This window comes from Heterocephalus glaber, unplaced genomic scaffold, assembly GCF_053883595.1.
Source record: "Heterocephalus glaber isolate CG9 unplaced genomic scaffold, H.glaber_assembly_v1.0 deba00000818, whole genome shotgun sequence".
In the NCBI taxonomy this organism is placed as follows: Eukaryota; Metazoa; Chordata; class Mammalia; order Rodentia; family Bathyergidae; genus Heterocephalus; species Heterocephalus glaber.
In genome coordinates, this window is record NW_028258164.1 from 7,873,324 (window position 1) to 8,368,149 (window position 494,826).

A 494,826-nucleotide genomic window follows, 5' to 3' on the forward strand; every position below is an offset into this window, starting at 1 on the left:
GAGAGCTTTGCAGGGCACCTGTCCAGTGGTCAGTGTACAGTAGTAGTCTCTGTTCTTATTGCTTCATTCCTTGCTTCTGCAGCTCCCATCCTGTGCTGGAGCCCTTTCAGTGAGCAGGACATGAGCAAGGCTTCCCTCCCCCAGAGTGGGACCACAGAGGACCAGTTCACACTGTTACCACCTGCTCAGGTTAGCTTTTCTACACCATCCATCCCATAGGATCTCCCACCACATCCCCGCTGAAGAGACTGTTTACATCTCTCCCTTCTTCACTGTTGACTTGAGTAGGAAATAAGTAGGGTCTGGGACATTCGCCTGACCCCAGGACACCAGACTTTCTGACCAGGACAACCCTGCACCAGCTCAGGAAGTGGCCCCAAATGATCCGCTTAGTAAGCTCCAACTCCTCCCATTGCAGATGCCAGGGTCTCTCTTTCTTTCTTCCTTAGCCAGTCCCACACAGCCAGGCAGGTCCCTGCTTCCTTGTGATGCCACCTCCTCCTCAGAGGGCACAAGGACCTGCAGCAAGAATAACTTTCCCTCACTTGCCTGTTTCCTCACTTGGAGAGTCTCCAAGGAAGAGGCTGAACCACATCAAGTTCTTCCTCCTTATTGGAGACTCAGTGTGAAGAATATGTTGAACTATGTTTACCGAAAATATGAGCTGTGCTAAGGTACCTGGGAGTTATTTAGCAGCTACATTTACTTTCACATGTCCTCACCAGCTTCTGCCGTCAGTGTGATCCATGGTGCTGCCTGGTCACAGTGTTCCTTCCCTTGCACATTTCTCGCCCTTTCCTTATTAACCTTGAAGAAACCAGCAGGCCCACCTCAGAGACATAAATGCTCCTTGACCCCACATCAAGGTATTTTCTCAGCTTTTCACCAAGTGATCTTGGCAGGGCCCAGGGCCACTCTTTACCCTCTTTCTCCACCTCCTTTTCTCTGCCTTCTTGGCCAAACCACCCTGTCCCAGGAACCTGCTAAGCCTCCTTTCCTTCCCTGTACTCCTCCCTCTTTCTCTCCCTCTCCCTCAGCTCCAGTAGCCCAGATCTTACCCTGCATTTCTTCAGGGACAACACAGGGGAGGGGCCCTGGCCTCTGTCCTTCTTCTTCAAGGCTGAATCAGAGCCCTTCCTCAAGAGCAGCTCAGCCCTTCTCCCAGAACCCAGAGCCCATCAGTAATGAACTTTGTAAAAATCTGGGTGTGGACATCTTTTAAAGTCTGGTGATGCCCATCACTTTTCTATCTCTGGCTCATGAGACATGAAAGAGCCAAAATTTTCTGCATTTCTGTCTGAAGTCATTGCAGTAATGAAGGCAGGAGGGGAGAAGTGTAATCATTTAGCAACCTGAAGAATTCCTGGGGCTGAGCAGCAGCATTTCTTTGACTATTTCCTGAGCCTGAGTTGGGAGTCCCATAAAAAATGTGAGCAAGACAAAAACATCTGCTGAACATTTTGGCCCACGGCTCCTGCACCTGCCCTGCAGTATAGCAATGTCTGGATGTCTGTGCCTGCTTTATCTTCCCTCCTCTCTCAGGCTTTGCAGGGCAGACGAGGGGACTTGTGGGTCATCTTATTACCCCTCACAGAGGAGGCTGCCTACCTGGGGGCTCAGGGAGCTCTGTGTCAGAGCTCAGGTGCTGGGCTCTCCCGACCTTGCTCTCTTCTCACTCTTCATGTTTAGTCTTTCTTACTCTCCTCCTTTTCTTAACACTTTTACCCCTACTTCTTCTCCACCTTTTCTTCCTATCTTTGTTCCTTCTCTTATTTCTTCTTCCATCTCTCTCTCTCTCTCTCTCTCACACACACACACACACATATTTTAGCTGAAAAAATTTCCCACTTACAACATTTGCATTAATTTTTTCCTTTCCCAAGTGTTTCCACTCACATTATGTGTTCATCTTGAATTGTTCCAACCCCACTGAAAGGCAAGTGTGTGTGTGTGTGTGTGTGTGTGTGTGCATGCATGTGTCTGTCTGTGTCCATGTGTTTGTGTGGTCAGTGGGAGAATTTAAACAAAAAATGGGCTGGTCATTCATAGATTCAGTTAATTTATTTCATAATACATTGTACCAGTATTTTAACAGGTTCTGGGAATAGTGAATAAATTGGGCACCATCTTTGCCTTTGTGGTGCTTACAGTCTGCTAAGAAAAACAAATATTTAAATAAATAACTGCGTTAAAGTGCACAGCATGCAATACAAAAGATATAAATGATCTGGAAACATTAAGGAGGTATTCCCTAACCTAGCCCACCAATCAAGCAGTACCCTCCATGCAAGATCACACACACACACACACACACACACACACACACACACACACACACACCTCATCTTCAAATTGACACCAGTAAACTGAATAAAGCTTACAAAGATAAAAGAGGAATTATTGCAGAGAGATTGGAAGGTTGGTAAGCCATGAATGTTAGAGGGAAGGAGGATAACTATGAGGAGTTAGAACTAATTCATCTTGGAGAATAAAGTGCAAGAGAAGAGAGAAAAAGATGGAGAAGTTATCTGGGGTGAGTTGGGGGGGCGGTTCCTGAAAGACCAGAGTTGCTTTTTACATTCTGTGTGCAGGGTAGACATGAATCAGAGAAGGTCAAAACTGTGTACCCAGAAAGCAGCAAGTGGGAACATAGTCCTATAATGTAGGAGGGCAATGGGTGGCCCATTTTAGAATAACAGCAGCAGTTTGGAGAGACAGCAACAGGAGTTTTTGAAAACATGCTACTAGTGTAAAACAAGCTTTAAAATACATTAAATGAAAAATTCAGCAATTATTTTTCTATATCCTATGATATTATGTTAAAAAAATCCATATACATATATGTCATTAGGTACACAGATAATTTTTACAAAGATAAACAGCAGATTTTATTAGTAAATATCCCCAGAGGAAAATTCTTGAGGGGCTAGAGCAGAAGTAGGAAAGCTTTTCTTCTGTCTAATCAAAATTAGGTATTTTTCAGAGGAGATGTTTCAGGGGTAACTATCAACAAACTTGTACTTTCCTGGCTATGAGAACAAAAGCAGAAGTGCTGAGGGTTGACATGTAGGGTTCTTATTCAGACAACTTTGTCTATCACATTTGGTCAGTAACAGCACTGAAGGAGCAAGTTTGGTGAGGAAGAGCAGGTTTAGTGTTCAGTTCAGGGCATATTGAGTTTGAGATGTCTATAAATTATCCAGCTGGCGTGGACCGGTAAATGGGTATCCAAGCTGCTTGTGCCTGGGGCTCAGGAGACAAATCTAAACTAAAGAGAGGTGCTTGCAAATCATAAGCTTACGTGTGGTAACCTATGAAAGCAGGTGTGATGGCCTAGGTGATGAGGAAAACACCATGCCACTACTGTGTGTACCAGCATGTTGTCTTATTTTGGTACATGTACACACATTTTTGTATGCATATGCATTACGTATGTATGTATGTGCATTTTTAGTGCATGTGTGATCCCTTACTGTTGGGCATGTAGCTCTGTGTTTTTGTATCCAAATGAATCTTTCTGTGGTTTCACAAATCCCCCTGACCTCCTTACCCCTCAGAACAACATTCTTCTTAAAAGTTATATGGCTTTTGTTAGAGATGATGACAGGACTGAGATAAGATGTGAGGGCAAGGGACAAAGGGAGGCCGTGTATGAGCCCCTCACAACGGGTACCTGGGACACCTGGTTCCAGATTTTCTTCCTAGCAGAGATGGTTCCTCCTTTATTGTTGTTGCGCACTTCACAGCTCAGCACAGGGGCAACGAGAGATGGGTGTGGAGATGACAACCTTAGGGTACAAGGTGAAAGCCTTTGCTTTCAGGCTCAGCAAGGATTAGCTGCAAAACAGACACCTGAAGGATAGACCAGGGAAAATCTTACAGAAGAAATCACTGGACCACATACAAAGGCATAATAAACCACCCATATTAAAAACAGAGCAGGATAAAAATGAGGTGCTGAAACCTCAGACTCTGACCCTCAAACACCAATGATTAGGCAACTCAATAACAATAAAACAATCGAATTTGAAATGAGGCAATAAACTTGAATAAACATTTTCTAAAAATTTATAAATGTCCCATAAATAAGTGTAAAAAACTATGCTCAATATCCTCAGTCTTTAGGGATAAGCAAATCAAAACTATAATGAGATTAGAAGGAAATACAAAATAGTGAAATGTGGAAAACAGTATGGCAATTTCTCAAATATGGAATTGTCCTGTGATCCAGTGATTCCATATCTAGGTATACTCCCAAACAAATTTAAAGCAGGAACTTGAACAGATATTTTAAGTTCCATTTTTATAGCAATATTATTCACAATACCAAAAGGTAAAAGTAAAAAACTCTAGTATCCATTGATAAATGAATGAATAAACAAGACATAGTGTGTGTGTGTGCGTGTGTGTGTGTGTGTGTGTGTATACACAGAAGGAAACATCATTTGGTGTTAAAAGGAATGAGATTCTGATACTTGCTACAGAAGGTCTAACCCTTGATAATATCAAACAAAATAAATTAGACACAATAGGACTGATACGCCTGATTCTACTTACATGGGGTACATAAAGAAGTCCAATTCATAGACAAAAACTGGGGGGAGGAACAGGGAGAGTGGGGAACTATTGCTTCACAAGTATGACTTTCAGGTTGTGATGATGAAAAACTTCTGTACATGAATGGTAAAGTTGTGCAACAATGTGAATGTATTTCATGCCAGAGAATTGTACATCTATAAAAGATTAACGTGGTAGGTTGTATATTCATGTATTTCACAACAAAAGAGAAAATTTAAAGAAATCAAGGATGAGGAAACTTTCTTCTTGCAATTTTCTAGTTGGTGTTGGGTTACTAGATAGGGCCAGAGTCCTAAGAAGGGGTTAGGAAAGGAAGGCCACAACCTCTATACCATGCTTAACCATTCCCATATTCACTCCTCAAGAGCCAAGCAGGTTCCACAGCTTCCTACCTTCTGGTGCTTGCCTGGGGCAGAAGAGAGATGTTTAGACATTAATCTAGCCTCCCTCCCTCATGTGTTTAGTTGCCAAGTTCAAGTTTGTTCAAAAAGATACTTGCTTTTCTTAAGCTATATTTCCAAGAACTTGTAAGACATATTCTGTGATACATAACCATTTCCCATCTCCAGAAATGCTGATGGGAAGGGTGGGCTAAGATCTTTTAGGAATTACTCTGTCTATGCCATGGCATGATTACCAGGCATGAAAGTTAGGTAATTGCCTAAGTAGAAATCCTCTCTGTCCCACCCCAGGCCACCTGGAGCCAGACTGTGAATAGCAGGATCCTCATCAGAAGTGGTACACCTCCTCTCCATCCTCCTCACCAATGTCCAAGCCAAGATTCAAGTGTCCCAGTGTGTTTCGACGAAGGATCTCCCAGCCCCGGTGACTGCTGCTGCTTTGGGATGTGTTCCTGGACAGAGAGGGTGTCTGGAGGGCCAGGGAGGCTCTGGCCAGAGTTCCACTCTCATTTCCAGAGGGTTGTTTCTCAGAAAGCTGCTCTTGTCCATCCTCCTTGTCTGAGCTTTTGAAAGCTTCCACATAGCGAAGCACTCGCAAAGGATTCTGATCCTGGTGGTTTTCAACCCTGGTAAGGGACAATAGAAAGAACTCAGTTCATATGGAGAGAGATGATGAACCATAAGGAGATGCTGGGACAAATGTGGAGGAAACAGGATCATGAGTAAAGAGAAGGACAGGAGCAGATTGAAGCAGGAAAATAAACAGGGATCAAGTAAGGAGAAGCAGATTCAAGTGGAGGCAAAGTTGGGAATGAGATGAAAAAGGATGAACAGTTAGGTTTTGGAGGGGAGAGCCTGCACTGCTAAATATGTGAATGTGTAGAGAGTTTGAGAAGGTGTAATTCAGGAAATATACATAAGAAAGAAAGAGAGTCAGGTTGGAAGATAAGGAAAAGCATGAAGGGTGAAGTTAAGTTCAAGGCCAAAGTATATTGAAAATTTGGACCAGGAAAGAAGAAGACTGAACATAAAATTGAGCACTGATCTGAGTGCAGTCGCAAAACACATAACCTTTAACACATGGCTGCCCTGAGGTATATTCTTTATAATTTCTTAATTTCAGGTCCATCTCCTTCTCAAGACAGGCTAGTGCAGTCTCCTGCTTGCTCACACTACCACTGCAGAAGACATCTGCAGGTCCCAAGTACCCACGATCACTCACCGCAAGAACCATCGGTTCCCCAGGCCATAATCACACCCACAGATTCCCAAGCGGGGCCACAGGAAGCGGGGCATCTTCCTCTCCAGCAGCACTGTGGTGGCCACAACCTGGAGGGAGGTGACAGGTAGAGAGAGTTCAGAAAGAGCCCTGAAGTTCAGAGAGACACTGGGGCACAAAAGGAACTCCAAGCAACCCGTAAAATGAGGACCCCAGAGGCCAGTGGTGAGGGACACCATTTGTTCACCTCTACTCTGCCCCAAGACTGTGCTACCCTGCTTTTCTCAACCAAAAAAAAATGATATTTCATATTTTGAATAAAAAAATTATTCCTCCATTATTATTCAGATTCATGGAAAATGAGTCATTTCAAACTGTTTTCTTTCTGACAGGAAAGCCACAGACCAATGATCTTGATTTAAATAAAATGATTAAAGAAACCTCTGTGATCTCAGGGATGAAATGATGCTACTCCAGTTCAGGAAATTTGAAGCAAATTAAACATCTATATAGTAAAATGGAAAAGTATCGATTAATGACTGCCTACTTGGCAGGGAAATTTCTAGTACCATGTTCATATTCTGTTCTTTGCCCAGCCTTCATTAACCACCTAGAGGAAACACAGCTTATCAAATATCCCTGTGGCATACAATGGGAAGGAAACATAATATGTAGTGTGAAAAAGGCAGAAAAAATGATCTCACCAAACCAGTATTCTGTCCTAAAGCCAATAACATGAAATTTAAGAAATTTCAAATGTGAAGTACTTTATTTACATTTATGAAGCTAACTTAAATAAATTGTATTTCAGAAATTCTAGTTAATCATAAGCATAGAACGAGGCATTTACATATTTAGTAAAGACTTAATTTTAGAAGCTATTAACAGTAGTATTAAGGGCAAAGTGAGGAAAGGCATGAGCTCTCTATGGACTATGTGAATCTCATCACATCAGGGGACTTTCTGATTTCAGAAGGATCATGACCTATTGGCATACAGATGGAGTCACAAAGCCTTATTGATTGAAAGAGCTGAGAATTCTTAAAATAGCCATTTCCCTATGTTATGTTCTTCAGCTCCCTGGCTGTCTCATTACTTCACTTTCAGTGTTTTAGCTGTGCCGGGTTTCCTCCACCTCCAGACTTCCAATCATACTGTTCTCTTTTTTAAATAGGTCTGCTTTTCCTCAAAAAGGACTTTTAGGGTTCTTCTGACATCATTCAGCCTCCCTTTCCTTTGGGTATAAGAACCCACCTTTCCTTCAGAGGTTCACTCCTTCTCCGCTCAGAGTCCACTGTTAGAGTAGACTGGGATTCACCCAGTTCTTGTGTTAATCTATTCTGCTCAACAGACTGCGGAAAGGAGACCTCACTCTCATATCTGCTGGCATCACCACTCTAGTCTTTGGTCTTATCTGAAATTAAAAGATGGATCTAGGAACCAAACCTACCACCAGGACATGGAACTGAACTGAGGCAGAATTTTCTGGGGTCAAAGGTGCCATTTGAAAGCCTAGAGTACTGCACAGCCTCAGGACATGCAATGGATGCAACATATAAGGGGCCCTTGGGATTGTGCAATACTGGGAATCATACTAGGGCATGACAGAGGAGAAACAGTTCATGGCAGGGCAGGCAGGAAGCTGTAAACAGCAGCAGCCAGCCTCCCTTCCCTTTTCATCCCATCCAGGCTACAAGCCTTTTGGGTGGTGCCACTCATACCCAGGGAGGGACTGCCCATTATCCACACCCAGAACTATGCTAAATCAATCAGTGAACTAATTTAGTTATCAACATCTTCGTACACCCTAATATATCGTCACATGCCCCAGATTCAGCCACCTGCAAAAATCCCCCACCTATGAGCACATGAGGTTTTGGAGGACACCTAGATACAAGCCATGGTAAACATGAACCTATCTAACAATAAAAACCTTCAAAATGCAGAAAATTTCCCTTCCCCAAACCCTGCTCACACATACAAGATAACAAGGTCTTAATTAGCCCTAAAGAAGATTATAAATGTCCCTCTGACTTATAAATGATTATGTTGAATAGTTAGAATTCTTAACTAAGAGTAAATTTTAACTTCTGTTTTATGATGATACAAAGAAAAGATTATAGAAACTAGAGATTTCTAGAATCAAATAAAAGATAAGGACCAAAGTTTAAAAAAATAGAATATACAAGAACAAAATGATTTCTAGTCTCCAAGGGATTCAAGGAGGAATAGTGGATCTAATTTTCACCTGTGACCAATAGCACCACCTCCCTCTATCTTCCATTTTTTTTCTGCTTCTGTCTCTTCCATCCATCTACAGGTACCAGAAGTTTATATAAACCTTACAGAGTTGATAGCCTCACCAAATTTTCCTGTGACTCTCCACAGACAAACCCCACTTTGACTTTTCTCTCCAACCCCTGACCCTTAACAGACTGACACTAATAAACTCACCTGGGCCCTCCAGAGCTCATCCCGTTCCTGAGCCACTCGCCAGTGGGTGTCACCCATCATGGCAATGAACAAATTGAGCATGAGCAGCGTGGCGATGATGGCAAAGGCAGCATAGGTGATGCTGTATATGAAGGGCAGATCTACACTGTAGTTGGCCGGGCCATCGATGATGGTGAGGAACAGCTCAAAGGTGCTGAACAGTGATGTACGGTAGTCAGAGAACTCCCCAAGAGTGGATGGGTCTTCTGTCTGGAAGATGATAAAGAATGCTGCTCCGCCCAGGAAAAGGGCATGGAGATGTGGAGATGAGGAAATGGAAATATCACCATAAGCATAAGCCTGGTTAGCATTCACTCTACCTGGTCAGCATCCTCTGTCTGTCTGTCCATCTGTCTGTCTGTTTCTCCACATTTATATGCATGTTTACACAATTTACACATCCACAAATGGAGTTACTTGTGGAATCAACACTAAGATGTCTTATGACTAATTTGATTATGATGGGTAATGATAATTAATATTCAGCCATTTATGAAAAAATTATGTGTGTACATGTATATGAATAATAAATCACCTAATAGATTCTTACTTTTTTGGAAAACAAATTTTTGAAAGATAAATTATTAAAAGTATGCATGGAACATCCAAAACTTTAAAAGAACAGAGCACATGTAAAAGGTAAAAGAATGGCACTTTCTTCATCCTGATGAGCTCTAGATAACCATGCATCACTCTGAGCTTTCCAAGGTGAGCTTGGACCATCACCATCCCCGATAAGATACCCTTGCTCAGTGTGTAGCCTGCTGGATGGTTGTTGGTCCTCTGGAAACTAAGGACATCACTAGACCCTTTACATGACTTCTCTCTTCATGCAGAATGGAAATATCAACAAGGAGATTTTGAAAGTAGAAATAGGGTCTACTACAAAGAACTACCTCCTTGCTTAAGAAAAATTTAAGGGGAATGGTCAAGAAGTGATCATTTAGGGGATTCTGGGTACAAGACATGTACAGAAAACCACGCTGTTGCCATTACTTTATTTTATAACCTATATATGTGCAGAAGCAGTTAGAGCATAGAGGGAAGGAAAGGTACATGGGGCTCAGGGAGTGGAATATTCCAGGCTACTATAGTTTTATCCTTTCGTATATAAGATCTTGGTGTAGTTATGCATCTCCTGTTTTGTGAGAAACACCATTGCAGAGGGAAATTTCTGGAGATAGTATAGAGTTCTTGGTAATGAATCATGGTTGTTTAGAAGTGGAGGGGTCTTCAAAGCTCATGCCTAGTGGGTGGGCAGCTACAGACACCAAGGACTGAGTGAGAGTCACTGCCTTCCCCTTCCACCTCTCAGAACTCCTCTACTTAGCTACACCCTCTCAACATCCTCTGGCTTTCTCTGCCTGGCCCCACTGGTGTTGCTCTCTCTCCAGCTCCTTGGCACTCTACTGTGCCTTGATGGAGTCCCTAACGGTCTCAGTTGTTTGGGTCTCTCTTTGCCACTCGTTGTCTTCTGTTTTCCTGTCACATCCAAACTCTTCAAATTCTCTTTCTATACATCCTTTTTCTAGTACTTTCATTTTTCTCAACTTTAAATGAATACATGCAGAAAGAAAGCACATTGCATATTATTAACTTCTGTATGCTTCTTCTTCTTCTGAATTGTAAATATAGAGGAGGATTTGAACAATCAAACATTGAATTGTCCTTGTTTGCCCACACAACTTGTTACCTCCACAACTGGTGTTTCTTGTTTAATGTCTCCCTTTCACCAAAGGTTTTTCTATATCTCTCCATTAAAGGTCTTCCAGGGAGGCTGGACAATGAATGTTAGCTCAGAACACAGACTACTTTCTAGGCCAACCTGAGTGGTCCTGAGCTCAGGGATAAAGATTATTTTCTAACAGGAAACAAAAAAATGGAGTGTAGATGAGAACTGAAAGCAATAGTACAAATAAGCTTTCCTAAGACCTGGATCTAATCTCCTGGATGAAGGCATAGTGGTCTTACCTGAGGCAAATCCCAGGATGACCATGCCCATCAGCCAACAGAAACGCATTAGGTCCCCAAAAATCATCTATGGAAGATAGAGGAGAGGAAGAAGGATGGGATCATTATTTCCTCCCTGTCTGAGCAGCTAATGCTAACAAATCAGGAGTTCCTTGTAATTCTACCAACTCCATTCTGAGCAGCCACTCCTCTTTGCACTTGTCCCCATTCCTCCATCCCTCCCTCTGGGAAGGTCCAGGGGTTGATCAGAGGGAGGCTTGGGTTAGCACTGACCTTCTGGATCATGATGGTGAAGGGGCCCAGCATCTGGAGTCCTCGAGCAAAGTACATGACACTGCACCAACCCAGCACCAGGGCCAAGGACAAGGGCAACACTTCCCCATTCACATTGGTGAGCCGCATCACCATGGTCACAAGCACAAGGGAGGCATAGCTGATGCTGGGGGAAAGCAGGAAGCAAAGTGTGAGAGCCAGGCTAGGAACCTTCTAGGTCCTCTATAGCGTGGAGTTGACTTGAGAGGTACCCACACACTTGGACTTGTCTTAACACCTAAAAGTCACACACAGGCATAGAGACAAGCCCACTGGAGAGAAATCATGGGGTAAAGGTCACCTGAGTTCTAGATGCCTGAGAGTGAGCTGGAAGTTTGAAGGAAGAGAAACTCACATGATGACATGGAATGGGCCCCCGAGGACAGTCTGTCCAAAATAGCGAGATGCACCAACTCTGAAAATGTCTGGGATCTGGGGAGAGGCCAGGAAATGAAAAGACAATGTAGACATCACTTCATTCAGGGTCCTCACATGATGCACTTAGCCCTACCCCTCACCTCTACAAGGAGGATAATCACAGCTCCAATGACAGACACCAGCTCCCCTGCCAGCCGGATGTAATCCTCATAAGTCACATACGCCTCCTATGGGGAAAAATTCAGGACAAGAAATATTTCTGATGGATGAAGAGTCAAATCCTTTGGTCTAAAGTTGTCAAGGTCTGTGCACAATACAAAGCCCCCTGCCCACCATCATCACCATCACACACACTGCAGGTGTCATTGTTCCAACTCTGTAACCACAACATGAGTCTATGAGTCCAAGGTTTAAGGATAGATGTCAACAACTGTTTAGCAATGTCACTTCCTCTCTGTATGCTGTGAGCATTAATTAATAATGTGTGTACTAAGCAGCAGTGAATATATTTCAGAACACCAAGAAAGCCAAATGAACAAGAGCCTTTAGTGGCTTGGTATGGTTTCAGCTATGGGGAAAACCCAGATGTTCCATTCTCACTGTAGCTTGCACTGGGCAGAATACTCTGTAAATGGATCTCAGAATTCAGGTTCTGGTATGGGCCCAGAACATAACATCCTTAATGAGACCACAACCCCACCATTGAAAGCTTCTCATCTGTCAAAGGCAGATTCTAACACTACTTCTCAGGGTTACTGTGAGGAGCACACTTGGTGATGCGTTTGGTTGAACTTTATACTCCATAAAGTACCATAGGCACGTTCATTTTGGTTTTATCATGACTTGGCAATACAGACTCAGGTAGAATTGGACTAGAAAAACTGTATGGAATCTCATTCTCTGGAAGTCTCCCTGCCTATCCCGAGCAGTAGATGGAGAAGGTATAGTCCCAGGGTTAAGGTGAGACAGATGAAGACAACCCACTTCCGTGCACACCGCCTCAATCATGTTCTGCAACACTGCACAGATGTAATGATCAAATTCTACATTAATAATACTTAACTTTTTTGAAGTCACAAGCTCAGCTGAGATATAAGAAAGACAATGGACACTTTCTTGAAAATATGTTCAATAGTATACATTTCCCATGGGAAATTGTACCTATAATTCCAACATATTTAGGCAGTTATTACACTGCTTCAGAGTTTGTTGTTTATTCATTTGTTTATTCCCAGCCTTAGAAAATATCTTTGAACTCCCTCTCACTTGTCTTGAAATTGAATTCATGGACTGTGCTCTTTTTGTTTATCTTAATCCTCTTATACTATCTGCCTTTCATTGTAAAACGTACCATCTCCTTTTTAGGCTCACAAGATAAGAGAATAAATAATAAGTACATTAATTTTAAAGTAGCTTTAAATCTGGAAATAAGATAACTGCATCTATGCCATATATGTGTCTGTACAAAATAGTTGAATTATTTTAACAACTTTTTATCTTGATTATTCTGGAAAAGAGATAATTGGCTCATCTAAGAAAAGGAACTGCATGGGAAGGGGAAGTGGGAGGGGTAGGGAAAAGGAAAGAAGGGAAGGGAATTAATATGAGAAAATGAAAGAATGGAAACAAAGGCTTTGTAAATAGGGATGGAGGGGTTGAAGGGAGGGCAGGGGAAGGGGGAAAAATAAGAACCAAGAGAGACTATGTAAAGGTGCAAATTTCCAATGATGAATGTCATTATACTGTATACCTAAAATGTACCCAAAAAATTAATTAAAAAAAAAAAAGAAAAGGAACTGCAGAGTGAGCCCAGGATAGTTGGGAAGAGCAAACCACCCCTAGGGGTCAGCAATGTTATGGCAGGTGATAATGTGAATCTCCATTTAACAGAGACCATTGGGGAGTGCAGGTCACCAGACTCTCCCTCTTTGGCTTCCCAGAACCACTGCTCTTTGCTTATTCCACAGATCCATTCACATGGAGGCATCCACGCTCATGCTCACCAGTGACTAGCAGAGGCTTCCAGTCATCACAAGCTTTTTCTTCAGCTCTGCTGGGCTCTGAGTGCCCTGGAGTAGCTGCTTGCAGCCCTGTGCCAGGGATCCCTCCCTAAATCAGGAGGCAGAATGTGGGGTCTCCTGAGAACCCCTTCCTGCTGCTCTGCCAGACCAACACAGGGACCATAAAGTAAGGTTTTATCTGTTATTAAAAAATAAATAAAACTGCTTATCCTAGTCAAATTAACATTAGCATACCTCACAGAACTAGAGAAAACATTCCTAAAATTAATTTAGAACCAGCAGAAACCAAGAATACCAGAAACAATTCTGGGCAACAAAGGCAAGGCAGAGGGCATCACAATCCCTGGCTTGAAATTATACTACAAAGCTACTGTGATAAAACAGCATGGTACTGGCAAAAAAACAGACCTGAGGATCAATAGAACAGACTAGAAAAGGCAGAAACAACCCCAAACACACTCAACCACCCTATCCCTAAACCAGGCTGTGGAGTGTGGGTTCCCGCTGCTACAAATGACCAGTGCTTAGATTTTTAGGTAGGGTTTTGCCTTTAAAAAAAAACAAAAAAACTGCTCTCTCTGAGAAATAAAATAAAATATTGTGTGTGTGTGTGTGTGTGTGTGTGTGTGTGTGAGAGAGAGAGAGAGAGAGAGAGAGAGAGAGAGAGAGAGAGAAATTTCCTCTTAGCTTAGAATAGGTACTCTTTGTATAGTTAAGGAAATTTTAGTGTTTTAAAAATGGAAGGTGCCATAGAATTTCATTGATTGCTTTTTGATACTCTCAAAGTGATATGATTCTACTTTATTTTTTTATTTTTTATTTTTATTAAATTCTTTTATTGGTACATTGTAGGTATACAACACAATTACATTTCTCATTGGGAATTGTACCTTTACATAATGCACCTTGGTTCTTATTTTTTCCCCATTCCTAGCCCTCCTTCACGCCCTCCACCCTTCCCTATTTACAAAGACTTTATTTCCATTTTTTCCATTTCTCAGCATTTTTTCCTTTCCCTTCTTTCCTTTCCCCTGCCCCTCCCACTACCCCTACCCTTTTAGAACTTTTCTTCCTATTTTGCATTATTGATTATTCATTCTAATCATTGGTACATTGTAGGTATTCAATATAATGACATTCATCATTGGAAATTTGCACCTTTACATAGTCTCTCTTGGTTCGTATTTTTCACCCTTGTCCAGCCCTCCCTTCAACCCCTCCAGTCCTCCCTATTTACAAAGATTTTGTTCCTATTTTTCCATTTTCTCATATTAATCCCATTCCCTTCTATCCTTTCCTCTAGCCCTCCCACTTCCTTCCCCTTTGCCCCGTTTCTTCCTATTTCACATTACCTATTATACATTTTAGTCCTTATTTACACTTTCAGTTTCTCACACCAGAGAAACTATTCGGTATTTATACATGTGTGTCCTATTTATTTCACGTAAGAGTATCACCTCAATGTGCATCCACTTAGCTATAAATGTCTCTAATTTCTCATTTTTTATGGCTGAGCAGTACTCCATTTTATTTTAAAAAACCACATTTTCTTTATCCAGTCTCCGGTTGATGGGCATTTGGGCTGTTTCCAAGTTTTAGCTATTAGAAACTGTGCTGCTATGAACCTGGGCACACATATATCATTGTGGTACGATTCTTTTAATTCTTTGGGGAAGATCCCCAGCAGTGGAATAGTGGGGTCAAATGGGACTTCCAGTCCTAGTTCTTTGAGGTATCTCCATACTGATTTCCACAGTGGTTGCACCAGTCTGCACTCCCACCAGCAGTGAAGCAGGGTTCCTCTTTCCCCACAGCCCTGCCAGCATTTGATATTGGTTGATTTCATGATAGCAGCCATTCTTTCTGGAGTGAAGTGGAATCTCAGAGTTGTTTTCATTTGCATCTCTCAAATGAACAGTGATATTGAACATTTTTTCATGTATTTTTTGCTATTTCTACGTCTTTGTCTGAGAAATGTCTGTTCATTTCAGATGCCAATTTTCAGATTGGCTCTTTAAATTTGGGAGGTCTGGTCTTTTTAAGTTCTTTATAGATTTGAGATAGTAGACCTTTGTCTGAGGAAGAGCAGGTGAAGATTTTTTTCCCACATTGTGGGTTGTCTGGTCACACTGGTGGTGGTTTCTCTTGCTGTGCAGGAGCCTTTCAATAAGAAGAGATCCCACTTGTTGATTATTTGTGCTAGTTCATTGGCAACTGAGGGTTTGTTCATAAAATCTTTTCCTACACTGATGTCTTCAGGGGTTCTACCTAACCTCTGTTCCAACTGGTTCAGAGTTTCTATTTTAATAATTAGATCTTTAATCCATTTCAATTTTAATTTAGTGCATGGTGAGAGATATAGGTCTAGTTTTAATCTTTGGCAAGTTGAAGCCCAATTTTTCCAGCACCATTGATTAAAGAGGCTATCTTTCCTCCAGTGAGGGTGTTTGGCTCCTTTATCAAAGATGAGATGGCTCAGTGTGTCTGGCATTGTTTCTGCATCTTCTAATCTGTTCCACTGGTCCTCAAGTCTGTTTCTTTGCCAGTACGATGCTGTTTTTATCACAGTAGCTTTGTAGTATAGTTTCAGGTTGGGGATTGTGATACCCCCTGCCATGTCTCTGTTACCTAGAAGTGCTTTTGCTATTCTGGGTCTCTTCTTGTTCCAAATGAATTTTTGGACTGTTTTCTCAAGGTCCATGAAGTATGCTGCTGGGATCTCAATTGGAATTGCATTAAATCTATATAGCAGTTTTGGAAGTATCGCCATTTTCACTATATTAATCTTTCCTACCCAGGAGCAGGGGATGTCTGTCCATTTTCTGATATCACCTTCAATCTCTCTTTTCAGAGTGCCATAGTTTTCAGAGAAGAGGTCTTTGATTTCTTTCGTTAGGTTGATTCCTAGGTATTTCAGTTTTTTGGATGCTATTGTGAAAGGAATTATTTGCCCTATTTCTCTCTCAGTGAGTCTGTCATTTGTGTAGAGGAAAGCTATTGATTTTTGTGTGTTGACCTTGTAACCAGCTACTTGACTGAATTTGGTTATTAAGTCTAGAAGACTTTTGGTGGAGTTCTTGGGGTCTTCTATATAGAGTATCATGTCATCTGCAAATAATGACAATTTGACTTCTTCATTTCCTATCTTTATTCCTTTTATTTCTTTCACTTGTCTAATTGTCATGGCTATTATTTCAAGAACTATATTGAACAAGAGTGGTGATAGTGGACATCCTTGTCTTGTTTCTGATTTTAGTGTGGAGGATTTCAGTTTTTGACCATTTAGTATGATATTGGCTGTTGGTTTTTCATAGATGGCTTTTATCAGTTTGAGGTAGAGACCATCTATTCCAATTTTTTGTAGGGTTTTTATCATAAATGCATGTTGGATTTTGTCAAATGCTTTTTCTGCGTCTATGAAGATAATCATATGGTTTTTGTCCTTGGCTCTATTGATATAGCGTATTACACTGATTGATTTTCATATATTGAACCATCACTGCATCCCTGGGATGAATCCCACTTTATCAGGGTGTATGATCTTCTTGATGATCTTCTGCATTCTGTTTGCCATTATCTTATTAAGGATTTTTGCATGTATGTTCATTAGTGAGATTGGCCTATAGTTCTCCTTTTCGGTTGGGTCTTTCTCTCCTTTGGGGATCAAGGTGATGCTTGCTTCCAGGAATGAATTTGGGAGTATTGCTTCCCTTTCAATTTCATTGAAGAGTTTAAACAGTAGTGGCAGCAGTTCCTCTCTAAATGTCTTGCAGAATTCAGCAGTGAAGCCATTAGGGCCCGGGCTTTTCTTAGTTGATAAGTTTTTAATTACATTTTCAATTTCATTGGTTGATATTGGGTTGTTCAGAATTTTTAGGTCTTCTTCATTCAACTTTGGTAATTATATGTATCTAGGAATCTGTCCTTTTCTTCTGTGTTTTCCATCTTATTGGTGTATAGGTTCTTGAAGTAGGTATTGATGATCCTCTGGATTTCTGCTAGGTCTGTTGTCATTTCACCCTTTTCATTCCTAATTGCATGGATTTGGGCCTTTCCTTTTCTGATAAGGTTGGTGAAAAGTTTGTCAATTTTGTTGATTCTTTCAAAGAACCAACTCTTGGCTTCATTGATTTTTTTGTATCATTCTCTGAGTCCCCATTGCATTGATTTCTTCTCTGAACTTTATAATTTCCTCCCTTGTATGAGCTTTGGGGTTGTCCTGCTCTTCTTTTTCTAGAAGCTTGAGGTGCAGCATCAGGTTGTTTAATTGAGCTCGTTCTGTTTTCCTAATATGCATATTCACTGCTATGAATTTCCCTCATAAGACTGCTTTCATTGTGTCCCATAGATTCTGATATGCTGTGTTGTCATTGTCATTTAATTGAAGGAACTGTCTGATTTCTTCTTTAATGTCCTCTGTGACCCATTGGTTATTCAGAAGTGTGTTGTTCAATTTCCACGGGTTTATGAAATTTTTCCAGTTTCTTTTGCTGTGGATCTCCAATTTCAACGCACTATGGTCTGATAATATACAGGGGATAACTTCAATTCCTTTGCACTTACTTAAACATGTTCTATGTGTGAGTATGTGGTCTATTTTGAAGAATGACCCATGTGCAACTCAGAAGACTGTGTATTCTGATTTTGTGGGGTGGAAGTCTCTGCAAACATCTGTTAAATTCATTTGTTCAAGAGTTCGATTGAGTTCTAGAATTTCATTATTTATTTTTTGTCTAGTTGATCTATTTGTGACAGTGGGGTTTTGAGGTCCCCCACTACAATTGTATTAGTGCATATATGACTTTTCATGTCCATTAGTATTTGTTTTATATAGTTGGGTGCACTAATGTTTGGTGCATAGATATTTATGATTGTCATCTCTTCCTCTTGGATTGTTCCCTTTACAAGGATGTAGTGTCTTTCTTCATCTCTCTTAATCAGTGTTGGTTTCAAAACTACTTGATCTGCAAAGAGGATAGCTACTCCTACTTTTTTTCAGGTTCCCGTCACATGGAGTATAGTTTTCCACCCTTTAACTTTCAGTCTATGAGTTTCCTTTTGAATTAAGTGTGTTTCTTGTATGCAACATATTGCTGGATTTTGCTTCTTGACCCATTCTGCCAGTCTATTTCTTTTGATTGTTGAATTGAGACCATTAACATTGATGGTTATAACTGAAATGTATTGACTTGTCATTGCCATGACTTTTTCTTTTTGTTGGGTTCTCCCCCTTTACATTTAATTTCTTGTCATGCCAGATGGGTTCATTCTGCTTTGCTTTCTGGGGTTGTGATCCTCAATGTCTGTTCCTAGGATATTGTGTATAATTCTTTGGAGTGCTGGTTTGGTACTCATGAAGTTTCTAAGGTGCTCTTTGTCATGAAAGTATCTTATTTCTCCATCCATTTTGAAAGATAGTTTTGCAGGGTACATCAATCTGGGTTGGAGGCTGTTTTCTTTTAGGACGTAGAATATGTCACTCCAAGCTGTTCTTGCCTTGATGGTTTGTGTTGAGAAGTCTGCTGTGATTCTGATGGGCTTTCCTTTGTATGTGATTTGTTTCTTTTCTCTCACTGCTTGTAGAAGTTTGTTCTTCTATTGAGTTTCTGGAATCTTAACAATTATATGCTTATGTGTAGATTTTTTTTGATCAAGGCTATTTGGAGTCCTATATGTCTCACTTATCTGTATGTCAAGTTCTTTTCCCCTGCTTGGGAAGTTTTCTGCCATTATTTCTGTGAAGAGTTTTTTTATGTCATCTGCACTCTCTCTTCTTTCTTCCTTGACTCCAGTTAGTCTTATGTCATTCTTCTTTGCATCGTCTAGCTGCTGCTGGATTGATTTCTCATGTTCCCTTATAATTTTGAAGCAATTTTTCTTTTCCTGGTCACTAATTGCAATCTTATCTTCTATATCTGAAATTCTGTCCTCACATTGGCTCCTTCTGCTGTGTAGACTTTCAATGGAGTTTTTCATCTCCTGAAGATCTATTTGCATCTGTTTTATGGATTCCATTTGTTTCTTATGTTGGGATTCCATCATGTTCCTCAGCTCCTCTCTAGATTTATTAATCATGTCTTGCACCAGGAGCACAATTCCTCCTGTTTTTCTGAGAAATGATTTCTGATTTCATTTTTTTCCAGACCTGCTTTTGTTGCCAGGTCAGTGTGTCCAGGTTGTTGAGTATCAGAGTGTTCCATTTCATTTCCCTTTGGGGTTGCTGTAGGTGATCTGGAAGTCTGGTTTTGAGACTTATTTATGTGTTTTCTCATTTTGACTGGGGGGTGGTGGTGGTGGTGCTGTTGCCTCCTGCATGGATTACGTCCTCTGAGCTGGGAGAAGTGAGACAGGGGCTGGGAGCAGCAGTAGGGATGGTGGCCCAAAAGCCCTTTCCTCTGGCCTGGGAGCAGCGGGAAGGATGGTGGCTGGGAAGCCCCTTCCTCTTGACCAGGAGCAGGGGGATGGTGGCTCAGAAGCCCCTACCTCTGGGCCAGGAGCGGCAAGACTCAGTACCGTGGTCTGGTGGTCCAGTGTCCTCTGTGTCTTTGTAGTGTGGAACCAGGTGGCTGTACAGAGGAGCAGAGGCAGGGTGTCCAGTGGATTGTTGTCAGGGCGTGGCCTGATTCAGCGTGTTCAGCACGACTTACGACCTTGGCAGGGCGTGCGCAGACCTGCCTGTCTGTAGCGGGCTGATTCAGCATGTTCCGGGCGACTGGGGACCTTGGTAGGGCCTACCGATATGATTCTACTTTAATAAACCACCCTGACATTCCTAGAATTAAACCCTAAACCCAAACAAATAATTTTTAGAATTGCATTTTTGAGGGGAAAGAATTCAAGATTATTCTATTTAAATCAAGAGGCTAATCCATAACTCTCTAGATTTGTATCCCTTGATCAAAAGTTTGGCAATCATAACAAAGTTATATGTATTAAGGAAAGTAAATTATCAGTGATGCTGTTTCACAAATCCTGTTTTTGGAGTCTTATAATTCTCTCTCAAATATTTTATTTTCCCTACATTCACAGACTTAATGCCTTCAGAAAAATTCCTCTTTTAATCCATCTCCCCACCAAATTTCTGGACTGGGCTTCTAAAATGTGAGTATCATCACAACACTTTCTCTATTTTGTGCCTTTCCGGCTCCCTAAGACTCTCAGGGCAAAAATGTTGCTGAGATGGCAATGGAGGAAGTTCTTCAAACCTTTATAACACAAATTCACTGGGTAGCATCCAAACTTCATTAACAAATCGAGATTTTTAACAGTGTAGAGTGTAGAGGTGAGAGCAGAATTAGTAAGCTACAGGAAGTAAAAGCTGGTTGTCCCCAGGGAATGAGACATGGACTGGAGGAGCCGCATTCAAGATATGGTTGCTCCTCATCACATCTGTCATTTGACTTTTTTTTTTTTTTTTGGTACCAGGGATCAAACTCGGGACCTTGTATTTGCAAGGCAGGTGGCAGAACCACTGAGCTAAATCCCTGGCCCCCTGTCATTTGATTTTTAAATCATGTTCATATATTGTTTTCATTAGAAATGTTCCTATGAGATAAGAATAAGAAAATGTAACTCATATTATCAAAGTTGATGCACAAAACTCTCACTGTTTGTACCTCTGTCTCACATCCTTACACTTTCTGTGAGTAGTGCCTATACTGAGCCACTAGGTGCAGTGTATGTACACTATTCATACATATACTGACTATGTAAGTATATATACTATGTATATGTGGAAGTATGTATACTATACATATGTATAGTGGCTACACTACTACACATAAAAGCATAACTTTTATGGCTGAATGATGACTCATCTTAGTCATTAAAATATCTCCAAAATTGGGTAAACTAACTCCATACTTATATAAGTGACCCTCTGAGGTATTTGTGCTGCCTCTATAAATAGAGGAGTTTGTTTTTCCTAATTTCAAGTGTTCTGAAATGTTACTGCCCTGCTTCTCTCAGAACTCTCAGTGATGAAAAGTAGGGATCCACATAATCAGATTTAAGGTCAATGATTCTGCGGATCCTAAAAGAGCCACAGAGAAATCCCGAGAATTCCCACAAAGCCCAGTGTTTCCAGATTTACTAATGTTACTGGCTACTGAAGTATTTATTTAACTAAGCAGCAGCTCCACAGGCTAACTGAATGACAATTACATTCTCTAAGTCCAGACACTATATTTGTGCATTTTTATATTTCTAAGACTTTTAAGTAATAAAATAGTAGGAAGAAAAAGAGAACTTCCTATTAGTTAACAAATTTGGTACACTGTGAAGCAAAATCTTTCAATCATGGTGATGAGTTTGGAAGCCCCTGATCTAAGCCAAATTGACTTACTACTGCATGAGAGGATCACAGATCTTCCCTACACTCAGGGCCAAGTATAGCTATACTGGTTAAATTCATATGTTCAAAAGTACTTATTTGAGTTTATTCTGTTACATACAAAGGAAGCCTTGGTTCCACTAACAAATAGTAGAGTTATATCTACTACACACCTCTAATTAGCCATCCTTATCACCCCAGGTCTGCAGGCTCACAAATAGTAAGAAGACATTAGAGATTATTTAATCGATCCTGCTATCAACCCAAGCATCCTTCTACATAGTTTCCAGTAGTCAGACAGATGACACACTATTTCACCAGATTTCACAGCACTCAAAGCTATTTCAAAGCACTCATATTTAGGGGCCTGAAGGGCTGTGTTGCCCTAGCACACCCGCTATGGACCCAGAGATGGACTGAGAGTAGAATTTTCCACCCTTAGAGCAATAAGGTTTTCCTTGAACAATCACTATGAAGAGCTGACTTTCTTTGTAAACTATAAGAAATTTCACAGATGCACTCTACCAAAATTTCTGTGAAAAAAAAATCACTATAAAGAACTGGGCTTCTTCATAAATTATAAGAAATTTCACAAATGCACTCTGTCAAAATTTCTGTGAAAAAATATCTGTAGCTCCCTGGATAGATGCTCTTCTAGTCATCAAGCTCTGTCTCTAGCTCCTTTAAGTCTAGGTCCTACCCTGGTGACTGGGAGCCTGGCACTTGTGGAGCTCATGTGTGGATAGCATCTGTCTTGTCTGCAGCACCATCACCCCATATACTATTCCCTTCAGGCCTTCTGAGAAGAGTCACCTGTAGCAGTTTCTGTTGGAGGACAGTGCTATCTCGAGAGTGTGTGCGGTTCTCATCACGGAACTTGAGGGGGCGGTAGACACAGCACGTGGTGAAGCAGATCATGTAGAGAATGTACAAGGCACCCAGGATGCAGAAGTAGGGCCGTCCGTATTTCCTCCACTTCAAAGTCACCAGCTCCTTCACTGGGGTCTGTTCTAAGATCTGGCGAGCCTGCCACGCAAGGAGAAGGGCTTGGGGTGATCCACATGGTAAGGAGTGTCGTGTTTCCCACTGGGTCCCAGAGGGGCAGGGCAGTAGCCATCACTCTCATCAGTCATTTAGTTAAGTATTTCTTTGGCAGACACCTAGGCAATTCATCCTTTATGCTAGTACTACAGAAAAACTACTACAGAAGTAAACATAAAACACCACAGCACCACTGTGTTATTGTCTAACTAAATCACTGTGGTTTTGACAGATAAGTAGCAATTAGTTGAGTGAAAGGAGAACTGGCAGAGATCATTCCATGAAGAATCAGCAGTTGCCAGGGCAGGAAGGTATGAGAAGCCAATGACCACTTGCAAGTGAGGTGAAGTTGGGAATGTGTGAGAATTTGTTGGGGCTTGTGGACAGAAATTGTGATGGTCAGAGTAAATGAGAGCTAGATCATTGTACCTTGTACCTTAAGGATGTCAAGGTAGGGAATTTCATTTTTTTTCCTAAATGAAATATAAAGCAGTTGAGAACTCCAAGCAGAAATTACATTTGTTCTAGACGTCCTCTTTGACTGAAGAAAAATCATTAGAGCAGGTAGTAGGATGTGGGAACAATTTAGCTCTGATATAAGTAGATAGCAAGAAGTTCAGATAGAAAAAAAATATGGTGGACGGGATGATGCATCTGAAGAATTAAAAAAAAGAGATTTAAAACATCTTTGGCCCATCCAAACCAAGGGGACCTCTCCTCCATTTTACTGTCCCTGCACATAGCACACACAGACCTATTATCATCCACTTTGTACTGTACTGAAGTCATTGAGGACAGGGACTATAGATTGAGGAAGTTGGCTGGCAGGCAATGTGTTTGTCTATGTAGCAGCAGTGTGACAGGTGTTCAATATGCTGAAGGAGGGAGGGAGGGAAGGAAGGAAAGAAGGAAGAAAGGAAGGAAGGAAGGAAAGAAGGAAGAAAGGAAGGAGGGAGGGAGGAAGGGAGGGAAGGAAGGAAGGGGAAGAAAACACCTTCTATTTGGGGAATTGCTCATCTGAAGGGATAGAATGAGGGAGGTAACTGGAAGGGACTGAGCTAAGCAGAGGGAGAATGCAGTCAGGAGGGAAGTGTAGACTGGGCTTTCCCCACAGCTCCCTGGGACTGGTCTCATCTCCATCTAATGAAAGGCTGGGAAGTGTCTGAGGCCCAGGATACAGCTGGAAACTGGGCTCTGGGCAGACCCTAAGTTGCTCATCCACAGGTCCCAGACTCCCTGACATCCATACCTCCCGCTTCTTAGAGGAGACCACAAGCTCTAGAAAGGACAGCTCCTCTCCCCAAGAGTCGATCTCCGTGAGGTCGTAGAGAGTAGATGTCAGTGGCCCGCATGACCACTGGATGTGCTTCCGCTTCTGCATCAGGTGTTGGAACATCTGAGAGGGCACAGGGGAGAAAGGGAGGTTACTGTGTGGGAAGCTGGTCCCAGAGAACTGCACTGTGGACTAGGCCAGGAGCCCACTCTGGGACCAAAAGACAGTGGGGAATTGGAGATCTTCTGCTTACATGAATCTTTTTCTTGCATTGTCATCTTTCCTAGACCAACCCCATAAAGCTCTGAAGGAATAGAGCAGGTGAATGGAGAGAGAGCTTGGGTTCCCGTGGCTGCTACCTAAGGTGAAAGGCTCAGGGCTCCTGAGTAGGGGAAGCTGAGGTGAAGGTTTTAGTGATGGAGTGGGAACTCCTTGGGAGTTTGGAGTGAAAGGTCCTTAGGGAGATGCGTCAGGGCTGGGGAGCCCCTCACCACAGTGTTGCCCTCCACTCCAGCCAGCTTGAAGGGGGTCAGGCCCTGGTGGTTGGGCACGAGCTCCAGGCATTGCAGGTGGTCCCCTCCATCATAGGACAACACCAAGTTGTACATCTGGCAGGCGAAGGTTTTGTTGGGCTGCAGGATGAGGATGTGCAGCACAGTGTTTCCTGGGGAGGGCAGACTCTCATGTGACCACAGGCCTACTGTCCCCCATGGCCCCATTCCCACCTGGGATGGCCTGTCTCCTCCACCCCCACCTGCATAGCCCCTGCAGCATCCCAGTATCCATCCCCATCCAGTTCCTACCCAGTGAGTCCTGGGCCCGGATGTCAGCTCCGTGCTCTATGAGCAGCCGCACGATCTCCTCGCTGCCCACGCAGGCTGCAAAGGACAGAGGGTGCTCCCCTGGGGACACAGTGGGATCAGTGGCAGGAGACAGCGGGGTCCCAGGATGAGAGGGGCAGTGTCCCCAGGTGACTGCCTCCTCCTCCCTACACCCAGGCTGGGTGTTGGGGACCCTTGTCCAGCAGAACCAGAGGAAAGGACAGGGCAGAGCTTGTGTGGGCCATGGTCTCTGGCCTTCAGTCCTGCAAGGGCTGCTCCATCTGAAGAGAGCCCACCTTAGGCACCCCCCATGTCACCCTGCTGTCCTCCTCCCCTTTTTGCCAACCTGCCCCTGGCACTCACCATAGTAGACCAGGTTGTGGGGACTGTGTTCAAAGCCAAGGCCTGTAGCCCTGGCACAGACACTGGCACCGTGGGAGAGCAGCATGCGCACCAGGTTCACGTTCTGGTTCATGACAGCAATGTGCAGGGCAGTCTGACCTGGACAGAGAGAGCTGTCAGTCCCTGGTCTGTACCCCCGGTCTGTGCCCAATTCTGGCAGGGGTACAACAACCCCACACCCTGATCCCCTTGCAGGAGCTTCCGGACAGGTCCTCATACAGAGCCCAGGGCTCTGCAGAGTGGTCAGGGACAAGGACCACTGTTCCCTGCCCAGCTGTCTGTCCCTACCCCTCCACTACTGGGTACCAGGGGTCTTGCTGTCACTCACTCTGCTGTCACTATGAGAACCTAGAGATATGTCCTAAGGGACCATGAGAAAGTTGGAATGACATTTAAACAGCTCAAGGAAATCAGGGATGTTCAAAGTGTAGACCAAGCTACTACATTTCTCATAGGTCCTGAGAGTCCTTTCTCTTGACCCTCTACCATTCCCCAGGGCCACCGTTCCCAGACCCAGGTGAAAAAGTGGCAGCAGTCCTTCCCACACCCACTGGGAGTTACCATGCAGCAACCTCACCTACATAAGGCTCGCACAGAGTGGGCTCCATGACCAGGTCAGGAGCAGCCTCCATCAGCAGCATGGCGGCCTCCAGGTTGTCATAGAGGGTGGCTACATGTAGAGCTGTCTCCCCCAGGGCTCCTGGAGTGGAGTAGGACAAGGATGCCAGGCACTTTCCATAGTCCCTCAGGGAAGGGGCATCTGGCTCCAGAGAAAACTCAAAGGGCCTGTTTCAAAAACCTATGTAGTCTTGGGTCCCATATAGGTCCTTCCGCCCCACCTGTGTCCCGTTACACACTGATCTCACCTCTTTGTCGAAAGTCACAGCTTTGGCCTAGCAGAAGTCTTTTAAGTGTACAGAGGTCATTTTCCTTGGCTGCCTGAAGCAGTGGAGACTCTGATATCCTGGAGGAGGGTGAACAGGAGTCAGATAGAGACTGTCACAGACAGGCCATGGGGAAAGGGGACCAGAGGCATTATCTGACTAAGGGATGTAACTTCTACAAAGTGTGCAGAAACAGTCTTTGTCATTCTTTAGTGTCAAGGCTCCAGGAACTGATGTGAGACTTGGGCATTGGCTGGTCTCAGGGCTTCCCTGGGCTTCCCTGTGATTCTCATCATGCTCATCCCTCCCATTCAGGGGCAGCCTAGAGTTAATAGAAGGCTCCCTTCCCAAGGGAGGGGGTCCCTGCAAAAAGGTCCTCACCTCGGGGCACTTTATCTGAGCTGAGTGTTTCAGGAACCCGAGTAGGGGAGCAGGGGGAAGGAGGGGGTATTTCTTGGCATCCTCAGGGGTCCAGGCCTACAAAACCTGCTCTGTGCATCCAGGGAGAGGTTAGAGATCAGAGTACTGGAGGTAACCGGGGCTGAATTTAGGAAACCTCTGGATCTCCTGAGCTACTCAAGCTCTGTGTGCTCCTTTGGGCTGTGTAGATACACATCCCTGCTGGGTCTGAACAGTGTGGGGTAGGCTATGGGCCACATGTCTGTCTTGGACTTTACCCTTAGCTGTAGGGCTCTGAACATTGTTTTGTTTTGTTTTGTTTCCCCTGCTACTGGGGATCGAACTCAGGATCTTGAGCTTGCCAGACAGGCACAGCACCACTGAGCTACATCCACGGCCCAGAACTTTGTTTATAACTGAGGAGGATAGGCAGCAGGCTTCTGAGGGTTGAGGTAATCATCCCACAGGTCCCCTGTAAGTTACTCTTTGCCTCCTCCTTTGCTGAGATCCTAACCGAGTAGGAGATAAAGCTGAAGCCTCTCTTGCTAGATAGGCAGTGCTGGCCCCAAAGTAAACACAGGATTTGGCAAATTGAGGGTCCTGGGACCCTGCAGAACACACAGACAGATGAGTGGTACCTTGATGTCTGGTACCCCTACATTTCTCACTTCCCACGGCCCCAGCAGCCAGTGAGCAGTTTTCTAGTTGAGGAAGCAGGTTTGTGTCCCAGGTAATTCCCCCAGGAGAGACTTGCAAGGAGAGCAGTCTGCCTGGCCCTCAGTCCCACTGAATCCTGCATTCCTGACCAGCCCAGAGTAGCCAGAGCTGGATTCCAGAGTTCACTCCATCCCGAGGACACCAGTCAAAGCCCTTGGACCTCCTACCCCTTTATCACACTGACCCTCTGCAGAGGGGAGGTCCAGAAACCAGCTCTGTCTGAGACCACCCTGGTCCTGCTCTAGTGCAGGGGGTGGGGAGGTCAAAGTCCCATTGCAGGGCTGGAGTGAAGCGGCTGAGAAAGCAGGGCCCCTGCCAGTAGGAGGGCTCAGGGCAAAACAAATGCAGGCCCCTCCTCCAATCTCTTCAGAATTTCAAGCTGAGGGCAATAGGACACTGAACCTCAAACACAGCGCTCTGAGGCACTGGTCAAGTCAGTCATGGCTGTCTGTTCCTCCCACCCCAGCCGGCTCCAGTGGGAGCCAGGGCCCCAACAGTCCACCACAGAGGCTCCCCCTGCCCATGCTGCTCTCCCTGGGTCTGGACCTCAGTGCTGAGCCATGGTAGGACTGACATTGGTTGGAGCAACCACAGCTGAATTAAGGGCCTGTGGAGTTCCACATCCTCAGCACCTGACACCCACAATAAGAGAAAGAACTGTGCTCATAGTCTCAGTAGCCAAGAGACTGAGGTAGAAGGGTCACAAGTTTAAGCTCACCCTGGAAACTTGGCAGGAACCCATTTCAAAGTAAAATAAAGTGTTATCAATGTAGCTTAGTGATGGAGCCCCTGCCAGACATGCATGAGGTTGTAAGTTCCATTACTAGTACTGCAGAATAATGAAATTATTTTTAAAAGAAAAGGACAAAATAAGAAAGAAATAATGGCCTAAAAAACTGAACTCAGGACTCTCCACTATCAGCCAGGTTACCCTCCTCAGGGGTTTACCTTCAGGTGTTACACAAACAAATTTCTCCTTCCCCTTTCACAGGCAAGTCCATGCTGATGGTAACTCCTTGCTCTTTCTTCCACCAAATCTCCTGAAGAAAAGGCCCTTCAAACCCTGGAGGATCTTTTCCCTGCCCCAGCAGCCTGCTCTCCAACAACCTGATCTTGCCTGCCCTGCGCACCCTGCACAGCTGGCTTCTTTCTTTGGATCCTCATTCTCCCTTCTTCCAGGAGGCAGGCAGCTTCCATCCCAGGCTGTCATCCTGCCCCCATCTTTTCATAGGTACTCAAGATCTCCCTCTGTTTTCCAATGCCAAGATCACTAAGAGGTGCCAGCTGGGGCACTGCAGGGGGTGGGCTGGGAGAGAGGAGAATATCCAGGAGCCCAGCCCTGAGATCCAGGGTGCTGCATCAGGGAGGGTCAGAGGGTTGGGGACTTGCACCTGGGCCTTGGCAGCCTACCTCTTCTGTTGCAGCATGTAGGCCTCATCCAGCTGCTGGTCCCTGTCTTGCTCTCTAACCAGGCAGGAGCTTAGGAATTTCTGTAACTGGATCCAAGGTCCTTTAGCCCCCATGTCTCTTGCAGGAACTGGAAGGTGACTGGAAGCTGGTAAAAATAGCAGGTGGAGGAGGCAGGGTCTGCTGGGTCAGGACCTGGGGTGAGTATATCTCCCCTGTGATGTGTATGCTGTGTGGATTATGCAGTGTGATTGTTCATGTGTTGAGGGACTGGCCACCCAGCAGGGGGAGAGGCACTTTCTCCAGTGGGGGGAGGAGCTCTTTAAAGAGCTGAGCCTGAAGGCACAGAGCCTCAGGAGCAGGGAGGGGGAGGGGAGGGACTTGCTGGGTTCCAGGCAGTGGGCTGGGAAGTCTGAAATTGATCTGGAAAGGCTGAGTGTGGGGAGAGGAATTTGGTGAGGGAGTAAGGACAGAGGTGGGTCCCTCACACAAGGAGTACAGCAGGTGGGATGCAGGAGATAGGAAGACCAGACCTCCAGCTCAGGGACCAGGCCTGCGTCAGTATTTACTAGATAAACAGATATAACCCAAGATATAGAAATATACATTAATTTACAAGATTGGCTTACAATGGCCACCCAGAGTCGGATGAGGCAGAGTGCAGAGGATCTGTCTGCACACTGGAGACTGAAGGATTTAGTGGAAGGTCTGGAGCTCACTGCAGTGTTAGTCTGTATCAGGACGCCGAAGGGTCTGTGATGGAAGGCTGAGGGATCTCTGCCGGAAGCTGAAGAGTCTGCACTGGAAGCCAGGAAATGAGGTCCATGGTGAAGATAGAAGACTGGAGCTCCTCCTAAGGAACAGAAGCCCATCCATACTTCCTCATTTCTCCTTTATACCATCCAGGTGATGAGCAACCCTAGGGCTGATCCTCCATACCCTAGGGTGTGGAATTCCTGACCCCATTTAGCTAAGCTTCTCTTAACCAAACTTCTCAAGTTGACACAATCAATCAACCATCACAAGGCCCATCCTGGTTTAACCCTGTTTCCCCTCACAAAAATCAGGTGAGTGTTCTGAACCTCAGTCTCCCAACCTCTAAAATAGGGGTAACAATTACATTGTTCCATGGAAGTGCATGTAAATTGCCACTTGTTTCAAGAGCTCACTGACTGTAGATTCTCCTGCCACAGATGGGCCCAGTGGTTGCTTCTCTGAGCTCTAGTTTGACCTCAGCCTTGTAGTCACTTCTGTCTGCAACCTTGGCAGACAGGTTTCAGTTGGTTTCAGAACCCAACTGAAGGGAAGGTCTCTGGCCCTCCCCTCCCCAGGCCATACTCTGTGAGGACACCTCATCCCCTGCCAGTTTCTGAGTCCAGGCTGAGCCCAACTCTCAGGTACTTGGAGATACAAATCCTGGGAGACACCACAATGGCCCCGAGTTTCCATGAGGTTGAACAGCAGGAATTGAGTAGAAGTAAAGAACAAAGAAATCATGGGACTCTTTCCAGGGATGAGACCACAGTGGAAATGTGTAAAGACAACACAGTGTTGTTATTTTATTGTATGGTAACTTACTTTGTCATTCTGATTGTTTTCAAAAAGGCATATCAATGCTATTGAATTAGAGTTATTTGATGGATCTGTGAAGTTAATGGGAAAAGGGCAACCTTTCTGTCTTCTGAATGAAAGGCCACAGAAAGGGTGGGCAATTGAGCAGAACTCCAGGGCTAAAGGCAAGACTGAAACTGGATTTGAAGTTGAGTTCCCAGTTTCCAGTAAGTCACTCTCCAGATTTTGCTGCTCCTTGGGAAACTTCTGGCCATAAAGTTGTGAAAGACTTGGGTAAGGATATTCTTGGGACCCTCCCCTTGGGCAAGAGGTCTTTGGGAACTGGAGCTTGTACCTTCTGTTGCTGTAAGAAATAAAGCTTTGCCCGAGAGATTGGGGAATGGACAAAACAACCTTTAGAGAAGGACACAAAGTGAAAGGAAACTAAATAAGGAAAGGAAGAGGAGGTGTCTGAGACAGGGAAGACTCCTCACCCGGGCAGTGGGGAGGGGTCACCTTGTGGGAAATTTTTCTGCCTCCCAGGGGGTTGGGGCTGTGTGGGCGCGCGGTAATGGTCCCTGAAGCCGAGGGACTTCCAGCGTAAGGAGATAGAGAAGCGATAAGGTTGAGATGAGGGTTGTAGATGTGCTGATAAGTGGGAGCAGGCCAGAAAAGGAGCACTGGACCCATAAAGCTAATCCTCCAGGGTGTGGGGGCAGGGAGGGGTGGCAGGAGGAGACTGGCCTGGTCACAGCTGCATAGAGCAGGTGTGCAGGGGCTCGCCTACAAGGGCATTAGCCACAGGTCTGAGTTGCAGGAATGGGGGACCCATTCTCCTGGCGCTCATCCGTGGATCTTCCGCCTCTCCCTTACCTTCTCCCATCTGCAGTGTCCTCTGCAATGGAAGAGGCACGGACAAGTGGTCTGGGTGGGGAGCAGGCTGCCCCTCCTGTCCCGGATGGTAGGCCAGAGGCTTGCATCTCCCTACTTCTCTCCTCAGCTTTCCTCTCCTCCACTCCTTCATCTTGGTGAGAGTCTACACTGCCATCCTGCTTTCCTTTTGGCTCTTTCCCTAGCCAGTCCTCTCTTAGGAAAGCTCGTCTACGTACTATGCCTCTCTCCCCCAGGTAGCAGCTACCAGGGAAAGCCTTAGAGCAGAGAGTGGCCAGGGATGTGTTTCAGGAGCAGAGCTTGGGGCTGCTTGCTCTACTGTCCTGACCCCAGAATCAGCACAACAAAGCAGCCTGACCTCTGCATTCCCCCATGGCCAGGAGAAACAGAAAATATTCTTGGATTGCAATTTGTAGGGAATAAGTCACCCCACCTGCCCATGGGAATCTACAAAAAACCATCCAAACACTGATGGTGATTTTCTTTGCATTGTGAATTATTAGTCATTTAAAAATACTTTTCTCTATTTTATTCTTTTGCAATAAGGCCAAAAAATTTTAAGGGATTACTGGTTTCCTGCAAGAATTCACATCTTTGGTCACTAGAAGTCAGGAAGATGCAAGGCAGGGAAATGGAAGTGACGGTGGTCAGTACAGCCGAGTTCTGTCCACTTTAGCTACCCCTCCTGGAGCCACCCCCTCCATTCATAACTACAGAGCTCGAGGTGGCTTCTCTCTGTGCAAGGGAACCAAGAGGCTCCTCCCACAAAATACCTAAGAGGAGATTAAGGATTTTACTTTTTCCATTCATCCATCTTTCTCTGGATCTGCAGGTCAGTCAGTGCAAGACAGGGGTGAACAGGGTCACTGCCTACTCAAAACTTTCCTCCCTATCAAGTGCTCTGCTATACCAGTTCCCAGTCCCCTGCCACCTGCTTGGATCACCAGGAAGTATGTAAAAGGTGGTGCCTGCTATATTTTGGGCCTGTCTGTGAGTGTGGGTAACATTCCTGGAAGGAGTCCCGCTGTGTACTTCTATTTCTGCAGTTCCTTCTTGCAGGGAGATTGTGTGTTGCTGCACACATGCACACATGTGATTCACTGACAGCAGGAAAGGTGTAAGCAGCTTGTGAGAGTTCCTTCCTCCTTGTCCCTTCTCCAGTGGCCTGTATCTCTCTGGTTTCCCAGAAAAGGCCATCATAAACTTCTTTGCCAGGGACCAAAAGGCCTGTGCTCTCCAGGGCAGGCACTGGGGCCCTGAGGCAGGCTTTCCCCAGATCCACCACTTGGAGCCCTGTCCCCTAGCCTCTCCTGCACCCTCTCACTCCTCCCACCGCCAAGAAGCATGAAGATGAGCTGCAATACGCTACGGCCCAGAGAACAGGAAGGTGCGACATAAGAGAAGAGGGTTTTCCAGCTTGGAGGTGCAGGAGGGCAAAGGGTAGGAAGGAGAAAAACAGGGATGGTGAAAATACAGAACGGCCTCTGCATGGGGCGGACCCCACCTCTTCGCTGACTCTGCCCGTGCGGTTCCTGTCTCTCTTGGCTTTGTCCCTGTGCTCTCTTCTGCTTTTTTCTCTGTGTCTGTGTCTGTCGCTTTCTCTCCTTGTCTGTCTCTGTCCCTATGCAGTGTCTCTCTGTCTCTCATGCACACACACTGCATTCTCACCCTCCCTCAATTCCACCTCATCCTCTGTTTCTGACAGGCTCAAGGTCCATGTCAAGCACCAGGTGAGCCCCGTACATGAGGATCCTTATTTCTGTATCAGGTCTGGGACTGCTCCCTGCAAGCCCCTCTCTTTAGAGAAAGGCTGCATGGAATACTGGGAAGCTGCCAAGTCCAAATCGCAAGTCCTGCTCTGCCTGTTGGCAGTTGTGTGTGTGGACCTCAGTGAGAGTCATTCCTTCTGTGAACCTGTTTCCTCATCTGTATAATGGGTATAGAGGGCTAATACTTTGGAGGGCCGGTGCCTCTGTGGATCCAAAGCTGCAGTGCATGTGACAGGACCACTGGATAACCTGCTGTGGCCACTCTAGAAGCCTCTGCCATCTCCTGCTGGGCCCTTCCACCCTCATGCCTGGCCATGGAATGCTCTAGTGAGCTGGAATGAAGGTCAGACCTGTGGCTGTGATGTCACAGAGCACATGGAGTCAGAGGTCTAATGGTCTGATGGAAAAGCAGAGGCAAAAGCGACACTGGGCAGGGGTAAGGGCTGGGACACGGAGAGGGCAGGAGCCTGGGAGCAGTGGGAGCGGAGGACAGAGGCCCTGGTGGGTGGGCAGGCCCTTGACCTCCCTGGGCTCCCAGCCCCACAGGGTAGCATTCCTGGCTGCCATCCTGCTGCTGCTGCTGCTGCAGGTAAAAGGAGCCAAGACTCAGAAGAGCAGCACAGGGCCGGAGGAGGGGGCCCTGGAAGAGAAAACGCCCCCTGCAGGTAGGTGGGGAAGGGGAGGCCAGTCTGGAGGGAAGGCTGGACCTGTTTGAGGTCAGGCCCTAGGCAGCTGCTTAGGTGACAGTGGATCTCAGATAGGTTTGGGTTATGGGAGACAACGCCAGGTCCTTGTCATCATGCAGTGACACAAGGGTGTCCTGTAAAAGGTCTGGAGTGGGGGTTCCTCACCAGGGGACAGCATGGCCAGCTGCAGTGCATGTAGCTTCTGTGTGAGTGAGCAAGCGTGTCTGTCCACAAGACATCTGTGGTTTTCAGTGCACTGGAAGGTGTGGCTCACTCCCCAGCTGGGGTCACACTGGAGGAGACAGCATTCGAGGTGTGTGTGAGGGGGGCTGTTTGAGTTGGGGCTGTGCTTGAACCCGGGTCAGAAAAGACCTCTAGATAGCGCATCACATTCTGGCCAAAGCCCAAGATGTGGCCATTGGGCCAAATGCCCTTGGCCCTCCCATATCCTGACTTCTTCCCCTGCTGGTTCAGGGTCAGGGTAGGAGCAGATCTGGGTCAGGCCTGGCCTTCTCTCCTGTTCCAGAGCAGGGCCAAGAGCAGTATGAAGAGCACTTCATGGCCTCCTCGGAGGGTGAGAAGTGGCAGGTGATGGACATGGCCCGGCAAGAGGAGGACTTCACCTCTGACACAGCAGCTGCCCAAGACCACCGCCTCTTCGATCTGGCTCTCTGCTTTAACTTGGCCAGCATCATGGTTTTTTTCTTTTTTTTTGAGGGATGTTGAGAATAAGGAGATGGCTTGGCTCCTGGAGGAGGAAGACCCAGATTTTTTTTCCTTGACTTCTTGATCGCTTACTGATCTCCACTCTCTACTGGGTTCCATGCCACAGCTCCCCAAAGAGATACCCACACCACTCCCTGCACACTGCTCCCTGCTCTTGCCAGCGGCACCTGTCCTTAGGGTGCAGCCTTTCCTGCATGGCTTCTGCCTGATGCCACCCCAAGCCCACAGCTCTGTGTTTCAGGGCCAGAGGCCTCCCTTGCCCTTTTCCCTCCAATGCCTCCCTTGGTTTTGTTCAATATAGCAGATTGGAGGGCAGAGGCATTGACAGTAAAATAGCAATAAAATCCTGAAAATAATTAGGTGCAGCTTTCTGGGACTTAACCAAACCCTTGAGTTTCTAACTGCTCCGTTTAATTGCCCAGTCTGACCTTCAGACCCACCAACTCACCAGTTGCCTGTTCTTTCCTGTTCTAATGTTCAGGGAGCCTTTCTTGGCATTTCTCCCTCTTACCTTTTCTGACTTCTAGGAACCGAACATAGCATGAAATTCATTAAGAAATGGCAATAGCCAAGTAGTGGGTTTTATTTTTGCAAGGGAAAGGAAAAAGAGACTATGCCTTGATGCTCTTGATGGGATACAGATCTGTTGATACACCTGTTCTGAAATCTCCTGGTGGTCAAGTCACCACAGCTGGCAGCGTCTGGAGGGGTTCATGAGGGCATCGTGTGGACAGCCAAAATATCTGGCAAAGGCCGGGATGCTGCTGAGGGGTCCGTTGACTCGAAGGCTGGGGGGTCTGTGAATGTCCTGAATGTCCTGCGGATTGGGCTCTCTGCACATCACCTGAGAGGAAGAGAGGCCAGGAAAGGGTAAGGAGCAGAGCAGGTGTTGATGGGTCACACATGGGGACAGGGGCCCACCCAGGGAAGAGACAAAGAGGAGAGCAGGAATAGAATGCTCACGGCCCATGCAATACAGTGCTTGTCATTTGCATGCAGTTCATTTAATCTAGCATTAGAGTGTGGGCCAGGGCCTAGGCTCTAGTATAGCACCAGTTATAAGGGAAGGAGGTGGGGCTGATGGAGGACTCCAATGACATCTCTAAGTATGTTGAGAAATTGAGTGCCACACTTGTTGAGGGAGCACAGGGACAGAAGGGGAAATATCAGACCAGTCCTAAGGACAAGGTCTCTGAAGAGGAAGGAGGTGAACATTGTATACCTCCTTGTATACCCCCTGTATACCCTTTGTATACCCCTCTCTTATAGGTTCATTTTTAAGGGATCTGGATTTCTGGGGCATGAGAGTAAAACGAGCAGGGCTCATTTCATGGTAGGACCTAAAAGCAGTTTTTCCTTCTCCTGGCAGGAGGTGTTGAATTTAATCAAAGAACCCATAGTAACCTGAAGGATGATCTCAAGGGAACAAATGAGAATATGTCACAATGTGGACATCTGTGTCATTAGGCTGAGGACTTCGGGGGGAGTGTGTATCAGGGAGGAAATTTCTTGGAGCATTAGGATTCTTCTCTGAGAAGAAGCAAGCTGTGGAAGGAGTGGGCAGCTGCCTACCTGGGCATAGCTTCGGAAGAAGAGCCGATGGGGGCTGAGGTCCTGGTTGGGCAGCGTGGTCTCCCCACGGTACTCTAATAGCCTCTTGCTGTATGCCTGTGTGGAATATGAGATGAGGCTGCCTTTAGGCTACAGATCCATGGTCATGGTCGTTTGGAAGTAGAGTGTTCTCTACACAGCCACCCAAACAGCTTCATGGCCTTTATCACCTCCGCGCTGACACACTGGCCTGGGCCAGAGGAAAGAGGACCTAGAGCTGCCCTAGAAAGTGGGGGATTAGGGTGTAAGCGGGGAACCCTCGCACTGCCATCTGCTTGATGCGGATATGAAAAGGGAGAGAACTATGTAACTGCTTGTATGAGGAACAGTGGAAGGGACACTTGAGGACAAGGCTTCTAGCCTGATGGTGAGAACAGACATGGCTTTGGTGTACCTGCAATGCAATGGCCAGCCCCCCGACATCCGCAGCATTCTCCAAGAATGTTTGCGAGCCATTGAGGGAGGATCTGCTGGGTAACAGGAGGGCATCATAATGGTGCTCCAGACATAGGAGTGCCTCCTGCAGGGCATGTGTGTCACAGGCTGGGCAACCCCCTGGGAGTACTGTTGAAAATAGAGCAAGAGAATCAAGTGGCAAGGTGTGTCAGGGACATGATACCATAGACTGATTTGGCTTCCAGGAACACTGAAAGTGTCCAGGACTCTCCCACCTGGACTCTGGATTATTTTCCTTTCCGCTCCAGGCCTCCTTTGGGATATTCCCTTGGGTTTCCTGTGGCCCCACCTCCCAATAGCCCCCGTTACCCACAGAGCTGGTAGAAGATGTGCAACAGCTCACGGGCCATGATGCTGCCAGTGGCACCAAAATTCACAGCTCTAGGAAAACAAGGGCTTGTCTTAGTCCCAGAATCCTTCAACGTTTTGACTGCAATTCTCCAGCTCCAAGTTTCATCCACTGTCACACTTTTAGATACTCTCTGCTCACTCTAATAGTATGGTCCATACCTGGGGTAGCCAGCATGAAAGAATGGAGGTTGAAGGAGTCCAGCTGGGAAGACCACCACATGGTCAGATATGGAATAGTAAGCATTGACTCCCCAGGGTGACACCTGCCATCTGTAGGAAAGCATATATTAACATGCCCTTACCATTTATTGTCCCCTGCAAGGCATACACAGTCCTTCCCAACTATTACCACTGTCCCGGCTTCCTTTCCTACTGATTATAGATGGGTCATTTTAGGGGTGGAGGATCTGTGTCTCCCCTGGTCTCCTACCTGTGATGGGACGAGGGTTGCAAGAAGCTCTGGACATTTCTTGCTCGGAGAGATTTGACACAGCTCAGGACAGACTGCAGGAAGCTGGGTCCAAATTGTATCTAAAGAGGATGCGTAAGTTGCTGGTTAGAATCACTCGGGGAAAGCAGAGAATTGAGAAGTCAAGGAGTGAATGGGGAGCTGGAAAGGGCAGAGACTCACATCTTGGTACTCCTGTCTGGCCAGCTCTGGCTTCAGGACCCAGTCCGGTGCCCCTATTTTCACCTGTAGTTGGGTGACCTAGGGGAAGACAAAAGATGGTAAGAACCTAGATTTCCCCCAGAGTGTCTCAGAGCCTTTGCTGCTATCACCCCGTGGGTGATCTCCAAACTTACTGCATGCCCTCGTGCCTGGCTCTCTCTCCATCACCATCTCTGCTCCAATGGTCAATTCCACTCTCTAAATGTTTCCACCCAGCCTGCATTCATAGCTTACCCTGTCCTGGGCCTCTTTCTGGCTCTTCTCACTTATCCAGGAAAGCTTTTTGAGGCGTGCTATTAGGGCATCCTTGATCTCAGTGAATAATTTCATGGCCTATGGGGCGAGAGTGGGGGTTGGAGACACAGGGTCAGGACCTGCCTCAGCCCTGGCCCTGCCTCAGTACCTGGCCTTAGGAAGGGACCTCAGCCCTGAGAGCTGCCAGGTTGGAGGGGCTGTCACAGAACGGGGGAGACCTCAGAAAGGCAATGGGAAGGACTATTTCCCAGGATGCCACCAACTCTAGGGCCCAAAGATCTGTGGAGAATCACTAGGCACAGGGAAGGCAAGGGGAGCTATCTACCCTGAGGTCAACCAGAAACACAGTCCCTAGAATAGGGAGATCTTAGCCTGATGAGTAACTCATGGGGACAGGCAAATTGCACAGAAAGCAGAGGGAGAAGAGGGTTACCATTCCCTTCCCTGATCTCAGGGCTCTTGTCCTCAGACCCTGTTTCCTAAGGCTTCCCAACAAGTTGGAGTCTCCCCAGCTTCACACCCTAAGTGTGTGGTGACTGCCTTCCCATCCATCTACTACCTTGTGTCTATCATTTCTTGGTGGGAGAAAATGAAAGATAATATCAGAGGGCTGGGCTCTGGCCTCAGATTGCCTGAGTTAAATTCCAACTCTGCTATTTGGTGGCTACCTGACTTTGAACAAGTCATTTAACCTCTCTGTGCCTCAGTTCTCTCTCCTATAAAATTAAAATGATGTTAATAGGAATGAAATGAAATAGTTTCTGCAAAGTTCTTACAAGAATCTCCAGCATGAGGCAGGCAGTAAGCATTCAGGATTATCAGTTTGGCCACCTCAAGATTATGTCATGCTATGATCATGTCATATCGGTGTTATTTAAAATTTTTAGACGATCAAGGAGGAGCCTTGGGGTCATGGAGCACAATTTTTTCATTTTATGGTTGAAGAAGCAAAAGAACAGAAAAACCGGGGGACTTGTCCCAGTTAGTGCCTGTTGTGGATACTTTGTGTTGCATAGCTGAACTGTGCCCCATTGAGGAATGGAGCAGGCCTCAGGATTTTCCCCCTCAGTCATATTTTCCTCTCTTCCTTGACTCCTGTTCATGTGCAGTACCAAGCAGGGCAGAGTGAGCAGGGTAGGAAGTGTAGAGGGACTTGGACAGGGGACAGCTCTCACATACAGCACGTTGGGTGCCTGGGCCAAAGGCCTCCTTGACATACAGTGCCGCCAGGGTGGGCTCGAAGAAGGCTCCTGTGTCTTCTACGCACTTCTTCCACCGCGGGTGAGCTGGCTGCAGAGACAAAGCTGGGTCGAGTGGTTCCAAGGCCACTTCCTCGCCACTTTCCCAGGCCAATCTTGTTTAGACCTTCACCGCAGAGGGGCTTCAACTCCTGGACTTCCTGTCTTATCTCCCTATATTTTCCCCTTCAGTGACACAGAGTCCTGCTCAGCAGAAGGGACCTGTGTCCTCCTCTAGGACTAGTCCTGGGAGCTTGACTGAGTGGATCACTCATTTATTGCCTATTGATTTGAAGGCAAGCCCCCAGGAAGCATCCCTCTGGAAGAATAAAGGCTTCTGTGAAAGAGACAGCAAAAAATTGAACTGCTCTCCATAACAAGTCTGTTACCCAACCGGGGCTCCACTCACCACACACAGGGCCCTGCAGTGACTCCACCCCCCCACTCTTGCTCAAAATTAAAATTGAAGACAGTCATTTCCTCTCACTACCATCACCTATGCCCCATCTCAGCAAGTATGTGCATCATATAGTAGGATCTTATCTTCCAGAGAAGAAAATCATCAGGCAGAGGGAATTTTTAATGCCATATTTTTAAGTAGGAGAAGAAGAAAAAAAATACTAAATGTACAATTCAGAGAGATGGGAAACTTTCAGCCAAAAAAAAGGGAAAGAAAATAAGGTTAAAAGATGAAGGACTGTAACTTTAGAGGTGCAGAGCTGCTAAACAGCAGCTTGAGAGAAGCACTGGTATGCTTTTCTAGCAGCAGGATGTAGAGAATAAAAACAAGACACAATAAAAACATGCTGGGGGTGGTTTCTGAAGTAGTCTTGGATGGCTTCAAAGAGTTGACTGAGGAATAAGTCCAGACATGACACAGGGGGGATGCAGAAACAAATTAGGAGCTGGGGGAAAGGATTTAGGCAGCTGGCCTGGGGGAAGGATAGTGAGCTGGAACTTATGAAAAACAGCTCATGTGCTAGTTTGGGTAAGATGTGATGAAGCCAGAGACCTCATTGCTATAATTTATTTACTTCCCAAAGATCTGCTTGCAGGTAGAAAGGCTGCCACTGCTTCCCACATCATGACTGGACTGGTCTTAAGACTGAAGCTGGACTATAGAGTATTCAACTAGAGGGAACAGAAAGATGGGCCATTATGGTAGAGAGTGAAGAAGAAACTCCTCAGCCAGTCTGTTGGGAAATTTACCGTTTTCAAGATTATTTCACATCTGGGTGCTCATTTTCAGTGTTCTATTTCCCATACCATAAGTTCTGCTCATATCTCTTCTTGCAAGAAAGGTTTAGACACTGTATAGTGTGCTAGCTGGAGCTGTGCAACCTGAGTGTGAGAAGCAAATGGAAACTGGCGGGAAAGCAGGGTCTGATGGCAATGACTGGGTCAAATGCAGGCTCAGCTGGCCACACCCAGCATCCTTCCTGCTCCAGACAGGGCTGGCTCTAGGAACACCCCCATTAGACTATTGCAATGCTTGTGACAGCAGCAACCTGCATAAGCACTTGATCTTGAGTATGTGGATCTGCTCTTTCAGTTCTCCTGGTTCTTGCTTCCTGATTCCCTTTGTCAGCACCTGACCATTTCTCCAACATCCTTTGCTGAGGGACCTGGCTGCTCAAAAATATAGACACCTTTACTCAGAAGGCTACCACAGCTATCTCTCATGACATGGACTGACAGAATACACCATCTCGACTGGAAACACAGAAAAAGAAATAGGGCTAGAGGGAGATATTTTTCCAAAATATAGAAGACGGAGGGAATGTTTCAAACACAAGATAATGAAACTCATTGGATTAATTTCAGGGCATTGAAAAAAACTGCACATGTCAACGCTGAACATTGAATAAGATTATTTAGGAAATGATAGCAATTGGGAAAAATTCCAAAAATCTGGATGGAAGCAAAAATTTGGCCAGTCTTCAATAGGACGGAAGTAGAATTTGAGATAACAGGATTGTCAGGAATCATTAATGTCAAAGTCTAAAAATGATTCATTGTAGAATGAATCATTAAAAGAATGGTTTTTCAACAGTTGGAAAATAATGTGTAATTATTAAGGGCCAGGGTGGGATTACTGAGGACAAATAATGCCAAAATAATACAAATATCTCTGATTAAAAGGTTCATCAGACTGTGGCATAAGACAGAGTAAGAGCCACATACTGAAATTGTAGTGATGCAGGAACATTACTGAGAGCAGCACTCAGCACCAGAAGCCCAGAGCCTGTCAGGGCCCCAGCCAACTGCGGAGCTCACCCAGCCAAACTGAGCTAGCACACTTGAGGACAACATACCTTGTCACTGGAAGGGGCTGCCCAGTGTGACAGAGCTCCACACGCAGGCACACAGACACACAGGCTGGAAAATCTGATATCACTGTGTCATTTCCTAATTTTGAATTTTGGCAATTAATTCAAAGTTTGTAAATTACTCTAAAAGCCAATAAAACACATCTATAGCCTTTGGATCTACTTAGGGCCACCAATAGTCTGCCTGAGCACAATGTCTAGCATTTACCACTTGCGGGTTATTTCCTTATGCCAGTGTGCTCCAGTTACAACTGCAGTAAAAAAAAAGAAAAATGCCTGTTATACCTTCCTCCCAGATTTGAGCATCAGGTGAAATAATACCTTGAGAGTACTCCCGACTGTTCTGAATTCCACTGGAATTCCATTAACATTACTCTGCTTACATGAATGTCAGTTGTTGACATTATCTAGATTTCAGGAAGGAACCTGGAAGAGCCCCATATGGAGAAATCAGGTTGAATGACACAGCAATGAATGGACTCTTGACTGGCTGAACCACCATGAGTCACCAATGATGAATGACACAGAGTTCAGACCTTCCCACTGAGAATTGTGAGTGCTCACCACCTGCATTCCCTTTCACTCCCCACCAATAGCATTCCATTTGCTATTATCCCTAACAACACTCAACATGCTTTTTGTAAAAAATTTTCTTTCTTCCTGCACTGGAGTATAAATGAGAATAAATGACTGAAGGCAGAGACACTTGCCTATTTTGTTCACTGATGAATTCCAAGTGCTTACAGAAGTACTTGGAAGTAGTAGGTGCTCAAAAGAATATTTATTGCATAAATGAATGGATGATCTAAAGCTAAGTTGTCAATTACCTGACTCAGTGCCCTTCCCCTTCAGGATCATAAGAGTAGTAGTGTAGATAAAATTGCAAATGGCCCAAAATTGAACAAGAAAGGTAATTGAATGGATTGTTGAAATAAACATTTAAACTTTCTGAATAAATTGGGGTATGGAGCTTAATATAAATGCCTCATTTTTGACAGGTACATATGAAAAAATCTTACTTTTACTTCCCCAAGCTCAGCTTCTGAAGTTTCATAAAAGAAACTTACCAGCCATTTTCATTGACTATGTATTCAAAATTAACCGCCAAGCATGCAGATGATGAGAGCTGGCAGTCTTTTAGTGACACTATAAATTAGAATTCCTTCAAAAGAATGTGTTCAGAAGTTTCTAATGAATGACCATTGAATAGAAGAGATCAGATCTCTGGCTTTGCCAAAAACCTCCTTCCTTTCTCTAGACTTTGCCACTGTTCCACCTGCTGTAAAGAGAGCTCACTGATACTCAAACTCACCTTCCCTGCCCTTGCTTGAGGACCCCCAAAATATGTAATATCTAAATCAGAATTTACTAGGAACATAGCTATGCCCTTGGCTACAAGACTCAAGTCCAGTAATTGTAATAGAAACCATATGAAACACCAAGCCAAAAAATTTCCTATCTTACCATCTGTTGGAAGGTGTGCTAACCTATTTTTATAGTACTTATATATTTCTCAGTCCTCTACAGTGTATGGTTAAGAATATAGCCTGATAAGCCAAACATATCTACCCTAGACTCTGTTCCTTTACATATGAGCAATTTGTCTTGGGGATGTTATTTGGCCATTATTTTCCTATTTTTGTATCTGAAAAACTGAGGATAAAATCCTCAGAGAGTTTATGGGAGACTTGATTAAAATAATCTATGCTAAATGCTACACACAGTGCCTGACAGCAACAGTTCTATGTGTGTCAGCCATTACCATCATTATTTATTTTGGGCTGTTGTTGCAGAAAGGTAAAGTGACCTTTCCAAGGTCACATTTCTATTTGTTGCCAGAGTTTGATTCATTTTTAACCCCAAGGACAATTATGTTCCCCATTGGAACAGATGGTGAGCTCAGTATTTGTAAGCCTTCTACATTCTTTAAGCATGAATCACAGTGCTGGCATCTGACACCCTCCAAGACATGATGTCAGGCTATCATGCAGGGATTTACAGGAAGTTGTTTGGTGCCAGGAATTTTGAAGTAACCCCACAAAGAGAAGAGGGAGTCTGTTCTACATCTGAATCAAGAGGCAGGCTGGGTAAGAGCTTCCTGAGTAGTCCTAAGGAGTGCTCCACAGCACAGTGAGCAAACACATAGACCCTGCAGCCAGCCAGCCAGGATTCAAGTCTTATTCTAGCAACTCACCTGCTATATTACCATGGTCAAAATTCTTAATAGCTCATTCCTTGTCTTTTAAAGAAAGATAAAATGATATCTATAGTATCTCACGGAATTTGGAGGATCTAGCACATTTTAAGCTCTCAAGAAGCAATAATTATATTCCAGTCTCTGTGAATAAATTTCCCCTCTCTGAATTCCATAGATTTTTCAGGTTTCTTCAAGGCAGAGAAATGGTTCATGAATTAGTTTTTTTAAAAATGATTTTCAAGACTTAACTAAGGTTGTTCCTGAGGTTGGGAATGTATCCAAACTATTAGTCATCTCCATTCACTTTTGGATACTCCTGACCTAGGATGTCTAGGATGTCAGGGTTCTCAGTAAAGCATCTGGGGAGTCCAGTAGACTCTGGTTTGTGAAGTGTATTTCCACAGCCTCCTCCTGGAGCATATTAGGATCTGAACCATGAAGCCCACATATGACCCAATTGATTGCACCAGATAAGAGTTGAGCTTCTTGTAAAGCATGTTTGAATGTCAAACTTGGAATCACTGCTTAACATATCCATTTCTCACAGAAAAAGCCTTTGACAAAATCCAAGATTCATCCTTGATTAATATATATATGAAGAAAATATGTATAGAAGGTCTTTATCTCAATCTGCTAAAAAGTATTTATGACAAACCTACCACCAAAATCATATAAAAAGGCTGAAAGCTTTTCCTCTAAAGTCAGGAACAAGACAGGATGTCCATTATCACTATTCCTATTCAATATAGTACTTAAAACATTAGCCAGAGCAATCAGGCAGGAGAAGAAAATAAAAGGGATATGTATAAGAAAGGAAGTTGGGCCGGAGATTTAGCTCAGTGGTGCCTTGCCTGCCTTGTGAGTTTGATCCCTGGTACTGCCCCCAAAAGAAAGAAAGAAATCAAATTATTATCTTCAGATGACGTGATCCTCCATATAGAAGACCCAAAAACTTCCATCAAAAGACTCCTAAAATTAATAACCGCAGTGTACCAGATACAAAATCAATAACAAAACCAATAATATTCTTGCACACCAAGAATGAAGTCACTGAGAAAGAAATTAATAAAATAATGCCATTCTCAATAGTATCAAGAAAAATTAAATAGGGCTGGGGATTTAGCTCAGTGGTTTCATCGCCTACTGTGCAAGTGCAAAGGCCCGAGTTCGATCCCCGGTACCAAAAAAAAAAAAAACAAAACAAAAGAAAAAAAAACGGAAAAATTAAATACTTAGGAATTATTTAGGAAGTGAAAGACCTCTACAATAAAAACAGCAGTTTTTAAAAGGAGACAAAGAGGATATTGGAAAATAGAAAGATATTCCCTGTTCTTGGGTAGGCAGGATGAAATGGCCATACTTCCAAAACTGATAAATGGTTTTAATTCAATTATAATCAAAATAACAACAAAATTCCTCACAGAGATAGAGAAAACAATCCTAAAGTTCATATGGAACCAGGAAAGATCCAGAATAGCCAAAGCAATCCTGGGTACCAAAAGCAAAGCAGAAGGCACCACAATCCTCGCTTTCAGATTACATTACAAAGATACGGTGATAATAACAACGTGATGTGGGCACGAAAACAGACATGTGGATTAATGGAATAGAATAAAGGATGGAGAAACAACTCCAGGTACATTCAGCCATCTAATCGTTGACAAAAAGGCCAAAACACACACACTGGAGGAAAGATAGACTTTTAACACTGGGAAAATTGGCTATATGCATGCAAAAGATTGAATCTAGACTAATACTTCTCCTCATCCACTAAAGTAAAATCAAAAATGGATCAAAAATCTAAATGTTAAAACAGAAACACTTAATCGGCTGAAAGATAAACTACATGAAACTATTGAAAACATAGGCGTAGGCAAGGGATTTCTGAACAGAACCTCCAATGGCATAAGAATCAACAAATGGGACAATATCAATTTAAAACCCTTTTACCCAGCAAAAGAAACAAACAGAATGAAGAGACACCATACAGAATGAGAAACAAATTTTGCCATCTATCTCTCAGACAGAGGACTAATATCTAGAATATATAAAGAACTCAAAGAATTAGACCCCCCCCAAATAAAATTCTCAATTAAAAAATAGGAAGCTATTTCTCAAAAGAGGAAATATAACCAACAAATACATGAAATAATGTTCAACATCGCTGGCCATTACAGAGATTCCATCTCACTCCAAAGAAAATGACTATCAAGAAATCTAATAATAAATGTGCATGAGGATGCAGGGAAAAGGAACCCTTCTAACTTGTTGATTGGAACTGAACTACTATAACCATTACAGAAATCAGTATGGAGATTATCAAGAAACTAAAAGTAGAAATTCCATTTGACCCAGTTATTACACTTCTAGGTATCTTCCTAAAAGAGTTAAAGATATCGTAGTACAGCACTACAGGCATACTTATGTTTATAGCAGCATAATTCATATTAGTCAAATTTGGAAGCAGCCTATATCTTCATCGACAGATGAATAGATAAAGAAAATGTGGTATTTATACACAATGGAGTACTAATTTGCCATAAATAAGGATAAACGAGTCATTGGCCACTTGAGATCATATCACTAAGTGAAATACATCAAACACTTAAAGTTCACAATTTATCTTATGAGAGAAATCCAAAATATAAATAAATTATAGGAGAAAAAAGAGATAGATAATTGGAAAGAGGGAGAAGGATCTTTTGCAAAAGGGAAGGGGACCATGAGATGGAGGGAGTGGGTGGGAGGGCAAGGAAGGGGATGAAAAAAGTGTTGAGAAGTGTTAACTCTGTATACCAACTCCCCATGAGGAATATAATCATTACGCACTGCAAATGTGTACTAATAAAAAAATTCATTCCTCATCCAGTAAGTCCTAAACTTTTGGTCCAGGTCTTCAAACCATGCAGCAAATTCTTTCAGGCTGATAACAAAGTAAGAGGAGCCCTTGAGAGTTCAGGTTTACATTAAAGGCCAGAGAAGTGATCAGGAGATATGTTCCTAAAGGTCTGGTATCTGGCTGTTTAGTTCTCAGGTTAAGCTCTGCATGCCCTCCTGCCTGCCTCTATGCAGAGCCTAGTCACAGAGAGGCTTCTACTCCCCTGCCCATTCCCTGATAGAAATATGCCTATATTTGCCCCAATCTGGAAAATATAGCTCTCCTCACCATGAGTGGTTGCTCTGTCAGCTCCTGCAATTTCTGGCTCAGCTCTCTGCGTGCTTCCCGGAATTTACTGTCTAATGCTGGAGTAAGGGTCTCCACCAGCCCCAAGATCATGTGACTCTGCAGAACATCCCTAAGGAGACAAAAGAGATCCCACATTAATCCCAGGGTTCTGGGGATGCCCTTCCTAAAGACTCCTCTTGTACAAGTTAACCACTTTGGTATTCCTGGGGGCAACTCCTTTTCTGTATAAAGAATAATCATTGTGACATACAAACAAATCATGAAGAGCCTTTCTTGGTGTGGGCTGGAGAATGAGAGAGGAAGGAACTGGTTGAAGAGGAAATCTTCTCCCATCATAGGGAGAGAAGGACCTGAGCTGAGGAAGGCTGGACTCAGATTAAATACAACAGATGAATCTATTTCCACAACCAAGAAACCTTGCTCATGTGAGGATGTATCCTCCAAGCACCACAAAGCTGGGCTCTTGAATCCCCTCTTTCTTGGTGGCAGCTCTCTTCCCAGGTGCCCTCATGTCAACCTGCTCATGCTCGCACGTATGTTCCTTTGCCTCCTTCAAAAGGGATATCCAGATGTTGCTGCTACTGAGTTACTATGATGAAAGGCTATGAACCTAAGCCCCTAGCAGGAAGCTACTAATGCTACCAGGTGATGGCCACACAGCCATCAGGGAACTCAGAGAGCCACCATAGAACCTGACTTCCATGTCCCCTACCCTCCTTGACTTCCTGCTCACAGGGGAAATGATCTTAGAAATTCTTTCCCAAGGGGGTCCAGTGTCCCCCTCACCATAGCTGAGAAATGGCCTCTCCCAGCTCTCTTCTGCCAGAGCATCACTAGTCCTCACCTCCAATATCTCCTTATCTCAAGGGCCTCTTAGTCTTGCCCGCAGCCCACAGTTGTTCCACTGATAGACTTCTGGCACATTCTACAGCACAGAAGCTCTTTACAGACTGGTGTTCTACTTCCAGCAGACCTCATATCTTGTCTGAACCCTGTACCTTCCTGCCAGATGTTATCCCTTCCCCATCCTCCCAAGCCTTACCTACATCTTGTTCCTTCCATCTACCCTCTCTGAACACATGTGCTCCAGGTCCCTTGACCCAAGGTGTTCTTGGTCACTAAGACTTATGAACTCTCCATTCCCAGACTCTCTCTCTCTCTCTCTCTCTCTCTCTCTCTCTCTCTCTCTCTCTCTCTCTCTCTCTCTCTCCTCTCCATTCCATTACCTCCCAATGCCACCTGGAGCAAACCTGTGCTTCAGCATCTCTTCTTGTACCAGTTGTGACATGTTTCTCAAATAATCCAGGTCATGGATTACAAGGGCCTGGGAGGGGCTCAGGGACATCGGTTTGAACGTCTCTTGCAAACAAGATAACCAGTCGATGGCAGGGGCCATTTCCTTAGAGGAGAAACACAAAACTGATAGAAGGAAAGGAGAAGACAAGAAAGGGGAAGAGGGTTCATGGGCTTGAGAAGGAATGGGACAGGGAAGTGTTGGGAAAGGGGCTGGAGACAGAGAAAGCTAGGGACTGGAGAGAAAGAAGGGTCCTGGGAGGAAGAAGGTAAGGTAAAAGGAAGTCCAGGAGACCATCCTGCCCACAGGGCTGGGGTCTGGAGTTCCAAGCACCTGAAGCTGCTCAATAGTGAGCACATGGAAGAGCTTGTCCTGTGACTGCCGCTGCTCCAGGAGCCGCAGATACTTAAACAGCCGTGAGGTAATGGAGATGGACAAGAAGGCATGTTGTTGCACTTTCTCTGGGTCACCTCCCAGAAGTGTTCCCAGCTGCTGTAGGTAAGCCAAGTACTCCCGAATGATCTGGAAGAGGATAACTTTGATCACAGAAGCCAGGTGCTCTGCTTTTCTCCTGGTCTCAGAAGGTTTTGTCAAAGCACCATCTTACCTGGGCGTAGATCTTCTGCTCCTGCTCTTGCTTGAGGGGAACTTCAAATTCTGGCTGGTCTATCTGGACACAAGAGAGACTGGAAAGAAGTGGGAGTATGGGGGATGGGGAGGGAGGTTGAGGGAAGGTGGGAAACGAAGATAGCCCCGGGAGAAGGGAGTAGAGCTGCTAGCAAAGGAGAAGAGTACAACAGAAGGGAGGGAGGCACTATGGGTGAGGAGCCAGGGGAAAAAGTCCAGGCATAGAAATGAGAAGAGAAGGTTCATGACAATCAGTTTGGGGGTGCTCAGGACAAGAGAAGCACGTTAATTGACATCTCGGAGGAATCTATGCCCTATTCTGGGTTCAAGTCTAAGGGTAAGATCCCCATCTCAGGTGCAATAATTAAGAGGTACCCCAAATTTAGTAAAAAGGATGCATTTCTAATGCAATATTTTAAATCAAAATTAACACAAAAATTCCACAATGAATAAAATATCAAAGTTTTGCTTATCATTATTTTCTCCATAAATTTTACATTTTTTTTTAGGTACTGGGGATTGAACCCAGGGCCTCACACATGCTAGACAAGTGCTTTTAACCCAGAGCTCCATCTCCAGTCCTTTTTATCTAATTTTGAGACAGGATTTCACTAACTTCCCCAGGCTGGCCTCAAACTTCCATTGCTCTTGCCTCAGCCTCCAGAATAAGCAGCCATAACCTGTCTCATAATGCATCTTAATCTATTTTTTAAATTATATTTTTAAAAGGTCCACAATAGTTTTTCTACATTCTGAAAAAAAACACCATGTGATTCTCTAAAATATCCAGAATTAACAAAAATTTGCTATTTGCTCATCAAAAATTTTTATTGATTTTGGTTTTTAAGAGGATTTATTAAAATACTAATTATCCTGATACATAGTGTTTGGGGCCCTCTTAAATTTTGCATCCCAAGCAAGAATCCACACATTTCACCTTACTTCTAGTCCTGGTGTGCCCTGGACTCTGAAGATCTTTGGGTCACTTTGCTTTGTCTCTCCCAATATCAGTATCTCACTCCAAACTTGAGCAATAGACTTCTCCTCTGTCATGGAAAATCTTCACTTGCCCCTTCTGTGACATTTGGTGACCAAAATTCAAAGAGCAACAAGGCATCCACACCCATCTCCTAACACTATACATTGCTGCAGTCGTTTTTACACTACCTTCGGGTCTTCATTGATGTCTCCTCATTCCGTATTCTCTGAGTGGGGTCAGCTCTGGAACCAACAATGACCCCTCCTCTTTGAGATTCCTTCCCATCCCTTTGTAGTCCCACTCATGCTGGTCCAATTCCCACCTCCCTGGCTGTCCTTACTCCTCCATTTCTCCCCCTCTGTCCCAGGCCCTGATGGGTGCCTCCACTACAGCTCATTCTCTCTACATATTCTTCCTAAAGACCACAACCAGGCTCAATGTGACAATAACCACTCTCCCTTTCACACCAAATCAAAGCTATGGAGTCCTTCAGTGATGCTTCTATCTCCTTTGCTTATGTTCAGTAGACACATTCTCTGGAAATACCTGGGCCCTCTACCACCAGGATGAAGTTACCTAAAGCCTCATGCCTAGCTCTTCCTTTCCCCTTCTACTTCTATTGAAGGACCTTAAAATGCTCATCTAGAATCCATGTTATCGTCAGATTGACTACCAGGCTGCTGAATGCCCCTAAGTACTACATACACTATCAGACCTTAATATTTGAAAGGCCTCAGTAGCTCTTTATTTTTAGTATATCAATAGTCATCATCTCTACCTGGATTCTCAGGCCAGTATTAATCAGGCCTGACCTCATATCTTCAGTCTTATCTTTTCTCCTACTGCATACTACCATACCCCCAGAGCAGTCATCTCATGGACCCCAAGGAGGAATCACAGCATTGCAAATTCTTCTCTTGGCACCTAATTTTCCCATAGACCTTTTAATGAGAAAATCAACCATACTTCAAGACTCAGCTCACATTCTTCTGAGATTTTCCTTAACCAGTTCAGATCTTAACCCATCCCCAGAGGCCTTACCACTTAAACTCCTGAACACACACACACACACACACACACACACACACACACACACAGACCCAGGAATTTAGCTCAATGAGTTCAATTCACAGTAACAAAAAAATAAATAAATGAAGGACAAGGAGAAGGAGAAGGAGAAGGAGAAGGAAAGGAAGAGGAAGAGGAGGAAGAGGAGGAGGAGGAAGAAGAAGAAGACTCCTGAACACACTTTAAAATGGAATTTTAGAATGCTTTTATAGAGCAGCCTCGAACTGATAATGATCAGGTATTTTTAAATATCCATCCTCTCATAATGTGGAATTTTTGAGAATACCAGACAGATGTATAGCCCTACACTGAGTGATGGCTCCACTATTTATACACTCAACAAACCCTTAGCCACCTGAGGAGGAGAAACTCTAGCTGCCTGAGAAAGAGAATCCCTAGAGACTAGAGGAGGAACTCTAGGTTCCTAAAGAGAAGGACCCCTGGCTGCCTGAGAAGAAAGACTTATAGCTGCCTGAGGAGGATCTCTAGTTGCTAGAGGAGGAGGAGCTCCAACTCCCTCAAGAGAATGGACGTTAGCTGCCTGTTCTGAGGAGGCCCACCATATTTGTTCTGTTTTGTTTTGGTTTTAGTTCTTTTACTGGTACATTTTAGGTATACAATTCATTTACATTTATCACTGGGTGCTTGTACCTGTACATGATATATCTTGGTTCTTATTTTTTTCCCCATTACCTGTGCGCCCTTCACCCCCTCCACCTTCCCTATTTACATAGATTTCATTTCCATGTTTTTCTTTTCTCATAATTTTTCCTTTCCCTCTTTTCCTTTCCCCTTCCCCCTCCCTTCACTCCTTCGTCTTTGGACCTTTTTTCCTATTTCAAATTATCAGTCATTCATTTTAATCATTTTAACTCTATCAGTTTCCCACACTAGAGAAACTATTCGGTATTTACATGGGTGTCCTATTTATTTCACTTAAGAGTATGGCCTCAATATGCATCCATTTAGCTATAAATGGCTCTAGTTTTTCATTCTTTATGGCTGAGTAGTACTCCATTTTATAAAAAAACCACATTTTCTTTATCCAGTAGGCCCACCATCTTAACATTGATAACACGAGGAACTGGGAGGACAGACAGGCTTCACGTACTACTCATAGCTAGAGGATTAGAAGAGATTTCCTGGAAGAGATACTCAAACCTACAATTGAATACATGTGAGAGTGTTCTAGGCTGAGTGTGGGGGATGGTTGTAAGCAAAGAGAACAGCATATGAGAATAATGGAGGGGTCTTCTTGGAGCTATATGAATCAGCAGAGCAGGGTAGGAGGAATGAGATAGGAGATAGGGCTGGAGCAGTATGTAGGGATCACATCACAAAACTGACAATCCTTTGCTCAAGATTGGGACCATAGCATGATGACCTGGTGATCCTTAAAAATGAGAGGCATTTAAACAGAGAAAATAGCATCATTAGCTCTTGGATTAGAAAGGCACTACTGGCAGAAATGAAGAGGAAATAAAAGGAGTGCAATCATGAGGATGAGAGAACTAGTTAAGAGGTCTGGGAGAAATCCAGAGTAGCCATAAGGAAGGGTGTAACTGTGTCTTCCCAGAACTGGCCCAGCTGCTCCTTCTCTCACCCCCACCTAGTGTCCTTGGATCTCATAGCAATCATTTCCCCTTAAGATAAGATCACTCTTCATCTTCTTCCCATTTGTCTTATCTCCCCAGTCTACTATATTCCTCCAAGAGAAGACACTGTAAAGGTAGAGGCAGGACTAGGTCCAAATGTTTTTTCCAGTGGATCTCTCACCTGGATGACTGGTGCATGTGGAGGGGAAGGATGAGTCCTCAGATAGGCTCTGAAGAAGGGGAAGTGGCCATACTGACTCATCAGAAGTGCCAGAGTTTGGTTAAAGTCAGAGAAAGTCCATTTGCCAGAGATGTTCCAGCCTCCAAGCTGAGAAGAAGGGAGATAGAATTTAGCGTGGGATCTATGAGAATTTTCCTTCATTGTCTGGGTTTTTCTTTCCTCCATAGCTGCTATCTCCTGATTTTTGAGTCCTTTGATCCTTTTAGGACTTCACATCTATTCTTGTTTCTCTAATGTCACAGGAGGACATGATGCTCAACAGGGCATTGCCATTGCCATTTCCATCTCCATCCTTGAATTTAGGGAATTCTAGGACACAAGTCAACACTCTAAGAACAAATACCTAGCAACTTCACACCTGCCTCAGTCCCATGTGTTACTTACCCTAAAAAGATGATGCCCTAACATCCCTCACCTCCTCAATAACTTGTTTGAGGGGACCAGTTCCTGCAGCTTCGATGGCATCTGTGTCCATGCAGGAGCCATAGAATTGGAAGGCTTTCTCTTCTCCTGAGCCAGGGTGCCAGGACCCTGGGGCTTCTAAAAAGGAAATATAGCACAATAAAACGAGTGGAGGCTGGTGTGGAGACAGAAAAATGGGAGATAGGGAACTTGTAGGAAAGAATAGGAAGCTCCCCACAAGAATGTACAAGAAAGAGGAGAAACCAAGTTGAGGAAATTATAAACTCTACTCGACTTAGAATGGACTGACTTGATGGAGAGGTAAGAGTAGAGAAAGGGAGTGCAGAAAAGATGATGAGGAAAATAAAGGAAATGAGGGAAGAAAATCAAGAAGGACAATCAGATGAACAGGATAAGAATAAGATTTGAGTGAAGGACAAAGGATAGAAATGGAAGTCAGGGAAGAGATTAATAAAAAAATTAGAGAAATTTAGGAAACCGGAAGATTTTGAGGAATTCCAGGAAAGAAAACTCATATGAGAAAGTTTAGTGAAGAGAAGAAATGGAAGATTCACTTAGCTGAAACTCTTATCACTTTATCCCTAGAAACAAACTAATACATTACAATCACTGGAACTCTTCCATTTAAACCATCCACCTGCTAATATCTAACACTATCCCATCCATCCTCCTTCGATATCCAACCTCTTATATGACCTCAGGACCTTCTCTTGATTCTTCTCAATCCCAGCAGTTGGTTTTTCTTCTTCACACCCTTCATCTTTGAAAATATTCTCTGCCTCCGTTTAACTTGTCTCTCACTGGGGTACCCTTTGTTCCCTTAGGCCACCAGTAATGGTCCCCTCTGTCACTCCTCACCCTGCTCACCTGCCTCTTTTCTCCCACCTCAGTCTCCAACCACCCCTCCCTATAATCCTATTTGTTCCAATTCAACTTGCTTACAATAGCCCAGTGTTTCAGAGGAAAAGCAAGAGATCACTGGGAGAGAGGGAATTTGGGAAGTGGAGGGAGGAGAAGATGACACTGATAAGGAGGCACCAGAAGAGTGCACTTGGAAGCTGGAGGATGTGGTCATGGAGAAAACAAAGTTCAGGCTGCACTGAAGAGATGGAGTGGTGGAAGATAAGCATAGGGCAGAAACTGAAAATTCATAGAAAATAACAAAGATGAGACTTGCTAAAAAGGATAAGTTGAAGGGAAAGGAGGAATCATAGATACATGGAAGAGAAAAGAAGGTAGGGATTAGACAAAGAAAAGATATATACAAAGACCAGCATAGATGGAAGAAAGGATGATTTTGAGGCGTCAGGAAACTGATGAAGAAGCAAACCCATACAGGTCCATGGAAGATGGTGCACACCAGTTGCTCCTCAGTTATGCAGAGTGCAGGGGAGTCCTAATGGTGCTAGATCAATCCCCTTCTTCCCCAGTGACTCCGCCCCCCTGCATTCCTACCCAGAACTCTCCTCAGTAGTCTTTTGTTTTCATCTTCAAGAGCATGAAAAGAATTAATGGTCTTTCCAGGCTCTCCGCAGGCAAAGTTGAAGAAGTTGTTGCAGGGGGCTACACTGCTGTTCCCAGATGCCAGGTAATAGTCCAGAAGATGCAAACACACAGGTGTCTCACAGGGGGCTGTGGGCAACAGGTCAGAGTAAAGCAAAAGTGAAAGGCACAAGAGACAAAGGACTCCCAGGGCATCCAGTGTTTATTCATTATGAGTGTGGGAAGGGGGAAGCTGGGCAGGCCTTGGGACACCTGCTGATAACAAGTATCAAGCAGGCAGGACTGTAGAATGAGGACACAAACATATCTTTGCTGAAGAGAACAAACAGTTCATTCAGAGGGGAAGAATTTAGTTGGAGACAGTTGACATTGATTGGGAGTGAACTCAGCCAAGCTTTGCTACTTCCAATATAACACAGTCAAATTTTGGAGGGGCAAGAAGCTTGTGCCACTATAGCCTGCCAATACTGGGCAGAGGTGTCTGCTGCAAACAATCACTTTGGCCTCTCCCCAGGCCAAGCTGACGAAGTCAGTGGAGAGACCACTCAGAAGCCAGGAAATAGTCCAGGAGATCCAAGCATGCAGGAGTCTCACAGGGCACTGTGGGAAACAGCTCAATGCTAGGGGAAAAGAACAAAAGGGACAAGGGCTCTCCCAAAGGGCTGGGACAGGAAAGCCTAGTGAGAAACAAAGGAGTGACCAACTGGGAAAGCACAGATGTGACAGTGCCCAGGAGTCAGGGAGGAAGAAGTTGGAATCCTGGGGAATGTGAGGGTCAGGGTGAGCAGCTAGAGAGAGGCCAGGAGACTCAGGAGCATGGACCTGACCATGACTGGGAGAAGCTGTCTAGGTTGAGGGTTCCAGAGTTTTGCTTACGAGGACCACAGTTCCTGAAGACGTAGAACCAAAGCACAGAAGAACCAAGGAGCAGGCCCAAAAGCAGGAGAGTCAGCAGCGCCCATCCGGCCATTGCCCACCGTCGGCTCCACTTAGTGGGTAGCCCTTCTTCTGGGGAGCTCTGTGGGGGCAACCAGGAGGTGAGAAACACAAGACAGAGAGGGTTGGGAGTGAGGGACGGGGTGGAGAGGCAGGGAGGGGAGAGAGAACAAATAAGTCAGTGCCAGGGCCCCTATGCACTGAGGTAACTGCTCAGTCTCCCAGAAACACAGCCTTCGGCCCTGGGAGATGAGAAGGCACCTGTCCTGGGTGAGGGTAAGGCAAGGAGTGGGAGGGACTTGAGAGCTGGAGGGAAACACCCAGGGCTGCCCAGGAGCCCACTGACCTCCTGGCGGGAGGAAGGCGCCATTCCTCTGGCCTGGATTGGTCCCCTTGGCCCCTGCCTGCTTTTGTCCCCACCATCCTGAAGTGCATGGAGGAAGGAGGAGGAGGGAAGCTGGTTGAGGAAGGGGTGCTGTAAAGACAGTTTTAGCAGACCATTTTGACAGCCCTCTCTCTGCCCACCTCCCACATTCACACATGTTTGTGCCAGGCCAGTGTCTCCAGATGGGCCTTGGAATGAACCTCTCCCTGGCTGGACCATCTTCCCTCCCTCTCTTCGCTTTCCTGGCCTTTCCCCTGTCTATTTTGGAAGCCTCGCATTCCCTCCTCTCCAGTGGGGGCAGGGCACTCGCTCATCCCACCCCACAGCCCACCCTAGCAGGCAGCTCCACCAGAGGCTGTTTCTCAGGCACACTTGCCATCTGTCTGTCCTTTGCTCCCAGGATCCTTCCTGGTTCTGCTCTAGGTGCTGGTGCTGAGGGCTGGCATGGAGGAAATGGCCTCCCTTCTCCCCAGGCCCAGTTCCATGTTCCTGGAGAAGGAGCACTTCTGTCCCTCTCCCACTGTGTCCCCAGACACAGGCACTGTTGGGCTCTGGGTGGAGCCTGTTTATCTGTGGGAGACACTCAGGCCTCTCCTTCCTGTCTATCTCAGTTTCTCAGGGGGGAAGAGGGAGGAGTCTTCATTGGCTGAGCAGACTTGCACTTTGTCTGCTCCTCTTACCCTGCTCTGTGACTTTATTCACTATGTTTTTATTTCTAGAATATTCCCCCCGCCCCCTTCTTCCCTGAGTGAAATCTCATGGTTACTGTCAATCCCGGGTCAAATGCTATCTTACCTGGGAGGCCCCGAAGCTCTGTGTCCATTCACACTGTTCCCAAGCATGCTTAATTGCCACTTTCAGGGGTTCGTGGCTCTGCTGGTTGTAGGCAGAGTCATGCATTAAAAAGATCATCCACCTAGGAGACCTGGATCTGCTAATTATTAGCTCTGGGACAATAAACAAGCCACTTAAACTCTCAGGCAGGTAAGCAATTTTGTCATCTGGAAAATGAAGGTAATTCTTTCCTATCCCTGCCTCACGGGGACTCTGACCTGCAACAAAGGTAGGAGACTCTACACAGCCTTTTTCTCTATTCTGCATTCTGTTAGGCTGCTTGCTCTCATCTCCTTCTATCTGCTGATTGAAAACTGTTTGGTGGCACGTATGGCTTTTTTTTCCCCTAACCATCTACCCCAGATTCTTTATAAATGTTTGTAGGAATGAATTGACTTTTGTGCAGGAAACTCTCCTTCCCATGTCATACTGAGTCCACATCTACAGTCTCAGTAAAGCAAACACAGCTTTAAGAGCATGGTTCCACCTCAGTCCCTGTGTCCTCATCCTAGGCCAAATGGAATTTATTAGGATGGTCATGGTAAGGACATTCTGCCAAGATTTCCTGAGACAGCAGCACTGTGCTAGGACCCAGTTGCACTTGTGGGGATGGAGGTGGGTATGAGATGATGCTCCACAGATGGAGAAGTACAGAAAGCTAGTGTGTCAATTGAGGCCACAGTATTTTCCTTTCATGGAGGACAGTTAGAACTTCATGCAGTAGAAGATAAGGCATTGAAAATGATGAAGGTTTGGTGAAGGGTGTGACAGGATGAAATAATATCTAAGAAGGGCTAAGGTGGTATTGGGGACCTTGACTGACTGAATAAAACACAAAGACAGTGGCTACCATGATGTTGCAGAAACGAGCAAGTGAGGGCCTGGCCTGGGATGATGGCAAAGGGGAGAGGAGCACCTAGAAAGAAAACTTCATGCAAGAGAATCAAGCCACAGACACTGATTGGTGGGAAGGGTTATAATAGACTTGCAGATGAGCTCCAAGTTGCATTTCTGCAAGGCTAGGAGAACAGTGATGCCAGCGACAGAGAGGTGGAGTCTTGGTTAAGGGTGAGGGTGGGGATGAGCCTGAGGGAAACTGATGTGTAAGATTTTAGAAGCCTTTGGTCCTTTGGGCTGCAAAGCAATAGTACCTTCTCATCCTCAGGCAGGCCAGGACTCTTAAGTATGAACATCCACCTTCCTTCAACCGTTTCCCCTTCCCCACTCCTTCTCTATCAATGAATCTCCTGAGCTGATGTCCCTCCCTAGGAAAATGGTAATGGGGACACCTCAGACTAGATAAGAGCAAACTAGTGTCAGGTGAGGTCAGCTGGATAGAGCATGGTGCTGACACACAGGAGTACACTGTGGCAGGTGGGTGCCATATGGGGTTAGGTTCTTTCCTTGTTGAAGAAATTGAGCCAACTATGAGTGCCAAAAGAACCTGCTGGTTTCCCTCTTCCCTATACAGCTGCCTCCTGATGGCAAAATAACCTTATTACCTGGCCTTTCCTGGTTCTTGGTGAGCCAAGGAGAAGAATTTACCTGGACCATCTCACAATGTCAAGACACCATGCTTAAATGAGGAAGTGTTTTTGAAGCAAAAGAGTTTATTTCACCATCAGAGTGTGAGCAACACTGAAGGTGTCTTTGTCCTGCTTTCAATTTTCTGTACTTCCTGTTTTGAGGTACCCCATGCTTTATTCTTGAATACTTATGATTTACCCTTGACCTGCTTTCAGTTTTGAATTGTACATGTGTTTTCCCATATTTGTCCATGATTAATAGGATTCATGAGATGCTGTGCGTATGGATGAAACTTAGGCATATGGTAACGAGGATAGGTCAACCTCAGGACACCCAGGGAAGTTAGGGAGCATGCCCCGCTGAGTGGAAATTCCTAGTTCTCCTTTGTGGTTAGTTAGGGTCACCTCTCCACTTAGAATCTTTTTCCAGTTGGTTGAGGCCATTTCACACCCTTGCCCCACAGCCATCTCCCATTATCAGAAATAACAGCTTGTGCTGCCTCAACCTTCCCTGACCATCCCCTACTGCTCATATCTGACCACCTCTGCTCTGAGAGCTGCCTCTGGAGCACAGTTTCTCCTTCTGTTCCTAGTCCCCACCCCAGCCACACCCAGCCTTGTAAATCCTGCAGCCGCCACTTGGAACTGGGCGGTAAGGAGCAGGGCACCAACAGCCAGTGCTCAAGGAGCTGCACCTAAATTTATCTTTGCAGACTCTGCTTCCTGCTTGCCTCAGTTCTTCTCTCTTATCTATTCTAATTCCAAGACCTTTTTGCTTAATGCATAGGAATATCAAAATATCAGTAGTAATAATAGAAGTAGCATTCAGAGCCAGGAATATTTGTGCATATCTCTTCAGTCCTCACAGCAATTTTACAAAGGAGGTAAGTTATTATTTTCTCTATTTTACAGCTGAGAAAGCTGAGATATGTAGAAATGCAGTTTACTCAAAGTTATAAAATCAATAATTATGAGAACTAGGAATTAAACCAATGTCTTAATAATTGAGCTTCCCAGGTGTTAGGCTTCATGCATTTGGGGCAATTTCTTGCTCTGTCAGAATCTTGCTCTGTCTAACTTGCCTTTTCTTTCACATGTTGACCTTTTTATGTGATATTTTTAGGGGCCATTATTCTCAAAATTCTCAAACGTACAGCTTTACCTTCTAAAGTCCATGCCCTCTGATGTCATGCATAATCATCTACCATCTATGGTGCTTAAGGTATAAAAATGAAGGACATGACATTTATCTACATAGTGTGATACCCAGCTGTGTATGTATAGCTGTGGCAATTCACTTCCCAGATCATTTGATTACAGTGAGAACATCTAGGAAGCTCTCTACCATGAGTAATTGCCCGGATTCTGAAGGAACAGAGTAATTCTTGATATTGCAATACTACTAATGACTTTGAAAAGAAGATACAGATCACAGGGGGTGGGTTTGGGGATGTTAAAATTGGTGTTTGAAAAGAAGGTACCGAAAAATACTCTATCACATGGATAGTGATCCTCCAAGTGCCCTTCAGCTTTGCAGGGCATCTCAGGCCATATGACATTGTGGCATTTCCTCACCTATGGACTTTTGAGCTTACCTACTCATATCATGGGAAAAATGCCATCTTAGCTTTTATGTAGAAAATAAAAATGTGTAAGACTCTAATCATTTCAATATTCTTCTTCTAATTCCTTGCTCTGTTCTTTCTTTTCAGCCTACCTGTCTTTCAGACTTGAAGCCTGAGCTTCCTATACAGACTTAGGTGTGGGTACACTCTAGGGATCTTGGCTTAAATATACACCTTGGATCTTTCTTACCTGCAAGACTCAGATAAAAATCCTGTTATCCATCTTGATACCCATAGGTCTTTTTAGTTTCTTTAGAAATTGTAAAAATTCATTATTTTACTTTTAATAGCAAATAAAAATTATTTACATTTCTTGTGTATAACATGTTTCAAAATATATACATACTGTGAAATGGTTCACTCAAGCTAATTAACATATCTTATCACTGAAGACACTTAAAATCTATCCTCTTTCCACTTCTCAAGAATACACTTCAATGCTATTAACTATAGTCACTCTTACATAATAAATCCATTGAACTTGTTCCTTCTTAACTGAAATTTTGTGTCTTTGATCAGCATCTCCCCAACTGCCCACTTCCAACCTCATCCTCTGGTAACAACCACTTTATGTTCCACTTTTATGACTTCAACTTTTCACAATCCATATGTAAGTGAGGTCATACAGTGTTTATCTTTCTGTGCTGGCTTATTTTACTCAACATAATATCCTGAAGATTCCTCCATGTCATCCCTAATGACAGGATGTCCTTCTTTCAAAAGACTGAATGGTACTCCACTGTGTGTCAATACCAAATTTTCTATGCCAATTCATCTGTTAATGTGTTCCTAGGTTGATTCTCTGTCCTGACCATTGTGAATAGTGCAGTAGTGAACATCGGAGTGGAGATGACACTTAAGCACATTGATTTCATTGTCTTTGGGATCCAGTGCTCTTGGCATTGATACAAATAGTCCTAATTAAAAAATATGTAAAAATTAACTAATGTTAGTGATCAAGGGGATTGGAACAAAATATATACGTTTGCATTTGAAAGGGACTTTTGATTTATATTCGGTTAGGAGAAAAATTAGTATTCCTTAAGATATCACAAGCAGTTAGATCATCTGGTCATGTCCGTATAGTTCTTGTGTATAGCTTACAAGGTGAAAGTTAATGTCCTACTATAGACTCATCATTCAACTGCAATGTGGGCTTTAAATAAACAATGGTAAAATAACCACAGTTCTTGACCAAAATTATCAGCTGTGTCTGTATGACCAAAGACTCACAATACCTGACTCGATTTCTTGATCCTTACGTTAGAACCTCTGCCACTGACAGTATTTTTTAGCTACTCACTGAGTTTGTTGGCACAATACAGTCAATGTGAAAAAGAACTGACAATAGATTTACTTAAAACTATAATGACTGGAATGTTGTTCATGACTGTTTTTTAAAAATACAAGCCCCTAACTATCTCACAACATAGAAACAGTTAAATGCTAAACAATGGTGGGTCTAAACATTTCCACACAATTTAATATGTGTAAATAAATGTCAAATATAAGTGAAATGCAGAGTCAAAAGTGTTTTCCCAGGAAAGTGGGAGGTGAGGGGAGATCTGGTGTTTAATGGGGTAGGATTTCAGTGTGGAAAAGCTTCTGGAGATGGATATGTTGCACAACACTGGCAATATATAATGCCACTGAATTTTATGCTTAAAAATTAAAATTATAAATTTTATGTTATGAATATTTTACCATAACTACTTTAAAAAAAAATTAAATGAAATTGAGAATTATATATGCATCACCAATCCTGGTAGGTCTTTTCCTTACTCTTTCTTCTTCATCTCCAAAAACTCCATTCTTTAAACTCTCCCTAAACACATCCACATGCACACAACACACACACACATCTTTAAAAGATTATATCTTGTTCTAGCTGGGCCAGTTTCCATGGCAACTGGATTCCAAGAATATAAGGATGGCAGCTGCGAAGCTCTGGAGACCTGGGCTTGGGAGTCATACAACATCACTACTCTCATAATCTATTGCTGAGTGCAAGTCTCATAACCAGCTGGTATTAAAGGAGTTGAAAAACTCCTCTACTTGAGGGAAGGAGCTGCAAAGAATTTGTGGTCAAGTTTATTCATATTTAATATGCCATAAGGAGAAAGACAACTGTCCTTGGGAGGCATATACCTGGTTTTCTGTCTTACATTTCTCACAAACTAGCTGAATAATTTTTAACTAATTTTCTATTTCAAAAAAAATCTAGCACTGAATGCTTGTCTTTCTGATTTCTGATTTCTCTTTTTTTTCTTAGAAGTCTCTACAGTTTTAAGGTCAGCACACCAGCCTCAAAACATGAGAACTAATTCTCTCTTCCTTATAGATAACCATAGGTCAGACATAGAACAACCTACGCCACTACCTTGACTCCTAAAAGTTCTGCCAAAGGGATGTAAGCAGGGTGTGATAGTGGCCAATTGAAATCTTCCTTAGGAGACATTTGGCATTTCTCATAGCCTCTGCGAGGTTTGTTTTTTTTTGGTATTATTCTTTTGTTGTTGGTTTTTGGTTCCTTCTATTCTACTGCCTGGAGGCATCATGGATGATAAGAATGAAGTACATATTTGAAAGATAGCACAGTGATGAGATGGAAGAAATCCAATTTCTGGAAATCTATGGTCTTTGTGGAGAAGAGCAGCCATACTGGCTCTGGGTTGCATCTCAGCTGACATTTACATGGAAAAACTACTCATTAAGTTAGGCTACTGTCATTTCTTCCTATCTCTCAGGGTTTACTCTGGTCTTACTAATATACAGATATTATTACCAAATAAAATTGCAATTTTGACAGTGTCTACCTCAGTGATGGTGAACCTTTTAGAGTTTTCAGTGATACAAACAGCTCACTGCAATACACGTGCCATAGGTTCCCCACTACTGGCCTACCCACTCAGGGTCACTAGGTTCAAATGACCATTTTGTGAACTGCACAACTCTGTAACTCCATTACATGGACTAAGATATAGTTGTTTTTTAAAGGGTTGAGTCACATGGGAACCTTGTACCTAATAAGTAGCCTAATATTAAAAAGAGCAAATTGATCCTATACGGATATGTTGTTACTATATGGCTTACTGATTCATTCAAAGACCTAGATATTTTTTATCAAACTGTTAAACATGGCCTTTATTTTGATAAATCAGACAATTGAAGTCTTCTCAAGGACACAGAAATCACTATAAGTATTTCAGAGAAAACTCAATACGTGTAACTGGATACAAGTGATGAAGAATAAAGAAGCCAAATTCAGGGGAGAGAGGTGTGAGACAGCCTCAAAATTATCAACAAAAAAGATGCTAGAAACTTTAAGATGAGAGGAACAAAGAGGAGGGGGATTTCAGTACAGCCCAGGAGCTAGCCCACCCAGGAGAAAATGCAACCATATTCAGTCTGCTCAGAAAGCTGGAACCTTCAGAGAAAGAGTTGGCCAGTGGGAGCTAGAGCCACAGAGGATAAATGTCTGCCATAGAAAGTGTCACTTGAAGCAGAGAGAGGGGAGAGATTACCCTAGGCTGAATCTCTGCAGAAGTCAGAAGAGAAGGAGCCTAGATAAATGCTATTACTTTTGATAAGTGTCCCCCAGAGGCCTTTGTGTTAATTCCTTCATCCCCAGTGCATGGCACTGTTAGGTCATGGTGGAAACTTGAAGAGGTGGAGCCTAATTGGAAGTCTTCTGGTCATATGGAGGCACCTTGAAGAGAATATCAGGACTATGGTCCCTCTCCCTCCTTTTTTCTTTCATTTCCCAGTTGACATGAGACAAAGCAGTTGCTCTGCTGTGTGCTGTCACATGATGGCCTTCCTCACCACCAGCCCAAAAGCAATGGAGTCAACAGACCATGGACTGAAATATTCAAACCTTGATTCCTCTTTTTATACCAGTTATCTCAGGAATTTTGTTATAGTAAGATAAAGGTGACTATAACAATATATTTCCTTATGATACAGAGCCTGAGAGAAGAGATCAGGGAGTCGGTATGCAGATAGGAAAATGACAAGACAAATATTTGTAAGAATGTTTTACTTGTTTGTAAAGCTTTGGTACATGCAATACTGCTTCATAGTCCAGGTAACCAAGGGTAGCTCAAAGTGGAGCAGAAAACTTTACATTCTCTTGAGAGAGAATGAGCTCCCCAGAAACTCGACAAATATGTTTTCATCATCTAGAAAGAGCATCCTTGGAATAGACATTACTATTTTCTTGATGGTCTGCAGCAGCAGTGACAGTGATAAGACTCCAGCAAATATCTCTGTACAAACAGACATCAACTCTGAGAAAAGAGAAAAAGAGAGGAGGGACACATAGATGATCAGTACTTCATGGTGCTCATAGCCAACTCTCAAGTTTTCTTACTGGGAAAAAACTGTCCTTTGGTAAACTACAAAAACACTTGAAGTGTAATTTGAGTTCCATATGTTCTTGTGACACTGGGTGTATCCACATGCTACCATTCAGCAGGCAACATTTGAATTTCACAGTTATTTCTTTTACCAGTATAGTCCATTATAACAAATAAAAATGGCTCGTGACTTTTGTTTTTTAATGTATAACTAGTGGTACAACCAAAACCTCTAGACTCTTAAATATGGAGAGAAGGCAGTGGTATTGGACTGAAGGCAAAAATTGATGATGACTTCACTGGGCCTTGTTTTATTCTTGTACAGCTGAGACATGGGCCTGAAGAATTCAGACACCAAGAAATACACTGGAAGCAGACAATGAAAGTCTCAAACAAAGACTTCTCTGTCAAGCCAGAAGACCAGGAAAGGGGCAGTCTAGCAAGACATAAATGCTTACCATGGTGACTTTACTCAGAAGAACATGCACAGACAAAGCTGTGGCTCCATTTCTACCCATGCCAGCAGAGGCCAAATGGGGAGCCTAGGCTTTCTCTGAAAGGCTAAAGTGCAGCACTGGAACAGCCCTCACACACACAAGTGAAATCGGAGGAGACCAAGGGTTCTCACCCCCTCACACACACACTGGAGAGTAAAGAAGCCCTATCTGAAGAGAATTAGTGGAGTGTGAGGACTTTCACTATCAGTTACAGTAAGTCCCCGACTTACAAGCAAGTATTGTGGTTCTGGGAGAATATCAGTAAGTTGGATTTGTTCGTAAGTCTGACAAAGTGAGTCTCATACACATTTGACACAAATATACAATACAAAGCATAAAAAAAAACACATACACCCACAAATACTGCAAATAAACTATTTTTACTTTTACAGTTACCTTAAAATGGTGATACAGTTCAGTACAACTGCCATATTAGGGTTTCATGGAGTGAACTGACAAGAAGAGAGTTACTAATTGGAGGAGTTACTAACTGGTGGAGCCGAATGGTCATCAGCAATAGGAGATGGAATTTTGCTCACACCTGATGTTGATGACACAGGTTTGTTGATGGAATCTATTCTGTTTACCCTCTTGAAAAAATGATCCAATGATTTCTGGGTAGTACCTCTTTTTTTCTCATCATAAATGACCCTGTAGCACTGGATGACATTCTGAACTGCTACTGTGACCTTTGTTTATCATTCTACATTGGGTCCTGTGCCTCAACAACTAACAGTGCCTCTTCAACTAAAGAAGATACCCTTGTCTTTTTCTGTGTTGTAAATCTCTCAGGTCCTTCAGTTTCATCTTCCTCTTGGCTCTCTTTGTCGTTTTGCTGGGCCTCTAATTCCATAAGGTTCTCTTTAGTAAGCTGTCTGTGTTGCACAGCAAGGAGTTCAATAAAGTCATCTTCTTGCAGATCTAACTCCAGCCTCTTGTTAAGGGCCACTATGTTGTTGAAGATCTCATTAGACTCCTCACCTGTATTATCAAGTTCATGAACTTCATGAACAAATTGTGATCAAAGTTCTTCCTCCAAACATCATTAACGGTGACAGCCAAAACCTCTCTCCATGCAAAGTCGATGTTTTTTATGGCCTGTAGATGTTGCAGTCCTTCTAAAATTGTTGCAAGGTTGTTCCTGTTTCATCAATTGCCTTCACTGACAAAAAAAGTGTGATGTAAATAATATTTCTTGAAGGTCACAATAACACCTTGGTTCATAGGTTGGCTGAGCACTGTAGTATTCGGTGGCAGACACACTATATTCACATTGGGATGGAAGTCACTCATGAATTGGCAGTGACCTGGTGAACGGTCAAGCAGAAAAAGAATGTTGAGTGGGATATTCTTCTCCAAATGATATTTCTCCATCAGTGGGATAAAGTGCTAGAAAATCCAGTCATGGAAAATGGCTTATGTAACCCAGGCTTTGGAGTTACTCTTCCACACAACAGGTAGAGAGCACTTGGCCATGTTTTTGAGGGGTCTTGGATTCTCTGAATGGCAAATTAAGAGAGGCTTTAGTTTCATATCACTGGAAGCATTGCTGCTAGATAACAGAGTAAGTCTTTCCTTTGTTGCTTTAAACCCTGCCATCAACTTTCCCTGTTTATTAATGTAACTTTGTTCTGGCATCCTCTTCCAGAATAGTCCTGTCTCATTGATGTTAAAAAAAACCTTTGGGGGCCCAGTACAACATACAGGAATCTATGGGACACATTGAAAGCAGTTCTATGAGGGAAATTCATAGCAGTGAATGCCCACACTAGGAAAACAGAGTGAGCTCAAATATACAACCTAATGATGAATCTTAAAGTGCTAGAAAAAGAAGACCAGGACAAACCCAAAGCTCATACAAGGGAGGAAATTATAAAGATCAGAGCAGAAATCAATGCAATAGAGACTAAGAGAATGGTACCAAAAAATCAATGAATTGAAGAGTTGGTTTTTTGAAAGAATAAATAAAATTGATAAGCCAACCTTATCAAAAAAGGAAATAAAAGGCTCAAATCCATGCAATTAGGAATGAAAAAGGTGAAGTCACAACAGATCCAGCAGAAATCCAGAGGATCATCAATACCTACTTCAAGAACCTGTACTCTAATAAAATGGAAAACACAGAAGAAATGGACAGATTTCTACATATATATGAATTACCAAAATTGAATGAAGAAGACCTAAAAATTCTAAACAACCCAATATCAACCAATGAAATTGAAAATGTAATTAAAAATTTACCAACTAAGAAAATCCCGGGCCCTGATGGCTTCACTGCTGAATTCTACAAGACATTTAGAGAGGAACTGCTGCCACTACTCTTTAAACTCTTCAATGAAATTGAAAGGGAAGGAATACTCCCAAATTCATTCCTGGAAGCAAGCATCACCTTGATCTCCAAAGCAGAGAAAGACCCAACCGAAAAGGACAACTATAGGCCAATCTCACTAATGAACATAGATGCAAAAATCCTTAATAAGATAATGGCAAACAGAATGCAGAAGATCATCAAGAAGATCATACACCCTGATCAAGTGGGATTCATCCCAAGGATTCAGGGATCGTTCAACATATGCAAATCATTCAATGTAATCCACTATATCAATAGAGCCAAGGACAAAAGCCATATGATTATTTCCATAGACGCAGAAAAAGCATTTGACAAAATTCAACATGGATTTATGATAAAAACCCTACAAAAAAATTGGAATAGATGGTCTCTACCTCAAACTGATAAAAGCCATCTATGATAAACCAACCGCCAATATCATACTAAATGGTCCAAAACTGAAATCCTTCACACTAAGATCAGGAACAAGACAAGGATGTCCACTATCACCACTCTTGTTCAATATAGTTCTGGAAACATTAGCCATGGCAATTAGACAAGAGAAAGAAATAAAAGGAATAAAGATAGGTAATGAAGAAGTCAAATTGTCATTATTTGCAGATGACATGATACTCTATATAGAAGATCCCAAGAACTCCACCAGAAGTCTTCTAGAATTAATAACCAAATTCAGTCAAGTAGCTGGTTAGGGTTGAATGAAGATATAAAAATTCTAAACACCTCAATTACAGTGAGTGAAATTGAAAATTTAATTAAAAATTTATCAGCAAAGAAAAACCCAGTTCCTGATGACTTCACTGTTGAATTACACAAGACATTTAGAGAAGAACTATTGACACTACTTGTTAAACTTTTCAATGAAATTGAAAGGGAAGCAATATTTGCAAATTCATTCCTGGAAGCAAGTGTTACTTTGATTCCAAAACGAGGGAAAGACCCAACCAAAAAAGGCAGCTACAGGCCAATCTCCCTAATGAACATAGATGCAAAAATCCTCAACAAGATACTGGCAAACAAAATACAGAGGGCCATCAAGAAGACCATAGATACTGACCAAGTCAGGTTTATCCCAGGGATGCAAGGATGGTTCAATGGACGTAAATCAACAAACATAATGCAATATATTAACAGAGTCAAGGACAAAAACCATATGATCATCTCAATAGATGCAGAAAAAGCATTGGATAAAATTCAACAACCATTCATGATTTTTAAAAAACCTGCAGAAAATTGGAATAGAAGGTCTTTATCTCAACTTGATAAAGGCTATCTACAGAAAACAAAAACCCAACATCATACTAAATGGTCAAAACTGAAAACCTTCACACTAACATCACAAACAAGACAAGGATGCCCACTATCACCACTGCTGTTCAATTAGTTTTGGAAACATTAGCCACAGCAATTAGACATGAGAAAGAAATAAAAGGAATAAAGATAGGAAAGGAAGAAGTTAAACTGTCATTATTTGCTGACAATATGATACTCCACATTGAAGACCCAAAAAACTCTGCCAAAAGATTTCTAGACTTAATTGACAGATTCAGTAGAGTAGCTGGATATAAGATCAGCACTCAGAAAACAATAGCCTTCTTGTACACAAATAACAGTCTTACTGAGAGAGAAATTAGGGAAACAATCCCTTTCACAATAGCATCCAAAAAAAATGAAATATCTAGGAATCAATCTAAACAAGGAAGCAAAAGACCTCTACATTGAGAACTAAAACACTGAAAAGAAAGATCAAAGAGGATATAAGAAAATGGAAAAACAGCCCTTCTTCCTGGGTAGGAAGAGCCAATATAGTGAAAATATCCATACTTCCAAAGCTTTCATAGAGATTTAATGCAATCCAAATTGAAATCCCAAAAGTATATTTCACAAGTCTAGACAAAACAATCCAAAAATTCATTTGAAACAAGAAGAGACCTAGAAGAGCAAAAGCAATTCTAGGCAACAGAGACATTCCAGGGGGTATCACAATCCCCAACTTGAAATTATACTACAAAGCCACTGTGATAAAACAGCATGGTACTGGCAAAGAAACAGACCCGAGTATCAATGGAATACATTAGAAGATACAGAAACAACCCCAGGCATACTCAACTACCTCATCCTTGACAAAGGAGCCAACCATCCTCACTGGAGGAAAGATAGCCTCTTTAATAAATGGTGTTGGAAAAACTGGATTTCAACTTGCCAAAGATTAAAACTAAACCTCTATCTTTCACCATGCACAAAACTAAAATTGAAGTAGATTAAAGATATAAATATTAAAACAGAAACATTAAACTTGCTGGAAGATAAGTTAGGTAGAATGCTTCAAGACATTGGCATAGGAAAAAACTTTAAATCCTCAGTAGCATGGGAACTAGCACAAAGAATCAATAACTAGGATCTCATCTTATTAAAAAGCTGCTCTACAAGAGAAACCACCAACAGACCTAAGATACAACCTACAATGTGGGAAAAATTTTTAGCAGATGTACCTTAGACAAAGGACTACTACCTAGAATATAAAAAGAACTCAAAAAAAATCAGACACCCCCCTCCAAATATAAAGACCCAATTTAAAAATGGGCATCTGAAATTAATGGACATTTCTCAGGCAAAGAAGTAAAAGTAGCAAATAAACATATGAAAAAATGTTCAACATCACTGGTTATTTGAGAGATGCAGATGAAAATAATGCTGAGATTCCACCTCACCCCAGTAAGAATGGCTGCTATCAAGAAATCAAGCAATCAGGGATGGGGATTTAGCTCAGTGGTTTTGCTGCCAGTGCAAGGACCTGAGTTCAGTCCCCGGTACCAAAAAAGAAAAAAGAAAAGAAAAGAAAAGAAAAGAAAAGAAAAGAAAAGAAAAGAAAAGAAAAGAAATCAAGCAATAACAAATGCTGGTGGGGTTGTGGGGAGAAAGGAACCCTTCTTCATTGTTGGTGGGAGTGCAAACTGGTGCAACCACTGTGGAAATAAGTATGGAGATACCTCAAAGAACTAGGATTAGAAGTCCCATTTGACCCAGCTATTCCTCTGCTGGGTATCTTCCCAAAAGAATTAAAAGAATCATACCATAGTGATATTTTCTCACCCACGTTTACAGCAGCACAGTTTGTAATAGCTAAAACTTGGAAACGGCCCAAATTCCCCTCAACTGGAGACTGGATAAAGAAGATGTGGTTTTTCTATAAAGTGGAGTACTACTCAGCCATAAAGAAGGAGAAACTAGAGACATTTATAGCTAAGTGGATGCACATTGAGGTCATACTCTTAAGGGAAATAAATAGGACACATATGTAAATCCCGAATAGTTTCTCTGGTGTGAGAAACTGAAGCTGTGAATAAGGTTCAAAATGTATAACTGATATTGTGAAATAGGAAGAAAAGGTCTAAAGGAGCAGGGGAAGTGGGAGGGGTAAGGGAAAGAAAAGAAAGGAAAAGAAAAATATTAGAAAAGGAAAAAGTGGAAACAAAGTCTTTGTAAATAGGGAAGGGAGGAGGGGGTGAAGGGAGGGCAGAGGAATGGGGAAAAAATAAGAACAAAGATACATCATGTAAAGGTACAAGATCCCAATGATGAATGTAACTATTGTATACCTAAAATGTACCAATAAACTTGATGAAAAAAGTAAACTTTTTGGTTAAATAATCACCTTCATTATGAATTTCTCAAAGCGCTGCTAGAAATTTTGGGACAGCTATGGTATCAGCATTTGCGGCCTCGTTACCTACTTTTACATTGTGAAAGTTTGATCTAGCCTGGAATCTTAAGTGATCTATAGCAGCTGTAAAAGATGCATACTGTTCACCCTATTTTTTCTTCAATTCTTCAGATAAGATTTTAGTTTTTTCTTGAGTAAACATTAAGCTGAGTGGGACTTGATGCTGGTGCTGATCCTGCATCCACCCATTAAGAAGTTTCTCCATCTCCAAGTTTCTCCAAGCTTTGTGGATATTATTGTTGACTTCATTGGCACAGCAACTTCATGTTTCAGTATCTTATCCTTGTTCTTTACAATTGTGCCAATGGTTGAATGTTTTGTTGTTGGGGAATAACTTAGAAGTTTGCTCCAGACTGGAGGGTGAATGAGGATGAAAGACAAAAAGACACAAAGTTAATTTAGAATGTGGGGGCCAGGGGCAGTCTGCCTCTAGTGAACAGGAGCCCTGCGCATTTGACTCACATTGCTTTTATTCTCTTAGACACGTAAGTAATCAGGGTAATAGAGGGTTCATCTGTCTCCAATTATCTATAGCATAAGCCCCAGTAAACAACTGGATCTCAGTTGTGTTGACTCTTCCCTGAAACATGCAATGTGCTAGCATGCTTGCATTGTTGCCCAAAGGACCACAGCCTGCTGTTTTTTTCCTTTATTCTTTCAGAGAAGACCGTCAGTTAGGCTGAGACCCTTATCATCTGGTCTCCCACATTACATGTCATAAGAACAACAACATGTACAATCTGTTATGGTTTGGTTCTAGATGTCCCCCCAAAGCCTCATGTGGTCATAGGCTTGATCTAGAGTGTGTAAAGATGGAATCGATTTATAATGCAATGCCAGGCTAAAGGGCACTAGGATTAAGGGTGTGAGTGCTACTTGTCCTAAGTAGTCTGAATAAGATAAAAGGGGCAGGGAGACACTGTTAAGCTCTCTCTCTCTTTTTCCTGCTTTTGTTGTCTTCTGCCGCCATGAACTGAAGCTCCCTCTTGTTACCTTTGCTATCTTTTGTGCATTGTGTTGTTTCTGTTCTGCCATGCCTGTTTGTCATCCCTGCCTTGGAGTCAGCCAATTATGGACTGAAACCTCTATGAACTGTAAGCCAAATAAACCCCTTCCCTTCTACTTTGGTGTCAAGTATTTTGTTTCAGCAACAAAAGAAAAGTAACTAACACACCATCTTTTCACCTCAGTACAATCTCTCAATTGTTTTCACCTTTGTTTCCATGGTTACTGCTTTGTGCTTCTTAGCAGTTCCTTCCACATCACCACTGCTTTTCCTCTTGCTTCCAGATGTCCTGGGCTCTGATTGAGTGCTGTACCACTGTACACTGTTGCACTTTACAGTAAGCACACAGCAGCACAACTGTGACAATGTCTGGCAGACATGTGAGCTACTTCTGCAATTTGTTTGCATCTGCAAATGTTTGTAATGTGAGGTCTGCTCTCTGCAAAAGTTCACAACTCGAATGTTCATAAGTCTGGGACTTGCTGTACTGATAAGAAAGGCAAACCCTCTCTCCAGCCATGGTGACATTGCAGCCAGCTGCAGAGCAGGATCAAGAGTCTCCCACCACTTCCAGTGAAATATGGGGTTTGGAATTCTATCCCCTAATAATGAATACTCCTAAACTGGAGTGTTGAGAGTGCTCGGGTGTGGAAGTTGATATTCTGCCCAGACCTGGCAATAAAAAGATGGTAGCCCTCCCCCTTAATTTTCAGAAAATTGTCATTAAAAGTCAGGTAAAATAAGAGGTTTTATATGAGATTTAAATCCTCATACTTTAAAATGAAGATGTCCAAGTTTCAATGTAAAGCACTATACCAACAACCTTGGAGATGTGAAACTAAAAAGAAAAAACAAAATAATCAATAGATATCAATGAGAGATGACAGAAATATTGCAATTGTCTGAAAAAGATTGTAAAGCAGCTATGATAAAATTCCTTAAATGAGCAATTATTAACAAAGAAATGAATTTTAAAAAGAAAATCTCAAAGAAAAAAGGATGTAGAGAAGAATCAAATCAGTATTTTGGAAATTAAAAAATTTAAAATAAAACAAAACTAAATAATAACAAAAATTTAAAATTCAATGGATTGAATCAACAGGAAACAGAAAAATGAAGCAATGTTCTAGAAGATAAAACAATGGAAATTACTCTGAACAACAGAGAGAATATACACTGTAAAAAAATTGTACTGGCCTTGGAGGCCTGGGGGACATAATAAAAATGCCAGGTTAGAAGAAATGACAACAACTCATCAAATTTGACAAGAGATATACACCCATAGTGTTAAGAAGCTAAGTAAATCCTAGAAAGATATAACTGAAAAGATCCATACTGAGACATATCATAGTCAAACTTCTGAAAACTACACATAATGAAAGACCTTAAAAGCAATAAAAGAGAAACTACATCTAAGGGGGAAAAATAATTCAGGTGACAGTGAAATTCTCGTCAGAAACTATGAAGGATAGAGAACAGTAGCATAATATTTTCTAGTCCTGAAAGAAAATAACTCTCACTCAGAATTCTGTATGTGGAAAAAACATACTTCAAGAATGAAGGGAAAGTTGTGAATCTCAGATGAAAGCAAACGGAGAGCATTTGTCATCAGTAGAACTACCATAAATGACTGGCTAAGAAAAGTTCTCCCAACAGAAAGGAAATGATGAAAGAAAGAATTGGTGAGGAGAGAGTGCAGCACCACCCATCCTGGCAGACAGGACACATCATTTCTGAGACATACAATCCTAACATAGAAAAGTCAAATTTAACTTGACCTTTGACTGAGTGATCCCAGTTCAGAAAAATAGAAGCTTTGTTTAGAAAAACAGAACTTAACTCAGCCTATCACCCTTATCCCTTTTCTGCTCAATCACCCTTACCCACATCTCCTAAACCGCAGCCCATGTGTAACCCCAAACACTCCTGACCTGGGGGCCAACTCCTAAACCCATGAACCAGGTGTACAGTCACTGAAAACAAAAAACTTCCACTCTAAGCCTTCTTGCAGCTGGTTATCTCATTGGTTTCATAACAGGTCTTCTTTGACCTAACAGAAACTTGAATGTGAAAAAAGACAGAATGCAGCAAAAATACAAGTAAATACAAGATTATAATTTTTTTAAGTTTGTAAAGTTGTGTTTGATAAACCATAAGTTTTAACATGACTGATGTGAGTCTAAATATATACACTGAAATGTAAAGACCATTATAAGTATAGGAGAAAATAGAGTAATTGTCACCAGTTGTGTTTATCTACTATAATACTCCAGCAATCACTAAAATCTATACCAAGAGATACACATACAGAGAAGTCAAAATAGCATTTGTAAAATGTTAAAGTAATCCACAGAAATAAGACATAAAAATGAAATAGAGAACAAAAATGAAACAAAAAATAAAATGCTACATATTAACGTACCAATAGTCACATTTAATGTAAATGATCTAATAAGCCATGTGAAAGACAGAGGTCAGTACAATGAATTTAAAATTCTATATGCTGTCCACAAGAAATTTGTTTCAAATATAATGATGGAAGCTTAAAAGTAAAAAACTGGAAATATATATTTATACATATATTAATCAAAAGAAAACAGAGGTTATCAGAAGGAGCCTCCCTGCCACCATTCCATGCTCCTAGGGCAGAGAAGGTGAGCTGCGCAGGCACCAGAAGCACTTCCCCTCATGGAAATGAGAAGACACATAAACAAGCCTCAAAAACAGACTTCAGATCACCTACATCAACCCCAAAGGGAAAAAGGATGGAACAATCTGATACTCAACCACCTGGACTCTCTGAACTGGCAACAAAAGAGGATCTGGGAAAAATGAAATCAGAAATAATTACTCAGATGACAGCAAAGATTTTGCTCATAGTGTAAGACCTGATTAATAAATATAGAAAGGACACATTAAAAAAATAAGAGGATCTGAAGAACATTATGGAATCCCAACATAGGAAACAAATGGAATCCATAAAACAGATGCAAACAGATTTCCAGGAGAGTAAAAACTCCATCGAAAGTGTGCACAGCAGAATGAACCAATGTGAGGATAGAATTTCATACATAGAAGATAAGATTGCAATTAGTGACCAGGAAAAGAAAAATTGCTTTAAAATTGTAAGGGAACACAAGAAATCAATCCAGCAGCTGCTGGACGATGCAAAGAAGAATAACATAAGACTGATTGGAGTCAATGAAGAAAGAGGAGAGAGTGCAGATGACATAAAAAAAAAACCTGTTCACACAAGTAATGTCAGAAAACTTCCAAAGCAGGGGAAAAGAACTTGACGTACAGATAAATGAGGCATATAGGACTCCAGCTAACCTTAATCAAAAATAATCTAAATAAATAAATAATAATAAAATAATAATCTAAATAAATCAAAAATAATTATAGGCATATAATAGTTAGGATTCCAGAAACCCAACAGAACAAAATTCTACAAGCAGTGAAAGAAAAGAAACAAATCACATACAAAGGAAAGCCCATCAGAATCACAGCAGACTTCTCAATGCAAACCCTCAAGGCAAGAAGAGCTTGGAGTGATGTATTTCAACCCCTAAAGGAAAACAGCCTCCAACCCAGATTGATGTACCCTGAAAAACTATCTTTCAAAATTGATGGAGAAATAAGATATTTTCATGATAAAGAGGACCTCAGAAAATTCATGAATACCAAACCAACACTCCAAAAAATTATAGACAATACCCTAGGAAAAGACAATGAGGATCACAACCCCAGGAAGCTGAGCAGAATGAATCCATTGGGTGTGACAAATTAAACGCAAAGGGGGAGAATCCAACAAAAAGAATAAGTCATGACAAGGCTTTTAAAACTTTTAACTTCATCTCCCTAGTGAGTGTATAATTCAATCTTGTTATTGTACTGATGAGTATTTTTCTGATTCTAGAGTTGCACACATTTCCCTGTGCTGTACTGGCTATTTATCATCTTCTTATGTCTACTTTTTAATTGGGTTGTCTATTAATGACCTGTAAGAGTTCTTTATATATTCTGGTCATAGGTTGCCTGCATTGTAAATATGGTCTGTTTAAGGACTACTTTTCATTTTAATGATGGCATTTAAAGTTCTAAATTTTGATGGAATCTCATTTATCAATTTTTTCTTTTATACATCATGTTTTTTGTATCCTAGGTAGTTCTTGCCTACCCTAAATTCATAAACATTTTCCCTTATAATTTCTTCTTAAAGTTTTATACTGTTAGGCTTTAATATTTAGGTTCATAGATCCCTTCAAGTTATTTTCATGTATGGAAATAAAGGGTTGAGGTTAATTTTTTATATACGGATACCAGGTGGTCTAGTGCCATTTGCTGAAAACACTATCTCTTCCTCGGCTCTTGAATTGAGTTTATATTCTATAAAATGCTAATGTTAAATAATCTTTCAAAACTCAGTGGACCACATATGTGGGGTTCTATTTCAAGATTCTCTGTTTTATTCCAATGATCTATATGTCTTTCCTTACACCAACACTGTCTTGATTACTGTAGCTTTAGAAGAAGTCTTAAAATTAGGTACTAAACGTCTTCCAACACTGTTTTTGTTTTTGTTTTTAACTTTTCTAGGTCCTTTGTACTCCTACATAACTTTTAAATTTCAATATCCAATTCTTCATTTATAGCAAATATACACAGACCTGAATTTTTATAGATACCTTGTATTTTCTAATCCTGCTAAATTCAAATACAAGTTCTAGGGGCTCCTAGAGATTTCTTAGTATTTTCTCTGTAGATGATCATTTCATCTACATATAAAGATTTTGCTTCTACCTTGCCAATCCTATCCTAATTGTGATATTTTATTGCCAGGCTATTTTGGTGGGGCCTAGGTTTCAAAGTTTAATGGACAGATAAAGAGTAAGCATATCTGCCCTTGTTCCCCACCTTAAGGAGAAAGCATTATATCTTCTCCATTCATATAAGGCATTTTTGCTGGAAGTATGAAGTACATGTCTTTAATCTGTTGAGAAGGTTCTGTTCTACTTCTAGTCTCCTGATAGCTTTTACCATGAACAGCTATAGAATTTAGTCCAATACTTTTTCTCCAACTAGTGACAGGATCATATGGCTTTTTCCTTTCCTCTGTTAAAATGATGACTTTTGGGGGTGGATCTTCCAATGCTGAACCAACACTGCCATCCCTATAACAAAACCACTTTCTACATCCTGCCAGATCTGACTTCTAATGGTTTGTTTTGTTAAACAAATTTTTATCTATGTTCATATTTTTTTCTTCTATTATCTTTATCCAGTTTTAGGATTAGCACAATGTTGAGTTCCTAAAATGAGGGGAGAAGTGTTCCTTTTTTTTCCTGCTTTAAATGTTTGATATAATTTATCAGTTAAAATGTATATGAGCCTGTTGTTGTTATATAGGTAGGTTTTCAAGCTAGGAATATACTTTTTTTAATAGGTGCTATTCAAATTTTATATTTCCTCCAGAGTTAGTTTCATTAATTTGTCTTCCAAGGTACTTCTTAGAAGTTGTCAAATTTATTTCAAAACAGATTTTTGAAATATGCTTTCTATATTCTTTTAAATTCTGTAAAACCTGTGGTAATGTCTCCTAGCTCTTGATATTTTAATTTTACAAATATATAATTGATATTGCATAATAGGAAGTAAAGATCTAAAGAAGCAGGGGAAGTGGGAGGGGTAGGGGAAAGGAAAGAAGGGAAAAGAAAAACTATGAGAAAAGGAAAAAAATGGAAACAAAATCTTTTCAAATACAGAAGTGTGGAGGGGGTGAAGGAAGGGCAGGGGAAGAGGAAAAATTAAGAACAAAGATACTCATGTAATGGTACAAGATCCCAATGATGTATGTAAATGTATTTTATACCTAAAATGTACCAATAAACCTAATTGGGGAAAAAAACAGGGGTTATCATGCTAGTATCATATAAAGTAGATTTCCAAGCAAAGAATTGTTAGAGACAAAAGTTCATATTGTATAATGATAAATCAATCCACCAAATAGACATGGCAATCCTAAAAATCTATGCACCAAAAAAAGGAGCTGAAAAGTATGTGAAGCAAAATTAATAGAACTGTAAGAGAGATAAACAAATCCACAATTGTAGCTGGAGACTTTCACACCTCTTCTCCAAAAACTAGATTAGCTACACAGAAAATCAGCAAGAACATATAATTACTGAATAAATCCCAACAACATTTAGGAATCAGGTCACCTAACAACAAAAAATAAGATATTCTTTCTAGTAAATATTGAGCACAGGAAACATACATCAAAGAACATGCTACCTTGAGTCATTTAAGAAGGAAACTGGCACTGAGTCGTAGCTCATACTTCCTTAGCAAGTGTGAACTTAAATTTAAGAATATAATGCTTTTTTCAGTCAATCAAAAATCTTAGCAAAACCTAAAAAAAAAAGTATTAGGATTCTTCAGAGAAACAGAATCAATAGAATATATACATATGTAAATTTCTGTTAATGTAGACAAGGTCATTCTTAAATAAATTTATATGGAAAGGCAAAAGAACAAAAATGCATAAAAATAATTTTAAAAACAAAATGAGAGGAATCAGTCTAGCTGTAATCAGGAATTATCATGTAGTTACAAAAAGTAAGCTCTACAGTAATTAAGACATAGAGATCAATGAAATAGACTAGAACTGAAAAGACATAAGTAGATCCACATAAATATACCCAACTGAGTTTTGACAAAGTACAAGAAAAATTCATTGAGTCTTTTCAACAATGCTGACACAACAATTGGACAGTCAGAGACAAATAAATCTTGACCTAAATCCACATCTTCCACACCAAAACATTCTCCAAATAGATCAAGAACTTAAATACAAATCTTATAAATAAAAACCTTATAGAAAAAATAATAGAAGAAAATCTTTACCACTTAGGGCTACGTAGAAAATTTATTAAACTTGGCACCAAATGCGCAATCCATGAAAATAAGAATTGATTGGATTTTATCAAATTTAACTTTTTTTCCACTACAGTGAATCATGTGAAGAGGATAAAAAGCCAGATGGTAGACTGGGAGGAAATATTTGCAAAACACTTATTTGGAAAAGCACTGCTATCTAGAATAGATAAAGTGCTCAAAACTCAACATAGGAACAACAAGCAATCCAATTAGAAAATGGTCAATAGAGCTACTACACTAAAGAGAATACAAACACGGCAATTAAGTATATTGGAAAAAGGCACAAATTATTAGTTGTTAGGGAAATGCAAAATTACACATGGTATCATTACATACTTATCAAAATGGATAAATCAGTAGTGACAACAAATGCTGGAGAGTATGCAGACAAACTGGATCAATCACATTGTTAGTGGGAATTAAATGGTATAGTTTTATAGAGATATAAAACTTATACTCACACAAAACCTGCAAATGTTTCTACAGCTTCATCCATAATAGACAAACTGAAAAGAACTCAGGTGTTCTTTAGTGGACAAATGATTACCACAAGCTCTAGAAATCCATCCTATGGAGTATTACTCAACAATAAAAAGGAATGAATTACCAGTGCACACAATAACTTGGGTGAATCTCCAAAGAATTATTCTGAGTGGGGGAAAAAGCCAATCTCAAAAAGTGACATATTACATGATTCAATTTATATAACAAATTATAGATATGAACAACAAATTAGTGGTTGCCAGCAGTTTAAGAGGGGGTTGGGTTGGATTCAAGTGGGGTTTGTCTATGAAAGGGCAACTTCCAAGGTCCTTCTGTACTTTGATTGTATCAAAGTCAATATCCTGATTGTGCAGTTGTACTCTAGTTTTGCAAGATGTTACTACTGACAGACTGAGTAAAGGGTATGTAGTCTCTCTGTATTATTCTTTACAACTGCCTAAGAACCTTCAAGTATCTCAAAACTTTGCAGTGAATGAAAGAATGGTTTTCAAGTTGCAAGATCTCATGGAAAGGACTTGATAATGTATTGGCCCAGACTTTGTTGAAAATGGATTTTATTCTTGATAGTTTATTCAGAAAGAAAACCTACTTCATGGTGTTTGGAAGTTCATACATGGGAGAGGCAAAAAGACAAAACCAGAGTCTATGCATCAAAGAGCTAAGACCCCACCATGCTCCCACCAGGGTGCCCCTGGAAACCCTTGGTGATGTCACCACTCCCCAGACACTGAGGCTCCCTCTGGGGCTGCTGGGGAACAATCTTTAGAGGCCTGTCCTCCCATTTTATAAAGGATGGTCCACACTCAATATTCTTCCTCTGATTTTCCACTTTGCAATTGAAGTCAAGGGCAGATCTCCTGGTTTGAAAAGCCCAAGTAAAAACCTGTGCCTAACCACAAAGGATCCTGGGAGAGCAAAGTCTGGCATCTATTCTTGGAGCAGTGAGGTTCATATACCAGAAATTTTCCAAACATAGGAGGATGTTCAAACAACTCAATTAGCAATAGAATGTGATGCTTTGTAAGAAAGAGATTATTTACTGTTTGAAGATTTTCGAAGAATTTTTAAATTCTGGTGAGTGGGGTCAGTACTGAAAGGTAGTTTGTTTCTTTGACAATTTATCTATTTTCCTCTCCAGTTCTTGTCATTCTTTATTTCTTAATTCAATATTGACACTGTATTTTGGGGGAAAAAGTCATGTCTTTCAGTTCTCTTTCCAATTGGATTAGTGTATAAACATGCCTAGCATTTCTTAATTAATTTTATCCTTCTTTTCCTTTGCTATATATTTTCCTTATTTCTTATCTTCTTTTGTATTTCATTTTATTTTTAATTATAAAATATATGTTTATTACTATAGCAACCTTGAAAAATCACTAAAACACACAAGAGATAAAAATAACTTGAAACACAGAACCTAGCAGTATGTGTAATAAACTCCCCTATATTCACTCCACTGATGCCCTATTATAAGGCACACAATGCAATTTAGGTGAGATTCTCTCTACTACTATATCTGGGGTGGAACCCATTGCCCCTACACCAGCCAGGGGTTTTGTTTCCCGGAATAATGCGATTAATTCCACATGCTTAGTTCACACAGAATCATATCTAGCCAATCAGTGCTCGCAACCTTTGCTGTGGTCATTGGCTCGGAAGTGAGCACATGACCTATGTTGATCCAGTTTTAAAGAAAGTCAAGACTTAACATTGTTAAAAGAAAAAAGTAGCTCTCTTTCCGTCACCACCATCCATGCCTGACTAGCAAAAAGGAGAAGCATTTAGCCCCAGAACTGCTAAAAACCTACCTGAAAGTAGCTGTACTCACAGATGAGTTAAAATAAAAATAAAGAAACTGTGTCCTCATCCCATCCTGAGTCCCTCATACCAGATTGTCAGAGGTCAAGTTCCAGTAGTTTTCACTACTTTGTTGAACAAGAAAAGATTTGTCCAGACTCATCATTGGACAAAAGGAAATGTGTATTTTGCTGCTGGACATATTTGTGTGACTGGCTAGGGAAAACTCCCTTTAGAGGACTAGAATTCATCCAACGAAATCCTATTTTGAAGTGAAAGTTTATTACTTTGCTCTCCAGATTGTCCTCAAAATTTTCTAAAGCCTGTGGTCCATAAATATAGAACAGGCAGATGTAGCTTGGTTTTAGTACAACAGTCTGAGTTTTACTGCCAATGCTGTGTTGAAATGTAAGAGTGTTGTTGAGATTGTACTATCTATATTTAAAGACTGGTGGGTTAGTTGAGCCAGAAATTCCTAACCACTTTTGATAAGGGCCAGAAACACTGTTTTGTTAACTGCTCTCCTCCCAGAGATGCCCCTGAGGCTGTCTGTCTGTGGGTGTCTGAAGCTACAGGCTGTTAACCCTGCTCAGGTTATTATCACTGAGCCTACCAAACCCCATGTATAGGTGCTGCTTCTCCCCTGGCTGAACCTTGGGACAGCCAGTGTCCCTGAGGGCCTGCAGGCTCTTATCATGATTCCTTAACTTCTCTTTCAATACTTCCATATACCAGCAGTATGCAGTATGGAGAAGCCAAATGTCGTGCCCAGATCGCGAGGTCCCCAAAGACCACCAAGGAGCCGATTCTGATGCAAACACATGAGGGTCGTTTATTCAAGCTCGAGCAGGGACTCTCATCCAACACCGACGCAGTGGGCCAGGATTGAGAGCCCCGACTCTGAAACACCAGGGGTTTTTATAGAGGTTATAGCAAGGCGCGGGGTTTCCAAAAAGGCGCCGGGTTTCAAATCACACGCAAATCACACGATTGGCTAGCATTTAGCAAGTTTTGAAAGTTTAAACCTAATTGGTTGGATCTTGCATGCTGAACTGCAAACGGCTGCTCAAGTCATCAAAAAGAACATCTGGGATACTGGGGTATTGGGGTAACTACTGATTAGCTGTCGCAGGCCATGAGAAGAGCATCTGGGACATTGAGGCAGCTACTGATTAGCTGTTGCTAGGCTCATTGCTAGGGGACTGCTGAACATTATCACAGGCAGGTGGCCAAAGTACATCTTGTGGTTTTTCTTGGAACTAGAATTTATGTCCAGGCCACCTTACTCTAAGATGGGGCCAAATTTTAAAATGGAGTCACTCAGGTCTCACACCAAACAATGATTCTAGCTCTTTCTTTTACTTGCGATGTTCCTTTGTGAGTATAAAGGGATCAAAGCTAGCATGTTTCAGCCATTCCTTAAGATTCACTCAGTGCAATAAAGAACACATTCTAGTTCCACCACCAAGACAGAAAGATACTTCTCATTCTCATACTACAAGTGATGAGTACTCCTTCCAGGCCTTGTGTGCATTTCAAGGTCTCAGTTCTCAGCTTCTCTCAATCCTATGTGAGATTCTAATCCCCAGGACAAACTCAAGAACTGTGCTTACTTCTGTTTGTGATCTATGGAGGCCTCATGCAGCCTCAGAGGATGCATTACTTTCTCCGGAGCTTTACTGCACCCTCTTGCCTAAGTTTCTGAATCAAGAAATGCCCTGAGAGCAAAGCAGGGCAAGGGTGTGTGCAGTGAATAATAAACAACTATACTAATCAATACAGTAACTCCAGGTACTGATGATCACTGTGAGGAAAAACAAAGCAGGCAAGGGGCTAGAGAGATGGAGGGAGATCACAAGGTGCCACTTTTGATGAGATAACTTGGCATTTGAGCAGGGAGTGCAGAAGCCAGCGTGGGAAGTCATGAGTTGTTTGTAAGGAATTGCACAAGTTCCTGGGGAGGTGCCACTAAATGGAGGCTGAGAGACAGGCTAAGAGGCTACTGGAACCATTGCAAGATCTAGATAAGAAAGGATGAAGATATGGATTAAGGTAATAGTAATCCAAAAAGCAGCCGAAATACACACACACACACACACACACACACACATATATATATATGTATATGTATGTGTGTGTGTGTGTGTATGTATGTATTTATACAGATCAGCAAAAATGTAGCACCAATAGAGCTAGTAAATGGATTCAGGGGAGCTGAGCTGGGGGCATGGCTAATAAGCACAATGCAGAGGTTCACTGCCTGGACAGCTGGGTGAATGTTGGTACTGTTTTCTAAGGAAAGGAAATTGAGGGAGGAACAAGTTATGAGTGGGGAGTTTGGTTTTGTTTTTATGTAGATTCGGGACTGCTTATCAGACACTGAAGTAGAAATGTTCAGTAGGAAATTGAATAAAATATCAAGAGCTCAAGAAAGAGGTGAAGACTGGAGATGATAACTTGTAATTTGACTTCAAATACTGTTAGGCCAATAAATCAGAGATGAGGTTGGAGCCTGGGCATCTCCAACACTTCATAGGTGAAAAAGGAAGCCAACAAAGGGGACTAATTTGGAGAATGTTGGGATTGGTGTATGTGTGCGCACAGGTGTGCACTGATGCTTTAAATGAGAGATGTCATTGGGGTAGCCATAGCCATAGCCTTCTGCACTGGATTAGTCTACATTTTAAAAGTTGCATTTATCAGAGGCTTATCAATTTTCTTTTCCTGTCAAAATCCAGCTCTTGGTTTTGTGCATGTTTACATCATTTATTTCTGTTATTATTTTATGCTTGCATATTATTTTTTTATTTTGTTTCAGATTAATATAATGTTCTGTCTTAGAATTTTATATTAGAATTTTTTTCACTAATAGCTTTTTTTCCTTCTTAGTAAAGACTTTTAAATGAGTACATTTTCTTCTAAACACTGTTTTGGCCTCATTCCATTGCATTTTGATATGCAAAGATGTTTTTATTATTACTTGAAATTACATTTTTTTCATTCTGAATTTCTTTCCTAAGCTAAAATTACTTATGAAAGTACCTTTTAATCTTTCAGGAAATTAAACAACTTGCTAATATTTTTATTATTTATTTCTTCTTCAAATGTGTTATGGTTAAAGCATGTGTTGGCCAGGATTCCTGCTAGTGGGAAGTTGGTGGATGGTATTTTTAAAATACTTTCATGACCTATTTAGGATTTGTGTGTGTGATAACTTTCATGACCTATTTAGGATTTGTGTGTGTGATAACATACACAGATACAGTTTTGATTTTTCTCAACTAATTTCACAACCACTTGTTAAAATTGCTTGAGTAGTATGAAGGACCCTAGTTAGCAAGACAGACTTCATATTGTTGCTGAACAACCCACCTGCCTGCCCTTTAAATGAACTCAAAAGGAGGAAGCTTAGAAACCTCCTCCCCTTAGAGTCTCTTAGAAACAACAATTAATCAACTATTGTTTTACAAATATTCTAACAGCAGGATGTTCTGCTTCTGTACCTTTTGCTTGCTTTACTAGTTCTATCCCATAGGGGGGTCTAGAAACTGCTGGCCTCAAAGGTGTATAAAATATGTTAATCTCCCCACAGTTGAGGCTGGAGTCCCATGCTCTGCTCAGTCCCGGCAGGTAATAAACTCCTGTGTGGATTTAATATCGGTCTCTGGTTGGTTCTCTCTCACTGGGTATAACAGTTGAGCTTTCCTAGTTTTAATATTTTCATTACTTAATTTCATCATCTTAGTGCTATAAATCCCTGCCTTTCCCACTCCTGAGAATCACTATTCCTTTTTTTTTTTTTTTTTTTTTGGTATCGGAGATGGAACTCAGGACTTTGTGCTTGCAAGGCAGTCTCGGTGCCACTGAGCTAAATCCCTGGCTGGAGAATCACTATTCTTTTTGGGATAATCCTGACTAACAAGGATAACTTTAATAGGCTTACTACTACTTACCATAGTACAAAGAGTCTATGATGAGTTTTGTTGCTCCCAATGGATTATTGTGGTGAATGTGTGAGCCTCCAGAGTTGCTGCTTTCTTACCATGTCACCTAGGTAGACTCCTGCTATACAGCTTCTGTCTCCATTTCTGGTTGTAATCTCTCTAGGACGGAGTCCAGCTTCACCTGGACCATTGCTGTTTCCAGGGGAACTTGATTTAGCTCCCTAATCCCTCCGCAGCTGGATGAAAATCTACATCACCCACAACTATGCATTTCTAATTACTATATAGTGCTGATGTTTCCTACATTTGACACTATCATTCGGGATCTTCTCAAAATGTTGGATTCCACACACAAAAAAATCAGATCCATACTTTGCACTGGAGTGGGGAGTCATTATATTGCTAAGGCTACTTCTCACTTCTCTGACTCAGAAGGGGGGAAATGTCGAGGTTCTAGCCTGCCCCTACCTGAACTTGCTGAGGTTGCATCCTCCCATATTCTGCAGTTTAGATCTATTCCTGAAAATGTATTATTTTATCATTCTCTTTATGTGAGTCCACTCAGAGATGTAGATGTCAAAACCAGATTAACCATGGAAATGTTCATTAGGGGAAATCCCCGTGCAGGAACATGGGGAGGGAGGTAGAGAGAGTCCTCCAGGGACCCCAGGGAAGAGTCCTCCGGGGAGGATGCAAGTCTCACCCAGAGTGAAGGATAGAAAGAAAGAGTGCAGAAGCTTTCTAAGCTGCCTTATAGGGTAAGAAGGCTTGGAAGAGTCAATGAGTATCCATGAAGCTAAAGTCACAGTCAGAAAAGCTCTTGCCTCCAGAACAGGATTGTGTGTTAGTTCCCATGGCACAGCACATGGGCGCCTTAGCCTCTCACAGGGACATATTTAAAAGGCAGCAAGAGTGCTGCTCAGTCAACCCTTTACATGGAGTTCTGGCACATGAGTTTTGGTGGCCACCATACTTTTCCCCATTTTAAACAAGCATTCTTTAATATGTCTTAAGTTATGTTGTCAGATTGAATAGAAAGTTATAAAATGCACTTTTAATTGTGTCTTTCATTATATAATTCACTATTATACTTAAAAATTTATGAATTGACTTTGGCTACTTTGAATATTATTCTTACTTTGAAATTTTGTAATTTTACTCACTTTTTATTTTTTAAACATTTATATTGGCTTTGCTTTTAAATGTAAAATAAGAACTTTTTGAGAGGTGAAATCTATCTTTTGAGAAATAGTAGCTATGATTGAAATGCACTCTACTCAGTTTTTATCCCTCCGATGCTAATTATTCTCTTTTGCTTTAACAATTGTGCCTTTTTACACATAGAACAAATTTGCATGTACAGTGAAAATGGTTGAAGATAGTTTTGTTTAAGTCAGTTCTACAAGGTTAAGTAATGAAGCATTCTTATTTATATTAAATGAGAAATAGAAACTTTGGATTTTTTTGTGTGAAGTTTTGCACTGATTGTTTCATGTCTAAATGTGTATCTCATTTGTTCTTTTTTTATGCCATGTACTCATATGGTTTAGAATCCAGTGTTACATTCATCACAAAACCAGTTCACTAGCTGTCAAAGTTATCAACATCATCATTTCAACATGAGTTTCTCACACAATAAGATGCTAAAACATTACTTTTAGCAATGAAGTATGTGGTTAGCAAATCTCTGGCCTTTGAACCTGTTAAATAACTTTCTCCTTCTTGTTTCCCCTTCCAAACTAATGGTGACTCAACCAGATAAAAGTCTTTAGAGAATAAATGTTTTCAACAACTTACAAATATCCTATTTCTAGATTTTTTCATTTAGCATCTAAAAGTTGTGGTCATTCTAATCTGTAACTTTTGAATATTATTAGTTCCCATCTGGATTCATATATAATCATTATGTTGCCATTGAGAAGAAGGTGGAAGCAAGTAGTTATGTTAACTTGTTCACCATTTTTTTCCCAATAATTGGCAGCATGTTTCTGGCTATGAAGGATAAAAACTCAACCTGAACTGACTTGGTCAATGAGAATTATTTTCTCAGGTACCACAGGAAGGGAAGTGGGGCATGGACACAAGTGGACCACTTTACTCTGTATCTCTTATCACAGCTTCTTTCTAACACCAGCTCCATTAGCTTCTGCAACCTGGCCCCTACATGTGTGGCAATGCTCCAAGCATGCACATGTGAGCACTACCATCAAAGAAGCAAGGGTTCTCCATCTGAAGTCCAGGGTGGGACCTGCTGACAAAGAGCTGTGATTGGTTTTGCATGGACACTGACATCATCACTTATGTTAGGGATAAGGTGGTGTTCATGGGACTGGCCCAGGTGCTCCCCATTAGGTCAGTCATTTGCTAAGGAGCATAGATTTGGAACTTGCCCAATCTGTAAGCCACATGTTTGAAACAGAAGAGGCATTTCCCTAAGGAAGCCTGGCCTAGAGGAAGAAAGGGAAGAGGAATAATCCCTATTCATTATACTGACTGTTCCTCATCTGATGCCACTTATTTAGAAACTCCCTTTAAACCTGAGACAGATCATAACCTACCATTCTCATGTTCTGTCATTTTTAAGGCTATGTTTTAACCTGATTATACTTTAGGTTTGGTTTCTTGATACATCTCATGAATTAACTTTTCAGGGTTGACAACAATATTCTTCTTTTGAAACATTTTTAAAATGTTTCTTAAAAATCAAATGATTTAGGTACATATGAAATACTATGAAAATTTCTAATCTGTTACCCATTTCCTGAAATCTCCAGTCAACTGAAATAACTGTTTGGTTTGTATATTTCTAACCCTTTTTCCAATTATATCCTAACACACATATGTTTACATATGTACATACATACATACAATTTTTAAATGTATGATTCTTTGTACAATGTTCTGCAATTTTATTTTTATTTGTTTTAAAGTAGAAGTAGATGTCCCAAAGTTGATGGACTAAGTGAAATTTAGATACTTCATTCACTGAAAGTGTGTTAGACTTCCTCTAATCTACTTATTTGTTTATTCGAGACAATTCAAGATTGATAAAGTAATTTATTCATAGAAAGTCGCTAAGAAGGGGCAGGGCCTCCTGAAAGCACTGAGTAGAACTTGCTATCTCACAGTCAAGGGGCAAGTTGGGGGAATATTTTTCTACTTAGTGGCTTCACAGTACATCATTGTATGGAATAGGAAAATTTGTTTAGTCAGTCCCCTTTTATTGAATGTTTAAATTTCTTCTGGCTTTATTATTTCGAATCAAAGGATATGTATGTTTCCAACAGGGATATATATATCCTTATGTATTATTTATCTCTGTACCTAGTGTACCCATGTGTAAATATATCTAGGAGAACAATTCCTAAAAATGGCTAGCTAGGTTAAAGTGTATGGCAGTGATATTTTTAATTACTTTTTTAAGGTAATTAATTACTATAGTACCATCTCTTTTATTTTAACCTGTCCTGGATTTATGACTTGTATAATTCCTCTCAATTTTTAATAAAAGATACCATCCATGCTTCATATTTAGATTCTGATTTTTTGGAATCACATCACTGTTAAAAAGTTAGAAGTGTCTTCCATGTTCTTATGTATTATGAAAGTATTTCTTGTCCAAGAATAGTTTTCATACCTCATTTTTTGCATTCTTGACAACATTTTCTTGATGTTGATATTTTCATTTGTTCAGTCTTTGTGTTATTTTATTGTGCTCAACGGAGAAAGAAATCACTGACTAATTATCCTGGCAGCTTTGGTGAGCTCTTCCACTAAACATTTTTATAGTAGACTCTACTCACAATCTGAGCTATATCATTGTAATTTCCAGAAAGCCTAAGGTTTTTTTATTTTTTTAAATTTTATCTATCTAATATTATCTATTTAATTTAATGAGAACCAGATTGACAGACCTGATAGAGCACATCTGAGCATCTTCTTGCTGCCTAAGACCACAATTAGGGGGTCACAGTCATGCAGAGGCCATCCCTGAGATGATGCGCTCCTCCGGCACTCCATACACAAACTGTCAGTGAACTCACATCAGTTAAACAGAAGTTTTTCCCCCCAACTTATCCCTTGACTATGAGCTAGCACACCACTCTGCTTTCAGGAGGCCTGGCCTTTCTCAGAAACTTTCTAACAGTAAATTACTTTGTCAATATTGATATAATTGTCTCCAATATACAAATAGGTAGATTAAAGAAAGTCTAACACATTTCCAGTAAATGAAGTAACTAACTTTCCCTTAATTCTTGGATTTGGGAACATCTATTTTATCTGCTTAGTGCTTTAATTTATTTGCAGATTCTCAGCATGTTTTAGGAAGGATATATAGTTAAATTTTAGATATTACACATATAACATAAATTATATTTACATATAAATATTTAATTATATATGTATGTTAGATACATATCCATTACCATACATAGAATTTACATATACATTAATATTATGTAATCGGTCATATTATTATATAAGTTCTTATATACAATTTATATATGCATGTTTGATATTAAAATATATATAATTCAAATTTTAGATATTCAGGTGATCTTTAGATTTTGATATATATATAGAGAGAGAATTTAGTTAAATTTTAGATAACAAAGATATATAGGCATATACACACAATATATATATGTTAATATACATGCATGTTAATTATAATACCTAGAACTTTAGAAACAATATATTAAATACAGATACTTCTAAATGTTAGACTACCAAAGGAAAATATAATCACACTCAAATATTAAAACATCAAAGTAAACCATTCACAGTTTTTAAAAAACATTGAAATACTTTTCTCCCCATTTGTCTACCAGATACCTAATTGTTTTCCCCAGCATAACCAATCTTATGAAGTTTTTATGTTCTTACAGAAGTGTTCTAAGCAAGTATATGCAAAAGTACAGAAGCATACTTACCTTTTTTGTACAAACAGTATTTTAAATGTGTGTCCCACATCTTGCAGACTATACATATATGTGTGATATATATGTATTTTTCTTTTTGCCTTTTTAATGGCTCCAAATTGATCCCCCATATGAATGTTCCTTGATTTATTTTACTTCTCCATACTGATCGGTAGTTAAGCTGTTTTAAATGTTTTGATCCTAATAAGAAAATGGAAAGATATCCCTTGTTCGTGGGTAGGAAGAATCAATATAGTGAAAATGGCCATACTTCCAAAACTACTATATAGATTTAATGCAATGCCAATTGAAATTCCAACAACTTTGCAAAACTAGAGAAAACAATCCAAAAATTCATTTGGAACAAGAAGAAACATAGAATAGCAAAACCAATTCTGGGCAACAGAGATATTGCTGGGGGTATCACAATCCTAAACTTGAAACTATACTACAAAGCTACTGTGATAAAAACAGCATGGTACTCACAAAGAAACAGACCTGAAGATCAGTGGAATAGATTAAAAGATGAAGAAACAACTCCAGACATACTCAGGCACCTCATCTTTGACAAAGGAGCCAATCACCCTCATTGGAGAAAAGATAGCCTATTTAATAAATGGCATTGGAAAAACTGCATTTCAACCTGCCAAAGATGAAAACTAGACCCATACCTATCACCATGCACTAAGATTGAAGTGGATTAAAGAGCTAAATATCAAGAGAGAAACAGTAAACTTGCTGGAAGATAAGTTAGGTAGAACTCTCAATGACATTGGCATAGGAAAAGGCTTTATGAACAAAACTTCAGTAGCACGGGAGCTAATAAAAAGAATCAACAACCGGGATCTCATCTTATTAAAAAGTTTCTGCACTGCAAGAGAAACTACCAACAGAGCTAAGAGACAACCAACAATACGGGAAGAAATTTTTAGCAGCTGTACCTCAGACAAAGGTCTACTATCTAGAATATAGAAAGAATTGAAAAAAATCAGACCCCCCAAATTCAAAGACTCAATTCAAAAATGGGCATCCAAAATGAACAGACATTTCTCTGACAAAGAAGTAAAAACAGCAAATAAATTTATGAAAAAATGTTCAACATCACTGGTCACTCAAGAGATGCAGATGAAAACAACACTGAGATTCCACCTCACCCCACAAAGAATGGCTGCTATCAAGAAATCAACCAATAACAAATGTTGGTGAGGGTGTGGAGAGAAAGGAACCCTTCTCTTTTGTTGGTGGGAATGCAGACTGGTGCAACCAGTGTGGAAACCAGTATGGAGATACCTCAAAGAACTAGGACTAGAGTTCCCATTTGACCCAGCTATTCCTCTACTGCGTATCTCCCCCAAAGAATTAAAAGAATCATGCCACAGTGATATATGTGCACCTATGTTTATAGCAGCACAGTTTGTAATAGCTAAGGTTTGGAAACAGACCAAGTGTCCATCAACTGGAAACTGGATAAAGAAGATGTGTTTTTTTTATAAAATGGAGTAGTACTCAGCCATAAAGAATGAAAAATTATAGTCATTTATAGCTAAATGGATGCATATTGAGGCCATATTCTTAAATGAAATAAATAGGACACATGTGTAAATACCGAATAGTATCTCTAGTGTGAGGAACTGAAAGTGTAAATAAGATGAAAATGATTAAAATGAATAATTGATAATTTGAAATAGGAAAAGGTCCAAAGGTGGAGGGGTGGCATGAGGGGAAGAGGAAAGGGAAGAAAGGAAAGGAAAAATTATGAGAAAGAAAAAAAATGGAAACAAAGTCTATGTAAATAAGGAAGGGTGGTGGGAGTGAAGGGCACATAGGTAATGGGGAAAAAAATAAGACCTAAGATACATCATGTTCAGGTACAAACACCCAATGATAAATGTAAATGTATTGTATACCTAAAATGTACCAATTAATATATAAATAAAAAAATAAATAAATAAAATTAATTTTCTGATAAAAAAATAAATAAATCTGTTGATCCTAAAAACAATGATGCATTTGACAAATACCTATATTTTTTCCCTGCGCCAATATATCTGAATGATACTCCTTAGAAGAGGAATTGGTAGGCCAAAGTTTATGAGTGTGTACATCTTTGACAAAGGATGTGAAATTGCTCTTCATACAGGTGATTGCATTTTATACTGCCTATTTTCCTTCAGTGTACTATAAAACTTGCTGACATTTGAAAATTTAAATCATAAAAATGGTATTTCAATGTAGTTTTAACTTGCATTAATTTTCTTATAAATAATAATGAAGATATTCTTATATGTTGTGAGCTTTTGCCCATTTATTTTCCCATGGGGCTGTTATTTTTTTTTAAATTTCTTTGTAAGAGCTGTTTATACATTAGGCGAATCAACCTTTTATAATATGAATTGCAAGTATATTTCTGAGATTTCCTTTTTATTTGTATATTTTGTTTCATCTGGTAAAACAGTGATTTCTGAAAATATTCTTATTAAGGTCATATTTGCCAATCTTTTCTTTTGTTACTTCCATGTTTTATCTTTTGCTTAAAATGATCTATTCTACGTACATCCTGTTATGTTTTTAAAGAGCGAATTACCCATCGATTTATTAGCATTGTCAATTTGTGAACATGATAGATACTTATCAGGCCGGGGATTTAGCTCAGTGGTTCCATCGCCTGCCTCGGAAGAGCAAGGTCCTGAGTTCGATCCCCAGTAACAGAAAAAAAAAAAAAAAAAAAAACCCGACAGGTACTTATTTGCACATGAGGTGAGATGGGTTTTAATCTGCCATAACAGGTTCCCACACATCTTTACCCTGAAAATGCAGCATTTCAAGCCTTTGTCAAGGTTGATTACTCCTTTTCCCTTTCACAGGCTTTGCTCTGCTACCAGAAGTCTCCTTAGCATTTGTTTGAATTCTGTCTTCAGTGCATCTCTCATTGCTGCCTCACCAATCAGGTAGAATCCAGTGTGACTTATTCTAGGCTGTCAGTCTGTCCCTAGCATGCGACCAGGGTGCCGTGACAGTGGGATCTTTTCTGATAAATTTATGTCTCATTTTTCACATTTAAATCTTTGACCTATTTGAAATTTATCCTGGGCAGGAATGGATTTAACATAATTTTTTCTAGATGGGTGTCTACATTGTGTCACCATTTATTGAATAATTCATCTTTTCCTGTCAACAATACTTGAGAGTTTTAATTATAGATATATAATCTGTTTTAAGACATAGTTCTTCCTTGTTATGCTTCTCTTTCAGCATAGTTCAGTTATTTTTGCTTGTGTATTTTTCTATACAAAAATTTAATCTCACTTTTTAAACTATTGATATTTTTGGTATTCACTGTATAATTTATATGGTTACAAGAAGGGAAGAAGCAACCTCTTTGCACAGTCATCTTTCCATCTGTGTGAGTCTTTTGTAGTTCTCAGGAGTAGTTGGAAGTTTCCATAGGTAAAAATTTTCTTTTTAAATTTATTCCTAAAAATATGGTATTGTTATTACTTTTACAGAAGTCTTTTCCCACTATTATATTTTCTAATTGGTTTTATTTATATATGTGACAGTTTTTACTTTTAAATATAAACTTTGTGCCCATTCACATTACTGAATTATCTCACTGTATGTGAGTATTTTCTTGAGATTTCCAGCTATACATATTATTTGATACTAATGGTTTTTTAAATTTTATTTTATTGGTACATTTTAGGTATGCAATATAATGACATTCATCATTAGAAATTTTCAACTTTACATAATCTCTCTTGGTTCTTATTTTTTCCCCATTCCCCTCCCCTCCCTTTCACCCCTCCATCCCTCACTATTTACAAAGACCTTGTTTCCATTTTTTCATTTTCTCATATTAATTCCATTCTCTTCTTTCTTTTCCCCTACCCCCTCACTTCCCCTTCCCCTTTGCTCCTTTTCTTCCTATTTCACATTATCTATTTTACATTTTACCCCTTATTTACACTTTCAGATTCTCACACTAGAGAAACTATTCAGTATTTTTTTTCTTAAATACTTTTATTGGTACATTTTAGGTATAAAATACATTTACATTTATCTCTGGGTGCTTGTACCTGTACATGATGTATCTTAGTTCTTTTTTTTTCCCCCATTACCTGTACACCCTTCACCCCTCCACCCTTCTCTATTTACATAGACTTCATTTCCATTTTTTTCTCTTTTCGCATAATTTTTCCTTTCCGTTCTTTCCTTTCCCCATTTCCTCCCACCACCCCTACCCCTTTGGATCTTTTCCTATTTCAAAGAATCATTAGTTATTAAACCTTTTAATCCTTATTTACACTACCAGTTTCTCACATTAGAGAAACTATTCGGTATGTACACATGTATCCTATTTATTTCACTTAAGAGTATAGCCTCAATATGCATCCTTTTAGCTATAAGTGACTCTAGTTTCTCATTCTTTATGGCTGAGTAATACTCCATTTTATTAAAAAAACCCCACATCTTCTTTATCCAGTTTCCAGTTGATGGGCACTTGAGCTGTTTCCAAGCTTTAGCTATTACAATCTGTGCCGCTCTAAACATGGGTGCACATATATCTCTGTGGTATGATTCTTTTAATTCTTTGGGGAAAATACCCAGTAGGGGAATAGCTGGGTCAAATGGGGCCTCCAGCCCTAGTTCTTTGAGGTATCTCTGCACTGATTTCCATAGTGATTGCACCAGTCGGCACTCCCGCCCACAATGGCGAAGGGTTCCTTTCGCTCCACACCCCTGCCAGCATTTGTTATTGGTTGATTTCTTGATAGCAGCCATTCTTTGTGGGGTGAGGTGGAATCTCAGTGTTGTTTGCATCAGCATCTCTCGAATGACCAGTGATGTTGAACATTTTTTCATGTGCTTCTTTGGTGCTTTTGCTTCTTTGAGAAATGTCTGTTCATTTCGGATGCCCATTTTTGAATTGGATCTTTGAATTTGGGGGGTCTGATTCTTTTAACTTCTTTATAGATTCTAAATAGTACTCCTTTGTCTGAGGTATAGCTGCTAAAAAATTTTTCCCACATTGTGCATTGTCTCTTAGCTCTGTTGGTGGTTTCTCTTGCAGTGCAGAAGCTTTTTAATAGGATGAGATCCCAGTTGTTGATTCTTTGTGCTAGTTCCCATGCTATTGAGGTTTTGTTCATAAAGTCTTTTCCTATGCCAATATCTTCAAGAGTTCTACCTAACTTATCTTCCAGCAAGTTTAGTGATTCTGTATTAATATGTAGATCTTTAATCCACTTCAATCTTAGTTTAGTGCATGGTGATAGATATGGTTGTAGTTTTAATCTCTGACAGTTTGAAATCCATTTTTTCCAACACCATTTATTAAATAGGCTATCTTTCTTCCAATGAGGGTGGTTGGCTCCTTTGTCAAAGATGAGGTGGCTGAGTATGTCTGAAGTTGTTTCTGCATCTTCTAATCTATTCCACTGATCCTTGGGTCTGTTTCTTTGCCAGTACCATGCTGTTTTATCACTGTGACTTTGTAGTATAGCTTCAAGTTTAGGATTGTGATACCCCCAGCCATAACTCTGTTGCTTAGAATTGATTTTGCTATTCTAGATCTCTTCTGGTTCCAAATGAATTTTTGGATTGTTTTCTCTAGTTCTGCAAAGTTGTTGGAATTTCAATTGGCATTGCATTAAATCTATATAGTAGTTTTGGAAGTATGGCCATTTTCACTATATTGGTTCTTCCTACCCAGGAACAAGGGATGTCTTTCCATTTTCTTATATCCTCCTTGATCTCCTTTTTCAGGGGGCTGTAGTTTTCAGTGTAGAGTTCTTTTGCTTCCTTTGTTAGATTGATTTCTAGATATTTAATTTTTTGGGATGCTATTTTAAAAGGAATTGTTCCCCTAATTACTCTCTCAGTGAGCCTCCTATTTGTGTATAAGGAGGCTATTGTTTTCTGAGTGTTGACCCTATATCCAGCTACTCTACTGAATCTGTCAATTAAGTCCAGCAGTCTTTTGGCTGAGTTTTTTGGGTCTTCTATATAAAGTATCATATCATGAGCAAATAATGACAGTTTAACTTCTTCCTTTCCTATCTTTATTCCTTTTATTTCTTTCTCTTTTCTAATTGCTGTCGCTAATGTTTTCAGAACTATATTGAAGAGGAGTGGTGATAATGGGCATCCTTGCCTTATTCCTGATTTAAGCATGAAAGTTTTCGGTTTTTGACCATTTAGTGTGATGTTGGCTGTTGATTTTTCACAGATAGCCCTAATCAGGTTGAGATAAAGACCTTCTATCCCAATTTTCTGTAGCATTTTTATCATGAATGGGGGTTGGATTTTGTCAAATGCCTTTTCTGCATCAGTTGAGATGATCATATGGTTTTTGTCCTTGACTCTGTTAATATAGTGTATTACATTTATTGATTTACGGATGTTGAACCATCCTTGCATCCCTGGGATAAATCTGACTTGGTCAGGGTGTATAATCTTTTTGATGACCCTCTGTATTCTGTTTGTCAGTATCTTGTTGAGGATTTTTGCACCTATGTTCATTAGGGAGATTGGCCTGTAGTTCTCTTTTTGGATTGGATCATTCCCTGGTTTTGGAATCAAAGTAAAACACTTGCTTCCAGGAATGAATTTGGAAGCCTTGTTTCCCTTTCAATTTCCTTGATGAGTTTAAAGAGTAATGGTGATAGTTCTTCTTTAAATGTCTTGTAGAATTTAGCAGTGAAGCCATCAGGACCTGGGCTTTTCTTTGTTGGTAAATTTTTTATTACATTTTCAATTTCACTCATTGTTATTGGGGTGTTTAGAATTTCTATATCTTCTTCATTTAACTTTGACAGTTCATATGTATCTAGGAATCTGTCCATTTCTCCTGTGTTTTCCATTTTATTAGAGTACAGGTTCTTGAAGTAGGTATTGATGATCCTCTGGATTTTTGCTGGGTCTGTTGTGACTGCCCCTTTTTTGTTCTTAATTGCCTGGATTTGAGCCTTTTCTTTCCTTTTTTTGATAAGGTTGGCTAAAGGTTTATCGATTTTATTTATTCTTTCAAAAAACCAACTCTTTGATTCATTAATTTTTTGTATCATTCTCTTAGTCTCCATTGCATTGATTTCTGCTCTGATCTTTATAATTTCCTCTCTTGTGCAAGCTTTAGGTTGGTGATTCTCTTCTTTTTCTAGGAGTTTGAGGTTCTGCATTAGGTTATTTATCTGAGTTCTCTCTGCTTTCCTAATATGGGCATTCACTGCTATGAATTTCCCATGTAGAATTGCTTTCATTTTGCCACATAGATTCCTGTATGTTGTACTGGCATTATCATTTACTTGTAGAAACTGTTTAATTTCTTCTTTAATTTCCTCTATGACCCATTGATTGTTCAGGAGGGTGTTATTCAATTTCCATGTATTTGTGGGCATTTTCTGGTTTCTTATGTTATTGATCTCCAATTTTATTGCACTATGGTCTGATAATATACAGGGGGTAATTTCAGTTCTTTTACACTGACTTAGACATGTCCTATGAGCTAGCATGTGGTCTATGTTGGAGAATGACCCGTGTGCAGCTGAAAAGAATGTGTATTCTGATTTTGTGGGACGGAACACTCTGTAAATACCTATTAAGTCCATTTGTTCAATAGCTTGGTTCAGTTCTTGAATTTCATTGTTAAGTTTTGTCTAGATGACCTATCTACTTGTGATAGTGGGGTATTGAGGTCCCCTACTACAATTGTATTAGTGCTTATTTGGTTTTTCATGTCCATTAATATTTGTTTTGTATAGTTGGGGGCATTCATATTTGGTGCATATATATTTAGTATTGTCATCTCTTCCTCTCGGATTGTTCCCTTCACAAGGTTGTAGTGACTATCTTTGTCTCTCTTAATTAGTTTTGGTTTGAAATCTACCTTGTCTGCAAATAAGATTGCTACACCTGCTTTTCTCTGGGTTCCTGTCCTATGGAGAGCCATTTTCCATCCTTTTACTTTCAGTCTATGAATTTCTTTTTGAGTTAGGTGTGTTTCTTGTATACAGCATATTGCTGGATTTTGCTTCTTAATCCATTCTGTCAGTCTACTTCTTTTGATTAGTGAATTGAGGCCATTAACATTGATAGTTATAATTGATATTGACTGATCCTTGTCATGATGTTTTACTGTTGTTGGCTCTTATTTCTTTTCCATGCTTTCCCTGGGTTTCTTACCTTGTCTGGTGGCTTCCCTCTGTTGAGCCTCATGGAGTTGTGACCTTCATTGTCTTTATCTAGGGTATTGCTTAGAATTGTTTGGAGTGCTGGTTTGGTGTTCATGAAATTTTTCAGGTGTTCTTTGTCATGGAAGTATTTAATTTCCCCATCAATTTTGAAAGATAATTTGGCAGAATACAATAGTCTAGGTTGGAAGTTATTTTATTTTAGGGCTCAAAATACTTCACTCCAGGCTCTCCTTGAGTTGAGGGTTTGTGTTGAGAAGTCTGCCGTGATTCTGATGGGCTTTCCTTTATAGGTGATTTGTTTCTTTAATCTAACTGCCTGTAGGATTTTGTTCTTCTGTTGGGTTTCTGGGATCTTGACTATTATATGTCTAGGTGTAGATTTTTTTTGATAATGGCTAGGTGGAGTTCTATATGCCTCACTTATCTGTATGTCCAATTCTCCACCTCTGTCTGGGAAGTTTTCTACTTTTATTTCTGTGAATAGTTTTTTTTTTATGTCAATTGTACTTTCTCCTGTTTTTTCATGGACTCCTATCAGTCTTACGTTATTCTTCTTTGCATCTTCTAGCAGCTGCTGAATTGATTCTCAGGGCCCCTTACTATTTTTAAGAAATCTCTGTTTTCATGGTCCTTGACCGCAATCCTGTCTTCTATATCTGATATCCTATCTTCAGATTCTCTTAATCTGCTCTGCATGCTTTCAATGGAGTTTTTAATCTCCTGAATATCTGTTTGAATCTGTTTCATGGATTCCATTTCTTTCTTATGTTGGGCAATCATGGTTTCCATTTCTTTCTTATGCTTTCTTATGCTATTTCTTTCTTATGCTTTTCTCATGGCTTCCAGCATGTTTCTGAGCTCATCTATTTTTTTTTTATCAGTTTCTGTTCTAGAGCCTCTAATCATGTCTTTCACTCTGTTCACCATGTCTGTAGTTATCTGGGAGATTACTTCTGCTTTGAATTTTTCTACAGCCTCATTCATCTGTTTTGTTACTTCCTGTGCTATCAGTTCAGGGTGTCCAGGTGGTTTATTATCAGACTTTTCCACCTCATTTCCCCCAGAATTTGCCTTTTGCAGGGTGGAAGTCTGAGTTTGTGACTTGCTTAAATGTCTTCTCATTTTTGTTTTTGGTACTGTCCTTGGTTTAGTTCCTGGGTTGATATTTTGAAGTTGCTCATTGTAAGAATCTTTGTTGATGTATTTAGAACCCTTATGGAGTGATTGCTTCTCAGAGGTGTCTTCCAGATATAGCTAGTGTTTAGGTTTTGAGTCTCTAATGGCTCCGAGGTGATCTCATTTTCATTATATCAGGATGAACAACTGATTAGATCAATCACAGGACCTTAGCCCAAATGATACAATCAGGAGCACCATAGCATCAAATACATCATTAGAGAATGACAATTTGTGGTAGTTATTAATCTATCACCTTTAAAACTAAAGGGCTTCCTTCAGGGTATGTCTCTGCTGTCACAATAGACAATGTAGGCAGTGGTGTGCAGTTATAAGTCAATGAGTCTCAGTAAGCTAGTCTCAGACCCATGATTTCTGGCTGCAAGTCCCAAGTTAAGCTCCCTGTCTACCTGCAGGGTTGCACTCTGAAAGCTTCTATTAGAGGTTTCAGCTGCCTTTACCCTGAAGAAAGTTCAGGTTCCAATGGGAGCTGATGATCCCTCCAACTTACCAAGCATGGTGGTCTAGTGTGCCTTTATTGCAGAGATTCTCTTCACTTTTCCAGTGGGCTTATTTTCATAATGGAGCCTGAGAGAAGCTGTCTCTGGGTTGTTCATTTCTGCAGCTCAGGACAATGGCTTTTATGTCCCCCTTTGCCTCCTGTCTTGGTCTCAAGACTGTCCTGGTCACAAGCTGGTGGAGCAAGGTGGAGGAAGAAGGTCCCAGTCAGGCTGCAACTGCTCAGCCCCACTCAGCCCTGCTTGGCCCCACTCAGCCCTGCTTGGCCAAGCTGGGGCTGCTGGGCATGACCAGGATTGGGGAGTCCTCCTCACCCTGTCTTGGTCCCAAGCCTGTCCTAGTCGCAAGCCTGTCTTGGTCCCAAGGATGTCCTGGTCACAAGCTGGTGGAGCAAGCTGGAGGAAGCAGGCCCCAGTCAGGCTGCAACCTTTCGGCCCCACTTGGCCCACTATTCAGTATTTACACATGTGTGTCCTATTTATTTCACTTAAGAGTATCACCTCAATGTGCATCCATTTAGCTGTAAATGTCCCTAATTTTTCATTCTTTATGGCTGAGTAGTACTCCATTTTATTTAAAAAAAACAACCCCACATTCTCTTTATCCAATCTCCAGTTGATGGGAATTTGCACTGTTTCCAAGTTTTAGCTATTACAAACTGTGCCTCTATGAACATGGGTGCACATATATCACTGTGGTATGATTCTTTTTAATTCTTTGGGGAAGATACCCAGCAGAGGAATAGCTGGGTCAAATGGGACTTCCAGTTCTAGTTCTTTGAGGTATCTCCATACTGATTTCCACACTGGTTACACCAATCTACACTCCCACCAGCAGTGGAGAAGTGTTCCTTTTTCCTCACAGCCCCAGCAGCATTTGTTATTGGTTGATTCCATGGGAGCAGCCATTCTTTCTGGGGTGAGGTAGAATCTCAGCATTGTTTTCACTTGCATCTCTTGAATGACCAGTGATGTTGAACATTTTTTTTCATGTTTATTTGCTATTTCTACTTCTCTGTCAGAGAAATGTCTGTTCATTTCAGATGCCCATTTTTGGATTGGGTCTTTAAATTTGGGAGGTCTGTTTTTTGTTTTGTTTTGTTTTGTTGAGTTTTTATAGATTCTAGATAGCAGACCTTTGTCTGAGGAACAGGAGATGAAAATTTTTTCCCACGTTATGTGTTGTCTCTTCACTCTGTTGGTGGTTTCTCTTGCTGTGCAGAAGCCCACTTGTTGATTGTTTGTGTTAGTTCACAGGCACCTGAGGTTTTGTTCATAAAATATTTTCCTACGCCAATGTCTTCAAGTGTTCTACCTAACCTCTGTTCCAACTGGTTCAGAGTTTCTATTTTAATATTTAGATCTTTAATCCATTTCAATTTTAGTTTAGTGCATGGTGAGAGATATAGGTCTAGTTTTAATCTTTGGCAAGTTGAAACCCAATTTTTCCAGTACTATTTATTAAAGAGGCTATCTTTCCACCAGTGAGGGTGTTTGGCTCCTTTGTCAAAGATGAGGTGGTTGAGTGTGTCTGGAGTTGTTTCTGCATCTTCTAATCTGTTCCACTGGTCCTCAGGTCTGTTTCTTTGCCAGTACCATGCTATTTTTATCACAGTAGCTTTGTAGTATAGTTTCAAGTTGGGGATTGTGATACCCCCTGCCATGTCTCTGTTACCTAGAATTGCTTTTGCTATTCTGGATCTCTTCTTGTTCCAAATGAATTTTTTGATTGTTTTCTCTAGGTTTGTGAAGTATGCGGCTGGGATTTCAATTGAAATTGCATTGAATCTATATAGCACTTTTGGAAGTATAGCCATTTTCACTATGTTGATCCTTCCTTCCCAGGAGCAGGAGATGTCTTTGCACTTTCTGATATCATCTTCAATGTCTCTTTTCACAGTGGAATAGTTTTCAGAGAAGAGGTCTTTGATTTCTTTCATTAGTTTGATTCCTAGGTATTTCAGTTTTTTGATGCTATTGTGAAAGGAATTGGTTGCCCTATTTCTGTCTCAGTGAGTCTGTTGTTCATGGAGAGGAAAGCTATTGATTTTTGTGTGTTGACCTTGTATCCAGCTACTTTATTGAATTTGGTTATTAAGTCTAGAAGACTTTTGGTGGAGTTCTTGGGGTCTTCTATATACAGTATCATGTCATCTGCAAATAATGACAATTTGAGCTCTTTGTTTCCTATCTTTATTCCTTTTACTTCTTTCTCTTGTCTAATTGCCGTGGCTAATGTTTCCAAAACTATATTGAACAAGAGTAGTGACAGTGGGCATCCTTGTCCTGTTCCTGATTTTAGTGTGAAGGATTTCAGTTTTTGACTGTCTATTCCAATTTTTGTAGGGTTTTTATCATAAATGTGTGTTGGATTTTGTCAAATGCTTTTTCTGTATCTATTGAGATGATCATATGATTTTTGTCCCTGACTCTATTGATATAGTGTATTACATTGATTTATTTGCATATGTTGAACCATCGCTGCATCCCTGGGATGAATCTTACTTGGTCAGGGTGTATGATCTTCTTGATGATCTTCTGCATTCTATTTACACATATCTTATTAAGGATTTTTGCATCTATGTTCATTAGCGAGATTGGCCTATAGTTCTCTTTTTCAGTTGGGTCTTTCCCTGCTTTGGGGATCAAGGTGATGCTTGCTTCCAAGAATGAATGTGGCAGTATTGCTTCCCTTTCAATTTCATTGAAGAGTTTAAACAGTAGTGGCAGTTGTTCCTCTCTAGATATCTTATAGAATTCAGCAGTGAAATCATCAGGACCTGGGCATTTCTTACTTTGTAAGTTGTTCATTATGTTTTCAGTTTCATTGATTGATATTGGGTTGTTTAGAATTTTTAGGTCTTCTTCGTTCAACTTTGGTAATTTATATGTATCTTGGAATCTGTCCATTTCTTCTGTGTTTTCCATTTATTGGTGTATAGGTTCTTGAAGGAGGTATTGATGATCCTCTGGGTTTCTGTTGAGTCTTTTTTAATTTCATCCTTTTCATTCCTAAATGCATGTATTTGGGCCTTTTCTTTCCTTTTTCTGATAAGGTTGGCTAAGGGTTTGTCAATTTTATTTATTCTTTCAAAGAACCAACTCTTGGCTTCATCAATTTTTTTGTATCGTTCTCTTAGTCTCCATTGCATTGATTTCTGCTCCAGTCTTTGTAATTTCCTCCCTTATATGAGCTTTGGGTTTGTCTTGCTCTTTTTCTAGAAGCTTGAGGTTCAGCATCAGGTTGTTTAATTGGGCGTGCTCTGTTTTCCTAATATGATTATTCACTGGTATGAATTTCCCTCATAAGACTGCTTTTTTGGGTCCCATAGATTCTAATATGTTTTACTGTCATTGTCATTTAGTTGTAGGAACTGTCTGATTTCTTCTTTAATTTCCTCTGTGGCCCATTGGTTATTTAGCAGTGTGTTCAACTTCCATGTGTTTATGAAATTATTGTGGTTTCCTTTGCTATTGATCTCCAATTTCATCTCACTATGGTCTGATAATATACAAGGGATAACTTCAATTCCTTTGCACTTATTAAATATGTTCTATGAGCAAGTAAGTGGTCTCTTTTGGAGAAAACCCATGTGCAGCTGAAAAGAATGTGTATTCTGATTTTGTGGGGTGGAACACTCTGTAATTATCTGTTAAGTTCATTTGTTCAAGAGTTTGATTGAGTTCTAGTATTTCATTGCTTGTTTTTTGTCTAGTTGACCTATCTAGTTGTGACAGTGGGGAATTGAGATCCCCCACTACTATTGTATTAGTGTTTATTTGATTTTTCATATCCTTTAGTATTTGTTTTATATAGTTGGGTGCACTAGTGTTTGGTGAATGTGTATTTATGATTGTCATCTCTTCCTCTAGGATAGTTCTCTTTACAAGAATATAGTGTCCTTCTTTGTCTCTCTTAATCAGTGTTGGTTTGAAATCCACCTGATCTGCAAAGAGGATAGTTACTCCTGCTTTTTTTCAGGTTCCTGTCTCATGGAATATTTTTTTCCACCCTTTAACTTTCAGTCTATGAGTTTGTTTTTGAATTAAGTGTGTTTCTTGTATGCAGCATATTGTTGGATCTTGCTTCTTCACCCATTCTGCCGGTCTATTTCTTTTGATTGGTGAATTGAGACCATTAACATTGATAGTTATAACTGATACGCATTGACTTATCATTGTCATGACTTTTTCTGCTTGTTGGATTGTTCACCTTTGCATTTAATTTCTTGTTGTGCCTGATGGATTCATCCTTCTGGGCCTCCTGGGGTTGTGATCCTCATTGTCTTTTCCTAGGGTATTGTCTAAAATTTTTTGGAGTGCTGATTTGGTATTCATGAAGTTCCTAAGGTGCTCTTTGTCATGAAAGTATCTTATTTCTCCATCAATTTTGAAAGATAGTTTTGCAGGGTACATCAATCTGGGTTGGAGCCTGTTTTCCTTTAGTGCTTGGAATAAGTCACTCCAAGCTCTTCTTGCCTTGAGGGTTTGCATTGAGAAGTCTGCTGTGATTCTGATGGGCTTTCCTTTGTATGTGATTTGTTTCTTTAACTGCTTTTAGAATTTTGTTCCTCTGTTGAGTTTCTGGAATCTTAACTATTATATGCCTATGTGCAGATTTTTTTTTTTTTTGATCAAGGCTAGTTGGAGTCCTATATACCTCACTTATCTGTATGTCAAGTTCTTTTCCCTTGGTTGGAAAGTTTTCTGCCATCACTTTTGTGAAGTTTTTTTATGTCATCTGCACTCTCTCCTCTTTCTTCATTGATTCCCATCTGTCTTATGTTATTCTTCTTTGCACCATCTAGCAGCTGTTGGATTGATTTCTCATGGTCCCTTACAATTTTAAAACAATTTTTCTTTTCTTTCTCACTAATTGCAATCTCATCTTCTGTATCTGAAATTCTGTCCTCATATTGACTCATTCTGCTGCATAGACTTTCAATGGAGTTTTTAAACTACTAGAAATCTATTTGCATCTGTTTCATGGATTCCGTTTGTTTCCTTTGTTGGGATTCCATCATGTTCCTCAGCTCCTCTATTTTTTTTATCTGTGTCCTCTCTAGATTTATTAATCATGTCTTGCACTATGGGGATAATCTCTACTGTTATGTGAGGAATTATTTCTGATTTAATTTTTTCCAGATCTCTTTTGTTGCCAGTTCAGTGAGTCCATGTGGTTGAATATCAGAATATTCCATCTCATTTCCCTTTGGGGTTACTGTAGGTGATCTGGAAGTCTGGTTCTGAGGCTTTTTTAAGTGTCTTTTCATTTGGCTAGGGGGTGGGGGTGGAGTGCTGGCACAGCTCACCTCCTTTGTGCTGGGAGTGGTGGTATGTTGGCCTGGCAGCCTCCTCCTCTGTGCTGGAAGTGGTGGCACATCAGCCCAGAAACCTTTTCCTCTGCACTGGGAGTGGTGGTGGTAGGTAGACTCGGATGCCTCCTCCTCTGTGCTCTATTTGATACTAATGTTAATTTTATCTTCTTTCCAGTATCTTGCAGCTGCAATTTTTTTCTCGTAATTGTATGGTCTATCTCACCTGAAATTTTAACTAATTTACTCAGATTTAGAGGGCAAATATATAAAGTTAACATGAAGACTATCATTTCATGAGATGTACAACCTGTGATGTTTCACTATAGCTTCATCGATCTCCTCATGAGGAGCAGAAGCAGCTGCTGAATTCTGTGGAAAGGACACGAGGAGCATGGAAGTCAGGGTACCAGAAGCCTGGCATAAACACTGAGAGAAGAAGCAGAAAAAGTCCCGTCCTTACCAACCTCACTGCCTCTGTGTAGAGCAATGACTAATGCAAGTATCTTTTGCTGACCTCTTCTTGCAAATCTGAAGTCAGACAGAAGATGGCAGATTTGATTGGTTGTTTTTCCCTTCAATTTAGGGATGGCCAAGAATCCCCAGGCTCTTCCTGGGCTGCAAGTCTGAAAAGATTTCCCGATATCCCAATCCTAGAAACTATTTTTAAAATTCGCACTGTGCTCCAACCTCTCTGCCCTATTTTCTCCCCTTTCTTTTATAAAACATTCAAATCTTGGGCCAGGGATTTAGCTCAGTAGTGCCGCTGCCTGCTTCTCGAGCACAAGGCCCAGAGTTCGAACCCCAGCACCAAAAAAAAAAAATTCAAATCTTTATTACCCCTTCCCTCTCACTCAGATTTCTGATTGCCCACACATCCTTGTGTTGACTTTATTTTTAACCTCCAAACTTATGCAATACTGAATAATAGGATGACAGGGAAGGGACTCATCATGGTGGTTTTAGACTGGTGTCAGTTTGCACTGGGAGGAGAGGCCATCTTGCTGTAGGTGAAAAAATGAATAAAAATTGTGGAAGTATGAGCAGTGGGTGGGTGTGTAATTGTATCTCAGGAAACTGGGCAGGGGAGGAAAGATAAGGATGGTTAGGTAATGGTTAAGCAAGCATAAAGAACTCATTCATTCATTCTTCATTGTTTATCAGTGTCATGCAAATTCACCTCTCATATTTTTGATGGCAAGGAGTGCAGCTGACTGGCAGGGCCAGCTGCTATGCTCTAGACCCTTCATTCATCTTCAGTGGGACCGTGCTAACCAAAAATTTCTCCTACCTGATGTTGGTAGGTGGAATAGGCAGCTCATAGAGTCTCAAGAACACCTTGATGGTCTTGTTGAACTTCATTAGAACTTCCTACAATCCCAGAATCTTCCACAAACCTTCCTACCTCCCTCTCTCCTTCACAACACTCACAAATGTTTTAGGATCTGATGGTTCTGTCTGCCTTTGGGCTCCAGGTTTTCATTATTTTCTCCTTCCACACTTGGCCCTAAGAAATTTCTGATCCCATTCAAGTTAGAAGATCTAGTCTAGCATGAAGTGGAATTCTTTTGAGTGGCTTCACAGGGTAAGACCATTGTCTCAATGTCTCTTTTATAGATCCCTTTCCAAACTTCCTAGTGTGCCAGCCACAAGTCCTACTACCTTATCACTTCTTCTCCTTGTTCATTCTCCTGATTTGACCCATGACTTTTTCTCAACTCTGACCTTCCCATTAGCTTCCCATCTAAGCTAAAAATGAAGCAAAATTGTGGACTCCAAAATGGATGGATATCACACCCTAGGATTTTGTTTCCACTGCTGAAGTGCAGCTTATTTTGTGACCACTTTCTGTCTTAGTCACTGTCCTCATTGCTGGAACAAATACTAAACTCTCACAACTTAAAGAAGGAGAGGTTTATTTTGGCTTACATTTACAGTCCATGATTGGCTGGCTCCAGAGCAGGAAGGGAATGGGAGAGAGGCATGGTGGAGGAAAGCTGCTCTCATCATGGCAGCCAGGAAGCAGAGCAAGAAGAAGGAAGCCAGGGAGAGAGATACACCCTTTCAAGTCACACCCTCAGTGGCCCTCCTCTTCCAGCCAATCTCCAGTTCCCAACACCAACCCAGCTGCAACATCAACACAGTCCTATCACTCTGCACAAGCCCTGCCTCTTAATGCATGAGGCTCTGGGAGGCATCAAGATGTAAACCATAGCACTTCCATAATGACATATTGAACGGACAGTGTCATAGAATGTTTAATGTCATAAAATTACAAAGCCCAAAGCCAAAAAGTAGGTGTTTAGTGCTAATCAGTGATAGAAAAATATCAGAGAGAACCTTGCAAGATGGCCTGACTGTCCATTAACTTTCATTTTAGCTTCCATCTAGGCTGAAAGACAAAGGATTATGTGTACTCACTAAAGAGAAGAATTCATAAAAGATGATTTCCATAGCTACTTCTCCCACACACCTGAGGCAAGAAAAAACAATGTTTGTCTTATATTCCATAGAAATATGGTCTCTTATTTAGCCTAGTGATTGTTGGATTCAGAAGCACACTGGCTCAGCCTGGTGCCCCAGAGGAAAGCAGAAGAGAGCCCTAGGAAGCAGAAACACCAGTCCTTAAGGTCAAGAGAACAGGGGTGCCCTTGCCTCATCAAAAAGGAGGATGAAAAGGAGCCTACACTCCTGCCATTGATATGGCAGACTGGGCTAAATGGATACCATGGGAAGCATGGGTCATCTTAAGACTTCTTCATCCAAGAGGGCCATCTACACCGATAAGGAGATTATAGTTAAACAGCCAGTACAAAGCAAGGTGAAGTGCAAGAGTCCTTCCATTTGCATCCAATAGGAAGGATATCAACTGAATACCTTCCACACAATGGGCATGAGCAGCTAAGGAATGGAAAAAGAATTCCAGACAAGAAAAAAGAAAAGACTTCAGCCCTATTCCCTAATCTCATCCCTGTGCACAGAATCTATCCTAAGTGTCACATAAGGAAAGGGATTTTATGGAGCACGTTAGAGGCAATGGCTGAAGAAAAAAATAAAACTATTTTATATTTGTTTCATTAAACTAAGCTCATTTAATAATTTGGCTACAAACCAATTTATTAGTTTATGTGAAATGTCCTTATTTAATAAAATATGGATTAAAATGAACCAGCCTTATGAAATGAATGGATTCTTCTAGAGACCCTTATGTCTTGTTCCTAGTTCATGTCACACTTCTTTTAGGAACAACACTTTCCAATACCTGGGATCTCTCCAGCTTTGTGGGCATCAAATTGTATAACTTCACAGATCCCTGTGTTCCCTAAGTGAGGGAATAAGCAGACTCCCCCTTATCTCGAGAGGCATTCCTTGTGACTTTTGTTTTGTTTTTGGTATCTCAAGACCATCACATACCTTCTGATCTGGCCAACAGTGTGTACATTTAGGAGCATCTATAACATACTCATTAACTATCACATATAATTTTAAATAGTTACAATAAATGAATGGTTGCTTGGCAACCAAAAAGCTGAGGTTTTGAAAGGAAGTACTCTGTTACTGTTCAAGAGAGAGCAGCAGGATTTGTTGACATATTTTGATTCTGTTGAATTCTTTATGATGGAACCAAACCCTGGAGCAGACAAAGGGAAAAACCAGGGAACACTCATATTTTACAGCTCAGTTAATTTTGGGAGAGTAGAGAGGAAGTAAATTGCATCTTAACGCCTAGCTTGGGTTAGAACTGCCCAATTTAAGAACAAGTACTAATTAGCTGAAAGTAACGCTCAGCTGTGACTTGGCTAAAAATGGGTCCTCTTGCAAAAATGTACTTAGAACTGAGTGAGATGGAGTTGATTCACTTTGCATGTGAAAGCTGAACTCATACTGGCAAAACAACATGTGGGGAAAAAGTCTGTGAACATTTTTTAAACCTCAAAGCATTTTGTTTATAGAAATGGCCATCCAGTTTGCCCATAATATGGCCAGAAATAAAATCCAGACTGGCACTGTGGCCTGAGACTCTTTGGATGAGAGTATCTCTGGGCAAATTAACTTGGTTAGTGAAGGGTCAACTTAATAGCCAAGAGAAAGATCTTGAAATAAGAACAACATTTTTAATAAAAGAAGGGGAAGGGAGAAAAATTCTGGAGCTTCTTAATAGGGATTGGGGAATGCATATAAGCTTTGGAGAAAATTTAAGCAATCATTTTAAAGCCTTACTTTGTAGAGGCTCCAAACTATTCAAATGCCTGAATGATGAATTAGCAAATTTTATTTTGAAAATCTTCTATGCTTAGCTTTTGCTTGAATTTAAAATTTTGTTAGAACAAGTAAAGCAGTTTTAATTTTGATGCTGAACTTATTAACTTCTTGTTTTGAATTTTCACCTCAGTTATAACAAAGAGATTTCTTACAATGTCAGAGATTCATTCTGATGTTACCATTTCTGAATCATACTCATAGACAATATACTGTAGAAAAATTTACAAGACATTGGTAGCAGCAAGCTGCCTCCAGGAAGAGGACTGGATGATGAGAAGTAGGAATAAGATTGCTTTTCACTTAGTCTTATGGGTTTTGTACTTTCTGAACTTTTTACTATATGAATTTGTTAATTATTCAACAAATCAAATTCTCAATAAACTTTAAAACTGATGCTAAATGCATGTGGTTTAAAGAAAAGCAATATGATATAATATAAAGAACAGAATCTAGAATTCTGGACTTGAATTTGAATCCCATCTTGACCTTTACTATTTAGGAGATCTTGGGCATGGTACAGTATCTAACATCTCTGAATCTGTTTTCCTTATTTTTAGTGGAAGATAGAATACAATCATCCCTCAGTGTCCATGGGCATTGGTTGCAGGACTCCCAAGCATACTGAAATGTACATGTGCAACTCCCTTATATAAAATGGCATAGTATTTACACATAACCTGGGCACATCATTCCATATCCTTTAACTCATCTCTAAATTACTTACGAAAACTATACAATGTAAATTAATGGACTATTGAGGGAATAACAAGAAAAAGCCTGTGACTGTTCAGTAGAGACAGTTTTCTTTCTTGGATATTTTCCATCTGTGCTTGACTGAATTCCTGGATTACAAGACCCACAGTTATGGACCATGGATATGGAGGGCTGATAGTGCTCGATTGATGTGGGAGTGGTAGGGGAGACAGATAAAATCCCTTTGACTTACCTGCTCTAGGGCATGTGCTACACATACCATGGTGAGACTATTAGAATATCTTCAGTAAAAACAGTTCAATGTATACCACTTATAATGCCATGAAGATAATAAACATGTCTGTAATAGCTAAATTGCACCTGGGAACATGGTTTTCTCTGACACAACAACCAGTTTTACATTTCTAACCTTTTCACCCACTGCTGCCCAGACTCCTCAGCTCTTTCTGAGAGAATCACCATCATATTGAATCCTCTTCAGTTATTTATCTTTCTTAAGATCATGTTGTTCAATTTAACATTAAATTGCACTTTCCTATTTGTGGAAATCAGACTGTTAGTATTCTGAGGAAACAAATCTCTATACATGGACTTCTCTTGAGCAATTTTTAGAAATTTTATTTGCTTCAGAAATGTCTCCTATTCTCAAGGTTTAAAAAATTTGTTCCCAAGATCTGCTGGGTTTTTTTTTTTTTTTTAATTCCTCTCCTTGCACCAGCAATAAACATTTTCTCAGGTTCTCTTTATCCTTGGCTGTTCAATAGGTTGGATGCATTTTCAAGTTACGCTATTTTCAATTTACGATGAGTTTATGAGGCTTGATCCTGCTGTGAAGTCCAGAAGCTTCACTACACGATATGGGATGGCTGCCAATGGGGCCACCTGAGCGCTCCCGGGGGACCCCCCCATTGCATTATGGAGGATAGCCACTAGGTGGGAGTAGAGACACACCTCCGAGAAAGAACAGGCTTCAGACTTGGCCGTGGTCTCTGGGTTCTAGTTTTTTACATCAAGGATAGGAAGTGAGAGTAAGTGTCTATTAACATTAATTAACTTGGGAAAGTGCGACAACTATTATACTAGCAGAAATGATCTCAAACCCTGTAGCTGGCAACATCCACAGAAGGGGGAGACTTGCTGTCGTACAGATTCTAGATCATCAGCCCAGGCTCAGCCCATTCATCTGTCGGCCATTCCGCAATGTGGGCATCTGTAGATCACAGATCGACATAAACTTCTCCATGCAGCTTGTACGCTGCTTGGGCTAATACGGTGCAGAACGTGGCTGGCTCGGAGAGGCGGAATGTGGTGGCCAGCAAACTCCTTCAGTCAGGGCTTTCTTTTCAGTGCCCACAAATTCTGAGTCTCCCAGCTGGACATCAAAGTTATTGAATGGATGCTTTACTTCTCCTTCATTGAGGAAATTCATACAGTGCAAAATCACAAAATCAGCAGTATTTCCAATGGTGGGTATTTCATGCATCAGAACATCGACTACCTATATTTAAATGTAGCCCATGTTACTGAGCCCACCTGTTGGCCATCTGTGATGTGCACACGTGTTTGTGACATCTCTCAGCTGCTATGGTTGGGAACCACCAAGATGGTGCTTTGACATCAGCCAGAGCTGAGTTACAAGACAACTTCTATCCCTTCCAAGCTGTTTCTTAGCTCCTGTGGGCCTCACACACCTCTCCTGCAAAGTAGAGACAGTGACCTTTTCTTCCAAGGTCACCATGTTAGAAATAATGTATCCAATGTCTTGAGCATGACATGCTAAGTGTCACTCAGAAGCAGCTTTGCTGTATCTGTGGTGTGTACAGCCCTCCTATCTTTTCCTATTGGACCCCATTTTTCTCTCCTATTATCAGCCAGCTGAGCTGGTCCTCACTTTGTACACATGAAAACTCCCTCCTCCCTCTGCCTCAGCTCCTCATTCCCTAGACTGGCTCTGTGAATCTGCCCTTATCTTCCTCAAGTCTCCTCTATCTCTGTTCTGAATGGAGTTGACCTTTCTAATAACAATTATGGATGCTCCTGCACTTTATGATGAGATTCATCCCATAAACCCATCCTAAGTTGAAAATAGTGTAATTTAAAAACACATTTAAGGTGCCTGACCTATTGATCATCTGAGCTAAGCCAAACCTGCCTTAAACATGCCCACAATGCTTACACCGGCCCACAGTTATGCAAAATCATTGAACACAAACCTTTTTTACAATCAAGTATTGAATGTCTTGTGTATGTGGTGCGGTCAAAATATACAATAAGTGATTACATTATTTTGTAAAATTTGCTACAACAAAAGACATGTTGCCATTAATCCCCCTCAAAATATTCCCCCTCACTTCAAGCACACCTCATCATTCCTGCTACTTTCTGAAGCAGTTCTGGAAGTCCTCTTTTGTGAATGTTTTTATGAAGTGTGATCAAAAATATGGTGAAGCTGCTCCTGAGTGCCATCCAATGAAACACAGATTCATAAAAGCACTAAATTGTGTCTTCACCCACCTTATTCATTAAATCTGGCACCATGTGACTTACGGCTTGCCTCAAAGTCAAAATGACCGTGAAAAGTAAACATCTTGAATAAATTCAGCACATCAAAACAGCCATGATGGAACAACTAAAGACACTCATGTAAAAGGACCTCAGGAACTGCTTCAGGACATGGCAAGAACAATGGGGTAAGTGTGTTGGAAGGGATGTAGAGTATTTTGAGGGGGAATTGATGGCAATATTTATTTTACCGTAATTAATTTTTAAAATTTAAATGCTCCCTGTAGTTTTTTATCACACATGTCACATACAGAGATGGGTGTTTTCTAGACATGTTTTTGTGCAAAAACATGAAGTACAATATCCAAATAGTGTTGATTCGTTCAGCTTCATCATGCAGGGAATGTGAGTGGCAGATCACTGCACGGCACATCATGATATAAGTATGCACATTTAAATTCAGAAACTGAAGTATAGTTTCTACTAAATGTGTACTGCTTTCACACAATTATAAGGTTGAAAAATGATTGCATGTCAAAAAATTATAAATCAAAACATTGTGAGTTGGAGACTATTTTTTTTTCACCTGTCATCAAGTCTTCTTCCCTCTCCCTCTACACATTTCATGGACTAATATTGCCTTGACACCTATTCACCACCCAGGCTCCACTCACCTTCCTCAACTCTCCAGTATCCCATTCAAGTTTACACTAATGTATTGTATGTTTGCTCTTAACTCAAGTGAAAAAATTATCAATACAATCCATGTGTACATAAGAGATAAGCGAATTCATATTACTAGACACAGTAAACCTTTTTCTGATTTTCTTTTTTTTTTATTAAATTCTTTCTTGGTACATTGTAGGTATATAACACAATTACATTTGTCATTGGGAATTGTACCTTTACATGATGTATCTTTGTTCTTATTTTTTCCACATTCCTAGCCCTTCCTTCACCCCCTCCACCCTTCCCTATTTACAAAGACTTTGTTTCCAATGTTTTCATTCCTCAGCATTTTTCCTTTCCCTTCTTTTCTTTCTCCTCCCCCTCCCACTACCCCAACCCCTTTGGACCTTTTCTTCCAATTTTGCATTATTGATTATTCTTTCTAATCATTAGTACATTTTAGGTATACAATATAATGACATTCATCATTGGAAATTTGCACCTTTACATAATCTCTCTTGGTTCTTATTTTTCACCCTTGCCCAGCCCTCCCTTCAACCCCTCCAGTCTTCCCTATTCACAAAGATTTTGTTCCTATTTTTCCATTTTCTCATATTAATCCCATTCCCTTCTATCCTTTCCCCTAGCCCTCCCACTTCCTTCCCCTTTGCCCCTTTTCTTCCTATTTCACATTGCCTCTTATACATTTAGTCCTTATTTACACTTTCAGTTTCTCACACCAGAGAAACTATTCGGTATTTACACATGTATGCCCTATTTATTTCACTTAAGAGTATCGCCTCAGTGTGCATCCGCTTAGCTATAAATGTCTCTAATTTCTCATTTTTTATGGCTGAGTAGTGCTCCATTTTATAAAAAAACCCCACATTTTCTTTATCCAGTCTCCGGTTGATGGGCATTTGGGCTGCTTCCAAGTTTTACCTATCACAAACTGTGCTGCTATGAACATGGGTGCACATATATCACTGTGGTATGATTCTTTTAATTCTTTGGGGAAGATCCCCAGCAGTGGAATAGCAGGGTCAAATGGGACTTCCAGTCCTAGTTCTTTGAGGTATCTCCATACTGATTTCCACAGTGCTTGCACCAATGTACACTCCCACCAACAGTGGAGCAGGGTTCCTCTTTCCCCACAGCCCAGCCAGCATTTGTTATTGGTGGATTTCATGATAGCAGCCATTCTTTCTGGAGTGAAGTGGAATCTCAGTGTTGTTTTCATTTGCATCTCTTGAATGACCAGTGATGTTGAACATTTTTTCGTGTATTTATTTGCTATTTCTACTTCTCTGTCAGAGAAATGTCTGTTCATTTCAGATGCCCATTTTCGGATTGGGTCTTTAAATTTTGGAGGTCTGATCTTTTTAAGTTCTTTATAGATTCGAGATAGTAGACCTTTGTCTGAGGAAGAGCAGGTGAAGATTTTTTCCCACATTGTAGGTTGTCTCTTCACACTGCTGGTGGTTTCTCTTGCTGTGCAGAAGCCTTTTAATAAGAAGAGATCCCACTGGTTGATTTTTTGTGCTAGTTCATGGGCAGCTGAGGTTTTGTTCATAAAATCTTTTCCTACACCAATGTCTTCAAGGGTTCTACCTAACCTCTGTTCCAACTGGTTCAGAGTCTCTATTTTAATATTTAGATCTTTAATCCATTTTGATTTTAGTTTAGTGTATGGTGAGAGATATAGGTCTAGTTTTAATCTTTGGCAAGTTGAAGCCCAATTTTTCCAGCACCATTTATTAAAGAGGCTATCTTTCCTCCAGTGAGGGTGTTTGGCTCCTTTATCAAAGATGAGATGGCTGAGTGTGTCTGGAGTTGTTTCTGCATCTTCTAAACTGTTCCATTGGTCCTCAGGTCTGTTTCTTTGCCAGTACCATGCTGATTTTATCACAGTAGCTTTGTAGTAGAGTTGCAGGTTGGGGATTGTGATACCCCCTGCCATGTCTCTGTTACCTAGAAGTGCTTTTGATATTCTGGGTCTATTCTTGTTCCAAATGAATTTTTGGATTGTTTTCTCAAGGTCCATGAAGTATGCTGCTGGGATCTCAATTGGAATTGCATTAAATCTATATAGCAGTTTTGGAAGTATGGCCATTTTTCACTATATTGATTCTTCCTACCCAGAATCAACGGATGTCTTCCCATTTTCTGATATCATCTTCAATGTCTCTTTTCAGAGTGCCATAGTTTTCAGAGAAGAGGTCTTTGATTTCTTTTGTTAGGTTGATTTCTAGGTATTTCAGGTTTTTGAATGCTACTGTGAAAGGAATTGTTTGCCCTATTTCTCTCTCAGTGAGTCTGTTGTTCGTGTAGAAGAAAGCTATTGATTTTTTTGTGTTGACCTTGAATCCAGCTACATTCCTGAATTTGGTTATTAAGTCTTGAAGGCTTTTGGTGGAGTTCTTGGGGTCTCCTATATAGAGTATCATGTCATCTGCAAATAATGGCAATTTGACTTCTTCATTTCCTATCTTTATTCCTTTTATTTCTTTTTCTTGTCTAATTGCCATGGCTAATGTTTCCAGAATTATATTGAACAAGAGTGGTGATAGTGGACATCCTTGTCTTGTTCCTGATTTGAGTGTGAAGGATTTCAGTTTTTGACCATTTGGTATGATGTTGGTTATTGGTTTTTCATAGATGGCTTCTATCAGTTTGAGGTAAAGACCATCTATTCCAGTTTTTTATAGGGTATTTATCACAAATGCATGTTGGATTTTGTCAAATGCTTTTTCTGCATCTATGGAGATAATCATATGGTTTTTGTCCTTGGCTCTATCGATATAGTGTATTACATTGATTGATTTGTGTATGTTGAACCATTCCTGCATCCCTGGGATGAATCACACTTGATCAGGGTGTATGATCTTCTTGATGATCTTCTGCATTCTGTTTGCCAGTATCTCATTAAGGATTTTTGCATCTATGTTCATTAGTGAGATTGGCCTATAGTTCTCTTTTTCAGTTGGGTCTTTCTCTGCCTTGGGGATCAAGGTGATGCTTGCTTCCAGGAATGAATTTGGGAGTATTGCTTCCCTTTCAATTTCATTGAAGAGTTTAAACAGTAGTGGCAGCAGTTTCTCTCTAAATGTCTTGTAGAATTCAGTAGTGAAGCCATCAGGGCCCGAGCTTTTCTTAGTTGATAAGCTTTTAATTACATTTTCAATTTCATTGGTTGATATTGGGTTGTTCAGAATTTTTAGGTCTTCTTTGTTCAACTTTGGTAATTCGTATGTATCTAGGAATCTGTCCATTTCTTCTGTGTTGTCCATCTTTTTGGCGTATAGTTTCTGGAAGTAAGTATTGATGATCCTCTGGATTTCTGCTGGGTCTGTTGTCATTTCACCCTTTTCATTCCTAATTGCATGGATTTGGGCCTTTTCTTTCCTTTGTCTGACAAGGTTGGCTAAAGGTTTGTCAATTTTGTTGATTCTTTCAAAGAACCAACTCTTGGCTTCATTGATATTTTTTGTATTATTCTCTTAGTCTCCATTGCATTGGTTTTTCGTCTGATTTTTATAATTTCCTCCCTTATATGAGCTCTGGGGTCATCCTGTTCTTCTTTTTCTAGAAGCTTGAGGTGCAGCATCAGGTTGTTTAATTGGGCTCATTCTGTTTTCCTAATATGTGTATTCACTGCTATGAATTTCCCTCGTAAGACTGCTTTCATTGTGTCCCATAGATTCCGAAATGTTGTACGGTCATTGTCATTTAATTGAAGGAACTGTCTGATTTCTTCAATTTCCTCTGTGGCCCATTGGTTATTCAGAAGTGTGTTGTTCAATTTCCACATGTTTGTGAAATTTTTTGAGTTTCTTTTCTATGGATATCTAATTTCATGGCACTATTGTCTGATAATATACAGGGGATAACTTCAATTCCTTTGCACTTACTTAAACATATTCTATGTGTGAGTATGTGGTGTATTTTGGAGAATGACCCATGTGCAGCTGAGAAGAATGTGTATTCTGATTTTGTGGGGTGTAAGACTCTCTAAACATCTGTTAAGTTCATTTGTTCAAGAGTTCAATTGAGTTCTAGTATTTCATTACTTAGTTTTTGTCTAGTTGATCTATCTTTTTGTGACAGTGGGGTGTTGAGGTCCCCCACTACAATTGTATTAATGCATATGTGACTTTTCATGTCTGTTAGTATTTGTTTTATATACTTGGGTGCACTAGTGTTTGGTGCATAGATATTTATGATTGTTATCCCTTCCTCTTGGATTGTTCCCTTTACAAGGATGTAGTGTCCTTCTTTGTCTTTGTTCATCAGTGTTGGTTTGAAATCTACTTAATCTGCAAAGACGATAGCTACTCCTGCTTTTTTTCGGGTTCCTGCCACATGGAGTATTGTTTTCCACCCTTTAACTTTCAGTCTATGAGTTTCCTTTTGAATGAAGTGTGTTTCTTGTATGCAGCATATTGTTGGATTTTGCTTCTTGACCCATTCTGCCAGTCTATTTCTTTTGATTGGTGAATTGAGACCATTAACATTGATGGTTATAACTGAAACATATTGAGTTGTCATTGCCATGACTTTTTCTTTTTGTTGGGATCTCCCCCTTTACATTTAATTTCTTGTCATGCCAGATGGGTTCATTCTGCTTTGCTTCCTGGGGTTGTGATCTTCAATGTCTGTTCCTAGGATGTTGTGTAAAATTCTTCAGAGTGTTGCTTTGGTATTCACGAAGTTCCTAAGGTGCTCTTTGTCATGAAAGTATCTTATTTCTCCATCCATTTTGAAAGATAGTTTTGCAGGGTACATCAATTTGGATTGGAGGCTGTTTTCTTTTAGGGCTTGGAATATGTCACTCCAAGCTCTTCTTGCCTGATGGTTTGTGTTGAGAATTCTGCTGTGATTCTGATGGACTTTCCTTTGTATGTGATCTGTTTCTTTTATCTAACTGCTTGCAGAACTTTGTTCTTCTGTTGAGTTTCTGGAATCTTAACAATTATATGCCTATGTGTAGATTTTTTTTTGATCAAGGCTATTTGGAGTCCTATATGCCTCACTTATCTGTATGTCAATCTCTTTTCCCCTGCTTGGGAAGTTTTCTGCCATTATTTCTGTGAAGAGATTTTTTATGTCATCTGCACTCTCTCCTGTTTCTTCATTGACTCCAATCAGTTTTATGTTATTCTTCTTTGCATCATCTAGCATCTGGTGGATTGATTTCTCATGTTCCCTTATAATTTTGAAGCAATTTTTCTTTTCCTGATCATTAATTGCAATCTTATCTTCTATATCTGAAATTCTGTCCTCACATTGGCTTATTCTGCTGTGTAGACTTCCAATGGAGTTTTTCATGTCCTGGAAATCTATTTGCAACTGTTTTATGAATTCCATTTGTTTCTTATGTTGGGATTCTATCATGTTCCTGAGCTCCTCTCTAGACTTATTAATTATGTCTTGCACTAGGGGCACAATTTCTCCTGTTATCTGAAAAATTATTTCTGATTTCATTTTTTCCAGATCCCCTTTTGTTGCCAGTTCAGTGGGTCCAGGTGGTTGAGTATCAGAGTGTTCCATCTCATTTCCCTTTGGGGTTTCTGTAGGTCATCTGGAAGTCTGGTTTTGAGACTTATTTACGTGTTTTCTCATTTCAACTGTGGTGGGGGCTGTTGGCGCCTGCACAGATTACCTCCTCTGAGCTGGGAGAGGTGGGACAGGGGCTGAGAGCAGCGGTAGGGATGGTGGCCCAAAAGCCCTTTCCTGTGGGCTGCGAGCAGTGGGAGGGATGGTGGCCGGGAAGCCCCTTCCTCTGGGCCAGGAGCGGTGGGGCAGAAGGTGGCCCAAAAGCCCTATCCTCTGGGCTGGGAGCAGCAGGAGGGATGGTGGCTGGCATGCCCCTTCCTCTGGACCAGGAGCAGTGGAACGGTGGTTCAGAAGCCCCTACCCCTGGGCCGGGAGCAGCGGGACTCAGTACCATAGTCTGGTGGTCTGGTGTCCTCTGCGTCTTTGTAGTGTGGAACCAAGTGGCTGCACAGAGGAGCAGGTGTGGGGGTCCAGTGGATTGTTGCCAGGGCACGGGCTGCATCTTCCACATGACTCGGGACCTCGGTAGGGCGTGCACAGACCTGCCTGTCTGCAGCGGGCTGATTCAGCGTCTTCAGCATGACTCTTTTTCTGATTTTCCTTTTTCCTTTTTTTGGTACCAGGGATCGAACCTGGGTCCTTCTCCTGCACAGCAGGTGGCTGAAACACTGAGCTAAATCCCCAGCCTGCTGATTTTCATTTTTAATCTCTAAATACTTCATGACTTAGCAGTGAATAATCATATTAGCAAAACAGAGTGAGCCCAACTAAACAACCTGATGCTGAAGTTCAAGCTTCTAGACAAAGAAGAGCAGGACAAACCTAAATTTCATATAAGGGAGGAAATTATAAAGATCAGGGCAGAAATCAATGCAGTGGAGACTAAGAAAACAACACAAAAAATCAATGAAGCCAAGAGTTGGTTCTTCAAAAGAATCAACAAAATTGACAAAACCTTAGCCAACCTTCTCAGAAAAAGGAAAGAAAAGGCCCAAATCCATGCAATTAGGATTGAAAAAGGTGAAATTACAACAGATCCAGCAAAAATCCAGAGAATCATCAATACCTACTTCCAGAACCTTTACACCAATAAGATGGAAAACACAGAAGAAATGGACAGATGCCTAGACATGTATGAATTACCAAATTTGAATGAAGAAGACCTAAAAATTCTAAACAACCCAATATCAATCAATGAAATTGAAAATGTAATTGAAAATTAACCAACCAGGAAAAGACTGAGTCCTGATGGCTTCACCGCTGACTTCTACAAGACATTTAGAGAGGAACTACTGTCACTACTGTTTAAACTCTTCAACAAAATTGAAACAGAAACAATACTCCCAAAATCATTCCTGGAAGCAAACATCACCTTAATCCCCAAAGCAGAGAAAGATCCAACCAAAAAAGAGAACTATAGGCCAATCTCACTAATGAACATAGATGCAAAAATCTTTAATAAGATACTGGCAAACAGAATGCAGAAGATCATAAAGAAGATCATACACACTGACCAAGTGGGATTCATCCCAGGGGTGCAGGGCTGGCTCAACATATGCAAATCAATCAATGTAATACACTATATCAATAGATCCAAGGACAAAAACCATATGATCATCTCAATAGATGCAGAAAAAAGCCTTTGACGAAATCCAACATGCATTTATGATAAAACTCCTACAAAAAATCGGAATAAATGGTCTCTTCCTCAATCTGATAAAAGCCATCTATGAAAAGCCAACAGCCAATATCATACAAAATGGTCAAAAGCTGAAATCCTTCACACTAAAATCAAGAACAAGACAAGGATATCCACTATCACCACTCTTGTTCAATATAGTTTTGGAAACATTAGCCATGGAAATTAGACAAGAGAAAGAAATAAAAGGAATAAAGGTAGGAAAAAAAGAGCTCAAATTATCATCATTTGGAGATGACATGATACTCTACATAGAAGACCCCAAGTACTCCACCAAAAGTCTTCTAGACTTAATAACCAAATTCAGTCAAGTAGCTGGTTACAAGGTCAACACACAAAAATCAATAGCTTTCCTCTACACAAACAACAGACTCACTGAGACAGAAACAGGGCAAACAATTCCTTTCACAATAGCATCCAAAAAACTGAAATACCTAGGAATCAACCTAATGAAAGAAATCAAAGACCTCTTCTCTGAAAACTATAGCACTTTGAGAAAAGATATTGAAGGGGATATCAGAAAATGGAAAGACATCCCTTGCTCTTGTGTAGGAAGGATCAACATAGTGAAAATGGCTATACTTCCAAAATTGCTATATAGATTCAATGCAATTCCAACTGAAATCTCAGCAGCATACTTCACAGAACTTGAGAAAACAATCCAAAAATTCATTTGGAACAAGAAGAGATCTAGAATAGCAAAAGCAATTCTAGGTAACAGAGACATGGCAGGGGGTATTACAACCCTCAACTTGAAACTATATTATAAAGGTACTGTAATAAAAACAGCATGGTACTGGCCAAGAAACAGACCTGAAGACCAGTGGAACAGATTAGAAGATCCAGGAACACTTCCAGACCCACTCAGCCACCTCATCTTTGACAAAGGAGCCAAACACCCTCACTGGAGGAAAGATAGTCTCTTTAATAAATGGTGCTGGAGAAATTGGCTTTCAACTTGCCAAAGACTAAAACTAGACCTATATCTCTCACCATGCACTAAACTAAAATTGAAATGGATTAAAGATCTAAATATAAAAACAGAAACGCTGAACCGCCTGGAACAGAGGAGAGTTAGAATTCTCCAAGACATTGAGGTAGAAAGAGATTTTATGAACAAAACCTCAGGTGCCCATGAACTAGCACAGTCAACAAGTGGGATCTCATTTTACTAAAAAGCTTCTGCACAGCAAGAGAAACCACCAGCAGTGTGAAGAGACAATCCACAATGTGGGAAAAATCTTTCATCAGTGGTCCCTCAGACAGAGGTCTACTATCTTGAATCTATAAAGAATTTTTAAAAATCAGACCTCCAAAATTTAAAGACCCAATCCAAAAATGGGCATCTGAAATGAACAGACATTTCTCACACAAAGAAGTAGACAGGGCAAATAAACATACAGAAAAATGTTCAACATCACTGGTTATTCGATAGATGCAAATGAAAACAACAGTGAGATTCCACCTCACTCCAGAAAGAATGGCTGCCATCATGAAATCAACCAACAACAAATGCTGGCAGGGCTGTGGGGAAAGAGGAACCCTGCTCCACTGCTGGTGGGAGTGTAGACTGGTGCAACCACCATGGAAATCAGTATGGAGATACCTCCAAGAACTAGGACTGGAAGTCCCATTTGACCCAGGTATTCCACTGCTGGGGATCTTCCCCAAAGAATTAAAAGAATCTTACCACCGTGATATATGTGCACCCATGTTCATAGCAGCACAGTTTGTGATAGCTAAAACTTGGAAACAGCCCAAATGCCCATCAACTGGAGACTGGATAAAGAAAATGTGGGGTTTTTTAATAAAATGGAGTACTACTCAGCTATCAAAACTGAGAAATTAGAGACATTTATTGCTAAATGGATGCACATTGAGGTGAAACTCTTAAGTGAAATAAACAGTACACACATGTGTAAATATCAAATAGTTTCTCTAGTGTCAAAAACTGAAAGTGTAAATAAGGACTAAAAGGTATACCAGATAATGTGAAATAGGAAGAAAAGGGGCAAAGGGGAAGTGGGAGGGGTAGGGGAAAGGAAAGAAGGGAATAGAATTAATATGAGAAAATGAAAAAATGGAAACAAAGTCTTTGCAAATAGCGAGTGATGGAGGGGTTGAAGGGAGGGTACGGGAAGGGGGAAAAAATAAGAACCAAGAGAGCATGTAAAGGTGCACATCTCCAATGACGAATGTCATTATATTGTATAACTAAAATGTACCAATGAAAGGATATACAAAAAAAATGCACAACAAAACAAAACCAAAAAGAAAAGAAAAAGAAAGAAATAAAAGTCACATGGGAGACCAAAAATAAAAAGTGTAAGTATATAGAGAAATCAATATAATCCAAGTGAATCAGTAGGCAATGATAAATTCAACACAGTGCAGGCAGAAGAGTGTGTTTTTATAGGATATTCAGAGGTGTGGTTCGAGCTGAAAATATAAATTTGGGAAATCAGCTTCATCTGGGATTATAACAAAAACCTTGGGGATAGACAACCTGGCCCAGAAAGAGATTCTGAAGTAAAATAAGATCAAGAAACAGGCTAGAGTTCTGGGGAAAATCCAAGGTGTACCAAAAGTCAAACGGATACTGTGAGAGGTTAAGGAAGGCAGTTTAATTCTGGCTGAAGAAATTGGGAGAAGTGTCATGGGGAGAGTAAGATTCCTTTTGGAATTTAAAGATGCAGTAAGGGACTGCAGAGCAAGATGGGAATTGCAGGGTGAGAGAAGAGTTTAAATAATAGTTGATGAATGTTGCTGCAGGAACTCAGGATGTCCAGAAAGAAGGGTGAAGTTGGGGAAGGAAAGAAAGAAAATATTCAGAGATTTGTATGGGTGGACATTTTAAGAAGGCAACTTATAGAGGATGTGAACTGTGATGGAAGATTTTTGAACTGGAGCATTTCAATGAAAAGTTCTGAGTTTTAGAACAAAAACGTGTACCGGCATCTCAGTCGGAAACTAAGAAGCTCTGTCCTTATCCTGGCCAGACCTTCAAATGACCACTGTGTTAGAGAAACGGGGAGGAATGTTTTAGTATTTCCTAGGCAGAAAAAGGATATGGAGAATGGATTTCTTTCTTGAAGACCAAGGAAATCTTTAACTCAGACCTCTATCTGACCCATGAAGTAAAGAAGTAGTCATTAATCATCTAATTATGAAAAATATGGCTTTTAACTTGAACAAGCTTATAACCTAGTTAAAGCAGCATTTCAGAAAAGAAATATTTTTCATCAGACCTGTAATTTAAAGAACTGAGTCTTAAATTTTGTATTACTTATAGTAGAGAAAAACTTGGATATTGTTCAAAAGTTTGCCACTGAAGAAGAAATTATTTGTGATCTCATAATTATTTATATTCCAGATATATTTGTTCTTACTAGCAGATACATTTTATTTTATTTCTTTTAAAAAATAAATAAATATTTCATGACTTCTTTTGAAGAGTTTATTGTAAAATTCTCTCATAACTCGGGGAGGTCTATCGAGATGGTTTACACGCTGTCTCCCTGTCTTGTACACAGCATTCTGAGAACACCGCTCACCATCAACATGGCCTCCCTCTTTTCAGAGGCCCCAAATCAGTGTTGCAAAAGCCTAGGTCCCTAAATTATTTCACTTGCTGCGGCTAAAACAAAATACCTGAGACTGGGCAATTTATAAAGGTTGCTCCGACTTCTGGTTCTGGAGGCTGCAGGTCCAAGAGGATGACTCCAACATCTGGTCAGCTCCTGGTGAGGCCATCTTGCTGCATCAGACCATGGCACACAGCGTCACAGGGCAGACAGAGCCAACATGCACGCCTGGGGCTCTCTCCTTTTTCTTACAAAACCACCAACGCTATCACAGGGGGTCCCACCTCAGGACACCATCTCATCCTAATCACGTCCCAAAGGCCCCACTTCCAAATACCAAATACCTGGGCAGTGAGCTTCCAGCATATGCATTCTGGGGGATGCACCTGAGCCACAGCAGCCCCTTGTGTCTTTTTTTTTTTTTTTTTTTTGGTACCGGGGATCTGGGCCCCAAGCTCCGCATATACAGAGAAATGGATCTCAGCACACAGAGGAACAGATACAGTCACGATACCCTGGCTGCAGCAGTCAGGGCTGCCCTCACTCCAGGGGTAATGCTCACCGGGTCGTTAAGTCTACAGTCTATGTACTGATTAATCAATAGCCACCTTCACCTACCTTCATTCATCTAGTATTTCCTTTCATATTTTAACTTTATTTATGCTCTCTGGAAAATTCTTTCCAGGGTTTGATAATGAATCTTTCTTCATTTCTTCCAACATTTGCTGCTATAAACTTGACTATGAGATAGTATGTTATCTCCCTCACTCCTTTTTCTCCCCAGTCTGCTTTTTTTCTGCCCCTCAGAGGAGACCCAAGCTTAATCTCCATGTGGCCCCTGACTAACCATGTGAATTTGGCAATGGCTCATTTATAGGAAAGTGTGGATGGGCTCCTATGGTCATTCCACCTCTGAAACTTATTGAGGCCCAATGTGCAGCTGTTCCTTTAAATTTTGTACTTTTAATTTCCTCCAGCTGTTAAGAAAAGGACCCTATAAGACTCAGAGAGGTTGGAAGTCTGGGCTCAGGCCATGAGACTTAGAACTGGCAGAGCAGAGCTGGAACCTAAGCTGGCTGCACATTTCGTGTTTTCATCTCAGCCTCTTCCAAGAACCAGGTGAAATTCAGGCCCAAGAGTCTGGACACTGGGAAAGCCACTGTTCTGCATGTGCCACTCCTCCAACCAGAATGGATTTCTGCTCAAATTTTAGAGAGCTCTGGGTCCTCAGGAAGGAAGCTCATCCATGAGCTAGAAATGAAATACCTGGCAGAAGCCAAGTTAATTTCTGTTTGGAATCCGAATTCCTGAGGGTGAATTTCCTACTTCTCTGAGAGCTTCCTGAATATGCTTGTGATTGGTTTAACACCAGCTGGACCTTCCAGAAAATGTTTGCTAAACATGACCAGTAATGCACACTGGGAGATTAATCTGGCAGAAGCCAAGCCCTAATTGAAGGTGAACCAAAGAACACAGGGGAATCCACATTTTCTGCCTGGTGACACTTACTTGCCTTCCAGTGTGAAGTCAAACATCATTGATGATGAGAAGCTGTCCTTTATTTCCCTGCCCCCTGGCTGAGTTGGTTGTTACTCTTCTGGGCTGTCACACCCACCATACCTACCTCTGAGAGGGCCTCACAATGAGGGGCGTTACAGTGTGCTGTTCAGCAACCTGTCCCTCTCCCTTGGGGGCTGAGCTCTTCTGTGGACAACAGAGCTTGGATTCCATTTACAAATTCTATGCATGTAACATGTGGCCTGATACAGAAAGAGTGACAGTGTGTGTGTGTGTGTGTGTGTGTAAGAAAGACAGAGAGACACAGAAATGAGGCAGAGAGAGGAATTGGGGGGCAGAAGGGAAAAAAAGAATGAAGGAAAGAAGAAAGAGAGAAGAAAATAGAGGAGAAAAGAAAAAAACATAGCTGGGTGGTGGTACACCCCTGTAATCCCAGCACTTGGGAGGCTGATGCAGGAGGATCACTGCAAGTTCAAGGCCAGCCTGGGCTACATAGTGAGTCCAAAGCCAGCCTGAACGATATAGTGAGAACTTGGCTCAAACAAAACAAAACAAAATAATTATTACATAAATAAACAAACTAGAAAAGAGGGAAAACTAGAAAGAGAGAAAAATTGGCTGTAGCAGCATCACTGTTTAATGGCCTTCGGTCAGTACTCCATTGGTAACTTAATGCATGTATGTTCTCTAGTAAAGCATACCACGATGATGTTTTCACTTCCTGAGCATCAGTTTGAACTCACATATTCCTGTATCCTACAGCCCTTTCATATCCAAGTCACCCCCTTTTTCTAGAGTGACTGTCCACAAAGACAGGCATTGGCCTTTTGGGCAAGATTGGGCAGTCACCACTGCATTACTTGTCATGGTGTTGCATAGCGTGACTTCTTTTGCCTCTGAGGTTCCTTTTCATTTGATAGATCCTGGGTCTGAGAACTGGCTCAAATATGGAGATGCAGCACAGGATTATGCCTTTCCATGGGTGTGACTGTCTTAGCTTTCTTCTTGTCCATTCTTGATGTCTTCAGATGAGGTATAATAAGCTCTTGTGTGTTGCTCATATATTTTGCCTCAAGAGCACTATGTTGTATGAGCCATCCCCAAAGGTGATGCTATGCAGACACCTTCTACCTGGCCATACATCTTCTCCTAGTAGGGTACATGTGCGCACTTCACATCTGACAGCAAGCACTGCACCTGGCCTCTGCTCCTCTGCTTACCTGTGTCCCCTGCTACTAAGGAGCTCAGTTCTGCAGCAGCAGCTCCTGACACAAACCACCTCACCCAGTATCATCCTGAGCCGAACTTTTTAAAGTCACCTTGGTACACTGAGTGTCCTTGGGCCCTCTAAGGAACATGATCAGCTGGTAGCTTTTCTGTCTTATGTAATGGACCAATTATAGCATTTCTACTTTCCTAAGCCTTTTGATCCCTTCTTTCATAATTATCCAAGGCAATTTTCAGCATCTCTACTTACTTTAATGAAGGTGGTTACTTTTTCCAAACTTCCATGAGTCAGCAAATCACATGTTAGACTCATTTTCTAGGCTCTTTGCCAAAGTGTTAAATTCTGCATGAAAGAGGAGGAGCAGCTCCTACTGACACACATAGCTAGCTTTCCAATCCTGCCTTGACCACTAGACTCTGGTCTTCAGGCTCAGTCTCCAGGGCCACTGGTGCATGCCCGGCAGGCAGTGCTCCCTGAGCTAGGGTGCATGACCTCTCCACTCTGTCTGCACTCTCAGCTTTGCCTCAGGTTATACTGAGATTTAACTCTGTTTATACGCTGGTAAAAACAGAATAGATAACAGCAGATTCTGAGGAAGGTGAACATTGTCTTGTTAGGCATTTACCTTACTTGAGGTCTTTGAATTGTCCTGAATTGGGAGACAGGGCACAGCTGCCATAGGAGAGGGGGCTGTTTCTGGTGTCCCAGAGAGTTCAAAGGAAACTGAGTGTTCAAGGGTCTCAGTACATCAACTCACAAGTCCTTATACCAAGAAGAGATTTGTGTTGGTCTCACAGACTGAATTTCCTCTCCTGAGAATGGGCTGTTCTGAAGCAAGTTTCCTTAGCTGTCTTGGATCTCTTTTTTGCTCCCTGTCTTGCCATGTGACCTCCTCTTCATGGCATTTTGATTCCACCCAACATGAAGCCCTCCCCAGAGCCAAGCAGATGCTGGTACCATGCTCTTGAACCTCCAGTGAAGTATCCAACCTCAGGGGTTTTGTTATAGTAGCAGAAAATGCATTAATTCATCCTCCAACTGTCATGCATTGCTGTAAATAGAACCTATCAACTCCTCTTTCCAGCAGTGGCACTAAGCAGTGCCTACAAAGTCCCATATATTTTATAGTTAGTGTTTACCATAAACCCTACAAATATAAGTCTACCAGAGGGAAAAATCTAAATAACTCTGTAATTGCTCCATCATCTAATCACTGTAGGTTCTGTAAATATCTCCAGTGTGGGACATTCTTTGACATCTGGCCAGGGAATATAGATCCACCTTCAGATTCTCTGCTTTCAGTCGCTTTTTTATGGGGATGAATACCATAGATTTGTGGAGTGGATGGTGAATAGGAGTATCCAAAAACACTTCCAGATTCCAGTTTCCAAAAAAGTCATCTAATGAAGACAAACTTTTTATATATTCAGTGTGAGACAAATCAAACATACAAATGAGGCTCGCTTAAGTAACTAGACAGAAGATTACAACATCAAGTCAATTTCAAGGAAATTATAAATAAATTATTGAACTGTTTGCATGTGTTAGGCTACAGCCTTAGTTAATCTTTATAAAATTAGAACAGTTTTCTGATGTCCTCAGCACTGCTGTTGACATCTTATTCTTAAAAATTAATAGGAGATGAAAGCAAAAGTTTAAAAGTTTTTCCCTCTGCCTTCTAATTCTAGTGCCTACGTCTTTTTGCAGTGAAGAAGAGAGAATAAATTTGAAAGTTGATCAATTCTCTAAGAATGTTGTCTAGTGCTATATATAGAAACAATTGCACATGACTCCAGGTAAATAAAGAGAGCATTTTTATATGTAAGTAATGTAAAAAACAGTTGAAAACAATTTTAACTGTGTACATTCATCTCCTTGAGAATAATAGAAAATATATTCAGAAGAGAATGTAATAAGCAAATGTTTTCACCCAGTCCGAATGATCTCAGAATACAGAAAATAATGACCAAGGGGTTGGGTGGTTATCCCTCACACAAATTATTACCTTGCTAGACCAAGGAATATCAAAGTCACTGTAACAACACTGAGGATATTTTTAAGAACTTCACTTATATTGTTGATTATTGTTTTTGTGTTAAACCCAATGTATATATCTAGTTTAAATACTGTGAGCCAAGTCATTAGTTTCTTTTAAAGGAATGTGAAACATGTGTTTCAATAAATATAACCAAATACTACAACCCACCTCAACTTCCTGAGCAGATTAAATAATCTTCAAACTCATCTCTAGACTAGAGAAAAAGTTTACACATTTCCAGAAGTAAGTACTACCTACCTCAAGCTTGACAGCTGTATGTTGAATCTGGATAATTAATTCAAAAAATTATGAGTCAAACCAAGAAAAAGAAAGAGACATCATTTTCAAGAAAAAGAGCAATGGAACTCAATGCAGACCTGATCCAGATAATGGAAGTCTCTGTAAGTGACTTTTAAACAGCTATGATTGGTAAGGGAGTAGACTGGCTAAACAAGGATAACTGTTGAAAACCATGACTTAAGAGAAAATATTTAGAGTCTCTTAATATGATACTAAGTGCATATAGCAAGTGAAGAAATCATTTATTTAAGAAAACCTAGGAAAACTTAGAACAGTGAAAGTCCGTGACATTCCAGCCATGGCCCATTACCTTCCTACCTTCTCCAGCTCTGTGTGATGGAAAATCCACTCAGATGAATGCAGGAAAAAATACTGTGCTCCTTTCCCCAGATCCGAGCTCAGAGGTATTGCACCTTCCCAGAAGCAGCAAGTAGCCAGCATTTCTCATCCCTCCCATCATGAGTTGCAGGAGTGGAATTTAAGGAGAGGGAAGAAATGAGGTTAGAGGCTTCTTCCTTCTGAAGCCTCCTCACTCATGGGACAGAAACTTTCTCATAGGAATAGCACATTCTGAATATAGGACCCCGGCCATCCTCACCCATAGGATGAAGGATACACAACAGAAAACAATTATCCAAGAAGTTCAAAAACTACACTTTTGCCTGCCACACTGCAACAAAAGCAGAATTGTTACTGAAAGAGAATTGAACAACTGCTCCCTACCAAGATCCAGGACCAAGATAAAATATTATTCCCAGTGGGAGAGAGAAGTCATAAAACTCAAAGATCTCAAGAAATTGACTTTATTTGAAACAAAATATGGGAAAATGTGAGTCGGTGGACATTGCCAAAAACAATGGAGGCTGTAACTAAAAAAGCAAAAAGAAGCCTGATAAATTCCTAATAGATACAAGATAGATTGTAGGCCAGAAAGTTTAACAAAGAGAATCAGAGGAAAAGAGAGCTGAGAAGTGCTTCCCCAGAGTCAGAGCAGATCTCAAACTCTGACTCCAAAAACCATCCTATCAGGAATGCAAACTTAACTGGATCAGCCAGTAGGACAATTTATGGCACAGGCCATTATAATAGAACCATCAGGTGGCAATTAGTTGTGCCTACTGGTTAGATGCACCCAGAGGAACAATCAGAGACCTGTTAAAGCTATTGTGACTTCAGGTGACTGGGTGCATATTTAAGCCTGCATCCATTGAGGAGCAACACTAGGATGTACATGGCTGGAGACAAGACCTAGACTTTAATAAATAGTTCATCCAGGAGAGTAAACAAATTGACAAGAAAACTACAATAATAAGTTTCTCACAGTGAGGTAAGAGTATCCAGAATGAGCAATAAGTAAAATGTGGTGATGTATAGCTGTAATCCAAGCACTTTGTGAAGCTGACTCTGGATTACAAGTTCAAGGCCCAGATGGGCAACTTAATGATGTCCTGTCCTTAGTGATATAACAATAATAATGATAATGTTAGTTATAATGATAATAAATGGCTAGGTGCAGGTATATAGCTCAGTGTAATAGCCTTGGATTCAGTCCCTAGTACCAAAAAAAAGTCCAATTTACAAAAAAAATTGTACTTCATGCAATGAAATAGGAAAGTGTAACCTAAACTCAGGAAGAAAAGCAGGTAATAAAACCTGCCTCTGAGAGGAACCAGATGTCACATTTTACATTTAACCTTAAAGTAGACATTATAAATATATGAAGATCTAAAACAATGACTAAGAAGTAAAGTATGATGACAATGTTTTTGTACAGAGATTATCAATAATATCAAAATTAGAAAAAAATCTAAATGATTAAAAGTATAATAACTAAAATAACAAATTTACTAGAGGAGGTCAACATTATAATTAAAGTGTAAAAAGAAAGAATTAGTAAACTTGAAGATAGGTTAGCATGAATTATGCAATCCAAAGATAGAGACCAAAAGAAAAAAGAAGAAATATGAAAATGCCTCAGAAAAATCAGGACACAACTAAGTGCACCTGTATACATGTAATGGACAACGAGAAGGACAAGAGAGATACAAAGAAGTGTCAAGAATATTTGAACAAAGGAAAGCCCATCAGAATCACAGCAGAATTCTCAACACAAACCATCAAGACAAGAAGAGCTTGGAGTGACATATTCCAAGCCCTAAAAGAAAACAGCCTCCAACCCAGATTGATGTACCCTGCAAAACTATCTTTCAAAATTGATGGAGAAATAAGATACTTTCATGACAAAGAGCACCTTAGGAACTTCATGAATACCAAACCAGCACTCCAAAGAATTTTACACAATATCCTAGGAACAGACATTGAGTATCACAACCCCAGGAAGCAAAGCAGAATGAACCCATCTGGCATGACAAGAAATTAAATGTAAAGGGGGAGAACCCAACAAAAAGAAAAAGTCATGGCAATGACAACTCAATATGTTTCAGTTATAACCATCAATGTTAATGGTCTCAATTCACCAATCAAAAGAAATAGACTGGCAGAATGGGTCAAGAAGCAAAATCCAACAATATGCTGCATACAAGAAACACAATTCAAAAGGAAACTCATAGACTGAAAGTTAGAGGGTGGAAAACAATACTCCATGTGACAGGAACCCCCCAAAAAAGCAGGAGTAGTCATCCTCTTTGCAGATCAAGTAGATTTCAAACCAACACTGATTAACAAAGACAAAGAAGGACACTACATCCTTGTAAAGGGAGCAATCCAAGAGGAAGAGATGACAATCATAAATATCTATGCACCAAACACTAGTGCACCCAACTATATAAAATAAATAATAACGGACATGAAAAGTCATATATGCACTAATACAATTGTAGTGGGGGACCTCAACCCCCACTGTCACAAATAGATAGATCAACTAGACAAAAACTAAGTAATGAAATACTAGAACTCAATCGAACTCTTGAACAAATGAACTTAACAGATGTTTAGAGAGTCTTACACCCCACAAAATCAGAATACACATTCTTCTCAGCTGCACATGGGTCATTCTCCAAAATAGACCACATACTCACACATAGAACATGTTTAAGTAAGTGCAAAGGAATTGAAGTTATCCCCTGTATATTATCAGACCATAGTGCGATGAAATTGGAGATCCACAGCAAAAGAAACTCAAAAAATTTCATAAACCGTGGAAATTGAACAACACACTTCTGAATAACCAATGGGTCACAGAAGACATTAAAGAAGAAATCAGACAGTTCCTCCAATTAAATGACAATGACAATACAACATATCAGAATCTATGGGACACAATGAAAGCAGTCTTATGAGGGAAATTCATAGCAGTGAATATGCATATTAGGAAAACAGAATGAGCCCAATTAAACGACCTGATGCTGAACCTCAGGCTTCTAGAAAAAGAAGAGCAGGACAACCCCAGAGCCCATACAAGGGAGAAAATTGTAAAGACCAGAGGAGAAATCAATGCAATGGAGACTAAGAGAATGATACAAAAAAATCAAAGAAGCCAAGAGTTGGTTCTTCGAAAGAATCAACAAAATTGACAAACCCTTAGCCAACCTTGTCAGAAAAAGGAAAGAAAAGGCCCAAATCCATGCAATTAGGAATGAAAAGGGTGAAACTACAACAGACCCAGCAGAAATCGAGAGGATCATCAGTACCTACTTCCAGAACCTATACGCCAATAAGACGGACAACACAGAAGAAATGGACAGATTCCTAGATACATATGAATTACCAAAGTTGAACAAAGAAGACCTAAAAATTCTGAACAACCCAATATCAACCAATGAAATTGAAAATGTAATTAAAAACTTATCAACTAAGAAAAGCACGGGCCTTGATGGCTTCACTGCTGAATTCTACAAGACATTTAGAAAGGAACTGCTGCCACTACTGTTTAAACTCTTCAATGAAATTGAAAGGGAAGCAATACTCCCAAATTCATTCCTGGAAGCAAGCATCACCTTGATTCCCAAAGCAGAGAAAGAATCAACTGAAAAGGAGAACTATAGGCCAATCTCACTAATGAACATAGATGCAAAAATCCTTAACAAGATAATGGCAAACAAAATGCAGAAGATCATCAAGAAGATCATACATCCTGATCTGGTAGGATTCATCCCAGGGATGCAGGGATGGTTCAATATATGCAAATCAATCAATGTAATACACTATATCAATAGAGCCAAGGACAAAAACCATATGATTATCTCCATAGATGCAGAAAAAGCATTTGACAAAATCCAACATGCATTTATGAAAAAACCCTCACAAAAAATTGGAATAGATGGTCTCTATCTCAAACTGACAGAAGCCATCTATGAAAAACCAACAGCAGCCAATATCATACTAAATGGTCAAAAACTGAAATCCTTCACACTAAAATCAGGAACAAGACAAGGATGTCCACTATCACCACTCTTGTTCAATATAGTTCTGGAACCATTAGCCATGGCAATTAGATAAGAGAAAGAAATAAGGAATGAAGATAGGTAATGAAGAAGTCAAATTGTCATTCTTTGCAGATGACATGATACTCTATATAGAAGACCCCAAGAACTCCACCAAAAGTCTTCTAGACTTAATAACCAAATTCAGTCAAGTAGCTGGTTACAAGGTCAACACACAAAAATCAGTAGCTTTCCTCTACACAAATGACAGACTCGCTGAGAGAGAAATAAGACAAATAATTCTTTTCACAATAGCATCCAAAAAACTGAAATACCTAGGAATCAACCTAACAAAAGAAATCAAAGACCTCTCCTCTGAAAACTATGGCACTCTGAAAAGAGAGATTGAAGATGATATCAGAAAATGGACAGACATCCCCTGCTCCTGGGTAGGAAGGATCAACATAGTGAAAATGGCCATACTTCCAAAACTGCTATATAGATTTAATGCAATTCCAATTGAGATCCCAGCAGCATACTTCATGGACCTTGAGAAAACAATCCAAAAATTCCTTTGGAACAAGAAGAGAGCCAGAATAGCAAAAGCAATTCTAGGTAACAGAGACATGGCAGGGGGTATCACAATCCCCAACCTGCAACTCTACTACAAAGCTACTGTGATAAAAACAGCATGGTACTGGCAAAGAAAGAGACCTGAGAACCAGTAGAACAGATTAGAAGATGCAGAAACAACTCCAGACACACTCAGCCACCTCATCTTTGATAAAGGAGCCAAACACCCTCACTGGAGGAAAGATAGCCTCTTTAATCAATGGTGCTGGAAAAATTGGGCTTCAACTTGCCAAAGATTAAAACTAGACCTATATCTCTCACCATGCACTAAACTAAAATTGAAATGGATTAAAGATCTAAATATTCAAATAGAAACTCTGAACCAGTTGGAACAGTGGTCAGGTGTAGGGAGCAGTGGAAGGGGACATTACCAGAACCTCTGTAGTAAGTCTTAGTCTCCTGTTAGCCACGGCAGAACACGGTGAATTACAGGAAAGGTAGACAAATGTAGAACCCTTGAAGACATCGGTGTAGGAAAAGATTTTATGAACAAAACCTCAGTTGCCCATGAACTAGCACAAACAATCAACAAGTGGGATCTCTTCTTATTAAAAGGCTTCTGCACAGCAAGAGAAACCACCAGCAATGTGAAGAAACAATGCACAATGTGGGGAAAAAATCTTCACCTGCTCTTCCTCAGACAAAGGTCTACTATCTCGAATCTATAAAGAACTTGAAAAGATTAGACCTCCAAAATTTAAAGACCCAATCCAAAAATTGGCATCTGAAATGAACAGACATTTCTCACACAAAGAAGTAGAAATAGCAAATAAATACATGAAAAAATGTTCAACATCACTGGTCATTCGAGAGATGCAAATGAAAACAATGCTGAGATTCCACTTCACTCCAGAAAGAATGGCTGCTATCATGAAATCCACCAATAACAAATGCTGGCGGGGCTGTGGGGAAAGAGGAACCCTGCTCCATTGCTGGTGGGAGTGTAGACTGGTGCAAGCACTGTGGAAATCACTATGGAGATACCTCAAAGAATGACACTTGGTAACTAAGGGATAAATTAGGAATAATTTTCTTTCCTAATTTCTTAATTTGCCACAGCCTAAACAGTTTGCCATTCAATTTTAGCACTTTCTAAGCATGCATAGTTTTGAAGAGAATTCTGTGAAAATCTGTTTTGCCAACTTCTCTCACTAACTCAAAACATATGAAATATACCTTCCTATAGGAACACATACTGCCCTACCTCTTTTTTCTTCAATAATGTTCCACTATATAGATGTCTTATTCCTATTAGCTAGTCCTCTATTGATCAAACTCGGAAGTTCTTCCCATTTTCATTACGAAAAATGATGTTATAAATATTCTTAGATATTTGTAAGTACATGCCTAATCATATTTACAAAATGAATTCTTAAAGTTGGAATTTCCACATCAAGATGTTGATACCCTGAAGCTATTGCTTTTTGTTGACACTAAATTGTACCCCAAAGATCTTGGATAGATTTGTACAATTACTAAGACTGCAGAGAGCTATTCTTTTCCTGACCTATTATGAACTACAGGAATAAAGTATTGTTTTCATTTTAAATTGAAAAAAAAAACAGAATACAATGCCTCAAAAGAGAAATCCATTGATAAATCTGAAAATATGGAAAAATTTTTGAAAGATTACCCAAACTGAATCAAAAATAAATACAACTGAATATGCCTAAATATGTTAAATAAATTCACTTCATAGTTTAAAACCTTCCCACACAGAAAACTCAGATTCAGAGCTGGAAAACTTTACTGGTATATTCTATTAAATATTAAGGAAAGCAATAACACCAATCCTACACATCTTCTAGAAAATTAATTAAAAAGAAGGGAGCAATTCCCAGTTCATTTTATAAGGCCAGAATCTTCTAGCTATATCAAGAAAATAAATCTATAAACCAATATCTATTATGAACATAAGTGCAAATTTTGTTTTTTAATAAAGACCATGATTATATATTGATATTCAAATATGGATACATCAACAGATGGTTCCTCTGGTCCCATCTTAAGGTGTTTCTCAGAAACAAATCTTATTACAATTTCAGAGTTTGTAAAATATAGGGGGAAAAAGATTTCCTAGTACTGTGGTCTCCCATGGTGAATACCCAATTTTTCCTTTTCTTTCTTTAGAGTATGTTTGCAATACAAAATAATTGCATTCATTTTGGGGAATTGGAACATATATAAGTTACAGTAATTCTGTTTACTTCCCCTTCCTTTCTTCTCCCTCATTTCCCCAACATATCCCAGACCCATTTTCATCTCAACAAAGTCTACCTACCTGTCTTTTATCTTTTATTTTGCTCTTTAAGTTATCTATACTTTGAGTTTCTTTTATAAGAGAAACCATGCAATATGTAACTGTGTCTAATTTGTTTCACTTAGCATCCCTTTTCCCACAAAGGACTCAAATTTATCCTGTGGTGTGGCTGAGAATTATTCTATTTTATATAGAATCCACCAAAAAATGGTATACATCAGTGTGGTAGTTGATTAATTGATTGTTAATTTGGGTGGCAACGCCCATCTGAGTTGAGTCAGCGTGCTTCTGGGTGTGGGAGACCCAGGTAGGGAGGGTTGTTGTTAGAACGATATAAAAGGAGAACATTAGAGGAGGATTTCATGCTGATTTTCTTGGAAGAGCTTCATTCCCACTACTTTTCTTTGGAGGGGCCTCAGCTGGCTGTTCTCATTTGCTGAGCTCCAGTCTTTGCCTTGGCCAACAATGGTTGCTGTACTCTTTGGAGGAGGCCTGGTCTTCACCTTTGCCTTGAGCGTCCTCTCCAGGTCTGGGGGTACCGATTCTTCAACTTCCAGCACTGGCCTGTTCTGGCCTGCCAGTGAAGACTCTCCAGCCTCCAGTACCTGCCTTTGGGCTCTTCAGCACAGATCCTTCAACCTTCCATCACAGATTCCTCGGCCTCCTGGCACGGACTTGGAGGGGACATTACCGTGGACTCCAGACCTTTGTCTGGATTCTTTGTATCTCTATTGCACAAACATATCACTTACACTCTTCTACATTTGACTCTGTGAGTGGATACTGTCAGCTAATCTTGTAAATTTCAGTGTCCTGCATTAAATTTGTTTCTCTTGCAAATACTGACTACAACAATCAGGAAAAGAAAAACTTGTATAAATATTTTAATGATAAATTTTGGGGGCATCATGAGATTAATACAACATACTTTTGGCCTTTACAATTACAAGAGGTGCTCAAAGTAATGGCCATTAGCTTCCAGACATTTATTCATACGGCAAACTACTGAAGCGTGTATACATTTTTTTGGCAGACTCATATACCACATTTTCTTTAACCATTTATCTGTTGATGGGCATTTAGATGACTTCCAAGACTTAGCTGTTATGAGTTGTGCTGCTAAGAATATAGGTATGTGTGTATCAATGTAATACAATGTCTTTAACTCTCTCAGGAAGTTACCCAGAAGAGGTATAGCTGAGTCAAATGGAATGTCTAGTTTTAGTTTTGTGAAAAATCTCCATACTGATTTCCACAGTAGTTGTACTAGTTTATAGTCACATCAATAATATACAAGGGTTTCTTCCTCCCCACAACTTCTCCATCATTTCTTGTGTTTTAAGTTATTGATGGCAGCCATTCTTTCTGGAGTAAAATGAATTCTCAGTGTTGTCTGATTTTCATTTTGCTAATGATTAAAGATGCTGAGAAATTTTTCAGATACTTATAGGCCATATGTATTTCTTCTTTGGACAAGTGTTTATTCATTTCAATTGCCCAGTTTTATTGGGCTTTTTATTTGGGAATGTGGGTCTGTTTCTGTGTTCTTTGTGTAGTCTATATAACTATCCATTAGTTATCTATCACAGAAGTAGCAGGCAAAAAATGTTTCCATTCTGTAGATTATCATCTCTCTTCACTCTATTGTTTCTCTTGCTGTGCTGTAGGTTTTCAATTTGATAGCATCCTATTTGTTGATTGTTTTACTCCTTGTGCAATTGGAGTTCTATTTGGGAAGTCTTCGCCTATGCCTGTGTCTTCAAGAGCTTTACTTATTTTATCTTCTTGAAGAAGATAGGTTTTTATATCTAGGTGTTTGATCCATTTTGATTTGATTTTAGTACAGGGTGAGAGCAATGGTTCTAGACTGATGCAGGTGGATATCCAGTTTCCCCTGCACTATTTGTTAAAGGAGCTATTTTTCTTTTCTCCAGCAGAATCTGTGGCCCCTCTGTCAAGGGTCAAATGGTGAAGGTGCCTGTGGTTGTTTCTGCATTCCTGATTCTGTTCCATAATCAATATGTCTGCTTTTGTGCCAGCACCATGATGTTTTTATCACTATAGCTTTAAAATTTAGCTTGAAATCTGGGATTGTGATGCCATTTGCTTTGCTATTGTTGCTCAGGAATGCTATGGCTCTTCTGAGCTATTTCTGGTTCTATATAAATTTTTGGAATGTTTCTTCCAGTTCTTTTGTTGTTTTTTTGTTGTTGTTTTCTTTTTGGTTTGGGATTGTATTCAATCTATGTATCATTTTTAGTAACATGGCCATTTGACAATATTGGTTCTGCCTATCTTGGAACACAGGATATTATTTCATTTTCTAATATTCCCTTTGATTTCTTATTTTCAGAGTACTACAGCTTTCATTATAGAGGGGTTTTTTTCTGCCTTGGTTAGGTTAATTCCTAAGTACTTAATTTTCTGAAGTTATTATAAGTGGAATTATTTTCCTGATTTCTTTCTCAGTGGCTTCATTGTTGATATATAGGAATGCTACTGATTTTTGTGTGTTGACTTTGCATCCTGCTATTTTGCTGAATTTGTTTATTAGTTCTGAGAGTCTTTTGGTGGAGGCTTTTGGAGGTCTTCTATGTAAAGGATCATGTCATCTGCAAATAAAGATAGTTTGGCCTTTTCCTTTATTATACCTATCCCTTTTATTTCTTTCTCTTGCTTGACTGCTTTGTCTAAAGTTTTGAATACTATATTGAACAGGAGTGGTAAGAGTGGATATCTTTGACCAGTTCCTAATTTTAGAGGAAATACTTTTAGTTTTTTCCCATTTTGTTCAGTGTTGTCAGTGGATTTGTCATAAATGGCCTTTATCAGTTTAATATTAGGCTCTTCTGCATCTATTTTCATCAATTTTTTTTATCATGAATGGATGTTAGATGTTTTCAAAGACCTCGTCTGGATCTATTGATTTGAACTATTTATAGATCATGTATATATATAATAAATACATATAAATTATATTTATAGATATGGGGTTTTTGTTCTTGTTTCTGTTTATGTGATTTATTACATTTTTTGATTTGCATATGTTGAACCATTCTTGCATCCCCAGGATGAAGGCAACTTGGTCATGATGTATGGTCTTTTTAATGATTTGTTGAATTTTGTTTGGCAGTATCTTGCTTAGGATTTTTTGCATTTATGCTTATTAAAGAAATTGTTCTGTAGCTTCCTTTTTCTTGTTAAATTCCTGTCCATCTTTGGTATGTAGGTATTGCTAGCTTCCAAGAATAAGTTGGGCAATCCTCTTTCTCTTTCAATTTCATGGGAGAATTTGAAGAGTATTGGCTTTAGATCTTTCCTGATGTTCTGGCAATATTCTATGGTAAATTCCCTGGGTCCTGGGCTTCTCTTCATTGGTAGGGTTTTATTTTGCCTACATTTCATTGTCTACTATTGATATATTCTGGTATTTATATCTTCTTGAGTCAATTTTGATGATTCATATGTCTTACAATTTCTCCATTTCTTCTAGGTTCTCTAATTTATTTGAACTTAAGTTTTTAAATAGTTTCTTCTAATCCTCTGTATTTTGGTATTGTCCATTGTGATATTGTCTTTTTTTCATTTCTAATTTCATTGATATGAGTTTTTCCTTCCCTTCTTTTATAATTTTGACTAAAAGGTTTTTATCTCGTCTATTTTTTGGAAGAACTGTTTGATTCACTGATACTTTGCAGTTTTCTTTTTAGTTTCAATGTCATTAATTTCCATGGAAATTATAATTTCTTTATAATTATAACTTCTTTTCTTGGACTAGTTTAGGATTTGAATTTTTATTTTAGAAGCTTGAGCTGCATCATTTGGTTATTTATTTGGAATTCTCTTCTTGTAATGTGGCTGGTGGGATCATGAACACCAAGCTCTGTGGCTTTGGGAAAGCAGAACTATACATGGGAGGCCACAGAACTTTGCAGTGTTTCAAGTAGGGGTGGGAATCTGCCCACACCACTCCAGTGTCTCTTCTCCACCCCTGGACCACACCAGCCTCAGTTGCTTCACACCCTTGCCTGGTTTTGGATCCCTATTCAGAACCAAGCCTTGTTTCTTTCTGTCCCAAAGACTCATTGGTCCCAACTCAATTGCCACTGTCTGGCTCTGGCTTGCCTTACTCCCCTAATCAGAGAGATCTTTCTCCTGTGAATAACTTGGTTGCTGCACTCAGTCTCCAAGGGGGAAGGGACCTGGGACAATTGGGGATTGGGCAGTGGATGCTCAGCTAGGCATGGATCACAGCTGCATGGGCACAGATCACAGAGCCTGGCCTGAGCTCACCACTGCCTGGTCACAGGTTGCCCTGAAGCTACTTCATTCAGTTTCTTCCCTCCCTTTCTTGGCTTCTTCCCTCAAAAAGTTAGATAATTTCCGAAAATGACGTATTCACTGGAGCTGAGCTACAGAGAGTGCTAGGACTGAGAAAAGACCTTGTTTCTTCCTCTAGAAGCCCCTGATACTGGGTATTAGTTGTTTTTCCTTTAAATTTCCTTTATAGAAAGAAAGGCAGATATCTCCCACCAGTAGTCTATAATACTGAGAGCACAATTTTTATCCTTTCAATATCTTTGGCGAAAGCAAAAAAGATTTCAAGATATCGTAAGTTCATGAATAAGCCATTGAGATTGGAAATCCAAATGCTAATTCCTTTTCTTATTTATTAGCTGTGTGATAAACAGTCTCATTTGTGTATATCATCTGAAATAACAGGACAATGATGCACACAAGATGTAATCTTTGATCCATCTCTACCTTCCCTAAAGTCAAGAAATAGAAAGAGAGGTAGTCCTTGGAGCTTCCTAGTGGAGAACTAAGCCTCTAAATTTCTACCAAGAGCCCTCACCCCATGGAGAGCTCAACTAAGCTTATTCTGTGTCAGAATCAGTTCTTTGAAGATAACATCTTGGGTTATTATAGTCCACACCAGATCCAGGACATAAATGTGTCCTAGATTTCTGATTTGTATGGATGGGTTAAATTGTTTCACATCCTTTAGGCCCAAGGTCATCCCACGTCTTTGACTTTCCCACATAACCACACTGGGGTACACAGGTGAAAAGAGAGGTCATCAGAGCCCAGAGAAAGGAAAAGCCAATTTTGTGCCCTAGGAGACTATATAGGATTATTATACTACCATGTATTATGTTAATTATATATTGTTATAGATAAGGTCATTACCCCAAAGGCATGTCCTGTCCATTTATCCCAAAGAGGAGATGATATGGGACAATCTTTACCTGTCTGTTACCAAAGCCTCCTTCCTGAACTTCACATCTACCCTCACTTCCCTCTATTCTGTTCTCATGCCAGCCCAAGAGAGGTTTTAACACACAAATCAGAGCAAGGCTCTATGCTGATCAAAGTCTTTCTTGCTGCCCACAGGTTAAAGCCCGAGTCCTGTGAGACCCTGCATGATTTCTAGAAATGCTTTTATCTAACATCATCTCATGTCACTCCTCCTTCACTCCATGCTCTGTAGGTCCTCCAGGTACTGTAGCACTGTTTCCATCGCCCATTGAGGTAGCCTATTTACACCATCCATGGGTATGATCACACTCTTTCAGACACTCAGTTCACCACTGCACACGGGTCTGGGGACCCTGCCAGGTACTCTCCTGATGCTCCTGGAAGGATGCTACACTGCACGGCCAGTCCAGACCCCATTTCGAACCCAAGTCATCATTTGCCCAATCTGCAGCTGAGGTTTTCTCCCAACATTGCCCCAGTCAAACAGAAATGCCTCCCCCAAGATCATAATGATTTCTTTTCTTTAGGACAGACTGAAGCCCCTATTGATTGCAGCAGTGTAAATGCCCAAACTCCATGTTTCAAGTCCAGAAATACTTCAAGACAACTGTGAAGACCTACCCCACTCCAGGGCTGCCTGTGGGCTGAGAAAACCTCACCACACTATGCCCAGCACTTCCCACACACCATTATAGGGCTTTCCTCCTTGAAATGATGACTATTTTAATTGTTTGTGTGTTGTGTGTGTTCATGCTTTTATAATGTATGATAATATAAGTCTTCATCAAATATACCCCATTAGAGTGGAGACCAGGCCTTCTCCACCCACCTCTGTATCTTCAACACATTGTCAAAAAATAATAATAATATTCAAAAACCATTCTTGTTAAAGTTTCTTTAATTTTAATTTGGAGCAAGGTTGAATTATTTTCCTGTTTTGAAAACTATTTGTGTTTATATTTCTCTGTAATGAACTTATCAGTTTGCAAGATAACTTGCAAATCAAAATAACTGATATTTCCTGTTTTTATTTTTATATTTTGTTCTCATCATACATAAATATTTCACTTCTGGGCAGTTTCATTTAACAGTCTTTTATTCTCTTGAGATCTGTGTTTTTCTTAGAAAGCCTACATCCATGCTGCAAAGTGACTAAAATGGAAAAAAATGTCTCATGTGTTACTTTCTACATTCAAATCTGTTTGAACCATCTGGAATTTATATTTTTGAAGTGTGGGGTATAGAGCCAGGACTATGGTTTTCTCCCCCATATTATTCAATATAATGCATATTTATAGGATAAAATGAAGGGGAGAAGGGTAAGAAGGAAGGAGAGAGAAGGAGAAAGAGAAGAGAACAAAAAGAACCAGTTGGGCTGGGACAAGGAAAGTGTCATCTTTGGATGTGAAGAAGCAAGAGGTTGGAATGATGAATGATGTTAAAGAGGGCAGAGAATATGAGCAAAAAAAAATAGTGTCTTAGAATGCTTTGGCTTCCTATATGGTAAACTCGACAGTTAGAGAGATTGACTTGTTAAAGTCACGCAGCAATTTGCCAAGTTACTGAGAGATCAGAGGTTCCCACTTCCTACATCAACTTTTTCTAGGGTGGAGAAAGCTGTTTTCAGCAGGGATTGATTTCTGGATCTCCACCCACCCTCTGATTGACTGGGGTAACTCCTAAAAACCCATTGACTGGAATTTCAAGACTTAAAAGTATACTTACAAAGATCATTTTGTCTACAAAGTTCTCCTAAGGAAAGAATTGAATAGATCACATATTGATACAAAGTAGTTGCTCCATAAATACCATGGAAATTAATATGAATTGTCCTTATCAGTAATAATTAAATGTTCAGCTCCCCGCCTCCATCCCAGGCTCCTAGGGCAGAGAAGCTGAGCCAGTCCCAGCACCCAGAAGGAAGCTTCTCCGCTGCCATCCCAAGCTCCTAGGGCAGAGAAGGTGAGCCATGTGGGCGCCAGAAGCAACCCTTCCCATGGAAATGAGAAGACACTTACAGAAGTCTCAAAAACAGATTTCTGGATCACCTACAGCAGCCCCAAAGGGAAATGAGATGGAACAATCTGATACTCAACCACCTGGACTCTCTGAACTGGCAACAAAAGAGGATCTGGGAAAAATGAAATCACAAATAATTACTCAGATAACAGCAAAGATTGTGCTCATGGTGCAAGACATGATTAATAAATTGAGAGAGGACACAGACAAAAACATAGAGGATCTGAGGAACATGATGGAATCCCAACATAGGAAACAAATGGAATCCATAAAACAGATGCAAACAGATTTCCAAGAGATTAAAAACTCCATCGAAAGTCTGTGCAGCAGAATGAACCAATGTGAGGATAGAATTTCACATATAGAAGATAAGATTGCAATTAGTGACCAGGAAAAGAAAAATTGCTTTAAAATTGTAAGGGAACATGAGAAATCAATCCAGCAGCTGCTAGACGATGCAAAGAAGAATAACATAAGACTGATTGGAGTCAATGAAGAAAGAAGAGAGAGTGCAGATGACATAAAAAAACTGTTCACAGAAGTGATGGCAGAAAACTTCCCAAGCAGGGGAAAAGAACTTGATATACAGATAAGTGAGGCATATAGGACTCCAGCTAGCCTTAATCAAAAAAAATCTACACAGAGGCATATAATAGTTAGGATTCTAGAAATCCAACAGAAGAACAAAATTCTACAAGCAGTCAGAGAAAAGAAACAAATCACATACAAAGTAAAGCCCATCAGAATCACGGCAGACTTCTCAATGCAAACCCTCAAAGCAAGAAGAGCTTGCTTGGAGTGATGTATTTCAAGCCCTAAAGGAAAACAGCCTCCAACCCAGACTGATGTACCCTGCAAAACTATCTTTCAAAATTGATGGAGAAATAAGATACTTTCATGATAAAGAGCACCTCAGGAACTTCATGAATACCAAACCGGCACTCCAAAAAATTTTAGACAATACCCTAGGGAAAGACAATGAGCATCACAACCCCAGGAAACCCAGCAGAATGAATCCATTGGGCGTGACAAATTAAACACAAAGGGGGAGAATCCAACAAAAAGAAAAAGTCATGATAAGGCTTTTAAAACTTTTGACTTCATCTCCCTAATGAGTGTATAATTCAATCTTATTATTGTACTGATTAGTATTTTTCTGATTCTAGAGTTGCACACCATTCCTTGTTCTATACTGGCTATTTATCACCTTATGTCTACTTTTTAATTGGGTTGTCTATTAATGACCTCTAAGAATTCTTTATATATTCTGGTCATAGGTTATATGCATTGTAAATATGGTCTGTTTAAGGACTACTTTTCATTTTAATGATGACATTTAAAGTTCTAAATTTTGATGGAATCTCATTTATCAATCTTTTTCTTTTGTACATCATGTTTTTTGTATACTAGGTAGTTCTTGCCTACCCTGAATTCATAAATATTTTCCCTTATAATTTCTTCTTAAAGTTTTATAGTTTTAGACTTTCTTATTTAGGTTCATAGATCCCTTCAAGTTATTTTCATGTATGGAAAAAAAGGGTTGAGGTTAATTTTTTATATACGGATACCAGGTGTTCCAGTGCCATTTGCTGAAAACACTATCTCTTCCTTGGCTCTTGAATTGAGTTTATATTCTATAAAATGCTAATGTTAAATAATCTTTCAAAACTCAGTGGACCATATATGTGTGGTTCTATTTCTAGATTCTCTGTTCTATTCTAATGATCTATATGTCTTTCCTTACACCAACACTGCCTTGATTACTGTAGCTTTAAAAGAAGGCTTAAAATTGGGTGCTAAACATCTTCCAACACTGTTTTTGTTTTTGTTTTTAACTTTTCTAGGTCCTTTGTACTCCTACGTAACTTTTAAATTTCAATATCCAATTCTTCATTTATAGCAAGTATACACAGATTTGAATTTTTATATATACTTTGTGTTTTCTAATCCTTCTAAATTCAAATACAAGTTCTAGGGGCTCCTAGAGATTTGTTAGTATTTTCTCTGTAGATGATCATCACATCTACATATAAAGATTTTGCTTCTGCCATGCCAATCCTATCCTAGTTGTGTCATTTTATTGCCAGACTATTTTGGTAGGGACTAGGTTTCAAAGTTTAATGGACAGATAAAGAGTAAGCAAATCTGCCCTTGTTCCCCACCTTAAGGAGAAAGCATTGTATCTTCTCCATTCATATAAGGCATTCTCACTGGAAGTATGGAGTACATGTCTTTAATCTGTTGAGAAGTTTCTGTTCTACTTCTAGGCTTCTGATAGCTTTTACCATGAACAGCTGTAGAATTTAGTCCAATATTTTTTCTCCAACTAGTGACAGGATCATATGGCTTTTTCCTTTCCTCTGTTAAAATGATGACTTTTGGTGGTGGATCGTCCAATGCTGAACCAACCCTGCCAACCCTATAACAAAACCACTTTCTACATCCTGCCAGATCTGACTTCCAATAGTTTGCTTTGTTAAATTTCTATGTTCATACTTTTTTCTTCTATTATCTTTATCCAGTTTTAGGATTAGCACAATGTTGAGTTCCTAAAATGAGGGGAGAAGTGTTCCTTCTTTTTTCTGCTTTAATTGTTTGATATAATTTATCAGCTACAATGTTTATGAGCCTGCTGTTGTCATATAGGTAGATTTTCAAGCTAGGAATATACTTTCTTTAATAGGTGCTCTTCAAATTTTTTATTTCCTCCAGAGTTAGTTTCATTAATTTGTCTTCCAAGGTACTTCTTAGAAGTTGTCAAATTTATTTCAAAAAAGATTTTTGTAATATGCTTTCTATATTCTTTTAAATTCTGTAAAGTCTGCGGTAATGTCTCCTAGATCTTAATATTGTAATTTAAAAAATGTATAACTGATATTGTGTAACAGGAAGAAAAGGTCTAAAAGAGCAGGGGAATTGGGAGGGGTAGGGGAAGGGAAAAAAGGGAAAGGAAAAAATATCAGAAGAGGAAAAAAAATGGAAACAAGGTCTTTGCAAATAGGGAAGGGTGGAAGGGGTGAAGGGAGGGCAAGGGAAGGGGAAAAAAATAAGAAACAAGATACTCATGTAAAGGTACAATGTACAGGATCCCAATGATGAATGTAGCTGTATTTTATACCGAAAATGCACCAATAAACTTAATGGGAAAAATAATAATAATAATAATAATAATAATAATAATAATAATAATAATAATTAAATGTTCTTCTAGACATGATGGACACTTGCTCCATGAGGTTAAATGTGTGGCTTTATAGCAATCTCAGTGCCTAGGATAGTTGATCAGGCCCCAAGAGAACTTAGTCCCTGTGTCCTCATAACTCAGGACCCTGAAGCTTCACCTTCTCATTAATCTCTAACACTGGTTTAGATGTCCCAAAGAGACCACAGAGGTCAGGAAAGGACTGAAGTAGGTCATCTTCTACTAAGCACACCCTGACTTGCTCATGTCAGCTTAATTATATTTATCATGTCCTTCTCTGTTCCAGGAAGACTTGTACTAGTGCTTTAAATATGATTCCCCATTTATTCTGAAAATAAGCTTCTGAAGGAAGCATCACTATCCCCATAATATAGGGGATATTTTTACAGGATAAAATCCCATATTTTTATCTGGATGTACTCAGTCAATGAATGCTTAATGAACATTTTCTGTGTAAATATTAACTTCCAAATCCAGCCTAACTACAAAGGAAGTCTCCATTTACATCTTTTAACTGCTCCTGGAGTCATGGGCTGGACTTGTTTCCTACCTGCCCCTGGATCTTGTCTGAGAATGGATTGTTGCTAGCTTAAGCATAACATCAGCATTGGATAAGCCCAGAAAGCTCCTTTCTTCCCTTTGCCATTTTCACAAAGAGTACCAGACTGGATTCTAAAGCTTCCCACCAGGCCCAGAAAGACTCCAAAGTTTGGTTCAAAATCAGAGTGAGTAAACAGTCCCAAGAGACTCATCCTTGGAAACACACAACAGCCAGAGAACCATGCTCGCCTGATTGCCCTGCAGCCCCCAGTCTCTCTCTCCAGTCCCACATCAATCAGATACTGCTGCCCTGAGTAGTAGGGGAGAATTGTTTCTTATCAGAGATGCAAACAAGATTTTGACACATTTTACTTTATGAAGCCACTTGCCCTTCAGTGCCAAGACTGCTTGTTTCATCCCAAGAGTCATACTTCTGTATCAGAATCTAGGTGCTAAAGTGAAGAGTCTTCAGAAGTGACCTAGTTCAAGGACCCCAAGAGAAGCTCTCTGCACCTATGAGCTACAAGGCATTGATGAGGCCTGAAGATTTAATTAATTCAAAGCAGGGCAAATCTTATCCTTGCCTCTCTGTTCTGGCTCCCTCTAGTTCTGTGGACTGGGTGACTTAATTGCTCACAGAAGGGCTAGAGATCTGATGGAGTGAGAGTTCCTGAAATGAGGACACCCAGAAAGCCTTGCAGAAATGCTCTGGACAGGCTTCTGCACTCAGTCTCTGGGCCATGCCCAAGCCCTAAAATGCCAACTCCATTCAAGGAATTCTGCATGATGCCCATTAATTCTGCCTCTTCCTGCCTGCATTCCCCTCCTGTGATCCGTGGTTTCTGCTTTGCTCTTCTCTTTTGCCTAATCTTTCCCAGCTGCTTCTCTTGCTCTGCCTTCTGTCCCCTTTCAGCTTTCTCTCTACAGTTCTTTGCCCATTGTTTCTCTCCATTTCCCTCTCACTGCATTACTGCTTTTTAAATCTCTTGACCTCTGCGTTTACATTCCTTACCCCCCAAGCTTTGCTTTCACTTTCTGACTTTGTCTTCTGAACCTCTGCATTTCCCTGTCTCTCACCACAGAAGCAATAGAGTTTGACACAAAAATGGACAAAGAGAGCCAAGAAGATCTCAACAGTGAGCTCATGCATAGGGAATTAAAAAAATCTCAACCATTCTGCAGCTTATAGCAAGGAGGCTTATTTCTTACTTATGCAATGTGAATACCATTGCTCAGGAAGTAGACTCATCTCACTATTCCCCATCCAATAAGAGCTCCATTTTAGCACTTTCCTTCTAAGACCACAAAGACAGAGAAAGAGAGAATTAGTGAATCAAATTCTGGCTCTTTAGGATGCTGCTGAGAGGTGACTCATGTTGTCTCCACATCACACTTACCCTGGCAAGTCACTGGGCCACTCCTGAGCTCAATGACATAAAAATACATGCTGTTTCTATGAGCAGAGCCTCCTCCAAGAAGGACAACAATACAAGTGAGCCATAACTGTCCAGCATAGGATTTTTTGGAGACCTTTTCTCTTTTTCATGAACTGTAGGTTTAACTTGCCAAATGATAGGGATAGTTTCAGTTAACCAGTTTCTGTCATTGTCAAGCTGAGAATATTTGAAATTGTAATTATATTACTATTATTGGTATAAAATAGAAGAAAACTGCAATCTCAGCCCCCAAAATGTAACAATCTAGAAATATTTGGTGTTTCTTTAGTTCCTTGAGAGTCTACATTCTTCTTTAATAAAAGAACAAAGGAATTTTTGTGAATTTTCTTTCTTTTGTGCCTCTTATGTGTTTCCCACACTATTAGCAAAGTATCTTATATAATAGGTATCAAATAAATAGCAATCAATTGAATGATTTGCAACTACTGTGAAGAAACATTTTTAGCAATCTTGTTTCTTGTTGAAAGCAATATTCTTTCTCTAATTTTTGAGGGATAAATAGGTGACTGAAAAGTAAATATTCATTACCAGAGAATAATATGTTACACAACCAAATTCATCACAAATTTTAAGGAATACATTGCAATATATGCAAAGGATCTGCTGTGTGATTTTTAAACATGTGAAAAATCACATAAATTCTATAATTAGTATTATAGGCATTGAAGCAAACTATGTCAGAAGTCATTTGTAGGGAGTAAAACTTGGTTAAGGATGGAGTTTTAGGGGCCTGATGATGTGCATGTGTGATAGAGGGATTAGCATTTCCTTTTTTCTGTACTTCTAGGATCCCAGCAGCTAGGATATAGCACTCTCAGTGAGGCAGTATGTCTGCCTTCCTAGTAAATGGACAGGGAAGGGAGGAAGATGAGTGTTGTGGTGTCAGAATAAGCTCAACTTCATATACTATGGACTCCTGCTGCCTGAGGCAGGTTGTGAAAAGGGAGGAAGGAGGAAGGACTAGAAATATTCCTTCTATTCAGGATCACAAACCAGGCAGAATAGCCTAAGCTTTTGAGCAATAAAATTTTGTTGGCTTCTCCCTGAGGGATTTTGAAACGGTCAGAAGTTGTTTGACACTTCTCTTATTGACATTAAAACGTGGATCTTCTCCGTTTCCCCTTGAATCTTGACAGACTTATACTGCCTTATACTGGCCTAAAAATGACAATACGTGTCATCTGTGTGAGCCTCTTTTGCTGGAATGCTTGGTCTGGGAGCCATCATGTGATGAGTCCAACCACCCTGAGATCACCATGCCAGTGCAGTCATGCAGTCTACAATCCCAGCAGTCACAGCTGCCTCACATTTTGAGCCAGAATCCCAGCACAGGAAGTCCAACTCCATAGCTAAGGAAAAAGGACAGAAGATGGAAAATACAGAACAAACACTGTGGTAGAAAAGCCAGATATTGTGTAGACTCCGTGAACCTGCGGGCACTGGAGCACAAAGCTATCTGGATTGCCAGGCTGTACCTGACTTCTTGTGTCCTTTCTGTTCTCAGTCTTTATAAACACATACCAGAAGGGGACTCTAGAGGAAAGCAACTGCCTCAAAGCAATGAAATTTTACTAATTTCAAGATCATAGGTGTAGAAATGTGAGCAGGTGAACATCCTGAGAGGAATAGTCCGAAATCATTTGCAGGACCCTTTGAAAAGGTCTTGGCTTACAGTCCTTGGGTCATGGCATAGACCTCTACTACCAACCTACACTTGAAGCCTTCTGGGTGAAATATACTAATCCTTTCCCTTTCCTTCCTTCTTTCTTCTTCCTATCTGTCTCTGTTTCTCCTTCTCTCATGTTTGGTTTTCCTTATTTCCTCCTGTTTCTCTTTTATCTACTTCTCTTTCTCCTTCATGTAATGTCTGTTGCTCTGTTGTCTTTTTTTTTTTGTACCAGGGATTGAACTCAGGACCTTGTGCTTTCGATGCAGGGGTAGTGCCACTGAGCTAAATCCCCAGCCCCTCTGTTGTCTTTTTAAATCTGCTCCTCTACTTTTTTTCTCTTTTTATCAATGCTTTGCCATATTTCTCATGTTTCTGTTTGCTAACTCTGTTCTTCTATGAATCTCATAGTCCTATTTTGTTCTCCCTACTCTTCTTTTTCTCTGTTCCTCTGTTAATCACTGACTGGGCCCTTGGATTTCTCTCCTTGTTCTTGTCTTTCCCCATCTCCTGGCCAATGGTTCTCTGCTTGCATCTCTTTGTATCTATCCTTGCCCCTCCATCCTTCTCATTTCCCTTACATGCAAGGATACAGTACCTGGATCATGACAATTGGAGGCACGCCTCTGAATTTGTTCTCTTGGGTTTTTCCTCTTTCATGAGCTATAGGTTCTTCTATATGGGCCCTTCCTTGTGCTGTATCTCTGAACCTCATGGAAAACACCCTCATCATAGTCCTAGCCATCGCTGACACTCACCTACATACTCCCATACTTCTTCCTGGACAGCTTTCCGCTTCTGGAGATCTTGCTAACCATGACTGTGATGCCCAAGATGCTCTCAGACCTGCTGATCTTCAACATCTTATCTCCTTTACTGGCTGCATGGTCCACTTCTACTGCTACTTTTTCCTGGATTCCACCTCCATCCTCTTCTTGTCAGACAGGGCCATTGACAGTTTTGTGGCCATTTGCCACCCACTGCACTTTGGGCTAGGCTGTGTGTGTCCAGCTGGCTGGAGCCACCTGGGCAAGTTCTCTACTAGCCATGGTATCCACTGTCCTTCCTGAGTTTATCTCAACTGTCATTAACTACTCCTTCTGTGTCAAGGAACCTCTGCTTTAGCTATCCTACTCCAACACCTACCTGAGGGAATTCTGGGATTCATCTCTTATTACTACATTGTAAACCCTGAGCTATGGATCTCCTTGGGCAGTGGCTGGCAGAAAGCTTTCTCCACATGTGGATCACACTGCACAATGATCTTTATTGTCTTCAGTAGCACCATCTTCCTGCTCATCAGACCTAGGAAAGCTCTCTCCTCCATAGATGTCAATTAGGCTGTAGCCTTTGTAACACCCATCCTCACCCCTTGGCCATCCTTTTCTCCTTACCTTCCTCAATGAGAAAGCAAAGGCTATATTATGAGGCCAGATGTGGAGGCTGAAGGGCCCTCACAAGGCACTGTCATGAGCCCTGGGACCTGGCCAAACTCAGTCAAGCAATTTGAGAAGGAGGCACAGTACCTGGATGGGTGGGAAGACCCTTATCTAGTTTCTTTTGTCTTGCCCCATCTATTTTTTATTCATCACAATAGTATTTGTAAAGATTTTGAAAACACATGCAAAATAATTTTATTTTGAATAAAAGTTTTTATTCAGTTCATGTACAATGTCAATTTCATGGTAAATTCACAGTCTTTTGCAACAATGTCATTTTCCCAGGGAGATGAGAACAATGGATTTGTACCATTATTCTACATAGGTCTTCCTGCACAGACATCAAGAGCCATCCCACTCCACAGAAGTAGCTTATACTGGAACGCAATTTTAAGCTAGAATAAGAGTAAATTTGTTTAAACATCAGAACTAATTTAAATATAGGCACCATCAGTAGTAGGATATCACGGCTTTAAATTTCTTTCCTACTCCAAATATCTTCCCACTCACCCTCCAGTGGTCTGGTGTTCCAGGCCCAGAGATTCAGTGTTCTAGTTAACAACAGTCAGAGAGTTCTGAACAGCTAACACAAGAGTCTATCATAATGTAAATCTCATGGAAAGCCAAAAGCTAGATTTATTTCCTTAGCTGAGGTGATAAAGGAGCAAGGCATTAAGGATATGGGTTTTTCAGGAGAGAAGGAAAAGGAATCCAGTCATATTTCAGAAGAAAGTTAGTCTTGGGTCTTGTGCTGGCCATTAATAAACAAGAACTACATGGAAGGAACTTCAGGAGTTGAATAAATTGAAAAGGTCCTTGGTCTAAGTCAGAAATTTTGTATAGTGGCTATATTCACTAACCTACTTCACCAATTTTCAAGTATTGAATTTCTAGGTGTAAGTACATTTCTGGCAACAATGCCTGAAAGATACTGAGGAAAAACAACAAGTGTTTAACCAGCAGCTCTCCATTTGCTGGCTTTTAGTATTTGCCAGAATCCATGGTGAATGTTGGTTGCATTATATCCAATTTCAAACTATTAACATGACTTCGCTGCACTTGGAGCTGGTAAAGTATGCTCAGAAACAAAATATTGTACAATATTTATATCATACTAATCCAAGTGACATAAATAACCTGAAGAGCACAGATAAAAATAAAGTATGGTAAGGTAGGAACTTTTTCTACATTTTTATCACTTCTGATTTTTGCATGTTTTATTTTGGTGTGGGTTTCTGTTTTTTGGTTTTTAATAATGATTGTGTTTAACTCCTGATGATTAACAACCAGTTCTCAGGAGTATCACTAGATTCCCACCACTATGTTTTCCCTTAGACCTTGTCCCTCATGCAACCCATCATCTTTTTTATTGGCCTTCCATTCAGTTAAACATGTCCCAAATCCTGTGCAAGTAAAAATCATAGCATTGCCTTTGTATGTTCCTCAATCCTGTAGACACCTGACTCCCAAATATGAAGGACATACCTTCTCCACTAGCAGCAGGGCATTTCATAACTCACACACATGTTATCGCTACCTCCCTAGGTTGATGGAAAACTCACCCAGAAGTTCTTGGGTCTTCCACTGTGATATCAGTCCAAAGGACTGTATTGAAAGCCCTTGTCCTTGTCATGGAGTAAGCCAGCATGTTCCAAGGAGAGGAGATTCTATAGACTTTCTTCCCTCTATTCCTCCACAGATACAGAGCATGAGATCAGAAGATAGATACTCTATGTTCTCACTGGAGGACCTGAACGAAGCAGCCTGAGGGGCCATAACATTTGACCAGTTGAGCAGCTTCTGGCAGAGCTTGCACCAAGCATTTCAAAATGCTGAGCTCTCTGAACTTACTTAGGTTATTGCACTCTAGCACTCGAGGTAAACAGTAGTACCTTTTGTGGATATAGTATCACTCCCGTGGAATACTAAGCTTTTTACTGGTACTTCTGCCACATCCTCTATGAATTTGCTGATTCAGTATGGCCCGTTACATTATTTCAGTGAGCATCTTGCAGAGGACACTCACAAATCCCCTGAGATACTTGGATCTAATGAGTAAAGATGTGTGTGGTTACTATCCAGAAAGCCTATTTATTAATTCCATTCCCCTTGATCGCTCACACAACATACCATTTTATGTCTCCATTAGGTTACACAGTCAGTTGCCTCTCCAAAATTCACATTTCCACTTCTCAGTCTATGAAACTGTTCTACATACTTCAAAGCTCAACTTAAATATCAAAAATTGTTTCAACAGAACCTTCAACTTAAAAAAAGAGAAAAAGGCACTCTGTCCTCTGCATCTCCAAGTTCTTTGTATATGGTAACTAACACAATTTTGTCTTCCCACATGATGTTCATATCTCCTTAATTTAAGCACCATATCTTATATATCTTTGTATCTCCAGCACCTAGATTTCATACGGGAGCTATTCAATAAATTACAGCTGTCTTTTAAAATGAGGTTTTTCAGTGAATTTGGAACACAAGTTACTATTGCAATCTAAAACATAGGATGCCATTTTAGTTGATAGCAATAGGAAAGTAGTAAACAAACCAAGGAAAGGGATTAGCACTCAACTCTCTCAGTTGTCTAAGCTAGTACTGTAACCAGTTCTAATACTCATCTAGTAACAGGGGTCAGAATGTGGATAGCAAGAGTTCTGGAAACTTTTCAACGGCAATCTCTCACCTGTAAATGTGAGTATTTTGTAAGGGATGTCTTATACTTATTTTGCTAGTTAGCCTCTGTAACACGAGAGACCTTTCAGACACTGCATGAGGAATGACACTGACACAAGGGTTTCAGCTTAAAATTTAAAACTGCAGTAAAAGAAGGAGCTGCCTCAACCATCTTTAAGTGCCCTTACCTGGGTCTGATGCAAGAGAGTCTCTCGGCGAGGCTGATCCATGTGCTGCAGTGAGGATGCCTGCATTCAAGTGGAGGGACACAAATAGATCAGTCACAGGCTCCCGTACAAATTCCATGAGATTATGGCTTTGTTGTCTCATAGCTTACAACTGGGGAAACTTTCATAACAACTACTTTAACTTAGGACTGAATCCCAAGATTTCTTCCAGCAAGTTGGGAAACTCAAAGTTCTAAGTCATCCTTTCCAGGAGCCTCATTTGACACTGTGACAAGAACCCCAGTTCCATCAAGACAAATGTAGAATCAAAACATCTCTAGATCATGCCTACAAAGGATTCTAACAGCAAGTCAGAGGCCAGGCCATTGGGCTAAAGCCAATCAAAAAGTGTAATGTCCTAATAGGAATAAAATCGTGGTAGCCTTTTTCCTGGTTACTATCTCCAGATATAGAACTTGGGACAAATGTTACTACTAAAAACAGATGTGACCTCAAATTCCCTCATATAGCACCCTTCAAATGGAGACTGGAAGAAGAGCTTTCATACACAATTTCCTAATTGAAAATTCTACCAGCAAATTAGACTAATCGATGCTGCTCAATCATTGATGAGCAAAGGAATTGCCCTGTTAAAAACATAGATTCTAATTCAGGCAGTTTGGAGTGGGGCCTGAGATTCTACATTTTTAACAAGCTCTCAGGAGATTACACTTGCAGCAATGAAAGATCAGGGTGAATTTTATTAAGCATGTTATGCAGTCTGAAGCTGTATGTGATGGGTGATCATTATGGAGGACTGAGGAAAGTCATATCTTTCCCTCAAGTGACCAGTCAAAGATCCCAGTCCTAAGAAAACCTAAAAAAAAAAAAAAAATCAGGTGATAATTTGCCATAAGCTGTTATTTTTTATTTCTTTTAAAGAGGGGAATGTGCAGAGATGAAAGAGTAAACAGGAAAAAATTCCCTTAGGAAGAAACTCCAAGTGGATTTGTAGGCTGATTATTTTAGGAGGACAAACTAAAAGAAAGTTTCTGCATATCAGAAGGAGATAATTGCTTTTAGTTCTTTAGTTTTTCACAAAGTTTGAAAGGAGGGTAAATAATTAGTCCCTGGAGAGGTGGGGAAGAAAAAGTTCTCAGGCTGAATATCTATTTTCCCCACTGTCCTTTTCAGCAGAATCAGAAGTTTCTGTCCTCTTCTTAATGAAACCCAGAAATACAAAACTTTCCTGTGGTAGTATTTTTAAAGTAAAGAAAACTTAATTAGAGACCACAGTAAACGGAGATAGTAAGAGATTAGTGCCCCTCTAAGCTGTGTACCTGGAAAGCTTCTCCTGCAGCCATGCTCTGTGGTGACTTGGCTCCATGGGGTGCTATTCAAATTGCGTATTACTACCGGGGCCTCTCCTCAAGGTGTCCTGTGGACAGAGCTAGTTTCAGAAATGACAACTCTGCACCTTGTCTCTTTGCCTTGTCTGTTTATCCCAGCGCACTTCTGACTCAGTGTGGTATGTCAAACATCAGAGCTATTCCCGCCCCACCATCATCCCATTAGCCACCCACAAATTTCCAAGGAATACCTTCTCTGATCCATCCTCCCACCCAGTCACCCACAGCATTGATCCAACTCCATTTTCTCTTCATCTGGCTTCTCTCATCTTTGCTTTTCCAAAGATAGTCTCTAGTAATCTTGCCAGCCTGCTTTCAGGGAATCCAACCCTAAGGACCCAGGCAATTGGCCCACCCTCTGGGATATGGACCCGAGGTTCTGTAGAAGAAAGTAAGTAGTAGCCCATGTGGAGGGGAAGGCAGGGAGTCTGAGAGTGGCAGTGGAGCTTTCCTTTCCTTCCAAAGTGCATGAAAAAGATAAGGCCCTCTCAGTTTTCTGGAAGAGGAATTGAACAGTGGTTCAGGGAGCCATTACTGCTAAAAGGCAAGACACTTTGGGACCGTGAGCAAGAAGTGGGTGGCCTGGCTGTGCATAGTGTTTCCATCCAGGAAGCATCCCAGACAGGTAAACCAATGGAGAAGCACAGTTTCTTCAGTGTTGGAGTACCAGGTCTGTCTATTCTTCTTAGAGAGCCTGCCATTTCAAAACCCCTCCCTTTGTACTGAATCCAGTTCCTGAGGTAGGGACACAACCAAAATAAAAACTGTGCACAAAGAAACATAAAGAATGTGAAGAAAACCACAGAGCCAATACTGGAAAGAATTTTCACAGCAAGATTTAATAGCAGTTACATTTTTTGAACTCTCACAGTGTCTTAAGTCCCATTATAAGAGCTTTATTTGGGTTATCCCATTTAATTGATGTCTAAACATTATCTACTCCATGGTAGCTTGAAATCCTCCATTCCTTAACTGTCAGGCTCACAGACTCTGATACATTTAAATAATTACATAATGTTCAGTAGCCCTTTGTAGCGCAAGAGCAGAAACTTACATGAGGATAAGGAAATAGGAAAGGTCAAGAAGGAGGAGATGGAAGAGCCCCAGCCCGGGTATCAGATACCCAGTGGCAGTGAGGGGCCTTACTCCTAATGATCCTACAGGTGCTCTTCAGCCCCTTCATCTGTCAACTGCTGAGTCTTTGAGGAGGATCCTTTTGGTCATGGCTCCAATGACTTTCTTGACCTTCTCATTCCAGAAGATGAAGATGAAAGGGTTGAGGAAAGGGGTTACCACTATAGTCATCAAAGCCACCATCTTGTTAAAGTGTGTGGAATGGCCCTTGCCTGGCCTCACATAGATGAAGATAGCACTGCCATGCCTAGAACCACCACTGTGAGGTAGGAGGCGCAGGTGGAGAAGGCTTTCTGGTGCCCAGAGGAAGAAGGAATACGGAGCACAGAAGCCACAATGAGGATGTAGGATACCACAATAAGCAGCATGGTGGTCAGCACAAAGAGCAATGACAGGAAGAAGTCCATGCACTCAACATGATGGGTGTCAGAGCAGGACAGTTTGAGAAGTGGGGCAGAGTCAGAGAAGTAGTAATCAATAACCTTAGGGCCACAGAACCAGAGCTGTATTTTCTGCAGAGTAGGTGAGACAATGGAGAGGAATCCAACCACCCAGAAGGCCACCACAAGCTTCACACAAGCTGGGCTACTCATGATAGTTGGGTAGTGCAGAGGGCAACAGATGGCCACATAGCGATCAAAGGCCATGACTGTGAAATCAGGAAGGTGGTGGAGCCCAGAGAGAAGTAAAAGAAAGACTGGGTCAGGAACTGGGCCAGGGACATGGTCCTGTGAGTAGACAGCAGGTCTGCCAGCATCCTAGGAACCACAGTGGAGGTGACTAGCATCTCTGTGATGGAGAAGTTACAGAGGAGGAAGTACATGGGAGAGCGGAGGTGGGAGTCAACGCAAGTGAAGACAATGATAGCCAGGTTCCCCAGCAGAGTCAACATGTATATAGACAGGATGAAACCAAACAGAAGGGTCTGGAACTCATGGAGATCAGAAAATCCCAGAAGCACAAATTCCCTGACATTGCTGTGGTTACTCATTGCACTTGATGCTAGTTCTCTGATACCTGTGAGAGATGGAAAAATCTTAAAGGAAAATGACCACCAACTTCTCCCTTGGCCTAGCCCCTGATGGTGGCCAGGCTCTCAAGCATACCACCCTGTGGGCATGGTGAATCTCAATATCCAAAAGGAATATTGCCAAAAGGTAGATGTCACCAGGAATGAACTGGCTGTGATGAACAGATTTATGAGTCAGCCACATTCTTCCTCTGCCTTTAACTCATTCACAGTTTCATTCAACATATTTGCCAAGCATCAACTCTGTATAAAACATTTGGCTGGGTCTAGAGATAAAGTGGTGAACACTTTCTAGCTAACTTCCAAATTTAACTATTTTAACACATAATAGCTGCTAACAAGGTTTCTCCCTGTGCCCAAAATTTGCTGGGAATACCTTATACATTGCTTTTGCATCTATTGCCCTCAATCCTCATGATATTTTTCTACTCTGTGATATGTCAGACTACATATAACCCATTCTTGAAACTGCATGCACCCTTGACTTCAGAGATCCTGGCTTCTATACATTTTCCTCTAATGCTGACTTTGCCTTGTCTGTCCTCCAGTTGCCTGTCTTTCTGTTGTTGTCTAAATATAGATCCCCCACATTTCTCTTCTCATGTTTTTCTTTTTAAATCCATTCTCTCCTGCAAAAATTTCACCTCTCTTTTTCTTTTTTTAAAATTTATGTTAATATATGCTTGCAATACATAATGGTGACATTCATCATGAGGAGTTGCTACATGTACATAACATATCTTAATGCTTTTTTATCCCCTTCCCTCCATTCATTTCTTGATCCCCTTCCTTTTTGCAAAAGATTAATTTCCTTGTTTCCTATTACCTTTTACTGTGCTCTTTTTTAATTAGTATGTGTGTGCAGTACATAATGTTTACATTCCTTATGGGAAGTCAGCTCTCTTTTAACCAAAACAATCTTGAAAATGTACATGAATCTCAAATCCGGATTGTTGTCCTTCTCTAAATCCCACCCTACACCCCACACAGCCTTGTGACCCTCACTACACATTCAACCCATCTGCAAATACCTAACAATCCTTGACTCCTTAAGCATTAATATCATCTTCATAGTCTCCATTTCCTCATCATCTACATGTGACACTGAAAGAGACCCCTGACACTTTCCCTACTCTTTCTAAACCTCTTGAATTGCTGTTTTTGGAAATATTAATTTTTCATCCTTTTTCATAGCTACTATCCTAGTTCAAGAGTTTGTTTCTTGAACAACAATATTCTTTTTTTATTATTACTTAAATTCTTCTATTGGTACATTTTTAGGTATACAACATATTTACATTTCTCATTGGGAACTTGTACCTTTACATGATGTATCTTCGTTCTTATTTTTTCCCCACTCCTAGCCCTCCTTTCACCCCTGCCACCCCTCCCTATTTACAAAGACTTTGTTTCCATTCTTTCCATTTCTCAGCATTTTTCCTTTCCCTTCCTTCCTTTCCCCTGCCCCTCCCACTACCCCTACCTTTTTTGGACCTTTTATTCCTATTTTGCAATATCAATTATTCATTCTAATCATTGGTACATTTTAGGTATACAATATAATGACATTCATCATTGGAAATTTGCACCTTTACATAATCTCTCTTGGTTCTTATTTTTCACCCTTGCCCAGCCCTCCCTTCAACCTCTCCATCCCTCCCTATTTACAAAGACTTTGTTTCTATTTTTCCATTTTCTCATATTAATTCCACTACCTTCTTTCCTTTCCCCTACCCCTCCCACTTCCCCTTCCCCTTTGCCCCTTTTCTTCCTATTTCACATTATCTATTATACCTTTTAGTCCTTATTTACACTTTCAGTTTCTCACACTGGAAAAACTATTCGGTATTTATACATGTGTGTCCTATTTATTTCACTTAAGAGTATTGCCTCAATGTGCCTCCATTTAGCTATAAATGTCTCTAATTTCTCATTTTTTATGGCTGAGTAGTACTCCATTTTATTAAAAAACCACATTTTCTTTATCCAGTCTTCAGTTGATGGGCATTTGGGCTGTTTCCAAGTTTTACCTATTACAAACTGTGCTGCTATGAACATGGGTGCACATATATCACTGTGGTGTGATTCTTTTAATTCTTTGGGGAAGATCCCCAGCAGGGGAATACCTGGGTCAAATGGGACTTCCAGTCCTAGTTCTTTGAGGTATCTCCATACTGATTTCCACAGTGGTTTTACCAGTCTACACTCCCACCAGCAGTGGAGCAGGCTTCCTCTTTCCCCACAGCCCTGCCAGCATTTGCTATTGGTTGATTTCATGATAGCAGCCATTCTTTCTGGAGTGAGGTGGAATCTCAGCTTTTGAACAACAACATTCTTAATGTTTTTTATTCATAAATTTCCCCTGTTTCTACCCTATCTATATACTGCTATTATATTTCATTATCTAAATAACTATGTCCACTGGCTGCCTTTCATAATGTGAGGCAATGGGATTTTATTTATGTATTAAAAATATACAAAATCAATTCATCTCAAAATCAATTTATTGAATTAGCAAGCCATCCGCCTCCATATGGGAAAAGATTACAAGGATGCATTAACAATGGCTACCTCTGCCTATTATTAAATTACATTGTTTTTCATGTATACGGCATATTTTAATACACATATGCATAGTGCCTGATTACTACAGTCAATCTAATTAATATTCCACAGCTTTGTATAGCTACTGTTTTGTGGTGAGAAAACCTAAGATCTGCTCTCTTTAAAAAGTTTTAGTACGTAACACGGCATCATTAACTATAATCCCTACCCTACATTAAATCGCTAGAACTTAATCATACTACATAACTGAAATAAATAAATAATTCTGTTAATCTTTCTCCAAATACTTCATGTGGAAGGCTTTCTGCTAAAATTCCCATAGTGAGGCCAGGGAGTTAGCTCAGTGGTTTTGCCGCCTGCTGCACAAGTGCAAGGACCTAAGTTCGATCCCTGGTACCAAAAAAAAAAACAACAAAAAAACAATTCTCATAGTGATAGCTCACCCATCTTCATAAGAACTCTGCAGAGACCTGGGACCTATTTGAAAGTTCGCTCCTTGTTTCCCATCTTTCTTTCTGCCCATGTAACCCCTTTCAATTCTCCTGCCTAAATTATTCTTGTACCTTTTGACTCCTGAAACAATTTTCCTATGCCAGAGGATGACTCTTTTTTGAAAATGCAGGTAGGGTAGATCTCTCCTGGATCTTTTCAGCTGTAAATGTGATCATCAGCGACCTGTGTTTGCCAAGCTTCTCACGTGACTGACAGGGCAGGATTGAGGAATAGGACCAAGGGTTGTCAGAAGTATCTGAACATCCCCTTACCATTGCCAGGTCTTTGGAAAGACAGATGATGGGGGAGGACACAGAGGTGAACAGCACACTGGGGCAAGCAGATCAGCTAGCAGCAAGAATTAGAGGCAAAGAATGATCAAGAAGATTGTGTGCTGAACAGCCAAGAGTCTAGAAAGGCTTGGAAAACAAAAGAAACACAGCAGGAAAGAACTGAGGCTCAATGTCCCAATTCCATCTCTGAGGAAGGAGCAGAAGTAGGGTAGACTAAAGACATTGAGCTTCTGACTAGAGGGACAGCATGATGATATTGATGCAGGGAGTGGAGTCATATTATGATAAGACAATGCTGCACCCAAAATCAGTGATGGGCTCTGGCAGAGATGTTGGTGTTTCAGGACTACAGCATGAACAAAACAGTCCTAGACCTTACAGCCAAGTTCAGGAAAATGATAGCAAACAAGTTGAAAGTGAAAAATGGTAATTTCTGTGGCATCAGTGAAAAGGGCAAGACAAAGACAGAGGGGAACATACAGGGACTTACCAGTGCCAGCTTATATCCTGCTCCCCAGGTCCAGGTGCAGCCCTCAGAGCTTTGACCTGGTGGACCACAGGGCAAGTGCAGTGGGTTGAAAAATGCAAAGAGGTCCCCCTCATGATCCCTGCAGGCACATCCAAAACCTGGGACCTCTGGAGAAGTCCACAGTACACAAAGACCACACACCACTGAGATGGAGGTGTTTCACCACACTTAGACCCCCCACTTTCTATCTGATTTTCTCCTTCCTGCTATCCACCCTCTCCTGAACCTGACATGCAAGCACTAAGATGACAGCCTTCCTCTAGCAGTCCTTGCAATCTCTGGTCCTATTGAAGTGCTTCAGCAATGTCTGGAATAAGAGCACAACAATGAGTCCAGAGAGCAGCAGGTTGTACTGGGGACTTGGGTGGATCCCAGCACCATCGTCATTTTGGGAACAGTGAGCTCCAGGGAGCAGGCAGGTCCCACAGGGCCCTCCAAGGGGACTGTAACTGCTCTCCCTCACTCTTTCCTGTCTCCTGTGGGTGCAGAGATGAGGGCAGACCTGACAGCACTGACATCTGCATTTTGGGTGAGAGAAGAGGTAGTGGGGAGTTGGATAAATTTGCTTTAAACACAGATAACTCAGAAACAAAGTCAACAAGCTAAGAGGTCTTCTGAGCGCTAGTCAGCTAGGAGGGAAAACCCAGGTTCAATGTCTTATTTTTTTTTTTATAAACTAAGAATAAAGAAGCAGGAGAAATTCTCTTTCAGATAAAGAAAATGAATAGTGTCTGAGCACCAAGATATTGAGTAGACCCAAATGAGAAACTAAGGACATATAAATGATTATGAAGTGGTAATTATACACATAGGCATATCTGTGTGTGCACATACACATACACACAGAGAGAATATATATATGTGTGTGTATGAGTGTGTGTGTATAGTAATTTCACCTTATCTACAGCTTCACTGTCAGTGGTTACAGCCACTTGTGATCAAACACTGTCTTAGCAGAAAATTACAGAAATAAGCAATCAATAAATTTTGAATGGTGTGCCTTTCTGAGAAGTGAAATGAAATCTCACACTGGCCTGCTCCCTCTCATCAAACATGTGAATCATCCCTTTTTCTTTTTAAGTACTAGGGATTGAACTCAGGACCTCACATTTGCCAGGCAGGTGCTGTGCCACTGAGCTAAATCCCCAGCCCTCCTTTCTTCACTTTATTCTTGTTCCTGGACATATCTTCTTTTTCTGGCCACCAGGAGGAGGCAGCTTTCCTCCACCTTGCCCCTCTGCCATGATCTCTCTGTGTTGGAGCCAGCTGACCCAGAACTGACACTTCTCAAACTACGGACCAAAATAAACCTCTCTTCCTTTAAGTTGCATGTGTTAGGTATTTTGTCCCATCAACAGAAAGTAACAAGACACTAAGCTTAATTCACTTCTATTAGCATAATGTACTTACATGAAAATTCTATTAAAAAAAAACCAATAGCAAATCAATATATCATCTCAAAGATTAAACCTAGGGCATATTTCCACAAATGTTTGCATATCTAAGCTCCAGAAGAAAAGGTGTGAAGGCAGGTCATCAAGGAAATATGACAGGTGTGTTTCTGTGAGAAATCTGTCACTTTTTTTCTCAACTTGTCATCTTTTCCTAAATACTTCAGGACTTTTATTTGTCCTGGAGCTTCAAATCTCAGTTGAACTCATGTTAAACTTGGTGATGGGCATAGCCATCACCCCTGCAGTGCTCAAATACCAAAGCATCACCAACATAAAATGGGTTTGGACCCCCTAATCATTTTAAGCAGTTTTATGTGCATTTAGAAGCAAGAAGTGATTTATCTGAAACAAAAAAATATAGAGATAAAGGTAAGGTTGAGAAGTGAGAATGTGGGAATTGTTTTTAAGATGCTTGATTTATGAAGTAATAAATAGTAATAGTAGTTGAGCTGCATGAAATAAAAATGTTTTCCAAGAGAAAAACACCAAAGACAGGGTGGGAGATGATATGAAGAAAACCACCAAAGAAATTCTAATGTGAGCTGAGTAAGGAATCTTAGCTAGACAACAGAAGTGACTGAACATATGATCCCAGGGTATAAAAGAGGCCACCCAGCAGAGTCCGAGGCAGAGTTCATGGATGGATATGCACTTCTGATAGAATAAACATATTTTCCCCATAAGTTTGAGGGACAAAAAGGCTAGGAGAGAGATTGACAGGCACAGAAAGAGCAATAACCTGAGCAAGTAAATGGGCTCTTCCTGAGTATGAGGCAAAGAGAGGTCCTAACCAAGAAAATAATGACAACAAACCATGCTAAAGGGAGAGTGAAATCAGGAAGTCATCCAGTGACTGCCACCACTCAAAGCTTGTCCTTAATAAAGATGAAGCATTATAATTGATGTCAAGTGTATGTAAATCTGCCTGTATTTCCTTATGCTGTTCTGCCCATGAGCAGGTTTTGAGCTTAACTTACTTCCTGGAGATTGGCAGATGGTTCCATAAAATGTAGATAAAAAACCACAGGCTAAGTTAGGAAAAGAAAACAATCCTTTCTTATTGTATAGGCAACAGAAAATTCCCCAGTGCCAGCGGGGTGAAAATCTGAACCAATGAGAACCTTGGATTTGGGGCAGTTTGGAGATGGTTTGGTCAATCACTGGGCTGCTTGCAGGGGAATACTTAATAAAGCAGGTGAGTGGAATGATAAAAGAATTTTGGAGAGTTTGGGAACTTTGGTGATGGACCCACGAGTGTGCAGCGGTTTTGTGCTCTGGATCTCATGGGACTAATTAGTCTACCTCCTTGTGAATTTATAACCTACAAAAATAAGTAGAAGGCAATGATTTCCTTTAAGATGTCTTACACCATTATGTAATCCCTTCTTCTGAAACAATAATCCTCCTCTAACAGCAGTCCTTTCCTCATCAATCTATGCACATGTGTGCACACATGCATGTACACACACACGCGCGCATGTGCGACTCCACCATTCTCTTATGGTGCTGGACTTTTTACCCACCATGGTTGGTTTGGCCCCAAGGCTGAGATAGCAGATGTTTTTCCTCCATCTATCTCCAAGTGACCTCAAGATATGTCGCCATCAACAGCTCAACAACTCAAAACAGACTTAAGTTCTTTATTGACTCAAATGAAGCATACAAACTTCTCTCTTTTGGAGTTCTGTTAGAACTGTGTCCTTCCCAGCTACTGACCCAAGAGCAGGGCTCATCCTTGCTCCCATCTCATGTTGCCAATTACAATCTCTGTTCCTGTCAAGAAAATTTGCTTCTCTTCATTATCACGAGAAGCTCCTTCCCTGGAACTGCTGCGTGGTCACTTTTACCTCCTAGAAACACTGTATCACATCCTCCTGAACTCCCCATCTGACTATGCATTCAAAAAATGTGCCAGTCCCTTTCCATTATCCTAAGAATCCTAATGGCTAATGTCATTTCATTTTGATCTGCTATTCAGCACTTAAGGACTAGATTGCACAAGAATTACACCTACTTTAACATCTTGATTGAGGTTGAGATGAAGGAAGAAACTGCAATTATCAGAAAATTATAAATTAATGAGAATTAATAAAGGAGCCAGTACATTATCAGTCTTAGAAATCTAGAAAATTAAATTGCCAATAATGAGAATAAAGCACTCCTTAAGGATTTTCCTCACTGCAAACAAGTCCCAGCATCTCCTGCAGAGGCAGAGTTTTGCCAGTCCCTCTGCAGCTCTTAGCTGTCAGCTCATGGTAGTATATCTACAGAGGAGAAGCATCATTATTGCCATATATTGTACATTCTGACAGTGAAATTGTCATGAAGGAGCTGCATTCTCCCAAAAGAATGCTAAACACTTATTATGGGAAAATAATGTCTGAATGATGAGAGCCTCCTAACATTATTAGGAACATTATTTTGGAAAGGCACTCAGACTAAATGAAAAATTCAAGAATTTAAGGCAAAAGCAGCTTTAGCTTAGAAAATTTAGGTTCAGGCATTAAAAGTACAAGTTATAGGATAAGAAATTGATATTATGATCCAACTGTACTAGTATCTTAGAACCATAGTGTCTGCTTTTTTCCTAAAATACCCTCAAAAATCTGCTTCTACTTGCAAGGGCCACAATCAAGAATGACCTGAGAAATCTACTTTCTTGTTCCACAGACCAGCTACCTATAAACCATTGCCTCCCTCTCCTACCTTTTCTTTCACTTCAGATAGCCCTTGGGCATTCTTTCTCACATGCACATCTGGGTCTGCTTTTACACCAAATGTCTAACCTCAGATAATGCTCTTTCTCTACCTTTAATAGGAAGTTGGCATTTGAGTGACAGAAAGGAGAATGAGTGCATTTAAAGCAGGTAGATAGGTATATACCAGGCTTGGAGACATGAAAGAAACAAACCCATTAAGTGCTTTGGCTTCCTTGTTTAGGGTTCTAAATTAGAGTTCTGGTGAGAGTCCTTCTAGTTGAAACAGGATCTGAATATAGAATTCAGCAAAGTCGGGAATCAAGGCACCTCTGGCATCATCCCCTTGTCCAGCATACACATAACCCTCCCGCATCACTTTTCCCCCTTTTAGCTACTCTCATCTTTCCTCTTTATAGAGCTGTGTAGCCAAAACTTCAGAGTGACCACCTTGCCCCAACCTATCCAAACTTTCAGATCAAACATGCACCATGGCCTCTGTGTTTCTTGGCAAATCCCTGAGAGAGAAAATCTCATTGTTCCAATTCACGATTTTCAGATATGCCCACTGAATATCAAGAAAGTTTCATATGAAAGTGTGATTATTCTTCTTTCAATATCTCAGTGCCTGGTTGAATATGTTAGATTCATGTTTCTGGGATGATGGGTTCCAAAATTGCAATGTTTCACACCCTTGCTGCCTATTGCAACTATTTCTAGAATATTTCTAAACAGTCATGCAGGATGCCCAAAAATTCTGATATAATTGGTTCAAGGTGAGGCTCCCTAGGCAATTATAATGTGCAAACATATCAAGAACCATCTTTTAGTGGATTGCCAGGGAAGAGATGATTGATTTCCTGTGGTCTGGGGATTAATGAAGTCCTAGATTTAACAGCATCAGTCATGTAGCCAGATGATCTCTGACATCACACTCACATGACCCCCCTACACCTTAGGTACACATTGTCAAAAAAACAAAAGGTATTGCATCAAAGAAAGGAACAAGTTTATTCCCGCATACCCACATCTTTCTGTTCCAAAATGCAAGCATTCCATATTGTAGGATCAGGAATGAGAAAATGGAGAAGGTAGGATGGTATGTGATGGTACAGATTCTCACTACAATTCCTGGACTCTCTTAACTCATGGTTATATTAGTTCTGTCTTATACAGTAATCCTGGGGCAACTCACTTTAACAGTCAGCACCCTCTTACATGCTCATCCCCATTTGGATTTCTCCCTATTTGGTTCAGAGCCTGTTCCTTCAATACTCAGTGAAAGACCTCACTCTGTCTCAGTTCCTAATATGGTCAGAAGATTAGGACTGCAGAGTACTTTTTCATGTGGATCATCTGCTTAGTTAGACAATTACTGGAGAAGGGTTATGTTCCATACAGTACCCCCTCAACAGTTTAGAGAAATAGGTCCTTCTTTGGTACACTTGGGTAGCCCAGTCCTGCTGAGGCTATTCTAGCCCAAAAATTATGCCCCCCAAATCATCAAAAACAATACCTGAGGATTCCCCTAACCTCATAAGGGATTAAGCTGAAGGTTTTTTACCATGGGCCTGTAGCCAAATATTGACCCTGGACTAAGATTTCCAAGAACATCATATGAAAATGAAGCAAAGCAACAGATAGCCAGTTCTTACGATGCTCCCATTCAGCACCCATGGAGTAGAACTCACGGAGCCATTTGCAGAAACACACTAACTTATATCAGAAACACCAGTGCACATACATGTCAGACTGTGATCACCAGCACCCAGTTCACATGTGAGATTGCACACACCTGTACACACACATCATTCCCAGACTCTTGTCCAATGTCTCACTATCAACATTTATACATATCATGTCAAATGGAAAATAAATTCCCATTGCGCTATGCTGTCTTTACATACATCCCTGATGAGCTACTAAACCTATCCACTCATCCTCTTCTCCACACCCTTTGGCATCACCCTATAGGTGATACACCAGGTATGTGGTGTTTCGGCCTATGAAGGAACTATGATTTCTTTAAGAGATTAGCTAGCTGGTCTCACAATTCTTCTCTCCAGCTGTGGAGGAGACCCCCATCTGGAGTAGGAGGGACCCAGAGGTAAGTCTACACAGTGAAGGAGAGTCATGGCTCAACATCTTGACATCAAGAAAGTGGTTTTTTTTCTCAGATTCTCATCCCTGGTACTATAGAAACTTTGGCTACCCTCAAGAAGCTGAGGAACCCGGTTCCATACACATCTCCTTCTCCTACTTGTCTCCTCATATTTCTGTATGTGCTACAGGTCATCTTGTCTCGGGGCCATTCTTCTACTTCCAAAAGTTGGCAGTCACTACAGTTATGATACACATGCTTTCCTGTCCTCTCACCCTTCTCTAAGATTTGCCAGAGATCAGAAAGGTCCCCTGACCAGGTGACATTTACTCTGCCAATTCCTGGAAGCTACAACAAGATCATGCCCAGAATAATTGCAATGTCAGGTTCTGCAGTACTGGGACAATTTTCTGGAATAATCTTTCATTTCCCCAGTGCCTTGGTAAGTTGTGTAGTTTGGAGTAGACTGCATCTCTTCTTTTCTGCATCCTAAAATTGATCACTTATAGTTTATTCTGAGATCCCAGCTGGAGAGATAGAGAATCAGAGCTTCAAACTCAGGGTGATTCTTCACAAGTCACCTGACAATGCTGCATAAAATGTGGTGACTTCCTTGATTCAAATGCCAAAGTTTTCAGTGTGTAGGGCCTTCTTCATTCTCTCAGATCCCTTGAGTATATTCATTTATTCATTGAATAATGTTGAATTCTCCCATCTGCCAAAAACTAGAGGCAAAAAAAAGTAATATGGAGCAGTTTCATTTTAATTTTTCTTTCAGTTTTCTTACCTTCAGGAAATTATTCTACCACTATTGGCATTCTATTTTGATATAATATAATTAATAGTCTATACATGTTCTTCCATTAAAGTCATTCTATTATCAGTAATAGTTATCAGTATTGGTCTTGGGTATTTTCACCAATCATTAGTTCCTGACCATAGATCCCAAAGCCAAATAAAGTGCAAATAATTGTGTTTTGCCCTTAGACGTGATAGAATATGAAGCAATAGTCCACTGTAAAAATAACCATACTCAAAGGCTGCCTATTCTTCACTTAGTGTCTTGACCTTAGAAACATGGTTCTATCTAATTCTCCACAGGATATTGTCATGAAGTTTAAATGGGGTGACCAGCAGTCCCTCATAGTAGATCACTGCAGTATGAATGGCTGGTTTGAGCCAGACCAGCACTTTGCCATATGTCTCCAATTTACTTTTGCAACACTTATTTTCCAGCATTTTCATTTGGAAATCCTTTGTTCTAGCCACACTGGTCTTCCCACATCTTTTCTCACGCCTTCATCACATCCTTAACCAACCCCCCACCCAGATCCTTTCTGTTCTCTCCACATTTCAATACTCAAGTGATCAATTGTTTATTGCTTATTCTGATATGCAAAACACTGTTGGGTGCTACAGAAGTTAGTCCCCTAGGAACTTTGTTTTTCATTAGAATATGAGCACAAGTAGGCAGAAAACTGTAATAAAAAAGTGAAATAGAATAGGTTCATCAAGATACACTTGAGAGTTGAAGAGTTACTTTATAATATTAATTGAGGATTAGAAAATACTGTCTATGGAAAGGATTATTATGAAGCACATCCCAAGGAGTGCTTTTAAGGTTAATGGCTGGAAGCCTGAATTCTAAGAAGTCATTGTGGTAGTTTGGAACAAGCTCTATCCCAAGGGCATCTTTAAGGCACACTGGAAACCCACTGAATCTAGGAAGTATATATAGGAAAGTAGTAGGAGGCACATCTGTAAATGTGAATTGGTAGGAAGCCTTGAATTCCAGATTGAGGAATTTTTACTCACCTCTCTAGGCAGAGAGCTGTTGAAAGATTTTTTTGAGAGAGAAGTTCTGCAATTAAGAAAGGCTAATTTAAAGTAGTTCTTCAGATTATTTGAATTGAAAGGAAGAGAAAATAGAGACAACAAATAGGAAGCTATTACAGCTACCACAAAGAAAAGTCTTGAAGGTGAAATAATGTGGTCAACAAGAAAATGAAAGAAGGATAGGGATGGAGTGGAGAAAATCTCCATGTGAAGTGGTGGATGATTGATCCATCACTCCATTTTGTTCCATCCCAAGAAGAGGACTCTAGTTTTCATACCTGATAGACTGAGGAAATGGTGGAAGCAACAAGGGAACAGATTATTAAGTAAAAATATGTTTTGAATAGACTGATTTAAAGTGTTAATGGGACAATCAAATGGAAGTGAGCAACAGACCATTTGAATGAGGGTTAGGAACTCAGGAATGAAGTCACTGCTAAACATGGAGATATTTCAGCACCAAAGTAAATTTATAGCAGGAAATAGTATAAATAGAAAAGTGCGTATGTAATTATTTCTAAAAGTGTTCATAGGATTGGGAAGAAAAGGGAGATAGAAGAAGGTCCCTATAATAAATTGATTCTTCTCTTTTTTGTTGTGTTGTGAGTTTTATTGTTGCTGTTGTTGTTTTGATTTTGTTTCTGTTCTATTCATTTTATGAAGAGGAGAAAAGTGAACAAGTGAGCCAAATTTCCCATCTTAAGTTGAAAGCCCATGATAATGAAGATTCTAATGGAAATTTTTTAAAAAATATATCCCTGACAGAGAGAACAAATCTGTGGTGAATTATTGCCCAGATCAATATAGGCCACTGGAAATTAATCTGAGTGCAGAAGAATATTTTAGTGTAGAAGCTGAAACAGAAAGAGAATTCTAGTGATCAGTCTTCGTGATTTGTCCAGTTCTGAGGGGTCTCCTAGGACACAAGATTCCCATTGTTAAACCTGGGAAAGCTCAGCGCAAATCAAGGTGAAATGTCACCTAGAAAAGGTAGAATGATGAACATGGGCAGAAACACCATAGCTCTGAAATCAATTATTTCTCCAAGTTCTCTCAAAAATGTGCCCAGGTCTGGGAAGCAGATATTTATAAGGAAAATGTGAGTGAGCTCCCTGTGTATATAACTCAGACAGATGAGGCTCCTGAACAAGTAGTGGTTTCAGTAAAAAAACAAACAAACAAAAAAACCAACACTCACTAACAGAGCCAGGGCCCTGAAGAATTGCTCAGGAAAAGTTTCTGAGAAACACTCCCTTATAGTCACTACAAGAAGAGAGATGTCTGGAGAAAGAAGGAGGGAGACTTTTATCAAGGAAGTGCCTGGCTACCAAATAGAAATTGATCAACCATTGTTTCACATGAGTGAAACCGAAATGTCAGACAGGTAGAGACAGGCGGATTAAATTGACCTTGGACACAAGGACATTGTTTGATTTATAAAACCAGGAAGAACAACATGTGCTATCTCCTGAAGGCATAATCATCATATGTGATATTTGCAGCTACTGTTGACTTTTCTTGTAGAAGGAAAATCTGCCTAAATGTACACCTCAAAAGGATAAGAGAGCACATTGGGAACCTCTTCCAAATGGCCTAAGGGGACTCTTGATCTTTCTCTTCCTCCTGATACCTCCAGAATCTCCACTGGGCATTCAGACTTGCTCATTCTCTTGCACTTGACTGGGCTGCCAAATTGGAGGTATTAGTCTTGACCTCTACACAAAAGCTTGACACCAAGATTATATTGGAATTTTAAATTGTGTTAGGCAGCATGCAATAATTAGAGAGGCTTTGGCAACTAGAAAGATCTGAACAGTAATTTTATCTGGCCACCTAGTACTTGTGTCATCTTGGATAAAATTAATTAATTTCCGTGATTGATAGTTTCCTCATAGGTATCTTTGGTTTAATAATACGTATTTGTAAGGATTTTGTGAGACATGGACATAACATATGGAAATGTTAAGCACAGTGTACGTGAAGACAAGGACAACTCCTCCTTCCCCATAAGATGTCTCAGCTCTCCAGTCACATGTTTGACTGTACCTGTATAACTGCACTTGTAATGCTTTTTATATGTGTGACTAGCTCTTCAGTTGCCCCTCTGGCGGACAGTCTTGCCTAAGAACAGAAACCCTCTTCTTTTCATTATTCCTCAACAGATATCTTGTGAAAGGGGTGCTATAGCTCTAATTCCAAAGCCTTTCAAGCTCTACTTTTGCATTTACCCCTAGATGTCCATCCTCAAAATAACATTTATAGCTTCCATTCTATTGCAAAAGGAAGGCTGCTGCGCATTTTTTCCAGTTCCAATTTCAGAGGCACCTGAAGCTAGCTTTGTGTCTTTTTTTTTTGTTTAAATTCTTTTATTGGTACATTATAAGTATACAATACGTTTACATTTATCATTGGGTGCTTGTACCTGTACAGGATGTATCTTGGTTCCTATTTTTTCCCCATTACCTGTGCACCCTTCACCCCTCCCCCTTTCCCTATTTACATAGACTTCATTTCCATTTTTTTTCTTTTCTCATAATTTTTCCTTTCCATTCTTTCCTTTCCCCATCTCCTCCCACCACCCCTACCCCTTTGGACCTTTTCCTATTTCAAAGTATCAATTATTAGTTATTAATCCTTTTAATCCTTAATTACACTTTCAGTTTCTCGCACTAGAGAAGCTATTCAGTATTTACATGTGTGTCCTATTTATTTCACTTAAGAGTATGGCCTCAATATGCACCCATTTAGCTATAAATGACTCTAGTTTCTTGTTCTTTATGGCTCAGTAGTACTCCATTTTATTAAAAAATCACATCTTCTTTAACCAGTTTCCAGTTGATGGGCATTTGGGCTATTGCCAAGCTTTAGCTATTATAAACTGTGCCGCTATAAACATGGGTACACATATATCTCTGTGGTACGATTCTTTTAATTCTTTTGGGAAAATACCCAGCAGGGGAATAGCTGGGTCAAATAGGACCTCCAGCCCTATTTCTTTGAGGTATCTCCACACTGATTTCCATAGTGGTCGCACCAGTCTGCACTCCCACCCACAATGGAAAAGGGTTCCTTTCTCTCCACACCCCCACCAGCATTTGTTATTGGTTGATTTCTTGATAGCTAGCTCTGTGTCTTAATGATCCTGCTCCAAAGGCCTTTCTCTGAGGAGTTTAGATAATTGAGTCAGAAAATGACCTCTTCTCCCAGACCCAGATACTCAGGCCCCTTGAAATAGCTAAAGTCTATCCTTCTTAAAACCCTTGAAGCTCTGTCTCCTGATTCTCAGTATTTTCACTTTGCTCCATTCATAATGAACTCAGCAAAAACATCAAAAGCCCCAGGGAAAGACCTTTGTAAGAGAGGGCCAACACATTTCTATCAGTTTAAGGAAATCTTTTAGAAGCCTGGAAACCTGTCTTCCCACCAAAAAAGAAATATTAATTAAAGAACCATATTTCTGTATCTGGTTCTCTGTCCTCTTTGTTTGGGGAAAAGAGGAAAATGGTTGAGAGACATGATACAGTACAGTATATTTCACTGATTTCGAGAGAGGGAAAACTTTGTTCCAGATCTACCAATCCAAGGTATCTAGAAAGAAGCAGATATTTGAGTGGAATTCTGGGGTAGAAGCATGAGCATGAAGAAAATAGTGTATCTACTAAATGTGGAGAGGCAGTCTCTTGAACAGGAGCTATGAAAGGTTCTTCCTAGCCTGGGTTGGCTCAGAAGGTAGGAAACTTAAGGTTCTTTGGATTTTGCATTTGACAATCACTTTTAAGCCTCAATTTCTTCTCATTGCTCTCCTCTTTTTGAGGCAATAAATTCTGGGGGGATATTGGTTATTTTGGAATCTGTAACTCTGAGTATCAGATCCACAAATGTCAACTAACACCCCATCATCTGAAATGTTCTAGCCCTTTAAATCCTTACACATACTCACTCTCTCTCTCTCTCTCTCTCTCTCTCTCTCTCTCTCTCTCTCTCTTCTCTCTCTTTCTCTCCCTTCCCCCTACCCCTTCCTCCTCCTCTGCTTCTCCTTCTCCTTCTCCTCCTCTGGCTTTTTAGCCAAGAGACAGATGGCTAAGACATAAGGCAGTACAAATGTTATCATTTCTGAAGTAGCCAAATATACCTTTCATCAATCTCAGCTGTCCTCAACTTCCTTGATCAGGGAAGTTTCTGAAGTTTCTTTGGATCTGAAGAAATAGTGATCCAAAGAATCTGAGATGGAAGATATGCTGAGATCTGAGCAGGGTTTTATGCCTTCTGGATAAAGTTGGAAATGAAATAAGTTCTTTGTTCTCTAAGACTTGAATCATATTGGAGGGATATGCAATGTAGAAAGAAATACATAGTAAAATGCTGGGGCATGATAAGTCCCATGGAGAAAAATCAACCTAAGCAAAGGCAAAGGACTGAGTGAAGAGAGTCAAAAAGTGATGATTTAAACAAACTTGTTATGGAAAATCTTTTTTAAAAATACTGAGGCAGAATGTTGCAAGACTTTTGTATACCTATGCCAGAAGTTGTCAAGTGGAGGGGATAGCAAAAACAAAGAGAGGCAGACACTGGCTTTGCTATGTTTAAAGTACAAGAAGGGCAATGTGGATAAAGCACAGTTAGGGAGAAGAACAATGAAGAGTTGAAACCAGAAACTTTTCTGTGACCAGATCTTCTAGTTTTCTAAGCCAGAACAGGTTAGAAGTATTGGAATTTATATATATATAATAATAAGCCAACAGATTTTCTGCTGTTTTTGAAAGAGGAGTTTAAAATATTATTTGGTAAAAGGAAAGGATCTAGAGAGAAGTTGATCTGGTCCCAGCACCCAGAAGGAAGCTCCCCTGCTGTCATCCCACGCTCCTAGGGCAGAGAAGGCGAGCCGCATGGGCACCAGAAGCACCCGCTCCCCTGTGGAAATGAGAAGACATGCAATCAAGCCAAAAAAACAGACTTCTGGATCACCTACAGAAACCCCAAAGGGAAATGAGATGGAACAATCTGATACTCAACCACCTTGACTCTCTGAACTGGCAACAAAAGAGGATCTGGGAAAAATGAAATCACAAATAATTACTCAGATAACAGCAAAGATTGTGCTCATGGTGCAAGACATGATTAATAAATCGAGAGAGGACACAGATAAAAAAATAGAGGATCTGAGGAACATGATGGAATCCCAACATAGGAAACAAATGGAATCCATAAAACAGATGCAAACAGATTTCCAAGAAATTAAAAACTCCATCGAAAGTCTGTGCAGCAGAATGAACCAATGTGAGGATAGAATTTCACATATAGAAGATAAGATTGCAATTAGTGACCAGGAAAAGAAAAATTGCTTTAAAATTGTAAGGGAACATGAGAAATCAACCCAGCAGCTGCTAGATGATGCAAAGAATAACATAAGACTGATTGGAGTCAATGAAGAAAGAAGAGAGAGTGCAGATGACATAAAAAAACTCTTCACAGAAGTAATGGCAGAAAACTTCCCAAGGAGGGAAAAAGAACTTGACATACAGATAAGTGAGGCATATAGGACTCTAGCTAGCCTTGATCAAAAAAAATCTATACATAGGGATATAATACTTAGGATTCTAGAAATCTAACAGAAAAACAAAATTCTACAAACAGTGAGAGAAAAGAAACAAATCACATACAAAGGAAAGCCCATCAGAATCACAGCAGACTTCTCAATGCAAACCCTCAAGGCAAGAACAGCTTGGAGTGATGTATTTCAAGCCCTAAAGGAAAACAGTCACCAACCCAGATTGATGTACCCTGCAAAACTATCTTTCAAAATTGATGGAGAAATAAGATGCTTTCATGATAAAGAGCACCTCAGGAACTTCATGAATACCAAACCGGCACTCCAAAAAATTTTAGACAATACCCTAGGAAAAGACAATAAGGATCACAACCCCAGGAAACCCAGCAGAATGAATCCATTGGGCATGACAAATTAAGTGCACAGGTGGAGAATCCAACAAAAAGAAAAAGTCATGACAAGGCTTTTAAAACTTTAAATTTCATCTCCCTAATGAGTGTATAATTCAATCTTATTATTGTACTGATTAGTATTTTTCTGATTCTAGGGTTGCACACCATTCCTTGTGCTATACTGGCTATTTATTATCTTCTTATGTCTACTTTTTAATTGAGTTGTCTATTAATGATCTGTAAGAGTTCTTTATATATTCTGGTCATAGGTTACCAGCATTGTAAATATGGTCTGTTTAAGGACTACTTTTAATTTTAATGATGTCATTTAAAGTTCTAAATTTTGATGGAATCTCATTTATCAATTTTTTTCTTTTATACATCATGTTTTTTGTATACTAGGTAGTTCTTGCCTACCCTGAATTCATAAATATTTTCCCTTATAATTTCTTCTTAAAGTTTTATACTTTTAGACTTTCTTATTTAGGTTCATAGATCCCTTCAAGTTGTTTTCATGTATGGGAAAAAAAGGGTTGAGGTTAATTTTTTATATATGGATACCAGGTGTTCTCGTGCTGTTTGCTGAAAACACTATCTCTTCCTCAGCTCTTGAATTGAGTTTATATTCTATAAAATGCTAATGTTAAATAATAATTCAAAGCTCAGTGGACCATATATGTGTGGTTCTATTTCTAGATTCTCTGTTTTATTCAAATGATCTATATATCTTTCCTTACACCAACTCTGCCTTGATTACTGTAGCTTTAGAAGAAGTCTTAAAATTAGGTACTAAAAGTCTTCCAACACTGTTTTTGTTTTTGTTTTTAACTTTTCTAGGTCCTTTGTACTCCTACATAACTTTTAAATTTCAATATCCAATTCTTCATTTATAGCAAGTATACACAGATCTGAATTTATATATATATATATATATATATATATATATATATATATATATATATATCTTGTGTTTTCTAATCCTTCTAAATTCAAATACAAGTTCTAGGGGCTCCTAGAGATTTCTTAGTATTTTTTCTGTAGATGATCATTTCATCTTCATATAAAGATTTTGCTTCTGCCGTGCCAATCCTATCCTAGTTGTGTCATTTTATTGCCAGACTATTTTTGTGGGGACTAGGTTTCAAAGTTTAATGGACAGATAAAGAGTAACCATATCTGCCCTTGTTCCCCACCTTAAGGAGAAAGCATTGTATCTTCTCCATTCATACAAGGCATTCTCGCTGGAAGTATGGAGTACATGTATTTAATCTGTTGAGAAGTTTCTGTTCTACTTCTAGTCTCCTGATAGCTTTTACCATGAACAGCTGTCGAAGTTAGTCCAATTCTTTTTCTCCAACTAGTGACAGGATCATATGGCTTTTGCCTTTCCTCTGTTAAAATGATGACTTTTGGGGGTGGATCTTCCAGTGCTGAACCAACACTGCCATCCCTATAACAAAACCACTTTCTACATCCTGCCAGATCTGACTTCTAATAGTTTGTTTTCTTAAACAAATTTCTATCTAGGTTCATACCTTTTTCTTCTATTATCTTTATCTAGTTTTAGGATTAGCACAATGTTGAGTTCCTAAAATGAGGGAAGTGTTCCTTCTTTTTTCTGCTTTAATTGTTTGATATAATTTATCAGTTAAAATGTATATGAGCCTGCTGTTGTCATATAAGTAGGTTTTCAAGCTAGGAATATACTTTCTTTAATAGGTGCTATTCAAATTTTATATTTCCTCCAGAGTTAGTTTCATTAATTTGTCTTACAAGGTACTTCTTAGAAGTTGTCAAATTTATTTCAAAAAAGATTTTTGTAATATGCTTTCTATATTCTTTTAAATTCTGTAAAATCTGTGGTAATGTCTCTTAGATCTTGATATTGTAATTTTAAAAATATAATTGATATTGTGTAGTAGGAAGAAAAGGTCAAAAGGAGCAGGGGAAATGGGAGAGGTAGGGGAAGGGAAAAAGAGGGAAAAGAAAAAATATGAGAAAAGAAAAAAATGGAAACAAGGTCTTTGCAAATAGGGAAGGGTGGAGGGGGTGAAGGGAGGGCAAGGGTAGGGGACAAAATAAGAACCAAGATACTCATGTAATGGTACAAGATCTCAATGATGAATGTAACTATATTTTATACCTTAAATGTACCAATAAGCTTAATGGGGGGGGAGGAAGGAGCTATTTGAAGGTGACATGATTTTATTCATAGAAAATAATTATTCCAAGAAGATGTTAGAACTGATAAATTTAGTAAAGTTGCAGGACCCAAAAATCAATAGACAAAAACCACAAAATTTTTAGACAATAATGAAGCTGCTGAAAAGAAAATCATGTAATCAATCCCATTCACAATAGCTACAAAAAATAAAACATTTAGAAAAAATTTAACCAAAGAAATGAAAGATTCTACAGTGCAAAGTATGAATCATTGATGAAAGAAATCATAGAGGACACAAACATAGGTATATAGCTCACGTTAACAGATCAGAAGAATTAATATTACTAAAATGTCCATAATACCCACAGTATTTATAGATTCAATGCAATCCCTGTCCAAATATCAATGCTCTTTTTCACAGAAATAGAAAAACAGAATCTTAAAATTCATAAGGAACCACAAAAGATTCATAATAATCAAAGCCAGTCATGAGTGGAAGGAGAAAAATATACAACAAAGATATAGTAACCAAAACAACATGGCACTGATAAAAAAGAAAAAAAAGACACAAAGACCAATGGAATAAAATAGAGAAACTAGCTGATTTTTGATAAAGACACAAAGAAGAAATATTGGACAATGTGTAGCCTTCAAAAAATAGTGCTGGTGGGCCGGGGATTTAGCTCAGTGGTTCTGGCACCTGCCTCGCAAGTGCAAGGTCCCAAGTTCAATCCCCAGTACAAAAAAAAAAAATAGTGCTGGTTAAATTGGATATCCATAGGCAGAAGAATGAAACTTTGACATACACAAAAATCAACTCAAAATATTTCAAATACCTAAATGTAATTTCAGAAACTGAAATTACTCAAAGAAAACATAAAGGAAATACTTAAAGACATGACTGTTGGTAAACATGTTTTTGGATAAGACCCCAAAAGCACAGGCAACAAAAGTAAAATTGACAAATGGGATTTGATCAGAGTAAGAAGCTTCTTGTGCACAGCAAAGGAAACAATCAACAGAGTAAGGGATAACTGTCCTGGCCCACGGGTAAGTCAACGGAGACCCTAGAGGGGGAGCGAGGATGAGAGGGGACGGGGGACACGAGAGATGGAGACAAGACAGGTTTCTGATCAAGTCTCGTTTATTGTGGAAGCTGCTACAACATATATACCGTAGGGCTAGAGGGGAGGAGCAAGAGGAGGGTACTGGGGCTACTTCCTTGTTGCCGGGTAGATTTGCAGCAGGCCCGGATATGTCCGTAAAAGGTACTCAAGAGTTCTAGCCGGGGGGGGCAAGGCCCCCCACAGATAACCTACAGAATAGGAGAGAATATTTGCAAAATATTCATCCAACACAGGATTAATCCCCAGAATATATGAATGGATAAGGAAAATGTGTGGTACATATACACAGTAGCATATTATTTAGCCATAAAAAGAAAGAAATTCTGTCATTTGAAACAACATGGATGGGACCACTATGTAAAGTGAAAAAATGCAGACACAGAAAACAAATACTGTATCTCTCACTTATTTGTGGAAACTGAACAGTCGGTCTCATACGACATAGTGGAATTGTGTCACTAGAACTTGGGAAGGGTGGGGTGGGGAGGGAATGGAAATAATTTATATAAGGGTGGATGAAAGACAGTTAAGAGGAATTTGTTCTGGTTTTCTATAGTACAAAAGGGTGATTCTTGCTTGCAACAACCTATGATGTACTTCAAAATGACTAAAAATCAGGAACACAAAAGTTCCCAAACACAGAAATGACTAATGTGTGGGGAAATAGAAGTGCTTACTGCCTTAATTTGATCACTGTACATTGTATACATGTATTGAATTATCATACTGTACCCTTATAAAAATCTACAAATATTGTATATTAATAAAGAAAATGTTTAAAGAGAATCTGTCTCACCAAAAACAATTACATAAATGGAAGATATGGATCTTGTTTTTAAAAGTATCACCTGCAGGTTCCTGAATTGAAGTGTGACATTTGGCAATTTAAATTGCTCATTAATATTTGGAGAGGGACATGTGACATATTTAATCCATGAGATGGGACACTAACCTGTTCTCCTCAAGTTCTAAATTTGAAGTGTCCTGAAATGTCAATGCCAGAATCAAGAAAATATAAATCTTTCAAACAGTGCACAGTCTTAGTCAATAGCTGTTGAGGAAGGATTAATCTTTGTGGATCAAGTCACATTGTGAAAATGGCCTATTCTCTCCCATGAAATCCATAAGAAGAAATCTTATAACTTCTGATAAAATGGTCATGAACTCATAAAACTCTACTGAAAAAAATCAGCAAATACTCCCAATTTTTATTCAGGTTTACAAAACTGTCATCAACTGTAATACAAACCACATTAAATATTTTACTAAACTCTCAATTTGAGCAAGGCTCCAAAGGATATTTTTTCATAATAATAACTATTCTTGTCCCAAATAGATATAAATTCCCCCAATATACTTCTTTCATGAAAATTGTGATGACTCTTTATACTTTAATTAAAAATAGTACTATATACTATTTTTGAGCACTTTGGATGAAAGTTGAAGACATAAACACAGAACCACATGACCAGAGACAGATCTGGGCAGGAAACTCAAGCCTACCTTATTACAAAACCTGTGTTCTTTTAAATTAATATTTAAATTGACAAATCATAATGCTATACATTTCTGGGGTACATTGTGATATATGTAAACAATATAGAATGATTAAATTATTGTAGTTATTCATTGTGGTAAGGCACTTGCAATTTACTCTCTTCACTATTTTGAAATATACAATATAGTATCATTATATTCACTCTATGCGATAGAACTCAAAATTTATCCTCTCTGTCTAACTTTGAAACTTGTACCCTTTCCCCAACAACTCCCCATATCCTCCCTCCAACCTCTGGTAACCATCATTCTGTAAGTTTGATTTTTGTTTTTAGATTCCATATATAAGTGAGATCACTTGGTACTTGTGTTCATATTCCTATCTTATTTTGTTTAGCATAATGTCCTTCAGGCTCAGCCATATTGTCACAATGGCCAGGTTATTTTTTCAGTCTCAACAGTATACATATCACAGTTTATCCACCCATCAGTGAAGGACACATAGGTTGATTCCATATTTGCTTTTTCAAACTTTTCCAAACATCAGCAAGCCAATTCCAGAAACTTCTAAATCACATGGCCAGCTAGTCACAACACTTCTCTGATAGCAATTTTCTGTATTAATAAGATTTACGTTGCTGGGACACAATACCTAACACCCATAACTTAAAAGTGGGAAGTTTCATTTATCTGATAGTTTTAGGATATTTAGTACATGATTGACAGATTCTGGGCAGAACATTCACCCAGAAGGGCATGGTGGAGCAAAGCTGCTTAGTTCGTGGCAGCTGGGAAAGAGAAAAGGGGAACAGCACCAGAGAGGAAGGGCCAAAGAATCCAGTATACTACCAAAGGTGATGCCTCCATGACCCATAGCTACACCCATGTGCTCCATCAGTCCTCTGGGTGGCACCCAAGCTAATCAAGTTGAAAAAGTGACCTTAACCAGCACACAGTTTAAGGTGGATTTATCAGAATACAATCCCATCACAAATCAAGGGACATCTGTAATGTTGCAATAGACATGAGAAGATGCCACTTTCCAATATTAATTCCAATTACTTTGGCTATATACCCATTAGTGGTGTTGGTGGATCATATGATAGTTTTATTTTTAGATTTCTGAGGAACCTCTATATGATTTCCCATAATGGTTGATTAATTTATATTCTCATCAGCCATGTACAAGAGCTCCTTTACCTCCACATCCTCATACTTCTTATTCTCATCTTTTTAAAATAGCTATCTGAACAGTGAATTTTCATTTCACCAATGATTATTGATGTTGAGCATTTTTCATATGCCTCTTGGCCATTTGCATGTTTTCTTTTGAGAAATACCTATTCAACTCTTTTGGCCATTTCCTCTCCCACCACCATCTCTCTTTTATTTTGGTCTTTAAATTATTTCTATTTTGAGCTTAACATATAAGAGGCTCCCTATGATATTTAACATTCTGTGTCTGATTTATTTCACTTAACATTTTGGTCACAAGAACCATCTATTTTTCTACAAATGACTCAAATTTATTCTATTTTATGGCTAAATATCATTCATGTATATATAGAGATGTACATATATATGTACATACATATATAGATATATGCTACTTTTTATCCTCATCTGTTAATTAGCATATAGGCTTTTTCATAATTTAGCTATTGTGAATTGCACTACCATTAACCTAGGTATGCATGTGTTACTATAATATGATGACTGTGACTCTTTAAGGAAGTTCCTTGGAAGGAACACAGCCAGGTCATATTAAATTTCTATATTTATTTTTTTTGAGGAATCATCATACTGATTTCCATAATGGTTGTACTAGTTTATATTCCCTCTAACAGTGTGGATGGGTTCCTTTCCCCCACATCTTCATCAACACCTTTTTTGTCCTTGATGATAGTCATTCTTATGGAGTACTATGGAAGCTCATTCATGTTTTGATTTACGCTTAATAATGGCCAAAGATGCTGAACATGTTTTCTTCTGCTTATTGACCATTTGTACTTTTTTTGAGAAATGTCTTTTCATTTCAATTAACCTTATTTATTGAATATTTTGACTTGCTGTTTCTAGTATTTTTTAGTTCTTTATATAATCCAGATATTAGTCCTCTATCAGAGATCAGGGTAATAGCTGGCAATTTCTTTTTCCTATTCTGTAGGTTGTCCTTTAACTCTATTATTTGTTTCTTTTGCTATGCAGAAGTTTAATTTTATAAAATGCCATTTGTTGATTCTTGGTATTATTTCGTGTGCAATTGGGGTTCTCTTCAGGAAGTCCTTGCCTATACCTATGTCTTCAAGTGTTCTACCTATTTTTGTCTTCCAGCATCTTCAGTATTTCTGTTTTTATATCTAGGTCTTTGATCCATTTTAATTTTAGTTCAGCATAAGACATAGGGGTCTAGATTCATTCTATACTTGGATAACAAGTTTCCCTAGCACCATTTGGCCAATTTTTTAAATCATGTTATTTGTTTTCTCATTATTGAATGTTCCAGCTCCTTATATATATTTTTATATTAATCTCTTATCAAGTATATGCTTTGCAAAAATGTTCTCTAACCCTGTGGATTGTTCTCACTTTCTCATTTATTTTCTTTGCTGTGCATGCCTTTTTAGTTTGATATAATCCCATGTGCCTATTTTTGCTTTTGTTGCCTGTGCTTTCAATGTTGTCTCAAAAAATATCACTGTTCAGACCAACCTTGTGGAGGTGTTTCCTTTATTTTCTTCTAATAATTTTTTTTTTGTACCAGGGATCAAACTCAGGTCCTTGGGCTTGCACAGCAGCCGGCAAAACCACTGAGCTAAATCTCCGGCCCCTCTTCTTCTAATAATTTTAAAGTATCAAGTCCAACAGGCAAGTCTTTACACCAGTTTGAGTTAATTTTATATGATGTGCGAGAAAGATCTATATTCTGCACATATATTCACTTTTCCAAAACTATTTACAGAAAAACTTGTCCTGACTCCATGGTGCATTTTTGACACCTCTATAAAATTCAACTTAATTGACTACAGATGCATGGGTTTGTTCAGGGCTTTCAGCCTTTTTCCTTGGTTGATGCATCTGTTTTCAGTGCACTGCAGTGATGTTTTGATTACAAAAGCTTTTCCATGTATTTTTAAATCAGAGAGCATGAAGACTTCACTTTTGTTTCATTTGTTCAAGATTCCTTTGGTTATTCAGTATCTTTTGAGGTTTCTTACTCATTTAAGGATTATTATTTCTATTTCTGTGAAAAAGGACATTTGAACTTTACTTTTGGGAATCTGTAGATCCCTTTGGATAGCGTAGACAATTAACAATATTCAGTTTTGCAAATGAACTCATGGATAAATATGTTAATGCCTTTCACTTCTTTGGTTAATTTACCCTTAAGTGGTTTTTGTAGCTGTTGTACATAGGATTGTTTACTTAATTACATCTTTGGATAGGTTGTTGTTAATGTATGAAAGCATTACTATTTGTACATTTTTTGTGTGTCCTATATCTTTACTGAATTTGTCAGTTCTAACAACATACTTCTTTGTTTTGTTTTATTTTCGTTTGTTTTATGGACTTATTATTATTTTCTATATCTAAGTTCATGTCACCAGCAGGGAGAAACTCATTTCTACGAGGATGTGTTTTCTTTTTTTTTTTCTTTTGTTTTGTTTTTGGTACCAGGAATTGAATTCAAGACCTTGCACTTGCGAGTCAGGCAGTGGCACCACTGAGCTAAATCCCCAACCCTGCCTTTTCTTTCTTTCTGTAGTCTAACTGCTTTGGGTGATTTGAAGTATTGTATTGAAAAACAGTGGGCATTCTTATCTTGTACTTGTTTCTGAGTTTTTTCTTTTTACTGTTTTTTTATTCATTAAGTTTATTGGTACATTTTAGGTATACAATATGATGACATTCATCATTGGAAATTTGTACCTTTACACAAACTATCTTGGTTCTTACTTTTTTCCCCATTCTACTGCTCTCCTTTCCACCCCTCTATCCCTCCACCTCTCCCTATTTACAAAGAATTTGTTTCTGTTTGTTCCTTTTCTCATAGTTATTCCTTCCTCTTCTTTCCTTTCCCCTATCCTTCCCACTTCCCCTTCCCCTTTGGACTGTTTCTTCCTGTTTCACATGATCTATTATACATTTTGATCCTTATTTAGAGTTTTGTCACTGTATTTTCAGTTTCTCACACCACAGAAACTATTCGGTATTTTACATGCGTGTCCTATTTATTTCACTTAAGAGTATCGCCTCCATGTCCATCCATTTAGCTATATATGTTTTTAGTTTTTCCTTCTTTATGGCTGAGTAATACTCAATTTTATTGAAAAAAACCACATTTTCTTTTTTGTTTGAACACATTTTCTTTATCCAGTTTCAAGTTGATGGACAATTGTGCTGTTTCCAACTTTTAGCTATTACAAACTGTGCTGCTATAAACATGGCTGCACATATATCACTGTGATATAATACTTTTAATTCTTTTGGGAAGATACCCAGCAGAGGGATAGAGGGGTCAAATGGGACCTCTAATACTAGTTCTTTGAGGTATCTCCATATTTATTTTCACAGTGGTTCCACCAGTCTACACTCCCACCAACAGTGGAGGATTACTTTTCCCCCACAGTCCCGCCAGCATTTGTTACCGGTTGATTTCTTGATATCAGCCATTTTTTGTGGGGTGAAGTGGAATCTCAGTATTGTTTTCATTTACATCTCTCGAATGACCAGTGATGTTGAACATTTTTTCATATGTTTATTTACTATTTCTACTTCTTTTTCTGAGAAATATCTGTTCATTTCAGATGTCCATTTTTGGATTGGGTCTTTAAATTAGGGAGGTCTTTTTTTTTTTTTTTGAGTTCTTCATAGATTCTAGATAGTAGAACTTTGTCTGAGGAACCAGCTGGTAAAATTTTTTTCCCACAGTGTGGGCTGTCTCTTCACTCAATTGGTGGCTTCTTTTGCTGTGCAGAAGCTTTTTAATAAGATGAGATCCCAGGTGTTGATTATTTGTGCTAGTTCAGGAGCAAGTGGGGTTTGGTTCATGAAATCTTTTCCTACATCTATGACTTTAAGAGTTCTACCTAACCTCTCTTACAGCCAGTTTAGTGTTTCTGTTATATTTAGATCTTTGATCCATTTCTATTTTTGGTTAGTACATGGTAAGAGATATAGGTCTAGTTTTAATCTTTCAGAAGTTGAAACCCAGTTTTACCAGCACCATTTATTATCTTTCCTCCAGTGAGGGTGTTTGGCTCCTTTGTCAAAGATGAGGTGGCTGAGTGTGTCTGGAGTTGTATCTACATCTTCTAATCTGTTCCACCGATCCTTGCATGTGTTTCTTTGCCTACACCACGTTGTTTTTATCACAGTGGCTTTGTAGTGTAGTTTCAAGTTGGGGATTGTGATTCCCCCTACCTTGTCTTTATTGCCTAGAATTGCTTTTGCTATTCTAGATCTCTTCATGTTCCAAATAAATTTTTGGATTGTTTTCTCAAGGTCCATGAAGTATGCTGCTGGAATTTCAATTGGGATTGCATTGAATCCATATAGTACTTTTTGAAGTATGGCCATTTTCACTATATTGGTTCTTCCTACCCAGGAGCAAGAGATGTCTTTCCATTTTCTAGATATCTTCTTCAATCTCTTTTTCAGAGTGCTGTAGTTTTCAGAGTAGAGGTCTTTGATTTTTTTCTTTAGACTGATTCCTAGGTATTTCCGTGTTTTGGATGCTAACATTTCTCCAGTTCTTCTTTCAGTGAGTCTGTTGTTCATGTACAGGAAGGCTATTGAGTTTTGTGTGTTGACCTTGTATCCAGCTACTCTACTGAATTTGGTTATTAAGTCTAGAAGACTTTTGGTGGAGTTCTTGGGGTCTTCTATATAGAGTATCATGTCATCTGCAAATAATGACAATTTGACTTCTTCATTTCCTATCTTTATTCATTTTATTTCTTTCCCTTGTCTAGTTGCTGTGGCTAAAGTTTCCAGAACTATATTGAGTAGAAGTGGTTATAGTGGACATCCATGTCTTGTTCTTGAAATTAGCTTGAAGGTTTTCAGTTTTTGACCACACAATATGATATTGGCTATTGGTTTTTCATAGATGGATTTTATCAAGTTGAGATAAAGACCATCTATTCCAATTTTCTGGAGGGTTTTTTTTTTATTATGAATGGGTGTTGGATTTTGTCAAATGCTTTTTCTGCATCTATTGAGATGATCATATTGTTTTTGTCCTTGGCTCTTTTAATATAGTGTATTGCATTTATTGATTTGCATATGTTGAACCATCCCTGCATTCCTGGGATGAATCCCACTTGGTCAGGGTGTATGATCTTCTTAATGATCTTTTGCATTCTATTTGCCAGTATCTTATTAAGGATTTTTGCATCTATGTTCATTAAGGAAATTGTCCCATAGTTTTCTTCTTCAGTAGTATCTTTCCCTGCTTTTGGAATCAGGATGATGCTTGCTTCCAGGAATAAATTTGGGTGTATTGCTTCTCTTTCAAATTCATTGAAGATTTTAAACAGTAGTGGCAATAGTTCTTCTCTAAATGTCTTGTAGAATTCAGCAGTGAAGGCATCAGGCCCCGGGCTTTTCTTTTAAATTTTTAATTATGTTTTCAATTTCATTGATTGATATTGGGTTGATTAGAATTTTTAGGTCTTCTTTGTTCCACCTTAGCAATGCATATGTATCTAGGAATCTGTCCATTTTTTCTGTGTTTTCCATCTTTTTGGCATATAGGTTCTCAAAGTCTGTATTGATAATCCTCTGTATTTCTGCTGAACCCATTATAATTTCACCTTTTTCACTCCTAATTGCATGGATTTGGGCCTTTTCTTTCTTTTTTTTGATAAGGCTGGTTAAGGAGTTGTCAATTTTGTTTGTTCTTTCAAAGAACCTACTCTTCGCTTCATTGATTTTTTTTGTATTGTTCTTAGTCTCCATTGCATTGATTTCTACTCTGATCATTATAATTTTCTCCCTTATATGACCTTTGGGTTTGTCCTGCTCTTCTTTTTCTAGAAGCTTGAGTTTCAGCATTAGGTTGTTTATTTGAGCTTGCTCTATTTTCCTAATATGACTATTCACTGCTATGAATTTCTCTCATAAGACTGCTTTCATTGTGTCCCAGAAATTCTGATATGTTGTATTGCCATTGTCATTTAATTGTAGAAACTGATTTCTTCTTTAATTTTCTCTGTGACCCATTGGTTATTTAGAAGTGTGTTTTTCTATTCCATGTGTTTATGAAATATTTGTGGTTTCTTTTGCTATTGATCTCCAATTTGATTGCATTTTGGTCTGATAATATACAGGAGATAACTTCAATTCCTTTGCACTTACTTAAACATGTTCTATGCACAAGTATGTGGTTTGTTTTGGAGAATGACCTGTGTGCAGCTGAAAAGAACGTGTATTCTGATTTTGTGGGGTGGAACACTGTGTAAATATCTTTTAAGTCCATTTGTTCAAGTGTTTGATTGAGTTCTAATATTTTATTGTTGATATTTTGTCTAGTTGATCTATTTGTGACAGTGGGGTATTGAGGTCTCCCTTTACTATTGTATTACTGTTTATTTGATTTTTCATATCCATTAATATTTATTTTATTTATTTGGGTGCACTAGTATTTGGTGCATATATATTTATGATTGTCATCTTTTTGTCTTGGATCATTCCCTTTACAAGGATGTAGTGGCTTTCTTTGTCTCTCTTAATTAGGGTTGGTTTGAAATACATTTTATCTACAAATAGAATAACTACTCCTGCTTTTGGGGGGGCTGCTGTCACATGGAGTATTGTAGTATTGTTTTCCACTCTTTAACTTTCAGTCTATGAGTTCCTTTTTGAATTGTGTTTTTTGTATGCAGCATATTGTTGGATCTTGCTTCTTGACTCATTCCCCCAGTCTATTTCCTTTTTTTTTTTTTCGTGGTATCAGGGATCAAACTCAGGACCTTGCACTTGTGAGGCAGATGCTGTGCCACTGAGATAAATCCCCAGCCTAGTCTATTTCTTTTGATTGGTGAACTGAGACCATTGACATTGATGGTTATAACTGATATGTATTCATTTATCCTTGTCATGAAATTTCCTTGTGTTGGATTCTCTCCCTTTGCATTTAATTTCTTGTCTTGCCTGATGGATTCATTCTGCTGGGCTTTGTGGGGTTGTGACCCTCACTGTCTTCTCCGAGGATATTTTTAAAAATTATTTTGGAGTGCTGATTTGGTATTCATGATGTTCCTCAGGTATTCTTTGTCATGAAAGTATCTTATTTCTCCATCTATTTTGGTAGTTTTGAAGGATACATTAATCAGGGTTGCAGGTTGTTTTCTTTTAGGGCTTGAAATACTTCACTCTGGGCTTTTCTTGCCTTAAAGATTTGTGTTGAGAAGTCTGCTGTAATTCTGATTGGCTTTCCTTTGTATGTGATTTGTTTCTTTTCTCTAACTGCTTGTAGTATTTTGTTTTCTGTTGTGTTTCTGGTGAGAAATGGAAGGGATCCCTGGGAGAGAAAGTGGCCAACACTTGAAAAGAAGGTATTGACCCCGAAACTGCAGGGGCTCCTGAGGGCTCAGAAACAGGGAGGTACTAGTGTTCAGAGATGACAAGAATACAACTGGGAAAAATAAATTAAGATTTTCTGTTGCTATTGTTATCAGATGTGGTAGGGACCAGCAGTGTTTTCAAGGTTCTTTTGGTCTCAATCAGTGCATTGGTCAGGACAATTGGTGGATGTGAAAGGCAATCTTTTACTTAGAGCCAAAATAAGATGAAAATGAAAAGGAACAGAAGCACAAGAGAAGTGCTCAAGGAGATAAGTGTGCTTCAAAGGAAAAGAGAGAAAGATATATCTTGCAAGCTGGACTCAGCAATCACAAACACCCTCACATTGCGTTCTCATCCCCAGCCCTTACCCAGCTATGGCTGAATCCCTCTATCACACAGAGCAGCCTGCCTCTCCACTAGGTCTCTTACTATGTGATTGGCAGTGGCTTCTAGGAAGGCTTGATCAACCTATGGGGTTAAAACCTCTTTTTAGTGATGTCTCTTGAACTTACTATAAGGTAACCAAGAAATTCTGCTCTAGACCTGTGGCCTAAAATCTGCCGCCTCAGCTGGTTTCCAACCTGCAGAGACAACAGAGCAGTGGCAGAAGCTAAAGCTACACACAGCAGGACTGATAGCTATACAATGAGGAAAAGTAAAGCATAACTGCAAACCAGGAAAGAGTCATTTTGAGAAACTCTCATATTGAGAAAATAAAAAGGGCACCTCTCTCAGATTCTAATGATCTAGTTGAATGTTGATTGTTTTCATGGAAATGATCTCTCAGCTCAACAAGGAAAGATCACAAATAGAGAGAAGTGGTTAGGTTACCATCTCAACCTGGTAACTCTTCAGCTTTCTTGATCTGCATATAAGAACTGTGATGGTACCAGGGACCTTACTGCCCCAGATGTCACCTTCTGTCTCCTCCAGTAGGCAAGTTCTCCATCTCCTCTTCAGGGCCAGCCCTGCTGCCCTTCTCCCAGTTCTATGCCTGTGTCAAGGAATCTGTGCAGCTCTTGAAAACATGTGAGCCAAGCCCTTATATTCCCCACAGAAAATTCCTCTCCTGACCTAGGAAGTGACAAATTTCTTCCTAGGACTTCTTTTTCCCTGGGACTTTTTAAACTTCTTAGAATTCTACTCCCAGGAGCTTTCATGGACTTCATGGCAGGTTCCACTTCTGTCCTCTTAGAGGCCCTAACAATCCCTTTGCATTTCCTCTGGGGTTGCCAGGCTTCCTGAGGAATGAGGACCCCTGTTTTCACAGAGGCTGTAATTAACAGTCTTACTCTAACTCTCTGAACTGCAGAACACACACATAGTTTCAGATTTCTCTTCATGTAGTTGGCTTTCTCACATGTTGCATCCCGCAAGAGAACAGGTCTGTGAGCTCCCACAGTAGCTTTGGCAAGACTCACTGAAAGACAAAAGTCTCTCATGTCACCCTTCCCCTGGGACCAGGGGAGCTATATCCTGCAGGCAGCTTAGACTTTCTTCCTGTCTTGAAGTCAAAGATGAATACTAGGGCACATTATGCTGAACCTTTGAGCACAAACTCACAAACCAATGAAGTGAGAGTCCTTGTTGAAAAAAGCAAAAATATTTGGAAATGAAATGAAGTAAGAAATGGAACCAGGAGTCTCGAGAGAAGAAGGAATACTCAGAAACACTCTAGAGTATCTTCTCAAGCATCAAACTTTAGAGAGCTGGGTTTCTGGACCATGATCATAGAGGTGCTCAGTGAGGTATGGCCCGATGTCCTGTCCTGGTGGACACTGTTTGGAATTCTATCAAGCTGGTGTATTGGAGGTAAACATCCCAAGAAGCTTTGTGTGGGTTCAGGTCCTGATGTTAGCAAATAAGGTAGAATGCTATGTTTTCATTCTTTAACTTTTGCTTTAAATTATTTTGCTAAGACATAAAGTGAAAATCCTCAGTTTTAAACAGAACTAAATGCACAAAAACACCCAGACAAATGAACACATAAAACTTCCTGGAGAATCTGATACTAAGCAGTCGATCCCATTCCCATCATCCCCTTCCTTGCACTCTCTGACTTGCCATATGCTGGTGCCCACTTGCTCTCATGGATTGGTCTCTGATCTCTGTGTTTTGCTATTCTCCTCCTGGAATGAGTCGGAGTATGGTGGTAGTCAATATGGAGATGCCACAGATTGCAATAGCAGATGAAGAGGTCACCTTGAAACTTACAGATCAAACAGAATTGAGAAAATACATGGTGGCAAGTAGAGGCCTTGGGAGGGACTGCAAGACAAATCTGAGTCCTTCACTATGAATACAAAAAGACCTATCTCTCATTTTAGTATTGCACAGGATACTTAATAAAGCATTCTCATATATGTCATGCTCCCTGAACCTCAGAAGAACTGTGAAAGCCTGGAAAAGATGGCTACTATTATCTTACAATGAAGAACCTCTGGTCCAGGAAGGTCTAGGAAGGAAGAGAAAGTAATGAAAGAATAGGAAATGAGAAATGAAAAATTATTTAAGATCTGGTGGAGAAATGGCAGAAGTTTTTCCAAAGTCCTGAACATGATGGGTTGAAGTTTGCAAATGAGTTTTGAGAACAGGGTACTCAGAAGAACACATTGCAACACCACGCAGTAGGTTGAAGCAGGTGGGCAGAAGAGGACAGGACCTGCAGGTTCTGGAGCAATGAGTCTCCTTTCTTCTTCCCTTCATCTGCTCTTTCTTTCTAAGTCTTCAGAAACTCTTGTTCAGTCCTCCCCTGCCCCATAAGGAACAGACAGACCTCTCACCCTTTTCCCAGCTCAGCAATTTCAAGAAAATTCCAATCTATAACTAGAACAGAGGTTTTCAAATCAGGTACACCTAAAGTTCATCTGTTAGAGCTTCTAGATTTCTAACAAATTCCCGTGGCATGAAGGAGATGCGTTCTGGAGACTATAGCTTGGGGTTAGAGCATTACCTCATGCCATATTTCTCTACATCATGAGCTTCTTAATTCAAATGAAATTTAAGGATAACGATTAAGCAGAAAACAAAATTGGGATCACAAAGACACCTATTCATTAAAATACATTCTAGAAATGCCATCACACCTGTAAGATTCTTGATCATTAAGCAGAGTGTCCTAGCTGCTTTGGCAAATTTTACTGCTTACAGTCCTCAAATTTGAACCATGTGTGCTGATCAGGGTGAAAAGGAAGCTAATTTATAGTTTTTCAGTTTTGTGTTTTGTTTACCATAACCAAGAAAACAATGAAGAAAATATGTATATAATGTATATGTAAAATTTTGTGATCATAGTAGTTTCTGGTGGTGATAAATATTGAAGATTCATTTCCCCCCATAAAAAGTGATAAGTGTAATAAAATGTGTTGAAATCAATAAAATGCCATGTGCAATACAATTATACATATAAGAAACATAGTAAAAAATTCCTCCTCGTACAAAATAGAGTGATCTTTCTAAAACCTACCTAAGTATAAATAAAATTTTTTAAAAACTTCTTAGACCAAGAAAGTGATTCTGCAGACAAGGAATTATATAAAAGAAAATTTTCTTAGCTTTACTCAACCAATTTTTATCTGTAACATTCAATAAAACCCAAATCCATAGCTTTTAAATATCTTTATAGTTTGAAAATTTTAGGAAAATAGAATTTGTTTAAAAGTTTGAAATTTCTATCACCTCATTTTCTATCAATTATAATGCTTTTACAACAGAATTTTTGATAAAGTGTGATCTTAGACTCATACTCCTTAATTTTAGAATTAAAACAGAATGAATTACATCTATAATCATGCATTTGAATTTAAATATTATGTAACTCTTCAAAATGGAAAAAAAATGTGGTAAGACACAGTGCTTAACCATTTTTGTGCTAGGGATCATTTTATTGTCCCATAAGGTCTGTGGCTCACATCAGAAAAATGCTTTTAAATGCACAAATAAATTGCATCATGTGCCTCATTTTTTCTGAGCATCCACACTCCACTCTTGAATGTGTTCTGTATCTGCCTCTAATAAATCCTTCTCATGTAGCTTTTTTTAAAAGTGCATTAGATTACTTACAAAAACTATCATATTGAATAATAATGATAAAATTAAATAAACTTGTGAAACAACAGTATATGTGTTTATTGATGCATTAGCTGGCAAAGCTACACATTTAAAACATAAACACATTAAGTTTCATTTTATGAGCACATGATCTGTGTTGGATGTTGTTGCTCATCTTGAAAAGAGAACTACGTTAATCCATGTTAGACTTTGACATACCTGGCACTTAGGCTGGATATCCAATGGATTCTGATTTTTTTAAATTTCAATTATACAACTGTTGAGAATTTTTATTCATGATGCTATCTTATTGGAAATGCAATAGAGGATTGGCTGTTCTAAATACCAGGGCTCTCCAAATTGTTCTGAGTAGTATCTAATGGTGAGAACACTGGGATTTCCTGTGGGGCTGAGGATTATTCAGTGCAGAATTTCCAGGTAGCAGAGCAAGCTTCTGAGATGGGAAGATGGCAGGTGGCCACTGTCATACCAAGCGACTCTGAAAACTACCACTTGTTCAGGATTATGATGAGGTCAGGCAATATTTCAATATATTCAATCTGTAAGTATTATGAAGTACAGTGTATCATATGAGTGCAATAGAAAATATTTCCTTAAGGGCATCCCAGGCATCAGCAAGATTACACCCTTCATTAGCTCAAAGGTGCAAAGGTAAACTACTCTGAAATACATTCTTTTGTCTTTCTGGGGTTTTTTCCCCTGGTATTGGGGATTGAACTGAGGACCTTGTGCTTGCAAGGCAGGTGCAACACCACTTAGCTAAATTCCCAGGCCTCTGTTTTGTTTTTTTGCCCTGTGAATGTTCAATTATTCTAGCATCATTTATCAAAGAAATAATTATTTCCCCACTGTGTCTTCTTAGAACTTGTTGAAAATAATTTGAAAATTCTGTTCCATTTCTCTATGTGACTTTTTAATGCTCATATCATACTGCTTTCATTTCTACAGCTCTGTAATATAATATGAAGTTAGGAAGTGTACTGTCTCCAACTTTGTTTTTCTTTCTTAGGACTGTTTTAGTTATTCAGAGTCTTTGTTCTCTAAGAATTGCAATTTTTTCTTTCTTTGGAAAAACACCATTTCAACTTTGATAGAGATTATGTTAAATCTACAGGGGCCGGGGATCTAGCTCAGTGGTTTTGTTGCCTGCTCTGTGAGCACAAGGACCTAAGTTCGATCCCTGATACCAAAACAAAACAAAAAAAACTACAGTATATTGTTTTGGGTAGTGTGGATATGTTAACATTATCAGTTCTTTCCAACCACAAACAATAGATGTATTTGCATTAATATCATTATCTTTCATTGAGTTCATCAATGTTTTATAGATTTTAGTATAAAGATCTTTTACTTCTCTTACTTAATCTATCCCCAAGTATAAAAAATTTATTTTAGATAGATCATTATTGGTGTAAGGAAAAGCTACTAATTTTTGTACACTTATTTTATACCCTAATATTTAAAATCTTCTGCACAACAGAAGAAACAATCAACAAAATGAAAAGGCAGCCTTTGGATTGGAACAAAATATTTACAATCCATGTATCTGGTATGGGGTTAATATCCAAAATAGAAAAGGAACTCACAAAACTCAATAGCAAAATAAATAAATAACTCAATTTAAAAATCAGCAAAGGACCTTAATAGACATATGTCAAAGGAAAACATTAAAATATCCAACAAATATATGAAAAGGTACACAGCATCATCACTAATTATCAGGTAAATGCAAATCAAAATGACAATGACATATCACCTCACATCTATTAGAACTCCTGTAATCAAAAAAAATCAAGAAAGTGTTGATGAAAATTTAAACAAAGGGAATCCTTATAGACTTCTCATGGGAATGTCAATTGGTACAGCCATTATGGCAGCTCTTCAGAAATTAGAAATAAAGCTATCATCTAACCCAGCAATCCCTCTGTTGAGTATATCCTCAAGACATGAAGCAGTTCCATTTAGAGATATGCATATACACACAAAACTTGTGTCAAACATACACAACAAAATGTTATTAATTTTTAATAAAAGGAACTCTAGGCATTTGCAAAACATGGATGAAGCCTGAGGATCTATTGCTAAGTACAATAAAGCAGAAAAAGAAAGGAAAATGTTGTATTAGTACACTTAACTACAGAATCTTAAAAAGTCTAATCAATTGCAGCAGAGAAAAATGGATACAAGGGTGAAGTGAGAAAGAAAATGGATGAAAATAGGTAAATTTGCAGTTAGGATGAGTAAATCTAGAGATCTAATTACAGCTTGAAGATTTTAGTCAATAATATTTTATTTTATATTGAAAACTTGATAAGAGTAAATTTCAGGTGTTCTTACCACAAAATATAATAATAATAATAATAATACAATAAAGTAACTATGAAAGTTAATAGGTATTTAAATTTATTTTATCATAATAATCTTTTCACTAAGTATATCAAACTATATTGTATGCCTTAAATCCCTACAATAAAAATCTACTTAATTTTGTTTTGTTTTTTAAGAGTCACGAAGACATACAGTGGCTGGTCGGCACACAGTGAGGACCCCGGCAGCGTGGAGCCCCTGATCTGTCCACACTCTGCCCACAGCGACCAGCCAGCACACAGTGAGGACCCTGGGGGAGTGGAGCCCCACTCTATGCCCACATCCCATCCACAGCAACCACCTTAGCCACACAGGCACCTTCAGCCCTCCCCCCTGACCGCCTCTGACCTCCTGGTTGTGCTGCTACCGTTCCACACTACAGAGGGACAGAGGGTCATAAAGGCCATTGTCCTGAGCTCCAGAAGATAGAGCAGAAGTGAACAACAGAAGAGGGCCTCTCTTAGGCTCCTCAATGAAAACTGAAGCCCACTGGAAAAGTGAAGAGAATCTCTGCAATAAAGGCACACCAGACCCCCATGCTTGGTAAGTTGGAGGGATCATCACCTCCCATCGGAACCTGGACTATCTTCAGGGGAAAGGTAGCTGGAATCTGCAGTAGAACCTTGCAGAGTTCAACCCTACAGGAGGCCAGGGAGCTCAACTTGGGACTAGCAGCCAGAAATCTGCCTGAATCTCACAGATCTGCTACTGGCTTGCTGAGACTCATTGACTTATATCTGCACATGGCTGCCCACGTTGTCTATTGTGACAGTAGAGACATATGCTGAAGGAGAGTCCCTCCATTTTTATGTTTTATTTGATATTTGCAAAAAAATTTTCTATTATTTTTAATTTTTTTCTACTCTTTTCAAATTTTTATTTTTCTCTTCTTTTTTTCTTTCTTTTCTGTTTTCATTCTCTCTCTCTCTCTCTCTCTCTCTCTCTCTCTCTCTCTCTCTCTCTCTCTCTCTCTCTCTCTGTTTCTCTCTCTCATTCTCTCACTGTCCCACATTGTTCTTCAACTCCCTTTTTTTCCTGTTCTGGACCTAATTCAGATTTCTTCTTTGTTTTTCTTTTCTTTTCTTTTTCCTTCTATTGATTCTGTTCTCAAATTTGGTCTTTCATTCTGGCTTTTCCTCTTATCTTCAACAGTTTCTTAGAGTTTGCAGGAACTTCCTGTGTCCTTGACCTCACTGCTAACCTTTCCCGATACTTCTACCTATCTATCCCTCCCTCTTCAACTCCTTCTAACTCCCCATCCCGAAGGGTAAAGTTGCTATATTGAAGAGTTTATTCACTATAAACATATGTTGGGCTGGTCCTCGATTTTGATTTAATTCACACAGATAAAGGTGATAGATTAATAACTACCACAAACTGTCATTTTCTAAGCTGTACTTGATGCTATGGTGTTGCTGATTGTATCATTTGGGCTAAGGTGTTGTGATTGCCTTCCTGGTATAATGAAAATGAGATTGTCTCAGAGGCATTAGAGACTTAAATCCTAAAGGCCAGATATATCTGGAAGACACCTCCGAAAAGCAATCATTCCTCAAGGATTCTAAATACAAGCCAAAAAGATGCTTACAATAAGCAATTTCAAAGTATCAACCCAGGAATTAAACCAAGGACAGTACCAAAAACAAAAATGAGAAGACATTTAAGCAAGGCACAAACTCAGACTTCTACCCCACAAAAGGCACATTCTGGGAGAAATGAGGGGGAAAAATATAATCAACCACCTGGACACCCTGAATTCATGGTAGTACATGCCCATATTAGGAAAAAAGAGACAGCTCAAATAAACAACCTAATTCTGAACCTCAAGCTCCTAGAAAAAGAAGAGCATGAAAAACCCAGAGCTCATACAAGAGAGGAAATTATAAAGATCAGAGCAGAAATCAATACAATGGAGACTAAGAGAATGATATCAAAAATCAATAAATAGAAGAGTTGTCTTTTTGAAAGAATAAATAAAATTGATAAATCTTTAGCCAACCTTATCAAAAAAAGGAAAGAAAAGTCTCAAATCCATGCAATAAAGAATGAAAAAGGTGAAGTCACAGCAGACCCAGCAGAAATCCAGAGGATCATCAATACCTACTTCATGAACCTGTACTCTAATAAAATGGAAAACACAGAAGAACTGGACACATTCCTAGATACATATGAATTGCCAAATTTAAATGAAGAAGACATAGAAATTCTAAACACCTTAATTACAATCAGTGAAATTGAAAACATAATTAAAACTTTACCAACAAAGAAAAGCCCAGGTCCTGATGGCTTCACTGCTGAATTCTACAAGACATTTAAAGAAGAACTATTGCCATTACTTTTTAAACTCATCAATGAAATTGAAAGGGAAGCAAGGCTTACAAATTTATTCATGGAAGCAAGTGTTACTTTGATTCCAAAACCAGGGAAAGACCCATCCCAAAAGAGAACAATAGGCCAATCTCACTAATGAATATAGATGCAAAAATCTTTAATAAGATACTGGCAAATAGAATGTAGAAGATCATCAAGAAGATCATACACCCTGACCAAGTCGGATTTATCCCAGAGATGCAAGATGGTTCAACAAATGTAAATCAATAAATGAGGTACACTATATTAACAGAGTCAAGGACAAAAACCATACGATCATCTTAATAGATGCAGAAAAAGCATTCCACAAAATCCCAACACCCATTCATGATAAAAACCCTACACAAAATTGGAATAGAAGGTCTTCATCTCAACCTGAGTAAGGCTATCTATGAAGAAACAACAGCCAACATCATACTAAATGGTCAAAAACTGAAAACTTTCACGCTAAAATCAGGAACAAGACAAAGATGCCCACTATCACCACTCCTTTACAATATAGTTCTGAAAACATTAGCCACAGCAATTAGAAAAGAGAAAGAAATAAAAGGAATAAAGATAGGAAAGGAAGAAGTTAAACTGTCATTATTTGCTGACGATATGATACTTTACACAGAAGATCCAAAAATCTCTGCCAAAAGACTTCTAGACTTAATTGACAGATTCAGTAGAGTAGCCAGATACAAGGTCAACACTCAAAAAACAATAGCTTTCATGTACACAAATAACAGACTCACTGAGAGAGAAATTAGGGAAACAAATCCTTTTACAATAGCATCCAAAAAATTAAATATCTAGCAATCAATCTAACAAAGGAAGAAAAAGACCTCCACAAAGAAAACTGCAGCACTCTGAAAAAAGAAATCAAAGAGGATATAAGAAAATAGAAAGACATCCCTTGTTTCTGGGTAGGAAGAACCAATATAGTGAAAATGGCCATATTTCCAAAACTGCTATATAGATTTAATGCAATGCTGATTGAAATTCCAACAATATGTCTCAGAGAACTAGTGAAAACAATCCAAAAATTCATTTGGAACTGGAAGAGACCTAGAATAGCAAAAGTAATTCTAGGCAACAGAGACATATCAGGGGGTATCACCATCCCCAATTTGAAACTATGCTAAAAAGCCACTGTGATAAAAACAGCATGGTACTGGCAAAGAAACAGAACCAAGGATCAGTGGAATAGATTAGAAGATGCAGAAACAGCTCCAGACATACTCATCCACCTCATCTTTGACAAAGGAGCCAACCACCCTCATTGGAGGAAAGATAGCCTATTTAATAAATGGTGTTGGAAAAACTGGATTTCAACCTGTCAAAGATTGAAATTAGACCCACACCTATCACCATGCAGTAAACTAAGGTCAAAGTGGATTAAAGATCTAAATATTAAAACAGAAACACTAAACTTGCTGGAAGATGAGCTAGGTAGAACTCTTGAAGACATTGGTGTAGGAAAAGATTTTATGAAGAAAACCTCAGTATCATGGGAACTAGCAGAAAGAATCAACAAGTGGGACCTTATCTTATTAAAAAGCTTCTGTACTGCAAGAGAAACCACCAACAGAGCTAAGAGACAACCTACAATGTGGGAAAAAAATTTAGCAGCTGTATCTCAGACAGAGGATTTGTATCTAGAATATATAAAGAACTGAAAAAATCAGACCCCCCCAAATTTAAAGACCCAATTCAAAAATGGGCATCTGGAATGAACAGACATTCCTGAAAGAAGTAAAAGGAACAAATAAACATATGACAAAATGTTCAACATCACTGGTCATTTGAGAGATGCAGATGAAAACAACACTGAGATTCCACCTCATCCCAGAAAGAATGGCTGCTATCAAGAAATCAACCAATAATAAACACTGACAGGGCTGTGGGGAGAAAGGAACCCTACTCCACTGTTGGTAGGAATGCAGACTGGTGCAACTACTGTGGAAATTAGTATGGACATACCTCAAAGAACTAAAATTAGAGGTCCCATTTGACCCAGATATTCCCCTGCTGGGTATCTTTCCATAAGAATTAAAAGAATTGATCCCAGGCTCCTAGAGCAGAGAAGGTGAGCCAGTCACAGCACCCGGAAGGAAGCTCTCTGCCTCCATCCTAGGCTCCTAGGGCAGAGAAGCTCAGCTGGTCCCAGCACCCAGAAGGAAACTCCCTGCCTCCATCCCAAGCTTCTATGACAGAGAAGCTGAGCTGGTCCCAGAACATGGAAGGAAGCTCCCCTGCTGCCATACCACTCACCTAGTGCAGAGAAGGTGAGCAGTGCGGGCACCAGAAGCACCGCCCCCTCCCCTGTGGAAATGAGAAGACACATAAACAAGACTCAAAAACAGACTTCCAGATTACCTACAGCAACCCAAAGGGAAACGAGATGGAACAATCTGATACTCAACCACCTGGACTCTCTGAACTGGCAACAAAAGAGGATCTGGGAAAAATGAAATCAGAAATAATTACTCAGATAACAGCAAAGATTGTGCTCATGGTGCAAGACATGATTAATAAATCGAGAGAGGACACAGACAAAAAAATAGAGGAGCTGAGGAACATGATGGAATCCCAACATAGGAAACAAATGGAATCCATAAAACAGATGCAAACAGATTTCCAAGAGATTAAAAACTCCATCGAAAGTCTGTGCAGCAGAATGAACCAATGTGAGGATAGAATTTCACATATAGAAGATAAGATTGCAATTAGTGACCAGGAAAAGAAAAATTGCTTTAAAATTGTAAGGGAACATGAGAAATCAATCCAGCAGCTGCTAGACGATGCAAAGAAGAATAACATAAAACTGATTGGAGTCAATGGAGAAAGAGGAGAGAATGCAGATGACATAAAAAAAAGCTGTTCACAGAAATGATGGCAGAAAACTTCCCAAGAGGGGAAAAGAACTTGACATACAGATAAGTGAGGCATATAGGACTCAAGCTAGCCTTAATAAAAAAAAAACTACACATAGGCATATAATAGTTAGGATTCCAGAAATCCAAGAGAAGAACAAAATTCTACAAGCAGTGAGAGAAAAGAAACAAATCACATACAAAGGAAAGCCCATCAGAATCACAGCAGACTTCTCAATGCAAACCCTCAAGGCAAGAAGAGCTTGGAGTGATGTATTTCAAGCCCTAAAGGAAAACAGCCACCAACCCAGACTGATGTACCTTGCAAAACTATCTTTTAAAATTGATGGAGAAATAAGATACTTTCATGATAAAGAGCACCTCAGGAACTTCATGAATATCAAACCGGCACTCCAAAAAAATTTTAGACAATAACTTAGGAAAAGACAATGAGGATCACAACCCCAGGAAACCCAGCAGAATGAATCCATTGGGCGTGACAAATTAAACACAAAGGGGGAGAATCCAACAAAAAGAAAAAGTCATGACAAGGCTTTTAAAACTTTAAACTTCATCTCCCTAATGAGTGTATAAGTCAATCTTATTATGGTACTGATTAATATTTTTCTGATTCTAGAGTTGCACACCGTTCCTTGTGCTATACTGGCTATTTATCATCTTCTTATGACTACATATTAATTGGGTTGTCTATTAATGAGCTCTAAGAATTCTTTATATATTCTGCTCATAGGTTATATGCATTGTAAATATGGTCTGTTTAAGGACTACTTTTAATTTTAATGATGTCATTTGAAGTTCTAAATTTTGATGGAATCTCATTTATCAACTTTTTTCTTTTATACATCATGTTTTCTGTATCCTAGGTAGCTCTTGCCTATCCTGAATTCATAAATATTTTCCCTTATAATTTCTTTTAGGCTTTCTTATTTAGGTTCATAGATTCCCTTCAAGTTGTTTTCATGTATGGAAAAAAAAGGGTTGAGGTTAATTTTTTATATACAGATACCAGGTGGTCTAGTGCCATTTGCTGAAAACACTATCTCTTCCTCGGCTCTTGAATTGAGTTTATATTCTATAAAATGCTAATGTTAAATAATCTTTCAAAACTCAGTGGACCATATATGTGTGGTTCTATTTCTAGATGCTCTGTTTTATTCAAATGATCTATATGTCTTTCCTTACACCAACATTGCCTTGATTACTGTAGCTTTAAAAGAAGTCTTAAAATTGGGTGCAAAACATCTTCCAACACTGTTTTTGTTTTTGTTTTTAACTTTTCTAGGTCCTTTGTACTCCTACATAACTTTTTAAAATTTCAATATCCAATTCTTCATTTATAGCAAGTATACACAGATTTGAATTTTTATATATACTTTGTGTTTTCTAATCCTTCTAAATTCAAATACAAGTTCTAGGGGCTCCTAGAGATTTGTTAGTACTTTCTCTGTAGATGATCATTTCATCTTCATATAAAGATTTTGCTTCTGCCATGCCAATCCTATCCTAGTTGTGTCATTTTATTGCCAGACTATTTTGGTGGGGCCTAGGTTTCAAAGTTTAATGGACAGATAAAGAGTAAGCACATCTACCCTTGTTCCCCACCTTAAGGAGAAAGCATTGTATCTTCTCCATTCACATAAGGTGTTCTCACTGGAAGTATGGAGTACATGTCTTTAATCTGTTGAGAAGTTTCTGTTCTAGCTCTAGTCTCCTGATAGCTTTTACCATGAACAGCTGTCGAATTTAGTCCAATACTTTTTCTCCAACTAGTGACAGGATCATATGGCTTTTTCCTTTCCTCTGTTAAAATGATGACTTTTGGGGGTGGATCTTTCAATGCTGAACCAACACTGCCATCCCTATAACAAAACCACTTTCTACATCCTGCCAGATCTGACTTCTAATAGTGTGTTTTCTTAAACAAATTTCTATGTATGTTCATACTTTTTTCTTCTATTATCTTTATCCAGTTTTAGGATTAGCACAATGTTCAGTTCCTAAAATGAGGAGAGAAGTGTTCCTTCTTTTTTCTGCTTTAATTGTTTGATATAATTTATCAGTTAAAATGTATATGAGACTGCTGTTGTCATATAAGTAGGTTTTCAAGCTAGGAATATACTTTCTTTAATAGGTGCTCTTCAAATTTTATATTTCCTCCAGAGTTAGTTTCATTAATTTGTCTTCCAAGGTACTTCTTAAAAGTTGTCAAATTTATTTCAAAAAGATTTTTGTAATATGCTTTCTATATTCTTTTAAATTCAGCAAAATCTGTGGTAATGTCTCTTAGATCTGGATATTGTAATTTTAAAGATGTATAACTGATATTGTGTAACAAGAAGAAAAGGCCTAAAAGAGCAGGGTAATTGGGAGGGGTAGGGGAAGGGAAAAAAGGGAAAGGAAAAAATATGAGAAGAGGAAAAAAATAGAAACAAGGTCTTTGCAAATAGGGAAGGTGGGGGCGGGGGGTGAAGGGAGGGCAAGGAAAGGGGAAAAAAAAATAAGAACCCAGAGACTCATGTAATGGTACAAGATCCCAATGATGAATGTAGCTGTATTTTATACCTAAAATATACCAATAAAGTTAATGGGGAAAAAAAAGGTACTTAATTTCTATTAATTGGGAAAAAAATTAAGAATTGGAAAAATTTATCAACTCTAAAGTATATAATCTTTGTTGGCTTTGATTCAACAAACAATTGTACCAGCTTTTATTTTTCAACAAAATTTAATAATTTTTAAAAATCAGTTAATATTATATGTGAAAATATTCAGATATTCATATATTAAAGTAAAGAATAAAATTTTAAGACTACTCTGCAAAAAAAAGAATTAAAAGAATCATACCACAGTGATATATTCTCACGCATGTTTATAGCGGCACAGTTTTTAATAGCTAAAGCTTGGAAATAGCCCAAGGGCCCATCAACTAGAAACTGGATAAAGAAGATGTGGTTTTTTTTTATAAAATGGTGTACTACTCAGCCATAAAGAATGAGAAACTAGAGACATTTGTAGCTAAATGGATGCATATTGAGTCCATACTCTTAAGGGAAATATATAGGACACACATGCTTCAATACCAAAATTGAAAGTGAGAAACTGAAAGTGTAAATAAGGATTAAAATGATTAAAATAAATAATTGATAATTTGAAATAGGAAGAAAATGTCCAAAGGTGTAGGGGAAGTTGGAGGGGAAAGTAAAAGGTAAGAAGGGATAGGAAAAATTATGAGAAAGTGAAAAAACGGAAATAAAGTGTTTGTAAATAGGGAAGGGTGGAGGGGGTGAAGGGAGGACAGGGAATGGGGAAAAAATAAGAACCAAGATACATCAGGTACAGGTACAAGTACCCAATGATAAATGTAAACATATTGTATACCTAAAATATACCAATAAAAGAATTTAAGCAAAAAAATAGTCATAAAGAGGTTTCTTGGAAAGAATTTAAAATACACACTCAAGAAAATAGAAAGTGAGCCCTGGAGAGAGAGGGACATTACAGTTTAGACCTGAGACTACTTATGGGCTTTAGGGGATTGGAAATCTGAAATTTGTAAACCTGTAGTAAGTTTGGGCTTGATTTCAGGAGAAAACCAATGGTCCAACCACAAGTAGAAAGATTAGCTTATTTTACCAGGTGAGAGGCTAGCCCACTTTGTGGGAGAATGGCACATGATTGTTCTATTGTAGTATTTAAAGATGGGTGGTTTAAGACAATTTGCCTAAAAATATTCCTTGAAATTTTTCATTTGTTTCTCCATCTGAAGGTCAGATTCCTTCCCTTCATCTCACCAACTAAGCCAGTTTATAGATCTTAAGGGATCTTAGGTGTTATGGGTCTAGAAAAAAAATAAACTTAGGAATAAACAAGCATATGAAACATAGATATGTATAACTTTGGATAAGTATGTGTCTGGAAGTTGCACTCCTTTTACAAGTATGATTTTTAAATGATGATTTTCCTTGTCTCCTTTCTACTTACCTTTATTTCTTCTCTCCTGTGGGGACATCAAATCTGCTTAGCTAGAGATAAAAAATTTTACCCTGACTGACCTGAAGGTGACATAGGAAGATGAGTTCTGTTGCATGAAGATCCCTCATTCTTGGATAGTCTGGAAATGAAGCCAAGGAAGTTAGAAAGTTATTGACACTTAGTTTCACTTTATTACTATGTTAAACATGCAGAGACCAAAGGTTAAAGGTGGATAGTGGCTCTTAAAAGTGGTAGGAGACAGAAAGAAATAGGCAGCATTTGGCATAAGGCTTTATCTTTGATATGAACCTGTATTTGTACTGAAGTATTAACCCAAGTATAACAGGTGGGGTTTAAGAGCATAGAGACTCCTCCCTGTTTGTCAATAAGAAACACAATGTTCTCCATTTTAATTATAGCAATTATAGCAATGGCCAAGGAATACACTAAATAAAGACCTCTAGGTTTTCATGTGATCATTAAAAAGTTTAAATTCTTACCACTTAGCCCAGAACCTGGGATCTGACCCTATGTTTTTTAGAGTTGAAGTTCCTTTGAAATGACTGGCTCCAGATAATACAAACATAAATTCTGAACTAGATTACAAAACAAGTTTATACCACCAAATTAACAAAGCTTAATAACTACAGTATTTATATTGACATTTTTATCCTATAGGCAGACCTATAAAGAAGTCAATCTTTACACCAGCAGTTCTTCAAAGTACATTAAAATAACATAAAGGCAATACACTAATACAGGCTGAGGGATACATAGATGGAAGAGGTAATTAAGGAGACTGGGAATCATAAAATCATAACCTCATGCACACAGGCTAAGATGTTACAGGAGCAGTTGGAGATGACCAGGAACAACTGCGCAGTGTTTGAAGCCCCTTTTTGAAACTGCGCTCTCTCTCTCTCTCTCTCTCTCTCTCTCTCTCTCTCTCTCTCTCTCTCTCTCTCTCTATTGGAGGGCTATAAATCCTCTGACTGCCCAGAATGGGGGACAAGGGCTTGCATCATTTCATAGTACACGGTGGGCTGGGAGGTCAGTGCCTCGGAGTGGGCAAAAACAAAGACACTCTCAGTGGCCATTATTTATTGGGTGCATATAAAAACTGGAGGGAGTAGTAAGTGACTTGGGGGGGGTGGTAATCCAGTACAGATGAGGATCTTAGGTTGATGAGGGTGGTAAGGAGAGCATTATTACAATATTAGGTGGGACAAGATAGCAAGGTAATCAAGAAGTTGTCCTTGCCCCAGATGAAACCTTTCTCTTTTTTAAATTTCTACTTGGTTCTTGAAGAACCAGGATTTCTTCAGCTGATATCAACTTGCCCTTGAGCGTCACAGCATCATGGGACCATTGAGACCTCGATTTGTGACCAGAGGCAACACAAAGTTATGTTTCTGAATCCCATAGCCAATTCATGGGCAAGGTGACATTGGGATTTAAACAGCTATAGTCATATTTTAATTATGAAATTATTTTACCCAAAATTATGTAGAATGGTTATCAACACTACCTCTCTGTCTCTCTGGTTCTGTTTCTCTCTGTCTCTCCCTCTCTCTCCCTCTCCCTCTCTCTCTCTCTTTCTCTCTCTCTCTCTGTATCGCCTGTTTCTTTCTCTGTCTCTAAGTCTCTGTCTCTCTAGTCTCTCTCTGTCTCTCTAGTCTCTCTCTCTCTCTCTCTCTCTCTCTCTCTCTCTCTCTCTGTTACTATGAATGAGTCCAGTTTTCTGTTATACTTACCTAGAGGGTGTTTAAGAGCAAGCCAAACTAAAAACTGTGGTAATAAAATTAATGTATATTTTTTACATCAGGTATGGCACTCAAGTGTTACTTTTGGGGCCATTTTTAAGTGAATAAGTAAATAAAACATAGAACTAACAAAAATCAAAAGAAAAATCATAAAATAATTTAAATGTTGATTAAAATTCAACATACAGACATATAGGATATAGCTGAAGCTATATGTTAAAACAATTTATCTTTAAAAATATATTACAAAAGAATATAAAACCAATTAAGCCTCTAAGAAAAGAAAATAGAGAACTTTAAACTAAACAAAATAGTAAATAAATAAAAAAGAATATCATAAACTAAAATAAATATATAAAATGAAAAGCTTTGAGAGGCTCATAAAATTGATAAAAATCTGGTGGACCAGAGCTGTTCAGATGCAGGCAGTTCCCAGTGAGGGCTCTGCCCTGACCCCAGAGGCTCAGGCACACCATCCCAAGCCAACATCCTGCCCAGAAAACAGCTGCACAGGTATACAAGCAACAGCCAGGTGTTCACCCCAATAGCATTGGTAAGTGCATGAGACCCTAGCCAGAAGCTTGCTCACACAACAGAAACTGAAGTACACAGCCCCCAGCCAAAGGCCCGCCAAGAAAACAGCTACATAGGGGCTCTAGTCAGAGGCACACCTAGATACCATCCTAAGTGTGCACAGGCCACAATCAAAAGCCCGCCCAGATAACAGGTCAGCTCAGGGATCAAGAAGGCCATCATTCTGAACCCATAAATTAGTGTACTGGTGAGAAGCAGAGAAAAGGACTCTCTATAGCTTGATGAGAATTTAAGACCCTGGGGAAGCAAAAAGTTGCCTCAACAAAAGCACAGCAGACTGCATCTGTTTGAATGAGAAAACACATAAACAAATATCAAAACCAGACTTCCAGATCACCTAAAGCAACCCCAAGGGGAAGCAAGGTGGAAAAATGTGACACTCAACCACCTGGGCAACCTGAACTGGCAACAAAAGAGGATCTGGAAAAAATGAAATCAGAAATAATTTCTCACATAACAGCAGAGATTGTGCCCATAGTCCAAGACATGATTAATAAATCCAGAGAGGACACAGATTAAAAAAAAAAATAGAGGACCTGTGGAACATGAAGGAATCCCAACATAGGAAACAAATGGAATCCATAAAACAGATGCAAACAGATTTCCAGGAGATTAAAAACTCCACTGAGAGTTTATGCAGCAGAATGAGCCAATGTGAGGATAGAATTTCAGATATAGAAGATAAGATTGCAATTAGTGACCAGGAACTGAAAAATTGCTTTAAAATTGTAAGGGAACATGAGAAATCAATCCAGCAGCTGCTAGACGATGCAAAGAAGAATGACATAAGACTGATCAGAGTCAATGAAGAAACAGGAGAGAGTGCAGATGACTTAAAAAAAATCTGTTCACAGAACTAATGGCAGAAAACTTCCCAAGCAAGGGAAAAGAACTTGACCTACAGATAAGAGAGGCATATAGGATTCCAACTAGCAATGACTAAAAAAAAACTACACATAGGCATATAATAGGTAAGATTCCAGAAACTCAACAGAAGAACAAAATTTTACAAGCAGTTAGAGAAAAGAAACAAATCACATACAAAGGAAAGCCTATCTGAATCATAGCAGACTTCAGTGGAAACCCTCAAGGCAAGAAGAGCTTAGAGTAATATATTTTAAGCCCTAAAGGAAAACAACCTCCAACCCAGATTGATGTACCCTGCAAAACTATCTTTCAAAATGGATGGAGAAATAAGACACTTTCATGACAAAGGGCACATTAGGTACTTCATGAATACCAAACCAGCACTCCAAAAAATTTTAAACAATATCCTAGGAAAAGACAATGAGGATAACAATTTCAGGAAGCCCTGCAGAATGAATCCATCAGGAATGACAAGAAACTAAACACAAAGGGGGAGAATCCTACAAAAATAAAAAGTCATGACAATGATAAGTCAATATGTATCAGTTATAACCATCAATGTTAATGGTCTCAATTCACCAATCAAAAGAAATAGACTGGCAGAATGGGAGAAGAAGCAAGATCCAACAAGATGCTGCATACAAGAAACATACTTAATTCAAAAACAAACTCATAGACTAAAAGTTAAAAGGTAGAAAACAATACTCCATGTGACAGGAACCCGAAAAAAAGCAGGAGTAGCTACCCTCCTTGCAGATCAAATGGACATCAAATGAACACTGATTAAGAGAGACAAAGAAGGACACTACATCCTTGTAAAGGGAACAATCCAAGAGGAAGAGATGACAATCATAAATATATATGCACTAAACACTACTGCACCCAACTATATAAAACAAATACTAATGGATATGAAAATTAAATAAGCACCAATACAATAGTAGTAGGGGACTTCAATACCCCGCTGTTACAACTAGATAGATCAACTAGATAGAAAATAAGCAACGAAATACTAGAACTCAATCAAAATCTTTAACAAATAAACTTAACAGATGTATACAGAGTATTCCACCCCACAAAATAAGAATACACATTCTTTTCAGCTGCACATGGATTGTTCTCTGAAATGGACCACATACACGCTCACAGAACATGTTTAAGTAAGTGCAAAGGAACTGAAGCTATCCCCTGTATATTATCAGACCACAGTGCAATCAAATTGGAGATAAACAGCAAAAGAAACCACAAGATTTTCATAAACATATGGAAATTGGACAACACACTTCTAAATAACCACAGAGTCACCGAGAAAATTACAGAACTAATCAGACAGTTCCTACAATTAAATGACAATGATAATACAACATATCAGAATCTATAGGACAATATGAAAGCAGACTTATGACAGAAATTCATAGCAGTGAATATTCAAATTAGGAAAACAGAGTGAGCCCAACTAAACAACCTGATGCTACACCTCAAGATTCTAAGAAAAGAAGAGCAGAATAAACCCAAAGCTCATACAAGGAAGGAAATTATAAAGATCAGGGAAGAAATCAATGCAATGGAGGCTAAGAGAATGATACAAAAAAATCAATGAAGCCAAGAGTTGGTTTTTCAAAAGAATAAATAAAATTGGCAAACCCTTAGCCAACCTTATCAGAAAAACGAAAGAAAAGGCCCAAGTCCATGCAATTAGGAATGAAAAGGGTGAAATTACAACGGACCCAGCAGAAATCCAGAGGATCATCAATACCTACTGCCAGAACCTATATGCCAATAAGATGGAACATATAGAAGAAATGGACAGATTCCTAGATACATATGAATTACCAAAGTTGAATGAAGAAGACCTAAAAATTCTAAACAACCCAATATTAATCAATGAAATTGAAAACGTAATTAAAAATTTACCAACTAAGAAAAGCCAGGGTCCTGATGGCTTCACTGCTGAATTCTACAAGACATTTGAAAAGGAACTGCTGCTACTACTCTTTAAGCTCTTCAATGAAATTGAAAGGGAAGCAATACTCCCAAATTCATTCCTGGAAGCAAGCATCACCTTGATCCCCAAAGCAGAGAAAGACCCAACTGAAAAAGAGAACTATAGGCCAATCTCACTAATGAATATAGATGCCAAAATCCTTAATAAGATACTGGCAAATAGAATGCAGAAGATCAGCAAGAAGATCATACACACTGACCAAGTGGGATTCATTCCAGGGATGCAGGGATGGTTCAGCATACACAAATCAATAAACACAATACACTATATCAATAAAGCCAAAGATAAAACCATATAATCATCTCAATAGATGCAGAAACAGTGTTCAACAAAATCCAACACTCATTTATAGAAAAAAAACACTACAAAAAATTGCACTGGATGGTCTCTACTTCAATCTGATAAAAATCATCTATGAAAAACCAACAGACAATATCATACTAAGTGACCAAAAACTGAAATCCTTCACACTAATATCAGGAACAAGACAAGGATGTCCACTAACACGACTCTTGTTCAATACAGTTTTGAAAACATTAGCCACAGCAATTAGACAAGACAAGACAAAGAAATAAAGGGAATAAAAATAGGAAACAAAGAGCTCAAATTGTCATTATTTGCAGATGACATGATACTCTATATAGAAGACCCCAAGAACTCCATCAAAATTCTTCTAGACTTAATAACCAAATTCAGTAAAGTAGCTGGATACAAGGTCAACACACAAAAATCAATAGACTCACTGAGAACAGAAGAACAACAGACTCACTGAGACAGAAATAGGGCAAACAATTTCCTTTACAATAACATCCAAAAAACTGAAATATCTAGGAATCAACCTAACAAAAGAAATCAAAGACCTCTTCTCTGAAAACTATAGCACTCTGAAAAGAGGGATTGAAGAGGATACCAGAAAATGGAAAGATATCCCTTGCTCCTGGGTAGGAAGAATCAACGTAGTGAAAATGGCCATACTTCTGAAACTGCTATATAGATTCAGTTCAATCCCAATTGAAATCCCAGAAGCATACTTCACCATCCTGGAGAAAAGAATCCAAAAATTCATTTGGAACAAAAAGAGACCTAGAATAGCAAAAGCAATTCTAGACAACAGAGACATATCAGTGGGTATCACAATCCCCAACTTAAAACTATACTAGAAAGCTACTGTGATAAAAAACAGCATGGTACTGGCAAATAAACAGACCTGAGGACCAGTGGAACAGACTAGAAATGCAAAAACAACTCCAGACACACTCAGCTACCTCATCTTCAACAAAGGGCCAAACATCCTCATTGGAAGTAAAATAGCCTCTTTAGTAAATGGTCCTGGAAAAATTGGGCTTCAACTTGCCAAAGATTAATACTAGACCTGTATCTCTCATCATGCACTAAACTAAAATCAAAGTGGATTAAAGATCTAAATATTAAAATAGAAACACTGAACCAGTTGGAACAGAGGTTAGGTAGAACCCTTGAAAACATCGGTGTAGGAAAAGATTTTATGAACAAAACCTCAGTTGCCCATGAACTAGCACAAACAATCAACAAGTGGAATCTCTTCTTATTAAAAGGCTTATGCACAGCAAGAGAAACCACCAGCAGTGTGAAGAGACAACCCACAATGTGGGAAAAAATCTTCACCTGCTCTTCCTCAGACAAAGGTCTACTATCTCGAATCTATAAAGAACTTAAAAAGATCAGACCTCCCAAATTTAAAGACCCAATCCAAAAATGGGCATCTGAAATGAACAGACATTTCTCAGACAAAGAAGTAGAAATAGCAAATAAACATATGAAAAAATGTTCAACATCACTGGTAATTCAAAAGATACAAATGAAAACAACATGAGATTCCACCTCACCCCAGAAAGAATGGCTGCTATCAAGAAATCAACCAATAACAAATGCTGGCAGATCTGTGGGGAAAGAGGGACACTGCTCCACTGCTGGTGGGAGTGTAGACTGGTGCAGCCACTGTGGAAATCAGTATGGAGATACCTCAAAGAACTAGGACTGGAAGTCTCATTTGACCCAGCTATTCCCCTGCTGGGTATCTTCCCCAAAGAATTAAAAGAATCATACCACAGTGATGTATGTGCACCCATGTTCATAGCAGCACAGTTTGTAGTAGCTAAAACTTGGAAACAGCCCAAATGCCCATCAACTGGAGACTGGTTCAAGAAACTGTGGGTATTTTTAATAAAATGGAGTCATAAAAAATGAGAAATTAGAGACATTTATAGCTAAATGGATGCAAATTGAGGCGATACTCTTAAGTGAAATAAATAGGACAGACGTGTAAACACCGAATAGTTTCTCTAGTGTGAGAAACTAAAAGTGTACATACGGACTAAAAGGTATAAAAGATAATGTGAAATAGGAAGAAAAGGGGCAAAGGGGAATTGGCAGGGGTAGGGGAAAGGAAAGAATGGAATGGAATTAATTATGAGAAAATTAAAAAAAGGGAACAAAGTCTTTGTAAACAGGGAGGGATGGAGAAGTTGAAGGGAGGGCAGGAGAGTGGGGAAAAAATAAGAACCAAGAGAGTATGTAAAGGTGCAAATTTCCAATGATGAATGTCATTATATTGTATACCTAAAATGTACCAATAAAAGGATATATAGTTAAAAAAAACAAATTCCCTTTGACAAATGTGATCATTATGTATATTTAAATTGTACCAATAAAATTAATTTTTTAAAAATCAAATAAAGAAATGACATTGATGTTCACAGTTTCTAAGAGCAGAGGCACATTCCCACCTCTCTTTAATAGATTTTATGTGAATCCTAAATAGACTTCTACTGTATGAAGCTACTAAGTTTTATTATCAATCCATTAAGGCAGCTGGCATTATTGGTGCTGATGCACACACACGTGCGCGTGCACACACACACACTTACACTTCTCTCAGGCTGGTTTTGATTCAGATTTCAACACCTCAAAAATGAGTTTGAAAGGAGCTTCCTTTGGTGAACAACGCATCACATTCTCAGTTAAGTGTCCTGAAATAGTCATGCTTTCACCAGCTAAGAGGAAACACAGCGCAGTCCACATAAGTGCCAACTCCGGATTCAGTTCTTACTGAGTTCAATAACATCCTTGTGTTTGTTGGCTGTATGATTTGAACAAACTACAACAACCTCTGGGAGGTTATTTTCCTCACTCTTTAAATGGTATAAATAAGTGGTACAAATAGTCTAAGGACATAAATTCTTCTATTCTACTTCACTGTGAACCCCAATTGTGCCTGTTACTAACTTGGCAAATTGTACACAGCAACAAGGAAGGTTGTGGTGCAAAACTCAGGATTCAGAGTCAGACACCTGTGTTTGCATTCTGGCTCTATCTACAGGCCTATTCACCACTGAGTTGGTAATAAGAAACTTTAGGGTCTTTATGTACAGATGCCCCTTCTGGGTCTTCTAGTCATATTTTATGTTTGTAAGTTTGTGTCATGTTTCTGAAAAAAGATTCCAAATAGCATGAATAAAAATTTGGGGATACCGCAAATCTGCATCAAAAGTTGACTCCACCAGTTACTGGCTCTGTAACACAGCCTAGATGCCTATCTCTTCTCTCAAGGTTGCTGTTAGGATTCAGTGACTTAATCCACATAAAAAGTGCTTAGCATAGTGCCATGCACGTGCCATGTCCTCCATGAGAGTTGTTTCCACAACTCCTTTTATTGACCATTCTTTTCTTTTTCTTGTTTTAACTGTGTGGTCATCTTTATTGAGGTATAATATATGTCAATAAAATATATCCACTCAAAATGTACCATTAGAATCCAATAGGCATAATCCCAGACATGATCTAGAACATTTGTATGTCATCCCAAAGAGCACCTTTGTACCCTTTTACAGTCAGCCCCATTCCAGTCCTGGCCCTAGTCACCCACTGATCTGCATTTTGTCACTATCAGTTAGTTTTGCTTGTCCTAGAATTTCATAAGTAAAATCCCACATGAAGTGCTTGCTTTGTGTCTACCTTCTCAGTTTACCCATGTTGTTACTGATCTCCATAGTTCATGTTTTTTTTATTGCTGAGTGTTATTCTATTGTATTAAGTTACCCCAGTTTATCCATTCACATGTTGCTGACTAGGTTGCTCCCAGTTTGGAGCTATTGCTTTTTGTTTGTTTGTTTGTTTGTTTTTGGTACCAGGGATCGAACTTGGGTCCTTGCCTTTGCGAGGCAGGCAGTGGAACCACTGAGCTAAATCCCCAGCCCTTGGAGCTATTGTTAATAAAGCTGCTGTGAACATTTCTGTAAAATCTTTTTGTAAACATAAGTTTTCATTCCTCTTGGATTCATTTATAAAGAACATCACACTGATTTCCCAAGTGGTTTTATTATAGGATTACATTTCTCCACATCCTCACCTCATTATGGTCTCTCTTTAATTTTAACCATTCTGGTGGTGTGTACTGGTATCTCATCATGCTTTTGACTTACATTTCCCTGATGATTTATGAAACTGAACATCTCTCTATGTGTCCACTGATTATATGTATAGTTTTGATATAGTGGCAATTAACACCCCCCCTTGTCGTTTTTGGACTGGGGATCAAACTTGGGACCTTGCGCTTGCGAAGCAGGTGGTGGAACCACTGCACTAAATTCCCGGCCCTCCTCCCCCCTTTTTAAAAACTGTGCTATCTTGTTATTGAAATGTAAAAGTTCTTTGTATATTCTGGTTAGAAGTCTATTCTCAGATATTTGGCAGATATTTTCTCCCAGTCTTTTCAAGAGCACAAGTTTAACTTTGAAAAAGTCCAGTGGATTTTTCTCCTACAGTTAGTGCTTTTTGTATCCAGTTAAAAAAAGACCTTCCTTTCTCCACTGAGATACCTTTGTTGCTCTGTTTTTGGTTTCCCTTGGTCTACTGGATATCCTTATGAACAGGGAATTGTCTCTGGGTAGAGGCCAAGGCAGTCACGGAGTCATTGTCCTGTGTGCTGCCCATTGTCAAGTGTCTGTTTCTTATATTTTGCCCAGTTTCCTGGTTGATTATGGCAGAAGGTCTTAATCCATTTCTGTATCCAGAGTGCCTGGCACACAGCACTCTGTAAATGTTTGTCACATGGCAGGCCTTTATCAGCACCTCCAGACGGCCTCGCTTGATGAGGAAAATCTGTGGGGGCATTGAGATCATCTGGTTCATCCCGTCATTTTACTCCATGGTTCTTTGCCTGAAGAGGTCATTTGTCCTTTAAATATCACCTCTAGCTCAAGGGCTCAGGCTACTTCCTGACAGTGAGGTTCCTGCAGAGGGGTCCAGGGCACTGGTGGGGTGAGTGGGGTACATGGCTCTTGAATTGTGCCTGCCTCAAATTGGGCTCCAGGCCTTCCCTGCATAGGCTTGGACCAAGGCCTCTGGTGCACACCTTTCTCAGGACCATTCTTCTCCATTGCTGCTTCTCTCATTCTCCCAATTGCTGTACCCATTGTGTCCTCTTGGGCTGGAGGTCAGACAAAGACTTGGACTGGCCAGCTGATCCCAGTCCCCAGAGCTGAGCCCAGCCTGACGAAGTGAAGGTTTACTTCAGAGGTTCTTTCTCCCTGCCTGAGGACTGGAGGTCCACATCTGAGCTGCTGCCCATAGCTGCCCCATCTGCTCCAGTGGGCTGTCTTGGTGGAGCTGAGATGCCTGCAGCGCTAGGGCCTTCCTCATGATACCTTGACCCCCAGGGCCTCCGTGTGGTGCCATCCTTGGTGCCTCTCCTTGGGACTTCCCTCTGCCACGCCAGGACCAGAAGTCAGGACAGCAGGCTCTGGTCAGCTGGTGTTGCATTGGCCCACTTCCCAACATGCTCTTTGTTGGCCATCCTTTATTTTGTTCTTTTATGACAACTGGAAGGTCTCTGAGCACCCTTCTATTTGCAAATGTAGCCTGTAGAGACCTTCTCTTAAATCCTCAATTTCCTTTGTCTGCTTTTTCTTTCATTTTATGAAAAAAATAAAAATTTCATAACAAAGTAATAAGAGAATAACAATAGTCAATACATTGTGCATCATTATCTTCAAAGTAGTTACTCAGAGTAAAAAATATACACCATGACATGTTTTCTGTAAGTTTTCTGAGTTGAATACAATCTGGTCTAATCAGCCTCTATTAGAGCTCTTAAACCTATGAGACTTGTTCATTGCCTTCAGGGTGACAATATTTGTTCATATTTTCTTCCAAAGGGCCATCTCCTAGATTGACTTTCTCAACAAAACCATTGGCATGAAAATGGAATTATCATCAAACCTGTTCTAAATTACATTCAGATAGTATTGCTATAGAACATTCAAAACTTTGAAAAGCTATTTAGACTCCATCCTGCTTTTTATTAAATAACTTTATTATCAAACATACACACACATACAAAAAATTAAAACCACTCAAAGAACAATGCAAGGGGGAAAAACTACAATAATATTCAAATACAGTAGAACTCAACCAAAACAAAAATGAAAAGCACTTAAACATTTTTCCATATAACTTAAAAAAAAAGCATCTCAAGCACCAACAAGACACCAGAGGATGTGATTTGTTTCAGAGAGGTCCCCAAAACCAACATTGAACAAATAATGATCTGGAAAAAAACGTCAGTTAGTTAGCAGACTCCACATAAGCCAAACTTCTCCCTAATTTAGATTTCGATACAGTCGTGACACGCAATGGAAACACAATCCGAGAAATATGTTATCAGGCCATTTCATCCTTGTGTATACTTAATTACACTTTTAGTTTCTCACACTAGAGAAACTATTTGGTATTTACACTTATGTGTCCTATTTATTTCACTTAAGAGGATGGCCTCAATGTGCATCCATTTAGCTATAAATGTCTCTCGTTTCTCATTCTTTATGGCTGAGTAGTACTCCATTTTATTTAAAAAAAAAACAAAACCACATCTTCTTTATCCAATCTCCAGTTGATGGGCACTTGGACTGTTTCCAAGCTTTCGCTATTACGAACTGTGCAGCTATAAACATGGGTGCACATGTATCGCTGTGGTAAGATTCTTTTAATTCTTTTGTGAAGATACCAGCAGAGGGATAGCTGGGTCAAATGGGACCTCTAAGCCTAGTTGTTTGAGGTATTTCCATACTGATTTCCACAGCGGTTGCACCAATCTGCACTCCCACTAACAATGGAGAAGGGTTCCTTTCTCCCCACGCCCCCACCAGCATTTGTTATTTGATGATTTCCATCCTGCTTTTGAAATATTGACCTTTCAAATTAATTCAGTCCCTTAAACTCTGGTACTTCTGTGTCAACTTGGAACAGACTTAGGACACAGAGTGTTGCATAGTGGATTTGCCTCATACCTAATCTCGAGCCAACCACAGTGAAAATAATCAGCATTATCTGAAAGCTACTGATATAAAACTTATTCACATCTTTAAAAAATTATATTCACAAAATATGTAGGTTGGTTTACTGATAGCCAGTTACTATGCTTAGCCAAGTAACACATGAAATTAACTAGTGTACTGGGAAATGCATGTGTAGTACCTAAGAGTTTCTATGTATTTTCTAGAGTTCTAAGTATTACAATTACCTGCAGGTTTATAAGATAATGAACATATTACCTTCAATTGATTCTCTTATCTCATTGTCCACCGTTATTCTGACATATGTCTTATTGAAAGTGCTGTAAAAATTCCTTAAGGATAGTTCTGTGCCTTCAAATAGTGCCTTTCAAATAGCTCTTTCAATGTTTTCTCACTGTGGACACAATCTAGAGTCACTGGCTTTTTTCCTTCATAATCTCAGCTAGACTATCCTTCAAATGGTAATTGTTCAAAGAACTAAGAGAACAACAAAGCATAAAAATTAAAACATAAAAAATATTTATAGAAGAGGGTCACTGTCACCAGGGCAAGGTGGCTGGCACAAAAGCACTGGTCCTAAGTTCAGGGAACAAAAGCAGAGTAGAAAAGATGTGATCACACCATAGCTAAAGTTACAAGAGAAAAAAGATATGGTATTCAACTCAGAGGAATTAGGGTGGAGGTACAAGAGTACAGTAAGCAGGCAAAGGAACTTTAAAATATACATACAGAAACTGGAAACAAATGCTGAGACTTTAATTCTGAATGCTGGCTCTGGTAATTCATTTGGGCAACTCTTACCACAATAGTTTTCTCTCATGTCCAGGAAGATCTTTCTGTACTTTTGTCATGTAAAGGATAAGCACAAATCAATTCCCTAGTCATACATTAAGAGATCATTTTAAGAAGAGAGATAGCACAATGCCAGTGTTGGCAAGAGTGAGTCTCCGCCTCATTCCATGGAGAAAAATTTTTGGATCAGGAATCACCTAGACATGATTTGAGTTCTGGTCTAATGAATGAAATCCATCCTACAGTGTCTTCCTATATGCTTTTTGCCATAAAACAAGTGTGACATGAGACCACATGGTCACTTCTATATAGAAAGAAATAGAGATATTGGTATCTAAAAGTCTAATTTGGAAATGTCAGCTATGTAGATGAACTGTCTAGAAGTGAAATTTTAGTCTACTGCAATGGTGACTTAGGAGCATCTGGAATCTTGGGCATCTGTAGAATGTACTACTCTACAGGAAGTTAGAAAGGACTCCGTAATCACAAATACCTTCACATTTCTGTAACATCCTCACCCTTACCCTACTATGGCCCAATTCTCTGTCACCCACAGCAGCCTGGCTCTTCCCTAGGTCAGAGGCCCTGATCAATGTATGACTAAAAATCTCTCTTTAGTGACATCTCCTCTTGAACTTACTCTAAGGTGACCATGCAAATGTGCTCTAGAACTATAATTTAAAATATGCTGCCATTCTGGTGTGTTGCCTATAGAGACAGTAGCCGAAGTTAAGGCTGATAGGTCTCTACATCATGGCTTCAAAGCCTCTTTTTAGTGACATGTTCTCTAGAACTTACTATAAGGTAACCAAGTGAATGTGCTGCAGCACTGCAGCTTGGAATCTACCACAATTACAGACTCACTTTTTGCAGAGATAGTGGCTGAAACTAAGTCTGGACACATAACTGGTAGTTACACAACAAGACAAAAAGAAAGCACACCTGTAAGCCAGAGAAGAGTCACTTTGAGAAGCTCTGATATTGAGAAAATAAGGAAGGGCACCTCTCCCAGATTCTAACAATATAGTTGAATGTTCATAATTTTTCCATAGAAAAACAAACCTCAGGTCAACAAGGAAAGATCATGAGTAGGAAAGTGACTGAGTGATTCATCTCATAGACTTATCTGACAGCTCTTCCTCATCCTGATCTGCATATAAGAACTGTGTTGGCTGGGACACTACTGTCCCTGGACATCACCACTGAATCCTCCACTATGCTTGCTCTCCAGCTCCTGTTCAGGGCCAGCCCTGCAGCCCTGCTTCTGGTTCTCTGCCTGCATCTGGGGATCAGCACAGCTCAGGAAGACATGTGAGCCAAGCCCTTCTCCTCCCTATAGAAAACCCATGGGCAAGGCTCCTCTCCTAACCTAGAAATTGACATGTCCCTTCTTGGAGATTTTTAAGCTTCCCAGAATGCTAGTTCCAGGAGCTTTCATGGACCTCATGGTGGATTCCACAACTCTACTCAAGGAAGCTCCATCAACCCCCCTACATTTCTTCTGGGGCTCCTAGTTTACCTGTGGAATAAGGCTTGCCATGGACACAGAGTCTGTAATTAACAATTAGTCTTTCTCCAAGCCAAATGTAGTGACTCACACCTGTAATCACACCATTCAGGAGGGTAAATTAGGAAAAATCACAAGGTCAAGACCAGTCTGTGCTACATAGCGAGTTGAAGACATGCTTTAGCTATATAGCAAGACCCTGTTTCTAAAAACAAAATTAATTGTACTCTTCATCTCTGAACTATTTGTTCAGAGTTCTGCTCCATAAAGTTTACTTTTTCACACTACGCCTCACACAAGAGGAGGTGCTGAGGTCCGGGAGTTCTAACAGCTTTGCACAGCTTTGCCAGGACTCAATGAAAGATGAGACACTCTCAGATCACCACCCCATGTTCTGAGGTTGAGGTAGCCTGCATGCACCTCGGACAAATTTTTCCTTTAAGGCAAAAGATGAAATCTAGGGCTCCTTCATCCACACTGAGACCTGGGATCACAAGTCCACAAGTACTGTACTGAGTGTTCTAGTTTGAAGGAAGCAGAAAAGTAGGGAAGTAAAATGAAGTAAAAAATGGAAGCAGGGATCTGAGAAGAAGCAGGGATATTCAGAAAACCCCTACATTTTCTCTCCAGCATCAGGCCTGAGAAGTGAGTTTCTGGACCATGATCATAGAGGTGCTCTATGAGGCCATGGCCAATGTCCTCTTGACTTGGAGGAAACTGTTCAGGGTTTTGTCAAGCTGGTGTAATGGAGGCAAACAACCTCAGAAACCCTGTGTCAGGGTAGGTTCAGATCCAAATGCCAGCAAAGAACTTAGGGCACTGCGCCTTCTTTCTTTTCCCCCCCTTTTTACATTCAAATTTTTGTCAATAGAAAAAAATGAAATTGCTTAGATTTTAACGAAAATAAATCCACACAAAACATTCAAACCAACCAACACATAATAGTGCTTGGGGAGTCTGACGCTGAGCAGTTGATCCGACCCCCATCATCCCCTCCCTGCCACTATCCCTCCCATCCTCCCACCTCATGGTGCCCATCCTCTCCCATGAACTTGTTTCTGATCTATGTGCCTTGTTTGGTTCTTCCCAGAAGCAGTCGAAAGGCGATAATACTCGATATGGACCTGCCACAGACAGCAAGAGCAGGTGACGAGGTCACCTTGACACTTAAAGTTCGGACAGAATTGAGAGAATGTATGGTGGTAAGTAGGGGCTTGGAGGAGTGACCTCAAGACAAATCTGAGTGCAAGACAAATCTAAGTCCTTAATTATGAATGTAATATAATCAGCTCTCACTTTAATATTGCTCAGTATACTTAATAAAACATTTTCATATATGTTATGTTACATGAGCCTCAGAATAATTATGAGAGCTTTTGGAAGTTGACTGTTTTTATCTTACAGATGAAGAAATTTTGTTCCAGGAAGGTTTAGGGAGGATAAGAAAGATAAAAAGAATGAATGGGCAGTGAGAGAAAAGACACAGGTGCTAGTGAAGACCTGGTAGGAGTTTCTCCATGGCTCTGAGCATGGTGCATACAGGACAGGGTCTGATCTGGGGTTGCTCAGAAGCACACATGCCACCTCATGCAGTAGATTAAAGCAGGTGGAGTAAAAAGGCACGCAGGTTCTGGTGCATCCTGTCCTTAAGCTCTACAATGAGTCTGCTTTCCTCTTGCCCTTCCTCTGCTCTTTTGCTCCATCTCTCCTGTAACTGACTTTTGTCTAGGCCTCCCTGGCCCCGCAGGGAGCTACATGCTTCTCCTTTGCATAGCTTACAACTGTCAGAGGTTTTCCAATCATGGTGCACCTAAAACTCACCCACCGGTCCTATCAAAGGACTGAATCTGATTCAATGATCTGGGAGAAGCCAGACCTTCTAGATTTCTAACAAACTCCCAGGGCATGTGGAATCGTATATGCTGTTTTTCATTGGGAGTGAGGTTAATTTATAGTTTTTCAGTTTTGTGTTTTGTTTATCATAACTAGAGATGAAAATGTGGAAAATATGTATATGTCTATGTTGCATATGATAAATATTTGTGATAATAATAGTTTTTGGCTGTGATAAATAATAAATTTCCATTTGACTCCTGAAAAAGTGATAGTTGTATAAAATGTATTCAAGACATCTCATATAATACTGTAATCAATAAAATTAAACCTTAAGAGTAATTCTGATACAGTAAAATACATTGGTCTTTTTAAAACCCACCTAAGTCCAGATAAAAAGAAAAGAACTTCTTTAGTCTGAGTCAGTGAATTGTAAACCAGAAAGAACTTGTGTGAAAGGAAATTTTGCTAGCTTTATTCAGCCAATTTTATGTGTAGCTTTCAAGAAAAAATTAATGCAGAGCTTTTAAACACCTTCATGTTTCAAAACTTTTAGGAAAATAGAAATTTTTTATTAGTTTAAAATGTCTACCACTTGATTTTTCTATCAAATACAATGCTTTTATAACTAATATTTTGATAAAGTGAAGTCTTAGACTCATACTCCTTTTAAAAATAAAGCAGAATGGATTATACCTATAATTATGTGTTAGAATATAAAAATTATATAATACTTTAAAGCTAAAAAAAATGCTTGTGGTTAGCCACAGTGATTAAGCATTTTGTAATATGGACTATTTTATGGATCTCATAAAGCCTTTGGCACCTCTCAGAAAACAAAAATGCTTTTAATGCAAAAAGTGTGTTAGATTACTTATGAAACTAAAGATTAACAATGATAAAAGTAAATAAGATAAATATTATTGTGAAATATGTTTATTGATGCATTGGCTGGAAAAGCAATACTTTTAAACTATAAAGGAGTTTAAGTTTCATCTTACAAAGGCATGATCTGTGATGACTGCTATTGCTCAGATCGAGGAAAGAAGTACAGTAAATTGTCCTAGTCTTTGACACACATGGGACCCGACAGTCTGGACGTACAGTGGATTCTGGATGTTTAATTTCAACTATGCAAATATTGAAAATTCTGGCTCTCGTTGATATCTTCTTGCAAATACAATAAAGAGATAATACAAGGATAGGTTGTTCTAAACTCCAGGGCTCTGCAGGGTGTTCTCAGTAGCACCCAGTGGTGAGAGCGCTGGGATTTCCTGCAGGGCTGAGGGTTACTCAGGGCAGAATTGCCAGGTAACAGAGCAAGCTTCTGGGATGGGCAAATGGCAGGTGACCTCAGCCATGCAAACCCAGCCACAGGCAATATACTGTAATTATTTTTACTAGCACATATTTTCTTTGTGGGTAATTGGCACATGTACATGATACATCTATCATTTTTATGAGATATTTCAATTTGTAAAATATGATGAACCATTTCCTTCTTCCTTGTTATAAAATCACATGTAGTGCTCATGTGACTGTATTTTGTTAATGCCTTTCACCAAAAACAAAGGCTAAATGTCTACAAAGGCTTAGAAAAATGAAGACACATTTTTTCCATCTATATATGCAGAGTTTATGAATTTATCTACCAGGCTGTCTAGGATGACAGACCACAGGATAAAAATCCCTGTGTTAACACTAACTAGACATTGAAGACTAAAGTTAATACATACAATAACCTGAGATCTTAAGTTTCCAGGCACTCTTCAAGTTAATGGAAAGAAAGAAAGAGAGAAAGAAAGAAAGAAAGAAAGAAAGAAAGAAAGAAAGAAAGAAAGAAAGAAAGAAAGAAAGAAAGAAAGAAAGAAAGAGAAAGAAAGAGGGAAAGCAATAATTTCCCCTCCAGACTTCCTTAGATAATCTAACAGCCAGTTTTGAGAGGTAAATGTTCTCACAGTGGAGGCAAATGGCAGTAAAAGGAGTGACTTCAATCACTGAGGATTACAAAGTTACAACAGAGCACAGTGGGGCTTGGCCAACCTGACAAGAAGACCTGACCCTGGCGTCTACACCCGAGTAGCCAGGCTGCCATCTCAGCAGGTCACAGAGTAAAAGATTATGCAGGCCAATTGTTACAGTGTGGGATCGTGGCTGCATACACGATGAAAAAGGTACTCAGAGATGAGACTTAGTTCAGTCACCAAGAGGACCCAGAGGGGCTGATTCCAATGTCTCAGGAAACGGCAGCAAGATGAGACCTCTGCAGTTATTTATTTGTAACTCATAGACATGAGAACAAAGATATAGAAGAAAAGCATTTGTAATATATTGTATAGGAGGTTTTATCACAGGACAGGGCCAGAATGGGATGGTTTGTTACATAACACATGCCAATCTAATTTAAACAATTTTATCCTTGAAGAGGGGACACAATGGCCAAAGCAAATATCTCTGAATGCAAACTGCTTTTAATTCTGTGAACTGTTGTCCTGCAGATTCTGCTCCAAACTCTAACCGTGTATTCCAGGAGCATGTTAACTATTGTTCCCAAGGTTCCTTCATTAGCACAGTCAGAGTCAATCACGCCTTTGGCCAGTCTCCCCACAACCAATGCCTAGAATTCCACTGATAACTAAGTACAGCCTGCTCCCTGATGGGCTGTTAGCCCTAGGATGAAGCCTGTGGATTCACTTGCATCTTCCTGTGCCCTATTAACTCACATGCCTACAATTTCAGAAGGAGTTAGAAAACAGAAGGTGAAAGAACTTGACAATGACTAGCTCCTGCAGTGACATTAAGAATGTGGGCTCCCATGGCCCACCTCCAGTTTATTAATCTCTTGTCCTTCCTCCCTTTTCTATTTGCCAGACTAACACACAGTCCTCTCTCCTCAACAGATTAAAACTTACCTCATAAGCAGCAAGCCAATTGATGGTGCCTTCAACTATAAATACACGTCTTGCCTCTGTGATTATCCAAAAACCTTCTACTGGGACTTCCAGAGCAACAGTGAGTACAGGGATTGGCTAAAGGAGGGCCTGTCTACTAGGGAGGGAAAAGCAGAAACAGAACTGTCATATGAAAAAGCTGAGGGTGGAGTGGGGAAGAACAACCTGGGAGTTGAAAGAATAATACCCAGGTGCCAAAAGGGAGGCACTGCATGAGAAAAGCTAAGAAAGGTGATCAATTTGCAAATGATGTGGGAGGACTGAGCCCCAGTAGGTAGGTACCTGATGCCACCAAATAACACAGGACCCTGAAGAGTTAGTGAGGTGATTTTTGTGCTCCTCTTTTCCAGGCACTGTACGAATCGCAGCAGTGGTTGACATTATTAGAGAGCTGAATATCTGCCCTGAAGATCTAGCAGTGATACCTATCCGAGAAAATCGGGTTTATGCTTTAGATACCCTGTACATAAACTAATTGAAACACTTGTGTGTCTCACAACACCCATATAGTTTCCTCTAAGTAAGCATGGGTTGGGAATCACTTGCACATTTAAAGTAAACTTCTCACAAACTTCCTGTATTTTTCCTGTATTCTCTCCAAAATCCGTCCTAAAAACCCTCCTAGAGCATCAAATTTCTACAATGATAAATCTCTTTCTGAAAACAGTTATTGCTTGGGGCCGGGGATTTAGCTCAGTGGTTTTGCCGCCTGCTGCGCAAGTGCAAGGACCCGAGTTCGATCCCCAGTATTAAAAAAAAGAAAACAGTTATTGCTGATACTTGCTTTCTAATCTCCATAGGCAATTCACTCATGTTCAACACTTGTAGAAGTCTGTAAGAGTAAGTGACAAATATGAATTTAGAGAGTCTAACTCTGTGGTAGCAAATATTCACCAGATACAAATACAAGTCTAGGAAGCTTCTGTAAAGCCAGTTAGGCAAATCTGGGTAGTTATCAGAGATCATGAATATGAATGGGTAGGATTTGTTCAGTGCCTGAAAAACTCTTACATAGCTATGTTTCTGAAGAATGCCATCCCCAAGATAAAGTCAGTCCTTGAACTTAAGAGAAGGAGGTACAATATTTTCCATTGAACCCATGGAATCTGGGATTTCCATGTCTTAACTTGTGAAATATGAGAATTAAGTGCTAAAGAAACAAAAGTGGATCTGAAATAAGAGGCTGCCACAGCATGGTTCACCATACAGAAGTAAGGACAGAATCTTTTCCCAGCTGTGCCTATCTTGATCTCATCACTGGGAGTCGGCAGTTGGAGAGGAACCTGAAAAAACTTTGGGATTTTCTCACATGATGCAGATGTATGTGCATATGTATTTTTAAAATACTGTTCAAAATGAAGAGAAGCAGATTTTTTCCTTTTTATGTGTCTAAGCAGTAGAGAGAAAGACTTTTTGCAATAACTGAGCAGCTCCTTCCATTGATTCCGGAGACTACCATTGACCCTTTGAGGCATGATGCTTACCATATTATCACAATCACACAAGTCTATTTTTTGCCTTCTGCCAAAAGATAGGCACAGAGCGTTTTGCTGCTCTGTACCCAGTGCAAGCCAAATCTCAAGGGGATTACTGAGGGCAGTTTGAACAACAACAATTTGTTCCTTCCTCTGCAAGTGGAAAAATTAGAACACAGAGCAAGGAATTTACAAAGAAAACAAACAAAAACTAATAAAAACCAAAATCTAGTGTGGAGCTAATCATGATTTCTAATTCTTATGTCTCTTTCTCTGAGAAATATGAGCCTTTTCTTCTGGGCTTGCTATTTCTGGAAAGTCTACCAGGCTGCATAAAAGCAGTTTGCATAAAACTTATCTTACCATTCTATGTCTCCTAACCCAGTCTTGTATCTATTTATTTTACCATGTCACACCTGTCACATAAGGCCTCAGCCCCTATAAAATTCTATAATTCAAATATCTTTCTTGTTCGGCCTGTTGAATCTTCCATCTTTCATTGATGGCCCTATGTTCCATGACGTTTAAAATATAAATACATTTTAATTATTAATAATTGTTCTTTTACCCTGTAACTCATTTTATACAGATAATACAATTAGGAGCTAAGGAATCTCTCACCTGAACCTGGGCAATACCCCAACCTGGACCAACCCTTTCTCCCATGTCCCACTACATATAGGCAGAAAAAACAATAACGAAGTCCTCAAGAAATTTTAAAATTTCTAAACCAGGACATATGGGTGCTACACTTGCTGGCATTATTTACAATGGCCTTTCTTCACTTGGACTTAATTAAAGGTTTACATATGTGGACTGCATTTCATGCATCCAATTATATCAGAGTGAATTATGGAAAAGAGTAGGTGCAGTGGATATTACTGATATGACTCATTACCCTGTCAATCATGTTGTCAGTCATGCTCCGAAAGACCCAATGGGAGGTGCCCTAGCCTGGCTCACATTTTAACTCCTTAAGCTCAAGCCATTGAGCCTTAAACTCTCATGTCATTTTCCTTTTCTCCAGTATGAGTGTGCTCAACTGTCTCCTCAGCACTCATTTTTTCCTTTCAGCTGGCACAAGTTTGCTTGCTCTGGGTGTACCTTTGCCCATTAAACGTCATTAAACTTACCTGCTTTTTCCTGACCATTGAATGTCACATCCACTTCTTTGGTCAATGACCAAAAGAATCTGGAAATCTGTCCTGGGACCCCATCACTCACAGTAACACTTTCATTATTATCACTCGATAATGAGGCTGAAGTTGATAGCCTCTTGAGGAAGCCAAACACAGAAGGACAAAATTGGGCATACTAGTTCTAAAGCACAATTTTATATCCCAAAACAAAGACAATACCTCAAAAAACCAGTGAGTGTAGATGAAGAAATCTGACCACTGCCATCCTAGGCTGAACAGAGATCATGTTAACGTCCCACACTATGCTTGTGCGCCTGCTAAAGATGTACAGTCATGGGTGGTTGATAAGGCCCAGTGAGCACAGCTATAACCCATAACTCCCATCACTATTCAGCCTTGCTCTCCACAAGCAACCACAACATGCAACAAGCAACATTCTCAAGCCTTTTCCCTGGTTGCTAGTCACAACTCCTTCTCACTAAACTCTCCTCCTCCAAAGTCTCATTTTGATCATTTCCTTTCACGGTCCTCTTTTATCCCATGACCCTACAAAAGATCCAGTAACGTGTATGAGATTACCCAGTCTGGTCTCAGTGTCATGGTGGTCCTGCTCATGTTTATTTCAAAATAAACCTGTCCTGTTAGCTCATATTTCTGCTTCTGTTCCTTTTTTCCTAATAGTAGTCTTTTTCAGGAAAAAAAAAGTGCTCTGAGTTTCAAAAACTGTCCCAAATTAACTATAGTATAAAACCTATACTACAAGCAATAGAGCCTAACCAGAAAACATGGTCATGGTCACAACCAATTTGCTTATAAGAGGAAATAAACACTGATGATTAAGGGAAAAAAAGAACAATGAAAAGAAGAGGAAAGAGAACTAATTAATAAAATAATTAACTTAAGATTATAAGTGTGAGTTTCTAAGAAAGGATTCTTTCCTTTTCTTCTCAAATAACAGAAAGGACCTTGCATCCATTATAAACACTACAATTTGTGCTTTGGTTTGAACATGACTTAAGTGTTTTCTTTAAGGTTCATGTTCTAGAAGCTTCATGCCCATTGTGGTGATGTGCGAATGGTAGTGACATAGGATATAAGAAATAAAAATGGTACAAATGAAACAGGTAAATTATAATTTTAAAATCTTACTTTAAAAAGAAACAAAAGTTTATAGTTTTTCCCTTTTGTGTTGCTCCTAAATTTCCAAGTCTCAAAAATACAATAGAATATCCTCTTGCCTTTGGGCTTCCACCTGGAAATGAGCCATGCTGTAGAAAAGACTATATCTTACCATTGTAAATTGAATCTGCATTTTGTGTAGATTGAAAAATTCCAAGGATTTCTGCCCTGAAAAACCACATAAATATCCTCAGCCCCAGACCATATGCACATCCCATACGAGCCCATCCTCTGTTTTTCCTGAATGAATACTTCTCTAATTCTGCCTTAATAAACCATTCTAATGACTCTCAATGAAGTATCCTCTAATTATTTTCTGTGACATAAGTCAGTGATCTTAACCCTGTCATGTAGGTGAGTTGAGGTTCTCACCTACTCCTTGGAGAATCTCCTCAGGACTCATCTAGAGCCAGTGCAACATTTAAGAGTTGAGGCCTAGGAGAAGATGGCTTAGGACATTGGGTTAGTACCAGAAGAAGGAATTAATATAAAATTTAAAGAACCTAGAAAGTTCTTATGAGAGAAAGTTGTTATATAAAAAAAAGAAAGACTGGGCCATCATTACACTAACTTCCTTCTCATCATATGATATTCCCTTCTTCCTCAAGCTTCTGCCATGTTGCTAGCCACCATATTGTGATACTATCTGGAGATTTCCTCACCAGAGATGGTCCATGTTCTTTGGAATTTCAGCTTTCAAAACTGTGGGTTCAATAAACATGTTTCTTAGTATATTACCCAGATGAATTATTTCATTATAACAACAAAAAATGGATGAATACATTCTGGATTGAAAACTTCCAGAAGAGCATGTCTATGGCCAGTATACTAACGGCTAGGAAGCAGAAGAGGCTATATCTAAGTGGATAAATGGAATAAATGAGTCCACACATATTGGACAATATGGCAAGCGTAGACAAGAATGCCATTTCCTCCTACAGCACAGCAGGACAATTGAAGAGCCAGTACAGCAAAACCTTTTTCTCAACAGGGACCAAAAGGGTAGAATTTGTGTCTCTCATACATGGAAGATAAAAGGTAGAATAACATCATTGAAACAGATATCATGGGTACAAAATTCAGGAAGGCCTTGCTTCCATCAAGGTGGGGCTTGAGACAAAGGCAAATGTATAGGAAGCTTATTTGGCTTAGTGATGCCAGAATGGAGGAACAGGAAGAGCCAGATACTTCCATTGGCAGATATCCATTTACTTACTCTTCCTGTTTTGGGAACATTCAAGCAGACCCTCAGGAATTAGTCCAACTGAAGCTCAGACAATGGAATTGGCTGTGGCCAAATGCACCTATCTGCAGATATTGGTGGATGTGCATTACCTTCCTGCCTCATCAGTGTTTAAGCAGAGCCCCATAGGGCTGTGGGGAAGCTAGTTATGGACTTGAGCCTGGCAGGACTACAGATGAGGTTTCTAGTAGAGAAATGTCACTGTCCAGCTTCTCTAGTACAGTTCCTCCAGTGTTTAGCATACAGAGCCACTATAAACTCCTACACACAGATTACTGCAACACCTCCATTGTTTTTTGTTTCTAATGCCCCCTTGTGCTCTAGCTCTGGTAAAAATCTCCAGTGATTGCTGTAGGATGAGACAGAAGTGGGCTTCTGAAAAAGGGTCTTAGAGAGATGAGGAAGCTGGACATTCACTTTTAATTGTCTGCTCCTACTATAGAAACCATTGACCTTGTGTTGACCTTGTACCCCCTCAGGAGAGATGTAACACTGTCAAAGTGAAATTTATCCTCCTACACCTAAAGTGGGCTTTTCTCAGCTCTGTGGTCCTTACGGATGTTTCTGCCTCACTTTGAAGCCCTGAGATATGTTCCAAGGTATTCTTGCCTATGGGCAGTTGTAGCTGGACTTCTGTGAGGCTGACTGGAGCCAAAAAAATTTTTCTTCTTCATTGTTGACGATCTTATAACCTCTCTCTAATTTCAGACAACTGCTTTACCACCACTTCACAATAACTCCCCAGCTGAGACCCCTCTGACTCTCATTTTCATAAGCAAATTTCTTTGTTTTTCTGCAAACTTCATATGGAGAGTGTCATGAGCATTGTAGTATTTATGTGTTTCTTTACAATTCAACATGTGTGATGTTTTATTATTTTTATAACCAAGTTCTCATTATTTTGAGTATTGCTGAAAGTATTTTAAATGTTACATCCTTAGTGGCATTTGTCTCATAATTTTTATGGGGTTTACTGTGAGTTTTGTAAGTCTGGTGACTTTTAAGTACATATATATGGCAGACCTGCATATAGCCAAAATAAATGAGTGGCTATTTGTACCAAAAGATTTGTATTTTAGATTTCTTTGCTTTAATGCAAAATCTTAGGAAACACTCTCTGGGTTCTGCATTACTTTATGGTGTACATATAAATGGCATCTGTGCATGGAGAAGCCAAGAAATTATTACATCTTGAACCAGAAGCAAAGGGGGAGCAAAATCAGGCTGTTGCAATATTCTTGAGAACTACCCAAGGGTGCCATGAGTACTACCTTCCCAGTGAATGTATCAAATGCCCTCAGCACCGACAGTTAAGCACCACCTTCTAAAGGTTCCTTCACTTCTCAGTAGCACGGATATGGGATCAATACATGAGGCACTGGGGAAACTTTACACCAAAACTATAATGTGTAAACATGCTGTAACAGTCTTATACAAAATAGGAAAAATGAAAAAGAAAAAACAAATATCTATCAATAGAATAATGAAAAATTATGATATGCATGGTAAATATGATAGAAAAAACAAAATTATTCCTAAATGCAACAGTCTAGAAAAATCTCACAGAAATGTTCACAGGAAGTTGCCAGAAACTATCACATACACATAGTGTTTCTATTTATATGCACTTCAAAAAAGAAAAAATAGACTATGGTAGACATCATGATTACGGCTTAACATTAAGGGGTACTGACATGAAGGAGACATCTTATTCCATTTCTCATGCTATGCCAAATTCCAGAGAATAAATTTATATTTATTTCCCACCATCCTAGAGGTTGGGAACCTTAAGGTCAAGCAGATGGTGAAGACTCACTCTCCTTTTCCATGATGGCACCTTGTCACTGTCTCCACACATAACAGAAGAGATGAACAATAGAAGGGCCAGAGGCCAGACAGATTGCAGAAGCCTCTTTTATGAGGGATTAATCTCGTTCATGAAGTCCTCCTTATAGCTTTTCAGCTCCTAAAGCCCCCATCTCTGAATACTATCTCATTGATGACATATTTCTGTTAAGATTCAGGAGACATGTACTGGAGGACACATTCAGGTCATGGTAGGAGCACAAAGAGGGCTTTTGTAGTAAAGAAATTAATATATACATTAATTTGTGTGGTGTTTTTTAAGTAGCACTTCTTTGTGACTACATATAAAGCTCCAATTAAAATCTAGGCATTTAAGGTATACTATGCCTCAATAAAAATATTTATAGAAAATTATTTAAACATATGATGAAGCAATTAAGATCCATGGTAACATGTGAAGATGGAAGTGATGGTAAAAGGAAGGAGCCTGGTGTTTTGGTGACATCTGTAATTCTAATGCACTAGGAGGCTGAAGCAGGAGGACTGCAAGTTCATGTCCAGCCTGGGAAAGATACCAGATTAGTAAGACTCTGTCTCAGCATTAAAAATAGATAATGCTCGGGATGCAGCTCAATGCAAAGGCCCTGTGTTTCATCCCTAGTACCACAAAAATTGAAAAGGTGAAAGGAAGAAAAGTGATACACAGTTTTGTGTTGTTTAAAAAAGAATTAAGTAATTAACATCAGCCTGTGCTGTCATGCAAACATGTTAACATTTCTAGCATAATTACAAAATGTAAAAGTAAAAATAAAAAGAAATTGAATAATAACAAGTTTTATCAATTTTAAAGAGGGAAAAAAATAATTGAAAGCAAGAATACAGAGGAAGCAAAATATATAATTTAGTAGTGATTAAAACACAAATGTATCAATTATTATGTCAAATTTAAATGTACTTAGTGGCTACATTAAAAGACTAATATATGGTCTGTATAATTTTCAAAATTCAATTATACTGCTTATAAAAGTCCCATCTCAATCTTAGAGTGTGAAAAAAGGGAAAATAAAAGCACACAAGAGAAATTACCAGACTATAACTAATCAGCTGATACCACTATATTAATAATGAATGGAATGGATATTTTGGCCAAAATTTCTAAGATAAAGAGAAAAGCTTGTGATCAATAAAACTGAGTTCAACCAGAAGATACAACAATCATAAATTCATAAATATCTAATTACACAGTCTCAAAATATGTAAACTTTTACAAAATAAAGAAAAATAGAAATTGTAAATATTTAATTATAAAAATATTTCATCATTCTTATGATTCATACAAAAATTAATTCAATGAGAATATAGAATATTTTATGTCATTAAGTGAAATAAATAAGATCCACAAGCTTAAATGCTACATGGTTTCTCTTTTGTTTCTGTTATTACTGCATGTTTGTAGTACATGCAGTTTACAGCCATTGTGGGGAATAGGTGCATGTACATACTACAACCTGTTTCTTTTTAATCCTCTTCCTTGTCCCTTCTGCCTCACTCTCTCCTCCTATAATGCCCCTTTCCGCTCTTCCATTCTTGTTGATGTTATTAATCTTAGTTCACATTTATGACATAAAATGTTTACATTTCTTAAGGCTATTAGTTTCCTGTATATAGCATACCTTTAGTCTACTCATTTCCCCTTCCACTCCCCCTCACCCCTCACCCTAGGTCTCCTGGACCCCTTCTCATTTGCAAGAGATCCACCCTCTTGTCAGCTTCTTTTCTCCTTTATTATTCTCTCTGTATTATTCTCTTTGCCTTACTCAAATGAGGAATACCATATGGTGTAGGACACACAAAATGTGAATAAACAACAAAATAAAAGATAGGAAGTAGAGCAGTAGATATTTCTCAAAAGTGAAGGGAATCAAGAGATAGAGCAAATTTGGAAGGAGGGAAGGAAAAAGAAATGAAAAAGGAATTAAGATGTGTTATGTATATGTACCAGCTTCACAAAAGAAATGTAAACATTACATATGAAAAACAAGCACTAAAAAAAAACCTTGACACAATACATACATATGTAAGATCATATTCAAAATGTATATATGTTATTGTTTTGATCTGCAAGGTCCTACAAAAACCTCATGTGTTGAGAGGTGATGCCTTAAGAGAGTGAATAGATCCTATGGACAATACACTCATTGGTGGATTGCTCCAAACATGAGTTCATACCTCAATATTCTGTTAGAAGGTGGGGTAATGTTTGAAGAGGTGTGCTACTGGAGGTATGACTTTGGAGGGATACAGCTCCCTCCTTGGCTTTTCCTTTCTCTCCGCTTCTTGACTGCCATGCAGTGAGTTCCTTTTCTCTGCAAGGCTCTTCCACCATGATATTTCTGCTTTGGAGTAAGCAAAACACTTGTCCTCCTTTAAGCTGTAGGTATTGTGTTCAACAATGAAAAAGCTGACTAATACAGGCAATTTGTACTAGGAATGGTGCTGCTGCTATGACTAAATATGCATTAGTCACTTCTCTCATTGCTGAGACAAAATACCCAACACCTAAAGTTAAATGAGAAAAAGTTTATTTCGATACAGTTTGTAGAGGTTTCAGTCCATAATTGGCTGGCTTCAAGGCAGGGTAGCATGGCAGAGGGGCATCACAAAGGAGAAAAAGCAGTTCACAGCATGGAAGGTAGAAGATAGGAGACAGCAAAGGAGCAAGCAGTGAAGTAGCAAAGAAGCAGCAAGCAGAGACAGCAGCCCTCTTCCTGTCCCTTATATTCTGTCCAGTCTACATTGCATTAGGAAACATAGCACTCACACCCAGGGTGGGCCTTGCCATTATCCAGAACTATGACAAACCAATCAATGTACTAATTTAGTAATCACACACCCTTGATCCCAGCATCACTCACTAGATCCAGCCACCTTTGGAAAGCCCCACCTATGACCGTATGGGGCTTTGAGGGTACATCTAGACACAAGCCATAACAGTATTGGACCAAATGGTTCAGAAACATTTAGAATGTGCTTGTGGGAAGAGTTTGTAAATTTGGGAGAAGTGGGCTAAAGAAGCCTTAGAATGCTCTAAGCAGGGCTTGAGGGGTGATACTAGCCATGGCTCCAAAAACAGGAATGCTGATAGGAGTGCACAAAGTAAAGCCAGGTTCATTCAAGAAACCCCTGAGATGTTAGTGAATGAACCCCAAATGGTGAATCCAAAGGTGTAGTGGAAGCTCTAGGAAGTGAGAGATACCAGGAACTTGGATCATATGCTGAGCTAGATATGAATCCACAGAACTTACTCTTTCTCCTTTGCTTTTCAATCTTGGTTGACCAATTCTCTTCTATCCCCCTTTACTCCCTTTTTGACAGAAATATTTATGCTCTGCCTATGTATATTCAAAGTATTTAACTTTGTATTTCTTTTTGATTTTTATATGGTTATATTTTAAAAATTTACCTTGAGACTCAAGAAAGACTTTGGACGTGGGCTTGTCAACATTGCTGAAACTGTTAAAACTTTGGTGACTCTTAGAGGTGGAATAAATACATCTTATATTATGAGATGGACTTGAAGCCTAGACCAGAATGTTATGGTGTAGTCGTGTATTATTTAAAGATGAGTGGCTTAAGATGATTTGCATAAAGTATTCCTTGAAACTTTTTAATCTTTCTTTCTCTTACCATCAGGTGTCTGCCCTTTATCTTAGCAACTAAGCCAACTTATGGACTTTAAAGGATCTGGGATGTGATGGCCTAGAGAAAAACAACATAAACAAGCCTCAGGCATATAAATATGGATATTCTCAGGTATGTGTGTGTCCTGAAGTTGCAATCTTTTTACAAGTGTGATTTTAAAATTCTGGCTTTTCTTGTCTCCTTTCTATTTTTATTTCTTGTTTCCTACATCATCTCTCCTCCCCAACTTTGATCCATATTCTTACCATGGCTTCCAGCTCTGGGAGATGTTGAAATTGGCTTGCTAGAGATCAAGTTTCTCCCTGATTGACTTAAAGGTGACATAGGAAGATGGGTTTTGTTGTATGAAGAACCATCATTCTTTGGTAGTCAGGAAAAGAAGGCAGGAAAAGACATTAGGAAGTTATTGATACTTAGCTTCACTTTACAACCATATTAAATAAGTAGGTGTCAAAAATTAAAGGTAGAGTATTGGTGAATAGTGGCTCCTAAAAGTGGTAGTAGACAAACAAAAATAAGGTGCATTTGGCATAAGGCTTTTGTCTTTCATATTAACATCTATTTGTCCTGAAGTGTATACCCGAGTATAACAGGTGGGGTTTATGACCATACAGACTCCTCCCTGTTTGTCAATAAGGAATCTAATGTTCTTTTATTTTAATTATAACAATGACCAAGGATTACACTAAAAAAATATCAGTTTTTCTAGGACCATGAAAAATTTTGAATTCTTAGCACTTACCCCAGAACCTGGGATCTGGCCCTATTTTTTTTTAGAACTGAAGTTCCTTTGAAATGAATGGCTCCAGATAATACAAACATAAATTTTGATCTAGATTAAAAAACAAGTTTATACTACCAAAGTAACAAAGCTTGATAGCTACCGTATTTATATGAACATTTTTATCCTATAGGCAGACCTATAAAGAAGTCAATCTTTACATGAGCAATTCTTCAAAGTACATTAAAATAACATAAAGGCAATACACTAATACAGGCTGAGGGACACATAGATGGAAGAGGTAATGAGACTGGGAATCATAAAATCATAACCTCTAGGCTAAGATGTTATAGGTGCAGTTGGAGATGGCCAGGAACAACTGTGTGGTGTTTAGAGACCCTTTTTGAATCTAGTCTCTCTTTCTGTCTCTACCTCTGCCTCTCTGCCTCTCTCTCCCTCTCCCTCTCCTTCTCCCTCTCTCTGTTTTTCTATTACTACTAATTCCTCCAGTTTCTGGTTATATTTTCTTGGAGGGATTTCAGAGCCAAGTCAAAGTAAGAACTTTTATTGTTTATAAAATTAATGTATATTTTTTACATCAGGTAAGGGTCTCTGGGATTCCTTTGGGGGACATTTTTTGACATAAATAAATAAAATATAGATCTAACAAAAAGGTACAACAGAAATTATAAAATAATTTACGTGTTGGTTAAAATTTAACATACTGTCATATAAGATGCAGCTGAAGCTACGTGATCAAATATATTACAAAATAGTATGAAGCCAATTAAGCTTCTAAGAAAAGAAAATAGAAAGATTAACTACAAACTAAACATAAAGTAGTAAATAAATTAAAAAGAACATCATAAACTAAAATAAATACATAAAATGAAGACCTTTTAAAATGTTAATAAAATTGAAATAATTTGTTGAGACTCATTAAGAAAACATACAAATAAGGATCTCTATAATCATAAATCCTAACATTTAGCAATATAATTAGAATAGTCTATGCAATCTTATGCCAGTAAATTTGAAAATTATGTAACAGAAAATTATGCAACAAAATTCTTTTGTGTCAACACACTTCAGGAAAACACAGCTCTAAAAATTAAGAAAAAATAAGACCCAAGTAATCCAATAATTATTGAAGACATGGAATCTATATTTTTAAACCTTTCTGCAATAAGAATACACAAACCAATCTCCTTCACTGGACAATTTTACCAAATATTTCAGGAAGAAATAACAGTTATCCACAACTACTTTAGAGAATAAAAGAACACTTCTTAATAATTAGGGCATTCTAAATCATATATGCCCATTTATGCTCATGAAAAGAATGAAGGATTTATTCAAAGTTAGCATCAAGGAGATAGGCTATTTGCTTCAAATCACCATCTTCCTTTCTGTACATGTTTAGGAGTCTTGTGTAACAAGGTACAAGGGAAAAGGTACCATGAGATAATACACTTCTCAATTTTCATTTATGACATGATCAAATGATAAAATCAATTTCATCTCAATATACAAATAACAAACTACTAGAACATGAAATTAAATTTTACTACTTACAGTGACATAAAATGTCAATTACCTAAGATTTTTCCACAGAAAATTTTATATAGAAAATATAATTGAGAAAGCTTAAAAGGCTGAAATAAATGAAAGAACATACTGCCTTCATGGCTTGTAAATTCAATACTGTAAACACTAATTGTTAGAATTAAAGTAAACCTAGTTTAAATATCAACTTTTTTCTTTATAGAATAGTATAAGCTGATTTTAAATACACATGAAATTCACCAGGTCAAGAATAAGGTAAGAGAAAAAAACTATTTTTTTGGTACTGGGAATCGAACTCAGGACCTTGAGCTTGTGAGGCAGGCAGTGACACCAGAGAGCTAAACCCACCCCCCCCCAAGAAAATCTTAAACAATAACACATATGAAAGAATTGTTGTACCAAATGTCATAAGTAATTTTATTATAAAATTATCCTAATTCCAGGTAATTACACAACTAGTATTATGTGGTAATGGAATCATGGAACAATATTGGCACTTAATTCATAACTCTTGCATTGTAAACTTTCGAGGAAATAATTTTTTCAACACTAGTGGAGAGATAATAATCCATGGGTGAATAATAGATCCAAATTTTAAAGAAATAAACCAAAAACACCTTCTAAAATTTAATAACATGAATATATTCATGAATTTGTGTTAGAGAAGACATTGAAAAGAAATGTCTGAAAATGTATATTTTAAAAGTAAAAATTTCTATTAATTAAAAGACATCATTAAAAGAATGAAAAGAAAGACAGGATAGAAGCAATATGCAAAAAACAAATACCTAGTATATGTACAAAATCCTAATATCAATGAGAAAAGAGAAACACTCCAATTAAAACATAGGCAAGGGCACTAAATAGGCCCTTCAGAAAAGGGAAAATCTGTTATTCAGAAAAGAGTAAACACCACTCATGATCACAAAAATTAAAAGTACAATCAAAATACACTAGAGTGTTGAAGGGAGGGCAGGAGAAGGGGGAAAAATAAGAACCAAGATGGATTATGTAAAGGTGCAAATTTCCAATGATGAATGTCATTACATTGTATACCTAAAATGTACCAATAAAAGTATATACAGTTAAAAAAATACACTAGAGCACAAATCCTACAGAAATGTGAAGACTAAAGGATCAACAATGTCAAATATTGGGGAAAGCATTTTGGTGTTCTTCTAAGAATGCAGATAACACAGATTTACATGTGTCTTCAATGATTTGCCACCTGCCCCAGTTCCACTGCCCTTTCCTCCTAGGCACACAGCTCGTCTACATTTCCCAATCGCTTGCTATGGCCACATGAGTAAGCTGTGACAAGGAAGATGCAGGACTAAGAATAAGTCATTTCCATATCTTGGCCATATAATGATCCTCCATAATCCTCCATTATAGTTCCCCCTTTTAACAGCCAGATAATTATGCCCAAAGTGATCTTAGAAATGATACTAATGATGGCAGTTTCTAAGAGTACAAGCACACTCTCAACCCTATCTCTCCTACAGATCTTATTGACCCCCATATAGACTTCTATTGTTTGAAGCTACTAAGATTTTATTATCAATCCATTAAGGCAGGTTACACTATGGTTGCTGGTACACACACACAAAAACACACAGACATACACACATACATACATATACACATACATTTCTCTCGGGCTGGTTTTGATTTGGATTGCAACACCTCCAAGAAGAGCCTGAAAGTAGCTTCCTATTTTGAACAACTCATTACATCCTTGGCACAAGTTAATCATCCTTGCACATGTCCTGCAACAGTCATGCTTTCACCAGCTAAGAGGAAACACAGAGCAGTCCACATAAGTGCCAACTCCGGGTCAGTTCTCATTGACTTCAATAACATCCTTGTGTTTGTTGGCTGTACAATTTGAACAAACTACAACAACCTCTGGGAGTTTATTTCCCTCAACTTTAAAATGATGCAACATCAAGAAACAACACAAATAGTCTAAGGGCATAAATTCTGATATCATAATACTTCATTTTGAACCCCGATTTTGCATGTTACTAACTTGGCAAATTGCGCACAGCAATTTGGGAAAATCATGGTGCAAAGCTCAGGATTCAGAGCCAGACGCCTGCATTCACATTCTGTCTCCATCCACAGGTCTATTCACCACTCAGTTGGAAACAAGAAGCTTCAGGGTGCCTTATTTACAGGTGCCCATCCAGGTCTTCTAATCATATTTTATGTTTGTAAGTTTGTGTCATGTTTCTGAAAGAGGATTTCAAATAGAATGAATAAAATTTTGAAATATAACAAAATCTGGATCAAAAGTTGCCTCTATGAGTTACTGGCTCTGTGACATAGACTAGATTCCTCGCTTCTCAGCCTAAAATTGGATGAAAATGGCAACATACTTTTCAGGGTTGTTGTTAGGACCTAGTAACTTAATTCACATAAAAATGTTTAACAGAGTGCCATATGTGTGCCATGTCCTCCATGAGTGTTGGTTACAAAACTCCTTTTGTTGGGCATTCTTTATCTTGTTCTTTCATGACAACTGGCACCCTTTTCTTTGTAAGGGCAGCCTGTAGTGAGCTTCTCCTGAACCCTCATTCCTTCCTTTGTGTTTTTGCACATGCTTTCCATAAGCCTCTTGAGCTGTTTACAATCTGGTCTAATCAGCCTCTATTAGATCTCTTAAACCTACGGGACTTGTTTGTTGTGCTCAATGATACAGTTTTTGTTCATATTTTCCACCCAAAAAGCCATCTAATAGAATGAATTTCTCAATGAAATGATGGGCAAGAAAGTGACAGTATCATCAAACCTGTGACCAAATACATTCAGAAAGTATTGCTACACATCATCTACAAATGGGAAAAGCTATTCAGACTCTATCCTGCTTCTAAAATATTTTTTTGAAAATACTGACCTTTCACGTGAATTCAGCCCCTTGAACACTGGTATGTTTGTGTCAATTTGGAACAGAATCTGGACACATGGATTTTTGCATAGTGGGTTTGCCTATTAACTGTGCATAAGCCAATCACAATGAAAATAATCAGCTTTATCTGAAGGCTGCTGATTTAGAAGATAATCACATCTTTTAAAAATTATATTCACAGGGTTGGGGATTTAGCTCAGTGGTGCTGCCACCTGCTTTGCAAGCACAAGGTCTTGAGTTCACCCCCCAGTACCAAAAAAAATTATACTCATAAAATATATGAATTGGTCTTTACTGACAGACCACCAGGTAACTAGCAAAGTAGATACATAAAATTAGTTAACACAGTATACAACAAGTGCATAGTACTTAGCTTTTTTCTGTATTTTATAGGATTCTGAGTATCAAAATTCCTTGCTGGTTTATACAAGAACAAGCATGTTACTTTCAGTAGATTCTTTTACCTCATTGTCCACTGTGTTTTGAGGCTGATCCTGAAGGTCACGGCTTTGCCTTGAACTAGTGTGAGCGCGATGAGAACTCTTTTGATATTTTCCCAACATGGACCCAATATCTAGAATCTTTGTCTTTTTTCCTTGGCTAATCTCAGCTACAATGTCCTTCCAACGGTAATTATTCAAGGAAGTAAGAGAATAACAAACCATAAAAAATTAAAACATTGTTTATAAAGGAGAATCATTATGATCAGTGCAGGGTGGCACAAAAGCATTTTTCCTGATATCAGAGAACAGAAACAGAGTAGAAAGTATATGACTGAGGGGCCACTGTAGCACTGCCCTGAGTGCTGAGGAGCAGAGCCCCGCCCCCCAGTGCCAAGGAGGTGAGCCACGCAGGCACCAACATCACCTCGACACACACGGCTGATAGATTAATAACTACCACAAATTGTCATTTTTTTTCAAAGGATAATATACATTTATTTCTGTAAAGTTCCAGGTGATTTCCCAGTGTCAGTAGAGTTCTGTTTCTTGTACGTACCTTCTATGGCTACTTTCAGTTATAAGTGTTCAGCGTAACACAGAAGGCATGTGAAATGCCTCAGACCCCAAAATCTCCCTCTAACTTATCTCTGGCATACCATATTTTAAAAGGCGGAAGTATTTTGGTAATGGTTACTACTGAATGTTTGCCAGTTAATCTTTAGTTAACCAGAACCACACATGCCAAAGCTATTCCCGTAAAGTGAGAGTTATATCCATAAGGACATGGTACATGAGACAGAAAATTTTCCCTTTTCTTTAATTTCAAGAGATCTTGGCCAACAACACATCTCACTACCTTGTTAAAAATGTATAATGAGGGCTGGAGATTTAGCTCAGTGGTTCTGGTGCCTGCATCGCAAGTGCAAGGTCCTGAGTTTGTTTCCTGGTACCAAAAAAAAAAAAAAGTGTATAATGAAATAGTACTTTTGATGAAAAATTTTTACTTCCTATTTAGAAAAATTCTCTTGATACTGAAAGAATTTTTTGTCATCTTCCACAAATATCTAATATACTTTAAGCTTAAATTACACAAGTTTTTTTAGGATAGTCACTTTCAAGGGAAAAGTTATTTATATTTTTTAAATCTGCTGTATATAAAAGTGTATAAATGTCACTCTACCATATATATTTCCTACTTCCTCCTAATATGGATGTGCTGGTCACATTCATGAGATCACAACATTAAATATATTTTACTTCTTGAATAGAACTATGTGATAGAAAACATTCTTTTTGGCAGGAGTGACTCTGTTGGATAGCTCTATAATTTCAAAGTAGCTGTTAGAAATCTTAGTAACCATGTTCCATTTATTGCTGCATGGGATAATCACAAAGTTGAAGGAGTATCTTTAAACAATCATCAGTCATCACCATCAGCTCAGTCTTGGGACTCATCAGCAGCACCCCATACAGATAGGAAGGTATGGTGATACAGCTGAATGATAAAGATCCAGGCTTATGTCACACCTTTAGAGACTTTGTATATACCACATTATTGTGAATGTATACAAAATCCATTTAGTTTCGACACTATACTATGTAATGCATTACTATACTACTACAAAATATCCTTTTCTGTAAATGCATTGAAAATTTTCTTGGGCATTATTAGGCCTATTTTTAGCATTATTCCAAATGTTAGCTAGCAGATATTTTTAAATATCAAATATAAAGCCAGTTTTCCTAATTTTCTGAAATTAGTTATTTGACTTCATAGGAATTCTGCAAGAACACTGACCCATCTCATCTACTTTCAAAAGTTAAAAATAAAGAAACCAGACTGGCTATGTGTAACAAGAATCTTTCAATTCCCAAACTATTGAAAGACCATGAGTCAGCTGATGATGAAATGATACAAGAAGCAGCTGAAACAGCTGCATTTTTTTACACAATTAAACCTAGCTCTATTCCCCTAAGGTGACAACAAAAAAGTGGAAAATCTACCTTTAAATCATGCAGAGATTTAAATAAACATTTTTCTATTTTTTCTAAGAAACTAAAATGTTTATATTACAATCATAAATATTCTTGATACTCAAACTTTTTTCTGTGGCCAGTTATTTATTTGTCTGAGTCTAGATTGTGTGGTAGGTACTATTTAGCCAAGATGTATTATAATGCTAAATTATGTATAAAATATTATTTCTGGTATTTGTCCATTTTCTATTGTATTGTTGTCAGGGGAACTAAAGAAGAAGAAAATGGTCTTGCTGGCAGCAGCTGTCTCATGTACAACTTTCTTCAGCCCTTTTGTGCCATAGTGGGTATCTGGACTTTGAGTGTTGCACATGCTGTGTGGCACACTTTAGGCAGGATCTCTATAGGCTCCTTAAACATGACTCTGAATGTGTTAGAAGTCTCATCACAACTAAACCTGGTATCATTTTGTCCCAGGGTCTGTTTTTTTTCATATTCAATGATCTGTATATTCACTTGATAATCCGTGGGACCATGGATTGATCCATATAAGCCAAGCCCAACTATGGAGATTCTTTTATTAACTGTGAACCTGATCCAGTCACTGGTCCCACTGTAGCCCCAGCGGCTCTCCACCTGCTGGAACCTGTTGATGCAGCACTCCTTGCCCCACAGGCAGCACCGTGGACAGTTGATGTACTCCACTTGGGGCTTGGGGTTGACAGTGAAGTGAAGAAAGAGGTTCACCACTTCATGGTCTGACAAGATGCCAGACTGAGCAGGACCTGCTGCAAACTCTTCAAATGTCATCAGTGGGAAGCAGATTAAAGAAAGTGCTCTTCATAAAACTTTCTCTTTATTTCCAAAAGTCACTGGCAGTTGTTGTCTCTGACATTCTGCTTCTGCCCAGCATACAATAGCTCCAAAAAGTCGACTTTCTTAAATGCTAAGTGTGTCTCTTTCTCACAGAGTGTGTTGATACCAATATCAGTAAATCCTTCTGTGCTGATCGCATCCACGGTGCTTTTGTCAATTGTGTTTAGACAGAGACTCGCAAGCTGAGGTTCATCAAATAACTGCGCCTGAGTAGGTAATATAAAGGCATTATCTGCTCTGAGATACTTGATGAGAAATTCCGCAAAATGTGCTTCCAAGGCCAGGACAGCATATTTCTTAGCAGTATACAGAGTAGTCATGACTGTTTTGGGGCCAATTTGAACTTCATCTGAATACAGAAATCTGAGCAGTGCCAGGAAGGCGGCAGGCTCCACGTCCAGCAGCGTGATCTCAGCCGACATGGTGGCCATGCCGCAGTTGAACATGGCATCGAAGGCAGTGCTGTCACCCTCCAGTTGTACAGTGGCTTGTGCTGCACAGACAGCAGTGGCAGTGACACAGGCGGCCCTGGCTCCACTTCACAACCCGGCACTGGCTTCTCAGCCACGGTCAGCCAGAGAAGGGAGGTGATTGTTGTGCTTTGGGATGCAGCCTACGCCAAATGCTCTGGCCCACCCACCGCTGCCATTGCCGGCCACAACGACGCCATGACCCCCCCAAAAATTTTCATTTTCTAAGCTGTGCTTGATGCTATTGTTGCTGCTCATTGTATCACTTGGGCTAAGGTATTGTGATTGATCAAATCAGCTGTCCTTTCTGGTATACTGAAAAATAAGATTGCCTAAGAGTCATTAGAGACTCAAAACCTAAAGACCAACTATATCTGGAAGACACCTCTGAGAAGCAATCATTCTGTAAGGGTTCTAAATACAAGCAAAAAAGTCACTTACAATAAGCAAAAGTTGAAATATCAACTCAGGAATTAAACCAAAACCAGTATCGACAACAAAAATAGAAATGAGAAGATACCTAAGCAGGCACAAACTCAGACTTCCAGCTCACCAAAGGCAAATTCTGGGGGAAAGGAGGTGGAAAAATCTGATAGTCAACCACCTAGACACCCTGACCTAATAGCACAGGAAGAAAAAAAAAAAAACAGATGAATGAGGCTCCGGAAAAATTCAAAAAAGAAATAATTTCCCAGATAACTACAGAGATGGTGAGCAGAATGAAAGACATGATTAGAGACTCTAGAACAGAAACAGATTAAAAAAATAAATAAATGAGCTCAGGACCATGATGGAAGCCATGAATGCCCAGCATAGGAAAGAAATGGAATCCGTGAAACAGATTCAAACAGATATCCAGGAGATTAAAAACTCTGTTGAAAGTATTCACAGCAGAATGAGCCAAGGGAAGACAGAATTTCAGATATAGAAGACAGGATTGCAGTCAATGACCATGAAAAGAGAGATCTCTTAAAAATAGTAAGGAACTATGAGAAATCAATCCAATGGTTCCTAGATGACTCAAAGAAGAATAACATAAGACTGATAGGAATCCATGAAAAACCAGGAGAAAGTACAAATGACATTTAAAAAACTGTTCACAGAATAAATGACAGAAAACTTCCCAAACAGAGTGAAAGAATTTGACATACAGATAAGTGAGGCATATAGGACTCCAACTAGTCATGATCAAAAAAAATCTACACCTAGACATATAATAATCAAGATCCCAGAAACCCAACAAAGATGAAAATACTACAAGCAGTTAGAGGAAAGAAAGAAATAACACACAAAGAAAAGCCCATGAGAACTACAGCAGACTTTTCAACACAAACCCTCAAGTAAAGAAGAACCTGGATTAAGGTATTTCAAGCCCTAAAAGAAAACAACCTCCACATTTTGAAATAGGAAAAAAGGTCTAAAGGACTATTGGAAGTTGGAAGGGTTAGGGAAAGGAAAGAAGGAAAAATAAAAAATATGAGAAAAGGAAAAAAATGGAAACAAAGTCTTTCTAAATAGGGAAGGGTGGAGGGGGTGAAGGGAGGGCAAGGGAATAGGGAAAAAATAAGAACCAAGATACATCATGTAAAGGTACAAGATCCCAATGATGAATGTAACTGTCTTGTATACCTAAAATGTACCAATAAACTTAGTCAAAAAAAGTGTATGATCAAAATATAGTTATAGGTGAAGAATGAAATGATATCCAACTCAAACCAATGGGGATGGAGGTATATGCATAGAATAAGAAGGCAAGGGAACTTTAAAATATAGATATAGAAATCAGTAGCATATGCCCAGACTTTAATTTTGAATGTTGGCTATGACTATATATTTGGGCACCACCTACTGTAATGCTTTTCTTGCATATAAAAGATTTTTTTCTGAACTCCTGTGATGCAAAGGATAAAAACAAATTTCACAATTCACAAGTCATAGATTAGGGAATAATTTAATTTAGTAAAGAGAAATACCACAATTCCAGTGTTGGCAAGAATCAGTCTGAGAGCTGCCCCCAGCACCGAGCAGGAGGTGAGCCTTCCAGGTCGTTGTACCAAGGCCCCCAGCACCAAGGAGCAGAGCCTCCCCAGTGCTGAGGAGGAGCCTTGGGCCACTGTACCACCATCCCAAGCACTGAGGAGATGAGCCTTGCATGCACCAGGAGCACACCACACACTTGAAATGAGAAGACACATAAACAAGTCTCAAAAGCAGACTTCCACATCACCTAAAGAAACCGTAAAGGGAAATGACATGGAAAAATCTGATACTCAACCACCTGGACTCCCTGAAGTGGCAAGAAAAGAGTATCTGGAAAAAAATGACATCAGAAATAATTTCTCAGATAACAGAAGAGATTGTGCCATAGTGCAAGACATGATTAATAAATCTAGCGAGGACACAGATAAAAAAATAGAGGAGCTGAGGAACATGATGGAATCCCAACATAGGAAACAAATGGAATCCATAAAACAGTTGCAAACAGATTTCCAGGAGATTAAAAACTCCATTGAATGTTTACGCAGCAGAATGAACCAATGTGAGGACACAATTTCAGATATGGAAGATAAGATTGCAATTAGTGACCAGGAAAAGAAAAAATTCTCAAAAATAATAAGGGAACACAAGAAATCAATCCAGCAGCTAGTAGACGTCACAAAGAAGAATCACATAAGATTGAGGGGAGTCAATGAAGGAACAGGACAGAGGGTAGACAATATAAAAGAAACTGTTAACAGAAGTGATTGCAGAAAACTTCCCAAGCAGGGGAAAAGAATGTGACATACAGATAAATGAGGCATATAAGACTCCAACTAACCATAATAATAAAAAAAATCTACACATATGTGTTAAGATTCCAGAAACCCAACAGAGGAACAAAATTCTAAAACCAGTTAAAGAAACAAATCACATACAAAGGAAAGCTTATCAGAATCACAGCAGACTTCTCAACACAAACCCTCAAGTCAAGAACAGCTTGGAGAACACGCGGAATCAGCCCACTGCAGACAGGCAGGTCTGTGCACGCCCTACCAAGGCCCTGAGTCATGCAGAAGACGCCAAATTACCCTGCTGCAGACAGGCAGGTCTGCCCATACCCTACTAAGGTCCTGAATCCCACAGAACACACAGAATCAGCCCGCTGCAGACAGGCGGGTCTGTAAACACACTACCAAGGTCCTGAGTCACGCAGAAGACACCGAATCACACCGCTTCAGACAGGCAGCCACCAGGTTCCACACTACAAAGATGCAGAGGACACCAGACCACCAGACCAAGGTACTGAGTCCCACCGTTCCTGGCCCAGAGGTAGGGGCTTCTGAGCTGCCGTCCCAATGCTCCTGGTCCAGAGGAAGGGGTTTCCCAGCCACCATCCCTGGCACTGCTCCCAGCCCAGAGGAAAGGGCTTTTGGGCCACCTTCTGTCCTGCTGCTCCTGGCCCAGAGGAAGGGGCTTCCAGGCCACCATCCCTCCCACCACTCCTGGCCCAGATGGAGGGGCTTCTGAGCCACCGTCCCACTGCTCCTGGTCCAGAGGAAGGGGGTTCCCAGCCACCATCCCTCCGGCTGCTCCCAGCCCACAGAAAAGGCCTTTTGGGTCACCATCCCTACCGCTGCTCCCAGCCCCTGTCCCACCTCACCCAGCTCAGAGGAGGTAATCCGTGCAGGCGCTAACAGGCCCCCTGCCCCAATCGAAATAAGAAAACACGTAAATAAGTCTCTAAACCAGACTTCCAGATCACCTACAGCAACCCCAAAGGGAAATGAGATGGAACACTCTGATACTCAACCACCTGGACCCACTGAACTGGCAACAAAAGGGGATCTGGAAAAAATGAAATCAGAAATAATTTCTCAGATAACAGGAGAAATTGTGCCCCTAGTGCAAGACATGATGAATAAATCTAGAGAGGAGCTCAGGAACACGATGGAATCCCAACATAAGAAACAAATGGAATCCATAAAACAGATGCAAATAGATTTCCAGGAAATGAAAAACTCCATTGAAAGCCCACTCAGCAGAATGAGCCAATGTGAGGACAGAATTTGAGATATAAAAGATGAGATTGCAATTAGTGACCAGGAAAAGGAAAAATTGCTTCAAAATTATAAGGGAACATGAGAAATCAATCCAGCAGCTGCTAGATGATGCAAAGAAGAATAACATAAGACTGATTGGAGTCAAAGAAGAAACAGGAGAGGGAGGAGATGACATAAAAAATCTCTTCACAGAAATAATGGTAGAAAACTTCCCAAGCAGGGGAAAAGAGCTTGACATACAGATAAGTGAGACATAGAGGACTCCAAATAGCCTTGATGAAAAAAAATCTACACATAGGCATATAATTGTTAAGATTCCAGAAAGACAACAGAAGAACAAAGTTCTCCAAGCAGTCAGAGAAAAGAAATAAATCACATACAAAGGAAAGTCCATCAGAATCACAGCAGACTTCTCAACACAAACCATCAAGGCAAGAAGAGCTTGGAGTGACATATTCCAGGCCATAAAAGAAAACAGCCTCCAATCCAGATTGATGTACCCTGCAAAACTATCTTTCAAAATGGATGGAGAAATAAGATACTTTCATGACAAAGAGCACCTTAGGAACTTCGTGAATACCAAACCAGCACTCCAAAGAATGTTACACAATATCCTAGGAACAGAGAATGAGGATCACAACCCCAGTAAGCAAAGCAGAATGAACCCATCTGGCATGACAAGAAATTAAATGTAAAGGGGGAGAATCCAACAAAAAGAAAAAGTCATGCCAATGACAAGTCAATACGTTCCAGTTATAACCATCAACGTTAATGGTCTCAATTCACCAATCAAAAGAAATAGACTAGGGCCAGGGATTTAGCTCAGTGGTTCTGCTGCCTGCCTTGCAAGCACAAGGACCCGAGTTTGATCCCCAGTACCAAAAAAAAAAAAAAAGAAAGAAAGAAATACACTGCCAGAATGGGTCAAGAAGCAAAATCCAACAATACGCTGCATTAAAGAAACACACTTAATTCAAAAGGAACCTCATAGACTGAAAGTTAAAGGGTGGAAAACAAAACTCCATGCAACAGGAACCCAAAAAAAAGCAGGAGTAGCTATCCTCTTGGCAGATCAAGTAGATTTCAAACCAACACTGATTAAGAGAGACAAAGAAGGACACTACATCCTCGTAAAGGGAAGAATCCAAGAAGAAGAGATGACAATCATAAATATCTATGCACCAAACACTAGTGCACCGAACTATATAAAACAAATACTAACGGACATGAAAAGCCACATATGCACTAATACAATGGTAGTGGGGGACCTCAACACACCACAGTCACAAATAGATAGATCAACTAGACAAAAAATAAGTAATAAAATACTAGAACTCAATCGAACTCTTGAACAAATGGATTTAACAGATGTTTGCAGAGTCTTCCACCCCACAAAATCAGAATATACATTCTTCTCAGTTGCACACGGGTCATTCTCAAAAATACACCACATACTCACACATAGAACATGTTTAAGTAAATGCAAAGGAATTGAAGTTATCCCCTATATATTATCAGATCATAGAGCAATGAAATTGGAGATCCATAGAAAAAGAAAATCAAAAAATTTCAAAAATATGTGGAAATTGAACAACACACTTCTGAATAACCAATGGATCACAGAGGAAATTAAAGAAGAAATCAGACAGTTCCTTCAATTAAATGACAATGACAATAAAACATATCAGAATCTATGGGACACAATGAAAACAGTCTTATGAGGGAAATTCATAGCAGTGACTACACATATTAGGAAAACAGAATGAGCCCAATTCAACAACCTGATGCTGAACCTCAAGCTTCTAGAAAAAGAAGAGCAGGACAACACCAGAGATCATACAAGGGAGGAAATTTTAAAGATCAGAGTAGAAATAAATGCAATGGAGACTAAGAGAACGATACAAAAAATCAATGAAGCCAAGAGTTGGTTCTTTGAAAGGATCAACAAAATTGACAAACCTTTAGCCAACCTTGTCAGAAAAAGGAAAGAAAAGGCACAAATCCATGCAATCAGGAATGAAAAGGGTGAAATTACAACAGACTCAGCAGAAATCCAGAGGATCATCAATACCTACTTTGAGAACCTATATGCCAATAAGATGGACAGCACAGAAGAAATGGACAGATGCCTAGATACATATGAATTAACAAAGTTGAATGAAGAAGACCTAAAAATTTTGAACAACCCAATATCAACCAATGAAATTGAAAATGCAATTAAAAACTTATCAACTAAAAAACGCCCGGGCCCTGATGGCTTCACTGCTGAATTCTACAAGACATTTAGAGAGGAACTGCTCCCACTACTCTTTAAACTCTTCAATGAAATTGAAAGGGAAGCAATACTCCCAAATTCATTCCTGGAAGCAATCATCACCTGGATCCCCAAAGCAGAGAAAGACCCAACTGAAAAAGAGAACTATAGGCCAATCTCACTAATGAACATAGATGCAAAAATCCCTAATAAGATACTGGCAAACAGAATGCAGAAGATCATCAAGAAGATCATACACCCTGATCAAGTGGGATTCATCCCAGGGATTCAGGGATGGTTCAATATACACAAATCAATCAATGCAATACACTATATCAATAGAGCCAAGGACAAAAACCATATGATTATCTCCATAGATGCAGAAAAAGCATTTGACAAAATCCAACATGCATTTATGATAAAAACCCTACAAAAAATTGGAATAGATGGTCTCTACCTCAAACTGATAGAAGCCATCTATGAAAAACCAACACCCAATATCATACTAAATGGTCCAAAACTGAAATCCTTCACACTAAAATCAGGAACAAGACAAGGATGTCCACTATCACCACTCTTGTTCAATATAGTTCTGGAAACATTAGCCACGGCAATTAGACAAGAGAAAGAAATAAGGAATAAAGATAGGTAATGAAGAAGTCAAATTGTCATTCTTTGCAGATGACATGATACTCTATATAGAAGACCCCAACAACTCCACCAAAAGTCTCCTAGGCTTAATAATCAAATTCAGTCAAGTAGCTGGTTACAAGGTCAACACACAAAAATCAATAGTTTTCCTCTACACCAATGACAGACTCACTGAGAGAGAAATAGGGCAAATAATTCCTTTCACAATAGCATCCAAAAAACTGAAATACCTAGGAATCAACCTAATGAAAGAAATCAAAGGCCTCTTCTCTGAAAACTATGGCACTCTGAAAAGAGAGATTGAAGATGACGTCAGAAAATGGACAGACATCCCCTGCTCCTGGGTAGGAAGGATTAATATAGTGAAAATGGCCATACTTCCAAATCTGCTATATACATTTAATGCAATTCCAATTGAGATCCCAGCAGCATACTTCATGGACCTTGAGAAAAAAATCCAAAAATTCCTTTGGAACAAGAAGAGAACCAGAATAGCAAAAGCAATTCTAGGTAACAGAGACATGGCAGGGGGTATCACAATCCCCAACCTGCAACTCTACTACAAAGCTACTGTGATAAAAACAGCATGGCACTGGCAAAGAAACAGACCTGAGGACCAGTGGAACAGATTAGAAGATGCAGAGACAACTCCAGACACACTCAGCCACCTCATCTTTGATAAAGGAGCCAAACACCCTCACTGGAGGAAAGATAGCCTCTTTAATAAATGGTGCTGGAAAAATTGGGTTTCAACTTCCCAAAGATTAATACTAGACCTGTATCTCTCACCATGCACTAAACTAAAATCAAAGCGGATTAAAGATCTAAATATTAAAATAGAAACACTGAACCAGTTGGAACAGAGGTTAGGTAGAACCCTTGAAAACATCGGTGTAGGAAAAGATTTTATGAACAAAACCTCAGTTGCCCATGAACTAGCACAAACAATCAACAAATGGGATCTCCTCTTATTAAAAGGCTTCTGCACAGCAAGAGAAACCACCAGCAGTGTGAAGAGACAATCCACAATGTGGGAAAAAATCTTCACCTGCTCTTCCTCAGACAAAGGTCTACTATCTCGAATCTATAAAGAACTTAAAAAGATCAGACCTCCCAAATTTAAAGACCCAATCCAAAAATGGGCATCTGAAATGAACAGACACTTCTCAGACAAAGTAGAAATAGCAAATAAATACATGAAAAAGTGTTCAACATCACTGGTCATTCAAGAGGTGCAAATGAAAACAACATGAGATTCCACTTCACTCCAGAAAGAATGACTGCTATCATGAAATCCACCAATAACAAATGCTGGCAGGGCTGTGGGGAAAGAGGAACACTGCTCCACTGCTGGTGGGAGTGTAGACTGGTGCAACCACTGTGGAAATCAGTATGGAGAAACCTCAAATAACTATGACTGGAAGTCCCATTTGACCCTGCTATTCCACTGCTGGGGATCTTCCCCAAAGAATTAAAAGAATCATACCACAGTGATATATGTGCACCCATGTTCATGACAGCGCAGTTTGTAATAGCTAAAACTTGGAAACAGCCCAAATGCCCATCAAGACTGGATGGGAAAATGTGGATACTGGATAAAGAAAATGTGGTTTTTTTATAAAATGGAGTACTACTCAGCCATAAAAAATGAGAAATCAGAGACATTTATAGCTAAGTGGATGCACATTGAGGTGATACTCTTAAGTGAAATAAATAGGACACACGTGTAAATACCGAATAGTTTCTCTGGTGTGAGAAACTGAAAGTGTAAATAAGGACTGAATGTATAATATGTAATGTGAAATAGGAAGAAAAGGGGCAAAGGGGAAGGAAGTGGGAGGGCTGGGGGAAAGGATAGAAGGGAATGTGATTTAATATGAGAAAATGGAAAAATAGGAACAAAATCTTTGTAAATAGGGACGAATGGAGGGGTTGAAGGGAGGGCTGGGCAAGGGTGAAAAATAAGAACCAAGAGAGACTATGTAAAGGTGCAAATTTCCAATGATGAATGTCATTATATTGTATACCTAAAATGTACCAATGATTAGAATGAATAATCAATAATGCAAAATAGGAAGAAAAGGTCCAAAGGGGTAGGGGTAGTGGGAAGGGCAGGGGAAAGGAAAGAAGGAAAAGGAAAAATGCTGAGAAATGGAAAAAATGGAAATGAAGTCTTTGTAAATAGGGAAGGGTGGAGGGTGTGAAGGAAGGGCTAGGAATGGGGAAAAAATAAGAACCAAGATGCATTATGTAAAGGCACAATTCCCAGTGAGAAATGTATTTGTGTTGTATACCTACAATGTACCAATAAAAGAATTTAATACAAAAAACAAAGAACAGCTTGGAGTGACTTATTCCAAGCCCTAAAGGAAAACAGTGTCCAACCCAGATAGATCTCCCTGCAAAGCAATCTTTCAAAATCGATGGAGAAATAAGATACTTTCATGACAAAGAGCACGTTAGAAACTTCATGAATACCAAACCAGCACTCCAAAAAATTTTAGACAATATCCTAGGAAAAGACAGTGAGGATCACAACCCCAGGAAGTCCAGCATAATGAAGCCATCAGGCATGACAAGAAATTAAAGCAAAAACAGAGAATCCAGCAAAAAGAAAAAGTCATGACAATGATAAGTCAATACGTATCAGTTATAACCATCAATGTTAATGGTCTTAACTCGCCAATCAAAAGAATAGACTGGCATAATGGGTCAAGAAGCAAGATCTAACAATATGCTGCATACAAGAAACACACTTAATTCAAAAACAAATTCATAGACTGAAAGTTAAAGGGTGGAAAACAATACTCCATGTGACAGGAACCTCAAAAAAAGCTGGAATAGCTACCATCTTTGCAGATCAGTTGGATTTCAAACCAATACTGATTAAGAGAGACAAAGAAGGACACTACATCCTTGTAAAGGAAAAAATCCAAGAGTAAGAGATGACAATCATAAATATATATCCAGCAAACACTACTGCACCCAACTATATAAAACAAATACTAACAGACATGAAAAATCAAATAAGCACTAAAACAATAGTAGTGCGGGACCTCAATACCCCCCGTCACATATAGGTCGATCAACTAGAGAAAAAATAATCAAGGAAATACTAGAACTCAATCAAACTCTTGAACAAATAAACTTAACAGATGTTTACAGAGTGTTCCACATCACAAAATCATATTCTTCTCAGGTGTACATGGATTGTTCTCCAAAATAAACCACATACTGACTTACAGAACATGTTTAAGTAAGTGCAAAGGAATTGAAGTTGTCCCCTGTATATTATCAGACCATAGTGAGATGAAATTGGAGGTCAATAAAAAATAAACCACAACAATTTCATAAACACATGGAAATTGAACAACACACTTCTGAATAATCAATGGGTCACAGAGGAAATTAAAGAAGGAATCAGATGACTCCCACAATTAAATGACAATGACAATACAACATATAGGAATCTATGGGAAACAATGAAAGCAGTCTTAAGAGGGAAATTCATAGCATATTAGGAAAACAGAACGAGCCCAATTAAACAACCTGATGCTGAACCTCAAGCTTCTAGAAAAAGAAGAGAAGGATGAACAAAAAGCTCATACAAGGGAGGAAATTATAAAGATCAGAGCAGAAATCAATGCAATGGAGACTAAGAGAACAATACAAAAAAAATCAATGAAGCCACGAGTTGGTTCTTCGAAAGAAGAAACAAAATTTACAAACCCTTAGCCAATCTTATCAGAAAAAGGAAACAAAAAGACAAATCCATATAATTAGGAATGAAAAGGATGAAATTACAACAGACCCAGCAGAAATCCAGAGGATCATCAATACCTACTTTGAGAACCTATACGCCAATAAGATGGAAAACACAGAAGAAATGGACAGATTCCTAGATATGTGTGAATTATGAAAGTTGAACGAAGCAGATCTAAAAAGTTTAAATGACCCAATATCAATCAATGAAATTGAAAACATAATTAAAAACTTACCAACTAAGGAAAGCCCAGGTCCTGCATCACTGCTGAATTCTACAAGACATTTAGAGAGGAACTACTGCCACTACTGTTCAAACTCTTCAATGAAATTGAACGGGAAGCAATACTCCCAAATTCATTCCTGGAAGCAAGCATCACCTGGATCCTCAAATCAGAGAAAGACCCAACTGAAAAAGAGAACTATAGGCCAATCTCACTAATGAACATAGATGCAAAAATCCTTAATAAGATACTGGCAAACAGAATGCAGAAGATTATCAAGATGATCATACACTCTGATCAAGTGGGATTCATCACAGGGATGCAGGGATGGTTCAACATATGCAAATCAATCAATGTAATACACTGTATCAATAGAGTCAGAGACAAAAACCATATGATCATCTCAATAGATGCAGACAAAGCATTTGCAAAAACCAACATGCATTTATGATAAAAAACCCTACAAAAAAATAGAATAGACCTTCTCTATCTCAATCTGATAAAAGCCATCTATGGAAAACCAACAGCCAATAACATACTAAATGGTCAAAAACTGAAATCCTTCACACTAAAATCAGGAACAAGACAAGGATGTCCACTATCACCACTCCTATTCAATAGTTTTGGAAACACTAGCCACAGAAATTAGACAAGAGAAAGAAATAAAAGGAATAAAGATGGTTAACAAAGAGCTCAAATTGTCATTATTTGCAGATGACATGATACTCTATATAGAAGACCCCAAGAACTCCACCAAAAGTCTTCTAGACTTAATAACCAAATTCAGTCAAGTAGCTGGATGCAAGGTCAACACACAAAAATCAATAGCTTTCCTCTACATGAACAACAGACCCGCTGAGACAGAAATAGGGCAAATAGTTCCTTTCACAATAGCATCAAAAAACTGAAATACCTAGGAATCAACCAAACAAAAGAAATCAAAGATCTCTTCTCTGAAAACTATAGCACTCTGAAACGAGAGACTGAAGATGATATCAGAAAATGGAAAGACATCTCTTGCTCCTGGGTAGGAAGGATCAACATAGCGAAAATGACCATACTTCCAAAACTCCTATATAGACTCAATGCAATCTCAATTGAGATCTCAGCAGCATACTTTACAGACCTTGAGAAAAAAATCCAAAAATTCCTTTGGAACAAGAAGAGACCCAGAATAGCAAAAGTAATTCTAGGTAACAGAGACATTACAGGGTGTATCACAACCCCCAACTTAAAACTATACTACAAGTCTACTGTGATAAAAACAGCATGGTCCTGGCAAAGAAACAGACCCGAGGACCAGTGGAACAGATTAGAAGATGCAGAAACAACTCCAGACACACTCAGCCACCTCATCTTCAACAAAGGAACCAAACACCCTCACTGGAGGAAAGATAGCCTCTTTAATAAATGGTGCTGGAAAAATTGGGTTTCAATTTGCCAAAGATTAAAACTAGACCTATATCTCTCACCATGCACTAAACTAAAACTGAAATGGATTAAAGATCTAAATGTTAAAAGAGAAATGCTGAACAGAAATGGCTGGAACAGAGGTTAGGTAGAACTCTTGAAGACATTGGTGTAGGAAAAGATTTTATGAACAAAACCTCTGTACAATTGACAAGTGGGATATCATCTTATTAAAAAGCTTCTGCACAGCAAGAGAAGCCACCAACACTATGAAGAGACAACTCACAATGTGGGAAAAAATTTTCACCAGCAGTTCATCAGATAAAGGTCTACTATCTAGAATATATAAAGAAGTTTAAAAAATCAGACCACCCAGATTTAAAGAACCAGTCAAAAAATGGGCATCTGAAATGAACAGACATTTCTCAAAGAAGTAGAAATGGCAAATAAAAATATCAAAAAATATTCAACATCACTAGACATTCAAGAGATGCAGATGAAAACAAAGCTGAGATTCCATCACACCCCAGAAGGAATAGCTGCTATCAAAAAATCAACCAATAACAAATGCTGGCGGGGCTGCGGGAAGAGAGGAACCCTTCTCCACTGCTGGTGGGAGTGTAGACTGGTGCAACCACTGTGGAAATCAGCATGGAGATATCTCAAAGAACTAGGACTGGAAGTCCCTTTTGACCCAGCTCTTCCCTTGCTGGGTATCTTCCCCAAAGAATTAAAAGAATCATACCACAGTGATATATGTGCACCCGTGTTCATAGAAGCACAATTTGTAATAGTTAAAACTTGGAAGCAGCCCAAATGCCCATCAATTGGAGACTGGAGAAAGAAAATGTATTTTTTTGTATAAAGTAGAGTACTACTCAGCCATAAAAAATGAGAAATTAGAGACATTTATAGCTAAATGGATGCACATTAAGGCAATACACTTAAGTGAAATAAATAGGACAGACATGTGTAAATACTGAATAGTTCCTCTAGTGTGAGAAACTGAAAGTGTAAATAAAGACTAAAAAGTATATTAGATAATGTGAAATAGGAAGAAAAGGGGCAAAAGGAAAGGGGAAGTGGGAGGAGTAGGTGAAATGAAAGAAGGGAATGGAATTAATATGAGAAAATGCAAAAATGGAAACAAAGTTTTTGTAAATAGGGAGGGCTGGAGGGGTTGAAGGGAGGGCTGGGCAAGGGTGAAAAACAAGAACCAAGAGAGACTATGTAAAGGTGCAAATTTCCAATGATGAATGTCATCATATTATATACCTAAAATGTACCAATAAAATTCATTTTAAAAAATAAGAAAAGACAAAACAACTCAACTGAAAATAGAGAACAGCCTTCAATAGGTACTTCACAAAAGAAATATATGATATTCAGGAAGCAAATGAAAAAGATAATTACCACATATGATCACAAAAATTAAAAATAAAATCACATTATGGCCCACTGCTAATCCAACAGAAAAGCCAAGGTAAAAGGACTGACATATAAATATTTTTAGAACAATTTAATGTTCTGTGCTAAAAATGAAGATAACACAGACTTTACATTGTAGTGATACAGCAAAATCACCAAACCACATCCCTTTTTATCTAGACACTGTGTGTCTACACTGCTCGACCTCTTGCATTATGTACGGCCTTATGACTAAGCTGTCACAATAAGAATGCATGATGATAGACACAAGCCACTTCCAAATCTTGCCCTCCATAAGGCCCTATTCTCCCTTTCACATTTAACAGCCAGATACTCAGGCCCAAAGGGACCTTAGAAATGACATTAATGATGACAGTTTATGGGAACACAGGCACACTCACTTTTCACAATTACAGGTTTTTAGTCTAATATAATTCCATTTGTTGATTTGTACTGAAATTTCTTGTGCAATTGAACTTCTGTTTAGTAAATCCTGTTTTACCTATTTTATCTTTAGTGGGTTTAGTGTTTCATTGTTTCGATCTTTGCTCCATTTTTATTTTACTTTAGTACATGATGAGAGATATGAGTCCAGTTTCAATCTTCTGCAAACAGGTATTGTTTTCCCAGCACCAGTTTATAATAGGCTATCTTTCCTCCAATGTGTGCTTTGGGCCTCTTTGTCAAATTAAATATGGAAAAACTAAAAATATTCTCCCTAAAATCAAGAACAAGACAAAGATTCCCACTATCATCACTTCTAGTCAACATAGTACTTGAAACATTAGCCAGAACGATTAGGCAAGTGAAAAAAAATAAAAAGGATACATATAGGAAAGGAAGAATTCAAATCATTATTTATAGATAACATCATACTCTATATACAAGACTCAAAGAACTTCACCAAAAAATTCTTAGAATTATTCAGCAATGTAGCTGGACACAAGATCATCACATAAAAATCATTAGCATTTGTGTCACCAACAATGAACTCAATGAGAAGGAAATTATGAAAATAATACCATTCACAGTAGCTTCAAGAAAAACTAAATATCTAGGAATTAACCTAACCAGGGAAATTAAAGCCCTCTACAAAGAAATAAAGGAGATTGAAGAGGACGTCAGGAAATAGAACGATATCCCCTGCTGCTAGATAGGCTGAACCAATATTGTCAAAATGGCCATACTCCAAAAACTTTACAGATTCAATGCAATCCAAGTTAAAATACCAACAGTATACTTTATAAATCTAGAGAAAACAATCCTAAAATTCATATGGACTCAGAAAAGACCCAGAATAGCAAAAGCAATTTTGGGGAACAAGAGCAAAGCAGAAGACCCTACAATACCTGACTCAAGCTATATTATAAAACAATGGTGATAAAATGGTATAGCACCTAAACAAAACAGATATGTGAATCAGTGAAATAGAATATATTCAGTTTATTTGATCTTTATAAAGGAAGGTTTTGATACAGATTTTAACACTTCCAAATAGATCTTGAAAGTAGCTTCCTTGGTTGAACATTACATACTCGGTCTAAGATAAATGCCCTTGTGTTTCCTGTAGCACTCATGCTTTCACTAATAAAGAGGAAATAAAAAGCAGTCAGTGTAAGTGCCAGCTCTGGATTAGGTTCTCACTGGGTTTCAATAACACTTTCATATTTGTTGGCTGTATGATTAGAATAAGCTCTGAAAATCTCTGTGAGTTTACTTTCCTCAACTATAAAATATTGTGACACTAAAAACAGGATAGACAAGTAGTCTAAGGACATAGACTGTGATATCACATTATTTAACATTGAACCTTCAATTTCGCTAGTTCCTAACTTGTTTTGTGCACACCAGTGTGCAAAGCTCAGTGTTTAGAGCCAGACTGCCTGTGGTCACATTTGGCTCCATGAACAGCTATATTCACCAGTGACTTGATAACAAGTCTCAGTGTTCCTAACTTCCAAGAGCTCTTTTCAGTATCTTTCTCAGTATATTATGTTGATACATTTGTGCTGTGTGTCTGAAAGATGACCCCAAATAGCATGAATAAAACTATGGGGATACAACCAAATCTGGATCCAAAATTGGTATCACTAGTTCCTGGCTCTATGACACAGGCTTCATGTCTATTTCATCTCTGTTTCAGTTGCCCTATTTGTAAAATGGGATAAAAGTGACAAACCACTTCACAGGGTTGCTGTGGGGAATACGATAATTAAATGCATGTAAAATGCTTATTATATTTCTATGCACATGACATGTCCTCCATGAGTGTTGGCTTCCACAGCTCCCTTTCTGCATTGACCATTCTTTATCTTGCTTTTTAATGAAAACTATCAGGTCTGTGATCATCCATTTCTTTGCAAATTTCAGCTGTGATTACCTTCCTGTGATTCTTAATTCCTTCCTTGTGTGTCCTTGAAGATGTTTTCTGTAAGCCTTCCGAGTTTTTTTTACAGTCTGGTCTTATCAGTCTCTATTTGGTTTCTAAAACTTACCAGACATGTTCTTTGCATACATGTGATAATTTTGATCCATATATACCCCCAAAGAGCCATCTGCTAGATTGAATTTCCACTGGCATGTAAATGGCATTATCATTGAATTTGTCATAAACTCCATGCTGAAATCATTGTGCATGTAATCTGCGATTTGAAAAGCCATTTACTCTGTCCCACTTCTAAAATACTGACCTTACAAATGTGTTCAGTCCCAGGAATACTGATATCTCTATGTAAACTTGGAACAAACGTGGGACACATAGACATTTGCATGGTGGATTTGACTACTAAAAATGGATTTGCTTTTAAGCCAACTCCAGTAAAAATAATCCAATTTAACACAGGCTTCTGATTTAAATGTTAATCATATCTTTAAAAAGGAAATTTACAAAAACATTTAGATTGGTGTTTAAGGACAACTAGGTACCCTGCCCAGCCAAGTTCACATATAAAACTAAAATAAATATCACATCAGGAAATGACAGAATAGTACTTATGATTCATTGTGCATTTTAAAGGGTTTTGAGTATCACAATTCTCTGTTGATTTATAGGAGAGTGAACATATGACCTTCAGTACATTTTCTTAACTCATTGTCATTTTTTTTCCTGAGGTCTACATTATTGATAGTGGCTATGGTGATTTATACAGGTTACTCTAGAATAATGATTTTCTCTCATGTCCCACAGAATCCTTCTGGAATCCTTCTATGAAAAGGTAAAACAAATCTCACAATTCATAAGTCATGGATTAAGAAATAATTTAATTTGCTAAAGAGAAATAGCACAATGCCAGTCTTGGCAAGAGTGAGTCTCCCCATGATTCCATGTAGAAAAATTCTTAGGTCAGGAATCTCCCAAACACTGTTGGAATTCTGTACTAGTGGATGAAATCATTCTCATTGTGTCATCCTCTGTGCATTTTTCTGTGGGATAAGTGTGAGATGTTACTGCCTCATTATAGAAAGAGTCTCTGGTGACCAAAAGGCCTGATTTGGAAATTCCAGCTTTTTACAGAAAATGTGTAGAATTAAAATGTTAGACCCTTGTACAAAGGACTTCGAAACATCTGGAATGTTGGGCATCTATCTGTAGCATTTACTACTACATCTGAACTTCTGAAGGACTCGGCAGTCAGAAACACCTTCACATTTCCATCCCACACTCACCTGGACACCACTGTGGCCCCGCCTCACTATCAACCACAACATCCTCACTCTTACTATGTGATTGGTGGTGGCTTTTATGGAGGCCCTGATCAACTTTAGACTCTAAAACCTTCTTTAATGACATCTCATCTTGAACTTATTATAAGGTGATCAAGCAATTCTGCTCTAGAACTGTAAATTGAAAGCTGCCCCCATTGCTGGCTCACTGCCTGTGGAGACAGTGGCTGAAGCTAACACCACACATGGCAGGACTGATAGGTATACCTGTAAACCAGAGGAAAATCACTTTGAGAAGCTCTGATACTGAGAAAACAAGGAAGGGCATCTCTCCAAGATTCTAACAAGATTTTAACTAGATGTTGCATGCTAATTCTTTTTCCATAGACAAACAAACTTCAGGATAACAAGGAAAAATCATGAGTAGGAACAATGATTGGGTAATCCCCACATGGACCTGAAATCTTCTTTTTTATTTTAATTAATTTTATTGGTACATTTTAGGTATACAATTCATTTACATTTATCATTGGGTGTTTGTACCTGTATATCATGTATCTTGGTTCTTATTTTTTCCCCATTACCTGTGCACCCTTCATCCCTACCACCCTTCCCTATTTACATAGATTTCATTTCCATGTTTTTTTCTTTCCTCATAGTTTTTCCTTTCCCTCTTTTCCTTTCCCCTTCCCCTCCCTTCATTCCTTCATCTTTGGACCTTTTTTTCCTATTTCAAAATATCAATTATTCATTTTAATCATTTTAACTCTTGTTTACACTATCAGTTTCTCATACTAGTGAAACTATTCGGTATTTACACATGTGTGTTCTACTTATTTCACTTAAGAGTATGGCCTTGATATGCATCCATTTAGCCATAAATGACTCTAGTTTTTCATTCTTTATGGCTGAGTAGTACTCTGTTTTATAAAAAATATATATATTTTCTTTATCCAGTTTCCAGTTGATGGGCACTTGGGCTGCTTCCAAGCTTTAGCTATTACAAACTGTGCCGCTATGAACATGGGTGCACATATATCACTGTGGTATGATTCTTTTAATTCTTTTGGGAAGATACCCAGCAGGGGAATAGCTGGGTCAAATGAGACTTCTAGTCCTAGTTCTTTGAGGTATCTCCATACTGATTTCCACAGTGGTTGCATCAGTCTGCACTCCCACCAGCAATGGAGAAGGGTTCCTTTCTCCCCACATCCCCACAAGAATTTGTTATTTGCTGATTTCTTGATAGCAGCCATTCTTTCTGGGGTGAGGTGGAATCTCAGCTTTGTTTTCATCCGCATCTCTCAAATGACCAGTGATGTTGAACATTTTTTCATATATTTGTTTGCTGCTTTTACTTCCTTGTCTGAGAAATGTCTATTCATTTCAGATGCCCATTTTTGAATTGGGTCTTTGAATTTGGGGGGGTCTGATTTTTTTCAATTCTTTATATATTCTAGATAGTAGTCCTTTGTCTGAGGTACAGCTGCTAAAAAAATTTTCCCATATCATAGGTTGTCTGTTAGCTCTGTTGGTGGTTTCTTTTGCAGTGCAGAAGCTTTTTAGTAAGATGAGATCCCAGTTGTTAATTCTTTCTGCTAGTTCCTGTGAACCCTACAGAAACTTGGAATAGAAGGTCTTTATCTTAACCTGATTAAGACTATGAAAAACCAACAGCCAATATCATACTAAATGGTCAAAAACTGAAAACTTTCACGCTAAAATCAGGAACAAGACAAGGATGCCCACTATCACCACTCCTTTTCAATATAGTTCTGGAAACATTAGCCACTAGAAAAGAGAAAGAAATAAAAGGAATAAAGATAGGAAAAGAAGAAGTTAAACTGTCATTATTTGCTGATGATATGATACTTTACATAGAAGACCCAAAAAACTCCGCCAAAAGACTTCTAGACTTAATTGACAGATTCAGTAGAGTAGCAGGATACAAGATCAACACTCAAAAAACAATAGCCTTCTTGTACACAAATAACAGACTCACTGAGAGAGAAATTAGGGAAACAATTCTTTTTACAATAGCATCCAAAAAATGAAATATCTAGGAATCAATCTAACAAAGGAAGCAAAAGACCTCTACACTGAAAACTACAGCACTCTGCAAAAAGAGATTGAAGAGGATACAAGAAAATGGAAAGATATCCCTTGCTCCTGGGTAGGAAGAACCAATATAGTGAAAATGGCCATACTTCCAAAACTACTATATAGATTCAATGCAATGCCAGTTGAAATTCCAACAATATACTTCATAGAACTAGAGAAAACAATCCAAAAATTCATTTGGAACCAGAAGAGACCCAGAATAGCTAAAGCAATTCTAAGCAACAGAGACATGGCTGGGGGTATCACAATCTCCAACTTGAAACTGTACTACAAAGCCACTGTGATAAAAACAGCATGGTACTGGCAAAGGAACAGACCTGAGGATCATTGGACTACATTAGAAGATGCAGAAACAACTCCAGACATACTCAGCCAGCTCATCTTTGACAAAGGAGCCAACCACCATCATTGGAGGAAAGATAGCCTATTTAATAAATGGTGTTGGAAAAACTGGATTTCAACCTACCAAAGATTAAAACTAGACCCATACCTATCACCATGCAGTAAACTAAGATCAAAGTGGATTAAAGATATAAATATTAAGACAGAAACACTAAACTTGCTGGAAGATAAGTTAGGTAGAACTCTTGAAGACATTGGCATAGGAAAAGACTTCATGAACAAAACCTGAGATCTTCTGCTCTCTTGATCTGCATATAAGAACTGTGCTGGCACCTGGGACATACTATCCTTGGACATCACCTCTGAATCCTCCACTCTGCTTGCTCTCCAGCTCCTGCTCAGGGCCAGCCCTGCAGCCCTGCTCCTGGTTCTCTGGCTGCAGCTGGGGATCAGCTCAGCTCAGGAAACCACATGAGCCAAGCTCTTCTCCTCCCTATAGAAACCCATGGAGAGGATTCCTCTCCTAACCTGGAAATTGACATATCCTTTCTTGGAGATTTTTAAAGCTTACCAGAACTCTAGTCTCAGGAGCTATCATGGACTTCATGGCAGATTCCACTTCTCTTCTCTTAGGGAGACCCATCGATTCCTTCACATTTTCTCTGAGAGCTTCTAGGTTACCTATAACGTGTACACATAAATTGTAATGAACAATTAGTCTTATTCCAAGCAAGATGTGGTGACTCACACCTGAAATCCCAGACTTCAGGAGACTAAGGCCAGTGGATCATAATGAGTTCAAGATCAGCCTTGCTACACAGTGGGTTCAAGGTCAGCTTCAACCACGCAGAGCCTGTCTCAAAAAAAATCTTATTCTTTGATCTATAGACCTTCTTCAACTTCCTTTTTTTCTGCTCCATAAACTTTACCTTTCTTTCTGAACCATAAACTTTACCTTCCCACACTTTACCTCTACCCAGAGAAACGCAGAGGTCTGAGAGTTCTAACAACAGCTTTGTCAGCTTTGGCAGGGCTCACTAAAGGATGAGATGCCCTCATATCACCATCCCATGGTCTGAGGTTGAGGTAGCCTGGGGGCACCTTAGACATTTTTCTTGACATGAAGCCAAAGATAAAAACTAGGGCCTCTTACTCACACCCACACTGGGAACTGGGAGCACAGGTTCACAAGACAATGTATTGAGGGTCCTGGTTTGAAGGAAGTAGAAAAATTAGGGAAGTAAAATGAAGTAGTTAATGAAATTGGAGATTTGGAGAGAAGTAGGGACATTTAGCAAAACTCTGGAGTTTTCTCTCTAGCAGCAGGACTAGGAGAGCTGTGTTTCTGAATGGTGTTGCTGGTGGTGCTGTGAGAAGCTGCAGCTGGAAGTCCTCTTGGGAGGAAACTGTTCCAGTTTTACAAAGCTGATGTGAAGGAGACAAATATACTCAGAAACACTGTGAGAGGATAGGTTTAGGTCCAGATGTTAGCTTTTTTTTCTTGTTATTTAAATATTTCATCAATGGAAAACAAATAAATATGCTTAGTTTTTGACAAGACTAAATCCACACACAACATCCAAACCAACCAACACATAATAGTTCTTGGGGAGGCTGATGTTGAGCAGTTGATCCAACCCCCATCATCCTCTCCCCGGCACTGTCCCTCCCTGGCCTCCCACCTCATGGTACCCACCCTCTCCCATGGACTGGTATCTGATCTCTGTGCCCTGTTTTCCTTTCCCAGAATCAGTGGGTTCCTACTAATCAGCATCAGTTAGTGCCTACTAATAGTCAATATGGAGATTCCACAGAAACCAAGAGCAGATGAAGAGGTTACCTTGAAGCTTAGAGTGCAGACAGAATTGAGAGAATTTATGGTGGTAAATAGAGGCCCAAGGGAATGACCTCAAGACAAATCTGACTCCTTCATTATGAATGCAAAATAATCAAACTCTCACTTTAATACTATGAAGTACACTTACTAAACATTCTCACATATTCTCACACCTATAAGAACAAGATTCTTGATCACTGAGCAAAGAATATTTTTCACAAGTGTAAGAGCTTGAGGAAGATGACTTCTTATCTTACAGACAAAGCAACTCTGATCCAACAAGGTTTAGGGAGGCTTAGAAAGACAGAAAGGAATAGGAATAATATAAGAATAGGAAGTAAGAGATAAAGGGAAAAAAGGAAAGATCTAAGACGTGGTAAAGAACTGGTGGGAGTTTCTCCCAGGTCCTGAGCATGTGTGTTTCGGGTAGGGCTTGGGCAGGGCATGCTCAGAACACACACAATCCCATGCAGTAGGTTGCAGCTTCTGAGGAGGTGAGGACCTGGTGCCTCCTCTCTGTAAGCTCTGCAATGAGACTGCTTTCCTCTCACCCTTCCTCTGCTCTTTTTCTTTCTGACTCATTAGTAACTGGCTTTTGTCCAGGCCTCCCCTGACCAACAGGGAGCTCACATGCTTCTCTTTTTCCCAGCTCACCAGTGGTCAGCAGACAGTCCATTCTCTGAACCACAGCACAGGTTGTCCACTCATGGTGCACCTAAAACTCACCCAAAGGTCTTATCAAAATACAGAATCTCACTCACTCAGAGGTGTAGGGAGGAGCTGGAGTGTCTAAATTTCTGACAGACTCAGGGAGAGCAGAAGCTCTGTTCCAGAAACTATGCTTAGAGCAGGTGGGACACCTCATTAAGACTGCATAATACTTCAAAGTTGAAGAAAACTTGTGGTAAGCCACAGAGCTTTAAGCAATTTTAATGATATGGACAATTTTATTGGTCTCAGAAAGCCTATGTGACACACTTATCAGAAAAAAATGTTTTCAAATAAAGTGCATTACAGTACTTATGAAAACTAACACATTAAATAACAATGATAAAATTAAATAAACTTATGAAACAATAGCATATATATGCATGGATGCATTAGTTGGAAAAGTGATACATTTAAGATATAAACAAGTTTTATTTTATGAAGACATGACCTGTGATGGCTGCTGTTGTTCAGCTTCAGTAAGAACTACATTAATCCATGCTGGCCTATGACATAGCTGTGACCAACCTGACAACAAGACCTGACCTTGGCACCTACACCTAACCAGCCAGGCTGCCATCTCAAGATCACAGTGTAAAAAGTCATGCAGGCCAACCCCCAGAATCACTCTAATAACTAAGGCCAACCTATTCCCTGATGGACTGCCATCCCAGGATGAAGCCTGTGGGTTCACTTGCAACTTCTTTTCCTCTCTTGAGTCATGCCCACAATTCCAGCCAAAGTTAGAGGACAGGAGGAGAAGGAACCTGACACCCAATAGTCAGCAGTGACTCTACCAAAGCGGGCCCCTCAGTAACTCTGGAACACCACTAATTTCTTTGTCTGCTTGTCTTTCCTCATCTTCCCATTCACCAGACTAACACTGAGTCCTCTTCTCCCACTGGATCAAAGTGTACCTCCTAGCTAATAAGCCAATGGATGGCACCTTCAACTACAAACACACCACCTGCCTCTGTGCAGGTTACCCCAGCACCTTTTCCTGGGACTTCCAGAGCAACAGTGAGTAGAGGTATTGTCCAAGGGAGGGCCCTAGAAGGGCCAGGCTCTAGCTCAATGGTGATCACTTGCCTGGGTTCCAGGTGATTGAAGCCTTGGGTTCCATCCCCAGAGCCACAGAACAAAACAAAGGAGGGGGTCTCCACCAGGGAGGGAAAAGCAGAAACAGAACTGTCAGGTGGAAGAGCAGAGGATGGGGTGGGGAAGGGAACTCTGGGAAGCCAACAGAATAATGTACAGGTATCAAAAGGTAGGCACTGCATGAGAAAAGCTAAGAAAGGTGATAAATCTAAATGATTTGGAGAAACTGAGCGCCAGTGAGCAGGTACCTGATCCCAGGGAAAAGAAAAAGAGGGCCTTGAAGTGTCTGTGAGACGATTTTTGTGCTCCTCTCTTCTGGGCACTGTACAAGTTGCTGCAGTGGTTAACATTGTTCAGGAAAAAAAAAATCTACCCTGTAGATCTAGCATTGGTACCTATCAGGAAAAAAAAACGGTTACTACTTACAGTATTCTGTTCACATATTAATGGAAACCGTTGTGTATCTCACAACACCCATGTGGTTTCTTCTGAGTAAGCATGGCTGGAGAATCTGTTGTGGGCTCTAAAATAAACTTCTCACAAGCTTCTCGTGTTCTGTTGTACTTCCTTCCAAAATCTTCCTGCAAAATCCTCCCAATAGCCCACATTTCTAGGATATTAGTCTTTCAAAGACCTTTTTTGAAAGAGACATTAAAAAGATTCTCACTCCACATTGTTTAATGGGAAAGGAGTAGAAATAGTGAAGAAGGGGCCAGGGATTTAGCTCAGTGGTTTCACTGCCTGCTGCGCAAGCTCAAGGACCCGAGTTCGATCCTCGATACTAAAAAAAAAAAAAAAAAGTAGTGAAGAAAAGAACCATTCACACAGAGTATGAAGGTGGTGTCCACGAATGACAGGTAGAAACTGGACAGGCATAGAAGGCTCCTACTTCTACTTGTTATTAATACTGTAAAAAAAGGCATTCTGTTCAGGAAATCCTTGTCTTTGACAGTCTCTTCAGGTGTTTTTAAGTGTTTTATCTACTTTACTTCCTGGCAGATTCAGTGTTTCTGTTTTCATATCTGGGTCTTTGATTCATTTTGATTTGAAAGTAGGACACCACTTGTTAAAGAGGCACATTTTCTATAGTTTTTATAAAGAAAAAAATTATGACCTTACAGTTCCGTGGATTGTTAAGTCCTACATACGTTTTCTGGCACTAAATCTAAGATGTCTGCAAGGTGTCATTCCTTCCTGGATGCTATTTCTTGGTTCATGTAACTTATGTAGCTTATGTAATTTACCCTAATTTCATGGCCCATGGCCACCTGTTTCTATCATAGCCAGAAAAGTTGTATTGCTCTGGCTCTCCTTATGTACACATCAATCTTTTTTTTTAGTTTTTACTTTTATTAGTACATGCTTCTGTGCATAATGATTACATTCATCATGAGGAGTTGTTAAAAATACATAACGCATCTCATTTCTTTTTTCTCCCCTTTCTCTCAATTTCCTTCTCCCTCAAACTACTCTTAGTCTTCTTCCCTTTTGCAAAGGACCTATCTCCTTATTATTATCTTTTATTTTGGTATTTAACTTATTTATACTTTTGATTCCTAGAATAAGAGAAAATATGCCATATTTAAAGTTACGTGTCTTGGCCTGGGGATCTAGCTCAGTGGTTCCACCGCCTGCCTCACAAGTCCAAGGACCCAAGTTTAATCCCTCATACCAAAAAAGAATAAATAAATAAATAAAAATAAAGTTATGTGTCTGAATTATTTCACTTAATATGATCTCAAGGAGCACCATTTTTGTACTCAGTTCAAATTTATCCTTCTTTGTGACACAGTAGTATTTCATTATGTATAATTACTACATTTTCTTTATCCATTGATGTGTTGATGGACGTATAGGCTGCTTTCAAGATTTAGCTATTATGAGTTGAGTTGCTATAAACATGTGTATGCATCTATCACTGCAATGTGATATTATTAAATTTTTCAGGAATATTCATAGAAGGACTATATGTGGATCAAACAAAATTCCTGTTTTTAGGGGGTTTTTAGGAATCTCCATAGTGATTTCCATAGTGGTTGTGCTAGCTTATATTCCCACCAACAGCATAGTGTGGTTCCTTTTTCCACACAACCTTGCCAGCATTTGTTATTATTTTATTTCTTGATGCTAGATATTATTTCTATAGTAAGATGAAATCTTAGTATTGTTTTAATTTGCCCTTCTCACATGACTAAAGATGTTGAAAAATTTTCATGTATGTATTAGCCATTTGTACTTCTGAGAAGTGTCCATTCATTTCAGCTGCCTATTTTTCATTGAGTCTTTTATTGTGGGAAGTCTAATTTTGGGGTCTTGCTACATGTTCTAGATATCAGTCCACTGTCGAGGTGCAGCTGCAAACATTATTCCCACTGTGTAGGTTGACTCTTCACTCTATTGGTTTTTTACTTTTCTCTGCAGAAGCTTTTTAATAGGATATGAATTCATTTCTTGATTTTTTATGTTATTTGTTATGCAAGTAGAGTTCTGTTGAGAAAGTCCTTGCATATACCTATATCTTCAAGAGTTTTATCTATTTTAACATTCAGAAGATTAAGTATTTCTGTTTTAACATTTAGATCTTTGTTCCATTTTGGCTTCAATTTAGAATATGTGAGAGATATGGGTACACATTCAATCTTCTGCATGTGGAGGCCTGTTTTCTCAGCACCATTTGCTAAAGAGGCTTTCTTTCCTCCAGTGTATGTTTTTGATCCCTTTGTTGAAGATCAGGTGGCTGAATGAGCCTGGGATTATTTCTGCATCCTCTATTCTGTTCCATTGTTCTACATATCTGTTTGTGTGCCAGGACCATTCTGCTTTTTATCACTGCAGATTTGTAATATAACTTGAAGTCCAAGATTGCGATGCTTTGGGGATTGCTCCTGTGTCCAGGTCTGCTTTTGTTATTCTGGATCTCTTCTGGCTCCAAGGCATATCCCTGCTCACATTGGTAGATGGGGAAAGCAAAGAGATCACTGAAGTCTATGCTGGATGTAAATAGGGGAGCGGGCTTCAAGCAGACCACTGGACTTGATGCAACCACTCAGTCCCAGACCCTCTGAAAGCCACACATAATTGCCTAACTTCTCATTTCAGAGGGCAGGTCCCCAGAATGAGCTTAAACTTCTCTGCAGGTTTTATGTCTTGTCCATACCCTCTGAATGACTCTCTTGTGGCCATCTCCCACCCAGTCACTGTGGCAGGGTGACCATAGAAACCTGAAGTGACTTGCTCTGTAGTTGTTCTGTGCCTCAGTCTTAAACACCTTCTCCAAATAGCTCCTGCTTAAACCCTCTCAATTATGGCAAGTGCTGTGCTAGATTTCTTCTCCAACTCTAGCTAGCCATGTAGAAGGAGTCACTTTCTGAGTAAACTCTCATGCTGCTTTTGCAGTTTACAATAACTGTGGACTTTAACGGGAATAGCACTGCCAGCCTGGTCCATTGTTTCATCCTGGAAGTGTGAAACTTTTCTAGCTTGCCCTCTGTCAGCAGAAACAAGTCCTCCTTGGGAGCAAGGGTCAGCTTTTCAGGCTGCTCTGTTCTTTTCTATGTTCTGTGTTCCATAATTCCAGGTGCTCCGTAGTTTTCAGTCAGCTCCTCCCCCTATTCCTAGTGATCTACTCCTTTTGTTCTCATCATGTTGTTGTCTTTCAGGTGTCTTGATTACAGATCTTGAAAGACTATATTTTGCTGCACCATTTTTATTGCCCCACATCTTTCTAATAACCAAAACTATGATTCTGATGTTATGAATTCATGTGATTAGATTTAGATTTTTCCACTTGAAAAATCCACAGTAACCTCTCCTTTACAGTATTTTTAACAGTAGTCACATCTACAAAGTTCATTTTGCCATGTAAGATAACACAGTCACATGCTCTGGGGTGACACATTCTCAATGAGGGTAACATTCTACTTACCACAACCAGAAAATAATGAAAGACCTCTATATTCATGTAAGGAATACCTACAAATATCTACACTAAGTATTAAATTTAGTAATGAACTATCAACCACAATCTCTTTGGAATAAGGTACATCACATAATTTTTATTATACTGCCTTCTATTCTGAAATCAGCCAATATTGAAAGTTCCAAGTATTAAATTCCAGCTACTACTGGAAGTTCTAAGTGATTCAGTATCAAGTAAAAGTGAATCAAAGTTTTAGCATCTATAATCTGAAAATCCAAATTTGAAATGCTCTATTATCTGAAATATTTCATAGCTAACATTAACACCACAAGTGGAAAATTCCACACCTGACCTAATGTGTCCCAGTCAAAATTCAGGGACATTAAAATGCAGGGACATTATTCAATTAACTGCAGATCATGTGTATATAATATATATGAAACATAAATGAATTGCATCATTAGATTTTGGTTCCATCCTCAAGATATCTATGCATGCTAACATTCCAAAATACAAAGACATCCAAAACTTAATGGAGTATTTACATGACATTCACAGGGTTAAGAGTAAGTGTAGGAGATCAAAATCTTAAACAACAATAAATAAGATAGGATCGTTGCAGAGATGTCATAATTACTTTTTATTGTAATTATATTCAATTATTATCATTATATTCAATTATATTCATTGAAACAGGATGGCATTGACATACTGAATGGTAATAGAACAAAAGAAAAACTAAAGGCCCTTAATTTATAGCTCTTGTCATTGTAAACTTGTGAAGAAACAAAATTTTTAACAATGAGGGAGAAATAATTAAATATCCACAAAAAGTAATTAGTCAGCACTTATCTCAAACAAAAATTTATTCCTATGATGAATAATATTTCAAAATTTTTAATCAAATGAACAAACCAAAAATAGGTTCTAGAAGATAATAAGTATGAGTATTTTAAAATTTATATTAATAGAAAAAATTAATGATAAAAGAAAAAGCTAAAAATATCAATTTTAAAAATAAAATTTTCTGGTCATGAAAAGACATTGTTAAAACAAAATGAAAAGCAAGATGTGGTGAAAGAAGTGTTATGCAAAAAGACTCCTATCCAGAGTATTTTGCTACTGTCAATAAGAAAACACAAAGCAATCCAACTGAAAAATAGACAAGAGCCCTGAACAGGCACTTCACAAAAGGAAATATATGATATTTAGACAAGTGAAAAAGATAAACACCACATATGATCACAAAAATGAAAAATAATGTCACATTTATCCATTACTAATCCAAAAGAAATTCAAGACTAAAAGAATTAACAATATCACATGTCAGTGAAAGTATTTTAGGGTTCTCTACTGACAATGAAGATAACACAGACTTTGCCTGGGTGGTGATACAACATCATCACCAAGCTCATATCCCTTTCTTTCTGGACACAGTGTCTCTGTATTTCCCAACCTCTTGCGTCATCTATGGTCACATGAGTAAGCTGTCACAATAAGAATTCAGGATGAAGGACATAAGCTACTTCCAAATCTTGCCCATATAATTACCCTGCATTAGCCCCCACTCTCTCTTTGACCTTTAACACCCAGACACTTATACCCAAAGTGACCTTAGATATGACATTAATGATGACAGTTTCTAAAAACACAGGCACACTCAGACCACTTTCTCACTTACAGATTTTATGTGAACTAGAAATAGACTTATATTGTATGAATCCTGAAAATTTCATTATTAATCCATTAGGGCATCTAGTTTTATTATTGTTAATACACACACACACACACACACACACACAAGCTCAGGTTTCTCTTAAGGTTTTCATATAGGGAGCAATACTTCAACACTGATCTTGAAAGTGTCCTCCTTTGGTAAACAACTCATTACATAGTACAATTTAAATGTCCTTGTACATATCCTATAGCACACACACTTTAACTCCTTAAGAGGAAGGGCCAATAAAAGTGCCAAGTTCTCACCGGGTTTCAATAAAAGCTTTGTATTTGTTGGCTGGACGAGTGAAACAAGCTATGAAAAGCTCTGTGAGTTTACTTTCCTCAACTATAAAATGCTGTGGCACCAAAAACAGGATAGACAGGCAGTCTAAAGACATAGACTGATATGATTAATTGATTTGAACCCCAATATTGCTAGTTATTAACTTGGCCACTTGAGTCCACCAAAAGGCCCAGGGTGCAAAACTCGGAATTTAGAGCCACAGGGCCTATGCTCACATTTTGGCTCCATTCACAAGCATATTCACCTCTGAGTTTATAACAAGATGCCTCAGGGGTTCTGCCTTGCAAGTACTCTTCCCAGGATGTTCTGTCTGTATTTTATATTGATAAGTCTGTGCCATGTGTCCAAAAGAGAATCCCAAATAGCAAGAATAAAATTTGGGGATACCACATAATCTGGATCCAAAGGTGACACCACCAGATACTGGCTCTATGACATGGGCTTGATACTTTTTCCCCATTGGTAAAATGGGATAAAAATGCCAAATTACTTCATAGAGTTGCTGTGAGGATTCATGATTTAATGCTTCTAACATGTTTAACACAGTGCTATGCATATGCCTTATCCTCCATGACTTGCCTTCCACAACTCCCTTCCTTTGCTAGCCATTCTTTATCCTGCTTTCCTATGAAAACTGTAAGTTCTATTATCATTATTCTCTTTGCAAATTTTACCTGTAATAAGCTTTCCCTGAATTCTTAATTACTTTCTTTTGTGTCTTTGCACATGTTCTCTGTAAGCCTTCTGAGTTTTTACAATTTGGTCTTATCAGCCTCTATTTAGTCTCTCAAACTTATGAGCCATATTTTTTGCTCATGCTGTGACAATACTGGTTCATATTTATCCCCATAGATCCATCTGTTAGATTGAGTTTCCAACAATAACATTGGCATGTAAGTGGCATTATCATCAAACGTGTCATAAACTCCATTCTGAAAGCATTAATGCATGTCATCTGCAGATTTGAAAGGCCATTTACCCTGTCCCACTTCTGAAATACTGACTTTACAAATATGTTCTGCCCCATGAATACTGATATCTCTATGTCAGCTTAGAACAGACTTGGGACATATATAGATTTGTATGGTGGATTTGTCTTTACCAAAGGCTACTGATTTAAATACTAGTCACATCTTTTCAAAATGTCTTTACAAAAACATCTAGATTGGTTTTTACTGACAACTAGGTAGCCTGCCCGGCCAAGCTCACATACAAAGCTAAATATCAAATCAGGAAATGACAGCATAGTACTTAAGATTTTCTGTGTATTTTGAAGAGTTTTGAGAATCATAATTCCCTGATGGTTTATAGGAGGCTGAACACTTTACCTTCAATAGATTCTCCTAATTCATTGTCCTCTACTTTTTTTCCCTTAAATTATTTTATTGGTACATTTTAGGTATACAATACATTTGCATTTATCTTTGGGTACTTGTACCTTTATATGACGTATCTTGGTTCTCATTTTTTCCCCATTCCCTGTCTTCCCTTCCCTATTTACAAAGACTTTGTTTCCATTTTTTCCTTTTCTCATAATTTTTCTTTTCCCTTTTCCTTTCCCCTATCCCTCCCACTTCCCCTACCCCTTTGGACCTTTTCTTCCTATTTCACATTATCAATTATTCATTTTAATCGCTAAAGCTTGGAAACAACCCAAGTGCCCATCAACTAGAGACTAGGTAAAGAAGATGTGGGTTTTTTTTATAAAATGGAGTACTTCTCAGCCACAAAGAATGACAAACTAGAGACATTTATAGCTAAATGGATGCATATTGAGGCCATACTCTTAAGTGAAATAAATAGGACACACATGTGTAAATGTCCTCTGGTTTTTCTGAGGTCTAACTTATTGTGAGTATTGAAGAAAATCCTGAAAGGTAGGACTGTGCCTACCTTTGATGGGTGTCAAAGAGACCTGATATATTTTCCCAATGCGGACACAATCTAGAGACTTTGGAGTTAATCATTGGCTAATGTCAGCTAGAATGTCTTCATGATGGTAATTATTCAACTAAGTAAGAGAAAACAAAGGATGAAACATTAAAACATAAATAATGTTCTGAAGGAGGGTCACCATGACCAGGGCAAGGTGGAACAAAAGCATTGTTGCTGAGTTCAGAGGAGAGAAAGAGTAGAAAGCATATGATTACAATAAGTGCTGAAGCACTAAGTGAAGAATGACATAGTATCACACTCAAAGGAAAGAGAATGGAGGTACAGGAGTAGAACACACAGACAAAGGAATTTTAAAAGATACATCCAGGACTGAAATCAGATGCCCAAATGGTAATTCTGAAATCTGCCTCTGCTGATTTACACAGGCAACTCCCAGAATAATAATTTTCTCTCATGAACAATACCAATTTTTTGGACTCTTGTCATGAAAAGAGTAGAAACAAATCCCACAATTCACAAGTCATAGATTAAAGAATAATTTGACTTAGCAATGAGAAATAGAACAATGCCATTGCTGGCAAAACTGAGTCTCCCCATCATTCCATGGAGAGAAATTCTTGAACCAGGACATCACCTAGACATGGTTTGTCCTCTGTTCTAGTGAATGAATTTACTCCCATTATGTCCTTCCATGTGCTTTTTCCCACGAGACAAGTGTGAAGAGTCACCTTGTCATTATGGAAAGAAACAGTCTCTGGTGTCAAAAGTCTGATTTGGAAATGTCAGCTCTCTAGAGAAACTATCTAGAATTAAAATTATTAGCCCCCTGCATTAGGGACTTTGAAGTACCTAGGATCTTGGGCATCTGTAGGATTTATTACTGCATCTGACATTCAGAAGGACTTAGCAATCACAAATACCTTCATGTTGCATCCCAACCATGACACTCGCCTTTACTCTGCTCTGGTCCCAACTCTTTATCACCCAGAGAAAAGCTTCCCCATTTCTCTCACTCTGTAATTGATGCTGGGTTCTAAGGAAACATTGCTCACACCATGACTCCAAAGCCTCTTTTTAGTGACATGTTCTCTAGAACTTACTATAAGGTAACCAAGTGAATGTGCTGCAGCACTGTAGCTTGGAATCTACCGCAATTACAGACTCACTTTTTGCAAAGATAGTGGCTGAAGCTAAGTCTGGTCACAGAACTGATAGGTATACAACAAGACAAAAGGAAACACATCTGTAAGCCAGGGAAGAATCATTTTGAGAAGCTCTGATACTGAGAAAATAATGAAGGACATCTCTCCCAGATTCTAACAAGCTGGTTGAATGTTGACTTTTTTTTTCCATAGAAAAATAAACTTCAGGTCAACAAGGAAAGACCATGAGTAGTGAAAGCAATTAGGTGATTCACCTTATGCACTTACCACACAGCTCTTCCTCATCCTGATCTGCATATAAGAACTGTGTTGGCTGGGACACTACTGTCCCTAGACATCACCACTGAATCCTCCACTATGCTTGCTCTGCAGCTCCTGTTCAGGGCCAGCCCTGCAGCCCTGCTTCTGGTTCTCTGCCTGCAGCTGGGGATCAGCTCAACTCAGGAAGACACGTGAGCCAAGCCCTTCTCCTCCCTATAGAAAACCCATGGGGAGGGCTCCTCTCCTAACCTAGAAATTGATATGTGCCTTCTTGGAGATTTTTAAGCTTGTCAGAATTCTAGTCTCAGGAGCTCATGGGCATCATAGCAGGTTCCATTTCTCTCCTCTTAGGAAGCTCCATCAATGCCCTAACATTTCCTCTGCTTACCTGTGTAATAAGGCTCACCTTGTTCACAGAATTGTAACTAATATGTAGTCTTACTCCAAAACAGGTGTGGTGACTGATGTCTGTATTCCCAGCACTCAGGGGGCTAAATTAGGAAGATCACTGTGAGTTCAAGGTCAGCACATGCTACAGAGAGTTCAAGGCCAGCTTGAACTACATAGTGAGAACCTGTCTCAAAGAACAAAAGTTCATCTTAATCTTGTTCATTGAACTACAGATCGTCCTCAACTGCCTTTGTTTCGTGCTCCATAAACTTTACATTCATTGCCGCTCCTTAACCTTTCCTTCTCACAGTCTGCCTCTCGTAAGAAAAGGTACAGAACTCTGGGAGTTTTAACAACTCTGTGCAGTTTTAGTGGGCTTCACTGAAGGATGAGATACGTTCATGTCACCACCCCATGATCTAAGGTTGAAGGAGCCTGTAGGAAGCTGAGATATGTTTTCAGCCCTGAATCCAAAGATGACTACTATAGAGGGCTGGTAACTCACACCCATCCTGGGAACTGGTGGGTCCTAGTTTGAAAGAAGCAGAAAAATTAGGGAAGTAAAATGAAATAAAAAATGAAAAGACGGGTCTATGGAGAAGCAGGGACACTCAGACAAACTGTAGTTTTTTCTCAAACACGAGGCCTTGAAAAGCTGTGGCCCATGATCCTGGGAGGTGCTCTGTGAGGTCATGGCCAGAAGTCCCATTGTGGACGAAATTGTTCAGGGTTCTGTCAAGCTGGTGTGATGAAGACAAACAACCACAGAAATCCTGTGCAGAGACAGGTTCAGATCCAGATGTTAGTGAATAACGAAGGATATTGTACTTGATACTATTTTTTTTCTCTTTTTCCTGATTTTTAAATATTTTGTCAATGGAGAAAATGAACATGGTTAGTTTTCAAAACTAAATCCACACAAAATATCCAAACCAACCAACACATAATAGTTCTTTTTTTATGTGGTGGTTGATTCTTTTTTTCCCATTAAGTTTATTGGTACATTTTAGGTATACAATAGTTACATTCATCATTAGGATCTTGTACCTTTACATGATGTATCTTGGTTCTTATTTTTTTCCCCTTCCCCTGCCCTCCCTTCACCCCTTCTATGCTTCCCTATTTGCAAAGACTTTGTTTCCATTTTTTTCCTTTTCTCATATATTTTCTTTTCCCTTCTTTCCTATCCTCTACCCTCCCACTTCCCTTCTCCTTTAGACTTTTTCTTCCTATTTCACAATATCAATTATTTTGATCCTTATTGACACTTTTAGTTTTTCACACCAGAGAAACTATTCAGTATTTACACGTGTGTCCTATTTATTTCACTTAAGAGTATGACCTCAATTTACATCCACTTAGCTATAAATGTGTCTAATTTCTCATTCTTTATGTCTAAGTAGTACTCCATTTTAAAAAACCCACATCTTCTTTATCCAGTCTCCATTTTATGGGCAATTGGACTGTTTCCAAGTTTTAGCTATTACAAACTGTGCCGCTATATACATGGGTGCATATATATCACTGTGGTATGATTCTTTTAATTCTCTGGGGAAGATAACCAGCAGAGGAATAGCTGGGTCAAATGGGACTTCTAATCCTAGTTTTTTGAGGTCTCTCCATATTGATTTCCACAGTGGTTGCATCAGTCTCCACTCCCACCAAAATGGAGAAGGGCTCCTTTCTCCCCACACCCCCGCCAGCATTTGTTATTGGTTGATTTCTTGATAGCAGCCGTTCTTTCTGGGGTGAGGTGGAATCTCAGTGTTGTTTTCATTTGCATCTCTTGATAACCAGTGATGTTGAACACTTTTTCATATGTTTATTTGTTGTTTTTACTTCTTTGTCTGAGAAGTGTCTGTTCATTTCAGATGCCCATTTTTGGATTGGGTCTTTAAATCTGGGAGGTTTGATTTTTTTTAAGTTCTTTATATATTCTAGATAGTAAACATTTGCCTGAGGGACAGCTGGTGAAAATTTTTTCCCACATTATGGGTTGTCTCTTCACACCGTTGGTGGTTTCTCTTGCTGTGCAGAGCTTTTTAATAGGAAGAGATCCCATTTGTTGATTGTTTGTGCATGTTCATGGGCACCTGAGGTTTTGTTCATAAAATCTTTGCCTACATCAATGTCTTCAAGAGTTCTACCTAACCTCTGTTCCAGCCACTTCTGTTCAGTGTTTCTCTTTTAATATTTAGATCTTTAATCCATTTAAATTTTAGTTTAGTGCATGGTGAGAGATATAGTTCTAGTTTTAATCTTTGGCAAGTTGAAATCCAGTTTTTCCAACACCATTTATTAAAGAGGCTATCTTTCCTCCAGTGAGGATGGTTGGCTCCTTTGTCAAAGATGAGGTAGCTGAGTGTGTCTGGAGTTGTTTCTGCATCTTCTAATCTATTCCGCTGAACCTCAAGTTTGTTTTCTTGCCAGTACCATGCTGTTTTTATCACAGTGGCTTTGTAGTATAGTTTCAAGTTGGGGATTGTGATACCTCCGCCATTTCTCTAGACTATAATTGTTTTTGCTATTCTAGGTCTCTTCTGGTTCCAAATGAATTTTTTGATTGTTTTCTCTAGTTCTGTGAAATATAAGGTTGGGATTTGAATCGGGATTGCGTTGAATCTGTGTAGCAGTTTTGTAAATATGGCTATTTTCACTATATTGGTTCTTCCTACCCAGGAACAGGGGATGCCTTTCCATTTTCTTATATCCTCTTTGATCTCTTTTTCAAGAGTGCTGAAGTTTTCAATGTAGAAGTCTTTTGCTTACTTCATTAGATTGATTCCTAGGTATTTCATTTTTTTGAATGCTTTTGTGAAAGGAATTATTTCCCTAATTTCTCTCTCAGTGAGTCTGTTATTTGTGTATAAGAAGGCTATTGATTTTTGAACACATAATAGTTCTTGGGGAATCTGACGCTGAGCAGTTGATCTGACCTTCATTACCCACTCCCTGGCACTGTCCCTTTCCCCCCTGTCTCCTCATAGTGGCCACTATTTCCCAAGGACTGATCTCTGATCTCTGTTCCCTACTTTGCTCTCCAAGAATCAGTCGGAAGACACTGATAGTCAATATGGAGATGCCGAAGAAAGCAAGAGCAGGTGAAGAGGTCACCTTGAAACTTAAAGTTCAGACAGAATTGAGAGAATGCGTGGTGGTAAGTAGAGTTCCAGGGCAGTGACCTCAAGACAAACCTGACTCCTTCATTATGAATGCAAAATAATCAAACTCCCAATTTAATATTGTATGGCATACTTAATAATACATACTTAATAATAATACTTATGCTACCTGAGCCTCAGAACAATTGTGAGAGGTTGAGAAAGATAACTACTTTTATCTTACAAATGAAGCAACTCTGATCCAGCTTGGTCTAGGAAGAATGAGAAAGGGAGAAACAAGGAATAGGAGTTAAGAATGAAAGAGAAAATTTGTAATTGTACATGATATATTGGGAAGGGGAATGGGAAAAAACAAGAACTAAGATGTATCATGTACAGGTACAAATTCTCATTGATGAATGTGATCATAATGTTACCTAAAATATACCAATAAAGTTAATAAAAAAGAAATAAAAGAGAAATGAGAAAAGATCCTAGAGCTAGCAGTTTCTTCCATGTTCTGAGTATTTGTGTTTCAGGTAGGGTTTCGGCAGCATGTGCTCAAAAAAACACACTGCAATCCCATGCAGTAGGTTGCAGTAGCTGAGGAGGTGAGGACTTGCAGGCTCTGTTACCTCCTCTCTGTAAGCTCTGAAATGAGTCTGCTTTCCTCTCACCCTTCCTCTGCTCTTTTTTTCTAATTCATCAGTAGCTGACTCTTGTCCAGGCTCAGCAGTTGTCAGGGGACAGTCCATTCTCTGAACCACAGCACAGGTTGTCTACTCATGGTCCACCTAAAACTCACCTGAGGGTCTTATCAAAACACAGAATCTTACTCATTCAGAGATGTAGGGAGGAGCCAGAGTGTCTAAATTTCTGACAGACTCAGGGAGAGCAGAAGCTCTGTTCCAGAGACCATACTTAGAGCAGGTGGGGATACAGCATTACATTAATCATTTCCCTAAAACATGACTGTTCTAACTCAAGTGAGATTTAAGGACAATGATCAAGCAAAAAATAAAATTGAAAGCATGAAGAAACCTTTCTGCTAAAATACATTCTAAATATGCCCACATGGCTATAAGAACAAGATTCTTGATCATTGACTAAAGAATATTCCAGCTGCTTTGTCAAATTTTTCTGTTTTCAGTCCAACAATCTGATCCATATATGATGATGTAAGGTGGAAGGGAGGCTAATTAATAGTTTTTCCATTTTATATTTCATTTACTGTAACCACAGATTACAATGAGGAAATTGTGTACATGTTGCATAGGTTAAATATTTGTTATATTTGTTTATGATTACAGTTAATAATGACTTCCATTTCCAACCCTGAAAAAGTGAAAGCTTTGTAAAATGTGTGTAAATCTACAAAATGACATGTGATATTGTGATTAATAAAATTATACCTTTAAGAATCATCCTGATACAATACAAAGGAGTGATTAAACCTAAGTGCAAGTAAAAAGACAAACTCTTCAGTCTGAGTCAGTCAGTTCGCAAACAAGAAAGAATTCATCCACAAGGAAATTTTGTCAACTTTACAGAACAAACATTCACTTTTATCTTCAATAAGAAATGAATACATGCTTTTAAACATATTTATATTTTGAAAATTTTAGGAAAATAGAATTTTTTTATAAATTTGAAATTTCTCCCACCTCATTTTCAATCAAGTAATGTTTCACAACTGAATTTTTAATAAAGTGAAGTCTTAGGCTAATAGTCATTTTAGAATTAAACCAGAATAGATTACACCTATAATTATGTGTTTGAATATAAAGATTGTATAATACTTTAAAGTTAAAGAAAACTTGATGCTAGCCACACTTACCAGAAAAATGATTTTAAATGCATAAAGTACATGAAATTATTTATGAAAACTGTCACATTAAAAACAATGGTAATTAAAATAAAGTTGTGAAATAATATGTATGTTTATTGATGCATAACCTGGAAAAATAATACCTTTAAACTATAAACAAGGTAAGTTTTATCTCATGAAGACACAATCTGTGATGGCTGCCGTGGCCTAGCTTGAGGAAAGAGGTACTGTGACACACCTGGAACCTCACAGGCTGGACATCCAAAGGATTCTGAATGCCTTATTTCAATCATACAAATGTTGAAAATTCTCATTCATAGTGATATCTTGCTGCAAATCTAATAAAAAAGCAAACAATACAAGAATAGAGTGTTCTGAACACTAGGGTTCTCCAGGGTGTTCTGAATAACATTGAATGGTGAGAATACTAGGAGTTCCTGTGGGAGTGAGGGTACTCAGTGCAGAATTGCCAGGTAACAACTGAGCAACCTTCTGAGATGGGCAGGTGGAGGTGGCCTCAGCCATACAAATACAGTCACTCTGATAACTCCCTCATTTTCAGGGCAGTGATAAGTGCAGGCAAAATTTGAGATATTGTCATCTATCAAGTGCAGTAAACCATTTTCTTTTTCCTTGTGATAAAATCACATATAGTGCTGATGCTATGGTGTTGCATTAATGCCTTCCATCACTAAATGATTGTGAAATGTCAGCTATGGGTTAGTAAAATGAAGATGCAATTTCTTTCCATCTGTATTCACAAAGTTAATAAATGTCTCCATGGGTCCCTCTGGGTTCATAGACGTCAGGATAAATCCCTATAGTAACACTAACTAGACACTGAAGTTGATACATACAATAATCTGAACTCTTAAATTGCCAGACACTCTCAAGTTGGAAAAGGAAAGGAAAAAAGGAAGGAAGGGAGAAAGGGAGTTAGGAGGGAGGGAAGGAGGGAGAGGGAAGGGAAGGGAAGGGAAAGGAAGGGAAGGAAGAAAGAAAAAAAGAAAGGAAGATTTCCATTTCTAACAGCCAGTCTTGAGAGGTAGCAGCTTTCATCTCAAAGTGGAAGAAAGTAGCATAGTTAGTGAGAGGACTAACTTCAATCATCAAGGGTCATAAAGTTAGAAGGGAGTATAGTGGTGCCTGGTCAACCTTACAAATTTGGCCTTGGCGCCTACACCCAAATAGCCAGACTACCATCTCCAGATAACAGTGTAAAAGATCACACAGGCCAATCACCTAGAATCTCTCTGATAACTAAGACCAGCCTTCCCAATGGACTGCCATTCCACGATGAAGCCGGTAGATTCATTCGAATATTCATGTCCCCTCTTGAGTTATGCCCACAATTCAGGCAGGAGTTAAAGGTTAAGAGGGAAAAGAATCTGACATCAACAAGCCCTTGGAATGATTCTACCAAAGACCGCTCCTCCATAGCTCTGGCCCACCTCAAGCTTCTTCATCTCTTGTGTTTCTTCCCCTTCCTGTACACCAAACTCATACTGTTTCTTCTCTTCCCACCAGATTAAAGCTTACCTCAAGAGCAACAAGTCAGTTGATGGTCCCTTCACCTACAAATACACCACCTGCCTCTGCGAAGATTACCCAAGAACCTTCTACTGGGACATCCAGACCAACAGTGAGTGCAGGCATTGTCCAAGGGAAGGGCTGTCCACCATGGAGGGAAAAGCAGAAACAGAACTTCCTGGTGGAAGAGCAGAGATGGGGAATGGGGGCAACCATTGGGACCCAATGGAATTATGGCCATGGTCCAAAAGGGAGGAACTACATAAGAAAAGTTAAAGACAGTTGATCACTTTTCAAATGATTTAGGAAAACTGAGACCCACTGGGCAGATCCTGATTCCAGAAGAAAATAGAAGACCTTGAGGTGTCTATGAGATGATCTTTCTGCTTCTCTCTTCCAGGCACCTTACAGGTTGCAGCAGTGGTTGACATTATTTGGGAAAAAAATATCTGCCCTAAAGATGATGCAGTGATACCTATCAAAGGAGTTCGGGTTGCTAAAATCAGTACCCTGTTCATAAAGTAATGGAAATCCTTGTGTATGTCAAAATGTCCATTTAGTTTCCTAAGTAAGTATGGCTAGGGAATCTGTTGCAAGCTCTAAAGAAAATTTCTAGCCAGCTCCATTTATTTTGTTGCACATCCCTTCAAAATCTGTCCTTAAAATCCTCCCAGAACACCAAATTTCTGTAATATTAGTCTTTCAAAGATCTTTTATGGAGGAGACTTTATAGGTCTCACTACACATTGGTGTAAAGGGACAGAGAAGAAATAGAGATAAGAAAATTCTCTCTCATAGAGAACAAAGATTTTGTTCACAAAACCAAGAGGAAATGACAGGCAGAAACAGGACAGGCAGCCAAGATGTTACTTGGACATCTCCACCGCATTCAGGAGATCTGCCCTCAGATGTGAAGACAAGAGAGCTGCACTGTGTGCCTCAAAGACAGGGACAGACCCTGTAGTCCTGACAAACCCTAAAGAAATTTTACATAAAAAGGAAATAAAAACCCAAATCAATGCAATGCAAAAGGAAAAATCACTATGGATACCACTGAAATCCTGAAGATTATTAATAACTACTTTGAAAACCTGTACTCCAAACAGTTGGAAAATCAACAAGAAATGGATAGATTCTTGGTACATATGAAAAACCACACTGAACCAAGAAGATACTAAAATCTGAATAATCCAATAAGAAATTGAAGAAAAGAAATTGAAGCAGTAATAACAATATATCAACTAAGAAAAGTCAGGACCCAATGGATTCATCACTAAATTCTACAAGAACTTCAGGGTTGATCTAAAGCCAGTTCTCCTCAAACTCTTTAATGCAACTGAAAGGGAAGTAGTACTCCACAAGTTATTTCTGAAAGATGTCATTGCCCTGATTCCAAAACCAGACAATAATCCAACCAAAAATGTAACATATAGGCCAATCTCTTTAATAAACATAGATGCAAAAAATCCTCAACAAGACACTGTCAAGAAGAATGCAACAAATTCTCAAAAGGATCATACATCTTGACCAAGTAGGCTTCATTCCAGGGATGCAAGGATGGTTCAACTTAGAAAATCAATGATTGTGACATACCATATAAACAGAAGCAATATAAAAACCTTATAATGTTCTTATAAATGCAGCAGAAGTCTTTGACAAAATCAATAAAATAAAATAATAAAACCCCAAAGATAGTAGGTATAGAAGGACCTTATCTCAATCTGATAAAAGCCATTTATGATGAACCTCCTGCCAATATAATATTAAATGGGAAAAATGAAAGCTTTTCTTCCAAAATCAGGAGTAAGTAATTGATATATTTGGGTTTTAGTTACTATTAAATTATATCATATATCTTTTTTTGCCTCTTCTATATTCCTTTTTCTAATATTTTGCCTTCTTTAGAATTGATAAAACTTGATATTATTTAATTTGTCTTTCATTTTTGCTATTACACACTATATTACTTTTTGTGGTTTTGACAGAAATCTTAACATATGGGTATAACATGGGACAGGCTAATATGAATCACCTCCTTTTACACATCACAAATTTGCTGGATACTTGGCATCACAGTTTTGGTCTCTCAACATTACACTTCTCATCACTTCTTCTTTCAGTATCTTGCTCTTTTATGAGACTCGTCAGATCTATGATCAACCTTCTCTTTGCAAATGTAGCATGTGATGAGCTTCCCCTGAATCCGTAGTTTCATCCATTTATTTTCTGTAAGCCTCGTGAGTTGTTTACAATTTGGTATTATCAGCCTCCGTTTGGTCTCCTAAACTCACAAGACTTGTTCATTGCTTACAGTGTGATAACCTTGGTTCACATATTCCCCCAAAGAGACATCTGCTAGATTGAATTTCTCAATAATAACAATGCCAAATAAGTGTAATTATCACCAAACTTGTCCTAAATGCCATTCTGAAAGCATTGTTACTGACATGTCATCTACAGATTTAAAAAGCCATGTAGATTCCATTCCACTTCCGAAATACTGACCTTTCAAATACCTTCAGCCTGGTGGGTAATGATATCTCCATATCAACTTAGGACACATAGGCTTTTGCACAGTGGATTTGCTTATGACCTGCTCTAAAGCCAAATCCATTTAAAATAAGCTGCTTTAACCAAAGGCTATTGATTAGAATGATAATCATACCTTTAAAAAGTACATTTATAAAAGATTCAGATTATGTTTACCCATAACTGGGTTCTATGCCTAGCCATGCTGACACAAAATTAATTACTAATCAGGTAATGCCTGCATAGTACTTAACATTTTTTCACATATTTTGTATGGTTCAGATACCCCAACTCCCAGCTGGTTTATAGCAGAATGAAAACTTTATAGTCAATAGATCCCCTTAACTCATTATCTTCTTTTTTTCTGACAATTACCTTGTTAGGGGTGTGGCAGATAAATACTGAAGGGCAGGTCTGAGCCTTCCAATAAGGTGAGCCCCGTCAAAGAGCTCTTCCTATATTTTCCCAATGTGGACACTATCTAGAATCTTTAGCCTTATTCCTTGGCTAATCTCACCTAGAATGTCCTTCTGATGGTAACTATACAAGTAAGTAACAGAATAACAAAACAATAAAATTAAAACATAAATGAATGTTTACGAATGAGGGTCATTGTGACCAGGGCAAGGTGGAACAAAGCAGTGTTCCTGGGTTAAGGGAACAAAAACAGAGCAGAAAGCATGTGATCACAGTAGCTGAAGTTCCACATGAAGAGTAACATGGTAGCCAACCAAAAAAAAATGAATGTAGAGGTACAGGAGTAGAATAAGCAGTCAAGAGAATTTTAAAATATACATTTAGAAGCTCAAAGCATACACCAAGACTCTAATTCTGAATACTGGCTATAGCAATATATTTAGACAACTCCTAGTACAATTTTCTGTCATGTCCAAGAGGATCTCTCTGGACTCCCATCATGCAAAGGATAGAAACAAATCCCACAATTCACAAATCATAGATGAAGGAATAATTTGTATCACCAAAGAAAAACAGCACAATGCCAGTGTTGGCAAGAGTGAGTCTCCCCACCATTCCATGGAAGGAAATATTTGGGTCAGGAATTTCCTAGGTATGGCTTGAGTTCTAGTGGATGAAATCCATCCAATGGTATCCTATGTGCTTTTATGATAGGAAAATTGTGAGATGTAACCATATGGTATGTTCAATATAGAAAGGAATAGAATCATTGGTGTCTAAAAGCCTACCCTGGAAATTCCAGCCATGTGGATAAACTATCTACAATTAAAATATTAATCTTTTTACTATTAAAAAATATATTAGTCCCCTGAACTTGGGACATAGGATCATATGTAATCTTAGGAATCTGTAGGAAGTTCAAAAGGACTCAGCAAACACAAACACTTTCACATTTCCATCCAACCCTCACTCTTATTCTGCTGCAGCCCCACTTCCTGAGGTCTCTTACTATGTGATGGCGGTGGCTTCTATGGAGGCTTTGATCAACTTATGACTGTAACACCTCTTTTTAATGACATCTTTTTTGAATTTACTCTAAGGTGATGAAGCAAATGTGCTCTAGCACTGTAACTTGAAATCTTCTGCCATTGCTGGCTCACTGCCTAGATAAGGGTGCACATAGCATGTTTTATTCGTATACAATGAGGGGAGAAATATCACACCTGCAAGACAGGGAAGAGTCATTTGAGAAGCTGTAATACTGAGAAAATAATGAAGGGGATTTCTTCCAGATTGTAACAATATAGTTAAATGTTGATTATCTTTTCCATGGAAAAACAAACTTCTTAACAAAATAAGATCATGAGTAGGGGGAGTGATTGGGTGATTCTCCTCATAGACCTACTACACAGCTCTTTCTCTTCCTTCATCTGCGTATAAGAACTGTGTTGGCTGGGGCACTACTGTCCCCGGACATCACCTTCTGAGTCCTCCACTATGCACACTCTCCAGCTCTTGTTCTCGGCTAGCCCTGCAGCTCTGCTTCTGGTTCTGGGCCTACAGCAGTGGAGCACAGGATGCCATGTGAGTCAAACCATTCTCCTCCCTAGAGAAAATCCATGGGAAGGACTCCTCTCCTAACCTAGAAATCTGGACATATCCTTCCCAGAACTCTAGTTACAGGAGCTCATGGACCTCAACATCGATTCTACTTCTCCTAGAAAGCCCCATCAACCCCTCACATTTCCTCCGGTTACTATGGAATAAGGTCTTCATCTACATAGGAATCATAATTAACAATTAGTCTCACTCCAAGCCAGATGTGATGGTGCAAATGTGTAATCTCAGCATTCCAGAGGCTGAGGCAAGAGGATCATGGTGAGTACAAGGCCAGCCTGTGCTACATAGCAAGACTTTGTCTCAAGAAAACCAAAAACAATTCAACTTACTCTTACTTTCTGCTCTACAGACTGTCCTCAACTTCCTCTGTCCAGATTTCTGCTCCACAAACTTTATATTCTCACAATTTGCCTCTCACAAAGACAATACAGACATCTGAGTATTCTAACAACAGCTCTGTGCAGATTTGGAAGAACTCACTGAAAACTGAGACACTCTCGTATCACCACACCATGGCCCAAGGTTGAGGTAGCCTGCAGGCAGCTTAGACAATTTTCCTGTCCTGAAGCCAAAGATTAATACTAGGGCTTCTTACAGATGCACAAATTAGGCCCTGCGAGCACAGGTTCACAAGTCAGTTAGTGAGGGTTTTAATGGAAGTAGAAAAATTGGGGCAATAACAAAGTGGAAAATCCAACCAGAGGCCTGGGGAGAATTAGGGTTACTCAGCATAACTCAGTTTTCTCTCCTACATCAGAACTTGGAGAGCTGTGTTTCTGAATCATGACCCTAGAGGTGTTCTGTGAGGCTGTGTCCAGATGTCCTGTCCTGGAGGAAGCTGTTCAGGGTTTTGTCAAGTTGGTGTGTAGGAGACAAACATCTTTAGAAACCCCATATGAGGATAGGTTCAGATCCAGATTTTAGCAACTAGCATAGGATACTGTACATTAGTCCTTTCATTTTTATTTTGTTTTTAAAATTTTTTGTCAATTATAAAAATGAACATTCTTCCTTTTAAACAAAACTGAATCCACACAAAACATCCAAACCAACCAACACATAATAGTGCTTGGGGAATCTCATGCTAAGCAGCTGATCGGACCCCTATTATTCTCTCCCTGCCACTGTCCCTTTCCCTCCTACCACTTTCTGGTGTCCACCTCTCCCATGGGCTAGTCTCCAATCCCTGTGGCCTATTTTGCTTCTTCCAGAACCAGTCAAAGGACAGTAATATTCGATATGGAAATGCCATAGACAGCAGGAGCAGCTGAACAGTCACCTTGACACTTACCGTTCAGACAGAATTGAGAGATGGTTTAGTGGTATAGTCCTGGGGGAGTTACCGAAAGTCAAATCTGACTCTTTAATTATGAATGCAATATAATCAAACTCTCACTTTAATATTGCACAGTATACTTAATAAAACATTCTCACATATGTTATGCTACCTAAGCCTAAGAACAATTGTGAGAGTTTCTGGAAAATGACCATATTTATGGCAAATCTGGCCCAGGAAAGTCTAAAAAGGATGAGAAAGAAAGAAAGAAGTAGTAGGAAGTGAGAAAGAGAGAGGAAAAAAGAATAGATTTAAGAGTTTTAGGAGAATAGATTTAGGAGATTTACGAGTTTTCCCAAGGGCCTGAGCATGATGGTTTACAATTGCCTTTGGACAGAGGGTGCTCAGAAGAACACATTGCTGCCCATAGAGTAGGCTTACTCAGGTGGGGAGAAGAAGACTGCAGGCTCTGGTGCCTCTGCTCCTGTAAACTCTGCAATGAATCTGCTTTCCTCTCACTCTTCCTCTGCTCTTTTGCTCTCACTCACCAGTAGCTGACTCTAGTCCAGACCTTGTCTGCCTCACAAGAGGATCCTATGCTTCTCCTTTTCCCAGCTCAGTATTTGTCAGAGTGAAGCCCCATCTCTGAACTCTACCAGATGCTTTCAAATCATGGTGCACCTAAAACTCACTTGGTGGTCTCATCAAATGACAAAATCTCATTCAGAGGACTTGCATGAAGCCCGAGCTTCTAGATTTGTAACAAACTCCTGGGGCATATGGAAGCTGTGTTCTAGACACCATACCTTGAGCAATGTGGAGTACAGCATTACATCATTCTGTTTCACTACAGCATGAGTTTTCTAATTCAAGTGAGGTTTAAGGACAATAATTAAACAGGAAACAAAACAAAATAGGGACCATGAAAACATCTATTCATTAAAATATGAAGAAAAAATGCACCTGCACCTATAAAAGTGAGATTCTTAATCATTAAGCAAAGAATATCCAAGCTGCTTTGTTAAAATTTTCTGTTGCAGTCCAAGAATATACTTCATAGATTCTATGAAGGCTAATTCATAGTTTTTTTATTTTATGTTTTGTACAGCATAACCACAGAGGACAATGAAGAAAATGTATATACAATGTATGCATAAAATCATTTTCATACTAGTTTCTGGAGTTGATAGATAATGAAGGTCAATTTCCACCCCTGAAAGAGGGATGGATGTAAGGAAATATATTTAAATCAATAAATGTCAATATGATTTTCTGATCAATAAAGTTATACACCTAAGAATCATGCTAATACAATAAAATAAAAGTAAAAGATATGAAACTCTTTGGACCAGATGAATAATTTTGCAAATAAGAAAGAACTCATGTATGGGCCAGGTATTTAGCTCAGTGGTTCCACCACCTTCCTCAAAAGCGCAAGGTCCAGAGTTCGAAGCACTCGTGTAAAAGGAAACTTGGTTAGCTTTAGTCTGCTGATTTTTATTTGTAACTTTCAATAAAAAATGACTGCATAGAATTTAAACATTCATGTGTTTTGAAATTTTTAGAAAGACACTATTTATTTATAAGTTAAAATTTCTACCACTTCATTTTCTATCAATTATAATACTTTTATAACTGAATTTTTAATACAATAAGGAGTTAAGCTCATATTCCATTATCTTAGAATTAAAACAGAATGGATTATACTTATAACTACATATTTGAGTATAAAGCTTGTATAATCTGTTAAGGATGAGGAAAATTGTGGTAAGCCACAGTGGCTACATGTTGTTGTGATATGAACCATATTATTGTCTCATAAAATCTATGCCACACACCAGAAAAATTACTTTTAAATGCATAAAGTACACTAGATTACTTAGAAAAAAAATCACATTGAATAACAATGAGAAAATTAAATAAAATAAACTTGTGAGACAATAATATACATTTATTGATGCATTCTCCAGAAAAGCAATCTATTTAAAATATAAACAAGTTACATTTCACTTTATGAAGACATGATCCGTGATGCCTGCTGTAGCTCAACTTGAAGAATGTCGAACATTAAACTGTCTTAGCCTCTGACACACCTAGCATCTGACAAGCTCGACATCCTAAAGATTCTGATTTTCTTTTTTTTTTTTGGTACCGGGGATCAAATTGAGGACCTCGTGCTTGCGGGGCAGGCGGCAGAACCGCTGAACTAAATCCCCGGTCCAAGACTCTGATTTTTTACTTCAATTATACAAACACTGAAAATTCTGATTCATGGTGATGTTTTGTTGCAAATGCAAACAGAAGTAAACAATACAAGGATAGGCTTTTCTAAACACCAGAGCTCTCCAAAGTGCTTTGAGTAGCAGCCAGTGGTGAGAATGCTGGGATTTCCTGTGAGGTTGAAGGTTATTCAGTGCAGAATTTCAAGGGATCAAAGCAAGCTTCTGGGATAGGCAGATGGCAGATGGCCTCAGCCATGCAAACCCAGTCACTGTGATAACTCCCACATAATCAGGGTAGTGAGTGCAGGCAAGATTTTTGAGATATTTTAATCTGTCAAGTGCTACAGCTATTTTCTTTTTCCTTGTTATAAAATCACACATGGTGCCAATACTGTGTTGCATTAGTGCCTTTCATCACTAAAGGAATGCCAAATGTCAATTAAAACAAAGATGCAAATTTCCATTGGATTTACAGAGTTACTGAATTTATCCACAGGTCCCTCTAAATTGACAGACTCCAGAATAAAACCCCTGAATTAACACTAACTAGACATTAAAATTGATACATACAATAATCTGAGACATTAAATTACAGAGCATTCTCAAGTTAAAAAAAGAAAAATAAAAAGAAAGAAGGACATTTACCCTTTAGATTTCCTTTTTATCTAACAGCCAGGCTTAATTGTTTCCATCTCACAGTGGAGGCAAGTGGCAGTGAAGGAGTACCTTCAATCACTGAGGGTCGCAAAGTCAGAAGGAAGCACAGCAGGGCCTGATCAACCTTGTGACAAGGGGGCCTGGCCTTGGAGCCTACACCCAAGTAGTTGGCCTGCCATCTCAGCAAGTCATAGAGTAAAAGGCCACGTGGGAAATATCTCAGAGTCCTGCTAATAATGAAGGCCACCTTGCTCCCAAATGGACTATCAACCAGGATTGAAGCCCTATGGACTCATTTGCATTTTCTTATCCCCTCCTGAATCTCATGCCCACACTTCTCAGAGACCAGTTAGAGGTATGACAATCACCAACCTGCAACTATACTACAAAGCTACTGTGATAAAAACAGCATGGTACTGGCAAAGAAACAGACTTGAGGACCAGTGGAACAGATTAGAAGATGCAGAAACAATGCCAGACACACTCAGCCATCTCATCTTCAACAAAGGAGCCAAACACCCTCACTGGAGGAAACATAGCCTCTTTAATAAATGGTGCTGGAAAAATTGGGCTTCAACTTGCCAAAGATTAAAACTAGACCTATATCTCTCACCATGCACTAAACTAAAATCAAAATGGATTAACAATCTAAATATTAAAATAGAAACTCTGAACCAGTTGGAACAGAGGTTAGGTAGAACCCTTGAAGACATCGGTGTAGGAAAAGATTTTATGAACAAAACCTCAGTTGCCTGTGAACTAGCACAAACAATCAACAAATGGGATCTCCTCTTATTAAAAAGCTTCTACACAGCAAGGGAAACCACCAGCAGTGTGAAGAGACAATCCACAATGTGGGAAAAAATCTTCACCTGCTCTTCCTCAGACAAAGGTCTACTATCTCGAATCTATAAAGAACTTAAAAAGATCAGACCTCCCAAATTTAAAGACTCAATCCAAAAATGGGCATCTGAAATGAACAGACATTTCTCAGACAAAGTAGAAATAGCAAATAAATACATGAAAAAATGTTCAACATCACTGGTCATTTGAGAGACACAAATGAAAACAATGCTGAGATTCCACTTCACTCCAGAAAGAATGGCTGCTATCATGAAATCAGCCAATAACAAATGCTGGTGGGGCTGTGGGGAAAGAGGAACCCTGCTCCACTGCTGGTGGGAGTGTAGACTGGTGCCACCACTGTGGAAATCAGTATGGAGATACCTCAAAGAACTAGGACTGGAAGTCCCATTTGACCCCACTATTCCACTGCTGGGGATCTTCCCCAAAGAATTAAAAGAATCATACCACAGTGATATATGTGCACCCATGTTCATAGCAGCACAGTTTGTAATAGCTAAAACTTGGAAACAGCCCAAATGCCCATCAACTGGAGACTGGATAAAGAAAATGTGTTTTTTTTATAAAATGGAGTACTACTCAGCCATAAAAAATGAGAAATTAGAGACATTTATAGCTAGGTGGATGCACATTGAGGCAATACTCTTAAGTGAAATAAATAGGACTCACATGTGTAAATACTGAATAGTTTCTCTGGTGTGAGAAACTGAAAGTGTAAATAAGGACTAAAAGGTATAATAGATAATGTGAAATAGGAAGAAAAGGGACAAAGGGGAAGGGGATGTGGGAGGGGTAGGGGAAAGGAAAGAAGGGAATGGGATTAATATGAGAAAATGGAAAAATAGGAACAAAGTCTTTGTAAATAGGGAGGGATGGAGGGGTTGAAGGGAGGGCTGGGCAAGGGTGAAAAATAAGAACCAAGAGAGATTATGTAAAGGTGCAAATTTCCAATGATGAATGTCATTATATTGTATACTGAAAATGTACCAATGATTAGAATGAATAATTGATAATGTGAAATTGGAAGAAAAGGTCCAAAGGGGTAGGGGTAGTGGGAGGGGCAGGGGAAAGGAAAGAAGGGAAAGGACAAATGATGAGAAATGGAAAAAATGGAAACAAAGTCTTTTTAAATAGATAAAGGTGGAGGGGGTGAAGGGAGGGCTAGGAATGGGGAAAAAATAATAACCAAGATGCATCACATAAAGTTACAAGTTCCAAATGAGAAATGCAAATGTGTTGTATACCTAAAATGTACCAATGAAAGAATTTAAAAAATAAATAAGTAAAAATAAAAAATAAAGAAAATATAATCTTGGAAGAGCCAGGGATTTAGCTTAGTAGTACCCAAGATCCTGAGTTTGATCTCCAGTACCAAAAAAAATAAAAAAGAACATATAATCTTGGAGATAGAACCGTCCATCTAGCCTCATTGCCCATTCTTCAAGCAATGTTCATGATAAATCCTAAAGAGTAGGACTAATGAATTCTATATTCAGGGCCTTCACTAGGCATGGCTGAGGAAGCATGTTCTTGAGAGTAGAGACATAGCTTAGTTCACTTGGTACTATTGTATGTCTATATCATATCTGCTTTTCAAGGAATGTAAATTGAATAAATGAACAAATGAGTAAAAATATTTATGAGCAAATGATAGTGTTCTGAAAGGTGACAGATTTCTGAGTTAATGCAATCTGCTACTAGATACATTTTCATGTCCACTCTGATATACCTACTGAGATTACTTTGGGGTTTCTTAAGTTATGAGATTTAGATGGTGAATTTGTTTTTTATTGTGGTCGTAAATTCTCAGAAGGTAATGACTTAAAATAACACAAAGTTATTATTTTGCTGCTCTGTGGATCAGAGTTGAATACAATTTAAATGGCATTAAGATTAAGGCATTAGTATGGCTTCCTTTCTTTCTTGAGGCTCTAGCTCCACTTTCATTTAGGTTTTTTACAGAATTCACGGTTCCCTGGCACACAGCCCCCTATATTTCAGAACCATATCAAATCACAAATACAAAAAGAACTAGAATATCAACCAGGACATTGAATCCTCATGCTGCCATCTGTCTTTTCTCTCTGTCTCCCTCATCTTTCTGAGAAGGTTCTCCACTTAAAAATTTGTGTGATTAAAATGAAATCCACTGGATAATACAGAATAATGTTGCCACCTCAAGTTTTATACTCTTAATTCCATCTGCAAAGCCCAAAGTTCCATAAATAACATACTCATACCTTCCAAGGATTTGCATATGGACATCATCAGGGACAATTACTGCAGATGGCCACAAAGATTTCCATATAGTGTTTATTATTCTATATAGCTTCTGTTCTCATATAGAGTAAATAACACTGGAAGTCATTAATTCCTTATTTAGGACAAGAATATCCAACATCAACAGGAACTATCAAAACCCTTCTTTATCTTTCATCTTTTCAATTTACTTTTGCTTTATTAAAGATTTATATTTTACTTTAGATAAGCACATTTTTAAAGCCACAACTATGATTTTTCCACATAGTGAGCTTTCATGAAGTTACTACCAGAAGTTACTTACCTGGTCACACCACACTGCGCTCAATGCTTATTTTGCCTCTGCACTTCGGTAACATATACTCAGCCTCAGTAGCTTTGGTACCTGGAGTCTTCCTTCTCTGAAATGTGAGACACTGTCTCCTACAGATAAAGTCAAGGAAGAAGGAACTGTCAGATCAATGTTTTATTTCTTTTAGAATAAAATTTAAGATATTCGTGAAGCATAATCAATATGTCCTGTCCTGATGAATGTCCTGTTTAATTTTATGAATTGATTAACACTGGATGACTGGATATCAATAGGTGAATTTTGAGACGCCATAGCAACGTTGTCAGTTGCATGGAACGCGCCGAATCGGCCCGCTACAGACAGGCAGGTCTGCAGACGCTGTAGCAACATCACCAGTTCCGCAGAATGCGCCGAATCAGCCCGTGCCTCGGCAGCAATCCACTGGACACCCCACACACACACCTGCTCCTCTGTACAGTCACCTGGTTCCACACTACAAAGACGCAGAGGATACCAGACCACCAGACCACTGAACTGGGTAAGTTGGAATCATCTTCACCTCCCATCAGGACCGGGACTATCTTCAGGGGAAGGGCAGCTGGAACCTGCAATACAACTCTGCAGAGTTCAACCCTATGGGAGGACAGGGAGCTCAACGTGGGACTTGCAGCCAGAAATCTGCCTGAATCTCATGGGTCTGCGACTAGCTTGCTGAGACTCATTGACTTATATCTGCACACTGCAACGCACGTTGTCTATTGTGACAGCAGAGACATACTCTGAAAGAGGCCCTTCATCTTCATGGTTATTTTTTATTCCCAAAATTAGTTTTATTATTTTGGTTTTTTTCTCTTTTCTTTCCTTTTGCTCCTCTTATCTTTAATTTTTTCCCTACTCTTTGCAAATATTTGTTTTTCTCTCCTTTTTTCTCTTTTCTTTTCTTCTTTCTTTCCTCTTTCCTTTCTCTCTCTCTCTTACACTCACTCTCTTGCTCTCCCACATTGTTCATTTTCCCTTTCTGTCCCTATTTTGGTCCTCATTCAGAGTTCTTCTTTATTTTCCTATTATTCTCTTTTTCCTTCTCACCTGTGTCCTCTGACCACACTGCTAACCTTCCCTTATCCTTCTTCCCATCTATCTCTCCCTCCTCAACTCCTTCTAACTCCCCATCCCAAAGGGTAAAGTTGTTATATTGAAGAGTTTATTCACTATATGTTGGGTTGGTCCTTGATCTTGATTTAAGTCACACAGCTAAAGGTGATAGGTTAATAACCACCACAAATTGTCATTCTTTAAGAGGTATTTGATGCTATGGTGTTGCTGATTGTATGACTTGGGCTAAGGTGTTGTGATTGATCTAAACAGTTTTCCTTCCTGGTATAATGAAAATGAGATAGCCTCATTATACATTCAAAACCTAAAGAACAGCTATATCTGATAGACACCTCTAAGAAGCAATCATTCCATAAGGGTTTTAAACAGATCAACAAAGATACGTACAATAAACAACTTCATAATATCAACACAGGAACTAAACCAGGGACAGTACCAAAAAGAAAAATAAGAAGGCATTTAAGCAAGTCACAAACCCAGACTTCCACCACACAAAAGGCAATTTCTGGGGGAAATGAGGTGCAAAAGTCTGATAATCAACCACCTGGACACCTTGAACTGATAGCACAGGAAGTAACAAAACAGATAAATGAGGCTCTAGAAAAATTCAAAGCAGAAATAATCTCCCAGATATCCACAGAGATGGTGAGCAGAGTGAAAGACATGATTAGAGGATCTAGAACAGTAACAGATAAAAAAAATAGATGAGCTCAGAAACATGCTGGAAACCATGAATGCCCAGCATAAGAAAGAAATGGAAACCACGATCGCCCAACATAAGAAAGAAATGAAATCCATAAAACAGATTCAAACAGATATTCAGGAGATTAAAAACTCCATTGAAAGTATCCATATCAGATTAAGGGAATCTGAAGATAGAATATCAGATATAGAAGACAGGATCACAGTTAGAGACCATGAAAATAGAGATTTCTTAAAAATAGTAAGGGACCACGAGAAATCAATCCAACAACTGCTAGATGATGCAAAGAAGAATAACATAAGACTGACAGGAGTCCATGAAAAAACAAGAGAAAACACAATTGACATAAAAAAAAAGCTCTTCACAGAAGTAATAGTGGAAAACTTCCCAGACAGAGGTAGAGAATTGGACATACAGATAAGTGAGGCATATAGAACTCTAACTAGCCATGATCAAAAAAATCTACATCTAGACATATAATAGCCAAGATCCCAGAAACCCAACAGAAAAACAAAATCCTACAAGCAGTTAGAGAAAAGAAACAAATCACCTACAAAGGAAAGCCCATCCGAATCACAGCAGACTTCTCAACACAAATCCTCAAGTCAGGGAGAGCCTGGAGTGAAGTATTTCAAGCCTTAAAAAAAAATAACTTCCAACCTAGACTGTTGTATCCTGCAAAATTATCTTTCAAAATCGATGGGGAAATTAGATACTTCCACGACAAAGAACTCTTGAGAAATTTCATGAACACCAAACCAGCACTACAAGCAATTCTAAACAATATCCTAGAAAAAAGCAATGAAGGTCACAAGTCCATGAGGCCCAACAGAGGGAAGCCACCAGGCAAGGTAAGACACTAAAGGGAAAGGGGAAAAAATAAAAGAACCAACAAAAGTAAAATATCATGACAAGGATAAATCAATATCTATCAATTATAACCATCAATGTTAATGGCCTCAATTCACTAATCAAAAGAAATAGACTGGCAGAATGGATTAAGAAGCAAAATCCAACAATATGCTTTATACAAGAAACACACCTAACTCAAAAAGAAATTCATAGACTGCAAGTAAAAGAATAGAAAACAGTTCTCCACACCACAGGAACCCAGAAAAAAGCAGAGGTAGCAATCTTATTTACAGACAAAGTAGATTTCAAACCAAAACTAATTAAGAGAGACAAAGATGGTCACAACATCCTTGTGAAAGGAACAATCCAAGAGGAAGAGATGACAAAATAAATATATATGCACCAAATACAAATGCCCCCAACTATACAAAACAAATATTAATGGGCATGAAAAACCAAATAAGCACTAATACAGTTGTGGGGTGGGACCTTCAATACCCCACTATCACAAATAGAGAGATCATCTAGACAAAAAGTCAACAACAAAATTCTAGAACTGAACCAAGCTAATACCACATTGTTTCTCTGGTTTGAGAAACTGAGTGTGGAGATAAGGACTGAGATGTGTAATGAATGTTGGGAAATGAGAAGAAAGTGTTCAAATAGGAAGGGAAGCAAGGGAAGAGGGAGGGAGAAAGGAAGGAAGCAACAAGAAAAAAAGTGAAAATAGAAGAAAAATAGAAACAAAGCTTTTATACATAGGGAGGGGAGGGGCCTTTAGTGGGGAATGGGATAAAATAAAATTTATTAATTAAAAAAAAGAATTCATAATTTCTAAATGTGACCAACATAAGACAGAATGTCTGAAATTCAAGACAAAATCGAAATTATAAATTAATCAGAGAAACCTTAAAAAATATAAGAGAACAAGAAAAAAATCATCCAAAAGCTATTAGACAACACTAAGAAGGCAAACATAAAGCTCATTGGAGTTAGAGAAAAACTAGAAGGTAACACAGACAGAATAATTAATTTGTTTACAGAATTATAATAGAAAATTCCCCAAATGTGAGAAAAGAACTCAATATATGAATAAATAGTTCCAAAACACCAACTGCAAAGAAAAACACTTCTCCAAGATGTTTAATAATTAAAATAACAGATGTCCAACAAAAAAGCCAAGATTTTAAAAGCAGTCAGAGAACCCTCCCCCAAAAAATCATATATAGGGAAAACCCATTAGAATTACAGCAAACTTCTCAATACAAATCTCAAAGGCCAAAAAATCATTCAAACTCTAAAAATAAACAACTTACAACCTAGATTAACATACCGAGCAAAATAAATGGAGTTATGGACATTTCATGGAAAAGACCAACTCAAGAGATTTATGACTACTAAAACAGCACTCCTGAAAATACTCAAGAATATCCTAACTAGAAAACAACAAAATCAATAAAGTCAAAAACTCAGATGAAAGGAAAATAACAAGCAAGATCAATGGGGAAAAAATGGTAAAAAAGAAAAACCCACAAAGGATTCATGGAAAGAGAAAGAGCATAACTATAGCAAATAATCAATACCTGTTAATAATAACTCTCAATGTTAAAGGCCTCAACTCTCCTATAAAAAGACATAGATTGGCACTGTGGACAAAAAAACAATCAAACAGTCTATTGCATTCAAGAAACTCATCTAATCCAAAAAGATATTCAACTAAAGATTTCCAATCAAAGACTAGAAACAATATTTCATCCACCTGAACCACAAAAGTAAGGAGTGCCAATTTTAATCTCAGACAATGTAAAATTAAAGCTAAAACTGATCAGAAGACACAAAGAAGGGGGGCTTCCCTTCCCCAAAAAATGGTCACCTCAGTAGTTGAGATGGGGAAGTCAGATTTTCTTACCCCCAAGGCCATCGCTAATAGGATTAAATCCAAAGGGCTTCAGAAGGTGCACTGGTATTGCCAGATGCATCAGAAGCAATGCCAGAATGAGAATGGTTTTAAGTGTCATTGTATGTCAGAATCTCATCAGAGACAACTATTGTTGGCTTCAGAAAATCCTCAGCACTTTATGGATTATTTTTCAGAGGAATTCCACAATGACTCTCTAGAACTTCTCAGGAGATGCTTTGGCACCAAGTGAGTCCATAACAACATTGTCCACAATGAGTACATCAACCACCGAGAGCACATCCATATGAATGCTACTCAGTGGGAAACACTGACTGACTTTACTAAGTGGTTGGGCAGAGAAGGCTTGTGCAAAGTGAATGAGACACCAAAAGGCTGGTATATTCAGTACATAGACAGGGACCAAGAAACTATTCGCCAGCAACTGGAACTAAAGAAGAAGCAGGACTTTGATGATGAAGAAAAAACTGCCAAATGTATTGAAGAACAAGTGTGAAGAGGTATGAAAGGGAAGGAGTAGGAGGCCCCTGTCTTTACAGAATTAAGCAGAGAAAATGATGAAGAGAACATTACATTTAATCTGAATAAAGGTGCATGTAGTTGAGCAGGAGCAATATCTTCCAAATCAAGTTCTTTGGGGCCAAGTGCACTGAAGGCACTCAGGAGTACAGCCTCAGTGAAATGAAAAGAATCACCCCAGAGCTCAACTCTGTCTAAAGAAAAGAAGATTTCTTGATAGCAGTCATTCTTTCTGGGGTGAGGTGGAATCTCAGTGTTGTTTTCATCTGCATCTCTCAAATGACCAGTCATGTTGAACATTTTTTCATATATGTGTTTGCTGCTTTTACTTCTTTGTCTGAGAAATGTCTGTTCATTTCAGATGCCCATTTTTGAATTGGGTCTTTGAATTTGGGGGGGGGGGTCTGATTTTTTTCAATTCTTTATATATTCTAGATAGTAGTCCTTTGTCTGAGGTACAGCTGCTAAAAAATTTTTCCCATATTGTAGGCTGTCTGTTAGCTCTGTTCCTCATTTCTTTTGCAGTGCAGAATCTTTTTAATAAGATGAGATCCCAGTCATTGATTCTTTGTGCAAGTTCCCATGCTACTGAGGTTTTGTTCTTGAAGTCTTTTCCTATGTCAGTGTCTTCAAGAGTTCTACCTAACTTATCTCCCAGCAAGTTTGGTGTTTCTGCCCTAATATTTATATCTTTAATCCACTTCGATCTTAGTTTACTGCATGGTGATAGGTATGGGTCTAGTTTCAATCTTTGGCAGGTTGAAATCCAGTTTTTCCAACACCATTTATTAAATAGGCTATCTTTCCTCCAATGAGGGTAGTTGGCTCCTTTGTCAAAGATGAGGTGGCTGAGTATGTCTGGAGTTGTTTCTGCATCTTCTAATCTATTCCACTGATCTTTGGGTCTGTTTCTTTGCCAGTACCATGCTGTTTTTATCACAGTAGCTTTGTAGTATAGTTTCAAGTTGGGGATTGTGATACCCCCAGCCATGTCTCTGTTGCTTAGAATTGCTTTAGCTATTCTAGGTCTCTTCTGGTTCCAAATGAATTTTTGGATTGTTTTCTCTAGTTCTGTGAAGTATATTGTTGGAATTTCAACTGGCATTGCATTGAATCTATATAGTAGTTTTGGAAGTATGGCCATTTTCACTATATTGGTTCTTCCTACCCAGGAACAAGGGATATCTTTCCATTTTCTTGTATCCTCTTCAATCTCTTTTTGCAGAGTGCCGTAGTTTTCAGTGTAGAGGTCTTTTGCTTCCTTTGTTAGATTGATTCCTAGATATTTCATTTTTTGGATGCTATTGTAAAAAGAATTGTTTCCCTAATTTCTCTCTCAGTGAGTCTGTTATTTGTATACAAGAAGGCTATTGTTTTTTGAGTGTTGATCTTGTATCTGGCTACTCTACTGAATCTGTCAATTAAGTCTAGAAGTCTTTTAGTGGAGGTTTTTGGCTCTTCTATGTAAAGTATCATATCATGAGCAAATAATGACAGTTTAACTTCTTCCTTTCCTATCTTTATTCCTTTTATTTCTTTCTCTTTTCTAGTGGCTAATGTTTCCAGAACTATGTTGAACAGCAGTGGTGATAGTGAGCATCCTTGTCTTGTTCCTGATTTTAGTGTGAAAGTTTTCAGTTTTTGACCATTTAGTATGATGTTGACTGCTGGCTTTTCATAGATAGCCTTAATCAGGTTGAGGTTAAGACCTTCTATTCCAATTTTCTGTAGGGTTTTTATCATTATAACAAATTCTGGCAGGGGTGTGGGGAGAAAGGGACCCTTCCCCATTGCTGGTGGGAGTGTAGACTGGTGCAGCCACTGTGGAAATCAGTATGGAGATACTTCAAAGAACTAGGACTAGAAGTCCCATTTGACCCAGCTATTCCCCTGCTGGGTATCTTCCCAAAAGAATTAAAAGAATCATACCACAGTGATATATGTATATATCTTTTTTTAAAAGTCAGTGCTTTCCAGGGTTCTAGGTCTCCCTCTAGAGAGACCACTAACAATCACTGGTCATTGGAGAGATGCAAATGAAAACAACATGAGATTCCACCTCATCCCAGAAAGAATGGCTGCTATCAGGAAATCAACCAGTAACAAATGCTGGCAGATCTGTGGAGAAAGAGGAACACTGCTCCACTGCTGGTGGGAGTGTAGACTGGTGCCACCACTGTGGAAATCAGTATGGAGATACCTCAAAGAACTAGGACTAGAAGTCCCATTTGACCCAGCTATTCCCCTGCTGGGTATCTTCCCAAAAGAATTAAAAGAATCATACCACAGTGATATATGTACACCCATGTTCATAGCAGCACAGTTTGTAGTAGCTAAAGCTTGGAAGCAGCCCAAGTGCCCATCAACTGAAAACTGGATAAAGAAGATGTGTTTTTTTTATAAAATGGAGTACTACTCAGCCATAAAGAATGAGAAACTAGAGTCATTTATAGCTAAATGGATGCATATTGAGGCCATACTCTTAAGTGAAATAAATAGGAAACACGTGTAAATACCGAATAGTTTCTCTAGTGTGAGAAACTGATAGTGTAAACAAGGGTTAAAATGATTAAAATAAATAATTGATAATTTGAAATAGGAAAAAAGGTCCAAAGATGAAGGGGTGAAGGAAGGGGAAGGGGAAGGGAAAGGAAAGGAGGAAAAGCAAAAACTATGAGAAAAGAAAAAAAAATGGAAATGATGTCTGTGTAAATAGGGAAGGGTGGAGGGGGTGAAGGGTGCACAGGTAATGGGGAAAAAATAAGAACCAAGATACATCATGTACAGGTACAAACACCTAATGATAAATGTAAACGAATTGTATACCTAAAATGTACCAATAAAAGAACTTAAGAAAAAAAAAGAAAAGAAGAAAAAGAAATCTGCCCTTGATGAAATCATGGAGACTGAAGAGGAAAAGAAAAGAACTTCTCGAACGGACTATTGGCTACAACCTGAAATCATTGTGAAAATTATAACCAAAAAACTCGGAGAGAAATACCATAAGAGGGTATCATTGGTATTGTTAAGGAAGTAATTGACGAATACACAGATGTTATAAAGATGATTGATTCTGGAGACAAGCTGAAACTTGACCAGACTCATTTAGAGACAGTAATTCCAGAACCAGGAAAAAGAATTATAGTTTTAAATGGAGGTTACAGAGGAAATGAAGGTACCCTAGAATCCATCAATGAAAAGACTTTTTCAGCTACTATAGTCATTCGAACTGGCCCTTTAAAAGGACACAGAATTGAAGGAATTCAATATGAAGACATTTCTAAACTTGCCTGAATTGGAAAATTTATTAACCATGCATTAAAATCCCAAAGCATCAAATTGGTGTTTACCAAAGTATTATGAGACTCTACTGTGTTAGGGTATTTCTTTGTATTAAACAAATGAACTTATTTAAATATTATTGTACAGTTGTTTAGCTAAATTTACGAAAAATTTTAATTATGTCTCCTAAAGTATCAAAATTGTATAATTTTAACCTTGTTTTTTCTTTTCTTTGTAATATTTCTTTGATGATTTTTTTATCTTCATTAAAAATATTGTAGTGTTTTGTTTTTAAAAAAGACACAAAGAAGGTCACCACACACTAGTTAAGGGAACAATCCAACAAGAAGAGATAATGCTAATAAGTATTTAGGTACCAAATACTGGAACACCTATCTTCATAAAACAAATACTGCTAAACATAAAAGATAAAAGAATACTAACACAATTTAGTGGGGATTTTAATACTCCACTTCACAAAGAGATAGATCAACTAAAAAAAAATCAATAAAGAAATATCAGAGCTGGGCCAGGGATTTAGCTCAGTGGTTCCACCACCTGCCTTGCAAGCACAAGGTCCTGAGTTCGAGCCCTGGTACAAAACAAAAAAAAAAAGAAAGGAAGGAAGGAAGAAATATCAGAGCTGAACCACACTACTTAACATATTAGCTTAATAGAATATACATTCTTTTCTGCAGCACACAGTACTTTCTCCAAATAGATCACATACTACTTAAAAAACCCCACCTAAATAAATATAAATGAATCAAAATCAGCCTATGTGTACTATCAGATCATTGTGCTATGAAAATAGAAGTCAACTATAAAAGAAACCACAGAAAATATAGAACCAATTGGAAACTTAATAATATACACGTGAACACCCAATGTGTTATAAAAGAAATCAAAGAAAAACCTAATCAGTTTCTGAAAGTTAAAGAAAATGCACTGGAATGGTATGGGACACAATGAAAGCAGTCCTAAGAGGAAAGATCATTGCAATCAATGCTCACATCGGGAAAACATAGCTAGCTCAAATAAATAACCTAATGAGCAACTTCAGATACTTGAGAAACAACAACAACCCAAGCCTAAAATGAAATTAAGGAAGGAAATCATAAAGATCTGAGCAAAAATCAATGAAATGAGACTTAAAAATAATAATAAAAAGAATCAACAGATTTCTGGTTCTTTGAAAGAACAAACAAAATGGATAATCCCTTAGCCAAACTTATGAAGGAGAGAAGAGACTCACATCAATGCAATTTGAAATTAAAAAGGCAAAATCACAATAGACAACACTGAAAATCCAGAAGATAATTAGCAATTGTTATGAAAAATTATATTTCAACAAATTTTTAAATCTTGAATAAATGAACAGATTAATAAACTCCTACAAATTACCAAAGCTACCCCAATAAGACACAAAAATGCTGAACAATCCAATAACAGGCAATGAAAAAGAGACTGTTATTTTTTAAAACCTACCTAATAGCATAAGTCCAAAACCTGCAAAATTCTACAAAATCTTTAAGGAGTTTATACTAGCAATACATCTCAAACTCTTCAATGAAATTTAAAAGGATGGGGGGCTGGGATTTAGCTCAGTGGTTCCACCACCTGCCTCACAAGCACAAGATCCCAAGTTCAATCCCCGGTACCAAAAAAAAGAAAAGAAAAGAAATTTAAAAGGGTAGAATGCTTCCAACATCATTTATGGAAGCCAGCATCACTCTGATCCCAAAACCAAAATTAAAAAAGAAAAATAAAGGCCAACCATAAAGGACACAGATGCAAAAATCCTCAACAAGATATTACCAAAAACGATGCATTACATCATCAAAAAGATTATACATAATGACCAAGTAAGTTTCATCACAGAGTAGCAAGGATGCTTTAATATACATAAATGAATAAATGTAATACACTACATGCACAGACACAAGGACAAAAACCACATTATCATATCAGTAAATAAAGAAAAGGCTGTATCAAAATCCAACACACATGCATAAATACCAAATAGTTTCTCTAGTGTGAGAAACTGGAAGTATAAATAAGAATTAAAATGAATAATTTATAATTTGAAATAGGAAAAGGTCCAAAGGTTCAGGGGTGGTGGGAGGGGAAGGGGAAAGGGAAGAAGGGAAAGGAAAAATTATGAGAAAAGAAAAAAAATGGAAATGAAATCTATGTAAATAGGGAAGGGTGGAGGGGTCCAGGACACACAAGTAATGGGGAAAAAAATAAGAACCAAGATGCATCATGTACAGGTAGAAGCACTCAATGATAAATGTAAACGTATTGTATACCTAAAATGTACCAATAAAAGAATTGTTTTAAAAAATCCAACACGCTCTGATAATTTTTAAAAACCTGAAGAAAATAGATATAAAAGGATGATACTTCAATTTGATAAAAGCTTTTTATGAAAAACCAATGCCCAATATCATATTAAATAGGGAAATAATGAAAATATTCCCTCTAAAATTGGGAACAAGTCAAGTATGCCCAATATCTCTACTTCTATTCATCATAATACTTGAAACATTAACCAGAGTAATCAGGGAAAAGAAAAAAAAAAGGGGGCACATATAGAAAATGAAGAACTCAAATTATCATTATTTGCAGATTACATGGTACTCTACATAGATGATTCAATTTCATGAAAAAACTCAAAATTAATAAACTATTTCAGCAATGTAGCAGGATACAAAATCAACATGCTCAAGAATCAATACTATTTGCATACTCCAGTAATGAACTTGACGAGAAGGAAATTATTAAAACAATACTATTCACAGTAACATCAATAAAAATTAAATACCTAGGAATTAACCTAGCCAGGGAAATGAAATCCCTCTACAAAAAAAAAAAAAGGAGATTGAAGAGGGCATCAGAAAATAGAAACATATCCCCCTCCCCGGATTGTCAAAGTGATTGTACTCCCAAAACTGTTAAACAGATTCAACACAACCCTGACAAAAAAGATCAACAGTGGCACTTCATTTCTCTGAGCACCCACACTCTGCTCTTGACTGTGTCCTATTATCTACCTCTAATAAATTCTTTGGATGTCTCTTTTTTAAAATACCAGTAGCATTCTTCACAGAAATAGAGAAAACAATCCTAAAATGCATATGGAACAAGAAGAGACTCAGAAGGTGGGTGAGGTGGCATATGCCAATAATTCCAGTGCTCAGGAGGCTGAGACAGAAGGATTGCCAGAGTTCAAGGCCAGCCTGAACTGCATAGCAAGACTCTGTCTCAAAAATTAAAAAAAAAAATAAATAAAAGGAGGAGGAAAAGGAGGAGGAAGAAGAGGAGAAGGAAGGGGGAAAGGGGAAGAAGAAGGAGGAGGAGGAGGAGGCGGAGGAGGAGGCAGAGGAGGAGGGGGAGGAGGCAGTCATTGGCTATTATCATGCCTCTTGCCCAAGACTGATTTTGCAACACTAGGGTACACTCCCAGAGAACCTGGTTGCTGGGCTAACTAGCAACTCTCAGAAGACACTAATAGAAAGCTAGGTGGGCTAAACAAAATGGCACAAAACATGAATGACCAGTTTACCAAAAAATTAGAGTCCATGAAAAGGTTTCAATCAGAAATCCAAGAGACCAAAAATCATGTAGAAAGTATGGGCATAAGGACAAATCAATGTAAGAACAGAATTTCAGAACTAGAAGACAATAATGCCTTCAAAGATCAGCTACTCAAAGACATCTTAAAAACAACAAGAGAAAATGAAAAATGGATCCAACAACTAATAGATGATACAAAAAGACTAATCTAAGAATAACTGGAATAAGTGAAAAATCAGAAGACAACAAAAATGGCATAAAACAACTGTTCACAGAAATAACGACAAAAAAAATCCCAAATACAGTGATACTTCTGTTCGTGAACTTAACTCATTTCACAATTTGGGGGAATATGGGCACATTCGTGTTTATGCAGGGAAGACAGCTGCAGCTGTGTTCATCAATGAATGAGGAGCTAGGAAAAGAAGCAAAATTTTACCAAGTGCTTCTGTTCATGAACCAAATTGTTCATGAACAGAAGCATTCATGAACCAAATTATTCATGAACAGAAGCATTCATGAACCAAGGTATTACTTTATGAGGAAAGAAATAAACATACAGAAAAGAGAGGCACATAAAACACCAAATGGTCATGACTAAAGACAACCTCTCCATACCATATCATAGTAACAATTTTGGAAGTCCATCACAGGGACAAAATCTTAAAAGCTGTTAGAGAAAGGCAAAAAAAACATACAAAGGTAAACCTATTAGAATCACAGCAGGCTTCAGTTCAATCCCGGGTACCAAAAAACAAACAAACAAAAAAAGAATCACAGCAGGCTTCTCTATATAATGTTTAAAGGCCTGACAGCTTCAAGTGAAATGTTTCAAGCCCTAAAAGATAACAACTTCTAGCCCCAACTTATGAATCCTGCAAAACTTTCCTTTGAAACTGACGGAGGCCCAGGGATTTAGCTCAGTGGTTCCAGCACCTGCCTCACAAGTGCAAGGTCCCAAGTTCGATCCCTGGTACCAAAAAAAAAAACAAAACTGACGGAGAGGGCCAGGGGTTTAGCTCAGTGGCACTGCGCCTGCCTCGCAAGTGCAAGGTCCTGAGTTCGATCCCCAGTATCAAAAAAAAAAAAAAACCCAAAAAAACTGATGCAGAAATAAGGTATTTCTGTGACAAGGAGCAGCTCAAGAAATTCATGACCACCAAACCAGCATTGCAAAAATCTCTCAAGGATATCCTAGAAAGAGACAATGAAGCCAACAATGCCAATAAGTCAAAAAGAATCAACACAGCTGGTGGAATGAGCAGCTAAGAAAAAGGGAGAGAAATGAGGAAATCAGAAATAGTAAAATAATCCAATGACAGGAATAAGTCAGTACTTTTCAGAAATAACTCAATGTGAATAGTCTATTTTCCAAGCAAAAGACACAAATTGGCAGAATGGATTAAGAAAGAAACTAACAATATGCAGCATACACGAAACACATTTAATTTAAAAAGATACTCAGATTAAAAATCAAAGGATAGAAAAAAATATTCCATACAACAGGAACTCAAAAAAATCAGGAGTAGCTACCCTAATTACAGACAAAGTGAATTTCAAGCTAGAACTGATCAGAATAGACAAAAAGGTCACTACATATTAGTTAAAGGAACAATTCAACAGGAAGCATTAACAATTATAAATATATATGCACCAAATACCTGTACATCCAACTTCATAAAACACTAGTAGACATGACAAATCAGATAAACACCAATCTTCCCAAAATAGTTAAAGACATACCATATGGATATATGCATACCCATGTTTATGGCAGTGCAATTCATAATAACTAAATCTTGGAAACTGCCTATATATCCATCAACAGATGAGTGGATTAAAAAATGTGGAGTTTCTATACAATGGAGTATGACTTTATCATAAAGAAAGATAAATCTAATCATTTGTAGGAAAATGGATGAACATTGAGAGTGTAATGTTAAGTGAAGTAACTCAGACACACAAGCTTAAATATTGCATGGTTTCTTCTTATATGAAAATATATATAGTAAAATAAAAGACAGATAATAGGAAAAAAGAGAAAAAAAATGATACCATGCCTAGGATGGAAAATGTATCTAAAAGTGTACCTTCCCTTAGTACAACTGCCTTACATGTTTTATGTGTTCTTTGGCATATTAGTCTGGTTGTAAATCTGTATACATGATAATTAACTTTGTAAGATTTTATAAAAAAATAAATGAAGCTGATGGTGGAAAATAAAAGAGAGGAGAGGGAGGTAGAAAAAGAAAGGAAATGTGTTATGTACATTCATCAATTCCCTACAGTGAATGTAATTATTATGTAGTGCAAATGTGTACTAAGAGTTAAAAACATAATATTGATGAGGCTAAGGAGAAACAAGTCCTCTCAAATATTTCTCATTCATTTAAAAAATAGTAAAAACCACACTCACTTAGTTAAAACCATCAAATTTACTAATACATTTCTCTTTGATCCAACAATTCTACTTCTGAGACTTACCCAACATATAAGCCTGTAATCAGGACAAAATTATTTACAAAAAGCCTTTTCTTCACAGCATATTTTCAGTAGAAAAAGTTTCAAGAGAATCATAGTATCTACTAATTTTAAAACTGCTTAACTAAACAAAACTAAACAATGCTTTACATATAAAACTAAGTAAATATAGACTTTTAAAGAAATTTTAAATACTATATTGAAAAATCTCCAGGTCATAATTGTAAATAAGAATAATGAACTATAGATGATAGTTTGGTAAGTTTTTGATGGGAAATTAGGAACGTAATAATATTTATTCTATTTATTCAAATACTGGCTTAAAGAAACACTATGGGTACATAAGAATCTAATAAAGAATTAATTCCCATAGAGGGCAATGGGTGAAGTGGAACAGGTATGAATTATTAAGCAACAGTCTACCTTTTAAGCAATTTTGATTATTGAACCATAAAAATATATAACTGATTTTTAAAGATAACATTCTAGAACCTGTAATAATTGAATTGAATAAAGGAAGCGAGGAGAGGAGAAAGTACAAAGGAAAAAAAGGTTTAGAAAATATAGGGATAAATGGCAGAGTAGCCTAATAAAAGACTTCCTGCATAGCACCTATGTTTGAGAGCAATCCTTTTCAATCCAGAAGCAATACTGAATAAAATATAAAATGAATGGATAGAGGTAGCACTCCCTAATGTAGCTCCCACCTTGGGACACTGCACGGTCCTTTTCAGCTCCTATACTCTAGAACTCAAGAACTCTGCAGAAATAGGAGCATAGAATTTTTCAGCTACACCAGCCCACCCACTCTTGAAGTTCACCTTCTTATCTGACACAGGACTCCAAATCCTTCCATGGTTCTCCCATTTGGTTGATAGATGGGCATTTCCATGGGCTCCCTACTCACTCTAACTCTGATACTTTATTTAGCCCCCATTTCATTAAGTATATTCCTGCTGACATCAGGAACCCCAATTCTAAAAGAGTAAATGATTTGATGCTAATATTCAGTTTACCCGATTTTCATCCTTAGGTAAAATTAATCTATATGAGTGGATATCTTCTGTTGGATGCAGAGTATGTTTAATGAAAATCCCAGGTAGAGAAATAGAAATTTTATGAGAATAGGGGAGTCCAGATATATATGTTTTGTTTCTTATGATACTGTCAGGAAGCAAGAAGCTGCTTAATTACTTTTCTGTGTATTATTCCTCCTAGGATGCATGTATTTACATTATTTGCATGGGAGATGCAATTGTGCAGCTTTCCAGGAAAGCTCTTATTGTCCCAGCTCTCTGCTTCTCTCATTTCAATTTTTGCTGAGCCTTCTGGAAAAATTCAGATGTAGGGACAGATGTCAGCTCCTGTCCTTGAAGGATCTTTGTGATAATCCCTAGTCATCTGCAAGAGAAATGGGGCTAAATATTATCCCTTTCTAGAATGTCCTTCAGAATACTTTACAGTGCTAGCTTGGTGGTCATGAATTTCTTCAGTTTTCCTTTGTAATTGAAGTATCTTATCTCTCCATCAATTTTGAAAAATAGTTTTGCATGATATCTCAATCTGAGCTGGGGGTTGTTTTCTTTTAGGACTTAAAAATGCTTCACTCCAAGCTCTCCTTGACTTGGACCAATGGGCTTTCCCTTACAGGTGATTTGTTTCTTTTCTCCAACAGCTTTCAATATTCTGTTCTTTGTTGAATTTCTAGAATCTTGACTATTATGTGCCTTGGTTCAGACTTTTTTTGATCATGGCTAATTGGAGTCCTTGTTAAGGGCCTAGAGAACTTTTCCTTCAACCTTTATTTTCCGAGCGTTTTGTTTAAAATAAAAGGTAACTGTATGTTTTGTGTGTGTTGGGTATAGTTACTTTTGTCTAATTAAAGAAATTTGTTAATCAAGTAATTTGTTTTGCAAAGAAAGTCCTATCTCTTAGAACTTAGCATTGCTTTGCTTTATTATTTCCTTTAAATGGTACAAACATCATAAAAAGATACCAGGAAAAAAGTCATAGTTAATGGCAGCTGCATTTGGTCTTTGGTACACACAAAAGAACCACATAGGTGTAGGCAATATAATATATGGAGCAAGAACATGACCTAGGATGCTTTGGCTTCTAACCTCACCTCTGACACAATAGTTGTGTGCTTTGGACAAGTTTTTAAGCCTCTTTATGCCTCAGTTTCCTCATCTCCAAAATGAAAATAATAAAGTCACATGCTTCATGAAGTTGTCTTGATGTTTAAATGTGGTAATATATACAAATTATTTGGACATTGCCTGGCATGAAGTAAGAACTAAATACATCTTTGTAGTATTATTTTCTACCAGTTCCTTGGAATCACAAATGGAACTATGTTAAATGGTGACTTGGTGGGAAATGCTCAAAATTAACTAAAGCTACCAATAATATGGCTCTCATTGCCAAGTTAGTCTATAGGAGAATCTATTCAGTGCTTCACTGGTGCCATGTCCCCAAATAAGGAAAGCATTAGGAACCAGATTCTCTCATCATTTGCATCTCCAGTACAAGAGTCAAGAATTCTGAGATGAACAAATGCACTGAATTTGAAAATGATGTGCTTCCACCTATGACCTGAATAGTGGCAGTTATCAAGGATCTGTCCCTCAAATGCTAAGAAGACATTTTCCTGTAGAATCCAGAAAGGAGCCACAATTCAGGATGGCTAAACCCAGCAACTCTTCAGAATATGAACTATCATTATCTGTTATCTTAACTTTAACAATCACAAGCACTGAACACTTTGTTGGGATCATTTTAAATGGGTTCATCATGTCTGTAAATGTGACTGTATGGGTTCAGAAAAAGGCCATTTCCACAACTGGCAAGATCCTGCTTTTCCTGAGTGCATCCAGATTGGCCCTCCAAAGCTTCATGATGCTAGAAAATATCTCAATCTATACAATCTCAATTTTTTATTTCAAACATGTCTTATATTACACATACCAAGTATGTTTCATGTTCTTAAATTGTTGTGGCCTCTGGTTCACTGCTGTGCTCAGTTTCTTCTATTTTGTGAAGATTGCCAACTTCTCCTATCCCCTTTACCTCAAGCTGAAGTGGAGAATTTCTAGATTGATTCCCTGGCTCCTATGGTTATCAGTGATTATTTCCTTCATTTCCAGCATGTTTGACAAGAGCATCTACACTGTGAGTTATAATAGTTCTTTTGCTTTCCACCACTCCAACTACACAAGGACCAATGTGGTCAAGCTGACTGTTTTCTTTAACTTGGGGATCTTCATTCCTCTTTCAATTTTCATCGTGACAGCCACTCTCCTGATCATCTCTCTCAAGAGACACACCCTGCTGATGAGAAACAGTGCCACCGGTTCCAGAGACACCAGTATAGAGGCTCACATAGGGGCCATCAGCAATCAGCTACTTTCTCATTTTCTACATTTTCAATGCAGTTGCCTTGTTTCTCTCTCTGACCTCCATCCTTTCTAACAGTTTTTTCTGGACTATTTTGCTCAAAATCATCATAGCTGCCTATCCAGCTGACCACTCAATTCTACTGATTTAAGACAACCCTGGGTTAAGAAGAGCTTGGAAGAAGCTTCAACCTCAAATTCATCTTTACCCAAAAAAGTAGATTGTAGATAAGCACCTAAGAGGATGACAGGACCTGGGGCAACCAGCCCTGCCCTTAGTACACTTCTGTCTTCCCTTCTGCTTTTTTCTCAGACCTGATCTGATCCCTTCACCTGGAGTGGATTTTTATTTTATAGAAGGTTGATCTTTATTTTTCTGTTGTGCTTTAGGAGAACAATCCTAGTGATGCTTCATGTATTTTTTTTTACCTGAGCTCATTATGTCTACCTTCTCTTGTTCTATCTACAGCAATGATACGAGATACTAGCTACATATTAAAATCTCCACAGTTGACTTTTGAAAACATGAATGTCGAGGTCCAGCCTTGGACCTTGTAATCAATTAAAGCATAATTTCTGGTGGTGGAACTTAGACAATCCTCTAAATTCTCCAGGTAATTCTGATGTGCAGCCAGCATTGAGACAGCCACCAAAATAGAAGGTTCTGAAACTTTAGTTCATGATAACTCTACTCTTCCTCCTTCTACACACATTTTAAGCACATTCAAAATGATATATAGTAGGCAAAAGGGAGCTAGATCTTCTGTAAATTGGAACAAAATCAAGAGACACAGGAACGAGAAGGGGACATAAAAAGTATTGAGGTGTGTTATGTACATGTACCAACACCCCACAATGAATGTAATCATTATGCATGGCAAACATTTACTAAACAATAAAAAAGAAAAGAAACAACAAAGCTGTAGCTATCCCAGGGTAGGATTCTTAAATCAAGTTTTGTACAACCAAAAACTAAATATTTTCAAAATATCTCAAAAGATTAACAATGCATAAAGTATCTTTCAACTTCAAAAATTGATCTCTAAAAAGTTTCCTATAGACATAACTGTATCAATTTCTATAGATTCAAAAATATTTGAAGATCTTTTATTAGAGCCTTGTTCATTAATGAGAAGACCATATATCCAAATATAAAATATTATATTGACATTTTAAAGGAAAGAAATGTATGTATAGATTTTAAATTTTACAATATGCTAACTAAAAAATTAGAAAATATTTTATTAATCCATTTGTGTTTCTGCTTTTGCAGAATATTTATTTCATATGTATTTATATATATGTATAAAATTTCTAGAATAAGGTAGCAAAAATTATCAACAGGACTTCTAACTAGTGGCATTGAATATTTGGGATACATAAAACATTTATGGTTTGTTTTATGCCTTTTTGCATCATTAGAACTATTCAGAACTTTTAATAACTAATATAAATTTGAAGAGATTTATATTATTATTAAATGAGAAAGAACTGGGTCAGTAGAAAAGATGTGTATGGCCCACCACCATCCCACACTCCTAGGGCAGAGAAGCTGAGACGTTCCCAGCACCCAGAAGGAAGCTCCCCAACTGCCATCCCAAGCTCCTAGGGCAGAGAAGCAGAGCCGGTCCCAGCACCTGGAAGAAAGCTCCCCCGCTGCCATCCCAAGCTCCTAGGGCAGAGAAGGTGAGACGTGCAGGCGCCAGAAGCACCCCCCCCACACACACACACGCACACACACACACGTGTGGAAATGAGAAGACAAGTAAACAAGCCTCAAAAACAGACTTCTGGATCACCTACAGCAACCCCAAAGTGAAACCACATGGAACAATCTGATACTCAACTACCTGGATTCTCTGAGGTGGCAACAAAAGAGGATCCGGGAAAAATGAAATCACAAATAATTACTCAGATAACAGCAAAGATTGTGCTCATGGTGCAAGACATGATTAATAAATCGAGAGAGGACACAGATAAAAAAATAGAGGATCTGAGGAATATGATGGAATCCCAACATAGGAAACAAATGAAATCCATAAAACAGATGCAAACAGATTTCCAGGAGATTAAAAACTCCATCAAAAGTCTGCGCAGCACAATGAACCAATGTGAGGATAGAATTTCAGATATAGAAGAAAAGATTGCAATTAGTGACCAAGAAAAGAACAATTGCTTTAAAATTGTAAAGGAACATGAGAAATCAATCCATCAGCTGCTAGACGATGCAAAGAAGAATAACATAAGACTGATTAGAGTCAATGAAGAAAGAGGAGAGAGTGCAGATGACATAAAAAAATTCTTCACAGAAGTGATGGCAGAAAACTTCCCAAGGAGGGGAAATGAACTTGACATACAGGTAAGTGAGGCATATAGGACTCTAGCTAGCCTTAATCAAAAAAAATCTACACATGGGCATATAATAGTTAGGATTCCAGAAAAACAACAGAAGAACAAAATTCTACAAGCAGCGAGAGTAAAGAAACAAATCACATACAAAGGAAAGCCCATCAGAATCACAGCAGACTTCTCAAGGCAAACTCTCAAGGCAAGGAGAGCTTGGAGTGATGTATTTCAACCCCTAAAGGAAAACAGCCTCCAACCCAGATTGATGTACCCTGCAAAACTATCTTTCAAAATTGATGGAGAAATAAGATACTTTTATGAGAAAGAGCACCTCAGGAACTTCATGAATATCAAACCGGCACTCCAAAAAAATTTTAGACAATACCCTAGGAAAAGAGAATGAAGATCACAACCCCAGGAAACCCAGCAGAATGAATGCATTGGGCGTGACAAATTAAACGCAAAGGGGGAGAATCCAACAAAAAGAAAAAGTCATGACAAGGCTTTTAAAACTTTTAATTTCAGGAGCCAGGGATTTAGCTCAGTGGTTTGGCCACCTGCTGTGCAAGCGCAAGGACCTGAGTTCAATCCCCTGTACCAGAAAAAAAAAAAAAAACTTTTAACTTCATCTCCCTAATGAGTGTATAATTCAATCTTGTTATTGTTCTGATTAGTATTTTTCTGATTCTAGAGCTGCACACCTTTCCTTGTGCTATACTGGCTATTTATCATTTTCTTATGTCTACTTTTTAATTGGGTTCTCTATTAATGAGCTCTAAGAATTCTTTATATATTCTGCTCATAGGTTATATGCATTGTAAATATGATCTGTTTAAGGACTACTTTTCATTTTAATGATGTCATTTAAATTCTAAAGTTTGATGAAATCTCATTTATCATTTTTTCTCTTTTATACATCACATCTTTTGTATCCTAGTTCTTGCCTACCCTGAATTCATAAACATTTTCCCTTATAATTTCTTCTTAAAGTTTTATACTTTTAGATTTTCTTATTTAGGTTCATAGATCCCTTCAAGTTATTTTCATGTATGGCAATAAAGGGGTGAGGTTCATTTTCTATATATGGATACCAGGTGTTCTAGTGCCATTTGCTGCAAACACTATCTCTTCCTCGGCTCTTGAATTGAGTTTATATTCTATAAAATGCTAATGTTAAATAATCTTTCAAAACGCAGTGGACCATATATGTGTAGTTCTATTTCTAGATTCTCTGTTTTATTCAAATGATCTCTATGTCATTCCTTACAGCAACACTGCCTTGATTACTGCAGCTTTAGAAGAAGTCTTAAAATTAGGTACTAAAAGTCTTACAACACTGTTTCTTTTTTTTAACTTTTCTAGGTCCTTTGTACTCCTACATAACTTTTAAATTTCAATATCCAATTCTTCATTTATAGCAAGTATACCCAGGCCTGAAATTTTATAAATACCTTGTGTTTTCTAATATTGCTAAATTCAAATACAAGTTCTAGGGGCTCCTAGAGATTTCTTAGTATTTTCTCTGTAGATGATCATTTCATCTACATATAAAGATTTTGCTCCTACCTTGCCAGTCCTATCCTAATTGTGTCATTTTATTGCCAGACAATTTTCTTTGGCCCTAGATTTCAAAGTTTAATGGACAGATAAAGAATAACCATATCTGCCCTTGTTCCCCACCTTAAGGAGAAAGCATTGTATCTTCTCCATTCATATAAGGCATTCTTGCTGGAAGTATGGAGTACATGTCTTTGGTCTGTTGAGAAGGTTCTGTTCTACTTCTAGTCTCCTGATAGCTTTTACCATGAATAGCTGTAAAATTTAGTCCAATACTTTTTCTCCAACTACTGACAGGATCATATGGTTTTTGCCTTTCCTTGGTTAAAATGATGACTTTTGGGGGTGGATCTTCCAATGCTAAACCAACACTGCCATCCCTATAACAAAATCACTTTCTACATCCTGCCAGATCTGACTTCCAATAGTTTGTTTTGTTAAACAAATTTCTATCTATGTTCATCCTTTTTTCTTCTATTATCTTTATCCAGTTTTAAGATTAGCACAATGTTGAGTTCCTAAAATGAGGGGAGAAGTGCTCCTTCTTTTTTCTGCTTTAATTGTTTGATATACTTTATCAGTTAAAATGTATATGAGCCTGCTGTTGTCATATAAGTAGGTTTTCAAGCTAGGAATATACTTTCTTTAATAGGCACTATTCAAATTTTATATTTCCTCCAGAGTTAGTTGCATTAATTTGTCTTCCAAGGTACTTCTTAGAAGTTGTCAAATTTATTTCAAAAAATATTTTTGTAATATGCTTTCTATATCCTTTTAAATTCTGTAAAATTTGTGGTAATGTCTCCTAGATCTTGATATTGTAATTTTTAAAAATGTATAATTGATATTGTGTAACAGGAAGAAAAGGTCTAAAGGAGCAGGGGAAGTGGGAGGGGTAGGGGAAAGGAGAAAAGGGAAAAGAAAAAATATGAGAAAAGGAAAAAAAATGGAAACAAAATCTTTGCAAAAAGGGAAGGGTGGAGGGTGTGAAGGGAGGACAGGGGAATGGGAAAAAAAAATAAGAACCAAGATACTCATGTAATGGTACAAGATCCCAGTGATGAATGTAACTGTATTTTATACCTAAAATGTACCAATAAACTTAATGGGGAAAAAAAAGATGTGTGTGAGGTTACTGTGCACCTTAGTTTAAGTGACTCTCCTGTTGGATTTTATAAAAAATACAAACATCTGAAATCACAAGTTAAGTATCTCACTTTCCTATCACTATCTCTCATTTTCCCATTTATATGCTCAAAGTCTGCCATGGAAAAAATCTCAGGCTGAGAATCCATTTCCACCACTATATTCTCTACCCTTCTATCAGGACCCTTATTTCTTCACTTACTTCCACATTTTGTTTGGATTAGGCCCATCGTCCAAAAACTACTTTCAGTATGTAGAGGCAAAATGAACTGCATTGGAGATTTTCTTTGAAATAATCCAACAGAGGAAGACAGAACAGAGTGGGGACATTCAGACTAATCATATGTTGATGATTCTTTTATACAAAAGGTTTAATGTACATGGAGTTTCTTTATACTATCCCTTCTATCACAGGATGTTTGAAATTTTTATCAATATGATTTTTATATAAATGAATCACTCTACTGTCCTGGTCCTTCTCTCTCTTGTTAAGTCGACAGTATCAAATAACTTAAGGACTTAGGGAAAATCAAACCTTGGCCATTCCCCATCCCCCTTCAGATTATACACCACCAACGCCACCACCACCCATAGCTGTAACTTCTTGTTCTGTCACAGATAAGGTAAACAACAAGATTCTTGTCAATAGAGTCCTGTGACATCCTGGTTACTCAGGAACCTGCCTTCCTTCAAGGCTGACCAACCACCTGACTGGTATTGATAAGGTAGGTGGTCATATTCCTGTAAATGAAGTTTTATAATGCCTGAGGAACTGTATGTTCTTAAAAGGTACTGGTAAGACTAACAACTATATTCTGCAAACAAAGTTTATAATACTCTGTTCCTATATGATTCATAATACACTGTCTTCCTACGAGGTTAAATTACTAATATGTCTGACCTTGTCCTGTTTCAGTAAACTCTCTTACTGTGCCACTAGAAAGACGACCCCACTTTGACTAAATGTATGAAAACTGAAAGTTTCTTTGTTCAATCCCTCAATCTTTTTGGACCGGAGTCCAGCTGAGTCAAGATGCACCAATAAATCCTCCTGATTCGCAGTTGGTCTCTCTTGCCTTTGAAATTATGCAACATTTCTGGTAACCAAGAAGAGACTGGAGATGACAGAGTTCCTGTCTCCTTTGCCTGCAGGCCTGAGAGGGGCCAAGCTATGGGAATCCTGAGATCTCTGGTGCCACTGGGTGAGACTTCAGCTTGGAGAGGGAATCAGCCCTTCCACAGCCCAGAAGCCACCCCCTGCCAGCACAGCAGAACCTATTAGGACTCAAGATGATTCTGTAACAGCACACTACAGAACCACAGTAAGGTTTTGGAGACCAAGTGGGAATCTATCTCATTAGGACAGAAGGGGAGCCTGATCACTTTCTGGAGTGAATGAATATCTGACATGGATTAGGTCAGATGAAACTACCAACAAAAGTTGAATGTGAGAGTGGCCCAGAGTGAGTGACTCAAAAAGGGGGATGGGAAGTCAGACTCAGGGGGAGTTGGATGAAACCCACACCTAGACTGTAAAAAACTGGAATAAGAAAATGCATGAGTACATGTGAATAAATGGAATGAAAACATCTGGGAAAGTACCAGAGAGCATGGAACAAAACAGTGAGAAAAACACTCCTGGTTTCAAAAGCCCCAATGCCAGTGCTTGCTCAGTGTCACCAGCTTGATCCTGCCTGCAAGCACCTGGAAGCAAAAACAATCCCAGCCTAGGACTGAATAGTCAAAGTTAAAAAAAAAAAAAAAATTGTGACCATGCTCTTCTGAACATAAGGTGATTTTACAAGAAAAATCAAATTACAAATTTTAGGTAATTGATAAATGTATTTGTAGTTTCCAATTTCAGTTGATGTTTAATTGGTGTGCTTAAAATATTTCTTGTACATTGCAAATTCTTGAATTGTAATTATAGGGTTAACTTGTTCTTCTCTAAACTCTGTTGATTTAAGATAAAAATACTAATTCAAGGCTACTTAGAGTTCTGTTGCCAGCCAGTCAAATTTAAAATGTAACAATTTGAGAACAGAATAAAAAAGGAAAAAGGGGACACTTTAAAAATCCAAGTAGTAAAAATAAATAAATAAATAAATAAATAAAATCCAAGTACCTGCAGCCAAGTTTGTTACAGAAGGTTTATAGTAAATGAGACAGAGGAAAAATATTAAGAAGGCCATAAGCGCAAGAGATATACTTTAGATATGAGAGAATTTTGTATGATAAAGGTTTTGTCTTGTTAAAAGAATAGAAAGAGATATTAATAAGACTGTAAAGCTAACATATTTTGAGAAAGTGTCCAGAAGTGATTTATCAAGGAACTATGTATGTTTGCTTGTTTGTTTGGTGAAAGCCCAGGCTATTTCTTAAAAAAACTCTTTGTTGCTCTAAAGACTCAAAAATATGTATGGTTCCTTGTTAATTTTATAGAACTCAAACTGTTCCCAAAGCAAAAGTACTTGAGAGAGTGATTTGTGTCAACTCAGAGTAGATATGGGAGAAGCATCAAAAGCCACCCCATTAGAATACATGGTTTTAAAGCTTTTAAAGAGGCTATATGGGGGACTATGGAATAACCTTCCAGAGGTTAAAAACTGTGAAGAAGATTGGCCCTCCTTTGATGTAGGGTGGCCAGTGGAAGGAATCATTGACAGGGTGAAAATTAGATGCGTGTATAAGGTGATAACTGAGGAAAGAGGATGACTAGGGAATCAAGATCAATTTCCCTACATTGACTCCTGCTTAAATATAATCCAGACTCGACTAGCCTGGCTACAGCCCTACTCAGAGACATACTGTAAAACATAATTGATGATACAATGATATAATAAAGATCAAATGGAAAATTTAAGTGAATACAAAAATGATTCATTGAAAAGACAATGGAATTAGTGTCATTAACTTATATAATCAAGAAAAGGATGAAAATCATAAACAAAATATCACATGAAGGAAAAGGAACCACAAATTAGAGGAATTGTAGTTCTCTTAAAAAACCGTTTTGTTCAATTCTATGCAAGAGTTTGAAAATCTTGCTCCTAGACAAACAAAATACACGAAATTTAACTCCAAGAGAGGTAGAAAATCCAAATGAAATATTCATTATTGTTGACTTAGAGAAAGTTGTCAAGAGCCATTTCCCGAAAAGTGCCAGGAAATATATTTGCAAGACAGTTCTGAATTTTTACGAGCAGATAATTTCAAAGCTAAGCAAATTGTATCACAGAATGAAAATTAAAGGAAACTTTCAATTTTTTAATGAAGTTAATATACTGTAGATATGAAAACCCAACAAAAATCATCTTTTAGAAGAGTAGAAATGAACTTCATTTACTAATATTTATCCAAAACTACTGAAGACAATTTAACAAAAAAATTCAGAATAAACATTTATTACAGGCCCAGAGGAGACATCCAGATCAGTGCACCACTGCTCCCAGGCAACAGAAGGCTTCTGGGTAGGCGTGCCATGGCTCCAAGCCCAGAGGAGACCTCCAGATTGGCACACCATGGCTGCCAGGCAGCAGAAGGCTTTGAAGTAGGCGTGCCATGGTTCCAAGCCCAGAAGAGAACTTTAGATCAGTGTACCATGGATCCAAGGCAGCAGAAGGCTTCTGGGTAGGCGTGCCATGGCTCCAAGCCCAGAGGAGACCTCCAGATCAGCGCACCATAGCTCACAGGCAGCAGACTTCAGGGAAGGGGAGCGACAGCGTCAAGCCCAGAGGAGGTGAGCTGTGCAGGTGCCAGGAACACAAACCCATTCTACCCTCCCCCACAATGCCGCAAAATGAGAAGATAGGTAAACAAGCCACAGAACCAGACTGCCAGATCATCTACAGCAACCCCAAAAGGAAACGAGAAAGAACACTCTGATACTCAACCACCTGGACTCCCTGAACTAGCAATGAAAGAGGATCTGGAAAAAAGGAATCAGAAATAATTTCTCACATAACAGCAAAGATCATGCCCATAGTGTAAGACGTGATTAAAAAATTTAGAGAGGATACAGAAAAAAAAATAGAGAACCTGAGGAACACGATGGAATGCCAACATAGGAAACAAATTGAATCCATAAAACAGATGCAAACACATTTCCAGGAGATTAAAAACTCCACTGAAAGTCTATACAGCAGAATGAGCCAATGTGAAGACATAATTTCAGCTATAGGAGATAAGATTGGTGAAGTCCTGAAAATCTCCAAGAGCCAGAACTCAGACCCGTCTTCAGCAGGTGTGTGGGTGCCTGGAGACATCTAAAGAGGAGGACTCTGCTGCTGAACCTATAGAAGCTAAGGAGATCACAGCACCTTCCGGGGATCCCAGAAACAGCAGCCACTGCACCTTGGGCGCTGCTGTGTTACACACCTCACAGAGCAGATCTGGATACAGCAGTTGTCGAAAGTGTATGGTGACCCAGAAGGAAGCTCCCTGCCTCCATCCCAAGCTCCTAGGGCAGAGAAGATCAGCCGGTCCCAGCACCCAGAATGAAGCTCCCCCGCTGCCATCCCAGGCTCCTAGGGCAGAGAAGCTCAGCCAGTCCCAGCACCTGGAAGGAAGCTCCCCACCTCCATCCCAGGCTCAAAGGTCAGAGAAGCTCAGCTGGTCCCAGCACCTGGAAGGAAGCTCCCCTGCTGCCATCCCAGGCTCGTAGAGCAGAGAAGGTGAGCTGCGTAGGTGCCAGAAGCACCCCCTCCCATGGAAATGAGAAGACATTTAAACAAGCCTCAAAAACAGACTTCTGGATCACCTACAGCAACCCCAAAGGGAAATGAGATGAAACAATCTGATACTCAACTACATGGACTCTCTGAACTGGAAACAAAGAGGATCTGGGAAAAATGAAATCACAAATAATTACTCAGATAACAGCAAAGATTGTGCTCATGGTGCACGACATGATTAATAAATCTAGAGAGGACACAGATAAAAAAAGAGGATATGAGGAAGATGATGGAATCCCAACATAGGAAACAAATGGAATCCATAAAACAGATACAAATAGATTTCCAAGAGATTAAAAACTCCATCAAAAGTCTGCACAGCAGAATGAACCAATGTGAGGACAGAATTTCAGATATAGAAGATAAGATTGCAATTATTGAGGAGGAAAAGAAAAATTGCTTTAAAACTGTAAGGGAACACGAGAAATCAATCCACCAGCTGCTAGACAATGCAAAGAAGAATAACATAAGACTGATTGGAATCAATGGAGAAACAGGAGAGAGTGCAGATGACATAAAAAAACTCTTCACAGAAGTGATGGCAGAAAACTTCCCAAGCAGGGGAAAAGAGCTTGACATACAGATAAGTGAGACATATAGGACTCCAAATAGCCTTGATCAAAAAAAATCTACACATAGGCATATAATTATTAAGATTCCAGAAACACAACAGAAGAACAAAGTTCTCCAAGCAGTCAGAGAAAAGAAACAAATCACATACAAAGGAAAGCCCATCAGAATCACAGCAGACTTCTCAACACAAACCATCAAGGCAAGAAGAGCTTGGAGTGATGTATTTCAAGCCCTAAAAGAAAACAGCCTCCAACCCAGATTGATGTACCCTGCAAAACTATCTTTCAAAATTGATGGAGAAATAAGATACTTTCATGATAAAGAGCACCTCAAGAACTTCATGAATACCAAACCAGTACTCCAAAAAAATTTTAGACAATACCCTAGGAAAAGACAATGAAGATCACAACCCCAGGAAACCCAGCAGAATGAATCCATTGGGCATGACAAATTAAACGCAAAGGGGGAGAATCCAATAAAAAGAAAAAGTCATGACAAAGTTTTAAAACTTTTAACTTCATCTCCCTAATGAGTGTATAATTCAATCTTATTATTGAACTGATTACTATTTTTCTGATTCTAGAGTTGCACACCACTCCTTGTTCTATACTGGCTATTTATCATCTTCTTACGTCTATATTTTAATTGGGTTGTCTATTAATGAGCTCTAAGAATTCCTCATATATTCTGGTCATAGGTTATATGCATTGTAAATATGGTCTGTTTACAGACTACTTTTCATTTTAATGATGTCATTTAAAGTTCTAAATTTTGATGGAATCTCATTTATCAATCTTTTTCTTTTATACATCATGTTTTTTGTATCCTAGGTAGTTCTTGCCTACCCTGAATTCATAAATATTTTCCCTTATAATTTCTTCTTAAAGTTTTATACTTTTAGACTTTCTTATTTAGGTTCATAGATCCCTTCAAGTTATTTTCATGTATGGAAAAAAAGGGTTGAGGTTAATTTTTTATATACGGATACCAGGTGTTCTCGTGCTGTTTGCTGAAGACACTATCTCTTCCTCGGCTCTTGAATTGAGTTTATATTCTATAAAATGCTAATGTTAAATAATAATTCAAAGCTCAGTGGACCATATGTGTATGGTTCTATTTCTAGATTCTCTGTTTTATTCCAATGATCTATATGTCTTTCCTTACACCAACACTGCCTTGATTACTGTAGCTTTAGAAGAAGTCTTAAAATTGGGTGCTAAATGTCTTCCAACACTGTTTTTGTTTTTGTTTTTGTTTTTGTTTTTGGCTTTTCTGAGTGCTTTGTACTCCTCTATAACTTTTAAATTTCAATATCCAATTCTTCATTTATAGCAAGTATACACAGACCTGAATTTTTATATACACCTTGTGTTTTTCTAATCCTGCTAAATTCAAGTACAAGTTCTGGGGGCTCCTAGAGATTTCTTAGTATTTTCTCTGTAGATGATCATTTCATCTACATATAAAGATTTTGCTTCTGCCGTGCCAATCCTATCCTAGTTGTGTCATTTTATTACCTGACTATTTTGCTGGGGACTAGGTTTCAAAGTTTAATGGACAGATAAAGAGTAAGCACATCAGCCCTTGTTCCCCACCTTCAGGAGAAAGTATTGTATTTTCTCCATTCATATAAGGCATTCTTGCTGGAAGTATGGAGTACATGTCTTTAATTTGTTGAGAAGTTTCTGTTCTACTTCTAGTCTCCTGATAGCTTTTATCATGAACAGCTGTAAAATTTAGTCCAATACTTTTTCTCCAACTAGTGACAGGATCACATGGCTTTTTCCTTTCCTCTGTTTAAATGATGACTTTTGGGGGTGGATCTTCCAATGCTGAACCAACACCGCCATCCCTATAACAAAACCACTTTCTACATCCTGCCAGGTCTGACTTCTAATAGTTTGTTTTCTTAAACAAATTTCTATCTATGTTCATACTTTTTTCTTCTATTTTCTTTATCCAATCCTAAAATGAGGGGAGAAGTGTTCCTTCTTTTTTCTGCTTTGTTTGATATAATTTATCAGCTACAATGTTTATGAGCCTGCTGTTGTCATATAGGTAGGTTTTCAAGCTAGGAATATACTTTCTTTAATAGGTGCTATTCAAATTTTATATTTCCTCCAGAGTTAGTTTCATTAATTTGTCTTCCAAGGTACTTCTTAGAAGTTGTCAAATTTATTTCAAAAAAGATTTTTGTAGTATGCTTTCTATGTCCTTTTAAATTCTGTAAAATCTGTGGTAATGTCTCCTAGATCTTAATATTGTAATTTAAAAAATGCATAACTGATATTGTGTAACAGGAAGAAAAGGTCTAAAAGAGCAGGGGAATTGGGAGGGGTAGGAGAAGGGAAAAAAGGGAAAGGAAAAAATATCAGAAGAGGAAAAAAATGGAAACAAGGTCTTTGCAAATAGGGAAGGGTGGAGGGGGTGAAGGGAGGGCAAGGAAATTGGAAAAAAATAAGAACCAAGAGACTCATGTAATGGTACAAGATCCCAGTAATGAATGTAACTGTATTTTATACCTAAAATGTGCCAATAAAGTTAAGGGGGGGGGAGAGTTCTACCTAACCTCTGTTCCAACTGGTTCAGAATTTCTATTTTAATATTTAGATCTTTAATCCATTTCAATTTTGGTTTAGTGCATGGCAAGAGATATAGGTCTAGTTTTAATCTTTGACAAGTTGAAACCCAATTTTTCCAGCACCATTTATTAAAGAAGCTATCTTTCCTCCAGTGAGGGTGCTTGGCTCCTTTATCAAAGTTGAGATGGCTGAGTGTGTCTGGCATTGTTTCTGCATCTTCTAATCTGTTCCACTGGTCCTCAGGTCTGTTTCTTTGCCAGTACCATGCTGATTTTATCACAATAGCTTTGTAGTATAGTTTCAGGTTGGGGATTGTGATACTCCTTGCTATGTCTCTGTTACCTAGAATTGCTTTTGCTATTCTGGGTCTCTTCTTGTTCCAAATGAATTTTTGGATTGTTTTCTCAAGGTCTGTGAAGTATGCTGCTGGGATTTCAATTAGAATTGCATTGAATCTATATAGCAGTTTTGGAAGTATGTCCATTTTCACTGAATTAATCCTTCCTACCCAGGAGCAGGGGATGTCTTGTAGGGAACAGGGAAAGGGGACATTACTAGAACCTCTGCAGTAAGTCCTAGTTTCCTGCGAGCCATGGCAGCACACAGTGAATTACAGGAAAGGTAGAAAAATGAGACTATGAGAAGAAGCTGAGCTTTGAGTCTGATCAGTGCTGCTCTGGGCAGCAAAGACAAGAAACCCTAGTTTGCAGCACCTTTTATTCAGTACATCAGGAGAAACAAATGTAACAAATGAATATGTAGATTTCAGTACTTCACATTGAGATAAACAAGGTGTAACAAAAGATGTGGCAGTAGAAATCTAAGAACAATGAGGAACTATGCAGATGAAGATTTTTTTCCTCCCAGGATATCTCCTGCAGGTGTTGTCTTGCCCTGGAGCATCACAGCATCATGGGATCACTAAAGTCTCACTTGTGGCCCCAGGCCAAAATGGAATTATGTCTTCGAATGCCATAGCTGGCCTGTACACAGAAGAACTAGGCCTAATCAAATGATTTTTCCCTAGAATTAATTAGCATTGGTCCCAACAATGTCTGCCCATTTTCTGATATCATTTTCAATCTCTCTTTTCAGAGTGCTATAGTTTTCAGAGAAGAGGTCTTTGATTTCTTTTGTTAGGTTGATTCCTAGATATTTCAGTTTTTTGGATGCTATTGTGAAAAGAATTGTTTGCCCTATTTCTCTCTCAGTGAGTCTGTTGTTCGTGTAGAGGAAAGCTATTGATTTTTGTGTGTTGACCTTGTAACCAGCTACTTGACTGAATTTGGTTATTAATTCTAGAAGACTTCTGGTGGAGTTCTTGGGATCTTCTATATAGAGTATCATGTCATCTGCAAATAATGACAATTTGACTTCTTCATTACCTATCTTTATTCCTTTTATTTCTTTCTCTTGTCTAATTGCCATGGCTAATGTTTCCAGAACTATATTGAACAAGAGTGGTGATAGTGGACATCCTTGTCTTGTTCCTGATCTTAGTGTGAAGGATTTCAGTTTTGGACCATTTAGTATGATATTGGCGGTTGGTTTTTCATAGATGGCTTCTATCAGTTTGAGGTAGAGACCATCTATTCCAATTTTTTTGTAGGGTTTTTATCATAAATCCATGTTGAATTTTGTCAAATGCTTTTTCTGCGTCTATGGAAATAATCATATGGCTTTTGTCCTTGGCTCTATTGATATAGTGGATTACATTGAATGATTTGCATATGTTGAACGATCCCTGAATCCTTGGGATGAATCCCACTTGATCAGGGTGTATGATCTTCTTGATGATCTTCTGCATTCTGTTTGCCATTATCTTATTAAGGATTTTTGCATCTATGTTCATTAGTGAGATTGGCCTATAGTTGTCCTTTTCGGTTGGGTCTTTCTCTGCTTTGGAGATCAAGGTGATGCTTGCTTCCAGGAATGAATTTGGGAGTATTCCTTCCCTTTCAATTTCATTGAAGAGTTTAAAGAGTAGTGGCAGCAGTTCCTCTCTAAATGTCTTGTAGAATTCAGCAGTGAAGCCATCAGGGCCCGGGATTTTCTTAGTTGGTAAATTTTTAATTACATTTTCAATTTCATTGGTTGATATTGGGTTGTTTAGAATTTTTAGGTCTTCTTCATTCAATTTTGGTAATTCATATGTATCTAGGAATCTGTCCATTTCTTCTGTGTTTTCCATCTTATTGGCGTATAGGTTCTGGAAGTAGGTATTGATGATCCTCTGGATTTCTGCTGGGTCTGTTGTAATTTCACCCTTTGCATTGCTAATTGCATGGTTTGGGGCCTATTCTTTCCGTTTTCTGACAAGGTTGGCTAAGGGTTTGTCAATTTTGTTGATTCTTTCGAAGAACCAACTCTTGGCTTCATTGATTTTTTGTATCATTCTCTTAGTCTCCATTGCATTGATTTCTCCTCTGATCTTTATAATTTCCTCCCTTGTATGAGCTCTGGGGTCATCCTGTTCTTCTTTTTCTAGAAGCTTGAGGTTCAGCATCAGGTTGTTGAATTGGGCTCATTCTGTTTTCCTGCTATGCATATTCACTGCTATGAATTTCCCTCATAAGACTGCTTTCACTGTGTCCCATAGATTCCGATATGTTGTATTGTCATTGTCATTTAATTGAAGGAACTGTCTGATTTCTTCTTTAATTTCCTCTGTGACCCATTGGTTATTCAGAAGTGTGTTGCTCAATTTCCACGTGGTTATGAAATTTTTTTTAATTTGTTTTTCTATGGATCTCCAATTTCATCGCACTATGGTCTGATAACATACAGGGGATAACTTCAATTCCTTTGCACTTACTTAAACATGTTCTATGTGTGAGTATGGGGTCTATTTTGGAGAATGACCCATGTGCAACTGAGAAGAATGTGTATTCTGAATTTGTGGGGTGGAACACTCTGTAAACATCTGTTCAGTTCATTTGTTCAAGAGTTTGATTGAGTTCTAGTATTTCATTACTTAGTTTTTGTCTAGTCAATCTATCTATTTGTGACAGTGGTGTGTTGAGGTTCCCCCACTACCATTGTATTAGTGCATATATGACTTTTCATGTCTGTTAGTATTTGTTTTATATAGTTGGGTGCACTAGTGTTTGGTGCATAGATATTTATGATTGTCTTCTCTTACTCTTGGATTGTTCCCTTTACAAGGATGTAGTGTCATTCTTTGTCTCTCTTAATCAGTGTTGGTTTGAAATCTACTTGATCTGCCAAGAGGATAGCTACTCCTGCTTTTTTTCAGGTTCCTGTCACATGCAGTATTGTTTTCCACCCTGTAACTTTCAGTCTATGAGTTTCCTTTTGAATTAAGTGTGTTTCTTGTATGCAGCATATTGTTGGATTTTGCTTCTTGACCCATTCTGCCAGTCTATTTCTTTTGATTGGTGAATTGAGACCATTAACATTGATGGTTATAACTGAAACATATTGAGTTGTCATTGCCATGACTTTTTCTTTTTGTAGGGTTCTCCCCCTTTACATTTAATTTCTTGTCATGCCAGATGGATTCATTCTGCTTTGCTTCCTGGGGTTGTGATCCTCAATGTCTGTTCCTAGGATATTGTGTAAAATTCTTTGGAGTGCTGGTTTGGTATTCACGAATTTCCCAAGGTGCTGTTTGTTATGAAAGTATCTTATTTCTCCATCCATTTTGAAAGATAGTTTTGCAGGGCACATCAATCTGGGTTGGAGGCTGTTTTCTTTTAGGGCTTGGAATACATCACTCCATGCTGTTCTTGCCTTGATGGTTTGTATTGAGAAGTCTGCTATGATTCTGATGGGCTTTCCTTTGTATGTGATTTGTTTCTTTTCTCTAACTGCTTGTATAACTTTGTTCTTCTGTTGTGTTTCTAGAATCTTAACAATTATATGCCTATGTGTAGATTTTTTTTGATCAAGGCTATTTGGAGTCCTATATGTCTCACTTATCTGTATGTCAAGCTCTTTTCCCCTGCTTGGGAAGTTTTCTGCCATTACTTCTGTGAAGAGTATTTTTATGTCATCTCCACTCTCTCCTGTTTCTTCATTGACTCCAATCAGTCTTATGTTATTCTTCTTTGCATTGTCTAGCAGCTGCTGGATTGATTTCTTGTGTTCCCTTATAATTTTGAAGCAATTTTTCTTTTCCTGGTCACTAATTGCAATCTTATCTTCTATATCTGAAATTCTGTCCTCACATTGGCTTATTCTGCTGTGTAGACTTTCAATGGAGTTTTTCATGTCCTGGAAATCTATTTGCATCTGTTTCATTGATTCCATTTGTTTCCTATGTTTGGATTCCATCATGTTCCTCAGCTCCTCTCTAGATTTATTAATCATGTCTTGCACTAGGAGCGCAATTACTCCTGTTATCTGAGAAATTATTTCTGATTTCATTTTTTCCAGATCCCCTTTTGTTTCCAGTTCAGTGTGTCCAGGTGGTTGAGTATCAGAGTGTTCCATCTCATTTCCCTTTGGGGTTGCTGTAGGTGATCTGGAAGTCTGGTTTTGAGACTTATTTACATGTTTTCTCATTTTGACTGGGGGGTGGGGGGGTGCTGTTGGCGCCCACTTGGCTCACCTCCTCTGAGCTGGGAGAGGTGGGACAGGGGCCAGGAGTGGGGCTAGGGATGGTGGCCCGGAAGCCCTTTCCTCTGGGCTGGGAGTGGTAGGATGGATGGTGACCTGGAAGCCCCTTTCTCTGGGCCGGGAGTCGCCCGAGAGAAGGCAGCCCAAAAGCCCTTTCCTCTGGGCCCAATGACAGAATAATTTAAAAAGAAACCCCTTTATATAAGATCTTGGGGCCCACACCTAGGCAGCTATGTGAATGTCCTTCAGTGTTAGGAATTGCTTTTTTTCAAACAGCATAAGAGCAAATGGAAAAAGACAAAGGCAGAATTTAGAGCACCTCTGCCAGTTCCAGGTTTTCCACCCAAGTGGGTAAGAAGATGTGATGCAGTTCCCCAGGGAACACTTGTGTTTGTGTCACCCTCGATACCTTCCTCTGACCACCAGAGGGTGAGGTTCTAATGACTGAGGCTGCTGTGCAAACAACATGGTTGAACACAGGAACAGAGCTGCTAGCACCCAAAAGAGCAGTGCAAGGAAAAAGAAAAGGTAATGCCCTGAAGGTAGGTGTAACAGTGAGAGGAAAGTGGGCTGCCAGCTGTGACTCTTCCTAAAGACCCTCCCAAATCACCTCTATCTCTGTGCTTTAGCAGCTAGGTACAAACCAGGAGAGTGGGATGAATATCATCTGCAATGAGTCAGTTCTCCCTGGATTATGTATCAGCCATCAAGTGGGCTGGAAAGAGCCTCACATAGAAATTAATTACTTTCCAAACATATCTTGCGTTTTTGCACACTTGCTTTGAAAATTAAAAACTGAATCACTACTTTATGTATGAATGCTTTAGGGGTTTCCAAATGTCTTCCTAATACACGCATCTGCATGTAGACCAGTCCTAAACCTTGGACTAGAACTTGAAGTAAAATCATCTCCAGACAAGGGCTAGAGTCCCAGAAAATGGTAAGAATAGATAAGATGACCTCTCATTGTTGATGCTAGAATTAGGAACATGCTATAAATGACCCTGCTTGAAGGAGAACTGCAGAATGCCTCTGGGCCCAAGGGAGATGCACTTGTCTCTCCCCCTGCAGGCTCTCTGAGACTCCCCTCCATTCTCAGACCCCACAGGACAATGGTTCCCACTCTGTGTCTATCCTATACCTGGCTCCAGAGCTATGGGCTTTCTCTATTTCTAAACAGTCCCTTCTCCTGTACCTTTTTATTTGAACCCAGGATTTTGCTAAACTAAACACCCATCTCTATCCTCTGCTTTCAAAGGAAAACGTTCAATTCTAAGAACCATTACAGGTTGGTTTGTATAGCTGAGATAGAAAATAACCCTCCCTCAACAACCTGAAGCCTCCATAATGCAAATCAGAGAATGATCCAATTGCCATCAACACTTACAGGGAAAACTTCCATTTGCATCTGGACTCCAGATTCCTAGTGGGTGCAAATAAATCAAGAACTCATTCAAACCAGAAGCCAGGTGCAGACTGAGAGCTTGAGGGAAGGTGGATTTGGAAAGAGAAAGGAAAAGGAGGCAGCTCTGGAAAGTGGGGTGTATGAGCGCCCATCACTGTTACAGGAAGGGTGGGTGTGATCAGATGGGTCTAACCATATGCTGATTTCTAATTTTATCAACAACAGATCCTTTAGTTCAGCCAAGGGTAGGAAATACAAGGGATTCCAAGCAGTGCTGTGATGAATTCCTGTCTCTCCTTAGTATGTCCTAAAGTTCCTATTTTCTGTTGAATTAAAACCCTTTCTTTTCCCCAAGTTATATGAAGGAGAGAGGGAAGAATCCACATGCTTGCTTTATCCTCTCATTTCTCACCCAATCAGCTTCCCAACTCTTCCAGTTAGATTCTCTACCTAACGCCAAGTCCAATGGAATGAATAGGTGGCATTGCAGTGATCATGCAGGGTATGCCTCTCCCTTTTCAGAAACTTAGTGGTATACATTTGTCATCAAAGTAAACAACCCTCTTAGCCATTACAGACTTGATAATGAACATTGTGATGAGAACAGAGTTGTCAACCTAAATTGAAAACAAAAACACATAAATCAGAGAGAGTCTCCAAAGAATAATGATGAGACTAGCAGGGCACTGTGACGGGAATAAATACACCATAGTACATTCTGAGTATATTCAAAGGGGATGAGACAAAGGGACATTTTTAAAGACAAAAATGAGGATTATTACATAGAATATTTTAAAACAGTAATCCTCGGCCATAGTAATTAATAACAAGAGTGGCATCAGTCCAAGGTTGAACAAATAGTTGTTCAGCAGATGTCCTTTAGAAGTACTTTTGTTGTGCAGGGCTGCTGTGGACTTTACACAAGGTTGTAGTCTGGGAGTCTTTTGTGATAGTTGTTATCAAGTAGTTGTGTACAAGAACCTTTTCTTAATAACCACTGGGCACAATTTACTTTTTCTCGTTAGGGTTGACACAAGTGACTCCATTTGCACTCTAACAACTTTCAGATTTCTTTCAGAAAACAAAGGCAAATAGTTAAAAAAAATTCAAACATTTTTTAAATTCCATAAATATTGATCAACACCTCCTCTACACCTAGGTTCTTTGTTATTGAATATTCACTGTGTCCATCTACATTTCAAGCACCTTATATTGGATACATTTGCAAGTCACGGTACTGTGCAAAGGTATTTATGAAATAAAAACAACAGAAGTCCTTCCTGAGGATAAAAATGTGACAAGCCACACTACTCACTCAAAAATACAACTATGGAGCACAAGGCCCATGGTATCTGACATAGGGACAGCCCATATCTGACATATGGAGAACAGCCTCAGAAGGAGGTAAAATAAGTGATTTTATGGCAGGCAGAAAATCAAGCAAATATGGGGCTATTTAGGTTTTACCAAAAGAAAAAACAATTTGGCAGCTCTTGGGAAAGAGAGAATCTCATTATAGGGGTTGTGAGCTCGTTGATTAGCAATGGAGCTGTTCACAAGATCTTCATGGTGATGTTTCTTACCCTCAGTCACAGAGTAACAATTACATTCCTTGCACGACAGATCTCAAAGATATGCAGCACTGAAGTAGCTTTCCCTCTGTCACAACACAGAGCTTTACAATCCTTTCACAGATCTAACTTCCTCTGTAATCATGGCTGCCATGCTTGAAGTCAACCCATGTGACAATATACTCAAGCCCACACACATAGAGGTAAGTCTTCATTTACAGTATTTCCTCCTTCTTCCTTCCTTTATTCCTTTTCTCCTTTTCTCTCCTTCCCTCCCCCCTTTCTTCCTTCTTTCCTTCTTTTAACATATTATTTATCAAGAGGCTAATGTGTGGCCAGGCCCATCTCTTGATTTAGAAAATAAGACTTTACACAATTTAAAAGTAAGAACACCTGTTCCCAAGTAGATGGAAACAATGTCACTAAGCAAGGCAGATTCCACTTGTATACTTCTGCCCACCCACCTAGACAAAATCCATTTCTACCCAGCTTCGTTCCTGGGCCAAATAATCCTGCATATAATTTTGGAAATGAAGATTGCTTGCATCCACAGAAGTAAGCCCATAAGCAATGTCTTATTCCCAATAGCACAACATACCTGGAGTAGAGTTCTGAAAGAGCATTCCTCTCTAGGACCTAAAGGCAGGTCCACACTCCTTTTCATGGCTCTTCTTTCTGGACCTAAACCTCTGCCCAGGACTGAGTTCCTGCTCTGCATTTCCCCTGGGTCCCATTCTGATGTGGAAGGCACAAAACACCGGTTTGTTTTACTGCATCATCTTCTTTACCTGCTGTACCTTATACCTGATGGCTCCATTCCACTTAAGCCGACACACAATATCTCATTTCCTGCCAGTGACAGACTACTTTTTTGGGTTCTCTATAATCTCTGCTCCCTCTCCTCAGAAGACTCTCAAGGCACTATGTCCTTCTTCCTGCAAATATATTTGTCATCCAAGGACCCGAGTTCAGTCCCCAGTACCAAAAAAAAAAAAATACTCTTTATAATCATATATAAACATATCACATATAATCAAAACCATAACTTATTTCAGTTTTAGTACAATGATTACCACAGAGTCTTTAACCTTGGTAAGTAACCTGCTCTAGTGAGTTCTTGGGTCCCAAGGGAATGGAAGCAGGTTCATGCATCTGTAGGGAAACAAAGTTGGGTCTAGATATCTACTTGGTGTCCTCAAGAAACCCATGAAAGTTTTGTTATAGCTCCAGAGTTTAGGCGAGCCATGCATTCACACACTGGCAAGCACTTAGACTTTGATTATGAGCTGCTGAGATTCAAGCTGTAGTCTCTCCCTTGGTGACCATATGCCCCAGAATTTCTTGCCAGCACAGATTTAAAATGTTGTCTCCTTGTTCTTCCTTCCTGAGCATTTTGGTAGCTATCAGTCCAGCTCTTCCTACATTCGTCTCACTCTTCTCTCCTTCCTCAACCTCTTTTCCCAAATGTCCAGATAACCAAAAAAAAAGCTCAGTGTTCCTGGGAAAATAGGAGAAATTATGGGCTTCCCAGAACCCCCCAGCAACCTCCCTCCCTCTCTCAGAAGATCAGCAGAAATTTGAAATCCTCTTTGCCCTCAAAGCATCTTATTCCAGGTTCAGTCAATGATCTGGGTTCTAGGAGACACCATGAAGAGTAATTTTCTCTCTCCATCATTGCCTTTCATTTTATTTAAAAACTCCTTTCTCTAGCCATGACCAACCTTCCAGGTAGAGCCCATGCCTCTCCAGATAGGTCAGGAATTAAAAGAAAATGATTTTTAGGTTTAAAAAAAATTTAGTCCTATTTTAATAAAAACCATATCTCTCATCTAATTAAAGGTTCGCTCCAGCTAGACCTCAGCCACAAACCTCCACTCTGGTTCCAGCAATAAGAAAGAGTCCAGTGTGGTCTATTTTCCACTGCTGTCAGTCCACAGGAGGGGACAGGGCATAAAAGGAAGTAAAAATATAGAGAATGACTTAACTGGTACTGTCACTGTGTGGCTACTCAATGCCCTCTGGCTGACATGTGCCCAGATACTAACTGTGGTAGGTAGAATAATGTACCACCAGAGATGTCCACCTCTTACTCTGTGACACATGTGACCATTACCTAGCATGGTGAAAAGGACTCTGCAGATGTAATAAACTCTCGAACCTTGTGATGGAGAGAGGATCCTGGATTATCCAGGTGGGCCGAATCTAATCCAATGACTTTTATAAAAGGAAGATAAGAGGATCAGAACCAGAAAAGGAGGTATGACAATGAAATCAAGTCATAGTGATGTCACTGCCAGTCTGGGATCTGAATTGAGGCATGAGGGCAGGCTGGAAAGGCTGGAAAGGCCGAAGTGGGGAGTTTGGGGGTTGGTGTTCCACTGAAGAACTCCCAGAGGAAACACATTCCTGCCAACACCCTGATTACTAAAATTGTAAGATAATAAATCTGTATTGTTTACACTGCTAAATGTGTGGTACTGTTATAGCTGCTGTAGGAAATTCATACACTGACACCTTCATGGGACATTTTCCAGACCTCTATAGCAGGATTCTTAGTAATATGGCTTTCTCAAGGGGCCAGGGATTTAGCTCAGTGGTTTCACCACCTGCTGTGTAAGGTCAAGGACCCAAGTTCGATCCCTGGTACCAAAAAAAAAGAAAAAAGAATATGATTTTGGGCAGGGGTTTAGCTCAGTGGTTTCACCGCCTGCTACGCAAGCACAAGGACCCGAGTTCGATCCCCAGTACAAAAAAAAAAAAAAAAAAACAAGACAATATGGCTTTCTCAAAAGCAGTTTCTCAACTATGTGTGATGTTTGCCCCAACCTGGGGCCATTTGATAATGTCTGGAGAAATTAAAAAATTATCATGGCTTGGGGGTGGGGATGAGGTTCCTCTAGTGTCCCGGGGTAGAGGCCAAAGATCCTGATAAATATCCTACAATGTACAGGAAGCCCCAGAGCAAAAATATAATCTATTTAAAATCGTCAGTAATGCCAAAGTTGAACTAAGCAATGAACTTTTCGATATCATATATCTCTGTCTATCAGGCAACTCCTTTAAGAGGTTCCTTTAAAATAACTTGAGCCTGGTTACCTTCTACATTAGATGCCTGGAGGGAAAAGCATTATCCTTTTTTGCTCCACCATCACTCTAAGTCCAGCAGCTTCACCACCACCACCATATTTCTCTCTCTCTCTCTCTTCTCTTCTCTCTCTCTCTCTCTCTCTCTCTTCTTTATCACATGGGTTAAATGGAAATGTCATTCTCTATTTCAAAATTCTTTAAGGTTTTCTAGATATCCTGACATATTGGATTTTACAGAACACTTTATGCATGCTCTTAAATCTTGGCAATTTATGCAACATTGCTCATCACAAAGAAATGGTAAATGTTTGAGGTGATGGATATTACTGTTGTTATTGATGTTGTTGAATCATAATGCAACCTACGCATGCATCACACATTACACTGCACCCATTATCGTGCTCTGCCATTTCCAGAAGCTCCAGGAAGCCCCTTCCTTCAGGTGTCACCAGGCAAGAACCAGACATAAATCTCCACATTGAGACTGCCCTCCAAAACTAGGGCAGTAGTTCTCATGCAAGACATTTCTGCTCCTCAGCAGACATTGAAAATGTCTGGAAGTATTATGAGTTTTCAGAATTTGGGCAAGGCAAGGGAGAAGGGCTGTTCCTAATGGCACCTAGTGGGTAGAGGCCAACAGTGCTGCTCAACATCTTACAACTCACAGGATCCCCTCCCACAACAAAGATTTATCCAGCCTAAAATGTCAGTAATGTTAAGGTCTAGAAGACTCATCTAATAGTGCAATACAATTTTATAATAATAAACTTCTGACTTCTTTATTTTCAATGAAATTAATTTTGGAGTAAGGAAATCCATATTTATCATATTTTCATTTACATTATAAATATTATAAACAAACACATAAACACACAAGCAAATGGAAGCTGGCACCAAGCCTGAGGGTCAAGAAAGTGTTAGGATTGAGGTATACAATTAACAAACTAAAAAGTACTTGCCTTATTCAAAATAAGCATTCAGTACCCAGCTTCAGCCAATTCACCATGCAGACCAAATATTGTCAAATCTAATTTTTCAAAAATAGACAGATTTTTGTGTTATTCATGCATACAGTCTCTTAAACTTAAATGTTGACCAATAATACAATAAAAAAATGGGCCATTGGAAGATTAAAGCTATTCAGTATTAAACAATGCAAGATATAATACAACTGCAGGCCAAATGTGTCCCATGGCTCATGAATACCTGCCTAAGGCTTTTGTTCTCAAGCCTAGCTATGAACAACATGACCTTTTAGCTTAAAAACATAGCACACCTGAGTCCTATCCTAGATTCCGATTTAGTAGATTTGGTATGAATCCTGGAAATGTCTCTTTTTTGTGGTTGTTGTTTTTTCTTTGTTTGGGACAAGGTCTTGCTATGTAGTTCAGGCTGGTCTTGAACTCACTATGTAGCCCAAGTTGGCCTCAAACTTGTGGCAATCCTCCTGCTTCAACCTTTCAAGTGCTAATTACAGGTGTGTGCCACCACACCTAGTTTACACTGATTCACTACCAGAGTCAAAAGGAGAAATTTAAATGATGAGCTGCCATGTTTGGTGACATTTCCCAACTCTTACATCAAATTCAGAACACACTGAAGCCTCTAAGGTTAAGCCTACCTGCTTTGGGGCTCAAATAGTCATGTGGAGCTTAGTAAATTTTAACTGGTGACACAGAACCAGTGAAAACTGAGATTTTCTTGCTTCTAATTAATCCAAATGGCACCCAATTTTGGTTTTATTGTGTGTATTGTTTGAGGAAATTATAGTTAGCTGGCCTTTACAGAAGAAACTTGGTTCTAAGTAAAAGATGTTCATAGCTGAGATAATGGGAATTTCTTTTTCACATACATAGTAACTATAAGAATAAAAAATCTTTCCCAAAATAAAGGGAGACAAGAAAGAATGCAGGAAAAAGTACATAAAGAAGTAGGATGTGATTTCACAGATAATTTAACATGTAACATGGGTCTTGGGAGAAGAATAAACAGGCCTCAGGGGAATAGCGATTTAAAGTAAATAAGATAGGAAGCTGTAGTGTTTGCAAATTCTATTCAATGAGCTCCTGAAAGCTCAAATCAAATGGGTCTTCATGAAAAATGGAGACAAATCAGTAACCAGATCCTCTCATTATTTGCATGTTAAGCTTCTAATTTTCAATGTAACAAACAAATAAAAAATTAGAATTAACATTAACTAAAGGGAAAAAAATACAATAAAGTTGAGCAAAGGTCAGAGGATTGCAGAGCAGTCACCAGTTCCCTGCGTGGAAACCTGAAAGTTACTGAGGGAGAATGGCAACAGTCAACAGAGTTGTTATTGACATTACCGTGTTCAAAATCACCTTCACCTTGGTGGTCTTTGGCATAGAGTGAGTGACTCAGATCTTTGGAAATGGCTTCATCATGGCTGTCTATGGGGCTGAGTAGGTCAGGAAAAAAAGACTCCCCAGGCTTATGTTGATGCTGAGTTCTTCCAGGCTTGCCCTACAGATTTGGCTGATGCTGATTACTACTTACAGTTACATCATTCAAGGCACTTACTACCAAAATCACAGCCCTGTTTCTGAACTATTCCAACTTCTGGTGTGCTGCCTGGCTTAATGCCTTCTACTGTCTTAAAATTGCCAACTTTGCTCAGCCTTTGTTCTTGATGATGAAGAAGATTACATTGTGGATGCCATGGCTTATGAGTCTGTCACTGTTAGTTTCCTTAGGCATGAGCTTCCTTGTCTCTATAAACACCTTCCATATACATGTGAATAGTTCCTTTCCTGTCCCTTCCTCCAACTCCACTGAGAAGTACATCTCTGAGATGTACAATCCAATTACTCTATTTATATCCATGTCCAATGTCTTTTTTTTTTTTTTAGTACCCAGGATCGAACTCGGGTCCTTGTGCTTACAAGGCAGGCAGCAGAACCACTGAGCTAGATCCCTGGCCCCATGTCCAATATATTTGGCATATACACTCCCTGAGCTATTTTGTGCAGTTTTATCATGGGTGCCTACCTGGCTAGCCACTCAGTGCAACTGATCTTGAGTAACCCTTGACTAAGGAGAGCCTGGAAGTGGTTTCAGCACGGAGTTCAGCATTACCTTAGAGGACAAACTCATTGAGTGGAAGCCAGGGGATATCACAAGAACAGGCCCAACCACTCTGCCTTTTTCTCACCCATTTTGTTCTCCCTAGGACCTGCTCTGACATTTCTTCTCTAGTAATTGGATTAGTTCATTAATGCAAAGTTGAACTTTTCAGTTGTGATCCTAAGCAAAAGTAGCTAATAAACTTGAAGGTTGATTTCATAAATCTCCTTGATCCAGATTCATTCATATCTTTCCCTGAGCTCTTGCCATTCTGCCTTCACCTTGACCCTTAAAGAGAAAATAACTAGGCATTTCAACTTGCCTGGGATAAGCTCTGCTTGATATTTGTTTCCCATTGGGCCCCATTTAATTTTCAAGGTTAACTTAGTCTGGATGAAAAATATATAGTCATCTACCCTAGTCACCCTACATCATTTTCTTTATCTCATGTGTTATGTAGAAATATCATTCTCTACTTCAAAATTCCTTAGGATTTTCTAGATATCTTGACATACTGAATTTTACAGAACATTTTATGTATGCTCTTAAATCCTGACAATTTCTGCAACATTGCTTTGGCCTAAAATGTCAATACAGTTAAGGTCTAGAAGATCCATGTTGGATTCTCCCAGGAATTCTCCCTTTATCTCCTAGAAAAAATGTGTTGGCTCTACCAAGGGTCTTGACTCCACCAGTGATTTGCCTGAAGCTCCAACTTCACCTATCTTTGTGGGACAGGAGGAGGAAAGCATTCTAGGGAAAGGGATGGAAAAAGCAAATTTTAAGCAAATTACCTTTGAAGAATCTACTCTTCTGCCAGTGGGAGGTAGAAAATGTCTATTAGACCTTATATATGGCCATGTTTCACCACTGACTTCCACTTGAAAAGTGGAAACACTTCAAGAGTCCCATTTAATAGCCTGTTGTATACCACCTCTGAGACTTGAGGGTATTGTTGGGGTATACAGATTTCCCTGTGAAGCAATTCTGTAGGAAAACATTGCAAGCTGATGTTTTTATCCAATAATAATGACTTTCATTTTTGGAATATATATTTCACACAAATTTGTAGAACTGGAATAGGAGAGACACATTCTGATTTCTGTATCGGAGAAAGGATACATACGAACAAAAAAGAGAAACCAGGATGCAGAATAGAGTTTATGTACTTTCCTACCAGCAATGTACCAAGGTTTTGATTTCTCCACAACCTTTTGAACACTTTTCTTTTTTTTTCATTTTTGTCATTCTAGTGAGTATGAAGTGATATTTCATTGTGGTATTTTGTGTGTTTTCTGATCGATTTTTTCAAATATTTATTGACCATTTGTGTATATTTTTTAGAAAAAAACTATGCATATTTTACCAGGACTATTATATAGAATAAATACAGAGAATACATTTTAAAAGAACTATTATATAGAATATATAAAGAACTCCAGAGAGAAGCTCAGCCAGTCCCAGCACCCAGAAGGAAGCTCCCCCACTGCCATCCCAGGCTCCTAGGGCAGAGAAGGTGAGCCAGTCCCAGCACCCGGAAGGAAGCTCCCACACCACCATCCCAAGCTCCTAGGGCAGAGAAGCTCAGCTGGTCCCAGCACCAGGAAGGAAGCTCCCCCGCTGCCATCCCAAGCTCCTAGGACAGAGAAGGTGAGCCGCGTGGGTGCCAGAAGCACCCCTTCCCATGGAAATGAGAAGACACATAAACAAGTCTCAAAAACAGACTTCTGGATCACCTACAGCAACCCCAAAGGGAAACGAGATGGAACAATCTGATACTCAACCACCTGGACTCTCTGAACTGGCAACAAAAGAGGATCTGGGAAAAATGAAATCACAAATAATTACTCAGATAACAGCAAAGATTGTGCTCATGGTGCAAGACATGATTAATAAATCTAGAGAGGACACAGACAAAAAAATAGAGGATCTGAGGAATATGATGGAATCTCAACATAGGAAACAAATGGAATCCATAAAAAAGATACAAACAGATTTCCAAGAGATTAAAAACTCCATCAAAAGTCTGTAGGGGACAGGGGAAGGGGATGTTACCAGAACCTCTGCAGTGAGTCCTGGTCTCCTGCGAGCCACGGCAGCACACGGAGAATTACAGGAAAGGTAGAAAAATGAGACTGAGAAGAAGCTGAGCTTTGGGTCTGATCAGTGCTGCTCTGGGCAGCAAAGACAAAGCCCCCAGCTTACCACACCTTTTATTCAGTACATCGAGAGAAACAAATGTAACAAATGACTTGCAGAGAGTTCAATAGTTCACATTGGGATAAACAAGGTGTAACAGAAGGCTTGCAGAGACTTCAGTACATCTCCGGCAAACAAGATGTTAATCAGTCCAAGAACAATGAGGAACTGAGCAGATGTTTGTTCTCCCAGGATGTTTCTTGTCCTGGAGAATCACAGCATCACTGGATCACTGAAGTCTCAGTTGTGACTGGAGGCCAAACTGGAGTTATTCTGTAGCTGGGCTGTAGGCAAGAGAACTAGGCTAACCAAATGATTTATCCCTAGAATTATATAGCATTGCTCCCAACAAAAGTCTACACAGCAGAATGAACCAATGTGAGGATAGAATTTCAGATATAGAAGATAAGATTGCAATTAGTGACCAGGAAAAGAAAAATTGCTTTTAAATTGTAAGGGAACATGAGAAATCAATCCACCAGCTGCTAGACAATGCAAAGAAGAATAACATAAGACTGATTGGAGTCAATGAAGAAAGAGGAGAGAGTGCAGATGACATAAAAAAACTGTTCACACAAGTGATGGCAGAAAACTTCCCAAGGAGGGGAAAAGAACTTGACATACAGATAAGTGAGGCATATAGGACTCCAGCTAGCCTTAATCAAAAAAAATCTACACATAGGCATATAATAGTTAGGATTCCAGAAATCCAACAGAAGAACAAAATTCTACAAACAGTGAGAGAAAAGAAACAAATCACATACAAAGGAAAGCCCATCAGAATCACAGCAGACTTCTCAATGCAAATGCTCAAGACAAGAAGAGCTTGGAGTCATGTATTTCAACCCCTAAAGGAAAACAGCTTCCAACCCAGATTGATGTACCCTGCAAAACTATCTTTCAAAATTGATGGAGAAAAAAGATACTTTCATGACAAAGAGCACCTCAGGAAATTCATGAATACCAAACTGGCACTCCAAAAAATTTTAGACAATACCCTAGGAAAAGACAATGAGGATCACAACCCCAGGAAACCAAGCAGAATGAATCCATTGGGCATGACAAATTAAATGCAAAGGGGGAGAATCCAACAAAAAGAAAAAGTCATGACAAGGCTTTTAAAACTTTTGACTTTGAGCCAGGCAGGTCTGTGCACACCCCACTGAGGTCCTGAGTCATGCAGAAGATGCCGAATCACCCCGCAGCAGACAGGCAGGTCTGCCCACACCCTGCCGAGGTCCACAGTCACGTGGAACACACGCCGAATCAGCCCACTGCAGACAGGCAGGTCTGTGCATGCCCTACCGAGGTCCTGAGTCATGCGGAAGACACCGAATCAGCCTGCTGCAGACAGGCAGGTCTGTGCATGCTCTACTGAGGTCCTGAGTCATGGGGAAGACACCAAATCACCCCACTGCAGACAGGCAGCCACCTGATTCCACATTACTAAGGTGCAGAGGACACCAAACCACCAGACCAAGATACTGAGTCCCACTGTTCCAGGACCAGAGGTAAGGGCTTCTGAGCCGTCGTCCCATTGCTCCTGGTCCAGAGGAAGGGGCTTCCTGATCACCATCCCTCCCGCTGCTCCCAGCCCAGAGGAAAGAGCTTTTGGGCCACCTTCTGCCCCACTGCTCCTGGCAAGAGGAAGGGGCTTCTGAACCACCATCCCTCCCACCGCTCCCGGCCCAGAGGGAGGGGCTTCTGAGCCATCATCCCACTGTTCCTGGTCCAGAGGAAGGGGTTTCCCGGCCACCATCCCTCCCGCTGCTCCCAGCCCACAGGAAAGGGCTTTTGGGTCACCATCCCTACCACTGCTCCCGGCCCCGTCCCACCTCACCCAGCTCAGAGAAGGTAATCCGTACAGGCACTAACAGCCCCCTGCATCAGTCAAAATAAGAAAACACATAAATAAGTCTCAAAACCAGACTTCCAGATCACCTACAGCAACCCCAAAGGGAAATGAGATGGAACACTCTGATACTCAACCACCTGGACCCACTGAACTGGCAACAAAAGGGGATCTGGAAAAAATGAAATCAGAAATAATTTCTCAGATAACAGGAGAAATTGTGCCCTTAGTGAAAGACATGATTAATAAATCTAGAGAGGAGCTCAGGAACATGATGGAATCCCAACATAAGAAACAAATGGAATCCATAAAACAGATGCAAATAGATTTCCAGGGCATGAAAAACTCCATTCAAAGTCTACACAGCAGAATGAGCCAGTGTGAGGACAGAATTTCAGATATAGAAGATAAGATTGCAATTAGTGACCAGGAAAAGAAAAATTGCTTCAAAATTATAAGGGAACATGAGAAAGCAACCCAGCAGCTGCTAGATGATGCAAAGAAGAATAACATAAGACTGATTGGGCTCAATGAAGAAATAGGAGAGAGTGGAGATGACATAAAAAATCTCTTCACAGAAATAATGGCAGAAAACTTCCCAAGCAGGGGAAAAGAGCTTGACATACAGATAAGTGAAACATATAGGACTCCAAATAGCCTTGATCAAAAAAAATCTACACATAGGCATATAATTGTTAAGATTCCAGAAACACAACAGAAGAACAAAGTTCTCCAAGCAGTCAGAGAAAAGAAACAAATCACATACAAAGGAAAGCCCATCAGAATCACAGCAGACTTCTCAACACAAACCATCAAGGCAAGAACAGCATGGAGTGATGTATTCCAAGCCCTAAAAGAAAACAGCCTCCAACCCAGATTGATGTACCCTGCAAAACTATCTTTGAAAATGGATGGAGAAATAAGATACTTTCATAACAAACAGCACCTTGGGAAATTCGTGAATACCAAACCAGCACTCCAAAGAATTTTACACAATATCCTAGGAACAGACATTGAGGATCACAACCCCAGGAAGCAAAGCAGAATGAATCCATCTGGCATGACAAGAAATTAAATGTAAAGGGGGAGAACCCAACAAAAAGAAAAAGTCATGGCAATGACAACTCAATATGTTTCAGTTATAACCATCAATGTTAATGGTCTCAATTCACCAATCAAAAGAAATAGACTGGCAGAATGGGTCAAGAAGCAAAATCCAACAATATGCTGCATACAAGAAACACACTTAATTCAAAAGGAAACTCATAGACTGAAAGTTAAAGGGTGGAAAACAATACTGCATGCAACAGGAACCTGAAAAAAAGCAGGAGTAGCTATCCTCTTGGCAGATCAAGTAGATTTCAAACCAACACTGATTAACAAAGACAAAGAAGGACACTACATCCTTGTAAAGGGAACAATCCAAGAGGAAGAGATGACAATCATAAATATCTATGCACCAAACACTAGTGCACCCAACTATATAAAACAAATACTAACAGACATGAAAAGCTACATATGCACTAATACAATTGTAGTGGAGGACCTCAACACACCACTGTCACAAATAGATAGATCAACTAGCCTAAAACTAAGTAATGAAATACTAGAACTCAATCGAACTCTTGAACGAATGAACTGAACAGATGTTTACAGAGTCTTCCACCCCACAAAATCAGAATACACATTCTTCTCAGTTGCACATGGGTCATTCTCCAAAATAGACCACATACTCACACATAGAACATGTTTAAGTAAGTGCAGAGGAATTGAAGTTATCCCCTGTATATTATCAGACCATAGTGCGATGAAATTGGAGATCCATAGCAAAAGAAACTCAAAAAATTTCATAAACAAGTGGAAATTGAGCAACACACTTCTGAATAACCAATGGGTCACAGAGGAAATTAAAGAAGAAATCAGACCGTTCCTTCAATTAAATGACAATGACAATACAACATTTCAGAATCTATGGGACACAATGAAAGCAGTCTTATGAGGGAAATTCATAGCAGTGAATATGCATAGCAGGAAAACAGAACGAGCCCAATTCAACAACCTGATGCTGAACCTCAAGCTTCTAGAAAAAGAAGAGCAGGACAACCCCAAACCTCAAACAAGGGAAGAAATTATAAAGATCAGAGGAGAAATCAATGCAATGGAGACTAAGAGAATGATACAAAAAATCAAAGAAGCCAAGAGTTGGTTCTTCAAAAGAATCAACAAAATTGATAAACCTTTAGTCAACCTTGTCAGAAAAAGGAAAGAAAAGGCCCAAAACCATGCAATTAGCAATGAAAAGGGTGAAACTACAACAGACCCAGCAGAAATCCAGATGATCATCAATACCTACTTCCAGAACCTATACGCCAATAAGATGGAAAACACAGAAGAAATGGACAGATTCCTAGATACATATGAATTACCAAAGTTAAATGAAGAAGACCTAAAAATTCTGAACAACCCAATATCAACCAATGAAATTGAAAACGTAATTAAAAACTTGTCAACTAAGAAAAGCCTGGGCCCTGATGGCTTCACTGCTGAATTCTACAAGACATTTAGAGAGGAACTGCTGCCACTACTCTTTAAACTCTTCAATGAAATTGAAAGGGAAGCAATACTCCCAAATTCATTCCTGGAAGCAAGCATCACCTTGATCCCCAAAGCAGAGAAAGACCCAACTGAAAAAGAGAACTATAGGCCAATCTCACTAATGAACATAGATGCAAAAATCCTTAATAAGATACTGGCAAACAGAATGCAGAAGATCATCAAGAAGATCATACACCCTGATCAAGTGGGATTCATTCCAGGGATGCAGGGATGGTTCAATATATGAAAATCAATCAGTGTAATACACTATATCAATAGAGCCAAGGACAAAAACCATATGATTATCTCCATAGATGCAGAAAAAGCATTTGACAAAATCCAACATGCATTTATGATAAAAACCCTACAAAAAAATTGGAATAGATGGTCTCTACCTCAAACTGATAGAAGCCATCTATGAAAAACCAACAGCCAATATCATACTAAATGGTCAAAAACTGAAATCCTTCACACTAAAATCAGGAACAAGACAAGGATGTCCACTATCACCACTCTTGTTCAAGATAGTTCTGGAAACATTAGCCACAGCAATTAGACAAGAGAAAGAAATAAAAGGAAAAGAGATAGATAATGAAGAAGTCAAATTGTCATTATTTGCAAATGACATGATACTGTATATAGATGACCCCAAGAACTCCACCAGAAGTCCTCTAGACTTAATAACCAAATTCAATCAAGTAGCTGGTTACAAGGTCAACACACAAAAATCAATGGCTTTCCTCTACACCAATGACAGACTCACTGAGAAAGAAATAGGGCAAATAATTCCTTTCACAATTGCATCCAAAAAACTGAAATACCTAGGAATCATCCTAATGAAAGAAATCAAAGACCTCTTCTCTGAAAACTATGGCACTCTGAAAAGAGAGATTGAAGATGACGTCAGAAAATGGACAGACATCCCCTGCTCCTGGGTAGGAAGGATTAATATAGTGAAAATGGCCATACTTCCAAAACTGCTATATAGATTCAATGCAATTCCAATTGAGATTCCAGCAGCATACTTCATAGACCTCGAGAAAAAAAATCCAAAAATTCATTTGGAGCAAGAAGAGTCCCAGAATAGCAAAAGCAATTCTAGGTAACAGAGACATGGCAGGGGGTATCACAAGCCCCAACCTGCAACTATACTACAAAGCTACTGTGATAAAAAACAGCATGGTACTGGCAAAGAAACAGGCTTGAGGACCAGTGGAACAGATTAGAAGATGCAGAAACAACACCAGACACACTCAGCCATCTCATCTTCGACAAAGGAGCCAAACACCCTCACTGGAGGAAACATAGCCTCTTTAATAAATGGTGCTGGAAAAATTGGGCTTCAACTTCCCAAAGATTAAAACTAGACCTGTATCTCTCATCATGCACTAAACTAAAATCAAAATGGACTAAAGATCTAAATATTAAAATAGAAACTCTGAACCAGTTGGAACAGAGGTTAGGTAGAACCCTTGAAGACACTGGTGTAGGAAAAGATTTTATGAACAAAACCTCAGTTGCCTATGAACTAGCACAAACAATCAACAAATGGGATCTCTTCTTATTAAAAGGCTTCTTCACAGCAAGAGAAACCACCATCAGTGTGAAGAGACAATCCACAATGTGGGAAAAAATCTTCACCTGCTCTTCCTCAGACAAAGGTCTACTATCTCAAATCTATAAAGAACTTAAAAAGATCAGACCTCCCAAATTTAAAGACCCAATCCAAAAATGGGCATCTGAAATGAACAGACATTTCTCAGACAAAGAAGTAGAAATAGCAAATAAATGCATGAAAAAATGTTCAACGTCACTGGTCATTCAAGAGGTGCAAATGAAAACAATGCTGAGATTCCACTTCACTCCAGAAAGAATGGCTGCTATCATGAAATCAGCCAATAAGAAATGCTGGTGGGGCTGTGGGGAAAGAGGAACCCTGCTCCACTGCTGGTGGGAGTGTAGACTGGTGCAAGCACTGTGGAAATCAGTATGGAGATACCTCAAAGAACTAGGACTGGAAATCCCATTTGACCCCGCTATTCCACTGCTGAGGATCTTCCCCAAAGAATTAAAAGAATCATACCACAGTGATATATGTGGATCCATGTTCATAGCAGCGCAGTTTGTAATAGCTAAAAGTTGGAAACAGCCCGAATGCCCATCAACTGGAGACTGGATAAAGAAAATATGGTTCTTTTATAAAATGGAGTACCACTCACCCATAAAAAATGACAAATTAGAGACATTTATAGCTAAGTGGATGCACATTGAGGCAATACTCTTAAGTGAAATAAATAGGACACAGATGTGTAAATACCAAATAGTTTCTCTGGTGTGAGAAACTGAAAGTGTAAATAAGGGCTAAATGTATAATAGGTCTTGTGAAATAGGAAGAAAGCGGGCAAAGGGGAAGGAAGTGGGAGGGCTAAGGGAAAGGATAGAAGGGAATGAGATTAATATGAGAAAATGGAAAAATAGGAACAAAATTTTTGTAAATAGGGAGGGCTGGAGGGGTTGAAGGGAGGGCTGGGCAAGGGTGAAATATAAGAACCATGAGAGACTATGTAAAGGTGCAAATTTCCAATGATGAATGTCATTATATTGTATACCTAAAATGTACCAATGATTAGAATGAATAATCGATAATGTAAAATAGGAATAAAAGGTCCAAAGGGTAGGGGTAGTGGGAGGCACAGGGGAAAGGAAAGAAGGGAAAGGAAAAAATGATGAGAAATGGAAAAAATGGAAATAAAGTCTTTGTAAATAGGGAAGGGTGGAGGGCGTGAAGGGAGGGCTAGGAATGGGGAAAAAATAAGAACCAAGATGCATTATATAAAGGTACAATTCCCAATGAGAAATGTAATTGTGTTGTATACCTACAATGTACCAATAAAAGAATTTAATAAAAAAAAAAACTTTTGACTTCATCTTCCTAATGAGTGAATAATTCAATCTTATTATTGTGCTGATTAGTATTTTTCTGATTCTAGAGTTGCACACCATTCCTTGTGCTATACTGGCTATTTATCATCTTCTTATGTCTACATTTTAAATGGGTTGTCTATTAATGAGCTCTAAGAATTCTTTATATATTCTGCTCATAGGTTATATGTATTGTAAATATGGTCTGTTTAAGGACTACTTTTAATTTTAATGATGTCATTTAAATTCTAAATTTTGATGGAATCCCATTTATCAATTTTTTTCTTTTATACATCATGTCTTTTGTATACTAGGTAGTTCTTGCCTACCCTGAATTCATAAATATTTTCCCTTATAATTTCTTCTTAAAGTTTTATACTTTTAGGCTTTCTTATTTAGGTTCATAGATCCCTTCAAGTTATTTTCATGTATGGAAAAAAAGGGTTGAGGTTAATTTTTATATACGGATACCAGGTGTTCTAGTGCCGTTTGCTGCAAACACTATCTCTTCCTCGGCTCTTGAATTGAGTTTATATTCTATAAAATGCTAATGTTAAATAATCTTTCAAAATGCAGTGGATCATATATGTGTGGTTCTATTTCTAGATTCTCTGTTTTATTCCAATGATCTATATGTCATTCCTTACAGCAACACTGCTTTGATTACTGTAGCTTCAGAAGAAGTCTTAAAAATAGGTACTAAACATCTTCCAACACTGGTTTTGTTTTTGTTTTTGTTTTTAACTTTTCTAGGACCTTTGTACTCCTACATAACTTTTAAATTTCAATATCCAATTCTTCATTTATAGCAAGTATACCCAGGCCTGAAATTTTATAAATACCTTGTGTTTTCTAATATTGCTAAATTCAAATACAAGTTCTAGGGGCTCCTAGAGATTTCTTAGTATTTTCTCTGTAGATGATCATTTCATCTACATATAAAGATTTTGCTCCTACCTTGCCAGTCCTATCCTAATTGTGTCATTTTATTGCCAGACAATTTTCTTTGGCCCTAGATTTCAAAGTTTAATGGACAGATAAAGAATAACCATATCTGCCCTTGTTCCCCACCTTAAGGAGAAAGCATTGTATCTTCTCCATTCGTATAAGGCATTCTTGCTGGAAGTATGGAGTACATGTCTTTGGTCTGTTGAGAAGGTTCTGTTCTACTTCTAGTCTCCTGATAGCTTTTACCATGAATAGCTGTAAAATTTAGTCCAATACTTTTTCTCCAACTACTGACAGGATCATATGGCTTTTGCCTTTCCTCTGTTAAAATGATGACTTTTGGGGGTGGATCTTCCAATACTGAACCAACACTGCCATCCCTATAATAAAACCACTTTCTACATCCTGCCAGATCTGACTTCCAATAGTTTGTTTTGTTAAACAAATTTCTATCTATGTTCATCCTTTTTTCTTCTATTATCTTTATCCAGTTTTAGGATTAGCACAACGTTGATTTCCTAAAATGAGGGGAGAAGTGTTCCTTCTTTTTTCTGCTTTAATTGTTTGATATAATTTATCAGCTACAATGTTTATGAGCCTGCTGTTGTCATATACGTAGGTTTTCAAGCTAGGAATATACTTTCTTTAATAGGTGCTATTCAAATTTTATATTTCCTCCAGAGTTAGTTGCATTAATTTGTCTTCCAAGGTACTTCTTAGAAGTTGTCAAATTTATTTCAAAAAATATTTTTGTAATATGCTTTCTATATCCTTTTAAATTCTGTAAAATCTGTGGTAATGTCTCCTAGATCTTAATATTGTAATTAAAAAATATATAATTGATATTGTAACAGGAAGAAAAGGTCTAAAGACCAGGGGAATTGTGAGGCATAGGGAAAGGGAAAAAAGGGAAAGGAAAAAATATGAGAAGAGGAAAAAAAATGAAAACAAGGTCTTTGCAAATAGGGAAGGGTGGAGGGGGTGAATGGAGGGCAAGGGAAGGGGAAAAAAATAAGAACCAAGATATTCATGTAAAGGTACAAGATCCCAATGATGAATGTAACTATATTTTATACTGAAAATGTACCAATAAACTTAATGGGAAAAAAACCTCCAAAAACTTAGCCTGCAAAATTTAAAGATCCAATCAAAAAATGAGCATCTCAAATAGACACTTCTCTGATGAAGAAGTACAAATGGCCAATAAATATTGAAAAAGTATTCAAAATTGCTGGCCATTTCAGAAACACAAATTAAAACAACACTGAGATTTCATCTCACTCCAGAAAGAATGGCTATCATTAAGAAATCAAACAGTTGGGCCAGGGATTTAGCTCAGTGGTTCCAGCACCTGCCTTGCAAGTGCAAGGTTGTGAGTTCAATCTCCACTACCAAAAAAAAGTAATCAAACAGTAACAAATGCTAGAGAGGTTTCAAGGGGAAAGTAACCCTTCTTCATTGTTTCTGGGAGTGTAAATTGTTATAACCCCTTTGGAAATCAGCATAGAGATCCTCAAAAAACTAAAAATAGAAATTCCATTTGACCTAGCCATTACTCTTCTAGGTGTCATCCTGAACAAGTTAAAGACATCATATTACAGTGATACATCCATACCCATGTTTATACCCACACAATTCATAATAGCTATACCTTGGAAGCAGCCCGTATGTCCATCAACAGATGAATGGATAAAGAAAGTGTGATATTTATATACCATCATTACAAAGAAGGATAAACTTGAGTCATTTGTAGGAAAATGGGTGAAGATGATTAAGTGAAGTAAATCAGACACTCAAGCTTAAATATCTCATAGTTTCTCTTAAACAAGAAACCCAATATATAAATAAAGTACAAAATAAAAAACAAACAATACAAAGAGAGAAAAAAGTTATTCTAATTCAGCACAGCCAATGTACCTAAAAGTATACCTCAACTTTGTATAACTGTCTTATTGTTTTATATGTTTTTTGGCCTGTTAGTCTGACAATTAATCTGTGTTTATGAAAATTAAATTGATAAGGACTTAAAAATAAATAAATGAATCTAATGTTAGCAAAAAAAATTTAAAACAGGGGTAGAAGAGAAAGGAAAAAAAGAATTGAGATATATTATGTACATGAATCAATTTTCTACACTGAATGTAATCATTACATTCCATACTGCAAATATATACTGCAAACATGTACTAATAAAACTTTTAAAAATTTCATGGGCTCCCACCAGAGCCCCACCATTCCATCCATGAATGCATGCAGATCTCAGGGAGCAGCTGCGTGGCCTGGATCAGTGCAGCTGTGGGAGGTTCCCAGCCGGGGGTTCCCCCAAAACCAGAGGCTCTGGCAAACCCCCCTAGGCTAGGAGCCTGGCCAGAGAGGAGCTGCACAGGCACACGGGCTTCAACCAGAGGCTCGCCATACCACTGGCCACAGCCAGGGACCCTCCTGGAGAAGAGCTATACAGGCACACAAGCAAGACCCAAAGGCTCACCCCAATACCACTGATAAATGTGAGGAGATCCTACCCAAAGTCTGTGCAGACAACAGAAACTGGTGTGCACAGCCCCCAACCAAAGGCCCTTCCAGACAATAGCTACATAGGGGCTCTAGTGATACACATGCCTAGATACCATCCCAGGTGTGCTCATGCCCCAGCCAAAAGCCTGCCCAGACAACAGGTCAGCTCAAGGATCTAGAAGGCCCCCACTCTGAACCCAAGAATTGGTGTACTGGTGAACAGCAGAGTTAAGGCTGCTCTTTGGCTTGCTGAGAATTCAAGACCACTGGGTAAGCAAAAAGTCACCTCAACAAAGGCAAAGCAGGCTGCATCTGCTGAAATGAGAAGGCACATAAACAAGTCTCAAAACCAGACTTCCAGATCACCTAAGGGAACCCCAAAGGGCAACGAGATGGAATCTGATACTTAATCAACTGGATTCCCTGAACTGGCAACAAAAAGGGACCTGGAAAAAATGGAATCAGAAATAATTTCTCAGATAACAGCAGAGATAGTGCCCATAATACAAAACATGGTTAATACATCTAGAGTGGACAGAGATAAAAAAAAAACAAGAGTGTAGGAATAGGATGGAATCCCAACATAGGAAACAAATGGAATCCATAAAACAGATGCAAACAGATTTCCAGGAGATTTAAAATGCCATTGAAATAGGGGCTAGGGATTTAGCTCAGGGATGCCACCACCTTCCTTGTAAGCACAAGGTCCCGAGTTCAATCCCCAGTACCAAAAAAAAAAAAAACTCCATTGAACAAGCCAATGTGAGGACAGAATTTCAGATATAGAAGGTAAGATTGCAATTAGGGACAAGAAAAGAAAAATTGCTTTAAAATTGTAAGGGGGGGCCCGAGATTTAGCTCAGTGGTTTTGCCACCTGCTGCACAAGCACGAGGACCCAGGTTCAATCCCTGGTACCAAAATATATATATATATAATATAAAATTGTAAGGGATCACAAGAAATCAATCCAGCAGCTGCTAGACGATGCAAAGAAGAATCACATAAGACTGATCGGAGTCAATGAAGAAACAGGAGAGAATGCAGATGACATAAAAAAAAATGTTCACAGAAGTGATGTCAGAAAACTTCCCAAGGAGGGGAAAAGAACTTGACATACAGATAAATGAGGCATATAGGACTGCCACTAGCTATGATCAAAAAAAATCTACACAGCCATTCCACCACTCCCAGCCAAGAGGAAGGGGCTTCCAGGCAACCATTCCAGTGCTCCTAGCCCAGAGATAGGGGCTTCTATGCAGCCATTCCACCAGTCCCAGTCCAGAGGAAGGGGCTTCCAGGCTGCTGTTCCAGTGCTCCCAGCCCAGAGGTATGGGCTTCTGGGCCACTTTGTCAGTGCTCCCAGAATAGAGGCCATACCAACACTCCAAGCCCAGAGGAAGGGGCATTTGGGCCATCATTCCAATGCTCCCAGCCTAGAGGAAGGGGCTTCTGGGATGCCATTCCACTGCTCCCAGCCCAAAGGTGGGGCTTCCAGGTCACCATTCCACTGCACCCAGCTCAGAGCAGATGAAAGAAGTGGATGCAAACAGCAATCCCCCAACCATCCCCGTCTAAATGAGAAGACATGTAAACAGTGCTCAAAACCAAATTTCAAGATCACCTACAGCAAACCCAAAGGGAAATGAGATGGAACACTCTGACACTCAACCACCTGGACTCCCTGAACTGGAAACAAAAGGGGATCTGGAAAAATGAAATCATAAATAATTTCTCAGGTAATAGCAGAGATTGTGCTCATAGTGCAAGACATGATTAATAAATCTAGAGAGGAGCTGAGGAACATGATGGAATCACAACATAGGAAATAAATAGAATCCATAAAACAGATGCAAACAGATCTCCAGGAGATCAAAAACTCCATTGAAAGTCTCTACAACAGAATGAGCCAACGTGAGGACAGAATTTCAGATATAGAAGATAAGATTGCAATTAATGACCAAGAAAAGAAAAATTGCTTTAAAATTGTAAGGGACCACAAGAAATCAATGCATGAGCTGTTAGACGATGCAAAGAAGAAGAATATGAGACTGATTGGAGTCAACGAAGAAAAAGGAGAGAGTGGACATGACATGAAAAAACTGTTCACAGAAGTAATGGCAGAAAACTTTCCAAGCAGGGGAAAAGAACTTGACATACAGATAAGTGAGGTATATAAGACTCCAAATAGCCTTGATTAAAAAAAATCTACATGTAGGCATATAATTCTTAAGATTCCAGAAACCCAACAGAAGAATAAAGTTATATAAGCAGTTAGAGAAAAGAAACAAATCACATACAAAGGAAAGTCCATCAGAATCACAGCAGACTTCTCAATGCAAACCCACAAGGCAAGAAGAGCTTGGAGTGATGTATTCCAAGCCCTAAAAGAAAACAGCCTCCAACCCAGAATGATGTACCCTGAAAAACTATCTTTCAAAATTGATGGAGAAATAAGATATTTTCATAACAAACAGCACCTTAGAAACTTCATGAATACCAAACCAGCACTCCAAACAATTTTAGACAATATCCTAGGAGCAGACAATGGTGATCACAATCCCAGGAAGCAAAGCAGAATGAACCCATCTGGCATGACAAGAAATTAAATGTAAATGGGGAGAACCCAACAAAAAGAAAAAGTCATGGCAATGACAACTCAATATGTTTCAGTTATAACCATCAATGTTAATGGTCTCAATTCACCAATCAAAAGAAACAGACTGGCAGAATGGGTCAAGAAGCAAAATCCAACAATATGCTGCATACAAGAAACACACTTAATTCAAAAGGAAACTCATAGACTGAAAGTTAAAGGGTGGAAAACAATACTGCATGTGACAGGAACCCAAAAAAAAAGGAGGAGTAGTCATCCTCTTTTCAGATCAAGTAGATTTCAAACCAACACTGATTAACAAAGACAAAGAAGGACACTACATCCTTGTAAAGAGAACAATCCAAGAGGAAGAGATGACAATCATAAATATCTATGCACCAAACACTAGTGCACCCAACTATATAAAACAAATACTAATGGACATGAAAAGCCACATATGCATTAATACAATTGTAGTGGGGGAACTCAACACCCCACTGTCACAAATAGATAGATCAACTAGACTAAAACTAAGTAATGAAATACTAGAACTCAATCAAACTCTTGAATGAATGAACTTAACAGATGTTTACAGAGTGTTCCACTCCACAAAATCAGAATACACATTCTTCTCAGTTGCACATGGGTCATTCTCCAAAATAGACCACATACTCATACATAGAACATGTTTAAGTAAGTGCAAAGGAATTGAAGTTATCCCCTGTATATTATCAGACCATAGTGAGATGAAATTGGAGATCCATAGCAAAAGAAACTCAAAAAATTTCATAAACAAGTGGAAATTGAGCAACACACTTCTGAATAACCAATGGGTCACAGAGGAAATTAAAGAAGAAATCAGACAGTTCCTTCAATTAAATGACAAAGACAATACAACATACCTGAATCTATGGGACACAATGAAAGGAGTCTTACGAGGGAAATTCATAGCAGTGAATATGCATAGCAGGAAAACAGAACGAGCCCAATTCAACAACCTGATGCTGAACCTCAAGTATCTAGAAAAAGAAGAACAGGACAACCCCAGAGCTCACACAAGGGAGGAAATTATAAAGATCAGAGGAGAAATCAATGCAATGGAGACTAAGAGAATGATACAAAAAAATCAATGAAGCCAAGAGTTGGTTCTTTGAAAGAATCAACAAAATTGACAAATCTTTAGCCAACCTTGTCAGAAAAAGGAAAGAAAAGGCCCAAATCCATGCAATTAGGAATGAAAAGGGTGAAATTACAACAGACTCAGCAGAAATCCAGATGATCATCAATACCTACTTCCAGAACCTATACGCCAATAAGATGGAAAACACAGAAGAAATGGACAGATTCCTAGATACATATGAATTACCAAAGTTAAATGAAGAAGACCTAAAAATTCTGAACAACCCAATATCAACCAATGAAATTGAAAACGTAATTAAAAACTTGTCAACTAAGAAAAGCCTGGGCCCTGATGGCTTCACTGCTGAATTCTACAAGACATTTAGAGAGGAACTGCTCCCACTACTGTTTAAACTCTTCAATGAAATTGAAAGGGAAGCAATACTCCCAAATTCATTCCTGGAGGCAAGCATCACCTTGATCCCCAAAGCAGAGAAAGACCCAACTGAAAAAGAGAACTATAGGCCAATCTCACTAATGAACATACATGCAAAAATCCTTAATAAGATACTGGCAAACAGAATGCAGAAGATCATCAAGAAGATCATACACCCTGATCAACTGGGATTCATTCCAGAGATGCAGGGATGGTTCAATATATGAAAATCAATCAGTGTAATACACTATATCAGTAGAGCCAAGGACAAAAACCATATGATTATCTCCATAGATGCAGAAAAAGCATTTGACAAAATCCAACATGCATTTATGATAAAAACCCTACAAAAAAATTGGAATAGATGGTCTCTACCTCAAACTGATAGAAGCCATCTATGAAAAACCAACAGCCAATATCATACTAAATGGTCAAAAACTGAAATCCTTCACACTAAAATCAGGAACAAGACAAGGATGTCCACTATCACCACTCTTGTTCAAGATAGTTCTGGAAACATTAGCCACGGCAATTAGACAAGAGAAAGAAATAAAAGAAATAAAGATAGGTAATGAAGAAGTCAAATTGTCGTTATTTGCAGATGACATGATACTCTATATAGAAGACCCCAAGAACTCCACCAAAAGTCTTCCAGACTTAATAACCAAATTCAGTCAAGTAGCTGGTTACAAGGTCAACACACAAAAATCAATAGCTTTCCTCTACACCAATGACAGACTCACTGAGAGAGAAATAGGGCAAATAATTCCTTTCACAATAACATCCAAAAAACTGAAATACCTAGGAATCATCCTAATGAAAGAAATCAAAGACCTCTTCTCTGAAAACTATGGCACTCTGAAAAGAGAGATTGAAGATGACGTCAGAAAATGGACAGACATCCCCTGCTCCTGGGTAGGAAGGATTAATATAGTGAAAATGGCCATACTTCCAAATCTGCTATATACATTTAATGCAATTCCAATTGAGATCCCAGCAGCATACTTCATGGACCTTGAGAAAAAATCCAAAAATTCCTTTGGAACAAGAAGAGAACCAGAATAGCAAAAGCAATTCTAGGTAACAGAGACATGGCAGGGGGTATCACAATCCCCAACCTGCAACTCTACTACAAAGCTACTATGATAAAAACAGCATGGCACTGGCAAAGAAACAGACCTGAGGACCAGTGGAACAGATTAGAAGATGCAGAGACAACTCCAGACACACTCAGCCACCTCATCTTTGATAAAGGAGCCAAACACCCTCACTGGAGGAAACATAGCCTCTTTAATAAATGGTGCTGGAAAAATTGGGCTTCAACTTCCCAAAGATTAAAACTAGACCTATATCTCTCACCATGCACTAAACTAAAATCAAAATGGATTAAAGATCTAAATATTAAAATAGAAACTCTGAACCAGTTGGAACAGAGGTTAGGTAGAACCCTTGAAGACACTGGTGTAGGAAAAGATTTTATGAACAAAACCTCAGTTGCCTGTGAACTAGCACAAACAATCAACAAATGGGATCTCCTCTTATTAAAAAGCTTCTGCACAGCAAGAGAAACCACCATCAGTGTGAAGAGACAATCCACAATATGGGAAAAAATCTTCACCTGCTCTTCCTCAGACAAAGGTCTACTATCTCGAATCTATAAAGAACTTAAAAAGATCAGACCTCCCAAATTTAAAGACCCAATCCAAAAATGGGCATCTGAAATGAACAGACACTTCTCAGACAAAGTAGAAATAGCAAATAAATACATGAAAAAGTGTTCAACATCACTGGTCATTCGAGAGATGCAAATGAAAACAACACTGAGATTCCACTTCACTCCAGAAAGAATGGCTGCTATCATGAAATCAGCCAATAAGAAATGCTGGTGGGGCTGTGGGGAAAGAGGAACCCTGCTCCACTGCTGGTGGGAGTGTAGATTGGTGCAACCACTGTGGAAATCAGTATGGAGATACCTCAAAGAACTAGGACTGGAAGTACAATTTGACCCCGCTATTCCACTGCTGGGGATCTTCCCCAAAGAATTAAAAGAATCATACCACAGTGATACATGTGCACCCATGTTCATAGCAGCACAGTTTGTAATAGCTAAAACTTGGAAACAGCCCAAATGCCCATCAACTGGAGATTGGATAAAGAAAATGTGGGTTTTTTTATAAAATGGAGTACTACTCAGCCATAAAAAATGAGAAATCAGAGACATTCACAGCTAAGTGGATGCACATTAAGGCGATACTCTTAAATGAAATAAATAGGACACACATGTGTAAATACCGAATAGTTTCTCTGGTGTGAGAAACTGAAAGTGTAAATAAGGGCTAAATGTATAATAGGTAATGTGAAATAGGAAGAAAAGGGGCAAAGGGGAAGGAAGTGGGAGGGCTAGGGAAAGAATAGAAGGGAATGGGATTAATAGGAGAAAATGAAAAAATAGGAACAAAATCTTTGTAAATAGGGAGGGCTGGATGGGTTGAAGGGAGGGCTGGGCAAGGGTGAAATATAAGAACCAAGAGAGACTATGTAAAGGTGCAAATTTCCAATGATGAATGTCATTATATTGTATACCTAAAATGTACCAATTATTAGAATGAATAATCGATAATGTAAAATAGGAAGAAAAGGTCCAAAGGGGTTGGTGTAGTGGGAGGGGCAGGGGAAAGGAAAGAAGAGAAAGGAAAAAATGATGAGAAATGAAAAAAATGGAAACAAAGTCTTTGTAAATAGGGAAGGGTGGAGGGCGTGAAGGAAGGGCTAGGAATGGGGAAAAAATAAGAACCAGGATGCATTATATAAAGGTACAATTCCCAATGAGAAATGTAACTGTGTTGTATACCTACAATGTACCAATAAAAGAATTTAATACAAAAAAAACAAAAAGGACCAAAAGTAAAACAAAAAAAAAAAAGATTTTTGGGAAAATGGGTGTACCTTAAGACCTGCTCTTAAGTACAATAAACTGGACACAAATATTTAAATATCACACTGTTTCTCTGGTGTGAGAAATTGAAAGGGTAAATAAGGACCAAAATGTATAATAGATATTGAGAAAAAGCGTTCTATTTTGAGTACACCCTAATCAGAGATATATATATATGGCTTGGAAATAATTTCTCCCATTATGTAGTTTGTGTTTTCACTTTCCTGATAATTCTCTTTGAACCACAAAATTTTTAATTTTGATGAATTTCCTTTTTTTTTTCTTTTGATTGCTTGTGCTTGAGGTCTCCCATCTAAGAAACCCCAGCAAGGTCATAGAGACTTATCTCTTATATTTAAGTCTTTGATTCCATTATGGGTTAATCTTCCATGTGGTCCAACTTCATTCAGTAATTTCAGCAACATTTTTTTTTCCAGTAGTAAGGATTGAACCCAGGGCCTTGCAAATGCTAAGCAAGCTTTCTACCACTGTACTATATCCCCATTCTCTTTTTATTTTTCATTTCGAGACAGGATCTCATTATCTTGCCCAGGCTGGCCTTGAATTTGTGATCCTGCTCCCTCAGCCTCCCAAGTAGCTAGAAGTACAAACATGTACCCCCATTGCCCCATACCAGTAACATTTTTAAACACTATTGCCCCTCCCATTGAGTAGTCTTGGCACCCTTGCTGAAAGTCAGTACTTAATTTTCTTTATGATACTTATTATGAACTGATATTACATATTAAATCGTGTATTTACTTGTTTATTTTGTCCTTTTAAACTCTTTCATTCCCCTCCCTCCCACTCCACCCACACCCACACAGAAATTAAACTGGACATTTTATGAAGATGGGAACTTGTCTTACTATTTACCTCCATGGACATGACTGGCATTTGCTAAATATTCATTGGAAGAATGGGCAAGGAAAGTTTCGGTTTTGATGAGAAATGATGGCTATCGCAGGTAATTTCGAACAAAAATATTGTAGAGCCTTTTGCCTAAATGAGATTTTATAGCTATTTCATGGATTGGATGAAAAGAGCCTAATTGGGCAAATAATTACCCTTTGGTAAAGATCAAACCAGCAGAAAACTTTAACAAAAATCCAAATATAAATATAAAAGGACTAATCATTCCTTGACATTCCAATAATGACCTCAGAAGGTGCCTGACTTCAAGCAATTCCCTTAGCTTCCTTCCCAGCTCACTCACCTCTAAATGAGGAGCTCAGATCTCTTGCAGTACTATTATTCTATTATTTGATACTTGTTTTCTTTAGAAATAGGCTCGCTAGGTGCCTAAAATTAGACCAAAGAATATAGCTTCTGTTTGCAAATTATTTTTCAAAACTAAATACAATCTGTTAATAAAAAGGATACCTGATTAAAAGATATAACTCTGACCATGAGGACAAAAATCAAAGCTCTCCCTAAAAAAATGGGTTGACAATCTCTTAGCCAACTGCTCAAAATAGAAAAAGGCTCTCAAAGGGTCCCAAAGAGGCTCCTATTTAGAACAAAGCGCAAGACTGCCTACTAGTGGGCAGTCTTAGGAATTGCTCTATTTTCCGAGAGCAACTCATTAGCTCCATCTTGTGGATGAAAACTGTTAGCTAAGCTTTAAAGCTGTGGCAGGATTCACTGATGAGGACGCAGAGGAGCACTGAAGAGGTCATTGAAAGCTCGGGGGTCTACAGAAACCAAAGACATAAAGGTGTATGGGCAAACATGGCAGACATAAGACAAAAACCCAACTGCCCTTTATTGTGCCACATAGTGTATATATGAAGATTATGTCTTAAATTAAAAATTAAAAATTGAAATATTGCATTGTAACATTTTATTTCAGAATGCATTTTTGGAGCCAGAAATTTGTCATTTTTTTTTGGTGCCCATGTGTCATGTTAAATTTGTGTCAGGTTATTACGTTATGTAAACACAGGATTCAGTCTCTACTAACTGGAATTAATATTTGATTTGGCCTGGTTTAATAACAGAAAAGAGCTGTTCAAAAAGGTAAACACTTTCAAACATGAATCTGCACAGATGATAACACATTTGTGGGAGCTTACCCTTAAAACGTCGCTGTATCAAATTTTCAGTCCTGCATCACAGCCCACAGATCAGCCCTCACAGAAAAGGTAAGAATTCTTCAAAGTTCTGTGAACAATGGGCAGTCACTTCACAAAATATGAAATCAATAAGCAATTCAGGGAAATCAATTTTTAGCGCATCACAGTTTTCATCACCGGTTCAGGGAATCAACTACATTTCTAAAAACTTATTCTAACACAGAAAAAAGAGAACCAAATAACACTATTCCAAATTCGCTTCTTCATAATGTTTTATAACTCCTTGTGGATGCTTTTGTAAGGAAACATTCGAAGTGTCCACTCAAAAGGCCAATTATATAGCAATCTTGACTGCTTAGCATAAACAAGGATTTTTTTCTTTGCTTCAGATGATGGGAATAAGTCCATTTCTTTCAGCAGCTCAACAGTGCTCCTTTGTGTTCTACACTAACTAAGCCAGCAGCACTCTGCGTGATGTGGAGACTGTGGTACTGTCTGATTCTTCAACACCCGGGCCTCCAGCCCACAGTGTGCTCCAGCTATAAAGGTGATCACTATGAAATGTCCATGACATCTTCCATTTTTAACTTCTAGCAGAAAGCAATCCCTGATGAATAATGCAAATGAGTCTATGCAAAGCCTGTGTCCTTACATAACTTGCCACATAAAACTTTGGTTTTATTGCAAGTCCAATATTAACACCATGTGGCCCACAAAGAATATCACACAAGAGCACCAATCTTCCATATTCAAATTGTTCAAGAGCTTCCTCTCTTTACAAAAATTAATTTTGTAATTACTACCCTGTGTCATGTCTGTCAGGGAACCTTGTCTAAAATACATTCAGTCATATAAAAATTCTCAACCCCACTTTAAATAAATAGAGCTATTAAATCTGAGGATTACTAAATATGCATTTTGATCAACTACAATGGAAGATGTCGCCACTTTAAAACTTTTTCACATGATTTTTATTTTAGTTTCTTAGCCACATTTCAATTATATTGAACAGCAGTTTTTCTAATTATATTTTACCTTTGCAAATGTTTATACCTTTTTAAGACACACAATTTCTACTACATTAAATACAAACTTTTACTTCTTGGTCTCTGTGCAGAATTCATTGGCCCACACACATTTTTCACTTATATACATAACTATTTATTTTATAAACAACCAAGGTAAACATTGTTGACATTTCAATTCTCTTTTTAGCTTGTTAGGTTTTGATTATACATTTTTTACCATGTCCCTAGTCTTTTTTCTTACAGTGGTTTGTTTCATAATGACATCATGGTTGTGTTTTTTCATTACATTTTTGCCAAATTCACATATAAGAATGTTCTTCAACTTAAAAGGGGAACATATGATCCTCTCAGTCTGTCTTCTTTTTCCTACTTTTCAGAGAGATGTGTGCCCAAGAAATATGTTGCTTTTCTAACACTACACAGAGGATATGACTTCCACAAGCTAAAAACTTGGCATTGCAAAATGTGGTAATTATTTTCTATATTCAACCTCTCTATCTGGTCTCCTTCCACCTGCTAGAGAAGCACGCATCCTCTTAGCTTCCTCCAAAAGTCATCCATCCATTTCTACTGGGATTTTGATAGATACTGATACGGTTGTCTCAGAATCAAGCCTAAATCCTACATAACATAAAAGGATAAATTGCTTTAAAGAGCAGTGGTTCTCAATCCTCCCTAAATGAATAAAAAGATTTGAAAACGCCAATGCTTAGCTTTTCTCCAAAGCAATTATTCTGAATCTGTAAAGATGGGATGGAAGTATGGATGTTTTTCAATAGCCCTTCAGGTAATTTAAGCAATGCTTGAATGTGGCCAGGATTGAAGAGGACATACTGAAAGAAAGCAGCCAGTAACTGGGCCCAGATGCCTGCCTACAAAGTTTATTATGAGGCTGCAGTGCCAGCCCAACTGCAGCCAACCACAATCCCAAAGGCCATCCTCCTCATAGAAAGGCAAGATAGGACAGGGAGAAAAGGAAAGGTCCCTGAATCTATGAGCACAGAGTGAAGAACTGTTGCAGAGCCCTGATAAGAACTCACAGGCACTCTCACAGGACAGCCAATTCATGCATGCCAGGCACTCCAGAAGGCAGGGATAGCCGGATGATGTTAGCCAGGGAAGCAGCAGCAACCACACAAGAGCACATTTCTAACAGCAGTCAGTAGAATAACGAGATTCTGTCTCCTGTCCTCTTTCCTGCATAGCTAAGACTTAAGAGAGAAATGAGAGTTTTGGAACTCATTCAGTTCTCAGCAACTCCAACCAGGTGGGTGAGGGTTGGCTTAGAGAGAAAAAGGAAGAGGTTAGATTTAAACAAATATGAAACTAAACCGCACTGAGTTTGTTTTTTATTAGTACACATTTGCAGTGCATACTGTTTATACCCGTCGTGGGGAGTTGGTACACATACATGACAGATCTTAATTCCTTTTATCATACCCTTTCCCTCCCCTTCTCCCCTCTCCACCTCTTGATCCCCTTCCCATTTAAGAAAGATATATCTCCCCACTTCCTAGTATCTATTTTTATTTTGCTCTTCATTTATAATTTGGATTTCTTATATAAAAAGAAACCATGTGCACTCAGTATTAACAATCAAGAATGACCAGAAAACATGAAACCTGCTCAAGATATCAATGTCGGATGGGAAACAAAGATTCAACAACACAGGCATGAGCACTGTGGTTGGGGGGAAAACTTCTTGTGTTTAAGATTTTCTTGTGCTCAATGAGTTGTCACTCCTCCATAAACTAATTATACTTCAAGATTTCTAGTCATCCTGGCTTAAACATTGTGCTCACCAGACTGTCTCAGGATTTCTCTTTCCTGTCCTCCCTGAGGTAAAATCCACATGCCTTGGGGATCATAAAGACGCTTGGCATGGTGGTGGGATGTGGAATAGATCCTATGGCCATTCCTCTGACCGTACATTGGCTCCAACTGCTTAACTGAACAGTCCATCTCCCATCTGAATCCAGCTTGAAAAATCACCTTGACATGACCACACAATCCTTTGGGGATCCACCAACTCCCTCTACAGATTTCCAAAGCCTTTCTGAGTGTAAAATGAGGCTTTAGCAGTGTTCCCAACTGGGAGACTTGCGGCCTGCCTTGGAGGTTCCCTATCTTGACACCCCTATGAGCCACAAGCAGTGGGCCAAGACAGAGGAGGGTCTCTGAGGGTCTTCTTTAGCCCTTCTCTGTCTTCTCCCTCATCGCTCTCCAATTTGGAAAAGCATTTTCTAGACTGTGTGGTGTTAGAGAGAGAAGTGAGAGAAAAATTATTCCCCTTGTCATAAAGTCTTCCAAATCTGTCCTATTTTACACCCAGACCAACACTTTTGAATCTAACAGCAAAGAATTTGAAACCTTCGTTCTTTGGTTCCCCCATAAGGTCTACTCTAAAGTAAACATGTCTCCTATCTTAGTCTGTTCTATGCTGTTATAACAGAATACCACACATGGAGCAATTTACAAGGAAAAGAGATTTACGTCTCACAGTTCTACCTGGGAGGTCCAAGGTCAAGCAGCCATATCATCTGGCAAGGGCATTTTTGCTCCATCATTCCAGGGCAGGAGGCAGAAGCACAAGAATGAGCAAGAGAGAGTCGAACTTGCTTTTACAATAAACTCATTCTTTTTTGGTGGGGGGGGGCGGGTACCGGGGATCAAACTCGGGGCCTTGTGCTTGCGCAGCAGGTGGCAAAACCACTGAGCTAAATCCCCGGCCCTAATAAACTCATTCTTGAGAGAATGAAATTAATCCATTCATGAGAGCAGAACCCTCATAACCTAATCATCTCTTAAACTCTCAACACTTTTGCACTGGGGATTCGATTTCCAATACATGAACTGCGGGGAACACATTCAAACCACAATATCTTCATTCTAACTCTGAAAATGAGAATATAGCTGGCTTAGTTACTTTTCTCATTGCTGAGACAAAATACCTGGCACCCAAAGTTAAAGGAGGAAAAGTTTATTTGGCTCACAGTTTGTAGAGGCTTCAGTCCATAATTGGCTGATTCCAAGACAGTCTGGCATCACAAAGGAGAAACAGTTCATGGGAGGCAGATGGTAGCAAAGCAAGCAAGAGACAAAACAAGCCTCTTTCTGTCCCTTGTACTGTATCCAGGCTACCGGGATTAGGACAGTGCCAAACCAATCAGTGGACTGATTTAGTAACCACCCACCCTTAATTCTAGCACCCTTAATCCTAGCATTGCACCATAAATCAATCACACACTCTAGATTCAGCCATCTCTGAAAACCACCTATGACTGCATGAGGCTTTGGGAGGACATCTAGACATAAGCCATAACAATATCATAGAAAAAGAAGTCAATTGCCACATATCACTACAAATATGGTGCTATGAGTGGCTTGAATTTGGCAGCCTGGCCAGGAGGCCTGGGTCGGGACTCAGCATCCATATCTAAAGCCAAAGGACCATTCCCCTCCCTGCTTTTCTTGCTCATGCCTATGGAGCTGCAGGCAGATACAGTGCACCAACCTCCTCTACTCTCCTCTCTTAAATTCAGAGAAAAACATGAGTGAGAACCACCAGAAAAGGTACCAGGAAAATGCAAATTGACAATATTGTGCATTAAACATGGGGAGATGTTATTTATTACACGCTTATATAAGTTGGGATGAAATGAGCAAAAAGATGAGCTTGGTCTTTGGAACATGTGATGGCTACTGATATGTACTAACCCTTCTATTAGAAGAAGTAACAGAAGTTAGTGATGCTCTTATAGGATCTGCACCTCTTATAGGAGGTGCAGAACTTGCTAACAGCTCTTGTTTCTAGTTTCTGTCTACAATGAATAAAGCCGCTATGACCATTCTTGTACAACTGATGTAAGTTTTTATATCTCTGAACAATACTTTCTCAATTTTCTAACATATTGCTTTGTTTGGTGCTATTTTATACAAGCATCATCTAACAGTGCAATACAATTTTATAAGTTTCTGATTTCTTTATTTTGAATAAAATTAATTGGGGAGTAGAGAAATCCATTTTGTCATCTTTCCATTTATATTACAAATAATATAGAAGGACAAGCAAAGAAGCAAATGAAAGCTGGCAGTAAGCCTGAGAGTCAAGAAAGTGTTAGGAATTGGGATGCACAGTTAACCACCTGAAAAGTGCATGCCTTATTCAAAATAAGCAGCCCCAGCTTCAGTCATTTCACTATGTAGACCAATTATTGTCAAATTTAATTTTTCAAAAGAATACAGATTTTTGTGTGTATACATGTATACAATCTTCTAAACTAAAATGTTGGCCAATAATACAACAAAACACTTGATCACTGGTAGATTAAAGCTGTCCAGTATTAAACAATGCAAGATAAAACATCACTGCAGGCCAAATGTGGCCAATGGCTCATGAGTACCTCTCAACCCTAGCTATGAACAACATGACCTTTTAGCTTTTTAAAAACATGGCACACCTGAGTCCTATCCCAGGTTCTGACTTAGTAGACTTGGTATGAATCCTGCATATCTCTCAATAGATAGATATAAATAGATAATAGATAGATAGATAGATAGATAGATAGATAGATAGATAGATAGAATTTTTTGGGGGGGTACCAGGGATCGAACTCGGGACCTTGCACTTGGGAGGCAGGCAGCAGAACCACTGAGCTAAATCCCCGGCCCCAATCTCTATATATTTTTAAGTACTGCAGAGTTCACGCTGATTCACAACCAGAGTTGAGAAGCAGGAAGTTAAATTCTGGGTTACCATCTTTGTCACATTTCCCAATTCCTACTTAAGGTTTAGAACACACTGAAGCCTTCTCAGGCCAAGACTACCTACTTCTGGGCTCAAATACTCATCTGGAGCTTAGTAAGTTTTAACTGGTGATACACACCAATGAAAACTGACTTCCTTGCCTTCAATTAATTCAATTTGTACCCAATTTTGCCTTTTCTGTGTTTGAGGATATTACATTAGCTGGCCTCTCAAAAAAAACACTTGGTTCTAAGTAAAAGATGTCCACACCTGAAATCGTGGGAATTTTTCACATACACAGTAACTGTGGGAATAAAAGCCTATTCCAAATTAAAACAGACAAGAAAAGCAGGAGAAAGCAAATAAGAGAAGCAGTATGAGATTTCACAGATAATCAGTAACGTGGATCTTAGGAGACCAAAAGACCATGGGACACTAAGATTCCTAACTTGGGATTCTTGCCCTATTCAGGGCGAGAGTGGGGGATACCAATTTAAAGTAAATGAGATGCGGAGCTATGGTGTTTGGTATCCACTGCAAATTCTACCCAATGAGCTCCTGAAACCCCAACACACAAGGGCCTTTATGACAAACGGAGACAGAGCAGTAATCAGATCCTCTCATTATTTGCATGTCAAGCCTCTAACCTGTCACATAACAAACAAATGAAGAAAACTTAGAAATAAGCAGGAAAAGGGAAAAACTACAATAAGTCTAAGTGAAGTTCAGAGGATTGCAGAGCAGTCACCAGTTCCTGGGGTAGAGACCTGAAAGTTACTCAGGAAGAATGACAACAGTCAACAGAGAAGCCACTTATGAAGACATTGCTGCATTTAAAATCACCTTCATCTTGGTGGTCTTTGGCATAGAGTGCATGACTGGTGTCCTCGGAAATGGCTTCATCATGGCTGTCTATGGGGCTGAGTGGGTCAGGAACAAAAGACTCCCTACTGGTGACAGCCTTATGTTGATGCTGAGTTCTTCCAGGCTTGCCCTACAGATTTGGTTGATGGTGACTATTATTTATAATTACTTATTCAAAGACATTTACTACCAACAGTGGCTGTATAAACTCTTCACAATCATGCTTGTGTTTCTGAACTATTCCAACCTTTGGTTTGCTGCCTGGCTCAATGTCTTCTACTGTCTTAAAATTGCCAACTTTGCTCAGCCTTTGTTCTTGATGATGAAGAAGATGATCGCAGTGTGGATGCCTTGGCTTATGAGTCTGTCACTGTTGGTTTCCTTAGGCATGAGCTTTCTCTTCCTTAAAAACACCTTCCATATGTATGTGAATAGTTCCTTTCCTCTCCCTTTCTCCAACTCCACAGAGAAGAAATACATCGCTGAGATCAATGTGGTCAACCTGAGTTTTTTCTATTACATGGGGATCCTTATTCCTCTGATCCTGTTCATCATGGCGGCCACTCTGCTGATCATCTCTCTCAAGAGACACACCATGCGCATGGAAAGCCATGCCATGGGCTCCAGGGATCCCAGCATGGAGGCTCACTTGGAGGTCATAAAATCCACTAGCTATTTTCTCATTCTCTACATTACCAATGCAATCACATTATTTATATCCATGTCCAGGATCTTGGACATCTACACTCCCTCAGATATTTTGTGCAGATTTATCATGGGTGCCTACCCGGCTACCCATTCAGTGCAACTGATCTTGTGTAACCCTGGTCTGAGGAGAGCCTGGAAGCAGTTTCAGCACGGAGTTCAGCATTATCTTAGAGGACAAACTCACTGAGTGGAAGCCAGGGGATATCACAAGAACAGGCGCAACCACTCTGCCTTTTCTTCACCTGGATCTCTCTTCACCCATTCTGCTCTCCCTCAAACATTTCTTCTCAGGTAATTGGATTCATTCATAAATGCAAAGTTGAACTTTTCAGTTTCGATCCTAAACAAAAGTAGCTAATAGATGATGGACTTAGAAAACCTCCTTGATCCAAACTCATTCATATCCTTCCCTAAGCTCTTGCCCAGTCTGCCTTCACCTGAGCCTTAAGGAGAGGGTGACCAGATATCTCAACTTGGCTGGGACAAGCTTTGCTTGATGTCTGGTGCTCATTGGGCAACATTTAATTTTCAAAGGTTATCTTGGTCTGGATGAAAAAATGATATAGTCATCTATCCTAGACATTCTACTAACCTATATTAGGGGAAGGAAAGCTCATGAAGAGATGGCATGCACTCCAGAAGGGAGAAAGGAAACAAGAATGTCTACAGACAAAGAGAATTCTGGAAGGAAAGGCTGCCAGTATCATGAAGTGGTGTAGATGTTCCCAGGAAAGTGAAGATTGAAGAAGAGCTTTGTATTTGACTAGAAGGACAGAGGCCATGTGTACTGATAGGGAACTGATAGAGTAGCAGCCAGACTCCAGGAATTTCCAGATATTGTGATGAGAAAGTGAGAGTGTACAAAGACAAACAATGTGGGAGGTCATATTGAGACAAAGATGAAATAGAGGAGTGCAGGTAGATGGTCAATCTAAAGGATTTTATTGTTGCTGCTGCTGTTTTTGTTTAGTTTGGTTTGCTTGGTCTGTTTTGGGGTTTTTTTGTTCAGAGCTGGGGATTTAATACAGGGCTACATTCTCAGCCTTTTTTATTTTTTAATTATGAGACAGGATTTTACTAGGTCTCTAACATATCCAGGCTAGGCTTTACCTTGTCATTCTCCTGCCTCAGTTTCCCAGAGTGCTGGAATTACACGAACCATCATGCCTGTCTTAAATGTGTTATTTTCCAAGTGGGAGAGGACAACATGAGAAGAGAGGAAAAGAAAAATGAAGGAAAAGGAGTGAAGTGAACAGAAAGCAAAAAGAGACCAGAGCAAGGGAGCATCTTTTTCGCTTAGTGCTTTTGTGTCTAGGGCAAAGCGATCAGCACCTGTGCCTTCAACTTTACCAGTTCTGGGTCACTTGGAAGAAAGGGTAGGGCCAGCACAAGTCACTTGGGACTGGCAGTTTGAGAAAGAAAATATTCCTTGTCAGAAAGGCATTGTTAGCATCGTCACAAAGGGTCATTCACAAAATAAGACACCCCAACCCTGAGGCACTGTGGAATTGGAAAATTAGAAATGCCAGTTTTTCTTTTAGGAGGTATTTTTTAAATTGTATGTATTCAGGCAAGTGTAAAAAGAATGCTGCTGCTTATTATAAGCTTGAGTAGCCCTCAAATGAAAGTGTGAGATTGGTAAGAAAGACTCAATCCTATGTTCCTGGGCTTCCAAGCACAGACAATGGAACCTCAGTTCATGAACTTAATTCATTCTGTGATTCTGGGGAAGATGGCCACAGTCGTGTTCATCACCTGATGTGGAGTTCACAAACAAAAGCAAAACTTTATAGAATGTTTCTGTTCATGAACTGAATTGCTTGCAAACAGAACTGTTGGTGAACTGAGGTATTACTGTATTTCAGAGAGAGTTCTTTACACCCATAAACTGCAAAAACACACACACAGACTCATATGCACACTCACATATATTCTTTTAGAGTTCAGACTCTAGCCTAGGACTTAATTAACTAGAAAGTAAAACATATATGAAAATACACAGTTTGGGTAGTTTGTTTAAGTGATACATTGACTGTTTAACATCAGTAGGGTTGTTTCAGTAAGGCAAACTAGATTTTGAAGTGTTATTCCAATTCCTAAAGAATAGAGAGTGTACATTTTTTCCAAATGGCAAATGCCAATAAGAGGGCAACCACACTCACTGAGTGTACTCTAATGCATCATAGAGAAAAATTAAAAACGTATTTGAAGTTACCATTACTTGGATATAAACCATGCCAGGATAACAAAATGGATGGTCACTCCCCAGGTTTATTATGAAGAAATAATCATCTCATTGTTTGCAGGAGCTTAAGGTATCAAGCAAAGAACTGATGAGAGCTTCAAGGACAATGATATCCTTATTGATGCTCTGTGTCATTCTGTCACCCTGCCTTCAACCAAATAAAGTTCTCTCCAAGTCTCTTTCTTCTGTCAGTTCTCTTTCTCTACATAAAGCCCAACTAAGCATCCAGAAAAAGTCAAAGTGCAGGGTCTTCAAACTAGCTACTTTTAGACAGAAATCCAAAGCCTAAGACAAAAATTGGATTCTTCTGGATTAAAGTCTATAAGCAAAAGCAAAGCCTGTCTTGCTGTTGTCCCAATGTCCTAGCTGGAGGCGCCTGATAAAATCCCATTTCATCTTGCCCAGAGGAAGTTAAAAATTACAATGGAAAGCCTTCCTTTACCTACACAGTCATTCTGGGGTTTTTTTCAAACCAAGAGTTAAGGAGTACTTGTTTGCTGAGTGATTCCAGTCTGGAAAAGGGAGAGTGTATGCCTTCTTCTCTCACACTTGGTCACCAATTCACCTGACACAAGTCTGCATTGGGAGAGGGAGGCGGAAACCAAGGCAGGGATCAGATACGTCCTAGAAAGAGAATGAAAACAGAGACACTGAGAGAGGGACCTTTCCTATCTGACTCAGCTTCATTATCCTCTCTGAGAAGAAGCAGAATCTTAAGGCGAGAATGGGAAGAAGTGGAAATTTCTTGCATATTCAGAAGATTAATTTTTGAGAGCAAGAAGAAGGTGGAAAGGCTGAGGAACTCAGTCATCAATATTTGAAGGCTGCAGGAGCTCTCTGTGCTCTTTTCCAAGCCAAGGCAAAGATGCTTAACCCAAGGGAGACAGACGTCAAGGAATGTTCATCTCAGATGTCCCTGGGAAGGGGCAACACCTCACATGGACAGATGTCTCCATGGATGAAAGAGGTTAGAAGCACCCTGGAGCCCAGGATGTGGCCCAGCAAAGGTAGGTCTGGGCAGGAAATAGCAGCAGATGACAGAAAAGATGTGGGGTAAGGGGCCAGAGCAGAAGAAACCCTGATTGGGAAGGTGTGAGGTGTTGAGTCCTAAAGTTAGTCTCCATCAGTCTCAGCTAAGGAGAAGCCCTCCCCAGACAGACATGGCCCAGGCCTTGGGGATTATTCTAACACAGTGAAAGAGGCCATTTTCCAAGAGTGAGCTACCAAGGGTACCACCTCTAGGTGGGACATTTCCAGTTTGGGGTGAGACACTGTGTCTGGATGCTCAACTGTCAACCAATCTCTTTGGGGGAAAGATTTTTTAATGTTCTAGCTCGTCTCTCATTTGATTTTCATTTTTTAAATAAAGTGTCGTATGTGTATCTCATCTCTCAGTTTTATCAAAAAAAAAAACAGGAGGAAAGTGACTTTAAAGACAATTCAAATGAAAGAATCAAGAAGCCCCTGGATTTCAGGGTGGCTGGGCAATGAGCAGGAGTCCAGGGAAGACTGCCAAGGTGGAAGGGGAATGGGAAAACCTCCCAGGCTCCTCAGGGAGTTGCCCCCACCCCCACCTCCATGCTGTCCCTGGAGTCAAGAAATTGAGTGTGAGTGCTCGCTCTGCTATTTCCTGGGATGGCACATAAGCAGGTTATTGCCTCTCTCTACATCTGTAAAATGGGAATCATTATCATAATCATAATATCTACCTCCTAGGACAATTTCATTCTACAAGATGGGTGAGCTAGTGTTGGGTGCACAGTGTCTAACATAGAGTAAGCTGTTGATAAATGTTTGCCTTTCTATTTTAAAGAGAAGCAAAGCAAGGCAGGGAGGCTGGGAGGCTGGGTATACAAGCTCAGGATGTTCAAACCACAGCCAAATATGGAAAGCCCAGAGCCCAGTCCAGGCCAGCTGCGCAGAGCAGGCTGGGCTTTTGGTAGACTTAGTGGCAGAACATGGACAAAGCATCAGCAGCACCTCATCTACTTGAGCAGAGGTGAAAAGAGAAAGACACCCTGCAGCCTTCAGCCCCTGCACCCCTACCAGGCAATGTCAGAAAAGCAAGCAGCAAGCATTCCCACTTCAACTGCTACTTTCACCAAAACAGGGCCTAGGTTAGGGGTCAGCAAACTTTTTCTGTCAAGGACCAGGTATTCAATATTCTAGATTTTGCAGGAGACATAAGGTCCCTGTCACAAGTACTCACCTCTTCTTTTGTAGCACAAACTCCACCAGAGACAATGTATACATGAAAGATTATGGCTCTGCTCCAAGAAATTTTCATTATGCACACTAAAATTTGAATTTGGAATCATTTACATATGTCATGAAATACTACTCTTCCCTTGATTTTTTTTAATCACTTAAGAATGCAAAAGAAACAGTTTAAATTCCTGGATTATGGGATGGGGGTGGGGCAGGGAGGCAGACAGACAGACATAGAGATGGCAGTGGTCTGGGCTTGCCCCCAAGCTGCAGATTGAAGGCTGTGTCCTTAGTTACTTTCACTATGAACCATGGATAGACATCATGACAATTTTTGCTGTATTTTTAACATTTCAACTTTCTTAATATTTTGACACTTTCAGTTTCTCCAGCTTTTCTCCACCATTTGCCATCTTGAATACACAATCTTTTAGTTTGCTGTAAAAGCAAACAAAAACTTAACACCTATTAAGATCACCTTAACCACTCAGTCAGTAACCATAAGTACAAACTGGTAAACAGGTCCCTGCAGGGCCCTTGGGCACATTTGAAGATCATAGCTGCCACTTTGAAATCATCAGGCCTGTAACCGTCTCTGCCAAGGCTGAGGGGATCCCTTTGTGGATCTCATCCAGCATGGTTATGTTTACGGTTTTGTGTTCTTTTCAGGTAACTAACAGTCTAGCTTATTGTACGATGATGTGAAATATTCAGTGTCAGTGTGATCCAGGGGGTCAAAAAAACCCTACATTTGGGGTGAAAAAAGATTTGAATCTTCACTTTTGTAATCTTGGGAAAATCATTAAACCCTTCTGGACCTCAATTTCCCCTCCTAGAAAAGAGAGATAATCATAACATCCACTTCACAAGGTTGCTGTGAGGGTCAAAGGAAATAATAAATAAGTGGATAATAGGGCCAGGGATTTAGCTCAGTGGTTTCACCGCCTGCTATGCAAGTGCAAAGACCCGAGTTCGATCCCCAGTACTAAAAAAAAAGAAAAAGTAAAATCACAGTAAGTGGATAATAAATTATAAACCACCATACAAAGATGAGTGCATATAAATACATTCCAAAAATGCACTCATTAATTCAAAGATTAGGCCAATAAAGTTTTTGCCCTTCAGGAGTAGATAGTCTAAGAAGGAATAACTGGCTCAATTACCACATGAGAATGGGTACTGTGTACTGTTGAGTCAGGGATGTGTCTTAAACCTCGAATGTTCATGATTAAAACTTCTAACTTCCAAATATATTTTCTAATTTGGTCTCCCTCTTTTAGCTCCTTCACTACAGAGAGTAGAGAACTCAGAGCAGAATCCTTGTCTCTTCATCTCCCCAAGCCAGTTAGAAGAGACTGAGACTGAGAAGAAAAGAAATTTTCCACTGGGCATCTGCAGAAAGCCTCAGCAAAACCAAGGATGCAAAACAGAAAGAGGTTTCATTACATCCAGCCCTCCCTGGGGAGAGCTGGCCTTTGCATCTCCTGCCTAGAGTCTTCGGAGAGTGCAAATGACCCTGTGATTTATTCAAATGAATTGGTGGGGGCAGATTTCAGCTTGTGCCCTTGAGTGCAGCTGGAACTAAGAATAATACAGAAGTTCAGTAGGAAGCAGGTGTCAACATCACTCTTGGGGAAGACCAAGGACCCTCCAGGCCCCTTCTCTCTTCCTACATCCCAGTGCAATAGTGCTCAATGCTCACACTCCACTCAGAAATGCAGTGAGAATAATTTTACTACCTTTGGATTCAAATGTTATGGACGAGTGAGTTCAGATGCACCACACTCTGTGCCAGATTCAAGCTCATTTATTACAGCCGGCAGCCGAGGCGGGCTAGTGCCCAGAAAGTTTCCTTGGCAATGGGAAGTGGTTTGATTTCTCCTTTTAAATCATGCTTTCAGTTGGGGAGGGCTCAGGGGAGACCAAACGGAGTCTTATGGAAGCAGAATCATGCCAGGTTAGTGAGGGGCACAAGGAAGTTTCACACACGCTAGGTGAGCTACAAAACATCCGGCAACTGCAGCAAGTTTACTGCCAAACAGGATGTGGGAGTTTTGGGTGCTTTGTCCAAGCACAAGCACTTTGTTCAAGCACAGGTACAAAATGGCATTGAGACAAAAGATAGAGTTGGGTTGCCTATCACACAAAGGCCCAGAAAATGCCCTGAAAAAGTCAGACTAGTCACTTGGAGGTCATGTCTGGACAGGGCTCAGCCACCTCCCTCCAACTTTTCCCCCACAGCCGTAATCTGGCTCCCCAGGAACAAGAGAATACCTGCCAGAGGGATTCTAGGGATGTGTGAATGAGGGAGGCTGGATTCAGTACCTTGTGCTGAGGTTGGAGAAAAGCAAGACCATGGTTCAATGTCTAACCCCAACCCCTATGCTAGCCATAGACCTGTGAGATTGCCACTCCACCGCGCAGTTCCAACAAGCAATGGTGCCCGGTGCAGACTGGGAGGAGCAGTTCTCTGCCCTGCTGACCATGTGGAGAGAGCAACAGAAGATTGATGAAGTCAAAAGTAAGCATGCAACAAAGTGATCCAGGTTCCAGAAAGGAAAGCCATGTGACTTCACGGTGTCTGATAGAATTTGTCTTTGAGAAGAAAGGGCAATCCTCTGGCAAATCAGTGCCCAAACATTTATAAATAAACCCTGACATCTAACTTGCAAACATGAAACAAAATATAGCCAGGGACCTGCTCTCCAAGGTCCTCAGGCAGCCTCTGACAGAAGAAAAATATTGTCTCCTTGGAATTCTGTCTAAATCATCTTTCTATTCCCCACAGCCTTAGCCCAGGACCTGACTCATACTGCAAAATAGCAAATGTGAAGGAGAATTAACCCAGTAATTCAGATTAGCAAGATGAGCAATGTGATAGTTAACTGACTGTGTCAACTTGAGTAAAAAATGCCCAACTAAATTGGACTGGCATAGTTCTGGGTGTGGCTGAGGGGATTTACTGAAGACAGAAGACAGGCTTGTCGCCTGAATGGTATAAAGAGAAATGAAGAATGAAGACTCGCTTCTGTTTCTTTGGAGGTGCTCCAGTCTTCATTTTCACCTTGGACGTCATTTCCTGGCTTCCAGCACAGACTCTTCAGTCTTCCAGTGCAAACTCATCGGCCTTGTGGTACAGACCCTTCTGCCTCCAGATATGGACGTGCATGGAACACTATGGTGATCTCCAGGGTGCAGACCTTTTGCGCTCTTCCACACCTGACTCTGTGGGTGGCCACTGTAAGCCAATCTTGTAATTTCTTACATTTTGCATATCTTGCATTAAATCTGTTTCTCTAATGAGCACTGACTGATACAAGCAAGTAGGCTGAAATTTCCTGCCTGGGAGTATATTGTTGGCTATATACTCATATTTTATATGTTTTGACCAAGATTTATCCAACCTTATAATATAATAAAAGTCAAATATTTCCAAACACTATAGACTGGTTTAAATTCTTTAACTTATTAAATTTTTAAACAATTAGAGTGCCTTTGCCTTTGTGTTTTACCTCTCACGAGTTATTTAAGCAATTCCTATGCCTGTGTTCTAATACCCAAAATATGAATTCAATTTCTATTTTGGGAACTGATTATATTAGTCATAAACCAAAGCAGAATTTTTTTGTTTTGGTTTTTTGCTTTCAAAGGTTAAGTGACTAAAAAAATATATGTCTGGCAAGCTCTGATCTGAGCAGAAGTTATTTTAAAAGCCAAATTCAGTGGCCTGAGTATCCGTCATCTCTGATCCTCTGGGAAGGAGTCATGTTCAGCAACTCCCTCTGTTTTTAATCTCTTTTTCCATGCCTTCCTATCTGTTCAGCTGTCTGGTTTTCTTCTATTTCCTTACCCATCAAGTATCTTCAAACACAGAAGTCAATTTGTACCCTTTATCCATTGCTGTCATTAAAGTGATCAACCACTCGGATTTTAAAACTAAAAGCCCCACATCGCAGAAGACCCCTCTGTCCTGGACAAACTGTTACAATCGGCCACCTAAGCACTACCCAGATGACTAAAGCTACATTCAAAGTTACAGTAGGACCTTGATATTCACTCCAGTTCTATTCCTTCATGAGTAAGACTCATGTACCCACAAATACACCTGAGCTTCACACTCACATACACAGTCACAAACTCACTCAACACACCACCTGCTTAAAATCCTCCAATGACTTCACAATACCCTTAGACTTTCCCTCAGGGATGTGAAGCCTTCCACAGTGCATCTCATATCTAACTTTTTCTCATGGCTTTTGGTGCTTTATTGCATGTACTTTACTAAATATAATCATTTAATGAGGTTGGTGGATTGGTCCCTTTTTATTTGAATTTTGGACAATTTCAAACATGCACAAAAGTAGAAGAAATAATACATGGTCCCTGCACATCCATTACTGGATGTTAACACCTGTCAAATTTTGTCAGTACTGACCACTGAAGGCTTTTTTAGAAGAGCTATTATATGGTTCTACTATTTCTAATAGCTCTAGCCCAAAACATTTCTCGGGTTCCTTTAATTTCAGCTAAATTTTTAGTTCCTGTTAAAGTTCCTGTTTAGCTCCAAGATCCATCTTTAAAACGAAAACTATCTGAAATATACCAAAATACATACCTTTCCTCTGGCCAAGATCTAAATACTTCCTTCCTCTAATTCCACTTTGATGATGTCTTGATTATAGATCATCTGGGTGCAAAAAATAGAAATCAACTCAAAGCAGCAAAGGAAAGGTGGAAATTGTTAAAACGATCCAGGAGCTCTCATGGAACCCCATGCAGGCATCACAGGAAATATGAGTGGGTTTTATGAAAACTGGAAAACCATCTGGGGCCTCCCTCTCTCCTCTCCTCTCTCTCCTCTCTTCTCTCCCCCATTTTCCCTCTGAAGAAACAGCTGTTTTCCCTTTGCATCTCTATGCACATCTGTCCTGCACTCCTTTCTTCAAACCACCATGCACTCGGAGGATGTTTATTAGCCTTGTGATCCCTTGTAATCCCAGCTCACCTGTAGTCTGGGACTGCCAAATGTGTGATTTCTATTGTGCAGATACTCCCACCAAGACAGAATTCACACTAGAGACATGATGGCATTGAACACGGAGCAGGAAGAGCGTGCACCATCCACACCCTTCAGGTGAGCACGCCACTCTCCCTTGCAGCCATAACAGCAGAACCTTCCACATCCCCATTCTAGAGCCACACTGTCCCGCCTACAACATAGTAACAGCTCTGTGACCTTGGCAAGTTGCTTGGCTCCACTAAACCTGTTTCCTCATATTTAAATTAATTCTAATAATAACGTATGTATTACAGGGTGATTGCTGTAATCTGAAAAATTCTTAGAATAGTGCCTAGCATATAGTAAGCCCTGTAAAGAAAGTCCTGTTACTCAGGACTGGAGCCAACAGTAATGTTTGGATTTATGGCCACTAGATGGCGATGTCCTCATTCCTGTAGCGCAAACCCTTTCTGCAGAAGTGTTTGCAATTCAAATTTAAACAAAACACGATTGGATTATATAAATTGATTGGCATTTTTCCCCCTCTGTAAAATTTGCCCTATAAAATTTTCATATTTTCCTTCGAAATTCTACTGAGAACTCAGCTACTGGCTCGTGTGTGTTAGCCCTCTAAAGCGCTACACAGGAGCTATGCTGAATGAAGAATTGTTACTGTCCATGAATAAGGGTAAAAATTAAAACCAACACCACATTTCCAAAAGAGATCAACTCCTTGCCTTCTGCTTTCCTCTTTTGGCTCTTCTACCTCAAGAGAAGTGATGGCTTCACTTCAGACCTCCATTGTCACATTTCCCACTTCATCACTGAAAGGAGTTCATAACAATAGTTCAGTTCTAATAATATTCACTGAGCAACTGTATATGTGAGATACAGTATCCGATACAGACACAGTATTTCACAGATAAAGGATATAAAGGCAAATAATAATCATATAGGGCCAGTGATTTAGCTCAGTGGTGCCGCCTGCTGCCTCACAAGTGCAAGGTCCTGAGTTCGATCCCCGGTACCAAAAAAAAAAAAGGTATAGAAGCAAAGAATTTGCTTATCAACAAATGTGCTAGATCTTTCCAGAAATATTTATATTTTCATTAAACTCAACAACCTAAATCCTACCCTAAAAATTACATGAAAGAATATGAGTTTTTAAGTAGTAAATATCTCTACCAGATACTAAAACATACTAGTTATAAACTAAGACAACAGGAAAATGATTGTAGAGATGGATTCATTTACCATGGGAACTTCAGGTGTAATTAAAGTGACTAAGGGTGGTGGCCATTTAGGTAGCTGAGATAAGTTCAAGATTCCAAGTTCAAAGCTAGCTGGGCCATATAATTAGACCCTTTCTTAAGAAAAAAGAAAAAAGAAAAACAGAACCAAGATGGTGAAAATGAGCTGTGTGTAAGTGAATGAAGAACAGATTATCAAATGGTAACTAGGCATGAGGCTCACTATTTGGAGAGTGAAAAAGTTGGATCCCATCCTTTTATTTATATAAAGGTAAGCTTAGATGGATAAAAGATCTAAATGTAGAGAATAAAGTTATAAAACTAATAGAAGAAAAAAAATATCTTAGTGACCAAAAGGTGGGAAATAGGTTATTAAACAAGATCCCCAAATCTCAAATCATAAAGCACTGTTCAGTGATAGGCACAGGTGACAGCCAGGCTGGAAACAATAAAAATGTCTAAAAGCTACACAGGACCACAAGTTATGACATATGAGGGACACATGTGTGCACACCATGTGCACACACATACACACAATACTAATAGACAGAGGAAGGTCAATCGGCCAGCAAACAGGAGAAGGGGTGTTTGCACCGACTTGTAACTGGAGTTAGGCCAATTAAAACAACAATAACATGCTATTATCCCTTTTACCCGTTACTGGAGGTTTCACTTTCTTCAGTTGCAGTTACCCCATGTCAACAAGAAGGGTGAATACAATATAACAAAATACTATGAGCGAAAGTGAAACCACTTTCAGTAACTTTTATTGTGATGTATTATTATAATGGTTCCGTTTTGTTTTTATTGTTGTTAATGTCTTATGGTGCCCAATTTGTAAATTAAACTTTATCATATGTCCATGTGAATAGGAAAAAGTATAGTATACTTAAGGTTCCGTATTGTCTGCAGTTTCAGGCATTCACTGAGGGTCCTGGAACATATCCCCTGTGGGTAAAGGGAATTATTGGACGATTTTACATTTCTCAGAACATCCACAAGTTACCAAGTGTTAGGGAGAAAGTGAAGAAAAGTGCTACTGGCAGGAATGTCAGATGGTACCATCATTCTAGACAGTAACTTATCAGCACCTAATAAAACACTCACATACCCTTTGAGGTCAGAGATCTGCTCCTGGGTGCACTCTCAGGAGAAATTTCATCACAGATTCATGAAAGGGCATAGATGAGAATTTCCCTGTATCATTCTTTGTGGATGTAGCAAGTTGAAGCAACCTCAAATGAGAATAGATCCATAAGGTGTGTGTGGCTGGGACAAAGTATTATGCAGTAGTCAGAAACTGTGAACTAGCAATCTGGACAGTGTGTTGAGAGAAAAATACAAGAAGCAGAACAAAGCCTAAAGCACAATGCCATTACATTATGAAAAATCTCTCCCATATTAAACAACACTGCACATTTTAGGAAGTGATATGCATGTCCAGTCATCATCCATCACAAGAGCTTGTGTGTCTAGGAAAGACACACAGTGGCATTTGTGTCCTAGTATAACAGAAAAGTCAAAAGGGGGCTTCTAAAGCCAGATCACTTGAGTTCAGTCCCGGCTCTCCTACCAACTTGCTCTGTTATCTGGGGCATGTCTCCAAACCTTTCTAAAAATAAATTTCTTCATCTAAAAAATGAGAGCTAATAATAGGAACTATTCTATGGAGCTATTGTAAGGATCAATTGAATCAATATAAGGTGCTTAAACAATGCCAGGCCATAAGTGCCAAGTGGTGGTAGTGTTGTTATCAGTAACAATATGAATGGGGAAATCAAGGATGAGGAGGAAAATAAGGTTTAAAAAGGGTGAGGATATGTGTGTATTATATAGTGAGCTATATACGTTAAAGGAGATTATTAACTCAACTCTGTAACACAGGTTAAACACACAGACAGACACACATGCACAGCGTTCACCCTGCTGAAGTTTATAATATGGTGGAGGATACTAATGACTTCAATGTCATATAGGAAGGTCTCCAAGTTAGGACACAACTGTGCCTTTACCTTGCCTATATAATGTGTGGCAAGTTAGATTCCCGAGGAATGACCTGTAGAAAACACCCAGACCCTAAGACTATACTACCAAGACTCAAAGGCCCCAAGAGAGCCTCACTATACCTTAACTATGATGGAGTCTTCACTGAGGGTAGTGCTGTCTCTAAGAATGGTCCCCATGCATATCAATGACCAATCCTCTGCCTGTTAATCTACAAGACTGACAACATGTTTAACTACTGGTTTGTTCAGAAGGGAGAGTAGAGTTGTCTCTTTCTTTTGAAATCCTCAGCAAAGGAAGGAAGCAGAACATAGTAATTGCATGAAATCCTGAAAATAGAAGGGCCTGATGACTGTGGTAACCTTTAAAATCAGAAGAAAGCAATTAGAAGCCAGAGGCAAAGGATCCTTTCAGCAATTGGCTCATAAGCTCCTGACAGTCATCCCACATGCTGTCGTCAGCATGGTGTTGCCAGCTACCAGCGGCTGTGTTAAAAAGAAATCCACCAGGCACATAGACCAAATCACTAGCTAGAGTGTTATTTTGTCCTAAGAGGCTGGTTCTCTGTCCAAGAAAGGAGATTTGATCACTGGAGAGCTTGCAAATCCCAGTTGAAAATACTTGCTAGGTTTGTTCATTTTTCTCATGGAAGAAGCACAAAAATAAAAAATATTCGAGTGGCCTGGAATTTACTTAGGGATTGACCTTAGGAGCAAAGGAAAAAAAAATAACATCACAGGCACAAACCTCATGGACAGAACCGAATGACAGGCACATTCTCTAATATTTCTGAAACCAAGATCAAATAGAGGTAAGTAGACAAGGTTTAATCTTGGAAACAGATAACTCCAAATGAAAGAAAGAGTCACCAAAGTTTTGTTTGTTTGGTACCAGGGGTCAAACTCAGGACCTTGCACTTGCGAGGCAGGCAGCAGAACCACTGAGCTAAATCCCTGGCCAAGAGTCACCAAAGTTTAGTGTTGGGTCCTCCTTTGTTGATTTGGGATTGCAAAGGCTCAGTTCCCCCCTCCACCACTAACAGGCTTTATGACTTTGTACAATTTCCCTATCAGTGAAATGGAGATGCTGGTTCTAGAACCTACCTGAACAGACTCTTTGGAAAAGTTTGTCAGTTTCTTAAAAAGCCAAGCAAACTTATTATTGGACCTAGTAATTCTACTCCTTGATATCTACCCAAAAGAAATACAGACATATATCCACATCAACAGTGATATGCAAATACTCATTAACATCACTGTTAACAGTGGCTAGCTGGAAACACCCCAAATGTCCATCAGCTGCTGAATGGATAAACAATATGTAATACACCCATAAAATGGCATACTTTTCAGCAAAAGAAAGTGGAAAACTATGGAAACGTGCTACAATATGGATGAATTTCAAAAGTATTAAGACTAAAGCAAAAGAAGCCAGATCCAAAACACTATATATACATTGTATAATCCCATTTATATGGAAGGTCTACAAAAGGTAAATCTTAAAGACAGAAAGCAGATAAGCGGTTCCCTGGGGCCAGTAGTAGAACTGACTGCAAACTGCCACAAAAGAGCTTTTTTTTTTCCCATTAACTTTATTGGTACATTTTAGGTATAAAATACAGTTACATTCATCATTGGGATCTTCTACCATTACATGAGTATCTTGGTTCTTCCCCCCCCCTTCCCTTGCCCTCCCTTCACCCTCTCCACCCTTCCCTATTTGCAAAGACCTTGTTTCCATTTGTTTCCTCTTCTCATATTTACAAAAGACCTTTTGGGGACAGTAGCAATGTCCCAGAATTGGGTCTTGGTGATGATTGCACAACTACATAAATATACAAAAGCCGCGACACGTACAATAGGTGAGTTGGGTTTTTTTGGTACATAAATAAAGCTGCTGTCATTGAGGTGATACTCTTAAGTGAAATAAATAGGACACACATGTATAAATACCAAATAGTTTCTCTGATGTGAGAAACTGAAAGTGTAAATAAGGACTAAATGTATAATAGGTAATGTGAAATAGGAAGAAAAGGGGCAAAGGGGAAGGAAGTGGGAGGGCTAGGGAAAGAATAGAAGGGAATGGGATTAATATGAGAAAATGGAAAAATAGGAACAAAATCTTTGTAAATAGGGACGAATGGAGGGGTTGAAGGGAGGGCTGGGCAAGGGTGAAAAATAAGAACCAAGAGAGACTATGTAAAGGTGCAAATTTCCAATGATGAATGTCATTATATTGTATACCTAAAATGTACCAATGATTAGAATGAATAATCAATAATGCAAAATGGGAAGAAAAGGTCCAAAGGGGTAGGGGTATTGGGAGGGGCAGGGGAAAGGAAAGAAGGGAAAGGAAAAATGATGAGAAATGGAAAAAATGGAAATAAAGTCTTTGTAAATAGGGAAGGGTGGAGGGGGTGAAGGGAGGGCTAGGAACGGGGAAAAAATAAGAACCAAGATGCATTATGTAAAGGTACAATTCCCAATGAGAAATGTAATTGTGTTGTATACCTACAATGTACCAATTAAAGAATTTAATTTAAAAAAGAACAAAATAATTTAAAAAAAAATAAAGCTGCTGAAACAAATAGTACCTGCTCATTGGATTGTTATGAAAATTAAACTAGTTAGTATTTTCAAAGCACTTAGAACAGTGTCTGAAATGTAGTAAACTCAATGTGTCTTGGCTAAATAATAAAAATAAATATTTGTGGCTGTGTGATTCATCACAGAAGTAAACTACTAGTAGTTTCTGTATGTTTTCTGCACCACAAGAACACTTCTTAGTACTTAAGCATACTTATACAATGGGATTACTTCTCTTCTATAAAATATGTTTACGAAATCACCCTAAGCTTGAGGTCATTCACATAAAGACTAGCACTTGTCACACAAGCTACCCTCTACATGCCCTGGCTCCAGCTTCACTGCCCTCCTCCAAATTCTTCTGCTGAAGAGAACTCCTCTCAGTTCCTCAAGACTCCAGACAATGTGCTTTTGGCCATCTTGCTGGCTCATTATGACATCCACCTACTTCCTCTCATCCATAGATTGGATGTTTGTGTTCCAGCAAAATTCCTCTGTTGAACTCTTAACCCCCATAGTGACATAATTAGGTGAGACCACTAGGTGACTGGGTCATGAGTATAGAGCCCTCACTAGACAGCAAATCTGCTAGGTCTTTGACTTCCTAACCTCTGGAACCATAAAAAGTAAAATCTTGTTGATTATATACCACCTAGTCTATGGTATCTTGTAATAGTAACCTTGACTTAAATATTCTGATGATCTACTTCCTACCTACCCTTCAAGTCTTCATTTAGAATTATTTCTCCCAAGCACCTTGCCTTGGATTTTTTTCATCATCCTCAATCCTAACACATGCATGCGTACACATGCTCAAACACACACACACACACACACACACACACACACAGCACTGCTGATTGAATTTGCTAAGCAACTTTTGCATACATCCTCAAACACTCAAAAGTCTTTGAAAATATTTCTACTTTTCTTCCCATTTTTATTAGTCATCTTTGCATTACAGTGAAATAACTGAGAGAATTAACTCATACAGAGAAAAGGTTTCTTTATCTCAGTTCTAGAAATTCAAGTTCTAAATTGGGGAGCATATTGCCTTGGGCCTCTGGTGAGGGCGCTGGATGGCAATGGTGGAGAGCATGTTTTGGAGAAAAACAGTCACATCTTGAGCAAGGAAGCAAAGAGGGAGCACGAACACGGGAGCCTCGTCCCTTGAGGCCATGCCCACAGAGACCTAAAAGCCTTCTGCACCCCCCACTGTCACCCTGGGATAAAGCTTTGACATGTGAGCCTTTTAGGAGACACTCAATTCCAAACTATAGCATCTTTGCACATTTGAACTCTCAAAGAAATCAGGATGGGAGATGGGTCAGGATTATTAAACTGGGGAGTGAGGCCCTGTGAAGTTCTACACGGGTTCCCTCCAGACATAAACCTGAGCCAGTTTGTTTTACAAAAGAGTAGAAAAGAAAGAAGGAATAGAAGGAGAAAAGGAGTGGTGGAGGAAGGTAGAAAGGGAAAGAGAGAGAGAAAAGGAAGAAAGAAAGGAAGAGAGAGAGAAGAAAGAAAGGAAAGAAAGATGAAGGGAGGGAGGGAGTGAGAGAAGGGAAGGAAAGAAAGTATTAACAAAGCCTTTTGAAAAAAAAGTCCGAGAAATTAAGAAAAATTGTGCATGATCCCTAAAACAGGTATTTTCACTTCTTCATTTTCTTTTGTTTTTGTCCCTGTGCACACATATTTTGCAAGACTATAATTGCAGCATTTATTAGCTATTCTTGGCTTCAATGTTATCACACTGGTATATTCTCAGGAACTGTGAGATGTTCCATGTAAATCTGATATTAATCATATTTAAAGTAACCCAGATTCCCAAAGTTTGTTTTTAAATATAGCATAGTATATCCAAGATTAAAGCTATAATAATGTCAACTTCATTCTCTTGCATTTTTGTATGATTTCTTAAGTGAGAAAGCTAGCACACAGAATTTCACACAACCCTTGGTAAATCCCTAGAAAAATGTCAAACACTGAGAACCAGGGTTGTAAATACTTATTTACATCTTGACAAATATTAAATCTTAACGCCGTGTCACACACGTTGCTACATGGCCTTGATAACTGACATTTTCCTTAAATCAAAGCAGAATACACAAATTATAATAAGTCAAATAAATAATAAGAACTACCTTCCAATCTCCCTCTTCTGCCAGTACAGATTCCTAAGGAAAAATATTTTCTTTTATTCCTCTTTTCCTTGCTTTCTCTCTCCATCCTTCTTTACCCCATTTCTTTCTACTTCCTTCATATCTGTCTTTCTGAGTGGATTACTCACATAGGTTAAAAAGTATTAAACCTTGTATTGAGCAAAACTCTCCCACCTACCCTATCCCTCAGTCACTTAGTTTCCCTCCTCAAAAGCAAACAATTTTGTCAATTTTTTGTCTCTCCACTCAGCAGCATGAAGAAGCACATATGTGTATGTGTATACTCACACATGTAGATTATTTCAACCCTTAAGAAAATAATAATACATACTGTTTATACTTTGTTTTTTCACTTATTAATATCTCTGATAGGAGCTGAGCATGGTGGCACATACCTCTAATCACAGCACTCTGGGAGGCTGAGGCAGGAGGATTATAAATTTTAGTCCAACTCGGCCAACTTAGTGACTTACTAAGATCCTGTCTCAAAACAAAAGATAAAGGTGGGGGGAATGCTGGAGGTACAGCTCAGTCCAAAGCTTCCTGGGTTCGATCTCAGTACTGCAAACACTGGTATAAATACATAATTAATTATTGAATCATTTGTGCTGTTTTGGATCTGAAATATTCCCTAAAAACTCATGTGTTGAAGGTTTGATTCCCAGTACAGCAGTGTTCAAAGGTGGGGTGTCTGGGAGGTGATTGGACCATGAACGCTGCAACCTCATTGGTGGATTAATCCATTGATGGGTTCATAGGTCAAGGGGTTATTGGGAAGCAGTGGAAACTTCAGGATATGAAGCCTGATTGGAGAAACCAGGTTACTGGAAGAGTATTCTTGAAGGGTACTTTTTATCCTTGGCCCTTGCCCTCTTCCCTCCCCCACTCCCTGGCCTTGATGAGATGAGCAGCTTTCCTCAACCACTGCTCCCCATCATGATGTTCAGTCTCACCTTAGGTCCACAGCCACAGCGCCAAGCAGCTCTGAACTGAAACCTCTAAAACCACAAGCCAAAACAGATCTGTCTCTCTTTCATGTTGATTTTCTCTGGTATGTTATCACAGCAATGGAAAGCTAGCTAACACAATCCAATATCAGTATTAAAAGTTTCAAAATTCTTTTTGAAGTTTCAAAATATTCTAAATATTAGTGTATTGAGTTGGTCCCATAATGATAGTTATAGTTCCCAATATATTGCTACTACAAACAATACTAATGAATAATCCCACAGGGAGACAAGCTTATGTCCCCAACACACCTGCAGAGCAGATGATACACCACCCAAACCTAGTATTCAAGCAGTGACCTTGCACAGTTTTAGAGCAGAACCTGATGTTTTTCCCCTGTGTGGACAGGAAGGTGAGCTCACAAAGTAAATGTTTGTGAAGCACAGACTCTGACCCTTTCAATTGTGAGGCCAAACACCAGCCCAAGAGACATCACCTGTTCTTACAGCCCAGTATGCAACCCTGCCCAGCAACAGATTCCAAACGTAAGTACCCACCATTCAGAGAACACAGCCTACAGCCCTGCCCAGTCAGCGGTGATTGCAGAGGCAAGGCAGCAGCTCCACTTGACCTCAAAATACAGCCAGTGGTCTCACCAGACTGGGGAGTACAACCAGCAACCTCATTCAACCTCAAAACACATGCAGCTTCCCAACCCAACAAGAGAACTTGACAACAAAGTGTACCTACTCATGGTCACTACCAGCCAGCCCTTCTGGAATCCTAAGCTAAACTAAACAGCACAGGTCTATCCCCACCAAAAAACACTTACTCAATCCATAAGGGAAGGATGTTTACACCAATGTGAAGGCAATGCAAGACGCCAGGATTACAAAGAGTCAAGGAAATATGACACTCTGAAAAGAAACTAGTAAAGCTCCAATAACATACCCTGAGGAACTCAAATAACCTTCTTAAGTTCAGAGAACACAAAGAAATATGGACAAAGAGTGGTTAAACATACACAAATCAATAAATGTGAGAAATCACATTAACAGAATAAAGGATAATTATATGACCACCTCAATAGATCCAGATAGCATTTAACAAAATTTAACATCCTTTCATGATTAAAAAAAAATACTCAACTGGGCCAGGGATATAGCTCAGTGGTTCTGGCGCCTGCCTTGCAAGTGCAAGGTCCCGAGTTTGATCCTTGGTACCAAAAAAAAAAACCAGATTTAATGAGAAAAAAAATACTCAACCGATTTGGAAAAAATATATACCTTTTATGATTTATAGCTAGATGTCCCTCAAAAACCTCATGTCCTCATAGGTGGGGCTTTGAGGAGGTGACTGGATCATGGAGAACATGCTACTCATCGGTAGATTAGTCTACTGAAGACCTTTTAGCTAAATGCAATGTTGGGAGGTGGAGCCTAGAGGGAGGAGGTGGCTCACTGTGGGCATGGCCTGGAAGGATAACCTCCCTCCTCCTCCCTCTTCCTTCTCTACTTCCTGCTACCATGCCATTAACTGTTTGTCCTCTGATGCTGCCTTGCCTTGGATCCAGCCAACTAAGGACTGAAACCTCTACAAACTGAGCCAAGATAAATCTCTTCTCCTTTAATTTTTGGGTGTCTAGTATTGTGTCTCAGTGATGAGAAAGTAACTAAGATGATACAACACAACAAAGGCCACATATGACAAGCACACAGCTAACATTGTACTCAACTATGAGAAGCTGAAAGCTCTTCCTATGAAATGAGGCACAAGACAAGGAAGGCCACTTTCATACACCTGGGAAGTCCTAGCCAGGGCTATTAGGAGAAAGAAATAAGAGATATCTAAAAAGGAAAGGAAGAAGTGAAATGGTTTCTTTTTACTGGTAATACAAACTCATAGATAGATAGTTATAGATACATAGAAACCCTAGCGACTACAAAAATAAAACATTAGAATTGATACACAAATTCAGAAAAGTTGCAGGATGCAAAATTAACATACAAAACCCAGTAGTGTTCCCAAACAGTAATATTGAGCTGTCCCAGAATGAATGTTCTGAAACCCTATTTGCAATAGCAACAACAAAAACAAACAAAACTTAGATATAAATGGTTAAATTTGGAAAATAGGAGGTGAATGATCTGTATAATAAAGCTTGAAAACACTAATGAAGGAAATTGAAGAAGACACAAACAAATGAAGTGTTATCCCATGACCAAAGATTGGAAGAACTGATAGTGATAAAATATCTGCACTATCCAAAGTGACCTACAAATTCAATGTAATCCCTATTAAAATTCTAATGTAATTTTTCACATCATTAGAAAAAAATAATGTTCAGATAAGTAAGGTAATGGATATGTTAATGAAATTGATTTAATCATTTCATATTGTATGCATAAACATTACATTGTATCCCATAAATATATAGAATAATGATCTTTTAAATTTAAAATAATAAACTTCATAGAACATCATATTGAAACAATCATGTTTGTATCATAAATTCTTTAAAATGCTTAGTTAAAGATTTTATGTATTTTCAAAACAGAAAGATAATCCCATATTAAGATTTTACCAATTTAAACATTATGTAAAAGAATGCCTCCTTATACATCCTCACCAACACTGTCATCAAATTTTTTGATCTTTGCAAACTTGATATACAACAGAAAATCATAGTGTAGATTTAACTAGCCACATTTAAAAGTGTTTATAAATAGACCTTTTTGGTTTTTTGAAAGCCATCTAAAGTCCATTTCTGTGAATGTTCATTTTATTTGCCCATTTTTCCACTGGGCTCCTTGTTCTTTAATGTACTGATCTTTCAGTTTTTACTGCATTTGGATAATTAAAATGAGCTTTTTCACTGTGAAATGAGCAAAGATATCTTTACCAGTTCTGTTATTGTTTTTTGGATTTTTGTTTGTTTGTTTTGTTAGTTTTTTACTTACTGGATTTTGCCGAGCAGATTTTTTTTTTTTTTTTTTTTTTTTTTTTTGGTACCAGGGATCAAATTCAACCTTGCCCTTGCGAGGCAGGCACTGGAACCACTGAGCTAAATCCCCGGCCCTGCCAACTAGATTTTTTAAAATGTGCATGTAAGTGAATGTGTCAATCTTTTAAGTTTATGCATTTGGTATACAATTGTAAGGATTGTGTGTACTTCCAGATTTTTTAAAGTTTTTTCACTAATTTCTTAGGTATTTCAATGGTCTCTTTTTAAAAAAAACAAACATTCCAAGTGAAAATTCTGATGTATGTGTCCAATTGCATTTTGTGTAACCCACCCAGATGTCCCAACACCATTTATTTAATAATCCATATTTCACTAATTTGAAAAGACAACTAATTTAATGTATGTCCAGAATCAATTAGTTAACTCCAAATTATATGACTAAAGCTCTATTTATTGAGATTTCTATTGTAAATAGCATTATTGGCTGATCTATAAAACATGAGAATTTGGTTTATATACACCACCCTTTCACTCTTCCAATTTCTAGTAATTATATCATGTTTAATTCTTCTATAGAATCCTTTAGCTACTTTAGATATCTTACTTATACCTTTATTTATTGTTTTAACAGGCCTCATCAGTATCTAGGGTTAAATTAAATAAGCAAGAGGCCAATGCCCTGAGGCTGTCTCTGTACTCTGAGTTCCTATGAAAAGAACTTCAACCTAATTTACTACAGAAATAAACTGATATTTAACTTAGGAGTCTAATTTCCCTAACAGATAGCTAGATCTCAGCCAGTCACAGGCAGCCAAACTTCAGACAACCACAGGGAGTCAACTGATCAGACCATGTCTGAATAAAGCAAACTCCTCACTCTAACCAATCAAGCTATTTCTCTACTTAATGCCTTTTCTATCTATAAATACGAACTGCCCATATTGCAGAATGGAGTTCTTTGAGCCGCTTTTGGTTCTGAGTACTATCTGATTCATGAACCATTTATTGCTCAAATTAAATTTAGCTTTTCCTTTAACATTAGACCCTTCTCAGAAATATGAAGATAATAGAACATAGCAGTGTATATAATTTTGTTGTTGTTCCCACTCCACATTATCCACAACAGCTTCCAGTATAATAATAATAATAATAATATATACAGGATATATTCAGATAAATATTAAGATTTTTATTATACTTAAATGAGTCCATACTGTTATAAATAAGTGATTGAAAAAATAAATAAATAGAAAGGACAAGTCTCCTTCAGTAGACTTCCCAGTAATAAATATGGAAGAAATGAACTGTGGTAGTCATCATTTTGTTGTTGTGACAAAATACCTAAAAAACAATTTGAAGGATAAAAGGCTCATGGCTCATGACTTCAGAGGTCCCAGTCCATGGTAACTTGGATTTGTTTCTTCTTTCCCCCTGGTGAAGAAGGGCATGGTGAAGGAAAGATATTTACCTATGGCAGCCAGAAAGGGGAAAGAAAAGGAAGGAGGGAGGAAGAGAGAGAAGGAAGGAGAGCAGGAGAAGGGGGGGAGAAGGAGAAAGAGAAGAAGAAGGAGAAGGAAGAGGAAGAGGAAGAGGAGAAGGAGAAGGTGGAGAGGGAGAAGGAGAGGAGGAAAAGGAGGAGGATGAAGGGGAGAAAGAGAAGAGGAGGAGGAGAAAAAGAAAAGGAGGAGGAGGAGGAGGAAGAGGAGGAGAGGAAGAGGAAGAAGACAGCAGTTGCAACCAGGGATAAAATATTCCCTTTAAGGCCACACTCCCTATGACCTCCTTTCTCAAACTAGATCCTGCCATCTGAAGTTTTCATCAGCTCCAATATCACACCAGTTGCGGCCAAGCCTTCAAGAATGAGCCTTTGGGGGCCACTCCAGATTCAAAGAGCAACATGAAGGAAACGGAAAAATCACTGATTTGTTGTTGTGTTTGTTTGCAGTGCTAGAGGATGAACCCAGGCCCTCATGTACTCTAAGCAAGCACTGTTATTGCTGAGCTACATCCCCAGCCTAAGATTAACACACACAGTCATCACTGCTACAGGCAAGATTCCCTGATGGATGCAAAAATTGGTGGCAATTCCAGCAAAAGCTGAAAGATATTTTCATAGTCTCAATTTCCCTCAAATATTTATTTATTACAATGGTGATCTAAATTAAACCTACACACACACACACATACACACACACACATGCACACACATGCACACACACTCTTAAATTGCAGTTGTCAGGTTTTCTATCCCACCAGTGGGAATCCTAAGTAACACAATTACTATAACAAATACCTGAGGTAATAAATTTATAGAGAAAATACGTACTCTGGCTCATAGTTTTGGAATATCAGTCCTTATGAGTTGGCCACCATTACCGTATTTTGGCGGGGGGAGCATCACGGAGGGAGCATGAGGCAGGGCAAAGCCATTCACCTCAGGACCAGGACTGGAGAGACAGAGACAGGAGAGATGAGAGTTCCACAATCTCCTTTAACAACATGTCTTCCACTAGGTCCCACATCTTAAGTTTTCACCACCTCCCCACACCACTAACCTAGGGACTGAGCCCTTAACGAATGGACCTTCAAGAGACATGCCAGATCTAGAGTACATGAAGTGTGACCAAAATATATGGTGAATGTTTAAATAAAAATAATTTATTACAATAAAAGACACACTGCCATCAATCCCCCTCAAAACATGCCCCTATCTTCAAACACACTTATCCCATTGTACCTGCCGCTTTCTGAGGCAATTCTGGAAGTTTTCTTTGGTGTTTATCTTAGTTACTTTTTCATTGCTAGGACGAAATACCCAATACCCACAAGTTGAAGGAGGAAAGGTTTATTTTGGCTCATGGTGTGTAGAGGTTTTAGTCCATAGTTAGCTGGCTCCAAAGCAGGGTGGCGTGGCAGAGGGGCCTGGCAGAGGAGAAAGAGCCCATGGCATGGCAAGCAGGAAACACCAATCTTCCTTCTGCTTTCCCTTTTTATTGCATCCAGGATACAAGCCTATTGGTTGGTGCCAATCACACCTGGTGAATCTATTCAGTCATACCCAGAACGAAGCTAAACTAATCTGTGGACTAACCCAGTATCATCTGCCCATGCTCCACTCACTCCCAAAAGTCCCACCTATAACTGCATGAGGCTTTGGGGGAACTTCTAGATAAAAATGTCTTTACGATATGTAATAAAAAAAATATGGTGAATGCTGCTGCCTAGTGCCATCCAATAGAAAGGCAGGCTCATAAAAACGCTATACTGTGTCCTCATCCACGTTTTTCAATGGACCTTGCACTCGGCAACTTCTGGCTGTTCCCTAAGTGAAAATGACCATGAAAGGTAAATGTTTTGGATCAGTTCAGAACATCACACTGAGGCAGCCATGATGCATCTAAAGACACTCTGGAAGAAGAACTTTCAGGATTGTTTCAAAAAGTGGTAAGAAAAATGGGATACATGTGATCAAAGCAAAGGGCATAGTTTGAGAGGGGCTAATAGCAATATGTCTGTTTTTTCTATTCAAATTTGCTTTTATTAATAGCACTCTTTCACATATACTTAGTGTTCTCAATAGTATATAGACACAAAAATTATAAAAATAAACCATAAATATTTAAGAGCTGCTGTGCATGGCTGCCTAAATACTGGGGTCAGGGAATGGGAAGAAGATTCACTCTCATTAAATATACTCAACTACTGGCAAAAAAAAACTTTTAAAAAATCAATTCATGGGCCGGGGATTTAGCTCAGTGGCTCCTCCACCTGCCCACAAGCGTAAGATCCTGAGTTCATTCCCCGGCACCAAACAATACAAAATAAAGCAAAAATCAATTCATGTACAAATGACATTTGCAGTAGTTATATTTAAGACTATAACCTTAAATGGATTTAACAAAATCAATTATATGTCACTAGGAAATTAACAAAAGGTCACAAGCATTTTTGGAAATCTTTTCATGAAAGAGGTTTACAACATAGATGAATGAGAAAGCTGATGAGGCACAGATTTTATTCATTACATGTGAACAAACATTTCATTTCCAAGTGTGAAGTGTTTCGGGGACTATGTGAAGACCAGAAGCTCACAGCAGTGGCCACACTTAGCTCTGCTTTCTTTCCTAAACAAACAGCCTGTGTGAATGTTCAGAGGCTGAGATCTGTGCTTTCAAAGCGGTGGAAAGATCCTACATGCTTTCATATCTGCTGGACAGGGAAGGCAAGGTTTTCAGCCAACTGTTAGTAATACACTATTCACCTGCAAATTATTCAAGAAAATAAAAATATGTCAATATACAAGAATAAAGTGTTGTATTTTCTGTTGTTCCAAAAACAATCATTAAAATGTAATATAATTCAGGATTCTGTTCTGTAGCCTGGCTTCTTGTCTGCATCTCAAGGTCAAGGTCACCGCACAGATGTGACTGTTCCAACACACCTGTCTGTTCCCATGCTTCCCAGCTGGGCAGACATCCTGTGCACTCTGCTGCTCCCTCATCCCAGCTGTGTCCCCAGCCCAAGTCCCCTCCATTTATATCTCAGACGTGATGCCTTCCCCACACCCTGGGTCCCACACACAATACACACACACGGGACGCTGTGTACGTTCACACTCTGGGACAAGCACACTGCACACCACAAGTTCGGGGAGTATTAAAGGCCCTCTTCAAAAAATCAGGACTAGGGCCAGGGATTTAGCTCAGTGGTTCCGGTGCCTGCCTTGCAAGCGCAAGGTTCTGAGTTCGATCCCCGGTACCAAAAAAAAAAAAAAAAAAAAATTCAGGACTAATATCTCCAGTATGAAAGAATTCACAGACATCCAGTTCAAACAGTCCCTGAGCATACTTCATCCGGCAGGAAGTCTCCAGGGGTAACCAATGAAGAAGGCACGTTCAGTCAGCCGGAGCAGCAGTGTGGAGCACTGGGTGCAGCAGTGTGGAGCACTGGGTGGCGGCTGGCGGACCAGTCCTGTGGACGCAGCTGCCCCCGCAGCGGCTCCTGCACACTGGGGAGGAATCGAGTGTGGATGTAAACGCTACGCTTCACAGAGCAGACACTGGGGCACACGACGCTGGTGGAAGTCTCAAGGGGAGAGGCCAGCTTCAAGCCTCCTCTTCCTCCTTCTCCAAGATATCAGTCAGCGTTCCACTGTCAACAGGGATTAGTAAATACTCCACTCCATTGGTTCCCTTCTTCGTTCTTATCAGCTTGTGGTCCCTGAACTCCATCAGCTGGGCACGGAGTGTCAGGTCACTGTTGACGAGGAAGGCCTCCCGACACTGCTGGTAGAAGTCTTGAAAGGACGGCCCCATGTAGGAAGGGTCCTCCTGCTTGTCCAGCTGATACTTCATTAGCAGCCTGAAAATTCCCTGTGCATTAGGGGTGAGGCTGCGCAGGATGTGTGTAAGGGCGCTCAGCGGGAGTGCGCCGGACTGCTCGACCAGCAGAGAGTTCTCGTAGGACGTCTCCTCGGTGTAGGGACCATAAGTGGTGGTCTCGTACCACAGCCAGTTATAAAAGCTCTGCTTTGCGTGGTCTCACACTTCTTTAAATCTGTGTATGATCCAGTCTAGCTGATCCAGAACACTTGGGAAAGTACCCATGTGATCAAAGACTCCTTCTGTTACAGAATTCAGGATTGACTTCACACTGATCCCAGGGAAGCCATTGATGACAACATGAGCATGTTAGACCCAGCGAGAAAGAACCAACCAGAGACCGATATTAAATCCACACAGGAGTTTATTACCGGCAGGGGCCCGAGCTGAGCATCGGACTCGAGCCCCGACTGGGGGGAGACAAACATGTTTTATACACCTTTAAGGCCAGCAGTTTCTAGGCCCCCCTATGGGGGAGAACTAGTAAAGCAAGCAAAAGGTACAGAAGCGAAACGTCCTGCCGTTAGAACATTTGTAAAACAATAGTTGATTAATTGTTATTTCTAAAGAGACTTTCTAAGGGGAGGAGTTTTCTAAGCTTCCTCCTGAGTTCATCTAAAGGGCAGGCAGGTGGGTCAAGCAGCAATATGGAGTCTGTCTTGCTAACTAGGGTCCTTCAAGCCGAGTCCTGCAGCATGGTGGTTCGGAAACTTTCCAGTAAATCTCTTAGAACCCAAGCCATAAAGCACAATGTTGAAACCAAGGTGTAACTGCAACAACCATTGAGGAAGTAAATTTTCATATTGTTGATTTAATTGTTTGTTTAAATTCAGTAGAAAAGGAAGGGGAAACCTTGCTTAGTAAGTTACACAGAGTTTGCTGATCCAGGGCAGCTCTCCTCAGCTTCTGCAGGGTTCTGTCTGAGGTCAAGACTTGGGAACTGCTGTGAGCTTCAAAGTATTCTTCCACTAAGTCACAAGTTTTATCTCTTCTCATTTTCTTAGAAGGTGGTCCTTTGCAGACAGGAGCTGACACTCTACTCTGAGTCTGAATCTTCTGGCTGAATACAGACACATTCGCGTCCTCAGACTCATGCGCAACCCCTTCATCCTCCTCTGAGTTGGAAGCTGAATATTCACTTTCACTGTCAGACTGAGACCTTACAACTATTAATCATTTTCCTAGACTACGAGGTGGTGTAGACTGCAATTCATTTTTGTCATTGTTCTTTGGCTGAACTATGTCTGAAGCAGAATGCCCCTTGCTACTCTGAGCAATGCTTAAAATCCCAGGATCATTTTTCAACCTGAATGAAACACTTTTTCTTGGTTTTTGGTTAGTTCAGAAGCTAATTTAGCCATCTTTTCAGGGCATTTTCTATTCTGAAAAGAATAAACTTTATTCCCACCATCTGTAGCAGAGCCATTTTTCAAAAATTCTTTAATGTTTCTTCCCAAAACCTCCACATAGTTCTGATCCTTTAATACTTCCTGGTCACCTTCCTCCACATCATATTCCTGCTTCTTTATTATTTTTTGTGGATTGACCAAAAGCTGAGCTTGCTCCTTCTTTAATTTAGTGTCTCCTTCTCTAGCAAGAATATGATTAAGGGGGCCGGGGATTTAGCTCAGTGGTTCTGGTGCCTGCCTCATGAGCGCAAGGTCCTGAGTTCAATCCCCAGTACCAAAAAAAAAAGAATATGATTAAGAACATCATCATCAGGCCGGGGATTTAGCTCAGTGGTTTCACTGCCTGCTGCGCAAGTGCAAGGACCAGAGTTCGATCCCCGGTACCAAAAAAAGAGAACATCATCATCTCCCACAAATTGAACCCCTAGCATCTTGTCTTCTTTTAATTCCAGTTTACTCATCATGGCCAACTTGCTGTGCATTTTAGTCTTTTAAAGTAGAAACCAGGGCATGGTGGCATTCACCAGGAGTCTTGGCTACCTGGGAGGCTAAAGTGGGAGGATCCCCTGAGCCCAGGAGTTCAATACCAGCCTGGGCAACCCTGGGAGACCTCATCTTTTAAGGTACTATACATTCTGCAGCTGGAAAATTCAGAGTTACCTGTAACTGGGAGAGGTGTCACGGTTCACTAAGGGTCCCAACTCAAACGCAGAACTGCTAGGTCTCCACGGAGAGCAGCTTCAGCAGCCTCACGACTGACCCACACTGCCCTGCTGAGCCATGGCCGTGGGGAAGGCGGCCCTACTGCAGAGAGACCAGCTGAGTCCTCATCCACACCATAGGAGCTAGAGGGAGCGAGCCTACCCAGGGCAGCGGGAGAGGAAAATCTGCACGGGGCACACCAAATCTCCCACCCTGCTTATAGCAATATATCTTTTACAGTAATAACTTAATTTAAACATTCATTATAGCTTTTGATCACACAGCATAATCCATGTGGAGGTGTAGATTAGCGCTTTGTATTCTGTTAGCCTGTAATTTTTTTCCTAACAAATACAAATGAAAAGTGGAATCTTTATTATGTGTTTGCCAATTTATAAAATTAGTAGTGTTCAAAATAATTTTAATAAATTGTAAAGGGATTTTTAAAAATTGTTTTATTGTGGTAAATGAAATTATAATTCAACATGACATATTTGCAAATACAAATTCCCCACCATGCCTACAGTTATTGCAGCAGTGAGGTCACACTATTCTCTACCAGCACTTCTCTCTTTCATGCTCTCAAGAAATGTATAAAATTTTCCCTCACTTTTTGCTGCTCATTTAATGCACTTTTCAATGATTTTAAGAGCTTATGATCTTATGACCAGGCACTTGACACATCAACTCTGTAACTTACATTCTCAAGATTTACTGTGCTCTTCTGTATCTGAAGCTGTGCCTACGTATGTTCTTTCCTGGGCCACACTAGGTGGATTAGTTGGGCCTACAGGGGTTCCTCCCACCCCTTACCTGCAGATGCACTTTCTGTGGTTTTGCTTTCCCCAGTCCACTTAGTCTAAAAAGTAATAAATGGAAAATTACAAAAATAAATACTTCATATGTTCTGAAGTGTGAGTCTTTCTGTGTAGCATGATGAAATCCTGTGCCTTCCCTCCTGAGGTGTGAATCGGCCTTTTGTCCATCATATCCCATGTATACATGACCCACCCATTCGTCACTAGAAGCCATCTCGATTATCGAATCATCTGGAAGATCACTGAAGTACTCATGTTCAAGTAAGCCTTATTTTAGTTAATAATAACCCCTAAATGCAAGCTTTTAATGCAGTAGATTGTTATTAGCTATCAGTGGTAATCCCTAATTGTCCTCAATTTATAAATTTAGCTTTGTTATAGGTATATATAGGAAAAAAATATAGTATACTGTATGTAGGGTTCAGTATTGTCTGTGATTTCAGGCATGCAATGAGAGGATTACTATATTGGTTGTCACGAAAGTTCCAGGGAACACAAGAAAATGTGTAATTGGGAACTTCTACCCAGTCCTAAGAGGTTCGTGCAACTCCCAAGAAAAAATAATAACAGCTAACATTTATTGCAAGCCCTTCCTTCCTCACAATTCTGCTCATGCAGCCCTATCTGCTGGAGCGCTGAAGCGCCAAAGAGGTTCAGAGCCACCTAGTTGCTGGCAAAGGCGCACAGCTAGGTGAGATGAACTGCAAGCACCTCAGACCACCCTTTTTGCCCCAGACTCCACTTCAGCGGACGGTGACTCCACCCCGGCGCCCCTCGACTCCGGAACGCAGAGCTGCGGCGTCAGAGGCACAGCCCTCCCCGCGGGCCAGTGTCTGCACAGAGGCTGCGCGGCCGGCGCTGTGGGCGGGTCCGGGAGGGGTTGCTGGGTCTGAGGGCCCGGGAGAGGTGGCTGAGGCCGCTTGATTCACCTTCCCTTCGCTCTCCTTTTCGCCACCTGCCTCCCGGAGCAACATGGGGCCCTCGCCACGCACCCTGGAGCTCTTCTACGATGTGCTATCCCCCTACTCCTGGCTGGGCTTCGAGGTGACGCCGGGGAAGCCGCTTGGGCCTGGAGGGCAAGGGCACCAGGGTTGAGTCTCCTGAAATCCCTGGCGCTGCCCCTGGGGTTGCGACCTTCAGAGTGTGTAAGGCTGACGGTTACTTCGTGCGTTTAAACGGGTCAGAGTCGCGGGCTCCACCTGGAGACCCTGTCTCCTGAGACAGTACAGCCTTCCCACGGTGGGGAGAAGGAACAGGACCAGCCCCAGAGAACCAAGGAGAAACGCATATTCATTGGCCCTCTGCTCAGTTTTTGAGGGCGAGGTCCAGAATAGAAGGGAAATCACGAGTAGGAGCAGAGATCGTGAAATTGATTCTAGGCTAGGAGAACTGTGTGTCCTTTTAAACCAAACAGCCCGGAGTGCCCTTATCGCCCTGCTCTGCACTTAGAATCTCTGGCTAATTGGCTGCCAGGTGAGGTGTTTCTGACCCGTGTTTTTGGGTTTTTTTGCTTCCTCGGGGGTAGGTCCTGTGCAGGTATCGGAACATCTGGAACATCAAGCTGCAGTTTCGGCCCACCTATATTGCAGGGATCATGAAAGACAGCGGTAGGCAGGGAGAGGCATTTGGGGCAGGGCTGGGGTCATCTCATCTCCGGGGCCCGCAGGAGCTGCCTTCAGCGGGTCTCTATATGGGCATCTGCAGCTGGGGCTGTAATTTGCACTCTGCCTGAGACCAAGGGAAAGGTCCTCCAAGCCTGGGACCCTTAGTTCTTCTTTCATCAGCCTGTCCCAACTCTCCACTGCCAGGAAACAAGCCACCAGCTATGGTTCCTCGAAAAGCTCAGTACATGGCAAATGACCTTAGACGCCTGAAAGAGCATTTCCAGGTCCCCCTCAGATTTCCCAAGGATTTCAACTCTGCGGTTCTCGAAAAAGGTGAAGAGGGCAGGAAAGAGTGGGCCAGTGGGCTTGGGAGACTAACTTGGTGCAGCCTGCTGGGGAATGTCAGGATCTGAGCTGAACAAACATGGGGCTGTGGGGTCAGAAAAAGGGGTTTAACAGGATGAGTTGGTTATGGGAAACAGGTGAAAGCTAGCAGGCAGCAGAGGCATGTGAGTAGGGAGGAGCCTGTTCTTGAGACATCCAGATAAAAAGACAAGAGCTCTACCTCTGAGTGCATCTGTCCTGCAGGAAGTTTGTCTGCCATGCGGTTCCTCACTGCCGTGAACATGGAACACCCCGAGAGCCTGGAAAAGGTGTCCAGGGAGCTATGGATGCGCATCTGGTCACAGGTGAGGGATGGGCTCTGGAAGTCCACTGAGGGGGACCCTGGATGGCTTTCTGACCTTTCCCAGGCCCATTTCCAGAATAACAATACTGCCTTTCCTCATTGTCGTTTCCCTGTCTTTGCTACTCCCTTTCTGCTGAGCGTCCTCCTTTCCCAGGATGAAGACATCGTGGAGTCCCAGAGCATCCTGGCTGTGAGTGACTGGGCCCCGCGCCCAGGGTTCTCCCAGGGATCTGAGAACAGCCGGTGTTGAGAGCAAAGAGAAAGAACAATGGCTATCATATTGCATGAAAAAGCTCATAGTGATTTTGGGGGAAAAAATGTTTTAGAGGGGACAAATTACTGAAAAGAGAATTAAAAGCATGCTCAAAACAGTGTGTTAGCAGGCGGGGATGTAGCACAGTGGTAGAGTGTGTGTAACATGCACAGAGCACTGGGTTCAGTCCCAGTACTAAAAACAAATTAAATCTCATGGTTGAAAAAAGAAATGCCAAATGAGTAACACATGGGTAAAATGTAGTTGATGGGAGAGAAAGAATCACAGCTAGAACCCCAGGTGTGGAAGGATGGCGTATTCATAAGTCTCCAAATACTCCATCACAAAACTCACCAACAGATGTATATTACAATGCAAGAGATTTTTAAAAGAGGCTTTAAAAAGACAAAAAGAGATGTGACAAGTGTCAGAGTGAGAACAAATGGATAATGCTCTCAAAACACTGAATGCATGCCATACAGAGATGGGGTTTTAAAAATGACACCCTGTGAAAAATAAATAATTAATTAAAAATTTAAAAATGACACCCTGTGGGATTAAGTGAGAAAATTCAGTTTATAGAAGATAGTTGAGGCATATTCATAGTTAATATATGAAATGACAGACCACACTAAAGTTGTGTTCAAAAGCCTGCCCACTACCATCTAGTGTCTTTGTTCCTGCAAAGAAATTTTTTAGCCTGCTTTTCTGCTTAATATTTAAAAACCCCTTTCCATGCCACTTTTGACTTTCTGAAAGTACAGTTCTTTGTTTTGACCTAGTTTTCCAACCAGTGACCTTATTTCTGCTTACTTATCCATTCTCCTATTGTTGGCCATTTTGTCTGAGACACAGTTCTCTCATTTAACCTGTCAAGGCAATGGCTCATCACCATGGACTTTGTGGCCTCCAAATGTAGGTCAGGTTGCAGTGATTCTCAGCCAGGGCTGTCCATCAGCATCACCTTTCCCACCTGATGTGGTCATTTGCTAGGGTTGGCCTGCAGATCAGGGTTTTTTAAAGCTCCCCAGGATATTCTGATGTGCACCAGGCTTGAGAACCACTGGTCCCAAGCTTTAATGTGCATCTTTAAGCCAAAGCCTTTATCATTCTCTTGAAGCCAGGCAAGAGGCTACCACTGTGACATGTCAGAGTCCTCCAGAAAGTCCATGGAAATTAGTACCCAGCCCTTGATTTGAAAAATTAGGTATTTAGGGATTCTGAGAAGTAGGAAAGTAAGCACCTTGGACTTGAATTCTAGAGACTTAGAGATCTGTACCTCTGAACAAGTACTGTGTCACCTCTGACCAGAGTCTCTTCATTTGTGAAATGAAGAGGTGAGACTAGGTGATCTCTAAGATGCCCTCTGGTGTTCATTTCCTCTGGCTGTGACTCTGCCCACTGTTCTTTTCACCCATTTCAAATTTTGGAGAAAGAATTTCTCTTGACAAGGATAAACTGCCATTGTCACAGACTGCCTCTTGACAAGGATGACTGTGGGTGGGGAAAGGCATTCCCAGGAAAACTTGGAAACACCCAAAGAAAACATCAGAGTTTTCTTCTCCTGAGCTCCTGCTTCCACAGTGCAGATAGAGCTGTGTCCCCTGCCATGTCCCCTCAGGCAGCGCAGAAGGCTGGTTTATCTGCAGAGAAAGCCCAAGGCCTTCTGGAGAAGAGCTCCACAGCACAAGTGAAGAATCAGCTCAAGGAGACCACTGAGGCAGCCTGCAAATATGGGGTGAGCAACTCTCCGTGTATTCCCAAGTCCTGTCCCGAAGAAAGAGACGGTTTCTTAGCAAAGGGCTCTGTACTCCTGCCCAAAAGCCCCGCTCATGCTTCCTTCCCAGCTCTCCCAGACAACCCTCATCTTCTCCCTTCCTCTACCTGAGCACAAGAAAGGAAGGAAAGAAAAGGAAGAGCCTCAGTGTCCCAAGCAGAGAAGACACCTTGGTCCATGTTTCCGAACAACTCTTTGGCAACTGGGCTGCTGAGACCCCAGACAGCTGTTGCCTGAAAGCCCTCAATCCCAGCCTAATAGCACCATTGCCTTCTTCCCTGCACTCTGCTTTCTTTAGGCCTTCGGGTTGCCCATCACTGTGGTCCACGTGGATCGCCAGACGCACATGTTATTTGGCTCTGACCGCATGGAATTGCTAGCGTACTTGCTAGGTAAATTCCAGTTTCCACTCCGATCAACCTTGACCCCAGCCCCACCCCCATTATATCAGCTGACCAGAGCAGGCATTCAGAACAAAAAATGCTTGACACTTCCCACAAGAAAACTTTATACATAGGGCCAGGGATTTAGCTCAGTGGTTCTGGCACCTGCCATGCAAGTGCAAGGTCGCGAGTTCGATCTCTGGTACCAAAAAAAAAAGAAAAAACTTTATACAGCCAGTACTGCTCAAGGTTGAATGGGGAGGAGCCGCCAGGTCCCCCCAGGAGAGAAGGAAGCCTTCAGCAAGCTTCTTCCTTGGAGTCAAACAGAGCTCTTTTTAGAAAACTCCTGGGTCCTGTTGGGCCACCCCTGCTGCCAGCACACCTGAGAACAATGTGTAGACATCTCTGCTTTTCTTTATCCAGGAGAGAAGTGGATGGGCCCTGTGCCTCCCACCCTGAATGCCAAACTTTAGAACTCCCTGGCAGAAGCAAGCTGTTGATGTAAACAAGCGGCCATCTGCTCCAGGTCCCCAAATTTATCAACTTGATAGGGGGTGTCCCTTGTGGCCCTGGGGGATGTCTCCCTCCTGTCTGTCTCCAGGGATGCCCTGGAAGGGGTCCGTCATTAGCTGTGGTTGCCTTTACATCTGAGCTCCACAAGTGCCTTATGGAGAACCCCAAATTCTTCTTTTCCACAAAATAAACCTAATGCCATTAGCCAAAACATTTCTGGGTCAGTCTGTCCTGGTGGTGTTGCTATGCTCTCATTCCTACAGTCACATTGTGCCTGCTCTAGAGATTCACACAAAGAAGAGCCTTTTCCAGATGCAGCCCACTCTGGGGCAGCTGTGTGGTACACGTGAGACACAATCCCCCTTTCTCTCAGTGTTTTGGAAACCTGTTCCTCTCTGGGTCAGAAGACTAAGCCCCATAGTCTTGCTCCACTAACCAGTTTGCCACTTACTGTCTCTGACCAGCCACAGTGATGGGGTGGACAGTGGTACGGGCAGTGGAGGGAACCCGAGAATGGCTGGGTCCCACCACCTGGACCAGCAAAACCAAGGCAAGACACGGCGTAGGAAGATGCCCAGCTATGCATGGCCTAGGCCACTTGCTCATCCCTCCGTCATCCCTCCCCTGACCCACCTTGCAGATCCTGAGAATAGCCCTGGGCCTCTGATCCTAGCCTGTATGACCTGTTTCCTTCCACCTCCATAAAACTTTCCCATCCCCGTGGTATTTATCCAAGTCCCTGCCTCTCTCTGTGCCCACAGTGGGTTAATCAGAGTCCTGTGAGTTTCATTAGCTTTCTGGCTTCTTTGAAACCACTCTTCTGAAGCTGAGACCGCACTTGGACACCTGTTGGGAACTAGGTACACAGCCTTCCACAGGGCTGGGGCCTTGAGAAGCTAGCATCAGCCTCCCTTTACCTCCTTCCTCTGGCCCTTCCTCACCTCATACCCCATTCCCCCCTTTTGTCCCCAACACTTTGCTCTCCCCTTTCCCATGTTTCCTGCATCTTCTGGGATTTAAAATCTTTACTCACAGTTTCCGTGAAGTAATACCAAAAGTACATATCCAGATTGCTTCCTTTTTTTAAAGGAGTTTTGTGATGTGTATGCTAACGTAAAATAAAAATAGGGGGAAATGTCCAATCTTTATACCCATAAGGGCAAAATAAAACAAAGTATAGTCTCTTGTTAATCAGAGCTTCCCAGAGCATGGTGAGTGCAGTTTTATTAATAAAGGTGGTTGCCTCTGCACTATTCATTTCCAAAATTATGATGCCTTAAACTATGAGAGCAGGAGGATGCTTCAATAAATTGTGGTACACCCAGGGGGTAATGTCTCAGAGCCATCAAAAATTGTGTTTGTGAAGAAATTTTAAGAACATTGGAAATTCTTAGGATATAATTATGATTGGAAAAAATTAAACTATATGGTCTGATCTCTATATATCAGCATAAAAATAGAGACCATTAATACATTAATTTTAGTATATTAATTCTGTACAGTGTTGCTTAAGGCTGGATGGGGAGGGCCCTGCCCCTGAGGAGAGAAGAAAGCCTTCTGGACCTTGAAACAAATCAGAGCTCTTCCTAGAAAACCTGTAGGCCCAGTGTGTAGATGTTTGTGAATCATCCAGGAGAGAAGCGGGTGGTCCTGTGCCTCCATTTCTGAATTTAAGACTTTAAAAATTTAAGAACTTAACACTGAATTCCTGACTTTAAGACTGTCCTGCCAACTGTGGTGTCCACCAACAGATAAATGGATAAAGAAAATGAGGTGCAAAAATAAATAAAATAAAATAGAATAAAATAGAAAATGAGGTGTAAATATATCATGGCAAACTCTTCAGCCTTAAAAGAAATTCCAGCTGGGTGTGGTGGTGTACACCTGTAATCCCAGCACACTGGAGGCTGAGGCAGCAGGATTGCCACAGGTTTGAGGCCAGCCTGGGCTACAGAGTGAATTCAAGCCCAGCCTGAACTACAAAGCAAGACCCTGCCTCAAAAAAAAAAAGGAAAAGAAATTCCATTTGCAACATTATGGATGAGGCTATAAAACACTATGCTAACTGAACTAATCCAGGTCCAGAAAGGGAAATACCACATGATCTCACATCTGGAAACTAAAGTCAAATTTAACATAAGTAGAGAGTAGAATGGTGGTTACCAGGGGCTGAGGAAGGGATTAGGAAGATGTTGGCCAAAGGATACAAAGTTTCCATTAGTCCTGAGGAATAAATTTTCAAGATCTGTCGCACATCATGGTGATCATAGCTAATAATATATTGCATATTTCCAAGTAGGTAACAAAGAAAAGAGTGATCAAAAATTATGTTGAATGTTTACATTTTTTAAAAAACTTATTAGAGTAAAAAATACATTGCCAAGAAAAAAAATGGGATGTGTTCAGAGTATTTTGAGGGGATTAATGGCAATGTGTCTTTTACTGTAATAAAACTTTTACTTAAATATTCATTGTATTTTTTGAACACTCATTGAATCAAATGTTTGTGGCAATTTCTGTCAAATAGATTACATGGGAAGAAAGTGTTTAAATGTGAAGGGGAACAAGGGAGGAGGGAGGGAGAAAGGAAAGGAAGGACAAGAAAAAAGGTGAAAATAGAAGGAAAAAATAGCAACAAAACTGTTGTATATAGGGAGGGTAGGGAGCTTGAGAGGGGAATGAGATAAAATCAAATTTATCAAATAAACGGATTATAGTGTGTCTTCATCCACCTTATTGTCTGGCTCTGGCACCATGTGCTTCTGGCTCTTGCCCACAGTCAAAATGACCATGAAAGGTAAAAGGTTTGAATCAGTTCAGGACATCGAGGCAGCCACGACAGCGCAATGAAGACATGAAGGAGGTCTTCTAGAACTGCTTCAGAAACTAGCAAGAACAATACAATGAATGTGTTCAAAACAACAGGTAATATTTTGAGAGAGATCAATAACAATGTGTCTTTTACTGCAATAAAAATTTTAAACATCCAACATATTTTTCATTACACCTCATATATTAAAGGTTCTCATTACATAAGAAGTGATAAGTGATGTGATGGTCATGTTAATAAGCTCAGTGTCATCATTTCCACAACATATACATATATCTGAAAACACTGGGCCCCATAAACACAATTATGTCAATTAAAGATGAAATGCTAAATTAAAAATAAAGTATTACATAAGTACTGTTAGGAAAAGAGTGTCGTGAGATTTTAACTGATATTCTACACTTAAGCCCTAACCTCGCTCCGCTGAACACAAGGCCAGCTTCATGGGCTTAGAACTACACATTCACATAGGGTCTCACAACTGACTTAACACTCAGCAGCTCTCCACTGATATCCTTCCTAATTACTTAATTTGTGGAGCTTCATTTTCATTTTGCACTCGACTCCACACATCATGTGGCCAGGCCCGATCCTGAGCACAATGTATATTTTGAATAAAGGTTTCTAAGGAAATGGAGCAAATATTCCCCTTATAGGTATCTTCCTGAAAGAGTTAAAAACATCGTATTACAGTGATACACGCATACCTGTGTTTATAGCAACACAACTCAAAAAGTCTAAATCTTGGAAGAAGCCTTTATGTCTATCGGCCCATGAATGGATAAAGAAAATGTGGTATTTACACACAATGGAATACTATTCTGCTATAAAGAAGGATAAATTTGAGTCACTTGTAGGAAAATAGATGCACCTTGAGACCATAATGTTAAGTGAAGTAAATCAGACACACAAGCTTAAATATCACATGGTTTCTCTTACTTAAGAAATCCAAAGGAGAAATCAATCACAGAGGAAAATAAAAGACAGATGATAAGAAATAAGGAGATAGATCTTTTGCAAATGGGAAAGAGACCAAGAGATGGAGGGAGGGGAAGTAAAAAGTATTAAGATGTGTTATGTACATGCACCAGCTTCCCATGAGGGATGTGACCATTACATCCCGCAAACATGAACTGAAAATTAAAATAATAAATTAAAAAATAATAAAATCATTAAAAATATAAAAAACAGGGCCAGGGATTTAGCTCAGTGGTTCCACCACCTGCCTTGCAAGCGCAAGGTCTCGAGTTCGATCTCCAGTACCAAAAAATAAAAAATAAAAATATATATACATATATAAAATATAAAAATAAAATTAAAAATAAACAGAGCAAAGAAAATGCCAGAAGGTGAGAGAAAAGAGAAAGAAATGGAGACAGGAAAAAGAAGACAGAAATAGTAAATCAAAAGAGAAAGTAACAAAGTATTTGAAAAGTGGAGTGGCGATTCCAGGAAGTGGTGCTGCTGGGAGAGGCAGGAATGAAGGTGGTGGACAGGAGCTTGCGTCCCAGACTCCTATGCTCCTTCCTGATGTCCCGTGCACAGGCACAAGAACAAGCAGAAAGAAGCGTCCCCTTGGGCCCTGGGAGAGGCCAGGAGTGACTGGGAGGCCAGCTAGGCTCCCGTTTACTGCGCCCTGCTCTTCACCCCAGCCCAAGGAGTCCTTTCCAGGTGTTTGGAGGAGAACTAAAACTCTCGGCAGCGATCAGACCAACTCCTTTTTTATTTTTTTTTTATCATTTTAGATACTCATTTATACAGTTTGAATTGTGAAACCAACTTAAAATAACATGTAGAGTGTACTTCTATTTTCTAGATAAAGATGAATGCATCGATAGCTATAGAGATACAGTTTAAGAAAATAGACATATGATATTGATGTATTTACAACAAGAGTAATATAAAGGCTGCAATTAAATAAACTAAGTTTTGCCAAGGTTATCTATGGTTGGTAAGGCTACATTTTAGAACCTTTTTTATAATCTTTTTTTACAGTGTACATTTATTACTAATGTGGGTTTTTTTTAATTGAGGACAAATAAAATGCAGCCCCATGGATTCTTTTTGTCTTTGTTTTTTAAGACAGGGTCTTGCTATGTAGCCCAGGCTGGCCTTGAACTCATGTTGATCCTCCTGCCTCAGCCTCCCAAGTGCTGGGATTAAGGGTATGCACCACTTTACCCAGCTCAATTCCATGGATTCTTACAAGAAAATTATACATCATTTGCATGTAATATTTTACTAAGAAAAGCTAAGAAAATTGAAAAATGTTCTAGTTTTAATTACAGACATGAGCTGGGCATGGTGGCACATGCGGTCCCAGCACTTGGGAGGCTGAGGCAGGAGGATCAACATGAGTTGAAGACCAGCCTGGGCTATACAGTAAGTTTAAGGTCAGCCTGAACTAAATAGCAAGACCCTATTTTTTAAAAAATGATAAATAATAGATATGGAGAAACTATAAATAAAATTAATCTTTTCAAGTTTATATAAAGATATTAATTTATTATAAAAGAGAAACATGAGAATTATTTCCATGATGGAAGATTTCAGAACTGCAGTGGAAGGGGCCCTTTCATGTGATGCCATTTCAGTAGTGATATATTTCTACTTTAAATAAGAAATCTGTATTTAATTCCAATACTTATTTGTTGAATCTTAGTTTGAAATAAATTCATGCTATGTAAATCTACATATTTTCTGAAAATATCACCATCTCTAAAGAAATAACCCTAACTCTTTTCAACCAAACCCTTGCCCCGGGGTGTGGTTGCTTCTAGCTGGAGACAGATTAGAAAAGATCTGAAAAGGATGTGGGAGGTGGGGAAACAGCTAACTGCAGGAGATTCAAGGGGCCAGAAGGTCATGAGTCACGAGATCAGTATTCCTTAATTACCAATAAATGATAGCAGAGTACTGATTCCCTACTCCTGCCTATGACTGCCTATCAAAGGACTGCAAATAAACCCTGCTGTCTCCTTGAAGCATTCCGATCCCCACCTACCCTTCCCAGCAGTCAGGCTCACCTCTGAGACCTGGGCACATTTTGTCCCTCACTCCCAGCACTTGGCATTTTGGACCCCGTCTTACATTTCCTTACAGCGATGTCTTTCTGGACTGTAAACTCCCTGCCTGTGAGATTCATCTCTGATCCATTGTAGCTAGCGTAGGATAAAAATTTGTTGACTTCAAATCACTTACTTGGGTTCGAGGAAGCAGCCCCATCATGCAAGGAGAGTTGTATGAACTGGTACAACTTCTTTGGCAGGCAGTTCGGCCACATCTATTAAAAACTTCAGGTGCACACCTGCAATCCCAGCACTTGGGAAGCAGAGGCAGGAGGATCACAATGAGTTCAGGGCCAGTCTGAACTTCATGGTGAGACCCTGTCTCCAAAAAAAAAAAAAAAAACTACTTCACTGGGAGGAATTTTTTCATATTTAAACATGTAAATAAAGACAAAGACACATATAGATAGTAACTGCAAGATCATGAAAATATAAATGGTTATCATTTGGAGAATCATTAGTTTTTCCCTAACATAGAATAAAATCAAATATATAATACATAAATATATTTAAAACATGGAAAGGAAACAAAGTTTGCCTATGGAATTGACTGGGAAGGAATATGAGGGTCCTTTCTGGATGACAGTAATGTTTTATGTTTTAGTTGGAATTTGAATCATGAAATTGTATGCTTCTACCAGAACTCAAGGAATGGCACACTTAAAATCTCTGTGTTAGCCAGCAAGCCTGGCTTGCTGGTATAAGCCTGTAATCCCAGCACTTTGGGAAACTGAGGCAGGAGGATCACAAGTTTGAAGCTAGCCTGTGCAACTTAGGGATAAGAAGATTGTTTCAAAATTTAAAAATAAAATGAGCTGGGGATGTAGCTTGGTGCAAAAGCCCTGGACTCAATCCCCAGTACTGAAGGAAAAAATAACCTGTGTGTTCATTGTTGTGCCCAGTTTACGAAGTCCCAAAGACCACCAGGAGGCCGTTTCCGATGTAAGCACACGAGGGTCGTTTATTCAAGTTTAAGCAGGGACTCTCAACTGTCACCGACACAGCGGATAGAGATTGAGAGCCCCGAGTTCCAAATTAGCAGGGTTTTTATAGAGGTTACAGCAAGCTTCGGTCATTAGCAGCCATATGATTGGTTAACATTTAGCAAGTATGAAGTGTAGAATTTTGATTGGCTAGGCTCATTGGGGGTTGAAGGGGATTATGTATAGGTTTTTACAAGAAAAATGGGGACAAAGGTTAGTGGTCTGTCACGTACTGATGGTCAGCAGACATCTTGACTCATGGTCATGACCACCTTGTGTGGATAGTCAGCACGTTAACAGATTGTCCTATAGATAGTGGGCCCAGGACACTTGTTTCTAGGGCAAACAGATGGCTGAGTAATGAGCTTAGGAATCTTGAGCTACAGATCATGTCTTTTGTCCCAGATTAAGCACATTTAATCATTAATTTGAAAGAACAAAGGAGACTGCTCCATTTTGGACAAAATGGAGTCATTCTGGTCTCACATTAGCAAAATGGAGTCACTTTTGGTCTCACATTCATTATGGGCACATTTTATTTCAATGGAAAAAAACTAACAGTAAACAAATATAGAATTGTACTTTTATCCATGCTGTGGTAGAGAGAAGTCTGCAGACTTCTTTGAAATGTACCAAAAAGAAGATGCACTGGTGATAGATGGAGGGATAGAGAGATGAGAGACCAGTTATAAAGCAAGCGTAGTATAATGCTAATTGTAAAATTAGGTGGTGGACATAAGGGTAACAGTCTTTCTGTAATTTTTAATACTCATAATAAAATGGTCTACACATGCTGACATGCTGCTCTATACATGTTAATAAAGGATCATCTCCAACATATATTGTTAGGTGGAAAAAGCAAAACATAAAGCAATATTTATGGCTTGCTTCTGAGTGTATTCAGGGAGTCTGTTTGGGCAAGTCTGTCACGTTCAGGTCTCTCTGGGTGGGATGAGAAACTACCTCTAGAGATGGGAACTGAGAGACTGAGGATCAGGGGTATACAGGAGACTTGATTTTTACTATTATTCTCTTAACTATTAGATTTTATAGCATGACTAGAGAGTATTTTTAATTAACTATAATAATTATATTTTAGTAATATCTTTAATTTTTATATTTTTTTAACTGTCTCTAATCACTGAAACTCTTTCATATGGGTGTCTTATCTCTCCAACCTCATCACAACACCCTGAAGACCAAGATCAAATGTGTCATCTTTCCCTGGTAGATACACTTAGAGGTTAGCACCTGGCTATGCACAATGTAAACAATTGCTCCACAGTGAAATCGGCCGCAACGACAGGACGGTGCCCCCTGCTGGTCCCACACAGATGTACCCAAAGTCTGTCTGCGGCTGCATGCAGTTCACCAAGTTGAAGGAGCAGATTAGGAAAGGGTTGCTAAGGAGGGAACATGAGAGGAATGGCTGCAGAATTTCACAGGTGCTTTGGTAAACCATCTTGAGCAGGAAGCCAAAAAGTCTTTGGAGGGGAAATGACACAATGGTTACGAGCAAGGGCTCTAAGCTTGCATGGCAAGTTCACCCATATTCCTCAAGTTTCTGATGTTAGATCCATAAAATGGACATAACATCATAACTACCTATTATATTATGCATATTTTAAATTATTTATGTACTAAGCACACTAAAGCAGTATATAACCAAACATCTCACAGAACTATAAGGCAGACCCAGAGTCAGAAACGTTCAATCACGGAACCACACAGTGGGACCCTCCCAATCTCACGGGAAGCATGGCATCACCTGTTTTCTCTTTGTTCCTGTGCGCCCCCCCCCCCGCCCAGTCCTCCATCATCCCCCAAGACGAAGTGGCAAAAGCAGGAAGAGAGGCAGGCATAAGCCTCCCACAGGGTTGGTAAAGGCAGGCAAGTAGAAAGTGATTGACTTGAATGGTTCATTCAGGTTTTGTTAAGGACATTAAGCTGATGAAGACAGAAAGGAAATTAAATCCCTTGGGAAACTGCTATGTGTATTCAAAGCACTAGGAGCTTCCATATGGCTTGTCTCTCCATGATGACATATCTTAGAATTCATTCCCCTCTTAGAATTCATCATTCAATCCAAAAAAGGTGTTTATTGACTTTATAAACAGCTTATAGAATTACAAGCAGCTTTATCAAGATATGCTCACCCTTTTAAAGTACACAGTTCAGTGGAGTTTGTCCTGCAAGCATCACCACTATGTAATTCTGGAATACTTGGTTACTCCACAAAGAATCCCATCAGCAATTACTCCTCAGTCTTCCCTCCCCTAGTCTGGCCCTAACAAACCCTGTAGCCCACTTTCTGTGTCTTAACAGCATCATTTTTAATGACAAGAAAATTGGATGAAATAAACTCCAGGTTATTGGGTGACATATCATAAGGATATGCTAGTCAAATTATGGCATATTCAATAAAATATTGGATGGTTCTTAGAAATTATAATACGCTGGGTTGCAAAGGTCAGTAGCAGTGTATGCTTAGGGTATGCAAAGCCCTGGGTTCTATACTCAGCACCAAAAAGGGAACAAACAAGAAAATGCTAAAACTTTAGGCTATGTCAACAGGTAAAATATATACTGCATGATGCTTAAAACATTTTAAAGATAAAAAGTAATGAGTATTCACTGATCTCAATCAGAGTACAGACTGATTTATACAGGCCAGGCCTGCAAAGAATTGTAAAAAGTTTAAATGGACATACTGGGGATAATCTTAAATCATCTGTTCTTTAGCTTTTAAACATTTTGTAACATTTTTTAACAAAGGCAAATTTCAGAAATCAATTTAAAATTATTGAGATAGAAAATACATTAAAGGACATGGCCAGCAGGCAATCCAGCCTCTCTGATTTGATCTACTTTGTATCTCAACTAACAGATCTCTGTACTACACCTTCCTTCAGCAACCAAGAGACTTAAGCTACAAAGGTCCCAGCTCTCCTGTACAGCACAATATCTCATGCTGCAGACATTCAGGCCAATGCCCTTTTGTCCCTTGCCTCCTAGCCTACACTCCCCGCTCTCTCCACACTCACTTCTTGACAAGTCTCCCTAGCTTAACATGCAGTCCATCAGTTCTTGGCCATCCTCTTCTTCTCCCATACTAACCAAAGATCAAAATCCTGATTCCAGCCATACTTTCCCTCATGACCCTAATAGTAAGGAGATTGTTGGAAACAAAATAACCAGCAGCTCTTCTCCCACTCATTCCTGCTTTGTGTAGTGACACACTTCAAGTAGACACCACAGCCTGTCGAGTCTCTTCCCTCTCTCCATAGGAGTCTTTGACAGAGGGTCATCGCAACACCCCGACACTACCCACATATGCTGCTATAGAAATGTTTATTCTCATATTCATTGCCTCTCACCCTATACACACACACGCGCACACACACAAAGAGTCCACACACTGTTGCAGTGGCCCTGGATAGGTCTCCATGACAGTCATCCTTGGGACACCAGATTATATGTGCACCCCACTATCTGTACCTCCCCTCAATCTGCCCAGTGCTAATACAATGAAGGAAGAGCGCAACCTCATCTGGCTCAAGGACACAGTAGGCCTGGAGTTACCCTGCACCACCCAGCACCTCCTTCCACAGCCCAAGAGCTAAAGAGTGGCTCTGGGTCCACAGAGGGCAGGGAGGCCCCTTCAAGGGTAGCTTCTAATAAAAGCAATGGCTCTATTGAGCAGATACCTACCCAGTGTCAGGAATCACATAAGTTTTGGGGATTCTGAGGTGACTGAAACTAAACACTGCCCTTGAGAATCTCACAGTGAAATAAATAAATAAATAAACAGAAAAGTACCATATACCCAGAGAAAGGCTCACAGAGGAAACAAAGGATGCCAGGAGTACACCATGCAAAAAGGCTCTACAACAAGAGCCTTGGAGATGAATTTTTAGGAACGGAGTTAACTAAGCCAAGAAGCATAAACACACACACACACACACACACACACACACACACACACACACACACACCCCCTCTAACAGGTTTGCAGGAAATGGGGACTCCCAAGAAATGGCAGCAGAAGCAGGACAGCCCACACCATGGCTCACTGTATGCAAGGTCTGGGTGAGAGGTGCACAGATTAAATAAGCCACTTCCTCTGGCCTCTGCTTCTAGTCAGCTGGGAGAGTAAGGTGCAAAATAAATTACACAAATTGAAGGCTCTGACTAACCTCCAGTGCTAACTGAGAAGGGAGAGGGAAAGGTTAATTGGCATTCAGGTCCGAAGTACAAAGATCATTGCCAGTGGGGAGAGCCCTCCTACGAGGATAGTGGAGTGGAAATCAAGGTGAGGCAATGGGAGGCCATCCCGGAAGACGGAGAGGAGGAAGACTGGGCAGGACAGGGATTGGGCCAGGAGGGGTTGGGGCTAGTGGGCTCCGCCTCCTCCGCCGCCCTCTCTGGCCCTGCGCTCCGGCGACCGCTTTGGTCTGCAAACCAGGTGAGCAGGAACTCCTGAAACAAGCGAGGAGCCAGGCAGGAGCTCATGCGAGTGGGGTGCCCCTTCTACGGAGTTTGGCCTGCCTCGGAGTTGTTGCTTTGTTTCTGAGAAAAGGCTTCCCCTGCCCACTGGCCTCCCTGCCTCTTGTGACTCCTGCCAGAAAACTGGAAATCTGAGCTAGTGAATTAGAGGGCGCTGGGGTGAGGAAGCATGTCCGGCAGATGTAGGGTGTAGAAAAGGTCAGGAGTGACCAGGATCAGGTTTTTGTAAAACCTTGCATAAGTAGTTGTGTCCTGAGGCTCTGTTTAGTCGGTGCGCAATATCTCCCTCCAGCCAGAGCATGGACTGACTTCAGGGGAATCAGAAGACCAGAAGACGGGGCTCACAGGGTAGGTAAGTGACGTATCAACCCCCCTCTCTCTCCCAGGGCCAGACTGAGGGCCTCCGGAGGGAGAGGGGAAGAAGGGTGGAGGTTCAGTCACAGCCATAACAGGGAAAGGGCAGGCCCTACCCCCATTGCCTGGATTCCAGAAATGCCAGTGTGCAGAGGCCTCAGGCAGGTGACCGGACCTGATCCTGGATCTTAGCAGGGACACTGCAGGGAGGAGGGAGGGAGGCAGAGCCCTGACACGGGAAATTCACCTAGGGGCTGGGAGTCAGAACTCTGGGCTGCTTCCCCAGCTTTGCCACACACACTGATAACCTAGAGCAAATTATGAAGCTGGTCATTTATTTGATTTGAGATTGAAGAACCAAGAACCCAAACAGAAGAGTAGAATAGGCGTACTTTGGCATCTGGCACAGCTGTGATGCCAATTGCTAGTTTACACAGAACAGCAGTGTGTCTTTTTACAGGCACCCTGGGAAGGGCCATGGTGGCAAGCCAGTTTTGGAGGAGACTGAAGAAGCTATTTCTCTTCCTGAGCAGCGCCTTCCTCCTCCTGGGCCTGGCTTTGCTGAGCATACGGCCGGACATCACCCCTGTTGCTTATATCTTTCTCATCTTGGCTGGTTTTCTCTTCCTTGGGTGCCTCCTGGCCACTTTTCTGGAATGGCGCCTCCAATCAGTGCAGAGATCAAGGCAGTCACTGCAGACCGAGAGCCAAGGGACCTCTGGCAGTGGACGGTGAGTTAAGGGTGGGCAGGATGACCTGAATACACTTGGGGCCTGTTCACGCTCTATTCCTCTAGTCTCTCAGCATAGACTCTGCTTTCCTCTGTCACTCCTGTCACGAGTCAGGACCAAAAAAGGGGTCTTTTGTGGATAGCGTATGGGAAGAAGGAAAAGAAGTCCTTTCAGGAATTCACTAATGACCTTATTTCTCCTCCCTCAGAGACAATGCAGCTTTTGAGGTACCAACCTATGAAGAGGCAGTGGTGAATTCAGAGTCACAGAACCGCCCCCAAGAAGTGGATCAGCCACCACCTTACTGTATTGTTGTAATCCCCCCAGGACTGGAGGGGGGACAGGCTCCCCAACCCGAGAGGCCCAGGATAGGCAGACTGGAAAATCGTGTGGGCTCTGAGGGGACCATAACTCAGGGAGGAAACCACGGAAGACCCCTTATCAGCCTTCGGCTTCGGGGACCTCGTGTTGCATCCACTGCTCCTGATCTGCAGAGCTTGAGGGAGACCCCCAAATTGGAGCCACTTACTCCACCCCCTGCCTATGATGACTGCTTTGCTCACCCTGATGATGATAATGTTTTCTATGAAGACAGCTGGACACACTCCTAAGCAACTCTCTCAGGACTTCCATCTTTCCACAGTAGATCCACTGACCCATTTGACCAGCATTTCCTACTGTCAGGAACATTACTATGCATCAGGAACTGCGTTTCCACCTGACCTTCACAAACGGAAACTTGAACCCAGAGAGGAGTCAGGCTATGTAGGTGGCACAATTTGAGTCTTCTGGCAACACTGACTGACCTGCCCATGTCCAGTATTTCCAGAGTTAGATCTGGGTGATATGGAGGGGTGACCCAGGAAGCTGGAGAAGGAAGAAAAAGTAACATCTGAGCGACAGCTGTGTTACATCTGCTCTGGACGCTCTGCCTGTTAGATCCCTTAGGCTTTCAGCCTTGTGAGGTATTATTACCCTCTTTGGAAAATGAGGAAGGACCCAAGGATCAGAGGATTTGGATAACTTACACAAGGAGACATTGTTAGTAAATGACAAAAAAAAAAAAACTTTAATGGACTCTTGATTCCAAAGCCTATTGCGTTATCAATACAAGGTAACAAACGGGAAATCAGGCCCCCCACTCTCCTCACAATCTTGTCTTTGGACCACTGCTGGTGAGGGATGGAAGACTACGTAGACAGAACGGGGGACCATTTATACCTATAAGCAGGGTGAGCTGAGCGTGACCAGGAACACCTCCAGCCTCCGAGAAGAGCGCCCTCTAGTTCTTTCGCCCCAGCTGATCGACCCCAAACCAGGGAAAAGTCCTCTCCGCGAAGTAATCGCAATAGGCGGGGCGGGAGGGGCTAAGGGAGGGACCGCGGTTTCCGCGGGAATCGGCAGCCAATGAGATGCTCAGGAAAGAGGGGTTTATTCTTTTCCCGCCTCTTCCACTTCCGTTTCCCCATTGCTCTCGCTCCATTGGACGGCACGACCCCCCAAGGCAGCTCTGCGCTTGCGCACGCACCGACCGCGACGGGGGCGACACCTGCTTGGTGTCGGGGAGGTGCTAAGAGTAGCAGTGCGCAGGCGCGGGGTGCGAAGGCGGCGGGAGGGGGGGATGCGGAGGAAGCGGGGGGCCTCGGGTTTGTTTGGGTTGTGGGCGGTCCGTACACAGCCCGGGAAAAGTGGGAAATGGCGGCGCCTAGCGCGGTGTCCCGACCCGCTGTGCAACAAAAGGGGCCAATGGCTGCCGACCGGAGGCGCAGGTGAGTGAGGAAGGGTCCCAGGGGGGCTTAGTGAGGCCCAGGAAAAAGGGACGCGGCCCTAGGCGTGCGACCCTGCAGTCCCCTCCGCGCGGAGCCGTTGGAAGCGCCCGCGTCCCCTCTTCTGCCAAGGACGTGGGGTCCTGCCGAGCCCTTGGAACGCCCGGAACCTCACTTCGCGCTGACTGTGGGCCTTGTACCCCGTGAACGAAAACGCCCCCGCCTCCTTTTGTCTGTCTCACGGGGCCTCTGCCTAAGAGTAGCTCTGCCTGGACCCACTAAATTGCAGCTTCTCCTGAACAGCTCTCCATCCTTTCCTCAGCTTTCTTAGAAACTATGCTCTGATTCCTTAAAAACCGATGAGACCTGCAGACTTAAGTGTTCGGCCTGTTGTGCATTTGATTTGGGTTACCTGTACCCTGACCTGCCTTGCTCTGCGTATAATGACAGCATTTTTTCCAAAGAATTCAGCACAGCCTTTCGGGGTTGAGCAGGTTCCTGTAGTTCCAAGTGTACTTCTGCCCCAGTCTGTCCCGATTCGATGCAGACAAGTCAGCCAGGAGGACTTACTTTAATAAGCGCAGTTCCAAACCCAGGTGATTAACATGGGGCTTTGAGGCGGGAACCTTCAGAAGGACACAGAATCAAAACTTTAGAACTCCCTTGGTGTCCCTTTTTTCTGCCCACCACCACTTCCAAGAGCGTCTTGAAATTGACGGTGATTTCAGACGTTTGGAAGGTTCACTTTTAGGACTCTCCCTATGGTATGGAATGGAGGAAGTAACAGGTGTGCAGAGAGCACTTGATGCTTCAGATGAAAAGTAATGAGTTGTTGGATGAAAATTCAAGTCTGGAATTTTCGAGAGGGTTCAGAATTAGTTGTCTGTGAGTTATTTGAGTATGGACGAGATTACCTAGGAAAAGATACTTTGTGAGAGAGTTCTAACGCCTTACCAGCATTGAAAGGAAAGTCCAAAGTCCTATAAAGGAAACAGGATTGTAGTAGGCAGAGGAGTTGGAGAGGATGGTGTTGTGAAAGCTATTGGAAAATAAAGCTTTAAGAAGTAATTGTTTGCTAAAGGAAGAAATCTGCTCCATCATTGGTTATATCTCCTAAGGAAATAGCCAGCAACCAACTGCACTTTTACCTTACTTTTACAGCATTTATGTATATCAACATTGCTATTGTTCTGGTGTGTTTTAAGGTGTTTCTTAACTGAGGTTTTTGATTTGTAGTGTCTGTTGTAGTAGGTTTTAATGAAGGTTGGAGTAGGTGTATTCTCAATACCTCTTCTGCCTTAGGGTCCCACCTGCTGTCTTGGGTCTCTGAGTTCTTCCTTCCTTTCCATCTAACTATAAACCTCTAGACCAAGGACATCTTTATCTAAAGTACGTCCATCCTGAATGCACGGTGTTTCACTGATTTGAAGATGCCGTTTCCTCCACATTTTATCATCTTTAAAATCAAGTTGCATTTTTAAATAGGCTTTAAGCTAGAAAGTGAACTGTTACAGTCCTTTTTCACTGCCATCAGAACCTTAATGTTGTCATATATTTGAAAGCTAAGGCAGAAGAGCTTTTGATTTATATAAATTAGGCACTTAGGTAATATATAGTGAAAATGAGACTTCTTTAGTTTATAAGTAGAAGCTAATCTCCATACCTCAAAGAACTAGGACTGGAAGTTCCATTTGACCCAGCTATTCCCCTGCAGGGTATCTTCCTCAAAGAATTAAAAGAATCATACCACAGTGATATATGTGCACCCACGTTCATAGCAGCACAGTTTGTAATAGCTAAAACTTGGAAGCAGCCCAAATGCCCATCAACTGGAGACTGGATAAAGAAAATGTGTGTTTTAAATAAAATGGAGTACTACTCACCCATAAAAAATGAGAAATTAGGGACATTTCTAGCTAAATGGATGCACTTTGAGGCAGTACTCTTGAGTGAAATAAACAGGACACACGTGTAAATACTGAATAGTTTCTCTAATGTAAAAAACTGAAAGTGTAAATAAGGACTAAAGGTATAATAGATACCGTGAAATAGTAAGAAAAAGTGGGAGGGGTAGGGCAAAGAAGGGAATGGAATTAAATGAGAAAATGAAAAAATGGAAACAAAGTCTTTGTAAATGGGGAGGGATAGAGGGGTTGAAGGGGGTACAGGGGAAGGGGGAAAATAAGAACCAAGAGATTATTTAGAGGTGCAGATTTCCAATGATGAATGTCATTATATTGTATCCCTAAAATGTACCAATAAAATAAAATTTTTTAAAAAATAAGTAGAAGCTAATCTCCAAATCCATAGTGTAAGGAAATCTTTGAATTGACAACATCCATACTAGTAAACCAAATTACCAAAATAACTTAACCTCCCTTATACTGTGATTCCACATCATGTTTTTTTTTTTTCCCAAGTCATGTTGATTGTGTTCATTGATATTTTTATGATTTTCTTTCATACTTTTTACTTATCCACGTCTTAGAGGATTCTGGTTTGTAGTGTCATTTTGTTACAGAAATTTAAAAGTTTGAGAAAAAAATTTGTATAAGTAATCTAGAGAGAGAATATGCCTACTTAACCTGGCCATTGTTTATTCCTCATCTAAGGAGATTTTAAAAATTAGTTTTAGATGACGAATATAAAATGCTTTCTGGAATTACTCTCTTAAAATTCCTCTATCAGAGGAATGCTCCTTGAATAGGTGTGTGTATATTATTTTGATCACAATAGATATTTCCCTCATCTGGTCTGACCATTCATCTCAGCTGGTCCCAGTTGAATATACTCCACAAAGAATTACACATTATTTCCTTAAGACCAATATGTTACTGCTTAATACATCTTTGAATTTAACCAGACTCAGTAAAATAGGCTTGTTCTTGGTTGTTGTTATAAGCACTAATTTCTTTTGTTCTTATCCACACCTCTTCCACTCTACTCTTACTTGACCCCCTTTCCATCTCCCTCTTCCTTCAGGATAATGGGAGTATGTGGCATGCATCCTGACCATCAGGAAACTCTGAAAAGGAACCGAGTGGTGCTGGCCAAGCAGCTGTTGCTGAGCGAACTGTTAGAACATCTCCTGGAGAAGGACATCATTACTTTGGAAATGAGAGAGCTCATCCAGGTATGTGGAGGCCAGAGAGAGGCCGGGGCCAAGAAGATAAATTGGAACAGCAGATGATAGAGTGTGGAAAAGATATTGTGTCTCACTGAGGAAATGCCTTAGACATTTGACAGGAAAGATACATATTTCAAGGTTAATGGGCAGGACTTCAACTTTATATACTTTCTTTTAAAAGAAATTCTTAATTTAAAATGAGTGAGAACACTACTAGGAAGGAAGCTCATGTGGAAAAATAGGATTAAAGGTAGACTAAGTGTGATGTCATGTTTTGTTCCTGTATCTTAGGCCAAAGTGGGCAGTTTCAGCCAGAATGTGGAACTCCTCAACTTGTTGCCCAAGAGGGGTCCTGAGGCTTTTGATGCTTTCTGTGTGGCGCTGAGGGAGACCAAGCAGGGTCACCTAGAGGATATGTTGCTCACAACTCTCTCTGGTCTTCAGCATATGCTGCCATCGGTATGAAATCCTAGAAATGTGGGGTCCTGGGAAGGGTTAATTCGGCTGGAAAGGATTTCTATGGAACACGGTAGGGGAGAGATTTTTATTTGGACTGGACCATCTCGTTAAGGTTTGTCATGGTGTGTCCTGATTTCTTACAGTTGAGCTGTGACTATGACATGCGTCTCCCTTTCCCAGTGTGTGAGTCCTGTTCTCCTCACAAGCAGCTCCGCCTTTCAGCAGGTGAGAATTGATGCAGAGAAAAAGGGATCTCACGGATTGCTTTGTTTTTTTTTTAATTTTGACTGGTGTCTGGTCTCTCCCTTATATGAGACATAATTCATGTTGGGTGCAGTTCCTTGATATATTTATTAGAGCCTAGCAGGACAATTTATATAAGACACTAGTTGGACCCTTTTTCCTTCCATTACAAATAACATTCTTCTTTGGGGTAATTGGCCCTTTGAACAATTTATACAGGTAGGAAATTCATGTCTTGATCAGCTGGTCCTGCCTTGAAGGCTGAATGAGAAAAGACTACATTTAGGACTGTCAGCCTACTGGCTGGTAGCCTAGTGATAAGAATCAGGATTTTATCAGATGGCCCTTCCTTTCAGCCATTCAGTGAGTTGAGCACCTACTTAACAAGCCAAGTGCAGAGGACCTAGTGGTAAGCTAAATTTAACAAGGGCTGTACTTTCATAGAGCTTATAGATCAGAAAGTGAAAACAGGGCTGGGGATTTAGCTCAGTGGTTTCGCTGCCTGCTGTGTAAGCCCAAGGACCCGAGTTCGATCCCCGGTATCCCCCCAAAAAAAGTGAAAACAATATTTATCATGGCCAATTCAAAGAGCTGCCTAAAGTTTCCCTGGGGTACTGGAGTGGGTGTTTTAATTGTCTACTAGTGTTTGGGATTTTTGTCTTCCTGCAGATGTAGTGGAACACTCCCTAGATAATGGAGACGGTCCTCCCTGCCTCCAGGTGAAGCCTTGCACTGCCGAGTTTTATGAAACACACCACCAGCAAGTGAGTCTTGCATAATAGCAAGTAGAGTTGGGCAAAGAGATACCTTTGTGGGACATCTCAGCCTAGTTTGTGTACACTCCCTTACTACCTTATTTGTCAGAAAGTTCCTGTTGCGTGTCTTCTGTGGGCATTTCTTTGTTCGTACCTGGTGGGGTTAGGAAGGTTACAGTATTGTGTTTTTGTTTTTTTTGGAAGTGGCTCATCTAGTGTCATCATAGTTTGTGTTATCAAGAAGCCCAGGGCCGGGAATTTAGCTCAGTGGTTCTGGCGCCTGCCTCGCAAGCGCAAGGTCCCGAGTTTGATCCCCGGTACCCAAAAAAAAAGAAGCCCATGGTCTAACTGGCCTCCCTTCTCCAGGCCTATAGGCTGCAGTCCCGGCCTCGAGGCCTGGCACTGGTGCTGAGCAATGTGCACTTCACCGGAGAAAAAGACCTGGAATTGCGCTCTGGAGGGGAGGTGGACCAGAGCACTCTAGTCGCCCTCTTCAAGCTTCTGGGCTATGAAGTCCATGTCCTTCACGACCAGACTACACAGGTACCTCAGGCCGGGAAGACTGACGTGTAAATCAGAGGATGGGGCTATACTTTGAGGCTGGACCCATCTGCTGCTCCTTTGCTTGCTAGATGTGTCTTACAAGTTACTGGCCTTATGTTCTAACTCTATTGTGCTTCTCACCTTGCAGTCTTGTAAAAAGGAATCGAGGACTGCTAGCTATTTAAATGTTTGATGTCTGGAGGTAGCTGTGCTTTCAGGGAGTAATAGTAGTCCAGGGTTAAGTTCTTTCTTTTACATGTTCAGAAACTTGATTCCCAGTCCCTCAGGAAGTGATGAAACAATAAAACTCACACTAACCAACTCACAGAAGATAATTTATAAACCAGGACTGCATAGGACATTTACTTCTTGGTTGTTGTTGGTACTTAGGAGCCCAGTTATTGTTTCAGTGATTAATTTGGCAGGCAAAATTCCTTCAGATGGAAGTTTATAAATACTACTTAGTGATCATCTAATGAATTGACATATGGGGAAATTCCTTACCCTTACCAGTTGTATGGGCCATAAGTCTTAGAATAGATTGTTTCTGGACTAGATTCTTAAAAGTCTTAAACATTTTCATTATGGGTTACTTAGTCCTTGTTAACCTAAGTTACTGAGCTGCGCTATTGACTTTGTATTATTTAATATTTATAGCCTATTTATAAATTTATTAACTCTTGATAACTGTAACTAATCATTTCCTGCCTTTGGAGTTATCAGTGGTGAAATTAAAGTTTTTAGATTTACATGGACCTGTTGAGGTAGAGGATCTTGGTTTTGTGTTCACCTTGTGTTGTACAATTTTTCATTTTCTCAGCTCTCCTACTTCTATGAGAATTGCATGTTTGCTGTTCGTTGAGTACAGCTAGGTTTATCATAAGGTTCCTGGGTGTCATCTTTTACATGCTGTTTTTGCTGGCTTCCCATAGCATCCATGCAACATAGTAAACCCTTCAAAGCCATGGCCAGAACACTATCTCTAATCATGAAGTAATGAAGTAGATTATGCACTTTCCTGAGACATCCCCTGGGTATGAATGGAACAAAGTAGCTTATCCCCACAATTATTACCTGTCTTAGTTACTTTTTTCCATGCTGAGACAAAATACCCAACACCCAAATTTAAAGGAGGAAAGATTTACAGTATTTCAGCTCTCAGTTTATAGAGGTTTCAGTCTGTGGTGGGCCTGCTCCAAGGAAGAGTGGCATGGTCGAGGGGCATCACAGAGGAGAAATAGTCCATGCCAGCAGAAGACACCAACAGCAAGCAAGTGACAAGCCACAATAGCAGCTTCTCTGTGTCCCTTTTATATTCTATCTAGGCTGTCCAGCTTAGGGCAGGTAGCACTCACACCCAGAACTCTGCCAAACCAATCAGTGAACTACTTTAGTAATCATATACCCTTTAATCCCAGCATCACACATTCTAGGTCCAGCTACCTCTGGAAAAGCCCCACCTATGACTGCATGAAGCTTTGGGGGAACGTCTACGTACAAGCCATTACAACTACAGAAAAAGGAATCTGGGGCCAGGGATTTAGCTCAGTGGTTCCGCCACCTGCCCTGCAAGCGCAAGGACCCAAGTTCGATCCCCAGTACCAAAAAAAAAAAGATTATGTCTTCCACCCATCTTAGCAATCAGAAAAAGCAATCTGTTGGAAGGTCGCTTAACAAAATGTATGGTATGCATGTCTTCCTAGAGATTTTGATGTAGCTATTCCTTTTGTAGGAATCTATTATGTCATTATATTCAAAATCAGGCCATTGATAAGGGCATACCTGATTATTAAAGATACCACACGGAGTCACCAAGTCAGCTATATATACTCCTATTTTTTGTGCCATTCTGTAGATTTAATGAGTCCATGAGCTCAGTTCATGGAAGCTATTTCCATTTATGGTAAACCAAATGCAGCGTCAAGGTCCTATTGAATTATTCTCTGCTTACATTGTTCTATAACTACGATTACAATAAACTTAAATTTTGAGCATCTTATAGGGAGACTGTGTTAGCTACCAGAAATTTTTAAAATGTGGGCCTTGAGTTCCAGGGATCTCATATCGCTGAGGGAGTCTTGAAGGAGTCTTGAATATCAGCAGAAAGGAAACATGACCTCTTACTGTCCCAAGGACCAGGGGAGATTAGAGACACAGCCTTCTTTAAGAGCTCAGAGGAACCACTGCCTGGGTCAGTGTGGTCAGCAGAGTAAATGGAGCAGTGGGACTTACAGAGGCTGCTGAAGCAGAGCAGAGTGGTAAAGGCATCCTCGGCTGGGAGAACAGTGTGTAAACAAGAGATGTGTGTGCTGCAAACTGGGCAGTTGCTGTGAGTATGGTGACTTGTGCATTGAACATTTGCACAGAATGCTATATTCCTGGTAGACCAGAAACAGAACCAAATAGATTTAAGATTTTCTTTTTTCTTTCTCAAACATGTTGTACTTTATGGATAAATTTCATTTAGATAAAAGAAATAGTAGGCCAGGTGTGGTGGTGCACACCTATAACCCCACTCAGGAGGCTGGAGGAGGCAGGAGGGTTGGCATGAGTTCAAGGCCACCCTAGACTAGATAGCAAGACTCTGTCTCAAAAAAACATGTATAATCCTAGAGCATCCTTGTCTGTTGATAGCACTGATGAGAACACTGCTTTGGACTTTGTTGCCCTCTATTGACTAAACTAATAATCTCACTGAGTTTGAATACTCAAGAGTAGATGCCTAAGTATATCTAATTCTCACCATAGTATTTGGGCAAAATTTAACTTTACATATGTGTACCACCACCTCACGATGAGTGTAATTATGTGTTGCAAACGCATGCTAATAAAATTGTTTAAATTAAATTTTTAAAAATTTGGGTGAGCCCCGCAAAACATTAACAGTTATCACTCTCTTGAAATTATGTATTCTGTAAACAAATGAATTTTGGCTAGCCTTTTTACCTTAAGATTTCCATTATGAATGGAAAAATAGTAACAAAATCTTTGTAGATAGGGAGGAATGGAGGGGTTGAAGGGAGGGCTGGGCAAGGGTGAAATATAAGAACCAAGAGAGACTATGTAAAGGTGCAAATTTCCAGTGATGAATGTCATTATATTGTATACCTAAAATGTACCAGTGATTAGAATGAATAATCAATAATGCAAAATAGGAAGAAAAGGTCCAAAGGGGTAGGGGTAGTGGGAGGGGCAGGGGAAAGGAAAGAAGGGAAAGGAAAAAATGATGAGAAATGGAAAAAATGGAAATAAAGTCTTTGTAAATAGGGAAGGGTGGAGGGGGTGAAGGGAGGGCTAGGAATGGGGAAAAAATAAGAACCAAGATGCATTATGTAAAGGTACAATTCCCAATGAGCAATGTATTTGTGTTGTATACCTACAATGTACCAATAAAAGAATTTAACCAAAACAAACAAACAAACAAAAAAAACGATTTCCATTATGGTGTTGTTTACCTAGGAAATACACATGCTTTTTCCAAAAAAGTAGTTTCTCTATTTCCAGTTAAATTGCAGCCTTTCACATCTTTTATGTATTTACATAAATGAAGTATTCCAAATAAGTGGATTAGTAAATCTTAAACTTTAAAATATCTGAATCAGCTGGAAAATTTGTTTAAATGGGTTTTGTGGCCCAAGAGTTCGTATTTCTCACAAATTCCTAGATGGTCTGCTAGGGTTGCTTTAGGGACCACCCTTTGAGAAGCACTGCAATGTATTGTACAAGTTTGCTTTTTATTGGGAGGGGGTAAATGTTAAGTATATATGTGTTGTTCTGCCTAGGTGGCATATTTATCTTCATTATTCTCTGTTGGATGAACCAGATTCTTAAGGTGGTGGTATTTGTGAGTGGTAACTTAGTATATGATAAGTAAAATGAAGTTGGACTACAAGGCTGATCACCAATAGGTTTCTTTGAAAAAAATGATAACATGATTATTACTGTATTAGACATGCACATTATAATAATGACAGCTTTGTGGTATGTCTGAGACATAGTGATTAAGTGATTTCTGCAAAATCTCACTTAATCGTCAAAAATTAAGAGAAAATTTACATGTAATTATTTTCTTATAAAATGGAAATCAGGACCTTGAAGAGCTGAACTCCTTGTTCCAATTTATGGGCCCAGGTTCAAACCTAGATGGGTCTGGATCCCATAATCTGTGTGAATAGTCTGCTCTGAATGGATTGGTCCACCATTGTGCTCTCCCTGAGCAAAACATTCCATACACATCATCTTTTGGATACTTACCACGCCACGTGGAAAATAGCAACCAAGTACTGCTGTTTTCTACTGTCATAGCTCCTACTCCTCACTGAGCAGTTTATTGTAGCTGAGTAGGTATAGTACCCCTTGTGCCATTTATACGGAGGGCATTTGCTCCAATAAAAGGTCTGGTTGATGATCAGGCAATCAATCAGAGTTGACTAGCTTGTGATTAGCTCCATAAGTAACTTAATTTTGTTCTTAAGTTACCTTGGTGAGTCTGTGAATCTGTATTCAGAATTTTATCTGATGTCATGTGTTTTTTTTCTGGTGAATGCAGTTTTCTTTAGCCTCTCAAAGGCTCTCTGACTTCGCTTGTCATTTACCACAGGAGTACAGTGGTATTGCCATTCACGAGCTTAATTCTTTCCACGATTCTGGTCACGAACCAAATCAATTCCAATGGTTAGGTGTGATGTTGACCTTATGAGGAAATTTGATTCAGTTTGTGACCAGAATCATGGAAAGAGTTAAGTTCATGAACCAAGATACCATTACATACCCAAAAAACTTCTCTTCTGATAGCTTAGGGTTTCAAACAAACCAGAGAGCAGTGCTAACATTAGTGTTGAGTCCACTGGGTCAGCACTGAAAGATGTCTTTCTTGTAGGAAATGCAAGAGAAACTCCAAAGTTTTGCACAGTTACCTGCACACCGGGTCACAGACTCCTGCATCGTGGTGATCCTCTCGCATGGTGTGGAGGGCAGTGTCTACGGTGTGGATGGCAAACTGCTCCAGGTGCGTGTCCTGCTGTGGAAGCTGACACAGCCTTCCTCTGGCTTGCCTGTCTTCCCATGGATGACTGCTGTTGTATGGATAGCACTGCAGAAGCCTCAGTGCCCTCTAAACCTCCCTTCTTCATTTCTTTCCGGCAGCTCCAAGAGGTTTTTCGGCTTTTTGACAATGCCAACTGCCCAAGCCTACAGAACAAGCCAAAGATGTTCTTCATCCAGGCCTGCCGTGGAGGTGAGTGCCCTGGTAGACCAGCAGCTGGGTGATGGCTCCTGGACAGCCCCCCACCAGCTCTCACTTTCCTGTTTGCTCCTCTCAGGTGCTATCGGATCCCTTGGGCACCTCCTTCTGTTCCCTGCTGCCACCGCCTCTCTTGCTCTGTAAGTGTCTCCCAATGCATGGGGTGTGCTGGGACTTGGGCAGCCCATGGTTCTCAGGCTGGTCAGCTCTCCGTGCACCACCATATCCTGTTCTCAGGATTCTCTTGTCAATGTCTTTGCCTTCCCCCCACCCAGTACTTGGACTCTTTGCTGTGCTTATCAATGCAGATGCACTTTTTTTGTTGTTATTCTTTCTGGTTAAGGATATTCCATTTGTCTCTTCTTTATCTCACTTTATCTCTTTCCTCTTTTTCTTTTTCCTCCTTTCTTCCCCTTTTCTACTTCCTCCTTAGGCTTCTCTGTTCACCTACGTCACCTAGCTTCCACTTTTGCTGTCTTCTCTTTTTCATTCATGGACCTTGGATTCATGGATAGCAATACAGAACCCATGTCAGCCCTGGACTCTTTCCTGAGCTGCTTCTGTCCCTCTTCTTTCTTGTATGCATTCTGCAGTTCTACCCCTGTAAGACCCAGGCCTTCGTGACAAGGCTCAGAAGATACATAGGCTGCTTCTCATCCTGGAGGAAAACAGTAGTAATTAAGAGTTCTAAATCTGGAGTCAAATTCTCACTCCACTACTTAGTAATTATACAAAGTTAGAGGCGCTACTTAACATTCCTCCACCCCGCTTTCCTTCATGTAAAATGTGGATCGTTGCTGTACCAACTTGATAAGGTTGCTATGCTGATTAAAGGAAGTTATGCATATAAGAGCTTACCTAGCGCAGTACCTGACTAATGGCACATTTACAAAGAAAGCCAGCTGTGACTTATAACATGATCAGTGTCTTCAAAGGGCTTTTGGTTTGGGTTCAAGTCCATTTTATCCAAACATTAAATGATTTTTTAATCTATTGTGTAATAGTATTTTTCTCATCTAATAAATCAGGAGATGTGATACTGCATGACTAAGACTACCCTAGGTAATACCACAAAAGCAAAAGAAAATGTGCCCTAAGAAGCCTGTGAGATTGCTCAGGAAACTAAAGCAAGTATACATAAAGTAGCTTGAAACTGGTTTTCTAACAAAGGGGTAACATTAGTGAGATGGAAACTGTACTTATGAAGAAATATGCAGTAAAAGTAGATGATTTGAAGTGAGGTTAGTTCAGAGACACTTTGTGGAAAGGGTGGAGCTTAACTTGGACCTAGGACATATGATTTGCAGAGGTGTGGAGAAATAGTCTTTCCCAGGAGAAGGAACAGAGCAGGCTAACAGGCACTCCAGGATTCAAAGTGCACGTTGTACCCCCATCTCTTCCCCACCTCTGTGGTTGGATCTAATTAAAAAGCTGAGCATCTTGTGTATGTAGTGAAATGTCGCTGATCACAGGAAGAAGGTCCAGCTAATTACAAACCCTTAGTCACAGCTGAGATTTTGGGCTTCAAAAGATAGTACAGAGATGTTCAGAACTTAAGAAAGAAATAATGTGATGATTTTTTTCCTTGGCAAGGTCACCAGGGGAAAATTGGTAGGGAGAGACACTAAGGAAAGAGCATGTGAGGGGCAGGAACTTAGTTTTTCGTTCACTGCTGTCTTTCCAAAGTCAAGAGTACTTCCGGACACAGAATGGCACTTATATATATTGAATGAATGAATGGAAATTTACCTGCTCAAAAAGTCATATTGAGGCTGGGGATTTAGCTCAGTGGTACCGTTCCTACCTTGCAAGCACAAGGTACTGAGTTGTACCAAAAAAACCAGTATGAATATTGAAAAATCATAATGATAATATAGAAAACAAATGAGCAGTGTTGTGAGGAAAGAACCAGTACTATTTATTGAGTAACAGATCTGCAGTATGAAAGCAAGAAAAGTTTATCTCTTAAATTACATACTTTGCTTGACCTATTTCCTTTAAGAGTTGTTACCAGCAAAATAAAGACATTAGTGGTCATTTTCTTCTGAATTCAGAAATACATATAATACTAGATCTAAGTGGGGAGAGATTGCCCTCTTCTGGAGTAATCTGAATCTTTTGTTCTGCCACTCCAACTCCTCTGTCAAAGACTTTCTAATGCTTTCAAAATACCAAAATGAGCCAGGTGTGGTGGCACACACCTATAATCCCAGCACTTGGGAGGCTGAGGCTAGAGGACTGCCAGGAGTTCAAGGCCAGCTGGGACTCCAGAGCGAAGAGAGACCCTGTCTCAAAACATAACAAACAAATTCTAAAACCACCTTGGAAACTGATCATGCTTAGTTTTATAATTTTTTTTACTGATAACATAGTTTGCAATTCTGTGTTTTATACAGCATATTATGTTTTGACAATCATAGTTTTGGCTTATATAGTAAAACTGAATATCAGTATTTTATTGTGTACTGCAATAAAAAACACTCAGGTGTTTCAGGTATTTTGCTATTTGAACAAGTAATCATAGACCTACATGATTTTTAGTTCTGTTTACAAAGAGTATGTGCCTTGGCCATTTTTTAAGCAGAATGGGATATGTTCCAACCATGTATATGCACATGTGCGTGAGGGTGGTGCCTAGTCTAGTAGGCATTCCCTGAATAATGGATGCATGCTAGGAAAATAATGATTTTTTTGCTTTCATTCATCAGCTATAGATTGGAGGCAATAGCTGCAAATGACTCTTCCCAGTCAAGGTTATTGCAAACTTGGGCATGCTTATGAGAAGCCCAGGAGAGATGGGAGAAAGTAATATATTTGTCCATTCTGTCTGCCTTTCTACAGATGAGACTGACCGTGGGGTTGACCAGCTAGATGGAAAAAACCACCCAAGCTCCCCTGGGTGCGAGGAGAGTGACGCTGGTAAAGAGGAGTTGCTGAAGATGAGATTGCCCACCCGGTCGGACATGATATGTGGCTATGCCTGCCTGAAAGGTATTTTTGAGTTCCAAAAGAGTAATCCAGAAGACTGTATTCTCTTAGTCAAGGGTTTTTGATGCTGGGCTTTCCTGACTTGGAGGGTCCAAGGTGCCACGAAGTCCAGCTGTGTGAGGATTCTCTGTGACCTTCACACCTCTGGTTGCAGGAACTGCTGCCATGCGCAACACCAAACGGGGCTCCTGGTACATTGAGGCACTCGCTCAAGTTTTCTCTGAGAGAGCTTGTGACATGCATGTGGCCGACATGTTGGTTAAGGTAAGTCGGCTCGGGCTTACGTCCCCCCAGTGTTCTCTCTTCCCCTTCCCTTAAACTATTTTTGATAGTCTCTTTGTCCTTCCCATTGGGCTGCCGTTGTGGAAATGCAGTCTGACTTTGGACTCCTGGTTCTGCCTTTGCAGGTGAACGCCCTTATCAAGGAGCGTGAGGGCTATGCCCCTGGCACAGAGTTTCACCGATGCAAGGAGATGTCGGAGTACTGTAGCACTCTGTGCCGTCCACTCTATCTGTTCCCAGGATACTCTCCCACGTGATGCCACCTCCCTGTCATCCATGTTGTTGGAGGCCCCTGGACCGGCAGAGGATGCTAGAGCCTTTTCTCTTCAGGACACGTGGTTTCTGTTCTGCCCCCTCAGGGATATGGGACTCTCCCAGGTGTGTTTCCTGTGCCTGTCATCTCCAGCTATGTGAATGGGACTCCAGACCAGCTCCTCCTATGTGGAGCTCTTGCCGGCTATGGCTGGACTCATTGCCAGGAGTGTTTCAGCTTTGGTCAAAGAGCCTGACAAGTGGTGTTTTGAACACAGTATCGTCAAGGAGAGAGGGCATGGGGGTTCCCTAGTGTCTGTGTTACTTCTGGCCTCAGGGCTTTTGTAGGGAGCACTTTGGTCATCACTTGTATTACATTAGATCACCTCCTATCTGTTCTCTCTCTCATTTCCCTGGCCCCGTTCGTCCCAGAGTGACAGTTTGGAAGGTGTCTCAATTTAATATAGACATTTCCGTTTGGCTTTGAAGAGGCAAGCCTGACTAAGATGCACCCTGCTGTCATAAGCAGAAGTGCCTGTGATTCCTTCAGGACTGCCAGCCCTGGGGAAAAACCTCCACCCTCAGCTCCTTTGGGCTCTAGGGGCCCAGCCTCTCAGCAGAGATGCGGTCTGCATGCCTCGACCCAGAAGTCTTAAAGGGCTTCCTCAGTCACTCTCTGAGCTTTTCCTGAAAGGAGTCTTGTGGGCGCTGTTGGCAGAAAGCCAAGAAGGACATGCCTCCTCACTCTGACCTTTCTCCTTCCTGCAAGGTCTCCCTTTTTCCTTACTTTTCTCACCTCCATGCAATCAAACTTCACCTCGTATCTGAATTTCTAGAAAAGCTTCACAGTTGTTACCACCCTGCTTCTGGTCTCTCTCCCCTTTATCTTCATTTCACCCTGTGCATTTCTGCCACCAAGCCTGTCTGAAATACACCTGCACTGGGTCATTTTTCCACTCAAGAGTATAATGTACTACTTTGTTCCTGCCTTCTGCTTCAGAATCAAACTTCTTTGATTTTATGTGGTCGTAACTCCTGTATCTCTGCTTCAGTGAAACTTTGCTATTCTTTAAAGTCATTCTTGCCCCCTCCAGTCTACTCTTTACATAACCATTTTCGGCTTTTAAATATAAATGTCATTCTCCTGCTTGGATCTCTGGGCTTCCCTCTTTACCTACTATAAAATGCAAAATCATTGCCCTGGTTCATGAGATCTGGCTTTGCCTTCCCCTTCAATCCTACTAACTGGTGATTTCTGGTTATGTTCCAGCCCCCGTGGCCTCTACTCAAGTCTCTTTGACATTTTGAGGTCTTCATTCTCACTGCCTTTGGCTGGAGAAGCATCTTATTCTTTGTCTTGTGGAGCCCTTCCAGGCCATTCTGTCTCTGAACAGTCTCCTCCCTTTATTACTGCATCCTGGTTAATTCCTTGATTGCACTTAGGTGATTTGTAATTACATATTTGTCTATTTTACTTACTCAGTTTTTCTCCCCCTACTAGGCTACAGGCTTTAAGAGGGCAGAAACCTGGCTCTCTTGCCAGTATGTACTAGTACCTGACACTTAATGTTCCTCCATAAATGTTTGTTTATAAAAGGAAGAAAGAAACAGCCAACCATAGGTAGACTCCTTTTTGATAAAATTTCCCATTTGACAATTATGTATAGAGTTTAGTATTTGTACTCTTAGGTTTTTCCATGTGTTTTGTTTTTATCCACTGGTATTTTTAGCTCCTTGAAGAAGTGTCACATGTGAGACAACTTCCGTCACATCTCTCATAGTGCCTAGCAAAAGTGCTAGGTCTGTAGCAGTCAAGGTGCTTGATAAATGTTTATTCTGTGAGCCAGATGGTTTGGGGACTTAGTGTCAAGTCCTTCCTTTTGCTCATATAGGATGGGTGTATTTTAGTGATACAACTTTTCCACTTTCCACTGCCAAGATTTTTTTGTATCAGGTGCCAAATAAATGTTCATATTTGCTACTGGGGTATGCCTAATGTCTGTGTTTCTGTGGATACTTAATCTTCTCAAGTCCACATATGTTCATTCCCTTAGCTCCTTGTCATTCCTCCCTACAAGACATACCCAGACATACCAAAACCCCACTTATTTTGCTGCCATGGTCCCTATACATAGAGATATGGGCTTGTCTGAGTTGTCACAAGCCTGTGATTTCTTCTGGTCAGATGAGATGGAAGAGTCATTAGCATGCGGTGTTTGTTCTGGGTTATGCTTACTGGGTTATGGGACAGAGGCTGGAGTCATAGACTGGGCTGGCATAGAAGGGGTAGTAGGATTACATTTCTTACATGGTCCAAGTGAGATACAAGGTTTTCTAGGATGACAGAGATTGTGAGAATTCTAGGGCAGTATGGAAGAGATCTAACCAATGGAATCTTAAATTGAGCTTTAGGGTTGGAGCCTGGGGAAGCAACTGTGCAGGTTCAGTTGAGCTAGAGAAGTATAGCAGGATATAGGAAATACTGTGGGAGCATTTGTGTAAGAAACCTGGAATTGCAGAGAAGTTGCTTAGGAATACAGAGGAGAGGATGGCTGTCTAGGAAGAGAAAAAGGGCATCAAGTTGAGCTGAAGCACATCACCAGATAGAGGGAAATTCAGTGCAGAAACACGTTGGGGCCAAAAGGACATGAAAGATGGACTGAAACCACTTGTTTTGCAAGAACAAACAGCTGCAAGGGAGTGAGGGTTATAAAAATCCAGGAGAGGTTGATAACAGGAATCCATAAAAGTAAGTACCCATTTTCAAGATAGGAAAGCTTTTTGAAGGTGTAATGTGTTTAGGAATTACAAGCAGTATCTAAGCTGGAGTCTATGCCCTTCCCTGCCTGCCCTTGAATAGGGTGTCAGGTTGAATTTCACAGCTCTCTTCCCTTCCCCCACTTACTTCTGCCAGGGGATTCTCTTCTAAAATTATCCCCTTCTGAGCTGGGGGCTGCCCTCTGCTGCCCTTCCCCATCCTGTTTTCTCAGATGGGAAAAGGAAAACAGGAAGAAATGAAATGAATGGGTACCAGACCAGAGCTGTGGTATTAAGGGGAGGGGAGGTGTCTAAAGACAAGCCAGACAATAATAGCTACAACTCACCAAATGTTGTTACTCAGGGTGGAGCTTTCTGTTCCATCTTCCCCAGAGTCCCACGAGGAAGTAATTTTCCCATTTTTTCAGAGGAAAATTGAGTCTTAAAAGCTTTGAAATATAAAAAAGAATAAAGGCATGGACTCTGAATTGTGTGGCTCTGATTTTAAATGTTACCTCTACCTTTGAAGATATTGGAGACCTTGGCCAAGTTAGCTGATAATGAGTCTCAGTTGCCTTTATCTAAAAATGAAAGTTGTTTCTGCCTTGAAACTTCCCTGTGAGGATTAAATGTGATGATGCATGAAAAATACCATGTTTGAAAAGCCGGAAGGGAGAGAAAGGTCTGTTGAGTGTTATAGGGAAGGCCTAACCTGCAGGGCACAAGAGAGGCCAAAGATTCTTCAAGGATGTTGCAAGGCCCAATAAAGTAGAGGAGAAGAGGGGCCAGGGATTTAGCTCAGTGACACCACTCCTGCCTTGCAAGGGCAAGGTCCTGAGTTCGATCCCCAGCACCAAAAAAAAAAAAAAAAAGTGAGCACCAGTAAGATCTACAAAGAATCTTCAAAGCTGTAGTTGTTTTGCTAAAATTTCAGAAAGTCGGTGGGGTGCCGTCTGTGCTGCCTGGGTATTCAGAAGGAAAGTGATGTCTGAAAACACTGTTAAAAGAGTATGCTGTTCGCATTTATTGCCCCATAAATTAGGGAGATCAGACTGGAAGATGTTGGAAAACATGTAACCCAGAAATTTACTGGGGTTCGAAGGGCTACCTGTCTCATACCCTGCCTCCTGTTCATGCAACTCAAACTTACCCTCTGCTTGTTTCCTGTGTGGCCACTTGATACTGCCTGCCTTCAATGAGCGGTTCCATTAAGCATGTAGGTTTTAACCTTTTACTATCATGGGCCTTAGGAGAATCTTTAAAACCTCAGAGGAATGAATAACATATTCATGTATTCTTTTGAATTTGCTTTCAAGTTTAGGAACTTCACATGACGTCCAGAAACCCACCTTTGGTACCCCAAATAACCTAAGCACTAGGCCACTTTTGGAGTGAGGGAGGGGCATGGTTTATATTTTGTTTTCTAGTTCTCTCGCAGGATGATAATCCATGTGATTTCAACTTCCTAATTTCAAACACCAGATACTTTCAAGGCCTCGCCCTCCAGCAGTAGAAGCCTGTAGATGATTTTGGTCCTCCTTGAGAATCTGGCTCTTAGATTGGCAGTTGGTGCTTTCCTTCCAGACCACATCCTTCCACATGGCTTGGCCAGGCATGATGGCTTCCCCAGCTCCTCTGAGCTCTGCCTTGAAGGCTGAGTCTATGACCATGCTGCTCTGTTTTAGGGACCTGCCTTTTAAGAATGCTGTGGCAGTATCTGGGTGTGGTAGCACATGCCTGTCATCCCAGCACTTGAGAGGCTGAAGGAAGATAGCTGCAAGTTCAAGGCCACCCTGGGCTACACAGTTCAAACCCAGCCTGAACTGTGAGCTACATAGTGAGACCCTATTTTAAAAAAAAACTGGAAGGGGCCAGGGATTTAGCTCAGTGGTTCCACTGCCTGCCTTGCAAGTGCAAGGACCAAAGTTCGATCCCTGGTAACAGGAAAAAAAAAAAAAAGATGAGGGTCATCTCTCAACCAAAAAAACTGGAAGTAATAATTGCAGCTGATAATAGTTTCTCAGTTTCCTATGTGAACTGGTTGCTTCCAGGAGACCCAGACTTCACAGACAAATGAAAAATCTTGTATAAAGCCCTCCAAGAATATCATCTCACTTTGGCACTGTAGTTTTTCATTTCACACCAATCCTTTATACTTCTCCTTAGTTCCTGTCTGCAGAAAAGTCAGGTACTATATATCACAGAGTATCACATGTCCATTATCTTTGTGGATAGAATATAGGCCTTGAGGGTCACAGGACTGGTGCTAAAAAAGTGGGTTTTTCCAACTTTTTGGTAAACATTTGACAAATAGAAGTTGTACATATTAATAGTATACAATCTGATACATGATGTGTAAAGATACACGTCATGAAGTGATGACTACAGTTAAAGTAGTTAACCATTCACAGTTGTGTGTGTGTGGTGAGGACAACGAAAGTCCACTCTCTAAGCAAATTTCAGATATGTGGTACAGTATAATCACCATGTCATCCTGCATAACTGAAGCCTTGTACCTTGATTGACATTTCTGATAACCATTCCCCTCGCAACCAATCACCTGCTCTTGTTTCTGAGTTCTACTACTTTAGTTTCTACATATAATGTGCAGTCATGCAGTATTTGTCTTCCTATGCCTGGCGTATTTTATGTAGTATATGTCCTCCTGTTGTCACAACTAGCAGGGTTTCCTTTTTTGTGTTTGAGTACCATTCTGTTGTGTATACATACCACATTTTCTTTATCCATTCATCTGTTGACAGACATTTAAGTTGTTCTTACATCTTGGCTGTTGTAGATGGTGCCACAGTGAATAAGGGAGTCCAGATGTTGGTGGCATACTGATTTCATCGCCTTTAGTTATATATCCCTGAGTGGTGTTGCTGGATTATAGATCTATTTCTAATTGTTTGATAAATTTCCATACTTTTTTCCATGAGGACTATGCCAGTGTACCTTCCATCAACAGTGTACAAGGGTGCTCTTTTCTCTGCCTCCTGGACATTTACTGCTTGTCTTTTTTTTTTTGTAGCCATCTTAATAGGTATGAAGTGATAACTCATTATGATTTTGATTTGCATTTCCCTGATGATTAGTGATTTGAGCACCTAGAAAAGCTGCTTTTAATGATATCCATCTTGCCACTTGCTTTGAGCAGTTCCATTTAGCTTAGCTTAAAGTTACATTGTAGACCAGATATTTCATGTCCCCACCTTTCAGTTCCTGAACTGGGACTCTTCTGGGAAGAAGCCTCACTTGGTGATATCCTAAACTTCACTTTGCCTCAGTTTATAGCTTTTCCTCAATGATGATGAGTTTATAGGGAAGGAATGTCTTTGGAAAATCGATGAAAAACACCATGCCGGATGGAGCAGTTTGGCCTTGGTGGAAAGTATTTATTGACTTCAAAAGGGAAGAATGGTGAGATTACTTCCCCATCATCTGTTATTTGTTGGGCTCATAAGAAACACACCCTCCTTTCCCACTATCACCACCTTCCCGATACCTCTGGCCACTTCCCTTTCTTTCCCAGTCTACATGGAAGCCCAGTCCCTCCCCGGAGTTCTGGGCTGGGAGTGCAGCTGACACATGTGAGTGTGGGAAATGGGTGAGATTCCAGAACCCAAGGCTGTTACCCCCACTTCCCACAGAGCTCCACACCCCACTGGTTGATAAGGACAGGGTTGAGGGGAAGGCCCCGAGGTGTTATAAGCAGTTTCTGGCTGGCAGAAGGGCAGAGACCTGGAGAAGAAAAAACGGGATGAGTAGACAGAGTGAGCCAGACAGAAGTTCAGCATCTAGATGACAAAACCTGGCAAAGATCCAGAGCTGGGGACAACCCACCAGGGAGAGATGGCAGAGTGGCACCACTTGCTGTCCCAGGTGAGTGCCCTGTCTAGTTTCTCCAGCCCTCAGAGGAATTCGACCTGCACCCCCCCACCTTCCACATCCTGAAGGGGCTCTGCACACAGCATCCAGAGCGTACTAAGCACTTTCCTGCCCTGGTCTGGGCAATATTTATAGAGGGACCAGTGACCCAGGGCTGGATGTCTGCTACTAACGAGGGAGGGACAGTGCTGCTGGCTGGAGGGAATTCCCTGTGGGGCTGTCCCACAGGTTCTTATCCCAGCCCCACCCCCACACTGCACTCACACCTGCTTCGACCCCAAGCAGATCAGATGTGGCAGTGGGGGGTCATGTGATGGAGAGGCAGCTATAAATAGCTGGAGGTGGGCATGCTGCCCCAGACGCCTTGGGAACAGGCGAGTGCAGGGGCCTAAGGAGCTACCCTGAGGGGAGGACGGGGCCAAGCAGGCCAAGGCCCGGCTGGGGCTGGGAGGAGGACGCATGGAGCAAGCCCAGGCCCAACGGCATGGGGTTGAACAGAGCTGGTGGGGAAGTGCCCCCCAGTACCAGTACATGCCCTTTGAGCACTGCACCAGCTACGGACTGCCCTCTGAGAATGGGGGCCTTCAGCACCGGCCCCAAAAGGATGCAGGCCCCTGGCACAACGCCCACCCCACACAGGTAAAGCCCTGAGGGGAGGGGAACGGTGGACAGGGACACTGGGGCAGGGACTGGTGAAAGTGAGGGGCTAGATGACAAGAGAGCAGTGTTTATTTTTTGTTAACTTTTTTTAAAATTCTACAGTAATTATTCAAAATATAACAATCACTCGAACGTCTGGGCTTGCCTAAGTGTGGACTTGGAGAGATACCCTTGCACACTCATAGAGCCTTTATTTAACAGAATAACCAAAGCCTGGGGAACCCAGCAGAGCCACATGTGCATGAAGAGCGAGCACTTACATAAGCTCCAGGGACCGACTCGCACAGGGCCCACACTGCTGCCTGCTGCTAGCCTCCCACACCCTCAGCCACAGCAGACACCGCAGGGTTTCTGCCACTCCGCCCCCGCAGAGCACACACACACTTCTGCAGAAGCCAGAAGCAAAGAGTTGGGACAGAGTGGATGGTCCATCAGTGATCAGAGAACTACCAGTGTCGAAATGAGCACAACAATGTAATCCTGCTACAGCACTTCTTGCCTAGCATGAGTGAGGCCCTGCATTTGAACTCCAGCACCACACACACACACACACACACACACACACAAACCAAACTTAGATGTCCAGATGGATCAAGTACGAGTATATGCAGTGAGACACTTGGAAATGTACAGAGATGTGGTCCCAGTGAGGAGCTAGCAGACTAGTTCTGGTGTTCTGGTGTTTGGGGATACCTATCCTGCAGGGGTGGGGATTGGTGGGTCATGGACATTCAGGATAGGGGAAATGAGGGCTGGCACAAGGAAAGGAAAGGCTGTGAGAAAGCTTTGGAGAATTTACAGGCCACAATTAGTAGGAAAGTGTGATTCTTACTGCAAAGAACGCAGACAGCGACAGGATGGAAGGTGTCCTGAGGAGCAGGAGATCAGACTTAAAAGGGGTTTCTACTTGCCAGGAGCCCATGGCTCCTACAGGTGCTGAGTGGGGAACCTGAGGGGTGAGCTATGCAGGGGTAGCACTGGGGATCATGCCCTGACCCAGCCCCAAGGGGAGTTGTGGGAGGCAGCATGGGGAACTCAATGGGGGACTGGGCCAGTGCAGGCCCAATCCTGAGACTGCAGAGGCTTCCTGGAAACCCAGGTCTTAGGACTCTGTGTGGGCCTGGACAGAACCACGCCCCTCCCCCCCCAGGCCTGCGCTCACTCTTACCCGGGTGCTGGTCATTCCAAGGGATGACAAGACAATAGCACAGTTAGGGCACTTTCTGGTGACAGTGAGGACCCTGGCCAAGTGAACATGAAATGGGAAAGTGGCAAGTTAGTTTGGGGACTGAGGCAGCCCCAGTTCTCTGATCTCCACTTAGGGTATTTTCTATTTGTGGGTACCAGCTAGGGCTTAGAGGGAAATACTGCCTCCCTCAGTCACTAACTTCATCCCAGGGAGCAAAACAGCTATGAATGGGAAATTAGTGTGTGTGTGTGTGTGTATTTTGGACCAAGGCATAAAGCTGGCCCCAGATTATGAAATTAGTGTAGTGGGGTGGGGCAGACTGAGAGCCACCGGAGAGCTCTTGCATACTTTCCTTGTCACACATGATACTGTCAAGGAGGGAATAGGGGCTTCCAGATCTAACAGGGCTGCCCCTCCCTCCTCACATGTTGGTGGGGCCCAGTTACCAGGCTTTGGGAAGAAGTGGATTGACTTGCCTTGTAAGGCCTAGTTCCATTTTGAGCAGACAAACCCTGGAAGATGGATAGATGAGCTTTATCCAGGCTTGATAGACAACCCAGTGCCTCAAGGAAGGCAAAATACACAAAGGCAAAGTGCAACTGAGTCATCCTCCTCTCAAAAGATGTACATGTTTTATGAGTCAGTTTAAAAGAAAGTCATTCAAGGTCACTCTGTCTACATTAGGATCCCAGTGCAGTGTCCATACATGGGGTGGGTCTTAGGAAACTATAGTCAAACAGAGAGCATAATGACACATGAAACACCTAACTGATACAGATTCCCAGTTTTGTGTCTCTACTTCATAGTAGACATTGGCCTCCTTGATGATAGTTACCATGGACCAAGATGAGGACAGGTTGAGGAATGGATGGAAAGAAGGTAGAGATGGATGGATGAAGGGCAAAGAGTGGGAAATGTGAGACTGGAGAGCAGAGAGGTGAAGGCAGGGATGACTACCAAGTGCTTTGCATGCAACTGTCAGTGCCCAGGGTTCAAAATACCTAATTCCCCTTGTCTCTGGAAGTCTATGTGCTGCCCTCTGTGTATTCTTTTTTACTCTTCATCAAGATAGACCTTGATCATTCTCCTTCCACCCAGATTTATGGCCATCACAAAGAGCGATTTTCAGACAAGGAGCAGGATATAAGGATGCCCAAGAAGATGGGCTCCAGTTCTACCTTGGACAGCAAGGATGAGGACCACTATTCTAAATGTCAAGGTGATGGGGACTGAGGAATGAAGGAATCTGAAATCGGAGGTACAGGGATTAGGAGAACAACTGGGATGCCCCATTGCATACGTGCCCCACACACGCGTAAGAGCCTGCCTCTGAGTATTGACTTTGCCTTGTTCCCTGCTGTCCCCATCCCCACCCCCAAGAAACACCCCCAGCAGTTGTAGAGGGGAATTCATGTATTCATGGGAGATGGATCTGGATGTCTTCTGAAAGGACAGGGGCAGCAGTCAGCAGAGATGTAAGGACAAACCTGGTGACCATTTACAGATAAGAGCCTGTGGCCCAGTCTCTCCCCTCCAGTCTTCAGCCATGCACCCAAAGTAGTGACTGGTTAGCTGCTTCCCTCTATTTTTTTTTTATCCTTTTCTCTTCCTAGGTTGTATCCACCGGCTAGAATGCATGGTGAGAAGGAAGTTAGGGGAAGACTGGATCTTTCTGGTGCTCTTGGGCCTGCTGATGGCTCTGGTCAGCTGGTGCATGGACTATGTCAGTGCCAAAAGCCTTCAGGGTATGTTCTCCTTGAACCACTGCCCTCAGCCTTGCCCCCTACAATGGAGACTGTTTCTGGGGTTTCTACCTAGGACAGGCTAGATGTGTATGGGGAGAGGATGCAGCACAGAGGGTCAGGTTCGACTCTGGCCTCAAGAAAGACCCAGATCCGAGGCTCATACTTCTCCCTGCTACCACCCAAGCTGTGGGTGCCCCTCTGTAACATGACCCACTTGTTCCAGTTTCCCTGGGATCTCACCAGTTCCAGCACTGGAAGTTCCGGTTCTGGCCAAGCTAGGTAGTTGGTCACTCCATGGCCTCTAACCAGGAGCTATAGCCTGGCACAGAGCCACCAGCTACCTCTACCATGGGGAACTTGAACAGGAATGTTACCTCCTGCATGTAAAATAACAGTGGCTCCCCCAGGAAGGGGCAGCAAGATGCCCATGGCCTACAGGAACAGTTGGCCTGCTGGTGGGCACTTTGCACTCACGGTCTGCGGTGACAGCACTGTCACTGCCTGCCCTTCCTCCATCCTCTGACTGACCTCAGTGTGTGTCCCTGCAGCCTACAAGTGGACCTACGCCCAGATGCAGCCCAACCTTCCTCTGCAATACCTGGTCTGGGTCACCTTCCCGCTAGTCCTCATCCTCTTCAGCGCCCTCTTCTGCCACCTCATCTCTCCCCAGGCTGTTGGTGAGAGGTTTCTTCATGACTCCACACAATCAGACCAGTCCCCTCTGATGTCCTCCCATCCTCCAGCCCCACCTGCAGCCCTTTGGGAGCCTCGCCACTGTCCTCCCCTTGTCCTAGCCTCTTTGTTCCTCCCCTACCCCCATTTCCACTTTCATCTCTCCATTAACTCCAGGTTGAAGCTGCACACAGTCCTTTTTTAACCCTCTTAGGCTCTGGAATCCCTGAAATGAAGACAATCCTTCGAGGCGTTGTCCTGAAAGAATATCTCACACTCAAGGCCTTTGTGGCGAAGGTGGTGGCCCTGACCGCAGGGCTGGGCAGTGGCATCCCTGTGGGGAAAGAGGTGAGTCTGTAGTGACAGAGGGAAAGAGGGAGAGCCACACAGACAGAGAGACAGAGACAAAGAGTCAAAGTTAGAGGATGCACTGGGAGCAGAAATGAACAGAGAGGGAAAAGGCAATAGGGAGTAGACTCGCTTGGAAGGTCCTCTCCTGGGGTTGAATGACAAACATGTCAGAACAGAGTCTCTCAGCCCAGGCATTGTTGACATTGTGTATGTGTGTGTGGGGGGGGGGTGCTGTCCTGCCCATGTGGAATGTCAGCAGCATCCCTGGGCTCTAACCCGAGATGCCAGCAGTAATTCCCAGTCACAAGCACCAGGAGTCTCCCAACATTGCCATATGTCCCCCTGGGGCCAAAATTCTCCTGTTTGAATGACTGCCTTGGCGATAATGCAAACCAATCCTGTCGTTTTCATTGGAGAAGCGGAGAGCTAGAAACAGCTGTCCTTCACTCAGGGGATGCCTCGGGGCTCTCTCGGTTCATCCCACGTGCGCCCTGCACATTGCAGTGCATGCTCCACACAGCAGCCAGACCCATCTTTAAAAACAGAATGGGTCGGGCTGGGGATTTAGCTCAGTGGTTTCCCTGCCTGCTGTGCAAGCGAAAGGACCCGAGTTCGATCCCCGGTACCAAAGAAAACCCAGAATGGGTCACATCTGTCTTCTGGTTGAGAACTTTGTAACAGCTTCCCATATCACATAAAATAAAATCTGAACTCATGTTGGCCTGGTCTGAACAGCCACCTCTTCTGTCTTCACCCTCCAGCCTCCCAGCCTGCTGCTTTCCCTGTGCTCAGTCCTCAAGGCTTTCTTCCCGTCTCTCAGCCACCCCAAGCTTGTCCCCCTCAGGACCCCTGTGTGGAGCTTTTCCCCTGACACCCTCCTGGCTCACCAGCTCTCTGTACTCAGGCACTGCTTGGTTTTAAGCAGCCAAGGAGGCCTCCCCAGACCACTTTGTTTAAGCATGTGTCCCCATCCCATCCATATCTACCCCGTCTTTCTCTCCTCACCCTCCCTCATTTACTTCCCAGCCCTTGGCATTATCTGAAAAGAGAACACACTGGTTAATCATTATCCTGCCTCTTTGAGATGAAAAGGAGAACTCCTGTCTGACTTCTGTATTTCCAGCAGCTTGTCCAGGGCCTGGAGTTGCAAACACGAGTTTAACAAAGCCACAAAGCCTCCCCTCCAGACTTCTCTCCCTGAACCCTGGGTCTACTCCTCTCTTCCAGGGCCCTTTCGTCCACATTGCCAGCATCTGTGCCGCTATCCTCAGCAAGTTCATGGCCATGTTCTGTGGAGTCTATGAGGTAAGGTTGGAGCCAGGCAAAGCAGCAGGGGCCGGCTGGTAGAAGAAAACTGCTGTGTGTATGTGCACAGGGAGCCAAGCTAGGGAGGGTTGCCTTCTTCAGCTGGCCTTGGTGCTGAAGGGGCACTGCACTAACCCGAGCTCCCATTCTCCACCTCTGATCAGCCAGTGCCTGTCCCCTTCCTGATTGGCCTGGGTCAGGCCCACCTTCATGTTCCCCTGCTAATCCACACGCCCCTTCTGTGTCAGTTCCCCTCCCCTTCCTCCTGTGCTGCCCTTGTCCCTTTTCAGTTCCCCAGCATGTCTCCCTGCCTGCCCCACCCTGCCACCCCCTTGTCTGTCTGGCGTGCTTCTTGTTGCAGACCCTGCCTAGGCAGCTTGACCTCCTGGTGCCGGCCTGTGCGGTGGGTGTGGGATGCTGCTTTGCAGCCCCTATTGGAGACAAGTTTCACTTCCTCCTATCTGGGTTGCCTGAGCCATACTTGGAGGTGGGTGCGGGCTGCCATAGCTTTGGGGTGGGCAAAGTGGTGTTCACTGATGGGTGGGTATCCAGGAAGTGACTATGGATCACAGCCCCCATTCCCCATTTTTCCACCAAAGGGCTATGTGTCCTTTTGAGATCAGCTGCTGTTTCCTGCTCCCTTTATTGATACTTTTCTGTCTGGAGTCCTCATCTGTCTCTTCTGCTACTGCCCTTCTCACTCCAAATGGCCCCATCTCCAGCCCATCGTAGGTGTGACATCTATCTGCCTTACTTTTATTTCATTTTCTATTAGCCTTGAGCTGAAAGGTCACTTCCTGTTTGCGAAACTCACTGAGTGTCTCCTGGTCTGGGAGTCACAAGGGCAATGAGATCACGGTGATTCCCTGTGACATAGGCCTCTAACTTCGCCTTGTTCCCCATCCCTGCTTGTTCTCCCTTTCTGCCCCTGCCCTTTTCCTCCCGTCTGTCTGTCTGTCTCTCCCTAGTAGCAGCCGTACTATTACACTGACATGCTGACAGTGGGCTGTGCCGTGGGAGTTGGCTGCTGCTTTGGAACACCTCTTGGAGGCAAGTGCCCCTCCCACATCAGCCCACTTGCCTGGTTTCGCCCACCAAATGGCTTTGGTCCCCCTCACCAAGTGCTAGACTTAGCCATTTTCTTTTTACAACAAGAACAGCTAAGTTCTAGTGAGCTCTTACTCTATGGCTGGGAGTGTTCTAAGCAGTTGGCATTGACCCCTGCTGAAAGCTGTATGAGTGAGGTATTAGAGAAGACAGAACTGAATTGCAGAGAAAGCAAATGTCCTGAGTGAGGTCATTCTGTTGCAGATCCAGGAATTAGAACCAATGCAGTCTTCATGGTTCCCCTACTTATATTACAACCTGTTTGTATTATGGGTTACTTTGGCCCCCATGTGGTATATTTTATAGCCAGAGACTTTATGTATTTCTTTCTCTGAGAAAACAAGTTATTATTTTGTTCTGTATGTTTTTTTATTACTGCAATTTTTGTTAGCACACATTTGCAGTATGTAATGATTACATTCATCATGGAGGGTTGGTACCTGTACATAACACACCTGAATTCTGTTTTCGTTCCCTTTACCACCTCATTTTCCTCCCTCCCTCCATCTCTTGGTTCCCTTCCTTTCTACAAAAGATCTAACTCCCTGATAGAACATGGGTGTTTCAGTGCACCTTCCTTAAATTTCCTGTGAGATTTAAAGAGAGAGTCCTTGCAGGAGTTCTAAAGGATGATAGTTCCTTGATAACAATTTAAAGCCAAGTTTAGCTCTTTCTACCCATACAAGGGAAATGGTGGTCTTTCAGATTATTTTTCTTATCACAAATGACTAACAACTGGACTTGGTCAGAGAAGGCTGCTCTATTTATTCACCAAAATCAATTGTGGCTAGAATAAAAGGATAGGGATTATCTGGAACATTCACTGGATTGATTGGTGACTAAAAAAAAAGTTACCAAGTTGATAATTGAAGGAACAAAACTGGAGGAAGGTCACATGCTTTTTAAATGACCACTTGCTAGAGTTATGAAATTGTAATCAGTCTTTTTATAGAGGCATCTCCCAGGTGGCTAAAATGCCTCAGCTCCTGAATGACGTGTGGGTAAGAATTCAAAGTTAATGAAAATGCATTGTGCCATCTTGTGCTAACACCGTGCCGAGGCAGCCGGAGACCCAGTGAGCACACAAGCTGCCAGCATCTAGGCGGCAGAGATCTATGATCAGCTGTACTCATTAGTTCCAGTCAGTGAGGGCAGTGTGTTTGAATTTCTACATATGTTAAAGATCACGCTTGCACTTATATCCACACTCACCTATATTTACTCTTTAGCCTTCCAAATCCAGAAAACCTAAAGAATATTTTTAGACGGGAAGAATTTTATTGTTGTTTTGTGTTCTGTTGTACTAGCCAGATTGTTTTAAAGTGAAGATAATCTGCATTATCTTCCTAAATTGGAATTTCTGAGATACATGAGAAAGGTTCTTTTTGGTCCCGTGTAGAGTATGGGAAAGGTAGAGTCCTACAAAAAATTACAGAAAGAACATTGCCCTCATACAAGAAACTGTTGAGCACTTGGAAGTTAAGGGGTCTGCTCAGGCTGTCTGTTTTAAGAGGCAAATGAGCCAGGAATTTAGCTCAGTGGCACTGCGCCTGCAAGTGCAAGGTCCTGAGCTCGATCCCCAGTACCAAAAAAAAAAAAAAAAAAGAGGCAAATGATTCATATACCTGCAGGTGGAATTATCTGATTTATTTTATAATGAATATAGAATAATTCTGAAAGAAAAAAATTAGCATTAAGATCATTTATTGACAGTGTAAGCAACTCAATTCCTTTCATAGATGAAAGAAACATGTTTCAACATTCTACTGACATGACAAATATTTACTGCTACTGTGGGCTAAGCACTGGCTCCATCCTGTGCTTGCAGGGTGCTCACAGTTAAATGGGGAGACAGGCACACACATCATCACAGCCCAGATGAGCGGCCTGATGGCAGCCTGGGCAGAGTGCAGCGGGAACCTTCTTCTGGGCTGCCTGGGAAAGCCCATGAGGCTTTGCAAAAGAGGTAGTGTTTGATACGAGGCTTAATTAATAAGAACTTACAAGGAAGGCAGTGAGGCAGGGCATTCAGGACAGAAGAAACAACACCCTGAGATCTGGGGTATTATCTTTACAATAGGTACTACAAGAGGAAATGGGAAGGGTATAGGAATGAGTCTGGACAGGTAAATGGGGCTGAATCAGGAATGCAGGTCTTATTCTTTAGGATAGGATTTCCCCAAGTAAGATTTACACAACATGGTATTATAGGTGTAATGTGTAAAAATGGTTTCAATATCTAATCAGTTGGAAAATGCTTGGTTAAACAAATAGTTTTAAAAAAAAAACTGGAAAAGTTACCAAAATGTCTGATACACTAGCATAATTATGAGTAGCCAAAATGTAACTGTAAGCTGCATTTCCCACAAGGCCCCTTCTGCAGGGACTATCTCATGGGACGTGTAGTATCTCAGGGACCTGAGTTTGGGAAATGCTATTGTGAGCAAAGTAAAACCACAGAAAGTTTTTGAACAAGGAAGTGATACCACCAGTGCTGCCTGTCCATCCAATCCCTTTGGCACATGTGCACAGGACAGAACTGGCCTATGGATTAACAGGATTAATCTAAGATTAGCAAGAAGGCTATTGTCATAGCTTTTTTTTTTTGGTATGGGGAGGGGATTGAACTCAGGTCCTTGTGCTTGCACAGCAGGCGGCCAAACCACTGAGCTAAATCTCCGGCCCCTATTGTCATAGTCTTGATTCTGGATAATGGGAGGCTGAGCCAGGCAGAGGCAGGAGAGATTGACGACAGGACAATAAATTTAAGCAATAGAAAGTAAAATCCATGTGACCTGCTGGTTGGTTGTATGCAAAGATAGGAGGGATAAGAGAGAAAGAGAGATCTAGGCTCACACCCAAGCTTCCACCAGCAAAGGCAGCTGGATGGATAGTGGTTTTGGTAACCAGGGTGGAGGATAGGGGAATGGAAACAGGACTGGGGGAATTGATAAATTTTACTTTGAGTGCTACAAATTTGAAGTTCTGGTGGCAGATCCAAGGGTTACTGAGTAGGCAGCTGAGTCTGAAACCCAGGAACTGGGCTGAAGACATACATTTGCTGACCAGTAGCATATAGGTGTAGCTGACACCATGAGCATAAGGGAAATTGAAAGAGAAAAGGTGCCTGTGAGCAACGAGTATGGAAGACCAATGACACTGCCCTGGGTTGGACAGAGAGACACAGAAGACAGCAGAGAAAACAGAGAAGGAAGCTGGAACAGGAGAAGAGCAGTATTCCAGACTGAAGAGATGAGAGTTCCCAAAAGCTGTTTGTGTTTTCAAAGCTTTGTTTCCTTTTAACAGCACATTTTCTGTTTGGCTGAGGCTAATATTAAAATTAGCTCTCTTTCCTGAGCATACAGTGACAGACTGTGAGGGAAAGTGTCCCAGATCCACTTCGTGGGAAAGAAAACCTAGCTCAGGATTTCAAAAAAAATTGTAAAATATTCGTAAGTTGGATAGTTTTACCCAGGAAATAAAAGCTGACTTTACTTTTGTTACGGGCAAAAAAAGGAGAAAGGCACACTCCACCCACTGGGTCAAAGCCTCCTTTTAGGCAGCAAGGCAGGCTGCCTTCCTAGTGGGATTTGACGAGCAGGACAGAACGAGTGGCTGGGACACCACTGCCCCAGGGCCCCCTGCCTAGCTCTATTTTTGACATTCCACTCATTCTGTTCTCATCTGTCCTTTCTCTTTACCTAGTTGTTTCCTGTCTTCTGCTCATCCCTGGCACAGGCTTTCAGCACTGACCATGCGCCAGGCGTAAACTATGTGTTGGTTTCTAGGAATTTACAGTCTTAGTGGGAGACTCAAAAATGTGCACAAATAACTAGATCTGAAAGTGGCGAGTGATCTAATAATCCAGAAACCCGAGAGAGTGAAATAAATGATGGATGGTTTCTACCTGAACAGGAAGACTGGAGATGGCTCCCCAAAGAGAGTGACATCAGGGCTGACCACTGGAAACTCTGCCAACACAGCTCTGGGAGGGGGTACCCACCGGGCCACTGTCCACCTGGTGCTCAGACTCAATGACAGTTGATGGTCCCCTGTAGGAGATATGGTAGGGAGAAGTCTTAAGGAATTTTAGAGATGTGACTCGTGAATGGAAATTAGGGAGAAGAAGATTCCCAGCAAGTGAGATACTGCCTTAAGGAGGAGGCAGTGGGCGGATCGTGGGCAACCCAACAGCTGTTTGCCTTGGAGACAAAGAAGGAGGCAAAACTTGCTGTGTTAGTCAGGCTTATCTCCAGTCATCTCATTAGGCACTGCATTTCCCTGGTTTTCCCTCCTTATTTTCTATGAAACTTAGGCAGGTTTTAGGTAATTTTGTTATCAACTTTTACTTTGCACTGAATCAAAATCCAACCCCTTTATTCTTAGTATTGGGGTGGGAGTTGGGACAGGGTCTCCCTATGTAGTTGAGGCTGCCCTTGAACTCACTATGTAGTTGAAGCTGGCCTTGAACTTGAAATGGTCCTCCTGCCTCAGCCTCCCAAGTGGTGGGATAACAGGTGTGCCTGGGCCACCATGCCTGGCTGCGTTCTTGTTGTGTTTAAAGATACATATACATATATTTTGTTTGTTTGTTTTTTGTGAGTTTTTTGGCATCTCTTGAACACTGTTTGTTAGGACTTCGTCAGCACTCCTGTCTTTGTTCCCACCACACTTTGCTTTTGTCTGTTCCTCCTCATTTTCTCTCAGAAACAGTGCTAGTGAGGACTTCTAGTTGGCTTTCCTTTCACCTCACTCACCCTTCTTAAATATAATGGCTTTTGTCTTCTTCTAGCCTTGGTTTCCCCCTTTCCTTTAGTTCCTTTAAGTCTGGTTTTCTGTATTTTTTTAATTTGGATGACTCCTCTGCTTTCATGTCATGGAATATTGAGTATTGTCCTCTCTTTCTTATTTCTCATGAAGTCCCCCCCATGAGGGTAGCCAGGTTGGAGGGGGCTGTCAAGAGAACCAGCAAATTCTGAGCTCTTCATGGTGACTCTGTTGAGCACCTGCTCTGGAAGCGTCCTCTCTTTTCACTTTTCTGCAGAATTTTTCCACTTCCTTTAAAACTCCATGGACACCCGATAGTTGTGAACCCCAGTCAACCATATGTATTAAGGGGTGTTGAGGGTATGGCCACTGGAACCTTATGTTTTGGGTTTGGGGGTTGAAGGCCCATCCGTTTCTCATCTTCTCTGTATCTTACTGAACCACATCCCTGGTCTGACTTAAAAAAAAAAAGATAAAATTCAGTCTGAGTAGTATGTGGCTTACGGCATGGAAGACCAAGAGATCATACTTTCCACTACTGCTTCCCCCAGACCGGAGCTGTAGCAAAAGCCCCTCGGGTCCATGTGATGGGGTGGAGGGTGAGTGTTCCTGACCCAGCTTCCCTGTCCCCATAGGTGTGCTCTTCAGCATTGAGGTCACCTCTACCTACTTTGCCGTGCGGAACTACTGGCGAGGATTCTTTGCAGCCACGTTCAGTGCTTTTGTGTTCCGAGTGCTGGCGGTGTGGAACAAGGATGCTGGTAACAGGGAGGGCCAAAGGAGGTGTGACTTGGGAATGCTGGTGAAGAAGGGGTGAGGAAGAAAGCTCTGGGGGGCATATCAGAAGAGAAATGGAGGGCAGGACTTGGGAAGTGGGACCAAGCCCAAGGGCATAGGACAAGGATCTAGGTCAAGGAGCATGTGTGTGTGTGTTGGGGGGCAGGGGTCTGTGAATAGAAAAAAGGAAATTAAAGAGAAGAGAAAGTGGGACTAGAGGAAGGAAAGAAGGGACCCTTGAAACTGATGACCTCTTTTCCCTATCCGTGGCTTCCTGTGACTCTCCTCCCGACATTCTTGCCTTTTCCTCCTGTAGTCACCATCACGGCTCTGTTCCGAACCAATTTCCGAATGGACTTCCCCTTTGACCTACAGGAACTCCCAGCCTTTGCTGTCATTGGGTCAGTGGGGCCACCTGCTGTGGGTGTGGTGAGCAGGGAGTGGGTGAGGCTGTGGGTTGGAAGGGACCCAAGCTGGGCAGAAGGTGAGGGGGCACAGGTAAGGTGTAAATCACTAGGGGAGTGGTGTAGAAAGGAAAGGTGAGGGCTGGTGCGTTTCCCTGCAGTCACTGGGTCTGAGGGATGTGCGTTTCATGTCTGTAAGTTTGCAACCCTGTAACTTACACCCTCAGAATTTGCTGTGGGTTCCTGGGAGCTGTATTTGTGTACCTGCATCGCCAAGTCATGCTCGGTGTCCGAAAGCACAAGGCCCTCAGCCAGTTTCTTGCTAAGCAGTGAGTCACTGCCCTTCCCTTGCCCTACCTACTTGCTTTCTGGTTTCTTGTAGAGTTCCTCCCTTTTTAATCTTTGTGAAAGATATTCGATGCCTTTAGGTGATATGCATTAAAACAGTAGGGAGCTCTGTGGGTAGGGGGCAAGGTGCATTGGCTTCCCTATAAAGATTAGATTATATTTTTTGGCAAAGAGAATGTTCTTTGTTGAAAGAATTGTGCCTCTGGTTGACTACAGGAAACTTCAGCTTGCCAGAGTTCAGCGCTGGGGTTGGCTAAGCTGGGGAGAAGGTTAACTCTGTTTCTTTTTCAGCCGCCTGCTGTATCCTGGAATTGTTACCTTTGTCATCGCCTCGTTCACCTTTCCGCCAGGAATGGGCCAGTTCATGGCTGGAGAGGTCAGCTCAAGGGGAACCTGAGAGTGGCTTCAGGTCATTGCACCTGACCAGGTTCCTAAGCCAGGAAGGAAGAGGACATTTAAGGCTTTCAGCTTCTGTGGCTTTGTCCCAGGATCAACTCCCTCCCTGAGCAAAGGGCAAAAGGGACCCTTGAATAATGAGGTTGGAGAATGAGTTCTCTAAAAAAGGAAATGCACTAGATCCCTGGAGAACCTACACCTTCTGCTTCTTCCCCGCACAGCTGATGCCCCGTGAAGCCATCAGCACCCTGTTTGACAACAATACATGGGTAAAGCACGAGGGCGACCCCCAAATCCTGGGCCAGTCGGCTGTATGGATCCACCCCCGAGTCAACGTTGTCATCATCATCCTTCTCTTCTTCATCATGAAGGTACCACACCCCACTGCAGTTCCCCAAACCTCTGTTTTCAATCTAGCATGATACCCCAGGATTTGCATGAGGTAGGAGGGGAAGAACTTATCTGGTCTTTATCCATCCTAAAAAGAAGTCACTAGGATGCCATGGCATAAATAAGTTGCCCATCTCTAGATGAGAACCATATCTGGGGTAGTTGCTCCATTCATATCAACTTAGTGATGTTGGCATAATTATAATACCCCTTCTAATGGTTCTACTTGTTCTCTTATTAAAGCATCACAACAGTCAAGTAAACGAGGCAAGGCAGAGTTTAGCAATATAGATAAGTGTGTCAAAACTTCACATGAATTAGCCAAGTTCCCCCCACATGTTGGGTAATTAGGTGCTTCATTATCCATGTACTTGATTCATTTTCAGGTGATTTGCACACACATCCCCCCCACCCCCCATTCTGTGAGTAATCTCTTTTCTGGGATTTTAAAAGAGATGAGAATATTTAAATCAATTTTTTAATGACTCTAAATAATTTTTATAAATGTCATCTCATTAGTCTCTATTTAGGTAGTGAGGCTATGAGAATTTTTCCATGCTCAGACTATTTTTTCCTAACTTCAATTAGGAAACAAAAGCTGACCTTTTTTTTACACCTGTTCTTTTTCTAGCCTTCTCAATTACTGCCTCATACAAAGACATTTTTTATTTCCCTCCTCGGTTGTGACATCTGTCACAGCTGCTGATTGCCTTTTTTGTTCTTTTTTGATGATTTCCCTTTTCCTAATAGTATGGCTTGCCTAAATAATCCAACATGTTCCTCTGTGTATTATGTTTCTCATACATGCCTGTCCACACTGAACTTTCACACTTTTGAATGCCTTGCTGTTAACTTATTTGTTATACCTTTTATGAATCTGCATTTTTTTCAGTATATGAGTCACTAAATTAGATTATTATTTCAAAATCCAATGGATTAATTTGTTCAATAAATATTATTAAGCACGTGTGTGCCAAGTACATAATACTTGATCATTGATCTTTGACTAATCTTATGCTTGCAGCTGAAAAAATTATTTTAAAACCAGACATAATGACTCACACCTGTGATCCTACTACTATGGAAGGTTCAGGCAGGAGAATCCAAAGTTTGAGCCCAACCTGGACAATTTAGTAACTTAGCAAGACCCTGTCTCAGAATTATAAAGGGCTGGGATGTAGGTCAGTGTCAAGGTCCTGGGTTCAATCCACAGTATCATAAAAAGATTTCTTGCTACTCATTTCACATACTCTTCAATGATTATATAATAGATTAGAGATACCAGATGTTTCACATACCAGGTTTCAACTCTGTGACTTATACTCTCAGGGTTTGTGTGACTTTCTTGAAGCTGTATTTGTGTATATTCTTCCCTGGGCCACTCAAAGTGGGTTAATTGGATCTATAGCTTCCATATTTTGGGACATTTACTTCAATAATTTATTCCTTATTTATTTCTACCCTCAAAATATTTAACATTTTTTCATAAAGAAGTTCTCAGTGTCTTTTAGGAATTTGATTTGTGAACTTTCATTGTGGAGTTCTCACCTCCAATTTATAAATCCTAGCTTCCATACTGGTCATTCACTCTACAAACCCATTGTTAAAATGTCAAGATTTTCTAAAGTTTTGTAGAAATAAATACTGTATATTTTCCCCCTCACCTCATTCCATCGTCCCAGATTTCTAGTTATGTATCTGCATTCCACTTCATAGATTAAGGCTTATTTTGAGAGCCCTACTTGGATGATATAGAAGGATTCAACTGTATATTTCTATGATTAATTTCTAACTGAAAAACCATACTTCCTGGGCTATATTGCAGGCTGAGCAGTTTGCAGTAGGTCTGTAATATTCTATAATATTTATATCCATAAAAGCATTCATTGCTACAAATACATATCACTACTTATTACTGTTTCCTAGCATTTTCACTACCTAACCATTGAATTCACAATCATACCCTTATTTTTCCCAAAATAGAACACAGAGCCAAATTAAAATATAAAAGTGAATGTATTAGTCTGTTCTTTGTTACAATGATGAAGTACCCGAGGCAGGCTACTTTATAAGAAACAGGTTGATTTTGGCTTACAGTTTAGGACCTCCAACGTTCGGGAGCCACATTTAGCAATGGCGCTCTTGCCACTGCTCAGGCAGAGCAGAGCATTACATCTGTGTCAGGAGACACAGCACACACGTTTGTCTACATATGTCCTCTTCTGTTCTCTCTCCTTCTTCTTGTGAAGCCACCAGGAAAGTCTGTCACAAAGACTCCACTCTAACAACCTAATCTAATCCTAACTGGTTTCCAAAAGCTCCATCTCTGAACCCTACGGTCGGGTTAAGTTTTCACCCTTTTTCTACCTCACAATGGGGATTAAATTTCAAAACATGAAGCCTCAGGGAAACATTCACAGCATATCCAAACCATTGCAGGGTCTAAAACTATTTTCCACAACCAGATTTAAAATTCAGTCCCTGAAGTTTTCTGGCAGTCAGTGTAGGCTGGTGAGATTCTCACTTCAGCTCTTTCATAATATTGATGAAGGGAACTTCTGTCTTCCTTTATCTCAAGACATGGCAATCGTTGTGTTATAAGTCAAGCTATTTATAATGAATACAAATATAATTTCAGCCTCTCCATTTCCCCTTTAATAAGTCTAATGTTCAACCAAGTATCATTAATTTTCAGCACAGCCTGATGTTCTGTAGAATTCTTTCCACTGATCTTCCCATCACTCCTCTTGTGAGGGGTCTAAGTCTATATTTAGAATCTATGATAGTTGGTCTCTAGTTTCCCATTTTTCCACCAGAATTGGGTGTTTAGGAGTTGTTTTCCACATCACTTCTGGGTCTGTTCTTTCATGTGCCATTAGCTAGAAGAGTTCACTTATCTCATGTGCCATTCTTTGTGCTATAGGAGTGGATGACTTCAATGCTCTCTAATCTGCACTCTGTTCACACACGTATCTTGGAGGATAATCTAGCTCTTCCTCTGAAATCAGACCCATTAGTCACCTATATTCTGTAGTACTGGAGTTTCAGATTAACCCTAGCCTATAAAATCTCTTATGGTTTTTATGCACTTACCACAAAGAGTTGGTGTCTGATCGTTCAAGGAGTCTCAAACTGTTAAATGTCACAATCACTTAAGAAGCTTAACCTACAAGTGCTTAGAATCATGCCTCCAGATAGCCTGATGCCGTGGCCTTCTGAGAGGTCTGGTTGTCTTCATTTCAAACACGTTCCCCGGGATGAGCATCACTGTTGGGTATTTTAGTAAATATTAGCTCTGAGGAGCTTTTTTGCTCTATAGGAATGCTATTTGACCAATCTATGATCCATCTTCCTTCTCTCCCTCCTTCCTTCCTGTATCATACCAACATTTACTGAGCACTGTGCCAGTGCAGAAAAAGCAGAAATCACAAGGTACGTTCTCTTCCTTGAAATCTCAGTCTACATTCTCATCTTGGACATTTAATTTTGCATTCTTAATTCTTTGACATAGTCATATTCTGACATGGAGAAGTATGATTTGCCTCATTTGAGTACTTCTGGGATGATGCTTTCTGAAAATCTTCATTACTACCTCATGAGTTCAGCCTTGGCTGAGGAGAATTAGAAAATTAAAAAATTTATTTCCCATTAGTTTACAGAGCAACTGGAGCAATTTCAAAATTGTAAATATTTTAATCTTGTCAGTTTGTTTGAGCTTCAATTATCATCTTGTACTTAATTAGTTTGAGATCCTTTTCTAATGTTGATTTGTTTTAGAAGTATATATGTATGTAAAACTATTGCTTAGTTTATTTGTTATGTATCATACTTTTACTTCTTTGGCAAATATTTCAAAACTTCAACCACTATTGCTTTTCCATTGTGTTTCTCAATTCTTTTGCATTCTTTGCCTGAGAACATACACCCTGCATTTGCTACAACTCAGTTTGTATTAAGATACTGCCTGATGAAATTGGCCTTGGAGATATTTTCTATCATATTATCTGACTAATCTGGCTCTCACTTGGCCCTCTCACTACATCAAGAACAGATTTGGGTGTAGGGAGGCTGCTGGGGATGGAACCCAGGGCCTAGCACATGCCAGGCAGGTGCTCTACCACTGAGTTACACTCCTCGTTCCAGATCTAATTTTTGATCTTCATTTAAGGTGGTTTGATGTGATAGCAAATGGCACAGGCACAACACTCTTCCCACAAGCTTCTTCTATGAGGTTTGCCACACTGGTGGACTTTATAAAGTCACACAGTAAGTCACTAAGACTTCAGTGTCTGCCACTTAGACCTGGGGGTTCGTTTTCAAAAACATTGCCTAACCAAGGAGAGGACTCCTCCAGCTTCAAGAGTTTCAGGCTACTCTCCAGGAGGAAACTTTCTGGATTAAGTAAGTACAGTAATCTGGAATCTTCTTGGGGCAGTGAAAGAGAGATCTTTTGGGGCTCTATTCCTTTCTCTAGAGTGTGCCAAAAAGAAAACACAGTCACTCAAAGTGGGAAGGATTTGTGTTATATTTTCTTATCCAGTTGTCTTTGATGATCTCTCAGCCTGAGAGTGCCAAGGTTTTTGGTTCTGAAAAAAAGGAGACAGACAGGACGGGTTCCAGAAGGATTAGCCATCCCAGTATTTCTCTTTGGTACCAGAGATCAAACTCGGGACCTTGTGCTTTAGAGGCAGGCGCTAGAACCACTGAGCTAAATCCCTGGCCCTTTCCCAGTATTTCTGTGGTGTCGCCTAAAGTGGGAAGGAGGAGACAGCAAGAAGGGAGTCCACTGGTGTATTTTGGGCGAGTAAGGAGGATATTCTAATGTTTCTTTTCTACCCTAGTTTTGGATGTCTATCGTAGCTACCACTATGCCCATTCCCTGTGGAGGCTTCATGCCTGTGTTTGTATTAGGTAAGTTCTGGTGGTGTCTTACTAGTAGCTGCAATCTAGGGTACTGGGGAAGCAAGGAGATACCTGGGATGCTGGGAATTTGCATTTGGTCTTATCAATTAACAGAGATTATCTTGGAAGCAGAGAATGAGAAACTTGGACTTTACAGGATTTTTCTTTCTTTTATATTCCCTCTAGGAGCTGCATTTGGAAGGTTGGTGGGAGAAATCATGGCCATGCTATTCCCGGAGGGTATCTTATTTGATGACATTATCTACAAAATTCTGCCTGGGGGCTACGCAGTAATTGGTGAGCCACATTCCCACCCTCCAGTAACCAAACTTTGAGAATCCCAAATTCCCACAATGAAAGTCTCTTAATACATCTTAAATCCAGAATACACAGTGTGGTTTTGATTTAATGCTGTTGAACTCACCTTTTATTCAAATATTCAACCCTTTGCTCTGGCTCTCATGATCTCTTATTGAACTTCTTTGAACCTTGGTTTCCTCATGTGGAAAAGGGATAATGGGGCTCTCACATGAGGAAATAAGGATGAAAACACGTTGGACTATGTCTGGATGTCTAGTAAGGATTTTCTTTTCCTGCTAAGAATCATGGAACCAACAAGGCAGGTGATTGCTCAGGTGCACTCACCCTGAGATGCACTGACATTGATAGAGACTAAACACAAGCGTTAGGAGCTGAGGAACATGAACTGTGGGCTTTCTCTGCCAATTGTTGCCTGACTGACCATGGAGCAAGTCAGCTGCTTTTCTGAGCCTTAGTTTCTTCATTCTTACATGACTCCTGAAATGGAGTTATTCTAAAAGTGACCATTATAATCCTCAGAATTACTATGCCTCCTCCCTGTTTCCCATCTTTGCCAAAATCCCATAAGGTCTAAGGTCACACCCTCCCATGGATGAGAACCAGTAAACCAGCTGTATGGCTCAGATGGCACCTACTCCTCACCATGTTTTCTTTGTAAAACCCGCTGTTAGCAGTTAGCATCTACTCTTATTCCCCCACTTCATACCTCTTGGCTGTCCATCTGCATCTTCCCTGATCTGCATGTCCCTGTACACAGGTCCTGTGATGGTGCTTGTTCTGAGGTATTTTGTGTGCACCATTCAGTAGTGTTACTCCTCTCAATATTTTCCTTTTGTAACTTTTTCTTGTTACATTTTCACATATGCCTACTCCAATATTTTTCCCACAGGATATCTACCTCATATTTGGGCTGATGAGAAAATAACTCAGGGTCTGGGGGTTTAGCTCAGTGGTTCTGCCACCTGCCTCACAAGTGCAAGGTCCTGAGTTCGATCCCTGGTACCCCCCCCCCAAAAAAGAGCATGTACGGAGAAAATAACTGAAAAACAAACAAGACAGATTCTATCTTCAGTGAGCTTATAGGATCATAAACTGTTAGATCTGCAAGGGCTATAGAATTCATTTAATGACCTCTTTACTCTACAGATGACAGCAGAGATTCCAGAGCAATTAAATTCTATTTATACTGTTAAAATACAGACTCAAGATCTGATGCAGGTCTCATTGCTCCAAGTCCACAGCACAGTTCTTGGGTTTTTACTCTATTCATTCATTTACTGTTGGCATAAACACCGAAGGCACAAGGTAAAATGCCATAGTGGTGTTTTAAAAAGTTCAGTTAAATATGATACAAACTTTCAAAAACAAAGAATGGGTAAGACATTGCTATCTTCATATTACAAAAGGGCATTTTGGCTTATGCAAACATTTTGTGATTTACTGAATGTTATAGAATGTAATCAAAAGCATAATTTTCTAGCAGGTCACAAGCTAGCTCCTAGTCTTGATAGAAGTATTGTCCCTGACCAAGGTCCTGCCTCCCATTCTACATCCTTCCCACCACTTCCCCAGGTACCCTTCATGCCAGGAATGCAGCCATAACCTCTTGATATATTCCTGTGTCATTCTAGGAGCAGCGGCCCTGACAGGTGCCGTGTCCCACACAGTCTCCACAGCTGTGATTTGCTTCGAATTAACGGGTCAGATTGCTCACATCCTACCCATGATGGTGGCTGTTATCTTGGCCAACATGGTGGCTCAGAGCCTGCAGCCTTCCCTCTATGACAGCATCATCCAGGTCAAGAAGCTGCCCTACTTGCCTGACCTCGGTTGGAAGCAGCTCAGGTCAGGGCCATTAGCTGGAATTAGCTCAGAGTTGCTGGGGGATGGGAGGTTCTGAGGCTGAGAGGAGGTCAGGGCCAATGTTGGGAAGAACTGGTTTTCATTAGTTTCTTGTTTCCGTGCGCATAAATACTGTGGGTGACTGATGCATGTCTAACCTCATGGGAGGAATAGAAGAGACAGCAAAGGCACAGGCATATGGTGGGACTAACCCACTGTGCTTTCTCCTTCCATAGCAAATTTACAATCTTTGTTGAGGACATCATGGTACGCGATGTGAAGTTTGTTTCAGCTTCATGCACATATGGGGAACTGCAAAACCTGCTCCAGGCCACCACAGTCAAGACTTTACCACTGGTTGATTCAAAAGGTCAGTGGGAAGGAAGGAAATGGATTCCTGAGCTGCTGATCTCAACAGGGGTTCCATAGAAGTGGAGGACACTGGTGTGGGCTTGTCTTTAGGGACCAACCAACCTACTATGGGAGGCCCATTGTATACTCCTCAGGGACATTATGTTCCTTAAGGAAGGAAAAATGCAGATATATCACGTGTACAAGAAAACAGTTAAAAATCTAACCAAAGAAAGACAATTGATTGTCAATACTGAAGGCAGCTGTGTTCATAAAGTCACCATGAATGTGGAGTTACTGGACACTGTAATAAACAGTTACTTCTAGGGGAAATACAGGGACCAAGCCTCTTATCACACCATTTTCATCAACTAGTCAATACATAATCTCATTTATGTGTGTTTCTTTCTAAAATGCCTTCTTCCGTAGATACTGCTGATGTGTTAACATGGAGCTCACAGCCAGCAGCACATAATCATGCCTGAATGGAGCTCACCTACCATACATATTTTCTCAGTGAGGTCCAGCACAGCCTCCATATGCTCAGGAACACCAGGCAGCCCTTCAGAATTACATTTGGGGCTGTTTTAATCAGCAAAAGCATGAACACAAAACACAAAGATGTGAAAAGCCTAGCATTAAACAGGCTGCAAAAAGAACTCTCTTTTACAGTACTCAAGCTGAAATGAGAGGGCTGGGCACTGTTTTGTTCCATTCCAGCTGGGAACACAAGCATCAGGCAATTCAACTTTTTTGTCGCTTTGCACATATCTGTGAATTACAGCAAAGGCACCTCTGGTATTGATTTTGGGTTCCAAATGTATATTTTGATGAGTAGATGAGTTCACAAATAGGGAATGCATAAGGAGGGCAAGCTGTAAATCTCATGGCCCTTGACTACTTAACTAAATCACACCTGTTCTCAATGCCCAACTTAAAGAAGACAAGAAACTGTTCCCTATGTAGGAGTGGATGATTTGAGTAAAGGATGATTCCACATTTCTCTCTCTCTCTCTTCATCCTTCCTGCCCACCTCTGGCACTTCATACTGCTTTTTATTATTTCTTACTGTGCTTTGTACATGTATTGTCTTGTTTCCATCACAAAACTGAGTATTCCTTGAAGGTAGAAACAATAACTTCTATATTTCCAGAGTGTTTTGTTCTAAGTATTTACTGGATAGTCAATAAATACTTCTAGCCAGGTGTAGTGTGCATGCCTGTACTCGGGAGGGTGATGCGGGAGGATGGCTGTGAGTTTGTGTCCAGCCTGAGACACATTGTGAGTTGAAGTCCAGGCTGAACTACATAGTGAGACCCTGTATCACATACATACATACATACATACATACTTCTCTAGTGTTTGAATTCGTGCAATAGATAAAAATCACGTAGCGTTATTTGGAGGCATTCAGATTGCCAGTTCTGATATCAGATATTCAGAGCATCCAAAATTTTCTAATTTTATTAACTCAAATATTTCCTCTAAGCTCAGACACCTTCTAAGTACCTTCTACAATGCCTTTTTGCTGGCATTCCTTGTTTCATTCTATGTGGACAGCATTGATCAGCGTATTTTAATATCAAGGTCTTCCATTGCCTGTATAAGGGCAGTGTCCAAGTAAGTACACTTCAGCATCAATTAGTATGCTACCAGTTGGGTCTACAAGTGCTCAATGGGTGAAATAAAAGAGCCAGTGAGGTTAACCCTGAAGGATTTTTGAAATGCTTTTCGGGGAACAAGAGGGCAAACTCTGGAAAAGGGAGGCGCTCTGGGGTTCGCTGCCCCGGCAGATCATTCGGAGCATGGCAGGGTGTGGGCAGGGTTTCGGCTGAGCGTGGATCTCCTCCCAGATTCCAGGATCCTGCTGGGGTCCGTGGAGCGCTCCGAGTTGCAGTCCCTCCTGCAGCGCCACCTGTGTCCGGAGCGGAGGTTGCGGGCAGCCCGGGACCTGGCGCTGAAGTTGTCCGAGCTGCCCTACGATGGCAAGGCACGGCTAGCGGGGGACGGGCTCCTGGGCGGCGCGCCAAGGGGTCGGCCAGAGTCCTTCGCCTTTGTGGATGAGGATGAAGATGAGGACCTGTCCAGCAAGACCGAGGTGACCAAGCCGGGAAGGACCAGGGAGCCCGAGCGAGAGGGAAAAGGAAAGAAAGGCATCGGCAGGGGGCGCCATCGCCATCAGCGTTTGGTGGTGGCTGGGTTGGGCTGCGTCAGGTGCAAGGGAAGTAGGAAGAGGGAAGGGACATTCGGACAAGTGAAAAAGACACAATTCTGGATTGGGTGCTGGAGAGACTAGTGTCTCTGAGTTAAGGAGATAACGTCAAGATGTGTATTTATGAGAATTCAAAAGGATCTAGGGATTCTGAGCCCGGGAGGAATAGAGTTAGGATGCCAACTGGTAAGGGAGTGAAGCGTGAAGAAACCTCTTTCCCGACACCAAGGATTTCTGCTGTTTCTTTCAGCTGCCGCCTCCTCCTCCTCCTCTTCCACCCTTTCCTAGTGTTACCCCATCTTTTGAGGAGCCCAATGGACCCCTGCCTGGCCACAAACAGTCACCCGAAGCCCCAGAACCTGCAGGTGAAGACCTCCTTGCACGCCCCTTCACTCATGCCTTGGAGGTTACCTCTGCACCACCTCTGCCCACGTATGAGGCTACGGGGTGGCTGGAGCAGCCTGCATTGGCTGATTCTCCATATTTCTGTCCCAGGGAATGGGAGCAGGGGTAGTGGAGAGGTGTCCCTGGGCTTGAGGCACCTGGGAAGTGCAGTTCTGTAAGGGACACTGGGGAGTTCCTGGCCACTCTCTCCATCTGGTCACTTCCACCACTCCTTTCAGGTCAAAGATCCTCTATCTTTCAGTGCCTGCTGCACTGCTTGCTGGGCCGAGCTCGACCAGCAAAGAAGAAAACAACCCAGGTGAGAGATGATGTGCTTGGAGAAGGACGGGGGAAGGGCTCATCTCTTAGAGATGAGAAATCATGGTCTCTAATCCGGAGAGCAGAGATCCTACCAAGAATGAGGTCTTGGGAAGAAGGCTCCTATGGTCCCGGCCAGAGAGAGATGAGAATGTAGCTAGCTTGGGAGAAAGGGGAAAAAAACTTTGTCTTGTGTCTTTCTTCTCTAGGATTCGACGGACTTAGTGGATAACATGTTACCTGAAGAGGTAAGTAAGAGAAAGAGCACCTGGGATGATTTGTTCTATCCCATGAAGGTATTGCTATTTTTCCCCTTCTTTCTCTATTGTGTTATTTTAAGAATAAAAGATAGGTGGGAAAGTACTCTGCAGGGTTGGAAAAAGGCAAGGCTATGGAGAAAGTGGCAGGCATATGATGGGACACACTGTGTTCTCAGAAGGACAGAATCCTTGCAGAAGGGAACAATTCTGAACTTCATGTGTAGACGGGACCATCATGCCCTAGACCTGGAAGTGGATGATCCAGACCAGGCAGAGGCTATTCAAGCAGGATGGCATTTACCTGGGGTGAAATAACCAGGGCCAGCACTAAACCCTAACAATGGAGAGAATCGCATCAAAACTCTTAGCAGGGAAACTTCCCTGGTGGAGGTTACTACACTGGGCCCATCAGGCCCTGGGACAGGGGACCACTGGAAAATGTCTGTGCTGAGGCTGCAGAGGACTATAAATGGGAGGAAAATAATGACAGACTCATGAGGACAGATCCCTCTTTCTTAATAGAAGTCATTCTCAAATCCACAAGAGAAAAGTGAAATCCTGAGTATGCTTGGATGTGAGGCATGGACAGAATATGGAGCAGTGATCAGAAGGAAGTGATCAGTTATCAGAAGCGGTGATCAAGGATCCTGACCAGAACAGGCCCCAGGGGTCATAGAGGAACAGAGAAAATCCATTAGCAACTATTACATGTATTAAAGGGAATGCAAATTGGCTTCGAAGATAGAGCTTTTGAAGTATGTAGCTGACAAAAAAGCTATGGTGGATACTATTTTTAAAGAAACATCTTCTTGGACATCTAGAATAAATGTGCGCTGAAGATTTGAAATGCTACAAGCTCCGAGGAGGGGCTTGGAGTAGAAAAGAAGGAAAGGAAGGAAGAAATGAAACTTCCTCCCTTGCCACCGCTTCATAAATGACTTATGGAAGACCCAGATAGATGGTCCCATGGGGGGAAAAAAGAGCCTTTTCTTCTGCTACAAGCAGAAATCAGATGAACCATACTACAATAGAGTAGTTCCTTGTTTAGTAGCCAATGTCTATTTTATTTAACATGCACCAAAAAGCATGAAAAGCAGTTAATTTATTAGTGTGGAGCTCCTTGCTGCATGTTCCTTGGTTCTTTGTGTCATTGATAGAACATTTCAATCAAGACACAAAGTGCAGCCAGGTATAAAAAGAAGATAAATTATATATTTCTATATAAGGAAGACTTTATGATGCTACCAACTCCCATGTGACCCATGGAGCTATTTTGAAAGGATAAGACCTAATAGGACTCAAAATTCGGGATATTTTGAGCACAGTCCTCAGATCAGATCAGATGACAACTTGATGTCAACCAAGATGTTGATACTGACAAAAACAGTATGGGGAGTAGCATGGAAAGAAGTCATCATTGAAAGAATTTCTCCCAAAGTCTTTGCTATGGTTTGTTTAATTCTGCATATTCTGTTTAGAGCATCCACAGTTAGAACTCTGGTTTCTAATGGGTGCTGAGCCTTTTACAAGATCCAACAACAGCATCTTTCTCCCCTTGGACAAGCTGAGGCTGAACCCAGAACATGGTTAGCCCACAAGGCCAGACACCCAGTTCCACCAGTCATGGCCTGTGGAGTCCTGGGCAGACTCTATAACACAGTGTGCCTCTGCTTCCTCATCTGTAAAATGAAGATGAAGGTAGAGTTGTTGGGAAGCTTCAGTGAGCTAAGACATGTAAAGCAGAGTAATGCTTTGTATAAAGGGAGAGCTTGGTAAATGTTCACTGAAATTGCTGCTGCTGCTGCTGCTGCTGCTGCTGTTGCTCCTAGGGAAAGAGCAAGAATGGAAGCTGAGAGGTCAGAATGGTTGTATAACGGACCAACCCATACACACAAAGTCCCTCAGTGACATACCTCCCAAGGAGTCATCTGTCCTGTGCTAATACCTGGTGAATCCCTGCGTGAACCATTAGTCAGAAGGATGAGAGTTTAGAGGAGGTATGATGGGGTCCAGAAATATCAGGAAAGGACAGATGGAGGGATCCTTCTGTGGATTACACTCCTGATCCTAGAAGGAGGGGACAGACTTTGTTCATATTTTCTGAACCTTAAAGGTATAAAACAGGATAAACTGGAAAAGTAAATACACAAAGTACTACATCATTCAGAAGGTGCTAACCAGAGAACAATTTTAGAAAATCTTAGACTCAGTTATGAAAGCCAGAGGCATAAGGGCTTCTTTGGAATCTTGGGAGTCTCCCTTTGCATATCTGGAGTCAGACAACAGCTGGCCTATGTGCCTTAATGCTTCCATCATAGACAGAGACAAAAACAAACCTCAAATGGTTTTGCTGAAGTCAACTAAGTCATGTGATCCAGTAAGTCTGCTCAAATCAACAACGGTTCCCTGAGATCTATTTTCAAAGAGGTGGCAGTGCAGGTTTCTTCTAATGCCAAGCACCCTCAGGAAGTCACTTCCTGTGAGCAGAGGTAAGGCCAGTGCCATACAGGGTTGAGGTTGAGTGTGACCAGTGCCATTTCTGAGAAGGAAAGACTTGCAAAGTACATAGGAATTTAAAGAAGGGGGAAAACATGTCCAACTGGGGCATCTGGAAAGTCACCCAATCGGGGAATAGAACAGGCACAGGAAGTCAAGGTAGAGAGAACAACAAAGACAAAAGGAAAGACCAGAAAGTAGTCTGGTTTAACAGGAGAAGTGGGTCCCAGGAGTCAAGGAAAATAAGGCTGGAAGGGTAAGATGGAAATAAATGCTTGGGGGCCCAAGAGTGGAAGACTTGGGGAAAGAGGGGGCCATATTCTGGGTGCCCTGAGGGTGAAGATGGATTTGGGGTCTGATGAGGGAGGACAGGGCAGCGTCATCCTCTGGGAAGAAGGGTAGCACTCTGGTCAGGAGGATCTGTGATGGGTGCGTTTGGTTAGAAGCCAGGCGTCTGAGGTTAGGAAGGCCCTGATACTGGTGACCTTCCCATCCGCCCCACAGATCGAGGCCTGGGAGCAGGAGCAGCTGAGCCAGCCTGTCTGTTTTGATTGCTGCTGCATCGACCCATCTCCCTTCCAGCTAGTGGAGCAGACCACCCTGCACAAGGTGAGCTTTGCTGGCTGCTGAGGGCTGCAGGGAGGGCCAGGGAGGCATAGGGCGTATACTGACCGGTGCTCTCCCCATCAGACACACACGCTCTTCTCGCTCCTTGGCCTCCATCTCGCCTATGTGACCAACATGGGGAAACTCAGGGGCGTCCTGGCGCTGGAGGAGGTAACAAGGATAGGTCCCAGTTGAGCAGAGGAGGAGGGATGGGCCCAGGACAAGAGGGAGGCGTGGGAAGGGATATGTTCCCCTCTGTGTTTCTTACGTGGAGTTTGGGGGAGGTGGGGACAGGAAGTGACAGGTGGAGACGGCAATGCCTGTCAGGGCCACAGTCCTGAAGGGGACACAGGTTTTCATCCCACATGGGATGCTGTGTGGTCCTCAACAGATGGCACAGGTTCAGAAGCGGGGTTCGGGGTGAGTCACCGAAGTGTGCTGTTGGAGGACAGGTAGGGCTGAGGAGGGCATTAGGAGGGAAGGGGTCCACGGGCTGCCTGACAGGCACTGCTGGGCAGGCAGGCGGAAGTTTCCGTCACAGCCGTGCTCTTCTTTCTGTCTCCTTCCTTTGACCGTTTTCTGTTGTCTCTCTCCAGTGCTCCCTTTCTTGCCTCTTTCCCATTCCTCTTTTCCTTTTTCTTTCTTGTCTGTTCTTTCTCTCTCCGCCCCCATATCTTTTCTCTTCCGCATTTTGTACCTCTTTCCTTCTCTCACCCCTCCCCAGCTACAGAAAGCTATCGAGGGTCACACCCAATCTGGGGTGCAGCTCCGCCCTCCCCTTGCCAGCTTCCGGAACACAAATACCTCTCTGAAGAGCCCGGGTGGCCCACCCCCTCCTGAAGATGGCTGGAGCCTGCCTGAGGATACTGCAGGCCCCCCTGGAACAGGGGACCTGACTCCTGCCTCCCCAGAGACACCAGTGCCACCCCCATCCCTACATCCCCCTCAGCCCCTGGCCCCAGCCAAGGCAGGGTGTGAAACGGAGGAGCTGGAGTTAGTGGAGAGCCCAGAGCCGGAAGAGGAGCTGGCTGACATCCTGCAGGGTCCCAGTTTGCGATCCACTGATGAAGAGGAGGATGAGGATGAACTGATTCTTTGACCAACCCTGGACCCTGCTCATAAAGACCGCTGTTCAGAGGCCCACAACACAGGATGGAATTGTGTGGGACTGGGGTCCTACAGTTGGGGTAGTTGCGCCTCCCAGGAATTTTTTAATGTGATAAGAATAATCTTGAAGGAGGAGTCAGAATTTAAGGAAGGAAGAGTTTCAGTCAGTTATTTAGACAGCTTCCCCATCCCCAGGCAGGCAGGTGGTTCCAACCCTCGAAGGGGCCCTGATAGTCTGTGGGGCCTCCTGGGTTTTCCTGCTGTGTGGCTGGGGTACTCACCTCCCCTCATGCCCAGTTGCCCTATGCTCTTGTCCCAGTGTCTTCCTGCCCTTGCCTGTCCTTCAGTTCCTAAAGGGGGCAGCTGGGAGAGGCCCAGAATGACAGTGGCCTGAAATGACAGTGGAAGGGGAGATGGGACCACCTCCAGGCCCTGTGGACTGGCCACCCAGGAATATGTCTCCAGACCATCCACACCTGCTTCTCTGGGAGCCCCCAGCCTCGCACTCCAGCCCACAGCCTATTCCCAGGTCCTATCCTGGCTGCTACTACCATTGCCAGACCAGGGGCATTTAAGGCCAACCACATCCCCCTCCTCTGTGCCCTGCTTCAAGCCATGAGATGTGGATACAAAGACTACCAAGGGCAGCTGCCTGGCAAAGAAAAGTTTGCCAAAGCCTCTGTGTGGAAGAGGCAGGTGTCTTATTGCCAAACAGTCATGGCCCCACGGTATCCTCTCACTCCCCGTGGCAGACAGGCCTCCTATTTCACATCACTCTCCCCATTTCCAGGTGACACCCTAGCAATGCATTTGCCTCTCCCAATGCTGTGATTGATCTGTCCTGCCAAGGGTCACTGTGCCCTAGAGCTGCTCCAGTGCCAACCCCTGTTCATGAGATCCTCTGGTTCTTCCAGACTGGAGACTCAGAGGGGCACCCTCAAGGTCACAGGCATTTCCAGTGCTTCCCATCCTTGGGGCAGTTCCATCCTTACCCTCCCCAAAAGGCAGCAGGTTGTGGTGCATGGCATTCACCTGCCTTCCCTACAAAGAGGCACCAGGGACTCTGAGCATCCAGAAGCCCTGGCTCCACACTCTGTGCCTTATTTACTTCTGCTGTCCCACCTTCTCTTTGCCGTTCTCCTCCCCTGTGCCCAGCTCCTCTATCCCCCCAAATAAGACACTCACACTCAGAGGATGCCACCACATTCTGTTTAGTGTCACTGAACATAGCCTCTGGCCCTCCCCAGCATCACATCTCTTCCACCTCCCCAGGCCAAGAGAGACAGATGCTGAGGCCTGGGGAAGGAGGTTGACAGTGGGCATCAAGCCCATGCCCATGTGTATATAATCTATAGGATTTATATATATTTATATACAATTCTCTCTGTAATATATGTCATAGAATCTCTCTTGGGCCTGGGTGGGGGATATCACATTAGGAAAACATGCGAAGACTGGCCATAAATATGGGCCATTCCTCAGACCTGGAAGAGGGGATGTGGGGTGTATAGGTGGGGGCAGAGACAATGGCAAACTCACTCCCCAAGATCCTCTCCTCAAGACAAGGATAAGGAAGGTGGGGGTGGTCGAGAGTCAATAGAAAGGGAGGAATGGAAGGTTTGGATTTTCATTTAATAAAGTCAATTGAAAATGAAAGTGCACCCCCCATCATTTAGCAAGAGCAGTTTCATTCACAAGAATATAAAACAGCCCTGCTCCAGAGCTGCTGTAAAACGTGCTGCACAGCCTTTCACCCCAAAAGAAAAGCAACCCTTCCCCCCCACAGCTTCCTCCTGCACATGCCCCCCCCACCCCCCACCCCCCAAAATAGGCTAAAAGCAAGCCCCATGCACCCTGCCCCAGAACCAGAGGCAGTCCCTCTGCCAGAGCACACAGCTGCCCACCAGCACCGCCGTCTTCCTCTTCAGTGGGGCAGGGCTCCTGGCTAAAGGCAGACAGCCCTGACTCTGCCCGCAGGGATGTGCCAGCACCTTTGCCACACCAAGTCTCTGCTCCTGCGTGACCCCGACTAGGTGCCTTCTGATCTTTAGCCACCTCTCATCAGGGACCATTTGGCTTTCTTGGGAAAGGGAGGGAGGAAGGAAAGAAAGCTGTTTTAGTCTACCTTTCCCCACTCCCCAGGGCCCTGAGCAAAAAGGAACTGTAATGAATGAAACCTACTCCCTGGATTGCAGTCCAGTGGGATCTAGGGGAAGAACTGGGGGCACTGGGGGGTTGAGAAAAAAGGGAGAAGGTGATGGTGTTGGTAGAGCGGGCTGGGCAAGGCGAGGAAACGGAGCCAGTGGCAGGAAGGCAGAGTAAGCATGCAAAATGCCAGGGGCCTGGGGCAGGAGTCTGGAGCCAGGGACAGCTGCCAGGTGGGCACACGGGCCCTTCCCAGACCTCCTGGAAGTAAGGTCTTGGTATGCTGAGTAATAACAGGTGAACAAACCCCGGCGGTATCTTCTCCCGTCCAGGCAGCGCTAGGTGAAGTCAGGGACTGTTCACCTCCCTTGGCTTGCCATGCCTACTCCTATGTCCTACAAGAGCCAGTCCCAGCGTTGCCAGCCTCCCCTCCCCCAGAACCAGATGCCTGCCCTGTGGCACCTCATGAGTGCCTGTGCATAGGGGAGTACGAACTTGATGAGGGGCAGGGTCACAAATGAACAGAAGCACCCCAACTCTCAACCTCATTCCAAAGCTGGGGGGTGGGGTTGCACCCAGGGTCCGGGGGAGGACAACAGTGCTCCCACGCTGGCAGAGGACCAAGTAGTAGGACCCCTGACAGAGCACAGGAGGACTCTGACCCTTGGAGCAGGAGCTTAAAGGAGCACAAGGAAGGGGGGAACTCAAACTCCACCTGTGCCAGGGGCTGGTGCCTCTGGAGTGGCAGGGGTGAGATGCTCCCCAGCTTTGTTCCAGTCCCCCTCTCCTGCCCCTCATAGGTGTGCTGCCTTCACTTGCTGCTCTGCGTGTCCACGGTCCACTCCAAACCCGAGTGGAATTGGTGTGCGTGGAGAAGCCTCCTGGCAAACCCATCCAGGAAGAACGCACTGGTTCCCCCCTCTTCCTCCAGCAGGTGGCCTGGGGACAGAGGCAGGACTCCTGGGAGGCCTCCTTGGGAGTCCTGGGAAGAGCTGATGAAGGGGCAGTAGAAGCCAGTGCCAACCCTGGCCTGTAGCCACCAGCCCAGCCCAGCCAGGGCAATGACAGCACCAGACTCCTCCCTCCACCTGGCTCAAACCTGAGTCCCCAAGAAGTTATAAAAATGTAGAAAAGGCAAAGAGAAAAGTGTAAACAGCTCCAGAGAATTAGGGTTGGGTAGGGGGAGACCCAGCCCTCATGCTCCCCCAACAGGCAGGGACACTGCCTCCCGGGTCAGTGTATCTGAGACTGGTGTCCCCTCACTCCCCTCAGGGCTGGGCTCCCGGAACAAGGGATGGAAGAAGGGAGGAAGGGGAGCCAGCGCTGGAGCAGCCAGCCCCAGGTGAGTGCTTTCTCCCATCCTTAGGATCCTCCTTTTAGCCACAGGACATTCAAGAGCCCAGAACAAGCAGCCATGTTTGTTCTTGGTCTCATCAGTGACCTTCTTGTCTTTGGGCAGACCTTGAGATAAAGACTCATGCTTGTGCACCCAGCTGCCAGGCCCACCTCCTGAGATCAGGAGCCAAATTCCCCATAGAGGGCAGACTGTCCATCCACCCGGACACAGATGTGCCCTTCAGGCCACTCCGCTGTGCCCCTTGAGCCACATCCAGTAGCCCCTGAGGTCTGCTCCCCACAGCCAGAGAAAACAGAGTCAGGAAAAGCAAGAGTGAAATGGAGAAAGGAGGCATTCAAACAGCACAGCCAAGGCTCCTGGAAGACGAAATCAGGGAGTGAAGAACTGAGATCCAGTCTCCAGCACGGTCGCTCTGCACTGCTGTACCCACAATGCACGTGGGCACAGACCCAGAGGTCCACTTCTGTAGCTCTTCTCCCACAGCCTCACCAGGTTCATAGCCATTCAGCGGCCAGGTCTCAATTCCGGACCTGTGGTTTCTAGATATGTCTAGATAAAACCCCTTTCTGGTCCTCCACTTGGCGGGCAAGGGCTGGAAACTCCCAGGTTCCCCGCTGTCTTCTGCCCGGCTCAGCTGTGCTGTGGGGCAAGGGAGGGTATGGGCTGCAGCCATGCCCCTCGGGTAGGCGTGGGGAGTGAGGAAGCTAGTTGTTGGCCTCGCCCTCCTCCTCATCAAAGGACTGCACACCTGAGGATGTGACATCAGACACCTTCCGGCTGAGAGCAGTGGACGCCTCAGGATCTTCTCGTGGGGAAAGTGACTCTAGGTCCCGGCATCCAGCATCCTCTTCCTCCTCAGGAGCCAGCCGCCTCTTCTCGTCCTCAGCAGGGCCTCTGGCCAGGTCCACCCCACTGCCCCCTGGTGCCCAGTCAGTGTCTCCTCCCAGCAAAGCCGGAGGCTCCTGAGCAGAGTACCCTGAAGCAGGCTGGGGAGGCCCCATGTCATGCAGACTGGGCTGTGAGTCATCAAATGCAGGGCCAAGATAGGATCCTGTGGCCGGAGAGGCAATGAGGGACTGGTCACTTGCTTCCCAGGCATCTGATGACCCCAGACAGTACATGCCCTGGGACACATAGGAGTGAGGCCATCCATCCATGGGGGCTTGGGCAAGGGCATCTGTAGAGAGAATTAGGAGGCCTGAGTATCATTCATGGGAACATCGCAGTACAATAGCACAGAGAAGAGAGGGTAAGACACAAGCACACGAATTAGGGGAACAAGAAAAGCCCTAGGAAAACAGATGAAGAGTGAGGGCTCCTCGGGCCCAGGGATTGGGTTCTGAAGCCATCACTCACCCTGACTCTCCATCAACTCCTGGTAGTTATCACTGTAGTTGCAGCCCAGTGGCTCCTGGGCAGAGTTGACACTCATGTCCTCACCATCCATGGACGACCAGGCCATAAGAGTGGCCTCAGAAATAGCAAACTGTTCCATGACACCTGCAGGAAGAAATAAAGTCACCACAAGATTCCTCAGGGACTCGTGCAGACATGGGGGGACTCCCAGTGCAGTGCTGGTCAGTAGGAACAGAATGCAGGCCTCCATGTCACTATGAATTTTCTAGGAACCACATTTAAGAAGATTAAAAAGAAACAAGTGAAATTAGTTTTAGTAACATATCTCAATATACATAAAAAGATTATCATTTCAGCATGTTAACAATATAAAGTTATTAATGAGATATTGTATAATGTTTAACTTATTCAGCCTATACTTTACAGGTACAGCAGATTTCCAACTGGACTAGCCACACTGCATGTTTTCCATGGCCACATGTGGCCAGTGGCTACTGTGTTGAACAGCCCAGCCTCTGTAGATGCTCCAAGCCAAGGAAAACATCACAGATGACTTCCTAGAAAGTCAGATATAGGATTCCTGGCAGAAAGCGTTGGGGGTCCTCTGCTGAGCTATCCTAAGGGATTAAAATTAGGGATTGGCGGAGCTTGTCTTTGGTGGTTTTTAGCAACTGAACCTTTAGGTGGTCAGGAGCAGAGGAATCCAGGGGGTAGTTTTCAAGACCAACAGAAAATCCCTGAGAGAGAATCTAGGGAATGTGGGTCCACAGTGATACAAAGCTGAAAGGCCATGGGATTGGAAGGAAAAGGGAGGACATGATGGTGGACAGGGGTACACTTTGGGGGTCCCTATGCTAGTCAAAGACAGGAGGAAGCTAAAGCCTACCCTGCTACTACCTTGCGCTATCACCCTACCCCTACATGTTTGTCTTCCATTCTTGCTGGTATTTCCTTCACCATCTATACCACAAACACAAAGATTCTTCCCTTCTCTTCCAGACCTGTCCCTTTTCCTTGGCATCAACTGATATTGCCACTAGGGCTCTGTCACCCTTGTAGGTACTCTATTTGTCTGCCATTGTACCTATACTGCTTTCCTCTTCTGTATACCACCATCTCCAAGCCAATTCCCTTGATTATCTAGTGGCTGTCACAAATAATGAGTTCAGTAAATGAATAGTTGACACCAAATATTGATGGGCAAAGGGTGGAAGAGATTCCCCAAAGCCTCTTTTACTTCCAGAAATGTAAGCAGAAGCAGAGCCTTTTAAAGCCCAAGGCCCCTACATTTCCTCCTATATTAAAGAAGTATAGAGATAGGATAATCTTGCAATGTAGAAGAGAGAGCACTTTTACATGGACCCACAAATCCTTAGCTTTTCTCATTTTCTGAGATTATAAGAAAAAATATATGTGAGGGCACTTACAGAATTAACAAGTCCAAATGCTTGCAAGTAGAGCAATTGGAATTGTTAGCCTCTGGCCAAGATATGCGTGGAGACAATCCTGTCACAGAGGAGCAGGGTGGAGGATCAGTTGCTGGCCATCCCCAAAATGTTTCTCTTGAGGGTTCAGGGTTCAAGTACCTGCTAGGAAACGCGCCTCCTTCTCGCCATCACTGAGGTCAGAATAGGCATCTGTATCCCTGCGCACCGCCTCATGGCTGTGTTGTGGCTGAATGGTTGGAGTCTTCCCCCAGCCCTGCCACTCAATCATGTGGGCCACTCGTCCTTGACCCATGGCAGTGGGCTTTGTCACATGGTCCTTCATGCTTCTTGAGATCCCTAAGGGGCCAGACATTGCCCACATCCTCCCGAATATCACACAATATCCATACCACACCCCCATCCCCACTGGAGTCTCACAGGATTCCATCCCATTGGCGCAAGTATCCCCCAGGACCCATTTAAGAGGGGTAGGCTTGAGGGCCAGAGGGGCTCGACAGAAAGGGCAGACAAGTCAGAGGTGTGGGGATGAGGGTCCTCATTAAGCCTGAGGAGCAGCGACAGGAGACCAGGAACCTGTAAGTATTCCACTGAATGTACCTCCCGGGTTGGGAGTCTCACCTGAGAATGATGACTTGGCCAGGGCCCCAATGCCGTAGGCGTTAGAGTTTCGCTTAAGCTTCGGAAGGATGGACGTGGTGTCTTCCATAGAAAGCTGGGATAAGGAATGTGAGAAGCGGGGCAGAGGGATAAGAAGGTAAAAGGTGACTTATATATGGGGAAGAGTCCATGGTTTCCAGGAAGGAGGATATGCACTGGGGCAGGTGACATGGAAAACCATTATCCTCAAGATTCCAAGGAGCCACAAGCCCCAACCACCCTTGAAGATTGGGGGGTAGGGGAAGCATGTGAGGGTTCACAGTGCTGCTGGAGCTGGGCAGCACTGTCCCATAGAGGGCCGGGAAGATGCAAGGAAGAGAAGTCAGGGTGGACCACAGAGGGCTGGGGCAGCTGCACTCACATTGATGCCATCCCAGGAGAAATCAGTTCGTGTTTGCTGTAGGAGACAGGAGAGGAAACGGTAGTCCAGGCATTTGAGGGGTGTGAGGAGTCTCACCTTCATCAGAGGGACTTCTAGGAGTGTGTAAAGTGAGGCAGGCCTTCCTGAGGTTGCCCCAGGGAAGCATGATGTCAGTGGGGAATGTTTACCATATATTTTCAGGAAAGCAGGGTGGAATGTTCTGTAAAAGTGTCAGTCTGAAGGAGGGTTTGGGACGTTGCCATGGAATTTAGAAAGAGAATCCAGAGATCGTGCGCTAGAGACTACGGGGCTTTGCTCTTGATGGTCTCTCCAAGGTCCTTTGGCACTGGGGTGTCGGAACTCACAGGACTCACCTCCGTAGAAGGCTGATGGAGGCTGCTCCCATGTAGTGAGCTGGTGCTGTCCATGTTGATTTGATCCACATCCTTCAGGCCCTTCCAGTCCACTGCAATCACCTCGTTCCCTGAAGTGGCCAGAATGTTAGTTGCTCACCTTCTTTTCCCTGGGTCCCTCTTTAGTCTTTTCCCATAGAATGCTGGGGCCATGTACTAGGACCAGCCCTTCCACAAGCCACCTATTGGGTCCATCAGTCACTCCTTCTAAGTCTCCATTTCCTGCTACATCTCTACTGTTCCCAAATTTTTGGTGAGAGAAATACCAATGCTGAACCAAAACATTCAGTTTTAGCTCAACCAAAAATAGCACACTCGTGGCCTTATTTGTTGTTGTTATTGACATGGAGAGTGATGGGGATCAGAGGCTGGGTTTTCACAGGAAAACAATTCTCCATTCTGTCTGGAGGAATCTTTGAGCATTTCTATGTAGAATCTGGGCTTTTCACCAATTAGTTCTACAAACAAGGGCAGAACTTTTCTAGGAGGACTCATCTCTGAATCTTCCCTTGAAGGAGAAGCTTTCATAAGAACCAGTGAGTGGGTCTGACAGGAAGATGTGGTGGGGATAGAGGGAAGAGGTAATGACAAGGACTTGAGTGTGTTCTCCCAGAAGCAGAGAGAGCAAAGACAAAGGAGGGTGACATGGAGACACTGCACCCAACAGTAGGAAGACAGCAGACAGATTCAAGAGGAGGGATGGAGGACAGTGGAAGGAGATGAGAAGAGTATGTAAAATAGGAATGAAAAGCAGAGGGATTCAAGCCCAGAAGACAATGGGTGGTGAACAGGGCTTGAGGGCTGACTGGGAAAGCAAGGGGCCAACGAGGGCGCCTCCTGGCCTGAGCACAGGGTGATACCTGCTGAAGTCTGGAGGAAGAGCTGCTCAGGTAAATGAAGCCAGATTCTAGCGTCAAATGGCTGCCTGAACCACCTGCCCTCACAGATCCTCCATGCACAGGAAGTTTCCTGACTCTGAGCTGAGGGTGCAGGACCCTTCTCCAAAGGGGGTGCGCGGAACCCAGTCTTGGGTATGAGGAGGCACTCAGCATGCAACAACATAGCTGGTGTAAGGAGGGCGACTGGTTCATGGGGTTGAGGCAGGTAGAGCCCCCTGTGAAGTTGGGGTCTTGGCGGGGGGGGGGGGTAGGTCAGCCCCGGCACTGCTGCTTGGCACAGAGGCGAGCTGCACATGCAGGCATAGACACTGGGAATGGGGCATGCGAGGAACTGTCTCTGGGAAGGCAGATGGGGAGGGCAGAATGGGAGAGAAGGGAGGGAGGGGAGATGGCCTTTGAGGAAGAAGCAGAGCTGAGTCAGAGGCTTGGGGGGCAGGGAGGGGGAGGGCAAGAGGAGAGGAGAGGTGGAGGGGGTCTCCATGGAAATTACTCGGGTCTCAGAGAAAGCAGGCTTTCAGAGAGCGAGTTTGTTTATAATAATAATACGAATTATTCTCCCAGCCTGAGGTCACTGGGGCGTGTAGGCGGGAGAAACTGGGAGTTGGGAAGGGGAAAATTGGGGGTTTCAGCAGAGGGCTGGATTAATTTGTTTAAACGTAGAGTGCAGTGGGTGTATGGGGTGGGAGATCAGGGAGCCGCAGAAACGCAGAGACTGAAGGGAGAGTACAGATTCCCAGGCGCCTCCTCCCTCCCCCAGCCCAAGGTAAATAAAGAGCTGCCCGGCCCCGCCCCGCCGTCCCCGCGGACAGGTGCAGACTTCCCGGGGCTCCTTGCCGGGGCCCCACCCTGCGGGAAGCAGGCTGCGACCCCTCCGGGCGCGCCGAGCCCGGCCTCCTTCTCCCCACGCCCTCCAGCTCGGTGCCTCCGCCCGAGCCCCGCTCCCAGCGGGCAGAAGCACCGGGCTCATCCCGCCCCCGCCCCGGAGGGAAACGCACGTGAACAAAGCGAACCGGGGGAGGCAAGATCGACGGGAAAAGGCAACCGGGTGGGGAAGGTGGGGGCAGAACACCCTGGGGGTCCGGAGGGGAAGCGAGGGGCCGAGCCTGGGGCGAGGAGGCGCCGGGGCCAGCGAGGGCCTGGCTGGAAGGATGGGGACGGTGGATGGAGACGCTGGGCGAGAGGGGACCAAGCCCGCGGGAGGGCTACGGGGGCCGGGGAAGAGCCGCGGGGAGCGCGGGAGGATGCGGGCGCCACGCGCCGACCCCGGGAAAGTGCGGGCGCCCGCAGGGCCAGGCGTGCGCCGCGCGGGGTCCCCCGGGACCCGGGCGCGTTGGGGGAGGGGGCGCGGCGACCCGGGCCCAGCCCCGCCCCGGCCCACGCCCAGCCGCGGTACCCACCCACAGTTCGCGAGCCGATGCAGCCCATGGCTCCGGGGGCCTCCGGGCCGCCGGCCCCTCACCGGCTCGGGGCGCGCGCCGGGGGCAGCACCGGGAGCCGCGCCGCCGCCCCAGCCGCTCTGCAGCGCCGCGGCTGTCTCCGCTCGGCTCCGCTCCCCCCGCCCCTCTCCATCCCTCCCCGCGGCAGCCTCCGTCGCCGCCGCCGCCGCCGCCGCCTGGCGCCCCCGCCCCGGTTGGGCTCGGCTGGGCTCGGCGAGCGGCTCCCGGGGAGGGGGCGGCCCGGGGATTGGCTACGCCTGGCGCCTCCCCGCCCCGCGCCCCGCCGCGCCCCGGGACTCCTAGCCTGCGGGGACCGGAGAGCGCCCGGCGTGAGTCCTCGGAGCCGGATTGGGAATCCAGGGTCCGCCCTTAGCTCCACCTGACAGCTTTGAGGGCTTCGGGGTGGCAATGTTCTAGAGCAAGTGGGGTGGGGGGAGAATAACGCGCGCCGAAGGGCCCTGGGAAACGGGCTCCGCAAACACTTGTTTTCTTCCTGGGCTGCATCTGGGACACACGCCGGAGCGTGACTGGATTGGATACGGCTTGGGCTGCTCGGCGTTTGGTGTGCGCTATTTTGTCTACCCAAACAGATCGTGAGGTCGTTGCCAGCGCACGGTATGCGATGCTGGCCTGGACGCTCTGGGATGCGTGTGGGGATGGCGCAGACCGTCAGGCCATCTCTGGCCCGACCGGAGGAGGGGGGTAATTCAATCACAGCCGTAGTGAAAGGAAATATTGGGCCGAGGCTGGCTAGCAGGCAGAGTTTTAAATCCGATTCAACTTTTCTTTGCTTGCTTTCCTTAGACAAACGACAGCCCCATGGATGTCACACAGCAGTAGAGGGACAGGAAGATTGGCTGGCCTCAGCCTAATGGGAAGAGAGTCAGGGAGACACCAGGGGCCCTTGGGTGGGAGAGTAGGCTCTGCATTGTCACAGCAGATGAGGAGTGGAGTAAAGAAAGGACCCTTGAGGAAGGGCCAGGAGCCCTTTTCTCCTGCCTCTACTCAGAAAACCCAGAGTGCGAGAAAGCAGGCCCCGTAAGCACCCATGAAGAGAAGCCAAAGCTAGGTGGCGCACGCCTATAGTCCCAGTGCTTGGGAAACTGAGGCAGAGGATCCCTCTGAGTTGGCAGCCAGTCCGGGTCACACAGTGAGTTCAAGGCCAGCCCGAAAAACATAGAAAAAACTTCTCAAAACAAACCAACCAACCTTGCAGCAAAAGCTAATCCAGGGTCTGTTTGCTCCTTGTAGATTTTATGTCCCTCTGGAGTTGGACAGGGAGAGGATAGTGGGCCAGGGGCCCCTGGTGTAAATTTATAAGGGAAAGGGCAAGTCTTTTGGATGCAACTTTGTAACATTAGGATTATGAATGGGGAACTACAGTCTACAGAATCCCAGTAAAGATAAGGGAGAAGTACTTTGCTTATTTTCTGATGATATAACAAAATATATTAGACCACGGAATTTTTAAATGTAGAAGTTTGTTTGGCTTAGGAGGGCTAGGGACTCGAAGAGCCCGGGCCAGCGTCTGCTCAGAGTCTGGTGAGAGTTTTCCTTCTTGCTGCACCGTAAGATGGGAAGGGCATTGTACGATGAGACAGAATAAACTTGCTAGCTCTAGGCTCTCCCTCTTATAAGGTTACTAATGCCATAATGGGGACATCCCCCTTATGATCTAATCTTAATTACCTATCCCCAAATACCCCACCTCCAAATACCTCCAAATACCATTCATTTGGCGATTGTTTCTGACACATGGATTTTTGGGGAAACTTTCAAACCATAGCAGATACTAATGATCTAATTACTAATAATCTAATCTGGGAAGTAGGACTATAGAGAGAGAACAGATCTTTAGTCTATTTGCATGAAAAAATAAACTCAGTTTCCATCTATAAAACCATGAGGGAGAACAGAGAATCATCACTATAGGCCTGCTTAGATTATAACAATCCAGTATAGTTTGTGACAGCAGAGAGAATTAGAAAGCTCTTTTCTTTTCCCCATATCTACTGATGTTGGTTGTACAAAAGAAATATCAAATGATTTCTATCCTCCTGGAGTGTACTGTCTAGCTGCAAAGGAAAGAAAACAGGGATGGTTAGAAAGAGGAGGAGGAAGAGGGAGAGGAGTAGTAGGAGGAGAACAGTCTTCACTACTACACAACTTCCCCAGACCTTATCACTTGAACAAAGAAAATATTTTTTTCATTCATTAATTTTATTGGTACATTTTAGGTATACAATATGCTGACATTGCTTGTCAGCCTTTTGGCTAAGATCAAGTGCACAGTATGCTGACATTCATTATTGGGAATTTGTACCTTTACATGGTATATCTTGGTTCTAATTTTTTCCCCATTCCCCTGCCCTCCCTTCAACCCCTCCACCCCACCCTATTTGTAAAGACTTTTTTTCCATTTTTTCCTTTTCTCATAGTTATTCCTTTCCCTTCTTTCCTTTCCCTTACCCCTCCCACTTCTCCTTCCCCTTTGGACCTTTTCTTCCTATTTCACATTATCTATTATACATGAACAAAGAAAATATTGATGGAAGAATGGCTGGGTATGGAGGTTGTAAACCAAATAGCTGTCACTGCTCATGCTTTTCCACATAAGCTGCTCTGGCCAGATAGTACCCCCTGAGTCATATGTATTTATGTTACTGCACACCCCATAGCATGGTCCAAACACAGACACCGGCCTTTTCTTTTGGTCCTCTTAGCACAGCTGCATAAGGCTGAGTCCCTCCAAATGGTTTACATCAAGTTAACATGAGGGACCCCAAGTCTTGCAGACCCTGTCCCAGCCGACAGTCTAGCCTGGTAGTAGAAAAGTAGGATATCATGGGCTCAGTCCTGTTCCCTCCTGCAGGATGCTGTTACTTCTCACCATTTAGGGACATTCTCCCAGTCTCCTTGCCACCTTCAAGCCACCAGAGTTCTGATAGGAACCGGGACAATATTTCTGTAGGACAATTTGACAGTACTGATAAACAAAGTCCTTAACATATGCATTGTTCTTGTGGTTGTTGCTAAATTGTGGTACAATCATTCCATGTATGGAAGTATTCTAAGGAAATAAAAACAATGTGGACAAAGATTTAACCTACAGCATGCATCAGCACTGATTATATCAGATCTGAGAAATAAATGAATTATAGAATATGTTTATAATAGAATAATATACGGCCATTAATAAAATTTTATAACTCAGAGGGGTATGGTGACACATTCCTTTAATCCTAGACATTTGAGGGGTGCGGAAGCAAAAGAAGGCCAGCCTGGGCAAGTTAGACAGATCCTATCTCAACAATAATAAAGAAAAAAGGGGATGGAGATATAGCTCAGTGGTCCTGTTTTCCATCCCCAGTATGGCAAAAATTAATGAATGATAGAATTTTATAACTGTTTACATTGAAAATTCTTCGTGCTATATTGTGATGTTATAAAGAAAAGCCTATCAGTTTTTATTCAAGACACGTACACATCCCTTCTACCTTTTCTCAGTCTTTCCATCCCCGTTAACTTAGGGCATTTCCTAAGGAAAGCTTATAAACATAAGTTCCAACCCCACGCATAGGTTACAGTTTGACTCAATGAAATCATATTAACCAGTCTAATTCTGACATCTAAAAATACAGGCCTTCTGCAGCATGCCTCAGTGTGGCCTTGGTCCTTTCTAACTGTCCCATCTGAGACCCAGGACCACAGTGAAATCCTCCCATCTTCTGTTGTTGCTGGGACCTGCTCCTGGGTCCCTGTGGGTAGCTCTTGGACAGCAGAAACCAGTCAAGTTCAGTGGCAGCACTGGTAATAACAGGGATTCTTGTCCAAGGATCCACACGGGGAACCCATAACCTTGGATGGGAGAAATTATATCTTTATATTCACCAACTTGTAACTGAAGTCCCCATTTACTTCAGTCATACACTCTAGACAGCAAACTATAGTGGTATTAGAGGTATGATATTGTGTTTTTATCACCAATAAAAATCACATATGCTTATATTACAAGACAGACGTTTTACAATGCCACTTGTGTTCATCACTGCTTTAAAATTATGGTAAATATTGAACCTGCCTCTAAATTTTTACTTTTTGAGTCAAGGTTTTGCTTTGTAGTTCAGGCTGCCCTTGAACTCACTATTGAAGCCCAGGATGGCCGCGAACTCTCAAGAGATCCTCCTGCCTCAGCCTCCCAGGTGCTGGGATTATAGATGTGCACTACCACATCCAGCCTTTAAATTTCTTATGTAATGCTTTTGTAATGAAGCAGATACACTACTGTATCACAGTTTTACAGTAACTTTTAATAGAATTGATTTCTTTTGTAATCATATGTACTTTATTTTACACATTTAATATTATTCTGAGAGGCAAATCAGATTGCCAACAGGGGCTAGGGGTCTTAAACAAGCTTAAAAACTCCTGAACTCTAAATACATATGTGGTAGAAGGGACAGTCTCTCATTCTTCAGGGGCCTAATCCTGTTACCAATCACAAATGCACCAACAGAGTCAGACACTTAGTGTTCCATTTGTAGCTGGTGGTCCCTCCCCTCAGTATGCAGGATGGAGAGACGATACTAACGCTTAGTTAGGAGGCAGAATTTCTTCATGTCCACCTCAATTCAACAGATAGCCCCAAACACAGCAGCTTTAATAACCTATCTCTTTGTTTTAATGGGAGACATTAAACAACAATTAAAAGCCTAGGAAAAGATCCATCTGAGAAGGGGAGGCTCAAAGTCCTAGAGAGGGGAAGATCTGTTCCTAAGGCAGCTGTGGAGAATGGGAGGAAGTGCAGAGAGAGAGGCTGGGCTTATGGTGATTCTCCTGCCTCAGCCTCCTGAGAACTGGGATTACAGGCGTCCACCACCGTGCCTGACTGTTTTATAGTACTGGGGATTGAACTCAGGATCTTTGCACTGAGCTTCATCCCCATCCCACTCCCCTTTTAAAATTCGTGTGTGTGACAAAATTTTGCTAACTTTCCCAGGCTGAACTTGTGATCCTCTTGCCCCCACCTCCCAGAGGGCTGGGAAAACAGTCGTATACCACCACCCCTGGCTTCTGTTACATTCTTGGTCCTTCTTTTTATTAATCCCTTGCAGGTGCTGGAAGGATGCATGTTTGGGGTTGGAAAGACAAAGAATTCTCATCTGTCTCCCAGAAGTAGGAGGCAAGATCACTACTAAGCGAGAATAAGAGAGATAGAGGAAAGTCAGAAAAATAGACAGTATACAAATATCACTCTGCTGCTGACAAAGTGATATATCTTGTGTGTGTGTGGTGGTGCTGAGGATTGAACCCAAGGCCGTGTGCCTGTGCATGCTACGCAAGCACTGTACTAGTGAGCTACATTACCAGCACCTCCTCCTTTCAATTTGGGGTTTTTTGGGTGGTTTTTTTTTGCGGTACCGGGGATTGATCTCAGGACCTTGCGCTTGTGAGGCAGACACGGTGCCACTGAGCTAAATCCCCAGCCCTCAATTTGGTGTTGAGACAGAGTCTTGCTAAATTACCTAGGCTGACCTCAAACTTGCCATCATCCTGCCTCAGCCTCCTGAGTAGCCAGGATTCAGTGTGTGCTGTGGAGCCTAGCTATTCAATTCTTGCAACACCCCAAAAGGAAGATATTATCTCAGCATTGCAGTTGAGAAATCTGGGGCTTAGAGGTCTATTAACTTTCTCATTCTCAAGATTACCCAGCTGGAAAGAAAAGGAGTCAGAGCTTAAACTTAGTTCTTCCGATTGAAAATCCATCCCAGATGCTGTAGGAAAGAGCTTTAGTCATGTGTTTGTTTCTTAGTTTCTTAAAATAATTAGCTAGCTGCTTCAGGAAATTTTAATTGATGCATATTCTTGCACTTTCGACTTTCTTTAACTAAGGTGGGCCCATTAGCTGTAGCAAGAAGCATACATCTACCTATGTTCCTAAATTTTGATGTGGAAAAGCAATTATCTTTTCTGGAAGTGACAGGTAGTAGCAGTAGGTCTTGGGTGCTATCCTAAAGTACTGGTGACAGGAGTGTCTCTGTTTCTACTTATCAACACCCAAGAATGGACCAGAATCTGTACCCTGGGGCCTCAGGCAGGTTATTCAGCCAGCTCTCAAGTTCAGCTGACTTTGCGGTAGCTCTCAGTGGTTCACAGAAGGCATTTGCTACTGGCCCAGAAATGGGAGGTTAATACTGGAGACTCATAGTCAAAACGGTCTTGGAGGGCCGGGGATTTAACTCAGTGGTTTCGCTGCCTGCTGCGCAAGTGCAAGGACCCGAGTTCGATCCCTGGTACCAAAAAAAAAAAAAAAAAACAGTCTTGGAGTCTAGGTGGAAATCACAAGATCTGAGAACTAGCAATGAGACAGGTTTAGTATTTTTTTAAAATAGGACAATCAAGAGTGAGGTCTGGGGCGGACCCTTTGCTGGAAGGGGCTCCACTCATGCATGAGGCCGATGTAGAGCTAAGTCCTGGTTGGAGGGGTGTGTTGGTAGTGTAGAAGTTCTATTTTCCTGGTGTAAGTAGTGGCTGATGAATCTGCCCTGCTGGTCTGTGGAGTTCACTTCCCTACCCACCTCCACCCTCAGCTGTATTCCCAGAACAATCAATAGATGAGGTTCCTGACCTCCGTACTGGGGCAGAACCTTTTTTTGAGCAGAGGAAGTTTGCAGCGGAAAGGGAAGATGGAATGACTTCTCAGGGCAGTTATTTACATAGGATGACGAGATTGTAGCAGAAGTTCCCTGGATTCTGTTGGTGGTGGGACAAAACACTGTACTTAATCTGTGAGCTGTTGGACACTGAGTCCAGCAAAGAGTGCTTACTTGACAGCTGGATGAAGTTTGAAACCTTTGCAAATTATCAGGGCTCAGAGCTGTACTTACTGATGTGTAGTTAGATGACGAAGTTTATTTGTCAGCCTGGGCCCGGGTTGCAAGCTGTCTCATTGGTGCCATTCCAGGTTCACACCTCTATGAGCCAAAGCCTCTGTGTGAGCAGATCCGCATCACTGAGCCACACTGTGCAGGTCCTGTGGTCCCCATTCAGCCGAGGGGGGCGGCCAGACAAATGCTCCTGGAGACTCTCCTAGAGGCGCTGCTGCAGATCACAGGGAATGGATTTGCCCAGTCTTTCTTTTGGAAAGCAGATCTGTGGGAAAGCCTAGAAGAGATCTGCAAATCCCATGTGTTATGCTTTGGATATGATTTGTCCCTCACAGACTTATGTGGTCCCCAAAAGGTGCTGCCGGGCCTGGTGGATCACGCCTGTAATCCCAGCCCTCTGGGAGGCTGAGGCATGAAGATCACAAGTTTGAGCCCTGCCTGGGCACTTTACCAAGATCTTGTCTCAAAAAACCCAGCCAACCCTCTTCCTAAATGATATATTTAATACCCAAGGGATAAAAGTGGCTTCACTCTACCACTTCCTTCCTTTGAATGAGTCTGCTCAATTCAGAGAGAGGACATGGAAGCATTTTCTTGGTAATTAAGGAGCAGCGGCTACACCGGGCATCAACTTATGTATTACTTGGGTGTTACATCTTTATTTAAATAAAGTTCCTTGCTATCTTTTCATAGACAAGAAAAACCTACTCGCAGGTTTGTACAGCCACACAGCTAGTAAATGGCTGAGCTGTAGCCAAAATTCAAATCTTACAATTCTTAGTTTATCCTTCTTTTCCCTATTGTTTTAAAAATTCTTTCCCCTATTCTATGATGCTTCCCTACTGTTAGATTATTTCCTATGATTTTTATTATAACATTTGAAATATTCCCAGTCCTCATCTCTTTTTGTTCATGTAGACTGATCAGCTTCTTGCAGATGAAATGAGTTAAAAAGAACATTTTAAGAGAGCAGATCTTGTTAAGTGTTCTGACCGCCATAAAATTAAAAATATAAAATTTAAAAAAAGGACCTTTGTTCTTTTTAGCTTCAGAGTTCCAGAGCTAACTGCTCTTTTATTCTTTGTTTAAGAATGGGTTGATACTCTTGTGTGTGCTCAGGGCATTGTTTGGTTAAGGTTTTGTCACTGTGATAAGCTGATGGGAACAAGGCTTTACTCTCCTGGGTGGGAGACCATCTGAGGGCTGTTCACTCAGTGAGTCAGGCGCAATTGTCCGGCCTACCAGTGAACCCATCCAGAACCGAGTCCAAATATGGAGCTTAAGGTGTGTGACCCAAGCAATATTCATTTCAGGAAAAAATCCATACAAAGCAAAAAGATGAAAAGCGATCATCACTCTATGTCTTACACTATGAACATTCTGAGATATTTCCTTTCAAATATCTTTGTGACTAATGACAGCAGAGGTTGAATTTTATTATTGAAGGTGGAAAACTATGTCAGGGTGGGGATGGGAGCAATGCTTTCATTATTTGCCACTTGGTTTTCCTCTGTGCATCTCTGTAGTTTCCTTCACAGCCAAGTCCCTGGAAGAGCTGCTGATACTAATTTACCTCCATACAGTTCTCAACATACCCAGTACAGCACCTTCACTCTACTGAAATGGCTCACATGTGGCCTCCCAGATTCTCCGCGTTGGTAGATTTTGTTCATCTCTAACCTTGTTTGGCCCATCAGCAACATTTCACACACCCTCATTCCCAAATACTCTTTCCTAGTTATTTCTCCCTTCTCTGGCTGATCCTTCTTTACCGTCTGTGCTAGATAATTCCATTCATTCCAGTGCTGGGGCTGTAGCTCAGTGGTAGAGTGCTTGCCCAGCACTGTATATGTGAAGTCCTGGGTTCAATCTCCAGTACTGGAAAAACTCAAGCTCTCCTGGGGCTTATGGTCTAGTGTGATGGCCAACCTTTTAGATACTGCGTGTCCAAATTGCAACTCAAAACCCATGTTATTTATTGAAAAGTACCAACACTGCAATTAAAACCTGAATACTGAGGATTTAGTTTAGAAAAAGTAACTGTTATCTGATGCTTGGCTGCTGAGGTGGCTTGGCAAGCACGCTGACAGACAGGGCTCTGTGTGCCCACTGCAGCATGCATGTCAAAGGTTCCCCACCACTGGTAGTGCAACAGTGGAGAGGGGTCAGCAATAAAAAACCTGAATTATGGGCTAAGACTCAAGTTGCCTTGGTGCTTATGGTCTATTGCAATCTCAGACATGGTGCCACATGTCTGTGATCGCAGCATCACAAACAAACAAAACAAAATGAATGATACATGTTTTGTTTTTTGGTGTTCAGACCCAAGACTACATAATTAATGTAACATACTTAAAATGATAAATATAGTGAAGAAAAATGAAAGCAAGGAGGGAAATAAAGGGAGTTAGTAACTATAGTTTTAAGTAGGGTGGTCACGGAGAATCTCACTGCAAAGGTAGCATTTGAGGAGGAATATGAAGGGAGTAATGAGCTGATCCACACGTGTTTGTGGAAGAGCTTTTTAAGCGCAAAGGATGCCAAGTGCAAGGCTCAAACATGCAACCATGTCTTACACATCGGCGGTACTTCAAGAGTCCATTGTGGCTGGAGGAGAATGAGTAGCAGAAGATGAGGCCAGGGACTAGTTTGGGCAAGCCCTTTCCTAATTTTCCAGTTTTCTCCAAGTGACAAGAGGCAAGGGCATCAGCTATGCGTGAGGATGAAGAAGGAAAAGGTGACAAGAGAAAGTGCAAAAGTCTTCTAAGGGAGAAGGAAAATGCATGGGCATGAGAATAGGATGCGTCTCAGGAAGCAGAGCTCCCCAGTCGAACCTGCAGCTCACTGTCATGAACTCGGAGATGAGACTGCTTAGAGGGCTGTTTTTCTCCAGCCACTGAGCTACGTGGGAGCAGGCGTGGAGCCGGTAGAGTAGGGTTTAGTCCAGGCTTGAGTTTTGCAAATATTGTAGTGAGGGAGAGGCATCAGGGAGTTGAACAGAAACACACAGATGTGACCCTAGTGACTGTCAGGAATTTAAACTGACATGGAAGCAAGATGGGGGAGGCGGGAGGTGAATTTGTAGATCTCAGTGGGCCCAAGATTGTTTGAGCAAAAGTAAAAGAAACTGGAAAAATAGGAGTTGATTGGAGAGTGAAATGTGAAGAGGTAGGCCAAGACTGGAGCTGAGCTGCTGTGCGGTAGCTGCCAGCAGTGGGTGGTCACTGGCTCACAGTGGGGCTGGTGGGAACTGAGATGCACCATCACTGCAAAGTACACACCAGATTCCCACAACTCAGTGTGTCGAGAAGTTCCTTTAAAAGTGGCTCACCTAGGTGGGGGATTTAGCTCAGTGGTTCTGCTGCCTGCCTCGAAAGTGCAAGGTCCTGATTTCAATCCCCGGTACCAAAAAAACGAAAAAAAAAAAAAAAAATGGGCTCACCAAACAGAAGTACTCCAGGTCCTTCTTTTTTTTTTTTTTTTTTTTTGGTACCAGGGATCGAACTCGAGACCCTTCGCACTTGCGAGGCAGGCACCGGAAACATTGAGCTAAATTCCCGGCCCTCCAGGTCCTTCTTGTCTGGGACAAAGAACTGGATGAGACAAGTCAGAAACAGTGGCAAAAGTTTATTTTAAAGGTGAGGGGTGAAGGGGTAAGGGAAGAACAAAAGAAATGATGAAAGCAAAAATAAAAGTGCAGCCGGGGATTTAGCTCAGTGGTTTCGCCGCCTGCTGCGCATGCTCAAGGACCTGAGTTCGATCCCCGGTACCAAAAATTAAAAAATAAATAAAAAAAATAAAATAAAAGTGCACCCTGAGTGTACACAGGGTGAGCTACTCTGAGGACTCTCGACAGCGGGCTCCTCCTGTGTCTGGTCTCCTTTATGCCCTCCACTTCTTGTGGGAGGCCAAGAGTTCTACATACAGGGTCCTGGCGTTGTCCTAGGATCATGTAATTGCCAGGTCCCAGCCACTTCTCCAGCGAGCACTGCCGTGCCCTATCTCCTATTCATTAGTACCAAAAATATTTCACTAAAAATCCAAAAAATATTGGTTACATGTTAGCTGAGCACGGTACAGTGTGCCTGTAATCCCAGCACTGTGGAAGGCTGAGGCAGGAGGGTAGGCAATTTGGAGACTTAGCAAGGGCTGGGAATGTAGCTCACTGCAAAGGCCCTGGGTTCAATCCCCATTCAGGAAAAAAAGTTATTTGTTTAAATAATTTTTTGCATATATTGGATGAAGGTACATTATTAAACTGAGTGTCACTCATTTGGTTTTCTTTGCTTTTTAAGAATTGTGTGTGTGGCTTGCACTCACATTTCTATTGTGTTCATGGGGCAGTGGATACGCAGGGTGAAATTATGAAGGGAGTGTCCGGAATGGTGAGGCAAGGTGGAGGGAAGAGTCACCTAGGTGCACAGACATTGAAATGACTAAAGCTTCAGAGCAGGCTCATTCTTCAGGGGGTGACAAGTAGAACACGACAACTTTCAAGAAATAAGGGTATGGTCCTGGGCAACAGATGACTCCGCAAGTCCCTGCAGTGCTGGGTGGTTTGATAACATGATATTCAAAGCTGGGGAGGATCTAAGGGAGGAAGCTAAGAGGCCCATCTGGATGGAACAATGAGGATTGAAGGGATTTTTGTTCCATAGTCCTGACCGGTGGTGAGGAGCTTGTGGTGAACACATTTACAGCCATTTGGTGTTTCCTCCAGGAGGAAGGCCCAGGCTAGAGCAAGAGGAGAAAGAATGCCTGGTGAGCTCCAGAGCCCCTCCTGGACCAGGTTCGGGAGTTGGGCAGTTTCTTATTTTGGGGACTGACAAGTTGGTGCTCCGGGACTTAATGAAATGAGCTGATGGCCATAAGGCAGAGTGATGGAGGGAGGTTGTGAGTAACATCCTGTTTTCCCTCCTGCTGAAGAACAGAGACCTGGGCAGTGGCAGTCACACTTGGGTCTGCGGAAGGATGCGTGCCACCTCTTCTACCTGGCCAGCAAATGCTGGAATCCAAAGCCCAAATCCTTCACCCAAAGCCCTCTCAGTTTCCCATGCAATACTTGGTAGGGATTTCTTCAGCCAATACTAGCTTCATGTCACTTCTGGGAGTTAGGTCACTCACAGATGTGAAACTACGGTGTAATTCTCTCTTCTCTCTCTGGAGGAGGAGGATATTCCACTGCCCACTGTGCATTGGTTCACCCTGCTGCGCCCACAGCAAAGCACAATCTTGCTCCCAAAGTTGTCCTTCTCAGTGGGAAGCCCCGCATTCCAGAGTCACCAGCTGGAACCTGGGCTGGGCCCACAGTGACCTCCCTCCCTCTTTTCCTCCCTTTCCTCCCCATATTCAATGCATTGCTAGGTTCTTTGCATCATTTCTTGTCCTCTAATTTATCTACTTTCAGCCATTGCCACCTCCACCCACCTCCCCCTTGCACCACAGCCGTCTAGTGCCCTCCTGCTATTGTGCCCACTGCCCACAGGGGACTATTTTCAATAGTCCCTCTTCAATGCCTTCCTTTCCTCTTCTCTTTTCTTTCTTTCTTAAACTGGGGATAGAACCCAGGGGGCCTTGCACAAGTCCAGCAGGTGCTCTACCACTGAGCCCCACCGCAGGCTCCTATTCTTTTCCTGCCATTTTTCGGTATCTAGAAGTCTTCAGCGGCTCCTGTTGTTCTCAGGATAAACCCAAAGCTCCTCCTCACACTCCACATTCTCTCCGCACCCTGTGCCGCCTTCCCTGCTTGCACTTCCTCCTCAGATGCCCAGCCAGGTCGCCTGCACTGGGATCCTTGAGTGGGCCAAGCCCACACCTTTCACAGGCTTGCAGGAGTTACAGTGCTGCTCCCTCCCTGTCTGCCCAATAAATCCCTCCCTGCTTATCTTTCAGATCTCAGCTTGGACCTCCCTTCCTTGAGCTGTGTCATATCTTCCATCTGTATACACTGTCAGACTCACTGTTTTCTTTCTTTCTTTCTTTCTTTTTTGGTTGTCTGAGACAAGGTCTCACTATGTAGTTCAGGCTGGCTTCGAACTCAGAGCGATCCTCCTGCTTCAGCCTCCCAGAGTGCCGGAATTACAGGTGTTCGCCACCACGCCTGGCTGCACTGTATATTTTTCTCTTGAGATCCCTGCAACTTAACAGTTTTACTTCTGTAATTATTTGATGAATATCTCTCTCTCTCCTGGCAGATCTAAGGGCACGGATTCTCCACAAGGGTTGGGATCAGGTCTATCTTTGCTTAAAATTATATCCTCAGTGCCTAACAAATGCCCTGCACATAACTGGTGCTCAGTAAAGATTTGTTGTATAAATAAGTGAATGATTGTAAATGTCATAAAACCCTTAAGCTTTATCAAATACAAGCCTGATTTGAACTAGTATGTGATGTCAGTGGGTCTGGGACCCAATCTTAGTCAGTACACAGGGCCCCTGGTTTTGTGCCAGGCACTGCACCACTTGCTCTGCTGCTACTGGAGCACTATTGCTAGAAGACGAGCAATTTTGGTAGAACTGGGGAGATCGTGTGGCTCATGTGTCCTCCCCTCTCATCTTACATGTGGTGACTAAGCTCTGTTCTGGTGCTTGCTAGAGCATGATGATGAGTCTTACAGTATCTGCTCCTGATAGACCCTGCCCTCTGCTGAAAGTGTCCATTTCCGATGTTCGCCATAACCCTGGGCGGGGAGGTAAATAACCCACTGGGTGGCAGGAAGGGCGGCCCAAGGAAGCTTGAGCAAGCCCTGTGGGTTAGCTCACTCATGCCCACTTCCTGTGCCAGATCCGCTGAGTGGGTCTCTTACATTAAGCCCACCATGTTAAAGGGAGTGGAGATCAAGGAGCAAACAGATCAGGAAGTGCTTTTCATTTCAAGCTAGATAGGTTATCTGTGGCTGTTCGACTGCCAATCTGAAATGTTTACTCCCTCTGAAGACAGTCAGCTATTTCCAGTGACAACCACTCCAGCTTCCAGGCCAGGCTCTCTGATTTTGGCTTCTTCTGGATGTAGGGAGAAGGAAGGAGCAGATGCCTCACTAAGCAGCTGCCTTGGTGCCAGCAACCTGCCAGCACTGTTGTGGGTACCCGGGGTCTCTTTTCCTGTCTGCCCTTCTTGACTCCCACGGTGGCTGACTCTTTGCCATCTGACCATCTGCCTTGCTCTGCCCGCCCCGCCCCCCCCCGGCTTTCTGGCTTGCTGATGCTTGCAGTGCCTTTGGGTGCCCATCTGGTCCAGCCCTAGGGAGGGAGGAGTCCTGCCTTCGCCTGCTCCTCTGACCTCTGCTCCCGAGATAGAGATGCCGGAGATGCCGGCTCTAGATTGGGAGCCTTGGGCCCTGCCCTCGCTGCTTCTCTGCATGGGAAGGACACCCAGTTATTGGAATTAGTGCTTCCACAGCCAGCCAGCAAAACTGGGTAGGTTATTAAAAAAGAAAAATTTTTCAAAGGCAAGAACTGGGATTATTTCTCTCTATATTCTGAGTGCCTAGACTGTAGAAGCTCTTTGGTAAATACTGGTTCCCCTGAGGCTGGGGAAGCGCCTGAGTGTAGAGGAAGATGCTCTGCTATCAGGGCTGGAAGGAAGGAGGTCATGGGGCTGGCACGTGGAGGCCTCAGTCCTGCCCTTCCGGGGGTCTCATCGGGAAGCTGCTGGTCTTTGGCCTTGGCCACAGAGGTCCCTGCTGCGCTGACCTCTCCACCCCCACCTCGGCTTCATCCCATTTACCCTTCCTGTGTCTGCAGACCCCGGTGCGACTCCTTCTGACAGACAGGCCAGGGCCACAGGGAAGCACTTTGCAGAAAATCAAGACGGGAGGCTTCTTTCTTCCTTCTCCTTTCTGTTTTTTTTTTTTTTTTAAAGATTATAAAAGTAACACATGTGCACAGGGGAAAATACAACAGTATAAAAGCCTCTTGCCATCCCTAATTCTGTTCCCTAAAGCCAACGAATGGGCTGGCGCACACCTGTAATCCTAGCACTCTGGGAGGCTGAGGCAGGGAGAGATGGCAAGTTTAAACCCAGCCTGTGCAATTTAGCCCCTTAATGAGACCCTGTCACAAAATTTAAAAAATAAAAAAGAAATATAGCTCCATGGGAAGGCCTGGAGTTTAATTCTCAGTATCATAAATTAATTAATTAATAAATAAATTTCTTTTTTTTTGGAGGGGATGATGGTAGTTTGAGACAGGGTCTCCCTATGGAGTCCAGGCTAGTCTCAAAATCACAATCCTCCTGCTTCAGCCTTCCAAGTGCTGAGATGTAAGGTATTTGCCACCATACCTGGCTCCTGTTAATAATTTTTTTAGAAATCTAGAAACATACTTTTAAAGAAATGTACTCATACAAAAGCATATATACACACAACTCACGGATACAGAACATGTATGTGTACACATGTGTAGATGGACAGACAGATGGCATGTGATAGTGTCTTGGGACAGAAGGAGAAAATGGTGGTCCAAGGGTATAAAGTAAGAGGGTTCGGTTGGAGGCAGAATTGAAAGGCTGCGGAAGCCGGACACCGTGGCATATGCCTATAATCCCATCACTTGAGGATTGAGCAAGAGGATTGCCACAAGTTCAGGCCAGCCTAGGCTACATCATGAGTTCAAGAGTTCAAGACCAGGCTGCTGGAATATATAGTGAAACCCTGTCTCTTAAAAAAAAAAAAGGAAAGGCTGAGGAGGGCCGGGGGCTGGCTAGGCGGAGGAGCCATGGCATAAAAGCATGTAGGCAAGGCTGGTAGAAATGTTTAAAATAATAACATTTTTCTGTGGCCAAAAACTGTGTCATTTAGGTGGTGAAAATTCACTGTCTAGTAAGCTTCGGCTTCCTTAAATGAGAAATGGGGTAATAATGCATGTTCTCACAGGTTGATCATGAGGATTAATTGGGGTAACACATTCAGAGCTTAGTTAGCACTGTGTGTCTAGAATGGCCTACTACTCACTACCTGAGTGTGCTGGTTTGCTTCCAGAGCCTCTGTGCACACTGAAGGAGCCACACCCTGGCCTAAGTGTGCGCAGTTACTGCGGTCGTGGTTGTTATCCTCGTTAGAGTGCTCAGGGCTGTGTGGCACATAATTTCTCCCTTGTCCACTGGCAGCAAGCATGCAGAAAGGTCCTCTGGATGGCATGCCTCTTTACCATCTGATTCACTTTTCTTCCCTGAGTACTTTCAACGTGTTACT

The 494,826-nt window shown here is 40.5% G+C and overlaps 13 protein-coding genes, 1 long non-coding RNA gene and 4 pseudogenes across 42 annotated transcripts; 11 read left to right on the forward strand and 7 right to left on the reverse strand.

Moving 5' to 3' along the window:
• Positions 1 to 1,755: 1,755 nt before the first annotated feature.
• Positions 1,756 to 30,204, reverse strand: LOC101716683 (transient receptor potential cation channel subfamily V member 5). 2 transcript variants are annotated; one of them, XM_021240934.2, is made up of 16 exons: positions 29,279 to 30,204; positions 28,653 to 28,797; positions 26,109 to 26,206; positions 25,820 to 25,942; positions 25,204 to 25,341; positions 24,823 to 24,921; positions 24,511 to 24,683; positions 23,996 to 24,142; positions 22,519 to 22,731; positions 11,493 to 11,579; positions 11,330 to 11,406; positions 10,936 to 11,101; positions 10,663 to 10,729; positions 8,653 to 8,921; positions 6,202 to 6,308; positions 1,756 to 5,605 (listed from the first exon to the last, which is right to left on the reverse strand). In XM_021240934.2, exons 2-16 carry the CDS (start codon positions 28,763 to 28,765, stop codon positions 5,308 to 5,310), a joined length of 2,175 nt encoding a protein of 724 aa, XP_021096593.2. In that variant the 5' UTR covers positions 28,766 to 28,797; positions 29,279 to 30,204; the 3' UTR covers positions 1,756 to 5,307. The 2 variants fall into 2 exon arrangements, with proteins under 2 accessions (XP_021096593.2, XP_087063890.1); XM_087207764.1 differs by lacking the exon at positions 29,279 to 30,204 and having other exon boundaries at positions 1,760 to 3,852; positions 5,343 to 5,605; positions 28,653 to 29,054.
• Positions 30,205 to 32,943: 2,739 nt separating this feature from the next.
• Sofu1 (sperm-oocyte fusion factor 1) lies at positions 32,944 to 34,628 on the forward strand. Of its 2 annotated transcripts, XM_004860552.4 has the most exons (3): positions 32,944 to 33,296; positions 33,399 to 33,525; positions 34,073 to 34,628. In XM_004860552.4, the coding sequence occupies exons 1-3, from the start codon at positions 33,198 to 33,200 to the stop codon at positions 34,270 to 34,272; spliced, it is 426 nt and encodes a 141-aa protein (XP_004860609.3). In that variant the 5' UTR covers positions 32,944 to 33,197; the 3' UTR covers positions 34,273 to 34,628. The 2 variants fall into 2 exon arrangements, with proteins under 2 accessions (XP_004860609.3, XP_087063891.1); XM_087207765.1 differs by having other exon boundaries at positions 32,944 to 33,525.
• A 193-nt stretch (positions 34,629 to 34,821) lies between these two features.
• Positions 34,822 to 56,210, reverse strand: Kel (Kell metallo-endopeptidase (Kell blood group)). 5 transcript variants are annotated; one of them, XM_004860510.4, is made up of 19 exons: positions 55,995 to 56,210; positions 55,580 to 55,657; positions 55,174 to 55,315; positions 54,250 to 54,426; positions 52,787 to 52,911; positions 52,312 to 52,458; positions 48,469 to 48,531; positions 48,195 to 48,383; positions 47,818 to 47,966; positions 46,547 to 46,676; positions 38,795 to 38,905; positions 37,595 to 37,693; positions 37,322 to 37,399; positions 37,121 to 37,221; positions 36,850 to 36,960; positions 36,653 to 36,720; positions 36,278 to 36,447; positions 35,845 to 35,940; positions 34,822 to 35,116 (listed from the first exon to the last, which is right to left on the reverse strand). In XM_004860510.4, exons 1-19 carry the CDS (start codon positions 55,995 to 55,997, stop codon positions 34,955 to 34,957), a joined length of 2,199 nt encoding a protein of 732 aa, XP_004860567.2. In that variant the 5' UTR covers positions 55,998 to 56,210; the 3' UTR covers positions 34,822 to 34,954. The 5 variants fall into 5 exon arrangements, 4 of the variants coding, with proteins under 4 accessions (XP_004860567.2, XP_004860565.2, XP_087063892.1 ...); XM_004860508.4 differs by having other exon boundaries at positions 55,580 to 55,708; positions 55,995 to 56,150; XM_087207766.1 differs by lacking the exon at positions 38,795 to 38,905 and having other exon boundaries at positions 55,995 to 56,172.
• Positions 56,211 to 146,697: 90,487 nt separating this feature from the next.
• LOC106010714 (uncharacterized) lies at positions 146,698 to 390,298 on the reverse strand. 4 transcript variants are annotated; one of them, XR_015449906.1, is made up of 9 exons: positions 389,786 to 390,298; positions 362,752 to 362,839; positions 296,065 to 296,183; positions 264,734 to 264,843; positions 205,197 to 205,255; positions 155,960 to 156,057; positions 154,641 to 154,700; positions 153,333 to 153,534; positions 146,698 to 152,165 (listed from the first exon to the last, which is right to left on the reverse strand). It is a non-coding gene; the product is annotated as an uncharacterized LOC106010714 (long non-coding RNA). The 4 variants fall into 4 exon arrangements; XR_002388085.2 differs by lacking the exon at positions 153,333 to 153,534 and adding an exon at positions 168,904 to 169,047 and having other exon boundaries at positions 389,786 to 390,294; XR_015449904.1 differs by lacking the exon at positions 153,333 to 153,534 and having other exon boundaries at positions 389,786 to 390,249.
• On the reverse strand, positions 156,064 to 159,652 carry Or6v1 (olfactory receptor family 6 subfamily V member 1). Its single transcript, XM_021240941.2, is given in 3 exon segments — positions 156,064 to 157,407; positions 157,410 to 157,817; positions 157,820 to 159,652. Coding segments are annotated over 3 exon segments (942 nt in total). The 5' UTR covers positions 158,154 to 159,652; the 3' UTR covers positions 156,064 to 157,207.
• On the forward strand, positions 219,685 to 225,284 carry LOC101714689 (prolactin-inducible protein homolog). Its single transcript, XM_004860506.2, has 4 exons — positions 219,685 to 219,779; positions 221,072 to 221,177; positions 224,709 to 224,820; positions 225,110 to 225,284. Exons 1-4 carry the CDS (start codon positions 219,685 to 219,687, stop codon positions 225,232 to 225,234), a joined length of 438 nt encoding a protein of 145 aa, XP_004860563.1. The 3' UTR covers positions 225,235 to 225,284.
• On the reverse strand, positions 238,312 to 246,662 carry LOC147828955 (BTB/POZ domain-containing protein 1 pseudogene; annotated as a pseudogene).
• On the forward strand, positions 277,136 to 285,948 carry Pip (prolactin induced protein). The gene is made up of 4 exons (XM_021240946.2): positions 277,136 to 277,258; positions 280,503 to 280,614; positions 283,914 to 284,028; positions 284,317 to 285,948. The coding sequence occupies exons 1-4, from the start codon at positions 277,164 to 277,166 to the stop codon at positions 284,439 to 284,441; spliced, it is 447 nt and encodes a 148-aa protein (XP_021096605.1). The 5' UTR covers positions 277,136 to 277,163; the 3' UTR covers positions 284,442 to 285,948.
• LOC101706697 (DNA/RNA-binding protein KIN17-like) lies at positions 300,595 to 304,463 on the forward strand (annotated as a pseudogene).
• Positions 313,131 to 314,122, forward strand: Tas2r39 (taste 2 receptor member 39). Its single transcript, XM_013078002.2, is given in 3 exon segments — positions 313,131 to 313,891; positions 313,893 to 314,076; positions 314,078 to 314,122. Coding segments are annotated over 3 exon segments (990 nt in total).
• On the forward strand, positions 339,771 to 340,714 carry LOC101705976 (taste receptor type 2 member 40-like; annotated as a pseudogene).
• Positions 369,233 to 370,364, forward strand: LOC101705601 (taste receptor type 2 member 40). Its single transcript, XM_004860550.2, has one exon. It carries the CDS (start codon positions 369,314 to 369,316, stop codon positions 370,283 to 370,285), a length of 972 nt encoding a protein of 323 aa, XP_004860607.1. The 5' UTR covers positions 369,233 to 369,313; the 3' UTR covers positions 370,286 to 370,364.
• A 3,503-nt stretch (positions 390,299 to 393,801) lies between the features above and the next one.
• Positions 393,802 to 400,491, reverse strand: LOC101705233 (origin recognition complex subunit 2-like; annotated as a pseudogene).
• Positions 400,492 to 400,611: 120 nt separating this feature from the next.
• On the forward strand, positions 400,612 to 405,205 carry Gstk1 (glutathione S-transferase kappa 1). 6 transcript variants are annotated; one of them, XM_021240944.2, is made up of 8 exons: positions 400,612 to 400,818; positions 401,300 to 401,381; positions 401,583 to 401,711; positions 401,967 to 402,067; positions 402,143 to 402,256; positions 403,941 to 404,057; positions 404,395 to 404,488; positions 404,903 to 405,205. In XM_021240944.2, exons 1-8 carry the CDS (start codon positions 400,747 to 400,749, stop codon positions 404,950 to 404,952), a joined length of 759 nt encoding a protein of 252 aa, XP_021096603.1. In that variant the 5' UTR covers positions 400,612 to 400,746; the 3' UTR covers positions 404,953 to 405,205. The 6 variants fall into 6 exon arrangements, with proteins under 6 accessions (XP_021096603.1, XP_004860560.1, XP_021096604.1 ...); XM_004860503.4 differs by having other exon boundaries at positions 402,221 to 402,256; XM_087207617.1 differs by having other exon boundaries at positions 400,637 to 400,919.
• A 10,964-nt stretch (positions 405,206 to 416,169) lies between these two features.
• On the forward strand, positions 416,170 to 418,075 carry Tmem139 (transmembrane protein 139). Of its 2 annotated transcripts, none has more exons than XM_013078013.3 (4): positions 416,170 to 416,338; positions 416,672 to 416,731; positions 417,179 to 417,464; positions 417,673 to 418,075. In XM_013078013.3, the coding sequence occupies exons 1-4, from the start codon at positions 416,194 to 416,196 to the stop codon at positions 418,073 to 418,075; spliced, it is 894 nt and encodes a 297-aa protein (XP_012933467.2). In that variant the 5' UTR covers positions 416,170 to 416,193. The 2 variants fall into 2 exon arrangements, with proteins under 2 accessions (XP_012933467.2, XP_012933468.2); XM_013078014.3 differs by having other exon boundaries at positions 417,194 to 417,464.
• A 365-nt stretch (positions 418,076 to 418,440) lies between these two features.
• Positions 418,441 to 435,107, forward strand: Casp2 (caspase 2). Of its 7 annotated transcripts, XR_015449903.1 has the most exons (12): positions 418,810 to 419,233; positions 422,213 to 422,363; positions 422,649 to 422,816; positions 422,960 to 423,041; positions 423,729 to 423,823; positions 424,181 to 424,357; positions 429,237 to 429,365; positions 429,503 to 429,593; positions 429,679 to 429,739; positions 432,441 to 432,590; positions 432,742 to 432,851; positions 432,995 to 435,107. XR_015449903.1 is itself a non-coding variant. In XM_004860499.3 (11 exons), exons 2-11 carry the CDS (start codon positions 422,217 to 422,219, stop codon positions 433,124 to 433,126), a joined length of 1,281 nt encoding a protein of 426 aa, XP_004860556.1. In that variant the 5' UTR covers positions 418,441 to 418,578; positions 422,213 to 422,216; the 3' UTR covers positions 433,127 to 435,107. The 7 variants fall into 7 exon arrangements, 6 of the variants coding, with proteins under 6 accessions (XP_004860556.1, XP_004860555.1, XP_004860554.1 ...); XM_004860499.3 differs by lacking the exons at positions 418,810 to 419,233; positions 429,679 to 429,739 and adding an exon at positions 418,441 to 418,578; XM_004860498.4 differs by lacking the exons at positions 418,810 to 419,233; positions 429,679 to 429,739 and adding an exon at positions 418,563 to 418,696.
• Positions 435,108 to 435,256: 149 nt separating this feature from the next.
• Positions 435,257 to 469,785, forward strand: Clcn1 (chloride voltage-gated channel 1). 7 transcript variants are annotated; one of them, XM_087207609.1, is made up of 24 exons: positions 435,257 to 439,760; positions 442,714 to 442,834; positions 443,229 to 443,360; positions 443,909 to 444,037; positions 444,247 to 444,380; positions 445,611 to 445,688; positions 446,050 to 446,175; positions 446,660 to 446,738; positions 452,198 to 452,323; positions 452,656 to 452,740; positions 452,971 to 453,072; positions 453,383 to 453,467; positions 453,709 to 453,858; positions 458,719 to 458,788; positions 458,966 to 459,076; positions 460,732 to 460,945; positions 461,179 to 461,312; positions 463,147 to 463,391; positions 463,756 to 463,870; positions 464,129 to 464,208; positions 464,417 to 464,455; positions 467,468 to 467,572; positions 467,654 to 467,740; positions 468,294 to 469,785. In XM_087207609.1, exons 1-24 carry the CDS (start codon positions 439,680 to 439,682, stop codon positions 468,666 to 468,668), a joined length of 3,003 nt encoding a protein of 1,000 aa, XP_087063735.1. In that variant the 5' UTR covers positions 435,257 to 439,679; the 3' UTR covers positions 468,669 to 469,785. The 7 variants fall into 7 exon arrangements, 6 of the variants coding, with proteins under 6 accessions (XP_087063735.1, XP_087063738.1, XP_087063734.1 ...); XM_087207608.1 differs by lacking the exon at positions 435,257 to 439,760 and adding an exon at positions 439,775 to 440,405; XM_087207611.1 differs by lacking the exon at positions 435,257 to 439,760 and adding an exon at positions 439,775 to 440,405 and having other exon boundaries at positions 468,166 to 468,556.
• Positions 469,786 to 470,289: 504 nt separating this feature from the next.
• On the reverse strand, positions 470,290 to 478,839 carry Fam131b (family with sequence similarity 131 member B). Of its 2 annotated transcripts, XR_002388084.2 has the most exons (8): positions 478,710 to 478,839; positions 476,375 to 476,484; positions 476,001 to 476,036; positions 475,601 to 475,694; positions 475,121 to 475,318; positions 473,535 to 473,678; positions 471,537 to 473,355; positions 470,290 to 470,756 (listed from the first exon to the last, which is right to left on the reverse strand). XR_002388084.2 is itself a non-coding variant. In XM_013078012.3 (7 exons), exons 1-7 carry the CDS (start codon positions 478,735 to 478,737, stop codon positions 472,883 to 472,885), a joined length of 1,083 nt encoding a protein of 360 aa, XP_012933466.2. In that variant the 5' UTR covers positions 478,738 to 478,839; the 3' UTR covers positions 470,290 to 472,882. The 2 variants fall into 2 exon arrangements, 1 of the variants encoding a protein (XP_012933466.2); XM_013078012.3 differs by having other exon boundaries at positions 470,290 to 473,355.
• Between the last annotated feature and the right edge of the window lie 15,987 nt (positions 478,840 to 494,826).

Bases quoted from the DNA above. Each gene is read 5' to 3' on its own strand.
- LOC101716683 (XM_021240934.2), bottom strand. From the start codon at position 28,765: ATGGGGGCTAAAGGACCTTGGATCCAGTTACAGAAATTCCTAAGCTCC. The intron at 22,732-23,995 runs GTATGGATGTCA...CTTGCGTGGCAG, and splicing joins TCTCCTCTAAGAAGCGGGAG to GCTCGCCAGATCTTAGAACA. The intron at 11,102-11,329 runs GTGAGTTTCTCT...GCTTTCCCCCAG, and splicing joins GGCCCATTCCATGTCATCAT to CATCAGCTATGCCTCCCTTG.
- Sofu1 (XM_087207765.1), top strand. From the start codon at position 33,198: ATGAAGGTCAGACCTGTGGCTGTGATGTCACAGAGCACATGGAGTCAG. The intron at 33,526-34,072 runs GTAGGTGGGGAA...CTCCTGTTCCAG, and splicing joins AGAGAAAACGCCCCCTGCAG to AGCAGGGCCAAGAGCAGTAT.
- Kel (XM_004860508.4), bottom strand. The intron at 37,694-38,794 runs GTATGTGAGAGC...CTCGCCCCATAG, and splicing joins GCCCAGGCACCCAACGTGCT to GCCATGAAATTATTCACTGA. The intron at 36,721-36,849 runs GTATGGACCATA...TTGTTTTCCTAG, and splicing joins TTTCATGCTGGCTACCCCAG to AGCTGTGAATTTTGGTGCCA.
- LOC101714689 (XM_004860506.2), top strand. From the start codon at position 219,685: ATGCTTGCTCTCCAGCTCCTGTTCAGGGCCAGCCCTGCAGCCCTGCTT. The intron at 219,780-221,071 runs GTGAGCCAAGCC...TCCCAGAAGCAG, and splicing joins AGCACAGCTCAGGAAGACAT to TCGAAAGGCGATAATACTCG. The intron at 221,178-224,708 runs GTAAGTAGGGGC...TCTCCTCAACAG, and splicing joins AATTGAGAGAATGTATGGTG to ATTAAAACTTACCTCATAAG.
- Pip (XM_021240946.2), top strand. From the start codon at position 277,164: ATGCTTGCTCTGCAGCTCCTGTTCAGGGCCAGCCCTGCAGCCCTGCTT. The intron at 280,615-283,913 runs GTAAGTAGAGTT...TCTTCCCACCAG, and splicing joins AATTGAGAGAATGCGTGGTG to ATTAAAGCTTACCTCAAGAG. The intron at 284,029-284,316 runs GTGAGTGCAGGC...TCTCTCTTCCAG, and splicing joins CTGGGACATCCAGACCAACA to GCACCTTACAGGTTGCAGCA.
- LOC101705601 (XM_004860550.2), top strand. From the start codon at position 369,314: ATGACAACAGTCAACAGAGAAGCCACTTATGAAGACATTGCTGCATTT.
- Gstk1 (XM_021240944.2), top strand. From the start codon at position 400,747: ATGGGGCCCTCGCCACGCACCCTGGAGCTCTTCTACGATGTGCTATCC. The intron at 400,819-401,299 runs GTGACGCCGGGG...CCTCGGGGGTAG, and splicing joins ACTCCTGGCTGGGCTTCGAG to GTCCTGTGCAGGTATCGGAA. The intron at 404,058-404,394 runs GTGAGCAACTCT...TGCTTTCTTTAG, and splicing joins AGGCAGCCTGCAAATATGGG to GCCTTCGGGTTGCCCATCAC.
- Tmem139 (XM_013078013.3), top strand. From the start codon at position 416,194: ATGGGAGGCCATCCCGGAAGACGGAGAGGAGGAAGACTGGGCAGGACA. The intron at 416,339-416,671 runs GTGAGCAGGAAC...ATCTCCCTCCAG, and splicing joins CGCTTTGGTCTGCAAACCAG to CCAGAGCATGGACTGACTTC. The intron at 417,465-417,672 runs GTGAGTTAAGGG...CTCCTCCCTCAG, and splicing joins GGGACCTCTGGCAGTGGACG to AGACAATGCAGCTTTTGAGG.
- Casp2 (XM_004860496.4), top strand. From the start codon at position 418,872: ATGAGATGCTCAGGAAAGAGGGGTTTATTCTTTTCCCGCCTCTTCCAC. The intron at 419,234-422,212 runs GTGAGTGAGGAA...CTCTTCCTTCAG, and splicing joins GCTGCCGACCGGAGGCGCAG to GATAATGGGAGTATGTGGCA. The intron at 429,594-432,440 runs GTGAGTGCCCTG...GCCTTTCTACAG, and splicing joins CATCCAGGCCTGCCGTGGAG to ATGAGACTGACCGTGGGGTT.
- Clcn1 (XM_087207608.1), top strand. From the start codon at position 440,226: ATGGAGCAAGCCCAGGCCCAACGGCATGGGGTTGAACAGAGCTGGTGG. The intron at 446,176-446,659 runs GTGGGTGCGGGC...TCTCCCTAGTAG, and splicing joins TGCCTGAGCCATACTTGGAG to CAGCCGTACTATTACACTGA. The intron at 452,741-452,970 runs GTCAGTGGGGCC...TTACACCCTCAG, and splicing joins CCAGCCTTTGCTGTCATTGG to AATTTGCTGTGGGTTCCTGG.
- Fam131b (XM_013078012.3), bottom strand. From the start codon at position 478,737: ATGGGCTGCATCGGCTCGCGAACTGTGG. The intron at 473,679-475,120 runs GTACTTGAACCC...TTCTTCCTGCAG, and splicing joins GGAGGCGCGTTTCCTAGCAG to GTGTCATGGAACAGTTTGCT. The intron at 473,356-473,534 runs GTGAGTGATGGC...TTCTCTCTACAG, and splicing joins GGAGTTGATGGAGAGTCAGG to ATGCCCTTGCCCAAGCCCCC.